The following is a 576716-nucleotide window of genomic DNA, read 5'->3' as shown; positions in this document are numbered from 1 at the left end:
TTTTTGGTAGAGAAACATGTAAATAATTTATGCTTTCATGTAGATATTGACTACACATACATACAAGCTACCATACAAATAATGAGATGGTTAAGACCTCTTGGCTATGAAATCAATATAGATGAGGCATTAGCAGCTATAACTGCACTATTAGTTGAGGAAGTGGACAAAAGTGCATCACATTTTAGAATATATGACATGGTTAGATCAAAATTGGATATGGAGTTAAAGACTACCTCCACACTACAAAAGAAAGACAAACTTGTTAAGAGGTTAAAGGCCAAATTTGGTGAAGGCATGGCAGAAGAAGGAGGTGAAGAACTAGAAGATGATGAAGAGGAACAAGGTTAGGAAATGTTTTCTTTAACCTAAGGAATGGGGGAAGATGTAGAAGAGGAGGAAGGTGTTTAGCAAGAAGCACCCAAGGCTAAGCCAAAGAAAATAAAAGCACAAAAATAGCTAGTTGCATAGCCAAAGGGGAAGAAGAAAGAAAAAAAGCCAAGCCTAGCCAAGCCAACTACAAGGGTAGATACCAAGGCAACAACCCAAGTGGAAAAAGAATAGGAGAAACAAAAAGAAATAGAGCAAGGAGGGCTTGCAGAATCAAAGAAGAGAAGAAAGTATGTTGTACCTCCTGAATCAGACAAAGAAAGGATAGAGTCTGATGATGAGCATTTCAGATTAGTAAGACATTCTACCAAGTCTAAATTGGAAAATATTTGTAATAACATTAGAGATAATGTAGATTTAAACCAGTTTAAAGACCATTTATTTCAATAAGTTTTAAAGGGAAAAAAAAAACATAGTGGAAGAATCCATCTACACTATGATGTCTAAGTTCAAGACCACCCCACTTGAACTAGACAATTCAATGCCTAAGGAGCTAAGCTCCATTGTAGAAAATAAATGGCATTACTGCTTTAAAATGGAGAAGGAAATAAGGGATTCAAAATTGACTTGTGTAACTATAGACCTAGCTAAAGGTGAAATAACTAAGGCTAGTAATAAACATGGGAGAAAATTTGCACCCAAATACAGAGCCTTTAGAATTTTGCAAAATCAGATTGAAGATGTTGTACAAAAGTCCACACATATATGCAAATTAATTTATGACTAACAACTATAAGGAAAGGGAAAGAAGACCCCTTTGAGAGAAGAAATGATGAAGAAGAAGAAGAAAATGAGAAAGAGGAGGAGGTAGAGAAAGAAAAAGAAGAGGAAATAGTGGAGAAGACACAAGGTGAAGAGGCAACAACTAAGGAGTAGCAGCCAGAATAGAGTGTCCAAGACACCCAACTGCCACCACCAAATCCTCCACACACAACACCTACAAAAATAATAATTGTGAAGGATTTTGCTAACATATTAGGTTAGAACATCAATCCATTGACTACAAAGGATCCCAAAAAGATCCTTCACCAAACTACATTACAATCACAACTATACACAAATTATGTTTTGGTGAGTGTGGAAGAATTACAAAAGGCTATAGTAGAGATCACTATGGAGAAGATGAACACACAAGAACCAACTTCACAACCACCCATAGCTATAGTAGATCAACCTAAAGAGAAAGCAACACATGACACAACTATTAGGATTGATCATCCAGTCACAACAATAGCAACTACCAAGGAGCCAACAAAGGAACAAATAGGACAAGATATTCCTACTGCACAAATCCAAGGTGCACCTCCTCAAATCATTATTATTGATCAAATCAATAGAGATAAATAGAAGGAAGAGTGAAAAACCCCTAAAGAAAAAGAGTAGGAGGAAATACAGACATTGGTGAACTTTCCTACCTCAGGGACTTCTACCAAAAAGTCAAGCACTGATGTAGTACCACTGCAAATTTCAGCACCAAGCTCAAGCTCCACCAAGGTTGCAAGGGCACTTCACTATGGAGACACTGCACTTGATGAAAAAATAGTCATACCTAATTATGACTCCAAGACTATGAACCTAGCATAGATAAATGAAGTGCAAGAGGCACTAGAGAGAAGGAAGAAACAAGAGATACTCATAAATGAGTATAGACAGAAGCAAGAACTTATGGAAATCAAAGACATATTCCTTGATGAAACATAACCCATCATGGAGCAATTTCCCAACATAGTGGACCAGGTACAAAATGAAGACCTTGATACAAATGTTAAATTATTAGAATGGTTGACATGAAAAGAAGTTTCAAATGAAAGTCAATGAAAAGATATCTAGTGAGATAGCACTTTCACAAGTTGAATTAGCTAAGAAGGTTGAGAAAGTGAAAAAAATACTTGAGAATATATTCTCATTGTAATCTAAATTGTGTGGCTCATCATTCTTCACACAAGAAACTAGCCAAAGGATTTTGAGTTTGGAACAAAATCTCAAGGTTTCTAGCACATAGCTACCCAAAGATCTATCTCAAAGTGAGAAGCATTTTACAACTACACTTCACACATAGAAAGAGTTAGCTATATTGACAACAAAAGAGACCAATTTTAAGGCCAAATTGATATAGATTCAATCTTCCATTACCCCACATTTAGAAGTTCTACACAAGGAAATGGCCCATGTAGAAAATGTTCTAAAGAAAGATCCTCATCTTTCTACCTTAGAAGGCCTAGTACATCTTGCAACAAAGATAGCCATCCAATACAAATCATTGAAAATTTCCTCGGATAATTGGTATGCTTCTCTAAAGATGATCATGGAGGTAAATAAAACTTTTTTGGTTAAATATTATATTCATTCTTAGGACCCTTTGACACAAGTGTCAAAAAGGGGGAGATATTCATTGCATGGGGGAGATAGTAAATAAAAGAGGCAGATAATAAATCCTTTGATGGAAGTAATAAAGAATATCTAAAGGGGGAGATATTCAAATTCACATTTTGAGGAAGTAATAAAGGAATAAAGCCAAAAGGATGCAAAAATTGTAAGAGAGATGCAAAAAACAGGGAATAGATACAGAGTACAAACAAAGTAGAAATAGGGCACATAGAAACAAAGGAAAAAAAATGATAAGGTAGACAAGGAAAGGAGTATTAGATACATCAACATGAGACAAATTCAGCACAATAGTTTTGGTCGCAGAAATGGCACATCAGCTTGGGGGAGTTACAAGATTTTGAGGTACACAAAATTTTTGAACAAATTTTTGAAGTTTTGTACATATTCCAAATAGAATGTGTAGTATACTCATAAAGATCAGATTCATAATGTTTCGTTAAGTGTTTTTGCCACTCATGTCAAAGGGGGAGATTGTTAGTCTTAGATTGGTTTTGACAATTGATTGTTAATACACTTAACCAATTCTCAAGATGATCTTGAGTATAATACATAAGCTAAGCTACAGTGTGTGCTGAACCAAAGAATTCAATAGGTGTCAAGTGATGCCGAGTCACTATAGGTGCCAAGAAAAGTATAGATTTTGAGCAAAATAGGATTGATATAGGAGACAAGTGAGACAAAATTCTTATATGTGCTAAGCATCAGCAACTAGTAAGTGTCGAGTAACATAGAATCAACATATGAGTTTGTACCTTCACAAACTTAAATGTAAACCATTTTTGAGCTAACATAGGATGAATCTCGAAGGATCTTGAAGATAAGATCTAATATTTTGTATTACCTATGTAATTAGCATGCAACCAATAAGAAAACTGGAGAAGGCATGCAACTAATAGGAAAAGTGCAAGAATTGAGTAGGAAATGAAGAGTGAATATTGATTGTAGATTCATATCTAACCCTAGGTCTTTGAAATCTTTAAAAGGAGGATGAAACCCCATTGTATGGGTGAACTAAAGCAAAGTGAAGAAGGGTATAAAGAATTAGAGAAGAGTAGAACAACATTATAGAATCCAGTTGATCAAGAATAGAGTATCAGAGTTGTGAAGAGTGACATATCAGATCAAGCAAGGATCAGAATAGACAAAGTAGAATGAAGATCTAGAATTAGCAATTAAGGATTGCAAGCCATTAGGTGAAGACATTCTAGCATACTTTCTAATAATTGTATTGTGAGAATGGAAACCCTATGCTGATAGGTTGGCTTAATAGCTATATTGGTTTAGCAACCATATTATAGATCCTTAATAGGATTGTAAATCCTTTAATAGGGTAACATTCTAAGTGAATATTTGTAAATCTTTTAACTAGGTCACTTTTAATAGGGTGAAAAGTCTTTAACAAGACATGCCTTTCATAGGGCAAACCATTGGAAGTGGTCAAACTTTGTAACCTTGAATAGTTACATATTGTTGTAGTGATACTTTTTGGGTGCCATCCCCACCCCAATTTTACCTTTTCATTTTGGAGGGTTTCTGGGTTACCAAATCTTGTGTTATCTTTTTTCATGCATGACTTTACTTTTATGTTTATTAGATGAATTAGATGCATGTTAATGTTTTTAGTTAAAACATTTTAAAGAGGTTAAAGTTAGTTACTTTTGATTCACACTACCCTCTTAGAATTAAATCTTCCCAATTGTAAATTCCAATAGGTTCAACCTATATTTTCCCTACCCCAATCCCACATTGTTTGCATTCTTGATATCCCAGAATCATCTTGGTATGAACCTTTTTTTTTTTTTAAGAGGGGTAAATGCTTTGACCTGGAGCTATGAACTAGTGAGGTCACAAATGGGGGACCTTATCCCCATTAGATTTGAACCTTGATGGGAAGGATAACAACTCAACAACTTAACCATCACAACATGCCACTATTGGCATCTTGGTATGAACCTATTTATACCTACCTCAAAGATAATATTTTTCCCAACCACCACTCTTGAAACCAAAAGAGAAACTTTGTAAGAAAAGCCTCTCATTACACTATCATAATTGAAACATTGTATCATAGGGGTCTTGACAAGACTTTGGTTAGGTGTCTAGAGAGTGAGGAGTCTAAAATTTTTATGTAATAAGTACATGAGGGAATTTGTGGGTCACATTATAGTGGCTTTACTTTGGCCAAAAAGATTCTTAGAATAGATTATTTTTGGCCAACTATGGAAAAGGATTCTATTGATTTTGTTAAAGCCTATAAAAAATTCCAAATCCATGGTAACCTTGTTCATGCACTAGCTCAAGGTATTCATCCTTTGACAACACCCTGACCCTTTTATCAATGGATTGTTAATTTGATTGTTATGATATATATCCCTATTCTAATGGACATAAATGGGTCATTATAGCAAAAAAATACTTCACCAAATGGGTAGAAGCAGTGCCACTCATGAATGCTACAACAAAAAAAAATTATTTATTCATATTGAACCATATTATCAATAGGTTTGGTACACCCCATTAAATCTTGGTAGATAACATCCTACATTTCAAAAATCAACTTGTTGATGAATTATGTGATAAATTCCATATCATTCACCATTCATCTTCCATTTATTACCCCCAGGGAAATGGTCAAGTTGAAGCTACAAATAAAAACATCATCAACATTCTGAAGATGACTCTTGATAATTCTAGCTAAGATTGGCACCTCTAACTAAATCCTAAACTTTGTGCATATCACACAAGTGTGAGGACTCCTACAGGAACAATAACATTTTCCTTGGTCTATGGAAGTGAGGCAATTCTACTACTAGAGGTTGAAATTCACTCCCTTAAAGTCACTTTACATGATGTAATGACCGATGAAGACTATAGGGTGGCTTTCTTGGAGTAGTTGGAACTTATATAAGAATACCAAAACATGGCATATGAACATCTTAAAGTGTATAAAAATAGGTTGTCTAGACACTATAACAAGAGGGTCAAAGAAGTGTCTTTCAAGTTGGTGATCTAGTTCTCAAAGAGAATCCAAAAAATCAAGTTGAAAGAGAGGAAAGGAAAGTGGGAGCCTAATTGGATAGGTCCCTATATTATTGTTGAGTCATGTAGGATTAGAACTTATAAGTTGGCCAATTGTGATGGTGAGGAACCCCTAAATAGCATTCATCTAAAACAATTTTACATTTAGAACCTATAAGAATCCTATCGCTTGTATAATAGAAATGGATCTAAAAAAAACAAAGGTCCAAAAAGGATTGAGACTTTTGTTTAGAAGGACAGAAAGATAACACCTTTGGACTTCCATAAACAACACAAGTCCTTTAATGTGAAAATACAACAAGCCATGGCTCAAACAACTCTCTTTAAGATAATTTTTTCTTGTTTGTGGCCTTTTCACTCCATATAGACATACTACCTAACACAATCAAGTTAATTTCATAGATACCCAATTGAGAAACACTTGTGGGTTATGGTTTAGTGGTTTCTTGGCATTAGAAATAGCTCACAATAGATATAGCCAACAAAACAACAACAAAGAGGTAGATAGGCAACTCAGAGGAAACATGGAGTCTGATTATGTTATAAGATATCCTAGACATGAATTGTAGGAAAATCAATGCACATCTAAAAAAAATATGCTACATCCAATAGTCCCCAAAATCCATCTTAGCCTTCATCCACCCCATTTGAAGTCCCAAAATTTATTTTTTGTCTCCATGGTCCCCATTATAGCCCTCTAAGTTTCTTTTTAGCCTTCCCAGCCCACTTTTGGTCTCCTTAACACTTTATCTATTCCAACAAGCCCCAACTATCTCCATATTCCAACAAATCTCACTCACATCCTCTCTCACAAATTACCAGATTCAAACATCATCAAAAATGTTCAAAAATGTTGAAAGGTGTCAAAAATAGTCAAAAATGTTAAGAATTATCAAAACTATTCAAAAATTATTTAAAAATGTCAAAAACATTAAAAAATGTTGAAAATTATCAAAATCAGTCAAAAAATGTTAAAAATTATCAAAAACATTCAAAAATTGTCAAAAATAGTTGAAAAATGTCAAAAATTATCAAAAACATTCAAAAAAATGTTGAAAATTGTCAAAAATAGTAAAAAACATTCACAAATTGTTGAAAATTGTCAAAAATAATCAAAAAATGTTTAAAATTGTCAAAAATATTCAATTTTTTGTTATAAATTCTCAAAAACATTCAAATATTGTTATAAATTCTCAAAAAAATTCAAAATTTGTTACAAATTGTTAGAAACAATCAAACAATCCCAAGAATATATAAAATAGCCTAAAACTCAAGTCAATTATTGCCAAACTCATCTCAAATGGGCTAGTTTAATTTTGCATAAATTATTTTGTATTTTTCAAACTAATGATCCATTGATCTCATGTCGAGTTGATGTTCATCTATAATTGTTGCTCCTTCAAGACAAGTTTACGTACCTTGACCAATTTTATATGGAATCAATAGTGTGGCCCACTTCATTGAAAATTATTTAACTATTTTATGGCATATTTTATAGCCTTATTACCTCTGGAAAAAAAAATAAACAAGTGCCTCACTTGATTAAGAAGGGGCATAAATATGTCTTGAAACATCTTCCTAGGCTTTGGAAAATCTTGCACAATGCAAATAGCGTAAGAGGTGCTAGTAGAGTCCCCATTTCTCTTCTCCTATCAAGAACAACAAGTCCGGACATATTATTAGTCTTATTTATGTTGCAATGGCCATGATTGATCTAGACCCCTTTAACAAATATATCAATCATATCCTGAAAGGCCCAAATATTTGTCAGACTCTTTCATCATCACCTAACAGGGGGCATAGAATAAGTAACCATAAGTTTGAGAGACTATCATAATCTTCTTTCCCTTTTGGCTCCTATGACACCTTTTTAGGTCTTATGCACCTTTTTAGGCCAAAACACCTTTTTCAAGGCTTAGTTTCACATTTTTAGGTCTGTCAAGCACCTTTTTCAAGGCTCTCTTTTGCCTTTTTAGGCCCAAACACCTTTTTCAAGGCTTGATTTTTCCTTTTTAGGCCCAAATGCCTTTTTCAAGGCTCAATTTCACCTTTTTAATCCCTAGATGCCTTTTTCAAGGCTCAATTTTGCCTTTATAGGCCCCAAACAGCTTTTTTCGAGGCTCAGTTTCACCTTTTTCAAGCCCACATGCCTTTTTAAGGGCCCATCTAGCACCTTTTTTGGCCATCAACACCTCTTATGGGCCAAAAAACCTTTTTTCTATTCAATTACCCCACATAAGTGAAGGTCAATCTTCCTCTAAATATCCCATCATTTGCACTTTTATTGATATTGACCACCTTCCAAATATTTGCAAAATTTCCATAAAAATCCAAATATCCCAAAAAATAAATAAATCAAGATTCAAAACAATTTCAAAAATATCGAGGTAGTCCCACATTAATTTTTGTGAAATACTTTATTACAAAAAATCCATATTTTTAATACATCATACACCATACAAAATAAATGACTCAAAAATAAATCCAATTGTAATTTTATTTACTAAATAAAGAGTGTTGGTTACAAACATGCTAATCCAAAATATGAATACATTTCTCATGAATGACCTCCTTGTAGAGGTAGAGCATTTGGGTTTCTCATAGAGGGCATCCTCAATTGCCTAGTCCTAGATGATGATGCCCTAAGTATCATCCTTGAACCTTCCCAGATCATGTCCTTCATAATTGGGATGTTGCCACACCTTAACAGAATGTTCATCTTCTCCATGAATTGCTTCTCTAAGTAGATGACACCTCTTGTTTATTCCAAAGGGATGGCTTGATCATATAGCTCTATATAATATGTCACCTCTTGTGCAGCCTTGACAGACTACTCCATAAAATCCTTCATCTTTGTTCACAGTCTTTCCACCTTAGGAAACATTATTGTCCTTTGTGCAATATCATGTTCCCTTTCATACTTATTCACTAGCATTTTCATCAACTCCCTCTCATGTTTCACCATATTCAACTAATTCTGGTACCAAGTAATATATGCATTATTCACATTTAACTACTTTTGAGACTTATACGCTATCTCATTGGTCTTCACCATTGTCTCCTTGAATTCTTTAACTTGAGACTACAACAAAGCTAGTTCATTGTGGATCCTCTCGACAATAGCTCTCTTAGTAGCCACAACTACCTCTACAGTCGCTACTCTTGCTCACTTAGCTAACAACACTATTTCTTGGTGATTAGCTTCCATTCATGCACCATCCTCTCAAACCCTTTCAATTAGACCTTGAAAGAACTTAGCATCTTTTTCTACCTCATCATCTTGCTCTTTTTCAACCACCAATGCTTTCTTCAACTCTTCTTCCATCACCATTGATGCATCATGCACTGCTTGTACCACAACATCAAGTTGCACTACTTGAAAAGGTCAAAATCTAGATAACACTAGATCATCTATTTGTTCTTCGAGGATATTTTTTGTGTCCCCCAAGATGTTCTTTTTCTTCCTCCATAGTTCTGCTACTAGCCTCACAATAGATCTATGTTCCACTTCTGGTAAATTCTCTTCCACAGGTGGCTAATCTTCTACATCTTCTTCTTTTGTTAATAGTCTCACCCCTAGAGGTTTCATCTCCTTTGCTATCTTTGTATTCTATTATTTTCATCACACCTTCTACTAATAGTTCTCATAAGGTAGGATCCTCCTCTTTTTCTTCTACAAACTCCTCAACCAAATCACCTTGGTTTTCCTCTTCCACTTCCAACCCACATTGACACATAGTTCGATGAGAGGATGCTTCACTCTCTTCTTGTCAACTATGCTTGTCTCTCCTCTTTTGTCTCATTAGTAACTTTACATACACTAGGCTTTCTCTATCATCTTTGGCCCATCCTCCTGGCTAATATCATTTTCTTATTGTGACTGATCTAGCAAGCTTGACATGCTTTCACTCATGCACTTACTTGGAATTTTGAATAAGCTATATAGCTATGCTCTCTCCTTCATCGTGCTTTATTTCATCTATGTTTCACACTTATTTATGGTTGTCACTCACCCTTCCTCCCACTTCCACACTCTTACCACATGTCAACTCTATATGTCCTACCGCACCAATACCAGGTACACTTGTCACTTGTCTCTAACATCCTAGTACCAGGTACACCTGAGTTTGAGGTTTAACATGGTTAGCTTCAACCACCCATCATTGGTGATGTTCCTATTATTATTTTTCCACCACAACTTTTATTTATATGTGGTTTGATTAGAAGACTAATGATTTTGTGTAGAACTATTGTAGAAACCCTTACCATCTTTAGATAATTTAATAATGTCATTGTTTATCAAGGTTTCTTCTACCTTAGCAACATTTTCTAAGGTAGTCATAAAATCTTCAGGACCTTGGAGTTATAGCCAATAATTCATGGGTTTTGAGAGACTATTAATGAAGATGTCTATCTTCTCTTTGTCTGGTATGTCTCGATGATACTTGGCAAATATGTGTCTCCACTATTGTAAGAAGACCTTTAATGATTCTCTAGGAAGTTGTTTTGCACTACACAAATCAATCATTGTAACTTCCCTTTCGACGTTATAGGAATATTGAGTGATAAAAATGGAAGCCAATTGATGAAAGGTTTTAATGTTGGAGGGTAGCTTGGAGAACCACTCCATAGCTTGCCCTCCAAGACTCCTAAGAAATAGATGCACTAGGTAAGTTGTGTCATAGATAAACTCCATACTTAGGGTATAGAATTTCCTAAGGTGATCTTGTAGATCTGATGTACCAAAATATTTATCATATTTTGGTATCTGTACATTCTAAGGTAAAGGTGTAAAGGTAATGTTTTTATCAAATGGAAGAGGGCATACCTTTTCAAGGTTGAATTCTACAGGTTGTATTTTCCCTCACTTCATCCTTTCCATTTCCAATTGTAAGTCTTGTAATTTTTTTGTGACAATATCTAAGGGTGAATTTTCTTTGTCTTGTTTTAGATTGGTCACGTCAAAGTCAGATGGCAATTTCATACCTTGTTGTACTAATGCTAGTATGTAGCATTCTTTGTATTTCTCAAGTATCTTGTCCATAATATCGACAAGTTTAGGATTTTGTTGAAAGTCTTCAATTTTAGTTTCAATGCTCTTTTCATCCCATATATTAGATGAACCCATTTTGATAAAGGATTCTAAACTTTTTTTAAATAGGGATGACTTGTGAGTAACTACATTTGGAAAACATTTTTTTGGGGTAACAGGTTCAATGAGATCCAAAGGTTTTGTGTGTTTGATGGTTCTATTGGCTATTCTAGCACTCACTCATATAGGTGATCATTTTGGCTTCATGGTAACACTAGTTTTGCATAGTGGCATGAGAAGTGAATATGATTCCTCTAACTCTTATGTATTTTCACAATGTGAGGATTTTTGTTGACCATGATTCATTAAGAGTAAAAAGCTAGGATAGACAAGGTGTTTTGGAAATATTGATAGGATAAGTTCACTCTAGCAAAGTTAGGTAGGGAATAGATGTGTTTCTCTAGATGTTTCTGACTTGATATGTGAAATGAAGCAATGAGGGTTGTTGGATTAATAATATCATTTGTAGCTTTTGGTGTAATTTTTCACAGTATAGAAAACTTTTGATATTTGGTTGAAAAATTAGTTAAATTTTTTATTCTTGCAGATTAGGGTTTTATCCTATGATATCCTAAATTATTTTTAATTACCCTGATCATGCCCTATTTCATGTGTTGTATTATCCTTTTAAATTAACAGGGTTTGTCTCTCAAATTATCCATAAAAAAGCCCCAAGTGTGTAAAGAACCCTTATACCTTTGTTTTGTGTTGCCCTAGTTTTCATTTTTTTCAAAAGGTATTGTTTCAAAATTTTGGTGGGGCATTTTATCCTAATGTTTTGTTCACATCAGAATACCTTTAAAATCCTTATGATAAACCTTTCATGTGCTTTAATTGATATTCTATTTTAAAGGGATGACAAAGTTGAAATGTTTTCTAGCACCATTGATCTTGATTAGATCAATGTCTTCTGCTTTCCCGTAATCTCTAGATGCCAGTTGTTTAAATAATACAGTGAAGCAAAAAGAGGGCACGTAGCACAAGGAATGCCTTTTTTTCCATGATAAAGCGGACGCCCTAGGGCAGGTGGCATTTTCCTATTCACCAACAGAATTGATGAGGTACTAAAGTGGATGCAGGGTGGTCTACCGTCGATCTGAGGTAGATTGACAGATATTTCTTTCCTGCAATATGGACTTGCTCAAGATTTAAATTATGCAGGCAAGCAGTAGCTCAACAAGTGGTGAGGTGGGACCAGACATGGAAGTTATGCATTAAGTCCTATGCTAGGCTATAAAGAAAATGATGATGTGTAACAAAATTGGGCCATTCAAAAGGATTTGTCAGATGAGAAGGTTGATAATTGTGTGATCGTCGATCTGTATCAAGATTAGAGGTAGAAGCTTCCTCGCAATTTGAAACTAGACAGGATTTAAACAAAGCAGGAATGCACCCTGTAGATACGTGTCCATTCTGATGTCTAAAGTTTTTGCTCAAATCCCTTGCAGGGTAAAATTAGTATCGTCATTGATCTATCAAAGATCAAAAGCTAGTGCATGCCCGCAATTTTAAGATGCTCATTAGATAAGGAATGTGGGAATGCGCCAGCACGACACATGGAATGAATGATGCCAAGTACTTGCTTGCTCTGAAAAAAGATTGGGATCTACTGATGTGGAATGTTGTCAGATAGCATGAGCTCATACAATAGTTTCTTATTGGTCAGTACAGCTGACTGGTTTTTATTAAAAAGTGGATTAATCTAATCGTCGATCTTGTCTTGATCAACAAACGATGCTTCCCTACAATTCTAAGATGCAAGAAATGTAAATAGTGTGGGGAAGTAGAATTGTGACACGTAGCATTATTTTAAAAGTTGTACTGCTCATTACCTTTTAAATCAAGACCATCTGATTCAGTGAAGATCTCTAGATGGGATTCAAACTTGGATGCAAATTGCAGGTAATTATTACTGAGAGTAAATATGATTCAGACCTTATGCGTGCGATTTTATTGTATGATAAGAGCCCATGATTTCACCATTAATGAGCCACTAAAGCACAGAGAGAATATCAGGACATACAAAATTTTCAGAGCTAGGAACGAAAAATTCTTAGTTAACACTCTGGTAAAATTGCAGAAGATATCAAATAGTACAGAAGCACAAATTCTGGCAGGTAAGTACTCTGTGACTTTCTAAGAAATTTTAAAGTGTCTGTTGTTGTGAAATTCCTAGGGTTTTATTCAAAATGCCTCCCCGAAAAGAGTTTACTGGGAAAATGGATTATTTGAAACATTCCGTACATTATGAATTTCTTGAACCATTCCCCTTATCAGTGCATGAAATAACTAAGGGGAGGGAACTCATTCCGAAAAATCCCAAAATAGTTGTAGTTGAGGGTTTTTATCACAAAGCTACTTGGGTAAGAGATGCCCAGGTTCCCATGGGGGGTCTGGAGTTTTTTAAGAAATGGTTTTCAAAATGGAAATTGGACACTCCTATGAGCAATGTTTGGGAGTTTGATATTGGTAAATTAATAGTCCCCATAGTTTTCTTTAATAGTGATTTATTGATGGATCTAGCAAAGAAATATGATCCTATTATGAGATGGGTAAAAAATCATTCTAGAGTAAATCTTTTTAGGGTTTTCCTTGAGCTATTTAGTGAGGTTTTCAACCTTAACCCTAACAATGCTATGCATGAAATCATTGATATGGATGATTTACAAGCTGGATATGATGCACAATGAATTTACTTAAAAATAGGGCCAGTATAGGAGCATGTTGCCAAGGTTTGTAATTTTCCTATGATTACACCCAATACCCCAGAGCCATTGTTGAGAAGACATTTCAACTTGAGAGCTCAAGCACTATATTTTTCTCTTTGCAAGATTTTTGGGATAGATGAAGGTGATCAAATTCTTCGTTCTACTATCCTTATAATGGCTCAAACCCTCTAATTTGGAATGAGTACCATTCTGGATTTTTCCACTTTTCTATCAAAAGAGTTTCACAATGGTTTGGTGGGCATAGCAAGGGAAAAAGTAAACAAACCATTCTATTGGTATTCATTACTTATGCATGTATGCTTATACAAAGGATTCACCTCTTTCTCCAAGGATACAGAGCTGGAAACACCCAAAAATGGGGAGAGGAATCCAGTGCAGCTATGGAGTGTAGATATGACTTCAGAAGCCATAGATGCTAGTTATGTAAGATTTGATAGATATTTTGCATCTAGGTTGAGATTGCTCTTGAGAGGTGACAACCCCAGAATTCCACAAGCATTATTGGAATTGGTTAGACCTAAAGACCATGCAAAGGGATTACTAGTAAGTAATAATTGGGGGGACATCATTCCCTATAATGTTTCAATAGTGATAAGGGTATATGGCTTCCTAGGAAAGCCTCATGTTCTACCATTTCATGTGCCTTTGAAGATAGGGATAGTTGAACTCCTATGGTAGATAGGTACTATAGATGAGAGGGAGTTGTCTAAGAAGGGCATATTTTTTCCAATTGTTACTATGGCCCATGATTTTTTTTTTGTTAGAAAAGGGTGGAAACACCTTCATATGTTCCTAGAAAAATATAACATGGCAAAATCTCATGCCAGGTTTAATGACCCTGAAGGATTCTATGACCTTTTAAGAGAAAGAATAAAAGTTGCACATATGATGCACCAAGTATATTACCTGGAAGATGTGATTAGGAATGTCTTTACTCTGCAAGAGTAGGAATTGAGAAAGGAGAAATGGGTAACATATAGAAAAACCCTAGAATTCATTAATGCATTTGACTCCCATTATGATCCATTGAAAGAAAAGAAATACTAAGGAGTCAAGATGCAAGCATTAATGAATAATTTTTCCATAATAATTCAAACCATGAATGAAAAGAAAGCTATGTATGTTGAGACACATCCAGACAAGGCTGCAGAAGTAGAAAGAAGAATAAGCAGTAGAAATGTGGTAGCTCCAAGGCAATACACCTTACAAAAAAGAGGATGGTATGTAATGATTTAGAATGTACAACGGGCTCTCCCTCAGTAGAAGCCAAGACTAGAGAGTCCACCTGTAGAGAGTGCTCCAAAGAGACAAAAGTTAGAATAGGGGTCCTCTTCCTCTCAAGTAGAGAAATACTCCCCAAGTTGGTCTCCAATCAGAATTGATAATGAAGAATCTTTAAGAGAACAACTTAGAAAGATTGGTGGAGAGGGAGATATGGTTGTTACTTCCATAGATTTGGAAATTGGTGAGCCACAAGAACCACCTACACCTTCCTTGGAGCTCACTGTTGCTGACTATCAAGGTAAGAAAATTGACCCTATCACTACCGAAGCCTCCGAGAGGTTTGTAAATGATGAGGATTTTGTGAAATATAGAGCATTTTCACAAGTTTTGTGAAGGTTGAATATAGGAAATTTTGAAAAGGCTTGTGAAAAAATAAAGGTAGAACAACTAGATAAACCAGACTCTATCATTAAGGAAGAGGTAAAATCTAAATTCTTGAGTGATTTTTCCCAATTCACACCTGAGTCTGGAAGGCTATTAGTTAAAAAATTAGGAGTCTTCCTTCTTCTAGAATGGGTTATAGAAAATTCTATTGTTTTTTAATCAGTAAGGAAATAGAAAGATGTTCAATTAACAATTGCTGAAGAAATATTACAGACTCATCAAGGAGTCAAATTTAGTGATGACCACCAAGCCCTTGTTATATGGTCCATGGAAAAGAGAGAAAATACTAGGATGCATGAGTTTCCCACTACAGAGCATACTGGTACATTGACAGTATATAGGGCTAGTGAAGTAAGTAGTAAGAAAATAATGGGAATGGCCTCAGAAGTGATGAAATTTGGTGGTGTTGTATCTAGCTAGGAAGAAGATAGATTTACCCAACTCAATGCTAGGTTTGAAGAAGTTTTAAAAGCATATGAGGAAAGGGGTATACAGATATAGTCACTGGAAAACAAAGTGTCTTAAATGGAGAAGATACTTGGGAAGAGAAAGGTGGGAGAATCCAGTGCACCTAGAATTGCATACCTTTCACATTCATTTGTTGGAGCAACCCCTATTGTTGAAATACCAGACACCCCTAAAATTCTATATTGCAAAGAATTTTGAAGAAGAAAAAGCCAAATTACATGAGTTGTAGGTAGAATTAAAAAATCAATATGAAGGAAAATTAAACTAGGGTATGATGTATTTAAGGGATAAAATACAATGGTTAACCTTCTTTGATCAGTTGACAAGAATTGTAACCCTTATGGACGGGTTGAATAGAGATAAGAATAAATTGACCCCCCTTGCACACAAGTGGAGGGAGAGGAATAATGATATCACAATTATGTATATAACTGCCATCCAAATGCCTTATCATCAAGTAGAGAAAATTATTGATTTGTTAAATAAACTAGAAGATTTTGATGATAAAAGGGATTCTTTTCAAAGAAGATTAACACATTGTTTTTCCCAGTATATTGCTGAAAAATTCATTTTATTTCCTTGTACTTTAAAATCTATTGATACAATAAAGGAAAAGGAAAAGTGGAAAAAAGAGTTGGATGAAATATTTTGTGAAAAGATCAAGAACATCATGAGTGAAACTGGCCACTGGTTCTGGGCAAGGACAAATGAAGAGTTGGTAAAGATACAGTTATTTTATAATGCCAAGAGAAAAGAATTTGATGATTTAGAGGAATTTGCAATTTTTTTAGTGATTATACAAAGAGATGCTTTAAATTTTGATTAGCCAAATCATGCTACTTATAAAGAATGGAAAAATTAGTTCATAGAACAGATGTCAAAAGATGATGAGGAGGAAGATGCAAAAGTAAAAGTTATCCTCATAGTTAGTAATCAAGACATGGAAAATCCCCAGATTAAAGTAAGTTTTCATGTAGTTGAAGATGATACATCACTTTTTAAGCTCATGGCCACTTACTCCGAGGATGAAGAATAAATGAAGAATCAGATCATATTTTCTTGTCTCAACAATTGAGAAGCATAACAGAAAGGGACACACCAAGGAATGTTCGATGTAATAGCCTTTTCTATCATTTGCTTTTGTCTTTTATGACAGATGTATGTCAGTATCTTTTAGAAGACACCTGTCACTTTCTTTTAGCCTGAAGCTTGTTGCATCTCACACTATTTAAGTGAGATTCCAAGGCTAAAGAAAGGTCTAAATTCTATTTTATAAGTGATATGCTTAGTCTATTTTTGGTCCAAAATTTTGAAAACAAGTTTATGATGTATTTTCTCAATCAATTCTCTAAGAATACATGAATATAGAATGAGTTGTGTTTCTTTCTGAAGCTCATTATGAGTCTATTGTAAATGGTCAGTTGAAGGAGAAGTATGTCATAAATGGTTATCAAAACACAACATCAAATCAAGTTTTATTTTTATTTCCTGTAGATCTTCAAAGATTGGCCCATACTTGTCTGCATGGAATGTTTTAGCTTCAGTTAGCCACTATTGTTAAGAACATCTATAGATCTATAGAAGATTTTTTGGCCATAGCTATTATATGAGATGTGTTTATTAAAGTATCAAGAATTGTACATGTATTGGAGAATTTGAAATGAGAATCAGAATGAAACTAAAATATTTTTCATACAGTTTTTCCCAGTCTTGTATCATCCTTGGGTATACCCACCCTGGTTTTGCAGAGCCAAAAGAGTAGAAAACCACCCTTGGTTTTATAGAAGTTAGGCCCAAATGCTTTGCACATACAATTGTTAATAAGAATTGGCTGGTCTTTAGATTGTGTGAGTAGTGTCAACTTGTTATTAAGCATTTTGTTTCTTAGTAGTTTTAAGATAAATATTAAAACTCCAACAAAATGATACCATAGTAGAGTCACCATTTTGTTGGAGATTTAAAATTGATCTTAAAACTACTAAGAAACAAAATGCTTAATACCAAGTTGACATTACTAAAAAAATCTAAAGACCAGCCAATTCTTATTAACAACTATATGTGCAAAGCATTTGGGCCCAACTTCTACGAAACCAAGGGTGGTTTTCTACTCTTTTGGCTCTGCAAAATCAGGGTGGGTACACCTAGGGATGATACGAGACTGGTAAAAACTATATGAGAATTATTTTCATTTCATTCTAATTCTCATCTCAAATTCTCCAATACAGGTACAATTCTTGATAAGTTAATAAACACATCCCATATAGTAGAAATGGTCAAAAAATCTTCTATAGATTTGCATATGTTCTCAACGATAGTGGCTAACTAAAGCTAAAACATTCCATGCAGACAAGTATGGGCCAATCTTTGAAGATCTACAGAAAATAAAAATAAAACTTGATTTGATGCTACGTTTTGATAACCATTTGTGACATACTTCTCCTTCAGCTGAATCAATTTGATCAGTGCCTAATCCATTTGGGTTTAGAGTCTACAACAACTTCTTAGATCTAACTTGTTGCCTTACAACAAATTCTATCAGAAATTCTTATCATGTTTTTATCATTCAAAACCCTTTCCACTACTAGGGCAACCTTATCACATTCACCAAAGATTTTACTTAATCCATTGAATTAACAACAGTAAAAAAAAAATATACAACTTAACTAGATTGCATTCAATTGCACAAGCTTTTACTTATACAATAGCAAGATAACCAAGTAATTAGAGGGAAACAAGATTCAGAAAGAACTGATATGGAGACAATTCATAATTTATATTCATTTTTTAAAAAAAAATTGTATACCATTTACAATAGACTCAGAATGACCTTCAAAAAGAAACACAACTCATTCTATATTCATGTATTCTCAGAGAATTGATAGAGAAAATACATCATAAACTTTCTTTCAAAATTTTGGACCAAAAAAAGACTAAGCATATCACATAGAAAATAGAATTTGAACCTTTCTTTAGCCTTGGAACCTCACTTAAATAGTGTGAGATGCAACAAGCTTCAGGCTAAAAGAAAGTGATAGGTGTCTTCTAAAAGATACTGTCATACATCTATCATAAAAGACAAAATCAAATAAAAGAAAAGGTTATTACATCGAACATTCCTTGGTGGGTCCCTTTCTGTTATGCTTCTCAATTGTTGAGACAATAAAATATGATCTGATTCTTCATTTATTCATCATCCTCGGAGTCAGTGGCCATGAGGTTAAAAAGTGATGTATCATCTTCAACTACTTGCAAACTTACTTTAATCTAGAGATTTTCCATGTCTTCATTACTAACTATGAGGGTAACTTTTCCTTTTGCATCTTCCTCCTCCTCATCTTTTGACATCTATTCTATGAACTAATTTTTCCATTCATTATAAGTAGCATCATCTGGCCAATCAAAATTTAAATCATCTCTTTGTATAATCGCTAAAAAAATTGCAAATTCCTCTATATCATCAAATTCTTTTCTCTTGGCATTATAAAATAACTATATCTTTACCAACTCTTCATTTGTCCTTGCCCAAAACCAGTGGCCAGTTTCACTCATGATGTTCTTGATCCTTTCACAAAATATTTCATCCAACTCTTTTTTCCACTTTTCCTTTTCCTTTATTGTATCAACAGATTTTAAAGCACAAGGAAATAAAATGAATGTTTCAGCAATATACTGGGAAAAACAATGTGTTAATCTTCTCTGCAAAGAATCCCTTTTATCATCAAAATCTTCTAGTTTATTTAACAAATCAATAATTTTCTCTACTTGATGATAAGGCATTTGGATGGCAGTTATACACATAATTGTGATATCATTATTCCTCTCCCTCCACTTGTGTGCAAGGGGAGTCAATTTATCCTTATCTCTATTCAACTCATCCATAAGGGTTGCAATTCTTGTCAATTGATCAAAGAAGGTTGACCATTGTATTTTATCCTTTAAATACATCACACCTTGGTTTAATTTTCTTTCATATTGATTTTTTAATTGTACCTGCAACTCATGTAATTTGGCTTTTTCTTCTTGAAACTTCTCTGCAATATAGAATTAGGGCATTTTAGGGGTGTTTGGTATTTCAACAATAGGGGTTGCTCCAACAAATGATTGTGAAGGGTATGCAATTCTAGGTGCACTAGATTCTCCCACCTTTCTCTTCCCAAGTATCTTCTCCATTTGAGACACTTTTTTTTCCAGTGACTGTATATATATACCCCTTTCCTCATTTGCTTTTAAAACTTCTTCAAACCTAGCATTGAGTTGGGTAAATCTATCTTCTTCTTGGCCAGATACAACATCACCAAATTTCAGCACTTCGGAGGCCATTCCCATTATTTGCTTACTACTTACTTCACCAACCCTGTATACTGTCAATGTAGCAGTATGCTCTGCAGTGGGAAACTCATGCATCCTCGTATTTTCCCTCTTTTCCATGACCATATAACAAGGGCTTGGTGGTCATCACTAAATTTGACTCCTCTATGAGCCTATAATATTTCTTCAGCAATTGTTAATTGAACATATTTTTGTTTCCTTACTAAATAAAAAACAATAGCATTTGCTATATCCTATTTTGGTAGAAGTAAGACTCCTGGTTGTTTAACTAATTTCCTCCCAACATTAGGTGTGAATTGGGAAAAATCACTCAAGAATTTAGATTTTACCTCTTCTTTAATGATAGAGTCTAGTTTATCTAGTTGTTCTACCTTTTTTTTTCACAAGCCTTTTCAAAATTGCCTATATTTAGCCTCCACAAAAATTGTACAAATTCTCTAGATTTCACAAAATCCTCATCATTTACAAACCTCTTGGAGGCTTGGGCAACTATAGGGTCAATTTCCTTACCTTGATAGTCAGTAACAGTAAGCTCCAAGGAAGGTGTAGGTGGTTCTTCTGGCTCACCAATTTTCAAATCTATGGAAGTAACAACCATATCTCCCTCTCCACCAATCTATCTAAGTTGTTCTCTTGAAGATTCTGCATTATCTATTTTGATTAGAGACTGACTTGGGGAGTATTGCTTTACTTGAGAGGAAGAGGACCCCTGTTCTAACATTTGTCTCTTTGGAGCACTCTCTGTAGGTGGACTCTTTGGTCTTCACTTCTACTGAGGTAGAGCCTATTGTACATTCTGAATCATTATATACCCTGCTCTTTTCTGCAAGGTGTATTGCCCTAGAGCTACCACATTTCTACCGCTTATTCTTCTTTATACTTCTGCAACCTTGTTTGGATGTGTCTCAACATACATAGCTTTATTTTCATTCATGGTTTGAATTATTATGGAAAAATTATTCATTAATTCTTGTATCTTGGCTCCTCAGTATTTCTTATCTTTCAATGGATCATAATGGGAGTCAAATGCATTAAAGAATTCTAGGGTTTCGCTATATGCTACCCATTTCTCCTTTCTCAATTCCTACTCTTGCAAAGTAAAGACATTTCTAATCACATCCTTTGGGTAATATACTTGGTGCATCATATAGTAAGCTTTTATTCTTTCTCTTAAAAGGTCATAGAATCCTTCAGGGTCATTAAACCTGGCATGAGATTCTGCCATGTTATATTTATCTAGGAACATATGAAGGTGTTTCCACACTTTTCTGATAGAAGCAAAATCATGGGCCACAGTAACAATTGGAAAAAATGTGCCCTTCTTAGACAACTCCTTCTCATCTATAGTACCTATCTGCCATAGAAGTTCAGCTATCACTATCTTCAAAGGCGCATGAAATGGCAAAACATGAGGCTTTCCTAGGAAGCCATATACCCTTATCATTGTTGAAACATTATAGGGAATGATGTCCCCCCAATTTTGACTTACCAGTAATCCCTTTGCATGGTATTTAGGTCTAACTAATTCCAATAATGCTTTTGGAATTCTAGAGCTATCACCTCTCAAGAGCAATCTCAACCTAGATACGAAATATCTGTCAAATCTTATATAACTAGCATCTGTGGATTTTGAAGTCATATCTACACTCCACAGTTGCACTAGATTCCTCTCCCTATTTTTGGTTGTTTCTAGCTCCATATCCTTGTAGAAAAAGGTGAATCCTTTGTATAAGCATACATGCATAAGCAATGAATACCAATAGAATGGTTTGTTTACTTTTCCCCTTGCTATCCCCACCAAACCATTGTGAAACTCTTTTGATAGAAAAGTTGAAAAATCTAGAATGGTACTCATTCCAAATTGGAGGGTTTGAGCCATTATAAGGACAATAGAATCAAGAATTTGACCACCTTCATCTATCCAAAAAATCTTGCAAAGAGAAAAATACAGTGCTTGAGCTCTCAAGTTGAAATGTCTTCTCAACAATGGCTCTAGGGTACTGGCTATAATCACAGGCAAATTACCAACCTTGGCAGCATGCTCCTATAGTGGCCCTATTTTTAAGTAAATTTGTTGTGCATCATATTTTTCTTGTAAATCATCCATATCAATGATTTCATGCACAGTGTGGTTAGGGTTAAGGTTGAAAACCTCACTGAACAGCTTAGGGAAAACCCTAAAAAGATTGACTCCAGAATGATTTTTTACCCATCCCGTAATAGGATCATATTTCTTTGCTAGATCCATCAATAAATCACTATCAAAGAAAACTATGGGGACTATTAATTTACCAATATAAAATTCCAAAACATTGCTCATAGGAGTTTCCAATTTCCATTCTAAAAACCATTTCTTAAACAACACCAGACCCCCCATGGGAACCTAGGCATCTCTTAAAAAAACCCTCAGCTACAACTATTTTGGGATTTTTTGGAATGAGTTCCCTCCCCTTAGTTATTTCATGCACTAATAAGGGGAATTGTTCAAGAAAGTCATCATGCACAGAACATTTCAAATAATCTATTTTCCTAGTAAACTCTTTTCGGGGAGGTATTTTGAATAAAAACCTAGGAATTTCACAATAGCAGACACTTTAAAATTTCTTAGAAAGTCACAGAGTACTTACCTGCCAAAATTCACGCTTCTGCACTATTTGATATCTTTTGCAATTTTACTAGAGTGTTAACTAAGAATTTGCGTGTCCTGGCTCTGAAAATTTTGTATGCCCTAATATTCTCTCTATGCTTTAGTGGTTCATTAATGGTGAAATTTTGGGCTCTTATCATACAATAAAATCACACGCATAAGGTTTGAATCATATTTACTCTTAGTAACCATTACCCACATTTTGCATCCAATTTTGAATCCCATCCATAGATCTTCACTGGATCGGATGGTCCTAATTTAAAAGGTAACAAGCATTACGGCTTTTAAAATAATGCTATGTGTCACAATTTTGCTTCCCTGCACTATTTAAATTCCTTGTATCTTAGAATTGCAAGGAAGCGTCGTTCGTTGATCAGGACAAGATCGACGATCAAATTAATCCACTTTTTAATAAAAACCAGTCAGCTATACTGACCAATAAGAAACTTTCGTATGAGCTCATGCCATCTGACAACATTCCACATCAGTAGATCCCATATCTTTTTCAGAGCAAGCAATTACTTGGCATCATTCAGTCCACATGTCGTGCTGGCGCATTCTTGGTTTCCTTATCTAACAAGCATCTTAAAATTATAGGCATGCGCTGGCCTTTGATCTTTGATAGATCAACAACAATTCTAATTTTACCCTGCAAGGGATCTGAGTAAAAGCTTTAGACATCACCATGGACACATGTCTATAGGGTGCATTCTCGCTTTGTTTAAATCTTGTGCAGCTTCAAATTGCAGGGAAGCGTCTACCTCTGATCTTGATACAAATCGATGATCACACAATTATCAACCTTCTCATCTAATGAATCCTTTCGAATGGCCCAATTTTGTTGCACATCATCATTTTCTTTACAGCCTAGCATAGGACTTAACACATAACTTCCATGTCTGGTCCCACCTCACCACTTGTTGAGCTATCTCTTGCCTACATAATTTAAATCTTGAGCAATTCCATATTGTGGGAAAACAATATCCGTCGATCTGCCTCAGATCAATGGTAGACCACCCTGCATCTGCTTTAGTACCTCATCAGTTCTGTCGGCAAATAGGAAAATGCCACTTGGCCAAGGGCATCTACTTTATCGTGGAAAATAGAGTCATTCCTTATGCTATGTTCCCTCTTTTTTCTTCCCCGTGTTATTTAAACAACTAGCATTTGGAGATTGTGGGAAAGTAGGAGCCATTGATCTAATCAAGATCAACAGTGCTGAAAAACATTTCAACTTGGTCCTCCCTTTAAAATAGAATATTAGTTAAAGCACATGAAAGGTTTATCACAAGGATTTAAAAGGTATTCTGATGTGAACAAAAAATTAGGATAAAATGCCCCGCCAAAATTTTTAAACAATACCTTTTGAAAACAATGAAAACTAGGCCAACACAAAACAAAGGTATAAGGGTTCTTTACACACATGGGGCTTTTTTATGGATAATTTGAGAGACAAGCCCTATGAATTTAAAAGGATAATACAACACATGGAATAGGGCACAATCAGGGTAATTAAAAAGAATTTAGGATTTTATAGGATAAAACCCTAATCTGCAAGAATCAAAGATTTAACTAATTTTTCAACCAAATATCAAAAGTTTTCTATACTGTGAAAAATCACACCAACAATAGCTTTTCTTGTTTCAAAAATGGTTTTGGTCAATTTAAGGATCTCTTAGTCTAGAGAATATCAATGGAAAAAAGGGTATCCAGATCTGTTGTTCATTTGTAAATGTTGAGTATGCTAATAGCCTCTATTTTACGTTATTTCTTTGTTCCATCATAGGATTGATTAAATGCAATGTTTCATTGATCATATGTGCTATTTCAATAAACACACACACTATTTAAATTTTCAAATGTGTTATTTTATCTATCATATGTGTCATTTTGCAGGGAAAATGTGTTATTTAAGGATTTAGATTTGTTGTTTCATAGTTACATGTGTTATAATAGAGTTTAAAAGTGTCATAGGATTATCTAGATGCATTGTTTGAAGTGGTAGATGCACTATTTCAGATTCTTTTTCTAATGTTCTAGTTTTGAACTTCCTTTCTCGTTATTAGTTTATAGTCACATCTTTTGGAAGGACTGTGATTCAAACTGGAGTTTGTTAGTAAATTTTTAATACATATCCAATCACAATAGTAGAGGCCACAATAAAATATAAAACAACATGCACCTAGAAAATGGAAGAAATGGGCTTCCTAACAAGGTTTTCTAGAGCTAGTGACTAGTGGGTAGTGGGTTTTAGTTTTTAACCATCAATGTTTAAATTTACCTCTCCTGTAATAGAGAGCTTCCCACCAATTCTAAGGAGGTTTGGCACAATCCCTTATGGGTCTACTAGAGGAAGGATATGTTCAGAACATAGGTGACTTATATTCGATTGGGAATGCAAGATTGGGAGGTATTCTCTCTAATTGGTCCTACTAAGGCAACTCAGGAGGTCACCTTTTTATGACTGAGTAATCCTACCTAGTAGAAAGCAGGAAAATGCAAATTATAAATAGGTCTAGGAATTTGATCACTTTAGGAGAGTAAGTGCATATCCCTATTGTTCTGACCTCCCAAACACAACAAAATATTTTTGTTCAATTCCAAGCCCTTAAATACTATAGATAAAGGGGCACCTAGATAAACTATGTGTTTGTTCTTTCCCTAGTTAACTATTACTAACCTTCACAGAAGGTTTGTCATTCTAATAAACTCTCATGAGTTGAGAACATAGGCCTACTTTTGATTAGATCAATGAGGCCAAGTGTACTACTTAGAGTAGGTTATGGACTTAAAAGGAAATGTAACAATCTAACTCACGAGGGTTTTGATCTACTTACCTATTTTGGAGCTAGCAAAGGCTTGGCACATTTTTGAGGGCCTTCATTCCTATTGCACATTTCTAGGAACCTAAGAGTTCTTATCAACTTAGATGAGGTTTATAAAAAATTTGATAAAGGTATGCTCTGATACCATTAACGAAGGGTCACACCACCCTTACCAAATTACAACCAAGAATGCAACAATATGAAGACAAAGAGAGATAAAATTCTTCCCAAGAAATTTTATTAAACTTGAAAATCCTTAGCAATTACAATAACATTTCTACAAGATCTCTCAAGATCCAATCCAAATCCAAGCTAGTCTAGATCAACACTCTTGTAGAAACCTCCAAGATCTCAACTTGTGCTCACAAGCCACCAAGCAACCTCCTTGTTTCTAAACCACAGCTACTAGCTCTTCTCCAACTTTATCCAAGATCCAAGTGTAAACTGCCTCACATTTGCCACTCTGTCTACACACTCACAACTCCATCACAATCCTATTGTAAATTGCCTCACATTCCGTGCTCTGTCCATAAACTTAGGAAAACTCACTCTTTACCTCCTCTTTCTCTTTCACACCTTCTAACTTTCTCACCTTGAAGCTTTTCCTTAAAAAGCTTTCACCTTTCCAAGCTTCACCTTCCACAGCTTCTACTTCCCAAGCTACTCCTTCTCGAGCTTCTCCTTCTTGAGCTTTCCCTTCTCAAGCTTCTCCTTCTTGAGCTTGATTAGAAATGCTCATATGACTTGCTTAAATAGGCACTTACCACCCAATGCATAACTTATCCACAACCTTCTACAATATTCATAACTTTCTAGAATTCTACCCACACACCTTGATAAATGGAATGACAACAATTTATTTTTTTATTTTTTTCTATTATGCCACCTATGCACCTCAAAAATAGAAATCCCCTTTTCCTTTCTTTTCTCCTTTTTCCCTTTTTTTATTTTTTATTATTTCTCCTCTAATTTTTGTCACTTTCTCTCTCCTCCACAAATTTTTTTTTTTTTTAATAAATAATTTTTCTATTGCAAGGTGCTCCTACATCAAACTCCCTCGTTAGATAGAAAAGTGTGTCCCACACTCTGACACCAAAAAGAAACATCTACAACCATCTTCATCTTCACCAAAGGTTTCCACCTCAATGGAGACATGAAAACCAACATGCAAATCTTCCACATCTAGATCCATATGTCAAACACCAGCATCTCAACCATCCAATCAACAAGCTCATTCCTAGGAACAAATTGAACATAATGCTTCATCAAAAAACCCTCATCCACATCAGCAACTAGTGAATTCATACCTTCAGCAACAAACCCTGCATTAGCAACAAAAAACTCCATATAAGCACCAAAATGTAGATCTCCATCAATATATGCGAAACCAACAATCTCATTGCTCACAACAAGATGCTCTGCAATACATAACTCACCTCCAACAACAATTGGATCATCCACGACCAAGTGCTTTGCAACATACAAATCATCACCAACATCTACTAGATCATCCACGACCAAATGCTCTATAGTTTCCATGTCAAACTCAACCAATTGATCATGAAAACCAACCTCTATCCAAACATCAAAAAGGTTAGGAATATCTTCAACAAAAACCTCTAGTTTCTCTATAGGTTTTGCATTAGGCTCCACAAACTGATCAAAAAAACCAACTTCTTCCACCTTGACCTTCTTAGCTTGATCAACCAATCTAGCATCCAACCAAGCAAACATCTTAGAAATATTCCTCTCCACTATATCATGGATTTTTGCAATCATCTTAGGGTCCAATCCTCTCGGATCCATCTTCCAAGATCTTCATAAACCCTCTACAACAGATCCTTCCCATGCTCCTTGTGACAACCTTGAGTTGTTTGCAAGTCAAATCACATCTTGCCACCTCGCATGAACAATCAAGAACCACATCACAAGTCTAGGACAATGGATATGTAATCCACAAGCTCTCTATGATCATGGCTCAACAAGTTCAATCTTCCATCTTCACATCCATTAATCAATCTGCATGTCCTCCAAAGGTCCTGGTGCAAACTGCCTCAACTTTGGTGATCTATCTGCATGCTCAAGAACTCCCACTCTAATAAACTTCACCCAATGAAGGTCCTACTACAACTTGCCTCACACTTCAGCGATCTCTTTGTACACTCAGGAACTCCTACTCTAATACCACTTGATAAAGGTACACTCTGATACCATTGACAAAGGGTCATACCACCCTTACCAAATCACAACCAAGAATGCAACAATATGAAGACAAATAGAGATAAAATGCTTCCCAAAAATTTTTATTAAACTTGAAAATCTTTAGCAATTACAATAACATTTCTACAAGATCTCTCAAGATCCAATCCAAACCAAAGCTAGTCCAAATCCACACTCTCCTCCAAGATCTCAACTTGTGCTCGCCAGCAACCAAGCAACCTCCTTGTTTCTGAACCATACCTACTAGCTCTTCTCCAACTTTATCCAAGATCCAAGTGTAAACTACCTCACATTTAGCACTCTGTTTACACACTCACAACTCCATCACAATCCTATTGTAAATTGCCTCACATTCAGTGCTCTATCCACAGACTTAGGAAAACTCACTCTTCACTTCCTCTTTCTCTTTCACACCTTCTAACTTTCTCACCTTGAAGCTTTTCCTTCCAAAGCTTTCACCTTTCCAAGCTTCACCTTCCACAACTTCTACTTCCCAAGCTACTCCTTCTCGAGCTTCTCCTTCTCGAGCTTTCCCTTCTCGAGCTTCTCCTTCTCAAGCTTGATTAGAAATGCTCATATGCCTTGCTTAAATAGGCACTTACCACCCAATGGATAACTTATCCACAACCTTCTACAATATTCATAACTTTCTAGAATTCTACCCACACACCTCAATAAATGGAATGACAACCATTTATTTTTTAATTTTTTTCTATTATGCCACCTATGCACCTTGAAAATAGAAATCCCCTTTTCCTTTCTTTTCTCCTTTTTCCCTTTTTTAAATTTTTTTTATTATTTCTCCTGTAATTTTCGTCACTTTTTCTCTCCTCCACAATTTTTTAAATTTTTTTAATTTTTTAATTTTTTTAATAAATAAATTTTCTATTGCAAGATGCTCTTGCATCATAGTCTAAAATTAGATCTAAACATTAGATGTGAAGGTTAATAGCTTGAATCAGATGCATGATAGAAAACAAAATATGTGTCACAGAAAATGGTATATGCACTATAAGAATCTTCAAATGCACCATAAAAATGAGCAAATGCACTAGAATAATGAACAAATGCGCTATAAAAATAATCAAATACACTTTAAGAATGATCAAATACACTATAAGAATGACCAAATTCATAGTAGAATGATTCAAATGTGTTAAAAGGTAGGGTGGAAGCATTAAAATGGTGTATAAAAGCACCGTTGCATCAGGGGAATGGTAGATCCGATCTTTGTGAGCTTGGAAATGTCTTTGAAAGTTTTTTGATCTTTTTATGAAGCCTCTCACCTATTATAAAACCTATAGAAGATTAGATTTGCACCACAAACCAGAGAAGAAAAGTAGATCTAAAAGAAAGAGAATAAAAGATCTAAAGGAAAAATAACAAATTAGCAAGAAAACTTGAACAACAGAGAGGTTTTAATAAGAAGCCCCATGGTGGGTGCCATTTTGTACATAGAATATTTGTGTATTCATGAAACCTTAATGTAGAGTAAAGATAAAATGACAATGAACTAGACTAAACCAAGGAAATTATTGTCAAAATGCAAATTCTATGAACATCTTGGTCCACCCCACAATAGGTGTATCATAGTCATGCTCTAGGACATGCTTAGGAATAATATATTCAATTTAAGGACTATTTTTGCCACTATGAGGTGTATTTAATCTTGTCAACCCAGGGATGTATACTTGAAATGGTCGACACAATATGTGGACTAGGTCTCTTAATGAGTCACTGAGCTTATGCTGTAGGAAAGTAAAATGCAAGGAAAAAAACTTACGCTATTGCTACAGGAAACTAACACACTTAACTCTATGAATATTGGAAATACAGTGAAAGGCTAACAAACATTCCAACTTAGTTCATCCCCTATAACTATTATCACATTTGCTACAGGAACATTCACGAAGTGTGATGCTACAAGAAGGAACTTACAACTTCTACTTACAATACTAAAAATGTTTGGAAATAAATCTATACTATCCTAATATAATCCACCTTTCAAGTGGGCCCCCTTGGTTGGCTTCAACTAAACTACTAACATAGGATAGAAGCTAAAAACTATTTCATTATATTTTAAAAATTCATTACATAACACATAGAACTGTAAAAACACAACTCACTGTAAAAGTTAATAGTTTGTTCTCATAAACTCTTTTCTTCTAACTAAACTAACACACATGGTCCAATTCCTATATATAGGAGATCAAAACTTATTCCCATAACAAAAAAGTAAATAACCTAGCTATAAATCCATAGGAGAGAAAGAAGGAAAATAACAACTCAAGGTGGGAAGAAGAGATAACAGCTTAAGGTGGGAATAATAAAGTCTAAAAATCCACTCACCATAGGAATAAATGCAGAGAATGTAGTATGTCTTGATAGCTCCTCCATACTCACTGTCATGTCCTTTGGAACTATTATGAATTTCCTTGATCATGGCTACACCTCAGCATTCTTTTCTCCTTGAATGCTATTGCCTCTAATCATCTTTCAGCTTCATTGCTAACAGGTTAGTTATAATATAGAGACAATTGAAAATAAGTATTTTCCAATTAAATTCAAATATAAGAATACACATTTTGATAAGTATATGAAATATTGTATCATGTATATGATATTGGCAAAAGATGACATACTATCTACCCATAGGTTAATCATTGGTTTAGGTAAACATAGATCCACAAATGTCTTGATGAATATGAAATAGAGTATTAAAAAAGTGTTTAAAAACTATCATGAAATAGAGGCAATATTTAGCCTCATCATCTACCCCCTAGTAAATTGATGCTTCTCCTCAAGCATGGCATTTCCTAGTTAGTGATCTGAATTCCCCCACTTCTACACTTCCTTTCTTGGTACTCTTGAAGGTGTAATAAAATCCTCATGTTCTTTCCTAAACCTCCCTTCTTTTGTCCTCCTACAACTTGTCAAGTTTGTCAGCATTAATGTCATATAAGGGCCACATGAGCATTGGAGGTTGCATAGTAAGTGGGTACAATAATTCAAGTTTAGCTTGTTTTCCTAGCTTGAGATACTTTGGAGCTCGATGAAGGGAAACTTCCAAGTTGATGGGACCATGTGGCTCTAACTTTTTAAGTTCCTTAGGTAATCTAGCCCATCTACTCCTAGCACCACTCGTAGCTCTCTAGAAAGAAAAGTAGGGAAAATTCTCATAATTAGCATAATCCTTAGCTCTGGCAGCAAAGATCCTATCCCTTACTCCCTTGTTCTTATCCCCATAGGTTAACCTAAACTATATCCTAAGAACTTCTTTTTGTTTGCTACTTTCATTTCTTAATGGCAGGGGTTCTGTCCTTTCCTCATCTCTATAATTATTTAGCTGCCTGTCATAGTGTGCTTCATAGTTTTCTTCTTCATAATTCACAAAGAAAATTTTGCTACTAGGATGGCAGAGTTCAATATAAACCATAAAATTCCTAGGCTAATTTAAACTCTGCATTGATCTTAAGTCAGTTAACATGAAAATGAACAAGAGAAATTGTTCTTTTAAACAAAGAGCATAAACTTGTGGTGGAGGTCTACGGGTAAGTGCTTGATCAACCAATTTGAGGGCATGATCCATTCTTTTTTTTTTATTTGCCAACTACTCCTTTAAATCTATAATTTCTACATTCAAAGACATTATATCTTTCTTCATTCTTTACCTCTCCTCTTCCCATAAGGCCTTAACAAACATATGTTGTCTAAATAACTAAAAAAGGAGTTGTTGTAGAGTAATGGAACTGTTGTCTTCCTCACAATTTTTTTTCTCTTCCTTTGTTCCCTCCATAATTGTTCTACAACATCAATAAACCATTTATTTATAGGTAATTAGGGTAGTGTTTGAATCAACTTGCTCAGGAATTGTTTCATCCTTACAACTCAAGGTACCTGGTTCGTCTCAAATAGTGCAGAAGCGCAAATTTTGGTGGGTAAGTACTCTGTGACTTTCTAAGAAATTTTAAAGTGTCTGCTATTGTGAAAATCATAGGGTTTTATTCAAAATTCTTCCTCAAAAAGAGTTTACTGGGAAAACAAATTATTTGAAATGTTCTGTGCATGATGACTTTCTTGAACAATTTCCCTTATCAGTGCTTGAAATAACTAAGGGGACGGAACTCATTCTGAAAAAATCCTAGAATAGTTGTAGTTGAGGGTTTTTATGACAAAGCTAATTGGGTAAGAGATGCCTAGGTTCCCATGGGGGGTCTGGAGTTGTTTAAAAAATGGTTTTCAGAATGAAAACTGGACACTCCTATGAGCAATGTTTGGGAGTTTGATATTGGTAAATTAATAGTCCCCACAGTTTTCTTTGATAGTGATTTATTGATGGATCTAGCAAAGAAATATGATCCTATTAAGAGATGGGTGAAAAATATTCTGGAGTCAATCTTTTTATTGTTTTCCATGAGCTGTTCAGTGACGTTTTCAACCTTAACCCTAACCACGTTGTGCATGAAATCTTTGATATGGAGGATTTACAACCCAGATATGATGCACAATGAATTTACTTAGAAATAGGGCCACTACAGGAGCATGCTGCCAAGGTTGGTAATTTGCCTTTGATTATAGCCAGTACCCCAGAACCATTGTTGAAAAGACATTTCAACTTGAGAGCTCAAGCACTATATTTTTCTCTTTGCAAGATTTTTGGGATAGATGGAGGTGATAAAATTCTTGGTTCTATTGTCCTTATAATGGCTTAAACTCTCTAATTTGGAATGGGTACTATTCTGGATTTTGCCACTTTCCTATCAAAAGAGTTTCACAATTGTTTGGTGGGGATACTAAGGGGAAAAGTAAACAAACCATTCTGGTTGTATTCATTGCTTATGCATGTTTTCTTATACAAGGGATTCACCTTTTTCTCCAAGCATATGGAGCTAGAAACAACCAAAAATGGGGAGAGGAATCTAGTGCAGCTGTGGAGTGTAGATATGACTTCACAAGCCACAGATGCTAGTTATGTAAGATTTGACAGATATTTCACATCTAGGTTGAGATTGCTCTTGAGAGGTGAGAGCCCATAAATTCCACAAGCATTATTGGAATTGGTTAGACCTAAAGACCATGCAAAGGGATTACTGGTAAGTCATAATTGGGGAGACATCATTCTCTATAATGTTTCAATAGTGATAAGGGTATATGGCTTCCTAGGAAAGCCTCATGTTCTGCCATTTCATGTGCCTGTGAAGATAGGGATAGCTAAACTCCTATGGCAGATAGGTACTATAGATGAGAGGCAGTTGTCTAAGAAGGGCACATTTTTTCCAATTGTTATTGTGGCCCATGATTTTATTTTTGTCAAAAAAGGGTGGAAACACCTTCATATGTTCTTAGATAAATATAACATGGTAGAATCTCATGCCAGGTTTAATGACCCTGAAGGATTCTATGACCTTTTAAGAGAAAGAATAAAAGCTGCCTGTATGATGCAGCAAGGATATTACCTAGAGGATTTGATTAGAAATGTCTTTACTCTACAAGAGCAGGAATTGAGAAAGGAGAAATGGGTAGCATATAGCAAAACCCTAGAATTCATTAATGCATTTGACTCCCATTATGATCCAAAGAGAAAAAATTTAGAACAGGGGTCATCTTCCTCTCAAGTAGAGCAATACTCCACAAGTCGGTCTCCAATCAAAATTGATAATGAAGAATCTTTAAGAGAACATCTTAGACAGATTGGTGGAGAGGGAGATATGGTTGTTACTTCCACAGATTTGGAAATTGGTGAGCCACAAGAACCACCTATACGTTCCTTGGAGCTTACTATTGCTAACTATCAAGGTAATTAAATTGACCCTATAGTTGCCCAAGCCTCCCAGAGGTTTGTAAATGATGAGTATTTTGTGAAATCTAGAGCATTTGCACAATTTTTGTGGAGGTTGAATATAAGCAATTTTGAAAAGGCTTGTGAAAATATAAAGGTAGAACAACCAGATAAACCAAACTCTATCATTAAAGAAGATGTAAAATCTAAATTCTTGAGTGATTTTGCCCAATTCACACCTAATGCCGAGAGGCAATTAGTTAAACAATCAGGTGTCCCACTTCTCCCAGAATGGAATATAGCAAATGCTATTGTTTTTTATTCAGTAAGGAAACAAAAAGATGTTTAATTAACAACTGCTGAAGAAATATTACAGCCTCACAAAGGAGTCAAATTTAGTGATGACCACCAAGCCCTTGTTATATGGTCCATGGAAAAGAGGGAAAATACTAGGATGCACGAGTTTCCCACTGTAGAGCATACTGGTTCATTCATAGTATATAGGGCTGGTGAAGTAAGTAGTAAGTAAATAATGGGAATGGCCTTAGAAGTGCTGAAATTTGGAGAATATAGTGCACCTAGAATTCCATACCCTTCACAAACATTTTTTGGAGCAAACCCTATTGTTGAAATACTAGACACCCCTAAAAGGCCCCAATTCTATACTGCAGAGGATTTTGAAGAAGAAAAAGCTAAATTACATGAGTTGCAAGTAGAATTAAAAAATCAATATGAAGGAAAATTAAACTAGGGTGTGATGTATTTAAGGGATAAAATACAATGGTGAACCTTCTTTGATTAGTTGACAAGAATTGCAACCCTTATGGATGAGTTGAATAGAGATAAGGATAAATTGACTCCCCTTGCACACAAGTGGAGGGAGAGGAATAATGATATCACAATTGTGTGTATAACTGCCATCCAAATGCCTTATCATCAAGTAGAGAAAATTATTGATTTTTTAAATAAACTATAAGATTTTGATGATAAAAGGGATTCTTTGCAGAGAAGATTAACACATTGTTTTTCCCAGTATATTGCTGAAAAATTCATTTTATTTCCTTGTGCTTTAAAATCTGTTGATACAATAAAGGAAAAGGAAAAGTAGAAAAAAGAGTTGGATGAAATATTTTGTGAAAGGATCAAGAACATCATGAGTGAAAGTGGCCACCTGGGCAAGGACAAACGAAGAGTTGGTAAAGATACAGTTATTTTATAATTCCAAGAGAAAAGAATTTGATGATTTAGAGGAATTTGCAAATTCTTTAGTGATTATACAAAGAGATGCTTTAAATTTTGATTGGCCAGATGATGCTACTTAAAATGAATAGAAAAATCATTTCATAAAATAGATGTCAAAAGATGATGAGGAGGAAGATGCAAAAGTAAAAGTTACCCTCATACTTAGTAATGAAGACATGGAAAATCCCTAGATTAAAGTAAGTTTGTAGGTAGTTGAAGATGATACATCACTTTTTAACCTCATGGCCACTTACTTGAAGGATGAAGAATAAATGAAGAATCAGATCATATTTTCTTGTCTCAACAATTGAGAAGCAGAACAGAAAGGGACCCACCAAGGAATGTTCGATGTAATAGCCTTTTCTGTTATTTGCTTTTGTCTTTTATGACAAATGTATGATAGTATCTTTTAGAAGACACCTATCACTTTCTTTTAGCCTGAAGCTTGTTACCTCTCACACTATTTAAGTGAGATTCCAAGGCTAAAGAAAGGTCTAAATTCTATTTTCTAAGTGATATGCTTAGTCTGTTTTTGGTCCAAAATTTTGAAAGCAAGTTTATGATGTATTTTCTCTATCAATTCTCTGAGAATAAATGAATATAGAATGAGCTGTGTTTCTTTCTGAAGGTCATTCTAAGTCTATTGTAAATGGTATACAATTTTCAAAAAAAAATGAATACAAATTATGAATTGTCCCCATATTAGTTCTTTCTGAATTTTGTCTACCTCTAATTACTTGGTTATCTTGATATTGTATAATTAAAAGCTTTTGCAATTGAATGCAATCTAGTTAAGTTGTATATCTGTTTATCACTACTGTTAATTCAATGGATTAAGTAAAAGCTTTGGTGAATGTGATAAGGTTGCCCTAGTAGTGGAAAGGGTTTTGAATGATAAATTCTGATAAGAATTGCTAATAGAACTTGTTCTAAGGAAACAATTTAGATCTAAGAAGTTGCTATAGACTCTGAACCCCAATGGATTAGGCACTAATCAAATTGATTCAGCTGAAGGAGAAGTATGTCACAAATGGTTATTAAAATGTAGCATCAAATCAAGTTTTATTTTTATTTCCTGTAGATCTTCAAAGATTGGCCCATACTTGTCTGCATGAAATGTTTTAGCTTTAGTTAGCCACTATTGTTGAGAACATTTGCATTCAATTTCACAAGATTTTACTTATACAATATCAAGATAACCAAGTAATTAGAGGGAGACAAGATTCAGAAAGAACTGATATGCAGACAGTTCATAATTTTTATTCTTTTTTTTTTTGAAAATTGTATACCATTTACAATAGACTCAGAATGACCTTCAGAAAGAAACACAACTCATTCTATATTCATGTATTCTCAGAGAATTGATAGAGAACATACATCATAAACTTGCTTTCAAAAATTTGGACCAAAAATAGACTAAGCATATCACTTAGAAAATAGAATTTGGACCTTTCTTTGGCCTTGGAATCTCACTTAAATAGTGTGAGATGCAACAAGCTTCAGGTTAAAAGAAAGTAACAGGTGTCTTCTAAAATATATTGACATATATCTATCATGAAACACAAAAGAAAATAATAGAAAAGGCTATTACATCGAACATTCCTTGGTGGGTCCCTTTCTGTTATGCTTCTCAATTGTTGAGACTAGAAAATATGATCTAATTCTCCATTTATTCTTCATCCTCAGAGTAAGTGGCCATTAGGTTAAAAATTGATGTATCATCTTCAACTACCTGCAAACTTACTTTAATTTAGGGATTTTCCATGTCTTCATTACTAACTATGAGGGTAACTTTTACTTTTGCATCTTCCTCCTCATCATCTTCTGACATCTATTCTATGAACTTATTTTTCCATTCATTATAAGCAGCATCATCTGGCCAATCAAAATTTAAAGCATCTCTTTGTATAATCACTAAAGAATTTGCAAATTCCTCTAAATAATCAAATTCTTTTCTCTTGGAATTATAAAATAACTATATCTTTACCAACTCTTCATTTGTCCTTGCCCATAACTAGTGCCTAGTTTCACTCATCATGTTCTTGATCCTTTTACAAAATATTTCATCCAAATCTTTTTTCCACTTTTCCTTTTCCTTTATTGTATCAACAGATTTTAAAGCACAAGGAAATAAAATGAATGTTTCAGCAATATACTGGGAAAAACAATGTGTTAATCTTCTCTGCAAAGAATCCCTTTTATCATCAAAATCTTCTAGTTTATTTAACAAATCAATAATTTTCTCTACTTGATGATAAGGCATTTGGATGGCAGTTATACACATAATTGTGATATCATTATTCCTCTCCCTCCACTTGTGTGCAAGGGGAGTCAATTTATCCTTATCTCTATTCAACTCATCCTTAATGTCATGTCCCGCCCCGACCATCATAGCACTATTGACATTTTGTTTCTTTTGGACTTTGATAGTTAGACTCTAGATGAAAAATTATTACCCCCTATGGACATTGATATTTTGATCCTTAGACTATTTGATTTCATGTTATGTTATTGGGACATTGATACCTATATCATTAGGCTATATGATGATTCCTTATGATGTTACTAGGACACTAATATTCTAAGTATTTTTTATGATGTTATTCAGATATGCTTACTTACCTTCTTGATGATCCATATGTCATGATTAAAGCTTATGTTATACTCAAGTGAATGTTTGATTTTTGAATTGTGGTCTCCATATGGTTCTAGATTATCATGTCTTAGAATATTTAGAGTAACATTAAGAATTCATGTATCATTTGAATAAACTAGAATTGTATACTTATATTATATTTGATGCATTGCTTAAGGTAGATTAATTCCATAATTTTCTATAAGAATAAATGATCATAATGTTTTACTATCTAGATTAGAGAATTGCTACAAATGTGAAGTGTGTAATGTGATATGAATGGAAATACATATTTCAGATTAGTTATGTTATTCATTGATGATAGAATCTATGTGATTTATATTGACATTATCATTTTATCACCTTATTCTTGGACTACTCATATTTGCTATAACTGTGCAGGAAAGAAGCCCATGGATTTATGGAGAACCTTGCTAGGTGTTTGGAAAAACCAAGGTTAACCCTAAGGAGGGTATAACCTTTTTACCCTTGTATTTTATTTGTAAAACCAATTTGTGTGTATTATTGTGATTCTATAAAAGTAAATTTATTTTTCTTGATGGCTTTCCAAGTGTGTTGTGGTATTTTAGTGTCAATTGACACATGTTCTCCTTTGTAGCATGCTTAGTGGGATGGTAGGTGGTTAAGTGAACCAAGGAGTGGTTTGGTAGGATTTCTTTTCCCTAGGTGCATTTATGGGTCCAAGAGGGATTCTTTCCATGCTAGGTCGAATGGACACCTTTTGTGAATTTTGAGGAGGTTTACACCATCCCTAGGGGTAGTTTGAGGTCTTATTTTAAAGCCCATATGATATACCTAGGGGGTAGGGGCATTTTTAAGTATTATAAGCTTCCCTAGGCATTGAAAAGAGCACCCAAAAATTATGGATTCCCAAGTTGGCCAAATTTGGAAAAATAAGCATCAAAAGAAAACATTCTTTAGGGAGAGTTGGTTGGAGAGTTCTTGGGGGGAGAATTTTTGGATAGATCTGGAAAAAGAATCTAAGTGGGGTAAATTTTGGAAAAGGGAAAAAAAAAAGGAGAAGAGCTTAGGAGGAGGATTGCTGGTAAAAAGACAGGGAGCTCAAATTTGCTTGGAAACCAGGTTGGTAACCTTATGTACCCTTGCTATGAAAGTTTTTTGTTAAGTAGATTATTTTTATTGTGTTATGCATGTGAGTTTTTTGTAATGTAGTTGTAATATGGTGTGTTGTAATGTTGTGTTGTGTAAGGTTGAGTGATCATGTTTCAATTTTGGTGTATGTGTGTATTGTGATTTACGTTGTGTTGTGAATTCATATGTTCTTGTTGCAGTTTTCTGTTTTGGGTGTGACAAGGTGAGTCTCATCTCTTGGGAGGGAAAGAGAGCCTTGTGAGGGTAAGGGGTGCATAGGGAATGTGTTGGGTGAGAGTCTCTCCTAGAGTAGGAGAGGGATGCCATATGGGTGTTATGGGTCCCATATGCCACCTTGCTGGAGTTATAAGTATTGTAAAGATGCCATGTGAGGGCATGTATGTGGTGTTGGGTTGCCTTGTGAAGGCATGTGTATAAAGTGTATAGCCTAATGAAGGCATAGTTGTAGGTGGAGTCTCCTCAACATTCATTTTCCACCCTTACCCCTTGAGATGGATCTACATGTGATCCTAAGTGGTCTACCTTGGTTGGGAATTTTTGTGGTTTTATTTGTCAACTATAAAATGTGTGAATAGTTTTGTAATGTGAGCATTGTGCTGTAAATGGTTGTTAGTAATGTATGTCCACCTAGTCAAGGTTCTCCCTACTCGGGGGTGGCCTTTAAAAGGCCTAAGGTTGGGAGGAGATTATCGTGGGCTTGTTTGTGTGTGTTGTACTATAGGTTGTGATCTATGGATTGAAGACTTGAAGAGAAGAATGATGTTGTCTTATTTTCATGTGCAGCAAAAACATACTTCCAAGTGAATTCTTATTGTATTAGGGAGAGTCACCCTTGGGTAACTCCCAATCTTGTGTTTTATGACAGCTTGTAAGCTGGAAAATTGTATAAGTGGACTGTATAAGTGGACTGTACTTGTTGATATGTTGCTACATTCAGTGATTAAAGAAATTTATATATCATGCACTATCCTATAGTATATAGAAATGAGTAAAGTTGTTATGTTTTTGTTTCTAAAATGATTCTAAGAGAAAATGTGTGTCTCCATTTGAAATTGATACATTTGGTTATAAAGACATTTTGTTAGAATTTCAAATAATGTTCTGGTTGGAAGGAACTAAAGTGGTTAGTGAAGTTAGTTAAATGTATTGTAGTAATGTACATCAATATTGTAGATCAAGGAAAATAAATATAAAAAAATAAAATAAAATAAAAATGCTTTCATTGAAAAAGAAAAATATATTTATATTTGCTGGTTCCTTTGACTGTAATATTGGTGCACCACACATAAGGGTTGCAATTCTTGTCGACTAATCAAAGAAGGTTGACCATTGTATTTTATTCCTTAAATACATCACACCCTGGTTTAATTTTCCTTCATATTGATTTTTTAATTCTACTTGCAACTCATGTAATTTAGCTTTTTCTTCTTCAAAATCCTCTGCAGTATAGAATTGGGGCATTTTAGGGGTGTCTGGTATTTCAACAATAGGGGTTGCTCCAACAAATGATTGTGAAGGGTATGTAATTCTAGGTGCACTAGATTCTCCCACGTTTCACTTCCCAAGTATCTTCTCCATTTGAGACACTTTTTTTTCCAGTGACTATATCTGTTTATGCCTTTCCTCATATGCTTTTAAAACTTCTTCAAACCTAGCATTGAGTTGGGTAAATCTATCTTCTTCCTGGCCAGATACAACATCACCAAATTTTAGCACTTCTGAGGCCATTCCCATTATTTGCTTACTACTTACTTCACCAGCTATGTATACTGTCAATGTACCAGTATGCTCTGTAGTGGGAAACTCATGCATGCTAGTATTTTCCCTCTTTTCCATGGACCATATAACAAGGGCTTGGTGGTCATCACTAAATTTGACTCCTCTATAAGCCTATAATATTTCTTCAACAGTTGTTAATTGAACATCTTTATGTTTCCTTACTGAATAAAAAATAATAGCATTTGCTATATCCTATTCTAGTAGAAGTAGGACTCCTGATTGTTTAAATAATTGCCTCCTAGCCTCAGGTGTGAATTGGGCAAAATCAATCAAGAATTTAGATTTTGCCTCTTCTTTAATGACAGAGTTTGGTTTATCTAGTTGTTCTACCTTTATTTTTTCACAAGCCTTTTCAAAATTACCTATATTCAACCTCCACAAAAATTGTGCAAATGCTCTAGATTTCACAAAATCCTCATCATTTACAAATCTCTCGGAGGCTTGGGAAACTATAGGGTCAATTTCCTTACCTTGATACTCAACAATAGTAAGCTCCAAGGAAGGTGTAGGTGATTCTTGTGGCTCACCAATTTCCAAATCTGTGGAAGTAACAACCATATCTCCCTCTCCACCAATCTGTCTAAGTTGTTCTCTTAAAGATTCTTCATTATCAATTCTAATTGGAGACTAACTTGGGCAGTATTGCTATACTTAAGAGGAAGAGGACCCCTATTCTAACTTTTGTCTATTTGGAGCACTCTCAGTAGGTGGACTCTCAGGTCTTGGCTTCTGCTGAGGGAGAGCCTGTTGTACATTCTAAATCATTACATACCCTGCTCTTTTCTACAAGGTGTATTGCCCTGGAGCTACCACATTTCTACTGCCTATTCTTCTTTGTACTTCTGCAGCCTTGTCTGGATCTATCTCAACATACATAGCTTTATTTTCATTCATGATTTGAACTATTATGGAAAAATTATTCATTAATTCTTGTATCTTGGCTCCCTAGTATTTCTTTTCTTTCAATGGATCATAATAGGAGCCAAATGCATTAATGAATTCTAGGGTTTTTCTATATGCTACCCATTTCTCCTTTCTCAACTCCTGCTCCTGCAAAGTAAAGACATTTCTAATCACATCCTCTGGGTAATATAATTGGTACATCATACGAGTAGCTTTTATTATTTCTCTTAAAAGGTCATAGAATCCTTCAGGGTCATTAAACCTGGCATGAGATTCTGCCATGGTATATTTATCTAGGAACATATGAAGGTGTTTCCACCCTTTTCTAACAAAAACAAAATCATGGGCATAGTAAAAATTGGAAAAAATGTGCCCTTCTTAGACAAATCCTTCTCATCTATAGTACCTATCTACCATAGGAGTTTAGCTATCCCTATCTTCAAAGGCATATGAAATGGCAGAACATGAGGCTTTCCTAAGAAGCCATATACCCTTATCACTGTTGAAACATTATAGGGAATGATGTCCCCCTAATTATGACTTACCAGTAATCCCTTTGCATGGTCTTTAGGTCTAACCAATTCAAATAATGCTTGTGGAATCATGGGGCTATCACCTCTCAAGAGCAATCTCAACCTAGATGTGAAATATCTGTCAAATCTTACATAACTAGCATCTGTGGCTTTTGAAGTCATATCTACACTCCACAGTTGCACTGGATTCCTCTCCCCATTTTTAGTTGTTTCCAGCTCCATATCCTTGGAATTTGAACACCTTCATCTATCCCAAAAATCTTGCAAAGAGAAAAATATAGTGCTTGAGCTCTCAAGTTGAAATGTCTTCTCAACAATGGCTCTATGGTACTGGCTGTAATCATAGGAAAATTACCAACCTTGGTAGGATGCTCCTGTAGTGGCCCTATTTTTAAGTAAATTTTTTGTGCATCATATCTGGTTTGTAAATCATCCATATCAATGATTTCATGCACAGCGTGGTTAGGGTTAAGGTTGAAAACCTCACTGAATAGCTTAGGGAAAACCCTAAAAATATTGACTCCAGAATGATTTTTTACCCATCTCGTAATAGGATCATATTTCTTTGCTAGATCCATCAATGAATCACTATCAAAGAAAATTGTTGGGACTATTAATTTCCCAGTATCAAACTCCCAAACATTGCTCATAGGAGTGTCCAATTTCTGTTCTGAAAACCATTTCTTAAACAACTCCAGACCCCCCATGGGAACCTAGGCATCTCTTACCCAATTAGCTTTATCATAAAAACCCTCAGCTACAACTATTCTGGGATTTTTTGAAATGAGTTCCCTCCCCTTAGTTATTTCATGCACTAATAAGGGGAATTGTTCAAGAAAGTCATCATGCACATAACGTTTCAAATAATCTATTTGCCCAATAAACTCTTTTTGCCAAAATTCGCACTTCTGCACTATTTGATATCTTCTACAATTCTACTAGAGTGTTAACTAAGAATTTTCATGTCCTAGCTCTATAAATTTTGTATGCCCTGATATTCTCTCTGCGCTTTAGTGGTTCATTAATGGTGAAATTATGGGCTCTTATCATACAATAAAATTGCACGCATAAGGTCTAAATCATATTTACTCTTAGTAACTGTTACCCACAATTTGCATCCAAGTTTGAATCCCATCCATAGATCTTCACCAGATCGGATGGTCCTGATTTAAAAGGTAACAAGCATTACAGCTTTTAAAACAATTCTATGTGTCACAATTTTGATTCCTTGCAATATTTAAATTCCTTGTATCTTAGAATTGTAGGGAAGCATCATTCATTGATCAAGACAAGATCGACGATTAGATTAATCCACTTTTTAATAAAAACCCATCAGCTATATTGACCAATAAGAAACTGTTGTATGAGCTCATGCCATCTAACAACATTCCATGTCAATAGATCCCATATCTTTTTTAGAGTAAGCAAGTACTTGGCATTGTTCAGTCCACATGTCATGCTAGCGCATTCTTGGTTTCCTTATCTAATGAGCATCTTAAAATTATGGGCATGCACTGGCCTTTGATCTTTGATAGATCAATGACGATACTGATTTTACCCTACAAGGGATTTGGGTAAAAGCTTTAGACATCACCATGGACATGTGTTTGCAGGGCACATTCTCACTTTGTTTAAATCCTGTGCAACTTAAAATTGCATGGAAGCGTCTACCTCTGATCTTGATACAGATTGATGATCACACAATTATCAACCTTCTCATTTGATGAATCCTTTCGAATGGCAAAATTTTGTTACACATCATTATTTTCTTTACAGCCTGTCATAGGACTTAACGCATAACTTCCATGTCTGGTCCCACCTCGCCACTTGTCAAGCTTCCGCTTGCCTGCATAATTTAAATCTTGAGCAATTCCATATTGTGGGAAAACAATATCTGTCGATCTGCCTAAAATCGACGGTAGACCAACCTGCATCTACTTTAGTAGCTCATCAGTTCTACCGATGAATAGGAAAATGCCACTTGGCCTAGGGCGTCTACTTTATTGTGGAAAAAAGAGTCATTCCTTGTGCTGCGTGCCCTCATTTTGCTTCCTTGTATTATTTAAACAACTAGCATCTAGAGATTGTGGGAAAGTAGGAGCCATTGATCTAATCAAGATCAACGGTGCTGAAAAACATTTCAACTTGTTCATCCCTTTAAAATAGAATATCAGTTAAAGCACGTGAAAGGTTTATCACAAGGATTTAAAAGGTATTCTGATGCGAACAAAACATTAGGATAAAATGCCCTGCCAAAATTTTGAAATAATACCTTTTGAAAAAAATTAAAACTAGGCCAACACAAAACAAAGGTATAAGGGTTCGTTACACACTTGGGGCTTTTTATGGATAATTTGAGAGACAAGCCCTATGAATTTAAAAGGATAATACAACACATGGAACAGGGCACGATCAGGGTAATTAAAAAGAATTTAGGATTTTATAGGATAAAACCCTAATCTGCAAGAATCAAAGATTTAACTAATTTTTGAACCAAATATCAAAAGTTTTCTATACTATGAAAAATCACACCAACAATAGCTTTTCTTGCTTCAAAAATGGTTTTGGTCAATTTAAGGATCTCTTAGTCTAGAGAATATCAATGGAAAAAAGGGTATCCAGATCTGTTGTTCATTTGTAAATGTCAAGTATGCTAATAGCCTCTATTTTACGTTATTTCTTTGTTCCATCATAGGATTGATTAAATGCAATGTTTCATTGATCATATGTGCTATTTCAATAAACACACACACTATTTAAATTTTCAAATGTGTTATTTTATCTATCATATGTGTCATTTTGCAAGGAAAATGTGTTATTTAAGGATTTAGATTTGTGGTTTCGTAGTTACATGTGTTATAATAGAGTTTAAAAGTGTCATAGGATTATCTAGATGCATTGTTTGAAGTGGTAGATGCACTATTTCAGATTCTTTTTCTAATGTTCTAGTTTTGAACTTGCTTTCTCGTTATTAGTTTATAGTCACATCTTTTGGAAGGACTATGATTCAAACTGGAGTTTGTTAGTAAATTTTTAATACATGTCCAATCACAATAATAGAGGCCACAATAAAATATTAAACAACATGCACCTAGAAAATGGAAGAAATGGGCTTCCTAACAAGGTTTTCTAGAGCTAGTGACTAGTGGGTAGTGGGTTTTAGTTTTTAACCATCAATGTTTAAATTTACCTGTCCTATAGTAGAGAGCTTCCCACCAATTCTAAGGAGGTTTGGCACAATCCCTTATGGGACTGCTAGAGGAATGCTATGTTCAGAACATAGGTGACTTACATTCGATTGGGAATGCAAGATTGGGAGGCATTCCCTCTAATTGGTCCTGCTAAGGCAACTCAGGAGGTAGCCTTTCTACGACTGAGTAATCCTACCTAGTAGAAAGCAAGAAAATGCAAATCATAAATAGGTCTAGGAATTTGATCACTTTAGGAGAGTAAGTGCATATCCCTATTGTTTTGACCTCCCAAACACAACAAACAAGTTTTGGTCAATTCCAAACCCTTAACTACAATAGATAAAGGGGCACCTAGTTAAACTATGTGTTTGTTCTTTCCCTAGTTGACTATTACTAACCCTCACAGAAGGTTTGTCATTCTAATAAACTCTCATGAGTTGAGAACATAGGCCTACTTTTGATTAGATCAATGAGGTCAAGCATAATACTTAGATTAGGTTATGGACTTAAAAGGAAATGTCACAATCTAACTCATGAGGGTTCTAAATACTTACCTATTTTGGAGCTAGCAAAAGCTAGGCACATTTTTGAGGGTCTACATTACTGTCACACATTTCTAGGAACCTGAGAGTTCTTATCAACTTAGATGAGGTTTGTAAACAATCTGATAAAGGTACGCTCTGATACCATTGACGAAGGGTCACACCACCCTTACAAAATTACAACCAAGAATGCAAAAATATGAAGACAAAGAGAGATAAAATGCTTCCGAAGAAATTTTATTAAACTTGAAAATCCTTAGCAATTACAATAACATTTCTACAAGATCTCTCAAGATCCAATCCAAACCCAAGCTAGTCTAGATCTACACTCTTGTAGAAACCTCCAAGATCTCAACTTGTGCTCACAAGCCACCAAGAAACATCCTTGTTTTTGAACCATAGCTACTAGCTCTTCTCCAACTTTATCCAAGATCCAAGTGTAAACTGCCTCACATTCGGTGCTCTATCTACATACTCACAACTCCATCACAATCTTGTTGTAAATTGCCTCACATTCGGCACTCTATCCACAAACTTAGGAAAACTCACTCTTCACTTCGTCTTTCTCTTTCACACCTTCTAACTTTCTCACCTTGAAGCTTTTCCTTCCAAAGCTTTCACCTTTCCAAGCTTCACCTTCCACAACTTCTACTTCCCAAGCTACTCGTTCTCGAGCTTCTCCTTCTTGAGCTTTCCCTTCTCGAGCTTCTCCTTTTGAAGCTTGATTAGAAATGCTCATATGCCTTGCTTAAATAGGCACTTACCACCCAATGGATAATTTATCCACAACCTTCTACAATATTCATAACTTTCTAGAATTCTACCCACACACCTCGATAAATGGAATGACAACCATTTATTTTTTTATTTTTTCTATTATGCCACCTATGCACCTCAAAAATAGAAATCCCCTTTTCCTTTCTTTTCTCCTTTTTCCCTTTTTTTACTTTTTTATTATTTCTCCTCTAATTTTCATCACTTTTTCTCTCCTCCACAAGTTTTTAAAATATTTTTTATTTTTTATTTTTTTTAATAACTAAATTTTCTATTGCAAGATGCTCCTACATCACAATCTAAAATTAGGTCTAAACATTAGATGTGAAGGTTAATAGCTTGAATTAGATGCATGATAGAAAACAACATATGTATCACAGAAAATGGTATATGCACTATAAGAATCTTCAAATTCACCAAAAAAATGAGCAAATGCACTAGAATAGTGAACAAATGTGCTATAAAAATAATCAAATGCAGTTAAAGAATGATCAAATACACTATAAGAATGATCAAATGCATAGAATGATTCAAATGTGTTAAAAGATAGGGTGGAAGCGTTAAAATGGTGTATAAAAGCACTATTGCATCAGGGGAATGGTAGATCTAATCTTTGTGAGCTTGGAAATGTCTTTAAAAGTTTTCTGATCTTGTTATGAAGCCTCTCACCTACTATAAAACCTATAGAAGATTAGATTTGCACCACAAACCAAAGAAGAAAAGTAGATCTAAAAGAAAAAGAATAAAAGAGCTCTAGGAAAAATAACAAATTAGGAAGAAAACTTGGAGAACAGAGACGTTTTAATATGAAGCCCCATGGTGGGTGCCATTTTGTACATAGAATATTTGTGTATTTATGAAACCTTAATGTAGAGTACAGATAAAATGACAATGAACTAGACTAAACCAAGGAAATTATTGTCAAAATGCAAATTCTATGAACATCTCGGTCTGCCCCACAATAGGTGTATCATAGTCATGCTCTGGGCCATGCTTAGGAATAATATATTCAAACTAAGGACTATTTTTGTCACTATGAGGTGTATTTAATCTTGTCAACCCAGGGATGTATACTTGAAATGGTTGGCAGAATATGTGGACTAGGTCTCCTAATGAGTCATTGAGCTTATGCTGTAGGAAAGTAAAATGCAAGGAAAAAAACTTACACTATTGCTACAGGAAACTAACACACTTAACTCTATGAATATTGGAAATAAAATGAAAGGCTAACAAAAATTCCAACTTAGTTCATCCCCTATAACTATTATCACATATGCTGTAGGAACATTCATGAAGTGTGATGCTACAAGAAGGAACTTACAACTTCTACTTACAATACTAAAAATGCTTGGAAATAAATCTATACTATTCCAATCTAATCCACCTTTCAAGTGGGCCCCCTTGGTTGGCTTCAACTAAACTACTAACAAAGGATAGAAGCCAAAAGCTATTTCATTATATTTTAGAAATTCATTACATAACACATAGAACTGTAAAAACACAACTCACTATAAAAGTTAATAGTTTGTTCTCATAAACTCTTTTCTTCTAACTAAACTAACACACATGGTCCAATTCCTATATATAGGAGATCAACACTTATTCCCATAACAAAAAAGTAAACAACCTAGCTATAAATGCATAGGAGAGAAAGAAGGAAAATAACAACTCAAGGTGGGAAGAAGAGATAACAGCTTAAGGTGGGAATAATAAAGTCTAAAAATCCACTCACCATAGGAATAAATGCAGAGAATGTAGTAAGTCTTGATAGCTCCTCCATACTCACTGTCATGTCCTTTGGAACCATTATGAATTTCCTCCACCATGGCTACACCTCAGCATTCTTTTATCCTTCAATGCTATTGGCACTAATCTTTGAATTCTTCCAATCATCTTTTAGCTTCATTTCTAACAGGTTAGTTATAATACAAACATAATTGCAAATAATTATTTTCAAATTAATTTCAAATATAAGAACACACATTTTGATAAGTATATGAAATATTGTATCATGTATATGATATTGGCAAAAGATGACATACTATCTACCCATAGGTTAATCATTGGTTTAGGTAAACATAGATCCACAAATGTCTTGATCAAAATGAAATAGAATATTAAAAAAGTGTTTAAAAACTATCATGAAATAGAGGCAATATTTAGCCTCGTCATCTACCCCCTGGTAAACTGATGCTTGTCCTCAAGCATGGCATTTCCTAGTTAGTGATCTGAATTCCCCCACTTCTACACTTCCTTTCTCGGTACTCTTGAAGGTGTAATAAAATCCTTGTGTTCTTTCCTAAAACTCCCTTCTATTGTTCTCCTACAACTTGTCAAGTTTGTCAGCATTAATGTCATATAAGGGCCACATGAGCATTGGAGGTTGCATAGTAAGTGGGTACAATAATTCAGGTTTAGCTTGTTTTCCTAGCTCTAGATACTTTGGAGCTTGATGAAGGGAAACTTCCAAGTTGATGGGACTATGTGGCTCTAACTTTTTAAGTGCCTTAGGTAATCTAGCCCATCTACTCCTAGCACCACTCGTAGCTCTCTAGAAAGAAAAGTAGGGAAAATTCTCCTAATTAGCATAATCCTTAGCTCTGGCAGCAAAGATCATATCCCTTACTCCCTTGTTCTTATTCCCATAGGTTAACCTAAACTATATGCTAATAACTTCTTTTGGTTTGCTACTTTCAATTCTTAATGGTAGGGGTTCTATCCTTTCCTCATCTCTGTAATTATTTAGCTGCCTATCATAGTTTGTTTCATAGTTTTCTTTGTCACAATTCACAAAGAAAATTCTGCTGCCAGGATGGCAGAGTTTGATATAAACCATAAAATTCCTAGGCTAATTTAAACTCTGCATTGATATTCTCAAGTCAGTTAACATGAATTGGAACAAGAGAAATTGTTCTTTTAAATAGAGAGCATAAACTTGTGGTGGAGGTCTATAGATAAGTGCTTGATCAGCAAATTTGAGGGCATTATCCATCCTTTCTTTTTTATTTGGCCACTACTCCGTTAAATCTATAATTTTTGCATTCAAAGAAATTATACATTTCTTCATTGTTTACCTCTCCTCTTCCCATAAGGCCTTAACAAACATATGTTGTCTAAATAACTAAAAAATGAGTTGTTGTAGAGTAATGGAACTGCTGTCTTACTTACAATTTTTTTTCTCTTCCTTTTTTCCCTCCATAATTGTTGTAGAACATCAATAAACCATGTATTCATAGGTAATTAGGGTAGTGTTTGGATCAACTTGCTCAAGATTGTTTCATCCTTACAACTCAAAGTACCGTGTTGGTCTCAAATAGTGCAGAAGTACAGATTCTAGTGGGTAAGTACTCTGTGACTATAAGAAATTTTAATGTGTCTATTGTTGTGAAATTCCTAGGGTTTTATTCAAAATGCCTCCTTGAAAAGAGTTTACTGGGCAAATAGATTATTTGAAATGTTCTGTGAATGATGACTTTCTTGAAAAATTCCCCTTATCAGTGCATGAAATAACTAAGGGGAGGGAACTCATTCTGAAAAATCCTAGAATAGTTGAAGCTGAGGGTTTTTATGTCAAAGCTAATTGGATAAGAGATGCCTAGGTTCCCATGGGGGGTCTGGAGTTGTTTAAGAAATGGTTTTTAGAACAAAAACTGGACACTCCAATGAGAAATGTTTGGGAGTTTGATATTGGTAAATTAATAGTCCCCACAGTTTTCTTTGATAGTGATTTATTGATGGATCTAGCAAAGAAATATGATCCTATTATGGGATGGGTAAAAAATCATTCTACAGTCAATCCTTTTAGGGTTTTCCCTGAGCTTTTTAGTGAGGTTTTCAACCTTAACCCTAACCACATTGTCCATGAAATCATTGATATGGATGATTTACAAGCCAAATATGATGCACAATGAATTTACTTTAAAATAGGGTCACTACAAGAGCATGCTGCCAAGGTTGGTAATTTGCCTATGATTATGGCCAGTACCCCAGAGCCATTATTGAGAAGACATTTCAACTTGAGAGCTCAAGCACTCTATTTTTCTCTTTGCAAGATTTTTAGGATAGATGAAGGTGATCAAATTCTTGGTTCTATTGTCCTTATAATGGCTCAAACCTCCAATTTGGATTGAGTACCATTCTGGATTTTGCCACTTTCTTATCAAAAGAGTTTCACAATGGTTTGGTGGGGATAATAAGGGGAAAAGTAAACAAACCATTCTGTTGGTATTCATTGCTTATGCATGTATGCTTATACAAGGGATTCACCTTTTTTTCCAAGGATATGGAGTTAGAAACAACAAAAAATGGGGAGAGGAATTGAGTGTAGCTGTGGAGTGTAGATATGACTTCACAAGCCATAGATGCTAGTTATGTAAGATTTGACAAATATTTCACATCTAGGTTGAGATTTCTCTTGAGAGGTGACAACCCCAAAATTCCACAAGAATTATTGGAATTAGTTAGACCTAAAGACCATACAAAGGGATTACTGGTAAGTCAAAATTGGGGGGACATCATTCCCTATAATGTTTCAATAGTTATAAGGGTATATGGCTTCCTAGGAAAGCCTCATGTTCTACCATTTCATGTGCCTTTGAAGATAGGGATAGCTAAACTCCTATGTCAAATGGGTATTATAGATGAGAGGGAGTTGTCTAAGAAGGGAACATTTTTTCCAATTGTTATTGTGGCCCATGATTTTGTTTTTGTCAAAAATGGGTGGAAACACCTTCATATGTTCCTAGATAAACATAACATGGTAGAATCTCATGCCAGGTTTAATGACCCTGAAGGATTCTATGACCTTTTAAGAGAAAGAATAAAAGCTGCCCGTATGATGCACCACATATATTACCTAGAGGATTTGATTAGAAATGTCTTTACTCTGCAAGAGCAGGAATTGAGAAAGGAGAAATGGGTAGCATATAGCAAAACCCTAGAATTCATTAATGCATTTGACTCCCATTATGATCCATTGAAAGAAAAGAAATACTAGGGAGCCAAGATATAAGCATTAATGAATAATTTTTCCATAATAATTCAAACAATGAATGAAAATAAAGCTGTGTATGTTGAGACACATCCAGACAGGGCTACAGAAGTACAAAGAAGAATAAGCAGTAGAAATGTGGTAGCTCTAGGGCAATACACCCTGCAGAAAAGAGCAGGGTATGTAATCATATATAAGGTACAACAATCTCTCTCTCAGCAGAAGCCAAGACCAAAGAGTCCACCTGCAAAGAGTGCTCCAAAGAGAAATTTTTTGAAGGGTATGCTATTCTAGGTGCACTAGATTCTCCCACCTTTCTCTTCCCAAGTATCTTCTCCATTTGAGACACTTTTTTTTCTAGTGACTATATCTGTATACCCCTTTCCTCATATGTGTTTAAAAATTCTTCAAACCTAGCATTGAGTTGGGTAAATCTATCTTCTTCCTAGCCAGATACAACATCACCAAATTTTGACACATCTGAGGCCATTCCGATTATTTTCTTACTACTTACTTCACCAGCCATGTATACTGTCAATGTACCAGTATGCTCTACAGTGGGAAACTCATGCATCCTAGTATTTTCCCTGTTTTCCATGGACCATATAACAAGGGCTTGGTGGTCATCACTAAATTTGACTCCTCTATGAGCCTATAATATTTCTTCAGTAGTTGTTAATTGAACATCTTTTTGTTTCCTTACTGAATAAAAAACAATAGCATTTTCTATATCGTATTCTAGCAGAAGCAGGATGCCTAATTGTTTAACTAATTGCCTCCTAGCCTTAGGTGTGAATTGGGCAAAATCGCTCAAGAATTTAGATTTTACCTCTTCTTTAATGAAAAATTATGGTTTATTTGGTTGTTCTGCCTTTATTTTTTCACAAGCTTTTTCAAAATTTCCTATATTCAACCTCCACAAAAATTTTGCAAATGCTCTAGATTTCACAAAATCCTCATCATTTACAAACCTCTCGAAGGCTTGGGAAACTATAGGGTCAATTTCCTTACCTTGATAGTCAACAACAGTAAGGTCCAAGGAAGGTGTAGGTGGTTCTTGTGGCTCACCAATTTCCAAATCTATGGAAGCAACAACCATATCTCCCTCTCCACCAATCTATCTAAGTTGTTCTCTTAAAGATTCTTCATTATCAATTCTGATTGGAGCCCGATATGGGGAGTATTGCTCTACTTGAGAGGAAGAGGACCCCTATTCTAACTTTTGTCTTTTTGGAGCACTCTCTACAAGTGGACTCTCTAGTCTTGGCTTCTATTGAGGGAGAGCCTATTGTACATTTTAAATCATTACATACCCTTCTCTTTTCTGCAAGGTGCATTGCCCTGGAGCTACCACATTTCTACTAGCTTATTCTTCTTTGTACTTCTGCAACCTTTTCTGGATGTGTCTCAACATACATAGCTTTATTTTCATTCATGGTTTGAATTATTATGGCAAAATTATTCATTAATGCTTGTATCTTGGCTCCCCAGTATTTCTTTTCTCTCAATGGATAATAATGGGAGTCAAATGCATTAATGAATTCTAGGGTTTTACTATATGCTACCCATTTCTCCTTTCTCAATTCCTACTCTTGCAGAGTAAAGACATTTCTAATCACATCCTCTAGGTAATATACTTGGTGTATCATAGGGGCAGCTTTTATTCTTTCTCTTAAAAGGTCATAGAATCCTTCAGGGTCATTAAACCTAGCATGAGATTCTACCATGTTATATTTATCTAGGAACATATGAAGGTGTTTCCACCCTTTTCTGACAAAAAAAAAATCGTGGGCCTTAGTAACAATTGGAATAAAATGTGTTCTTCTTAGACAACTCCCTCTCATCTATAGTACCTATCTACCTATCCTAGGAAGCCATATACCCTTATCACTGTTGAAACATTATAGGGAATGATGTCCCCCCAATTATGACTTACCAGTAATCCCTTTTCATGGTCTTTAGGTCGAACCAATTCTAATAATGCTTGTGGAATTCTAGGTTTGTCGCCTCTCAAGAGCAATCAAAACCTAGATGTGAAATATCTGTCCAATCTTACATAACTAGCATCTGTGGCTTTTGAAGTCATATCTACACTCCATAGCTGCACTAGATTCCTCTCCCCATTTTTGGTTGTTTCTAGCTCCATATCATTGGATAAAATGGTGAATCCCTTGTATAAGCATACATGCATAAGCAATGAATACCAATAGAATGGTTTGTTTACTTTTCCCCTTGCTATCCCCACCAAACCATTGTGAAACTCTTTTCATATAAAAGTGGGAAAATCTAGAATTGTACTCATTCCAAATTGGAGGGTATGAGCCATTATAAGGACAATAGAACCAAGAATTTGATCACCTTCATCTATCCCAAAAATCTTGCAAAGAGAAAAATACAGTGCTTGAGCTCTCAAGTTGAAATGTCTTCTCAACAATGGCTCTAGGGTACTGGCTGTAATCACAAGCAAATTACCAACCTTGGCAACATGCTCTTGTAGTGGCCCTATTTTTAAGTAAATTCGTTGTGCATCATATCTAGCTTGTAAATCATCCATATCAATGATTTCATGCACAACGTGGTTAGGGTAAAGGTTGAAAACCTCACTGAATAGCTCAGGGAAAACCCTAAAAAGATTGACTCCAAAATGATTTTTTACCCATCTCGTAATAGGATCGTATTTCTTTGATAGATCTATCAATAAATCACTATCAAAGAAAATTGTGGGGAGTATTAATTTACAAATATCAAACTCCCAAACATTGCTCATAGGAGTGTGCAGTTTCCATTCTAAAAACCATTTCTTAAACAACTCTAGACCCCCCATGGGAACCTAGGCATCTCTTACCCAATTAGCTTTGTTATAAAAACCCTCAGCTACAACTATTCTGGGATTTTTTGGAATGAGTTCCCTCCCCTTAGTTATTTCATGCATTGATAGGGGGAATTGTTCAAGAAAGTCATCATGCACAAAATGTTTCAAAAAATTTGTTTACTCAGTAAACTATTTTCGGGGAGACATTTTGAATAAAACCCTAGGAATATCACAATAGCAGACACTTTAAAATTTCTTAGAAAGTCATAGAGTACTTACCCACCAGAATTTGCGCTTCTGCACTATTTGATATCTTCTACAATTCTACTGGAGTGTTAACTAAGAATTTGCGTGCCCTGGCTCTAAAAATTTTGTATTCCCTGATATTCTCTCTGCACTTTAGTGGTTCATTAATGGTGAAATCTTGGGCTCTTATCATACAATAAAATCTTACGCATAAGGTATGAATCATATTTACTCTTAGTAACCATTACCCACAATTTGTATCCAAGTTTGAATCCCATCCATAGATCTTCATCAGATCGGACAGTCCTGATTTAAGAGGTAACATGCATTACGGCTTTTAAAACAATGCTATGTGTCACAATTTCACTTCCCTACACTATTTAAATTCCTTGCATCTTAGGATCAAGACAAGATTCATGATCAGATTAATCCACTTTTTAATAAAAACCAGTCAACTATACTAACCAATAAGAAATTTCTGTATGAGCTCATGTCGTCTGACAACATTCCATGTTAGTAGATCCCATATCTTTTTTAGAGCAAGCAAGTACTTGGCATCATTGTGTCCATGTGTCATGCTGGTGCATTCATGTTTTCCTTATCTAAAGAGCATCTTAAAATTATGGGCATGCGTTGGCCTTTGATCTTTGATAGATCAACAGTGATACTGATTTTACCCTACAAGGGATCTAAGTAAAAGATTTAGACATCACCATGGACATGTGTCTACAGGGTGCATTCCCACTTTGTTTATGCAGCTTCAAATTGCGTGGAAGTGTCTACCTCTGACCTTGATACAGATTGATAATCACACAATTATCAACCTTCTCATCTGGTGAATCCTTTTGAATGGCCCAATTTTGTTACACATCATCATTTTCTTTACAGCCTGGCATAGGACTTAAGGCATAACTTCCATGTCTGATCCCACCTCACCACTTGTCGAGCTTCCACTTGCCCGCATAATTTAAATCTTGAGGAATTCCATATTGCGAGAAAATAATATCCGTCGACCTACCTCAGATCGACGGTAGACCTCCCTACATCTGCTTTAGTACCTCATAAATTCTGCTGACAAATAGGAAAATACCACCTGGCCCAGGGCATCTACTTGATTGTGGAAAACAAAGGAATTCCTTGTGCTATGTGCCCTCTTTTCACTTCCCCATATTATTTAAACAACTAGCATCTGGAGATTATGGGAAAGTAGGAGCCATTGATCTAATCAAGATCAACAGTGCTGAAAAACATTTCAACTTTGTCATCCCTTTAAAATAGAATATCAGTTAAAGCACATGAAAGGTTTATCACAAGGACTTAAAAGGTATTCTGATGCAAACAAAACATTAGGATAAAACGCCATGCCAAAATTTTGAAACAATACCTTGCGAAAAAAATGAAAACTAGGGCAACACAAAACAAAGGTATAAGGGTTCTTTACACACTTGCGGCTTTTTTATGGATAATTTGAGAGACAAAACCTATGAATTTAAAAGGATAATACAACACATGGAATAGGGCATGATTAGGGTGATTAAAAAGAATTTAGGATTTCATAGGATAAAACCCTAATCTGAAGGAATCAAAGATTTAACTAATTTTTCAACCAAATATCAAAAGTTTTCTATACTATGAAAAATCACACCGACAGTAGCTTTGCTTGTTTCAAAAATGGTTTTGGTCAATGTAAGGATCTCTTAGTCTAGAGAATATCAATGGAAAAAAGGGTATCCAAATCTGTTGTGCATTTGTAAATGTCGAGTATGCTAATAGCTTCTATTTTAGGTTCTTTCTTTGATGCATCATAGGATTGATTAAATGCAATGTTTCATTGATCATATGTGCTATTTCAATAAACACACACACTATTTAAATTTTCAAATGTGTTATTTTATCTATCATATGTATCATTTTGCAGGGAAAATGTGTTATTTAAGGATTTAGATTTGTTTTTTCGTAGTTACATGTGTTATAATAGAGTTTAAAAGTGTCATAGGATCATCTAGATGCATTGTTTGAAGTGGTAGATGCACTATTTTAGAGTCTTTTACTAATGTTCTAGTTTTGAACTTGGTTTCTCATTATTAGTTTATAGTCACATCTTTTGGAAGGACTATGATTCAAAGTGGAGTTTGTTAGTAAATTTTTAATACATGTCCAATCACCATAGTAGAGGCCACAATAAAATATATAACAACATGCACCTAGAAAATGGAAGAAATGGGCTTCCTAACAAGGTTTTCTAGAGCTAGTGACTAGTGGGTAGTGGGTTTTAGTTTTTAACCATCAATGTTTAAATTTACCTCTCCTATAATAGAGAGCTTCCTACCAATTCTAAGGAGATTTGGCACAATACCTTATGGGACTACTAGAGGAAGGCTATGTTCAGAACATAGGTGACTTACATTCGATTGGGAATGCAAGATTGGGAGGCATTCCCTCTAATTGGTCCTGCTAAGGCGACTTAGGAGGTAGCCTTTCTATGACTAAGTAATCCTACCTAGTAGAAAGCAAGAAAATGCAAATCATAACAAGTCTAGGAATTTGATCACTTTAGGAGAGTAAGTGCATATCCCTATTGTTCTAACCTCCTAAACACAACCAACAAGTTTTTTTCAATTCCAAGCCCTTAACTACAATAGATAAAGGGGCACCTAGCTAAACTATGTGTTTGTTCTTTCCCTAGTTGACTATTACTAACCCTCACAAAAGGTTTCTCATTCTAATAAACTCTCATGAGTTGAGAACATAGTCCTACTTTTGATTAGATCAATGAGGTCAAGCATACTACTTAGAGTAGGTTATGGACTTAAAAGGAAATGTCACAATCTAACTCATGAGGGTTCTGATCTACTTACCTATTTCAGAGCTAGCAAAGGCTAGGCACATTTTTGAGGGTCTTCATTCCTGTTGCACATTTCTAGGAACCTGAGAGTTCATATCAACTTAGATGAGGTTTGTAAAAAATTTGATAAAGGTACACTCTGATACCATTAACGAAGGGTCACACCACCCTTACCAAATCACAACCAAGAATGCAACAATATGAAGACAAAGAGAGATAAAATGCTTCCAAAGAAATTTTATTAAACTTGAAAATCCTTAGCAATTACAATAACATTTCTACAAGATCTCTCAAGATCCAATCCAAACTCAAGCTAGTCTAGATCAACACTCTTGTAGAAACCTCCAAGATCTCAACTTGTGCTTGCAAGCCACCAAGAAACCTCCTTGTTTCTAAACCACAGCTACTAGATCTTCTCCAACTTTATCCAAGATCCAAGTGTAAACTACCTCACATTCGGCACTCTATCTACACACTCACAACTCCATGACAATCCTATTCTAAACTACCTCACATTTGGTGCTCTGTCCACGGACTCAGGAAAACTCACTCTTTACTTCCTCTTTCTCTTTCACACCTTCTAACTTTCTCACCTTGAAGCTTTTCCTTCCAAATCTTTCACCTTTCCATGCTTCACCTTCCACAACTTCTACATCCCAAGCTACTCCTTCTCGAGCTTCTCTTTCTTGAGCTTTCCCTTCTCGAGCTTCTCCTTCTCAAGCTTGATTAGAAATGCTCATATACCTTGCTTAAATAGGCACTTACGACCCAATGCATAACTTATCCACAAACTTCTACAATATTCATAACTTTCTAGAATTCTACCCACACACCTTGATAAATGGAATGACAACCATTTATTTTTTTATTTTTTTCTATTATGCCACCTATGTACCTCGAAAATAGAAATCCCCTTTTCCTTTCTTTTCTCCTTTTTCCCTTTTTTTATTTTTTATTATTTCTCCTCTAATTTTCATCACTTTCTCTCTCCTCAACAGTTTTTTTTTTTAATAAATAATTTTTCTATTGCAAGATGCTCCTGCATCAGACTCCCCCGTTAGATAGAAAAGTGTGTCGCACACTTTCACACCAAAAAGAAATGTCTACAACGATCTTCATCTTCACCAAAGGTTTCCACCTCAATGGGGACATGAAAACCAATGTGCAAATCTTCCACATCTACGTCCATATGTCAAACACCAACATCTCAACCATCCAATCAACATGCTCATTCATAAGAACAAATTGAACATAATGCTTCATTAGAAAACCCTCATCCACATCAGCAACTAGTGAATTCATACCTGCAGCAACAAACCCTGCATCAACAACAAAAAACTTCATATCAGCACCAACATGTAGATCTCCATCAATATATGCCAAACGAACAATCTCATTGCTCACAACAAGATGCTTTACAATACATAACTCATCTCCAACAACAATCAGATCATCCATGACCAAGTGCTTTGCAACAGACAAGTCATCACCAACATCAACTAGATCATCCATGACCAAATGCTCTGTAGTATCCATGTCAAACTCAACCAATTGATCATGAAAACCTACCTCTGTCCCAACATCAACAAGGTTAGGAATATCTTTAGAAACAACCTCTAGTTCCTCTATAGGTTTTGCATTAGGCTCCACAAACTGATAAAAAAAACCAACCTCTTCCACCTTGACCTTCTTAGCTTGATCAACCAATCTAGCATCCAATCGAGCAAACATCTTAGAAATATTCCTCTCCACTATATCATGGCTTTTTTCAATCATCTTAGGGTCCAATTCTCTCAGATCCATCTTCCAAGATCTTCGTAAACCCTCTACAACAAATCCTTCCCAGCCTCCTTGTAACAACCTTGAGTTGTTTGCAAGTCAGATCACAACCTGCCACCTCACACAAACAATCAAGAACCACATCACAAGTCTAGGACAACAGATCTATAATCCACAAGCTCTCTATGATCATGGCTCAACAAGTTCAATCTTCCATCTTCACATCCATTAATCAATCTGCATGTCCTCCCAAGGTCCTGGTGCAAACTGCCTCAACTTCGGTGATCTGTTAGCATGCTTAGGAACTCTCACTCTGATAAAATTCACCCAACGAAGGTCCTGCTACAAACTGCCTCACACTTCGACGATCTACTTGTACACTGAGGAACTCCTGCTCTGATACCACTCGATGAAGGTACACTTTGATACCACTGACAAAGGGTCACACCACCCTTATGAAATCACAACCAAGAATGCAACAATATGAAGTTGAAGAGAGATAAAATGCTTCCCAAGAAATTTTATTAAACTTGAAAATCCTTAGCAATTACAATAACATTTCTACAAGATCTCTCAAGATCCAATCCAAACCCAAGCTAGTCCAGATCCACACTCTTGTAGAAACCTCCAAGATCTCAACTATTACTCGCAAGCCACCAAGAAACCTCCTTGTTTATAAACCATAGCTACTAGCTCTTCTCCAAGTTTATCCAAGATCCAAGTGTAAACTACCTCACATTCGACACTCTGTCTACACACTCATAACTCCATCACAATCCTATTGTAAACTGCCTCACATTTGGCACTCTATCCATTGACTTGAGAAAAATCACTCTTCACTTCCTCTTTCTCTTTCAAACCTTCTAACTTTCTCACCTTGAAGCTTTTCCTTCCAAAGCTTTCACCTTTCCAAGCTTCACCTTCCACAGCTTCTACTTCCCAAGCTACTCCTTCTCAAGCTTCTCCTTCTCGAGCTTTCCCTTCTCGAGCTTCTCCTTCTCAAGCTTGATTAGAAATTCTCATATGCCTTGCTTAAATAGGCACTTACCACCCAATGCATAACTTATCACCAACCTTCTACAATATTCATAACTTTCTAGAATTCTACCCACACACCTCGATAAATGGAATGACAACCATTTATTTTTTTATTTTTTTCTATTATGCCACCTATGCACCTCGAAAATAGACATCCCCTTTTCTTTTCTTTTCTCCTTTTTCCCTTTTTTTATTTTATTAATATTTCTCCTCTAATTTTCGTCACTTTTTCTCTCCTCCACAATTTATTTATTTATTTATTTATTTTTAATAAATAAATTTTCTATTGCAAGATGCTCCTGCATCACAATCAAAAATTAGGTCTAAACATTAGATGTGAAGGTTAATAGATTGGATCAAATGCATGATAGAAAAAAACATATGTGTCACAGAAAATGGTATATGCACTATAAGAATCTTCAAATGCACCATAAAAATGAGCAAATGCACTAGAATAATGAACAAATGCGCTATAAAAATAATCAAATGCACTTTAAGAATGATCAAATACACTATAAGAATGATTGAATGCATAGTAGAATGATTCAAATGTGTTAAAAGATAGAGTGGAAGCATTAAAATGGTGTATAAAAGCACTGTTGCATTAGGGGAATGGTAGATCCAATCTTTGTGAGCTTGGAAATGTCTTTGAAAGTTTTCTGATCTTGTTATGAAGCCTCTCACCTATTATAAAACCTGTAGAAGATTAGATTTGCACCACAAACTAGAGAAGAAAAGTAGATCTAAAAGAAAAAGAATAAAAGATCTAAAGGAAAAATAACAAATTAGCAAGAAAACTTGAAGAACAGAGAGGTTTTAATATGAAGGCCCATGGTGGTTTCTATTTTGTACGTAGAATATTTGTGTATTCATGAAACCTTAATGTAGAGTGTAGATAAAATGACAATGAACTAGACTAAACCTAAGAAATTATTGTCAAAATGCAAATTCTATGAACATCCTGGTCTGCCCCACAATAGGTGTATCATAGTCATGCTCTGGGCCATGCCTAGGAATAATATATTCAAACTAAGGACTATTTTTTCCACTATGAGGTGTATTTGATCTTTTCAACCTAGGGATGTATACTTGAAATGGTCGGCACAATATGTGGACTAGGTCTCTTAATGAGTCACTGAGCTTATGCTATAGGAAAGTAAAATGCAAGGAAAAAAACTTAGACTATTGCTATAGGAAACTAACACACTTACCTCTATGAATATTGGAAAAACAATGAAAGTCTAAGAAACATTCCAACTCAGTTCATCCCCTATAACTATTATTACATATGCTGTAGGAGCATTCACGAAGTGTGATGCTACAAGAAGGAACTTACAACTTCTACTTACAATACTAAAAATGCTTGGAAATAAATCTATACCATCCTAATCTAATCCACCTTTCAAGTGGGCCCCCTTGGTTGGTTTCAACTAAACTACTAACACAGGATAGAAGCCAAAAACTATTTCATTATATTTTAAAAATTGATTACATAACACATAGAACTGTAAAAACACAACTCACTGTAAAAGTTAACAGTTTGTTCTCATAAACTCTTTTCTTCTAACTAAACTAACAAGGAAAGAAAGAAGGAAAATAACAAATCAAGGTGGGAAGAAGAGATAATAGCTTAAGGTGGGAATAATAAAGTCTAAAACTCCACTCACCATAGGAATAAATGCAGAGAATGTAGTAGGTCTTGATAGCTCCTCCATACTCACTGTCATGTCCTTTGGAACCGTTATGACTTTCCTCCACCATGGCTACTCCTAAACATTCTTTTCTCCTTGAATGCTATTGGCACTATGTGGCTCTAACTTTTTAAGTGCCTTAGGTAATCTAGCCCATCTACTCCTAGCACCACTTGTAGCTCTCTAGAAAGAAAAGTAGGGAAAATTCTCATAATCAGCATAGTCCTTAGCTCTAGTAGAAAAGATCCTATCCCTTACTCCCTTGTTCTTATCCCCATAGGTTAACCTAAACTATATCCTAAGAACTTCTTTTGGTTTGCTACTTTTAATTCTTAATGGGAGGGTTTCTATCCTTTCCTCATCTCTATAATTATTTAGCTGCCTATCATAGTTTGCTTCATAGTTTTCTTTGTCATAATTCACAAATAAAACTCTACTGCCATAATGGCAGAGTCTGATAGAAACCATAAAATTCCTAGGCTAATTTAAAATCTGCATTGATATTCTTAACTCAGTTAACATGAATTAGAACAAGAGAAATTGTTCTTTTAAACAGAGAGCATAAACTTGTAGTGGCGGTCTACAAGTAAGTGCTTGATTAGCCAATTTGAGGGCATGATCCATCCTTTGTTTTTTATATGCCAACTACTCCTTTAAATCTATAATTTCTACATTCAAAGACATTATATCTTTCTTCATTCTTTGCCTCTCCTCTTCCCATAAGGCCTTAACAAACATATGTTGTCTAAATAACTAAAAAAGGAGTTGTTGTAGAGTAATGGAACTGTTGTCTTCCTCACAATTTCTTTTTCTCTTCCTTTGTTCCCTCCATAATTTTTGTACAACATCAATAAACCATGTATTTATAGGTAATTAGGGTAGTGTTTGGATCAACTTGATCAAGAACTATTTCATCCTTATACCTCAAAGTACCTGGTTGGTCTGCTAGGGTATCATTCAGATTTTCATTAACCTCAACCCTACATTCCTCGTTAAGGTTTTGAAGAATATTTTCTATTTTAGGGTGAGGAGGAGAGTGGTTAGGAACAATTTGTACTAGGTATTCTTTAGTAGATGGCTTGGATGCGGGGGATTCTTTCAAAATTTGTCCTCTCATTCTAGGACTTCTTCTTACAGGGGATTCTTCTAATATCATAGCTTTCTGCTTACCTCTTCCTTTTGGTGTCTCTACTGTAGGAGTAACTATTGCAGGACCCTTCTTAGTTCTCTTTTTCCTCACAACTATAGGGTTTGACTCTTCTTTTACTAGGATAGAGATTTCTTTTCATTTTCACTTTATTCAGCTAGAGGTAAGTTTTTTGGTTTCTTGAATAGGTGAAGGCACAGTCTCTTGCACATTTTCTTGAACATTTTCTTGTATGTTTTCTTGTACATTTCTTTGCACAGTTTCGGTTTCAACCTCTTGGGTGCTCTATTCAATAGGTTCATTAGTGAGAGCTACATTTTTCTCATGAGGCTATTCATGAAGGGTAGCCTAGGGTTGCAAAGTTTTGGTTTGGACAAATTCTACCCATGATAGGGGAGAAACATGCCTAAGTGACCTTTCTATAAGTAACTTAATTAGGGCATGATGGGTAATTGAATTGTCTTTTCCTTTTTGTGTTTCTTCCACACTAATACACAACATATTATACAAGAAATTGGGGACATTAATTGGATGATTATGCCTTATACAATTCAGAAATTTAAAAATGATGTGCATGTAAATATGAAAATCTACCTTCGAATGTAATGTACCTAATATTATGTATGGCTAATTCATTTTATGGTGGCAGAAGAGACATTCTCTTACATATTTTCTTGGTAATGTTCATTTGAGGGTTAGTTGGTATGAAAAATTGAGCTCTAGCTAACCTTGTATCATGAGTGTTGGTATAATGTTCTCTTATCAACAATAACCCTATAACTTTTGCTATATGTTCCTCTATAGCAACCATTTTTAAGCCCCATATAGAAAATTCCCCTTCATCAAACGTCCTTATGAATTTTGTGGCTACTTCTTCATCATATGCAATCAAACTTAAAAAGTACCTTTAACTAGTGGATAGAAGTGAAATTGAAAATATCTCATAAAAGACAAGAGGAGGAGCCCAAATTCTTGATTTGAGGATAAATATGAGTTTTATTTCAACTAAAATGTCTAATAAGAGATAAGATGAGGAGCCCAAAAGTCTTGATTTGAGGCTAAATTTGGATTTATTTCCAACTAAAATGTCTCATAAGAGATAAGAGGAGGAGCCCAAAAGTCTTGATTTGAGGCTAAATCTGGATTTTTCTCAATTGTTTATAATATAAAAGGAGAATTTTCATTTTTTAAGGATAAATGAATTTATTGATTTAATAAAAGTTCCATTTATTTTCAAAATTTTGTCTTTTTCACTCTCCCTTTTGAATTTCATTTTATGATTTTGAATTGTTTTTCTTCTCTTTTGAAGTTGATTTAGGTTCTATTAATTTGATAGATGATTTAATTGATTAATGACCTAATTTAATCCTTAATTAGAAATTTATTTTTCTTTCTTTGATTTCCTCCTTAATTTGCATTGATTGATCAAAATTGCATAATTGAAGTCTTTGCCAATTTTTGGGTGTCTATAAGTTGCCTCTTAGGTTTGCATAGCATTTCATGTTGTATTAGGTTTGCATTTCATGTTGCATTAGATTTTCATTTCATTCATTCAGTTCTCATTTTTTCCTCATCCAAAAGTTATTTTCAATGGGTTGGTATAATGTGATGGTGTTTGAAAACGTTACTCGTTTCCAATTACCCTGATGAGAACAAAATGCATCTAGGGGCAGCTAACTCCCATTATCAACACATCCATTCAGACACCTGGCCAATTATAAAGTTATACTCCTTCTACACTTTAGGCTCTGCAAAACCTAGGTGGGTGGACCTATAGATTCTTTATATGGTACCAGTTGTCAAAGCATACACTGAATCTATTATGAAGCAGATAAAACCCTTATTTCTCCTAATAACTCATGAAATAACATCAATCTACAGTAGCTAAATACAGATCTAGGAATCTCAGAAGCTGAGTGAGGGCATTCTATTATAGCTCTTCAACATGAAAAGGAAAAGCATTGATTATTGATGTTGATGTTCAACAAATCCTCAAACATGCATCAAAACCTAATGATACTATCTCTGATCAGTGCCTAATCCATTGGGCAATTCCATGAATTGAAAACATACATCTGTGACATCAGGACATATTATGTATACCCAGACATCAAATCTATCAAACCACCTTGTGATTTAGACATCAATGTTCATTTAGGTCTCATTCTCACAAAATATCCTTCTCAAATAACCAGTAACCTTGTTTAAACATATCGAGCATTTACTTGGCCCTTTGGTCCAACAGCAAAATACATCAAACATACAACCTGAAAGGGATGCAAATGGGTCTCAAAACTTTGTTCCAAAACCACATAAGACTTACAGATTGCTGAGATAGGAGACAAGAACTAGAAAGAAACTAGTGAAATTGTTGCTCATATGTATTCATTTCCTTGAAACTATACATTCAGATGCATAAAATTAAAACATGAAACAACCTAATATCTCAGAACTATCTATATTATCTCTAAAATTGTTGTTCACATGAGAGTTCTACTGAAGAAAATGGTGTCACAGTCATGGAAACATGTCAAAATACTGAACCAATGGTCTCATAGTGCAAAAACTAGAATCCCTAATGGTATCACAGCATGAACTTTTTCTTCCCAAAAACTGGAACCTCCTAAATGAGAAAGAATGAGAGATATATAAGAGAAAGAAAATTTTGGATTGAATCTATAGTTGACATCTATACCTTCAGAATTCCTTCCCAAGAAGGCCAAAAGCCTCTCTCTACCTTCTTTCTTCAACTACAAATCAAAATCTCCTCATTATGGCTCTACAAGGCAAAAATATCTGAGATATTTGATTCACCATCGTAACTAATTTTTGATGTTAAAGAGGAGTTCGCAGTAAAAGGTGAAAAACTAGTTACAAAGTGACTTCAAGAAGCCCATTTAACCTTTTCAGATCATTTTTCTCCATAGTCAAGCTTCAAAAGGCTTGCTAATCTGCCCTCTAACAAACTCTATTGCTCAATCATCAAATATGTTTGTTCTATTGCCAATGCCCCGAATTTTACAAATTGACTTATACCATGAACTTTTATATAGCTTCAAACTATATGATAAGTGAATTTTTATTTATTTTTAAATCTACCTGACGTGAACTTTGTGAACTTTGAGAAAAGAATTAAAATTAAAATTTTAAAACCTTTGAAAATTACCCCATATGTTTCACTCGGGTCAAAATTGGTTTGACCATATCGCCACGTGTCACGTGCTAATTTATCCACCTTGCACTGTATCGGTGACACATGTCAATTTTTTGCTAACTCATTATATTATCTTCCCTGCAACTTCCGCTTGGCGAAATAGCGAGGGTTGCTCGATCCACCATGTGGCAACATCTGGTTCAATGGCACCACATCAGCGTGCTTGTATTCCAGTTTAAAATTTTGCAAGGGCTTCAAATTTGACATCATTAATCCGACCACGGGCCCCACCCTCTAACCTGCGGCTTCTCAAAAGCCTCTGCCTTCAATTCACAATGTCTATTGTGTTCATTTCTATTTGAACTGTTAAAAACTTATTTGCCCAGCCAATGTGGGATTTAATGGCTTTAAGTTTTTCCTTTTGCTGCAGTTTTTTGCTTGCAAGGCACATGCATTTGATGCCATCTTCACATTCCTCCTTGGTTGGATTCTTTGGCCCTTCTTTTAATGCGTTGGTTTCTCTTTTGAACTGCGTCTTGGGCTGTACATTACATGCCCCTTGTTAAAAACATGATCTGCCCCCATTTTATTCTTTTGTTTTACACATGACACTTTTGGAGCAGCTGTGGACACCTTCCTCTATGCTTGTGGGTTTCATTCTTCCATATTACATTGCTGCTACTTCATACATAAACTGCTACCTTCATACTTACTTGGCTCTGTGGATTTCCCTGTGAAAAATGTTTGGAACAATGTGCTCATTTTTCTATGTTATTTTTGTGTAGCCCATGGGAGATATTAAAAACAAAGAAGATGTTCATTCCCATTCAAAATGAGAATGTTTAAGATAGTGGTTTAAACATGGATGGGTGTGCTTATTGAAAATCTTCCTCTAAACATTATTGCAATGCCCAAATTGGGGTGCACGTAGCATTGGACTTGCTGTAATAACTGATTCTGCTTCACAATTCTTTACACTTTCTCTTGTTTTTGCATAGATGCCCAAATACCTGTGGCTTGGATGATCTCTTTGTAGATTAGTTTTGTTTAAAATAATAGACTTGTTTTTCTTTATTAAGGAAGAAGTAAAGCAAGTAATATCCACAATTATAATCATGAGAATAGGAATCCCTTGTTTTCATCAATTACAACGTGAGCAACCTCATATTTATCACATGAGCCCACTATAATGATTGGAATTAAAAACAATCACTGAAACATCACTTTAAAATTCCACTTTAATCATTTCCACACTAGTGTGAAATTTGTGCTTGGAGGCCTGTCAGCTGGCCTTAAAAACTGACTCAATCAAGTAACTAGGCCACGAAAATCGGCATGATTGTTCAATCCTACATACTCTATCACACTGAAAATTTTCAACCCATGATGGATTCCTAGTCAAGAGATTTTAATTTCCGAACATCCATACTTCAATTACCCTCCAGGCAAACAATGTTAAAAAACATAAACTGGGCTCAAGTTCGGCACTATAAATTGAGTTATTGATCACTTGGGGTTTTGAAAACTAGGATATAAATTCTTTGCCATGGAGAGAATATAATTCTATGTTTTTTTCTCATGAAGAATCACAAGGCACATTTGGCAAATTTTCGAAAACAGGCACTTGGAAATTTTAACTGAGAAATGTGTCAAAAAGTAAATTTTAGCAAATGTACGGACATGTGAAAGTATGTAGAAGGATTCGTCATGACTTAAGAACTGGCATACTTCAAGGATTTTCGGGACACAACACAATGGTACAATTCACTTAGGCTTACCTATCACAGGATCAAAGTTATAATGTGCCGAACAGGGGTACAGATCAATCAGGATACCTTATCTGTAACAAAATAATATAAACTAGGTTTTTAATCATGTTACCAAATTGATCAAATGGATTCATCATGATCTCAAAATTGGAACATATGAAATGTATAACCCCTAGAACATAATGCAAAAATAATTTTTTCATTTGGGTCAACTGGGTCAAAGATATGATTGGTCGAACAAGGCTTCCCAGAATTGTGAACAACTAGTCAAATGCACAAAACAGTAAATGACCAACTTTGGGGGATGCAAAACCTAGTCAAACAGATTCAAAATGACTTGAAAATTGAAACATAGGTTCTTTGATATGCATATTAGACATCCCCAAAGTGGTGAGCCATGAAACATTCCTGGGTAAAAGATATTCAAATTCAAACTAGGCCTCTGATCGCTATTTGACACGGGTAGAATTGCAAATTTTGACACTAGCTCAAAATGGGACTTCACAGAATGGTTTGAAATGTCAGTTTAACTTCATAGAAAACATAGACACACTAAATGAAAGGTATTAGAAACATTAAACACCTCTTAGGCCTCAGACTGACAACCAAGTACAATCTCATTTAAAAGCATTTAAGGGCTTGGTTTTTTCAATGGTTCTCAAAATTGACCATGCAATTTTTAGTCCCAACATAATGCTTTTGGCTTACCATTTATTCATAAGCCTAAGGAAACTTATACCACCTCAATGATCTTGATCAATAGTAACATCATCAATCTATCAATGTGTCCAATTAAAGCCCCATATCCTTGATTCATCAACACACCCTACAATGCATTCATGCTCAATCAATGCCATATATCCACTATCATCATTGGATCCTATCACTAGGGGCACCCAAAAAAATATTTGTTTGATTTGCAGATTATTTCTTGTTAAAGGCACCCACGGCTTCACCTTTTTGTCATATACATCATATGATTGGTGCCACCTAACTCATTAGAACTCTCTCCTATTTCTACTACACCAGTCTCTAAACCATTGTAGAGATGAATGATTAAGCATTGTCTTCTCTCTCATTTCATTGATGACACCATTGTTTGAACCAGATTCATCTAGATTAGCCACATCATATTTAATCTATGCTACGTGCAATATCTGCACTAGAGCATCTTTGTTTTTCTCCGTTATAAATTCCAACAAATTGCATCATTTTTTCATGGCAAGTGATTATCTTACATCAATCTAAGTCAACCACATCTAGCTATCTAGCTAATGGTTCTATCCTAGACTAGTTATTTGTCCAACTCTATATCTTGAGTCTGGACATGTTAGTTTTCCCAACTCTACATCCTAAGATAGGATGGTTTCATCTATTTGACATATTTTGATTGATCTTACCTCTCACTTGGCAATTACATTGTTATGTTATTTCAAATTTTTGTGTAATCCAACTTTTCAACACAACCGCTCTTATCACAATCCACAATCTTTTCTTCTCCATTTTTTAGAAATACAATTGTCTTTTTTTCCAATTTCATTTCTGATGGGGCAACATATCAACAACAACCATCATCTAGCTAAGTTTCTCATCCAAGTTCTTCAACCATTCAATCCACTCTACTCTAGCCAATTAGCCAATCAAACTGGGGCATCCACGTTTTTTATATTATTTTTAGACCATCAACACATTAGGTTTTTCTACTTGGATTGAAATCAAACAATTCAAGAGAATTCTTTGAACCAACATACTATGCATATCACTTCAAAGAGGGGCATTTGTAGACACCCAAAATTTGGCATAAAAAATCAAAATAAATAAAAAATAAATAAAAATTTGAATTAAATAAAAAATTCAAATAAATCAACTATTTGAACCCATTTGAAATATTGGACATGAAAATCAAATTTAAAGAAAATAAAATGATCTTTATCCTCATAAAAATCTAAAATCATTTTATATTCAAAAAAATGGAGTATTCTATTCAAACATGAAGACTTATAGTAAAAAATGGAGATTTATATTCAAAGAAGGTGGTTGATATTCAAACATGGATATTTATTATTTTATTCATTTAAACCTTACCCTCTTGGAACTATGGTAAAAAATAAACCTTACCCAAACCCCTTGAAATATCTATAAATACAAGGCATTTCAAGAGAAAAGCCATCCAAATTTTATGCATCATTTATATAGGCATTTGTAGAGATAATTCAAGATTGACATATTGTTGTTATAGCCATTTTTAGGATCTTGAGATTTAGTCATTTACATATAAGTTCATAGAATTTTTATTGTATCATTATTACCATATTTGCATGCAAAATCATAGTTTCATTCATCATTTTAGATAGGTTTACATTATTTCATCTAGTATTTACAATATCCCATCCTAAGATGTCACTGAGATGCTTGATCTAAGAGCAATTGAGCCATCATAGGTAGGGAGACATGAGATGGTTTTGAGATTTCAATTTGATTTAGAATAGCATGTTAGATTAAAATTGAATAGATCAAGTTAATGTTTCTTGAATATGCTTGTACTTTGATATACATATACTTTCATTAACCATTTACATTGTTTAAGCTTGTTCCGCATAGGTACATCATTCAAGAGCATACAATAAGTATTGTGAAGATGTCAAGAATCCAAGTTTACATTCAAAGAATAAACATATTGCTTAAGTATCATTTTTTGAGAGAGAAAGTTACAGAAAAAGAAAGTATATTGGAATATGTGAGTGCAAAGGAACATATAGAAGATATCTTTACTAAACTATCGGCTAAAGACACCTTTGAGTATCTAAAAGACATGCTTGTGGTAAGGCCCCTACCTGATACAAAGTAAGTAATGCAACAATGCATTAGTCCAACATAAATATAGCATTATTTATACACCTAGATGTGATGCTTGGTGCCACTCCTATGTGGGAGTGGTTGCAATAAGAAGAATTCTTAATAGTTGAAGAACCAAATTCTTATGAAATTTTTTTATAATAGTTTTCATGAGCACATGGTAATATGTTATTGGTGTTTTAGATTGTCTTGACCCAATGCCACTACTTTGATGAGGATGGTCATCAAAGGAGGAGCACTTCATATTGATATTTGGCATATTAACACCTTTTCCATTCATGTCAAAGGGGGAAGTTACAATGAAAAACCTTAAGAAGAATCGATTGATGTTAAGCATTTTAAGATCATGTACAAGTTGTATATGTCATGGATATTTAGAAAGTTGTACTCAGAGGGCAAATTGTTAGGGAATATATATATATATATATAGAAGATATTCATAAAATTGTTTTTCATTTATGATTTCGCATCATATGTTGCCATCAATGCCAAATATGTGGATTGATAGGAATACAAGTCTATTTTCCACTTGGATATGCTAGTTATGTGTTTTATTGATGGTAGATTTGTCATGATGACAACATATGTCTGTGAGTTCATGACAGACAACTATTGTGTACATCATAGAGGATTATGAGGTCATCAAAGTTAACACTAGATAGGATAAGCTATGCAAGATTAGGATTATGTTCATAAATGAGTACAAATGCTACACCTATTTTCTGTAGATTTTTGTTGAGTATTGGATGAGTTACACTTTATTTGGTGAAGACTAATAGCAGATCAATACATAGGAAATATTAGCAGAGATAATTGCTAGTAAATTGGTTGTATCTTATTGGAAAAGTGGAATTAAGGTAAATGAGTTTGGATCATAGTTGAAGACATGTTTGTGTTTCTATATTCATGTTAGCATATCTTGGAGATAATTCTAGGGAGGTCATAGAAGTTCAAAACATGCAATATATTTTATTGGCAGTTAATTGTGCTGGTGAAATGTATTGATTCTTATTAGAAATTATATTGATTATATTGTGACATGCGAGAACATTATTGTAGTATTTGTAATGAAGATTTAGGAGGCATGCATGCCTTGATGAGGTCCTAGGTAATCAATTGTTCATTGGGGAAGCTTTAATAGGCTAACCTAATTAGTTATTTCAATATGGCATAAAGTAAAGTGTTAGATATTAAAGTCCACCATGATAACGGAGAGGGGGGAGGGGGGTTGAATATGGTATGCATTTTAAGAAACAAATAAATATTTTTAATAATTCTAAAATATGTAAACAATAAATGCAATAACCATAGAAAGATAACCATGCACAAGAACAACAGATATGTTAACTGGGGAAACCATTGATTGGAGGGGAAACCCAAGTGGGAGTGATGCCCACAAGATAATTTATTAATATAAAAGTTTCTTGTGAAAGGGTAGACCCTGTTAAGAGCCAATCAAATACAATTAATACATGTATGAGTCCTTGTTAGGAGACATTAAATATCTATTAGGAGATTCCAACTATATTAGGAGATTCCAACCCTATTAGGAGTTGTGCATGTCAACCCTATTAGAGGTTTAAAATGGAGGACAAATGAACCCATTGTCCAAATAGCATCAGAAATAGTCTTCACTAGAAAATCTCTTAGATAAGCATATTTAAGATCGCTTAACTAACTAACCAAAAACTTCTTTGCCAATATTGTTCCTTTGAAGTTAACAATACATCAATCCTCATCAATCTTTGCTATGGTCAAAAAATAATCACATTTAGGTTCACACATTACACATTACATAGATATGACTTCATATCTCACACTTTTCATCCAAGGAAAACATCTTTCCTTTATATAAAATCCTAAATATTAAGTATTGAGTCATATTTGAGGCTTTCCCAATTTACAATAATAATATAGTACAATCTTAAGAAATTACAATACACATTACAATATATTTTTACATCTTTTCAAGATTATAAACATACTATTAGCTCATATTCTTCATAACTTTCCACACAATGATCTTTTGATTATACCCTCTTAACCAAGGCATCTCTCTCATGTCTTAGTCCACTTAAGCCAATTACATTTGTGTAAGGAGATAGATTCAAAACAATAGTACTCACTTTCTAGAAATGTTCTCTTAAAGCTACCTTCATTAAAATCCCCATAACTCTAACCATTCTTCATATTTATGCACATGCTCTTAACTATAGCATCTAGACATACTGTAGAAGATTACCTCAAGTGCGCATAATCTTATCTTCAATCCTCAAGCCATGCCGAACACTTCTTCCTCTGTAACTCTATTAGTCTTCATAGAATAACAATATGTTGATATCAATGACAAACATTGTCTTTTATTTTCCCTCCACATCAAAAAGGATCTCAATCCATTTCCAATTTTGCTAGGCTTTTTGGATCCCAGTATTCTATTTAAATAATTATAAAGCCTTAATCATATATAGCCTTACTCAAATTACAGTTGACTAGGTTAAAATTAGGCTTTTGGAATCATTCAATAAAAATACTAAGCCCTTTATGAGATATGTCCCACCCTTTATTATTTCTTCTTTTTGTTAAGAGCTCAAGTTCACTTAACCACAAAATAATTGCAACACATGTGTTTGTAGCATATTAAAGAAACTCCTATTTTTTAAAAATTTATACCCAAGATCATTTTTTATCACCCACTCCAATACACACACAATACCCTACACACCTTTTTTAATATATAAATCACCACTCCCCACTCCCCACTCCCCACATACTCACATTTTTTCCACAGCTAAGTACACTAAATAGAAATTATGCCTTGAATCTAATGTTTTAAATAATAGCTGATACTTAAATTTTTTGGGTGTACTATGTAAGAGCAATTTGCATACATGAGAGAAGTTCACTTTGACAACCATAAAGTATGCCTTCTGTGTCTTTTCCATCTTTTTGAAAGAAAAGAATCATATTCCTTTTAAATAATTTGTTGCCCATTCATCTTATTAGATATATTAGAAAAAAATGCATGACATAGATTGCCAGCTGGAATGTCTGCCACATTGTATGAGTGCCCTCGATGGTATACCTATGCCAACATAAATATTTTTCAAGTGTGATTCAAAATAAATCTAACATTTTATAAATCTTTCTAGAGATGCAAAATTTCCTGTAGCATGGTTTGCCAGTTGAATGGGCTAGATTGTATAGGTATCCTTGTTCTTGATTATCATGCTGCTACCAAGAAGATCAAAGTCTAACTTGCTTAAATCTCCAAACCAATTGTTTAACATTATTCAAACAAAATAAATGTAATTTATGATATTAATACTACCTTCATGTAGAACTCCCATTTTTTTCTTCCTCTTTCTTGGATATCATGTTATCTTGGTCTAGATATCCAAACTCCATTTGGTAGCAGATCTTTGGAGTTAAATGTCATTTTATTTTCACATTCTTAAAGAAGCAATCTTCTTCTCCTCAAAACCTCATTTGTTCTACCTATTTCTTGAAGATGATGCCAGTTTAACTTGTCATTGCAGCCAATAATGGAGTATCAGTATGGATTTCAAATTTCCTATACATGAATCTCATTCTTCAGACAAAATATGGGCATCTTCTAGCATGATTGCAATAGATGATAGAATGATTACTAATGGGGAAATTTGAGAAAAGGTAAACTAGTATCTTCATTGGCATCCAACATGAAGTATTGTATGGCAAGTATCCATCTTTGAAAAATGTACAAGAGGAAAATTATAGATTTGCATTTGAAAGTCAAACTAATGGGTAACAAAAACTTGAAGAAATAGGAAGAAGAGATGAGATCAAGAGAAAGTTGAGAAGTGGGTGGAAATAAAAAAATATTTGGTATAAAATTGGATGGCTTACACATAATATATTAAAAAAAGAAACAATATATTACATCATCTTTAGAAAAGGGAACACTATATGGAACAATATATTAATGGTATAATAAGCCAAATTGCAAATGGACTTTATTTCAGGAAATTAATTACTTCATCTTCAGAACAAGGATAAATATAATCTTGATCTTGCTATCATTACATCAAGATTCATTTCTAACACTTAGACAAGATAAAGTCATTTTAAAACCATAAAACAACAAAATATGACAATGCATAAAATAGTTGTGTTGATTCGAATGCATCCTTACTTGGATACTACCACTTTCATCAGAGACATTCTCTGTAGATAGCTCACGATAAATGTCTCCCATATCAATCACCATCACCATCTACAATTCAAAAAAGAATTTAAATTACTATAAAATGGCATATACATATAAAAGATCATTGAAAAAACTTCAGTTCTACAATTGAAAAAATTAGCTCTTGTACAAAATATAGTTAATACAATAGTAAGCTATTGTCTAAACAATCCAAAGTTTGAATGTTCATACTTTATACAGCTAAAATTATACTAAATCAGATGGATTTATCCTCAAGAGCCAGCAATAATGAACTACATGCTTGATTTTCTAGTTGGTACCTTTTGTTTTCAAAATTACTGGTTTCTAAGTGAGATGCTCCTAGTCTTCTAGTGGTTATAGTTTTTTTAACTAGGAAGATTAAATTTACTAGATAAGAAAACTGAATATATTTTCTTAGTTGAGAAGATTTGAAGAACTAAAATCAAGACTAATTTACACAACTTCAAACAAGGTCCTCAGAAAACTTATCTAAAAAGCAACTTACAGAAATATTGAAAATAGACTATGAAAACATAAAATATATATAGCTTATCCTTGTAAAAGGAATGATACAGTTCTCTAGACTTCTAGACTTAGCAGGATGCTTAGAGTTCAAATATTTGCATTCTAAGTTTTCTCCTTAGCTAAAGAATTATATTTGGGTGAAATGTTGTTGGACATTTTCAGAGTATTTATGAGATGTAATGTTTATTTCAGCTTGACATTGGGAAAAAAATGATGTGAGGAGGATTTGAATTTTTTAAAAAATCTATAGAATTATGCAAATTTCTACAAATTTTAGATGGAAATGTCCAATTCCATAGTCAAATACCAATAACAAGGACTAAGGCATATTATTTGCAACAACAAATATTTACATAGCTTTTAATTTGTTATAATGCTCCCTAACTCTAATGATGCTTGAAAAGAATGAAAGACATTTTAAAGAGAATTTAAAATAAATTTTTAGTTTGCATTAAAGTTGACTAAGGGTAAGGTTCTATTCTCATAGAGCAGGGTGTCTTTTAAAACAAAAGAAAATTATCTGATGAGATTGTTTTGAATCTTTTCTTATAAAATAATAGTTTATTTTTTTGGGACTGCTTATTGCAGTGAATAAAACTGGGGTGGGATTAGAAATTGTTCAACACGTCTAGGAATTTTTAGTGCTACTTGTCAATTATATAATATTTTAGATTCAAGAAAAATTATATTTATTTAATAAACTTCTATTCACAGTTTTCTTCATAAGACTTCTAGTCTTCTTAAATTAAGAAGCTTGAACTTTTAAGCTGAGAGGCACTACTAAATTAATGAGAGCATCAACTTAAAAATGTTCCTAAAATGTCTACAAAATCTTTCAAAAAAATTTAAGAAACCCCACTGTATAGAACCTTACGTTAATTCATCTTGAAATCACTTTATCATTACATAATACCATCAATTAAAATAAATTAAAACAAATTCAGAATAAATATATATATAAGTGACGCTGGATCTAACTTCTTATTGTTGGAATAGCTGTACTAATCAAAGTAGAGTTCAAAGAATGTTTTGCAGAGCACATCAAAGATGAAAAACTACAAGCAAAGAGTCAGTCTTAAAACAAATTATTTGTAGAAGAATTTTGTGATTGGCAAACAAAAGGAACATTAAGGAATAGTCATTATGTTAAAAGACCTACTCTATGGCAATCTAAAAAGCAGCTTACAGAAATACTGACAAGCTTAATTAATGGGTACGTGATAATATTTTTTATATTAATGTTTCTAATCATACTAAGTGATCTATTATCAGGATGTAAATGTAAGAGTACAAAGGAGTGGCAGCGTGAAATTCTACTACATAGATACAGTAATAAGCATTTCAATTATTATTATACTAGAAGGTTAGACTAGAGTGAATTACAATTAAAGGTGCATAATTTCTAGTATCTTTACTGCTCTTTTATTACTTTTGAAGCTAAATGTTTTCTCCCAAGTTAGGGTTTGGTTTTAGCTTGACAATACTAAGAGAAGCATGGGCAAATCAAAACTTGCAGAAAAGGGATTATATGCATGTGGATCTAAGCATTGCAATTGTATTTACATAGGAGGGTATAAGGTCTTCAGAATCACTGGACAGTACTCTAAAAACAAGACAACAAAAGTAACAATAAATCCACTAAATGGACAATTCAGATATCACTACATTCAGATATCACAAAGATTTTAAATGGACAATACTCTGATACAATTGAGCGCCCTTTACCTTTAACCCGATTCTTGATTCATCAGAGGGCGTGGGGTTTCAGCCTTGCATGCGAGAGAATCGGAATTCGCCTTTGCTTTTCAATTATATTTCCATTGATTTTTGCTGGCGCATGAATGTTCCCATCATTTATGGCTGCTTATAATGCCCATAAACAAAACTAATAACAAACACGAAGACGGAAATTAACATAGAAAGTTTACGTTTTACACCACTAGGTAGTGAAGTTATATATATTCAACGTCTAGTAGTCTACTTTGTAAGCAAAAGGAAACCTTTCTAATTTTACTGCCAGCTTGACAATTTGCTATTTAGATAGATAGATAGGTAGATTTTTAACATCTAGGAGCAAGGAACAGCCTTCTGACTGAACCAGAATTTAAATCTGATGTCTTTGTACGCATCACATTCTAACACAAAGTGTTGTTCTGTTTGGACCTTCAGCAAGTAAAAAAGAGTAATAAATCAACATTAAATATCAAAATAAAAATATTTGAGAGATCCTCTATTAAAAAATTTCTTTAAAAGAATGGTACAGAATTTAATTAATGAATGTGAAACTACAATATGTTATAAATTTTGTTTATAATGTAAAAGTATTTAGTTTTCATGTAGTAAGCATGGAATATTTTTATTTTATTTTTAATTACAAAAATATTAATATCTTATAATTTGTATTTAAAGAAACAAAGTAAGAATTTCTAATTTTAAAATCTTAATATGAGGCATATTAGAGCTTAGATATTAACTTCAATCTTAAATATTAACAAGCTTACACCCACAAGTTAAAATGAATAATGAAGAACTTTGTAGTCATATTGTTGAGTTATTGTTGATGATAAGAATTTTGACAAAAACCAACTTCAACAAACTATCGTTCCAATGAGAACCGCCATCTCATCCTCTTGCGTTATGAATTCTCACAACCCAACTTGGTACTTGGAGGATGGAGAGTTTGATTCAAAGAAACAAATATTTATGTGATGCCCATTCTTAAATTGGGTTCACCCTGAACATTCAATTTTTAGAATCACTTTCACTCTGAGGTGGTGTTAGAGGGTAATGATATTCAAGACTATCTTCCATGAATTTCCTTTCTTGGAATGTCTAAGGTCTCATTAACCTCTTTAAGAAGTTTTTGAGTGGGATACTCATTTAAAACATTTTGGTATTGATCTTATATCTCTTCAAGAAGTTAAGATTACATTATTCATGCACTTTGTTTGGCCAAATGATGTTTGTTTGCCAATAATCATGAAGCTAACTTTATAGAGGAGATGTTACTTTTCTTATGCTATTGTGGCATTCGTATATATGGTGGATCCTAGGTCTAGCCTAAATCATCGTGTGGTTTTGATTCTTATCAATATCAACAATCACTATTTTAGAATCATTAGTATTTATGTTTTTAATGATGTTGTGGAAAATTTTGGTATATGGGTTGGATTATGATTTCAATACCCCCTACCACTTGGATTTGTGTAATGATTTCAATGTGTTTGAGGTGGCATATGATAAATGCGTGACTCCACCATTTTGTTTGATAGTTGGTGGGTGTTTGCATAGTAATGGGTTACACTTTTTGGTCAACATTGAGATAAACATTTTAAAGTAGCTAATCACTTTCTAATATTTATAGCAACTAAACCATGAGAATTTCAAGATGAAACAATCACTTACCTATGAGGTATTTGTGTAGATTTATTTATTAGAAATGAATTGTCTATACTTTGATGTACCTATTAATAACTATTTTTTTTTAGTAATAATCATTATTTAAGGTCATGTTTATGTCATGAGGCATAACTTTTTTCTATGTATTTTTTTTATCAATAACATTTTGCTTTTGACTAGAGCTATGAACCAGTGAGGCCAAAAATCTAAGGGACTTCATGTCCAAATACAACCATCAAGATTTATGAGCATAGAAGCCCAACAGGGAGTGGGACACCAAGCTCGAGGGGCACAACTAGCACACTCAATGTGGGTCCTATTGTAGTGCCTACCCCTAGTTTCTTTTTATGTTCTACTATCGAATTATTTTAGGCTAGCTTTCATGATTGTGTGATTTGTTTTAGTGGTACTTGGTTACCTAATTTGGTTGATACTATTTACATGTTTGGGTTATATATCTAATGAGCTAGTTCATACTCAGATATATTATGTGGTCAAAATTATTCATTTGATGATGATGATTTGCATAATTCATATATTGATTTCAGTTGTTTTCATGATGATATTTAGATGGTTGATTTGTTTGTGGCTTTATGGTTACTTACCCCATAGTTGCATATGTATGGTGTACACGTATGTTTTACTTTATGTTTGATGTATCTGATGTGGTTGAGGGAAGGAGTCGTGGTCACTTTCTAGTTAGGATCTACATGATGTACCACTCCCCACCATTGCCTATTTAGTTTAAGTACACATGCATATGTACGTGTTCAGCTTTTATGCAGATTTCAGATACCAGAATCAAGTTCCTTGAATTGCCAAGATGAGTGTGCCCTATCACAGTATCTCAATGGTAGAAGAGGGGAGATAGCTTTCAAGGCCAAATCCTAAATCCTAGCCTAATTATCTTAAGATAAAAGACACGTATCTAATTTCTTTAGCTTTTTGGATTCGTCGAGGTGACATGAATTCAAGATCTTGACCTTTGAGTTTGATTTCTATTGACATAACAGTCAAGTTTTTTATTAGTAACATACACTTTTTCAAATTGTAAGTATCTAATGAGCTTATTGTACAATTAACAGTGTTACACAAGAATTTAAGTTGCTATCAAGTTCTATAGTTGCTACCAAGTCCTTTGGATAGATTTTAGTTTGTCTCGAGCAGTTACCACTATGATAAAGACTAGCAATGTAAATTGAGCATCTCAGTGTATGCCCAGTTTACCAGTGTAAACCAAATTGTGCAGTGCTTACCAAGTTCACAATTGATGTGATGTGAATCTAGTGTTGACCAAGCCACCCAATGTTAACCAAGTGATTTAGTTTATACTGAGCTCGTAGTGAAAGCATTGACCGAGTTATGTAGTGTGAATCAAGTGATTTAGTTTATATGCCAAGTTTCACAATATTCACCGAGTCACTAGTGCAGACCGAGTTCAAGACTACTTGGAAGTGATCAATATGGGCCGAGCTTCTACATCTATCGAGTGCATGATGATGTTGAGCTTTGATAGTGGATTTCAAGTATCAAAACCTCACCCAGTCAATCTTTAGAACCCGAGTGTCTACATTTCAGCTGACTTTGTAATATTTGTGTAAACTTGTATTATGGCTAACTTTGTAATTTTTTAACTGGATTGATATATATGTAATGTATTGTATCACATCCAAAGTATGAATTAAAAATGTGAATATATGTGAATAATGTGAATGTAATCAGAAAAGTAGAGGAGTGAATTATAAAGGCTACAATAGTATAAGGAGTAGCAAAGAGTCATCTATCACAGTAAGGTGATTTGTGTAGACAGTAGAATCTCATTTAGCAAACCTAGTTGCAGATTAGAAATCAGCTACTGCTTCATCCTAACAGGTGGATCAATGAAATCCTTTAACAAGGTAGACCTAACAGTCTTGGTTAAATCTCTTTACTGAGTGCATACTTCAGTGTATGTTTGTAAATCCTTTAACAAGGTGGACCTAGCAGTCCTTATTTCTCCTAACAGGACAAATCATCAGAAGTGATTAATGTAGGCCTTAACTAGCCAACTTTATACTACAATACTAAAGCTTGTGGGTATCATCCCCACCCCAATTTTACTTTCTATTTGGAAGGTTTCTAGGTCACCAAATCTTGTGTGTTAAAGTGTTGTGTATGCTTTCATGTTTTCAGTTTTATGCATGCAATTGGATTAGAATATATGTGAATGATTAATTAGTAATTGAAGTTCAAAGTTTTATCTATTACTAATTCACCCCTCCCCTTTCAATAGCTTAGCCTTTCATAATATTTCCAACAATTGGTATCATAGCTTTTTGGTTCCTAGAGAAAAATTTAACAGCTTAAGCAAAGATCAAAGGCTATAGATATATTTAGACTTGACAAGGCTATTGACAATGAGAAGCTAGATTTGGAAATGGCTATTTCCCAACTCAAGCAAGCAATGGAGCAACTCTTTCAATCCCTAAAAAGAAGAAAAGATCTTGCAATTCAAATGAGAGTATGTGCAGGATCATGGTGTGCCAAAAAGTGGTGATGTGAAAAAAAAAGAGTTTGAAGATGCCTAAAAGCGCTTCAAAATTTGCTCTGACTTTTTTTCACCTATCTAGGAACCAAACCTGGAAGGTAAGGCCGAGCCTTATCGGATATCCGACATGTGACTGGATATCTGATAATTAGAGTAATAATATTATACCGCTATTATTATTATTATTTAATATTATTATAATTATTATTATTATAATATAATAGTATGATATATTATTTATTAATAATAATATTATTATTTAATATGATATATTATTTAATATTAATATTTACTACATGATACTATTATTATTTAATATTATTATTATTATATTAAATAATATTATTATTAATGATGATGTTGCTTCTGGATTCGATTGTGTAAGATTTTTTATCATCAACGTTTTGGATCACACTCTGTGATCCATCATCATACTTTTTTACTTCCTTCTCTCATTCTGATGATGGATCACAAAGTGTGATCTGAAACGTTGATGATAAAAAATCTTACACAATCGAATCTAGAAGCAACATCATCATTAACAATGGATTGTGGAAACCTGATATTATTATTAATATTATTATTATATTAAATAATAATATTAATAATAATAATATTATTATTTAATATTATTATTATATTATAATTATATAATATTATACTATAATAATAATATTATAATAATATAATATAATATTTAATATATTATAATATATAGTAATGTAATATAATATATAATAAAAAAGTATAATATATTATAAGTTATAATAATAATATTATTATATAATATAATATTTTATATTATAATATATAGTAAATTAATATAGTATATATAAAATATAGTATAAAAATATATAAAATGTAATATATATTATATGTTATATGTTATATTATATATATTATATTCATTATATGTTATTGCGGCCATATCGGATATCCGATGTTATATCAGATATTCGATATAATATCAGATATCTGATACCTGCGCATTGGATAAAATAAAATCACAAACTCGCGAGCCCTCATTTCACACGAATTTGGGGCCAATATTACCATTATCCATCAGATATCAAATACGAGATTGGATATCAGATATTTAGGTATGTTTTTTTTTTCCCCAACTCATTTTTAACCTAAATTTAATAGATTTTAGGATGATTTTGTTTGTTTTAGTTGAATCTAGGGTTTTTTTTGACAAAAATGGTTAGAATTTAGATTTTTTTTTAATATATATTATGTTTTGCAATTCAATAGGAATGGCTGATCAGAATGATGACACTGAGGCAGGGAATAATATTCCTCGTAACCCACCACCAAACGATCCAGTATCCCCACAAAACCATCCACCAAATGATCCTCTACCTCCTCAAAACCCTCCTCGAATCAAGGATTTGATAAATGAAAATGTCACCAAGTTGAGAGGTTTGCATAGAACATATAATAATGTACATGCACTAGCTCCTATGTTATCCACGTTAAACACCATAGTGGATAACATTGAAACCCTTACGAACCAACAAAATGTTGCTCTTCATTTGTGTGATGAAATGCACCAGATGTTTGATGATGGTTTGGATTATGATGAGGTTGCGGCCCTCAACATAACCAAAGACAATTTGGCTAGCCTTTTTGCTAACCCAAAAATGGGTATACCAATTAACCCAAAAAAAACCAAACTATTGATTAAATGGTGCACAAATGACACCATAAGTGCAAATCTTTGGGATCGTTGGTGGATGGTCTTTGATATCCCTCCACATGGCAATTTAGACATACCATTTTATTTCCTTAGAAAATTATATGTAGAATTTGTGTTGTAACTTAAAGTGAACTATTGGAGCATGAAGCCCAACATGGGTTTAGGACTAGGAGCCCAGCGAAAGAAACTTGGCACTTTTGTCCCTCCCACTGACATCTCCTCCCCTCCTCGAGTGTAGCATCCAAATATTATGGAAGAGGCTAGCTCTCAGATGATCAGAGCCATTCATAGGCCGAGTAGCCTAATGATATCTCAGGCTAGGTCAGTCCTGCCTCCTCATGTTGATGATGTTGGTGCCAGTTCATCATCGGCTAGTTCATCACACGTTTGTGTGCCTCACACTTGTATTACATGCAAGAATATTTGCCTGGGTCCCATAGGTGATCTTCCTAATTATCATTTTGTATTAGATGAGGATACACCAGTTGCACGTACAGAGGCTATAGACCCTGATGCGAGACAGGAGGGGAATGCAAAGGCATGGACTCCTTCGGTGTTGGTATGTGTATACATTTTTTTGTTATGACATGTGCAATTTAAAGTTAATTTTTATAATAGAGTAATTTTAATTTTTAAGCCATACTGACTTTTACATGTATGTGATCTTCATTCATGCTTAGTTGATGACCAAGGAGGAGCTCAGACAGATAGATGATGCTACACTCTCGGCCATTTCATTTGGCCTTGAGACATCTATGGTACATTATGTTGTGTTCAAATTTTTTTTTCTATTTGATATTGTAGCATATATGGTTGCTAATCTTTCTTTTATCTTGCATATACCACCTGCCCTGGGGGGACAAAGTTTTGGGGGTGAGCTAGCATGCACTGACAAAGGAAAGGTAATTAGATGTTTTCTATTTGATTAAATATCAATAGATTCTTATAAAATGTTTGTGGTAATCCCATTTAATTACATTCTTTATTGTATATAGGGTGTGGCTACTAGCGATGAGCTTGTACAGATTCGACATCCTAGATCATTAGGGATTTCCATTCGCACAGAGTGCCCCATTGTATGTATAAGTATCATTTATTTTTTATTTTTCTTATTGATGCAGAGGAAAGTATGATTGTTGTTCCATACAATTTCTGTGATTTTTTTCCGTACCAATAATGATTCATATCTTGCATATGTTCATTACAACTTAAATAGGCTTATATGCACCTGTCCAACTGACCAAGTTGGTTACAAAAGTTTATTTAATCAAACAAATACCAAATTACTACTTTCCCTCCAAAACTAATATGACCGTTTGAATTTGAAATTCAAATTTCAAACTATAGTTTTTATGCATTCCCTAAATTTCTAAACTATTCCATTGACTCAAAATTGGTCATATGGATTTATTAAATGCAACTAAGTATGAAACTATCCTAAGACTACCCCATATGGCTCTTTTGGACATTTTACATCATGTTGCTCTTAGGTCCTTACTAGGACCTTTATGACTGTTGTCTTTCAAAGTACATTGTTTATTACATAATTCATTATTAGTTTTAATATATCCCAATTAACAATCAACGATGTCTTTGATCCTCTATCTTCATCTCATACCAAGGCTCTCTTAGATGATTTAATAGGTGCCACTACACCGAACACCCCACCTTCAAAGCAACTCTTGTCCCAAGAGTTAAGGGGTACTATCTTCTTTCCTCCCATCCTTCTAGAGGGATGTTTGCAACTTTGCACCTGCAATGTATTACCCTGCACACCTGCATACAAATCATTAGAAACAAAAAGAATTGGATCCTTGTTACCAATCATGGTAACCTTACTGCCTGCTGATTGTGAACAGTCATGTTTTATCCTTGACAAAGGCTGAATAACTTGTTGTCTGAGGTCATGCTGACCATGTCTCTTATCGTCCATGGATATGTTCACTTCTTTGTTCACTCTCGTCACCAAAGGACACCATACTATTCCAATCATCACTCCTTTTGTTGTCACTATCTGCTTGTAAGTAGAATTCTGAGTTTTTTCTTGAACAATCTCATCCTTCATAACCAAAAGAGATGGCTTCAGTGGCAGATCTGTCATATCATGTTTACTCTCCCTTTGCTCCTACAAGTCCACAAACTCTTTCTTGCCAAAACAAATAACTCTTTCCTCATCACGACTAGTCAAAGGATTTAGCTTAAATTTCACACCATCTTTGTGTACTATATAAACATTTGATGAGCCAAAATGAATAGTGTTCCTTGAGGCTTGCCAAGGCCTTCCAAGGATTACATGGTAGCATGTCATTAGAATGACATCACATATAACTTGATCTTTATATTCTCCTATAGAGAAATTCACTATTGCTTGCTCCCTTACAACAATATTTTGTGCATCACTGACCCAAGATGCCCTATATGGTCTATCAATAGGATACTTGTTCAATCCTAGTTTATTTACCATTTCATAAGACACTAAATTATCAAAGGAACCAGAGTCTATTATCATCTTACAAATCTTACCATGGCTCATGCAATTTGTCCTAAAAATGGATGGTCTGGTCTCCTTTTGTTGCTACATTTGTGGTCCTCTTCTCACCAGCAAAGATTCTCCTTCAAGTTTAGGGTCTGCATTATCGTACTTATTTTCTTCCTCTTCTCCTCCTCCTTCCTAAAATCCACACCTTTCTCAGGGCACTTGTAGGATTGATTTCCTACTCCTCCACATGTGAAGCATTTACCTATGAAAACACTATTACCTCTTCCACTTCCAAATCTTACTCCCCTGAAACTTCCTTTTGTCTCAGATGTGATCTCTTTTTCTTTATCTTTTTCTTGATTGTTTGAAGTGTCAAACTGACTTCTTACACCTCTTCCTCTCATTGTTCCACCTCCTCTCTGATTTGCTTGCCTCTCATTCTTTTTTTTCAACTTCTCCTCTGCCCAGATTGCCAACTAAAAACATTCTCCAAGTGTCCTTGGTACATTCAATCCTATTTCATCTTGAATATTGTACTTGAGGCCATTAATGTATCTAGCCACCTTCTCATCTTTATCTTCTAGTCCTCCCCTAATACTCAGGGTATGGAATTTCTCATTATAGGACATGACATCCATATCTCTCTGTTTCAAATTGTTCCTTCTTATCTTTATTTGGATTGCTAAATCAGATGGCAAGAATTAATTTCTCACCATGGTCTTCACTCTCTCCCAATCTAAAATCTTATTCAATCCCCTTTTGATGTAGATTCTACAACAACTACCTTCCACAAGCCAATAAATGGCGTTCACAATCAAACTTAGGATTTTAGGACTTCTCACAAGTCCTCTTACCCACTCCGGGTATACTCAACCTCCAAGCCAAACAAGGCAATCCCACTTCAAAAGCCTCACCAACTATCACCAGAAATGGAGACAATCATGGACATACTATTCCAAACCAAAATCATCAATTTGTTTGGTTCCACCAAACTCTCAACACACCTTCGCACTTCTAGGCCTACAAACCTTGTAACCTTCCAATTAGCTTCTTTGCACTTTTCTCCCAGTATCCCTTAACAACAAAGGGACTTCTCTATAGGTCCAAACACCCTTCTTGGCACCTACTAAGAATCCAAAAGCTTTTGGGCTGATCTTTCTCTAGAACCCTCCAAACTGCTTCTTGGTACCTAGGCCTAGTTGATCAAGTTAGGATAGGGCTTCAAGGAAGAATGGGAAAGGTGGGTTCCCAAGACCTAAAACACTTAATAAAATCTCTAACACACTCAATGCATCCAACTCTAGCACTCAAATTGATCAGAAGTGCCTACAACCATGACTGTCACCAATTACCTTGCAAAAACTAGTCAAGCACATGGGCTTGCTTGACCTAGGGCCTACTTGGAAAAATAGTTTCCCTTCTCTCCAAGCCTCCAACCTCTAGCATTATGTTGCCTAGTCTCCTAAATTGCATATCCCTCAGTTTCAGAGGGTGTCACTGGTGGTAATGCAAGTTAGGGATGAATTTGTGGAAGGGTCTAGGAAACAAGGCTTTTCAGACCACCTTCTACTAAAATGCAGATAACTTTTAAACCCCAACTCTATTTTGAGTCAAACCAAAACCAAAATTTTCCTAACTCACCCTTGCAACTATTTCATACACTTAGAAATCATAAAATTTCTCTATGGATCTATACCAGTGTAATAGCTGAGTGATTACGAGTAAATTTTTAGAAAATTAAAGTTTTTATTATTTTTTCTCCAAACCACCATACACTCTGATCTCCCCCTTTCAATTGAGATCACATATGACATATATAAAGGTCTACATGACTGTTGGAACAACCATATAGGCATTCCCAACCATAAAAAAAACAAACAACCACTTTTTGCTAATACTATTTAGACTCTAAATACCCTATTCTAAGGCCTTTTGGTCCCATGGAATCACTTGGTTTATAACCACACCAAAATGCTCATGGGGCTTACATGTGCCTTTATTAAAAAACATAGACCAACTTGTAAAATTTGGACCAAACCTTTATTCCAACTTCCTAATCTACTTGAATCCTCGCTTTCATGGAGTGGCAAGGTGTTCGGCAACATAGATACTTGTTCCCCCCTACCAGATAGGTTAGGTGCCCTACACCACCTTTCCTCTTTCTCATTCTGAACACTAGTCCACCACATGAGTGTTGTTCCTCTTAGTCTTGCTTTTGCTACTTTTACCTTTTTATCTGCCTCTATGTCTTCAAGATCAAAGTAGTTTTCAAGGGCCTCTATCCACTCTAGCACTTCTTCACTATCCATTTTACCCTGGTATATTCGAAAATCAATATGGGTTTTCCCACCATTACCTTGTACTACCTTAATTATTCTCATAAATCTCCTTTCTTCAAGATCATCTGTTGTCTCATGCTCTTGCCTTGCATTACCAACCTCTTCTTCTTCATTGTTTTCTCCATGATTTCTTCTTCTAACCTCTTCTCCTCTAGGTTCTTGCCTTTCCTTTTCTAAGGATTCTATCCTAGCCTCTCTCTTCTCATCTGTCTTTCTTCCCTCACTCTAGATGCTTCAAGTTCTCTCCTCTCTCTTTTCTCTCTTGCCAACTCTTCTCTCAATTCTTCTAGTTCTCTAGCCATTTGATTTTTAGGAGGCATTTTCACAACAAGTTTTCTTCCTTCCCAAGGGCCAACTCACCAATTCTCTATCTTTCCTCACCAAGAAATCTCTAGACACCACATATGTACCTTTCAACTCTGGGACACACAAGGAGGAATTAGACACTCCAAGGCTTCAACAAAGTGATCAGCACAGTAAGGATGACAAAGACTCCTATGATGATGAAACCTACAACTTATCTACTCCCAAAAGACCTTGTTGATGCTCTGATACCATCTGATGTAGAGAATGGAGGATCTAACCAAAAACTTGCAAATTCAAGCACAATATGGACCCAACCCCTATGTTTCAATGTTGTTCCCAAATGCACACAATGCCACCAAAGACTCAAAATTTGGATTTACATTCACCAAGTGTTACCTCCACCTCTACACACCTTAAAAAACTTCAACCAACATGTTTTTAAGGTTTCCAAACCCATAAATCTTTAGTAGATACAAAAGAGACCAGTTTTACCCTTTATTAGGCTATTCTCTTCTTTGGATTAGTAGACCCTGTTTTCTTGATTTTTCTCCCAAAATTTCCAAAAAACCAAGAAAATAAAATAGCTTTTCAGATACCCCTTTTTTATTTTTATAATATATCCAAAAATTAGATATCACTCCTTTTGAAAGATTGTACAGAACAGGGCAGTTTGTCTCAGAATTAGGCCTAATTAGACCACTTTTACAAAGCAAGTACCCTTCAAACTTGTAATTTGACTTAATCATTTTTCATAGTCTCTATTAATGATCTAAATCAAAGTATTTTCAAGATTATAGGTGTTGTTCATAGTCCTAAACACCCAAACTTCAAAACCCTCCTTAAAATGGCTTAAAAACTAGGGCCTGCTTGTTCAAACCCCAAAACTCAATTCAAGAACTTCTCCTTCAGCATTCACCATGAATTTACATATCTAAGATGATATTACCACTCATTCCAATATCATAAAGCACTTACAAAAAGAAGGATTCTTCAAGTTGCTCTTGAAAACCAAGCACTTTCATTCAATTTTCTGAGACAGTCCATACAAATATGACCCTCCAGGTCATACAATCACAATTTATAAGTTTCAAGGGATGGTTAGTAACCCCCTCAACCACCTCCAATCAGTTTCATTTGTTAACTCTTCATAAAATTTAAATTATGGAGTTTCCCTCCAAAAAACACATAACCGTGACTATTCAAATTTCTAACTATTAAACTATGCTTTTAATGGGCTTATTGAATGTTTTGACTTGTCTAATGACAAGATATGATCATGAAAACCTACATGAACCTATCAAATGACTCATCTACCATATGAAATCCTAAAATCCTATCTCATGCCCAATTACAACTTTTTTCCACATATGAGTCCAACATTATAACTTTTTATGCTTCCATGAGCCATAATTGGTGCAAGGATTGCCTAATTGACTTCAAGAGATGCTCCATGACCTCTATAATGCCTTGGATCTTCAATGTTCCCCTGATGAGCATGGGATGCTCCTGCATCACTTATCTTCATAAATAAATTCAAAACTATTTTTTGTGATATTAACAACTACTATTTTGTATCTCATAGGAGACTCCTAGTGCACATGAGGTTTGATGGGAGAGTTATGTAGATTTGATGATGCAGCCACTCTCTCCTTAGGAAAAGCTTACAATAGTAAGTTGTAGTTTGAATTCATGATTAAATATGTTATAAATTTAGCATTGATGAGTTATAATGTTATAGTTTAAATTGTAGATTGATCTGACAAACGTATTTCAACATATACAGCCCACAATCAGCGAGGTACCATCATTGTCGATGGCATACGAGAGGACTCTTGATCAGCGCAGGAGGTTGATGAAAGAGGTATTTATTATAAAATTATGATAGTATAAATCTTTATTTAAAAAAAAATCATTATGCATTTGAGTAATTCAATGTTAGATATAAAGAATCATTCAAATTTAGTAGTCTAACTTTTGGTTTTCCTTTTTTGTTTATGTAGGAGGCATCTGATCCACCTAGTGCAGTGAAGAGGCTACATTTTGATCATCCACCAGCACCGTAGGATAGTATAGTTGTTGTAGGATGCATCATGAGACATTTTGAGATGGCATATGCCACATTGTATATAGAAACATTGATATTATACACATTCTGATGACATGATCAGCCACATTTTGTATATGGATTTATGTATTTTGATATATATTTGAGTACTTTGTCTATGGATACATGTATTTTGATATATATTTTTGTCATTTATGTGCACAATGATATACATATTAATTTAGTATCTAGTAATGTTCAATTTATCATGGATCATGTGTATTGTTCATGTTTACGGAATATCATTAATTTTGATTATGTTTGTTATATTCGATTCAAGTGCAATAATTTTTTAATAGCATTTTAACAACCTTTATTATAAAATTTGGATGCAATGTATAATTTGAAGTGCTATCATAACATAAACACACTTGTTAACATCCTACACAAGGTTTAGATAACCCCAAATCTGATTTTAAACTCCACCTTCAACCTTGAAAATAACTCTTGGCTTCAAATCTAATCTCAACATAGTTAATGACTCCACTCCTCAACCATGGATTCTATTCTCAGCCACCAAGTCATCCATAGATTCATAATCTTTGATAACTAGCACTTCACTTTGTTACTATCCTCATACTACAACTTTTCAATTTCAACAAAAGCTCAAAATATATCAACTTAAGAGACTTGATTGGACAGTTCATCAATATCCCTCATGAGCTTTGAGTTATTTTAGGCCTCAATATCACCATCCTCTAGCATTCAACGGTTCATCAATAGCCCTCATGAGCTTTGAGTTATGACCCTCAGAAGATTGACCTCGAAACGCACTTAGAGCACCTTGGAGACTCCTTGGTATGGGGTGCCCGTAGACAATGGATGGTCTCTGTGGTCGGAACAAAGGTGTCACTAGGGTTCACCTGCCCACCCGAAGCTAATGGCACTGATGATTTGATGCCAAGATCAGCAATTTCAGAGTTACGCTGTGGTGCACCTATGAACTGAGGCACACTGTGAGTTTTGGCATCGAGCGAGATCGCTATGCCAAATCCAAACGGAATGTGATCTCTTGAAAATGAGATACATTATTTTAGGCCTCAGCATCACCATCCTGTAGCATTTGATAGTTCATTGATAGCCCTCACGAGCTCTGAGTTATGACCCTTGGAAGATCAACCTCGAAATGCACTTAGAGCACCTTGGAGACTCCTCGGTACGGGGTGCCTGCAGATGATGGATGGTCTTCGTGGCTGAAAAAAGGGTGTCACAAGGGTTCACCCACCCACCTAGAGCTAATGGCACTGAAAATTTGATGCCAAGATCAATGGTTTCAAAGTTACGTTGTGGTGCACATATGAACTGAGGCACACTACGAGTTTTGGCATCGAGTGAGATAGTTGTGCTGAATCCAAATGGAATGTGATCTCTTAGAAATGAGATAGGTTATTTTAGGCCTTAGCATCACCATCCTGTAGCATTTGACAGTTCATTGATAGCCCTCATGAGCTCCGAGTTATGACCCTCAAAAGATCAACCTCGAAATGCACTTAGAGCACCTTGGAGACTCCTCGGTATGGGGTGTCCACAGATGATGGATGGTTTTCATGGCCAAAACTAGTGTTCCATGTATTGATGTGATAAAAAAATGCATAGAATGGTTAGTGATTGTGCATACCTCATGTATGTGTTACTTGATTTATTTATTTTTGATGAGATGTGGTTGGTATGTGATCGATTAACAAGCTTTCTAGTGTAGAGGATAGGGTGATGGACCCAAGTAACCACCCAAAATGAGCAAGATTGTGGTTGTGTTCCTAGTGACCCTTTTAGGTCCTGATAGGAAAATCTGACAAATAGTCAATTGTAGGATGTTTTTAGGCTTTAATAGGTTTGTTCTAGCCTATCTAACATGTTCCAAACATCATCTTCAAGTTTCAACACATCTGGAGGTATATTCCAAAAGTGTGTATGTGAAGCCATTAAGTGCCTTGAAGAAGCCTAGAAAACCTTGTGAAATCATTCAACTTTGTGAAGTTATTGTTGTTACCTCCTTGGATCTGCATCAGACTCCTTAACCGGGGATGATGCAAAGATAGCACAATGGAAGAAAGGATCAAGCCAACTCCTATACAACCTTCAAGGAGATAGGAGAACTAGATACCAAACTAGGGTACACACACACCACACACAAAACACAATAAGATACACACAAGAATATATATAAACCAAGAAATTCCATTTTCATTCCCAAGCCTCACAATGACCTACAATTGTCAATAATGGACTGCTTCAACAAAACAACAATAAACACAATTTTATCAAGCTTGCACAATAGACCACTCTAAGGGCCCAATAAATAGAGTGAAGGTGTGCCAAACCCAAGTGGGGAAGCCAAAAAATCACCAAGTATCATGCCTTCACAAGGCTTCAAATTCAAAAAAAACAATGCCATGCCTTCACAAGGCTTCAAGATGCACATATAATTCTTTTCACAAATTCTCCCCTTATCACCGCAAGTGTAAAATAAGTTGTGGCACATGGAGACCATACTTAGTTCTTTTTCCCTCTTCTCTCCAAGGGAAGAGAATATACACTTATGGGATGGCCCAACTAGCCCATTCACTCATAAGGCCACTACTTCCCTCCCAAGGGTGAGTGATGCCTTCAACACCCATAAAAACACACAAAGAAGAAAAAAACACCCATAACAATCAACAAGAAAAAAAAAAACCACAACAACACATAAGGAAAAATAATGACAAACAAATGTCATCCAAACTACCCATTATAGGAAAGCAACAACATTTACAATACCAATTTTGTAGTAAGAACGTCAGTTACACAACATGAGAAGAGAACCAACCTTGGTCCAAGTTATGGAAAGATGGTTGATGAAGAGCTGCCTTCCAATTCTCCAAAATTCTTTAACTCCTAAGCTTGTCTCCCAAAGTTGGAGAGTGGGCAATGATTTTTCCAACCATGGAGAAAACCCCTAAAAGAGATCCACACATTTCCTATAATCCTCTTGGTGAAAGTGTGAGATCTCATTGGTCACTCTTCCCAAACCCTTACAACTTCTAAGTTTAGAAACTATAAAAATGGCTTTATAAAGGAAAAAAGCCTTTGCACAAAAATGAAAGGTTTTCTAACCAAGGTCATGCTTCCAAAAGTTGATTTTCGTCCATCTTGGAAAACCAACTTTAGGGAGGTCTCTCAAGTCAACTAAGGGTTGTCCTGTTGTTAAAATTGACCCTTACCTTGCTCATACCAAAATGGGAGAGTCATGTGAATAAATAGATGACAATTTTAAGAACTCAAGGAGAGGATTTAGGGAGTGTGTGTAGCATGTAAACAATTTCAAGGTTTCCCTATTTATGAAGGACATGAATATGGTTTTTGGGTGAGAATTTTGATAAGTTTTTTCTAGTAGAAGTGAAAATTTTGGTCACTCTTTCATCTAGGTTTTCTCTCCTTTTCTTTTTCTCCATCTAAATACCCTACATTATGATTTCAAGATTGTTTATTCCTTTGAATTTTAGTATAGAATATGATATGCCTCTTTTTCGGTGCTAATCATGAGCCCAATGGATTTTAGTATCCAGTAACTATTTAGGTTGGATACAAAGTAAGGTGAACATAAACTTGTAAAAGTCAATTATCTAGTAAAATCCTCATATCCTTTGCTATGCATCTCTGTCAAGATAGTCGAATTCATAAAATAGTAAAACATTGTAATTTAACAATCAACAACTAATTTTATCATATCACGGCTAACATAATGGTTCACTTGAAAAATTAAAAATCATACATAATTTGAACCATGGAACCACTTCTTGACCTAATACAATTTGCATCTACTATTTTATTAATGCTTCTTTCATGTCCTAGAAAGCATATGCATATAGCATGTATATATATATGATGGTAAACATCAACTAGCAGATCTTAGCATTTTCTCACCACCTCTATTTTATCAATTCATAACTCACCCAATAGAATAAATTAACACCTTTCTAAGGAACTCCCACCTAAACTTACATGTACATGTAAGTGACTATTGAGTATCAATGTCTAATAACATTTTAGCATAAAAATTTAGATTAAATACCTTCACAAACTTTCATGTTTCATCAACGCATGACCCATAGTTCATTTTCACAAAATGAATTCCACATAATTTACCTATAACATGAGTATATAACACCCATCATAACATAATTTCTAACTTAAGATAGAGTCAAAGCTCAAATTGCATTCTCATAGGACCCAAAACACTAAAAAAGGTTTCTAGACTTACCTTCCACAAGTACGACCCAAAATCACATGCACCCAATTCAATGCAAATATGACAACCTCCCTCAAAATGGGCATAATGAGGATTTTGATGTTAGGAGTTACAATTTTTATTGCAAATTTTTTTGTAAATGAATTCTACAAATGTCTAGGGACCCTACTATTGTTATAACCCTACTATTTTTATAAACACCTAGACTACCTAAAAAACAGGCTTATAGTTGCACAATGGGGTCTTGTATCCATTACAAAAGTAAACATAATAAGTAAAATATACAATGGAAACCTCACACCATAAAAAATAATGAAATGCATTGATAAGACTTGTAGTAAAAGGCTTACATGTACTTGTAATCATAAAATCACTTTTTCTTTCAATGCCTCATTGCGAATGAGTATTCAAACTTATTGACAGATTTCCCAAATTATTTTTTAAGAAATAAAGTATTCTAATTGTTCATCCATTTCCTAGATTTTTCTTATTTGATTAGTTTGATAAAAATAGTTTTAATAATCATAATGTCACCTCTATGTCAAATAAGAAAAAAGCCAAACTTGTAATAAGATATCTGCAAGCAATTATCTTTCATATAGTTATAAATGCTCTTAAAAATGTCCTTATAGAGTTGTATCACATGCCAATATGATTTGCAAGAACTTGTTCAATATCTTCCTCTTATAATTCCTTACAAAGAACCTACCAAAATAAAAATTAAAATGTGCAACTAATTTAACCTATCCTTTTTGTTATTACAGAAATCATATACAAAAAAAGTTCACACTTTACATTATAATACATCATAAATCTTATGAATTCTCCCAAACACCACCGCCCCGCCCCTCCCCAACTCTTCATGATGTACCTACATTCCAATATCATATAAAAAATTAGTAACTTATTGTATTAAACAAGATAATCATTAGTTCATTGAATCATTATGAAGAAAATAACATAAGAAGTAAATATACCTAGTCAAGTGTTCCAGTAGGGTCCTCTCTCTGTTTTAGGGTCTCCAACAGGGCTTCATGGTCAGCATTAGCAATAGTAAAAAGTTCTTTTACTTTTTGTCTTCCTTGATGCTTCAACAACTTTAGATTTGTTGCTATAATAAGATGCGAATATATGAGAATTATTTTGTGCTTCTGATAGTCTTTGAATGCAGGAATTCCATTCTTTCTAAGCATGTATGTCCGTAGCCATGTTCCAGCGACAACCACTAAACCAGTAGGATATGTGAATCCATCATCATCTGTGATCGGTTGTGCAAGTTTTTTTTTACCTCTTACACAATGTGCTAACCAATAATTAGATTTCTCATCATTCCCCTATGGTGCAACCAATGCAAAGACATGTCCTACTTGAAGTAGATCTGATAGATGGTTATGCTCAAGTGAACTTTCTATGTCATCATTTCTGATAGAGGGTATGATAGACAATGGAGTAAGATAATATGGAGCCCATGTGTCCGCCCACTCACTTGACTCATAGTGATCCCAATCACACTAAAAACAACTAGGACAAAAGAAAGCTAGCTGTCGTGTCCAAATGGTCCATGTACTAAAATCAGAGCTCTGAAATGAATGCATTTTTAATGAGTCTCTCACTGTAGCACAATCTGATCTATTAGCTATGGACCCTTCCTCAACCAACCAAAAGAACCTACGTACCACTAAATCAAGAGTCCCCCCCTGTGATAATGCTAAACTACACCAATCAATAATGCTACGAGTATCAAGAAGCTTTGCTGCTGAAACCTTCAGTTGCTCCTTAACTAGAGCTCTCTTCACACATGCCCCTACTCCATCATGTTCCCCTTTTCCATGGCTAGACTCAAGAAAAATCCAAATATGAGGCACCCCTCTCTCTATGTGAATCATACACAACCAATAAAACATGCAAGCATTCTTGAATTGACCTGTACAGTTATCTGACCAAATGATATGTCTATCCATAGCAATTGCATGCTCATGTAAGAAATCAAAATAATTCTCGAAACAATGTTGCACAAACTCGTGAGAGTGAGATCTATCATCACTTATATAAAAATGATACTCTCTAATAATCTTCCGATTATCTTCCACACTATCAGGTGCATGTCTATATGTTATGTGAATGAAAATAGCAACCTGAATGGAGTTGTAATACTAAGATTGTGTCTCATTTTGAGGTTGCAATGTGTAGTTCTCATCAAAATCAATAACTGATACAATAGTGCCAATGGGAAAAGTATCCTTACATATTCTAAATTGTTGATCCAACCACTGAGACCTATGACTATGTCTTGCATACTTGTAGAAAAGATTTTTCTTTGAAATCTGAAATAAAACTAGCCACACTGATATCTTTTCCAACCAATTCACATGTAGAGTTCTCACCCCCACTCTTCAATGTGTATTTCACTATTTCATGTACCTTTTTTTTCACTATTTTCTTTCCAAGATCTTGTTTGCACCCCTCATGGAAACATGTGTCAAACTTGGATAAACCCACCACATTCTGAACACTTCTCATTTAAGCAAATATTTCTATAAAAGAAACAACCATGAACTCTACGACATAAAAGTTGATCTAGCAAGTCTCTTGATGATTTTGGAAGCCCACCAGCCCCACAATCCTCCAAAATTTCTTTAGTATGCAAAGTAGAATGGATGGAGCATAATAGTTTGTGGTGCATAGAAAACTCAACATGATATTTGCAACAACATGTAGTTTGAATTTCGAGTGGCACACAATAAAATGGCTTCAAAGATTCAAAAGCCCTTTCTGATATATGAAGACTTGGATGACTCTCTTTAAATTGTTTGAATAACATAGTTTGACTTACCTCCAAATACTATTTAGGATGTGGCATGTGGTCTCTGATGCTAATTATCAACTTTAACACATCTTTAGCATTGGGTGATACCCATGAGTTAGAGTGCCAAAACTGTGTAATTTCTTCCTTCACATCATCGAATAGCTTCTTATCAATACGTGGAAGTCTCCCACCAAATGCCCATGTTTCATTTTGAAGACGATCATCAATTTTCTCTCATCGATTAAGTTCTCTTCTCAAAGTAGTACAATTTAGATTCAAATCAATACAATTTTGTCTCATATATCTACCCTTTCTCAAATGATGACTTACCAAAGAGGTTGTAATAACCATTCGAGCAGCTCTGATATCCTTCTCTTTGCTATTTTTTCCAATGCTATTGAGAGCACTGAAAATATTCTTCACAATAATAGAATTTCTTTTCAACTTTTTATTGACACAAATCTTCAATTTGGAAAGCATAGGTCTCATCTTTTGCATCTTTAATAAGTGCATGAAAAGCTAACATTGCTCCACCACTATCTTGTTGCTGAAGAACATATTATTTAGTCTTGTAGCCCATAATCGAATGGTTCTTTCTAATTTTTTCCCTTCCAAATTGGTAATAATCATTTCATCAATTTCAATTATCCATTTTGGTGTTCTAGAACCTTCATTTCGATTATAATTAGGAGATATGTAAGGTTCTTGTGCATTGTCATGTTTGACATGGTCAATTATACAATTTGGATTATGACTTGGTAGCATTTCGTCCTCGAAATTTTCATTCTCTAAATTGTCAATTTTGGCATTATTGTTTTCAATAGGTACATTTTCATTCTCCAACTGTACATATTCATTATCTGACTCTATGATTTTACCTTTGACTAATTCATCGTCAACTTGACTAATATTTATCATACCTTGTCTTTTTCTTCGGTGTCCCATTTTGTCCCTTTCCCTATATGCCACAATGTCTTCATTAGATAACCTCCTTTTGCTTTTAGCCTTTTGACAACTGTTGTTCCCCATTCAGATGACAATATCAGACACCTAAGGTTGTATTTTCAATTTTTTTTGATTGGTTGGGCCCCAAAATGCAACTTTTTATAAAATCCATGAAAACAAGTCAAAAAGTGATGTTGTCGGGTCTGTAGGGACAACAAATAAGTTGGAATTTGATGCCAGTAAAATCGGATATCTGATATGCCCCCAGTGAAATTTTGGAGGGAAAAATAGTTTGTGATAGTAATTAAATATTTGTATATATGTATTTATTAATATAAATACATATGTTTATGTATTTATATTTGCTTTATATAAATACATACATGTATTTATTTTTAAATTTATACTTATATTATGAAATATATCAATATATATATATATATATATATATATATATATATATATATATATATATATATATATATATATATATATATATATATATATATATATATATAAGTGGGTAATATATTTGTTCTTTTATTTATATAGTATATAATTGCTTTATATACATAGTATATATTATATATATACATAATATATTATATATATACTATGTTAATAGTATATTCCTTAGTATATAGTGATATATAATAGGATATAACATATATATAATGACGTTTAAAGGTAAAGATATAATAACATATTATCTATTAATATATAATAATAAATTATGTTATTCTTATTATAATCTAAAAATATAATTTATATTATTATTATTTTTCCTATATTTTTATTAAACGTAATAACGTAATATATATTATTACTATTATGAGCTCTATTATTAATATATGTTATTAATATATAATCTTAACGATTCGAATATGTCCCTAAGGGTCCTAGGACCCCTAAGGACATATGTCATCCTTCAATGGATCAAAGAGGGTGATAAGTCACCTTATGAATCCCTTTGACCCATAGTACCCATTCAAATATGTCCCTAGGGGTCGTAGGACCCCTAGAGACATATGTCGTCATTTAATGGGTCAATGGGACCTATGACCCCCTTTGACCCCTATTACCTATTCGAATATGTCCCTAGGGGTTCGAGGACGCTTAAAGACATATGTCATCGTTTAATGGGTCAAAGAGGGTCATAGGTCACCCTATGACCCACTTTGACCCATATGAATGATTTGAATATGTCCCTAGGGGTCCTAGGACCCCTAGAGACATATCTCATCATTTAATAGGTCAAAGGGGTTCATAGGTCAACCTATGACCCCCTTTGACCCATATGAACGATCCAAATATGTCTCTAGGGGTCCTTGGACCTCTAGAGACATATGTCATGGTTTAATGGGTCAAAGAGGGTGATAGGGTTTGACCCATATGAACGATTTAAATGTCCCTAGGAGTTCTAAGACCATTAGAGACATATGTCGTTGTTTAATGGGTCAAAGGGGGTCATAGGTCACCTATCACCCCCTTTGACCCATATGAACGATTTGAATATGTCCCTAGGGGTCCTAGGACCCCTAGAGACATATGTCGTCATTTAATGGGTCAAAGGGACCTATGACCCCCTTTGACCCATATGAACCATTTGAATATGTCCCTAGGGGTCCTAGGACCCATAGGGACATATGTCCTCATTTAATGGGTCAAAGGGGGTCATAGGTCACCCTATGACCCCCTTTGACCAATATGAATGATTCAAAAATGTTTCTACGGGTCTTAGGACCCCTAGGGACATATGTCATCATTTAATGAGTCAAAGGGGGTAATATGGGTCACCCTATGACCCCCTTTGACCCATATTACCCATTCAAATATGTCCCTAGGAGTCCTAGGACCCCTAGAGACATATGTCATCGTTTAATGGGTCAATGAGTGTCATAGGTCACTTTATGACCCCCTTTGAGCCATATGAATAATTCAACTATGTCCGTAGGGGTCCTAGGACCCCTAAGGACATATGTCATCGTTTAATGGGTCAAAGAGGGTCATAGGGTGACCTATAACTATTTTTGACCCATATTACCCATTCAAATATGTCCCTAGGGGTCCTAAGACCCCTTGAGACATATGTTATTGTTGAATGGGTTAAAGGGGGTCATAGGTCACCCTATGACCCCCTTTGACCATATGAACGACTCGAATATGTCCCTAGGGGTCCTAGGACCCCAAGGGACATATGTCGTCGTTTAATGGGTCAAAGGGGGTCACAAGTCACCCTATGACCCCCTTAGACCCATATGAACGATTTGAATATGTCCCTAGGGGTCCTAGGACCCCAAGGGACATATGTCATTGTTTAATGGGCCCTATGACCCCCTTTAACCCATATGAACAATTTGAATATGTCCTTAGAGGTCCTAGGACCCCTAGCAACATATGTCATCGTTTAATGGGTCAAAGGGGGTCATAGGTCACCCTATCATCCCTTTGACTCATATGAACGATTCAAATATGTCCCTAGGGGTCCTAGGACACTTATGAACATATGTCATCGTTTAATGGGTCAAAAGGGGTCATAAGTCACTCTGTGACCCCATTTGACCCATATTACCCATTTGAATATGTCCCTAGGGGTCCTAGGACCCCTAGGGACATATGTCATCGTTTAATGGGTCAAAGGGGGTCATAGGTCACCCTATGACCCCCTTTGACCCATATTAGCCATTTAAATTTGTCCCTAGGGGTCCGAGGACCCCTAGAGACATATGTCATCATTTAGTGGGTCAAACAGGGTCATAGGTCACCCTATGACCCCTTTTGACCCATATGAACGATTTGAATGTCCCTAGGGGTCCTAAGACCCCTAGAGACATATGTCATCATTTAATGGGTCAAATAAACTCATAAGTCACCCTATGACCCCCTTTGACCCATATGAAATATTCAAATATGTCCCTAAGGATTCTAGGACCTTTAGAGACATATATCATTGTTTAATGGGTCAAAGGTGGTCATAGGTCACCTTGTGACCCTCTTTTATCCATATTACCCATTTGAATATGTCCATAGGGGTCCTAGGACCCCTAGGGACATATGTCATTGTTTAATGGGTGAAAGGGGGTCATAGGGTCATAGGTCACCCTATGACCCCCTAGAGACATATGTCATTGTTTAATGGGTTAAAGAGGGTCATAGGTCACCTTATGACCTGCTTCGACCCATATGAACGATTTGAATATGTCCCTAGGGGTCCTAGGACCCCTAGAGACATATGTCATCTTTCAATGGGTGACCTATGACCCCCTTTCACCCATATGAATGATTTGAATATGTCCCTAGGGGTTCTAGGACCCCTAGCAACATATATCATCATTTAATGGGTCAAAAGGGACCTATGACCCCGTTTGACCCATATGAACAATTTGAATATGTCCCTAGGGGTTCTAGGACCCCTAGAGGCATATGTTGTCATTTAATGGGTCAAAGGGGGTCATAGGTCACCTATGGCCCACTTTGACCCATATGAATGATTTGAATATGTCTCTAGGGGTCTTAGGACCCCTAACGACATATGTCATCATTTAATGGGTCAAAGGGGGTCATAAATGATCGTATGACCCCCTTTGACCCATATGACCCATTTGAATATGTTCCTAGGGACATATGTCATCGTTTAATTGGTCAAAGAGGATCATAGGTCACCCTATGACCCCTAGGAACATATGTCATCATTTAATGGGTGAAAGGGGGTCATAGGGTGACCTATGACCCTGTTTGACCCATATGAACGATTCGAATATGTCCCTAGAGGTCTAAGGACCCCTAGAGACATATTTCATCCTTTAATGGGTCAAAGGGGGTCATAGGTCACCCTATGGCCCCCTTTGACCCATATGAAAGATTCAAATATGTCCTTAGGGGTCCTAGGACTCCTACAGACATATGTCATTGTTTAATAGGTCAAAGGGGGTTATAGGTCACCCTATGACCCCCTTTGACCTATATTACCCATTCAAATATGTTCTTAGGGGTTCTAGGACCCCTAGAGACATATGTCATCATTTAATGGATCAAAGAGGGTCATAGGTCACCCTATGACTCCCTTTGATCCATAGTATCCATTTGAATATGTCGCTAGGGGTTGTCAGACCCTTAGGGACATATGTCATCATTTAATGGATCAAAGGGATCTATGACCCCTTTTGACCCATATTACCTATTCGAATATGTCCCTAAGGGTCTAAGGACCCCTAGAGACATATGTTATTATTTAATGGGTCAAAGAGGGTCATAGGTCACCCTATGACCCCCTTTGACCCATATGAATGATTTGAATATGTCCATAGGGATCCTAGGATCCCTAGCGACATATGTTGTCATTTAATGGGTCAAAGGGAGTCATAGGTGACCCTATGACCCCGTTTGACCTATATTAATGATTCGAATATGTTTCAAGGAGTTCTAGGACCCCTAGCGACATATGTCATCATTTAATGGATCAAATGGGGTCATAAGTCATCTATGACCCCCTTTGACCCATATGAATGATTCGAATATGTCCCTAGGGGTTCTAGGACCTTTAGAGACATATGTCATCGTTTAATGGGTCAAAGCCTATGACCCCCTTTGACCCATATGAACGATTCGAATGTCCTTAGGGGTCCTAGGATCCGTAGAGACATATGTCATCGATTAATGGGTCAAAAGGGGTCATAGGTCACCCTATGACCCCCTTTGACCCATATGACCCATTCGAATATGTCCCTAGAGGTCCTAGGACCCGTAGGGACATATGTCATCATTTTATGGGTCAAAAAAGGTCATAGGTCACCCTATTACCCCCTTTGACCCATATTACCCATTTGAATATGTCCGTAGGGGTCTTAGGACCCCTAGGGACATATGTTGTCATTTAATGGGTGAAAGAGGGTCATAGGTTAACCTATGACTCCCTTTGACCCATATGAATGATTCGAATATGTCCCTAGGGGTCTTAGGACCCCTAAGGACATATGTCATCTTTTAATGGGTCAAAGGGGGCCATAGGTCACCCTATGGCCCCTTTGACCCATATGAATGATTCAAATATGTCCTTAGGGGTCCTAGGACTCTTAAGTACATATGTCGTTATTTAATAGGTCAAAGGGCCCTATGACCCCCTTTGACCTATATTACCCATTTGAATATGTCCTTAGGGGTTCTAGGACCCCTAGAGACATATGTCATTGTTTAATGGGTCAAAGAGGGTGATAGGTCACCCTATGACCCCCTTTGACACATAGTACCCATTCGAATATGTCCCTAGGGGTCGTAGGACCCATAGGGACATGTGTCGTCATTTAATGAGTCAAAGGGACCTATGACCCCCTTTGACCCATATGAATGATTCAAATATGTCCCTTGGGGTCGTAGGACCCGTAGGGACATGTATTCTCATTTAATGGGTCAAAAGAGGTCATAGGTCACCCTATGACCCCCTTTGACCCATATTAACCATTGTAATATGTCCCTAGGGGTCTTAGGACCCCTAGGGACATATATCATCGTTTAATGCATCAAAGGGTGTCAATGTTTGACCTATTACCCCCTTTAACTCATATATATTAATAATATGCATATATATTAATAACATATATATATATATATATATATATATATATATATATATATGTATTACGTTATTATATTTAATAAAAATATTACATTATTATATATATTAATAACATACATATTAATATAATAATATATAATAAGTATTTTATATATATATATAAATTACGTTATTATATTTAGTAAAAATAATAATAATATAAATTATATTTATAGATTGTAATAAGATTAACATAATATATTATTATATATTACTAGATTATATCTTATATCTTTACATTAAATTATTATATATATATATATATATATATATATATATAATATTAAAATACGTCTTTACATAGTAATATAAGTGAAATAATTTATAAATCATAATTTATAACGTTTAAACCTAATTTTCCCTCCAAAATGGGTTGGGATTTGAAATTTTCCACCCGGAGCATATCGAATATCTGATTTGAGATCGGATATTCAATTTTGGATCAGATATCCGATTAGGCTTGGTATTTACCAAGCCTACTCTGTCAACCCAAAAGACGTGTTTAAGGAGGGTTTTAGTGATAGTCAGACTTCGGGTAGCTGTCTAACAATGTTATTTTGATCAAAATTGAATGAAATGAAAAAAGTTTTTTAATATCACTCTCTAGATTCCATCAATATAATTTTTGTCAAATTTTGAGTTTGATAAGTATTTATTAGTTAATTACCAATGAAGATTATTGTAAAGTGCTGATTGACATACTGATTGAAAAATAGCTATAACTTTCAAACGGTATAACATTTTTTAAATCTAAAAGTTGAGTCACATTCTATACTTCGCCTAGTATAAGAAAATAAAAAATAAAAATTAAATTTGATAAAATTTTCTATTATTTAGGGTGGTCAGACACAAGACTTTTTTTTTCTGAAAAAGTTTTAGTAAAAAATTCATATTTAATTATTTATTTGGAATAAAAATACCAAAAAATATGCATCTCATCTGGGCATGAGTCTACTTTTCATATCTATAATTACATTAAAAAAATATTATGATTTGATTTTGATTAAGGTAGTCAAACATAAACCTACTTTTTATTTTCGCCCTAAAATTTTTTTAGTACTGCATTAAAATTCAAACTTTTGACCAATTAATTATTTTTTTCTCTTGATAAGGCCTAGTTGTTTAGAAACTAAATTTAATTTATTACAGATTATTTTCTTACAACTTTTTGATATAAATTCCATAACCACTTCAAAATTATGTGTCAAGTTGACATAAACTTGATTTGCTGATTTTTCACTACCACTTAAGGCCATAGTTTGGTACACCATGATCCTGCACATACCCATGAATGATCATCTCTACACTGAAGAAAGAATTGAAGACCTTCATTTAGCAAGCAACCTAGATGAAGCCAATGAAGTAATCAAAGAACTATTAGAAAATAATAGTTCACTGCAAGAAGTAAGAAAACTAAGAAGAGAACAAGAAATTTAGTCAGTAAGGCTATGTGAAGTCATGGAAGATCGAAACAAGATAATAGAAGAAATAGAAGGAAAATATAATGAGATTCAACATATATCCCTATAGCAAGATGACTTCATTAATCAACTCACTAATGCATATGAATAAATCATGAACCTAAGATTAAAAAATGAAAGATTGTAAAATGATCTAAAAAAAAAAAAAAAAATCAATGAAAGAATGATGAAATCTCAAGCAGACATGAATCAATTGAATGAGAAAAGTCTTTATAGACAGAAAGAAAAAGTAGGAATTGTATATATAGAAGAAGGTGAATCATCCAAAAAAGGAGCTCAGAAGAATCAAAGACCTACTTGCAATCACCATGGTACAAAATAGGCCATACATCAAACAAATGTTGGAGCAATGGGAAAGCAAAATTCAATGGAAAGTGCTACAATTTCAATAAACATGGTCATAGAGCTAGTGAATGCAAAGAGAAACCTAAGTTTGAAGGTACATGTCACAAATGTAACAAGCATGGACACAAGTCATTAGAATGCAAACTCCCGTTCTTGGGTCTCCTTCTCCACAAGTTTGGCAGCCTCTGAAGAACAACAAGAAAATTAGCAAGAATCAAGATGTAGAATGAGCCCAAAATGCCTCCAAACCCCTTTTAAAGAGGGCATAACCCTAACTCACGTCCAAGAGGGGTTAATAAAATATAATTTAATAATAATTTTTAGTTATTAGTCCATTGGTTTCCAAAGATTAGCCCCTTTTTCCAAAATTTCACCTTTTTAGAGCCTGCCTGCCTTAGCAAAGTTTATTTATTTTTAATTATTTGAATAGGGGACATGACAGCATTTCAAATGTGTTATACAAGATATTGGTACACTAGAGATGGATGAATGTTTGAAGGAGGTATTTGTTGATGGTGTGTTGAAATATGAACATCAACACCTCGAGACAAAAGGTTTAACTCATAGTCCTCACATGCCACAAGATTTTCAAGTAAAATGGATAAGTTTATCCTTATTGGTTGGAACAACCAATTTTGATAACCAAGAAGATGATCTATAGGATCACTAGTCTTCCAATGCTAGAAAAGATAAAAATGACTAAAATCCTAGGTCGAGTTGAACTGGAAAAGAAAACCCTTGCCAAGTGGGATGGAAGGGGAATGAAAATAAGCAATGTAACCAACATGGAGCTGAAGTTTGATATTCACATCATTGAACACAAAATATATAGTTCCAACAAATTGAATAATGTGTCATATGAAGTTGTGGACTTGGTTTACAAGGTAGTTAAGAATAACCTCTCTCGACCTTGCTGAGTTACTATTGAGCCAGTTTAACAAGAACATGGAGAGAATCAAAACTTCCAAAAATAATCCATGTAATTTAAAAGGTATTGTTGTTTGAAGAAAAGATGTGCCAGTTCTCTATTAGATTAATGAGTATATTGCTGAAATGGGAGAGAATTATGCAAGTATTATGGATAACTATTTTGATACATTTAAGGAGAAAATGAATAATAGGTACTAAATTCTAAGAAAACTAGTTGAGGATTATAAAGATGATTTTTTTTTCATGGTAAATAGTGATAAAGTGTACATTTAGGTAGTTAGGCCTAGAATTGCTTGGGTAAAACCTCTTGGATATGAGGTTAATATTGATGAGACAAAGGATATAATTGAGGCACTAATAAATGAACCAATTGATCTAAGGGAAACCTATTTTGGCACATATGACGAGGCTAAGGCTAGGATAGAACTAGAAATCAAGCTTCCTCAGTCGGTTAACAAAGGAAAAGGTGAAGATGAAGAAGCAGAGCATGAAGAAGAGGAAGAAGAGCCACTAAAGAATAAGGGTAAGGTAATAATTACCAAACCATCCACTGCACTATTCACTAGAAGGGCCTTAAGGAAGAAATTAGATAAGGAAGGAGGAGATATAATTTTTAGAAAACCTCCACCCACCTTCCAAGATAGATTGAAAGATTTGGAATCAGACATTAAAATATGAGATTAGGACCGAAGAAGAGAAAAATTATATTGAAGACTTGGTCATAGACAAAATGGGTAAGTAGAAATACTCACCTCGTCAACTTGTACTTTAGATTCCTAGTATTTTAATGGATAAGATTAAGCCAAGATGGGAATTTATTAAGAAAATTGTTAAAGATATATATGAGAAAACCCTGAGGCAACTTATGCCAAGTTTAACTAACAAGGAGGTGAATGAATCTTTGAAGAAAAATGAAGAAAATTTAACCTTGATATTCAACACTTATCTAGTATTGATGAAGGAAATAGAGCATGTTGTGAAGAATGCCACAAACACATGGAAGAATTTATATCTTCTTCACAAGCCAAACAATTTTATTGTAAGTGTAAGTGATAAGGATGATAATGATGATCAAGAAGAGAAAGATGATGAAGAGGTAACTCATATTGATAGTATAGATGATGAAGAGGAATAGGGACAAGAGGCTACCAAGGAAGATACTCAAGATACAGAGGAGACTGACCCAGTAAAAATTGTTGTAGTGGTCATAGTGTCACTTCCTAATTCTCCCAACAAAATAGTGATAACATCAAGCCTGTAGATAACCTCAATAGGATTAATTATGACCACGACTAAAAAGAAAAACACTCAATCAATCTTTGCACCGGTCAAGCTCAACACTACATTGGTTGAAGTGTCAACAACTTCATCTACTGAGCTATAGATTCTTCCCTCTACATCAATTTTAGATACAAGTATTTGTACTACTAGTTCAATGAGTGCAGTATCAATTTTTGCAGTGAGTCCTACAATTTCTACAATTATTTCCATTCCTAGTACATGAGAAATAAGTGTAAGGATAGTTGATACTAAGCCTCAATTGAGCACAAAAATTTTGAGGAAAGGTAAGGAAAAGGAGGAGAATGTAGATCTTGATGAGGAAATTGTGATTCCTAATTGGGATATTTCCAAACTCAATTTAGATCAGATGCAAACCTTTAGAGAATTAATCCAAAAGAAAGCCAAGTAGCAAATGCTTAGAGAAGAAAGAGATAAGGAATTCAAAATCATTGAGGATGCCAAGAATATTTTGTAAGAGGCTTTAGGCATAAAGGTTGATACTTCTCAACCAATTTTGTATTAGTTGGAAGAGGCAGTCCATAAATATAATGAAGATTTATATGGACAAGAGAAATTATTGTAGAAAAAAAAGAAAAAGTTTGAGAATATAGTGTTAGAGGTCATTGCTCAACAAATTGTTGTTCACCAAGTAGAACTTTCTATCATTTTGGGATCCCTAGAAACCTTTTGCATGAGTGTATCATTACTTTTTGGAAAGTTATGTGATATTTCAAATTTTACAAAGGAAATAAAAGACAAATTGTCTAAGATAGATGAGGATCTTAAGGCAAGCGTGCAAAAGTTGCAACTTGACCCTAGTTCAAGCTCTGCCCATTTCAATAAGATCATATTTTTGATAGATATGCAGGTAGAGTTACTCAAAGAAGAGGCAAGAATCAGATCTACATTGATAGATATTCAGAACATGACTCTCCCAAACATGGATGAACTACAAAAGCATATTTCACATTAAAAAATGCTCATCCATGATAATAAATTCTCCATTATAGACCACATGATTGAATTATCAGCAGAAGTGCAGATTGCATTGAACACATGCAAGGTTTTGCAAGATAACTAGGACAAGACGTTGGCAATTATCCTTAAGGTACATTCAAATTTCCTATCTCATTTTGGCAATACTGTGTAAATATATAGAATAAATATTTGGCATTAATGTCAAAAAGGGGGAGAAGATTGAATAAGGAGAATATTGAAAAAAGAGTGTATAGAAATTGTATATTGTATATGGAGAGGAGATGTATAGCATACAATATATTATACTATGGAGGAGCATTACCATGTACAAAAATATATCTCTTACAAAACCAATTTTGAAAAATCTCAAAAATAGTATACTCTACCAAGTTGAAATCATAAGGTGATGGCTAAAGGTAACTTTTTGAATTCAGTTTTGAATGATAAGTATTTTTGTCACAAATGCCAAAGGGGGAGATTGTTGAAGTAACAATCAAGTTTGTTATTAGTGGCATACACTTATTTAGATTGTAAGTATCTACCAAGCTTATTGTACATTTAACAATGTGAACCAAGCATTTTCAATTGTTACCGAGTTCTACAATTTTAGACTAAGGTAAAAATAGGTTGTGAAGGGACCCGAAACCCTTAACAAAAAATCAAAAGATATTCAAATAAGCACAACTAGGTTCTACAAGGACCTGACACCTACAGTATGAAAGTAGCAACACTAGGTTTTATAGGGACCTAAAACCATAAAAAAAGGACAAAAAAAAAACTATATTTTACAAGGACCTAGAACCTAGAGTATAAACAAATGGAAGAAAAACCAACAAAGAAACCCAAATTGGAGACTAGTTTCCAGAACTGCCACTAGCAACTATTGCAACTCCTTGATAATTTTCACCACCTCCTTGCCTGCCTCCACTGTATTGTGTATAATATCAGTAGTAGAGAACCCAAATCCCTTAGCAGCCTTAGGTGCCTTCCTCCTTGAACTCAGTCTTGTTCTTTTTCTTGGCCCCCTAGGAGACATGACTTCAATTTGTGCCAAGGAGTTATCAATATGATAAAGAGTAGTAGTGTAAACCAAGCATCTTAGTGTATTTCGAGTTTACCAGTACAAACCAAGTTGTGTAGTGCTTACCAAGTTTTCAGTTGATGTAATGTGAATCTAGTGTTGACTAAGCCACTTAGTGTTAACTAAATGATTTAGTTTATACAAGCTTGTAGTGAAAGCATTGACTGAGTTATGTAGTATGAATCAAGTGATTCAGTTTATATGTGGAGTTTCACAATACTCACTGAGTCACCAGTGTAGACCAAGTTCAAGAATACTTCAAAGTGATCAGTATGGATTGAGATTCTATGTTTACTAAGTGCACGAAAATGTCAAGCATTGATAGTGGATGTTGATTATCATCACCTCACCAAGTAAGTCTTCATAATTTGAGTGTTTACATTCGAGCCAACTTTATAATATTTGTGAAAACTTGTATTATGGTCAACTTTGTAATTCTATATTTAGATTGATATATATGTAATGTATTGTATCACATCTAAAGTATGAATAAAAAATGTGAATATATGTGAATAATGTGAAATGTATTTAGAAAAGTAGATGAGCAAATTACAAAGACTATAGTAGTATAAGGAGCAACAAAGATTCATCTATCATAGTAAGGTGATTTGTACACATAGTGGAACCTCATTCAACAAACCTAGTTATAGATCAAAGATTAGCTACTACTTCATCCTAAGAGGTGGATCAGTCAAATCCTTTAACAAGGTAGACCTAACAATCTTGTGTAAATCTCTTTATTAAGTGCATACTTTATTGTATGTTTCTATATCCTTTAAAAAGGTGGACCTATTAGTCCTTATTTCTCCTAAAAAGATAGATCATCAAAAGTGATTAATGTAAGCCTTAACTAGCCAACTTTATACTGTAATACTAAAGCTTGTGGGTATCATCACCACCCTAGTTTTACTTTCTATTTGGAAGGTTTCTAGGTCAATAAATCTTGTGTATTAAAGTGTTGTGTATGCTTTCATGTTTTCAATTTCATGCATGCAATTAGCTCAAAATATATGTGAAAGATTAATTGGTAATTGAAGTTCAAAGTTTTATCTATTGCTGATTTACCCCTCCCCTTTTAGTAACTTAGCCTTTCATAATATTTCCAACAGATTTCTTACACTGCCTTTTAGTCGAGTTTCTTATTTGAGTAGGTGGGTCTTTGTGATTTTAAAGTGTAATTAAATTAGCCAAAGAGATTATTAAAATATTTAACTAAATGAGATTTTGAAGAAAGAAAATATAATTTTGTTATATTCAATTTGTTTAAAAATGAATTTAAAAATATAGTTGAAATTTAAAAGATTTAATTAAAAGGCTAAATTTGGTGTAATTATATTTATTTAGTTTAACAATAATAAATTTAGAAGTTGCATTTAAATAATGGATGTTAAATATTATCATTACTTAAAATAATAAATATATTTTCTAAAAATGTCTTGCTAATTATAAATTGAGTGGTAATAATTTAAATAATTTCATTGTTCTAATTTAAAGCACTAAGCATGCTCAATTGATTTAAAGGAATTAAAATAATAAAAGATTTTTTTAATGAGAGGCATTTGCATGTTGGTGAAACTGGAAACCTTGGGTAGGGTTAGACTCTTTATTAGGATATTTGAGCTGATTTCTACACACATATTTGGAGGAGTAATTTTGGAATTGAAAGACGATACTGTTTCGAGGGTTCTGGGTAGTGAGAGTTTTGCAAGCACAAAGTAAATTACCAGATTTATAGCATTAGATTGAAGTGAGGTTTTGTAGAACCATTGTAGGAAATCTGTTGAAAACATATGTCTTCTTCTTGTCTGTTATATTGATTTTTCTTATTGGAAACATATTTGAATTTTAAAACCTTTATTCGGATGTCGTGCCTCCCATTTGACTTTTGTAAGTCATCCTGATGGATGCAACCTTTTTGATCTTTTGTTATGTTGGATCATGATTGTGACCATGAGTGGTCTACACTGTTGAGGTGATTGGATTTATGTTATTGTATCATTTTCTTTGAGTATGCTTTGATTGATTTCTGAGATTATGATGCAATTTATGTTTCACTGAGGTTTGTGCTAGTGGTTACTAGGATCAATGTGGTGTCACGATGTTGTTTCATGATTACTCTAAGATGTGTGCAAAGATTGCATTGTGTACTATTACTTGTTATATTAGACTAGGTTCCTGCAGCAATGGTAAGTCATGTTTATGACTGTGTTCGCTTATATGTTTTAACTGCCTTTGTTATGTTGTTTAAACAATTATTATTAAATGCTTAAATAATTAGAAATGGATTGTCCATGTTGGATTCATTGGTTATGTGTTGTGGATATTTACCTTGTTATAATTTGATTTCAGAGATACTTGTTACTCATGTTATGTTTTACTTTTGAGATGACCTAAGGGTCAGATATTTTACTTCAATTTTAGTATCATAGATGTTAGATTACTATGATGTTCAGTTTATCATATTGCATGATGATGCCATTTTGAGATGATAGTGTGTTTTATGATGATATTTGGTTATCTAGTATTTGGACATATCTTTGATTATATTATGTGATGGATTTAATGCTATGGTTATTTACTTCATTCCTGCGATGTTATGCTTTATGCAAATGTGAGTGATGTAAATAAATTATTTTAGTATAATTAAATAAATGGTTAAATTAGGTGATTTAATGCATTTATTTCTTTGGCTATGTTATTATATGCAATTGCACTTGATCATGTTGTTTAGTGTGCAAGATTTATATTCCTAGTAGTGGCACATGGAGTTAGTGATTCAACTATTCATATTTTACCAATGTCATCCTTGTATGGTCAACATATCCTTATTTTAATTGTTTAATTAATCCTTTTGATGATTATTTAATTAATCCTTTCAATGATTATTAAATTCAAACTCATTTTCATTATGTGATTAGACCAGCAAGCATGTCTATGCATTTAGAGGTTCGTATTGTCATGAAAGTTGTTAAGGAAATTTTGTGATTTTGGGGTTTTTGGGCTTTATTTTAATTTATTTTATTTTTTAGCAGCTTTTCCATAGATGAATTCCTATTACTAAGAATAGCCTATTTTCCTTTGGGTTGATTTGGGATTTAACTAGGTTGGCTGGTTATTTTCCCTAATTGATTATTCACTCAAAAAGTGAATAAGTATCCAAAAATGAATTTAATTCCTCACTTCTCACTTTTGAATTAAAAAGTTAGAGAGTAAAACCCAAAATCCTCTTCATGATGATTTACTATTTTGTTTATTGTGGGAGCTATGGGCATGGGATCATCACGGGTTGGTCTCATTGGATCTGGCTCGAGGAGACCTTGGATTGCAGCAATTTTCAGCTATTTCTATGGGCTTTTTATTTTATGGTTTAGTTTCCCATTTTTTCCTTTTGGCTACGAGGTAGGGCTTTCCCATTCTATTGTTTTTGCTCCATTTTAGCTTCTATTTTTGGTAGTTGTTTGTTAGGAGGATGAGAACTAGTGTTCACCTCTATTTTTGTATGCTAGTTCTACTTAGTTGGGTAGGTAAAAACATTTTCCTATTTTTTGGGATGAGGGTTTGTGGTTTTGCACTATTATGCTGCCCATTTTGCATACAGTGTGCGAACTCAGTTATTTTTGGATTTTTGGGGGGTTTTTGTACCCAAAGACCAAATAGGTTTTGATTTTGAAATTTTTGAGTTTTGAGATTTTTTGCCTTAGTTTGTATGCCATCCAGTTTTCTTGGGATGATGCTGGTCATGGACTTGGATTATCTATAGGATGTCAGTTAGAACATTTTTTCACTTTTATGTTTTCTTTGGGATATGTGTCACATCTGTACTCCTGACCTTGGATTTGGTTGAGTAATTTTATACCTATTGTTATGGTTTCTTTTGGACCTTTGTTCTTATTTTGTGGACACTAGGATTTGTGTAGAATCCATACTCTTGGATTGAGGTTGGTTGAGTGAGTTCATGATGTTTGGTCTTGTTATATCATTAGGATTAGTGTAGAATCTATACTCCTGGATTGAGGTCGGTTGAGTGATTTCATGATGTATGGTTTTATTGTTCTTTGGGATTCATGTAGAATCCATCCTCCCAAGATTGTTTTCAATTAAGTGATATTTTTCTTGTGTTCTCATCCAGTCATTTTTTTATGATCTTTATGATGGTGGTGTGTCACACATGAGTACATGCACATAAATTTATTGAGTGACTCGCGAGTCTAGATATTTTGTGGTACATTTAGAAATAAGATCATTGGGTTTGGGTTGGGAATTTTCATGCCTACAAGAACTCATTGTTGGATGAGCATGGGTAGGGTAGGGTAGGGTAGCATATGGAGGGGGCTTCTACCTTTCGTCTTGGTAATCATTGTGCCCAGAGGGTTGGCAAAGGGAGTTTTAAGTAAGTGATAACTAAAGAAAATGTGTGATTGGTAATAAAACTTAAGATAATAAAATGGTTTAGGATGTTCTCCTTCCGTTGGGAAATCTGAGCTGCCAATACTAGCTTAGGCTTGTCAATGCCAAGTGACTCTCGATGATGTTAGCCCCTACTTAGTAGCCTATTGATTGTTTGACTAGGGCCTATAGTTTATGCATTGTCTATGTCTTGGTTTCAATCATCATATTGTTTTGCGTGAGTGTTAGCCATGGATGTTGTGCTTTATGTGTGTTTGTGGTTGGATCATTATCTTCATCAGCATAGTGGGTGTGGAGCTACGGGTACCACATGGTTGAGAGGTGTAGCTACCTCTACCACTACTAGGGACCAGTGTATAGAGACAATCTTTTATCTTAGTGCAACCATTGTTGGATATTTTCACTTGATACTTTAGGTTCCAGAGCATGATTTCCTGTTATTTAAGCTTTCATTGGAATGCTTGTATATGATGTTTAGATGATGTTATATTTGACGCATTTTCTTATTATAATGATTAGCATGTGATAGGTGATGTTATCTACTTGTAGGATTATCTTATGCTTTACTTCTAGCATGTTTAGTAGTGACATCCCTATTACAATAGTACCAATGATTTGATTGGTGGATTGGGATGTTATGCACAGGGGATGGCTAATGCCCATGATGGTCTTATGATGCTATTGATAGTTGGGAAGAACTATGTACTTAGTTTGGTTGTTTAGCTCATTGCGATGTTGTTCAGTACACTATGATGTTGCTTTCTGCATTTCCTCCTTATGATGTTTAGTTTATGAACCATGTATGTACATTGTGATGTAGCTTTATGCATGTTCTTTCTTATGTTGTTTTGGTTTGGATGTTAGAGTTATTTGTTCTCTTTTGTGCTCTCAAGTGATCATTCCTTAATTTACATAGATCTAGTACTCCCTAGTGTGGAGTTTTTCATGTTTTTATGCTTTTTAGTCTTGCCTTGTTGTTGCACTATTGTGTCTTCTCATGTGGAAATGTAGTTCCTCACACAAGAATGTACTTCCTCGTGCAAGAATGTACTTCCTCATGCAGGGAAGAAAATTTTTGGTGTGAATCCTCACATGGGTTCCTACGAATCCTTGCATGAAGTAATGAATATCCTTGCACATAGTGATGCAAAGTCTTGCATGAGACTTGAGACCAGTGCACTTCCTCATGCAAGAAACAAGGAGCAGTTAGGCTTGGCCAAGGAGGATTCGAAAGTTGGTTTTGGACACCTTGATGGATTTTACACCATTCTAGTTCAAAATAACCTTCTTAGGGATTTAAAATATATCATTTAAATATAAGTTGACGTATATTTGATTCCTTAATTCCTTAATTCCTTATACTTAAGATATATTTTAATATATACGATGAGTCTTTTGAGATAGGTTTCAGAACTCTCCAAGAAATTTTAGGGCTTTAGAAATTTAGACTTAGCCAAATTTTAGGGCTTCAAGATTTTAGACTTAGCCAAATTTTAGGATTATACATTTATACACTAGCTTAGTGTTTTTTTGATGAGTGGTCATTGCTGGTCTCTGTTGTGTGTGTCAGTTCAGCAATGGAGTTTGGAGATTCGTTGGTTGTTGGAATTGTGGTTAAGTCTTCCATTGCAATCCTTGTGATCCATGTATGATGTTGTCATGTGCATTCATACTTGTTAAAAAAAAACATCTTGGCTTGAATTGAATCCTTGTTCCAAGGATCTCTGGGTGAGGCATTACATTGGAAATTGATTGTTCTTTAGTGATGAAACATCTATGAAAATGAAATTGAAACCCTTCATCATAAAGGTTAAATTTAAGAAATGGATTCATGAGTAGGATTTTGACTCAAGAAAAGATTGTTGTTTAATAAATTTGATTGGTTGAATGTATTTTCCCTGTTAGAGTTATATTGATAAAAAAAAATTAATATATATATATTATCGCAGTAAGAAAATAGTACTATGGTAATTCTATATTCATTATCGTATTGGGGGAAGTTTTTATTTTTAAAATAAATTATAAAAAATAAAAAAAATAAAAATAAATTTATATATTGAGGGGTGGATGGAGTCCATCACTTCCCCAACCCCCATTTCCTCACTTGGTCGCTCATGCATGTCAAACAATAGACTTTTTGCCATATATAGCAATAGGTACTATCATAAGGCAATACACTATTGTTGTGGCTAGCAAGGCCATCGCGACAGTGCCATCCTATGGGCTTTAAAAAAATATAAGGGTAAGTTTTAATATATGTAGTTTTTTATTTATTTAGTTTATATATATATATATATATATATAATAATTTGAGAATTATAGTATTTGTTAGTATTTTTAATAAAACAAATAAATTTAGCTTTATTAAATGTAATTAAATTATAAATGTGATTAAATTTAGTTTAGTTGTAAATTAGATTTGACTCATTAAATTTAGATATTAGTTAAATATTAACATAGTTTTAAAATAATGTATTAGATATTATTTTGAATATGGGCTTTCTCTTTAACATCAAAATTTAATATCATCATCATTATTATTTTTAAAGTAAATAATATTATTGATTAAATAAAAACATAGTTTTATTTGAAATGGGTTTTCTCTAAACTACGAAAAATGGGAAATTGTAATATGGTGATCTAAGATTGGGAAACTATTAACTGAGAAATAAAACTATGAAAATGAAAACTTGGACTCAACTCAATTCAATCTTTATGAAATTATATCAAGAATTGAAATTGGTGAATAACTACACTTGCTTGAAATGCATGTCGAGATATCATGGTTACCTTGTGATAGGATTTTGGGAAATCTAGTAGTTTGACCAAATTGGTATGTTACAAGAGGCTTGGGAAGTGGTTGTTTTTATGATTCTTATATGTGATTTTTCTTGTCATGATTAAATCATTCCCAACCAATGTGATATATTCATGTGTTTCTACGATGAGATCTAGTTCTTCTTTGTAAGTTCATGTGTTATGATTTCTCTAGATATAACCTGTGCAATTTTTATCAATTATCTATTGGTGCTTTCTAGTCGCTCACATAGGACTGATGTGATTATTGTAATTTTATGAGATATACTTATATGAGCTGAGGGTAGGATTATATATCTATATGTTGTGAAGTGGCTTGCAATGGAGGCTGAAGCCCTAAAGAGGTTTCTTGGGTAACCCATTGTAAGTTGTATTAATAAGTGATAACATTTCATTAATGGGATTAAAATGAACTAACAAGAGTTAGTGTTTTATGTCACCTATGCCTTGAGTGCTAGTATAGACTAGGATGGGAGTCAAGAGGATTCTTTGTTGTGACCTTGCCTCAATAAAATGCCTCATCTATAAGAAAGAATATTGATGCCACATAGAGTCACTACAGGAGTAGGATCCTAAGAGATTCCTAGGATAACTTTAGAGTTGACTCATGTGGTGACACTTGCCCTCATGCATCATGCATGTTAGATTTCCTACATTTCTTCATTTTCCTCTAGGATTAGATGTTACTTGTGTAATTGGTACATTTGAGATATATTTCTATTAGGATAACTTGACCTAGATTCTTATTATAACTTTTGGATTGTTATCTGTTTGGGACTTGAGATTATCTCTTGAGTATGGTGGGAATGTTCCATGAGGTTGGGCAGTAGTGTTTCTCATAACATTGAGATCCAACAGTTGGTTGTCAATGTTGAATGTACCTTGTGTACTTTTTTTATTCTTCTTATCTTGTGATTATGTTCTATGGTCATATTCTGGTATACTATACGTTGATTATTTGAGATCCTACAAGATGTTGTATCTGATCATTGTTAGAGAAAAAGGTTAATTTAATTTCATTAATTAAATTACCTTTTTCTCCCTTCTTAAGATTTCACTTTATGTTCTTTTTGCATTCTCTATTTAATAATTAATTAGTAATTATTAAATACATTTTACCTTTTAGGTTTTGATATCTTTTTATAAGAATTGATCTTTTGTAATTATCTACATCTTTTCTTTATCCAAGAATACAATTTGCATATTTTTAGAGAAAACCCTTGCCTCCTCTTGTCTTTTTCTTCTCTGTGATAGTTTTCTACATTCAGGTATTCAAGGGCTTTGTGGATTTTATTTGTGTATTAGTTGTATATGAGCAATGTTAGTATGCTAATAGAAACCAAATTTAAATAAAGCTTCTACAAACTAAACAAAATTCATAAACTTCAAGATAGACTAAGATGAACACTCAATTAAGAATATGAGCCATTAATGGACTCTCTCAATGAGAAGCTCTCTTGTTGAGTGGCTTTGTCTAAATAGATAGGATGTATGCTCAAGCTTATCCTTCAAAAAGGGCTTCAAATGGAGTTGGAATTTGCATGTGAGTGTATGGTTTGGATGTAAAATGGCTTCTCAAAATGGAATTATCACTTTACTTCATGGATTGTGTTATTTTGCAAAGGGGAAGGATCTAATTTATAGGCAAGAGGCTTGAGGGTTTGAGGGCTAAGATGCAAGGATGGGAAAAAGCTTATGGAGGGCTCAGATTGCATGAGAGGAGAGCACATGGATTGTGCTTCCTTATAGCCAATCAAGGAGTGACACATGTCACATGGTGAGAGGATGGAGGAAAGGGGAAGGATGAGTCAACAAAGGAGGCTCAAGGGATAAAATCTTCATAAAGACCCTCATAATGACTTGTAAGAGCAATAAAAGGGCTTGTAAGAGTCATTTATGACCTAGTGGACTTCATAAAGTTTTATGGTTGAGATATTTTGAGGGTGATGAGAGCAATTTCGACTTGGACTTGATTAAGAAGGTTTTAAGCTTGTTTAGGCTTGTGCAAATGATTAGAGGATGGATTAGGATGGTTTAGGATTAGCTTAGGGATAGGCAAGTGGATGGCATTTAATGAGGGTGGGTGAAGGAGGAGATATTTGTTAACTTTGGCTTGGGTTAGTAAGTTTTAACCCATGTTTAGGGAATGTGACAAGGTTAGGAGGGGATTAGGATTAGGTTTAAAGACATCTTCTAGAAGAGTCTAGATTTTGGATGAGGATAAAGACTTTCTAGAATAGTCTAGAATTTCCTAGGATGAGGATAAATTAGATTTTTAGGAAATAAATAAAGTTTTATTTATTTCAAGGGTTTGGGTTGAGGAGATATTTATTAAAACTTTTTTAATAAACATGGGGATTAATATTTAATTTTAATTAAATATTTTGAGTTGGGGTTAGGGGTAGGAAATGATGAGATTAGCCTTTAATCGAAATTAAAGAAGGATTAGAAGATTTTGGAAGAGGTTATTGGTCATAAGGAAATTGGCCAAGTTTTGGGCAAAAAATAAATTTTTTATTTATTTTAGGATTTTTGGTCAATTTATTAATTAAATATATAATAAATAAGGAAATAATGTTTAAATAAGATTTAAACATTTTTGGGAGGGATTCCTTAATTAAATATTTTTAATTAAGATAAAGGGATTTAATGGCATGAAAATTAATTAATTAATTAATTAATTAAATAATTAATAAATGATGATGTCATCAGGACTTTTTTAGAAAATAAAAATACTTTATTTTCTAAAGGTTTTTAGGTGTCTACATTTTGCCCCTCTTTGATGTGATGCTGCAAGTGGCATGGCATCAAAGATAAGAAAATAAGATGCCCAAGGCTAGAGCAGAAGAGGAGAGAATGGACTGTGAGATGCCCCCTCAAGAAGGTAGCGAGGAGAGAAAGCGAGGCTCGATGGCTTCTTGAAAAGTAGAAGAATCCGAGATGAGCAAGGAGACTCAGATTGGCAAAGAGAAAGGGGCTGAATTAGCTCAAACTCTCACTATGGGAGAATGATAAAGGAGAATCAGATGCACAAGAGGAAGCAAGCTTAAGACCTTAGGGAAGGTGGAGGATGAAGGAGCAGAGCGCTATAGAAAGGAATCCAGGATAGGGAGATGGATGAGGGGATTATAAAGCTGATGCAATAGGATTTCAAAGAGTTAGATTGGCGAAAGATGGGTTTCGGAGATCCCTAGGACTAGGATTGTGGATCTCGAAAGATGAGGCTTGGTGGGTTGATTTGGATTGGTGGATCCCTAAGACTAGGATTGTGGATCCCTAAAGCTAAGAGTGATGAGTGATTCAAAGAGATATTGATGCATCAGCTGGGGTAGGAGAGACGAATGTTGGATATGGATGGAGGATAATGGAGATGAAGGAAACCCATTGAAGATTTTTGAGCGGGGGGATACTTCAAAGAGAAGTACCACCATGTAGTTGAGCACTAGATTTGTTATAGGACTGTTGGTTAATTGCTAAGGTTACCAAGAACATCAAGGCCTTTTCACCAACTGTCCAAAGGATTGAAAAACTAACTCTAAACAAACACGCAAGGATTGCCCCAACATCACACATGAATCCTAGAGGAAGCAGTGTGGAAATGACATTGGAGAACCCACAAGCAGAAAAGAAAAACAAACGAAAGACCTGATCAAGACCTTACACTCTAATTTCCCCATTTGCAGCATACCATGATATCGAAGATCATGGCAACCTTGAGGGGGGAACAAGGAGATTGCTTGGAAAAGATACTTCAAGACCCAAAAGGGAAGATCCCAAATCAAAAGAAAGTGAAAATCCAAAAGAGAACCGTTTGCCAATGAGATGGGTAGGACGAGGTACTAACGGACCAAGATCAGACATGAGGAAAGCTATATCCTGCAAGGACCTATCGGAGAGCACCTAAGCTGGTGGATTTGGATGAGTGATGCGTTTGGCAAGATGAACTAAGAAAGATAACACTTTGGTGATAGGAAATCTAGCTAAAGGATGCATTGGAATATCTAACCATAGTGTGTGATGTGTGCAAGATGTTGACCAAGGACGAACTGACACAAACGCTGGATAGATATAATGGTGCTAAGCTAAAGAGGATGTACAACCTGATGGACCAAGATATGTTACAAATGTACAAGTTTTTTCATGTTTTGGTTTTTGTGAGATGGAAATGTTTGTGAAGGATGGGATGTCTATAATAGGTGATAGGTGGATAGGTAGATGGTTTGCGAAAAGATTAAGTGAAAATGGGGTTTTGTGTGTGCACGTGATAGTATACAAGCTAGGATATAAGATTATTTATAGGTTGGAATATGGTACAAATGTTGGACAAGATTCGGATAGACAAGGTATGGTACAAGATTTACAAGGTATAATACAAGCTTTGGTACAAGATTTACAAGCTGTACAGGAGGTATTTACAAGCTTCATCATATTTTGGATATTTGGTTGGAACACCAAGGGAACAAGCAAGTGTGTCTTATGGGATGGTGGGTAAATGGATGAGGGATAGGATAGTGATAGATAATGGATTAGTCTTTAGTACACAAGGCGCCTGAATTACCAAGTTTTCACCAAGGTACCTATCCAAGGTGCTTGAATTGCCAAGTTTTCACCATTGGACGCTTATTTCTCTTTACTATTTTTTTCTTTTGTATTTTTCAAAAGCCTGGTATACCAAGGATCTTCAAGCATAGAACTTCTTGAGATGAATGATGTTAGTAGGATCATTCAAGAGTTCTCCTTCTAGTGTAGATAGCTGATAAGCTCTAGAGCCAAAGGAAGCAGTGACAGCATAAGGACCAAGCCATGTAGGTTCAAACTTGCCTTTCTTTTCTCGATCTACTTGGACTTTCATGTTTTCTTTGAGGACCATGTCACCTGGCTGAAAGTGTCGTGGAAGCACCTTCTTGTTGAAATTTCTTTTGAGATGAGTTTGATAGACTGTGAGATGATCATAGGCTTGTTGCCATTTCTCGTCTAAGAGATCTAGCTGGGTGAGTCGAGCTACTCTATATTCTTCATTTGATATTTTCCCTTGCAAAGATATGCGCAAGGAGGGAAGTTCAACCTCTATAGGTAGTACCGCTTCGGCACCATAGACTAGGGAGTATGGATTTGTGCCTGTGGATGTATGGAAGGAATTTTGATAGGCCCATAGGGCTAGATTTATTTGTAGGTGCCAATCACGGCCAGAATCATTGACAACTTTCTTTAGGATTTTGAGGAGGGTTTTGTTAGTTGCCTCTGCCTGGCCGTTACCTTGTGGGAAATATGGGATAGAAAAGCGGTGATGGATGCGGAGGGAAGTGCATAATTCTTCCATGTTGATATTTTCAAAGTTACCTCCGTGGTCGGTGAAGATGGTGGATGGGATGCCGAAGCGGCAAACAATGTGGTACAAGATGAACTTGGAGACCTGAACTCCTGTAGCTGAGACTAGGGGGACTGCTTCCACCCGTTTAGTGAAATAGTCTGTAGCTGTTATTATCCATTTATGTCCATCAGATGAGAGGGGTGTGATAGTTCCAACTAGATCAAGGCCCCAACAAGCGAAAGGCCAAGGTGGTGCAATAGGCTGTAGATCCTGTGCCAGAGCGTGCACAAGATTTGCATGCTGCTGACATGGGAGACACTTTCTGATAAAGTCACAAGAGTATTCTTCAATGGTAGGCCAATAGTAGCCTGCTCTAAGGATTTTTCGTGCTAGGACAATACCACTCGTGTGGGCACCGCAAAGTCCAGAGTGTACTTCCTTTAACACCATCGCGGCCTCATTTTGGTCTAAATATCGAGAGAGAGTATCGTGATAACCCTGACGATATAGGGTATTGGCTATGATAACATAGTGGGATGATTTTCGGATGAGGTTCTAGCGTTGGGTATGTGTGAGGTGAGGGTATATGATACCATCGTTAAGGTAAGCGTGAATCTCATGGTACCAAGGGGATTGGGGACCAACCAAGATACAAACACGGTTTGAATCCTCATTTGCATAGGCGGGTGTGAGGAGCTGCTCCACTAAAAACTCATACTGTGTAGCTGCTTTGGGAATTTCCAAGAGCGAGCCTATAGTAGCCATAGCATCTGCTGCTTTGTTTTGTATGCGAGGCACTTGTGTAAACTGAAGCTTTGTAAAATGTTGGGTTAGCTGATCAACCAGCTCTTTGTAGGGTAATAGCTTTTCATCTTTGGTTTGATATTCATTTAGGGCTTGCTTGATGATGAGTTGAGAATCACCAAAGATTTGTAGCTCAACAATGTTCCATTCTACAGCTATCTTTAATCCTGCTATGAGGGCCTCATATTCAGCTATATTGTTGGTGCTAGGGAATTGTAGCTTGAAGGCTTTTGGAATGTAATCTCCTTGAGGTGTGACCAACAATATTCCTGCCCCTGATCTATGAGATGTGTATGAGCCATCAAAATAAAGTTTCCATGGGGGTTGTTCTTCAATTAGACAGATATGCTCATCTGGAAATTCTGTGATCAATGGATAAGCATCTATTAGAGGTGCATCAGCTAGGTGATCTGCTATATCTTGCCCTTTGATTGCCTTTCTATCCACATACTAGATGTCAAATTCACTAAGGAGCATAACCCATTTGGCCAAACGGCCTGTAAGTGCTGTTCTAGAGAGCATATACTTGAGAGGGTCAATCTTGGAGACTAGTTGGATGGTATGACTTAGCATGTAATGACGAAGCTTTTGAGTTGAGAAAACAACTGTCAAACAAGCTTTTTCCATAGGAGTGTAATTGAGTTCATAACCAACTAGGGTTCTACTGATGTAGTAAATGGCTCTTTCTTTGTTGTAGTCATGAAGCTATGCTAGAAGTGCCCCTAGAGCAGTAAGTGTTGTTGATATGTACAAAATCAGGGGATGACCAGGAACTAGTGGAACCAAGATAGGGGGATTGATGAGATACTGCTTGAGATGGTCGAAGTTGCGCTGACATAAAGGATCCCACTTGAAGTTCTCATCCTTCTTTAGTAAATGTGAAAATGGTGTACACTTATTTGCAAGCTGGGAGATGAAGCGCCGAACAGATTGGAGCTTTCCTTGAAGAGAGCAAAGCTGTCGCAGTGTCTGGGGAGGAGGCATGTCTAAGATAGCCTTGAACTTCTTGGGGTCAATCTCTATACCTCATTTAGAAACTATGAAACCTAGAAGCTTGGCAGATGTGACCCCAAAGACACATTTCTTGGGATTCAGCATGAGATGATATTTGGCTAACCTATCAAAGACTTTCTCCAGGTCAGCAAGATGATCCATGAAGGTATAAGACTTGACCAAGATATCATCCACATAATCCTCCAAAATGCTATGGATGAGATCATGAAAAATGGCTGTCATAGCTCTTTGATAGGTAGCCCCAGCATTCTTTAGGCCAAAAGGCATCATGTTGTAGCAAAAGGTTCCCCAAGGGGTAGTGAATGATGTCTTATGCTGATCCTCTTCTGCAATCTTGATTTGATTATACCCAGAAAATCCATCCATGAGGGACAAAATTTCATGTCTAGCTATAAGATCTACAATCATATCTATGTTGGGCAAGGGAAAATCATCTTTTGGACAAGCTTTGTTAAGATCTCTAAAATCAGTACAGATTCTGATGTCACCGGAAGGTTTAGTGATAGGGACTATGTTGGAGATCCACTCTGAGTAGTCGATAGGTCGGATAACCTTAGCAGCTAACATTCTTTCTAATTCAGTTTTGACCAATAAGGCCACCTTGGGGTGCATTTTTCTAAGCTTTTGTCTGACAGGCTTGATCTTTGGATCAACTGGAAGATGATGAACTACAAGCTTTGGATCAAGTCCTGGCATGTCCTGATATGACCATGCAAATCGGCCAATATTATCTCTTAAGACCTCAAAGAGGAGGTCAGCTTGGTCTTGTGATAGGGATGCAACAATGTGAACAAGTCTGGGGATCTCTGATGAACCAATGTTGACTTCTCAAGTATCCTCAATTATAATAGAAGACACCTTTGGTCGATTATCTTGAGGAGGCAATGCTAAATCCTCATGTTCTTCTAGATTTTCTTGCTGAGGGGTTCTCTTCGTTGCCTTAGCTAGTCTTAGATTCACCTTAGTTCCAATTTTGGGTGTATCGGAACTAGGTTGGGGATTTTCTCCAAAATACCCCTTGGGATCTAGCTTGTAGATATAGGTAGAATCTGGCTTTGATTTCTTGTGAGGAGTTTCAGCTCCCATGAATCTTAGAAGTGCCTCCTCTGATGTGAACTCATCGATGTGTATGACACTTGGTTGGTCCCAATCTATGAGTTGTGGATGGGCGAGTGGTAGGTCAATGAGGTGGATGGATAGTTCTTGGAGAACAGAGTCTCTGAGGTAGATTTGGTCTAGGATATCATCGTAGGCTCTCTTTTCAACTTCCTCAGGAATGTGTTCAATTTCGACAAGGTTACAGTGAATGTTTAAAAAAGCGTGACCATTCTCATTGGTGCCCCCAATTGTGGGTATGCCAAAGCCAAGACCTGACTTCGATTCCCACTTGTGTGCGTCGATGGGGCACTGCATGCCTCTTTCTTCTTGTCCTAGACCACCACCTTGATGGTTCCATTTGTCAGTGATGAGCTTATGTTCTTGGAGATACTTTTGGCTGAAGTGATCAAGGCGTGCTTGATTTATTTGAGGTGAATCCTTATGTAACCATTTGTTGATATCTGGAGTGAGCTCCTCATGAACAGGGATTTTTGAGGATACAAAGGTTGTTGGGCCAAACTGTTTGTCTCGAGGAGGTGGAACCTCCTTAGCTTTGTAATATGTCGGTCATCCATGGGCATGTGGATCAAGTGGGAGTGCACTGATAGCAAATGCATCTGATAGACTATACTCTCCACAACCTTTGTTATTGATCTTCACGGTAGACAGGGTAGACGCGAGGATGGTTTCTAGGTCATTATAAGTGTGGGATGAGCTGGCGATGGATGTGTCGATATAAATTCCAAGGCAATGGTTTGTACATGAAGCTTCAACTGCATTGCAGTAAGCAAAGGGTTCTAGATCAGCATGGATGGTTACCTCAGTTCCTTGATGTGGAAATTTGATGCACTGATGGTAAGTGGATGGAACGGATTTCATGGCATGAATCCATGGGCGACCGAGGAGGATGTTAAATGGTAGGTTTAGATCAATAACATGGTAGAGTGTCTCTTGGATGACTGGCCCAACCTTGATTGGCAAAAAAATAGTTCCTTTTGTGGTTCTTTCCAAGTTGTCATAAGCTTTGATGGTGATAACCTCACTGATGATATCTACCTCAGTATACCCAGCTTGTTTTATGAATTTTAGGGTGCAAATATTCAAGGCTGATCCATTATCTATCATTACTCTTTTTACAGCAAAGTTGGATACCATGATGGCTATGCGAAGCGGAAGGGTGTGATCTGGCTCGACCACGGGTATGTTAGTGGGTTTGAACGATAGGGCACATGAGGATGAGAGGTGTCCAACAAGATTACAAAAATCAGTAGCATTGATATTAGAAGGGACACAAGATTCTATGAGAGCACTGTCAAGGATATTCTTGTACACAGGACTAGTGCGAAGAAGGTCTAAAATGGAGATTTGGGCTGGCATGTTCCCAAGGTGTTCCAAGATATTGTACTGGATTTTTGATGGAGCTGATGGTGTTGGTGTAACAGGTGGGCCTGCAATGTTAAATCGCGCTCTTCGAGTGGTGACTGCACACTCATTGTTTGGTCCTTGGATATTGATAACATTGATGGAAGGCTCTTTCTTGGATATACAACCTATAAGGCTACCATAGTCTATATAGGATGAAGTGTGGTCATTGTTCTTCCCATGCTATTGGTTTGGCTGACGGTTGTTGGTGTTGTTGTTGTTGGTTTGGATAGGTGTTTTTCCAGGATTTTGGTTGTGGTGTGGAGGAAAAGCATTTTGATAGATCTGTAAGCCTGCATTGGGAGAGGTTTGGGCACCAACAATGATTTCCTTCTGATCAATGAGGTCTTGCACATAGTCTTTCAGTTTCATGCATCTGAGGGTAGTGTGACCTTTTACCCTATGAAATTTGCAGTACTCATTATCTTTGTACCATGCAGCTTTGGATTGGCTTGGGTCAATTTGCTGGGTAGGAGGAAATTTGATGAGGTTTTCCTTGACTAATTTCTCAAAAATGACATCCAATGGCTCACCAAGGGGTGTATAGTTTCTAGGTGTAGGTTGGAATCTAGGCTTTTGTCCTGCAACTACATTGATGGCATTAGCTTGATTGCTAGACCCTTGGAAGTTGGGTCTTGGATTTTGGTTTTGATAGCTTTGGTTATTCTTTTGTTGGTAGTTGATAGCTTGTTGATTGTTTGGTTGATACGGTGGGTTGGACTGGTTGTGAGAAGGACCAACAATATTCACATGTCTGGTGTCAGTGACGCCATCTGTTGCAACGTGCTTGTTTTTGTTCCAATACCTAGACTTGTCATTGGAATGTGATTGATTTTTGTTGGCTTCCTTGTAAATCTTGACCACACCATCTTTAATGAGTCCTTGCTCAAGGATCATTCCTTTCTCTTTGATATCTTTGTAGGTTTCAAATAGTTCATGGTCATGTGGTGAGCCAAGCTAGGATGGGCATTATCAATAAACATTTTCACCACATGGCATTCTGGCAAGGTGCAGGATATGTGGGTGGTAAGGGTTTTCCATCTTTGCAGGTATTCGGCAAGGCTTTCTCCACCTTTTTGCTTGGTGTGGACAAGATCAACTATTGATAGCTCTGTTTCAACAAGATGGGCATATTGGGCTACAAATGCCTCAGATAATTCAGCAAAGTTTTTAATTGTGCCATAGGGGATTCTATAAAACCATTCAAGAGCTGGTCTAGCTAAGCTTTTGGGAAAAAGGCGCAAGAGGAAGACATCATTGTATGCTACGTCCTGGTAGTGCATGTAAAATTCTTTGATATGTGTGATAGGGTCTCCTTTTCCTCTGAATTTGTCAAATTTGGGTAGCTCAAAGTGTTTGGGAAATGGTGTCATGGTAATGGCTCTATCAAATGGGTAAGGACACACATTCTCAAACTTGAATGTCTTCGGATCATTCCCTTCTTGGATGGCTTTCAGAGCTATCTTCATTTGCTCCCATTCTGAATTGATAGGTGATGGTTGGGGTGCCCCCAATGTAGGAGTGCCTTGAGGTAGGTATGTGCTGGATGGGGCCACTGAATATGGATGGCTATGAGGGATTTTCTAATAGGGATTGTACATTGTTTGGGAAGCTGCATGGTGGATGATAGGTTGCTGAGTGGGAGGTGGCGCATATTGTTGCATGTGCTGCGAGGCTTGCTGTTGATATGGGATTTGAGGTTGGGATTGAGGAACATAAGCTGGCTGTGGGATAAATGGATTGCTTTGTGGAGGTAAAGTATAAGATGGTTGAGAGGCTTGGGGAAAGGATCGGGGGGCTTGTGGGGTTTGACCAATATATGTGGGTTGTGACCCCATTTGGGATGGTATCTGCAAATGATTGGTGGTTGGCTGGGGTGGTGGATTACCTCCTAGAAGTGGCATTGAAAAGTAGTTGGTAATTGGAGGTAATGGATTAGTTGGTGGTGGAGGTGGTGGGAATTGAAAGCTTGGGAATGGAACTAATGGGGTTTCATAGCTTTGTGGTTGGATTTGGAAGCTTGGTAGAGTGGTGGCAGGGGCTGGGGTCACTTGGGAGTTTGGTAGAAAATTGGTAGTAGCTTGTGGGATTTGATAGCTTTGTGGAGTGAGGGTAGTAGCTTGTAGATTTGTGGCTAATGGTATTGAGCTCCCAAGACCTAATGGAAATGATGGGATTGTATTTTGGGCTGCAGTGAAAAAGCTGGGGGTGATGAAAGGTTGATTACTTGGCCCCATGGGTGGCATCCCTGTTGTATATTGCTGAGGTTGGCCAAAGATGCTAGCACTGATTTGGGAGATGGGTGGATTTGGAAGGCTGGGTTGGGGAGTAGTAGCAGAAATAGTGAAGGGGGTGAACAGTGAGCTGTTTTGGGTAAAGGGGGTTTGGAGTGGAGAGGTATGAACCAAGGATGGAGTGGTGGTGGATGGGTTGGCTTGCGGCATGGAGATTTCAACTTGGGTGGATGATGGTATGTTTGGGTCTGTTGGATCATATGGATTGGCTGGAGGCTCTTCTTTTGGCATATATTGAGGATAATTTGGATCATAAGAGCCTATGGGTGGTGGTAGCTGCCCAAAAAATGGGTGAGATGGATCTGATAATGGAGGTGGTCTTCCAAAGTCAAAGGTTCCTACATTTTCCCTTCGAAAATTAGCCATGATTGTCTCTTTGTTCTTGTCTATAATGGCATTTACCAATACTGCATTTCCTGGTTGGTTCATGAAAGCTTCAATGTCAGTACATGATGGCATAGCTTTCTCTGGGCTGAAGGATGGCTGAGTGCTCAAGGGGGGTGAGGTTGTTTGATCCAAATGATAGGGCTCCATTGTTTCTTTCTTCTTGGCTAAGCGAGTGACGGGTGGCATGAAAAATGCTCCTAGGGATGAGATGCAATAATGCTAATGGATGCAAAAGGGGGAAGGCTTCTCTATGGAAATGATTTCCTAGGTTAAGGCAAAGCTATATGACAAAACCTAAGGAGGATTGGGTTGGAGATTCTAACTTCAAAGATATGTTGGCAAAGCACGAAAGGTCTGCTTTCCTATGTGCAAGCTTGGTGGTGATTGTGTCAACTTAAGGATAGACTGATGATCCTTTAGGAAGAACACGAGATTGACCACTTGTGGATCCCAACCTTTAGCTCAAGGTGATGAGGGATAACAAGTGACAGAGCTGGATTACCCTAGACAAAGCTCTGTCAAAGGGATAACCTTGGTGAGATTGATGGATTTGGAAGATTTTAGGAGTGGCAAACTTTTGGCAAAAGTGACAACAATTTTGAAGGCTTGGATGTGAGGTTTTGATTACTGGCTAGATGGTTTGATTCTAAATGAGATGGATGAGCTAATAATGCTTAAGGGGATAACCTAAGATGGCTGGCTTTTCTACAAAGATGACTCTAAAGTGAAGCTAATCCAAGAAGATGTGAAGAAACAAGGGTGTCTAATAATAGAAATCATGCCTAGTTGGTAAGGCATAAGCAGGATTAACTCCTAGATGTTGGCTAAATTTAATGGTGCGATCTAACCAGGCCTCTTGAAGTGCTTCGTTGGTAGCTTTGTCCTCTGCTTTGTGGAGTTTGGCAATTCGTGGGCTTGGTGTTATTTCTTTTCTCTTGGCTGAAAGTTCTTGGTATGCTAGAGATGGTTTGAGTTTAACTTTGTGGAACTTCTGTTTGGGTTTGGGTTGCTCTGACATCAATTTTTGAATCTGCTTGGCTTTGAGAGATCTTGGTTGTTTTGCTTCAACTCGTTCAACTTCTGGAATAGGCAGTGACTACGCTAAGTATGCCCTAAGCTAGAATTGACCAAGTTTGGCAAACATTCATTCAACAAATAAAAGATCAAGCAATAGATAGAAACAACCAGATAGAAGTTTTTGATTCTCAGAAAGTGATACCTGCGCCAAGGAGTGTGTATGTTCTACAAATGTTTTGATCAGTCACCTCAAACACATTAACATCCTAGATGGTTGTCTACAAGGTTGACAGTTGGTTTAGCTAAGGAGTCCTCGATATACCCAAGGTACGTGAGGCCCAAATCCATAGATGAGACCAAAAAGATGTCACACAGCTGAGAGGAGCGGTAACCCACTTCTCCTCTTTCACTTCTCAAGGGTATAAAGTTCCTTGAGGCTTAGCTCGAGTGACAAAATCTTGATCCCAAGAGAGGTGTCTTTCAATTCACCTCTGAATTCTTATACTCCGCCAGAACGCTGGAGTTGAGGTCATCCAAGGGGTGATGAAATCCCCAAGCAAGCCTCCTAAAAAGAAACAAGGTTTTGGATCCTAATCTTATGCACCCAAAATGGCCTCGAAAGACGACAAGAGGAGAGAAGACTTGGATGACCTTGGGCTAAAAAACACGCTTGATCTTTTACCAACTGACTCTTATGTTTTTTGATCTAGACTTTGCAAGCACTCATGTTTAAGATACAATGTTTATTCCAACTTGAAGTGCCAACAAAAGTAAATCGATTGAAGAATGCAAACAATAAGAAGAGTTAGGGTCAACAAAAGCAAACTCACATGCCCAGAGGCCCTCCACGTCAAGTATCGATTAATTTTCTTTAAGGCATTCAAGATTGAGTGTGAGTTTTTTTTTAAGCCCAAGAAAAAAGTTTGTGAGATTCGATTTCAAGCGCGTGCTCGGAGGCTCTCCACGTCAGTTGTTGTTCAATTTTAGTGCCCAAACTTGAAGTGTGATTGATTTAATCTAGAGTTTTGATCATTTAAGAATTTTGATAAAGTTAAAGCAAACATTCAAAGACCAAGTGAGTGAGTTAGATTGTGGAACATTTAACACCTTTTTCAAGTAGACCCATCCCCATAAATGGCACTGAGATTGCAACCAATGGTTAATATTTGATGGGTGATTAGAAAAGAGATGAGTCCAAGGAACTACTCAAATTGATTTTTGCAAATTTGTATTTTAACTTAACAAGGTTTCTTAAATGTCCAAAAATCAAACTTTACCTAGATTGCATGTGGAAAAGAGATTTGTTTTGTTCAATTTTTAGAAGCTCCAAATGAAGTGTTTGATATTGCAATGGTTAATTGATCCTTAGAATTCAAGATTGGATTTGTTTTTTTAATCATGCATTCAAAGAAAATTTGATTTTAATCCATGGCATTCAAGAGTGATTTTAGCAACATGCATTCAAAGACAAGTGGTTAAACATTCAAGTGTTTTCTTTTGAGCATTCAAGATTGAGATTTTGTGTGTTGTTTTAAGAACTTTGAAGTGCTTTGTTTTAACCTTAGATCATTCAAGATTGTTTTGGACTCAAAAGTGAAAATAACTCTTTGGACTTTGATTTTCATTCAAGATTTGATGTTCTAGTTTGCATATTTTAAGCCCAAAAATGATATTCGTAGATTGTTTTGATGCATGGAAAACCTAAGAAACATTCAATATTTTGCAATAAGACATTTGTTTGGAACAAATAACAAAGCTTTTAAAAAAATTTTTGGCAATCATTTAGGACTCTTAGTTTTCATGAGATTTTCTAAAAGAACTTTAGTGTGCACTTAGTGTTGATTTTGAACCTTTTGAAATGGAAACTTGAAGTTCTTTTTAAATTCCCAAAAATGAAGTGTTCCTAATTTTGCATGAATGCATCTAAAACCTTGATGTTGCAAGGATGCAAATGATTAGATTGGTTTAGTTTCACTTGTTAAAAGATTTTTTTCTTTTTTGCAAATTTTTAATTTTTCAATGGATTTAAGTATGATTTGGGGGTTCATTTTAAGCACTAAAAAGAAGTGTGTATGATTTTGCTTCCTTAAAAAAAAATGGCCAAGATCTCCCACAAGAAGAAGAAGAAGAAGTAGATGGAATAAGAAGAATATAGACAAGAAGAGGAAGAAGAATTTCAAGTTCTTTGTCCACCTATAAGCTTGAAAAATTTGCAAACACTATGAGATAGATTATGAGTTCCTTTGTCTTCTTCATGCTCATGTGGACCTACAAAACCAATTTATACAATCCTACCAATCACAAAAACAAGTAAAATTATCCAAAATCAGCAAATGACATACAAAAATTGACTAAAAAAGCTAATGAAGATGACCCATGCGGGGTCCCACCGGGCGTGCCAAAATGTATATGAGCAATGTTAGTATGCTAATAGAAACCAAATTTAAATAAAGCTTCTACAAACTAAACAAAATTCATAAACTTCAAGATAGACTAAGATGAACTCTCAATTGAGAATATGAGCCATTAATGGACTCTCTCAATGAGATGCTCTCTTGTTGAGTGGCTTTGTCTAAATAGATAGGATGTATGCTCAATCTTATGCTTCAAAAAGGGCTTCAAATGGAGTTGGAATTTGGATGTGAGTGTATGGTTTGGATGTAAAATGGCTTCTCAAAATGGAATTATCACTTTACTTCATGGATTGTGTTATTTTGCAAAGGGGAAGGATCCAATTTATAGGCAAGAGGCTTGAGGGTTTGAGGGCTAAGATGCAAGGATGGGAAAAAGCTTATGGAGGGCTCAGATTGCATGAGAGGAGAGCACATGGATTGTGCTTACTTATAGCCAATCAAGGAGTGACACATGTCACATGGTGAGAGGATGGAGGAAAGGGGAAGGATGAGTCAACAAAGGAGGCTCAAGGGATAAAATTTTCATAAAGACCCTCATAATGACTTGTAAGAGCAATAAAAGGGCTTGTAAGAGTCATTTATGACCTAGTGGACTTCATAAAGTTTTATGGTTGAGATATTTTGAGGGTGATGAGAGCAATTTCAACTTGGACTTGATTAAGAAGGTTTTAAGCTTGTTTAGGCTTGTGCAAATGATTAGAGGATGGATTAGGATGGTTTAGGATTAGCTTAGGGATAGGCAAGTGGATGGCATTTAATGAGGGTGGGTGAAGGAGGAGATATTTGTTAACTTTGGCTTGGGTTAGTAAGTTTTAACCCATGTTTAGGGAATGTGACAAGGTTAGGAGGGGATTAGGATTAGGTTTAAAGACATCTTCTAGAAGAGTCTAGATTTTGGATGAGGATAAAGACTTTCTAGAATAGTCTAGAATTTCCTAGGATGAGGATAAATTAGATTTTTAGGAAATAAATAAAGTTTTATTTATTTCAAGGGTTTGGGTTGAGGAGATATTTATTAAAACTTTTTTAATAAACATGGGGATTAATATTTAATTTTAATTAAATATTTTGAGTTGGGGTTAGGGGTAGGAAATGATGAGATTAGCCTTTAATCGAAATTAAAGAAGGATTAGAAGATTTTGGAAGAGGTTATTGGTCATAAGGAAATTGGCCAAGTTTTGGGCAAAAGATAAATTTTTTATTTATTTTAGGATTTTTGGTCAATTTATTAATTAATATTTAATAAATAAGGAAATAATGTTTAAATAAGATTTAAACATTTTTTGGAGGGATTCCTTAATTAAATATTTTTAATTAAGATAAAGGGATTTAATGGCATGAAAATTAATTAATTAATTAATTAATTAATTAATTCATTAATAAATGATGATGTCATCAGGACTTTTTTAGAAAATAAAAATACTTTATTTTCTAAAGGTTTTTAGGTGTCTACATTAGCCAGATCTATTGTAGCTTGTTTGGTACTTGAAGAAAAATAGAGAACGAGGGTTTGACAGATTAGCTCTATAGTTTTTTTTGGGTATTTCTTGAGAAAATAGGGGGTCAAGTAGCTATAGATATTGAGTAACACAGAATCAACATATGAGTTTGTGCCTTCACAAACTCAAATGTAAACCATTTTTGAGCTGACTTAGGATAAATCTCAAAGGATCTAAAGAATAAGATTGAATCTATTACATTCCCTATATAATCAACATGCACCAGTTAGAAAAATGGAGAAGGCATGCAACCAATAAGAAAAGTGTAAAGATTTGAGTAGGAAGAGAAGGATTAATATTGATCATAGATTCATACCTAACCCTTAGTCTTCAAAGCCTTTATAAGGAGGTCGATACCCCTTAATTCAAAAAAAAGAGTGAGAGTTGTATGGGAAAATGCTAACGAAGTTTAGAGGGGTATAAGAACTTAGAGAAGGAAGAGCAACATTACAAAATTCACTTGGTTAGAATAGAGCATTAGAACTTTAAGCATAGACATATTAGATCAAGAAGGATCATATCAGATTGAGAAAAACAATGATCTGGAATCAATAATTGAAGATTGTAAGTTATTAGGTCAACACATTCTAATAATTTCTAGCCATTGTATTAGGAATGAAAATCCTATTGAGATAAGTTGATTTAGTAGCCATGTTGTAAGCCATTCAACAAGGTGCTAAATCCTTTAATAGAGTAGCATTCCAAGTGAGTGTTTGTAAATCCTTTAGATAGGTCACATTTAACAGAGTGTAAAGCCTTTAATAGGGCAAGCCTTTCATAGGGTAGACCATTGGAAGTGGTCAAACTTTGTAACCTTAAATAGTTACATGTTGCTGGAGTAATAATTTGTGGGTGTCATCCACACCCCAAATTTACCTTCTCATTTTAGAGGGTTTCTGACTGACCAAATCTTGTGTTTTCTAATTTCATGCATGTCTAATTTTTGTTAATTTGATATGGTAGATGCATCTGAATAATCTTGGTCAAAATTTTTAGAGGATTAAATATTTTTACATCTAATTCACCCCCCCTTTAAGAAGTAAATCTTCCCACTTGTAAATTCCAACAATTGGTACTAGAGACAAGTTCTCACAACAAGCCCTACAACTTGGAGAAAAGATCTAGAAATGGAAATTGACAAACTTGGGAAAATCATAAAGAATTAGGTGATTGATATACAAGTCATTCTACATAATTTGGAAGAAGCCAGAAAAGAACTAAGAAAATCATTAAAGAGAAGAAGAGAGATTGTCATAACTGAGAATGATATACAATACAAGGAGATTGACACCTCAAAAGTGTTTGCAAATGGAGATTCCAAAGAATTTGATGCAAAAATAGCAGATCTAATGGAGAAGAATAGAGCTCAAGTAGAAGAGATCAGAACACTCAAGCTTGAACAAGAATCAAAAGCCATGATGTGAAGTGACTAAATACAAGAAAATAGCCATTGAAGATAAAGTTATGATAGAAGAAGATAAGAGAAAACTTGCCAATAGATTGGAGGAAAAGTCAATTGAGCTTGGAAGAATTTCCAACATGGAGCTAGACACCCTAAGTCAAATGATGAATGCACATTAATGAATTGAATGTCAAGGACATTGAGATCTCTACACTAAAGATGAAAAATGAACAATTGTAAAATGACTTGAAAAGAGAGAAGGAGATTGTAGAGAGCTTCAATAAACCCAATGAGGCCATCAAGTACTTTGAACAACTACTAAAATCACCAAGAGCCAGTAATGATCCAAAAGGAGAGTCATCAAAGACTACAGAAGAAAGAAGTGACAAAGGTAAGAACACTAAACCTACTTATCATTTTTGTGGTGAAAAGGGACATACCTCTAATGTGTGTAGGAGCAAGAACACCCATCAACATGACAAACCTAAGACTATGAATCGTTGTCCCAAGTGCAACAAGCAAGGACATTGAGCACATGATTGTAGGACTAGAACCATCAGAACACCAAGATTTGAAGGTTATTACTACAATTGCAAGAAGTATTGCCATAGAGCTTTTGAATGTAGATCAAATCCTATGTGGACACCTAATCAACCAACAGGGGGAAATAATCATGGAAATCACTATAATTGGGACTACAATACTAGGTATAACTATCACTACTGTCAAGAGTATGGACACATCCCTGAAAAATTGTATTAGAACACATTTCAGTAGAAAATATAGTAGATGGTTGAGTCAAATACATGTTTTAGTTGTTTGAAGACTAGTCATATGAGCAAAAATTGTCCAAGAAGGCACCCAACTCAGAGTTTAATAAAGGAAAAGGAAAGGTAGACGTTGAACACATCAAAGGAGAAATGAATAAGACTTAGAAGAAGAAAGATGGAGGCAACACATCCAATGAAGGGATCACTTCACCTAAAAGGTCAAGTGGTCACACTTCATCCAACAAAGAAAAAGAAGGCATGTGGGATTGATATACAAAGCTTTATCATACATCAGTTCCAAGACAAGTAAGCACTAAAAAGGAGAGATCAACATAAACAGAGATGCAAAGTTAAAATTTCATAAGTGTTGCCGAGTTGGTAGTAGAAGCTAAGTGAGGGAAACTCCAGAGTATGTTGAGTGGTGGAAAGACAATGGATGCTAAGTAATACAAAAAAGCTTGAGAAGCTGAGTGGATAGCTATAAATGCACTAAGCATTAAATGCTACAAAATAAGGGTATATGATCATATCTTGAACCATTTTTCCTCATCGTGAACAAATAGAAAAGATGAAAGAAGAGTGCAGAACAATTTCTAAGAAGTGAATCTAGCATTTGAGCAGATTTTAACAAAGATTTAGCTTAATTTCATCAATTTCAAGGTATTTACACTAGTGTTGAGTTACGCAATTTTAAATTTCTTCGTATTTAAACCCTAGATTGCAAAAATGGCCTCCAGTTCTAGGAAATCTTAGGAGAAAGAGTCATTTGAGGTCCAATTAGTGTCAAAAGAAGTTAAGCAACTTGATTTCTAGCCAATCCTTGGAGTTGCATACAAAAATGACCCAGTTGGAGGCCTATCCATAATTTCTTCGAAGGTAGTTATGGACTAGGATGTTAGAAGATGTTATAATGGTAAGATTGGTGCTATTAGAGACATGGAGATGAGAGAATCTTATGATAGGTTGTGTGAAAATGGAGTTTTGAAGGAAGAATATCAAATTGTTGAAAGGAAGGGTTTAACTCATGCTTTAGAGTTCCCCACTGTCCTCAAAATTGAATGGATTAGAATTGTGCTTAGTAGGATTCATGATGGAATTTTATGGTTGGAAGATGGCTCAATCAAGATATCAAAAAGGTTTTTTCACAGAGTAATAGGGTATCCAACCCTAGATCAGCCCAAAAATTTCAAAAGTGACTCCAAGGAAGAAATTGAGAAGAATACAAGAGCCAAATGGAACAAGAGAGGCATGAATATAGATACTGTTAAGGATCCTCTAGTTGACTTTGTTTTTAGAGTTATTTCACACAAATTTTATCAATCTAGTAGACTAAACAGTGTTCCATGCATTGTAGTAGATGTTGGCTACAAATTAGTAAAAAAGGATCATACTTATGATCTTATAGAATTGCAATTGCAGCAAATCAATGAGAATTTAGGAGCTATAAGGAGAACAAAGGGAGCATAATGTAAATTTGGTGCAATTTTGATTTGTATATTTTTCTATGTACAAAATGAATTTCCATCCTTTGGAAAAGTTAGCTGGAAAACAAACAGGTCCATTATAGCTCAAGTAAATGAATACATTGAACAAATGAGAGCTAATTTTGAGACACTTATGTCTAGCTATTTTGAAGATTTAAAGAAATATATGAAACCAAGACTAAGGATACCTATTTCATTAGTTGAGAAACATATAAATGATGCATGTTTTCTTGTGGATATTGATTATACCGATATTCAAGTAGCCATACAAAGGGTTAGATGGCTAAGACCTCTTGGTTATGAAATCAACATTGATGAGGCGTCTACAGTAATAACAACATTATTAGTAGAAGAAGTGGATACGAGTGCACCACACTTTGGTACTTATGGTGTGGTAAGATCAAAAGTAGATATGGAATTTAAAACTACCTCCACATTAAAGAAAAAAGATAAATTGGTGAAAAAGATAAAGGCCAAATTTGGAGAAGGCACAATAGAGGCAAAGGAGGAAGAAGAAGATGAAGAAGTAGATGATGACGAAGATGAACAAGGGCAAGAGCCATAGCACTAACCCAAGGCATGGGTGAGGATGCAAAGGAAGAAGAAGGTGTTGAGTAGGAAGCACCAAAGGTAGAGCCCAAGAAGAGGAAGGCACAGAAACAACCTATCACAAAACCAAAAGGGAAGAAGAAAGTAGTTAAGGTGAGCCTACCCAAGCCTACCACAAGGGAAAATACAAAGGAAACAAAAAAAGTTGTAAAGAAATAGGAAAAGAAGAAAGCCATAGAGCAAGGAGGGCCAACAGAGAAGGAAAGAAGAAAATATGTGGCACCCCTAGAGTCAGATGAAGAGAGGACAAAATCTAACAATAAGCAATTCAAAGTGGTAAGACACTCTACCAAATCTAACTTGGAAAATATTTGTGATAATATTAGGGATAATGCAGATTTTTTAAGATTAAAAGATTTTGATTTTAATAAGTTAAGTAGAGAAGAGTAAAATGTAGTGGAAGAATCTATCTACACTATGATGGCCAAGTTCAAGACTACTCCACTTGAATTGGATAATTTTATGCCTAAGGAGCTAAGTTCAATTGTTGAAAATAAATGGCATTATTTCCTAAACATGGAGAGAGAAATAAGAGAGTCAACTTTGGCTCATGTAATTCCTAACCTTACAAAAAAGTCAAACAAGAAAGGTTAGCAAGAAACATGGGAGCAAATTTGCACCCAAATACAAAGCCTTCACCATACTACAAAACAAGATTTAGGATGTTGTAAAGAAGTCCACTCTCATGTGGAAAGTAATTTATGGCCTTCAAATAGTAAAGGAAGGACAAGAAGATCCCTTGGAGGGAAAAAATGACAATGAAGAAGAAGAGAAAAATGAAAAGGAGGAAGAAGAAGAGAAAGAGAAGGAAGAAGCTGTAGTGGAAAAGGAAACACAGAAAGGTGATGAGGCAATAGCTGAGGAGCAACAATAGGAATAGAGTGTGCAAGACACACAACTACCACCACCTAGTCCTCCACATACTACACCTACACCTGTAGAGATAATAATTGTGCAGGATGTTCTTGATACCTTAAGTCAGAACATTAATCCATTGACTGCAAAGGATCTCAGAAAGATCCTTCACCAAAAAACTTTGCAATCATAGTTGTGCACTAATCTAGTTCTAGTGAGTGTAGAGGAACTCCAAAAGGCCATTGCTAAAATAATCAAGGAGAAGGTGAATACACAAGATCCACCTTCAAAAACTCCAATAGCTACAAGTGATAAAATACAAGAGCAACAAGTGCAAGATGCATTTGCTAAGGATGACACTACAATCATAGTAACTACCAAGGAGCAAACAAAGGTTAAAACAAGATAGAAAGATACCACTGATCCTACAACACAAAGCCAAGGTGCGCCTCCTTTGATCACTATAATTAATCAAGGTAGAACTAAAGAAGACAAGGAAGATGAGAAAATCCCTAAGGAGAGAGAGTAAGAGGCAATACAAACATTAGTCAATTTGCCTACTACAGAAACTCCTACTAAGTAGCCAAGCACTGATGTAGTACCATTATAAATTTTAGCACTAGGCTCAAGCTCTACCAAGGTAGCAAGGGTGCTTCATTATGGAGACCCTACACTTGATGAAGAGATAGTCATACCTAGCTATAACTATTTAAAAATGAGATTAACACAAATTAATGAAGTGCAAGAGGCACTGGAGAAGAAGGAGAAGTAAGAAATACTCAAGAATGAGTATAGACAAAAGCAAGCATTGATAGAAATCAAAGACATCTTTCTTGATCCTTTCAGCTAGCCAATACCTGGTGAGACAAAACCCATCATGGAGAAACTATCCAACATAGTGGACCAGGTAAAAAATGAAGACCTTGATACTAATGTCAAACTACTAGAATGGTTTGAAAAGAGATTCTAGATGAAGGTCAATGAGAAAATATCTAGTGAAATAGCACTATCACAAGTGGAACTAGCCAAGAAGATAGAGAAGGTGAAAGCAATACTTGAGAACAGGTAAAAGCACAAACTCGTGTCACCTTTTATAAATAAATGGGATATCAGAATGTGACAATTCAACATTAATGACAAAAAAACTGGTATTTTTGTTTATTCTATGAAGATAATGTAAACTGATGAAATGTGTAGAACTAGATGAATTTTATGCCTATAATATTTATAATTTTTTTGAGTAAGAATTTATTCATTTTATTTTATTTTGAAGTCCATTTTTTAACTATAAAAAATATAAGGTGTAGTTTCTATCAAACAAGTATATGAAAATCATTTTTCTTATTCTAATTTGAAAATATTTTCTAGATGACATGTATAGCTAGTGAACAAAAAAAGAAATAATTATTTTTGATGTATATTTTCTTTGTTATAAGTACTCAAGTTCGACCTTATCAGAATCCAACAATTTTTTCCTCCCATCAAAACTTCCCTATCAAATCTATACCTATTTGAAAAAGAAATACATATTTGTGAAAAGGATTCTCTCCTCTAGAGATAAATATAATTTTTTAATTTTTTTGATATGACCCACTATTTTTTTCCTTTTTTGAGGGAGCATCTCTAAAATGCTAAAATATCAAATTATAATATTTTGAGATTATAACATATTATAACTAATCAAAATACTCAAAAATTTATATAATGGTGATATTGAATCTGAGATCTATAAAAGGGTTTTTCTAGTTTTTGGAAAAAAATGAGTTTCGATAGAGAAATACGATTTGACCAAAATAGGTTTTAGTATCATAAATGGTTACATAGATCTATAATTTTACTTTAACATATTCTCATTGTACTCCAAGTTTTATGATTACTCATATTTCACACAAGAGACTAGCTAGAGAATATTGAGCTTGGAGAGGAACCTTGCAGTATCAAGCACATAGCTACCAAAGGATCCAACTCAAAGTGAGAAGCATTTTACCACAATGCTTCACACTCAAAAGGAGTTAGCTATATTAATAGTATATGAGGCCAATATTAAGGCCAAATTAATATGGATACAATCTACAATCACCTCACACATGGAAGTATTGCATAAAGAAATGGCCTATGCAAAAAATGTTTAGAAGATCCAAATCTTTCTACATTAGAAGGTTTGGTACACCTTTTAGTAGAGACAACCATCCAACTCAAATGACTAGAAATAGCATTGGAAAATTGGGATGCTTCTCTAAAGATTAGCATGGATGTAAATAAAATTTTTTTGGCTAAGTATTCCATTCATTCTTAGGACCCTTTGACATAAGTGTCAAAAGGGGGGAGATATAATAAAGATAGGAGATATTAAGAATGGGGGAAATATAATAATTTGGGGGAGATAATAAATGAGACCTAAAGGAGAAAGAATACCCAAAAAGGGAGATATTCAATTTTTTTGTTTTGAAGAGAAATAAAGAGATATAGCTACAAAGATATAAAAAACTGCAAGGAAGGTGTGTGAAAGGGGGAGAAAATATAGATAGAAACAACAAACAAAAATAGAGACAAAGGAATGATAAGGTAGATAATGGAAAAAACATGAGAAAAATCTAGCTTAAGGAATTTTGGATATAGAAATGGCACATAAACTCAGGGGGAGTTACAAGTTTTTGAGGTATATAGTCTTCTACAAAGTTTTGAACAAGTTTTTGAAGTTTTGTACATATGCCAAACAAGATGTGTATTATAATCATAGAAATTAGATTCATAATGCTTAGTTAAGTGTTTTTGACACTCATGTAAAAGGGGGAGATTTTTGGTCTTAGATTGATTTTGATAATTGAGTGTCAACATACTTAACCAATTTCTAAGTTGATGTCGAGTATGATATAGAAGCTGAGCTATAGTATGTGCTAAACTAGAAATTCAATAGGTGTTGAGTGAACTCTAGGTGGTGAGCCTTTTTCAAGTGTCACGTCACTATAGGTGTTGAGTAAAGTATAGATGTCGAGCAAGACATAATCCCTCTATGTGTCAAACATCAGCAATTAGGAAGTGTCGAGTAACACATAATTAACATACAAGTTATTGCCTTCACAAACTTAGATGTAAACCATTTTTTACCTGACTCAGGATGAATCTCAAAGGATCTAAAAGATAAGATCAAATATATTACATTTCCTATGTAATCATCATTCACCAATCAAAAAAATGGAGAAGGCATGCAACCAATAAGAAAATTGTAAATATTTGCGCAAAAAAGAAGGATGAATATTGATCGTAGATTTATACCTAACCCTAACTCTTTGAAGCCTTTATAAGGAGGTTGATACCCCTTAATTCAAAAAAAAGAGTGAGAGTTGTATGGGAAAGTGCTAGCAAAGTTCAGAGGGGTAAATAGACTTAGATAATGAAGAGTAGCATTATAGAATTCAGTTGGCTAGAATAGAGCATTAGCACTTCAATTAGAGACATATTAGATCAAGAAGGATCAGATTAGATTGAGTAAAACAAGGATCTGGAATCATCAATTGAAGATTGTAAGTTATCAGGTTAGCACATTTTAATACTTTCTAGCCATTGTATTAGAAATTAGAATACTATGGAGATAGGTTGGTTTAATAGCCATGTTGTAAGCCTTTCAACAAGGTACTAAATCCTTTAACAGGGTAGCATTCCAAGTGAGTGTTTGTAAATCCTTTAAAAAGGTCACTTTTAACAGAGTGTAAAGCCTTTAACAGGGCAGGCCTTTCATAGGTAGACCATTGGAAGTGGTCAAACTTTGTAAACTTAAATAGTTACATATTGCTAAAGTGATAATTTGTGGATGTCATATCCACCCCAGTTTTACCTTCTCATTTTGGAGGGTTTGTAGGTGACCAAATCTTTTTTTTTCTATTTTCATGCATGTCTTTACTTTTATGTTAATTTGATATTGTAGATGCATACGAATTGTCTCAGTTAAAAGTTTTAGAGGATTAAATATTGCTACTTCTGATTCATCCCCCCTCTCATAAGTAAATCTTCCCACTTGTAAATTCCAACAAGGCTTTCCTGGCTCCTAGCCACATTTTTTGGCATGTGTAGGCTTTTCAAGCCCCTGGGACATTTTCTAGTTATTAGGGTTGTTTTCTAGAAATTAATGCTCTATCTATTTTTTGCTACCACTACAACTGCCTATCACAACCACTGCTCCTCCATGGCCCACCATCCAACCTTTTCCCCCTCTTTCTCCTCTACCCATGTGGCATCACCAACACCCACCATGTGTCAGGTGTCACATTAGCACCATCCATGGGTTAGGTGCCATGTCACCATTTTTTGGGCCCACTACCACATGGATGAAATGTGGCAGTATTTTTTTGTTGCGATGGCTGATAGGCCATAAATTTTAAAGTACTAAAATACCACATCATCCCTCCTACTTGCCCTTCAGTTCCTCTTTTTACATATTGTTTTTTTTTTGTCATATCTTGAGCATACATAGATTTTTTCATTCCGAAAGAAGCACCAAAAAGATGGTTCCAAGATGATGACAATGGCATAAGAGTTTTTTTATTTTGATGTAGTTTGGCTGCCTATTTGGGGAGTCAAATCTAGGTGTTTATTTTTTCATTCTAGAGGACATATCTTGAGCATCCCATCTCTATTTTTTGAAAATGTTATATTTTTGGAAAGCTGGTTCAATACTTCTTCCAAAAAATGCTAGTTTTTCTTCCAGATTCTACTCCAAGCTCTTTCTATCATGGTTTTTTCTTTATTTCTCTATGGTGGATATCTTGGGTGTTTCAGGTCTAGGGATCATTTTTCATGGCATGGAATCTCTTCTTTTGGGTTGTACTATTTGTTGTAACAACTCTTTGCCCTTTTTTTTATCATTGTTGATATCATTTGTAAGCATGGTTATGTAAACTCACTAAGATAAAGTGTCACTCCTTCCAGTTTTGGGATCTTTCTAATCTTATTATACTCACACTACATTATAAAGTGCCATGGGGGGATAGTTGTTTGCCTTTTAGTGCCCTGTTCCTTTTTCAAGTGGGTGTCCCTTCCATGAAATTAGCCCCATGATGCATCAATGACATGTGCCTTTATAGGTGTCTCTACCTCTTCCTCACTCTCAATTTTCTTGGTTCTTTCTATTTTGTAGAAGTTATTGGCCCACTTTCTCAGTCCCCTATCACCTCAACCTTGTTTGTATTAGGGAGGTTCTTCTATTATTTCTCATACTTCCTTGGTTTGATTGATTATATCTTTAGGCTTTGGTGTTTCATGTCATCTATAGCTTTGAGTTTAGTTGTTTACCTTTGTTTGCCTCTTAATTTGATGCAGATTATAGTCTTGTCTACCTAGTTAGGTTCTATTTCAAAGGAGGTTCTATAGATCAAAAATATTTTTGATAGAGTTTGTGAATTCTTCATGCTTCATTGATGTTTATTCATGATTTCTCTTCGTTCTTATTTTCTAGAACATTCATCTAGTTTGAGGCTTCTGTAGTCCTTCACTAGGTTTCTACTATTCCTTTTTGGAGTAGGGTTTTTCCCACTGGGTTTCCTCTATTTCTCTATTTCATAGAGATTTGGTTGTGATTGGATACCTATTTAGGCCTTGTTGCTAGGACCCAAGTTTTCTTTTAGCATTGCATTGAAGTTTCCTTTCTCTTTCTGCATTGTCTATAAGTGCATTATTGCTCATCTTAAGGGGGGTGTTAGAGAAAAAGGTTAATTTAATTTTATTAATTAAATTACCTTTTTCTCCCTTCTTAGGATTCTGCTTTATGTATGTTTTGCATTCTCTATTTAACAATTGATTAGTAGTTATTAAATAGCTTTTACCTTTTAGGTTACCCTTTTGGGTTTTGATATCCTTTTATGAGGATTGATCTTCTGTAATTATATGTCTTTTCTTTACCTAAGAATACAATTTGCATAATTTCAAAGAAAAACCTTGCCTCCTCTTGCCTTTTTCTTCTTTGTGACAAGTTTTCTACATGCAGGTATTTTTTGTCACTTAGTTTGCACCCTTGTCCAAGGCCTATGTGCGAGGACAACCTAGTGAAACATGGAAACAACCTCCAAGCTATGGGACTTGAACTGTGAGGTTGAGTCTCCAGAGAAGGCTGGCTTCCTCTTACTATTAGGGCACACCTAACTACTCTCGAAAGGAAAAGGGGAAGAAGGAGATGCAGAAAACAACTCTACCCTACCTAAACTATGGAGGTGATGCACCAAAATAGAGTGTTCAGACCCATTTCTGCCCATATATGCACTACTGAACCAGAATGAAACTAAGGCTATACACATACAGACTTGTTTTGATCTAATAACCACATACAGATCAGGAAACCAAATTGAATAACATGAGGAAAGAGGAATCTCACTTATATATTATCTAGTAGGCAAAAATAGATACAGTATGTAGGCTACAGATCTCACAATACATTAATGAGAGGCAAAAGAGATGTACATACACATTAATGGCTGAAGGAGACAAAACATAAAATCATCTAGTTCAGAGGCAAAGGGGATTTTACACTGAAAATTGTAGAACAATTGCAGAGAAATTAGAAAAGAGTCCTCTAAGAAAAGATTACAAAATTGCCTTTATAGTTCAGGCATAACTAAGGAAATTGGCTCTGCATTTACTACTCACCCACTGCCATCAATCTCCCATAAAAAAAATATCCAATCAAAGATCACACTCGAGCATGGTTCTAAAGTACAAAATTAGATATTCAACTGAAGGAATGTCTCGAGTAGACAGAAGCAGCGCCAACGAATGATCCTAACATAGTAGATGGATCGACTGAGATGGTGGAGTGTTCTTTTTTTTCCCTGCATTCATTTCGGGTAGGTTGAGATTAATCATGAAGATCGGATCGTAGGATAAAATTGATTACACTTACTTCCTTGTTCATGAATCAATAGGGTCAGAGCAAGTCAAACAGACTATATGAGCCAGCTGGGCCATGCGGGCCAATCATCTCTCATCATTTTGCCACCTGGGGAGTCTTTTGTGGTTGACCCTCTTTATAAGACTAACCGCACCACCTTTCAGACTGTTATTATTAACCTTAACCTCCAGCGGCTAACTGTTAACTCTAGTCTACTAGTGAGACACGTGTCGGCAAGATGCTATATTGCCATCGTAAAGATCATGCAACTTCACCATGGAAACATGGTGCCATCCATTGATCTTCCTTGATCTGACGACAAACAAGATGGATACTGCCCCTCAGTGCATCGATGAATAGGAACTGGCCACGTTGAACTATTTGACGGATCCTCACTGACATCTCTAGACCCACAAGTACACGTGTCCTCCAAGCGTTATGTCACCATCATATTTGTTGCACAACTTTTGATAAGTGACATAGCCTTGACCGTCGATCTGAGCTGATCCTACAACCATGAAAGACTTGACCTAATCCAATGATCACATTAGAAACCCTAGCCCCATAATACATGTGGCATCCCTATTCTGTTCTGCATAGCATCATCCTGGCAACTTGTACTACCTTGACTCATTGAGTGGCCCCTCCTTGCTGACATGGCATGTTCTGATTTGCTAGCATGGATCAAGGACCCTTGCAACTGGGCAATCAGAGTACAGAATGGGACCCAACTCATTCGCTTGAAATTCTTACCGTTGATCCTCCACTGTTAGCACACTTGTCATCATCTCAATGAATCCACCCTGGTGAGACCTGGCCCCATCGACATGTGGCGAAAGGGTGCCATGTTGCTAACATAATTGTCGGGCAACTTCTCGATAGCATGATGGTGCCTGTCGTTGATTTGCCTTGATCTGATGATGGAGATCTTAACCTTTGACTTCATTGATAGCATTGAAGATCTGGTCCCATGTGCTGATTGTATCCTAACTTGGCACATGTGGTGGTTCCTCATTGGTCCAACGAAGCATTACCTGGTAGACAAGGGACCAACTTGGAGGGATCGTACTGCTTTGACCCTAATGAGGGACACATGGTGCCCAGGAGCTACATCATTGTTATAAACCTCGTGCAGCTTATCCATAGCGCAATGGCGCCCATCATAGATCAACTTCAATCTGATGGTTAGGACCATCTCGTACTCTGCACATCCTTCCTTCTGCTAATCACTGGGCCCATGAACCAACTGTGCTCTAACTCATACACCTAGCATCTCTTGATTGGCCTTCGAAACACCAACTAGACAGGCCCAAGACTCGATCCCACAGAGTGGCCACGTGTCAACCAGGCACTATGTTGCTAACAAAAAACCCATGATTTTTCTGTCAGCGCCATGGTGCCTTGCCATTTTTTGAAACTTCTGGCCCGTGAACCAACTATCAGTCATAGAACTTTTTCAGTAACTGCCCGCCCACTGTGAACACTTTTCGTTGGGTGCTATGTCGCTATGCAAATTTTTTGGACAATGCGTGATAGTGACATAGTGCCTACGGTGCCGCATAAACTTTTTTGACCTATGAACTAATTACCTGCCACTGGACCCACCGAACATGCGTCAACTGGACGTGATTTTGCTAATGTAAAAATTGCACAACTTCCCCATAGCGTGATGGTGCCATTGGTTGATCTGCCTTGATCCGACGACAGAGAATTTTGCAGGCCGCAAAACATAACATAGGGCTTGGCATTAAAATAATACTAATTGTAGGAACTAGCCATTGGACAAGGAACATTTGAATTTTATAACTTCGTGGGGCAAAAAAAAATGTGGTAACAGTATTTAAGGGCTTCATGGATTTGATTTCTGTATTTGCTCAAATCCTTTAATCATGATGTATATTATGCTAGCATTTCATACCCTATGACATGTATAGAGGATGAGTATGAATTTTGGTTATGTCATCTGGCACCTTATGTACTTGTATATTCTTTCATGTGATTTTATACATGTGGATTATTTTATGACATGGACTTTGTTTAATTATGAAACTTAAACTTAATGAAACATATATATGTGATTCAACATTAAAGAAACCTTGAGAGATGTAACTGATATTGTATTGCTTATGTATGTATGTGAGTTATTTCTTTTGCTTTGTTATCTCTTGATTGTTTTAATCTTTCAAAATAAAAATGTTTAGCAAACTTAGTCACATTATAGGTTAGTATCTCTTGGGTTCCCTAGCGGGCTGTTATATTGACATAGGGTCCATGAACACTCCTAGTAGAGTGATGATCTTGAGAGTTGACTATTGTTCTGTCCTCCTCTATTGGTGATTGGCCTCAACATCATGATCTCCATAATGAGTACACCAGATATGTGCACCTATCCACCACCATGCACAACAAACAAGGTGGGCCCAACCAAAATTAACATTGTTATGGGCCAAGTAGAGATTTTAACCTTGGTTGCACCATTAACAATGCAACCAAGATACCATTACACCACAAGGTGATCCCCCACCTTTTTCCATGTATTTGAATTAAGTTTTTTATATATTTTTTAATTGATGATATCAATACCTAGGGCAGTAAAAAAATTAACATATTTTCCTATTCTTCCACATGTTTGAAGCAAAAACCTTAATGTCTGATGAAAAACCTACATTCACAAGAAATTTGAAAAAGTATATGTTGATAAAATTAAATACTTTTTAAATTATGTTTTTTGAAAATTTATAACCAAGGCTAGATAATTCCAAAACATAACTTCTAAATGTATTCATTTTACATTTGAAAATGTAAATTAAAAGTGGTTTTTGTCAATATTTTGATATGTGCAAAGGAAACACCATTACAAATATGATTTAATACTAGAGGAGTTTTATCTAAGAGGGTTTGATCTTAACCCTTTTCAATTAATTATTTTAAATGGGAGATCTCAAGGCTTCAATCAAATTATATTGTCTAAAAAAAATTGGTTTCTATTACAAAAAAAATGTACCAAGTTTGTAACCTATTATTATGGATTTTTTCTCTTGATTGATAGAATGGTTTTCAATATGCACAATTAATTGAGGTTTCACAACCCTAACTAGTGTCATTGTATCACTCTTAACCATTTTTTTCATATTTGGAGTAACTTTTGGGATGGATCTAATAGAACCTCTAGACAACTTGATTGTGTCATGGTATTAGTACAACTATTTTTCTCTTTTACCTCTTGTGATACCTTGTTAGCCATGTCACTTTCCAACAAGATCTTTACATACCACATCTCTAAATTTTTCCATCAAATGTAAAATAGGTCCATGCCCTTCCAAGTCCCAATTTATAGAAAATTGTCCATATGTGGTGTTATTGTTAGAAATTAAACATGGATCAGCCACATGATAGGTGAGAATACTCACCATTATATAGTTTCCTATATCTACTTATGATTCGAGCTATGCAATACTTAAATTTAGAGATTGTTTATCTAACTAAGAAACCTTGTTGGAATATTCAAATATGGAAAGAGTACTTATGAGAGAGGGGGCGGGGGGGGGGGGCGGGGGGGGGGGTGAATCATAAGTATCACACTTTAGCTAATAAAACTTTTAATTGAAATTAAATTGCATGCATGTAAATACATCAAACAAATATGAAACTAAACACATGCATCAACAACTCATAACACTAGAATTTGGTAACTCAAAAACCCTCCAGGAATAAGAAGGTAAAAACTGAGGTGGGGATGATACCCACAAAAATTACTACAGCAATATTTTTCAACCACTTCTGATGGTTTTCCCTATTAAAGGCCTGCTCTATTAAAGGCTTTACACTGTGTCAATAGTGACCTGGTTAAAGGCTTTACAAACACTTAACATGAAGTGTCACCCTGTTAAAGGATTTTAATCACCTAATTAAAGGATCTACAAAATAGCTATTAAGCTAACCTATCACCATAGGATTTTCATTCTAATACAATTGCTAGAAAGTATTAGGTATAATGAACCTGATAGATTACAATCCTTGATTGCTGAATGCGGACACCTTTTTCGCTTTCTCTGATCTTGATCCTTTTGTGATCTAATAACCCTCGCTTCTGAAAGTAGATTTTCCTTATGCACTCTTGTATGTCCACACATATATATTTACAATAAAATTTCATCTTCCTTATAAAGACTTCAAAGACTTAGGGTTAGTTATGGATCTACAATCCACATTGAATCTCAATTTCCCGCTCAATACTTGTATTTTACTGATTGGTTGCATGCCTTTATCATTTTTCTTATTTGCTGAATCTAGATTGCATAGGAAAGATAAAAGATTTGATCTCATCATTAAATCCTTCGAGATTTTCCTTCTGTCAGCTGTAAAAATTGTTTGCATCATAGTTTGTGCAATTTCAAACTCTTATGCTGATATTCTGAGTTACTCAGCTCCTGAAGCATTGTTGATGCTTGGCACATGCTATGTCATGGATAGCTCGGTACCCAAACAAAATGGTATCACTCGGCACCTACTATTACTCAACACTTGTTAACACTCGACACTTGTTAACACTCGACACTTGTTAATACTCGTCACTTGTTAACACTCGACACTTGTTAATACTCGGCACTTGTTAACACTCGACACTTGTTACTCTTGGCACTTGATATAGTGGAAAAATGGTTAAGTGCATTGATACTCAGTTGTCAAATTTATTCTTTAAGCTAACAATCTCCCCCTTTGACATGAGTGGCAAAAACACTTAACTAAGATCCTTGTGACTCCTTATTAGTTGATCCTATATGTACACTCAGTGAGTTCTATCCTATTTCTGCATTGTAACTGATCAAAATTTTCTATCTCAAAATTTGCTCCCAAAATTTTCTATCTCCCCCTTTTATCATACTTCTCATTTCATTCCTGTACTTAACTCCCCCATACTTATCCTCCCCCTTTTTGACACTTATGTCAAGGGTCTTACAAAGAAATGCCATACTTGGCCAAAAATGTAGTATTTACTTGAAGGAGTACCTTTAGAGCTGCATCCCAATTTGCTAGTGCGACATCCAATGTCTTATGCTGGATGGCAATCTCTGTTGCTAGGTGTACAAGTCCATCAAATGAAGAAAGATTGGGGTCTTTCTTGAGGATTGTCTGTACATTTATCTTCTCCTTGTGAAGTAGTTCCAAATGAGGAGTTATTGATGATTGAATTTGCATCAATTTAGCTTTTGTGGTTGCCTCCTCTGCTGCTAAGATAGCTAACTCTCTTTGTGTGTGAAGCGATTGGGAAAAATGCTTCTCACTCTGAGCTGGATTTGTGGGGAGTTGCATGCTAGAAATCTTCAGATTGTTCTCCAAGATTAGTATTTTTTGGCTAGTGTCCTGTGTGAATGTGGAAAAATCACACAACTTTTTGTATAGGGAAAAGATGTTTCCTAGTACAATTTTAACTATTTTAATTTTCTTTGCCAGTTCTTCTTGTGACAGTGCTATATCACAGGATATTTTACTATTTAACTTGCCTTGGAACTTCCTTTCTGACCATTCGAGCAATCTGGCATTTGTTTCCTGGTCTTCACTAGTCACCTGGTCAACTATATCAGATATTTGCTCTATAATTGGTCTTGACTCATTTGGAGACTATAAGCAGAAAGCTTCTATGAATATGTCTTTGATTTCATTCAAGGTAAGCTTATGCTTGTGTTCTTTTCTTAGTGCTTCTTGTCTCCTTCTTCTGTCCAATGCACTCTAAATTTCATTGATCTTTTCTTTAGTAAGAGTGCTAGATTCATAATATGGGATCTTTATTTCTTCATCAAGCTTAGGAACTCCATAGTGAAGGTTCCTGACTACCTTTGATGAGCTCGAGCCTGGTGTCCTAATTTGTAGCTGTAACCCATCTATGCTCGGCTGCTGAAGATTCTGTGTTGGAGTACCAAATTTTTGTAATGCAACAAGTGTTTGTATTGTAGTCACCTCCTTCTTCTTTGTCTCATCTTTCTCTTCAGCTTGAGTATCCATTTTATGATCTCTAGGTGGGGTTGAACTTGTTGGTTGTTCAGATGTTTCTTTTATTTCCCCTGCTACTATACTCAACATTTGAAGTCTATAAGTGACTACACTTGGTGGAGGTGGTGGTGGAAGAAATAGAATACCAGTAGTTTGTATCGTCGAAGGTGGCACTTGTGCTTTTACCTTGACTATCTCTGTTTTAACTTCTAGATTCTGTAATTCATCAACACTGACCAATACAGGATTTGAGCTTAATTTTGCTACTAGTGATGATTGGTCAAGGATTTCTAAATCCTTTGCAGTTAATGGATTGATGTTTGGATTTGCAGTGTCTATAACATATTTTATTTTTATAATATTTGTAGGTGTGATGGTGGCATGAGGAGGACTAGGAGGAGATACCTGTGTGTCTTGCATACTTTGATCTTGTAGCTCAGCTATATCTTTCTCTTCCTCTTTCTCCTCTGTATGTGCCTTTTCTTCCTTTTCTTCTTTACTCTTCTTCTCCACTTGTTCCTTCTCTTTTTCTTTGGTTCCTGACACCTTCTTTTCCCTTGTCTTGGCACTTGCCTCTACCTTATATTCTTCATTATACACATCTTCTATTTTCTTGTAAACTATTTTCCACAATCTTGTGGATTTTGTAACTACTTCTTCAATTTTATTTTGTAATATGCTAAATGCTCTATGCTTGGGAGTGAATCTATTATTATGCCTTTTTACTGCATTTGTTACTTGATCTTTAGTCAAATCAGGCAACAATCTAGCTAATGTTGACTCCCTTATCTCCTTTTCCATTTGTAAACAAAAATGCCATTTATCCTCTACAATTTTATACAATTCTTTTGGCATAGATTCATCTAATTCTAGAGGTGTGTGCTTATATTCAGCCATCATAGCATACATGGATTCCTCTAATTTATTTTACTCTTCTTTGGTGAGCTTAGAAAAATTTAGGTTCTTTAAACCTTTCAAATCATCATTCCTAATTTTTGAACATAATTTATCAACAGCAGTTTGAGGTTTGTGTCTTACCACTTTAAATTGACTGTTGTCCTCTGACTCTGTCTTCTCCTCATCTGTTTCAGGTTGGGGAATAAATTTTATTTTCTTAGACTTAGCATTAGTCTTCTTTGAGTCTTTCTTCTTTCCTTTTGCCTCCTCTTGGGCTTTTTGTGTTGCAGCCCTGGTGGTAGGTCTCTTTGGTGCAGGAGTAGCTACTTTCTTCCCCTTGGATTGAGGAGCAGGAGGAGTTGTGGCTTTTCTTTTAACCGGTGCTTCCTTGGCTTCTTCTTCCTCAACACTTTCCTCTTTATCTTCTCCTAACCCTTCAGTCAAACCTTGAGGTTTATCTCCTTCTTCTTCAATGTCTTCACCTTCCTCTTTTGTTGTTCCTTCTTCTTCAATGCCAAATTTTCTCTTGATTTGTCTCGCCATTTTTTCTTTCTTCTTTATTGTAGAAGCAGTCTTCAAATCTGTTATCACCCTTGATTTGACAACATCATGGGTTCCAAAAGTTTTTGCATTTTTATCAACTTCTTCTACAAGTAGGGCTGTTATGGTTGTAGAAGCTTGATCAATATCAAGCTCATAACCTAGTGGCCTAAGCCATCTTACTCTAGGTATAACTGCTTGTATGTAGGTATAATCTATATCTACAAGAAAAAAATGTCCTTTTCATATTTCTTAGTTAATGAGACTGGAATCCTCATTCTTTGTTTCATGGACTTTTTGAAGTCCTCAATGTAACTAGTCATTTGGGCATCAAAATTTTTACCCATCTGTTCAATGTATCCATTGATTTGTTCAACAATTGTTTTTTCTGGACTCCATCTTACCTTACCCACAGAAGGGAATTCTTTCATCAGATAGAAAAATATGCACATAAAAACTGATCCAAATTTGCACTGAGCTCCCTTGCTCTTCCTTATAGCTCCCAGATTTTCATTAATCTATTGAAAGATGAGCTCTGCTAGATCATAAGTGTGATCCTTTTTTATTATCTTGTATGCAACATCAACTGCTATACAAGGTACACTATTTAACCTGCTTGATTGATAGAATTTGTGTGAAATGATTCTCACAGCAAAATCTAGTATGGGATCTGTGACTGTGTCAATAGTCATTCCTCTATTGTTCCATTTCACACCTATGTTTTTCTCTATTACTTCCCTTTTGTCATTTCGTAGGGTCTTTGGCCGATCTAGGGTTGGAATACTAGTAACCCTATGAATAGTTTTCTTGGTGAATTTTACTAGCTCTAACTCTAACCAAAAAGATCCATCGTGTATTTTGCTCAGAACTATCCATACCCATTCAATTTTGAAAACAATAAAAAATTCTAGGGTTTTGGTTAATCCTTTTCTTTCTATTATTGAGAACTCATCTTTTAGTCTTTTGTTCTCACATAGTTTGTCATATGCATTATAGACTTCTAAATCTCCTATGGCTCCAATTTTGTAGTTATAACATCTACGAACATCTTGGACCATAACAACTTTATTCGAAATAACTGATAATGCACCTGTAAGATCATTCTTGTATGCTACTTCTGGAATGGGCTTAAAATCAGGTTGTTTAACTTCATTGTTCACTAGCTGTATCTCATGACTCTCTCCACCCTTAGTGGTTCCTGAACCAGATGACATTGTTTTCCAAACTAGGGTTTACGATTTAAACAAGTTTATAAATTCTACGTAGCTCGACACTTAAGTAAAATACCTCAAACTGATGAAACTTGTCCTAAATCGCTGTTGAAATCTTCACAAATGGCTTTTGAGCTGACCTTGATCTTCTCTTCTCTTCTTGACTTTGCTTCTCATTTGAATGGTGGGAAAAATGATCAAAAATAAAATTTATGTACCCTTCAAAATAGAGTAATTAATGCTTAGTGTGCTGCCAACTATCTACTCAGCACCTGAAGGGTTTCAACATGACTCGGCTCCTATTGATATTTCACAGCTCGACATCATCTATCAACTTTGTCATTGTTAGCAACTCGACACTTGAAGACAACTTTGACAGATCTTGCAAAGTTCTCTATTTTGACTTAGCATCTTTGCTTATGCTGATTTCTTCTTTGCAGTTCTTCTATGTCTTGGGACTGATTTATGATGTAACTTGGTTTATCAATCCCACACACTTATTCTTGCTTAATTTGATGAAGTGTGATCACTTGACCTATTAGGTGGAGTGATCTCTGCACTTGATGTGCTATACTCATCTTCCTTCTTCCATCTCTTATTTATTTCACTTTTGATATGTCCAACATCTATCTTTGCCTTTCCATTGCCGAACTTAGAACTTGATGCCTTTGACCTTGTTGGGCAATTCCTGCTGACATGACTAGTTTTTAAGCAACTGAAACATGTAGTTTGACTCAACCATCTTTTGTAGTTCCCTCTAAAATGTGTTCTTATGCAGTTCTATGGTATATGTCCATATTCTTGACAATAGTGACAACTATTCCTGGTGTTGTAATCCCAAAATTCATGGTTTGATATCTTTTCTGGTTGATTTAATGTCCACATAGGCTTTGATCTACATTTAAAAGCTCTATGTCCATACTTTTTGCAATTATAACAATGTCCATCAAACCTTGATGTCTTAGTAGTTTTAGTTCTGCATTCATATGCTTGATGACCTTGCTTCTTGCATCTATGACAATGGTTTATACTTTTAGGTTTATCATGCTGAAGGGCATTCTTGCTTCTACACATTAGATGTATTTCCTTTCTTTCCATAGAAATGACATGTAGGTTTAACATCTTCACCTTTATCACTTCTTTGTTCTGCACTCTTTGATGATTCTCCAACTTCAGTGCTATTGTATCCAAGTCCTGATGTATCATGGGTTGATCTTGGGGATTTTAGTAATTGCTCAAAATATTTGATGGCTTCACTTGACTTGTTGAGATTCTCTGCCACCTCTCTTTCTCTATTCAATTCATTTTGCATTTGTTCATTTTGCATCTTCAAAGTAGAGATCTTAATATCTTTCACATTGAGTTCATGATGAAGGTTCATCATTTGGGCAAGTGTATCCATCTGCATGTTTTAGATCCTTGTCAATTCAGTACATTTTTCTTCAAGTCTGTTTACAAGATTTCTTTTGTCATTTTCCATCATGACCTTATCATCAACTGCTCTTTTCTTTTGTTCAATAATTTCACATATCATTATGGCCTGTGATTCATGTTCCATCTTGAGAGATCTTATCTCCTCTATTTGAGATTTGTTTTTCTCCATCAGTTCTGCTATTGCTACATCAAACTCTTTAGTGTCTCCGTTGGAAAATATGTTGGTGGTATCAATCTCTTTGTAGTTTATCTCATTTTCGGCTATGGCTAGATCCTTCCTTTTTTTTAATGAATTTCTCAACTTGTTTCTAAATTCCTCCAAGATATGTAGAGCAAGTTGCACATCTATCACCTGATTTTTAATGATCTTTCCAAGTTTGAAAGCTTCCATATTTAGATCTTTTCCTTGTGAGAACCTAGATAAGCTCTGATACCAATTGTTGGAATATTCAAATATGGAAAGAGTACTTATGAGAGGTAGGGGGTGAATCATAAGTATCACACTTTAGCCAATAAAACTTCTAATTGAAAGTAAATTTCATGCATGTAAATACATCAAACAAATATGAAATTAAACACATGCATCAACAACTCATAACACTAGAATTTGGTAACCCAGAAACCCTCCAGGAATAAGAAGGTAAAAATTGGGGTGGGGATGATACCCACAAAAATTACTGCAGCAATATTGTTCAACCACTTCTGATGGTCTGCCCTGTTAAAGGCTTGCCCTATTAAAGGCTTTACACTGTGTCAGTAGTGACCTGGTTAAAGGCTTTACAAACACTTAACATGAAGTGTCACCCTGTTAAAGGATTTTAATCACCTAATTAAAGGATCTATGAAATAGCTATTAAGCTAACCTATCACCATAGGATTTTCATTCTAATACAATTTCTAGAAAGTATTAGGTATAATGAATCTAATAGATTACAATCCTCGATTGCTGAATGTAGGGACCTTTTCCGCTTTCTCTGATCTTGATCCTTTTGTGATCTGATAACCCTCACTTCTGAAAGTAGATTTTCCTTATGCACCCTTGTATGTCCACACATATATATTTACAATGAAATTTAATCTTCCTTATAAAGACTCCAAAGACTTAGGGTTAGATATGGATCTACGATCCACATTAAATCTCAATTTCCCACTCAATACTTGTCTTTTACTAATTGGTTGCATGCCTTTATCATTTTTCTTATTGGCTGCATGTAGATTGCATACGAAAGATAAAAGATTTGATCTCATCATTAAATCCTTTGAGATTTTCCTTATCTTAGTTTCAAAAACTGCTTGCATCATAGTTTGTGCAATTTCAAATTCTTATGTTGATATTCCGAGTTACTTGGCTCCTGAAGCATTACTGATGCTCAGCACATGCTGTTTCCTAGATAGCTCAGCACCTAAACAAAATTGTATCACTCCGCACCTACTGTTACTCGGCACTTTTTAACACTCGGCACTTGTTAACACTTAACACTTGTTAACACTCGACACTTGTTACTCTTGGCACTTGATCTAGTGGAAAAATGGTTAAGTGTATTGACACTCAGTTGTCAAATTTATTCTTTAAGCTAACAACATCTCATGGATATTTAGATACAATCCATTATTAACTTGGGGAAAATATTCTTTAAATGGGCTATCATATTAAATACATCATGTTATCATGTTGGTTATCACATATTTTAGTGAAAAGGAATTGCAAGGAAAACCCATAAACTCAATGGAACAAGACTATAATTAGAAATGACTAAAGCTAAGAAATAAATTAACTATCTTCCAAATAAGCATAATAAAAAATAATTTCAATTGAAACTTAACATAATAGAATAGAACAATGGTGCCTCTACAATGACCTATGAATGGAGTGTTTCGAGACAAGTCTTTTGTTAACAATAGCGACCAAGGTGTGGTTGGGTTTGGTGGACCAAGTAATATAATGTGTGAAATTCCCAATGGAAAAAGAATACATAATTGATAATGAAATGTCAAAGAAATCCCTATGGAAGTGATTGGTGGCCCTTAGTAGAATGAACCTTCAGAGGTTTGACACAAGCACAAAGCTTAATACTAGTCTAACTAGGAACAAGGACTATTTCAAAGTGGCATAGTGGGATAGATTTAACAATAATGGTAGAGATTGGGAGAATGGCTGATTGGTTTCTAACTATTAGTTGAACTAGTTCATAGTTAAGAATGGTTTATTGTTTAAGCAGATCAAACATAAATATTAAAAATCTAAAGGTGATGCAAGAGCATCCTAGGTGCAAGGACAATCTTGCATCACCCAAAAAAATCCAATTTTGTCATTTTCAATAAGGGTTATTTCAATCAAAATTTACTATTTATAGAACTTAATATTTTTAAGAATGGTTCATATGATCTCATAATGTACTGATTTCACAGGTGGGGGTTCACCTTAGTCATTTAAGCCTACTAGTGTAGTTGCATTATTATACCATATGTATTGCAGAAGTTATTTAGGTTTCTTGGTACAAAACCTTTGAGGTCATATTTAAAGGCCTTAGAAGCTCCAAAATGAGTTCATGCTTGGGTTGACTAGTGCTTGTGTCTATCAATAGATGTATTTTAGGAGCTAAAAATTCTAAAAGAGTATATATAGTTGAAAATCAGACATACAGTTTGAAAGTCATGGCCTCCACAAGTTGGGGTACTTAAAAACATAATTAGGGCCAACCCATAATAAATTTGGAAATAATTTTTAATTGGAATTTTTTCATCCTCAAGGGTTCTAGGTTTAATTTCTAGAACCTTCTCGGGTGGTGAAAAGTTTCCTAAATAAAGAAGGCCCAAAGTGATGTTTAGACAATTCTGGGTGGTAGTTTGTGGCTATGTGTTAAAGAGTACTATAAAGAGATCACCCATGTGAATTTTCATATTGTATTTCTAAATATTTATAATTCCTTTTTTTTTTGGAGATAATAAGAAGCCTATTTCATGTTCTACAAAAATTATGTTGTTCTCTATTTCTTTGTCTATTTTTGGTATTAAAGGGAGCACCGTTTATCAAGACACCCTTCATTAAGTAGTACTAGAGTAGGAGTTCATAAGTGTGTAAATGGATCACCAACTGTGAGACTAGGATCATGCTTTGGCCTAAGAATGTAGATAGATCATCGATTATGAGGCATTTTGCACTAGAGATTTAGCAAAAGTCAAAAAATGCCTCCATGAAGAGAGTATGGTGGAAGAGTTGTAGGTGTTACAGCTAATGGATTTAGAGCCCTCTAGAGACAAATGCAAGAATTGGAAGAAAAAACATGTAGAGGAATAAATCTTTTTGTAAGAGATGAAAGTGAGGATGAAGGAGAAGAAAAAAAATGTCGAAGAAGAGGAAATTCTAAACCTAGAAGAAGAGAGGCTTTTTAGGGTCATTTCCAAGATTGGAAAAAGACCTAAGTTTCAAGTTCCCACATCTTCAAGAAATCTTAAAGTTCAAATAAATTGATTGATTATATCAATGAATTAGAAGAATACTTTGAGTATGAAGATATCAAAGATCCAAATACAGTCAAATTTGTGAAGGTCAAACCAAAAGGTCATGTGAATATCTAATGGCATAAGATCCAATAGGAGAGAAATAGAAGAGGGAAGGATAAAATCATAATATGGGATCAGATGATAGCTAAGCTAGAGTGATAATTTATTCCCATGGATTATGAGCTTGATCTATTGAAGAAAATGCAAGGGTTGAAGCAAGCGAGAATATCTATTTGAGAGTATATAGAATATTTCTATTGATTTCTCATTAGAACTAGCCATGCAAAAGATAACAAGGATAAAGTTACTCATTATCTTAATGGGTTGAGGCTAAGCATCTAGGATGAATTGAATTTGGTTTGCATGAATAGTATTGAAGAGGCATACTAGTTTACCCTATGAGCTGAGGGAAAGTTGAACAAGAAGTTTGATCAAGAATAATGATGGGGGTCATGTTGGAAGGTTTTGATGTAGGAGCATCTTGGGTTGCCTTGTAATCCTATACTTTTTTTCATTTTGTCAATTATTGTTGAGTTCCAATTATTGTTGAGTGCTAGTTTTTAGTTGTTTCTAAGTTCTTCGTAGGTGTCAAGCATTTAATTGTTGCCAAGTTCTTATTTGTTGCCAAGTGATCCCTTTGGTTTTTGAGAGATTCCTTTGGTTTCCAAGTGACCCTTTGGTTACCAATTCTTCTATGGTTTATGAGCATTAGAGGATGCCAAGCTTGTGTGATTGTCAAGTGCTAGTGTTTTGTGAAGTCTTCATTTGTCAAGTGGTTCGTGTCTAGTTCCAATTTGGGTCAACCTTTCTCATATTTAATTCCATTATAGGTAGTTAATATTTGATGTAATCTAACTTGTGGCTATGCATGCATTTAATGTAAAATTTAATTTTGTGATAGGCCAATCTATGGAAACACACATATTTAAGGAGGTCTAAGATTGAGTTTAGAGGACAGGGGAGGATTGAAAAAAAAGTGATGTGTCTAGAAGTGCAAACTAGAAGTTGGATCATGAATCTGAAAGTTGTATTTTTTTAATTGGCCATAACCTAGGAGGCCTTACAACTGGGCATATATGTTGATTATTTGATGAATATATAAACATGTTGTTCTCTCTCTCCTTGGCATTGTTCTTGCATTGTGTTTTTCATTTTGTTAACTCTTGCAAGGTAAGTTGGATAGCTAGATGTGCCTTTGGACCTAGTTATTTTGTTTCTCACTGCATCAGGTGGTATTAGAGCTTGATGTTTATGCTTGTGGTGATCGGGTCATGTAGAGAACTAAGTGAATTAGGTTGTAGGGTTGCAAGTTTGTAGATTTCATCTATAACTTGCAGAGGGTTATGGTCTTGCAAGAACCTAATTTGTAAAGATGGTTCAAGGTAGAAGAAATGTTGATAATGCAATATTGGGTAAATTCAGAGAAATTGCAACCAAATTAGATGTTGTGGAAACAACCCAGAGGAGAGAAGCACATCTTGATGATGTAAGTGATGCTAAAGCAGTAGCACTAGACCCTAATTCAAAACTTTAAGAAGACCAAGATGAAGAGAGGTTGTTGAGAGTATTCTCTAGGGAAAACTACAAGCCTATTGTAGAAGTTATTCCTTATGATGGGAAATTGGACACCAATGTTGTGTTTGATTGGATCTCTAAAATAGAGAAGTTCTTTGAGTATGAAAAAACTCCTGATAATAGGAAGGTGAAGATTGTAATTACAAGGTTGAAAGGTCATGCCTCACTATGGTTGGAGCATTTGTGAACTGATAGAAAAAGGAGAGAAAAGGGGAAGATCAGAACTTGGGTGAAGATGGTGAATAAAATGAAGAACAAATTCCTTCCTACTGATTATCAAGTTATCTTGTTGAGAAAGATGCAAAACTTGAGGCAAAGATACATGAGTATGAAGGAGAATATTGAGGAATTCTATAGATTGGACATCAAATCTATACATGTGAATGATGATGTTAAGAAGATTACAAGGTACATAAATGGATTAAGATTTGGAATTGAAGATGAAATAAGTTTTATGAACCTTGAAGGCTGAGGAGATCTTGACAAAGAAGCATGAACAAAGACAAAGAGGTAGAGGTGGTAGATTCCAAAGAGGTAGAGGTAGATCTTATGGTAAAGGTGGAAAATCTAAATGGAAGAATGATGAAAATGGAAAGACTAAGTGGAAAAATGGTGATCCCTACAAAGGAGGTACTAGTTATTACCAAGGAAGAGGTAATTCTTATTCTAGAGGTGGTTTTCATGGTAATTATTTCAGATGTGGTAAAGAAGGACATAGATCTTTTAAATGTAGATCTTCTGAAACTAGACATGGTAACAGAAATGTTGTAACTCAAGGAGATGATTAGGGTTCACCAAGTGGACCTGAGGCTGGTGAAAATTTGATGGTGAAAAGAACCCTATGTAATAAGGGAAGTGAAGAGGAACCTATTCTTAGAAGAAGTCTTTTCAAGACCAGATGTAAGATGGCTAGAAAATATTGCAAAGTGATCAGTGACAGTGGAAGTTCTAAAAATTTGACATCAGAAGAACTAGTTTACCAAGTTGCAGTTGCAAAGACCAAAGCATCCTAAAGCCTATCATGTTTCATGGATCAAAGATGAGCATAAGATATTGGTAAGTGAATAATGTATTGTGAATTTCAAGATTGGAAATTACATTGATGAAGTTTTGTGTGATATTATGCCCATGGATTATTGTCATATTTTTTTTGGTAGACCTTGGCAATATGATAGATATGCTATAAATGATGGAAGATTGAATCAATATACTCTCTAGCTAAATGGGAAGAAGCAAATATTTTTTCCTTTGGTTGAAAGTCCAAATGAGGTTAATTATACTACAATAAAAGTTTGCATGGTTAATGGGAAATAATTTGAAAAATAAATGAAAAGGAACCAAGTTTGTTTTGCTATAATTCCTAGAGGACAGAGTTTTGCTAGTAATGATTGAGTACTAGTAGAAATTGAAAATTTTCTAAATGAATATAAGGATATTCTTGTAGAGGATATTCTTGATGGTTTACCTCCAATAAGAAGTATAATTCATTGTATGGATCTAATTCTTGGAGCTAGTTTTCCAAACAAATCACATATAAATTAACACCTACAAAGAAAGAAAAACTTAATAGACAAGTACATGAATTGTTGTAGAAAGGTTTGATTAGAGAAAGTTTGAGTCCATGTGTTGTGCTTTTTTTAGTGGTACCTAAGAAGAATCGAGAATGGAGAATATATACTAATTCTATAACAAGATCATAGTGAAATATAAGTTTCCTATATTGAGGATGGATGAAATAATGGATTTTTTGAGTGGAGCAAAGTATTTTACCAAGATTTATTTGAAGAGTGGCTATCATTAGATCAAAATCAAAGAAGCTGATTAGTGGAAAACTACTTTCAAGACAAAAGATAATTTGTATGAATGGTTAGTTATGTCTTTTGGTTTGACTAATGCACCTAGTACTTTCATGAGGTTGATGAATTAATTTCTACAATGATTCTTGGCTAAGTTTTTGATTGTTCTAGATGATATTTTGATATTTAGTAAGACCAAGGAAGAACATCTTGATCATGTTAGACAAGTAATGCTGAGGTTGAAAGAGGAGAAGTTGTTGATTAATCTGAAAAAGTGTTCTTTTATGGAAGAGGAGATTATGTATTTGGGCTTTGTGATTTTAACTGATGGTTTGAAGATGGTTCCTGAGAAGGTTAAAGTAGTTTTGGAGTGGCCTACACTTGAGAATGTGGGTGAGGTAAGACAATTTCATAGTTTGGCTAATTTTTATAGGAGGTTTATAAAAAATTTCAATTCTAATTATAATTCCATGACTGAGACAATAAGAGGAGATAAAAAGGAATTCAAGTGGACATAAGGAGCTAATAACATTTTTGAGACTTTAAAACAAAAGGTTGTTGAGTTACTGGTATTGGCTTTTCCTGATTTCAATAAAGTATTTCAAGTTGAATTTGATGCTAGTGTTAGTGCAATAGGTGTTGTATTAAGCCAGGAAGGTAAAGCTATTTCTTTCTTTAGTGAAAATTTTAATGATGCTAAAAAGATGTATTTTGTGTATGATTAAGATTTTATGCTATTGTTCAAGCCTTTAAGAAGTGGAGACATTATTTCATACCTAAGGAGTTTATGTTGTATAGTGATCATAAAGTTTTATAGTACATGGGAAGTCTACATAAATTAAATTAGAGACACATGAAGTGGGTTGAGTACTTGTAGAGTTTCATACTTTTTATTAAGAAGAAGAGTGGAGTTACTAATAGAGTTTCTAATGCATTGAGCAAAAGATGTTCTTTATAGACTAAGATGAAGGTTGAAGTTCTTGGTTTTGATGAAGTAAAAGAGTTGTATGATACTGAACCTAATTTTTCTAAGGCATGGAGAGAGTGTAGAGCACCAAATCTAATAGATCACATAAGTAAGTATGATGAATATTTCATACAAGAAGGTATGTTGTTTAAAGGTATTCAATTGTGTATTCCTGGAATTTCTATGAGAGTTAATTTAATTAAGGAAAAGCATAGTGGTGGATTGGCTAAACATTTTGGAATTGATAAAATATTGAGTTTTCTAAAGGAGAAGTATTATTCACACCAAATGTATAAAGATGTTTAGAAATTTGTGAAGAGTTGTGGAGTTTGTCAAGTTGTAAAAGGAGCAAGTCAGAATACTAGTTTGTATACACCTATTGTTGTTCTTGAGAAACCTTGGAGTGACATCAGTATGGATTTTGTTCTTGGATTGCCTAAAATAGTGAAGAGGTATGATTCTATATTTTTTGTGGTGGATTAGATTTTCTATAATGGCTCATTTCATACCATGTAGGAAGATATTTGATGCTGAGCATGTTACTAAAATTTTCATTAAAGAGATTGTGAGATTTCATGGACTACCAAGAAGTATTATTTCTGATAGAAACAATAAGTTTGTTGATTATTTTTGGAAGACTTTGTGGAAAAAGATGAGTGCTAAGTTGAAGTTTAGTTCTATATTCCATCTACAAACAGATGGAAAGATAAAGGTTGTGAATAGAAGCTTTGGTAATTTGTTGAGATGTTTAGTTGGGAATAAGCCAAGTAATTGGGAGATGGTATTGGCACAAGCTAAATTTGGATATAATAATTCTATGAATTGGAGTATAGGGAAGACACCTTTTGAGATTTTTATAAGAATTTAGCCTATAGGAGCATCATATTTTAAGGATGTTGCTAGTGAATAATAGAGAAGTGTTGTAGGGGAAGCATTTGTTGATTTTATGGTGTCTTTGCAGAAGGAGGTGAAGTTGAGGCTGGAACAAAGTAATCAGAAGTATAAAGAGAATGCTGATAAGTCTAGAAGACATAATGTTTTTCAATTTGGTGATGAGGTGATAGTTCATTTGAAGAAAGAAAGATTTCCTATTGGAACATACTTAAGCTAAAGATGAGGAAGTTTGACAGTGGTAATGCTTATGAAGCTGAGTTGCCTAATGACATGGATGTATTCCCTATATTCAATTTTGCTGATTTGTATAAGTATCATGAGTCATATGATGAAGTTGTTGTATTAGAAGATTATCCTAAGAAATAGATTGAAGAAGTTGAACATATATTGGATTAGAGAGTTGGCAAGAGCACAAGAGGAAAAGATTACTATGAATATTTGGTGAAGTGGATAAACAAACCTATTGAATATGCTTCATGGATTTCTCAATCTGAGTTGGAATCAGCTCAAGTTGTAACATCTCAATGATTCAAGAGAATCATTCTTCCAACCCTAGTTTTTTAATGCAAGAGAATCCTAGGTTGCCTTGTAATCCTACACTTTTGTTCATTCTGTCAGTTGCTACCAAGTTCCAATTATTGTTGAGCACCAATTTTTAGTTGTTATTGAGTTCTTAGTACATTTTGAGCTTTTAGTTATTTTCAAGTTCTTAGTTGCTATTGAGTGATCCCTTTGGTTATCAAGAGATTCCTTTCTTTTGCCAAGTGACCCTTTAGTTGCTGAGTACTTTGTGGTTGTCAAGTGTTGGAGGCTATCGAGCTTGTGTGATTGTCGAGTGCCAGTATTTTGTGAAGTCTTCTTTTTCTGAGTGGTTTGTTTCTGGTTCCAGTTTGGGCCAACCTTACTTCTATTTAATTCCATTATAGGTAGTTAATATTTGATGTAAGTTGACTTGTCACTATTCAGCATGTAATGTAAGCTTTAATTTTTTGATAGGCTAACTTGTGGCTGCACAAGTATTTAAGGATTTCTATGATTAAGTTTAGAGGATAGGGGAGGATTGAAAAAAAAGCGATATGTGTCTAGAAGTGTGAACTAGAAGTTGGATCATGAATCTAAAAGTTGTATTTTTGTAATTGGTCATAACCCAAAAGGCCTTATAGTTGGGCATGTATGTTGATTAGCTAATGACTATATAAACATCTTGTTCTCTCTCTCTCTCCTTGGCATTGTTCTTGTGTTCTGTTTTCCACTGTGTTAACTCTTGTAAGGTGGTTTGGGTAGTTGGGTGTACCTTTGGCCCTAGTTTTTTAATTTCTCCCTACATTAGGTTTAGTAGATAGCCTTATGGAGGCTCAAATGATGATCAAAATAGGAAATATGAGGCCAATAGTAGAAATCAAAACCAAAGGAAAAATAATTTCAATAATTTTCATGATCATAATAATAGAGATTAGAGAGGAAGAGGAAGAGGAAGAGCATCTTGTACTAGAGGCTTTTTTAGAGTGTATTTTCACTATATTGAAGAAGGATATAATGTATTTAAATGTCACCATCACCAAGGAAGCACTAATAGGAGAACTAAAGGCTAAGCTAGAGTTTCCCATATTGAAAAAGATGTTGAATCCTCATAATCTAAAGATGTTAAAAGAGGAAAAGTCCTAGTTAATAGAAGATTTTTTCTTATTGGTGTGAATAACCTTGATCAAATGATGAGCTTTTTTCATAGAAGGTGTAAATGTGAAGATAAGTCTTGTGATGTGATCATTGATGGTGGCAATAGTGAAAATCTAGTGTCATAAAAGAATGCCACAAAGTTAAAGCTCAAGAGGTAGAAACACCAACATCCTTACCATATTTCTTGGGTGTAGGATGACCAAAAGTTCATGGTCAATGAGTAGCGCCTAGTGAAGTTCAAGATTGAAAGATACCAAGATGAGTTTCTTATTGATATCATACCTATTACATATGTCATATATTTTTGAGTAGGTCATGGCAATTTAATAGGCATGTTGTACATGATGGATATGGAAATACCTACACTTTGACAAATGATGAAGTATAATATAAGATGAAGTCTTTGAAGAACACATATGAAAAGGTATTTAGTGCTGCAAGCGTATATTTTTTTGATGGAAAGTGGTTCCTAAAGGATATGATGCATGCGCATATGCATTTTTTTGTAATTCCAAAAGATGGTAGAAAAGAAGTAGAAGAGGTACTTGAAGAAGCTACAAAATTGTTGGAAAAATTTCTAGATATTGTATATGATAACATACTAGATGGAATACCATTAGTAAGGAAGATCAATCACTAGATGAAGTTGATTCTAGGATCTTGTTTTTCGAACAAGGAAACATATAGATAGATAGTGGTAGAAGGTGAAGAGTTGAATAAGAATGTCCTTGAATTGTTGCAGAAGGGGTTGATTCGAGAAAGTATGAATCCATGTGTTGTACTATTAGTATTAGAACCAAAAGAAGAATGGTTTATGGAGGATGTATACAAATTTTTGAGCTATCAACAAGATCATAGTCAAGTATAAATTTCCATTGCCAAGGATGGATGATATTATGGAAGTTTTGAGTGGAGTTGTGTATTTCACAAAGATAGATTTCAAGAGTGGATAGCATCAGATTCACATCATAGAAGGAGATGAGTTAAAGACTATCTTTAAGATAATGAAAGGATTTTACAAATGGTTCTTCACACCTTTTGGGCTAACCAATGCACCAAGCACTCTCATGTGGCTTGTGAATGAGGTAGCAAAGGAATTTTTTAGTGACTTTTTCTTTGTCTACCTAAATGATATTTTGATATTTAGTAACATATTGGAGGAGAATATGATGTATATTCATAAGGTGTTTGAGAAGTTGAGGGAAAAGAATTTGTTCATAAATCTAAAAAGTGTAGTTTTGTGAAGAAGCAATTGGTGTACCCAAGATTTGTAATTTCAAAAAAAGGTCTAAAAATTGACCCTAAGAAAGTGAAGGATATATTTGTATGTCCTAATCAAAGGAGTGTGATTAAGGTAAGATATTTTCATGGACTGAATAGTTTCTATAGAAATTTTATCAAAGGTTTTAGCAGTATTTGTGGACCCTTCACTAAAATAATGAGAGGAGAGAGGACAGAATTTAAGTGGACTATATGAGAAGATAAGAGTTTTAATATGTTGAAACATAAAGTTACATAGCAGCCCCATATTTTAACAGGGTTTTTCAAGTAAACAATGATGCTAGTGGTACTAAAATAGGATTTGTTTTGAGCCAAGAAGCTAAAATTGTTGCTTATTTTAGTGAGAAGTTGAATGATACCAAAAAAAAAATTTTGGTTTATGATCAAGAATTTTATGGTATAGTTCAAGCATTGAAGAAGTGGAGACACATATTCTTCCTAAGGATTTTGTTTTGTATATTGGTCATCAATATTTGTAATATTTGAATAGTCAAGGAAAATTGAACCAAAGGCACTTGAAGTGGTTTAATTTTTCACATATTTTTACATGTGTTTTGAAATAAAAGAGTGGGAAGTCTAAAAAAATTGTAGATGCTCTTAGTAGGAGAAAAAAATTCTGATAGAGATGTAGATTAAGGTGGTTGGGTTCAAGGAACTCAAGAATTTGTATTTGGACAATCCTGATTTTGGTGAAGTGTAGATGGCTTGTACATAACCTATTACACTTGACAGGACAAAGTGGTTGGATTTCATTATAAATGATGGAATTTTGTTCAATGGAAGTCAGATATGCATCCCACGAGGTTATATGAGAAGTAATCTCATTAATGAGAAGCATAGTGGAGGACTGGCTAGATATTTTGATGGAGATAAAGTCATTGATTTGGTTTCTAAGAATTACTACTAGCATAAATTGTAGTAAGATGTAAAGAAGTTTGTACAAAGCTACCAAATATGTTTGATGTCAAAAGGAGTAAAGCATAATATAAGGTTATATTAGCCATTACCTATACTAGAGAAGTTGTGGGAGGATGTTAGTATGGATTTCATGCTTGGTTTTCTATGGATTCAATGTGGGCATGATTCTATATTTGTGGTGGTTGATTGGCTTTCAAAGAGGGCACATTTCATTCCCTACAAGAAGACTAGTGATGTTGTTCATGTGGCATAGTTGTTTTTAACAAAAATGGTGAGACTACATGCCTGCCAAAGAGCATAGATTTTGATCAAGACACCAAGTTTGTTGGGTATTTTTGGAATACATTGTGGAAGAAATTAAAGATAGATTTGATATTTAGTTCATCACATCATTCACGGATTGGTGGATAGATGGAGGTTGTGAATAGGAATTTGGGAAACTTGTTGAGATATTTGATTGGATATAAGCCAAAATGAGAGATCTAATTTTACCACATGTATAATTTGCATACAATAATTATGTCAATAGGAGAATTGGTAAATCACCATTCCATATTTTATATGGAAATAGTCTCATAAATGTTTCTGAATTGAGGAAATTAGATATAGGAGAGATAAGTAGTGGCGAAGCATAGATTTTTGGTGAACATTTGAAGAACATCCATAAGGATGTGAGGAAGAACATCCATAAGGAGGTGAGGAAGAACATTACAAGGATAATACAAGATACATGACTAAGGGTAGATGAGAAAAGGAGGAATAAGGAATTTTAGATTTGAAATGAAGTCATGCTACATTTTAGGAAAGAGATATTTCTAGTGGGTACATATAATAAGTTGAAAATGAAGAATTTTGGGCCATGCAAGATGGTGAGAAGTCTATTAGCATGTATGTTTATGCTATGGGGGAGTATTACAGAACATTGTTATGATGTATCTATAACTATGTTTGTCATTAATGACAACATAGTAATGAGTTTATGAAAGACTAACAGAGCAACAAATTGTGATTTTTGTATTAAGGGAAATACATTGTGTATCTACTTATGTGCAGTTACTAGCACATACTATTGTATGTACTTGTCACATGGGAAAGTGTGTAGAACTTGAATTGATGGTATACAGAAGATATTGATGATTTATGGAGAATTTCATAGAAACAAAACATTGGAAAAATAGTTTCTATTATATGATTGATACAAAGAATTGTATTTGGAATGAAGGGCTACATAGTTAATTGGAGGGAGTACATTGACCACTGATGATGTCAATGCGTGCATAGATATTGAAGTCACATGTGTGAAATTTTGGGTATATCTGTGAGCCAACAACATTAATTAAATATGTACTTTATTTAATTAATTTATGGTAAAATGTGAATCAGACTCAAGGACTTAACATTGAGTGTGGTATAAAGGAAAGATGATTTTTGAGTTTTAATCATCATGAATGAGATCGATGAGTAGAGGTGAAGTTGCAAATTGTGAAACAATAGAGCATAATGCATGCAAGTGACCTTAAGGGTTACTATTGATGAGTTCACAGTTCTAGATGTAATTGCATGATCTGAAGGTGAATAAGTCTGACATACTAGATAGAGGAATAAGAAAAATATTTTTACACATCTATTATTTTGAAAGGAATAGTACTAAGATCAATTGGATAGTGGGTTTCTTGATTTGATCTTGAAGTTGTTTGGAAAGTGGGTTTAGCTACCTTCTACAACTCCTAATAGGGTTGGAATCTCCTAACAATAATTCAAAGTCTCCTAACAAGGACTCTTTGTACTGAGTGTTATAATAGAATCCTAACAAGGTCCATCCTCTAACAAGGAATATTCATATTAGTACATCATTTTGTGGGCATCATTCCCACCGAAGTTTTCCCTCTGATCAAGGGTTTCCCTAGTCAACATATCTAGTGTATTTGTGTGTGCACATATTTTGGTTATTGATTACTTTGACTGAATGGTTGAAATTTCTTAATAAATGTTTCAAATACTTATATAAATGATTCACCCCCCTTCTGGTGAACTATTATTTCTAACAATTGGTATCAAAGCCTCAGGTCCTTGAAGGAAGTTTAACAACTTTGGGAGATCCATGGTGAATTTTTTAGGGAGGAAAGTCCTAGATTTGATGGCACCAACTATGACAATAGGAAGGATAAAATGAAGACTCATCTCTTGTGAATTGGCCTAGGATATTGTCTTCTAACCAAGACATTTAAAAACATTGTAGAAGAAGACTATCTTGAAACTTGTATTGAGGAATAGATAGAAGTATTTATGTGCAACATAAGGGCAAGAGAAGCAATACTGTTAGCACTACCTAAAAGTGAGTAATATTATGTAAAACAACTCAAAACATCTTATGAAATTTGGAAAACTTTAGAGGCTAATTATGAGGGTGATACACATGCAAAAAGGGTTAGATTGCAAATTTTTTATTGTGCATTCCAAGATGCTAGAATGATGGAAGATGAATCTATAAGAAGCTATGTTGGTAGAATATCTAAGATTGTTGCAGGAATCACATCTCTTGATGGAAAGAAATTTGATGATGAAGTGATATGGAAGATCTTGAAAAGCTTGACACCACCTTTCAAGGCAGGAGCACAAATGATTCAGTTGATGATACCTTATACTAACAATTTCACCAAAGAAACATTGCTTGGTATATTTGAAGCTACAGAATTTGATTTGAAATAATCTGGAGAACTAGCAAAAGTTAAGATAACATTTAGTACACTAAACATCAAACCTGGTTTAGCAAGGAACACTAAAGTGTAGGGAGACATTGCTAGCAACAACAAGTGTATTGAGGAAAAGATCTAAGAGAGAGTGGCTCTTCTTGTGGAAAGAGAAAAAGATGGTAAGAATATCTTCAAATGTTGGACATGTAATGAATATAGTCATTATGCATCTAAGTATCCTAAAAGAAAGAAAGTATAAGGGAAGGTTCAAGTCTAGAAGATCTAAAAATTGTTTATATGCTAATGAAGAAGAAGAGGAATGAGAATTTGATCAAAATATGAGTGAAGATGAATTAGGGTTTGTAGCTATAAAGGAGGATGATCTTGATAGAAAAATCAAAGAAGAAAATGCATTGATCTCACAAGTTGAAAAGAAAGATTGGATCATTGATAGTAAATGTTTACATCACATGACCAGTGATATGAGAAAATTTTTCAAATTCAAAAGCCATGATGGGGGAATTTTCAGACTAGCAAACAATGCATCCTGTCACATTATAGGAATTGTATTGATCACACTTGATGGTAAAACATATACTAATGGTGTTTATTTTGTTGATGGACTGAAACATAACTTGTTAAGTTTTGGACAACTTATGGACAAAGGTTACCAACTGAAGTTTGGTAATGAAACATGTATTATCAAGAACAAGGAAGGAAAACTACTTGATACTGGCACAAGAACCATAGGTAATGTATTTTAGTTAAATCCCACTAAAATAACATGCTTGATAGATAAGATTGACAACAATTGGTTATGGCACATAAGATTTTATCACATTAACTTTGATAAAATTGTGAAAGCTAGCAATAGACTTGTTGTGAGAGATTTACCTAAGATCACTAAGTCCACTAACACTATTTATAAGGAATGTATCTTGGCTAAGTAGAACAGAGTCTCATTTCCTAGCAAGTAGTTTTGTACAACAAAAAAGTTGGAATCAGTTCATATAGATCCAAGTGGTCTTGTAAGAACAAGAGGATTCTATGGAGAAAGGTATTTTATGATCTTTATTGATGATTTTACTAGAATGATGTGGGTAGATTTTCTTAAAGAAAAATTAGAGGAATTTGAGAAATTCAAGATATTTGAGAATAAAGTTGAGAATGAATCTAGAATTAAAATCAAGAGCCTAAGATCTGATAGAGGAGGAGAATTCACTTCTAGAGAGCTTAATATCTATTGTGAAGAGCATGATATTAGGAGACAACTATCTTCACCCCATACACTTGAGTAGAATGGGATTTCTGAAAAAAGAAACAATTCAATTATTGAAGTAGCAAGAGCTATTTTATATGAGAATGATGTACCAAAAACCTTTTGGAGAGAAGAACTTAATACAACAATATACACATTGAATAGAGTACACATTAGAAGAGGTATGTACAAGACTCCCTATGAGTTATGGTTTGGTCACTCACATTAGTCAAGTACTTTAAGATATTTGGAAGAAAATGTTCCATCAAAAGAGATGATGATATCAATAAGTTTGATCCAAGGAGTTATGAAGGTATGTTTCTTGGCTATTCATTAAAAAGTAAAGCTTACAGATGTTACAACTATAGAATAAAAGCTATAGTAGAGTGCACAAATGTTAAAGTTGATGAAAATTTTGGCACTAAGGAAAATATGATGGATTATAACTCTGGTGGAGATGATTATTCTAGGATGACCAACAGATACAATGAATTATTTCTCAAAACTAACAATGACTTGCAAAAAAATGTGCAAACTAAAGTAGCAAGAGAAGAATAGAGCACAATACTTGAAATAAGAGTTGAAGTAGAAACTCCTACCCCTAATAGGAATTTGATAAGAAATCATCTCGCTAATTAGATAATAGGAAGTAAATAAAAGGGAGTAATGACAAGGAGAAAAATTAATGAAGGACTATGTCTAATAGCTCAAGTAGAACCAAAGAGCACAGATGAAGCAATCAAAGATGATCATTGGATAAGAGAAATGGAGGAAGAACTTTAGAAGATTATTAAAAATGACACATGGGAATTAGTTCCTAGACCAAAGGAAAAAAATTGATTGGCTCAAAATGGGTATTCAGAAATAAAATGAATGAATAGGGAGAAGTAATAAGAAACAAGGAAAGACTTGTATCTAAAGGTTACTCTCAGCATGAAGGAATTGACTATGAGGAGACATATGAACTTATAGAAATAATGGAAATAGTCATAATGTTCCTAGAATATGTAGCAAATAATAATTTTAAGGTATATTAGATGGATGTTAAGTCAGCATTCTTGAATGAAGAACTTGACGAAGAAGTTTACATTGATCAACCAGAGGGTTTTCCTTTAATAGAAGAGAAGGATATGGTTTGGAAATTAAAGAAATCCTTGTATGGATTAAAGCAAGCACCTAGAACCTAGTATGCAAGGTTGGATAAATACTTAGCAAAGCTTGGATTCACTAAAGGAACAATAGACAATAACTTGTACTTGAAAGAAATCAAAGATAGTTTGTTAATAATTATTGTATTTGTTGATGACATCAATTTTGGAGGAAATGATGAAGCCAATAAAAAATTCTCAAAAGATATGAAGAATGAGATTGAGATGAGCATGATAAGAGAAATTAAATTTTTCTTAGGATTACAAATTGTTTAGAACAAAGAAAGTATCTTTATTTCTCTAACCAAGTATTTGAAAGATTTTTTGAAAAGATTCGGTTTGGAAAATTGTAAACCTATTCGAATTCCTATGGTAACTAGTCACAAGTTATCAAGCAAGAATAAAACACCTACTATTGAAAAAAAGAAGTATAGATCTATGATTGGAGGATTGTAGCATCTGACTCATAGTAGACCTGATACAATTAATATAGTTGGAATTGTGACAAGATTTCAAGCTGATCCCAGAGAATATCACTACATAGTAGTAAAAATGATATTCAGATATTTGAAAGGGACATTTTATTATGGAATTTGGTATGAAAGAAGCAATTATTTCACTCTATGCACTTATATAGATGTTTACTGGGCTAGAGATAGTGATGATAGGAAAAGCACAAGTGGTGGAGCATTCTTTCTTGATGGAAGATTGGTTTCTTGGCTCACCAAGAGGCAAGATTGCACCTCAAAAAGAACTACAGAGGCAGAGTATGTTGCAATAGCAAACAACTATAATCAAGTCATATGAATGAAGTAGATGATGAAGGATATTGGAATCACATTCAAAGAACCTATTATCATTTATTGTGATAACATAAGCAGTATTAACATCTCTAAGAATCTTGTTTTTCATTCTAAAACCAAGCACATAGTCATAAAGTATCATGTGTTGAGAGAGAAAGTTACAGAGAAAGAAATCAGACTAGAGTACATCAACACTAAGGAATAGATTGTAGACATTTTCACAAAGGCATTTCCAAAGGATACATTTGATTAACTAAGAGGCATGCCCTTACCTAGCTCAGAGTAGAAGATGCAAAAGTGCATTAGTCCAGGGTACTTAGCAGCATTGTTAGATTGGACTGTATGTAGATGCTTCCTCTATGGGGGAGTATCTATGATAAACATAGGCATCAAGGTTTCTTGGTAATTGGTAATTGGCATACAATAGTCTCTTTAGACACTTTTTTTGTTTATAGAGTAATATGAAATTTTTTAATGTAATAGACCAAATTGCAGTCATGCTAATAGATTATTGTATATTCAAGCAATTGAAACATTTATGTACTATCTTTGACATTGATGTCAATGAGGGACATAGTGACATGAAAAAAATTAGTGAGAGCTCACATTAGAGAGACCTTGCATTGTGGGGGAGAAGTGTTGCAATTGAGGATTTAGCAAAATCTAATTAATAAAGAGACTTGTTGGTATTTTGGAACTAGATGTTTTTCATTGATTTTTTCATCAATGCCAAAGGGGGAGATTTTTAACATGTATGCTAATGCTATGGAGGAGTATTGAGGAACATTGTTATGATGTATCTATAACTATGTTTATCATTAATGACAACATAGTAATGAGTTTGTAAAAGACTGATAGAGAAATATACTATGATTTTTGTATTAAGGGAAATACATTGTGTATCTACTTATGTGTAGTTACTAGCACATACTACGTTATTATTTGTCATATCAACACGTCCGCAAAATCTGAATCGATGGCGTATAGAAGATATTGATGATTTACAGAGAACCACATAGAAAAAGAGCATTGGGAAAACATTTCTATTGTATGATTAATATAGAGCATTGTATTTGGAATGAAGGGTTGTGCATTTAATTGGAGGTAGTACATTGACCATTGATGAGATCAACAAGTGCGCAGGTATGGAAGTCACACGTGTGAAAGTTTGGATATATCTGTGAACTAACAACATTAATTAAATATGTACTTTATTTAATTAATTTATGGTAAAATGTGAAGCCAACTCAAGGAACTAACATTGAGTGTGGTATAAAGGAAAGATGTTTTCCACGTTTTAATCATCATGAATGAGATCAATGAGCATAGGTGAAGTTGTGAATTATGAAGCAAAAGAGCAGAATGTGTGTAAGTGACCTTAAGGGTTACTTTTGATGAGTTCAAAGTTCTAGATCTGATTTTATGATTTGAAGGTGAAGAAGTATAATGTACTAGATAGAGAAAGAAGAAAAATATTGTCACATATTTATTATTCTGAAAGGAATAGTATCGAGATTAATTGGACAGTTGGTTCATTGATCTAATCTTGAAGTTGTTTGGACAGTGGGTTCAACTACCTTCTACAACTCCTAATAGGGTTGGAATCTCCTAATAGGGATTCAAAGTCTCCTAATAGGGACTCTTTGTACTAAGTGTTGTAATAGACTCCTAAATGGGTCCATCCTCTAACAAGGAATATTCATATTAGTACATATTGTGGGTATTATTCCCACCAGGGTTTTCCCTCTAATCAAGGGTTTCCCTAGTCAACATATCTAGTGTATTTGTGTGTGCACATATTTTAGTTGTTGTTTACTTTGAATAAATGATTGAAATTGCTTAATAAATTTTTTAGATACTTATATATCTAATTCACACCCCCCCCCCCCCCCCCAAATTAGTTATATTGGTGAACTATTATTTCTAACAAAGACATGATTCTATAAATGCCTATGAAGTAGAGTTGCTTATTGAATTGAATATTTCACAAGTATTTAACATTTTAGATCTAATAGATTATCATGAACAAGGTTATGGTGATATAGTTACAAAATTATAGTGGATTATTCCAATAACTACTTCAACTACAAAGGAAATTAGGGACATACTACGTAACTGAGTTGGTAGAAGTACAAGAAATATGGAATATGAAGAATATATGATTAAGTGGAAAGGATGACATGTTGAGGATTCATCATGGCTAACAATGGAGAAGGTTATCCTCCTTGGTTTTCTTCTAAACATGTGAGATGTGATAGGGTCACTTCTCAAATTACCCTAGGTGTCTAATCCAGGAGCATCCTAGGTGTAAGAGAAATCTTGCATCACCAAAAAATAATTTTATTTTGTCATTTGTAATAAGGTCTATTTTAGTACAAAGTTACTATTAACATAAACTTAATATTTTTAGTAAGTAGTTCATATGATATTAGAATGCTCTGACTTCATGGGTGGAGATTCATCTTAGTCATATCAGCCTATGAGTGGAGTTGCATTGTCATACCATATTAGTGCGGGAACACCTAGGCTAACTCTTTGTATTTTTTGTTTGTTTTGGCTTGTAATCAACCTAGCCAAGTTATTTAATTATGGTTTGGATGTTAGGAGGTCAAGTGAGTTGCTACTAGGTGGATTTGACTAAGTTCAAACCACTCTAGTTGTTTTGGCTTAGTTTTGTAGCTTGTGTTTAGTGGTTTGGGTGGAAAGGTAAGGTAATGATTCTTACACCATAGAAATGATTGAGAAGTTAGATTTGAGGTAACTATGTCCTCTAGGATGTTCTTCTATAATTTTGAATAGATTGGAGGTTATGGTTCATCATTTGGCTAACTAGTGCAAAAGTTGTCAATTTCTTGCAAAAGATGTCAACTTGGGTCTATATGGTCAAAAGTTGAAACTTGATAGTCTAGAGACTAAATCATGCCTAGAAATCATAATTAGGTCATACAGGACCTACTTGAAGAGTTCCAAATGTTCAAGGTTCAAAAATTGCAAAAATGGAAAAGTTGGTGCATGACAACATTTGTGCAAGATTTAGACATGTCATGGATTAGAGGTTGGTGGTTACTCCAAATTCCTAAAGCCTCTTTATATATAAAACCATAAAATAAACCCATTCCAAGGGTTGGGAGTTGTAAGAAGTTAATTTTTTGCAAGAAAGACTGCGAAATACAATTGTCAGTTACCATTTTGTGCTTCCTGGTTGCTAAAATCAAATAACAGATTGAAAGATCAAGTTTTTCTTTGAATTCTTATAATTTATGTCATTATAGTAAAAAAAAATTATACTTCAATTTTTTTAAAGTGCATTTGTTCAATAGTTTTAAAATCTTTTATAGTTTGCCAGTTTATTGGTTTAGTTTTGAGAAGGTTTGGATGAATGGCTCCCCCATAAAACCTCACCATGGGATCTTCATGGTTCTTGGGGATGCAAAAGTAGAGCCTTTTCATAGCCCACATAGTCAAGAAGAGCTTCGAAAAAGAAAGAAAACTATTTTTAATGTGATTCCCTAGGTGAGTCTTTCATGCATAGCTAGGTGGTCACAAAGATAGCAAGTGGATTTGAGTAGACTAAATGCAATAGTTGATTCAATCTATGAGTTGTATAAGGATGAGAGATGTGTAAGGAAGCCACATGTGAAAGGGAAATCTTCCATGATCAATTCCACTAAGGTTTCCAATAGACCCTAGTGAATGCTAACAAAAATGCCTAAAACCATTATTTTTAGGCACCTATGTAGGAAGGAGGTGTATGGATGAGTTAAGAACTTGAAACAAACAAAATATTTAAGGTCTCTCAAAAGGGTATCCAAATAATGAATCATATTGCTAGGTTGTTAAGATAAATTTGGCAGTATAAGCCAAAAACCCAGTTTAGAAGCCTTATTCAACTAGGCCAAATTAGGCCAGTTTCACCTAAATTGATGAGAAAGATTATAGATTTTGGGACTAGGAGAATAGGTGATCTCCAAAAACCCTAGGATGAATCCCTTACTCCTTGTAGAAGGTGAAAGGATCAAGTTTGGTGAAAATGGGAGTTCAAATGGCTTGTTGAAGTGACTTAATGGTGAATGCAAGTGAAAAGCTCAATGGTGTATTTGGATGGGAAGTTGTAGAGGATAAATTAAAAAATCCTCTAAGATTAGGGTGACAAAAGGATACCCTACTAGGCTAGGAGTGAAACCTAGGACTTCCTTAGTGAAGGTAAAGGCTAGTGGAATCCATCCTATTACATCATATTGCTATTAGAGAAAGTTGAGATTGGGCTTATGGATAAATGTTTCAAACTAAAGAATTAGTAGGGGAAATAAAAATGGTGACTAATGCAGAGTTGGCTAAAGAAGTGGGTGAACAAAAAGAGAGAAATAGAATCCTTGAAGAAGCCCTAGAGGAAATGAAAACAAAATTAGTGTCAGTTGTTGAGCTAGCTAAGAAGAAGGACCAAGAAGGTGAAAGTAGTGGAAAAGGTAAGGAGAAGATTGATGAGGAAGACCTCATCCCTTAACCAAACCCTCCATTGAATGAAGAACCATTCCTAAAATCCATCAAGGCATTGGGTGGAATATCCCTAGAAGGGATTCCCTTGTTTAGTGAGAATATGGACACTAAACTTGTGATGAAATGGATTAAGGGGATGGAAAATCATTTTGAATGTGAAGGTGTGACTGAAGCACATAAGGTTAAGGTAACCAAGTCTATGATAAGGGGATCAGCCCTATCCTAGTGGAAGTACCTCCAAGAAGAGAAGAAAAATATTTGTAAGAAACCCATTGTAAATTGGAATCCATGGTGACCAAGGTGAATGATCAATACCTACTTGAGGACCTAGAGGTACTACTATACAAGAAAGGAAAAGTTTGAAATAGAAAGATATGTATGTGGCAACTAACATTGAGGAGTTTCATAAGTTTTATTTGATGTTATGGATTCAAGTGGAAGAGCCTCTTAAGGTGGCTAGGTACCTAGGTGGTTTGAAGTGGAGCATCTAAGAGGAAATTATTTTATGGACACCGAAAATAGTCCACAAATGTTTCTAATTATCCCAAAAGGTGGAAGAGAGGAATATGAAGAAGTTGGATTCCAACTCCAAGAATAGGGGCAGAGGTAGAGATGGTAGGCATCAAAAAAGTTATTGATGCAGGAGTTGTTGGAAATATTAAAGATATAATAGGTTACTGAGAGGGGAGGGGTGAATCAGTAATAATAAAACCTTTTTAAGTCAACCATACAAAACATTTACTTATCTATCCTGCTACATAAAGACTGTTAAACATTAAAACCATATATGCACAGAGATTTGGTGACCCAGAAACCTTCCAAAATAGAAAGTAAAACTGGGGTGGGGATGATACCCACAAAGCTTCGTTACTGTAGTATGAAGTTGGCCGGTTAAGGCTTACAATGATCACTTATGGTGATCTGCCCTGTTAGGAGCATAGAGGATTGCTAGATCCACCTTGTTAGAGGATTTACAAACATACTTTATAAGTATGCACTCTGTTAGGGGATTTGAATAAAGATGGTTAAGTCTACCCTGTTAAAGGATTTACAAAAATGATTCACCTGTTAGGATGAATCAATAGATCAACTTACAATTTGACTGAGTTCTTTATTGTAGATCACCTTCTGTGATTGATGAAATCATTTCTGCTCCTGGTAGACCTTGCTGAGTATTCTCTTCTGCTGATGAATTCGCACTATGATCCAGATATCTTGTATGTCTTCTTGAAAATCTATATTTCTATATACACATGAATTTCTATAATATATTACATATATATACCATTCCAATAATTATTCATGCAAGGTTGGCCAAACACAAGTAAACAAAATATAACTGAGTGGGCCAAATGGTAAAATAAACTCGGGTTCTTCAAACAGACTTGATGACCTTCTGATACGTTGCATCCACTACGTTACTCGGCATCATCATGCACTTGGTAGAGGTAGGTGCTCAGTTCATACTAGTCATACAATGTTTCCTGAAACTTGGTAACCATTGGTGACTCGGTAGATATAGTGGCACTCGATAAAAACTAACTTCTTTGATAACCTCCTAAGCTCGGTTATCATTGAGTGCTTTCTCACTCAATCATCACTGAGTGCTTCCTCACTCAGTTAATACTATGTGCATCTTCACTTGGTCATCACTGAGTGCTTCCTTACTTGGTTAATACTATGTGCAACTTTACTCAGTTAAAACTGTGTCTTGATTCTCAGTTGAACTGTGCCTTCAGTGCTCGGTTTGAACTGTGTCTCCAGTGCTCGATTTGAACTGTGTTGCCATCATTTAGTCTGCACTATATTACTTGGTGTGAACTGTATTACTCATTTAGAACTGTATTACTCGGTTAGAACTGTAAGATGAGTGTTGTCACTAATGGAAAATAACTTTATGCCAACAATCTCCCCCTTTGGCATTAGTGACAAAAAAATTTATGTGAAAAGATAATAATAGACATACAGTTCTGAATTTTCAAAATTGATCTTTGCAAGTCTTATTACACATATCTTTCTTACATGTATCTCCCCCATACAATATGCACAATATTTACAAGTTATTACACATATCTCTTTCACAATTATCTCATGGAAGTGTGCTATCTCCCCCTTTTTGACAATAATGCCAAATTAAATAATATATATTTACACAGAGAGTCCAAAATGAGAGATAAACTCAGAATGTACCTTGAGAATAAGAGCCAATGTCTTATCCCAATTTTTTTGCAAAAGTTTGCTGGTGGAGAGTGCTATTTGAACTTCTACAGATAGTTCAATCATATGATTTGCAATTGAGAAGTTTTTGTCATGAATCAATGTTTTGGAATGGGCAATATGCTTCTGCATTGTGTCTATGATAGGAAGGATCATATTTTGGATGTCAATTAGGGTAGACCTAATCCTTGCTACCTCTCTCAACAATATTCCTGTTTCTCTGACAAAAATCTTATTCTGAGATGATGGGATGAACTTGAACTGTGGTCAAGTTGCAACATTTGTGCACTGACCTTCATATCCTCATCAATTTTATTCAACTTTTCTTTGATTTCCTTAGTATACTTAGTAACATGACAAATTTTGCCAAAAAGTGAAGTTACATTATTAAAAGAATGTTCAAAGTTACTCAAAATTGTAGACAGTTCTACTTGTTTTAATGCAATATTCTGAGCAATGTGCTCAAGCACCTTATTGTCAAATTTCTTCTCTACCTTTGCAACCAATTTTTCTTGGCTGGAGGTATCTTCATTGAATTTATATACAGCCTCTTCTAACTAAATCAAAATGTGTTGAGTGGAATCTACTTCAACACCTATAGCCTCTGTTAGAATATTCTTAGCACTTTCAATAATACTATATTCCTGGTCTCTCTCATGCATCAGTTGTTTTTGTCTTGCCTTCTGATCGAAAAGCTGACTGACCATTCTCATTTCATCAACTGATGCATTATCCAGATCTATCTTAGGAATGATAATGTCCTTATCCAAGTCTATTTCCTCATCCACTACCTTGCTGGAAATCATGTATCATTTTTCTTTTTTTACAGTGTCTTTACCTTTCCCCTTTGAGACTGAAACAATAGTTGATGAGGCTGGACTGGCTGACAAAACTGGAATAGGACTAGCTAGAGAAAAGTTGAGAGAAGTGCTAACAGTATCAAAAAGTTATGTTCCTCCCAAGATTGATGTACAGGTTGGAATGGGAGAACTAACAAATGCAAAAATTGGAGCAGATGAAGTTGTCAAAATTAAAGTACCAGTGGGTACACTTACTGGACACTCTGCAGTAGAAGTTGATATGCCTGATGAACTTATTGTTGTAGCTGATGATGCCTCGGTCAATGAAGATGGCTATAGCTTAGTTGATGAAGTGGTAGACACTTGCATAGATGGTGCCTAGAGCTGAGAGGAGACAGGTGAAGATTGAACAATTGATGAAGCTATTGTGCACACAATCTCACTAGTAGAGGCTATCTCCACAGTCGATGTAGCTGCTTTAGGTGGAGAGTGAGGAAGAGATGCAATTACTTTGGTTGCAATTTTTATAGGATCATCTACCTCCTTAGATTGATCAGCTTCTTCTTCCTCATCTTCCTTATCTTCTTCCTCCATTTCATCTTCCTTGAATTCTTCCTCAACATTTATCATCATTGAGTGCAGATCCCCTAAAATATCTTCAATATCATCATCACTATTGTCATTGTCCTTGATTTCAACAATATCGTCATTGGGTTTATGTAGATGATAGATATGTTTCCACATGTTTGTTGCATCATTGACAACATGCTCAATGTCTTTGATAAGTATCAAACAAGTGTGAAATCTAATCATCATATTACCTTCATGATCTTTCAGTGATTTCTTCACTTCTATATCAGTGAGACTCGGCAGGAGATTTTTCAGGGTTTGCTCAAAGATATCTTTTACAATTTTGGTTGCAACCTCTCCAATAGCCCTATGGGGATTTGAGAGGCAATCTCTTTAGGAGAGTATTTCCATCTTCCCATTTTATTCAATACCAATTATTCAATCTTCATTTTCTCCTATTCTGTTCTTGTCTCAAACTTCAATGCTTTGAAGTTTGTGAATCTAGTACCTTCTTCTAGTTGCTTCATCCTTGCCTCAAATGTGAGTGGAGGCTTGACAAATACAGGTTCCTTCTTCCCCTGTCTTGTTCTCCTAGAGAAGACTGCAGTAGTTTGCTTTTTAGGTTTGGTGATAATCACCTTACCTTTCTTCCGTTGAGGCTCCTCTTCTTTTTCTGGCTTAGTTTCCTCTTCTTCGTCATCATCTTCTCCTTTCCCTTCAGTAATCATCAGAGGACCAAGTTCTATTTTCAGCTTTGTAATCTTCCTCTTTCCTTTGCTAATGACCTGAGGGATTTTAATTGAAAGCTCAATTCTGGCTTTAGCTTCATCATAAGTTCCAAAAACTAGTTGCTTTGGGTCTATTGGTTCATTCACCAGTGCTTCTATGATGTCTTTGGTTTCATCAATATTAACCTCATAAGGTAGAGGTTTCACCCATGCAACTCGAGGCCTGACTGCTTGTATGTATACTTTGTCACAATCTACCATAAAGCATACATCTTCTTTATATTCCTCAACCAGTTTTGGTGGAATCCAGAACCTATTGTTCATTCTTTCCTTAAAATCTTCAAAGTAATTATCCAAAACACTGTCAAAATTTTCACCTAATTCTGTAATGAACTCATTTATTTGATAAAGAACGGGAATATCTTTTCTCCATACTACTAATCCTTTTGATGGAAAAGACTTTTGAACATAGAAAAATAAATAGATCAAAAGTGAACCAAATTTGCAGAAATTGTTCTTTGAAGTCCTTATGCTTTCCATATTTTTATTAAATTGAGACAAAAGCAATTCAGATAGATCAAACTCAACATTCTTCTTTACTATCTTATATGCCAAATCTACTGCTTCGCAAGGTACACTGTTTGGACAGCTGGAACTGTAAATTTTATGAGCAATGACGTGAATACCAAATCTTAATTCAGCATCAGTTACTGTACTGAGCTTAAGTCCTCTACCATCCCATTTTCCTTGGGTTAGCCTTTGCAATTCATCTCGACCTAGGGTTTTGGTAGTCTTAGCTTTGCTCAATATGGGAAGGCCAATAATCTTGTTGATCATTTTCTTTGTGATAAGCACTGGTTTCTCTAACCATAATTGCTCGTTGTGAACCCACCTGAGTACATACCTAACCCATTTAATTTTAAAATTTCTTGGAAAATGTGAAATGTGGGTTAACCCTTTTGTTTCAGGATGCTTATGCTCGGGTTTCAAATTTCCATCTACACTCATTTCACCTAGGGCATTATCAATTTCTAGGTTTCAAAGCTCTTGAATGGAACATTTGAAATGAGTGCAAATGTCATTTATAAGGAGTACCTTTGAAGGAATTTGAGACTGAGCACCGTTAGGGTCAAGTGATTCTGCAATTGCTGGCATCAATTTGAAGTCCGACACCTTCCATTCCATACCTTTAACCAACATTTCTGAGCCTCTCTTTGCCATGGAGCTGCTACTTCTAGATGCCATTGCTGCTCGGTAGGTGAAGAGAAATTTAGATTCTTCACTCTTAAGAAAATTCACTTGAAATTTCTTTAAGCTTGCTCTAGAATTGTAGAAGATAACTTAGCTAAAAGTTCGTAGTGAAGAATGAGATCAAATTTTTGCCCCTTTTGACGAAACATTTGTCATAAATGTTTGGTACGATGGTAGATGAAATGACAGGTTGTCATCAACTTGCTTGGTAGAAACTATCAACTCGGCGATCAAAACAAAATATTGATGTACCGACTTAACTCGGTAAGGTCATGAACCAACCTCACTCGGTAGATACAACTCGGTGAGTGAAACTTTGTTGCACCCAACTGAACTCAGTTGAGTCTTGAACCAATTTGGGATCAAAGTGTATCTGCATACTGATCTAATCATTTTTCTTCCTTTGGAACTACTTAGGATGATTCTTAGAGGATGCAGTTCCGTACTTTCTTTTATGAATATTAATTGGAAATGATGGAGTCACTCATTTCTTGAGTGACATTGCCATTGCTTGACTTATCTTGATCAGTAGATTTACGAATCCATTGTTGCTTCATTTGCTTTCGGATGTTGTCTTCTTTGATTTTTTTTTTCATCTTCAATTCTTTCTATATTCATACAATTTCTAGCTATATGACCAAGTTCTATACATGTATAGCACCTTACAGTAGTGTCCTTCTTCCTTAGGTGATGTCTTGCACAATTTATGCCAGTGTGTCCATATTCTCCACAATAGTGACATCTGCACTAGGTGTTGTAGTCCCATCCAAATATGGCTTTGACAAGTTGTTCAGCTGGATTGAATGATTTGGATCTGCATTGGAATGCCTTGTGACCATGTTTATTGCATTTGTGACAGTTGCCTTCAAATTTTGCTTTGTCTTTGCACTCATTTGCTTTGTGACCATGTTGATTGCAATTGAAACATTTACCATTGAATTTTGCTTTTCCATTGCTCCAGCATTTTTTTGATGTATGACCTAACTTTCCATAGTGATTGCAAGTAGGTTTTTGATTCTTTTGTGTACTTTTTTTTTGAAGATTCACCTTCTTCATTGTATCCAAGACTAGCTTTACCTTTTTGTCTATGAAGATTCTGCTCATTTTGCAAATTCAATTGATTCATATCTGCTTGGGATTTCATCATTCTTTCATTGATTTTCCTTCAGAGATTAGTTCATTTTTCAAGCTTTCATTGATTTGTCTCTCAATTCTAAGATCACTATGCAAACTTACATTCATTTGTCTCTCATTGATTAAATCATTTCTCAAACTTTCATTCTCAAATCTTAGAATCATGATTTCTTCATTTGCATTAGATAGTTGTCCTATAAGATCTTCATGCTGAAGGGATAGATTATTCCTTACCTCTAAGTCTTCATTTGCTTTGTTTTTCTGTTCCAAAAATTCACATAACCTGATGGACTAGACTTCTTGTTCTCTTTTGAGTGTTCTTACCTCTTCTTGTAGAGATCCATTCTTTTCTAGAAGCTCTTTGATTGCCTTGTTAGCTTCTTTTGAACTACTTGATGGTAACAAATCTTCAATCTTTTCTTCAACATAGTGATGGTCATTCATTTTTCTTGCAAGTTCCTTTCTTCTTTTTAGGGATTGAGAAAGATGCTCCTTTTCTTCTTTGAGTTGAACCATGGCCATTTCTAGATCTAGCTTTTCATTTTCAATAAATTTCTCTAGTCTAAATATCTTCATTACTTAGATCTTTGCTCAAGATGTCAAACTTTGTCCTGAGAACCAAAATGCTTTGATACCAATTGTTGGAAATATTCAAGATATAATAGGTTACTAAGAAGGGAGGGGTGAATCAATAACAATAAAACCTTTTTAAGTCAACCATACACAACATTTTCTTATCTATCTTGCTGCATAAAGACTATTAAGCATTAAAACCATATATGCATAGAGATTTGGTGATCTAGAAACCTTCCAAAATAGAAAGTAAAATTAGGGTGGGGATGATACCCATAAAGCTTTGTTACTGCAATATGAAGTTGGTCGGTTAAGGCTGAAAATGATCACTTCTGGTGATCTGTCCTATTAGGAGCATAGAGGATTGCTAGATCCACCTTGTTAGAGGATTTACAAACATACTTTATAAGTATGCACTCTGTTAGGAGATTTGAATAAAGATGGTTAAGTCTACCCTATTAAAGGATTTACAAAAATGATTCACCTGTTAGGATGAACCAATAGATCAACTTACAATTTGAATGAGTTCTTTATTGTAGATCACCTTCTGTGATTTATGAAATCATTTTTGCTCCTAGTAGACCTTACTGAGTATTTTCTTCTGCTGATGAATTCACACTATCATCCAGATATCTTGTATGTCTTCTTGAAAATGTATATTTCTATATACACATGAATGTCTATAATATATTACATATATATACCATTCCAATAATTATTCATGCAAGGTTGGCCAAACACAAGTAAACAAAATATAACTAAGTCGGCCAAATGGTAAAATAAACTCGAGTTCTTCAGACAGACTTGATGTCCTTCTGATACGTGGAATCTACTATGTTACTTGGAATCTTCATGCACTTGGTAGAGGTAGGGGCTCGGTTCATACTAGTCATACAATGTTTCCTGGAACTCGGTAACCATTGGTGACTCGGTAGATATAGTATCACTCGGTAAAAACTAACTTCTTCAATAACCTCCTGAGCTCGGTTATCACTGAGTGCTTTCTCACTTGGTAATCACTAAGTGCTTCCTCATTTGGTTAATACTATGTGCATCTTCACTTGGTCATCACTGAGTGCTTCCTTACTCAGTTAATACTATGTGCAACTTTACTCAGTTAAAACTGTGTCTTGATGCTCAGATGAACTGTGCCTTCAGTGCTCGGTTTGAATTGTGTCTCCAGTGCTCAATTTGAACTATGTTTCCATCATTCAATCTACACTATATTACTCGGTGTGAACTATATTACTCTATTAGAACTATAAGATGAGTGTTATCACTAATGGAAAATAACTTTATGCCAACAGGAGCATCCTAGGTTGCCTTGTTATCCTACCCATTTTTGTTCATTCTTCAGTTGGTGTCAAGTTACTTAGTTGGTGTTGAGTCACTATAGCACTCTTCATGTGCCAAGTTACTATAGAACTCTTCATGTGTCGAGTTACCCAGTTGATGCCAAGTGATGACAAGTTGCTAGTTTCTAGTCGATGCCGAGTGCTAGTTTCCAGTTGCTGCAGAGTAATGTTGAGTGCCAATTTTCAATTGATGTCTTGTGCTAGTTTCTAGTTGATGCTGAGTGCCAGTTTCTAGTTGATATCGAGTGCCAGTTTCCTAGTGGGTGCCAAGTTGTCTATTTTTTTATTCTTAGTGGGAGTTGACTTGCATATTAATTTTGATCATGAATTTAATGATAGGATCTAGTGTCAACCTTTCTGTTATCTAATGTTCTAGAATATTTTGTAAGCCATTTTGGCAAGTATAAATAGAGTGTTTAGGCTTAGAGTTAAGTAAGTTTTTTGAGAGAACAAGTTGTTGGAAGAATATTATGGAGCATAACTAAGAGTGCAAACTTGTAGTTAGATCTTTGAATGTGAATGTATTTGTAATTGGCTGTAACCTAGAAGGCTTTACAGTTGGGCATGTACGAAGATATTTTGATGAAGCAAGAAAAGTAATTCACTCTTCTTCCTCCTTTGGTTGATGCTCTTCATGTTTGTTTCCATTGTGTTAACTCTTGCAGGGTGGTTTGGATAGCTGGGTGAGCCTTTGGCCCTAATTGTTCATCCTCTTGCTTGTGTCTGTTGGTAAGTTTTTGGAAGAAGATTAGGGAGTAGAACTAAGAGTGCAAATTTGTAGTCAGATCTTTGAATGTGAATGTATTTTTAATTGGCCATAACATAGAAGGCCTTACAACTGGGCATGTATGAAGATATTTTGATGAAGCAATAAAAGTAATTCACTCTTCTTCCTCCTTTGGTTGTTGTTCTTTGTGTTCATTTTTGTTGTGTTAACTCTTGTAGGGTGGTTTGGATAGCTAAGTGAGCCTTTGGCCCTAGTTATTCACCCTCTTGCCTATATCAGTTGGTATCAGAGCTTGAGGTTTATCCTTATGGAGATTGGATCATGTAGAACCCTAATTTGGATTTGGTTGTAGCATGGCAGATCTGTGTATTTGACCTATAACTTGTAGAGGGTTACAATCTTGCTGGAACCTAATTTGTAAAGATGGTTCATGGTAGAAGAAATGAGGTTGATAATTCTATATTGGATTAGTTGAGACAAATTGCAGCCAGATTAGATGTTGTGGAGTCAACCTAGAGGAGAGGAGCACATCTTGATGATGTAAGTGATGATGAACCAGCAACACCAAACTATAATCCAGAACTTGAAGAAGATCAAGATGAGGAAAGATTTTTGAGTATTGGCAAGAGTGAATTTGAAAATTGCTATAGAATTTGTTCCTTATGACAAAAAATTAGACATCAATGCTATGTTAGATTGGATCTCTGATATGGAGAAGTTCTTTGAGTATGAAAACACTCCTGATAAGAGAAAGGTGAAGATTGCAGTCACTAAGTTAAAAGGTCATGCATCACTATGGTGGGAGCACTTGCAAACTAATAGACAAAGGAGAGGAAAGGAGAAGATCAAAACTTGGCCAAAGATGGTGAACAAGGTAAAGAAAAAATTCCTTCCTACTGATTACCAAGTTAGCTTGTTGGGAAAGATGCAAAATTTGAAACAAAAGGACATGACTATAAAAGAATATACTGAGGAATTCTATTGATTAGACATTAGATCTAGACATGTGGATGATGATGTTGAGAAAATTGCAAAGTACATTAATGGATTGAGATCTAGAATACAAGATGAAATAAGTTTTGTCAAGCTGAAAAGTGTAGAAGAAGCATATCAATATGCCTTGAAAGCTGAGGAGATCTTGAAAAAGAAGCATGAACAAAGATAGAGAGGTAGAAGTTCTAGATTCTAGAGAGGTAGAGGTAGATCTTATGGAGAAAGTGGCAGATCTAATAGTTCTATGCAAGATAAAGGAAAATTTTTGTTGTATACTGATCATAAAGCTTTACAATACTTGGGAAGTCAACATAAATTGAATCAAAGACATATGAAGTGGGTTGAGTATTTGCAGAGTTTTACTTTTGTGATCAAGCACAAGAGTGGAGATACTAACAAAGTTGCCGATGCATTGAGTAGAAGATGTTCTTTGTTGACTAAAATGAAGGTTGAAGTTCTTGGTTTTGATGAGATGAAAGAGTTATATGATGCTGATCTTGATTTTTATGAGGCATGGAGAGAGTGTAGAGAAAATCTAACAGATCACATAAGCAAGTATGATGAGTATTTCATTCAAGAAGGTATGTTGTTCAAAGGTATGTAGTTGTGTATTCCTCGAGGTCCTATGAGGTTGAATTTGATTAAGGAAAAGCATAGTGGTAGATTAGCTAGACATTTTGGAATTGATAAGACATTGAGTTTGCTGGAAGAGAAATATTATTGGCCACAAATGTATAAGGATATTCAAAAATTTGTAAAGAGTTGTGGAGTTTCTCAAGTTGCAAAGGGAGTGAGTCAAAATACTGGTTTGTATACACCTATTACTATTCCTGAGAAACCTTAGACTAACATTAGTATGGATTTTGTTCTTGGATTGCCTAAAATAGTGAAGGGGTATAATTCTATATTTGTTGTAGTGGACAGATTTTCTAAGATGGCTCATTTTATACCATGTAAGAAGACATCAGATGTTGAGCATGTTGCTGAAGTTTTCTTTAAAGAGATTGTGAGATTGCATGGATTACCAAGAAGCATTATTTCAGATAGAGATAGTAAGTTTTTTGGTTATTTTTGGAAGACTTTGTGGAAGAAGATGGGTACTGAATTGAAGTTTAGTTCTACATTCCATCCACAAACAGTTGAACAAATAGAGGTTGTGAATAGAAGCTTGGGTAATTTGCTGAGATGTTTAGTTGGGAATAAGACAAGTAATTGGGAGATGGTATTGGCACAAGATGAATTTGCATATAACAATTCTGTAAATAGGATTATAGGGAAGACACCTTTTGAGATTGTTACTGGAATGCATCCTAGAGGTATTTCAGATTTGAGAGATGTTGCTAGTGAAGAAAAGAAACATGTTGCAAGAGAAGAATTTCTTGATTTTATGGAGTCTTTGAATAAAGAAGTGAATTTGAGGTTGGAACAAAGTAATCAGAAGTATAAGGAGAATGCTAATCAGTCTAGAAGACACCATGATTTTTAGGTTAGTGCTGAGGTGATGGTTCATCGAAAGAAAGGAAGATTGCTAGTTGGAACATATAGCAAGCTAAAGATGAAGAAATTTGGACGTTGTAAGATCCTGAAGAAGTTTGATAGTGGTAATGCTTATGAAGTTGAGTTACCTGATGACATGGATATATCTCCTATATTTAATATTGCTAATTTGTATAAGGATCATGAGTCAGAGGATGAAGTTGTTATACCATATGATTATCCTAAGAAATAGATTGAGGAAGTTGAAAAAATATTGGATTAGAGAGTTGGCAAGAGTACAAGAGAAAAATATTACTATGAATATTTGGTTAAGTGGAAGAATAGACCTATTGAAGATGCTCCATGGATTTCTCAATTTGAGTTGGATTTAGCTCAAGTTGGGACATCTCAATGATTCAAGAGAATCATTTCTTTCAACCCCAGTTGTCTAATGTAGGAGCATCCTAGATTTCCTTGTTATCTTACTCATTTTTGTTCATTCTTTAGTTGGTGTTGAGTTACTTAGTTGGTGACGAGTCACTGTAGCACTCTTCATGTGCCAAGTTACTGTAGCACTCTTCATGTGTCGAGTGCTAGTTTCCAATTGATGCCGAGTGCTAGTTTCCAGTTGCTATTGAGTGATGATGAGTGCAAATTTTTAGTTGATGTCAAGTGTCAATTTCTAGTGGATGCTGAGTGATGTTGAGTGCTAATTTCTAGTTGATGTTGAGAATGTTAGTTTCCTAGTGGGCGCTGAGTTATCCAGTGGGTGCTGAGCTGTCTCTTTTTGGTTCTTAGTGGGAGCCAACTTGCATATTAATTTCAATCATGAATTTAATGATAGGATCTATTGTCAGCCTTTCTATTATGTAATGTTCTAGAATCTTTTGTAAGCCATTTTGGAAAGTATAAATAGAGTGTTTAGGCTTAGAGTTAAGTAATTTTTTGGAGAGAAGAAGTTTTTGGAAGAAGATTAGGGAGCAAAACTAAGAGTGTGAATTATCAGTTGGATCTTTGAATGTGAATCTATTTGTAATTGGCCGTAACCTAGAAGGCCTTACAGCTGGGCATGTATGAAGATATTTTGATGAAGCAATAAAAGTAATTCACTCTTCTTCCTCCTTTGATTGCTATTCTTTGTGTTCATTTCAATTGTGTTAACTCTTGCAGGGTTGTTTGGATAGCTGGGTGAGCCTTTGGCCCTAGTTATTCATCTTCTTTCCTGCATCAATTATGGTGGTAGAGATTGAAATTCAAGGAACCAAAGTGAAACCAAGCTGATTGAGAAACAAGAAGGAAATTCCAATAGAGGTGGATACAATAGGGGAAGGAGCACTAATAGTGGTGGAAGAGGAAGAAGCAGTAGTCAAGGTAGAGGATCTTACTTTGCTATCATGAAGTGCTATCATTGTGACCAATCCTATATATATGTGTCTAGAGAAGGGACCCGATTCCCAAGGAAGATGGTCAACTACATACAACAAGAGTCTAGTAACAACAAAAAACCATTAGAGGTGCCCTTAGAGTTAGAAGAAGGGGAAAACTTGATGATCACAAGGACATTGATAAAAGAGCATATAAGAGAAGAGCCAAGCCAAAGAAGATAATTGTTTAAGGTGAAGTGCAAGATGATGTGAAAAGTGGGAAAGATCATCATAGACTCAGGTTCCACATGCAACATTGTGTTAGAGGAAGAAACTAAAAAACTGAAGCTAATGAGGATTCTACATGACAACCCTTACAAGGTCACATGGTTAAATAATGGGTAACACATTCTTGTGAGTCAACAAGCATGGGCAGAGTTTTCAATAGGAAGATATAAGGACAAGGTGTTGGTTGACATTCTACACATAGATGAATCTAACCTTCTACTATGAAGGCCATTGGAATTTTATAGGAAAGCAATGCATGATGGACACAAGAATGCATACTCCATCCAAAAAGATGGTGTAATATTCAAGATCCAATCTTTGATAGGAGAAGGAGAACTGAAGTCTCCAAGCCTTAATATCCTTATGGATGGTGGAAAAGATTTCTTGAACACCTTTTAGGAAGAAGAAGGGGTAGGTTTTACCCTAGTGTTAAAGCCTAAAAAAGAAGTTTCTAATAAGATGGAGAATAAATTAGAACTACCTAAAGAAGTGCAAGAGTTTCTTAATGAATACAAGGACATTGTTAGTGATGGGAAACCTACCAAACTACCTCCCAAAAGACCTATTAGTCATCAAATTGATTTCATTCCTACAACCATCCTTCCCAAAAAAGCTTCCTATAAAATGAACCCTTAGCGAAATGAGGAAATTGCCAAGAAAATCCAAGAACCCCTAGACTAAGGCCTAGTTAGGAAGAGCATAAGCCCTTGTGTAGTTTGTACTATCTTAGCACCTAAAATGGGGGAGCTTGGAAACTTTTTATTTAATCTAGAATCATTAATAGGATCACCATTAGGTAGAGGTTCCCACTACCTAGGATTAAAGATCCAATGGACTGTTTAGGGGAAGCAAAGTACTTTACCAAGATAGACCTAAAAAGTGTCTGTCACCAAATTAGGATCAATGAAGCAGATGAATGGAAAACAACCTTCAAAAATAAAAATAGGTTTGTATGAATGGATTTTAATGCAATTTGGTTTATCAAATGCTCCATCTACCTTTATGAGGCCGATGAATGAGTTACTCAAAGCTTACATTGGTAAGTTTGTTGTTGTTTATTTAGATGACATTTTGAATTTTAGTAAAAATAAAGAGGAGAATATAAATCATTTGAAAATTGTTTTCAATAAATTTCATGAAGAAAATATAATGATAAGTTTTGAGAAATGTGACTTCATGAAGTAGGAGCTAGTGTACCTTGGGTTTGTTTTGTCTTAGGGGAACCTCAAAATGAATCAAGACAAGGTGGATGCCATTCTAAGTTCACCTACTCCCAAGACTTTCATAAATGTCATCATTCCATGGTCTAACCCAATATTATAGGAATTTTATTAAGCATTTTAATGGCATGTGTGCTCCTATGTTGGATAAATCAAAGGTGGAGTGAAGACAAAGTTTCACTGGACCCCACAAGCTTATCACAATTTTAAAACACTCAAAAATAAGATATAATAACTACCTACTCTAGTGCTTCCTAGGTTTTAGAAACTTTTCCAAGTGGAATGTGATGCTAGAAATATGGCTATTGGGGCTTTTCTAATCCAAGAAGGAAGGCCAATGATTTTTCATAGTGATAAGCTCAATGATGCAAAGAGGAAGTACTCTTTGTATGACTTATAGTTGTATTCTCTAGTTCAAGCTCTAAGAAAGTGGAGGCACTATTTCTCCCAAACTAATTTGTGGTGAACCTAGACAACCAAGCCATTGATTTCCTTAACTCCCAAGATAAGCTCAAGAGCAAGCATATGAAATGGGTGTAATACTTACAAGCCTACACTTTTACCATTAGGCATAAGAAGGGGGTCCAAAATAAGGTAGTTAATGCATTGAGTAGAAGATTCCTCGCATTCCAAGAGGTTAAACCACAAATTATAGGCATTTAAATATTCAGAGACCTATATTTTAATGATGATAACTTTTCCCAAATCTTCAAGGTATGGAAGGAGTTTAAAAACAATTTTCATGGTGATTTTTCTGATTATACATTACAAAATGATTTATTGTTTAAAGGGAGTCAACTTTGTGTTCCTCAAGGGTCCATGAGGGAAAATTTGATCCAATAAAAGTAGAATGGGGCACTTAGTGGTTGCTTTTGAGTAAATAAGACTCAAGAGTTAGTCACTAGGTTCTATTTTTGGCCTAGGATGAATAGGGACATTAGACAATATGTTTAGAGTTGTATGATGTGTCAAAAAGAAAAAGGAGCATCTTCTAATACAAGCCTTTATCAACACCTACCAATTCCTACTATACCATGGGAATGATTAAGCATGGACTTTATTATAGGTTTACCAAGGCCTAAAAAGGGATTTGATATCATCTATGTAGTGGTGGAGAGGTTTACTAGAATGGCACACTTTATCGCTTGAAAGCCCATCCATGATGCTTACCAAATTGTATATTTATTCTTTACTAAAGTGGTGAGAATCCATGGTTTTCCCTTTAGTATTGTCTCAGATAGAGACACCAAGTTCATGAGCCATTTTTGGAAAACCTTTTGGAAAAATTTGGGCACCAATCTATCTTTTGGATCTTCTTATCACCCCGAAATAGATGGCCAAACTAAGGTGATGAATATGAGTCTTGGAAACTTGATCAGGTGTCTTCAAAAAGAGTATGGAAAATGTTGGGACCAACTCATTAGGAAGGAAGAGTATGCATACAATGACACAATCAATAAGCCAACTAGGAAAATCCCTTTTGAAATCATTTATGGAATACACCCTATACGAGTGTTTGAGTTAAGAGATTTGAAGGTTGGTAGACAAGGTAGTAGTTATGCTTAAAAATTTGCACATTCCATGATGAAGGCCAATGAAGTAGTGAGAAAAATTAACTAAAAATAATGAAAAACTTAAACACAAAGTAGATGAAAGTAAGAGGGAAGTATAGTTCAAAGTTAGGGACCTTGTGATGGTCCATTTAAAGAAAGCAAGGTTGTAGAAGGGAGTCCCTCATAAGCTTTTGATGAGAAGGTTGGGACCATGCAAGATATTGGCCAAATATGGCAACAATTCCAAAAAGGTAGAGCTTCCTAAGGATTTTGGTTTGTCACCCATCTTTAATGTGGCGGACTTGATTATGTATAAAGCTCCAATTTCAAATGTTGATGAAAGTTTAAGGAAGTCACCCAAGCAGTTGAAGAATTGAGTTTGACTTCTCCACCACCTAAGAGAGAAAAATAGGTACTTGACTCAAGACCATACAAGAACACTAGGAAAAAGCCTACTTGGAACATTTTTTCAATTGGCAAGAAAGATGAAGAGGCAATTTGAATCAAGGAGGTAGAGTTCAGAGTTCAAGAAGCTTGGAATAGATCCCAACTTGATCAATCCATGGATGGATTAATTTTTTGGTTTTTAGGGAGTATGGTGCAGGATCACCTAGGCTAACTCCTTAGATTTTTGGATTTTTTTTTTTTCTTGTAATGACCATAGCCAAGTTATTTGAGTTTGGTTTGGACCTTAGAAGTTCAAGTGAGTTGCAAATTTGACTAAGCTCAATCCAATCTAGGTGTTTTGGCTTAGGTTTACTTCTTGTCTTTAGTGGTTTAGATGGAAAGGTAGCGTAATGAGTCTTATAACCTATATATGGTTGAGAATTTGAGTTTGAGGTTACTATATCCTCTTGGATGTTCTTCCATCATTTTGTGTAGATTGGAGGTCATGGTTCATCATTTGGCTAACTAGTGCAAAAGTTGTCAATTTCTTGCAAAAGATGTCAACTTGGGTCTATATGGTCAAACATTGCAACTCGGTGATCTAGAGGATAAATCATGCCTAGAAATAATAATTAGGTCATATTGGACCTACTAGAAGAGTTCCAAATGTTCAAGGTTCAAAAATTACAAAACTGGAAAAGTTGTTAGCAACTTTGAAAAGTTGCATGAAAACATTTGTGCAAGATTTAGACATGTCATGGATTAGAGGTTGGTGGTTACTCCAACTACCTAAAACCTCTTTGAAAAAATATAAAACCATGAAATAAACCCATTCCAAGGGTTGGTAGTTGTAAGAAGTTAAATTTTTGTAAGCAAGACTATAGAATATAGTTGTTAGTTATAGTTTTGTGCTTCCTGATTGCTAGAATCAAATAATGGATTAAAAGGTTAAGTTTATCTTTGGATTATCAAAAATTATTTGATTATAGTGCTTTATATTTTATACTTCAAGTTTTTTAGATTTAATTTGTTCATAGTTTTAAAATCTTTTGTAGTTGGTTAAGTTTTGACAAGTTTTGGAAGAATGGATCCCCATAAAGCCTCACAGTGGGATTATCGTGGTTCTTGGTGATATGGAAGTGAGTCATTTTTATAGTGTAAATATTCAAGAAGAGGCACAAGAAATAAAGAAAACTATTTTTAATTTGATTCCCTAGGTGAGCCTTTGATGCATGGCTAGGTGGTCACAGAGCTAACCAAGTTTTGGAAGAATGTCTCCCTCATAAAACCTCATTGTGGGATCATCATGGTTCTTGGGTATATATAACTAAAGACTTTATACAATGTACATAGTCAATAAAAGGCCTGGGGAAGCAAGAAAACTATTTTTAATGTGATGCCCTATGTGAGCCTTTGTTGTATGGCTAGGTGGTCATAGAGCTAGAAAGTGGACTTGAGTAGATTAAATGCATCAAATGGTTTAATCTATTCATTGTATAAGGAGAAGGGATTTTTAAGGAATTCCAATGTGAAATTTCAAGCTTCCATGATCAATTTTACTAAGGTTTCCAAAAGACCCTAGTGAATGCTAACAAGAAGGCCTAAAACCCTTATTTTTAGGCACCTATGTAGGAAGGAGGTGCACAAATGATTTTGGAAATTGAAACCAACAAAATATTTAAGCTATCACAAAAGGGTATCTAGATAGTGAATTATATTTCCACCTTGTTAAGGTATATTTGGTAGTATAACCCAAAAACCTAGTTCAGAGGCCTAATTCAACTAGGCCTCATTAGGCCAGTTTGGTCTAGATTGGTGAAATTGGTAACATAGATTATGGATTTTGAGACTGGAGCATAAGTGAGGTCCAAAATCCCTAAGATTAATCCCTCACTCCTTGTATAAGGTGGAAGGATCAAGTTTGGTGAAAATGGGAGTTTGAATGGCTTGTTGAAGTGACTAAATGGTGAATGCAAGTGGAAAACTCATTGATGTATTTGGATGGGAAGGTGTAGAGGATGAACTAGCAATCCTTTCAAAGTAAGGTGATAAAGGTGTATCCTAGTAAGGTAGGAGTGAATCCTAGGAGGTCCTTAGTGAAGGTTAGGGCTAGTGGAAGCCATCCTATTACATCACATATGTATAATAGAAGTTATTGAAGTTTTTCAGTATGAAACCTTTGAGCTCAAATTTTAAGGCCTTAGAAGATTTGGAATGAGTTCATGCCTAAGTTAACTAGGACTTGCACTTATCAAATGATGTAGTTATGGAGCCAATGATTCCATAAAGTACTTAAATTGAAATGCAATTCCTATTAAGGGTAGAATACATAATCGATAACAAAATGTCAAAGAAATCCTTATAGAAGAGATCGATGGCCCTTAGCAGAAGTGGCATTTAGAGGTTTGACACAAGCACAAAGAATAATACTAGTCTAACTAGGAACATGGAATATTTTAAAGTAGCATAGTAGGATAGTTTTAACAAGAACGATAGGGATAGGGAGAATGGACAATTGGTTTCTAACCTATAGATGAATTGATTCATAGTCAAAAATGATTTATTGTTTAAGAAGATCGCACATAAATTTTGGAGATCTAAAGGTGAAGAAAATGTTGAAGAGAAACCTAAAGAGGTCAAGGAGAATATTCTAACTATTAGGGCCTCATCCTTTCTTATAAATAATCAACAACAAGTAGAATTTCTATCTTTTCTAGAGGTTGGGGATTTTTTATGGACCATGAAATTCTCTAAGAAAAATATAGAAATGGTGTAAGGAATAATGTGGTGGAAATATATTGTTTAAAACAATGGCATGTGGCTTATTAATGGTGATTGATTCCTAAAAAGAAGATAAAAGGTAGATTCTGAAAAGTTAACCCTACATGATTGAAAGTAAAGGTATTTTTCTTAGGGATTGAGTGAACTTTAATCCATAAGTAGAAAAATTAAAAGAGGTTATAGTTTGGATTAAGTTGTGTAATATGCCTTTTGAATATAGGGACTGTAAAACCCTCAAGCTTATAGGAGATAGTTTGGGATCCTTTATATCTTTAGAGGAATCAGTAGACCTAAGTGATTATGTTATATTTCCTAATATTTTAGTCAAGGTTCAAGAATTTCATAAGATCCCAAAATTTTTTGTATTAGGTTCAAGCAAAGGTAAATGAAAAAGAAGTATGGAGATAGAAATGGTATATATTGATAATTTTTCTAAGAAAATATACAAAGATGAAGGGAATTTTTAGAAATATAAAAAATTATAAGTATCACTAAAGAGGAAATAGAGCTTAGAAGGCCTTAGTTTAGCTGTACCCCTTAGTTCAAACATGAAATAATTATTAATAGGAGGGGGGAGATTTGATTGAATGTGTAGTTTATGATCTATTTATAAGTAGACTAATTTATTATCCAAGGTTGTGAGAGGCTAAAGAGGCATCCTTGGAAGATGATATGAGTTCTTCTCCACATATGGTTAAAGAAAAACTAGCTTCTCAGTTTAGGGATGCGAAACAAATTTAGGAAAACACAAGTTCAAACCAAGATTAGGTTATAATAAATAATACGGCTAAAAAATTAATTGTTGATAATTTCTTTGGTATTATAGACATAACTAATGTATCTTTAGAAATTCCTTCTTATGTCTTGAATACCTTCTAGCTAGGACAATTGGAATCCTTGTTAAAGAAGTTGTTAAATCATGACAAAAGTGTTAAACTTGGGCTATGCAATAAAAATTCAAGCAAAACTGTGAAATAGAAAATTTTTGCTATTTTTCAAGATGCCAATTGGTACAAGGGACCTCCCCCACCTCCCCTTCCCTCCCCCCCCCCCCCCAACCAATATTTAGTAGACTAGGTTGGTTAAGGATTAACATGTAATAAGATCATAGGATTCATTTGATTTAATTTATTGACCCAATTGTAAGACCTTTGGCTCAAGGTGACCTTATAAACCTTAGGTCAAAGGTTGGTCAAATTGTTCACTTTGATTATTTTGATAAATTTTGGATGTCCTAGGATTTTTTGGATAGAAATGGGTCATTTTGGATCCCTATAAAGATCATATGCAAAATTTTCTTTCAAAAATGTGAAAGTTATAAATTTTATCAATGTTGAAACCTACTTAGCGGCCATTTTGGATAGGTATAAAAATACTATTAATATTCAAATAAAATAAGAATGATGCTTTGTGACTATTTTGGAGAAGTTTTGAATAAAGAAACTATTGGAATTACAGTAGGAAAGGTGAACTTCTAAGTGGGGTGGGGGTGAATCAGTTTATCAAACTTGGACCTATAAAGCTTTCACCATACATCCATCTCATACATTCAATAGATAAAATTAAATAACATGTAAAGAATATCCATCTAAATCATTTAAACATGAAAACATTCACACAGATAAGACCAGATATGATTACCTAGAAATCCTTCAAGTGAGAAAGTAAAACTAGGGTTGGGATGACACCCAAAAATCTTCACTACTATAGTAATAAAGTGTATCCAGTGAAGGTTAAAATGTTTTGATCATGAAATATGATCTACTTTGTGAAAGGTATGGCCTGTTAAAGGCTTACAAAGACTACTAGGTCTCACCTTGTTAGATGATTTCAACGCCCTATTAGAATTGTTCTTGGTTAGAGGACTCTAACTTACAACTAAGTAAACACCCTATTAAAGGATTTTATACAACCTATTAGGACTACTCTATAAATAAATTTAACTAAAATCACATGTTAAAATGTTTTAGCATAGATACTCCAGTTGGCACTTGCCTGCCTAATAATAGATCACTTCTAAACAATATCTTATTGATCCTTCTTGATTAGATGTCTCAATAATGTATCCTTTTCCCTATCCTCTCTTCTTCTCTAACTAATTTTGCAATTCACTCTCTTCATAACTTCATAGTCACCATGAATGCTTTGTTTATGCATGTAAACTATCCTCTTCACTCCGTCAATTCCTTACACACTCACACTGAAAGTTTAGAGTTTCATCCTCTTTAAGAAGACGTTGTGAGTTAGGGTTAGGTATGAATCTATAGCTATGATTCATTAATTTTTCCACTTAAACCTTTCCATTTTTTGATTAGTTGCATGTAATTTCATAGGGAATCCAAACATAGATTTGTCCATAGCTCCAAAATATCAAAATCTAATCTTAAGTTGGCTCAAAAATGGTTTACATAGTTGTTTGTGCCATTACAAAAAAATATGTCAAAAATATTTCACTTGGCATCTGAAGTCCTTGATGCTTGACATACACTAATCTTTATACTATGACTCAGCACCTGTATTTCTTGGCATCCCCTATTTACTCCACTCCTATATTACTCAACATAGTCTTTTTGCTTAGAACTTGAGTGACTCGGCACATGAGTGGCTCGAAACTCATTATGACTTAGTTTGGTCTAATATTTACATGTTGTGCTCAGCATATACTACTAGTTTGGCATGAACTAAGTAACTTAAGTGTGTTGAAACTCACTTGTCAAAACCAATCTGAGATCAACAATCTCCCCTTTTGACATGAGTGTAAAAAACACTTGAATATACATTAACATTCGTCTTATCTTGAGCATAACATATCCATAACTCGGCTTATATACAAAACTTAAAAATTTTAAAATTTTGTAATAACTTAGATACCTCAAAACTTGGTAACTCTCCTTGAGTTAATATGTCTATTTTGTAACCGGAATTCTTTACTCCCTTTGAGTAAATGTGTGTTTGTTGATACACTTTGACTTCATTCTTATACTCTTTCATCTGATTCTTCTTATATTGTGATCTTACTTTCTTTATGTCTCCCCCTTTATTCTTTCTCTTTAAATTATATCTCTCCTTTTTTGTCTTATTTTCCCCATTCTTATTATTCTCCCCCTATTTATATCTTCTCCCCATTTTTGACACTTATGTCTATGGGCTATACACTTATTATGTGTTTTTCTAGAAAAGATTTATGAACATCCAATATTATTTTGAGAGTTGCATCCTAGTTATCACATGCAACATCCAATGACTTGATTTTGATGGCAAGCTCAGTAGCAAGGTGAACTATACCATCTAAAGAAGAAAGATTGGAGTCTTTCTTCATTAAGGTCTTGAGATAGCCTAGTTCCTTGTGTACTATTTCTATATGGGGAGTGAGGGTTGCTTGAATGCCAATCAATTTGGCCCTTGTGTTGGCCTCATCTGCTATTAATGTAGCTAATTGACTCTACGTCTAAAGTAATATCCTAAAATGCTTCTCACTTTGAGCTATATTTTTTGGTAGTCTTGAACTTGACATAGAAATTTGGCTCTCTAGACTCAAAATGTGACTTCTAGTTTCTTGTATGAAGAGTGATGGGTTACACAATTTAGTGTACACTGAGAATATGTTCTCAAGTACCTTCTTCACATTCTCAACCTTAGTTTCCAATGCAACTTGAGTTAGTGCTATGTCACTAGATATTTTCTCATTTAACTTGTTCTTGAATTTGTTTTCTAACCATTCAAGTAATTTTGCATTAGTATCAAGGTATTCATTGCTGACCTTCTCCACTATATCTATCAGTTGGTCCATTAGTAGCTTGGTCTCATCCAGAGTTAGTAGACTAAATGCATCTAAAAAAATTTCTTTGATGTCATGTAGAGCCTAGTTTTGCATGTGCTGCCTCCTAAGTGTTTCTTGATTCTTTTTACTTCCTAAAGCCTATTGTAATATGCCTATTTGTTCGAATAGCATTGTATCATAATCATATTTTGGTATAACAATTTATTCATCAAGTCTTACATCTCCATGATGTATTACCTTTTTAGCCTTTGATGAACTTGGGCTCAACACTGAGATCTACAATGGAATAGCATATGTGCTCAACTTATGAAGAGTTAGTGTGGAAGGAGTCCCAGATGCTGGTAAGGTTACAAGGGCTTGAATGGAAACTTGTTCCTTCACCTTAGGTGTTAGTTGTGTCTATTCAAAATTTCCCTATTCTCCTGTAATGACTTGAATTACATCTTGTCCTTCTGCTATAGGTTCAGATAAGTTTATATAACCTATTTCCTTCTGTCCTATAGTGATGTCTCTCTCTTTTGGTATTTTCTTCTCAATTGTATCAACCTTGGTAAATGTAGCTTCTGACATTTGGCACAAAGGTTGTAAATTAGTGACTAAAGGGGTGATAGAAGGTGGTTCTTGTGGATTCACCTTTTCCCTTGTAACATTAGTCACTGCATTTTGTAGCTCATCTACACTCACCAAAACTAGATTACCACAAAGTTTAGCCTGTAATTTAGACTAATCTAAAATTTTCCTCAAGTCATCTTCAATAAGTGGATTGATGTTCTTAGGTGATGAATTAGAAACATCCTTGGTAGTTATAGTCTTAGTAGTCACACCTATGACATGTGGAGGATTGACACTCAATAATTGTGTGTCTTGCACACCCTGTTCTTCTTGCTTCTCAGGCTCAGTTGTTGCCTTGTCATCTTCTTTCATTTCTATTTCTCCTCCAACTATGTTATCTTTGTCATCATCTTTAACCTCTAAGGGTTCAACTTATCCTTTCTTTATTATGGTTAAACTGTAAATGAGTTTCCATATTTGTGTTGACTTCTTGACAAAATCTTCAATATTATTTTGTAAAATTCTAAAGTCTCTATATTTAGGTGTGAACCTAACTACATATTTCTTTATAGCCTTAGCAATTTGTCCCTTAGTTAACTCAGGCATTACTTGGGCTAGTGTGGTCTCCTTGATTTTTTTTTCTAAATGTAGACAATAATGTCATTTTTTCTCAACTATGTCATATAGGCTCTTAGGTATAGAGTTGGAAAATTCTAGTGGTGTTGTCTTAAATTTTGACATCATGGCATATTGGGCCTCTTTCACTTGGTTTTTCTCCACTTTACCCAATTTGTCAAAATCAACATGACTAAAACTTGATAGATATGCACTGTTCTTAACATTTTCACATAGATTCTCACGATCTAAGAGAGGATTGTGACTTACTACCTTAAATTGGTTGTTGTCATCTGACTCTATTTTTTCTTCATAGGAACCTGATTGTGCAACATACTTTCTTCTTTGTCTCCTCTTCTCTTGACCTGCTTGTTCTATTTTCTTGATCTTTTCTTTGGCCTTTTGTGTTGTAGCATGTGTGTTGGCTCTTGTTGTAGGTGTAGTGGGATTTGGCTAACTTGGTTTGGAAGTTTTCATGATCCTTTCCATAGGTTGTGCCTTGGCCTTCCTCTTCTTTTACTCAGTAGGAGTAGGTTCTTCCTCGGCTTCTTCTCCCTTAGCACCTTTTGTCTCCTCCTCTTTATCTTCTCCCATTCCTTGAGTTAATTTTAGAGGGTCTTATGCTTGAATTCCTTCTTCCTCTTCATCCTCTTCTTCTTCTTCTTCTTCCTCCTCAACACCCTCTGCAAATTTGGCTTTCAATTTCTTTACCAGCTTGTCCTTCTTCTTGATAATTGAAGCAATTTTTATTTCCATGGTGATCTTGGACTTTTCCACTTCATAATTTCCCAAAAAAATTTTACTTTTATCAACCTCTTCTACAAGTAAATTTTTTATAACTACTGAGTTTCACCTACATTTCTCTCATAGCCTAAGGGTCTTGACCATCTTACCCTTGGGGTGGTAGCTTGTACAAATGTATAATCAGCATCCATAAGAAAAATAAATTTCATCATAATTTTCTCAACTAAGGATATTGGTATTCTTAGTTTCTTTTTCATTTACTACTTGAAATCTTCAAATTAGCTAGTCATGATTGATTCAAAGTTTTCTCCTAGATGCTCAATAAATTCACCAATTTGAACAGCTACTGATCTATTTGTTTTTCATTCCATAGTAGCAAATGAGGGGAATGTGTTTTGCACATAAAATAATATGAAAATAAAAATTGAACCAAATTTGCACTATGCACTCTTAGCTTTCCTGATTGCTCCAAGGTTTTCCATCAATTGTTGCAACTATAGCTCTGCTATATCATATGTATGATCTTTCTTGACAATCTTGTCATCAACATCCATAACTATGCAAGGTACATTATTCAATCTACTGGATTGATAGAATTTGTGTGATATTACCCTTATAACAAAGTCAATAAGAGGATCAGTGATTATATATATTGTCATACCTCTTTTGTTCCAGATAGCTCTAGTATTCTTTTCAATCATTTTCTTGGAATCACTTCTTAGTGTCTTAGGTTGATCTAGGGTTGGATAGCCAGTAACCCTATGAATTATTATTTTAGTAATTTTGATAGGTCCACTCTCCAACCATAAGGAATCATCATGAATTCAGATAAGTACAATTCTTATCCATTTTGTCTTAAACACATCTAGAAAATCTAGGGCTCTTGTTAAACCCTTTTTCTCAACAAATTTGTACTCTTCTTTAAAAGCACCATTTTCACATAACCTATTGTATGGACCTCTGATTTCCATGTCACCAATGCTTCCTATCTTAGAGTTATAACATTTTCTCACATCTTGTACCATTATTACATTTGGAGAGATCATAAATAATGCGCCAGAAGAGTCTTGCTTATATGCAATGTCAAGAATGTCTTTAAACATGGGCTACTTAACTTAATTACTCACTAACTAAATGTTTAAAACTTTATTCCCTTCAATATTTTTCAAACTCAATGCCATTATGTCAAACTAGAGTTTATAAAAATTTTAATTGCGTAGCTTGGCTCTTGATAAATACCTTGTGAAATATGATGAAGTAGTTTGAGATCACTACTAAAATCTCTTGCAATTTCTTTGGACAAATTTCCAAATCGCCTTCTGCTATGTTCACTCTTTTTCAAATTTGAAATGATGAAGAATGGGATCGAATTGATCAAATACCCTTTGAAAACCTTGCAATAAATGTTGAGTTCTTACACAACTATAAGCTTGACATCAACCAATTTGAGGCTCACTCAGCATCCATTGATGTTTCCATCACTAGGCAACCATTGCAAGCCCGAGATCAACTAACATTCCACTCAACACATATAGGAATCTTATCATTCTTGGAAACAACATGAAAAACTCAAAGATTTGTCTTGAATTCCTAACAACATCTTGCATCTTTTTTTTATGCTAATATAGTCCTTTCAATTCTAGAACCCTTTTGGAACTAATGTATGATATAACTTTTAGATATTAGTCGCACATACATTTTGATTGCCTAATTTGATAAGGTGTGATCACCTAACCCATTGAGCGAAGTGATCCCTTCTCCATTTGATGTACTACAATCATATTTCTTTTTCCATGTCTTTTTCATCTCATTTTTTATGTGTTCAACATCCGCCTTGCCTTTGCCTTTATCAAATTCACAACTTGGTTCCTTTAACTTTGTTGGATAATACCTATTGATATGACCAATTTTCAAATAGTTGAAACATGTGGTTTGACTTAACCACCTTTGGTGGTTGCCTCTGAAGTGTGTCCTAATGCAATTTTTAGGAAAATTTCCATATTCTGAACACTAATGATAGCTATATTTTGTATTATAACCTCAATTATAACAGTTTCCATTTTTTCTTACCTTTGATTGTCTATTTGATGACCACATGGATTTGGATCTGCATTCAAAAGCTCTATGTCTATACTTTTGACAGTTGTAGCAATATCCTTAAAATCTTTGTGTATGCATGGTCTTGGTTTTGCATTCATGTGCTTGATGACCTTTCTTGTCACACTTATGACAATGAGTCATGTTTTTGGGCTTAACATTTTGATTTTTAGTCTTGCTCCTACACACATTAGTAGTATGTCCTTTCTTACCACAATTATGACAAGTAGGTTTATAGTTCTTACCTTTTTTATTCCTTTCTTTAGCACTTTTGAATGACTCTTCTTCTTTGGTACTTGTATATCCCAGTCCATATGTGTCATTATTGGATCTAGGGGATCTCAATAACTTCTCAAAGTATTTGATGGCTTCATTTGACTTGTTGAAACTTTTAGCAAATCCCTTTTCTCTCTTTAGATCACTTTGTAGTTGTTCATTCTACAACTTCAATGTAGTTATCTCAATGTCTTTGGCATTTAACTCATAGTCGACATTCATCATTTTCCTTAGAGTATCCATTTGCATATTGGAGATCTTGGTTGGCTCTATTGACTTCTCTTCCATTCTGTTGTTCAAGATTCTTTTGTCTTCTCCAATCATGGCTTTGTCTTCCATAGCTTTCTTCTTTTGTTTAGTTACCTTACATAGCAGTATGGCTTGTGATTCTTATTCTAACTTGAGATTTCTAATCTCCTTAGCTTGTAATCTATTATTTTCCATTAGATCTACAATTGCTAAATCAAATTCATTGAAGTCAACATCAGAAAATAGCTTGGTAGTGTCAATCTCTTTGTATTACATGTCATTTTCTGCAATAGCAATTTCTTTCCTTCTCTTCAAAGACTTATTTAATTCTTCTCTTGCTTCATCCAATTGATGTAGAATGAGTTATATCTCAATTACTTGATTCTCAATAATCTTTCCCAGTTTGTAAACTTCTATTTCAAGATCTTTCATCAAAGCTACAAAGCTTCTCCTTCAAAGACCTAGACTCTGATACTAATTGTTGGATTTATAATAAGAAAGGTGAACTTCTGGAGGGGGTGAATTAGTAGTTCAAACTTGGACCCATTAAACTTTCACCATACATCCATCTCATACATTCAGTAGATAAATTGAAATAACATGTAAAGCATATGTATCTAAATCATGTAAGCATGCAAGAATTCACACACATAACACCAAATATAATTACCCAGAAACCCTCCAAGTGAGAAGATAAAATTAGGGTGGGGATGACACCTAGAAATCTTCACTACTATAGTTGTAAAGTGTATCCAATGAGGTTACAATCTTTTTATCATGAAACATGATCTACCCTGTGAAAGGATTGCCTTATTTAAGGCTTACAAAGATTGATAGGTCTCACCTTGTTAGAGAATTTCAACACCATTTTAGAAGTATGTTTGGTTAGAGGACTTTAACTTACAAATAAGTAAGCACCCTGTTAAATGATTTCATACAACTTGTTAGGACTACTCTATAAAGAGATTTAACTAAAATCACCATTTAAAATGTCTCATCATAGATCCTATGGTTGGCACTTGCTAGCTTGATAATAGATCACCTCTAAAAAATGTCTTCTTGATCCTTTTTAATCAGATGTCTCAATGTTATATCCTTTTCTCTATCCTTTGTTCTTCTCTAACTAATTTTTCAATTCACTCTCTCTTCATTAATTTTGAGTAACCATGAATGCTTTATTTGTGCTTGCAAACTATCCTCTTCACTCCTTCAATTCCTTACATACTCACACTAAGAGTTTAGAGTTTTATCCTCCTTAAGAAGATTTTGTGACTTAACATTATGTATGAATATATGGCTATGATTCATTCATTTTTCTCCTTAAATCTTCCCATTTTTTGATTGGCTGCATGTAATTGCATAGGCAATCCAAATATAGATTCATCCTTATCTCCAAAATGTCAAAATCTAATGTTAAGTTGGCTCAATAAAAATTTACATAGTTGTTTGTGACATTATGAAAAAATATGTCAAAACTATTTCACTTAGCATCTAAAGTCTCTGATGCTTAGCATACACTAATCTTTATACTTTGACTCGAAAGATGTATTGCTCAGCATCCACTATTTACTCAGCTCCTATGTCACTTGGCATAGTCTCTCTGCTTGGCACTTGAGTGAATTGGCACTCATTATGACTTGGCTTGGTCTAATATTTACCTACCATGCTTGACATGTTCTACTAGTTTGGCATGAACTAAGTAAGTAACTTAATTTTATTGACACTCACTTATCAAAAATAATATGAGATCAATAGAAACTATGGTTTTTGGGGGAAAATCCTTATTATTTTGTACTATAAAAACCCATTATGGATTTGTATGTGAGATCTAAATTGATTTCATTTCCTAAAATGGAGTATTCATGGAGATCTACTCATTTTCTTGTAAGTTTTCTTCAAACCATCTCTAAAATAAGGGTTTCTTGAGTAACTAGTTGTATCAATCCGGATTCTTATAGACTCACACACAATCTATCCAAAAGCATAGAATTTAAATCATATATTGTGGGAATCTATGTTGGCCTAAAAATATTAAGCATCTTAAAGACTTACTAGTAGATATATCAAAAGACTTAGGAATCAAAGGTTTTTTCATTACTGGCAAGACATATAAAGGAATCATGATTGATAGAGAGGCACAGCCAACAAGGTGCACTTATATGTGACTCTTACTCACAAGGGTAATCATAGTGGAGAAATTGTGAAATTTTAATAGAGATGATGAAAAGGGTGTTCCACTTAGAAAAATAATGTTATGTGAGGTTTATGTAAGTAGAAGGAAGCAAAGTGAAAGGAACAGTAGATAGAAAAATGAGTTAATTCAGTCAGGTCAACATGATGAGCATGAAGCAAGAAACTCATGACTACCTAGTCATGTAGAGGGTAAGGTCACACTCAATGTCACATTTAATGGTGATGGGATAAAGGATCAACACCAATCAAAATAATTCAAATTTTTCATCTTTCCAACCAAAGAAAGTCACTGAGAATACATGGAACCTATGAGTCTTGTATGAACATGCCACAACCTAATAAGAGAAGCACACTATTGCAATGAGAGGCTAAGCTAGTGATTAGGTTGGGAATTCAAATTTTTAATTCTTATATCAAATATTCCTAGCAAAGAAAGAGAAGAAAATAAAAGAAAAAAAGTTGAAAGGGTAAATTTTAGATTTCCAAGCGAATAGCCAAAGAGATAGAAAAACCAAGATAAAGAGGGATCTCATAAAGTAAAGCAGAGTGATGATAGAGAGATCATCCTCAAGGAGTAATTGTGTTGAGTGTTGGAAATATAGAAGGAGTAGCTAAGGGGGGGCGGGTGTGGGGGTGTGAATCAGTTACCACTAAAATAAATCTCAGATCCCTTAGATGTCAATAATAAAATTTAGACTGATAAAGCTAATTTTTGCTAATGCTCAATAAACAAACATAAATTGCTATAAATCAATAAATGCAAAGTGTATGTTACTTTAGCAGATCTTATAATACTATCAATAGTTATCTTGAAAACATAAGAGAAACAACATGAACACATGAGACACAAGAATTTAACATGGAAACCCAATATGGGAAAAACCACCAATGTAACTAGTTACCATTTTTTACTCTTCTAAAGTGAGCCCTATTAGGAGCCAACCTAGTTAAAGGTTACAAAACACAATTTTATATGTGACCTTGTTAGAAGATTTAATTACCCTATTAGGAGTACCCTTGTAAGAGGTCTTAAAAAAATTCAATGGAATTGTCACCTTGTTAGAGGATTTACAACTCTCTATTAAACCAACTCAGTTAAGAGATTTTAGATCACTTCTATAATGTTTAGATAGTAACAATGAAATGACCTGATTGTGATGCAACTAAATTTCTAAATTTAGATCTCTATTTTTCTTAAACTTGATCCTTCTTAATTGAATATCACTTTTCTACTCTACAAGGATATCTTCTTATCCTTAAAGTTTACTTCCACTCATTTTCTTTCAATTCAATCAACACACTTGTACACATTTGAAAATCACAACTTGACCTTTTATTTATATCATCCAAATTGTCAAGTCAGCTCAATACAAATTAGAGTGATCAATATTCATTACCATATTCGGCTAGAACCAATACTTGAAATAATTAATCTTCATATGCCAAAAAAATGAAATCCTTCATTAGCTGATCCTACTCAGTAAACATTGGTTCTAAGATGATTTCCTATGTTAACCAATAGAAGCTCCATTAATAGTGCGAACTTGCAAGAATCCTTTGGTATCTGAGTGAACTCGGTTAGCACTAACTTTGTCCAACTTTACTTCATTAACCAAGTGAGCTCAGTTAACACTATTTTCTACCTAAATTTCCTTCAATGCCCGAGTGAGCTTGGTAGACACTATCTTTGCAAAATAAAATTAGGAACACTTGATAGAAAAAAAAAACTCTCTTGTTGACCAAGTGAGCTCGATAAGCACTAACTATCAATTGATATGACATTTGTGTAACAACAAAGACAAAATACAATTAAACAATTATATCCAAAAATCTCCCTCTTTGGCATTGATGGCAACATAACATGTCATAGCACAATGGAAGTTGAGATCAAGACTTTCTCTGACAAAAAGTTTCTCCCTCTTAGATTAAATTTGAGAACAACACTTTCTCTAATAGAAAAATTCTCCTTCTTAGATTTTATACTAAAAGAATTTTCCTTTATCCATTAATCTCCCTCTATGAAGGAATTACATAACTTCTCCCTCTTGGAATGACAAAAAAGAAATTCAAAAAGATATGATAGTATACTTCTCCCTCTTTAACAACACATGCCAAAGACAACACATACCAAATAAGTATCAATGTATCTTGAGTACTGATTCATATGCAATATTCTCTTGACTATGTTGCATAAATTGATTGATCTTCAACTTGGTTCCTGTTGATGCATCACTAAACTTCATTTAGTGAGCTTTAGACAGGGGAATGACCTCTAACTTTCCTCTTAGATACAAGAATGCATCCTTAGGTAATGGCTTGGTGAATATGTCTACAATTTTTTCTTTTGTATGAACATATTCCAATCTAATTTCTTTTTCCTACACCAATTCTCTGACAAAGTGATATTTTATAGAAATGTGCTTTGTTTTGCAATGCTTCACTGGATTCTTTGATATGTTGCTTGCGCTGGTGTTATCACAATACATGACAACTGGCTCTTTTATTTCAATCTTCATACCTTCTAACAATTTTTTAAACCAAACAATGTTAGAACAATTTACTACTACTACAACATATTCTGCTTTTGCTATGGATTGGGATGTGCAATTTTGTTTCTTGCTTGTCCAAGATACCAACCTTTTACCAAGAAAGAAAGCTCCAACACTAGTGCTTTTTTTGTCATCAAGATTTCTTGCCTAATCAACATAAACAAAACACTTTTAGGTCTATATTTCCTCCAATTTTGTACCATAACCCATAGTCTTTAGTACCTTTCAAATATCTCAAGATTCTTTTGATTTCCATCATGTAGTTTGCTCTAGGTTTTGCTAAGAATCTTGACACTATTCCAACTACTAGGGCAATGTCAGGTCTTGTTTGAACTCTATACTATAATTTTCCAATCATTGATCCATATAAAGTTTGATCTACCTCTTTGGAGTCATCATCTTTGGTAAGCTTTAGTCCAGTACACATGGGGGTTCCAACTAGTTTTGAATCTTCCATTCCAAACTTCTTGAGTATCTCTTTGATCTACTTAGATTGAATAATATAGATACCATTTTTGTTCTATTATAGTTGCAATCCAACAAAGAATTTTATCTCACCAAACATGGACATTTTAAACTCTTTGTTCATTTGCTTTGAAAATGCTTTCCATAGGTCATCATTCCCTATAAATAGAGTATCATCCACAAATATCTTTGCCAACACAATCTTGTTATTTGGTCATTCCTTGATGTATAGACTACTGTTATCATTTATTCTTTGAAAACCAATATATATTAGGTAGTTATGTAATCTTTCATACCATGCTCTAAGAGATTATTTGAGACCATACAGAGCTTTGTGTAATTTGTAGACCATGTCCCTTTTGTCTATATCAACAAAACCTTCTAATTGTTCAATGTAGACTTTGTCATCAAGAATTCCATTCAGGAATGTAGATTTAACATCCATCTGATATACTTTGAATCCTTTGTGTGATGCATATGCAAGTAAAGTCCTAACATCTTCCAATCTTGCAACAGGGGTGAAAGTCTCACCATAATAAATACCTTCTTCTTGAGAGTAGCCTTTACATACTAGTCTTTCTTTCTTTCTTGATACTTTACCATCTTCATTCAACTTATTCCTAACTATGCATTTTGTTTCAATCACATTTTATCCTTAGGCCTTGGTACGAGGGTCCAAGTTTTGTTCTTTTTTATTTGTTATATTTCTTCATTCATAGCCTCAATCCAAATTTCATTTTCCAATGCATCTTTAACACTTCTAGGTTCAAATTCAGCAAGTAGACATGTACCTTTTAGCTTACTTCTTGTCATAGTATCTTTTGATTTATCTCCAATAATCTGATCTGGTGTATGATGCCTTCTGACATACTTGGCCAATATAGGTTCTTTACTTTTTGAATGAATTGCATTGTCTTCCTTTTGAATTTCAACTTGAGACTCAAGTTGTTCAATCTGTGGCTTAGGTCCTTTAGACTCGATAGGTGTTAATGCGGTAGCTTAAAAACTTGGTTCAGGTCCCTATGATTTGGTTTGCACTTCTTGCAAATTGGTAACTATAGAAGGATTAAGAGATGAAGTCTTCTTATTATTAGATATGCTAGGAAATGTATTAGATTCAAAGTAGACTAATATTATATAGTCTTCTAGTTCTTTCTTACTTTCTTCTTCAGCCTTTTATGCAATCTCATCAATTCTCACATGTGCACTTTCTATGATTTTGTGAGATTTGAAAAATTCAAAAATTTATATGCTTTACTTCTATAAAAATATACTAAAAAATACCTTCATCACCTTTTACATCAAACTTTCCTTCTCTAGATTCTTTCAAGATATTAAATTTACTATCAAATACTTTTAGGTAACTTACATTGGATTTATAGCCATACCATAGTTCATAGGGAGTTTTTTCTAAATCCTTCTTCAACTAAACTTGGGTCAAATTATGAACTACAGTGCTAATAGCTTTCTTCCAGTATTTGATTACAACATTCTTTTCAATCATTAGAGTCCTTGTACAATCCATGAGGGATCCATTTCTTCTTTCAGCTATCCCATTTTACTCAGGTGTACTAGGGGCTGATACTTGTCTTTTGATTCCTCTTTCAATGCAAAAATTATTGAATTCATTGGAGATGAATTCACCACCTTTGTCTAATCTTAAGCATTTCATTTTTTTTCTTGTTTCCTTCTCTATTCTTGCCAAATACCATTTGAATTTCTCAAATCCTTTTGATTTTTCTCTTGGATACATAACAGTCATCATCATAGAGTAATCATCAACAAAATAAAATAAAGAATTTTTCTCTACTATAACTTTGTACACCAATTGATCCACATAGGTCAATATGCACAATCTTCAAAACATCTTCAGATTGATAGTTTTTGCTCTTAAAACTAGTCTTCCCCATTTTGTCAATTTGACAATTCTTGCATAAACCAACATCCAATTTCTTCAAACTAGGGATACCTCTGACTTTTTTGAATTTTCTTATTTTGACCATATTATCAAAGTTCACATGACATAGTCTTCTATGTCATAACCAACTTTATTCTACTTGAGCAATAAGACATGAGAAATCATCAAAATCAAGATAAAATAGGTTACCTTTTGTTTTTTTGCCTAATCCAATCAGATTCCCTTTCTCATCTAGTAGTCTTGCCTTGCCATGCATGAATTCTACCTTGAATCCAATGTTGATTAGCTATGACACACTTAGAAAATTATGTTTTAGTCCTTCAACCCAATAGGCATTGTCACATACAAGTTCATTGGTTAATGAGATGTGGCATTTTCCTTTAATGCAACAAGGTTCATTATTTCCAAATCTTACACTACCTTCATCACAGTGTTCAAAATGTTCAAAATTTATTTTGTCTCTAGTCATATGGTGTCAACATCCACTATGTATGATCCATTTATAATTTTTACTAACATGAGAGATAAGTGCCATCTTATCTCCTTCATCATCAGATTCACCTTTTACAGCAATGCATACTATTTCATCCTCACCGTTATCAGAATCCTTAGCCATAAAAAAAGTTTTCTAACCTTTGTCTTTGTATGAATTGTGAATTTTGAATTCATTTTTTCCTTTGTACTTGTATCTTTTCTTTGCATCCTTGCTATCTTTGTTTGGGCACCTAGCAGTAATATGACTAATTTCTTCACATGAAAAATAGATTAGAGGAACTTTACCTTTGTATTTTCCTCTGCTTCTAGAATATTTCTTTGCAAGTAAAGCTTCAACAACTTCAAAATCACTATCTAAGCTTTCCTTATCTTCTTCTTCACTATTTGACTAATTTTCCTTTATCTTCTTGCCTTTTTCTTTGAGTGAAAGTTTGGCCTCAAATGTAGACTCAATATTTTTGGAAGTTGGAACATAATTATCAAAGCTGTCTAGCTCAAAAGTTGTCAATCTTCCTACTAGGGTGTCCAAACCTAACTTTCCATTTGAATCACATATCACTTCTTGAATAGTAGATACTCTAATTGCATAGATGAGAAGAAAAGTTCTGAGAATTTTACTTACAATATTTTCTTCTTTAATCTCTCCTTTGGATGCTCTAATTGTACTAACACTAGCTTTGATTCTTTCCACATATTTGGGAATATTTTCATCTTCTCTCATCCTCATCTAATCAAATTGTCCTCCAAGGCTTTTTTCTTTGGCTCTCCTTACATTTTCATCACCATTGTTCCACATATCAAAAGTAGTTTAACAGTCTTTGACCTCATCAAATTTCTCATAGCTAAGAGTAGATGCAATGTCAATCATCATGATGTTATGGTTCTTCTTCTCAGTAGGATCTCCAATAGATAATGTACCAACAGGAGTTTTCTATTCTTCATCAAGGTATATGCAGCCTGAATAACTGATGGTAATTAGATGAAGCCTCATAAGTCCCTACCATGCTAAATAGTTATCTCTATTTATGATGGGGGCACAACCCAAGAACAAAATGGACACAATAGAGAAGGGAAATTCTATTAACTGAGAAAATAAGCTAGTACAAATAGTACAAAGAAAATAAACTTCAAAACATGCCCTAAGGGCTTACAATAGCATAAATCTGGAGATAATTTCTCCTTTTAGTACCTCCTCCCAAATTCCACTCCGAACTACCTTTTACAATGCCAGAAATCTCCTTAAATAGACCCCGAAGGGTTAAGGACTAGGAGTACATTCTAGAAAGTGCTAGTAGGCATCCACCGACCAAATAGAAGGTTCCAGAAGCTACGTTAGAAGTTGGTGCAAATCTAGAAGAATTCAAAAATGGTAACCAAACTTTTGGGAGGCATAACTTTTGAATCGTAGCTTCGATTGATGAACCATTTACATTTTTGGAAAGCTCTCGAAGTGCTCTATAGCCCTACAGACAAGCCTCACTTTCCCCCATTTTTTGGCCCTTTTCAAGGTCATTTAATGCCCCTAACCTGACTTTGAAGCATTCTTAGGAGGTCTCCAAAACCTAAAAATTTGTAGTAACTTTCAAACCGTGGGGCCTTTTGACCTAATTCTTTTTTTGGAACACTCTAAATCACAATTACATTCATCTAGCCAATTCACACCTTCTAGGTCACCAAAATGATGGCCAAATTGCATGCTCCTATTTTTTTGAGATTTTCTAGCTCATTGATGGTGGAACTGTAAGAGTTGGAACCTTTATTAGGCCCAAATGGGTATCCAAAAATGAAAAAACATGAAACAAAAACTAAGTCTAAGTACATTTTTTTGGGTGACACAGGATTGCCCTTATACCTCTGGATACTCCTGCATCAGACACCCAGGGTAGATTGAAAAGTGACCCTGTCACTTTATGAATGGTAGAGGAAATCCCAAATGGGAAACCTTAGCTGCTAAAATCCAAGTTGTGTCCTTGATCGGTCGTCCTTTCCATTTGACCAAATACTTTTCATGCTGCCTATTTCTGGTACTCCTACCCACACGATGATCTAGAATGTCTTCTATCTCCTCCTTCTTAGAAGTAGGAATTGGACATGGCTCTAACATCAGCTCATCATCTGCACCATCATCATGATACTCTGTTAAATCTGCAATGTTGAAAATGGGAGAAATGTGAATACCATCTGGCAGCTCCACTTCATATGCATTTCTTGAGTCATGTTTCTTCAAAATTTTGCAGGGGCCAAATTTCTTCATTTTCAGCTTGTTGTAAGTACCGGCTGGAAATCTTTCTTTTCGTAAGTGCACCATGACTAATCCCCTACTTAGAATTCCTTATGTCTTCTCCTTTGATCAGCCCTAGCTTTATACTCTTGATTCATCTTGGTAATGTGTGCTTGAACCTCCTCATGTAGACGCTTGATATGTTCAGCAAATTCCTCAGCTTCAGCACTTGTCCTCTCCCCTTGCTCTATCTTCCTCAATTCTGGTGCAGTCCTTGGGCTATTCCCATATACAATTTGAAATGGTGATTTTCCAGTACTCCTATTCATAGAGTTATTGTAAGCAAACTCTGCTTGTGCTAGAATTAAATCCCATCCCTTGGGCTTATCCCCAACTAAACATCTTAGCGAATTGCCCAGACTTCTATTTACCACTTCTGTTTGGCCATCAGTCTGTAGGTGATGCGTGGAACTAAATTTCAAGTCCATTCTTAACTTTTTCCACAATGTTGTCCAAAAATACCCCAAAAATTTAGTATCTCTGTCAAAAACTATACTCCTTGGAAGACCATGTAGTCTTACCACCTCTTTGAAAAACAAGTCTACAATATGGATAGCATCATGAGTTTTGTGGCATGGAATGAAATGTGCCATTTTGGAGAACCTATCAACCACCACGAATACTGAGTCATTACCCTTTTGTGTCCTTGGCAATCCAAGAACAAAATCCATACTTATGTCCTCCCATGGCCTTGATGGAACAAGCAATGGCTGATATAGGCCAGTATTGTGACTAAACCCCTTGGCAACTTGACAAACCTGGCAACTCTGTACAAACTTCTTCACATCCTATGAAATTTGAGGCAAAAAATAATGTTTTCTAAGAAGGGCAATGGTCTTATCTCAACCAAAATGTCCTGCCATCCCTCCACTATGTTTTTCCTTAATCAGATTTTCCCTCATGGAACTTCTTGGAATGCACAATTGACTACCCTTGAACAACATGCCATTCTGAATCAAATAGTCTAACCACTTGGTTCTATCTAAAACAACAGTTTCTTTACAAGCTTTTCATGCTTTAGCAAAATCCAGATCCTCGGGGTACAAATTCTTGAGTTCATCAAACCCAACTACTTCAACCTGCATTGTTGTAAGCAACAACTATCTCCTACTTAGTGCATCTGCAACCCTGTTAGATTTTCCACTTCTATGCTTCAACACAAATTTATAGCTCTGAAAGAACTCTAGCCACTTCATATGCCTCTAATTCAATTTACCTTGGTTATTTAGGTACTGTAATGCTTGATGATCAGTATACAAAAAAAATTCCTTTGGCAATAAATAATGCCTCCATTTCTTTAAGGCCTGAACTATTGCATAGAACTCTTGATCATAAACAGAATACTTCTTCTTTGCATCATTCAATTTTTCACTAAAATATGCAAGAGGCCTACCTTCTTGGCTTAATACAGCCCCAATAGTGCTGCCACTAGCATCACAATCCACCTGGAAAACCTTTTTAAAATCTGGAAGTGCCAACATAGGCTGTTCTATTACCTTCTTCTTCAACAATTCAAAACTTCTCGTAGCTGCTGTAGTCCATTTGAACTCTTTTCTATCCCCTCTTATTGTATCAATTAGGGGTGCACATATGCCACTAAAATTCTTAATAAACTTCTTGTAAAAACTAACCAGACCATGAAATGATCTTACCTTAGTAGTAGACCTTGGAGTAGGTCATTCCAAGATGGCTTTTACCTTCTCTGAATCCATTTTGAGACCTTCAGGTGATATAACAAACCCCAAATAGACTAACTTCATTTTTGCAAAGATACACTTCTTCAGATTAATTAATAGTTTCTCTTCCCTTAGCCTTTCAAGGACACTACGAATATGCAGTAAATGTTCTTCCAAAATCTTGCTGAAAATTAAAATATCATCCAAATAAACAATAACAAATTTTCCCAAGAACTCCTTAAGTACCTCATTCATGAGCCACATGAAGGTGCTTGGGACATTCGTCAATCCAAAGGGCATGACTAACCACTCATAAAGACCCTCCTTGGTCTTGAAGGCTATTTTCCACTCATCTCCTTCTTCAATCCGTATCTGGTGATAGCCACTCTTGAGATCTATCTTTGTGAAGTACTGAGCTCCACTCAAGCAGTTCATAATATCATCCATCCTTGGCAAAGGAAACTGGTATTTGATGGTGATCCTATTTATAGCTCAAGAATCTGTACACATCCTCCACTCTCCATCCTTCTTTGGTGTGAGTACTACAGGTACTGCACATGGACTCAGGCTCTCTCAAATCAAACCCTTCCTCAACAACTCCTGAACCTGTCTATTTAGCTCCTCTGTTTTAGGAGTCATCCTATGAGCAGCCTTGTTAGGCAAACTAGCTCCTGGAATCAGATCTATCTGATGACTGATTTGCCTTACTAGTGGCAATCCATCTGGAACATTATCAGAGATAATATCTCCAAACTCCCCTAGTAAATCGAAAACTTCAAGTGATATTTCACTACTACCTTCTTTATCTTTCCTAGGAATCAAAGCATAGCGCATATGTTGATTTTTCATGCCATCTAAAAACTTCCTTCCATCAACAAGACAAATCCTAGCACTGCTACATACCTTTTCACCTTCCTTTATCATGGGCTTCAATTTGTGGTGAACTCCATCCTTTGTCAGAGAGTAAGTGTTTGCATGCCCATCATGCACTGCATGTCTATCAAACTGCCATGGTCTACCCAACAATAGATGACAAACATCCATCGAAATAACATCACAGAGAACTTCATCATGGTAACTCCCAATTTTGAATTTCACTAAACATTGTTCACTTACCAGGACCTTATGATCATCTTTTACCCAAGCAGTCCAATAGGGATGGGGATTTTTCTCCCTCTTGAGCTTTAGCTTAGCGACCATCTCTTCTGATACCAAGTTATCAGTGCTACCACCATCAATGATCATGTGACAACATTTATCCTCACACTTGCATTTGGTACGAAAAAAACTCCTTCGTTGTCCTAGTTCAATCTCACCACTTAGTAGGAATCTTTCATTTACCAAGGTCTCTCCTCTTTCTCCATCCTTTGAATGTGATGATTGTGTATCCTCATCCACATGAGCAACCCTAGGTTGGCCCTCAGCTCTCCTATTTGTCCTCCCTTGTCATTGAGGGCATTCAAAGGCACAATGACCTTCTTCATTGCAATGGAAATAGGTACCATGGAAGCCTCCTCTTCCTTGTCCATGTCCTCTACCTCTTCCTCTCTTATTTCCAAAGTCTTGATCATGGGAGCAGTTGAAACCCTCATTCCTCTATTTCCTGCTAGTACCCACATCTTCATTTTTCTTTTGAGTTTCATTGCGGCCTCCAGATGATCTACCACTTCCTCTTCCTTGTTGACCATGCCCTCTTTTTCTTCCTTAAAACCTTTTATTCAACTTATCTTCAACTTGTAGGGCAAACCTTTATGCCTCTTCAATGCTGGTCATTCTTACCAGACTTAATTCCTCCTAGATGCTAGGTCGCAACCCATTGATATAATGAGCAACCTTCTCCTTATTTTCTTTTGCATGCCTTGCTCTAATCAAAAGTCAGTAAAATTCCTCTGTATATTCTTGGACTAATCTTCCTGCTTGCTTTAACCCATGCATCTTCTTAAACAAATCAAGCTCGTAGTCCACAGGAATGAACTGCTTCTTCAATTTGTCCACCATGCAATCCCATCTTGTGATCTTCTCCTTTCCTATTCTGTTTCTTTCCAATTGAACCTCTTGCCACCATATTTTGGCATTTCCTTTTATTTTGGCCTTTGCAAACTTAACCCTATCTAGGTCCCTTATATCCTCATACTCAAAGTATTCTTCCAGTTCATTGATCCAATCGATCAACTCATCTGGTTTCAGATTTCCTAAAAATACACCCACTTCAATTGTAGGTCTTTTCCCAAGCTTAGTAATGACCCTAAAAAGCCTTTCCTCTACATGATTCAGAACTTCCCCATCAAATTCCCCTTCTAGTTCCATTACTTCTTCTTTATTGTCATCCTCACTGTCGTCACCTGCGACAACATTTGCTCCTCTACGGAGCTCCTCTTACAATGCCTGTACCTACCTTTGGAGGGCTCTAACCTCCTCAAGATTAATAGCTCTAGCCCTTCCACCATGCTCTCTTTATGGAGACATCTTCTTAACTCAAACCCACAACCACACAGTCCTGGTGCAAACTGCCTCATAGTTGGCATTTTGTCTACACACTCAAGAAAACTAGCTCTAATACCACTTGATGGGGGCACAACCCAAGAATAGAATGGACACAACAGAGAAGGGAGATTGTATTAACTGAGAAAATAAGCTAGTAAAAATAGTACAGAGAAAATAAACTTCAAAACATGCCCTAAGAGCTTACAATAGCATAAATCTGGAGATAATTTCTCCTTTCAGTACCTCCTCTCAAACTCCACTCCAAACTGCCTTTTACAGTGCCAAAAATCTCCTTAAATAGACCCTGGAGGGTTAAGGATTAGGAGTACATTCTAGAAAGTGCTAGTAGGCATCTACTGACCAAATAGAAGGTTCTAGAAGTTGCGTTAGAAGTCAGTGTAAATCTAGAAGAACCTAGAAATGGTAACCAAACTTTCGAGAGGCATAACTTTTGAACCGTAGCTCCAATTGACAAACCGTTTACATTTTTGGAAAGCTCTCAAAGCACTCTATAGACCTATAGAAAAGCCTCACTTTTCCCCCTTTTTTGGCCCTTTTTAAGGTCATTTAATGCCCCTAACCTAACTTTGAAGCATTCTTAAGAGGTCTCCAAAACCTAAAAAACTGCAATAACTTTCAAACCGTGGGGCCTTTTGACCTGATTATTTTTCTGGAATTCTCTAAATCACAATTACATTCATCTAGCCAATTCACACCTTCTAGGTCACCAAAATGATGGCCAAATTGCATGCTCCTATTTTTTTGAGATTTTCTAGCTCACTGATGGTGGGACTGTGAGAGTTGGAACCTTTATTTGGCCCAAATGGGTATCCAAAAATGAAAACACATGAAATAGAAACTAAATCCAAGTACATTTTTTTGGGTGACACAAGATTGCCCTTATACCTCTGGATGCTCCTGCATCAATTTAGCTTAGGGATTTCTCTCTTGTAAGACATCCTGATCTTTTTCTTAGGTCTTGGAAACCTTCTTGCAAGCACCAAAAGCTTCGATACTAATTATTGGAATTATAGGAGTAACTAAAATAAATCCCAGATCCCTTAGATGTCAATAATAAAATTTAGACTGATAAAGCTCATTGTTGTTGTTTCTCGGTAAACAAACATAAATTTTTGTAACTTGATAAATGTAGAGTGTGTGTTACTTTAGTAGATCTTATAATACTATCAAAAATTATCTTGTAAACATAAGAGAAACAAAATAAACACATGAGACACAAGAATTTTACATGGAAACCCAATATGGGAAAAACCACTAATGTAACTAGTTACTGTTTTTCACTCTTCTAGAGTGAGCCCTGTTAGGATCCAACCTAGTTAAAGGTTATAAAACAAACTATAATGTATGACCTTGTTAGAAGATTTAATCACCCTATTAGGAGTGTCCTTGTAAGAGGTCTTAAAACAATTCAATGAAATTTTCACCTTGTTAGAGGATTTACAACTGGTTGTTAAGCCAACTCAGTTAAGAGATTTTAAATCACTACTACAATGGTTAGAGAGTAACAATGAAATGATCTAATTGTGATGCAACTGAATTGCTGAATCTAGATCTTTTTCTTGCTTAAATTTGATCCTTCCTGATCAAATATTACTTTTTTTCTCCACAAGGATATCCTTCAAGTTTACTTCCACTCTTTTTCTTTCAATTCAATCAACAGACTTACACACATTTGAAAATCATAACTTGACATTTAATTTATATCATCCAAATTGTCAAGTCAGCTCAATAGAAATTAGAGTGATCAATATTCATTACCATAGTTGGCTAGATCCAATACTTGAAATAATTAATCTTCATATGACAAAACAACAAAAACCTTCATTAGCCAACCCTGCTTGGTAAACATTGGTTTTGTGATGATTTCTTGTGCTAACCAACAAAAAGTTAGTTAACACTATGAACTTGCAAAAATCCTTTGGTAACCAAGCAAACTCAATTAGCACTAACTCTGTCCAACATTCCTTAGTTAACCAAGTGAGCTCGGTTAACACTATTTTCTACCTAAATTTCCTTCAATGCCCAAGTGAGCTTAGTAGACACTATCTTTGCAGAATAAACTCATGAACACTCGATAGACAAGAAAAACTATCTTGCTAACCAAGTGAGCTCGGTAAGCACTAACTATCAATTGATATGATATTTTTGTAACATCAAGGACAACACACAATTAAACAAGTTTATCCAACATTGAGAAGATGAGAGTAATAGTGCAAAGAGTATCATGTGCACAAGCAAAGAAAGGGAAGCACACAAGCAATCAGAGATTGAAGTTGCAGAGTCGAGAGATGGTAGATCATAGTTCTTCATATATAGATCCCTTAATAGGGTGAAACATTAACTTGAATTTTAAATTTCTCTAAACCAGATAATCCTAATACAGAAATACTTTAATAGGTCTCACCAAAATCCATTAACATGGTGGCACCTTACAGTTTCATTATAATCTTTTAATATGGATAACCTCTTGATCAGGCACACTTTAGAAGAGTGCAAACTTGTGAGGATTGACTCATACACCATGGTATTTACCCTATTTGGGTCTCCATGAGATAAATACTATGTTATGTAATTTGTACTTTCATGTGATTTCTATTTCTTAACACTCACCAATTGAGTTGTGGCTAGCAGTAACCTATAGATAATTGAGGAGTGTGATCTAAAGTAAAAAGTTGAGATAAGTGAGTATACTAATTCCCCCCACTACTAGTATATTGACCTATGGTTGGGACCAATAATTGGTTTTAAAGCCTAGGTTCTTAGGAGAGAAGAGTTTAATATCTTGACAAAAATATCAAGATGTTCAAAATGGATGCTCTAAAGTTCTTTAGGGAGAACTATAGCTCATAGCATAGAAATATGTGTTTGCATTTTAAGACTCTTGGATATTCTTACTAGACCCATGTAGACATCAAATATATTGAACCGGTTGGTCAACTCCACATAGATTCGTTGAAGGAGAAGGAGATACACACAGCCACAATGGATGCTCCAACAAGCACCCTATCCTTCTCTTGAATATAAAGATGTACAGAAACTAGAGATAACATAGGAAATATGGGAGAAGCTAAAAGTAGTGCATGGTGGAGACAAGCATGTCATAATGGCTAAAGTTGAGAGCCTAAGAGGAAAGTTTGATGACATGAGAATGAAATAAGGTGAAGGGATCAAAGCCTATGGAAGGTGACTAAAGGACATTATGCTAGACATCATAGCATGTCATAGAGTAATATCATATTATGAGTGTGTGAGAAATGTACTAAGAATCCTACTGCCTAATTACAACATAAGGGTTTCATCCATTTAAGAGATGAGAACCATAGATAAATAGACATATCACTAGATGCCTTGATAGGAAAGTTCACTACATTTGAACTAGAAACTTTGACAAAAATCAACCACCAAAGGTTGAACTTGCATTCAAAGCATTAGTTTCACCAGTTGTAGTACTAAGGGAAAGAGGAGAACCAAGTACATCCAAATACAAGAACAAATTGGAGATCATATATGCTAAATAATTTTAACAAGAAGAGTTGGAGACTTTGTTTGCAAAATAATGATCAAGGGAAAAGGGAAATAGAAGGGTAAGCTTCCTTAAAAACTCTTTAACTAAAAAAAGGTAGGACATTATGTTGTTAGATGTCCAAATCTTGTCAAAAAAGAGACCAAAAACTTGAGAGAAAATAATGACTGGAAGGGTACCAGCAAGAAGTGGTCAAAAGAAAATGAGTAGTGGTGCTACATCACTGAAGAGCTGTAAGTGATGAAAAATCAAACAATGATGAGGAAGATGATGATGATGAAGTGTCTTTTATTGACATTACAAAAGAATAGATAGAAAGATCCTTGATAACCAATACCAATATCCACAAGAACTAGATAATATATAGCAGTTGCTCACACTACATGTCAAGTGATAGGATAAAGCGATAGGATAACTTGTTGAGTGAGACTCAACTAATGGACAAGGGCTATAGACAAGTTATTGGTTGTAGGAGATAAAAGGATAGGTAATCTCTTTTACCTCAATATTTGTGGTGATACTTGTATGGTAGATAGAAATCTAAAAAGTTTTTTATAGTATAGGAGGTTGTGTCATGTAAATTTTTAAAGTATTATCAAATTAGGAAGGAATAACTATGTAAGAGGTCTACCCCCTATTACTAAAGCTAATAATGTTATGTGTAAATATTATCAGCTAGGAAAGTTGGAAAGTCCAAGTTTCTCTAGCAAGTCTATCATATCAGAACATGTGTGGTCCTATGAGGAAAAATAGTGTATCTAGTGATATATACTTTATTTTTTTTATTGATGATATTTCTAGAATGATGTGGACTATTTATTTGAAATATAAGTTAGAAGCTTTCCACATGTTCAAAGTTTACAAACTAAAGGTGGAAAGAGAGACTAGTACAGAATTTCATCTCCCATGACACCTTAGGAAAGCAATGCCACTAAAAGAAGAAAAAAAACTATAATACTCTACTAGAACATTGATGATCCAAAATGATGATGCATAGATCTATGATGGTGAATTTGTAAGCACAACTCAATACACCTCAAATAGGGTACACATAAAGAAGGTGACAAAGAAGACTCCCTCTAAACTATGGCTTTTTCATACACCATCAGTCAATTACTTCAAGGTATTCAAAATTAAGTGTTATATTAAGAGGGATGAATCCCAAGATAATTTTGAGCCTAGAAGTGATGAGGTTACCTTTCTGAGGTACTCTATCAATAGAAGAGCATACCAGTGCTTGAATCTTGCAGCCAAAAAATAATGAGGAATCTTCCAATGTGAAGGTGGATGAGTTCTCAGAGAAGAATGAGTAAGACAAAAGAAAGAAGCCAAAAAATTATAAATAATTTGAGTAAATTCTACTAAGTGATACAGTGGAGAGAGTACCAATTGAGGTGGAACTTGTAAAAGAAATTATACCATCTCAAGAAGAAGAAGAAGCTAGACCTGAAGAGAAGAGAGAAGAAACATCCAAAGGAGAACTAGTTCTTTCCAAGTATTTGAGAAGATACTACTTAGAAGACTAGATCATTAGGGATAAGGATGTTGGAGTGATGACTATGAGAAAGCTGAGAGAGATAGTATATATACTCTCACACATGGAGACTAAGGACAAAAAAGAGGCTCTAAAGGATCAAGACTCGAGAAAATCCATGGAGGAAGAAATTTATTAGATAGTAAAAAATGATGTGTAGACCTTGGTCACCTAACTAGATGACAAGAACATCATTGGCACAATGTGAGTGTTCCAAAAAAAAATTAAAAAATATGGAGAATTGGTCAAAAACAAGGTTAGAGTATTTTTGCAAGGAGTATGCATAAGAAGAAGGCATGGACTATGGAGAAACCTTTACACTAGTGGCCAAAATATATGGATTTAGGATACTCCTATCATTTTCATCTTGAAAGAACTTCAAGGTATATCATATCAACATAAAGTCTACAATCTTCAAAGGAGTTCTAGAGGAGGAAGTCTACATTGAGCAACCTAAGGGATTTGAAAATGAAAAAGGTAGCAATCATGTAGATAGAGGAAAACCTTGTATGAACTCAAACAAGCACTAAGAGCATGGTATGAGAGGCTACATTCATACTTGACAAATATTGGGTTCACATGAACCAGTGATAACTACAATATATACATGAAGAAAAGATAGAAACTCACTTTTTAATTGTAGAGATCTTCGTAGATGATATCATCTTTGTAGGAGATGATAAGTTGAGTAATGATTTTTCTAAAGATATGAAGAAGAAGTTCAAAATATCCATGACTAGAGAAATCATGTCCATTATTGGAATTCAAGTATATCAGCTAAAGGGAGGAGTCTTCATAGGGTTGACTAAGTATGTAAGTGAAAATACTAAAAATATTCACTATGGAGGAAGCAAGACTAGTCAACACTCCAATGGAAAATTGTTGTAAGATATCAAAGGAAGATGAATGTCATGATGTAAACAAGAAATTTTATTGGTATATGATTGGTAAATTACAATATGTGGTGTATAGAAAACCAAACATAGCATAAGAAGTTGGTTTAGTGGCTAAATCTCAGCCAACCTAAAAGTATTACACATGATAGCAGTGAATTGGGTCATCAGTTATCTAAAGGGTTCTAGAAAATGTGGTCGATGGTATCCTCAAAAAAGTAAATTTGAACTTAGTATCTTTATAAATGTTGATTGGGTGGGAAACATAATGATAGGAAGAGCACAACTAGAGGTGCATTCTTTCTTGGAGGAAGACTGGTTACCTAGACTAGTAAGAAATAGAATCACACATTGTAATCAACTTATGAAGTAGAATATTTTGCTGAAACAATAAATTGTGCTCAACTTGTTTTGATCAAACAACTAATTGAAGGAATTCAAGAGAAAATAGAGGAAGTGGTTGTATTCAACTATGATAACACTAGTGTTACCAATATATCCAAAAAAATGGTTATGCACTTAAAGACTAAGCACATATCCATCAAGTACCATTTTTTGAGAGAACATGTGAAATATGTACTAACCAAGGAGAAATTTTTTGACATATTCACAAAGCCTCTCTAGAAGGATATTTTTCTGTATCTGAAGGAAAGGTGAGGAGTCTTACCCCTTTCCAGCTTGAACTAAGCCCAGTCAGGAAGACATCAATAAATGATCAAGAAATAAAGAAAACTAAAGGTGGATTGATGAGAAAAAGGGACTAATCCATAAGGGGAGTGGTCATGAATGTAATAGGCATGAAAAAATGGTTTCCTTTTGCATTGGTGTCAAAGGGGGAGAAGTTAAGAGAAGAAGAAAAGGAGTTGCAATTGATCAAATCATGATATTGCACTATCTTAAGGGGAGACAATGAAAGTAGGAAAGGAAAGCATGCACACACAAAGAAGAGAGTTCCAAAAATGACTAAGTGTTACCACCAATATCAAAGGGGGAGATTTTTGGCCTAAGCATCTTAAATATTGACTAGTAGACATAGTCATCAAAGGTGATGTCATTGTTGCCAACATAGACAAATGAATCATGACTAATAGAGAGGCACAACCAATAAGGCACACTAATGTGCAACTCTAAATTACAAGGGTAGTCAAAGAGAAGATTTGAAATTTCATTAGAGGTAATGACAAGGGTGATCCACTTACACAAAGCTTGTTAAATGAAGTTTGCATAAAAAAAAGGAAGCAAAGTGAAAGGATCGATAGATAGAATAGTGAGTTGATTCAATCATGTCATTATGTTGAGCATGAATCAAGCAACCCAAGATTTCCTAGTCATGTAGAGGGTAAGAACTCACTCAAAATTGTATTTAATGGTGATAGAAGAAAGGATCAAGGAACACTCAAAAGAATTCAAATTACTTCTAACTAGAGAAAGTCAATGAGAATACATGACACCCATGACTCTTGTACAAACATGGCACAACCTAAAAAGAGTGGTGTACCACCACAATGGGAGGTTGAGCTAGTAAGTAAAGTGGGAATTAAAAATTTTAATTATCAGATTACATCTTCCAACTGAAGAAAAAAAAGAGTACAAAAGAAAACAAATTTGAATGGGTAAAGTTTAGATTTTTAAGCAAATAACCAAAGAGATAGATTAGCCAAGCTAAAGAAGAATCTCATAAATTGAAGGAGAGTGATCAAAGAGAGATAATCATCAAGGATTGGTTGTTATGAAAATAGCACAAAGAGTACCATGTGCACAATAAAAGAGAGGGAAGCACATAATTGGAAAGAGAGTGAAGTTGCACAGTCAAGAGAAGATAGAGCATAGTTCAAAACTAGTCAAGAGAGCTAAAAAAGGATCTAACCCAAGCTAAGTTTAGTGGCCAAACTATTAGATTTTTTCTTTTCTTTTACTTACCTTGACAATAGAAAATCCTAGAAAGGGTAGACCAAAATAGGCCCTTTATACAAATCCCTTAACATGGTGATACATTTGTTAGGATTTAAAGACAAAAAAAATCACATGAAAATATATCTAATATCAAAAAAAAATAATGCATGCAAAAGAAAACACAAGACACAAATATTTAATGTGGTTCACCCAATCTCTGGTCTACAACCACCAAAAAATGAGTCCAATACTTTATTATCCAATGACTACAACCTGATTACAATTTGTAATCCATTATGGCTCAATACCATTGTAAGAAGCTATTATTGCATCACATCTTTTGAAATCCATAACCCTAAGCCATTTTGTACTAGATTTTTTCACTTTAAAAATTATGGAGAGTGTATAGTACTTCCTTGATCAGTCACCATAAACTAACAATCTCCCACTTGGGGACTGATTAGGGTCTATAGTAGACAACAATCTCCCACTTAAAGATAGAACCTGTAGAAATACTACTACTTCATGAGGGTCTCACTGGATCAAACCACCCTAAACTTAGTTGTTCCTTTATTCTATTCATTTGATCATCTAAATGTATCTTGTCCATCTTTAACTATCCATCATCCAAAATTGACTGAATGAAATGGTACCACAACTGTATGTGTATTATCTTTGAATGTAGTGTAGAATTCTTGGTAAGATGAATGTCACTCTAACTATATGTATACATATAATTATCCCTTTGTGTATGTTCCAATTCTTGGATGAAGAATTGAAGCCACATGATCTCCTCAGCTTCCTCTATAGAAAAATAATAATTTTCCTCTATAGTGGATAGAGCATTCACCTTCTATAATTGAGAAATCCAACTCACTAATGTCCCACCAATAGTAAATACATAACCTATAATACTCCATTTGGTATAAAGGCTCCCTACCACATATGAGCTAACATAGCCTTGTAAATTCATAGTAGAGCCCCCAAAATGTAAACACTTATTGGATGTTCCTCTTAAATATCCTAGAATCCATTAGACATCATTCTAATGCTCAATCTCAAGATGAGTCATATACCTACTAAAAACTCTCACTATATTTTCAATATATGGCCTAGCACATAACATGACATACATTAATCTCCCTACAACTAAAGCATAGGGTACATTGGACATCTTATCCTCCTCTTCTTTTGTATTTGGACACATCTCTTTAGTCAATTTTAAATTACCAGGAAAAGGTGTGTTGATATCTTTAGCATTCTCCATAGAGAAATGTTGCAACACCTTCTCAATATAATCGACCTCAGATAATGTCAATTTTTTTTCTTCCTATCTCTAGAAATTTTCATACAAAGGATTTATTTTTCTACCCCCAAATTATTCATAGAAAATGAATGTGGTAATTATTGTTTTAAACCCTTAATGTGATCCATGTTAGACCAATATCAAGAATTTCATCAATATATAAACATAAATTAATGTAGCTCTCATCATCCAACCTTTTAAAATAAAAATAATGATCTAAATGACACCTAGTATATCCATGCCCATGGATAAAAGTCTCAAATTTAAGCTACCATTGTCAAGGTGCTTACTTCAAGCCACATGAACATTTTTCAATTTGCACACTAAATTCTCCTTACTTTTGACCTCAAATCCCAATGGTTGTGCCATATATATCTCTTCATCTAAATCACCATGAAGAAAAGTTTTTTTAACATCATATTTCTCCAAATGAAAATCTTTAGTAACCACAATACTTAAAATAGTACAAATAGAAGTCATTTTAACAATAGGATAAAATATATCAACAAAATCATTGTCCTTTTTTAGTGAAAACCCTTTTACAACTAACCTAGCTTTAACTCTTTTCTTACCTCCATCCTCTTCTTTTAGCCTGTAAACCCCTTTTCCCTGTAGGTATCTTACATAAATCTCAAGTCTAATTTTTCATGAATGAGTCCATTTCTTCTTTCATTGTAGACTCCCACTTGCATAGCTTCATCATAACATTTAGGTTCACAAACATCTATTAATAGAATATAATACACACACACACACACACACACACACACACACACACACACACACACACACACACACACAGAGAGAGAGAGAGAGAGAGAGAGAGACTTTTTGGAGCTCTACTTAGCCTTTTTGACTATCTAACATTCACTTGGGTGTGTTGGAATTATTTAAAATAACTAAGAGGGGGGTGAATTAGTTATTTAAGGTCCAAATGTACAAATAAAATCCATATCCATAACTTCAACATGCATGCATCCATTAGATTGTACAATACTTTAACTTAGTAGGTTACTATTCTAGGTCAAAATAACTTTGCAAAAATGTAAACATGAAATACCATAAGCATATTCACACAATTTGACACAAAGATTTTACATGGAAACCTAATTTGGGAAAAGCCAATAGTAACATGCTACTAATTCTCACTCTTCTAAAGTGATGCCCTATGAGAGGCCAACCCTATTAAAGGTTACAATACACACTGTGAAATGTGACCTAGTTAAAGGATTTCAATCACCCTATTAGGAGTGAGCCCTATTAGAGGACTTTAGAATATTCCATTAGAATGTTATCCAGTTATAGGATTTACAAATTACTATTAGGTCAACTTTAATCGAAAGGATTTTATCCACACTAGTATAGTTGTTAAAAAGAAACAATAGGACTTGATCTAATAAAAAATTACAATTCACTTGCAAATTACAAATCTCTATTTCAGTCCTTCATTCTTCTTGACATTCATACACTTTAGCTTTGATAGCTTGTTCACCATTCAAGCATTCATCCCCTTAAGCCTTCTTGCTCTGTATGCCAACTGTAGTCTCTTCTATTTGACTACTAGATGAAGAAATACCCTAGACTCCTTGTCTTCCTTAGGTTCTCACACATGACAACCTTTTCTTCTGACTAGCTATCTCTATAAATAGAGAATTTATATCTTTTGTCTCTTAACCACAATCATCCATTTTAGGGTTAGGTAGGACTCAATGAATCTACCCAACTTTTTATTTGAGTCCCTCTAGAAACTTCATCTACAATCTTCCTTGAATTCACCTCAAAATAGTTTATGATGAATTTTGTTCCACCAGCTCATCATAGTTATCTTCCACATGCTTCACACAATCAGTAAATCAAATTAGTCAGCTCAGATTCATCAAATATTTGATTTAACATTGTTTGATGTCACTTGACATCTATACTATTATGTCACTTAATCAACACTAGTTCACTCAGAAAACACTAAAGTATACTGATGCTTGACACCAACTAAAATTTACTCAACATATACTAACATTCACTTGCCTTGAATTGTTTTTCTTCTTTTTTTGGCACCTATTGATTTTCGCTTGGCTTCTATTGATTTCTACTTAGCTTGCACTAACTACTCGGCAAGGCTTGGCAAACACTTTTCAAACTTGATTTTCTTCTAGTCTTTTCTTAAGTGATCTTTCAATTTAGACTTTAAGTAGATAAACAATACTTTTCAAACTTGATTTTCTTCTAGTCTTTTCTTAAGTAATCTTTCAATTTAGACTTTAAGTAGATAAACAATACACTATAGTATCAATGTATTACTTAGTCTTAGTGCTCCTTTTATACACCAAATAACTCAACATTTCTCTAGGTTCTCTTGTTATCTAGGTTCTCTTGTTCTCTTGGCAAACACTTTTCAAACTTGATTTTCTTCTAGTCTTTTCTTAAGTAATCTTTCAATTTAGACTTTAAGTAGATAAACAATACACTATAGTATCAATGTATTACTTAGTCTTAGTGCTCCTTTTATACACCAAATAACTCAACATTTCTCTAGGTTCTCTTGTTATCTCATCTTTTCAAATCTTCTTCATCAATCAACTACATGATAGAATTCAGAACAAAAAGAAATTATCTCACTAGTAGGTAGCAGGTTTTACATCATTGACAAAATAATGATTGTTTCATTATAGGTTCTTCACTTCAAAATAATCTCTTTTCAATAGGGCGTGTAGTATTTGTTGTTACAATTATTGCAAAGCATGAGGGACTACTATAACATCATCCTTTTGAGTATCATCCAACACTACATAATCATTTTCATCTCATGTTGCTACAATAGGTCTTTGTACAACATTTTCTCATTCAATATGACATCTTTGATTCTTACAATTTTATGATTTTCAAAATCTCAAAGCCTATAACCAAATACATCAATGCCATATCGAAAAAATATACATTTCTTTGATTTAGCTTCCAACTTGGTCTTGTTTTTAGAATCTATATGTGCAAATGCTTCACAATTGAAGGTTTTGAGAAAAGAATAACTCACCTTCTTACCATTCCATTCTTTGTCTAAAATATCATAGTACAAAGGAGTAGAGGTACTTCTATTAATAAAATCTACAATAGTATTGATATTCTTCTCACATATTTAAGGATAGTTGAGCATGTAGCCTCATACTCCTTGCATGCTCCATTATTGTCTTGATCATGTGTTCAGCCACTCTATTTTCTTCTAGATTCCTTGGGATAATTTTTTTCCTTTGAATAACATTAGTGAAATAATAATCTTCAAATTCTTCACTACAATATTCATCACCATTATTAGATCTGAGACATTTTAATCTTTTACCAGTCTCATTTTCAACCAAGTATTTCTATTTCTTAAGAGTTATAAATACATCATATTTTTGTCTAAGAAAATAAATCCATAATTTTCTAGTTGCATCATCAATAAATATAAAATAATAATGAGAACCATCTAGGGAAGATAATTGAGATGGTCCCCATACATCTGTATGCACAAGCTCTAATTTCTCATTTTTCCCTTCCTCCCCACTCTTCACAAAATTGACCATTCTTTTTTTTCATACACAAATTTCACAGAAATCCATATTGGCATATTTCAAACCTGGTAATACTTTATTTGAATTAAGTAATTTTATACATTTCTCACTTATGTGTCCAAGTCTATTGTGTCATAATGTTGTATTAGAATCTACACATATATTTGTTCTCCCTATTCAACTGTAACAACTATTCATGAGCATTCATTTTTCTCTGAAATAATTAAAGTAGAAGGAACAAGATGACCTATACAAAGATATAAGGTTCTCACTTTCACAAATTTTTCTACTACAAGGGAACCTTTTGAAACCTTACAATTTTTATCATTAAAAGTAATTGTGCAACCTTCATCACCTAATTCCTCTACTAAAATTAAATTGCCACTCAACCTTGGAACATGTCTTACCTCTTGTAGTATCCAATCTACAAATTAATCTTAATTTTTCCCTTTCCAAAAATCTAACAAGGTTCATTATCCCCCAAATAAAAAAGACCAAAATCCCCTTGGACATAATCAAGAAAATAATCTCTATGGGAAGTAGCATGAAATGAAGCCCTTCAATCTAAAAGTCGTGAATTGTCAACACTTTCTAAATAAAGAAGCAAAGCATCCTCTTTGGATTTATTACTTACCAAATTTACCTCCTTATTCCCTTCTTGTTTGTCTCCTTAATTATTCTATTGATTCCAACAATATTTCTTCTTATGCCTTGGTTTCCCATAGTATCATCAATCTCTCGGTCCTTTTTATTGAGACCTCTTCCCCTTTAATTTTCCTCTTGATTTTCCACAATTTTCAAAATCATTTCCTCTCTAATTTGTTCTACCTCTACTTTGTACAATCAAAACACTTTTTGATGTAGATCCACCTAATATTTTCCTACAAGTTTCCTCACTCAAAATAACACCAATCACATCATCAAATTTTAGGGTATTTGATCCAAAAATAGAATTACTCACAATCATTGCTAAGCCATTTCAACTTTCAAGAAAAGAACACAAAATAAAGAGAGCCCTAATTTCTTCATCAAAATAAATATTTATAGAAGATATTTGACTAGTAACTGTATTAAACTCATTTAAATGATTTGCAATAAATCTTCATATTAAAGAAATACTACATGAGAAATATCTCGTTTGAAGCAGAGGGATTTTCATACAAACTTGTTATGGTTTGCATCAACTCTTCAGTCATCTTTTCCTTTTTAATATTAAATGTCATTTATTTTTCCAACAATAATCCAATACTTCCAATTTCTTTTCTATCCAAAATATTACACTCCTCATCTATCATATCACTCAGTTTCTTGGATGATCCTTTCGATGTCTATCATTAATCCTCTAATAAAGATAGTCCTCCATTTGCATTCTCCATAGCTGAAATTTCTTTCCATTAAAATTATCAACCTTCATATTTCCCTCTTCTTCCATTGCTCCCACTCAACCTTGAGACTCCCACTCAATCATGAGACTTTCTTATAGAGGATAACTAAGAAAAACCTTAGTTTGATATCACTTGTTAGGATTTAAAGAGATAGAAGAAATAATTGCATGCAAATATATCCAATATCAAAAAAAAATAATGCATAGAGGAGTAAAACCACAAAGTTGTGTCAACCCTTGAGGATATCTGACAAGGTTATAGTCAAAAGTGTTACAACCAAATCCTTGTGGTGCCATGTGGTGTCAAATGGCCTAAAGGTAGAAAAATGGTTATGACTGAAACTATTTTGGTTGTAACACTTTCAGCGGAAGTTTTTTATTTTAAAATTGATGAAGAAAAGTGTTTCTATTATATGAGGTCACATAAGTGGGTATAAAAAGTCACCTTTGGTTTCAATTGAAAGGGTTTCCACCGAAACCCTTTGGGCCAAAATTGTCTATGTGACATCCTATATTGTAGCTTCGCAAGAAAAAAATAGAGTTTTTTTAAAACTTCTCACTTCTAAGGCTAATTTCTCCATAAAAAATGAAGTTTCTTCAAAAACTAAAAATACCCTTTTGAAGATCTTAGAGTCAAGATTATGGTCATATAAATTTTATAGTGTTTTGGGTAGTTATAATATGTTATACTTTAATAATATTACAAGTATTTTAAGATTCAAGAAGATGTCACTTCCAAAAAGGAAAAAAAATAGTAAATCATGTTCAAAAAATTAAAACTTTATATGTACCTCTAGAGGAGTCTTCTTCAAGAATATGTATGTTGTTTTCAAAAATATGTAGATTTGATAGGAAATGTTTGGCGAGAAAAAATCTACAATTTCTGATAAGTTCAACTTTGAACACTTTAAAATTAAAAATTGTACATCAAAAGTCAAACTTTAATGGGTCAAAGGGGGTCATAGGTTTTTTTTTCAACTAGATATACATGTCACCTATAACATATTACAAAATCAGAGAAAAATGTGATCATTTGCATATTTTTTTTGTGGGAATAAAACTCTATTTTTTCAGCATTTTAAAAATAAAATTAAAATGAACATTGAAAATTAAAAAATGCAAAAAAACTTTCTCAAATTTTTTTAATAAATATTATAGACATAAAATTCATCCAATTTTACACATTTCATCTGTTTACATCATCTTCAAATTCTAAACACACATGCCACACTAATACATTAGGGGTGGATTTGTGACGGTGAGCAGATGTAATGTGTATTTGGCATTTTTTTTTCAATTATAACCTGACAATGTCGCAATTGCGACGTTAATTTTTTATAACATCGCAAGTATGACATTTTTGAGTTATAACAAAAAAAAAAAGGTGCGTTGGCCACAATGTTTAAGCTTATATGCATAATGTTTAAGAGTAGCTGAAGAAAAATTGTGAACCAAATCTCCTAGGGCTGGGGTATTATTTGTATGGAAGGGTTTCTATCAAAGTTGCGTGAACTTCATCGCAACTGACTGCAACAGGTATCTACATCAATATCAACATTTTAGAAATTCACCATTAATGTGCTTGAAATTTCTGCTTATCCACGTTTAAAAAATGCCCTTGAACCGAAATGTTTTGGCATTGTTGCTTCTCTTTTTGTAGCATGTGTTTTGATAAATATTATTGTGGACCAAGAAATTAATTGGTGCTAGATACTTCTACGTGGAACATGAGGCTAGAGATGGGTGTTTCAAAATGGAGATCTTGCTACACCACGAGACATAGAAGGGCACGGATCTCACAGTTTGTCCATGTCATCTAGGAATTTTGTGAAACATGGAAGTTTGTATGGATATGTTGAAGGGGTTGCAAAGGGAGGAGCTCCTCATGTGAGAGTTGTAGGCTACAAAGTTTGTTGGAGCGAGGGTTGTGCTACTGCAGATATTCTTGCAGCATTTGAGGCATGAGAGAAATCATTAAAGTGTATGTTATCTTCTCATCCCATATTGTAATTCTAGATTCATACCACTTTTAGAAAAATAGAGGTTGGGTGATTGAAAATGTGTTAGTTATTGGTGCCCATGCCATAATTAATTGATTGAAATGGGTCTTGCAATTATGTGGCCTTCTCAATCCTTCTAAAGGATTTAAATCCTATGTCTTGGAATCTCATTTCACACAGACCAAGTCTTCATCATAATACCAGAGCTCCTCTTCTTGCAAACTTTAAGCCTAGATAGGGGTTTTCTTGAAAGTCAAGTGGTTCAACAACAAAAAAGGACACCAATGAAGTCTAATACTCTGGTGGATGTTGATGATCACCTCTTGATTCATTGCCAATTCCTATCTTGAGATAGTAAGTAGAGAAAGGTGGTAATGGAAGCTATTACGAGTGGTTATGTTGTGATGGTCAGTTTTTAGTAGGGTGTGGAGCATGGTTTGATTCATTATGGTAGGGATTTTGATATTGTAAGTGGGGGTCCACTAACTAACCCATTTTCTAGTGTGGACATGTACATCTCTCTCATTCCATCTTGGGAAATTCTTCTTTGATGACCATGTCATCATCAACTTCACCAAGGAGGAGATAAAGCATTAGTTCATGTAATGATGTTTGGGGCTCTTTTCTCTTTCTTTATCTTTTCTATACCATGGTTGTCCTATTTTGATCAGTCGGTGATCTTTTTTCCTTACGACATGTAAAGGGTAGAATCTTCAAGGATAGGTGGTTGTCACTATGGGGATCTTACTTATCAAATGATGGGACTATCTTGGTATCCCAATTTTGTAATTCTTTTTTAATGTTTAATATAAATATATACCATTACCAACCAAAAAATAAAATAAAAAGAGAGCATGAGTTTGAATAATAAATTTACATTTCCCAAACCTTTACATTATTTTAATCAAGCTATCTATAACAAAGATATTGATTTTACTAATAGAGGATAGAAAATATTTAAGAATAATTATTTTCTACATAAATAATAATCATGGACTGAATCTACTCTTCACAAATAAAAGCCTAATCTACACTAAAGTAATTATTGATGCTTACAAAAATAAGGATTTCCACACTTTGAAAGTTAGTATATAGATGCAAATCAATACATGATGGATATGTAGTCATTAGAACCAAGTCTCCATGGTAATTAGTTGATTATGTTTGAATCTCAAATGTAGGATAACTCAAGTGGATGAGTTGGAACATTAAGGAATATTTTTTATTAGGGAAAAATTAGTCTTTGAAGGGGATCCAAAACCCTTTACAATAAAATGTTTAAGGGGACATGGTACCCCACTAAAATAAATAGCTACAATAGAAAATGTATTACAAGACAACAACCCAAAACAAGAAAACAATTGACAACTAAAATAAAGTTAAACAAAGATCCACTTGCCCAAAAGTTAGCACAAGGTTAAAGCCACACATAACATAATGATTCTATCTATCAAGGAGACCCATGGGGTTTAGAAAGGCTCCCTGAACCTCATCATTGGGTTTTGACTTGGCTCCCATAGCCACTACTATGGGTTTTAACATGGCTCTCAAAAACATCATCACCCACAACCTTAGAAGATCAATCATCAAAAATCCAACTAAAAATTTGGGGTTTTGGAATGCTACCAAATTTTGAATTGGATTGCACAATTATTTTGATAGGATTCCCAAGTCTTTTAAAAATCACATACCTCATAGAAATGATCATTAGAAAGTGATCTGAAACTCTAGGGTTTAAGAAGACTCCCCAAACCTCCATGGGATTTATTTTGGATCCCACAACCATAATGGGATTTTTAGAGGATCTCCAAAAGAACACAATTTTTTTTAAAAGAAATCCTTCAAAATGGGATTAAACTTGGCTCCCATAACCAAAATGTCACCAGCAAAAAAGAGACCCCACCAATCATCCATAGTTGTAATGTGTATTTGGCATTTTTTTTCAAAAAATTCCCTGTGTGAGCAAAATCATGACTGATTTATCATATCTCTATTTTATGCAATGTGAGACAACTTTTCATGTATTTGTTTGATCAAATACACATGGATTCTTGTCCATGGGTTCCTGCAAAGAAGAGGGAATATAATACACCTTTTTCCCCACCATCTATTTGAATTTGGGGTCTTGGTCCACATTTTATAGTATAGATTTATTTGTAAAAAGTTACAGATTACCCTAGTAAGGGTTTGGATAGCTTACACAAAAAGTTGAATATCTTTTCATCCACATAATGAAATTGAGTGCTTCACAAACCAAAATAAAGTAGATTTGAACCTCTATCATCTACAACAAATGGATCATTAGATGGGTACCAATATTGCTAGAAAAAGACACAGAAATCAGACTTCTTTTTTACTGATTAAAGTAAGGATTATGTAGGAAACCTTGTTTGCATTGATTTCCAAACTTCATGTATCAATTTGGGTCCCTTTGTTTGCTCATTACAATATTATTTATACTTTGGCTTAAAAATATTGATTTCCATTACATCATTGGTCTAAATTATCGATGTAATTTATTATACTTATTATGCCTTGCTAGGAACTTAATTAGTTTTGGCCTTTAATTTTGGCCTTTAATCTAAGCTTGAGGTGTTCTTGCATGATACTCCCGAAGAGAAGAAGTCTAAAGTCCTCTTAGAGAAAAATTGATCCAAATCAATACATTTCTTCCTGATTTCTTCCTCTAGCATCCATGTGGCTTCCAAGTTTTATAGTCTGATCCATTATCAATCATTTTTTTCCATTACACCTTGTGCCTTGTCATTTTGGATTCTTTATTATCCACAATAGCTTTAATCTATGTTTCCTTTGTCAATGGTAATTCAAACACCTAGTCTTCATCATTTAGAGTTGAATATGTTTGTTTAACACCTTCATCCATAAAATCTTTGAACATGGTCAAATCTTAGATATTGAATATAGGAGAAAGACCTATATAAGGTGGTTACAACAACTTGTAAAAAAATTCTCCATACTTTCCCAAGATCCTGTAGTGACTAGTATTTCCCATTATAATCTTACCCTAACTATCTTTGGAAATTCTCTCCCTATTCAAGTGTATCATTGTTTTATATCTTTTCTCCTAAAATTTTGGTTGGTTGTAAACACTTCCATAAATTAGCTCTCACCTTTTCATGAACCTCTCTCATTGCTTCTACTATATCTTCAGCATGAGAACTCCTCTTATCCATACTCTTCATATCCCTCAATTTAAAATATCCTCTATATTTTTTGATATACTATCTTAAAAGGACTAATACCATTTCTCCTATTTGTCCATTCATTATAGGCATATTGTTCCTATGTTATTAATGCATCCCATTCTTTCCCATGATCCTTTGTTGGACACCTTGACATGTTTTTGTTAAATAACTAAGGAGGGAGGGGGGCTCAATTTTCCTTAGCTATCAAATAGGGCCTTAAAAAAATCTCAGCATCTTAAAAACTTAAAATTTTCCCATATCAACTTGGTAACTATATTAAAACTTCATAATAATATCTAATTCATCCTTCACTAGTAAATTGTTAGCTTTCACCAAGTATCAGAGTAATAAACTTTTAACTATATACTTCATGTAATGAGTTACATCAACAAGAAGTATACAAAAAATAAGAATATAATAACATGTAACACAATAATCCACACATTTAAACACAATAATTTTTAACATGAAAACCCTATTAAGAGAAAAATCACCTATGACTGATCACATCAAATTTGTAGTATCAGATCTTCACTTCCTTTCCTTTATTGATAATTTTCTCCTTGTTATATATTCATTCATTTCTATCCCTTGTCAACAATGCATATGTATATTTTAGCTCTTCCTTAGCTTGTGTTTAGATGTTCTCTTATACCATGATCTTCCTTCCTTCCATACCTACATATTTCATGTTTAGATCTTCTCTCCCTTTGAAAAAAATGCCAAAAAAAAACTAAAAACTTTAATATAATGGTAGTTGTACCTTGTACCTTACATGTTCTAATACATTTTTTTAAAAATAAATCTTTGCTTTCTTTCTTTCATCTTCTTCACATATTTAGGACTACATAAAGAGTGAAATCCTTCAACTCCAAATAGATATTCCCAGGGTATATTGGTTGTAGTATTTCTTTATTAATTTTTGGCTCTAGTTTTAACAGTCCTAGCTATCTTTTTGTGTACTATTTTTTCTATTTGGTGTGTATGGTTAGCTCTGTGCAACCATGCAACCCTAGTCTACCATAGAAAGCCTGCACTGCATCCCTAGTTCCGCCAATAAAAAACACTGCAACTTTGCAATAAACCTAATGAACAGCTTCACAGTTTTTGAAGCCAGATGAAAATGTAGATTCTTATTCTTGTGTCTAATGTCATATGTTTCATAGTAATTAATATCTCTTGTATAGATTACACTGATGTTGGTATATATTATGCTCTCTTCTGTATTACAATATTCTAACCTTTTATTTATGGATATGGTGCTTGATTTGGTCACACTGTAATTTGTATATGGTGCCTCATTTGTAATAGTTGGTTTAGTAACTACATAGATAAGCTTAATGTGATTGTTATAAAAATATTGTTATGAAATGGTGTTTCATGTGTTGGCCAAGGCTGGTTTGAAGGCCACCCACTTCAATACCCTGCTAGGATTTATACATACAGAGTTCTATAATATCATGAAAAAAAATCAATATAAAAAAGTGCATTCTCTTTGTAAAATTTTTGGCTTTCATTTTAATTTCATCTTTTATTCTATTGTGATAGGCAAGCTAGAGAGAAGTGCTATATTAAAGGCCATATGTGCAGGATTTAAAGAAACTATCAAACCTCTAATTTGTTTGACTAGAGGTAGATTCCTGATTCTTTTCCTTAGAACACTATCATCTTCAAAATCCTATATGAAATCTATATGACCATTTCATTTCTTCAATATGCCCTATGGATGTCCCTATCTAACTATATATCTTTTAATTTCATATAATAACTAATTTATGTGTGTTTTCATGACTATGTTTTGACTCATATAATTGTGATCTCTCTAGCACTATGATGTCATTTAATATGTCTTGCTAAAGCTTGTAAATTTTATTCCTTTTTCCATGTCATGTAATATGTGTTGCCTTGTAGCTTATATGTTTTGAAATTGCTGTTAGGCCTTTTAGCTTGTATAATTTGATTGCTAGAGAGCTTCTACAGCTAAGCAAGAAGGTCGTTGCATGAGTTATATAGCCGCATGATTGGGTATGAAAATTGTATATTTTATAATCTAATGTATATTTTAACTAGAATTTTAGCTTATATTTTTTTTAATTGCTTTTAGTGGCTTAATGTTGTAAGGTCTCTTGAAATAAGACCTTTAGGTGGTTGGTCAAAGTTTTACAAATAATCTTATCCACAAATTTTTCTAGAGCAATTGACTGAATGTTATAAAAGGTGATTGGGTTAAATGCCTTAGGAATAAAGTCAAAGAAAGTATTTTTAAAATATTAAAGTATTTAGCTAGGTCTAAGAATATTTGTGTACTTTTGATAGTTTTTCTTAGTTTGTGAAAGTTGTAGACTGAAGTTTTCATAGCCCAATTTTTGCTTTTTGCGAAGAATGATCATGTCAGATAATATAAGTGAAGAACAAAATAGGGAGACAATCGATAGATTGTGGTCTAACTTGAAAAGAAAAGGTGATGGAAAATGTCATTGTCCTTGCAAAATTTGTAAGGGCTTAAACCGCAGAAGACTGCTAATCAAAACAGTTAAGAGACATTGTAGGGAGAATGGTCACATTGAAGGGGGGCATGACTATCATCCACTGGCAAGTTGTTCATTATATCATTTTAAAAATTTATAGAAATATGAAATCACTTGATGATTAGTTGATGATCATGGTTTATTTATGTTAATCAATTTATATAGGTTGATCTCCCCAGGGAAGTACATGATATGAACCACAACAATATGAAGAATATGGTTTTCGAAGTGGAGGAACATGGCGGTGTGAATATCCAAGGTGAAGATAATGATCCCATGGAAGATGATGATTATGCACCAGAAAACACAATTGAAGATGATGGTATAAATACATTGATCCATGACACATTTAGTCCAAGCATATCTGATCATGATGATGATGATGATAGCCTCGATGTACCTTTACTTGAGAAGGCATAAGAGCCCCTATACAAAGACTCCCAAACAACTCTTCTCTCTACTATATTATTGTTGTTGAACTTGAAGGTTATGAATGGTTTATCCAACATAACAATGTCACGTATGTTAAGGTATGTCATATATCTTTATAGTTAACAAAGGGTGAATAATGTACCACTAATATTGTTTATATTAACGTCTTATTATTTTTTCTGTAGATTGATAGGCGAGTTTCTGTTACCATCATCAAATATTCTACCTCACTCATATCGAGAATTATCTGTTGTTATGAAATATATTGGAATGAAGTATCAAGCAATACATGCTTGTCCCAATGATCATATTATATATTATAAAGAACATGAATTTGTAACACAATGCCCTGTATGTCATATGAGTAGATATTGAATAGATTGACTAACAAAAAAGGTGCCTCAAAAGGTTCTTCATTACATCCTCATTATTCCACGGATGTGACAATTATTTAGGTGTAGTAGCTTGGCTCAATTTATGGATTATCATGCATGCAATAGAAGTCGAGATGACATTATTCAAATGTGTTTGGATGGTTTGGCATTTATGCACATAGAGGAAAAGTGGCAACACTTCAAAGAAGAACCTTGTAATCTCAGGCTTTCATTGGCAATAGACGGTGTCAATCCATTTGGAGAGATGAGATCTATTTACTCAATGTGGCCTATTTTTGTTATCAACAATAACATTCCTCCATGGATTTTAATAAAGAGTGAGCACATTATGTTGGCAATGATTGTTCTAGGTATCTTATCATTTGATAGTTATTAATTTACATGTACTTACAAATCTTGCAGTAAAACAGTCACAATAATTATGTAATGTTACTGTTCATTCAATTATTTAAATATCAAGTTAAAGATATGAATGTATATATTGAGCCTCTTATTGACAAGTTGGCAGAGTTATGGAACAGTGTCACTATGTATGATGTGTCTAGACCAATAGGACAAAGACAATTTCAATTCCATGCAATACTTGCATGGACAATACATGATGCCCCAGGGCTAACACATTTTTGTGGTATGTTATAGTGAATTCAAGTTGCGCATGATAATTCTAATTATAAAAATCAACATATTTAATAATCCAATTATATCATTATCTTGTAGGTATTCAAACAAAGGCAAAATTTGCATGTGCAGTTTGTGGTCCAAAGATGAAATCTCGTCATTCAAAAAGTTTAGGAAAGCAGTTGTTTGATGAGTGTAGACCCTTCCTCCATAGTAATAATAAGTATCAAAGTACAAAAAAACATCTTTTCAATGGGAAAGAAGGGAGTACATCAAAGCCACGAAGAATGACACCTCGCCTATGGAAGTTGGAATATAATAAAATTAATCATCGAGGTAATGTCATTCCACCTAATGGTTTATGTTTGTAATTTATATATTTCTATTTTGATTTTTATTTAGTAATTGTTTAATTGATGATTGTGAAGGTCATCAAGGCAGTTTTGACAACCTTCCAAAGGGACTAAAAAGCTATCCTAGACAATTTAGCAAGTTGCCCTACTATGAGCACTTACAAATTGTGCATTTGTTTGATACTATGCATATTGGAAAGAATATAACAGAGACATTGTGGAAAATATTGGATGGAAGGCATGACAAAGAAAAAATTGTGAAAATTTGTAATGACATTCATGAATCCAATCATGCATTGAATAATTTCATTCACTCAAATAGCAATAGAGATAAGATTAATATAAGTGCCCTTCTTAGGTTATTAACAGAGCAACAAAGTGATGCCATAAAAGAAGTCATACGAAAAATTTGATTTCCCACAGGATTTGCTGCGAACATAAACAATCTCATATAAAAAAAAAGTGAATTTGGGCCAGGGCTCAAAATGCATGATTGGCATACTTTCATCAAGGTAAGTTATGTTCTTTTGTATTTACAATATATTCATAAACTACATGTACTATTCATTATGTTATGTTAGAAAACAATGAAATGATTGGTTTATAATTACTGTAGTACGTGCTTCCTCTATCTCTCCCAGAGCCCTTCAACAATAACATCAAACAAGTGATATAGGATCTTGGAAAATACATGAGGTAAGCAGTAATATCTATTCAATTTGTTGTATATATATATTATATTCATGATTTGTTTTTCTTGCTATGTAATCTATTGTATATTATTTTGTAAAGTCTCATATCTATATATTTTTGGTGACTTGAATCTCTTAATGTAGGTGGTTGTCATCTAAAGAAATCCATAAAGAACATATAAACTATTGGAAGAGAAGAATTCCTCATTTACTATGTGAAATGCAAAAGTGTCTACCTCCAACTTTTTTCACTGCACAGGAACACTACCTCATACACCTAGTTGAGGAGATTGAATTGTGTGGACCTATACACACTAGGTCAATGTGGATGGTTGAGAGGCACTTGAAATCTTTGAAGGCTTTGGTTCGACAAAGAGCACATCCTAAGGGTTCTATGGTAGAGGGATATATGGTATACCAGACTATGGTGTACATTACTGAATATCTTCCTAAGTTTGCATCAAATATCTATGTAGATCGCATTTGGGATCTCAAGCCTTTTAAAAAATTAGAAGGGGAGTACTTGATGGGAAAAGGCACATTGAGGAAAGTGAGAGGTAATAATTATAAGATGTTATTGTAATAAATTATTTCTTAATTTTTAAAATAAATCGGTTGTAAGTTGACTATTTTTTTTGTATAGGTGCTCGAGAGTGGGATGCACTACATTTGTATATTGAAAACAATCTTGATTGGATGATGGTATGGATTGAACGATGTCAACATTCTAGTCAGACATTAACATGGGAAGGTGTATCTTAATTGGTTAAAGAAGCTCATCGTAATGGAGATTCAAATGTTATGCAAAGGGAAATAGATTTAGCACATGGTTTAAGAGAATGGTAGGTTATCATTGTACAAATACAATTGCATCATGGGACTTGGCATAGCAGTCTATTCGTGCATAAAGTGTTTCTATGGACCATAATCAATTATCTGTCTATGCTATTGTGTTTCTATAATCTTGTGTAGTTTATGCAAGGATGAAGAATATGACTGTGGTAGAAGGAAAAAGGTTAAACAAGTATAGGATGAAGATGGCATAGATGACTCTTATGGAAAATATTCCAATCGACAGAGCAATCCTTTTCAATCAATTTCAAATAGAAAAGCTAAGATTGCTAGTAAAGGGAATTCATTCATGAGAACAAATCAAGAGAAACTGTAGCACAATGCAAGATAGATTTTTTTGTCTAGCTCAATGGAAAACCAATGTTGGGACAAAACCTATAAAATAGAGGGAAAATCACATTGTTGACAACCATTCAGAAAACATGGCAAACACTACAGAAAGTTGATAATGAAGTCAAATTATCATGAAAATATGCATTACTTAAAACTTTTTCAATGATTCAATGTTAGATCCCTACAACCAATATTTCCTTATACTTCCAAAATTCATCAAATAAATGTGAGAAATGGAGATATATTTCTACTTGTCAAACTTGCAAATATGTTTGTGGCTGAAGCAGTAGGTTGAATGTAGAACTGTCAAACAACAAAATGTGGTCTATAGGTTACATATTGCATGGAGTTCTATTACCAGTTGGACCATATAGAGGTTAAAATCATCATCTTAAATATTAGGCTCTACACCTAGTTTTCACGATGAACTAGCATTGTGATAGTGTCGTTGTGGTGGTGATGCCATCTATAGTTGGAATTTGCAATGGGAGTTGGCATCACAGCCATAGTGAACCCGTCACAATGCTTGTGGTGGATGTCGCAATTGTGATGTCTACCACTCGCATGGTGATGGTAGTCGACGTCATCATCACAATGACCCTATCACCATGCTTGTGGTAGATGTTGTAATTGTGACATCTGCAACTCGCATGGTGATGGTAGTCAACATCATTTCCATAGCGACCCCATTGCCATGCTTGTGGTAGACATTGCAATTGTGACGTCCATAACTCACATGGCGATGACAGATGGCATCATCACCATAGTGACCCCATCACCATGCTTGTGGCAGATGTCGCAATTGTGACATTCGCAACTTGCATGGCAATGAAAGTTGGTGTCGTCGCCACAACAGCCTCGTCACAATGCTTGTGGTAGATGTTGCAATTGCAACGTCATGCACAAGCATTGCAATGGGGTTGATGTCACAATAAAGTGGTTACATAGCGACAAAGAGGCATCATAATTATGATGGATTAGGATAGAGTCGTAAGTTATGACTAAAAAATAATGACAGCTATTACTATCATAGTGGCGACACATTGCTATCGTAAGTGTGACATATAGCCTTCACAAATCGATGCCAAATGTATTAGTGGCACTTTTATGTCATTAAAGTTTAACCATTTAAGTCTTGAGATCCTTTTTCTTTATAACAAATGGCACAGGTTTGTGCTTTTACCCACAAAAGAAAACACTAGACACAAAGATTGGTTCACCCAATCCCCAGGCTATCTCAACCAAAAAACAAGTTCAATATTTCATTATCCAGCGATTACAACTTGATGACAATTTGTAATCTCTTATAGCTCAATACTGCCACAAGAAGCTATTATCACATCACATCTTCTAAAATCCCTAACACTAAGCCATTTTATACAAGATTTCAATTGTGAAAAATTAGGGTTAGAAGAATTACAACATGTCAGCTCAGCCCCAAACCCCATCTAGGAATTATGAAGTGTGTTTAGTACTTCCTTGATTAGTTGACACAAACTAACAACATTAACTTGTGTTCTAAAGTCCTCTAAGAAGGTTGCTCCTAAAAGAGAAATACTTTAATGAGTCTCAACAAAATCCTCTAATAGGGTGGCACCTTATAGTTTTATTGTAATATTTTGACAAGGATAAGCTCTTGATTGAGTCCACTTTAGAAGAATGAAAATTTGTGAGGATCAACTCATGCACCATAGTTTTAACCCTAGTTGGGTTTCCATGAGGTAAATATTATGTTATTGATGTAGGAGCATCCTGGGTGTAAGAAAAATCTTCCATTACCCAAAAATATTTCCTTTTTTATTTATTGAATAAGGGTTGTCTCAATATGGAGTTGTTTTCTATAAAGGCTTGCTACTTAGTAAGTTGGTCATATGAGCTCAAAATGTCCCAATTACAAAGGTGGATGTTCATCTTGCATATATCATCCTACTAGTTGAGGCTCAATGCCATATCATGAGTATTTTTTGTGGATTTTTTGTGTACAATTTGTTGACAATTGGCTAATAGTGATTTGTAATTTTTGTCATTAATGGAAAAACATGATGTACATGTTAATAGGAAACCTTGGAAATAAAGATACTTAGTGGATGGTAATCAGAAAATTGTCTAAGTATAGAATTTGGTCTATAGCGGTGTATTGTTTTGTTCATAACATGTTGCAGACATCATATTATGACAAGTAAAGTTACATGGAGATAGTATACATGTTGATGATGATCTTTATAACCTCAAAATTTTGTACATACTATACAAAAAATAAATAATCATTTTTTGATTATGCAAGATAATGAAATTGAAGGAAAGAATTGTTTTGTTTACAAAACAATTACTTGTCCAATTAGGTCTAACATCTTAGATGTTTACTCTAACTTGAAAAAGTGAATTGTGGTCTTATCCAACCCAACAGTAACTTATGTAAAGGCATGGTATTTATCAAAAGACTTCTTGTGATAAGAAGTATGTTATCCTAATATTATAGTGAAGTGAAGTACTTGTATGTGTTTGTGAAGTTATGTGAAGTGAGAAAACTTCTGTGAAAGTAGTATATGCAAAGTTTTGTATGAGCTATCTAGTGATCCAAGATCAAGTTGAAGATCAAAGATTAGACAAGGAAGACAATAATAGTAAATTATTTGTTTGAGCAGTGAGCTCTTCTTGTAGTTGAAATTTCATGTTTGGGCAGTGGGCTCTTCTTTCATACATTGTACTACAACTCCAAACAAGGTTGGAATCTCCTAATAGGGATTCAAAGTCTCCTAACAGGGACTAATTATACTAACTTTTCTCATTGACTCCTAATAGGTCCTTCCCTTAACAAGAAACTTATATATCAATATATTATCTAGTGGGTATCATCCCCACTAGGGTTTTCCCTTGGCTAGGGTTTCCCTAGTTAACAAAATATGGTGTTATGAGTTATCTTTGTGCATTTCTATTGTTACTGTTCAACATTACTTTATTGATTAGTTTTAATTTATAGTAAAAATAGGTTTTGAAGGGACCCAAAACCCTTTAACAAAAAAACTAAAGATAGACAATTAAGCACATGCAGGTTTTACAAGGACCTGAGACCTACAGTATGAAAGTAGAAAATCTAGGTTTTACTAAAAACTAAAACCAAAAATAGGACTAGAAAACAAAACCAAGTTTTACAAGGACCTAGAACCTAGAGTTCAACAAATGGTTTTAAAAACCAACTGAAAGACCAAAAGCAAAGACTAGAAACCAGAACCACCACCAGTGGCTATTGCAATTCCTTGATCATTCTCACCACCTCCTTGCTAGCCTCCATAGAATTTTGAACCATGTCAATAGAAGAAATCCTGGTACCTAATGTAGCCTCATCCGACTTCTTCCTTCAACTTTATCTTGTTCTTTTGCTTGGCCCACCAAGAGATAAGATTTTGTCATTATTTTTCTTTCCTAAGCTGATAGTTGTCGCACAAATGCTAGAGGTGACCTATTCCATCTTGTTGCCACTCTCTTTGATTAAGAGGAAAAGTTCATGTTCATATTCTTTTAAAATTTTCAAGATATTTCCAACCTAAACTTCTATCTAGAGGATCTTGGCCCTATCAGTATCCTGGTCCTACTACATCTTTCCAACTCTTTCTTTTAGAGTCATTAACTCATTGTACATCCAAGAATCACCTTAGAGAGAGGAATCTACCTTGAGCTTACCAATATGAAGGAAAGAGAGTGTGACACCCATGCTAGTGGGGTCATCCTTCTCCTTTTCCATATCTACCTCCATATTATCCTTCTCCATTCCCATATCTTCCTCCATCTTTCCCATATCTTCCTCCATCTTTTCCTCTCTAGCTTCCTGGGGTTGTTCAATCGGGTTTTCGTCCTCTTCTCCAACATTATTCAACTTAGTATTTTTGTTGTTACTTTCCTCTACCTTGGCCCTTCTAGATTTTCCTTTACTTCTAGAATAAGAATTTAGATTAGAACTAAAGTCCCCAACATTAGTATTCTCCAAAGTAAGTAATAATTATTTTGCATGGTTTAAAGTAAGTAATAATATCTATTTGGCAACCAAAGTTTGTAGCTTATTGATTCACCCACCCCCCCACCCACTCCCAGTAATCCCTATTTCTAACAATTGGTATCAAAGGATAGTTACTTTGAAGAGGCTTAACAACTTAAGTAAGATCCCTATGGATATGGAATAGTTGAAGAAGAACCTTGAAGAAGCTCTTGAACAAATTGATCTCCTTATTGAAGAAAGAGATAAGCTGAAAGACATATACAAAGAATCCAAAGTATATATTAGTTAGTTAAAAGAAAAGATTGAACATTTAAAATCCAGGCCTAAATTTACTAAATCTAGAACCATTGATAATAACTATTCAAAGTTGAAGATAGAATACAAGATCTTGAAGCATGAATTGAAAATTAAAAATCTAAAGTTGACTCTAAGAAATGATCCTAGAAAAATTGAATATGATTTGAAGACTGAAAATGTAGATCTAAGAGCAAGTTTGGAAAAGAAAACATCTGAACTTGAAACATTGAAAGAGGATCATGAAGAACTCCTTAAGTACAATACTATTATGAAAGGTGAATTAGCACAATGTAAATAGTAGCTTGAGAAGCTTTATTCTAGCAAAGAAAAACTTGATAATTCAATGTCTATGCAGAGACCTTCTTATGACAAGACTAGTATTAGCTATCTAATTAACATGTCTATAAAGAAACTTGAGATCAGATTAGATTAGAAAGAAAAAGAAAAATCTAAAGACAAAATTGAATCTAGTCAATCTTCTAAGAAATCTAAAGAATATGAGAAAAACAAGGAAGCTAAAATCTTGGATGAACCAAAGCAAGTGGAAACTCCTAAGGAAACCAAGTAAGAATTTAGAGGTAAGTGTTTTTTATGTAATGAAATAGGTCATATGAAAAGAGATTGTACTAATAAGTCATTCAATCATGTTAAGGACTTTTATTGTCGTAATTGTCATAGTATGGGTCATAATGCAATTGATTGTAGGAAAGCTAAGTATGATAATGATAGGTAAAATAGTAGAATGTCTACATATACTAAGCCTATGGATAGAAGAAGATCTAATGAAAGGACATCAAGAGAAGGGAGATCTTATGAAGATAGAAGATGGATCATGTGTTATAAGTGTAACAACTTAGGACACATTGCTTGGAATTGTCATGTACCTGATAATCAGAAGAATCCTAGAAGCATAGCACCTATATGTTAGTTATGCAACAACTTCAGACACGTAGACAAGTACCCTAGAATGGACATAAATTTTGGAGATAGAAGAAACAATGGAATAAACATCAAGAATAGGAGAAATGATAAAAGGAACCATGAAAGGAACTCAGGAACTAGCAGAGATAATGAAGAACAAAGAAACATTGTAAGTGAAGTTAGAGAAGAACTTAATGAAGCATTTGTGAAAGGAATAGACATCTCACAAGAAAATTTAGATGATGAGACAGGAAGATTGAAGTCATTTGTTGAGTTTCATTCAATTAAGTTTAATTAAGCTTGTTCACACCATTAGAATTTGAGAACTTAGACAGAGATTGAATTAGAGGTAGGAAAGTTGGGAAAAGATGTATCTTGTTATGTTTAGATTATACCCAAGCTCCCTTGTTATTTGGAGCTCATCTAAAGAAGTTATGATGAAATTCAAAGTTACTAGTATTATAGTGAAGATTAATTTTGTAACGAAAGATGAAAAGTAAGTTTTTGTAGAGAATTTCATGATGCAAAGTTTTGAGGATATTTTTCATAATGGAAGAAGATTTTGGTAAACCTCAAGTGACATCCGAAGATTGGATAGATTATTTTGAGTAGTTATCTTATTACAGAATGCAAGTAACAACTTTTTCATATTCGCAAAAGTATGCAATTAATGTAAGTTCAAGTTAAGGGATAAATGGAGTACAAATTTGAATTTACTTCATTACAAACACATTTGAAGTGAAGAACATTCCAAAGTGACTTGTTAGAGCGATTTCAAAGAAAACCCAATTTTTGGAAAGAGGTATTTTGTCATTTTTCTACAAAATTTGTTTAGTTAAAGATATTGTTGATAAAGAATCATGGATATGTAAGTTGTTCATAGTTTTGAAAATGAGGATAGACCTAAGTTTAAGATAGTTTCTATAAAACCTAGTGATAGAAACCCTAACTCTACATTGTCCATCACTCTGAACAATGTAGTCTATCTGGAAGATGTAGAAAATTATTTGAATTGTAATTTTAAGTTGATTGGAAGTGAATATATGAATAAGGATATGGAATTGGTTTTTAACCTTGACATGAATATGAAGCCCAAATTTGAACACTAAAGAATTAGACTTGTTTAAGTATCACTTCTACCATGAATTAGATACAAATAAATGGACTCAAATCATACTGAGTAGAATACATGATGGTGAATTATGGATGCAAGACAATGTAGTAGACATTTATGCCAACCTTATACATGAGGTAACTCATCTAAGAAAAGAAGGAAATGTACCCATAGGTGAAAATATGGTTAAGAAGAAAATGGAAAGTTATACTAAGGTAGTATACAATGGGAAGGCTATGGTAATTAGCTCCATCAAGCAGGATGATGTGAGATTTCTTAGCAAAATTATTGCTCATTCAGTTTGTGCAAATTCTAAGATAGATGAACTTTTAGTTGGATTTATTTATGTAGCTTATAAGATATGTGTTGAGAAATAATGGGTAAATCTAAGTGAAATACTAAGGATGCAACTCTTGGAAAACCTTGAAAACATTAAGAGAATAAAGAATGGTGTGTTTAGATTTCAATCATTGATTAATCACATATTCTTTTATGTGCTAAAGAGATTTCCCTACTTATCAATAATAGATATAATGAGTAGTAATAGATACATTATGGAGAAGATTACAAAGGTATGTAGATGACACCATGTAGATGAGATATTGGACAGTGGAAACCTAATAATGAAAAGATTCCAAAATGAGATGAAAAAAAGATTTAAGAACTCACCTGCAATTATGGATAGGTTCAAGGAAGACATGTGTATTATAATTGATGTAGATTATACTTATATTCAAGAAATAGAACCTTGGGAAATTTTTTTGGATCCTTTGAGCTATGAGTTGAGTGATGATGTTGTAGTTGGCTACATTGACTTGTTGTTATATAAAGCTGAGTATAGATTTAGAACATTTGATGAGATTACATAGCATGCTCATCAAGCAACCTTTGAGAAAGAATCTCACAAGAAAGTTGATTCAATCATGAAGAAGGAATTATTTAATGTCAAAATGTTAGAAAGTGAATCTGAGGCTATGAGATAGTCATTGAAACAAGGTGTACTAAACATACAACCCTTCCCAATTTTAGTTGCTATGACAACTTTAGAGCAGAGCATACCATATACTCCAGTATCCAATATTTAGCCCAGTGAACGTAATAGAAAATTGGAGAGATTAGTTGAAGTAGTGACTATAAAGGCAAAAAGAGTCAAATAGATGGCTATGGGTCCTAGCAAGAGGCATAAAGAATTGTTGACAATTGAATCTAGTGATGATGAAGAGGTTGAGGAATAGGAAACCAAGAAAGTAGAAAAGGTGACTCCACCTAAGTAAGTAGCAGGAAAAGCTCAACAACCATGGAAGCCAAAGATTGAGAAGATTAACATGGCAATTGTTAATGAGAGAAATTTTGTTCAAATGAACAAATTTTATGACTTATACAATAATTTTGAGAAGAACCAAATTGATATATCTACTATAAGATATATCATAGAAAATGATCTTAGTATTGAAAGATATCAAAGGAGTAGTGAACCAAAAATTCTACTTGAGACTTATAGATAAGAAGACTCCAGCAAGGGGAGAAGACCTTGAACTTTAAAAGTCTTTGCTAAGGAAAATTTGCAAGACTAATGATAAAGATGAGATTAAGATTCTGTTAAATAACCTCACTCCATACTTGAGGAACAAATTGAGTCCATTTTGTTCATGGTTGGTGAGAAATGTAAGTTAAGAAAGGACACAGTAGAAACTATTAGTTAGATGTTCTCACAAATAGCATCTCCTCTAGCTCCTAAAACCTTGGAAGTATAAGTAAGTGGTGATACTATGAAGATTGATCAAACCAATGTTACTCTTAACATTGATCATACCAATCCATTTGATGTATCTAAGCCAAATATACTTGACACTGAGGATATTGAAGAAAAGTTAAAATAAATTGGGAAAGAGAAGAGGCTAATAAAAGTTGAAAAGTAGAAGATAGAAGAAGCAAAGCAACAATTGCTTGAGGAAAATAGAAAAAGAAAGGAAGAAGAAGATAATAAAAGAATGGCAGAAGAAGAAAGGAAAAGGAAAACTAAGGAAGAATAAAAGAAAAGATCAGAAGAGAAGAAAGAAAGAGAAGAAAAGGAAAGGAAAGAAGAGGAAGAGAGGAAAGTTAAAGAAGCAGCAAAGAAGTAGAAGGAGGATTCAAAACTAAACCATCTAGTTCATCTACTCCACTCTCTCTTTCTAGCTTGGCTACTAGTGATGATGATCAAAGTGATCTAATTTCATCCTTATCTAAACTTTTACAAAAGAATAAAATGATGAATTTTTTATAGAAATCAGTAATGGAAGCGACTGACAGATTACACAGTACTTTGATAGTACATCACACTGAGTCAAATCCTTAGCTGAGAGCACAAGAAGTGCTAAAGTCATTCAATGAAGAGTTTACTAATTTACTAAATGTTGCAAAGGAAAAGGCTCAAATTTCCCATGATGCTAACTTGTTTGGCACCACCTACTAGTATATCAATAATGACTTAGTCAATCTTGATACATGCATAAAACAACTTTGGAAATGTCAATAGGAAGGGAAAGCTTTGTATGTTAAGTGCACCTTATCATAAAAAAAAACTAAGGATTTGCACAATCAGATAGAGGTAAAGATAAGTGATCTTGAGGCTTTATCTAGCCAGATCATGCATCCTTCTAGCAAAGTTGATGATTTTGAGAATCAAGTTGTCAGTGTTCATAATGAGATCAAGAAACTAGAACTTCAGAAAGAATAGATTTTGAAGAGAACATTTGATTTTAGAGAATCTATTGCTCTGAAGTTATCTTTTGTTGAGAATCAACTAGAAGAATGTGCCAAGGCCAAGGACACATATAAAATTTTTGTATTCAAATATCAATGCAGTTGAGATTGCATCATATGCATTATGTGCAATTCTCTCATCAGCAGAGTCTACCAAAGAGACATGGAACAAAGGTATGGATAGATTGAAGATCATTTCAGCATAAGGCAAAGATAGCAGTTTTGATAGTTATGGTCAGCATCTTGATAGTTTGACCTTTTTCATTGATGTTAATGGGGGAGTAATAGTAGAAGACAATTAAAAAATATAAAATTTGGATAGTAAAGGGGAGAGATGTGAAAATAGTGTACATGTGTAGTATGAAGTATATTGTAAGGGGGGGCATATATATAAAGTTGTAATAGATGTAATGTTTATTTTGATAGTTAAGTTTTGTCACTTAGCCAGTTTTCCCTATTTTGTTGCCATGAATGCCAAAGGGGGAGATTGTTGAAAATTAGCTAATAGTGATTTATAATTATTGTCATTAATGGTAACACATGATGTACATGTTAACAAGAAACCTCAAAAGTAAAGATACTTAGTGGTTGGTAATCAAAAATTTATCTAAGTAATTATTGTCATTAATGGTAACACATGATGTACATGTTAACAAGAAACCTCAAAAGTAAAGATACTTAGTGGTTGGTAATAAAAAATTTATCTAAGTATAGAATTTGGTTTATAGCAGTGTATTGTTTTATTCATAACATGTTACAAATGTCATATTATGACAAGTGAAGTTACATAGAGATAGTATACATGTTTTTGATGATGTTTATAACTTCAAAAGTTTGTATGAATTGTACAAAACATATTTAATCATGTTTTGATGATGCAGGACAACAAAATTGAAGGAAAGAATTGTTTTGTTTACAAAACAATTACTTGTCCAATTAGGGCCGACATCCTAGATGTTTACTCTAACTTAAAAAAGTGAATTGTGGTCTTAGCCAACCTAGTAGCAACTTATCTAAAGGCATATTATTTATGTAAAGACTTCTTGCAATAAGAAGTTTGCTATCTTGATATTATGAGGAAGTGAAGTACTTGTATCTACTTGTGAAGTTATGTGAAGTGAGAAAACTCGTGTGAAAGTGGTATATGTGAAGTTTTGTATGAACTATTTGGTGATCCAAGATCAAGTTGAAGATTAGAGATCAGATAAGGAAGACAATAACAATAAATTATATGTTTGAATAGTGAGCTCTTGTAGTTGAAATTGCATGTTTCGTCAGTGGGCTTTTCTTGCATACATTGTACTACAATTCCAAACAGGGACTACTTATATTGAATTTTCTCATTAACTCCTAACAAGGTCCATCCTCTAACAAGGAACTTATATATTAGTATATTATCTAGTGGGTATCATCCCCACTAGGGTTTTCCCTTGGCCAAGGTTTCCCTAGTTAACAAAATATGGTGTTATAAGTTATCTTTGTGCATTGCTATTGTTACTATTCAACATTACCTTATTGCTTCACTATGCATGTTTGAAGTAAGTAATAATATCCAGTTGGCAAAGTTTTTAGATTATTGATTCACCCCCCCCCAAAGTAATCCCTATTTCTAACACAATTTTGGTATAAAAATTCTAGGCTCACCATTGAAAAATTTAGAGGCCCCATATCTGCTCCAAAATGGGGTCAACTAGAGCTTATAGAAGTTAAGTCTTGTAGATCAAAAAATGAGGATTTTGAAAAGTGGTTATAATAGTCAATTGGAGCAATGGTTCAAAAGTTATGGCCTTCTAAATTTGGGCCAACCAAAATTTCCAAAATAAGTGTCAAAGGTGAATTAGGATGACTCTATATGTAATTTTAGAACTAATCAATCTCAAGGGTTAGGGTTTGATGTCTAGAAACTTCCTAGGTGGTGTAAAAATGCATATTTAAGTAATGCTCGTACATTGTCTAGGATAGCTCTAGGTGATAGTTTGCATCTCTATGTTGCAAATTATTGTAAGGAAGGCACTCATGTGGGTTTTCATATTGTATTTCAAAGTTATATAATTGTACATTGATGGTCATAATAAGAATCCCATTATTTGTTCTTGCCAATTATTGTTATTTCTTTATTTTTGTTCTATATCTACAGTATTAAGGGGAGCACCCTTCATCAAGTGGTATCGGAGTAGGAATCTTTGAGTGTATAAATTGTTGGCAATATGTTTAGATAAATGTATTTATTGTTTTCATTTATGGAAACATGTATTCAACATTTCATTTATGCATTTAGAGATAGAAAATTGTCTAAGTGTTAGATAGTTTGCAGTAGCATAGAGAAGATGTGATGTGTACAAATGACTCATTGAAACTTAGCTCATGCATAGTTAAGGAAAGATATATGACACTACTATGATGACATGTACCAATGCATAGGTGTGTACGAATAGTACGGTGTGAGATATGGTTAAAATACCAATAAGGGTATTTAACAGAGCAAAATAGAGCATAGTAGAGAATTAGAGTGTACGACTTTAGGAATTATTTTGGTGACAAATTAATTACAAATTTATGATAAGTCAACTATGTGGATATTATTCCATAAGTTATTTTATATTATGTCAAGCATATGAAGGCATGAAGGTCGATTGAGAAAGAATTATGAAGATATGAGGTATAAGTAAAGATCTTATCTTGTGAAGACAAGTGTGAGATACAAGTGAAAGATATGTGTGATATGTGATGATCTATGTGAGATTTTTGATTGATGATATGTGAACTACATCTAATATTTGATCAAATAAAGTGTGAAGTACAAAAAACAAAATATATTTATGTGCTGAAAAAATGTGCAAATTGCAGGAAGCCTAAGGAATCAAGCTAATCTAAAAGAAATTCACAAAAGCAACCAACAAAAAAACATTCCAACCACCTCTAATACTCAAAAAGGGCAGCTATGTGTAGCCATTGTTGGTGTATCCTTGATGGAGGGTATGTTTGGTATGCTCTCACAAACACAACAATAAGTAAATCCCTTGTGTGGAAGTGCAAATGTGAGTGTGAGTGCAAAGTGAATGTGCAATATGATCCTAGACTATATGAAAAGACAAATAAATTCAAGATATGACTATGGAGGAAGTCACACTCAAAGGTACTCTATGATGCAATGAACATGAAATGATGAAAACTATCAATGAATGCAAGGTATAACTAGAATGAAATCTAAAACTAGAATGTAAACTAAATATGCAAGATGCAAGCTACAACTAGAATGAAAGCTAAACTAGAATGTAAACTAAATATGCATGCACAACAAAAATTAAGATGCAATACAAAATGTAAATCTTACCAACTATCAAATCACTAAGATGCAGCCTATGAACTCCATATGAAAATGTACCTATAATGCAAGCTCTCAATGTGGTGATTCTAGACTCAAAGCGACGGTGTATCGATGTAATCCAATAATCCTCTATATGCAATGCTTGAGACAAGGCTTCTATTTAAAGACTCTCAGGAACATCTAGAGGGTGTCTAGAAGATAAGGATAAGGATAAAGATAAGGATTAAGCACCTTATCTCCTTATCTCATATCCTTAGTTGGGAGGATAAAATGATGAGGTGGCACATGTGTGTAAAAGGTTTTCAAGTTGTAGACACCATGTGCTTAAAAAGAAATGCAAACCCTTATGATGACAACTCATAAGAGTACACATACTCTTAGGCTTATAGATTAGGATAAAAATTAAATTAAATGAAATTTAATTTAATTTTGGTCTAGAAGAAATTAATAGGATATGGAGGATTTAAATAAATAAAATTTATTTTTTAAAAAAAGGGAATAAATGGAGAATCATGTGTTGAATTAAATTTAACACATTAAGGCTAGGAAGTATTTAAATTAAATTTAAATACTTAGGCCAAAAGTGAACCTATTTAATTAAAATAATTTTAATTAAATAAGTAGAAGAATGTGAGCATTATTAATTAAATTAATAAAGTCATTCGGGACAATTTTTAGTGTATACATTTTGCCCCTCTTTGATGTGATGTCGGCATGGCATCATATCAAAGAAAATACAATGCAAGTTGCCCTAGAGAAGGAAGGAGAATCCTAATGCCCCCTCACAGAAATTGCGCAAAAAATACAAATTTGGGCAATTTTCGTGAAAAGGTTGCAGAACAGAAGGAAGGAAAAGAAAGAAATGAGAAAAATAGGATGAATATATGGAGAAATCATGAGATAGACATGGTGCAGAGCGGAGAAGGGCACAAACGGGGTCCACGAGGCCTACATAAGCCTCCAAGGGACCCATAGGAAGGTCATTGTCACACCACGAGAAGAGCATCCAGAGCAGCTATGGACCCAATCGAGAGATTGCAGCTTGGTGAGCGCGTTCGGGAGCACCAGAGACCAGCCGTGATGGGGGCACCGGTGAGTCATCTGATCCTCCTAGTAATTTGATAGGTAGACTAGGTTAAATGCATTTATGATGTCCTAAATGCGGTAAAAACCGATCCTAGGCGGAGACGACAGTCTCCACCTTGTCGTCTGTGCAGACGACAAAAAAGGGATATCGGCGCCTTCGAAGATGACAAGGAACATCCTATCGTCTGTGCAGACGCTAAAGCTACGACAAGACCAACAAAGATGATAGACTATAGTCTATTGTCTGCATGAGGGATGGCGGCATTGGAGATGACAGAGCTTGCCATGTCATCTTCAAGAGCAAAGCGGAAATAAAAATACAGGTTTTGCGTAAGCACATACCAGCATCTCCGCGAATTAGCGTCTGCACTGATCAGCGTCTCTGCCGATCAGCGTCTTCATCGGACACAACAAAAATAAGAAATGGCGAGCATAAAATGCCCCATTCTAAAAATTAAAAGACTGACTTACTGCATGTCCATGCTGCAGGAGGGCACGGTGCTTTTTGGGTCACAGGAGCACTATCCACCGACTATGGTGATACAGGAGAGACTGACAGATGCGAATTGGGGACACATGCAGCTGTGTGGACTGGAACATGTCCACAAGTGGCCAGACTTGAGGGCTCACACAGCACAGCTATCGACTCTCATAGAGCAATGGCATACACCCACAAGGAGCTTCCATCTACCGATAGGGGAGGCTACCGTCACTCTCTTGGATGTATGGTGGATCTTAAAGTGCCTATCAGAGGCACATATCCAGAGTATGTAGTTGAGGAAACTGATCCCTTCCTAAAAGAGTGTTTTGGTAGGCGACGACAAAGACTACTAGTACAGCGATCCTGGCTATCCTGGCGGGGAGCCTTGGAGCAGAGACTACCGAGACTTGCGGTATATCTAGCCTCTTTGATATGGCAGATGCTACCAGATCATGTAGGGCATGGGTGGCCTATTGGTTGGGCATGGTTGTTGAGAACCCTATTACAGGAGGATGGTGAGGTCTACTGCTGGGGACAGACCATCTTAGCAGAGTTATACCATGATTTACACATGTGTGCATATCGAACACAACGCACGATGGGACCAGGTCTAACACTACTAATGGTTTAGTCTTGGGAGCACATCGAGGTTACTCGACCCATCACACGGAGAGAGACCAGGTAGCCTAGAGAGCCATACGCATGCAGATATCGGCCTCCTATCCAGTATACATTGACAGAGTCAGTGGGATTCTGGCGTAGGTGCCTAGATGAGATCATCATGTTTGACTAGACTCCTTATGATGGAGTGGAACACTGGGGGAGAGTATAGGAAGCATAGGGTGAGGACGATACGAAGGATCAAATGTATCTCTCATTTACTCAGACCGATTGCTAGATTATTGGTCGATCTGCACACGTGATTATGCGATATATTCCTTCTTGGGTGCGATGATAGTTTGGGTGTATGCAGGATGTGGTTCCAGACAGATTCCTATATCCTGTAGTGACCCATGAGTATGGTCGGCTATGGGGTTGAGGGACGATGCTACGATTTGCTTGGGCATCATGGTTACCGCTGGATAAAGTGCCATGGGTTCATGGTCAAGACAGGGGAGATGTTGGTATGACACCAACATATGCGCAGTGGTGGGCAGCACACTAACCAGTCAGACTGACAGTGCCTGGAGTAGTTCCACCAGCAGAGCAGGCACGGGGAGAGGGAGATGGTGCAGGAGGTGGGGGATAGGCTGCTATGGTAGTAGTGCCAGCTCAGGGAGCACAACAGGGACCACATGGTCGCAGGGCAGTTGCTAGGAGGGGTGTCGTAGCAGCATAGGTGCCACCACAAAGGGGAGCTCAGATACAGGCACACGGATAGGTACCGCCATAGAGGGGACCTGAGGTGCAGGCACAGGCATAAGCATAGGCACAGGTACCACCACAGGCGCCTCCATGGAGACAGGTACCGGGAGAGGAGTCGTACATAGTCAAGGTTGAGCGAGATAGTTTGCGGGCAGAGGTTGCCAGGCTATAGGCAGAGGTATAGCTGCAGAGAGCCAGAGTAGATAGCACACAGGAGGCACTAGCAGCCTTATAGGCACGAGTGGATGCCAGGGATTTTGCGGGTATGGCTGTGCATGCTGATGTTAAGGAGTGAGCGAGGTTACAGGTAGAGGTGGCTACCTTGCATGCCGAGCGAGCGACATATCAGGCTCAGGTTGATGAGTACCGCAGGCAGCGTGATATAGTGAGGCAGATGGTTACGCTGGGGGCCAGCATGATAGTGATGCAGGAGGCCATCTCAGCCAGGCAATTTGAGGCATGGGCAGTACGAGAGGCAACCTATTACAGGTCACTCTATCATGATGTCGTACCTGCCGACCAGCGGCAGCCTGATTTTGAGAGAGAGGCTAGTTCCTGGACCATGGGTGGCAGAGCTAGATCAGAGCAGTTAGTAGGGCAGAGCTGACCACCTTGAGGGGGTGACACAAGAGGAGCATGACCCTCATAGCATGGCTCCTAGATTTTGTATAGAGATCCAATAGTTTGATAGATATGTGCAGATGATGCATTTGTACTATATGATTCTATATGTATTTGGACTGTACAGACATTAATTCTTTTGTGATATATATACATGACATAAGTTGATGATTCTATATGTGTATGAGTATTTATGATGCATATGTATGGATTTTATATGATGCTTATGAGACTGATGTTTATGATGTAGGATGTGATGTATCTTTTCTATTTACTATATGATGCTTAACATGTGTAATGCAGATTGGCTAGCGATTATGAGACTTATGCATTATGATATGTATGTGCCCCTAAATGTAATGGTGATGCTAAAATGAACTAGATTATCTAATGAGCACTAAGAAACTTAATTTGACGAATAAACTAATGCAATCTATACTGAACAATTAATGTAACTTAAAAGGATGAAAAATGAACACTCCATCTAAAGATGCAACCTAATGAACATCTGTCAAAATCATCATCCATAAAGATCCAGGAGCATAGCATAAGCGGAGGACATAAATAGAACCTTGTCTCAAGAACGACTCAAATGAAACCCTATATTACATGGACCCTAACTAAGTGAAAACAAGAGATTCTGTTGTGTTTATATGGAGAGCACACCATTATTTTTATTTTGCAAAAGAGTGTATGCATTATATGCTATAGAAGCATAAATGTTCAAAGCCCCTTTGCGTAATTGCTCCCATTGCAGTAGGCATTAATATCCGAGACATACACATAGTAAAACCATAAAAGACATAAAGAAAATATGACAAACCAAACAAAAGAGACTTCATGACCAAGTAGTCATTTATCTCACAGTTCCTGCCAAGAGCCTTAAGTCTGAAAAAGTGAAAGTCCCCATATCGCCTATAGGAAGGACTCAACCTACGGGGAAATGTTGAATCAAGTGTTTTGTGATAATGTGATTGTGCGATTTTGGTAGGGGTTTGTGAAACGAATGAACTTCTCGAATCATAAGCCTCCAAAAAGTGATTTTATGTGTATCCAAGTGTGGTTACTATCGTAAGAGTGTGCAATAGAATGCGATTAAACAACCATTTGACAGGAAGCATGCAAAAATGGAAATGGAAAATGAGGCCTCGCAGACAAGAGGTCTTTTGTTGGATGTAGCAATAAGCGAAAGACTAAGTACTACTCTGCACAAATGGAAAAGGGAATAATGGTAGGACATGAAAGGAAGGGTTTGGATAGACAAATGGATTGGCATTTTTTTTTAAATTGTTTTTTTTTTTTTTTTTGGGTTTTTTTAGGACTTTTAAAGACTGTACAAGATCTACAAATGCTCAAGCATAAAAACGCTTGAGATGTTGAACATTTACAGGTTCAGGGAGCAGATCACCCTCAAGTGTAGCAATCTAATATGCCCCAGAACCATACTTGGCTGTAACAATGAATGGACCTAGCCAATTTGCTTCAAATTTTCCTTTTTTTTCACGGTTCTAGAGATTCCTGATATTATGTTGTAGCACTAGATCACCCACTTCAAATTCTCTTAGTTGGACCCTCTTATTATATTGTAGTTGGAGGTAATGTTGATACATGCAGAGGTGGTTAAGGGCACGGAGGCGTCTCTCATCAAGGAGTGCCAATTCTTGCAAGCGAGCAACTCGGTATTCTTCATCGGATATGAAGTTTTGTAGAGAGACTCTAAGGGAGGGTAACTCAATCTCAATGGGTAAAATGGCTTCAAAACCATAAACGAGGGAGAATAGAGTGGCTCCTATGGGGGTGCAGATGGAGGTTCAATAGGCCCAAAGTGCGGGAGCAATCTGGAGATGCCAATTACGGCCAGCTGCATCAACAGTTTTCTTTAGGATTTTTAGGAGGGTTTTATTTTTGGCTTCAGCTTGGCCATTGCCTTGAGGGTAGTATCTAGTGGAGAAATGATGGGTTATTCCAAATTTTTGGCATAACGTGGCTACCTCTTGGTTTTTAAATGGGGTTCCATTATCAGAGATAATATCTTGAGGTATACCAAAGCGGCAAATAATATAGTTTAGGATAAATTTAGAAATTTTCTTGCCGGTGATGTAGGTTAAGGGAATGGCTTCAACGCATTTTGTGAAATACGTAGTTGCAGCAATAATATACTTGTGGCCATTAGAGGAATTAGGATACACTTGACCAACAAGATCAAATCCCCAGTGGGAAAAGGGCCATGGTGTGATGGTAGGCTGCAAGTCTTGGGCGGGAGCTTGTATCAAATCGCCATGCTGTTGACAAGGGATACATCTTTTCACAAAATGGTATGCATCTGCTTCCATGGTGGGCCAATAATAACCTGTCCTAAGAAGCTTTTTTGCTAACGTAAAGCCACTAGAGTGGGCACCACAAATCCCTTGGTGAACCTCTTCTAATGCCGTTTTGGCTTCACCTGAGTTGAGACGTCAGAGGAGGGTTCCATCAAAGTGTTTCCGGAAAAGGGTATCACCTATAATGGTATAGCGAGCGGTTCGGTGAATAAAGGTCTTACTTTGGTTTGGAGTGAGGGTTATGGGAATAGTTTTATGACGTAGGTAGGCAAAAATTTCAGTGTACCATGGAGACTCAGGACCAACAATCTCGCACACCACTTCAGAATCATTCTGCTCATAAGCAAGAGTAATAAGATTCTCAACGAGAAACTCACATTTTGGACTATATTCTGGCATGGAAATCATAGAAGCAATAGTGGCCATGGCATCTGCTACTTTATTGTTAGCCCTTGGAACTTGTTGAAAGACAATTTCTATAAAGTGTTGCTTAAGATTCTCAACTATTTGGCAGTAGGGCAACAATTTCTCATCTTTGGTGTGATATTCATCAGTCACTTGTTTAATAACCAGTTGTGAGTCTCTAAAGACAAGAAGATTCTTAATATTCCATTTAATGGCTTGACGCATTCCTGTCACTAATGCTTCATACTCAGCTATGTTATTTGTACAAGGGAATGAAATTTTGTAGGACTTAGGAATTAAATCCCCTTGTGGTGTTACAAACAAAACTCCTACCCCTGATCCCTTTTGTGTAAAGGATCCATCAAAAAATAGTTTCCATGATATACTAGGGGCTATAGTCATAATGGTATCATCTGGAAAGTATGCCACAATAGGGTGACTACCTGGAAGAGGTGCTTCAGCTAACTGATCTGCAATGACTTGTCCCTTAATAGCTTTATGATCCTTATACACAATGTCGAATTCACTTAGAATTAAGACCCACTTTGCTGCTCGACCAGTGAGGGCGGCTTTTGACAATAGGTATTTGAGTGGATCAATTTTGGCAATGAGAAATGTAGTATGATTAAGCATATAATGGTGTAGCTTTTGTGTACAAAAGACTATGGCCAAACATCCTTTTTTTTTTCAATAGGAGTGTAATTCAGCTCATAACCAACTAGTGCTCGACTGAGGTAATATATGGCTTGTTCATTTCCATTATCATCTAATTGTGCCAAGAGTGCTCCTAAGGCAACGGAAGTAGCTGAAATGTACAAGATCAATGGTCGTCCTTCTACTCGAGGGACTAATACTGGAGGATTAGTCAAATATGCCTTGATTTGTTCAAACGCTTTTTGGCACAAGCAATCCCATTGAAACTGATTTCCTTTACAAAGCAAATGTTGAAGGGGATGAACTTTATTAGCTAGCTATGACACAAATCTTTTGATTGATTTTAATCTTCCTTGGAAACTATGAAGCTCTCTTAATGTGGAAGGAGGAGGCATATCCATGATGGCCTTTACTTTTGCAGGGTCTACTTCAATTCCTCTTCTGGATACAATGTAACCTAATAATTTACCAAATTTGACCCCAAATACACACTTTTTTGGATTAAGGCGCACTTTGTATTATTCCAATCTTTCAAAAATAGTAGTAAGGACATCAATGTGGGCTTCTCTAGTCTTGGATTTTCCTAAAATGTCATCAACATAGTCCTCCATTATGATGTGTAGAAGATCATGGAATATGGTAGTCATCACGCGTTGATATGTGGCACCAGCATTTTTCAAACCAAAGGGCATGACTTGATAACAAAAGGTTCCCCAAGGCATGATAAATGTTGTCTTATGTTGATCTTCTTCTGCAATCCTGACCTGGTTATAACTGAAAAATCCATCGATTAAAGACAACATCTCATGTCCAGCTGTCAAATCCACTATAATGTCTATGTTGGGTAGTGGAAAATCGTCCTTAGGACATGCGAGATTTAAATCTCAAAAATCAGAACAAACACGAATGCCCCCAGATGCTTTTCCTATAGGAACAATATTAGAGATCCACTCAGGATAGTTAATGGGTCGAATGAACTTTTCTTCTAGCATCTTTTGTGATTCTGCCTTGACTAGAAGTGCTACCTTAGGATGCATTTTATGCAACTTTTGTTTTACTGGATTAATTTTGGGATCAACTATCAAATGATGTACCACTAAATTTGTATCCAATCCAGGCATATCCTTATAGGTCCAAGAAAATTTGACCTTTCCTTTCTTCAAGAATATTGTCATAGCTTTTTATTCTTCAGGACTCAAGGTGGCAGCAATGTAGGTAATCTGTGGATTATCTTTTGTTCCCAAGTTTATTGCAATGGTGTCTTCATTCAAAATGGATGACTTTTCTAGTGGGAAGGATCTGAATGGAAAATTCAACTCTCCCTCTTCTGGCACCTCTACGAGGTTTTCACCAGAAGATGCGTCCTTTATTTTATCTTTTTCCTCATCCAAAAGCACCCTAGAAGGGTTTTCACTAGAGGATGTTTCTTTGATTTTTTTATTTTTATTTTCCTTTTCATTTTTGCAACTAAGAGAGTTGATTTGGCTACCAAAGTAGGCTTTTTCATCATATTGGATCTCATGCTCATAATCTCAAAGATTCTTAAGGCCAAAAAGTGCCATCACTGCCTCATCAGACTTAAAAATGTCCAGACTTGGTGGCGTATCTTGAAGGTCCCAGTCTATCATGTCAGGGTTAGTGAGAGGTAGATCAACGGATGAAAGTTCATTTATGGTAATGGTATGGACACAATTATTTAGGTCATCTTCAATGTATTGGAAAGGCACTTTGAAGAATTCCTCCTCTTCAGTCTCAGATTTAGGTTCAGCCAAATAGTTGTCAGCAAAGGTAACCTTAGGTTTGAGGGAACCCAAACCGCATCTTTTAGGATATCTATTAGCTTCTAGGGGTTGTCTAATTCCATTTTCATTTGGGCCAAGACCAGTACCATGATATCCCATGTTTTCAACAATGGGAAGTGCTTTGACATATTTGTCCTTAGGAAACTCCACAGGTTCATCTTTGCCATCATAATATAACCAATCCAAAATATTATCTTACATGTGTTCATCACTAAGGGAACCCCAATGTTCTAATGTCATTTTGTTAACTTGCATGGTTTCCTTATTAGTAGAGGATGGCAATTGTGAAGGTTTTCCAAGGGAACGAGGGGAGAGTGGTAATTGTCCCACACACAAGGAATTTTTGAACTTATACTCTCCCATTCCCAAGTCAGTAAAGGTAGTCTTTTTCCTTGTAGTGCTAACTTTAACATCTTCAACTTTCTCTTTTCCTTTACGGGAATTTGAACTCTCATGGGCTACTTCTGGTACTATATGGGAAGCAGTTTCTTTAATGACAAGCGGCTTAGGTATGACTGCAGAAAACTCACTTATGGGACAAAGATTTGCCAGAGTACCTTCCAATCTTCTAAAAAATTCAAAAGGTGTAGGATCCCCTGGAATTGTAACTTCTCATCCTTGCTGTGGGAATTTCAAACATTGGTGATATGTGGAAGGCACTGCTTTGAGAGTGTGTATCCATGGTCTACCAAGAAAGATGTTATATGGAAAATCTAAATCTAGAACATGACATTCATTATTGATAATGGCTGGTCCAACTTTGAGAGGTAACATAATAACTCCTTTTGATTCCCTTTCTCTTTCATCATATGCCTTTATAGTAATTCTTTTGCTAGAATCAAGGAGATCCTCTAGAAGTCCTAGGAAATGAATCATCTTTAATGTACAAAGATTTAAACTGGATCCATTGTCTATGAGGACTCTTTTTATTTTATGTCGTTGTATGAGAACTTCAATATGGAGCGACATATTATGGTTGGGATTGGGAGCTTGGAAATCTTTATCTGTGAAGACCAAATGTTTTTGAGCGGCAAGGTTTCCAATTATGGCAGTGAATTGGGCGGCATTAATATTATCAGGAAAATAGGACTCTAAAAGGGCCTTTTCCAAGATTTCCTTATGTACAGGCGAGTTGGTAAGAAGCTCAAGGATGGATATTTCTGTAGTAGTCTTACCTAGTTGGGATAATACATCATAGTGTGAAGAGGGCCTTTGTGGAGTGGACGGCACAGCAGGCATGTGTGGAGCTGGTGAATTACTGTTATTAGGAGTAGCTGCTTGCAAAGTTAGTCTTCCACGTCGAGTGGTTGCATCACAATCAGCTGCTTGTAAGACAAGGGTATTTGCATGAGTGTCTACCCTTTCGATGTGACCACATAAGGAGTCAAAACCACATATATTTTTGGTATCTATTTTACCACACAAGGAGTCAAACCCTGATATGTGGTTAGTAGAGTAATCATAAGGTACAACATTTGATGTGGAGGCTTGATTCATATTATTGTTACCATCATTGTGATCGGGAAATGGCTTTTGAAATATTTTCAACTTAGCATTCTTAGAGGAAGGACCTCCTTCCACTTCAATTTCTCCATTATCAACAAGATTTTGGATAAACACTTTGAGTTTGAAACACTTATTGGTATCATGTCCTTTGACGCGATGGTACTTGCAATATTCATTTTCTTGATACCGCCTAGGTTTTGGTTGATTTTCATCAAAAGCACATGTATTAGGAAACACCATTAAGTTATGATCTACCAGCTTTTGAAAGATGGCTTCCAATGGTTCACGAAAGTTGGTGAATGTCCTATTTCGATCAAAATCATGATTGTAATTGTTACGTGGAAAGAATCGAGTTTGTTGATTGCCCTGGTTGTCTTGATTTGAGTTACTGTTGTTACGGTTGCGGTAATTATTGTTGCTACCTCCTCAAAGATTTTTGACATCTGTAACACCATCGTGTGTAACACCCTTATTCTTAGACCATGATCTAGGCTTGTTATCGTTGTTTGATTCATTATGAGAAGATGAAGAACTATAATGTTTGATGGTGCCTTTTTCTAAAAGTCCACTTTCAATGATTTTACCCTTTTTGATGAGAGTAGGAAAGTCCTCAAGACTCGCCATTTTCAAGTGAAAGGACATTTTAGGTATCAAATTTTTGATGAACATATCTACAAGGTGAGAGTCCTCAATTTTGTATGGCATATGACTAGAAAGATGTCTCCATCTTTGCAAGAAATTGGCAAAAGTTTCTCCATTTCGTTGCTTAGTATTACACAAGTCACTTAATGAGACCTGATTGTCCGTGTTGTATGAGTATTGTGCTATGAACTTATTTGCCAACTCATCGAAGGTAGAATGAGAATCCTTAGGTAGATTTATGTACCACTCAAATGTAGGGCCTCCGAGACTTCGTGGAAAGAGTCTCTTAAGGTAATCATCATTGTATGCCACCTCTTGACACAAAATATAGAACTCCCTTACATGTGCGACAGGGCATGTTTTTCCCATATATTTGTCAAAGTTTGGAATCTCAAAACCAGCTAGGAATGGAGTAACAAGAATAGATTTATCAAAAGGACAAATCTCATCAAGAGACAAGTGTTTTACCCCTTTATTGTTTGTGCTGTGCACCTCATTTTGTAGTTCATGAATCATTTGAGTGAGATGTGTTACTTCAAAGTTCATTTGGGCTTATGACTGCTGAGGTGGTGGAGTTGCTCCATTTGAACCACCCTGCCTATATGCACTCATTGCATTTGGTGCGGATGTTGTTACCATGGTCGTAGGCACATGCAACTGAGGTGAAGGTGTAGGCTATGTAGAAATGACGATTGGTTGAGTTGGTGCTTGACTAATACCAAGTCCTCCTACATTTGAAGTTGTTGAGATATTTTGTGGAGCATTAGCATATGTGGCAAAATTTGATAGAGCATTGATGAATTGTTGAAAGATATCAGGGTTGGTTTGAAGTGTTGGTTGTGGTAAAGTGCTAGATGTGGGCATTGCACTAGTTGTCAGCGTAGGTCCTTTTTCTTTGCTTGATGTTGGTATTGCACTTGAACTAGGTGCTAAGGGAGCACCACCTTTCTTGACTTGAGTAAATAGGATTTTCTCATCAAAACTTGTAGGAACGTTAACACCATCCTTGATCAGATTTAAGAATATGTCAGTCTTGTTTGCCTTAATGGATTTCTCCATCATCTCTACATTGTAAGGGTCTACAAGGAAGGTCTTAACCTCACTAGAAATATCACCAAAACCAATAGGGTCTTCATCTTGGTCTACTTCTTCATCATTATCACCTGGATTGCTATTATGAAAAGGTTGTTGTGGCTCTTGGATATTAGGCATACAAAGGTTTGGATTAGAGGGAAACACATCCCCTAATGAAGTTGCAACTGAGGGAGGAAGATTCTCCATTACTGATTGCTTTGTTGATTCCCACAAATGTGTTTTGGGGTTGAATGTAAACCTTCCTGATCGTGTGTTTACCATACAAGAATGGCCAAATGATGAATGAAGGCTTATGAGAGAAATAGAAAATGAAAATGAGAGCTCTTAACCTTAGATGATTAGTGGGTCAACTACCCAAATTTGAACAAGAAACCTTAGTTTAGCAAAAAAAATGATATTGAAAGATAATAGTATCCTTTTCTTACCAAAGATAGTCAAATATGATCTTGTAGGCAAGATAAGACACCAAATGGATCACTTACTATTTGGAGATTGACTTGTGGTCCCAAATAAGCAAGGTAAGGTATTGAGTGAACTGCTTACTATTTGGAGATTGACTTGTGATCCAAAATAAGTAAGACTTGAGTATCTTTCTCTCACCAAAGATAGTCAAATATGATCTTATAGGCAAGATAGGACACTAAATAGATTTCTTGCTATTTGGAGACTGACTTGTGGTCCCAAATAAGAGAATGTGATTAGGATAAGGCGTTTGCTTATGGATGTAAGGTCTAATGTCACAAGAAAAAGATGTTTTTAGGTTTTTAGCTCTCTTAGAAGGAAGTTTGAAAATGGGAGAAATGGAAATGAATAAGAAAGATGAATGTATAATGGCCACTTGTACAGTTGATTCAATTTTTGTTTACAAGAAATAAGAACCTTGGGTTTACACCTGGGAAAGCAGACCAGTTTCAAAGTTTTTCGTTATAGGTGATCCTATTGTAGTGGTCTTACCTAGCTTCCTCTTTTTGAATGTCCTTAATTGCATAGCTGAATTATTTGTCACCGTGGTTTAGTCTCTTCCTTTCTTTGTAGACAGGGGGTTTGGACAGTTTCACTTTCTTATGCTCGGTTTGGTTGACTTTTTTTGGTCATCGCAAGAACAAAACAAGACTCAAACTTTTTGACATCAAAAAAAATAAACTCAATCAAAACTCAAAATGTGACTCTAGTGCAAAGCTTTCAAAAGACGACTGTGTGTCAAAGGGACCTCACCTAACCTATCTTACTGCAAAGGTTCCCTCACAATTTCACTCATTTTTTGGCTTGTTTGAAGTTTTTGTTTTGTTTTAATTTTTATTTTTTATTTTTTTTATTTTTTGATTGTTTGAACAAACACACCAAACACAACAACAATCCTAATAAGGCTGATACTAGGTTGTACAAGGCTTAGCTAAAGGGCTTCCTCGATATACACTAGGTACGTGAGGCCCAATTCTGTAGATGAAAGGAAATACTACCACACAGTTGGGGGGAAACGGTAACCTAATCTCCTCCTTAACTTCCCAAAGGTATAAAGTTCTTTGGGGCTTAGCCAAGAATGACAATATTTAAACTTCCAAGAGAGGTGTCTTTCGATTCACCTCCCAATTTTTATACTCTGCCAGAACGCTGGAGTTGAGGTCGTCCCAAGGGGTGATGAAATCCCCAAGTAGTTTTCCTAATAAAATGAAAAATAAATCCACTTATTTCTTGTGCACCCAAGGTTGCCCAAAGGCGCGAGGGGAGAGAATACGTAAGTGGACTTGGGGTTTAAAAGACACTTGTTCATTATCCACAAAAATTTAGGTTTGCTACTCTAATTGAAGACATGCGTGTTTAGAGCATACAAGGTTCTTTCCAACTTTAAATAGCAGCAAATAAAATACTAAAAGAAAATGCTGAAAATGAAAATGCTGAAATGAAATTAATTTTCCTTAGGGCTTTGGATGTGAGTTCATTTTAAGGCCCAAATCCAAATGTGCTCTATACTAAATGTACCCGTTTAAAACGCTCCAATTTCAAATGTGACCCAATCTTTTGCACTTTAGTTCATCCTCTAACACAAATTCTTGACTTGCAAACTCACAAAATGCTTTAAAAAATTGTTAACCATTAGTTTAAACCACAACAGTCGCAGACGCTAATAATTGGAGATGCTAAAACACGAAGATGACAAAGCACAGAGTGCAAACGACAAAAGCACAGAGCATAGATGCCAAAATATAGAGCACAGACGCTAAAATGAAAATCGCAAATGCTAAAATGGAAAGCGAAGACGCTAAAATGAAAATTGAAGATGCTAAAATGAAAATCGGAAACGCCAATTTCAGATCGCAGACGACAGATCACAGAGTGGAAACGACAGAGAAATAAGCGGAGATGACAAAAGCCTAATGCAGACAACAGAATAAGTAATGCGCATATGCAAAAAGAAAAGAACTTGATTTTTTTGGCAGCGGCGCAGATGCTTGTTCTCGGAGACGCTGATCTTTGGAGACGCTGATATGCGTAGATGCGCAATGCAGATGACACTACGACTATCAGAGATGACAAAATGCTAATCCGAACTGCAAAAAATTGTATTAGCAGACTTCTGAAGCGAGATCAGGGATGTGGGTCCCACCGAGCATGCCAAAATGTGTGCTGGAAAAATGTGCAAATTGTTGGAAGCCTAGGGAATCAAACTAATCTAAAATAAATTCACAAAAGCAACCAACAAACCAACATTCCAACCACCTCTAATACTCAACAAGGGTAGCTATGTGTAGCCATTGTTGGTGTATCCTTGATGGAGGGTATGTTTGGTATGCTCTCACAAACACAACAATAAGTAAATCCCTTGTGTGGAAGTGCAAATGTGAGTGTGAGTGCAAAGTGAATGTGCAATATGATCCTAGACTATATAAAAAGACAAATACATTCAAGATATGACTATGGAGGAAGTCACACTCAAAGGTACTCTATGATGCAATGAACATGAAATGATGAAAACTATCAATGAATGCAAGGTATAACTAGAATGAAATCTAAAACTAGAATGTAAACTAAATATACAAGATGCAAGCTACAACTAGAATGAAAGCTAAACTAGAATATAAACTAAATATCCATGCACAACAAAAACTAAGATGCAATACAAAATGTAAATCTTACCAACTATCAAATCACTAAGATGCAGCCTATGAACTCCATATGAAAATGTACCTATAATGCAAGCTCTCAATGTGGTGATTCTAGACTCAAAGTGACGGCGTATCAATGCAATCAAATAATCCTCTATATGCAATGCTTGAGACAAGGCTTCTATTTAAAGACTCTCAGAAACATCTAGAGGGTGTCTAGAAGATAAGGATAAGGATAAAGATAAGGATTAAGCACCTTATCTCCTTATCTCATATCCTTAGTTGGGAGGATAAAATGATGAGGTGGCACATGTGTGTAAAAAGTTCTCAAGTTGTAGACACCATGTGCTTAAAAAGAAATGCAAACTCTTATGATGACAACTCATAAGAGTACACATACTCTTAGGCTTATAGATTAGGATAAAAATTAAATTAAATGAAATTAAATTTAATGTTGGTCTAGAAGAAATTAATAGGATATGGAGGATTTAAATAAATAAAATTAATTTTTAAAAAAAGGGAATAAATGGAGAATCATGTGTTGAATTAAATTTAACACATTAAGGCTAGGAAGTATTTAAATTAAATTTAAATACTTAGGCCAAAAGTGAACCTATTTAATTAAAATAATTTTAATTAAATAAGTAGAAGAATGTGAGCATTATTAATTAAATTAATAAAGTCATTCGGGACAATTTTTAGTGTATACAGTATTTTATGTATATCTATTCTTGTGAAGAAGTGAATTGTATAATTGCATGTTATGGTAGTGGGATCTTCTTGTATACATTGTATTTGTTCTACCAACTCGTAAAAGGGTTGTAGAAACTTCCAATAGGGTTGAGGCTTCTAACAAGGACTTGAGACACTATATGTGCTTCACAAACCCTTAAAAGGTTCAATATCCTTAACAAAATCCTATTGTTTAGTGAATCCTCATATGGGTATCATCCCCACAAGGATTTTTTCTTGGCCAGGGTTTCCCTAGTTAACAAATAATGGTTTTATGAGTTCTCTATGTGCATGGTTATATTTACTATTCAACATTTTTGGTTTACTTTCATATACACATTATGAAGTAATTAACAATATTCAGTTGTGGGAAAAAGTTGCTATAATACTAATTCACGCCCCCCCCCCCCAATATTATCTATTTATAATATTGGTATCAGAGGCTAGTTACTTAGAAGAAGTTTAATATCTTGAGTAAGATCCTTGTAGATATGGAATAGTTGAAGAAAAATTAGTATCAGAGCTTAGTTACTCAAAAGAAGTTTAACAACTTGAGTAAGATCCCTATAGACATGGAATAGTTGAAGAAAAGCCTTCAGGAAGCTTTTGAGAAGATTGACGTTCTTACTGAAGAAAGAGATTACCTGAAGGATAGGTATGAAGATGTGAAAGTGTTTATTGGAAAATTAGAAGATAAGATTGATGATCTGAAATCTAGCAAGGAATCATTTGTGTAGATTAGTGACAATGATGAAGTAAAAAACCTCCAAAAAGAAAATGAGATTTTTAAACGTGACTTGAAAATTGTTGAACTTAAGTTGAGTCTTAAGAAAAATGGTTGCAAGAATGAACCTGAACTAAAAACTAAGAATGTAGATCTTAGATCCCAGTTAATTCAAGTAACATTTGAACTATACACTATCAAGATTGAGAATGCAGAATTTAAAAAGTATAATGTGATTGTGAAAGGAGAATTGAGACAAGCTAAGAAACAGTTAGAGAAACTTTATTCTAGTAGTGAGAAGATAGATCAACAAATATTTCACCAGAGATCTTATGACAAGACATGACTTGGATATCTAATTAGAGAGAAATCAACAAAAAAAGCTAAAATTAGAAGTGAACAAGATCTAGTTATTGAATCCCATAAGGAATTTGATCTAAGTAAGGTAGAATCAAGCACATCTACCAAAATATCAAAGGAAGTAAAATTAATTTGTTTGTTAGAAAAACATGATGAGCCTAAGAAAACAGAGCAATTTGATAAAACTAAGCAAGATGAACCAACCAAAGAAGTAAGACATAAGTTTAGAGGTAGATGCTTCATATGTAATGAAGTTGGACACATGAAAATAGATTGCATAGGTAAGTATTTTAAACCTATTACTAATTTCTATTGGTATAATTGTCATATTTATGGACATAAGTAGTAGAATGTAAGAAACCTAAGTTTGATGGTAATAATGCAAATAGTAGAATGTTTAGGAATACTGACCCTATAGGTAATTGAAGAGGAAGATCACACAATAGATCCAATGACGGAGAGAAATCTAATGAGAGAAGAACAAGTTTGTGTGTTACAAGTGTAATAATCCTAGAAACATCACAAGGAATTGCAAAGCACTCGAGAATCAAAATGGAACTAATCAAAGAATAAATGCAACTATATGTTAGTTGTGTAATAACTTCAAACATAGTGAGATATTGCAGAATGGACAAAAGGAAAAACAACTGAAATGATAGAAGGAATGATAATGGTACTGATAATAATTAGAAGGAAGCAATTAAGGAACATGTTGATGAATTCAAAGAAGTATTTAGGATAGCTAAAGATCTAGAAAGCTCTTATATAGTTTTGGAAGAACAATATTTAGATGCATCTGATAAGACATTAAAGTTGCAAATTGTTTGTGACTCATCTTACTAGAATGAAGCAATTTTTGCAAAGGTAGTGCATTGGTTGGTTAGAACTGATGTTAAGGAGAGAGTTGGAACTTGCATAATTAATAAGAGGTTAAGGACATAGATAGAAGGCTATGGTCAAGTCCACAAGTCTTGATATGATAGTAGTGAGGAGAAATTGATAAATCAAGCTTATTGGTAAATAAAGAAATTATTTGAATCTGTAGTAGATATGCGTTTAATGTGCAGTACAATTTGAAATGATTTAGGGATTGCAAGAAATATTATATGTACCATTTGTTCTTGTGAAGTTTCTCTAGTGAATTGAAGAGAAATTTGATGGAAAATTTTTAAGTGTGGGGTGAAGGTATTGAAGTAGAATGTTGCAGAATCCCTAAATCACATCTTTAAGGTATTTTACAAATTTTGAATCTAGTTATTTAATAATTATAGTTGCAATTCAATGGCTAGTTAGAATATGTATGATGTGAGTGATAGATTATGATATGTTTTCAAGAAGCATCTATTTGTGTCACTATTAGATGACCCAATGGGTGCTTTTTTGCAAGTCCCATAAAATGTGTTACATGTTGAGGATATCAAAAGTTATATTCACTAAATGATAGAAAGTATTGGTGATGATGATATTCATAAGGATTTAGGTAAAATGTGTAACAATGACTTGTCCTTAAATTTTGAGTATATGCACCTAGATGGATTAAATCTAGTGAAGTATATATTTTATATGGAATTTGACAATCATGACTAGACTCAAATTATTTTGAGTAGGGTACATGATGATATATTGTGGTTAGGTGAGGAAAATCTTGTTATTGACAATTACCTAATTCATAAGGTCATAGATTTGAGTAATGAAGGTTGCAATCCTATTAATGAGAAGAATGTCAAGAATATGGTGGAGACAAATCTAAACACAATGTTTGATAGAAGAAACATGAAGGTAGATTCCATTCAAGAAAAAGGAGTAAAGCCACTAAGTAAGATATTAGGGTACAGATTCAATCATGGATCAAGGGTTAACTTAGTACTAGCTAGATTTTTACATGCATCTTTATGTAATGGTAGTACAAGGTAGAGTTTATCTTTGTGAGATTATTAGATTGCAATTATTGGATAACATTGAAAAGGTGAAGAAATCAAGGAGTGCAATTTTTAGATTTGAGTCCCTACTGACTCATTTATTTTTTTATGCTACAAAGAAGTTTCTTGGTATGACAAATTGGGATAGCAATGAGTCTGCAATGAAGATGGTGACTCAATGCTATAGATCAAAGTTGGGAAATGTTATAGATAATATAATTGATAGGATGATGAAGAAATTTCAAACAAAAATGAAACAAAGGTATAGGATACCTCCCTCCATGGTGGAGAATTATAAGGATGAAATATGCTTCATGGTAGAAATAGATAACACCTATATGGAAGTTGTGGTACCAAGGGTAAAGTTTATTGAACCTATGGGCTATGATATGTGTGCAAAGCTCATAGAAAGGTATGCATAGATCATACTCCAGTCAGAAAAGGACACAAAGTGCCCTAGATGGGGAACTTATGAGAAGGAAATGAGCGTAGTTTAGTTAGAACTACATAGCAAGGAGAGAAAAAAGAAAGTAGAGAAATTTATTCACTCTATCCTTAAGGAATTAGGAATGACAAGATAAGAGTTCAATGAGGTAAAAGGCATTGTGATGGAGAGGAGAGAAAGTAGACAATTTGAAGTGATTGTAGCAACTCCTATTGTTATAGTAGGACCTTCAAAAGGTGTGATAGTTGCACAACCATGTGTGTAGGCCCCCATTGCACCTTATGCAGTAGCTATGCAAGTGCAACCTATAAAGACAAGAAGCAAGCAACAAAGGAAGCAACCAGAGATGGAAGCACCTATAGAGTAGAGAAAATATGAGAGATTAATCAAGATGAAGCAAGAACTTGCACCTTCACCAAAGAAAAGGGTCAAGAAGACCACCAGTGGGCCAAGAAGGAGAAGGAAAATGATGTAAGTGATCTAGAGAGTTATGAGGATGGAGGTGGAGATAGGCCAGTAGTGCAAGATGCATAGGAAGGAAAAACTATAGCTAGAAAAAGAGCATGGAAACCAAATGTAGAAAACTTGAATATGCAAATTATTAATGATGACAATTTTGTACAATCAAATAAGTATTATAACTTTTACAACAATATGGATAGAAGGAAGTTAGGAAATGTCATACTAAAAATATGATTTTGAGGTATAAGAAGATTGATAACATTCAAAATCGGATACCAAAAGATTTGTATAATAGGCTTATAAACAGAAAAAAGAGAGTATTGGAAGAACATCTGAATATGAGGATCTCTATGATAAATAAATTGTGTGAGGTTGACTCTGAGGAGGACTTAGAAAGAATATTGAAGGGTATTGAGCCCTTGTTGAGGAATAAAAGAAGAGAAATTCTTCTGTTGGGAAGCAATTACGAGGATGTAAGGAAAGAAAAAGAGGAATTAATTATAAAGTATGTGATCAGTGCCAAAGGTGAGTGCACAGTCAAATCTTGATAGCCTAGACTACATACAAGAAAGTAAACCTTCTAGTGAAAAGGAAGAAATGGAGACACAATAGGCACTTTCACCACCGCGTATTGTTATGGGTACTGAATCCATGCAAGTGGATAGTATGCACATAACTGTAGATGCCAAATAAAACTCATCTGTAGTTTATGGCCAAACTATTGTTGGCAATATTACAACTTAATCCAGTTCAAATGATGATCGAGTAGAGAAGAAGAAAGAAACAAAAAGGTTAGTAGAGGAAAAGAGGATACAAAAATAAAAGAAAAAGGAAAAATAAGAAAAGAGAATTAAAGAAGAAAGGGAGAAAGCTAAAGAAGATGCAAAGAAAAAAGCAAAAAGTTTGGAACAAGAGAAGAAGAGAGATGAGGAAGAGAAGAAGAAGGAAGAATAGAAAGTAGTTACTATTACAGTCACTCTAGTACTAGCAACAAAAGCAACAATGGTATTAGTGCCATCTGATGATGAAGATTAGCAAGGATTGATGAGCTCACTAAGAAGGTTGTTTGAAAAGAGAAAATCAATAAAGTATTTGGAGAAAAATTAACTAAAGTCTTGGATAGAATGTAGAAGATAGTTACCTCAACTATAGATAATGAAGACTTGTAGTTGGTGAAAAATTTTGATGATGAATTCACAACTCTAGCAAAAGTAGCTTAAGCACAAGCATAGGTGATGGGATTCCTAAATGCCATCATTTTAATATCTTTTTATCTTGTTTTCAAATAGTTATCTTGCAAAAACAATCATGACTTTATGGTTTAAAGTAGATGAACTTATGTTTTTGTGTATATGTTATATATATGTTAAGACATGAAGTAGAAGTATGGATAGTCTAAATATGCTATATTTTCTTGAATCTATGGATTGAAATGATATAATGAAGTAGTATTACATGCTAATAAATGTTTCCCCATCTCTGTTATATTTTGGTTAGTTTTCCTCATGTAGCCATAGGATTTGTAAGAGTGATAATTTGAAATTTACACTTTTTCTTCAATATTGATGATGAAAATAAATATATTTATGTGGAAGTTTTGTGCACATTGATTTTTTTATAGGTACTTGTTAGGGATATTCAAAGATCAACACCTCAATACTAAATTCAAAGCCAACCAGATTGCTAAACCTTGTTCATGGGATTGGATGCGAATGCTATAGCAGATTGCCCTACAATGAGCAACTTATTTCTTACAAAGTATAAAGAATACTTTAAGGACTAAGATTTGAAAAGGGATGACATTTTTAGGAGAATGAAACCTTGGAAGACAATGTTGCACAGTTCATGTTCAACCTACGACATAACACACAACATCAATTGAACAATGAATCAAATAAACATCTTTTTCTGAGAGGTGTAAATGATGGAAATATTGAAGCTCTAAATCTTATGGTCGGAGCAGATATCACTCAAAAAAACTAAATTGATATACAAATTATATGTCTAAATTATTCTAGGTTCACTATGAAGAAAGGTAGGGGACTTAGAGACCTACCACATAAGTCTAATGGTAGTTCAGGAGTATCAAAGATGGAACTATCCAATTTGTTGTCAAACTTCAAATAAGACATCATTAATAATGTAACCACTCAACTAGATACCATTCAGGAAAGAAGGAAGAAAGATGAAGTTGATGCCATGTTAGCTAAATATTGTCCACATTGTAAGGAAAAGAAAAGGAATTATAGATACAAGTTTGTTGCAAGCCTGGAGACACAACCAATGCCTACTAAGTTTAAATTTATTGATGAAAATGGAAAGGTTCTCTACATTTCTCAATGAAGGCCATAGGCCCAAAGACAAGGTATGCCACAAGATCCTCTTAAAAATTTATAATAGTAACAATCAATGGAAAAATTCTCAAAATACTAGTTTTAGTGGAAACAATAATTGGCAAAAACCTCAGTAGGGTTGGTAGCAAACCCAAAATTGGAATACCCAATCTAGTCACCAAGATTTAATACCATCACCTCAGTAATAGGCTCTAATGCCTCCTCTTGCAGCTACTAATACTCCTCCCAAGAAAACTCAACTGCTAGTTTAGCCTAATTCTAATCTCAACAATACCAAATAGCCAACACAACAACAAAGCTATGATTTTCCTTGAATGATATCCACTTAAGGTTAGACACTACTCTTCCTTCACCCCAAAATCCTATAATAACTAAAGTTGAAGATTCCCCAAATGAAAAAGAAAATGTGTCAAATCAACAGACCTCCCCTATAGCCAAAGAACCTATGTTTCCTCATACGTTGATGGAATAAGGCCAGCCTACTGAAAACCATGTAGTAATTTATTTTCTTAATTAGTTGAAACAAATGACAATAAAAATGCCATTACTTGATGCTATCAAGGAAGTCCCTACCTATACTAAAGATATCAAGGAAGCATGTACCAAAGAGCCAGGAAAAAAGAAGAAGGATCTAAAAACTATTCATGTCTTAGGATAATTGTCTTATTTAATGTTGGAGAAATTAATTGTACCTAAATATTATGAGCATGGGAGTCCTATGGTTATTGTCACCATTCATGGGATGCAATTTCAAAATGCTTTAGTTGACTTAGGAGCATCCATAAATGTCATGAAAAAGGAGTTTTTGTCTCTATTGCATATCATTGGCTTAGAGAAATACCAATCATACTTCAACTTGTTGATAGTTCTACTATCAAGTTAGATGCGATAATAGAAGATGTCATAGTCACCTTAAACTCTTGGGATTATCTAGTAGACTTTTTTGTCCTCTCTCTAAAGGCTAACATGGGTGGATATCCATTAATTTTAGGGTGACTTGACCTTATACTCCCCTACTCAACCAATGTTGCGAGATGACCAAATAATTTGGCTAGACCTAGGTGATGATGATCCAGAGGTCAATTTCATCAATCAGTTAATGATGATAGGTGGAGAGTCATTTGTAGCCTCTCAAGAAGAAGATGAGATAATTTCATCCATTATCATCAATGAATATGGACTAGAGTCTCAAGTGTGTCCTCAAGCTAACTACATATTACAAATCATATTACCAGCTTTGAACACAACTCAACATTCAAAAGATTCCCAATTCCTTCAATCATTATTACCTTAGATTCTTCTCTATTTTCTAGTTATTCATGATAGATAAGATTATTAAGATGAAAGTTGGTCTAGAAAGAGATTTGAATGTAAACAATGTTTTATCACCTTCCCATCAGAAAATTATGTTGGAGTTACTACAGGAAAATAAAAAAGAATTTTTTTGGGACTACATGGACATGAAAGGATTAGATCCTATGCTTTGCACCCACAAGAACTACATCAGTCCTAACTTCAAACATTTTCAACAACCTCAGAGGAGAGTTAACCCTATTTTGAGGGATATAGTTAAAAATGAGCTCCAAAATCTATTAACTCTTGGTTTTATCTACCCCATCTCTAATAGCCAATGGGTCTCACCCCTAGCTATAGTACCAAAGAAGGGAGGAAAATGGAGAGTTTGTCTAGATTATATGGAGCTAAATTCAACCACTAAGAAAGACCACTTCCTCTTACCATTTATAGATCAAGTTTTTGACAACCTAGTTGGCAAGAAATATTTTTCTTTTTTGGATGGTTTTAGTTGTTACAACTAGATACAAATAGTTGTAGAGGATCAAGAAAAAAAAATTACTTGCTGATGAAGAACATTTGCCTACTCAATTTTACCCTTTGGCTTGTGCAATGCCCCAACCATATTATTGTATGCCTAAAATGTGAGCACACTTCTATGAGTCATTATATTCAAGATTTCTCAAAAATGAGGTCTCGAATGGTGACTCATAGCTCCCTATTCATGGGGTGCAGCAGTTTTCTAATGGAGGCCCTCAGTCTGACCTAGTTTGTGCCCATGCAAGTACACCACAAAACAAAAGATTCAATAATCTAATATGTATGCAAATGGAAATGAAAAATTAATCTAAATGATAGCAATGCAAAACAATGCAAGAAATAAAATCTAATCTATGAAAGCAAGATCTAAGCTAACATGAAAATCAAAATATGGATCATGATGATGGAAGCCATGCATGCAAGGGAGAATGAGACAAGAAAATAGAAGTTCTCCAAAAAAGCTTTAATATTCAAAACTCCTTCTTCAAAAATCATTCCTCAAACCTGCAACATAACAATAGCATAATAATGGGTGTCTCAAAAATGAGGAGAGGACTCTCCCTTATAAAGAAGATTGGAAGATCTAGAATGAGAAGAAAAAAGATTTAATCAAGGGTGGAGAAAAAATAATCCATGTGAACTAAAGATCCACCAATGAGAAAAGTGGAGTGGTTGAGAAGAAAGTGGAGAAAGGATGAAGATAAGTCCCATATTAAGTGTAGATAAAAGATTTATTCAATTTTTTATTTGTTTTAATTCCTTTTTCATCAAAAAGAGATTTAAGTGGGATATTTTATTTAATTAAAAGGGAGCAAGTTCTTTTAATTAAATAAGAAATATTTAATCAAATTAAAAGAGGAGTTTTTCTCTTAATTAATTAAATGTAGATGAATTATTTAATTAAAAGAGAGGTTTTCTTTTAATTAAATGGAGACTTATTTTATTTAATTAAAAGAGAGAAAGTTCTTTTAATTAAATAGGAATTATTTAATTAAATTAAAAGAGAGGTTTTCTTTTAATTAAATGGGGACTTATTTTATTTAATTAAAAGAGAGCAAGTTCTTTTAATTAAATAGGAAATATTTAATTAAATTAAAAGAGAGGCTTTTCTCTTAATTAATTAAATGTGGATGAACTATTTAATTAAAAGAGAGGTTTTCTTTTAATTAAATGGGGACTTATTTTATTTAATTAAAAGAGAGCAAGTTCTTTTAATTAAATAAGACTTAGGATAAAATGATCAACCTTAGAAATAAAACAAATTGAATTTGATCAAAGAAATTGATTTAATAAAATATTACACACCATTGATTTAGAAATTTTGATAAATTGATAAATTGAATAATGGGGCCCATAGTCTAGGCGACCATTTTAGGGTGCATACATTTGCCCCTCTTTGACTAATGTGTGATCGATTTGGAAACACATGTAGTCAAAGAAAAAAATTGAAGTGTGTGGTCGATTTGGGATCACAAAACAACCTAGATGTGTGGTCGAATTGGGAACACAATAGGACAAAGAATAAAAATAAATTTTGACTTGAAAAATTCAAAGATAAAATTGATAAAACTGAATCAAAGATTGGATTGGATAATTACTGCCCCCTCATGATCGAAATCGAAATGAGATAGAGGAGAAACAACAAATTGCTAAATTTGATCAAATCAAAAAAAAGATAAAGTTCCTGATGTAAGATGAAAGATATAAGAATCATAGAACCAAGGTAGATCATCAAGCATGAAATATAATGCCCCAAAGGTGATTTAGAAGAAAAGAAGTGGGGAAAAACAAAATGGAAGATAGAAGTTTGGAAGATATGGAAAGAAATAGAAAGAAGAAAAGAAAATGTCCCAAAATTAATCAACTATTTAAGATAGAAATTTTGATTGAGATCATGAAAGAAGATAAGGAAATGAAGATCAAAACATGACCATAGTTGATTAAAAGTCCACAATAAAGATGAAGGGAGAACCATCTCAAACTCATAATGCAGCCAAAAAATGCAAACTAACATGAAGTCTAATAATGCAAGCTACATGAAAATGCAAAGGTGTACTTGCAAAAGAGCAACTGTAACATAGGATTTTTGTGTTCATCATTCATTAAAGAATGTAAAAGAACTTATTTCCATCATTGGGGCATTATTAACAGACATCAAAAATTACACAATCATCACTAGTCACAAGTGCAACTATTAAGATATGAATGTAATTTATATCAGATTGAAATGTGGAAAGATTCTAACATAAACATCAAAGACATAAAGGTCAAGATTACTTCAATGTTAGCTTACCCAATTTAATGTAGCAAAACCATGCTCACATCAAGGCATAGATGCCAAGATGACCATAAGAATGGTTGTGCAAAAACAATCAAGGATGATGCCTCAAATCTCCTAAGCGTTTCAAGGGGACAACAAGAGACACTTTAGAGTTTCAAGACCACACCTGCAAGCAAAAATAAAAAATAAAAACATGTCCCATGCCCCAAGTCCTCTAGCGATGCATCATGGAGAGACTTATTAGACAAGGACACTCAAAAAAAAATCAATAATAGTCAGCACACAAAGAAAAAATTATGACATAAGTCAAGCATTAAGTGTTGTGTTTAAAATTTAAGTGTGTTAACTGATACTGAGTTTGGAAGATAAGGATCAAATGCTTGCAGGAAGGGAAGATCACATGATGATACTGGGTAAGACCAAACCAATAAGTGTTGAAAAACACTCGATGTCAAAGGTTGTATTGAAAAATACAATTGGGGTGGTGTTGAAAAACACCGTTTGCGAGGTGTCCTAAAGACTAACACATCCAAGAGACCAAAGCTAACATAGTTATGCCCCCTAGACAAAGACCAATTCCAAACCAAGGCAACAAGGACAAGTCATGATGGAGAAAGGCTAAGTGTGGTAGACATGCGCTAAGAAATAGGGTTGCAAAGGCCTCAAGTAGCACCCATTTCCAGGTTTTCACCACTTGGGTTTTTTTTTTTTTTTTTTGGAGGACTTTTTATAATTTTTTTGTATTTTTGCTACAAGGCGCCTGTTTCTAGGTTTTCACCAAGGCACTTTTTTTTTTTTTTTTGAATTTTTGGAATATATAATTTTTTTGGAGATACATCAAAGTTCCTATTGCTAGGTTGTCACTAAGAAGATCATTTTTTTCAGGACATTTTTCAATTTTTAGACTTTTTTACAATATATCATTTTTTTGGATTTTTGAAATATATCAATTTAAAAAAAAAAAAAATTAGGATCAATAAATATATACAAGGATGCCCCTAGATAGAATGGGCATTATGGATAGGACTTCTTTAAGTGAAAGACATTTATAGGATCAGGGAGCTACTCTCCCTCTATTGTAGATAGTAAATAAGCACCAGAACCAAAAGCTGTTATGATCATGTAAGGTCCAAGCCAATTAGGTTCAAACTTACCCTTTTGATCTCTATTCTATTGATTCTTATGATTCACACATAGGACAAAATCTCCCACTTGGAACTCTCTAGGGTGAACCTTTTTGTTAAATGCTTTTGACATACACTTTTGATAGACCCTCATATGGTAAAATGATGCTTGTCGTGTCTCATCTAGAAGTTCTAACTCTTGAAGTCTCATGGCACAGTAGTCTTCATCTCTAACTAGACCTTTGAGAGAAACTCTAAGTGAAGGAATCTCAACCTCTAAAGGTAACACTGCTTCAACACCATATGTAAGAGCAAAAGGAGTAGCCCTAGTAGGAGTACAAATACTCATTCTATAGGCCCACAAAGCTAGATTTATTTGTAAATTCCAATCTCTAACATTCTTATGAACTATTCTGTGCAAGATTTTAAGAATGGTTTTGTTTGATGCTTCTGCTTTACCATTCCCTTGTGGGAAATAAAGAGAGGACCAATGTTGTTTTATCTTGAACTTCTTATAGAGTTGCTTAAGGTCCTTATTTTTAAATTGACCTCCATTGTCAGTGATAATCTCAGAAGGCACTCCATATCTATAGATAATATGATTCAAAATAAATAGAGAAATTGTCTTACCCGAGGCAACAGAAAGTGGGACAACTTCTACCCATTTAGTGAAATAATCAGTGGCAGTGATAATAAACTTGTGTCCAGATGATGAGTTGGGATGAATTTTCCCAATGAGGTCAAAGGCCCAATGCTGAAACAACCAATAAGAAATAGAAGGAATGAGCTCCCTACTTGGAGTATGTATCAGGTTACCATGTTTTTGACATTTTTCACATGACTTTGCAAAAACTACTACATCAATTTTCATTGTGGGCCAATAATATCCTACCCTAAGCAATCTTCAAGCCATGACAAGACCATTAGAATGTCCCCCATAGATACCCTCATGGATGCCAACTAATGCTTGATTAGATTCATCATTTTCTAAGCATCTAAGAAGTGTTACATCTAGACCCTTCCTATACAAATCACCAGAGGTAAGGGAAAGGTGAGAGGCATTTCGAATAAAGTTTCTATATTCAGATCGGTTAAAGGTTTTAGGTATAATTCCATCATGAATGTATGAGTAAATGGCACCATAACGAGATGACTCGTGACCAACAAGGGTACATCTAACATGACTTTCTTGAGAATCATAGATAGGGTGATGTAGCTCTTCCACCAGGAATTTAAATCTTGATTCATGTGCTCTAATTAGAGATGTGAAGCAAGTGTAGCCATAGCATCAGCTACCTTATTTTCTATTCAAGAAATTTGTTGAAATGAGAAAAATGTGAAGTAGAGTCTCAAGGAATCCACCATTTTCTTGTAAGGTACCAATTTATCACTTTTTGTTAGACAATCATCATTGACTTGGTTGATTATCAGCTGTGAATCTCCATAGATGTGTAACTTTGTAATTCTCCATTCTATGGCCATCTTAAGTCCATTTGTTAAAGCTTCATATTCAACAATATTGTTTGTACATGAAAATAATAACTTGTAAGATTTAGGAATTGTGTACCCATGAGGAGAAACAAACAACAGACTAGATCCTAAACCATTTTGCATAAAGGACCCATCAAAGAACATCTTCCATGTTCTTTTAGTCATATACATGAGCTTCTCATCTGGGAAATCAACTTGAATAGGTGCATCATTTTGTAGTGGGAAATCAACCAATTGATCTGCTATAACTTGTCCTTTGATTTCTTTACGCTCAATGTACTCTCTGTCAAACTCTAAAAGAATCATCATCCATTTAGCAAGTCTACCTGTGAGGGTAGCCTTACATAGTAAGTACTTGAGTGGATCTATTTTTTCTATGACGTGTATAGCGTGCGCAAGCATATAATGTCACAACTTTTGGGAAGCAAACACAACTGTGAGGCAAGCTTTCTCAATACTAGTGTAATTAACCTCATATGAAACAAGAGTACGGCTAATGTAGTATATTGCTCTTTCTTTCCCATGTTCATCAAGTTGAGCTAATAATGCCCCCAAGGCAGATTCTGTTGCTGAAACATATAGGATAAGTGGTTTTCCTAGGATAGGAGGCATTAAAATAGGAGGATTTGCCAAGTATTTCTTGATCTGGTCCATGCTTTGTTGACATTCATCATTCCATACACATTTGACTCCTTTATGTAAGTTCTTGTTGAAATGTTGAGCTCTATCTACCAATTGTGAAATAAACCTCCTTATAGATTGAAGACATCCTTGAAGACTTCTCATTTGACTAATGTTTTTAGGAGGTGGCATATCCACAATTGCCTGAACTTTTTTAGGGTCCACCTCTATCCCTTTTGCTGAAATAATGAATCCTAGTAATTTGCCAGAGGTGACTCCAAATGCACACTTTTTAGGATTTAACCTTAGTTGAAATTGGTCCATACAATCTAGAATGACTTTCAAATCATCTAAGTGTGTATCTAAGTGTGCCAAAAATGTATGCCTAAAATGTGAGCACACTTCTATGAGTCATTATATTCAAGATTTCTCAAAAATGAGGTCTCGAATGGCCACTCATAGCTCCCTATTCATGAGGTGTAGGGGTTTTGTAAAGGAGGCCCTCAGTCTGACCTAGTTTGTGCCCATGCAAGTACAACAAGAAACAAGAGATTCAATGATCTAATATGCATGCAAATGGAAATGAAAAGTTAATCTAAATGATAACAATGCAAAACAATGGAAGAAATGAAATCTAATCTAGGAAAAGAAATAAAAATTCAGATCTAATCTATGAAAGCAAGATCTAATCTATCAATGCAAGATCTAAGCTAACATGAAAATCAAAGTATGGATCATGATGATGGAAGCCATGCATGCAAGGGAGAATGAGACAAGAAGATAGAAGTTCTCCACAAAATCTTTAATATTCAAAACTCCTTCAAAAATCATTCTCCAAACCTGCAACATAACAATAGCATAATAATGAGTGTCTCAAAAATGAGGAGAGGACTCTTCCTTATAAAGAAGATTGGACGGTCTAGATTGAAAGGAAAAAAGATTTAATCAAGGGTGGACGAATAATGATCCATGTGAACTAAAGATCCACCAATGAGAAAAGTGGAGTGGTTGAGAAGAAAGTGGAGAAAGGATGAAGATAAGTCCCATATTAAGTGTAGATAAAAGATTTATTCAATTTTTTATTTGTTTTAACTCCTTTTTCATCAAAAAGAGATTTAAGTGGGATATTTTATTTAATTAAAAAGGAGCAAGTTCTTTTAATTTAATAAGAAATATTTAATCAAATTAAAAGAGGAGTTTTTTTCTTAATTAATTAAATGTAGATGAATTATTTAATTAAATTAAAAGAGAGGTTTTCTTTTAATTAAATGGGGACTTATTTTATTTAATTAAAAGAGAGCAAGTTCTTTTAATTAAATAGGAAATATTTAATTAAATTAAAAGAGAGATTTTTTTCTTAATTAATTAAATGTGGATGAACTATTTAATTAAAAGAGAGGTTTTCTTTTAATTAAACGGGGATTTATTTTATTTAATTAAAAGAGAGCAAGTTCTTTTAATTAAATAAGACTTAGGATAAAATGATGAACCTTAGAAATAAAACAAATTGAATTTGATCAAGGAAATTGATTTGAATTGATTTAATAAAATATTACACACCATTGATTTAGGAAATTTGATAAATTGATAAATTGGATAATGGGGGCCCATAGTCTAGGCGACCATTTTAGGGTGCATAAAATTATAACGAGTTGTCATAAGTATCTTTGCTGATATATATTCTGACTATATAGAGATCTACATGGATGATTTTACTATAAATGGGACTACTTTTGAGGAGGCAAAAGCCAACTTAGTGAAGGTACTCAAGAGATGCCAAGACTATAACCTTTCCTTAAATAGTGAAAAATATTTTATATTGATGGAGGATGGAGTAGTACTAGGTCATTTCATTTTATAAAAAGGCATCCAAGTATATCTAGAAAAGATTGAGGTCATTAGTACCTTGCCTATGCCAAAGAAGTAGAAGGACATATGAAGTTTCCTAGGACACGTTGGATATTATTGAATATTTATAAAGAATTTTAGTCAACTTGTAGGAACCCCTTATAACTTGTTAAAAAATGATTATGTATTTGCCTGAGACTCTACATGTGCTACATCTTTTCTATAGCTTAAAGAAGTTCTCACCACAACACAAGTTTTGAAAGGGCCAATTGGGAACTATATTTCCAAATCCATATAGATGCCTCATAATATGCTATAGGTATAGTGCTAGGACAAAAGGTAGAATCAGGTGAACATGTTATTTATTTCATCAGTAAAAATTTGCAAGGCATAGGGTTTAACTACATAGTCATTGAAAAGAAGCGACTTAAAATAATCTATGCACTGAATAAATTTAGGCACTATATTACTAGATACAAAATATTTGTTCATACTACCCACTCTTCTATAAAGTATCTAATGAATAAGCCTACAATATTAGGAAGATTGGCTCACTAGTTATTATTTATATAGGATTTTGACATCACCATAGTAGATAAACCTGACAAGGCCAATGTGGTAGCTGACTTTCTCTCTCGGTTGCATGTCTCGAATGATCTTGTAGCCATTGACGATCATTTTCTAGATGAACAGTATTTCCTATTTTTAGCACAAAATCTATAGTATGTAGATATTGCAAACTACCTAACTAAGAGAAAAGATGTCATTTCACTTCTCTTCCAAAGAAATAAAGTTACTAGTTGAAAAGAGCTTTAACTATTCTTAGATTACTAGATTTATATTTTATGTTGGTCCTGATCAAGTAATGTATTAGTGCATAAGGGAAGATGAAACATATGATATCTTGAGGGCATGCCATGATGAGCCCTATGGAGGTCATTTTGTAGCCAAATAGATAGACTTTTAAATATTGACAATTAGGTACTTTGACCAAGTTTATACAAGGATTCAACTAGATACAAAAGAAATGTGATAAGTGTCAGTGTATGGGAAGACTCACTAAATTAAATTAAATACCCTTGCAACCTCAAGTAGTTATTGTACTCTTTGATAAATGTGGGATTGACTTTTTTAGATCCATTGAACCCTCTTCACAAGGAAAATCTTATATTCTAGTATGCACTGATTATGTAACTAATTGGGTAGAGGCCAAACCCATGAAACACCCAAGGGATAAAAATATTGCCAAGTTCTTGTATAAATCCATCTTTATGTTGTCTGAAGTCCCTAGGGAGTTGAAATTTGATCAAGGAGCTCAATTTACATCTAACCTGATAGTTGTTCTCATGGAGGAATATACTATATGACATGGTAAATCATCACCTTACTATCTGCAAGCTAATGTCCAAATAGAAGTTACCAATAGGGAGTTGGAAGCCATTCTTACCAAAATAGTTGCACTTCATAGGAAGGATTGGGCTACATACTTTCCTGAAGATCTTTGGGCTTATAGAACCACCTAGAAATCTTCAATAGGTTTCACTCCTTTTGAGCTCATCTATGGTAGGTCATCTATAATTCCTGTGGATTTTGAATATAAGAAATTAAGGACTCCTCTAGAGCTTAGTATGGAACATACTATTGCACAACAAGACTAAATTTTGAGTTTAAATAATCTTGATGAATGGTGCAAATCTATATTGAATAACATAGAACTCATCTAGCATCAATAGAAATAGTGGTATGATAAGTTTATCAAAGATAAAATAATTTTTGTAGGAGATTGGGCCATTCTTTTTTATTCCAAGTATCAACACAATCTAAGAAAGTTCAAACTCGTTGGTTAGGACCATATGAAGTTTTTGTTGTATTTCCAAATGGAGTGGTCTAGTTGTCTACTATTGATCCTATTTTGATCCAAAATCATCCTAGGTTGCCTTGTTATCCTATTTTATCTTTGTTCATTCTGCATGTTGGAATTGCGTGCTAGTGGTTTACAATTTTCTATTTTTTTTGGGCTTGTCAGTGGATACTAAGTTAGTATAGCTCTAGTGGATGTCAAGTTACTATAGCTCTAGTGGATGTCAAGTTATTATAGCTCTAGTGGATGCCAAGTTACTGTAGCTCTATTGGATGTCAATTTACCATAGCTCTAGTGGATGCCAAGTTACTATAGAAATTTAGTGTTGACAAAGTGATCCTTGAGTGACCTATTGATAGTAAGTGTTCCTATTGGTGCAGAGTGTTCCTGTATGTTCTAAGAAATGCTAAGTGTCAGCATTTTTCTTAGTCCTTCTTTGACCAAGTTTTTTGTGCCTAGTTCCAATTTGGTCCAACCTTGTGCATATTTATTTTGGATATTGGTACTTAATATTTGATGTGATCAGACTTGTGGTTATGCATATATTTATTGTAAGGCTTAATGCCAACCTATGGCTACACAAGTATTCAAGGAGGTCTAGGATTGAGTTTTAGGAAAAACTTAAAGGATTTCAAAAGTTGGAAGCATATGTGTCTAGAAATCCAAATTTGAATTTAGATCATGGATTTGAATATATTTTGTGTTTGGTCATAACCTAGAAGGCCTTATATCTGGGCATGTATGTTGATTATTTGATAAATCAATAAAAGTGATTTCTCTTCTTCCTCTTTGGTTTTGTTCTTTGTATTGTGTTTCTATTGTGTTAACTCTTGCATGGTGGTTTGGATAGCTAGGTGTGCATTTGGACCTAGTTCATCATTTCTCCCTGCACAGGTGGTAGAAAAGAAAAGGTTCATCCTTGTGAAGTTTGGATCATGTAGAACCCTAAATAAATTTGGTTATAGGGTTGCAAATTTATAGATTTGACCTATAGCTTGTAGAGGGTTATGATCTTGTAGGAACCTAATTTGTAAAGATGGTTTGAGGTAGAGGAAATGTTGATAATGTAATATTAGATAAATGGAGACAAATTGTAGTCAAATTAGATGTTGTAGAGACAGCTCAGAGGAGAGAGCACATCTTGATTATGTAAGTGATGATGAAGCAGTAGCACCAAACCCTAATCAAAAACCTAAATAAGACTAAGATAAAGAAAGGTTGTTGAGAGTGTTGTCTTAGGAAAATTCAAAGCTATTGTAGAAGTTTTTCCTTATGATGGAAAATTAGATATTGATGTTGTGCTAGATTGGATCTTTGATATGGAGAAGCTCTTTGAGTATGAAAATACTCCTGATAATAGGATGGTGAAAATTTTAGTTACTAGGTTAAAGGGTCATGCCTCACTATGGTGGAAGCATTTGCAAATTTATACACAAAGGAGAGGAAAGAAGAAGACCAAGACTTGGCCAAAGATGGTAAACAAAGGGAAGAAAAAATTCCTTCATGCTAATTACTATTGAAGAAGGAGATTGTTGAAAATAGATTGATACAAGTATGACAAATGTGTTTCAATATTTTTTTTCATTGACATTAGACTTGCTATTTTTCTATTAAGACAATGACTTATATGATTTAAGTACTATTACATATTTGATTAATAAGATTATTTGATCAAAAAGATGTAACAATAGTACCTAGGGGAAAGGTTGAGTTATGATATACAAAGGAGTACAAGAATTAGGTAAGACAATGATATTATAGTGCATTGATAATCTACTTAAGGTTACAAAGGTTCATTACACTAAGCAAGTTTAGAAGAACAAGTTAAATAAAGTTTGTCTTCCAAGATTGACCAAATGGATAGTAGGTGCCAAGAAAAGTTAGTGCAAGTTGAGCATAAAATTAGTTGGAGCCAAGAGAAAACTCATTTTAGTGTATTTCAAGCAAAACAATTAATGTTGAGTAAAGTTTAGTTGATGTTGATCATTAGTAAACTTTAGTTCATGCTAAGTGATTTTACAAAGGGTGTCAAGCGATGCAGTATGTGTCGAGCATCAAAAGAAAGTTAATGTTGAGTTTCATAATTATTAGAAAGATTTTGAATTCAATGCATTTGAGTTGACAAGTTTTTTTTCTTGGATTATGTGAATCAGGTGAAAGATAAGATTGATGAGTTGGTGGCACAAAATTCATGGTATACCATTTTTAAGGTGAATTCAAAGAGGATTGAAGGAGAAGTTTCTAGAAGTGATATGGAATGAGGATTAGATTCATTAAATCCTACTTAATCTATCCTAACCCTAAATTGGATGATGGAAAATGAATGAAAAAATATCTTAATTCTCTATTTATAGGGATGGTTGGATAGAAGCAAGGGTTGTCATCTATGAGAACCTAAGGAGGACAAGGAGTGAAGGGTATTACTTCATCAAGTGACCTAAGTGAAGATTTTTCATTGGCATGTTAAACAAGAAGGCTTAAGGGTATGACTGATTGAAGGGTGAGAAAGCTATCAGAGCTCAAATGTGTGAAAATGCAAAATGGAGGATTGAAACAAAGATCTATAATTTGCAAATGTGGTTATAAGTTGTTATCAGATCAAGCCTTATTATTACTCTCTAACAATTATATCATTCTATGGTAAATTCTTTGGATTAAGGTTGACCTAACAATCATTTGTAAATCCTTTAACTATATGACATTCCAAGTGAATGGTCTAAATTCCTCTAACAAGGCTCACTCCTAATAGGATGATTGAAATTCTTCAATAGGGTCACATTTAATAGTGTGTATTATAACCTTTAATAGGGTTGGCCTTTCACAAGGAATCATTTCATAAGAGTGAAAAAGAGTAGCATGTTATTGGTAGTTTTTCCCAAATTGGGTTCCCACCTAAATCATTGTGTCAAGTGTGTTGTTGAATCTATTATGTTTCATGTTTACATTTCTGCAAATTGATTTTATTGTAACCTACAAGTTTTAAGTGATTGCATAATCTTATGGATGCATGCATGATGATAAATGTTTGATGGGTTCATTAATTTGTGAAAAGTTTTATTTATACATTTGGACCTTAGATAACTGATTCACACCTCCCCCCCCCTTAGTTATTCTAAAGAATTTCAAAAATCACCAAGATAGCTTGTTGAGAAATATGCAAAATTTGAGGCAAAGAGACATGAGTGTAAAGGATTATATGGAGAAATTCTATAGGTTGGACATTAGATCTGGACATGTGGATGATGATGTTGAGAAAATTGCAAGGTATCTAAATGGATTAAGATTAGAAATTCAAGATGAGATAAGTTATTTGAAATTTGAAAGTGTGAAGGAAGCATATCAATATGCATTGAAAGTTGAGAAGATCTTGACAAAGAAGCATGAACACAGACAAAGAGGTAGAGGTCCAAAGAGGTAGAGGAAAATCTTATGGTGAAGGTGGTAGATTTGATAATTCTATACAAGATAAGGGAAAATCTGAATGGAAGAATGATGACAAAGGCAAGACTGAATGGAAAGGAGGTATTTCTTATTGAGGAGGTACTAATTCTTACCAAGGAAGAGTTAATACTTATTCTAGAGGTGGTTTTCATGGTAATTGTTTTGGATGTGGTAAAGAGGGACATAGATCTTTTGAATGTAGATCCCCTAAAAGTGAGGAAGATAACCAAAATATTGTGATTCAATGAGATGGTGAGGGTTCACCAAGTGGACCTAATGCTGGATAATATCTAATGGTGAGAAGAACCTTATGTAATAAGGGAAGTGATGAGGAACCTATTTTAAGGAGAAGTATTTTCAAGACCGAATGTAAGATGGTTGGAAAATATTGCAAGGGGATCATTGACAATGGAAGTTCTACAAATTTTTCATCAAAAGAGTTGGTTATAAAGTTTCACTTGTAGAGGCAAAAGCATCCTAAACCTTATCATGTTTCATGGATCAAAGATGAGCATAAGATATTGGTAAGTGAGCAATGCCTTGTGATGTTCAAGATTGGACATTACTTTGATGAATTTTTGTGTGATATTATGCCTATGGATTGTTGTCATATTTTCTTGGGTAGACTTTGGCAATATGATAGATATGTTGTACATGATGAAAAATTGAATCAATATACTCTTTGGGTGAATGGGAGAAAGAAAATATTGTTTTCGTTCATTGAAATTCCAAATGAGGTTAATTGTACTACTATAAGAATATGCATGGTTAATGGAAATTAATTTGAAAAGGAAATGAAGAAGAATCAAGTATGTTTTGCTATAATTACTAGGAAGTTGAGTTGTACCAATAGTAGCCAAGTGATAGAAAATAGGGATGACCAAGCAGCACAAACTGATAGAAGTTGAGTACCAATAGAAATTGAAAATTTGATAAATGAATACAAGGATATTGTTGTAGAAGACATACTTGAAGGTTTTACTCCAATGAGAAGTATAAGTCATTATATGGATTTGATTCATGGAGCTATTTTTTTGAACAAAGCACCATATAGATCGACACCTACAGAGAATGAAACGCGTAATAGAAAAGTGCATGAATTGTTGCATAAACATTTGAGCAAAGAAAGTTTGAGTCCACATGTTGTACCTATTGTATTAGCATCTAAAAATAATAGAGAATGGAGAATGTGTACTAATTCTAGAGCTATTAACAAGATCATAGTGAAATATAGGTTTCCTATGCCAAGGATTGATGATATAATGAATTTTTTTGAGTGCGGAAAATTATTTTACCAAGATTGATTTGAAGAGTGGTTATCACCAAATCAGAATCAGAGAAGGCGATGAATGGAAGACTGCTTTCAAGACAAAAGATCAGGGTAAACTTTAAGAAAAATCCCTTAAGAAAAAGATATAAATTATTGGTGAATATTTCATTATTTTGAAAAACCAAATTATTTTTATTGTTGAATCTCTCCTTTTTTCAATTTTAAATATTATTAACATTGGCAATTATTTTGGAGTCATATTTTTTTAGTAGAAAATATTGGCAAATCTCAATAATAATAAGAAGTTTGCTAATCATCATGTAATATTACAAATCAAAATTGAATATGTTTTATCTCATGAAAATTATGAGGATAATTATATTATATTTTAAATCAATAGTGAAAAATAAATATTGGTAATATATCCCTAAGGTAACTAATAATTATGATAATTATTGGTGAATTAATTTTAATTTCTTTGATAATACATAATATTTAGGTGAATCAAATCTAATCATATATCAAATATTGTGGTGAATCTTTGAGTTTACATTTTTAATAAAATAAATTATTGAGCAATTTTAAACATTTCATAACTAAATCTAATAAAATGTGTTGATTTAGGTTGCATTAAATCTTAAATTATTAGCCAAATTACTAACAAACAATTTTAAAAATTCACAAAATTATGAATATTTACTAGTAAAAAATACCCTACAAAAGATGGTTTGTATGAATGGTTGGTTATGCCTTTTGGTTTGACTAATGCACCTAGTACTTTCATGAGGTTGATGAATGAAGTTTTGAAAAGGTTTTTGGTTAAGTTTGTAGTTATTTATTTGGATGATATTCTAATATTTAGTAAGACTAAGGAAGACCATCTTGAGCATGTTAGATAAGTATTACAAAGATTGAAGGAGGAGAAGCTGGTGATTAATTTGAAAAAGTGTTCTTTTATGCAAGAGGAGATTGTGTATTTGGGATTAGTGATTTCAGTTGATTGTTTGCAAATGGATCCTAAGAAGGTTAAAGAAATTTTGGAATGGCCAACACCTAAGAATGTGGGTGAGGTAAGATCATTTCATGGTTTGGATAGTTTTTGAAAAAAATTTATAAGAAATTTCAGTTCTATTTGTAATGTTTTGATTGAGACAATGAGACGAGATAAAAAGGAATTTAAGTGGACACATGGAGATGATAAGAGTTTTGAGACTTTGAACAAAAGGTTGTTGAGTTACCTCTATTGGCTTTACCTAATTTCAATAAGGTATTTCAAGTTGAATATGATGCAAGTGGTAGCACAATAGGAGCTATATTAAGTCAAGAAGATAAATTTGATTCTTTTTTAAGTAAAAAGTTGAGTGATGCTAAAAGGAAGTATTACGTGTATGATCAAGAGTTTAATGCTATTTTTCAAGCATTGGAGAAGTGAAGACATTATTTGATTCCTAAGGAGTTTGTGTTGTATACTAATCATAAAGTTTTACAATACTTGGGAAGTCAACACAAATTGAATTTGAGATATATGAAGTGGGTTGAGTACTTGCAGAGTTTTACATTTGTTATTAAGAATAAGAGTGGAGTTACTAACAGAGTTGCTGATTCATTGAGTAGATGATATTCTTTATTGACTGAGATGAAGGTTTAAGTTCTTGGTTTTTATGACATGAAAGAGTTATATGATACTAGCCCTAATTTTTTTGAAGGGTGTAGAGAGTGTAGAGCACCAAATCTAATAGATCACATAAGTAAATATGTTGAGAATTTTATTCAAGAAAGTATGTTGTTAAAAGGTATTTAGTTGTGTATTCCTAGAAGTTCTATAAGGTTGATTTTGACTAAGGAAAATAATAGTGGTGGATTAGCTAGACATTTTAGAATTGATAAGACATTGAGTTTTCTAAAGGATAAATATTATTGGCCACAAATGTATAAGGATGATTAGAAATTTGTGAAGAGCTATGGAAATTGTCAAGTTACAAAAGGATTAAGTTAAAATATTGGTTTGTATACACCTATTACTATTCCTGAGAAGCCTTGAAGTAACATTAGTATGGATTTTGGTCTTAGATTACCTAAGATAGTAAAGGGGTATGATTCTATATTTTTTGTAGTGGAGAGATTTTCTAAGATGGATCATTTTATACCATGTAAGAAGGCATCAGATGCTAAGTATGTTGTTAAGCTTTTCTTTAAAGAAATGTTGAGTTCCACAAATTACCAAGAATTATTATTTTTGACAAAGACAATAAGTTTGTTGGTTATTTTGGAAGACTTTGTGGAAGAACATGGGTACTAAGTTGAAGTTTAGTTCTACATTCCATCCACAAATAGGTGGATAGACTGATGTTTTGAATAGAAGCTTGGGTAATTTTCTGAAATGTTTAGTTGGAGATAAGCCAAGTAATTGGGAAGTAGTGTTGGCACAAGCTAAGTTTGCATATAATAATTCTATGAATAGGAGTACAGGGAAAATACCTTTTGAGATTGCTATTGGAGTGCAGTTATAAGTATATCAAATTTGAGAGATATTATTGGTGAAGTAAAGAGAAGTGATGAAGGGGAAGAATTTTCTAATTTTATGGAGTCTCAGCATAAGGAAGTGAAGTTGAGGTTGGACCAAATTAATCAGAAGTATAAGGAGAATGTTGATAAGTCTAGAAGATGTCATAATTTTGGAGTTCATGATGAGGTGATGATTCAGCTAAAGAAAGGAAGATTTCCTATTGGAACATACAATAAGTTGAAGATGAAGAATTTTGACAATGGTAATGCTTATGAAGTTGAGTTACCCGATGACATGGATATATCTCCTATATTCAATGTTGCTAATTTGTATAAGTATCATAAGTCAGATGATGAAGTTTTTGTATCAAAAGATTATCCTAAGAAGAATATTGAAGAAGTTGAATAGATATTAGATCAAAGAGTTTTCAAGAGCACAAGAGGAAAAGATTACTATGAATATTTAGTGAAGTGGGAGAAAAGTCCTATTGAAGATGCTTCATGGATGATGATGGCACAATCCATGAACAAAATGAACGTGAAAAGAAAAGGGAAATATTATTATAAGAAGTGATCTTATATTATATTTAGTACACTAAAAATAGACTCTAAGGCATGTCCTATGGGCTTGCAATGTTGCCTAAATCTGGAGAAAATCCTCCTCCAGTACCTTCTCCCAAACTCCACCAAGAATTGCCTTTATAATGCTAGTGATCTTCTTAAATAAACTCCAATTAGGTTTAGAGTTAGGAACACATTCTAGAATATACCATTTGGTATCCACCACCAAAGCAAAAAATTCTAGAAATCACATTAGAAGTCGGTGTAAAATTAGAAGAATCTAGAAATGGTAGTCCAACTTCTAGGAGGCATAACTTTTGATCTAAGACTCTGATTGATGAACCATTTACATTTTTGGAAAGGTCTCCAAGTTACCTAAAGACTTGTGGACCATATTTTCTCATTCCCCATTTTTTGTGCCCATACAAGACCATTTATTGCCTCAAATATGACTTTGAAGCACTCTTAGGAGGTCTACAGGAAACTTAAAACTGTAATAACTTTCAAACCATAAAGCCTTTTCACCTAATTCTTTTTCAAAAGCACTTTAAATTAAAATTATAATCATCTCACCAACATAAACCCTCTAACTCATCATAATTTTGTGTCAATGACAAAATAACCCATTTTTTGCATTGACACATCCCAAGGTGCTCAAAAACTCTAACCTAGAAAACCAATAGTGGAATTATGAGAGTTGAAACCTTTATTTGACCCAAATGAATATGTGGAAATAAAAAAAATAAGAATATTTTTGGGTGATATAGGATTTCCTTTACACCACTGGATGCTCTTGCATCAAACACCCAAGGTAGATTGAAAAATGACCCTGTCACTTTATAGTTGGTAGAGGAAAACCCAAATAGGTAGCCTTCATTGTTGAATCTTCTATTTGTAATCCTTTCCAATTCACCAAGTATTCTTCATACTACCTATTTCTAGTACTCCCCCACATGAATATCTAGAATTTTCACAATCTCTTCCTTCACAGAAGTAGGAATTGGACATGGCTCCAGCATCAACTCCTCATATGCACCACCATCACGGTATTCTTTTAAGTCTACAATATTGAAAATAGGAGAATTTGAATCCCATATGGAAACTCCACCTCATATGCATTTTCTCAATCATGTTTCTTCAGAATTTTACAAGGGCCAAATTTCTTCATCTTTAGCTTGTTGTAGGTATCCACTAGAAATCATTCTTTCTTCAAGTATACCATAACCAGGTCCCCAAATTAGAACTCCTTATGTCTCCTCTTTTGATCTACCCTATTCTTATACCATTGGTTCATTTTGGTAATATGTGGATGTACCTCCTCATGTAAGTTCTTGATATGTTTAACAAATTCTTCTACCTCAACACTTGTCCTCTCCCCTAGCTCCATCATCCTTAGTTCTAGTGCAGTCCTTGGACTACTTGCATACACAATTTGGAATGGTGATCTACCAATACTCCTATTTATAGAATTATTGTAAGAAAATTATGCTTGTGGTAGAATCAAATCCCATCCATTGTGTTGGTGTTTTAAAACTACTAAGCAGCAAAATGCTTAATACCAAGATGACAATACTCACACCATCTAAAGACTAGCCAAATCTTATTAGCAATTGTATGTGTAACACCATTTGGGCCCAACTTCAACAAAACCATGGGTGGTTTTCTACTCTTCTAGCTCTGCAAAACCAAGGTGGGTATACCAAGGGATGATACAAGACTGGGAAAACTATATGAGAATTATTTTAGTTTCATTCTAATTCTCATCTCAAATTCTCCAATACATGTACAATTCTTGATAATTTGATAAACACATCCCATATAACATATATGGCCAAAAATCTTACTTGAATTCTGTCCTCATTTTCCTCTATATTCCTATAGATTTTTTTCATGAACAAACTGCTTCACAAGTTTGCCAAACTTCAGCATGATTTTCTTTAGTAATTGCTTCTGCTCAGGAATAGCTCAAAATCTTTGCTTGCATAAGGTGAAATTGATGAAATATTTTGTATTATACTCTATTTTTCCTCACATGCAAAGCTTTCATGTCTAATTAATACACATAGTGGCACCATATTCTACATTTAAATCTATGTTATTGATCTTTAAAAATCTTACGATCATGGGATATGGAGAAAGACAACTAGGTGTTGCACTTGACAAGTTGGTCAATCGATCCAATGAAAATTATCCATGTACATAGCTTTTTCCTTGATGGTAGTTCTGTCTGGACCCACTGGCAACTAAGGACACATGTCAGTAGGTCACTACTTCACTATACATAAAGAACAAGCATCTTTCCATAGTGAAGCAGCGAAAGCCAATGATCTGATCTTGATCTTGCAGATGATATCTTACTGTACTACTTAGAAAGATAGTGGTGGGCCCTTCTTTGCTACCTCACTATACATATTTCCCTAGCAACTATTCATGGCAAGACAATGATGACCATTGATTTGAGATTAAATCAAAGGTGGAGAAACTGCACAAAGTTTCCTAAAAGGTGGTAGGCCCCATACTCGCTATGACACTTAGCTTAAACAACTTGCAACTTTCCAAAATGAGATAGTGAGGACTGTTGATTTTGCTTTGCTCTGATGATTAGGATATCTTGTACACTTGATCAGTGGGGCATGGGTCCAGAGTATTGATGACGTAGGAGATTCTGCACTGCTGGCACCCAACAAGACTTTCCTTCAGTCCTAGTCATCATCCACGTTACTAGAAGTCCCACCAATGATTGATTTTATGGCTCCTCGCTACTTCACTAATGGTGAGATGATAGAATTTTTTGATAGCAAGGTAGCGAGCTTTGGCAATTTTAATAAATCTTAGTGCCATAAAATACCAAGACCCATCAAATCATTATTGCTCCTACCAACTACTTTTGACAACAACAGTTATTACTAATCATGTCACCTAGAAAAATCATGGTTACTGATAAATTTTGATGCCACCATGCCTTTGATTTTGTGGCACCTCACTACTTCACTAATGGTGAGATGTAGACTTTTTCCAATAGCAAGGTAGCAATACATCAAAAAAGCCATCATTCCATTACTAACTTCTGACTGCTTCCATTGGGTCCCTTTTTTCATTCTGTAAACACTTGCTAGGTATCTGTGATTGAATGATCAGCGAGAAAAAAAATCTTTGATTGCCGTGTTTCATTTTGCGGTCCCATTTTACATCTTTCTACACTCACTACCTTGCTATACATAAAGAGTGCCCATGTTTTCATAGCGAGGAAATGACAATGATTGATCTAATTAGATCAGACAGTTGGGGAATTTGAGAGGAAAAGTAGCTTGGGGGTGTAGAGGATAAAAGACAATAGAATATTCATCTTATTTGAAAATTCAAACATTTTGCACTCGAAAAATTACGAATGGACTAAAACATAGGGTTCTCACAAAAATTTCAAAGGCTAACAAAAGAATGACTTAGCTAGAAACCCATTTATCAATTTATGGAGACAATCTAAAATTTCTATACCTAAGCAAAGGATTTCTACCATACAAAAAATTCAGACTAACAATGGCTCTATCTGAGGACATTGAATTCTTTGGATTCAAAAGAGGGCTCAGAATTTCTGGGAGAACTAGACCACACATAGACTCCCAATAGATCAACCACTTACTAAGAGAATAACACACACAGGAAAACTATGCATAGGAAACTACACACAAACAAAATGATTTACAAATATGTACAAGAAAACCCTAAACTACTATTCATGGAGAAAAATAAGTATTTTTAAAGAAAAATACCTCTTCAAGAACTATCTATGAACTAGCAGTTCAAGAATATTGTTTGATAGATCTTTGAGTACATAAGAATCTTCACCCCAAGTAGTTTCAATCAAATAAGGGCCTAACCAGATAGGATCAAATTTTCCATGTTTTCCTTTATCCTCAATTTGTGCATTCCACATTAAGACTAGATCTCCATCTTCAAACTTTCTGCTTACCATTTTTCTATCATAGAGTGTCTTAACTTGCAGTTGTAACTTTTTATTTTTAAGGGATGCTTATCTTCTAGTTTCTATTAGTCCTACCAATTCATCAAATCTTTCATGCATATCATCAATGATATCCTCATCATACATTTGAATGTAATTGTACAAACCCACCAGGTTGTTTTGAGGCATTCTTGCTTGGATTCCATACACCACATCAAACAACGCTATACCAATAGCTTTCTTCATAGTTACCCTATCAGCCCAAATCGCTAGCTGTAACTTCAAATACCATGCTTTCTTGTTATCATCCAAGCTCCTCTTAATAACCTTTAATAGGCTCTTATTTGTAGATTCAGCTTGTCCATTTCCTTGTGGATGATAAGGAGAAGATGATGACCTTGTTATTCCATATTTATCACAAAATTTAATGAACTCCTTAGACCTAAAGCACATTGCATTATCTATTACAATTCTCTGAGGGTAGCCAAATCTCGAGATAATATCATTCAGTAGAAAATTATTAACAACTTTACTTGTTTCATTTCTTGTGGTAATAGCCTCTACCCACTTTGTAAAGTAGTCAGTAGCCACTAAAATCCAAGAATAGCCAATGCTAGACTTGGGACAAATCTCTCCTATGAAATCCATACCTCACTTTTGAAAGGGTGCTTGAACCTCTACTAGATTCAATGGAGTATTACCTGAGAACCTCAATTTTTCAGCAAACCTCTAAAAAGGGTCACATTTCCTAATCATAATTTGAGCATCCTTGAAAAAGGAAGGCCACCAAAATCCATCCCTCATCACTTTATCTGCAGTGGTCTTGGCCATATAGTTTCCTCCACACACTCCAACATGCATTTCATTCAAGACTTCTCTTGCCTTTTCTTGATCAATACACTTCAACAACACTCCCTCAAAATTTTTCCACCACAAATTGCCTTGGACAATTATGTATCTGATGGCTTGTAATTTAGTACTCCTCTTTTCATTTTTAGGCAAATGGGGAGGAGCTTCTAGGTGTTGTAAGTAATATATGACATTGGTGTACCAATGATAATGATCCATATCAAATAAGTCAGGTCTGAGGTCATCAACTATTACATTTATCTGATTGGCATCTAAATTACATTCAACCATGAGTTTAGCCAAACCTTGACCTCTTACAAACTTAGTTATCTGCATTTCAATATTAAATTCTTAGATCCTGTTGATCCATCTACACCTTCTACCTAATACTTCCTATTGAGAAAATATATCTTTCACTGTAGCACTAGGTACAAAAGCAAAGACAGTAGCACCTATTAGGTAGCATCTAAAAGCCTTTACTAAAGCATATGCCTATTTTTCATTTATCTCATATTTCAATTCAGCAGGTTGTAATGACTTACTGAGAAAGGCAATGGGCTATTTATATCCTTCTTCATTTTTCTACAACAAGACTGTAGCTACAGTGTGGAAGGATGCAAAAGAAAAAATATGGATGGGTTTTGAATAATCTGGAGTTCTCAGTACTAGAGCTTTTTTTATTGCAATTTTAATATCCTAGAATGCTTGTGAAGGCTCACCATTCCAATCTATAGCAGCTCCCTTCTTGAGCATCTTTAAGATAGGTCTACTAATTTCAAAAAAATTGGTAACAAACATTCTAAGAAAATTAACTTGGCCAAAGAAGGATTGAATTCCTTTTACATTCTTTGGCTTGGAGACTTTATCAATAGCTGCTACTCTCTTAGGGTCTATTTTCACCCCATCCTTGGACACTATATGTCCAATTAATTTTCCTTTTGTCACCCCAAATGTGCATTTCTTTGGGTTCAAGGATACTCCATAGTCCAAAGCTTTGATAAAAATTTTCTCCAAATTCCTACAGTGATCCTCAACCTTCTTAGAATATGTTGTAAGATCATCCTAGTATACAACCATAAATTTGTCAATATAATCATGAAATTCCACATCCATGGCTCTTTGGAAAGTAGCTCCTACATTAATCAGACCAAATGGCATCCTTACATATACATATGTTTCCCATGGGGTTGTGAATGCTATCTTGAAAAGTTTACTTTCCTTTACCAAAACTTGATTATACCCAGAGAAACCGTCCATCATTGACATTAGCTCAGACCCAGTCACTTGCTACAACATGGCTTCCATATTGGGTAATCCATAATTATCCTTCAAAGATGCAATGTTCAAATTCCAAAAATCCACACATAATCTTGTATCTCCATTCTTCTTTCTGATAGGTACCAAATTTAAAACCCAGGTGGAATGCCTAATTGGTTTGATTATTCTTCCATCCCTTAGTTTCATGAACTCTTCTTGCATTTTGGGAGCTAGGGTAGGGTTTACTGGTCTTTGTTTTTGTCTAAAATGTTTTACACATTTTTTAATGGTATGACATGCTGGAACAAATCTTCCTTGTAAGACTTAAGGTCATCATATGACCATGCAAAAACATGTCTATACTTCCTAAGCAATTAAATCAATGTTTTTTTTAATTTTAGCATGTAGGTTTTGGCCAATATAAACCTTTTTGGGAGATTCACCAGTACCCAAGTTTATCTCTTCTAATTCTTGAGGCTTAGGATCCTTAACTCCTAGTTTCACTCTATCTTGGTTATCAAAAACACTTTCCAAAACCACTAACCCCTTAGGCACCTTATTGGTTTTCAATTGCATAATCTCTTGGCCAAAAATGGTTTTCTTACCGTATATGGTTTCAATTAAATCACTGCAATCCATTTCCTAACCATGGTACTTGTCTTCATTTAACAAAAAGTTTATAATGTCTTTGTCATCTTCAAAGACTTGCCAATTTTCAATGTTATCAGGAATGGAAGGTCTATTTTGTACCTCAATTTGAGATATCTTTGTAAATGATATCTCCTTAGGCTTGATTGCTACATTCGCTAACAAATCAACCATATTATTTTGAGTCTTATCTCTCCATAAGATACCAAATGCATCAAAAGATTCTATCTAATCCCAAAATACACTTCTATACTACTTTAATCTCATATTCTTGGATGCATAAGTTTCTTTTATCTAGGAGATAACTAATTCAGAATCCCCTATGACATGTAATTTCTTAATCCCATGATGTGAGGCAACTTTCAATCCTAGCATAAAGGCTTCATATTCTGCAATATTATTTGTGAAAGAGAACTTTAAAGTGAATGAATATCTAAAAGTATTTTTCTCAGGAGAGACAAAAACTACCCTTACCTTGAAACCTTATTTTGAACTTGCCCCATCAAAAAATATTGTCCATAATACTAGTGAATTTGTTCAACATTCAACTTCATGTTCAATGATAGCTAGAAAATTTTCAACTTCTTGAATAATCAATTCAGCTCTAAAGGCATTTACACTAGTATCTAAGAAACAAGTGGAGTCTCTATCAATTTCTTCCCCTAAAATGTGACTGACCCTAGGCTCTTTGTTTACCTTGACCACTTTATCCCCTATATGGAAAGTAGCATAGATCAAGTCACACTGCAGGCTTCCCCCCATGGTAGCCCTCCATTTTCTGGAGAGTAACATTCCATAATGTGGAGGTATATCCACTACAAGGATAGACATGGTTAACTCAAATTTAGGATATGTAGCTAACTTGAATGGTAAAGCATTTATGGTGCCTATGATTGGGACTTCCCTAGCATCCATTCATCTGCATCTTCCCTACTTGGTGTCCAGTTTTAACCCTAAAGCTTCCATTACTTTGAAAGGCATTATGGTGTTAGAAGCCCCTGAGTCTATCATACAATTTTTTAGGTTTTTCCCTTTTATGATCAGACTGAGGAAAAAAGGGTCAATATCTTCTATGAATGCCACTTAGGAATCATCTAAAAACATCTAGGGAATCTGAGATATGATACCACTTTCCTCTACTACTAATGAGGTTTATTGGGCAACAGTTTGTTCTACAAAAATATTATTGTTTCCTATCCCTCCAAACCATGATAGAGCCTTGTTGTTATGTTCTTCAATTTTAAGAAGTTCAGACAAAGGTACTTTTACAATTATTTGGGACAACATAGATATCATATCAATAGGTTCAACAATAGTGGGTTTTACAAGAGTACCTGGAGTTGAAGTCTTTTGAATAGCAAGCACCACTATTTGCTTGATTGTATCAGGTTCTAATTTCTTAGGTTGCACAACTGCTTTTTCTATTTCATTTATTTGAAATTGAACCTTCTTTTTTGGTTCCCACTTCTTACCCTTGTTGTCATTGATCTTAGGCACATCTACATTGAACTTCTTATTTTGATCATTCATCTTATGGGTGATATCTTTGATGAATACACTGGATGGATTTCTAGCATCATTATTTACTATTCTACTTCTTAGATTGTAGTTACTATGGACCTAGGAAATCATTTCTACTATGATTCTATCAATCTCCTCTTTGGAGGAAATTCTTAAGCTTGTGCGACCTATATTAGAAGATGTAACACATACCTTATCTATATCATAACCTTCATCATCTAAAAGCACTTGCTGATGATATAAATGATAAGCAATTCTCTGACTAGTAACATCATTTTTTAGGTTCCTCAGAATCAGAATCTATAAAGTCATCACACATTCTCACCATATTGCAACTTATATCATCATTTCTTTTCTATTCACTTCCTTCTTTAGGCTACACACCTTGATCTTGGGCAAATGAATTAGCAACAACATAATAATTAGCAGAATGAGGTGATTGACATACAATACACCATGGTACATCATCATTCATATTTATAGTATTCCTTTGCAGGGGATCTGGGGTGCCCTTATCCTTCATATTTTGTGTCTGGTTGGGGACTGGCTTACCATCTTTCCACTAGGTGGTGTAAGGGTAATTTTGCATTCTAGGTTGCCTATTGAAATTGCTATTATTCACAAGAGTTCTCTCAGTAACATTTGGCTTATTGAAACTAGTGGGATTCATCTTCTTTAGTAATTCCAAAACTTGGCTTATAGTAGGTTCTTTTGGATTCTTTCTTATAGGAGTTTTATCACCCTCCCTTTTGTTATTGTTCTTGGGATTAAAAAGCTTTGGATCATCCCTCCTACCCAGTTTGCTAGATGCCTTCCTATTATTCTCTATATTTATTACAATTTTATAGGCATCCCTTTAAGTTTTGGGATCCTCATCCCTCAATTGATAAGCCATTTTTCTATCAAAAGCATTGAAATATGTTGTGAGACAGACATCCTCATTTAATGTCATAACTTGAAATAGTCTATAGATACCTTTTTGGAATCTTAGTTGAAGTCAAATGTGGACTCATTTGGGTTTTTCTTGATATTATTGAATTCATTCAACATGAATCCTACATTAGTGTTGTCTCCATATTGCTCTTTGAACAATTTCTCTAAGTCACTCCACGAGGTGATACTATCATCAGGTAATCTCCTAAACCAATCCCTCACATCCTCAGTTAGGGAATGAAAAAACAATTTCATTACCATATCTTCATGTTCAAATTCATAATCATTTAACATATCAACAAAAATTCTCAAATGTTCTTCACCAGTAACAACATTATTCCCAAAGAACTTAACCACTTTGTCTCTTAAATCAAATGATATGGGATGTGGAGCACTAGGAATACCAGCAAATGATATTTGTCTATACTTTTCCAGATATACAAGTTTCTTCTAGAAACCAAGAACATTTGAGGTACTTGCTATGTTAGCTTGGCTTAGAGGAGTAGCTTGGGATTGTTGATGTTGGACAAAAGGGGACTTGGGTACTAATGGTGGAAGATGAGGTAGGGGCAGATTGGGATATTCTCTGAGTTGAGATTATTGGACCACTAGCTGGTGCAGGTGTTGTAGATGGGATAGACAAATTTGGCCATGAAGCCAATGCAGAATTATATTTTATGAATTGGGATTTTCTGTTAGTTTTTGCGGCTTGAGCTTCATTCTCAACCTTTTCAAGTTCTTTTGCAAGATCTTCCTTCTCCTTTTTAGCCTTCTCTAGATCTAGATCTAATTTTGAGATGGAGGGTTGTATGGGTTTGTTTGGAATATCTTGAGGTTCATTTATTTGGATTCCTATAGTGTTTCCTTTCCCTTTATCTAGAGTTTTTGTAGTGGGTTCTATGGGGTCCACTTGAATAGGTTTATAGGCTTGGACTTGAGTAATAATTGGTTCTTGCCTTTGATTTAGGCATTTTTCTTGTTCTTGAACTTTAGCTCTTAGATTGTCTACATCTCCAAATACATTAGTATGGAAATTTGTGATATTTTCTTCTAACTTTTTATTTTGCTCCTTTAAGGCAGCCATCCTTCTTAGTAGAGTATCCCTTTCTATTATGGCATCCACGATGGCTTGCTCTGTTTCCTTTTCAAGACGAATGTGTTTAGCTTCTTCTTTAGTAATCCATTTTTTTAGAACTCCTATCTCAAAATGCACTTCTTTAGGATCTATAGAAGTATCCTCTGAATCAACAAGATCATCTAGATCTATAAGATTGGGCTCCACACATGGGGTTGTCCTGTGATTAAAAGGATCATCAAATGAACTCCTAAATCCTAGCCTATAGTTCATGTCTGCTACAAGATCTGGCCTTGAGGAACCAATTCCTATTGTGGACACATCTTTGTCCTAAAATATTCTCTCATCTGGTAATGGGGTACTAAAAATGCCTCCTAAGAGTCTTGTAGTTTCAAATTTAGAATTGAGTAAAGAAGACTCTCTCCCCAATATTGGTTGATACTGGGAATTGATGGATGCATTACCTCTAGGCTTCCAGGTGGGATTTGGATCTGTCCTTTTCTTATTTTGGTTTTCTTACCACCTTGAGGTAAATCATTATACATTGGTACATCAGGATTGGCTCTCATATAAGCTCTTGTGTTCTTTCTCTTGTCATCCATATTCACCTTTTGTTAAAATAAGCACTAGCTTGAAAACCTTGACTGAGTTGCCAACCTATTCTTGGAAAAATACATAATGACAATTATTGCTGACTCATAGGAAAAACACACAAATAGAACTAGAAAAATTGGACATAAATAAACCAATCACTGGGATCCTAAGACTGCAGCTCTTGCTTGTTAGATAAGACATTTGGATAGGTTGGATACGTCAGTGTGTAGTTGTGGTACTTGGGCTAGTCTTTCTTTAAATTCTCAAGGTTTTTCACTAAATATTCCCTTATAACCATGGGAAAAAATTAGATAACCTAAGGCACACATACACAATAGGACCAAAGAAACTACAGTACTTTTCACAGATGTGTTGGACAACTCCCCAGCAGAGTTGCCATTTTGTTGGTGACTCAGATGGGCAAAACCCAATAGAAAATAGGATTGAAATTTTCAATGAACACCAAAAAATCTTGTCCTTTCAACAAAATGGATTACCATCTTATCTCCCCAACAGAGTCACCATTTTTTTGGTGACTCGGATGGGCAAAACCCAATTGAAAGTAGGACTGAAATTTTCAATGAACACCAGAGACTCTTATCCTTTCAACAAAATGGATTGCCATCTTATCTCCCTAGCAGATTCACCATTTTTTTGGTGTTTTAAAACTACTAAGCAACAAATGCTTAATACCAAGATGACAATACTCAAACCATCTAAAGACTAGCCAAATCTTATTAGCAATTGTATGTGTAACACCATTTGGGCCCAACTTTAATAAAACCACAGGTGGTTTTCTACTCTTCTGGCTCTACAAAACTAGGGTGGGTATACCCAAGGATGATACAAGACTGGGAAAATTGTATGAGAATTATTTTAGTTTCATTATGATTCTCATCTCAAATTCTCCAATACATGTACAATTCTTGATAATTTGATAAACACATCCCATATAACAACTATTGCCAAAAATCTTCTATAGGTCTGTAGATGTTCTCAACAATAATGGCTAACTAAAGCTAAAACATTCCATGTAGACAAGTTTAGGTCAACTTTGAAAATCTTCAAGAAATAAAAGTAAAAATTGATTTGATGCTGCATTTTGACAACAATTTGTGATACTTTTCTATTTCAGCTAGATCAAATTTGATTAGTGCCTAATCCATTGGGGTTCAGAGTCTATAGAAAATTCTTAGATCTAATTTGTTTCCTTACAACAAATTTTATCACCAATTCTCATCAGAATTGATCTTTCAAAACCCTTTCCATTACTACAGCAACCTTATCACATTCATCAAAGCTTTTACTTAATCCATTGAATTAATAGCAGTGATAAATAGATATACAACCTAACTAGATTGAATTCAATTGCATAAGCCTTTACTTATACAATATCAAGATAACCAAGTAATTAAAAGGAGACAAGATTTAGAAAGAACTAATATGGGGATAGTTCATAATTTGTATTCATTTTCCTTGAAAATTGTATACAATTTACAGTAGACTTAGAATGACCTTCAGAAGAAACACAAATCATTCTATATTCATGTATTCTCAAGATCTGATAGAGAAAATAAACCATGAATTTTGTTCAAAATAATGGACCAAAAATAGACTAAGTATCACTTAGACAAATAGAATTTGGACCCTTTCTCTAGCCCTGGAATCTCACTTATATAGTGTGAGATGCAACAAGCTTCAGGCTAAGAGAAAATGATAGGTGTCTCTTACAAGGAATATTTACATACACCTATCACAAAATGACAAAAAAATGTTGGTAACAAAAGATTTCTACGTTGAAACATTCTTTTGGTGGGTCAGCTTCTATCACATGCTTTAATGTTGTTGAGTTGGCTACTATTCTGATCCTTCTTCATATGCAACAACCAAATTAACCAAAGATGAAGTTTTTTCTAATGATGGAACACAAACCTCCACCTGTGGGTCTTCACCACCTTTATCCTATATGGTAGGAACAAAATCTACCTTTTTCACTTCTTCAGTCATATTAGCATCATGTGGGCTGGGCCTACAACTTAAGGTGACTGTTTATTTTTGTCTTCTTTTTCTAGTTGGGCTTGTGTAGTGACATTGTCAATGATTTGGATTTCTTCACCTTGCACCTCATCACTATCAGTTTCATCTTCATTAAATTGTTCACCAAGAGCGATTTTTGCCATCCACTTGTCAAATAATGTATCATCTGGCCAATTGAATTGCAATATATCCCTCTGTCTTTTAGCACATATTCAGCTTCATTATTAATGGTAACGAATTCTTGTTTTAAGGAATCAAAATATATTTGGGCCTTCACCATTTCTTCTATTGTGGTAGCCCACCGTGCATGCCCTGATTCATTAATGACTTGATTCATTCTTAAAAAAAATAAATCATCAACTTCCTTTACCCATTCATCTTTGCTTTTCAAATTATTCCTTTTATCTAAGGCATGAGGAAACAAACTGAATTTCTAGCTCTTGTAGTTTTTCAAATAGCCTACTACTATTTTTTGTAAATGAATCCTTTTATTATCAAAGTTAGCAAGATCAGAAGCAATATCAATTTTTTTTTCAATTTGATCAAAAGAATCATCTATAACAAAGAAACCCAAAAATGTTATTTCTTTCTCCCTTCTTACCCATTTATTCACAATAGGCATTAGAGCCTCATCATTAGCTTTTAAATCCTCCTAGACACTGTCACCCTGGCCAACTGATCATAAATTAGCAGCCATTCAACTTTGTCCCCCAAATATGTGAGAGCTTTTCTTAGTTTATTTTCATATTTAGATTCCAATTCTACATGCAAAGCCCGCAGTTTTCCTTTTTCTTCTTCAAAATCCTTAGTAGTGTAGTATTGTGGCTTTTGGGGTGTATCTGGTATTTCTATGAGGGGGGTGGATTTGAAGGGTTCAACTAGGGGGCGAGGGTATGTTATTCCTGGCCTAGTGGATCTTCCCAATAGCTTGTTCTCAAGCTCAATTCTATTTTTTACCTCTTTATTGTAGGCATCCACCACTATTTCATACTTGCTCTACAGCTCAGTCATTTCCTTTTCTTCCCTTTCTGCAGTAGCCAAGGCAAATTGAAAATAATCCACATTCATGTGGGCTGCCTATACATGTGAAGTATCAACAACTCTCCTCACAATGATACTCCCTATTAGTCTTGAATCATCAAGTTGTGATGGAGTAGCCCTAGATCCTCTTCTTAATGACCACATAACAAGAGCAGCTTGGTCATTACTGAATGCAGTTCCCAAGAATTCGCTTTTATCTGGATCTTGCAATCCCAAATTATTTGACATAGAAAAAAAAATCAAGGCATCAGAAATGTCCCAATTGGGCAATAATAAAATATTTTCAGCCTTTACCATCTGTTTCCCCTCTTCAGGAGTTACATTTTGGAATTCTTATATCATTTGTTCCTTAATTTGATCCTGAATGGAGGATGCATCCATTTTTGGATGCTTTGCTTTCATATTTTTACATCTTTCCTCAAAATTGTGTATGTTTTCCCTCCAAGCAAACTGATGGAAAGCCCTAGATTTTACAAAACTGTCGTCAGACAAAAATTGATGACTAGCTTGTTCTAAAAAAAGGTCTAATTCCCTTACCCTAAAATTTGCTATAGTTAACTCAAAACTTGGCATGGGAGGTTGCTGGGGTTTCCCTTCATCAATCTCTACCTAGGTAATAGAGACTCCCCCTTGTGATCCAATTTGTTCAATTTTCTCATCAGTGAGTTGCTCCTCCTCAATTCTCATAGGGGTTTGGGAAGGTGAGTAACTTTCATCATGTGGTTGCTCTTCCCTTATTATCTTTCTTCTCTTAGGAGAGGATTTAGTTGTCCTTTCTTCAAAAATAGTACTAATAGATTCAACTATCTATTTTCCTTTATTCACAATAGGCCTTTGATCCTGAATGATAGTATATCTTGTCCTCCTTTGCACAACTAGTGGGCCTGCCCCTATATTGGGAGTGAAACCCAATCTTCTCATCATTTCCCTAGCTTTATCTAGAAAAGAATCAATGAAATGTTGCTTCTTCTCATTCATTACCTCCATTATTTTGGGGAATGTACTCATAAGCTTATTTATTCTATTTGCAATAGTCATAGCATTACTAAGAGGGTTGTAATCTTTATCGAAACAATTAATGAAATCCAAAACTTTTGAATAGACTCTCCATTTTTCTTTCTTTGTTTCTTGCTCCTATAGAAAGTATTCATTCCTTATTACATCTTCAGGGAAATAAAATTCATGTTAAAATGGATGAAGCTTGATTCTATTCCTAAGAATAGAATTAAAGAAATCTTCTACATCACAAAAATGAGAGTGAGATACTACCATTTTATACTGATCCAAAAATTTGTAGAAGAAGACCCACCCTTCCTTGGTTATTACAAACTGGTGGGCTACTGTGCAAGTGGGAAAAATTGATCATGTTCCCTTTTGTGCAAAAAGGCTTCTTCCACTCCTCCCAACTGCCACAAAAATTCAGCCACTCCTACCTTTAAGGGCACTTGGTAAGGTAGTACATGGGGTGTCACTTTGAATCCATAAACTCTGATGACAATTGAAACTGAATAAGGGATGATATTTCCCCAATTATGTGAAACTTTCAGACTATGGGGTTTGTCCATAGGCCTAACAAGATGCATTATTGCCTTAGGAATTTTGGGATTGTCACTCAATATGAGGCATCTCAGTTTGGAGGCAAAGTGCCTATCAAATCTAACAAAAATATCATTTTCTACCTCCTCAGTCATATCTGCACTCCATAATTGAAGTGGCAGTGCTTCTCCCTCTTGTTCTTTGTTCAGAACCATTTCTTTACCAAAGTATGTAACACCTTTAAATAGAAACATATGCATTAACAAGGAGTATTGGCCCCAAACCTTCTCCACCTTGCCCTTTGCAATCCCCACCAATCCACTGTGAATCTCATTAGCTAGGTAGGAAGAAAAATAAAAAATTATTTCTACACGGAATGAGGTGATTTGAGTGATCATATACATAAAACTCATAGGGATAAAGTCTTCTTTATCCTCTCCAAAAACTCTGCACAGGGTCCTATATATTTCTACTGCCCTGGCATTAAAGCATGATTTCTTGAAAGGTTCTTTAGAGGAGGATGTTATTGTTGGTAGGGTTCCAATTTTTCCAATGTGGGCCTTCAATGCACCTTGTCTAACTACATCTTTCTTTGACATATATTCTTTTTCTAATTCTGTCAAATCAATGGGCACATGATACCTAGTGAGAGGTCCCAAACAAAAAACTTCCCTAATCTCTTATGGACTGATGGTGATTAAAATTTCACCATCTAATCTTCTCACTACCCTAGTGGCTTGATCATAACTCTTCACCACGGCCTCAAGGAGCTCATAATTCATAAACACACTGGGAAAAACTAGCTTTCCCAGGTCAAAATTCCATATATTGGCATGTGGGGCATACGATTTCTTTTCTGCAAACCACTTCTTGAACAAATTTAAACCAATTTGCGAGGTTTGAGAATCTTAGACCCAATTACCCTTGTCATACAATACATCAGCTATTCTCAACCTAGAGTTTAATGAGATCAACCTTTTAACTTGCACTATTTCTATAGTAGACTCAGGCAGCAACTCAAGCAAGACATCATGTACATTTCTATCCAAATAATTTACTTGACCTGAAAATCCCTTCTCTGGAGGCATCTTTAATTATGTTTTGTAGAAATGAAACACCTACAGAGATTACAATAGATTTACTTACTTGAATTCCATCCTCATTTTCCTTTGTATTCTTGTAGATTTTTTTTGTGAACAAACTTCTTCAGAAGTTTGCCAAACTTCAGCACAATTTTCTTCAGTAAATGCTTTTGCACAAGAATAGCTCGAAATCTTTGCTCGCGTAAGGTGAAACTGATGAAATCTTCTATATTATACTCTATTTTTCCTCACATACGAATCTTTCATGTCTAATTAATACACAGAGTGGCACCATATTCTGCATTTAAATCTGTGTTGTCAATCTTTAAAAATCCTACGATCATGGGATATGGTGAAAGACAACTAGGTGTTGCACTTGAAAAGTTGGTCAATCGATCCAATGAAAATTACCCATGTACACAGCTTTTTCCTTGATGACAATTCTTTCTGGACCCACTGGTGATTGAGGACACATGTTAGTAGGTTGCTACTTCACTATAGAAAAATAATGAGCATCTTGCCATAGTGAAGCAGCGACAGATCTTGGTCTTGTAGATGATATGTTACTGTACTGCTTAGAAAGATATTGGTGGGCCCTCCTTCACTACCTCACTATGTGTATCGCCGTAGCAACTCTTCATGGCAAGAAAATGATGTCCATTGATCTAAGATTAAATCAAAGGTGGAGAAACTACATGAGGTTTCCTAAAAGGTGGTGGGCCCCATACTCGCTATGTCGCTTAGTTTAAACAACTTGCAACTTTCCAAAGCAAGATAGCGAGGACTGTTGATTTTTCTTTACTCTTATGATCAAGATCTCTTGTACACTTGATTAGTGGGGCATGGGTCCAAAGTATTGATGAAGTAGGAGATTTTGCACTACTAGAACCCAAAAAGAATTTACTTTAGTCCTAGTTATCATCCATGTTACTAGAAGTCCCACCAGTGGTTGATTTTATGGCACCTTTCTACTTTGCTAACAACGAGATGCTAGAATTTTTTGATAGTGAGGTAGTGAGCTCTGGCAATTTCAATAAATCTTGGCACCATAAAATACCAAGACCCATCAAATCATTATTGCTCCTACCAACTGCTTCTGACAACAATAGTTACTACTGATCATGTCACTTGGACAAATCATGGTTACTGATAAATTTTGATGCCATCGTGCCTTTGATTTTATGGCACCTCGCTAGTTTGCTAATGGCAAGATGTAGACTTTTTTCAATAGCGAGGTAGCAAGACATCAAAAACACCATCATTCTGATGCCAAATTTTGACTTCTTCCATTGGGTCCCTTTTTTCATTCTGACAACACTTGCTAGGTGTTTGCGACGGAATGATTAGCGAGAAAAAAAATCTCTAATTGTTGTGTTTCATTTTGCAGTCCAGTTTTACAACTTTCCAGCACTCACTACCTCACTATACATAAAGAGTGCCCATGTTTCATAGTGAGGAAATGAAAATGGTTGATCTAATTAGATCAGATGGTTGGGGAATTTGAGAGGAAATGTAGCTCGAGGGCGTGGAGGATAAAAGACAATAGAATATTCATCTTATTTGAACATTCAAACTTTCAAACATTTCATGCTCGAAAAATTATGAATGGACTGAAACGTAGGGTTCTCACAAAACTTTCAAAGGCTAAAAAAAGAATGACTTAGCTAGAAACCCATTTATCAATTTATGGAGATAATCTAAGATTTCTATATCTAGGTAAAGGATTTCGACCATACGAAAATTTAGACCAACACATTGGGCTTATCTCCTACTAAACACCTCAACAAATTGCCCAAAACTCCTATTCACTACTTATGTTTGTCCATCATTCTGTGGATGATGTGAAAAATTGAACTTTAATTTTGTTTTCAACTTCTTCCACAAAGTCATCTAGAAATACCCAAAAAATTTAGTATTTCTATTAGAAACAATACTTTTTTGGAGACCATGTAGCCTCACCACCTCTCTGAGGAACAAATCTATAATATGCACCACATCATGAGTCTTGTGGCATGGAATGAAATGTGCCATCTTGGAAAACCTATCAGCCACTACAAATACAAAGTCATTACCCCATTTGTTTCCATGGTAATCCAAGAACAAAATCCATACTTATATCCTCCCATGGCTTTGATGCAATAGGCAATGGCTAATAGAGTTCAATATTATGACTAAATCCTTTGGTTTTTTAACATACTTGACAACTCTGCACAAACTTCATCACATCCTATGGAAATTGAGGCCAAAAATAATGTTCTCTAATAATGACAATGGTATTGTCTTGACCAAAGTGTCATACCATCCCTCCACTTTGCTTCTCCTTGATCAAGTTTTCCCTCATAGAACTCCTTGGAATACATAATTGACTTCCCTTGAACAACATCCTATCCTGAATCATATAATCTAGCCACCTGATCCTATCTAGAGTAATAGGTTCTTTACAAGATTTCCAAACCTCTACAAAGTTAAGTCCTCAGGGTATAGATTCTTGAGTTCATCAAACCTAACCACTTCAACTTGCATTTCTTGCAGCAACAACTATCTCCTACTTAATACATCTACAACCCTATTAGACCTTCCACTTCTATGTTTTAATACAAATTTATACCTTTGTATGAACTCTACCAATTGTAAATGTCTCTGATTAAATTTACCTTTTCTATTTAGGTATTGCAATGCCTGGTGATCAGTATATAAGACAAATTCTTTTGAAAACAAATAATGCCTCCATTTCTTTAAGGTCTAAGCTATTGCATAGAACTCCTGATCATAAATAGAGTACTTATTCTTTGCATCATTCAATTTTTCACTAATGTATGCAATAGGTTTACCTTCCTGGCTCAGTATAGCCCTAATAGTATTGCCACTAGCATCACAATCCACATGAAATACCTTGTTGAAATCAGGAAGTGCCGACATAGGTTTCCTTGTCACCTTCTACTTTAGCAATTTGAAACTCCTTGCAGCTCCTGTAGTCCACTTGAACTCTTTTCTATCCCCCCTCATTATTTCACTTGGGGGTACTGTAGATACCTAAATTTGTCCAAAACCCATTTCCTAACCAATTAAATAAATATTTATTATTTATTTAATTCCCCTACCTTAATTAAACAAATTTTACATTTATTTAATTATTTTTTCCTTTCCTTGATTTAAATAAACTAAATTTTATTTAAATCTTAGCTTCCCCTTGCATCCTAACCCATTCCTTTTAATTAAGTACTTCATTTACTTAATTAACTCCTTTCCTAATCCCAATAGGAATTAAATATTACATTTAATCCTATTTCAACACATGGCTCCTACATCTAACCCTCACCTAACCTCACTAGCCTAACTAACCCATCATGCTAAACCAACCCACTTCCTTAATCATGCTTGCTTTGCATAATCATCCTAGCTAATCACCTCTTAATCCTAAGTGTGTTCTCACACATGTGTGAGGAATCCTCACACGTGTGAGAGATGTTCACACTTTCCTCATCCCTCATATCTTGCATGCCTCTTGCACACTTGTCCTCTTGCATGAGAGTCAAGTTGTCTCACACGTGTGAGAAGCCATGCCTTCTCACACCCCTTGCACACTTGTCCTCTTGCATGAGAATCAAGTTGTCTTACACATGTGTGAGAAGCCATGCTTCTCACACCTCATTGATCATGTCACCATCATAGGTTTCTCACACATGTGTGAGCATATTGCCCCCTTTGAATGGTCAAAAACCTAATCCATGTGGAGTCTACATGGCCTCCACCTCATTGACACCTTATCGATCCTGAGAGATCCTAGCCCTTCATCTTGCATTCAATCTTAACTGTCTGTCGCATCCATTTTTTTATAAATGGAGAGCCCTCTCCTCATTTCCATGAAGCACTATCTACCTCATTGTTATGCTGCAGGAATTATGAGCAACCACATCCCATGACCAAGGAAAATCATCAACCACTTGGTGATTTGTGAGGTTTGCATAGTGCTATTTTGATTTCATTAATACTCTTGTTTGTTTCATGTTGTTCATTTACATGTCTTCTTTCATATTTTGAGGTTTTGCATGATAATGTAGGAATGTGCATTAGTTGCTTAGTGTTATTTCCTTAGTTACATTTTTATGCAACACATTTTTGGCATGCCTAGTGGGACCCACTTCACGGGTTCAAACTAACGATATAATGTGTTTCTGAGTGTTTTGTGAGTGTTCAAGCTTGTAGGTTGAAGACTTACATTTGGAGGTCAAGTTTCATGAGGAGCATCTAATCAAGCCATAAAGCCCATCATTGCATTTGGAGGACCTAAGGGAATTTTTTTGACATAAAACACTTTATATTTTGCTTATGGCTTTATTTTCAAGTTCTAGGGTACATATGGATTAAATATTCGTTATTAGGGAATTTTTTTTTAAAAAAATACTCCCTTTTGTTAATATATAAATTGTTTGAAAAAAAAAAGAAAAAAGGTGGGGGGGTCTTATTTTGTTTCATATATGTTAGTTTAAATTAAAAAGTTGGGTTAGTTTAAATCAAAAATATAAAAAATATAAAAAAAATAAAAAAATTAACCAAAAAAAAAAGGTTAGCATTTATATATGTAAAAAGTGTTTGTTAGTTTTTTTTTTTTTTTAAATATGAATCAAATATAAAATAAAAAACAAAAACAAAGTGTGCAGGTTTAAGCAGTGAGTGGTGCAACCACCCACAAGCGATGCTGCTGCCCGTGAGTGGTGCAACCGCCACTGCAGCTCCCTGCTCCCCCCTTCTCCCCGGCGGCACCCCTCTATCTTGGCCCATGGCTTGGCGTTTGCTGCCTTGCTGCCAAAACCTGCTGCCATTACTCTAGCCTCCGCACTTCCCTGTCTCCCCTGCAGCTGCTGCTCGATGGCTCTTTAACATTCTCCTCCCACTGCTGCATTTTGCGACTTGCAATGTTCTCATCAGCCGCAGCCACGGCCCGACACTTACCTCTCTACTGCTTCCCCCTGTGACCCCTCTACAACTCCCGATGGCTCTTGCGGCCGCTCCCCAGCATCTTCGCCCTTGCACTTCCCAACTCTCCCCATGGCCGAGTGGCATAATCCCCTCCACCCTTGTCACCTCGACACAAATGCCCCCACACTGCCACTCTCTCCCGACGGCTCACCTCTGTGTTCTTTGCCCTCTACTACCTCTTTGACCGCCTCCACTACTCACTCAAAACCCTTCACTCCTCCCCGCCTGCTCTAAAACTACCTCTGCTCCCCCGCTAAACCCCAGTTTTTCCACCATTCATCTGCCTGCTCTTTCGAGCTTCCCCTCGCCAATTTCAAAAAACACATAATAGAACATAGAAAACCTTTATTTTATTTCTTTTTTTTTATGTTTAGAATTTTTAATCTTCCTTTCCATTATAAAAAAACGTAAAGCGTAAGAAACAAAAAGAAATTTATTGTCTTTTATTATCTTTTTTCAAAAAATAATCTTTTTTTTAATACAATATATAGATTTCCTTTGTGTTTTCATTTACATTGGTGACATTTCAAGTTGGAAAGAACATTGTATGTTTTAAACATGTGTGTCTTCAAAGTAGATAAAAAACCTAAAGCTTCATTGGGAAAAGAAAAAGTGTCTTTTAAACCCCAAGACCACTTATTTATTCTCTCCCCTTGTGCCTTTAGGTGATCTTGGGTGCACAAGAAATAAGTGGTCTTGTTTTTCTTTTTTAGGAGGCCTACTTGGTGATTTCATCACCCCTTGGGATGACCTCAACTCCAGTGTTCTATCGGAGTATAAAAATTGGGAGGTGAATCAAAGACATCTCTCTTGGAAGTAAAATGTTGTCACTCTTCACTAAGCCCCAAAGAATTGTATACCTTTGGGAAGTGAAGGAGGAGATTTGGGTTACCATCTCCCCCTGGCCGTGTGGTATTATTTTCTTTCATCTATAGATTTGGGCCTCATGTACCTTACATATATCGAGGATGCCATTTAGTTGATCCTTGTACATCCTAGTCAAAACCTTATAGGATTGGTTGTGTGTTTGACATTCTTGAGTGTTTGAAACACACTTGCCTTGTACATATTTCTTTGTTTGATTTTGCATCTTAAACCTAAAAATCCAAAAAAATCATAAAACCCAAAAATCCAAAAAAATCACAAAACATAAAATCCAAAAAAAATCATAAAACTTCAAAAATCCAAAAAAATCAAAACAAATTTCAAAAACAATGAAAACACATCTTGGTCTAGGTCTTCTTAGTCAAGTTGTCCACATCACTTCCACGTCACTTCTTCTTTCCATCATAGTCATCACCCTCACACATCTCATCTTCATCATTCAAATCATTTTTTGATCATCGCTCTTCGTCCACATCATTTCCTTATCTTCCTCATCATTCAATCTACTTCCTAACCTTCATCCTAGTCATGTTTCATCATCATCTAGATCCAATTTCCTCTGCCAATCTCATAATGCATTCTTAATTCAATCCTCCACATCATCATCCTTCTAATCCAATCCCTTGTCAAATTCATTCATTTCTAATCAATTTCTAATTCAATCCATCTACATATTCCTCCATAATCAATCTTTCTAATTTCATTCACATTTTCTTCTAATTCAACTTTTCATCAAATTTTTTACTTTGGACATAGGAGCATTATCATTAACATTGGACTTTCATTCAAATCTCACATTCACTTGGTTAGGGTTTTTTTTTTATCACATCAAATCAAACCCTAATTCAATCAAATCAAATCATATTCAATCAAATCAAATCCAATATCAAATCAAATTCAATCCAATCAATATCAAATTCAATCAAATCACTATCAAGTCAAATCCAATTTGAATCAAGTCAAAGTCCAACATTCACTCCTAGTCCCAAGTTCATATTTCCATAAAATATTTCATCACTCTTCTTCTAGCATCTATGGATTTGAATTTACTTAATCAAATGGTTGACAATCTTCAAAGACAATATGGAGTTTTACCTCTTGTTCAACCTGCATATCAAATCCATCCATGAGTCGCATGACTAACCACTCATATAGACCCTCCTTGGTCTTGAATGTAGTCTTCCACTCATCTCCTTCTTGTATTTGTATCTAGTGATAGCCACTCTTGAGATCTATCTTTGTGAAGTACTAAGCTCCACTCAAATAATCCATAAGATCATCCATTCTTGGGAAAGGAAACTAATACTTGATGGTTATTCTATTTATAGCCTGGGAGTTTGTACACATTCTCCACTCTCCATCCTTCTTTGGTGCTAGCACTGTATTTACTACACATGGAATTAGGCTCTCTCAAATAAAACCTTTCCTCAATTTCTCCTAAAATTGTCTATTTAGCTCCTTAGTCTCAGTAGGATTCATACTATGAGAAGCCTTGTTAGGAAAACTAGCTCCAGGGACTATATCTATTTGATGACTGATTTGCCTTACTAGTGGCAACCCTTCTAGAACATTATCAGAGATGAGATATCCATACTCACTTAATATAACTAAAAATTCAAGTGGAATCTCACTACTACCTTCCTTATCTTTTCTAGGAATTAAAGCATAACACACCTATTGATGTTTCATGCCATCTAGAAATTTCTTCCATCAACAAGACATACCCTAGCTCTACTACATACCTTTTCAACCTCATTTATCATGGGCAAAAATTTGTGGAAAACTCCATCCTTTGTTAGAGAGTATGTATTTGCATGACCATCATGTATAACATGCCTATAAAACTACCACAACCTTCCCAATAATAAATGGTAGACATCCATTGGGATGATGGCATAGAGAGCCTCATCATGGTAACTCCTAATCTTGAACTTTACCAAATATTTCTCACTAACCAAGACCTTATGATCATCCTACACCAAAGAAATTTGATAGGGCTGGGGGTGTTTCTCCCTCTTGAGCTTTATCTTTGAGACCATCTCCTCTGACACCAAGTTGTCAGTGCTTCCACCATCAATAATCACATCACAACATTTACCCTCACAGTTGCACCTGGAAAAAAAAAACTCCTCCTTTATCTAGGTTCAGTCTCACAACTCATTAAGATGCTTTCATCAACTGGAACCTCTCCTGTTTCTACATCCTCTAATTGTGATGATTGTGCATCATCATCCACATGTGTAACCCTTTATTGACCATCATCTGTCCTATCTATCCTTCCTTGACATTGAGGACATTCAAAGGCATGATGACCTTCTTCATTATAATGAAAATAGGTACCATGGAAGCCTCCTCTTCCTGAACCTAGTCCATTTCCTCTACCTCTTTCTCTCTGATCTCCAAATATTTGAACACGAAAGTGATTAAAATGCTCATTCCTCTAGTATTGGCTAGTACACACATCTTCATTTTTCTTTTGGTTCTCATTTTGGCCTCCAAAAGACCTACCACTACCCCTTCCTCCTTAATTGTGCCCTCTTTTCCCTCCAATTTTTTTTTTTTAAGCTTCTCCTCAACTCGAAAGGAAAATTGGTATGCTTCTTCAATGCTAGTTATAACCAAACTTAACTCCTCTTGAATGCTAGGTCTTAACCTGCTATGGTAATGAGAAACCTTCTCCTTGTTTTCTTTTACATGCCCCACCCTAATAGTTTGTCCACCATGCGATCTCATCTTGTGATTTTCTCCTTTTCTCTTCTATTTCTTTCTAGCTAAATCTCTTGCCACTAGATTTTGGCATGGCCTATCATTTTTTCCTTTGCAAACTTAACCCTATTAGGGTCCCTAATATCCTCATACTCAAAATATTCCTCTAGCTCATTGATCTAATTAATCAACTCATCTAGACTTAGATTTCTTGAAAACATGCCGACATCAATTTTAGGTCTTTTTGCAAGCTTGGAAATGGCCCTAAAAAACTTATCCTCTTCCTAGTTTAGGACTTCTCTATCTCCTTCCCCTTCCTACCCAATATTTCTTTCTTCTTCATTTTCTTCCTCACTTTTTTCACCTATAGCAACATTCATCCCTCTGCGGATCTCTTCCTATAATGCCTGGACTTGTCTCTAGATGGCTCTAACCTTAGGAGTAACAACTCCAGCCCTTCCACCATACTCCCTTCATGGATGCATCTTCTTGTATCAAAATTCAAAACCACATAGTCCTGGTGCAAACTACCTCACATTTGGCACTCTATCTACACACTCAAGAAAATCTTCTTTGATACCACTTGATGAGGGAACAATCCAAGACCAAAATGAACACAAAAATATTATTTTAGAAGTGATCTCTTATTACATTTGGTACACTAAAAATAGACTCTAAGATATGCCCTGTGGGCTTACAATGTTGCCAAAATCTGGAGAAAATCCTCCTCCAATACCTTCTCCCAAATTCCACCAAGAACTACTTTTACAATGCTAGAAATGTTCTTAAATAAATCCCAATTAGGTTTAGGGTTAGGAATACATTCTAGAATATGCCATTCATCATACACCACCAAAATAGAAGGTTCTAGAAGTCACGTTAGAATTTGGTGTAAAATTAGAAGAATGCATAAATGGTAGTCCAACTTTCAAGAGGCATAACTTTGATTTGGGACTCCAAGTGATGAACCATTTACATTTCTTGAAAGCTCTCCAAGCACTCTATAGGCCTATGGACCAGATTTTATCATCCCCCATTTTTCAGGCACATACGAGACTATTTAGTGCCTCAAATCTGACTTTGAAGTGCTCTTAAGACATCTCCAAGCAACTTAAAACTGCAATAACTTTCAAACTGTAAATCATTTTGACCTCATTCTTGTTTTGGAGTGATTAAAATTAAAATTACAATCATACCTCCCACTTACACCTTTTATATTGGCAAGTATCCCAAGGTGCTCAAAGACTCTAACCAAGAAAACCAATAGTGGAACTATGAGCGTTGGAACCTTTATTTGACCCAAATGGGTATCCAGAGATTAAAAAAATTTAAATAGAAACTAAAACTAAGAATATTTTTTGGTGATACAAGATTGTCCTTACACCACTGGATGTTCCTACGTCAATGGATTTCTCAATCATAGTTGGATTTAGTTCAGGTTGTGACATCTCAATGATTTAGGAGCATCCTAGGTTCCCTTGTTATCTTACTCATATTTGTTCATTTTGCATGTTGGATCTAAGTGCCAGGGGTTTCTAATTTTTTATTATTACTGAGCTAATCAGTGGATGTTGAGGTACTATGGCTCTAGTGGATGTTGAGTTACTATAGCTCTAGTGGATGTCAAGTAATTGTACTCTAGTGGATCTTGAGTTACTATAGCTATAGTGGATGCCAAGTTACTATAGTAATCTAGTGTTGATCAAGTGATCATTCATGTGTTGACTCAACCTATTTGTGCTGAGTGTTCTTGTTGGTGTTGAGTTTTCTTGCTTGTGCCAAGAAATGTTGAGCCTCAACATTTTTTTCTGTCCTTCTTTGACCAAGTTGTCTATGTCTGGTTCTAGTTTGGTCTGACCTTGCACACATTTAATTTCAGTATTGGTAGTTAATATTTGATGTGAGCTAACTTGTGGTTGTGCATGTATTTAAAGTAAGGTTTAATTTTTTGATATGCCAACTTTTGGCTACACAAGTATTTAAGGAAGTCTAGGATTGAGTTTTATGAAGAACTTAGAGGATTTCAAAAGTTGGAAGAATATGTGTCTAGAAATCTAAATTTGAAGTTGGATCATGGATTTGAATGTATTTTATGTTTGGTTGTAACCTAGAAGGCCTTACAGCTAGGCTTGTTGTTGATTATTTGATAAATCAATAAAAGTGTTTACTCTTCTTCCTCTTTTTGTTTTGTTCTTTGTGTTGTGCTTTCGTTGTGTTAACTCTTGCATGGTGGTTTGGATAGCTAGGTGTGTCTTTGGCCCTATTTCATAATTCCTCCCTGTACCATGTTCAATTCAAGTTACTTTTCAATGGGCATCACCTCAAGCTATAAACAAACTAGTTAGTCATGAGGAGTTCCTACAATAGTTTCAACACAACAAAGATATACTCATTCCTACAACCAAGCAGTCTAGGTCTTCTACCTTGACTACTACTAAATTTTGATTCCATTCAAAAAAATTATAATAAAAACTTTCTTCTTGAAATTAATTTCTCTACCATACACTTCATCTCACCCTTTCCCTTCATCATCTTTTCATCCAATCACTCCATCACTTCAGATGATCTTTTCCAGAACACTTTTCCTATAGCACTTGCTAGGTACATGCCACATAACCTTGCATATATTTTATTTTACTCATTCTTTATTAGAAATTAATTTTTTTTGAATTTATTACTCTTGCATATTTTGACCTAGTAGGACCCATTCCCTTACTTAGTTGGGGGGAGGGAATATTCATTTTTCAAATTTTCCAATCACATGTAAACTTTAAAGTTATTGTCTTATGAGATGATTTTCATCATATGTTTTTGAATAGATAAACAAGTTTTACAGGGATCATGAAACCCAAAAGTTAAAACATATAGGGCTAATAATAAGTGTGAAAGCCCAGCCAAAAAAGTGTAAGTTTAGAGGTTGATAATAAGCATAAAGCCTAGCCAAAATGTAGAGTTCTGAGAAAAGGCCAGGAAAAAAAACAAGTAAAACCATGGCCTAATCACATGTTGATGACCTATCCTTCCATGATTGTTTCATCAAGGAAATTAAGGATATTAAAAGCTAAGCTTAAATTTTATTGATAAATTAGCAATTTTTTTAGGATGGTGGACTTGTACATGAGAAAAAAAAATGAGATTAGAAGTAAGGAAGGATATCATGAGATTTCATGCATTAAAAATCTTTAAGAAACTTGTAGTAATTGTACATTGTTTTCTCTGTCTATATCATCTGGTGCCATAACACTACAAATTTTGTTATTTTTCCATTGTTGATCTCTGAGAATACCACAATTTTTTCAAAATTCTATTGTGCATAAGAATGGTTTGAGGTATTTAGAGATATGAGCTAGTTGATCATAGGGTTTTATTGGGTGATGTGGCTAGTTGTGAGATGTTTAGGAGAAGAGGATGGTTAGATTACTGCCTCAGTCTAAAGGGATTTGGTGAAGAGGCTGCTCTTCAATTTTTGATCACCTTGAAGGATGGCTTTACAATGGTTAAGGGGCTATGAATTGAATTTATAGAAGATGTGGTGATCAAAGTAACTAGGTTACCCCAAGAAGGAGAAAATCTGGTAAAGGATTTTGATTTACATATTGCTAGGGAATAGTTTGGGTTGCATCTTGATCCTTCATTGGACATTGACAAGAAGTAATGAACCTCCATATTATCTTTTCCCTTGGAGTTTATCTAGCCAACATCATTTATCATTCAATACTTCACTTGTCAGGGTCATTATAAATACCTGCATGCCCCACATTTCAAGATTTTGGCTCATCTGTTGCATGAATATAGATAGGTAAATCTTCCCAATTTCATTTTTAATAATTTTAAGAAGCAAGATTATTTAGTATAATCAGGAAAGGATCAATTTGTTTCCCATAATTGTTTGATAAAATTAGTTGTGGAAAGGGAATTAAACAAACAATCAATTGGGACATGGGAAGAGTTTTTGTACTTAAATGAGGTAGAGCCTAGATTGGTTGGCCCTAGGGGCTAGGGCATCAGATGAAGTGAAAGGAAATTCAATGGTTTTTGTAAGGTTATTCCTAGGATTGAAAATGTTCCTAAAGCCTCTCCCTCTAATTCTAGACTAACTAGGAGGAGGATTTATAAAGTTGATGCTTCTATTTCTAGAAAAAAAGGAAAAACAAAAATAAAGAAGTTGTTAGTGCCCCCAAGTCCCCATAGACTATAAAAACTATGTCTACCATTAAGTAAGGCAAAGTTAAAATTGTGGAATCAGAAGAAGAAAAATTAGAACAACAACCTAATGATGAAAGTAATATTAATGAAACCCTGCACTCACAAGAGGAGGAAGCTTCAGAAAAACCTTTTGAAGCACCTATGGTAGAAATGACTGCAAGTAAGAGGAAAAGAAAGAATCCTCCATGCCTATATACACCTTCTACTTAAAAAAGTACAAGGCTTTCTAAAGGAAATACGGTTACCAAAACCTTTGTTCCAATGGTTAACCTAGAGTGTTCTGAGTTTGTGAAGGAGTCCTCTTCAGAGGGAAAATTACAACAAAATATAGCTAGTGATAATAAGTGCATTAACTAGGGTACACAACTTGAAGTTGACCTTAATATTAATTATGTACTTGTTGATAGTGATAAGGAGTCTGACAAACCTGAATCATCTGAGGAGTTTTTAAAAAGTCCTATTAAGAAATATATTGGTGAGAATTCAAAAGACTTTCCTTCTGAGGACTACCCAAAATTTAAGCAAGAAATTATTAAAGAAGTAATAGAAAAACTCAATTAGGATGGACTAGATACATTAGCCAAAGCAACAGATGAATCCAGTAAAGAAGAGAATGTGGTGACAACACTTGTTATAAGAAAAGGAGAATACTCCACACCAAAAAGTGCCAAAAAAATTCCTCATCCAACATTTGATTGGATAGAAATTTTTAACCAAGAAATATTGTCACCACCAATTTATCTACACCCTTGTCTATAGGGATCAATTTTTTCCAACAATTGTTATGGGAAAGAGCACAATGTAAGGTGGAAAGAGAAAAATTGAAACATGTTATTAATGAACAAAGCTATCAGATAAAGTAGAGCTCAGACCAAAATGAAATTTTAAAAAGGAAGATTGAACATGTTACACGATTGATTCCTAAACTAATGGAATGTAGATCACAACACTGGTGTATGCATTATTTCTCAAAGAAGAGCTTGTAAATTTCAAATTGGCAAGAATTATGGAAGGATTTAATGCCTCTATTGCAACTCCACATGAGTTTAATGACACATTCTAGTTTGTTCCAATTCCTTTGAAGAATTTATTGTGTGAATTATACCTACACAATTTTGTAGTGCCTAATGACATAGAGTTGAACTCACTCTTTTATATAGGAGATGTGTAGTTGAGAGAAGTAATATCTTGGATGCAGAATAAGATAAGTAAGGAACATCAAGTTGCAACTTATAGGGAAAATGAAATGACAACTCCTCTTCTGGTGAGACTAGAAGTTAAAAAATCTAGATGAACATTTCTAGATTGGATTTCGATTATAGGTAACCCTAGTGGAGCTAATAAAGTATGATTAGTTAGAGAACAAGCCTTTGAAGATTGGGAGTAGCACTGATCTCAAGATGCTGAGAAAACAATTATTGCTTCAAGATAGAGGTGGACACTGATGCCACATGACCTAAAGATAAGAAAACCTCAATCTCATCTAAATTTAACTCCTTCTACAATTAGAATTCCATGGTATATCGATTTGGGAAGGAGTTAGTGCAAATACTAGCTCCCATTAAGGTCTCAACCTCTCATTCACCTGCAGCCACTACTAGCAGTGAATGAAAACATAGAGGATCATGATATGATAGTAGAAGTTTGGTGATGGAGAACTCTCAAGATAAATTATGGATACTTTGACTATGTTGAGAGTGAGTTAGGGGAGAGGACAACTAGTGATTGGAGAGTTCGGGCTAGAATTAGAAACTTCATGGTTGTTGGGGACCAAAAATGGCTCAGTTGGGGGAAATGATAGGCCTCTAAAAGGCAATCATTTAAATATATTTTTATCTTATTTTCAAATATTTTTCTTGCAAAAATAGTCATGAAGTTATGGTTTTAAGAAGATGAGCTTTTTTTTTATGTATATGTTATATATATGTTAAGACATGAAGTGGAAGTATGGATAGTCTAAATATGCTATATTTGCTTGAATCTATGGGAAAAAATGATATACTGAAGTAGTATTACATGTTGATAAATTTTTTCCCATCCATGCTATGTTTTGGGTAGTTTTCCTCTTGTAAGCATAGGATTTGCAAGAGTGGTAGTTTGAACTTTACATATTTTCTCTAATGTTGATGATTAAAATAAATATATTTATGTGGAAATTGTGTGTGCATTGATTGTTTTATAGGTACTTGCCATGGATATTCAAAGATCAAAACCTTAGCACTAAAGTCAAAGCCAACCAGATTTCTAAACCTTTGCAAGTGGAGTAAAACATTTATTGCTTTTTGTTGTTACGATGCATGAATGTAGCTTCCAAAAGTTTCTATATTCCTAAAGGATTTATTTTTGGTTAATGATGTTTTTGTTTTAAAATTTATGAGTTTTTAATTGATCCTCATTAATGGAGTGATCATAGAGTTAGGAAGTAGTTGTAGTCTCCTTTAAATAATGATTGATGTAGCTTTGAGCATAGTTTTGGAAGAAGAATAGAATAAGTTGATTTTCATAGCAATAGGTTGTGTTATTGTTTTTAATCAAGTGTAATTTTTTACCATGAATGAATAGAATGCACCATTAAAATTTATTTCTCTTATCTTCATTTTCTTTTCTATTCACTCATCCAAGGGGGGCCACTTGGTGAGTGAACTATTCTATTAGAATAGATTTCATTTCCTTGTTGTTTTTAAGTAAGAAATTTTTTTCTCCTACAACCATTAATAAAAGAATTAGTGATTTGCTACTGTAACATAGGTGCATAGATAAGTTTACCATTTGTAGCATTACCTTAATCTTTAAGTTAAGTTGTTGTTTTAGTTTCTAGCATAGATTTCCTTCAGCATTGTCTTTTCTTTAGTTGTAATGACTTAAAGAAGAATTAGAGCATATGCTTTGCAGTCACTATCTCAAGTTTACACTCCTAGATTGACAAAATAAATGAAGTCAATGTACTATTTTAGGTAAAACATATGATTTTATCTGACAATATAATCACTATGAAAGGATGTACAATCCTTTGTTACTAAGATATTAAGTTGACTAGCCGACAGGCGCAAAGCATGATGCATCATTGTTTGATACAGTATGCACTAATGTGAGAAATGATTTCAAAGCACTTGATAGAAGCATCAAGAACTAAGAAAGAAAAATGATAAAGGTAAGAGATGTATGGACAATGTGCATTATCATACAAGTACCTGACTGATTTTGATAGTCAAATAAAGGGAAACTTGAGTGAACTTGAAATGCTCACTATTAAGCTATATCTCTCAGAGGCCAATATTGAGGACTATAAAGTAGAAGTTGAGAAGATACATGATGTGATTAGAATATTGTAATTTGATAAGGAGAAGAAACCTAAGAGATACTCTAGTCTTAGAGAAATTTTGTTGGCAAAGATTAGCATTTTGTAGAGGCAATTGGAGGAATGTCTTGCAGTGAAGAATTCCTATGATAAATTTGCCTATATTGACTTGAGTGCAGTTGAAGTGTCATCTTATGCACTATTTGCGCTAATTAGTATTTTAGATATAGTAAAGGAGAACTAGAAGAAGGAAGTGGATAGACTAAAACTTGTATATGAAAATTTTGTTTCCAAAATATCAAGTTGATTAGTAATTGACCACTCAATTTTTGTTGATACAATTTTTTTTTTTGACCCCTTTTCCATTGATGTCAAATGGGGAGTGTTATGTAGTAGGAAAATTGTATAGTTGTTTATTGTATGTGTAAGGGGGAGTACACTTATGTACTCATGTATCAATGTAAAGGAGATATAAGGAATGTGATGATCCATCAAAAATTGAATAAAATTGGTATGTTTTCAAGGCAATTTTGTGTAGTTACTCTTTTTTTTTTTTACTATGTATGAAATCATTTTGGGTCTTAGTCAATTTTCCAAAATGTTTCCATCAATTCCAAATGGGGATATTATTGGCAATATGGTTAGATAGATATATTGATGGATTTCATTTATGGCAACATGTATTCAACATTTCATTTATGCATTTAGAGATAGAAAATTGTCTAAGTGTTAGAAAGTTTGCAATAGTACAGAGAAGATGTGATGTGTATGGATGACTCATTGAGAGTTAGCGCATGTCTAGATAAGAAAATCTCTATGATAGTGTTATGATGATGCGTACCAGTACATAGGTATATACGAACAATACGGTGCGAGATATGGTTAAAATATCAGTACGAGTATTTAATAGAGCAAAACATAGCATAGTATAGAATTGGACTATATGACTTGAGGAATTATTTTGGTGATAAAATAATTACTAAGTCATGATGATTCAACTATGTGGATATTATTCCATAAGTTATTTTATATTATTTCAAGTGTATGAAGACATGAAGGCCGACTGAGAAAGAATTATGAAGATGTGAGGTATAAGTAAAGATCTTATCTTACAAAGATAAGTGTGAGATACAAGTGAAAGATATGTGCAATATGTGATGATCTATGTGATATTTTTGATTGATGATATGTGAACTATACCTGATATTTGATCAAAGTAAGTGTGAAGTACATCAAATAGAAAGTATTGTGTATATACCTATTCTTGTGAACAATTGAATTGTATAATTTCATGTTAGGGTAGTGGGCTCTTCTTACATACATTACATTTGTTCTACCAACTCCTAACAGGGTTGTAGAAACTCTTAACAAGGTTGAGGCTTCTAATAAGGCCTATTCCTCTAACAAGAACTTGATACATTATATGTACTTCACCAACTTGCAATAGGATCCTATTGTTTAGTGAATCATCTAGTGGGTATCATCCCCACCAAGGTTTTTCCTTGGATACGATTTCCCTAGTTAAAAAAAATGGTTTTATGAGTTCTCTATGTTCATGGTTATATTTAATATTCAACATTGTTGGTTTACTTTCATATGCAAGTTACAAAGTAATTAACAATATTCAGTTGTGGGAAAAAGTTTGCATAATATTGATTCACCCCCCCCCCCTTTAGTATTTTCTATTTCTAACATAAAAAAAACATTGACTATGAGGAAATTGTACCAAGACCATGGTTTTGGTTGAGTGTGTAGAAATATCATCAATTGTGAGGTAGCTTGCACTAGGGTTTCAATGAAAGTTTGAAAATCCCTCCATGAAGATGGTGTGGTTGGAGAGTTGTAGATGTTATAGCTTAGGGTTTTAGAGCCCTCTAGACACAAATGAAAGCATTGGAAGAATAGATGCACAAAGGGATTAATCTTACAATAAGATATGAAAGTGGGGTGAAGGCAAAGAACAAGAAAATGGTGAAGAAGAGGTTGTTCCAAACCCAAAAGAAGAAAGACTTTTCAAGGGCATCTCCAAGATTGGAAAAAGACCTAAGTTTGAGGTTCCCACATTTTAAGGAAATCTTGACCTAGAGGAGTTGATCAATTGGATCAATAAAATGGAGGAATAATTTTAGCATAATGATATTGAGAATCCTAATAGGGTCAAGTTTGCAAAGGTGAAACTGAAGGGACATGCTAAAATCTTATGGTAAGAGATTCAACTAGAGTGAAATAGAAGAGGGAAGGGGAAAAGCACTAGATGGTATCAGATGATAGATAAATTGAAGTGACAATTCATTCTTGTGGATTATGAGCTTGACCTATTAAAGAAAATGGAAAGGTTGAAGCAAGTAGGAATATTTACCTAGGAGGATATTAAGGAGATCTATCGAGTTCTCACTAGAACTAACCATACAGAAGATAATAAGGATAAAGTCACCTAATATATGTGTTGAGGCCAAGCATTTAGCAGGAGGTGATTTTGCTCTAAATGAATACTATTGAAGAGGCATACTATTTTCCCTAAGAGTGGAGGAAAAGTTCAACAAGAAGTTTGATTAACAAGAATAGTGGAAGAGGTTGCAGTGGATGATCTTATGAAGGCCAAAATGATGTTTAGATAACAAGGATGAGGCTAGAAGTATAAATAAGAATTAGAGGAGAAGAAACTCCAATAATTTTCATGATCAAAACAATAAAGATTAGAGAGGAAGAGGAAGAGGGCAAGGATATAGAAGAGGAGGCTTCTATGGAAAATGTTTTCGCAACATAGAATAATAGTGTAGAGATTTTGAATGTTCCTAATGCCAAAGAAGGATAGGTCAAAGAATAGAAGGCTAGGAAAAAGTAGTGCATCTTGCAGAAGATTTCAAATCATCCCATTTTGAAGATGTTGAAAGAGGATAAGTCCTAGTTAATAAAAGAGTCTTGGTGAGTGGAGAGAATGAAAGAGTTTGTTTCACATAAGGTACAAATTTGAAGATAGGTTTTGTGATGTGATCACTGATGGTGGAAGCATTGAAAATATGGTCACAAAGTTAAATCTCAAGAGGTAGAAACACCCATGTCCATATTGTATTACCTAGGTGCAAGATGACTATAAGGCCATGGTCAATGAATAGTGCCTAGTGAAGTTCAAGATTTGAAGCTTCTAGGATGAAGTGATTTTTTATATCATACCTATGGAAATATGTCATATTTTTGCTGGGTAGGCCATGGAAGTTTGATAGGCATGTTGTACATGATGGGTGAGAAAATAAATACACTCTAATAAAGGATGGAGTGAAACATAAGTTGAAGTCATTGAAGGAGAAAGAAGAAAAGGTATGTAGTAGGGTATTTTTTAGTGGTGAACAATCATAATTTTGCAAATTTTAGAAATTTTTTGGTAGTAATTTGTCTAATAATTTAAGATTTAATGCAACCTAAATTGCCACATTTTAATTAAATTGAGTTGTAAAATATTTAAAATTGCTCAATGATTTATGTTATTAAAAAAATTGAACTCAAAGATTCACCACAATATTTGATATATGATTAGACTTGATTCTCCTTAATATTATATATTATCAAAGAAATTAAAATTAATTCACCAATAATTATCATAATCATTAGTTACTTTAGGGATATATTTCCAATATTTAATTTTCATTATTGATTTAAAATATAATGTAATTATCCTCATAATTTCCATGAGATAAAATATGTTCAATTTTGATTTTTAATATTCCATGAAGATTAGTGAAATTTCTATTATTATTGAGATTCGCCAATATTTTCTACTCAAAATATTCTCTAATAAAAAATTGAAAGATTCACCAATAAAAATTATTTGGTTTTTCAAAATAATGAAAGATTTTCCAATAATTTATATCTTTTTCTAGAGGGGGATTTCTTAAAGTTTACTCTAGTATGTAATGTTGGCAGAATATGTTTTGTGGATGGAAAGGATTTTCTCAAAGGTATGAAGTGTGAGCATATGTGTTTCATTGTAATCCCAAAAGATGGTAAAGAAGAAAAAGAGGAGGTATCTATAGAAGTTGTAGATTTGTTGGGAGAGTTTCTTGATACTATGTCAAATAATGTAACTAATGGATTACTCATAGTGAAGAAGATCAATCACTAGAAAAACTTGATCCTAGGATCTAGTTCTCCAAATAAGGCAACACACAGAATGACACCAGTAGAAAGTGAAGAGTTGAACAAATAGGCTCATGAATGAGGTACTGAAGGAGTTTCAAGGTATGTTTGTCATTGTTTACCTAGATGTTATTTTGATCATTAGAAAGACATTAGAGGAGCATGTGATGCATATACATAAGGTGTTAGATAGTTGAGGGAAGAAAAGTTTATATTAAATCTAAAGAAGTATAGTTCCATGAAGAAGGAGTTGGTGTACCTGATATTTTTAGTTTTAGTAGAAGGTCTAAAAATGCACAATAAGAAAGTGAAGGTTATCCTTGAATGGCCTACTCCAAGGAGTGTGAATGAGGTAACATCTTTTCATGGAATAGCTAGTTTTTATGGAAAATATATCAAATGTTTTAGTAGTTTTTGAGGACCTTTGACTAAAACAATGAGAGGAGATAAGAAATACTTTAAGTGGACTATAGGAGTAGATAAGAGTTATAATATATTCAAATAAGTTACAGAACAGCATGTTTTAGCACTTCTATATTTTAACAAGGTGTTTCAAGTAGATTGTGATGCTAGTGGTACTACAATAGGAGTTTTTTTGAGCCAAGAAGGTAGATGTATTACTTATATTAGTGAAATTTTGAATGATGTTAAAAGAAAATATTTTATTTATGATCAAGAATTTTATTCTATAGTTTAGGCATTGAAGAAGTGGAGATGTTATCTTCTTCCTAAGGAGTTTGTTTTGAACCAAAGGTATTTGAAGTGGGTTGATTTTTTGTAGAGTTATACATTTTTTTTGAAATAGAGAAGTGGGAATTCTAATAGAGTTGTAGATGCTCTTAGTAGAAGATAGTTTTTACTAAAATAGATGTAGATTGAGGTGGTTGGGTTCAAGGATCTCAAGAATTTGTATCCAAAGGATCTTGATTTTTATGAAGCTTAGAAGGCTTGTACAGAACCTATTATACTTGACAGGACAAAGTAGTTAGATTTTATAATCCAAGATGACATGTTGTTTAAAGGATGTTAATTGTGCATTCATAGATGTTCTAAGAGAGATAATCTCATCAAGGAGAAGCATGGTGGAGGATTGGCTCAACATTTTGGGAGAGATAAGACTATTTCTTTGGTTGCTAAGAATTATTATTGGCCACAATTATAGCAAGATGTGAATAAGTTTGTGCAGAGTTGTAGAGTATGTTAGATGGAAAAAGGAGTAAAGCATAATATTGTGTTCTACAACTATTACCTATACCAGAGAAGTTATGGGAGGATATCAGCATGGATTTTGTTCTTGATTTACCAAAGACACCAAAGGCATGATTCTTTATTTGTCATGGTTGATAGATTTTCAATAATGGAAAATTTCATTCCATATAAGAAGACCAATGATGTCATTCATGTGGTGAAGTTTTTTTTCAAAGAAGTGGTGAGACTATAAGGTCTACCAAAGAGTATAGTTTCATATTGAGATACCAATTTTGTTGCATATATTTGGAAAATTTTGTGGAAGAAATTGAAGATAGATTTGAGGTTCAGTTCATCACATCATCCACAGACTAATGGAAAAACCAAAGTTGTGAATCAAAGTTTGGGGAATTTGTTGAGATGCTTGATTAGAGATAAAAAAAAGGGATGGGATCTAATTTTACCACAAATATAATTTTCATACAATAATTATATATATAGGATTATCAATAAATCACCATTCTAGATTATATATGGGAACAAACCCAAAAATTCTTTTGAATTGAGGTGGTTGGATAAATGAGAGATAAATAGTGTTGAAGCAAAAGATTTTGTTGAACATTTGAAGAATATCCATGTGAAGGTGAGAAAGCACATTTCAAAGATGAATACATAGTATAACGATAAGGTAGATGTGAAAAGAAGGTATAAGGAATTTCAAATTGGAGATGAAGTCATGGTTCATTTGAGAAATGGGAGTTTTCTAGTGGTTACATATAATAAGTTGAAAATGAAGAATTTTGGATCATGCAAGATAGTGAAAAAATGATTTTAGAAATGCGTATGAAGTCGAGTTTCCTATTGAACTAAATATTTCATGAGTATTTAAAATTTCATATTTGATAGAGTATTATGAAGAAGGTAATGGTGATGAAGTTTCAAAAGCACAATGGATTATTCTAGCAACTAGTTCATCTAAAAAGGAGATTGATGAGATATTGGACAATCATGTTGGAAAAAGTACAAGGAATAGAACTTATGAAGAGTACTTGGTCAAATGAAAAGGGAGGCTAGTAGAAGATTCATCATGGCTAGCAAGAGAGGAGGTTAACCACATTGGTTTTCCTTTAAAAACCTAAGATGTGATGGGGTCACTTTTGAAATTGCCCTAGGTGTTTGATGCAGGAGCATCCATGGTGTAAGAGAAACCTTGCGTCACCCAAAAATATTTCCCTTTTTTTCTTGAATAAGGGTTGTCTTAGTGTAGATTTATTTTTTATAAAGGCTTGTTACTTAGTAAGTTGGTCATATGAGTGTGGAATATCCTAATTTTAGAGGTGGGTGTTCATCTTGGATGTATCATCCTACTAATTGTGGTTCAATACCATATCATGAGTATTCATGGATTTATTGCATGTTTTTGGTGTGCATGATTGGTATAAAAAAATTAAGCTCACCATTGAAGACCTTAGAGGCCCAAGATGGGCTCTAAAATGTCATTTATTGGAGCTTTCACAAGTTGAGACTTGTACGTCAAAAGTTAGGGTTTGATGTCTACAAAAGTTATGGCCTTCCAAAATCAGGTTGACCAAAATTTCCAAAATAGATGTCAAAGGTGCATCAGGCTGACTCTATATGTAATTTTAGAGTTAGTTAGTCTCAAAGGTTAGGGTTTGATGTCTAGAAACTTCCCAGGTGGTGTAAAGATGTCTATTTAAGGAATGCATGTACATTTTCTAGCACAACTCTAGGTGATAGTTCGCAGCTCTATGTTGCAAATTATTTGTAATGAAGGTGTCTGTGTGGGTTTACATATTGTATTTAAAATTTCTATAGTTCCACATTTGTGGAGATAATAAGAAGCCTATATTTTGTTCTCTCTAATTTCTATTATTTATTTATTTATTTATGTGTCTATGGTATTAAGGGGAGCACCCTTCACCAAGTTGTGTAGTTGTTATTTTCATGTGATGTGTTTTTGCTTAACCCTTATCGGTTAAGTTTTAGCTAGCACTAGCACATAAGATAAGTGAGGAGTATGATCTAAAGTTCTAAAGTTCAAAATAGTGAGTATATTGATTCACACGCCCCCCCCCTCTCCCAACCCCCTCTTTTTAGTATATTGACCTATGGTTGGGACCAACAATATATATATATACCTAGAAAGGCATATTTTATTTATTAATTATAGATTGATCTTTAAACTAGATTTTCTATATTGTGAAAGAGAATATGTATATTGCGTCCAATATATTACAAAGGCATGAGCCATAGGTTGAATTTATTTGGCTAAGGGTGAAGTATTGAGGGGTCTCAATTCCCCTAATTTTAGAAGATAGAGCTTCACTTTCTAAAGTCTATCAAATTTAGAAGTGGAATATGTAATCTAGGTTAGCATTGACCATAGAAATTTTACAAAGCTATGCCTACTAATGATTTTACATTAAATTTATAAGATCTATATTCTTATTCAACTAATTTTAAATGATTTTAAGTAATATAAGAAATCTAAAAAATATCTAAATATTTAGTTAACTAATAAATAATTTTTTAAAATAGAATGAAATTAAGAAATATTGAAGTTATATTTATTGTTGAAAATATATTACCATGTATATTGTAATGTTTTTTTTAATGGTTTTTTTCCTACTAACCAATAAAATTAGATTTTTAAAAAATAACAAAATAAAAATATCACAATGTATGATTTCAAATATATAATTTAACTATGAAAATGTTAATTATTTGTAACTTCTTTTGGATAATACTTATTGGATATATATATATATATATATACATATATATATATATATATATATATATATATATATATATATACATATATATATATATGTATGTATGTATATATATATATATATGTATATATATATATATATATGTATATGTATATATATGTATATGTATATATATATATATATATATATATATATATATGTATATATATATATGTATATATATATATATATATATATATATATATATATATGTATATATATATAACTACTAAGAGTTGAAGAGACATGCATCTATGGAGATATGCCTCTTAAATGTCATATACATATGCCTTGAGAATGTAATTTGGAAAAACACCAAAAAATACAAACATTGTTAGCACATTTACATCCTCCAAGAAAATGAATATGGTATCAGAGTAGAAGATCTACATGTGCATTGAAGATGAAAAGATATAAGAATTAAATACAATGTGGATGATTATTGAATTTTCACTAGTGAGGGTAATTTTAATTTTTTAGATATTCCCTCGTAGTCTCCCCAAATTATTTCTTAGTGACTAGTGATATCTACAAAGATGGATGATCTTCATGCACAATGACAACCTATTATGGATGATGATGAAATGAGAGTATTTAGATTAGCGTAGAATCAAATGAATGGTTTTGGAAAAGTTATTGATGCAATGTGTAAATTTGAGCTCTATTTCCTAACCATAAGAACTTCATTTTTTGCATGATCATTAAACAGTGAAGAATCTTAATAATATTTTCCTAGACAAGTGCAAATGCATTTAATTACACAATTGACAAAAGAAGTAGCATCAAAAGATTCTAGTAGACTAGAAAATCCATTGGTAATAATCCATACATCATCACTACTCATCATTTTCTATTACCCTCATTTGATATGATATAGGTGTAGGTCATTGCTATTGCAATCTATGATCTTCTGGCTAATGGATTATTTAATGGATATTTCTCAGTAGCCTCTAGCGAAATCAAGATTTTGATTTTTAAGCTTTATGATGGTGGAGATTAGAAATTTTTTTGATATTAGATTGATTCTTTCCTATCTTGATTTCTATTTCTTTCCTAAACTGATTTATGATTGTTTCCTAAACTAATTTCTAATTATTTCCTATCCTATAGACAATGTAACTGTATGCGTAAGGCACACAACTTGATTGTAGGATCTAGAAGATGTATATGTACCTGTATAGATTCATTGTAAAAATATTCATGAAAAATATTCTTCTCAATTTCTGATTTTTAAGTTGGTAGTAGAGATACAAAACTTGAATCATTTGTACCCCTTTATTGAACCATGACTGATTCAGATTCACAAGTATTTTAGACCAAATCTGCACCCATTATTATTCAGTCTGAAGGTTCATCATTCAATCTAGGGATTGCAATGGATAAAATAAACTATGATTTGTGGTCTCCAATCTTGGAGATGCATATTTTTGAGAAGGATAAACTCTCTTTCATTCATGATAATTCACATCCACCTATTGAGAAGGATGATGGATATGAGAAGTGGTATGTATACAATCAAAAGGTCAAGAGATGTCTATTGATATCTATGTCCCCAAAAATTATGAAGCGATACATTCACTTACCACTGCTCAAGATATTTGAAAAGCTCTTTCTAAGTTTTTTAATGATGGAGCAAATGAATTATAGGTGTGTGTCTTGAACCAAAGGGCTTCCTCTACCAAACAAAATGGTAGAATACTCTCTATGTATTATGGAGACTTAAACAAGGTTTTTGGTGAGTTGGATCATCATGATAAGGTGATCATGGAAAGTGAGAATGATGTTGAATCTTACCAAAACTCTGTTCAGTGATAAAGGGTGAATATTTTTCTTGTTGGATTAGATGGTGACTTCAGACAAGTTTGTGGTGTAATTTTTAGAAAGGATCCTATCCCTGAATTAGAAGCATGTTATGTATTGGTTTTTTGTGAATCTATTCGACACACAATGATGATTGGAGAACTAGAAAAGACTGAAGCTTCATCCATGGTGACTTGAAATTTATCTAATTAGAACTGGCCTTCTCAAATCCTTCCTAAGATCATTAATGGTGCTGATAAATCCACCTACAAATGTACCCATTGCAATCAAGTTGGTCATACCAAAAATCACTACTTTGAACTTGTGGGTCATCAAGAATTGTGGGATCATAGCCACAATTCATCAAAGAATAATTCTAAGAAGACCTCCAGTGTTTCATTTGTTGAAAAAAAGATAGAGGATGATGTTGCTAGACAGATTTGGGCATTAGCAATAGTGGCAGGTAATGGTGGTAAGTTTTTAGATATGTCTATACTTGTTTCTAATAGTGCATGGATAATTGATTCCAGTGTTATGGATCATATGATGTTTGATTCTAGATAGGTCTCATCCCTTAAACCATCCTCACAAAAATTTGTTTCCACTACCAATGGCTCTTTAGCCCTAGTTATTAGAGAAGGATCCTTACCTCTCACTAATACTTTGAATCTAGAATCTATTTTAGTTGTTCCATCTTTCTATTACAATTTTTTGGCAACTTCCCAAATCATGACTACTTTACTTTGTGTTGTAATTTTTTGGCCTAATTTTTGTGTGTTTAAGGACATCTGAATGAGGCAAATGATTGGTTGTGGTGTTAGGTGAGGGAAGTGTATTACTTGGACTTAGTGTCAAGGAGTTTGGACAGGCTGCATCAAGCTCTAATAGTGGATGACTCTAAGGGGGAGAAGTAGAAATTTTAAATCTAGTTATGGCATTGACATCTTGGGCATGCTTCCTTTAGTTACCTGAAGAAAGTATTTCCTAGTTTATTTACAAAATTTGATGTTTCTAGTTTCTAGTTTGATGTTTATGAACTTGCAAAAAGCCATCATTTTTCTTTCCCATTAACTTTGAATAAAAGTCTATATCCTTTAATGCTCATACATTTTGATGTTTTGGGTCCACCCAAGGTTTCAACCTTGGGTGGATCATGTTGGTTTGTTACTTTTATTGATGATTATACCAGGATGACTTGGGTGTTCTTAATGAAGTCTAAAGGTGAAGTGAACTTGTTATTTCAAAAAAATTATAACATGGTTTGTACATAGTATAGTGCACAAGTTTAGGTTCTCCATAATAACAATAGAGGCAAATATTTGAGTTCTAAACTTTAGTAGTATCTAGAAGCACATGAAACTATTCATCAAACTACTTGTTCCAATACACCTCAATAGAATGGGGTGGCTGATGTATCACCTAATTTAGTAGTGCAACATGAATACTAACTATTAAATGAAAGCATTAACAATACTAAACAAGCCAACACTTATGATAGGACAAAGGTTATCACCAAGAAAGAAAGAAAACCAAGAATTGTAGACTCCTCATGGCATAACCCTTGATGAAGTAGATTTGTCCCTAATAAAAGGGGATGTATGCTCATGTTGTGCTCAAGCTTCCAAAGGATGAGGGGTTTTACCAAATGTGTGTATGGATGAGGGTTTCAAACAATGGAGGTATGGATGGATTTCAACATTATGATAGTATTTTGGTAGTTTTTAAGCTCTCAAAATAGCATTATAACATTGCATGAATAGAGGATGATATTTGTAAAGGGAGAGGGTTTCATTTATAGGTCAAGGGGTAGAGAGATGGATGGTCAAGATGCAAGGATGATAAGATGGTGAAGGAGGGTCAAGATGCACTCAAAAGAAAGCACATGGATTGTGCTTTTTTAGCATCAAAAGGGAGGTGACACTTGTACGAGGGATGTAAGAGTCATCAAGTGAGGTGGAAGAGATATTTTGAGGATGTTAACTTTGGCTTGGGTTAGCAAGTCTTAACCCTTGTTTAAAGTTGTGCACATGTTTAGGAGGGGGATTAGGATTAGCTTAGAAGGGGGGTTAGGGGGTAAGTGAGGTTGGTATGGGTAAATGGGTTGGATTAGGGGTAAAGGTTGGGTTTCGGGATGTTTTAGGGGTTTAGATAGTTTATTAAATGATTTATTCAATAAAATGGGGGTATGGAATTAAATTGAATAGATTTGAGAATTCATTTAATTTAATAAAAGAATAGGGATTTAATCGATAAATTGATTTTGGGTGATCAATTGATTTTATCAATTGAACTATAGCTAATTTAATTAATTAATTAACTAGGGGATGATGATTAATTAATTAAATAGTAAATACTTAATCAATAATGTCCTAGGAGAAGAGTAAATATGACTACTTATTTATGTAATCAGATTTAGGTGTCTATATTTTTCCCCTCTTTGACATAGTGTTGAAACAACACTATTTCAAAAAAGTTCAAATATAAATGATGAAAAGAAGAATTTTTGAAGCAACATCGTTGCCCCAATCTTGGGTAGAAAATGAGAGAATGGACTACATGATGCCCCCTAAAGAAGGTGGCAAGGAGAGAAGGCGAGGCCTAACAACTTCTTGAAAAGTACAAGAAATAAGGGTGACTAGGAGGACTGAGAATGGCTAAGAGAGGGGGTTTAAGGAAGTTCATACTCTCACTAGGGGAGAATGATACAAAGGAAAAACTTGTGAACAAGGACAAGTGATGGTTAAGAACATGGGTTAAGGGGGAGGGGAGAGGGTGATTGGTTGTTTGAAATTGAGCCCAGGGAAGTGATTTAGAAGATGGTAAGGTTGGGGAGATTATGATTCTAGGATTAGGATTGGTGATGACTAAGGTTATGATTGATGTAGAAGCTATGATTATGATTGATGTAGGAGCTATGATTACTATATGATTAATAGATTGGATGGATCATGATGGTAGGATTGACTAGATGGGATACTTGGATAGGATGAGATGCTTGGATAGGATGGGATGTTTTTGGATAGGATGAGATGTTTTGATAGGATGGGATGCTTGGATAAGATGGGATGTTTTTGATAGGATGAGATGGGATGCTTGGATAGGATGTGATGCTTTGATAGGATGGGAGTGTGAAGTAATCCATTGAAGCTTGGGCATGGGGATGTTCCAAAGGGGAGCACCACCATATAGTTGAGAACTTATTTTGATATAGGAATATTGGAGATATGCCAAGGTTACAATGAACATCAAAGCCTTTTTACCAATATTACAAAGGATTGATGCAAAGAAAACATTTAAGGATTTCCCTAGCATCACACATGAATCCCAGAAGAATTAGAGTGGAAATGATGCTAGGTAACCCACAAGAAAAGGATATTTCCCAAGTGTACCATGCAACCACAATTGATCACATGTTTGGACTATGCAAGGGTCATATCAGACTAAATCACAAGAAAAAAGGGAGACAAAAGACTTGATCAAGACCTTACTCTTGAGTTGCACCATTCACAACACACCATGATATAAAAGATCATGGTGACCTTGAGGAGGGAACAACCCAAATTTCTTGGAAGAGATACTTCAAGAACCAAACATGAAATCTTGAAAAGAAAATAAATCGAAAAAAAATGTAAATTAATGAAAAAGTAACCTTTTACCAAAGAGATCGGTAGGACTCGATACTGATAGACCAAAGATTAAATGAGAGGATGGATGCATCCTACAAGGATCTATCAGTAATATCAAGGACTAGGATGAGTGAGGTAATCAAAACTTTTTAGGACAACATTTTGATGACAAGGGATCTCGTATGAGGATTCACTAAATCACCTAACCAAGAGAACAACAAGGTACAATCAAGCATGAACTGACATGAAGAGATGAGAGATACACAATGGTACCAAGCTAAGGACTAATGCATAAGGAATATATAATTAACATATCAAAGGATTTATAAGGGATTATTGTAGAAAAGCTCAACATGATAGGATAGTGATGAGAAAGATAAAGATGAAGAGATAGCGGATAAAAAGATTAGGATAAGGAGATAGAGGGAAAGCTTAGGATAAGGAGACAATAGGGATGAAAAGCTTAGGATGGGAAGATAGTGGATAAAAAGTGCAAGATGAGGTGATAGTAGATGAAAACTTAGGACAAGGAGATAGCAAGATGAAAAGCTCAAGGAGTGGGAAGGATATATCCCAATGATGATGATTAGGGTGTGACCAAGGTTGGAAACAAGGATGGGTAAGTGATTGTGAAGGTGATTGGATGAGCTAAAAGGATGTGCAAGGGAATGGTGCAAAGTTCAAGGAACATTAGGATATGAATGGATGACACTAGAGTATAAGGGGATAGCCTAGAGCTAGATACCAATGACAAGGGATGTACCAGGTGATGAAAAGAAGGAGAGATGGGGAGGAGTACAAGGATAGGAGAAAAAGGTATGATGAGTTTGGGGATGAAAAGATGAAGATATGGCTAGAATGAGGGGGGATGGAAGGATGGACACAACATGATCTCCAAGGAATATAGTGCCCCTAATTATAATATTCTATTCAAGAGGATTTTTTATGAGGGATGTGATAGGATGGGAGGTTGGAGGATAAGAGGATAAGAGAGATAGATGGAAGGTAGGATAGGAAAGTTGAATGAGTTAGAGGGTAAGTAGGATGGGTGGATGAGGTTGATTAAGTGATTATATGGATGAAAGAATGGTTGGATAAAGGATAGGTGGATACAAATGTTTGATGGGAAATGGATGTCAAAAGGATGACCAAAAGTATGTATCTGGTGGTGGACTTTATTTTTATCAAGATCTGAAGGAGGATGGTGGGTGAAATGGATAAGATGTGGTTGGTATAGTGGGATGAGATGGGTATGGTGGGTGATGGAAGGTGCCCCCAAGTGTGTAGAGAATTTGGATAAAGGGATTACACATGATGCTTGTTTGCCAATTTTTCATCATGGTACTTGTCCAAGGCACTTGAATTGCAAAGTTTTAACCAATGGATGATTATTTTATTTTATTTATTTATTTATTTTTAATTTTTAATTTTTTTTTTGGTTTTTTGAATCATAGATGTTGGTAGGATGGATGGAAAAGGATTGGATTTAATGAGTTGAATGGTGGGTGGGAGTTGTAGATAAGGGATGGGAAGACATAAGACTTGTGGGTAAATGGATGAGGAATTTGGAAAGATCATCATTGGCAAACACATTGAAAGATGATAAAGTAGCGGGAAATATGGCACTGAATGACATTAAGGAGGAAATGAAGAAAGAAAAATATAAGGACTAACAGTATAGTTGGAAGATGGAAGATTGGAAATATAGAAGAAGAAGCATATGGACTAAGAGGGGATTGGTGGGATGAAGGATGTATGTATGGAGATTTGGATTGAGGATGAATGGATGAGGCTTTTTGAGTAGCATGAATGGATGCCAATTGATATTTTTCTTTGTGATGCATTTCTTTTAAGATCATCTTTGGTATCCACATGATTTTTGAATTTTGCAGCTTGGGCCTTTGTGGTCTCTTGACTTTTTCTTTGATTGAGATTAAATGTTTTTCTTTTGGAACATGTATTTTAGAAGGGCCATGTCAAAAATTATATTTTTGTGGATTTATGCTTCTATTAGCCATGGTATGGGAACAAGAGCATGGGAGATATGGAGGGATTATGGATGGAGTGATAGAGGTTGAAAGTTGGAAGGGATTCAAGGATGAGTGCCTTTGATGATCTAGCTTGCAGATTTGAGGGGATGGAATAATGGATTGGAAGATAGGATATGGATGCATATAATTGCCCAAAATGGATGGAGGGAATGAAGGATATGGGCCTAAAAAAAATTGAAACAGGAAAGGAGTAGGTCCCAAAATAGATGGAGAAGATAAAGGATTCATATTAGGTAGATAAGGACCCAAAATTGAGGGTTGGAGATAAGTAGTAGGATAAGGGCCCAAAATAGATGTAGAAAAAAGTGGATGGGAAATTGGGGGTGAAGATGGAATGACTTGGAACCATGTGGTCATAGAAGGGATACCAATATCTAGAGATAGATTTTTATTTCCTTCTTCAATATGATGCTCATTATTTGGAACACAAGATGTGAGTCCATTACTAGCTAAAGGAGTTGAAGCTTTAGATATGATAGTCACTTCTTCTACTATGGATCTATCATCATGGATTATGGGAGATATATGATCATGAAGTAGACGAGATGGAAGGATGGGATCTTGATAGGGATGGGTTGATGGAAAGGGATCTTGAGATGGATTAGGTATGATGGTAAGATTTAGATATGGAGGGGATGGTAAAAGTGGATCATGTAGGGGAATAAGTGGGATGGTGGGATCATCTTTTGTGTTGTGGGATATTTCAACATACTTTTGGACAAGATTTTGATAGGAATGGATGGGAGTGGATGGTATGATAGGAGAAGTATGGATGGTTTCTTTAAGTGAGGTAGATGGATGGGTAGGAGGTTCTGCAATGGGGATGGGTTGATGGGGGATGGGTTCAACAGGTTTATTACATGGGATTTGGGTAGTGCTAGGAGGACAAGATGTAGATGAGATTTGGAGGGATTTGATGGATGGGAGGTAGGAGATGGAAGAGTTTTGAGAAGTGGGGTGGATCAGATAGGGATGGTAGCAATTGGATAATGTAAGAGGAATGATGGGTGTAGGAGATGGATTTTCTTTAGGTTTACTTGTAAAATTCCTTGGAGATGTGTTTGTTAGACTGGGGGGAGTAAGGGAATTGGGGTGATGTGTTGTATAACTAGGATTGGTTGGAGTATTTGGAAAATGGTTTGGAGGAGATTGGGATGGTGGATTTGGATGAGGGATGTAGCTACTAGAATTGTTCTGGAATGATGGAGAATGAGAAAGGAAGGTGGAGGAAGATGGATATATAATGAATGTATAAGAGTAATATGTAGGCACAATATAAGGAGGAGGCAAGGATGAAGATAATAATGGATTCCCTTTGTCAAAGCTATGATAAGGAGTACTAGTGGGTGTGTTTGGAGTAATGATGGAGTAGTTTGGAGGAATGTTTGGATTTGGGAGGATGTTGGGAGTAATGTCTCTAAGGCTTTCAATATACCTATCATAATCAACAAGATCTTCATCTTCATTGGAATAGGATGGAGTGGGAGAAAAGGTGGGATGACCAAACTCATCATAATAGGATTGGGACATTATGTTTTAATGATGAGTTGGATGGGGATGACAGATGTATATGGATGAATATGAAAATGCAGATTTAGGATAAGTTGGGAAGCTTAGATTTAGATTCAGATTAAGCTCATGATGAAAGGAAAGACTAACTCCAAAGCATATGGAAATAGGGTGGGGAGATGACTAGGAAGACTTTAGCTATCTCAAGATAACAAAGAGTTGATGGAAGACTAGAATGATGTAGGAAAGGATGTGATTATGATGGCAATGCTTGGAAGTTGTGGGTGAATCTTTGACAGGGCTATGACTATGCTAAGTATGCCTTTCATTTGAGTTGAATGATTTACCAAGGGATAAAGTGGAACAAACTAGACTTAGGGTTTTTGTGAATGGACTTGCTAACAACAGTTGCAAATGGTGTATAAGTGATCTCTTTAGCAAAAGGTATTGATTATTTTTGAAACATGGGGAGTATTTTGAATGCTTAAGCACATCAAACACATCAATAAACCTATAAGGTATTACTAGGATATAAAAGCTATAGATATATGCAAGGTAAGTGAGGCCCAATAAACCTATGGGTATCCTATGGGTGTCCTCGATATATGCAAGGTAAGTGAGGCCCAAAGCTGTAGATGAAAGAAAATAATGCCATTCAACTGGGAGGAAATGGTAACCCAAATCTCCACCTTCACTTCCCAAAGATATAAAGTTCTTTTGGGCTTAGCCGAGAGTGACAAGATTATGCTTCCAAGATAGTGTTCATCTCAAAATGGTTTTTGACACTTGAGTGCCAACACACTTAATCAATTTCTACATTGGAGCCGAGTACACCGTGTATGTCGAGCCACAACATGAGCCAAGTCAGGGAAGCCTTCAGATGCTGAGTGATCTTAAGGTGTTGAGCAGCCTTCAGGTGTCGAGTGAAGATCAGGTATTGAGCATGATACAAGTGTCAAGTGACATTTGAGTGCCGAGTCATAGATGATGCTAAGCAATATAGAAATACAAAAAGTGTCGAGTAAGCCAGTTTAATATAAGTGTCAAGCATCAGAGATCAGTAAGTGTTGAGCAACATAGAATGCACATATGAGTTTGTAACATTATAAATTTAGATGTAAATTATTTTTATGGCTGACATATGATAAATCTCAAAAGGATTAAAAGATAAGATCAAATCTTTTGTTTTTCCCATGCAATCAGCATGTAGCCAATAAGAAAAAAGGAGAAGGCATGCAACCAATTGTAAATGTGAAAGGAATAAGCAAGAAATAGAGATTCAATATGGATCGTAGATCCATACCTAACATTAATTCTTTGAATGTCTTTATAAGGAAGACAAAATCACATTGAACCCTATGGTGGATGGACAAGAGTGTGCAAGGAAAACTAATTCTTAGAGTGAAGAGTATCAGATCATAGAGGATCAAGATTAGAAAAAGTAGATCAAGTGCCTATATTCAGCAATTGAAGGATTGTAAGCTATCAGGTTTATATACCTAATACTCTCCAGCAATTGTATTAGAAAGAAAATCCTATGGTAATATGTTAGCTTAGTAGCTATTTTGTAAATCCTATCAATAGGTGATGAAATCCTTTAGTAGGGTAACACTTCTTGTAAAGTGTTTGAAATCCTTTAACACGTCACTATTGATATAGTGTAAAGCTTTTAATAGGGTAGGCCTTTAATAGGGAAGACCATCAGAAGTGTTCAAACCTTATTGCTATAGTAATTTTTGTGGGTATCATCCCCACCCAAGTTTTACCTTCTTATTCTTGATGGGTTTCTGGGTTACCAAAATTTTAAGTGTTATGCTTATGTGTTTTTCATAATTGTGTTATATGTTTATATGCATGTAATTTACTTTCAATTAAGAAGAAAAAAAAGTTTTAATGGTCAAAGCACAGTACTTCTAATTCAACACACCCCCCCCCCCCCCCACTCTTAGAAGAATTATTCCTATTTGAATATTCCAACAATTGGTATCAGAGCTGCAAGGTTCTCACAAGAAGAAGTCTAACAACTTGGAGAAAAAGATCTAAAGATGGAAGTCTTCAAACTTGGGAAGATTATTGACAAACAAGTGATTGATGTGCAACTAGCTCTACACAAAGTAGAGGAAGCAAGGGAGGAATTGAGAAAATCCTTGACAAGAAGGAAGGATATAGCCATAGCTGAAAATGATATAAACTACAAGGAGATTGATACCACAAAATTGTGTACCAATGGAGACACTAAAGAGTTTGATGCAGCAATAGCAAGACTGATGGAGGAAAACAAAGTTCACGCAGATGAGATAAGATCTCTCAAGATGGAACACGAATCTCAGGCCATAATGTTATGTGAAATCACTGAACAAAAGAAAAGAGCAGTTGAGGATAAAGTCATGATGGAAGATGACAAAAGAAATCTTGCAAACAAACTTGAAGATAAATGTACTAAATTATCAAGGATCTCAAACATGCAGATGGATACACTTGCCCAAATAATGAATCTTCATCATGAACTCAACATAAAAGATATTGAGATCTCTACTTTGAAGATTCAGAATGAACAACTATAGAATGAATTGAATAAAGAAAAAGAGGTAGCAGAGAATCTCAACAAATCAAGTGAAGCCATTAAGTACTTTGAAAAATTGATGTAATTTCCAAGATCAGCCCATGATACATCAGGACTTGGATACAATAGCACTAAAATTGGAGAATCATCAAAGAGCATTGAACAAAGAAGTGACAAAGGTAAGGATTCTAAACCTAATTGTCATTACTGTAACAAAAGGGAGCATACTGCTAATGTTTGCAGGAGTAGAAGAATCAATCAGACAAACACACCCAAAAACAAAAGTTACTATCACAAGTGCAACATGCAAGGACATATGAGACAAGATTGTAGATCCAGAGTTACAAGGACACAAAGATTTGATGGACATTGTCATAATTGTAAGAAGTTTGGACACAGAGCATTTGAATGCAGATCAAAGCCTATGTGGACATCAAATCAATAAAAAAAAAAAAAGGAAATGAAAATCAATACCATTGGGATTACAACACTAGGTATAGCTATCATTATTGTTAGGAATATGGACATATACCCCAGAATTGCATAAAAAAACATTTTAGAGGGAATTATAGTAGGTGGCTAAGCCAAACCACAAGTTTTAGTTGCCTGAAAACTGGTCACATTAGCAGAAACTATCCTACAAGGTCAAAAGCACCAAAAATTGAATCAAACAAGGGAAAATATTGGAATTCAATCAAGTACATCCAATGAAAGGGTCACTTCACCCATAAGGTCAAGTGATCATTTCTCATCCAATTAATCTCAAGATGAGTCTATGGGGTTGATACATACAAGGAAGTATCATACATCAGCCCTAAATCATGAAGAAGCAATGCAAAGTAAAAATCTGCATGAAACAAGATGCCAAGACAAAATTTTAAATGATGATGTCGAGTTGTCTTTGGATGCCGAGTAAAATACTAGTGGAAGCTGAGTTCCTAACAGCGACTGAGTTGATGACTAATGCCAAGTTAAGAAACTCCTATGGAAATCAAGTAATGTTACAAATTCTTCATAAGTCAAGTTTGCAGTTGAGCATTTAATGCGATGGAAATAGGGTATATTATCATGATTTCAATCATTTTTCCTCATCGCGATCAAGAAGCAAAGGAGATAAAGAGCACAAAGTGACTTCACAATAGTGAATCCAGTATTCCAAGTAGATTGCAACCTCCTACAACATGTTTTCATCAATCTTGAGGTATTTTCATTTGTGTTGAGCTACGCAATTTCATATTTTTGTGTAAAAGAAACCCTAGTTCACATAAATGGCTTCGAGTTCCAAGAAAACCCTAGAAAAAGAATCGTTTGAAGTCCAGCTAGTGTCTAATGAGATTAGGCAGCCTAATTTTTGCCCTATTCCTGAAGTGGCATACAAAAATGACCCAACCGAAGCCCTTTCTTGCATACCCCCAAATGTTGTCATGGTTCAAGATGTAAGAAGATGTTACAATTGCAAGATAGGAGCCCTAGGAGACATGGAAATTAGAGAAGCCTTTGCAAAGCTATGTGTCAATGGAGTATTAAAAGATGAATACAAAATTGTTGAAAGGAAGGGTTTGACACAAGTTTTAAGTTTTCCCATTGTATTCAAGATAGAGTGGATTAGACTTGTATTGAGCAGAATTCATGGTGGTAGTCTATGGTTAGAAGATGTCCCTTTCAAATTAACAAAAAGAATAATTCATAGGGTAACTGGATATCTTACCCTAGATCAGCACAAGACCTTGAGAAGTGAATCCAAGGAGGTCATTGAAAAGAATACAAGTGCTCAATTGAACAAGAGAGGAATGACTATTCATACCATTCAAGATCCTCTAGTTGAGTTTTATATTAGAGTTATTGCCCAAAATTCTACCAATCCAGTAGACTCAACAGTGTGCCATGTATAGTAGTAGATGTAGGTTATAAACTGGTGAAAAAGGATCATACTTATGATCTTGCTAAACTACAACTACAATAGATAAATGAAAACCTAACGGCCATAAGAAGGACAAAGGGTGCTTAATGTAAATTTGGAGCAATTTTGGTTTGTATATTCTTTTACATTCAGAATGAATTTCCTTCTTTTGGAAAAGTTACATGGAGGAGTGATAGGACTATCATATCCTAAATAAATGAGTATATAGAAAAAATGGGAGAAAATTTTGATACTCTGATGACAAGCTATTTTGAGGATTTCAAGAAATCCATGAAGCAAAGGGTGAGAATACTAATTTCCTTAGTAGAAAAACATATTAATGATATATTTTTCTTAGTTGATATTGACTTCACCTACATTCAAGCTGCAATTCCAAGGGTGAGATGGCTAAGGCCATTTGGTTATGAAATCAATGTTGATGAAGCATCTATAGCAATAACTGCATTGTTGGCAGAAGAAATAGATAAGAGTGCCCCACATTTTGGCACTTATGATGTTGTAAGATCAAAAATAGATATGGAATTAAAAATTGCCTCCACATTGAAAAAGAAAGATAAATTGATGAAGAAAATTAAGAAGCAATTTGGTGAAGGGGTAGAGGATGAAGCTAAAGATGATGATGATGACAATGATGATGAAGAGGATAAACAAGAGCAAGGCCCAATGGAACTAACTCAAGGCAGAGCATCTTGCATGGAAAAATTAAATTTTTTTTTAAAAAAAAGAGGAGAAAAAAAAAATTGTGGAGGAGAGAGAAAGTGACGAAAATAGAAGGAAAACTAATTTAAAAATAAAATAAGGGAAAAAGGAGAAAAGAGGAAAATCTATTTTCAAGGTGCATAGGTGGCGTAAATAGAAAATAATAAAAATAGTTGTTATTCCATTAATCAAGATGTGTAGGTGGCATTTTAGAAGTTTGTGGAAAGATCCTTAAATCATGTATTTAATATTTTTTGGGTGCTTAGTTGTATTTGGGTGGGAATTTAATATTTATTTAAAGGTAGTTGTATTTACCTTTTATCCCACAATTGTTGTGTTTGTAATGTTTTGGGTTAGAAGTGCCTATTTAAGCAAGGCTTATTATCATTTGTAATCAAGTTGGAGAAATAGAAGCTCTTCAAGTGAAGCTCTTCAAGTTGAAGCTCTTTGTATTTAATATCTTATATTGTAAGAATTTGGAGTCCTTTCATTTGGAGGATATTGTAATGAATTTCAAATATTAATGGAAGTTTTATGAAGCATTTTTTTCATCTCTTTCTCTCCATCTTGTTGAAATTTTGGTTGTGAGTTGGTATGGGTAGTGTGGCCCATCATTAGTGGTATCAGAGCATACCTACATCAATGGTATCAGAGCATACCTTTGTTAGTGGTAGTAGAGCTAGTCCACATCAGTGGTATCAGAGCAAGAGTTCCTAAGTGTGCGGATAGATCGTCGAACGTGAGGTAGTTTGTACCAAGACCTTGAGTTGGGTAAAGTTTGTGAAGAAGTTCTTGATTGTGTAGACAAAGCACTGACTGTGAGGCAGTTTGCATGAGGTTCTTGTTTTGAATGAGATTTGTCTTATGAAGACTTGATTATGGAAAAGAGAAAGAAGAAGATGACTTTTGTGATTTGATGAATTTGAAGGATTCCTCAACTTGAGAAATTTAGAGCAAGAAATCAACAGTCATTGCTAGTTGATTGGCAGAAGCAAGTGAATGAATTAGAAGCTGAGTTGCAGAAACGAAGAGCATGTCACTAGAAAAGAGACGTTGATAATTCCTTGGATGTGGAAAAGGAAGATGATCCAGTGGAAGAGCAAGCAGATGAAGATAAAATTATTTGCGAACCTAAAGTTGAAGAAGATGAATGAGAAGAGGAAAAGCATGAAGATGAAAAGATTTATGAACCTAAAATAGATCAAGATGATTTGAATATTGTAGCAATTGAGGAGAAGTATAGTGCCTTAGTTGGAGATTAAGCAAGTGAAGTAGTTACATGCATTGTTGAGAACATGAAAGAGGCAAGCACAGATGAATATGTCAAAGAGGTAAATTTTTATGAATCATGGGATGTTGTCTTTGATATGAGTTTAAAAGATATTGATGATGGTTTGCATGAGGATCTTGTTAGTCATGTGTGGTATGCAAAGGAAGATCGGTATGGTGTTGCTGGGTTTATTACAGGTGTGATTAATTCAACAAGATTGGATGAGGATGAGAGTTCTACTTGGATAGAGTTCATTGCGAAGGAGTATTTTCAGCAGCAAATAGTTGTTCCAACTAGGTGTTGGAAAAGAAGAAAGAAGGAAATATATCAGCATCGGATACTTGTTCCATCTATGTGTTGGAGGAAGAGAAAAAAAAATGTCAACAGTGGCTACTTCATTTTGTGAATCCATATTCACAAAATTTTTCCTACCATGGGAGTCGAATGCAAGAGCATCATGCATCAGCAAAAAAAATGTGAAAGATTTGCATGTTGGTTTTCTTGTCCCTATGGAGGTGGAAGCTTGTGGTGAAGATGAAGATGGTTGTATATCTTTCTTTTAGCGTCAAAGTGTGGGACACACTTTTCTATCTACCAAGGGAGTCTAATGCAGGAGCATCTTGCATGGAAAAATTTATTTTTATTTTTATTTTTAAAAAGAGGAGAAAAAAAAAGAGAGAGAAAAAAAAATTGTGGAGGAGAGAAAAAGTGACAAAAATAGAAGGAAAAATAATTTAAAAATAAAATAAGGGAAAAAGGAGAAAAGAAGAATTTCTATTTTCAAGGTGCATAGGTGGCGTAAATAGAAAATAATAAAAATAGTTGTTATTCCATTAATCGAGGTGTGTAGGTGGCATTTTAGAAGTTTGTGGAAAGATCCTTAAATCATGTATTTAATATTTGTTGGGTGCTTAGTTGTATTTGGGTGGGAATTTAATATTTATTTAAAGGTAGTTGTATTTACCTTTTATCCCACATTGGTTGTGTTTGTAATGTCTTGGGTTAGAAGTGCCTATTTAAGCAAGGCTTATTATCATTTATAATCAAGTTGGAGAAATAGAAGCTCTTCAAGTTGAAGCTCTTTGTATGTAATCTCTTATATTGTAAGAATTTGGAGTCCTTTCATTTGGAGGATATTGTAATGAATTTCAAATATTAATGGAAGTTTTATGAAGCATTTTTGTCATCTCTTTCTCTCCATCTTGTTGTAATTTTGGTTGTGAGTTGGTACGAGTAGTGTGGCCTGTCATCATGAAGACAAGTAGAAAGGTGCTTAGGGAGAAGAAACCAAGGAAGCACCAACCCAGGCTGAGCCAAAGAAAAGAAAGGAAAAAGATCAGCCTCTAGCTCAGCCCAAACCAAAGAAAACTACCACACCATCACCCCAAAAGCCAACAACCAAAGCTACAACAAGGGCCTCTACTCAAAAAGTTAAAGAGAAAGCAACAAAGAAGAAACCAATCAAGAAGACACAGGATGAGCCTAGGAAAAGAAGAAGATATGTAGCTCAACCTGATACTGATGAAGAAGATCAATCTAAAAAGGTAAGTCATTCTTCAGTTGATATATTATGTAAAAAGATTAGAAATGGAGATTTAAGCAATATAAATAAAGTTGATTTCAATAAGTTCACTAAAGAAGAATAGAATAGAATAGAGGAATCAATTTATGGAATGATGGCACAGTTCAAGTACACCCCTCTTGAACTAGATGGACAATTTCCAAATGAACTATCAAAAATTGTAGAAGGCAGATGGCATTTTTGTCTAAGAATGGAAAAGGAGATGAGAGAAACAACCCTAGCAAGCATACTACCTAATTTGACTAAGGAGCAAATAGAAAAATTAGTCAAAAGGCACAATTCCAAGTTTACACCTAAATACAGGGCATTCTTCATTCTCTAAAACAAAATGGAAGATATTGTACAAAGAACAACCAAATCATGGAAGAACTTGTACAAAAAGATTGAAGATTTTCTTGAAGAAGAATAAAAGGAAGAAGCTTCTGCTCCACCAAAAGAAAGAAGAAAAAGGAAATAAGAGAAGATAGAAGTAGAGCAAGGTAGAGAAGAAAAGAAGGAAGAAGAAAAGAAACAAGAAGATGAGAAGAAGGAAGAAGAAAAGAAAGAAACAAAGGAGGAGACACAAAAGAAAATTGAAATGGGAACAGTTGAGGAAAAGTAGCAACAAGATCAGAGTGTGCAAGACACATAAATGACACCTTCTAGCCCTCCTCATGTACCTATCACACCTACAGAAACAATAACTATACAAGATGTTCTTGACACTTCTACTCAGAACATTAATCCATTAACTGCAGAGGATCTCAAAAGAGTCCTTGACCAATCTATGCAACAAGCAAGATTATGCGCAGATTTAGTATTGGTCAGTATGGATGAACTACAAAAACTAGTAGAAAACACAATTAGAGATAAGGTGAATCCACAAGAACCACCTTCCATCATCTCTATAGCTACTAGTGGTCAACTTCAATTGCCAATAGTTGTTTCAACAAGCATAGTTGACACCATAGTTTAGAAGCCATGTGCAACAGTAGACAAAGAAATAGAACAAACAGGACAAACTATTACATCTGATCCTACAACATAAACACAAGGTGCACTTCCTACAATTACAATAACTAATCAAGGTAGATAGTAGGAGGAGAAAATAGAAGAAACCCCTAAAGAGTAGGAGGCAATACAAACATTGATAAATTTTCCTACCTAAGGGACTCCTTCACAAAAGCCTTTACAAATATTAGCCCCAGGATCAAGCTCTACAAATATTGCAAGGGTACTCCACTATGGAGACCCTGAACTAGATAAGGAGATAGTCATACTGAGTTATGACTGAAAAATAATAAACATTGATCAAATCAATAAGGTGTAGGAAGCACTAAATAGAAGAAAGAGGCAAGAGATACTCAAAAAGGAGTATCAACAAAAGCAAACAATGCATGAAATTAAAGATATATTTATGGAAGCTTTCAGTATTTAGTCACTAGATGAGTCAAAGCATATCATGGAATATTTATTAGATATTGTTGAATAGATGACAATTGCAGACCTAGAAACAAATGCAAAACTCATGGAATGGTCTGAAAGAAAATTTCAAAGAAAAGTTAATGAGAAAATATCTAGTGAAATAGCACTTTCTCATATTGAATTGGCAAAGGTCATAGACAAAGTCAAAAAGGTACTTGAGAATATATTCTCATTATACAAAAATTTGTGTGACTTTTCATATTTCACACAAGAGACCAGCCAAAAGATAATGAGCCTGGAGAGAAATTTGAATATTTCTAGCATGCACCTACCTAAAGATCTAGCTCAAAGTTTGAAGCATTTTACTCAGATGCTTCACACTCAGAAAGAGATAGTTGTATTAACAGTAGAAGAGGCCACCATCAAGGCCAAACTATTATAGCTCCAATCTTCTATGACCCCACATTTGGAAATCCTCCATAAAGAACAAGTCTATGCTGAAACTATTCTCAAGAAAGACCCTAATCTTTCTACTTTAGAAGGACTTATTCATCTCGCAGCAGAGACTGCCCTCCAGCATAAATCATTGGAAATTGCTTTGCATAATTGGGATGCAGCTCTTAGGATGATTATGGAGGTAAACAACACATTTTTGGTGAAATATGGTCTTAACCCTTAAAACCCTCTGACATAAGTGTCAAAAAGGGGGAGATAATAAAAAAGGGGGAGACAAGATAATGGGGGAGACAAGATAACAAAGGTGGAGCATAATATACAACATCAAATTTTGTTTACCAAGATAGCACTAATAATGGCACAATCAACTTAGGGGGAGTTACAATACTTTTGAGGTATATATATTGTACATTAATAAATTTTGATTAAGGTTTAAAAAAAAAAAAAAAACTCTATATATTCCAAGCAGATTAGTACATGTACTCATAAGGTTAGTTAAGTATTTTTGTCACTCATGTCAAAGGGGGAGATTGTTAGTCTCAAAATGGTTTTTGAGACTTGAGTGCCAACACACTTAATAACTTTCTACATTGGAGCTGAGTACACCATGTATGCTGAGCCACAACATGAGTTGAGTCAGGGAAGCCTTTAGATGCCGAGTGATCTTTAGGTGCCAAGCAGCCTTCAGGTGCTGAGTGAAGATTAGGTGTCAAGCATGATACAAGTGTCGAGTGACATTTGAGTGCCGAGTCATAGATGATGCTGAGAAATATAGAAATACAACAAGTGCCGAGTAATCCAGTTTAATATAAGTGTTGAGCATCAAAGATCAGTAAGTGTCGAGCAACACAAAATTCACATATGAGTTTGTAACATTATAAATTTAGATGCAAATCATTTTTATGGTTGACATATGATAAATCTCAAAGGATTAAAAGATAAGATCGAATATTTTTTTTTTCCCATGCAATCAGCATGCAGCCAATAAGAAAAATGGAGAAGGCATGCAACCAATTGTAAATGTGCAAGGAATAAGTAGGAAATAGAAATTCAATATGGATGATAGATCCATACCTAACCCTAAGTCTTCAAATTTCTTTATAAGGAAGAAAAAATCACATTGAACCCTATGGTGGATGGACAAGGGTGTGCAAGGAAAACTAATTCTCAGAGTGAAGAGTATCAGATCATAGAGGATCAAGATCAGAAAAAGTAGATCAAGTGCATGTATTCAGAAATCAAAGGATTGTAAGCTATCATGTTTATTATACCTAATACTCTCCAACAATTGTATTAGAAAGAAAATCCTATGGTAATAGGTTAGCTTAGCAGCTATTTTGTAAATCCTATAAATATGTGACGAAATCCTTTAGCAGGGTAACACTTCTTGTAAAGTGTTTGAAATCCTTTAACCAGGTCACTATTGATATAGTGTAAAACTTTTAATAGGGCAGGCCTTTAATAGGGTAGACCATCAAAAGTGGTTAAACCTTATTGCTATAGTAATTTTTGTGGGTATCATCTCCACCCCAGTTTTACCTTCTTATTCCCGGAGAGTTTCTGGGTTACCAAAATTTTAAGTGTTATGCTTATGTGTTTTTCATAATTGTGTGACATGTTTATATGCATGCAATTTACTTTTAGTTAAGAAGAAAAATAATTTTTAATGGTCAAAGCATAGTACTTCTGATTCACCCCCCCTCTCAGAAGCATTATTCCTATTTAAATATTCCAACAGATAGGTTTCTTTCGATTCACCTCTTGATATTTATACTCTGCCAAAATACTAGAGTTGAGGTCATCCCAAGGGGTGATGAAATCCCCAAGAATGCCTCCTAAAAAGTGTAAAAAAAGACCATATAAGTGATCTTGGGTTTAAAAGACACTCATTTTTTTCCAATTGATGATTTAGATTTTGTAATCTATGATTGAAGACACTCATGATTATGGCATAATGGAAATCAAGAGTTTGTCAACATAAGAAATTTGAGTGTTGTCAACATGAGAAATTTAATAAGGAACAAGTTAATGAGTCAATTCATTTATGCATTCAAGATTGAGTGATTTCTTTTTAAGCTTCAAAGTTGAAGTGTGAGGTATATCAATGATTATTTGGTCCTCAACATTCAAGATTGTGTTTGTTGTTTTAATTATGCGTTCCAATAAAAGGTTGATTTTAGTCCATGGCATTGAAGAGTGATTTGAGAAATATTCATTAAATGAAAGATATGTTTAAACATGCAAGTTCATTCTAAGAAAAATCTGTAAAAAACATGGTTAGGCTTTGAAGATGCTTTAATCTACAATGTGACAAAAAATCAAATTGATTAGTCACACAAAAATTCCCAAAATCAAAGCTTAACTATGAGAAAAATAATTTTAACTTTTTTTTGTTCATTTTTATAGGCATAAAAATGCTTAGAATTACCCCTATGCTATATAACCACCAAAAGTCAAAATTCCCATGGGTGTAGGATAATGATCCCGTAGGTTTAACCAACAATCTTGCAGGTTTAAACAGTGATCCCATGGGTTTAAACAGTGATCACACAACACAAGAACAACGAGATTTCTATACAAGTACTAGTGAAAAAGAAGAAGACTGGGCTATAGGTTAAAAAGTTATAGAGCAATCCCGCAAAATAGTGATCCCATGGGTGCTTGGGAGAGCATTCCCACAGACAAATGGGTCGGCGAGATTGAAGGTGAAAGAATAAAATTAGTTTTTTGGGCTCAACTATTTTTGGAAAAGTGTTCTTGTAGGTTTTTATGGTGATCCCACACTCGTAGGTTTGTGTTCCCACTAGTTTATGACTGCAATCCTGCAATCGTGGGATCACGTTCCCGTGGTGGTGAGATCATGAACAAAGTGATTTTTCAAGTGTTTGAAAATGAAAACAAATTATATGGCTTGAAGCATGATTTTCAATGAGAGACCTGTGTACCTAAAAAAATATTAGCAAACCTTCTATGCACACACACAAGCATAAAATATTATTTTGGTTAGTTTATCACAAAAAACTCAAAAACATGATTAGATTGACCCAAATGTGGGGTCCCACCAGGTGTGCCAAAATGTATCACCTAATTCAGTAGTGCAACATGAATACTAACTATTAAATGAAAGCATTAACAATACTAAACTAGCCAACACTTATGATAAGACAAAGGTTATCACCAAGAAAGGAAGCAAACCAAGAATTGTAGGCTCCTCATGGCATAACCCTTGATGAAGTGGGATTTTCCCTGATAAGAGGAGATTTATGCTCACATTGTGCTCAAGCTTCCAAAGGATGGGGGGTTTTACCAAATGTGCATATGGATGAGGGTTTCAAACAATGGAGGTATGGAGGGATTTTAGCATTACAATGATATTTTGTTAGTTTTCAAGCTCTCAAAGTAGCATTATAACATTGTATGAATAGTGGATGATATTTGTGAAGGGAGAGGGTTTCATTTATAGTCCAAGGGGTAGAGAGATGGATGGCCAAGATGCATGGATGATAAGATGGTGAAGGAGGGTCAAGATGCACTCAAAAGAAAGCACACAGATTGTGCTTATTTAGCATCAAAAGGGAGGTGACAATTGTAGGAGGGATGTAAAAGTCATCAAGTGAGGTGGAAGAGATATTTTGGGAATGTGAGAGATATTTTGAGGATGTTAACTTTGGCTTGGGTTAGCAAGTCTTAACCCTTGTTTAAAGTTGTGCACATGTTTAGGAGGGGGATTAGGATTATCTTAGAAGGGGGCTTTGGGGGTAAGTGAGGTTAGTATGGGTAAATGGGTTGGATTAGGGGTAAAGGTTGGGTTTAGGGATGTTTTAGGGGTTTAGATATTTTATTAAATGATTTATTCAATAAAATGGGGGTATGAAATTAAATTGAATAGATTTGAGAATTCATTTAATTTAATAGAGGAATAGGGATTTAATTGATAAATTGATTTTGGGTGATCATTTGATTTTATCAATTGGACTATAGTTAATTAAATTAATTAATTAATAGGGGTTGATGATTAATTAATTAAATATTAAATACTTAATCAATAATGTCCTAGGAGAAGACTAAATATGACTACCTCTTTATGTAATCAGAATTAGGTGTTTACAGCTGAGAGGAAAAATCATCACTTGTTGGAGGTTGTTTGTGCTTTGTTGAGAGAAGCCCATATGTCATTGTCCTATTGGGGTAAATCACTTACCTCTACAACATATTTGATCAATTGGGTACCCTCCAACATTATTGATTTCCAGATAGCATCTCAGGCTCTTATTGAGGTAGGTCCAACTATCCCAAATTTACCTCCTCACATCTTTGGTTGTATAGCATTCATATACCTCCATAAGAGTTAGTGAAACAAGTTATCTCCTTGAGCATTGTGATATGTCTTTCTAGGATATGTTGCTAATCAAAAGGGGTACTGATGTTATCATCCTCCAAACCAATGAGTCGATGTATTTTTCCTTTGAACTTGAACTTTAGAGGGAGTACCAAAAGGAAATTCATACTCTAAACTATGATGATCAATCTCTAAAGATGCTGATGTTCACATATCTAAAGATGTGGGTAACTTGGACATCTTCAAAGAAGGGGAACTCATTAATCAATAAGTGGATGAGTTTGATGTGTATGGTATATCTTTATATCAAAGTAGTGATGAACACCTAAAAATAAAGCTATGGCTCCACCTCCTTCTGAGTCCCTCACATCATGGGTAACTCATACACCAAACCAATCACTTACTTAGGATGTTCCTAAACCATCTAGAAAATAGCTACCATAGCATCTCATAGAGGTATCCCTATACCCACATATGAACCTAAACTTTCTAGTAAAGTTAAATATCCCATGAGTCATTATGTTTCTAATTATCACTTTTTAGAACCAAATCAATCATTTTAAAATCAATTATCTACTTTATATATTCCTAAAAATGTGTTATGAATGAGGAGATGAAATTATTGCAGGAAAATAAAACCTAGGAACTTGTTGACCATCCACCAGGAAAGAAACCAGTTGGATGTCAGTGGGTTTATACTATGAAGTACAAATTAGATGGTACAATTGAATGCTTTAAGGCAAGACTGGTGGAAAAAGGAGTTTGGACAAGCTGTGTCAAGCTCTAATAGTGGATGGCTCTAAGGGGCAAGAAGTAAAAATCTAAAATCTAGTTATGGCATCAACATCTAGGGCATGCTTCCTTTGGTTACCTAAAGAAATTATTTCCTAGTTTATTTGCAAAGTTTGATGTTTCTAGTTTCCAATGTCAAGTTTGTGAACTTTCAAAAAGCCATTGTAAAATATTCTTCTCAATTTATGATTTTGAAGTTTGTATTAGAGCAATTCAAACCACACTTTATTCCTAAAGAAATGGCAGGGTAAGATCATTGCACTTATTGTGTATGTGGATGACATGGTGGTTATAGGAAATGATCATAAAGAATAGAGGGCTCTATTGGGTTACTTATCCAAATAATTTAAAATGAAAGATCTTGGGCCCTTGAAATATTTCCTTTGGAAGTATCTCGATCTAGTAAAGGTATCTTTCTATCTCAAAGAAATTATACCTTAGACTTGTTATAGGAAACTGGTATGTCAGCATGTCAACCAATTGATACACCAGTGGAAGAAGGATTGAAGTTATCTATTGATTCTAATTAGGTACAAGTTGATAAAGGAAGATACCAGAGACTCATAGGAAGATTGATGTACTTAGCACACACAAGATTAGACCTTGCCTATGCATTAAGTATTCTTAGCTAGTTTATGTATAATATTGTAGAGGAAAAAATGAATGCGATTATGTACATTTTGAGGTATCTAAAGTCTTCTCCTAGAAAAGGAATTTTATTAACTAAAAAAGAGGATTATCAAAGTGTAGATGCATATAGTGATGATGAATGGGTTGGACCAATAGATGATAAGTATTCTACTTCAGGTTACTTCACCTTTGTAGGAGGTAATCTCATTACATGGAGAAGCAAAAAATATAATGTTGTTTCATGATCAAGTACAAAGGCAAAATTTATAGGTATAGCACTTGGAGTATGTGAAGCATTGTGTCTAAGACTTCTCCTAAGAGATTTGGTTTGTCCACCTAAGCATCCAATTCAACTATATTGTGACAATAAAGTAGCTTGTGATATTGCTCATAATCTGATTCAACATGACCATACAAAGCATGTGGAGGTAGAAAAATTCTTCATTAATGGAAAGTTGGATGAGAATATTTTGGAGTTGCCTATGATTCAATCAGAGGATCAGTTAGTCGATATTCTCACCAAAGTAGTTTCAAGTCAAGTGTTATCAATTTTTTTGGGCAATTTGGGCATGGGTGACATCTATGCACTAACTTGAGGGCAAGTGTTGCATCATTGGATTGATTCTTTCCTATCTTGATTTCTGATTCTTTCCCAAACTGATTTATGATTCTTTCTTATCTTGTAGATAATGTAGTTGTATGTGTAAGGCACACAACTTGACTATAGGATCTAGAAGATGTATATGCACCTATACAAATTCATTGTAAAAATAAGAATGAAAACATATTCTTCTCAATCTTTGATTTTTAAGTGAAACTACTCAATAAGATCCTAGAGAGGGACTTTCTCGGCCTTAGCAATCATGTTCAAATAAGTTGTGAAAGGGAGATCCTTTGAGAACCCATATTATATCATCAATTTTATTAGGAGTTATTATCTTAACATTGGAAACTATTTACTACAATGTTATTGGTATAGTGATAGAGAGTGATACATATGAGATAACATTCAGTGTGAAATCTCTCCTTCATATATTACCATATGAATACAATGGAGATATTAGTAGACTTATTTTAATCTCTTAGTTTGTAAAGAAATATATGTTCATCAATATATAGATGTAAAACTTAACTATCGAGATACCTTTTCCAATATAATTGAATATCATGGATCAATTTTTCTATTGTAAAAAAAGCATATACAAGGATGGTCATTACATGATATTACATTGAGACGTATGTACTCCACTAAGGATTAACCATACTCTAGCGACAAGTTTGAAAAAATATAAATGGATAACATATTAAGGAATGATAATGTATAAAGAAATAATAGGGAAGCATATGATACATATTGAGGTAAAAATAGAAGGATGATTTAAATTTATAATGGTATTCATTTTATACAATTTTAACAAGACCAATTACAAAGGATAAGAAGAAAGACAGAGGGGAAGAAAAAATTTGACACAACAGTAACAATAGAGTCCTCATCTTGTTCAGGTTCTTGACATATTGGTGGATCATAAAGGAACAAATAATAAATGTTGTGTACATTCCAAACTATTGCAAACCACCATGAGGGAATGTACATTTACATATTCTATAATGTAAGAAGTATAATCAGGCTTAGAGGGCCCAAATATTACATACTTTATATACATACATATATAGTGACCTCAACAAGGAAGATATTATGAGTAAGGACAACTATCATAGCATAGGGTTTGGGGGGCTTCTTTACATACATATTTGAGGCACACTTATGAAAACACTAAATATAAAGAAATTGAAGCATTAAAGCCATCACTCTTTTGATACATGTGGAGTGTAAAGGGTCAGTACCCCTTGTGCCTATTTATGCAAATAAAGTAATTTTGTATGGAGACATGAAAGAGAGAGTTCAAAGGTGGAATTTACAAATGTCCTAAGAGTAGTATTTGTGGGCCCTCACATCTACTGAGGTTTGAGAAAATATCAAAATATAATTGGGACTCTGTCTATATAATATATTTTAAAGGAGAGATAAGTTTTTTATTTTTATGCCCAATATTATTTCCATTTTTTATGATCATTTTAGGTGAAATTAATAAGGAACTAATATGTTGAAAATATAGAGTAAAATATATATTGAAGATTCAATATGTGTACATATGTTCAAAAATATATATATATATTTATATATTTATATATTTATATATTTTATTAGAATAATATTTATTATTATTTATAATTATTCTTATTTTTAATTTCAATATTACCATATGAATTATGTTCCTTGATCTTTTCCTCTAAGACTGCTATTGTAGGAAAATAAGGGAGAATGAGATTCAAACGGTGACTGGCATTTCAATAGAGGCAACCTTGAAAGAGAAGGAGCATATAGAGAATATGTTTTAGTCAATTTTTGGTGATTTCAATCATATTGATTTAGAGGGGGTAAACCTTGTTGAGATGGATTCTCTAGTAAATTGTAGTAGTCAAGAGGACTATGATTCATGAATATACCTTGTGACTATGTGATTTTGATGGGCCTACCCCTGTGTATATCATGAGGAAGTGATGACTTCCAAATGATGTCACTTGTATTTGTAAAAGTTATTGAAAGGTGATGATCTTACAATAACTTGTGTTATGAGATCAAAAAAAATTGAGTATATGGTAAATGTCTTGTATCTCAATATTCTAGGAAGCCATTACTCAAAGGATACTTTGTGAATATCATTGATACTCTAGGAGGTCAATACTCTTGATACTCCAGGAGGCCAATACTATTGATACTCCAGAAGACCAATACACATGATCACACCTTATTTGAGTAATTAGTGAATATCATATGATATTATGGGAGACCAATACTCATGATATCGCAACTTATTTGAGTGCTTGGTGAATATCAAATGCTGATATTTTAGGAGGCCAATAATCTTGATATTAGATGTGATATCAAACTTTATTGAGTACTTGGTGAATATTATATGTTGATATTCTCGAAGACTAATACTTATGATACAAAATGTGATATCAAAATGTTGAATATTTTTTTATCCAAGATATCCTTATATTACTTTGAGGTAATATGGTTGTTTATCCTCTATAGCTGAGAGGGAGTGTTCAATGTTTTGTAGCTTCTTTTGAATAAAACTTATTGTGTGTGTGTGTATATGTGTGTGTGTGTGTGTGTGTGTGTGTGTGTGTGTATGTATGTATGTATGTATGTATATATATATATATATATATATATATATATATATATATATAAAAGAGTTATTATCACATTATTAATCTTAAATATCATATATGTATGCCTTGAGAATGTAATTTGGAAAAACCTAGAAAAATGCAAACAGTGTTAGTACATTTACATCTCTAGGAAAATCAATAGAAAAATAAAGATAATAATTTCCACACCACATATCATATCATTTATAAATATTAAAGGACTAAGTTAAATATTAAAAATTTGAGTAGTGACATAGCACAATGGACTACTAAGATTTGCATCTTGGTGGGAGTTGAGCTTCACTAATGAAGTGATTTAGAAACTACTCTAAATGGGTCACCCTGACATTTTTTTAGTTTAGTGAATTGTTTAAAGAGAATTTCATTTTCATTTTTTCTTAGCTAAGTAGTGTTATAATTTTTTATTCTTAAAGACTCATACACAATCTACCCAGGAGCATAACATTTAAATTGTGGATTGTGGAAATTTATATACCTAGAAAGGTACATTTTATTTATTAATTATACATTGAACTTTCAACCTTTTTTTTTGTATTGAAAAAGAGAATATGTATATTTGAATTCAATGTGTTAGGAAGGCATGAAGCATAGGTGAAACTTATTTGGCAAAGGCTCAAGTATTGAGTGGTCTCAATTCACATCATTTAGAAATTAGAGCAACACTTTCTAAAGTATATCAAATTTTAAAGTGGAATATGCAATCTAAGTTAGCATTGACCATAGACATTTTTTAAAGTCATGATTTACACCTACTAATTATTTAATAAATTATTTGATAAAACATAAATAACATAAATAAAGATATTACGATGTATGATTTAAAATATATAATTGAGTTGTGAAAATGAAGATATTTTTTTTCACTCCACATGTTATATCTTTTTGAATATGAATGGACTAAGTTCAACATTAGAAATCCAAGTAGTGACATAGTTGGCTAAAAGCTATGGATTCTCTCCACTTGAATTTAGTCAATGTGGATGGGAACTATTTTTTGGAAACTAGATTTTGACTATGTGGTGCATTTGTAAAAAGTTGCTTAAGTTTTCCATTGGGTATTGTGGTTGCTTTTATTTTTACTTACACCATTTAACTTATCATAATTATGTCTTAGTTACAAAATAACCTATTTTCTAGATTGGCATGTATCCCAAGGTTCTCAAAAACTCTATCCCAGAAAACCAATAGTGGAACTATGAGAGTTGAAATCTCTATTTGACCCAAATGGGTATCCAAAAATATAAACACTTTAAATAGAAACTAACAAAGCATATTTTTGGGTGATACAGGATTACCCTTACACTACTAGATGCTCTTTCATCATTAACCTCCCCTAACTTGAACAAAAAATTCAAAAAGAGAGGAAGGATATCCTTGAATGAGCTAAAATCCCAGGATGTTGAGGTAGAGGGGAAAACCAAATCAACTAATCTTTTTTATGTAGGGAAGGAGAAGTTCCTTCCCAAGGAGATATAAAGTTTGTAATGTAGAATGTTAGGGGGGCCAACACCCCTAATAAGCAGTTCTTACTAAAGTGTTGTCTTAATCATTATAAGCGAGATATTGCAATGATTAAGAAAACTAGACTAAGTTGGGAAGAATTATCAAATTTCAAAAGAAAACTAAGGTTCAAAGAAATCATTGGAAGCCTAACTAGGACTACTTCTAGAGGTTTAGCTATTATTTGGAACCCTAAAATACTAAAATACCACCATTATGCATGGAAAATAATTGGATGGGGGTCCATATAACTAGTTTGTGTCAATCCTTGGAATTCAATATCATCAATTTATATGGGCCTGTGCCTAGTTTTGAGAAAATAGATTTTGGGATGGATATTGACTACCATCTTCAAAATTGGCATTTTTTTTCCTATAGGAGGAGACTTCAATGCAATTTATTTGATTTCAACAAAAAGAGGTGGTCTATCCAAACTATCTCAAGAACCTTTGGACTTTAATAATTGGATCACCCATTCTATCTTGTTAGAAGTGGTCTCCAAGGACAATTCTTTTACCTGGAATAATAGAAGGAAGGAATTTATTCATATTGCATAAAAAATTGATATATTATTTTCCTTTGGAAATATCCCTAATCTAGTCTCCCATATGGATGTTGAAACTCTCATGTTCTTGGGATTTGGTCATTACCCTTTCCTTCTTAGGATGAAACTGTATGGGACATCTTGTAGAAACTCTTTTAAATTTGAGAAGATGTGTCTTAAAGAAGAATCATTACTTCCTTTATTATAACATTGGTAGGCTACTATTGATGTATCAAGATTTTTAAAAAAATTATAAAGTTGTTCAAAAACTTAAAATTATTAAAAATCATCTCATTCATTGGAATAAAATCAATTAGGAATTTTTTTTTAAATCTTAAATTGGAAACATAGGAAGAATTAGCTAAGGTTAATTTGGAGGTAATGCAAAGAGGGATGGATAAGAAACTCTATCTATAGAAAAATATCTTAAATTGAAACTAGAAGATATCCTAGCAAAAGAGGAAAGCTCTTGGCTCCAAAAATTAGGGGAAATTTGGTTTAAGAAAGGGGACTAAAATACCATTTTTTTGCACAATACCACAAAAATAAAAAGATCAATAAATAAGGAGTCTAAAATAAAAATTAGTGGAGAAAACCTAGTGGGTAGCCTACCTGATATTACCACAAAGGAAGTTTCCTTCTTTGAATACACTCTTAATGAAGAATCATCACTTTTTAATAAAATTGAGTTTCTCAAAAACATCCCCATATTGTTATCTAAAGAAAAAAATAAAATGTTGTCAAGTAAATTCTCTAAGGAAGAGATCATTATTTCTTTATTTCAAATGAATCCGGATAAATCTTCTAGACCAGATGGCTTTTTGACATGCTTCTTTCAAAAATGCTATTAATTTTTAGCGGATAAAAGCTCAAACCCTTGGAGGGAGTGAGGATTTTTGGGGGTCTCTTTAAAGAGGTTAATAACACCTTCCTATCTCTAATCCCTAAGAAATATTCCATTTAAAGCTTCAAGGATTATTGACCAATTATTCTTTGTAACACACTATATAAGTTATTAACTAAAACTCTAACAAATCACCTATAAAACCTTTTTCCACTTTTAATAAGTGATTAATAGACATTATTTTTTCTAGGGAGATTGATATATGGTAGAATGATCAGTGCACAAGAAGCAATATACACTCTTCAAGAGAATAGAAAGTCAGTAATGTTAATTAAATAAGATATAAGTAAAGTGTGTGATAAGGTTAATTTGAGGTTCTTATGTAAATGCTTACAAACCTTCAGTTTTTCCAAGTCTTGGATTAATTTAATATTTGAATGAATCTCTACACCAAAATTCTTAGTCATGATTAATGGGCCTCCAAAGGGTTTCTTCTCCCTCTCTAAAGGCTTGAGGCAAGGGGATCCATTATCTCCCTCTATTTTCATTCTAATTTTAGAGGCCCTTGGTAGAGCCTTTTGTATTCATTGTTCTAATAAATCATTCAAGGGTATTAATTTATCTAAGCATAATGATCTATCCACTCACCAAATATTTTTTAGCCTAAACTGATAATGATGTTAATGTAGGTGAAAGAGTCATATCAATTATTATGTTGCCATTGGTATCAAGCCTTAATTGGTTAGATATTACATTAATTTAGTAGAGTACCATATCATTTGAATGATGAAGAGGATTTAAAGAAAGTATAATGATATATAAGTGTTGATAAGTGTATGGTATACAATGGGAACTTGAATGGGTTAGACTTTTATAGTATAATGTTGGTTTGATTGTTTTACGTAATTTGATTAAATTTTGAGATCATGTATAAGAAAGAAAATTTGGTCCATGAATGAAGAAGCATAGTATTGATTGAGCTACTATAGTTATCACTAATCACTTGATGAATAAGTGAAGAATGTATAATGTTAACCAAGTAATTACAATGTTAACTAAGTCTATTGTTGACCAAGAAAGATGTAATGTTAACTAAGCATGTAAAGGAAGAAAATGTTTAGAAAATATTTAATCTGAGGTTGACATTTGATAAAAATAAATATTTTTCAAGAAGTTTTGAAGATAAGGATGAAGTTAGTTATGAGATCAACAGTGGGACAAATTTAAAGAAGTTCTTATGAAGGAGATTTAACAATTTTAATTGGAGAACACAATTCAAGGAGGAAGTATATTTCCTAAGCATCTAGATTCAATGAATCTAAACTTGATGAAGATTTGATGACTATAATTAATTGAAAAAACCTAGAAGAATAATTTCTATGTAAGGGATGAACATAATGTTTATTGTTGTTGATCAAGTTGAAGAAGAAAGTGATAGCCAAAAGGATAGTCAAGCATAATAGCATTATGAAGATCAAGCAAGAGAATTACTAACTTGATGTGTGAAGTGTATGAATCAACCATAAAGGGATCAAAAGGATTGAAAAAGGAAAGAGATTGAGTGACACAAAGATCTAAATAAGAAAGGTAGTGCTAAAACCTAACAGATCATTTCATTATTATTTCTAATCATTGTAACAAAAAATATCTTAATCAAGTGGACCTAAAAGTATTATTTAAATCCTATATGGTGACATTATATTGAGTATTTTGTATGTCCTTTACAGAGGTTCGCTCTTGAGAAGTTTCAAGGAGTGATAAGGTCTACATGATCTTTGGTGAAAATCCTCTAACAAGGTCACATTAACAACGTGTATGTAATCTTTAACAAGGTTGGCTCCTAATAGAGCTCACTTCAGAAGAGTAAAATTTTTGGGTTGTCATTTCTTAGGTGGCTTTTCCCTTAACATACTTGTGTCAAAATTGTGTCAATGCTTATTATGTTGCATCTTTATTTCATATTTACTTTTTATTGTAGCAACTCAGTATAAGCTAGAACTTTACTCTAATACTTAGTAGATTAAATTGACAGTTTGATGAAAATTTTATATTGGTTTATATTACAATGCTAGATCTAGTTATCAAGTTAATGTTTTAAGGCCTATAGGATAGCTAGTTTTAATTGATTCACCCCATCCCCTTCTCAATTATCTAACAATTAGTATCAAAAGTTGAGTGGTTGAAGAACATATTTGAATGGATTTAAGCTAAAGATCCAAAAATGTATAAGAGAGAGGGACTAAAGTTGAACAAGGAGAACCTCTCTTCATGGAGAAGGAGAATGAAGTTGCACCTTTCAGGGATTGGAGACAATGCATTATATTATCTACATAATCAGTAAACCCCTCCAAACCCTCGTATAATAGTGGAATATATGAACCAAAAGAATGAACATAATAGCCTAATGATCGAGATTTCTTATGTGATGAATGATGTTGAGTTTGATGATATCAAGAACTATGCTACTAATAAAGAGATGTGGGACAAGATGATACATGTGCATGTTGTAGATTAAAATGTATTGAGGTCAAAACTAGAAATTCAAAGAGGTAAATATGATGAGATGGAGATAAAAGAAGGAGAAAACATTATGTAGTATAGTAACTAATCAAATAAGTTGCGAGTCTCATCAAATCTACTGGAGGAGTCATCAATAATAAAGAAGTTATAAGTAAAATTCTCATAACTTTATTTCTCATTCATGCTATAAGAGTATCTACTATTTAGGAATTCAAAGCTATGATTGGTAATGATCTTACTCTTGATGCCTTGGTCGATAGATTAATTTCATTTGAATTAACTTTCATAATAGTGTACCTAAGATTAAGAATGCTTTTAAGACATCACCAACTATTGGAAGTTCAAAGAAAGAGAAGAGTACTAATGATGAGAGTGATTCAGGTCTAGATGATAAAGAGATGGATGATATTGAAGCATTTTTGGAAAATAGGCTATCGAGAGGTAAAGGAAGATTCATAGGTAAACTATCTCTGATATATTTTAAATGCAATGAAGTTGGTCATATTATTGCTAAATGTCCTAACAAGAATAGGAGTGACAAGAATGACAAGGAGGAAAATACTAAAAGAATAAAGACTACAAGAACAAAGGAAAGAAGGCATGTTCTATTACTGAGGAGCACATTGATTCAAATTCATATGATGAGAATGTGTTAGGATGAACCATGGATAGAAATAACAATTACATACAAATATACCCAATATTAGTAAATAACAAATTGCATAGAAAAGAGCACAAGACACAAAGATTTAATGTGTTTCACCCAATCCTTAGGCTATGTCACCCAACAACAATTCTAATATTATTACTATCTAAAGAGTATAATATGTAATCTCTTATAGCTCAATCTCACCAAAAGAAGCTATAATATTATCATACATTATGAAATCACTAACCCTACGCCATTTTATACAAGCTTTTGCCTCTTACAAAATTCATGCTAGAATAAGTTGTCCAATATTTAAATAATAGTCAACATCTTTACAATAGTCAATTCATTTTTGGCAAAACTCCCAAGTAGTATTGCCCCTTGACCCTACTCTATACTACAATAGGGAGTGCACCTAGGGTAGTGCTCCAAGACCCCACATAGGGAATTTCTTCTTGACCCTATCTTGTGGGAGTTGTTCCCAAACCCCCAAAGTAATAATCTAGTGGAAACTATGTCAAATGAACTAAGAGAAATTAACCTTTGAGTTTGATTAGGCTCTACATCACAACAATCTTCCACTTGGAGACTAATTTGACTCCATGAAAAAAACCTCCCACTTGGAGACTAATCATAGGATTGTTAAACCTATAGCTCCCACTAGAATATCAAACCACCCTGGACTATGTTGTGTTCTTTTATTTTGTTCAATTTAGATAACCAACTAAAATTGAAAAGTTCAACTTCTCCCTCCTCACTACCTAGGTATACATATATGTTGGATTATCATATGTATGTATCATCTCTAGCTTTAATTTCCCATCATCCAAAAATGATTGAATGAAACAGTGTTTCCATTGTATGTGCTTTATCTTTGAATGTAGAGCATGATTCTTTGCGATATGAATAACACTCTGGCTATCTACAAACCAATAACTATCCCTAGGTAGGTGTCCCAATTCTTCCATGAATAGTTAAATCCATATCATCTCCTTGGATTCCTTTGTAGTAAAAACATACTCTACCTCTATAGTGGATAAAGCATTAACCTTCTACAACCATGAAATCTAACTCACTGCTATCCTACCAATAGTAAAAACATAACTTGTAGTACTCTACCAATTATCAATATTGCCTACCAAATATGATTAAACATAAACTTGTAAATCAGTAGTAGGGCCCCCAAAATGTAAACACTTATTGGATGTGCCTCTCAAATATCTAAGAACCCATTTGAGTGCATGTCAATGCTTAGTTCCAAGATTACACATATACTAGCTAACAACTCCCACTGCATGTCCAATATTTGACCTAGTACATATCATGGCATACATTAAGCTCCCTATAACTGAAGCATAAGGTACCTTGAAAATTTTATCCTCTCCTGCTAGTGTCTTTGGTCACATCTCCTTAGTCAATTTTAAATGACTAGGTAAAGGTGTGTTGACAACTTTAACATTCTCCATAGAGAAATGTTGCAACACCTTCGCAATATCATCAGCTTGATATAATATCATTTTTTTGTGCTTCCTATCTCTGTAAATTTTCATAATAAGGATTTTATTTTCTACCCCCAAATCCTTCATAGAAAATGAATGTGCTACATTTTTTTTAAACCCTTAATGTTATCTATGTTAGACCTAGTTACAAGCATATCATCAACATATAAACATAAAATAATATCGTCATCACCATCTAACTTCTTAAAATAAACACAATTGTCATAATGACAATGAGTATAACCATGTTGATTCCTAAAACTAGCAAATTTAAAATACCATTTTCAAGGTTCTTTCTTAATGCCATATAAACTTTTCTTCAATTTGCACACTAAATTCTCTTTATCTTTGACCTCAAATTCTTGTGGCTATATCATTTATATCTCTTCATCTAAATCACCATTAAGAAAATTTGTTTTAATGTCAATATGGTGCAAATACAAATCTTTAGTAACTACAATACTTAAAATAGTGTGAATAAAAGTCATTTTAACAACTCGAGAAAACATCTCATCAAAATTAATGCCCTTTTTCTATGAAAATCCCTTTACAACTAAACTGGCTTTAAATCTCTTCTTACCTCCATCCTCTTATTTCAAACTATAAACCCATTTATTCTGTAAAGCCCTTTTACCTATAGATAATGTGCATAAATCCCAAGTCTGATTTTTCAACAAGGAGCCCATTTCTTCTTTCATTATAGACTCCCACTAAATCTTTGTATCAACCTGCACATCTTCATCATAACATTGAGGTTCACCAAAATCTATTAATACAATATATTACAAAGAGGGAGAAAATATTTTTGGTGGTCTACTTGGCCTTGTTGAACCTCTAACATTCATTTTGGTGTGTGGCATTTGTTGTTGTGGTTGTTGTAGAGCATGAGGGACTAGTAGAACATCATCTTTTGGAGTATCATCGAGCACTACATAATCATTTTCTTTCTTCTCATGCTACTACAACAAATCTTTAGACAATGCTTTCTCATTGAATATGACATCATGCTTCTTATAATTTTAAAATTTTGAAAATCCCAAAGCCTATAACAAAATTCATCAATGCCATATCCAACAAATATACATTTCTTTGTCTTATCTTCCAGCTTGGTTCTATTTTCATAATCTATATGTGCAAAAGCTTTACAATTGAACATTCTAAGAAATAATAACTCACCTTCTTACCAGTCATGCTTCCTCTATAATATCACAACCCAAAGGAGTAGAGGGACCTCTATTGATAAAATATACAAAAATATTGATAGCCTTAGCCTACATATTTAAGGGTAGTCTAGCATGCAACCTCATGCTCCTTGTACACTCCATTATTATCATGTTCATTCATTCAGCCATTTCATTTTCCTATGGAGTCCTTGGAATAGTTTTTTGTCTACAAATACCATTAGTGGAACAATGATCTTCAAATTTGTTAGTACAATACTCACCACCATTATCAGATCTGAGATATTTTAACTTTTTACCAGTCCCATTCTTAACCAAGAATTTCCATTTCTTAAAAGTTATAAATACATCATTTTTTTGTCTACTGAAATAAACCCATACTTTTCTTGTTACATCATGAATAAATGTAACATAATAATGAGAGCCACCAACGGAAGATACCTAAGCTAGTCCCTATACATCTATATGCAAAAGCTCTAATTTATTATTTTTCTTTTCCCTTCCCACTCTTCACAAAACTAACTCTCTTTTTTCTTCCATACACACAATTTTCACAAAAGTCCACAAATTTTAGACCTGGTAAAACTTTCTTTGAATGAACTAATTTCATACCTTTATCACTAATATGGCCAAGTCTATTATGTCATAGTGTTGTTTCAGAATCTACACCAATTATTTGTTATTGCTACTCAACTACAATAACTATTCCTAGACATTAATTTTCTCTAAAAAAATTAAAGTAGAAGAAACAGTATGAACTATACAAAGATATAAGTTGCCTACTTTCACACATTTTTCTACTATAAGGGAACCTTTTGAAACCTTACAATTTTTATCATTAAAAGTAACTATGAAACCCTCATCACCTAGTTGCCCTGTTGAAATTAAATTCATACTTAGCCTTAGAACATGTCTTACCTCTTATAGTAGCCAATGATCCTCACTCTACAACTTAATCTTAATTTTTCCCTTTCCAACAATTTGACAAGGTTCATTGTCCCCCAAATATACTAGCCCAAAATCCCCATGGACATAATCAAGAAAATAACTTCTATTAGAAGTAGCATGAAAAGAAGCCCCTAAATCTTGAACCCATGAGTCATCAACACATTCTAAAGAAAGAAGCAATGAATCCTCTTCAGATTTTTTGTCTCCTTGATCTCTTCTTGTTTGTTTCCTTCATTATTCTTTTAAGTCCAACAATCTTTCTTCTTATTCCCCAGTTTTCCACAGTACCTCTAGAGCTATTAAATTAGTGTGCAAAGAACATTACTAATTAGAATAACATTCACAAACTAAGTAAATTAGCTACAATTATGATAAGATGAAAGAAACTTTGTTGAGGTAGGAAAACCAAGAATTATAAGCTCCCCAAGTGTGACCTTGATTTTATTGATATGTCCAGCGATGGGGGATGTATGCTCACATGTTCTCAAGCTTCAAGTGGTAAGTGATCAAGCATGGAGATGGATGAGGGTTTCAGAAATGGAGGTGTGGAAGGATTTTAACATGGTAAAGCTATAAATGGCTATGTTGTAGTGGTTAATGGGGCATTATACATTTACAAAAAAGTTGAATGATTTGTGAGAGGGGCATGGCTCAATTTCTAGGCTAAGTGATGATGAGAAAGATGGTTAGGATGTGAGAATGGATAAAGGATGGGGAAGGGCTAGGATGCAAGGAAGTGGGAGCCCATGGATTGTGCTTCTTCAAATCTCTAGCCTTGTGACAAGTGTCACAAGGGGATTGGGTGCTCAAAGTGGGGGGTCAACTAGAATTATGAGCGAAGGGGAGTGTGGAAGAAGGATTTAAGAGGCATTTAAGAACATTTATAACATGTAAGAGTCATTAATGCTCTTGGATAGGAATGTGAGAAGATCAAGGAGAGTTTTAACTTTGACTTGGGTTAGAAATTCTTAACCCTTGCTTAAAGTTGTGCACATATTTAGGAGGGGGATTAGGCTTGACTTAGGAGGGGATCAGGAGGCAAGTGAGTTGAGGCTTAATGAGGTAGGTTAGTTAGTTGGCTAAGTGAGGCTAGTATGGGTGAATGAGTTAGCTTAGGGTAATAATAGGGTTTTAGGATGGTTAGGTATTTGGATTTGATTTATTAAATGATTTATTTAATAAAAGGGGCATGTGTGATTAAATTAAATAGATTTTTTCATTTATTTAATTTAATAGAGAAGTGGGGATTTGATTGATAAACTAATTTTGGGTTATCATTTGATTTTATCAATTGGATTATAGTTAATTTAATTAATTAATTAACTAGGGGATGATAATTTATTATTTAAATATAAAATATTTAATCAACAATTTCCTAGAAGGTTACTAAATTAGATTACCTAGTGATGTAATTAGATATATGTGTCTACATTTTTCCCCTCTTTGACATACTATTAGGACAACACTATTTCAAAGGAGTTCAAATATAAATGATGCAAAGAAGATTTTTAAAGAAACACTGCCACCCTAGTCTTAAGTAGAAGAGAAGAGAATGGACTATGCAATGCTCCTCAAGGAGGTGATAGGGAGAGAAAATGAGGCTTGATTAATTCTTGAAAAGTTACAATAAGCTTGGGTGAGAAAGAGGATGTTGAAGGATTAAAAGAGTGTTAAAATGGCAATTAAATTACAAAAATAACAAGGTTGGAGGAAATGGGGGTCACTAGAGGGGTCATAGAGGGAAATAGGGAACAACAAGGGGGTTATAAGGGGGTCTAAGAGGGCTATAAAGGATTATTTTCTCTCATACCTATGGCCAAATATTGCTTTCTTGAGCTCTAATTTGGGAAATGTGATGGTTGCATATGGAAAACTAGAGGATCAGGCAGATGTGGTATGGAAAGTACAGGCACAAAAAATATCAAAGTGTTTGGTAGGCACTAAAAATTTTCCATTGTCATTTTGTCATTTTCTTTTATAGTGTTCCCAAATTTTAGAAAGTGTGTTCCTACAAGAATGGGTCTGGTGAGATTGCAATCAGGATCAACAAGACCATGATCCCAGAAAAAATTCTAGAGGGAAGGGTTAAAAAAGGGGATTAGAAGCTACTTTCATGAGAATGCAAGTTTGGCTACCAATTATCATGAGAACAAAATTTTGGTTGGAATATTCTACAGGATGGTAATCTAGAACACAAGAATGTGTTCCTGATAGTGGGATCACATTCACATAGGATAGGGAGATTTAGGAAAGAATCAATGAGAACGAGGAAAGATTGACTAGCATAGGGATAGGATGGGACATTTTCTCATGGTAATTTGTAGTTGAAGGAATTTGAGGATGTAGGTTGGGTAGTGGGAACATAGGTTAGGATTGGGTAGGATTATAAAATGTTAAGGAATGATCCCACTAATAAATGTAGCAGCAGGAACGCTAGGACAAAGATGGGTCATAGGAACACAAAACCACTTGCGAGAATACAAGGAAAAAGAAAGGAACTAAGTGGGTGGGAAAAGGGAGGGTGATGAAACATAGGTAGAAATTTTTGGTAAAAGGAATTGAGGACTAAAATGGGTATCTATTTGCTTGATGCAATGATGTGTTGCAGTGCTTCACACTAGGAAGTAGTTTAGACCCATAGAATAGGTGAGAATTGATGCCATTGGCTTGGGATATTTGGCTAGATTACTACATAAATGGACCTATATGGTGATGGTGACAACATTATACAAGCATTGATATAGTGAGACTAGGACATTTCATTTTTTGACAAGCAAGATGATGGTGAGTTTGGAGGATGTGTACAAGATCTTTCATTTACCAGTGTGCGGTACATCAGTGATGGCAATTAGGAAGATCATAGGAGAGGTGGTTGTGCGATGAATGGTGGGGCCCAAAGTTGAGTTTCATATCTAGATAGGTTCTTTTACATTAGATGATCATTTGAACTAGGTAGTTGTGGAGTGGAGGATATACTTCTATGTATGTGGGCTAATATCAAGGTATATTGCCCCAAACATAGGCAGAATAAGTGTTACTTTGGCATTGATGCTGACAATCATGTAGATCATGGATGATGGAGACCCAACAATATAGGGATCATTGATGATGGTGAAGTTGCGTAAGAATCTTTATCAGATAGTAAACTAGGGTGAAAGGTGCTACTAGGGGAGGAGCATGGGCTTCCCCATTCTATTACAGGTGTGGGCTTGAGAGCACATTGTGGTTTTTAGGATGATCAAGAAAAGGGATGAGTATCCAAAGGAACTTGTGGTTTATAGCTGGGGTGATCCTCTCACCTATCACCATATAGAGTAGGCTGACTACTAGTGAATCTAGTTGGACAAGAGTCAAGTAGTCATATGGAGGCCATATATGGGTCTCAGGCTATGGGTTGAGTAGAGGCAACAACTATCTTATACTATTTCTTGTTGCTTCATTTTTGGTCAATGAGAGTACATTTTTGAATAATACTAGCTAGATAGGGTGCTATGGTAGTTTGGGTGGTCATAGGTTGTACTAAGAGAGCCCATTTGGTACCAGACAGCTACGAGAGAGTCTATGGCCCTATATGGGACAGCTTTATAGAGGGAAGGATTTTTACAAGCATGGAGAGACCTAGTTCCATAGGATTGGAATAGGTTTGGTGGGGTAGTAGATGTTTACTCCACATAGGAGTACAAGGATGGTTTTTAGTGCCCAAGGCTAGTAGGTTGGGCATAGGTGATGAGAGAAGCAACAGTGGCAAGGGAGATTTCCTGAGTGGAAAGATGGGGGAGATATGAGGTTAGGGGCCTAATATACTGAGTAGAGTCTATGGCCTAGGGGGAGGCACCACAAAGGCAGAGGAGGAGAGGAGAGGGCCAATAGGAGGAGGTGAGGAGGCCACAAGGAGAGAGAGGAGAGGGGGCCCAAAAATAGGAAAACTAAGTAGAGGTCAAGATGGGGACATTACAAATGGAGGCAGGGTGGTTAGAGGGGAGAATAGATGTGATAGAGAGGAAGAGGGAGAGGCTATATGTGATATTAGACATGGTGCAAGAGGAGAGAGACTAGTTGGTGGTGGAGGTGGTGACCATGCAGGCACGGATGGTGGTGGGGGGAGGGGTGACAGAGGAGCTAAGATAGCTAAGGGTGGAGGTGGTGACTTTGAGAGCATAGCTAGTGGTGTGAGGTGAATTTGAGGAGCTAAGATGGTTAAGGGTGAGGTGGAGGACCTTTGAGAGAGAGTGAGATTTTATAGAGGGAGGTATCATATAGCGATACTAGTAGATCAAATTGAGCACTATAGGTGATTGACATAGTCAAGTGTAGTTGGCACACATACATGCATGCAAGGTGGGGGGAGAGTGGATGGATCATTGGGGTCTCACAAAGGACTAGTGGGTCTTAGCATATAGGACAAAGTCATAGGTCCAGGCATAGCCAGAGGTAAGAGGGGGGGTTAGGTGGGAGGAGGGTGGATGAGGTCACCACCACTAGCAGTGCAAGGTGTAGAGAGGGACTCTTATGAGTCTCATGGATGAGGATGAGGAGGAGTAGTGATATGTTATATTTTGTGATGATGTGCAATATTTTGGATGTATTTTTATGGGCATAGACCTGACATATTTTTATGGATATTTGTACTATATGGACAATACAATTTACTCCAATGGACTTTTCTATTCTTTTAGGGATGGGTGGTGCATCTTGTTGGGGCCTTCCTTCCTTCATGTTTTTTTCAACATGTTTATTCTATCTCTTTTTGGAGTAGGATTTTTCCCATTGGGTTTTCTTTATTTCTCTGGTTTACAGAGATTTGGTTGTGCTTGGGTACCTCATTAGGTGTTGTTTGTCAGGACCCAAATCTACTTTTAGTAGTAGTTTCTAGGTTTTAGCTACTCCCTAAGTTTATATTAAGGGGGGGTGTTAGAGTAATTAGATATTTCCTAATTAACTCTAGTTGCTTAAGCTAAACATTAGGTATCTAATAATCAATATCTTTATTAATTATTATGATTCAACCTAGATTTATTTCTCTTCCTATATTTAATAATTATCTTGTAATTATTAAATACCTAGATTAAATTCTCTTCTTGTATTTAATAATTATCTTGTAATTGTTAAATACCTTAAAGAGTTTTATGTTACCTTTTTGGGTTTCGATCTCCTTTATAAGGATGATCTCTCATTGTATTTTCAACATATATCTCTTCTTTATTCAAGAATACAATTTTCATATTTTTAGACCAAACCCTTGCCTCCTCTTTCTCCAACTACTGAACAAGCTACAACAAATTTGGCTTTGATACCATGTAGGATTTGAGCAATTATGAAAATCAAATCCGCAAGCCCTTGAATACCTACATGTAGAAAACCTGTCATAGAGAAGAAAAAGACCAGAGGCAAAGGTTTGGTTTGAAAATATAAAAATTGTATTCTCAAATAAAGAAAAGATATATGTTGAAAATATAATGAGAGATCATCCTTATAAAGAAGATTGAAACCTAAAAAGGTAACATAAAACTCTTTAGGGTATTTAATTATTAATTATAGGAAGAGAAATAAATCTAGGTTGTATCATAATAATTAATAAAGATATTAATTATTAGATACCTAAAGTTTAGCTTAAGCAACTTGAGTTAATTAGGAAATATCTAATTTCTCTAGCATTACAATCTTTATTCTTTGAGGATGCAATATATATATATATAGTGATGTCCCCATTTTGACATGTAATGTAAAAAAAAAATTAATAATAATATTAAAGTAATAATATTTTATAAGTAATATTATATAATATCATCACATTATAATAGCAATATGGAATTATAATCTAATATAATGATATTATAATGATTAAGATATTATTTAATATAGAAACACTATTAATATAAAGAATTATAATATAGTAATAAAATTTATATTGTTGATATATTTAAAATCATATATGTTATAATATAATTATTATTGATATAATATATCTTATGATATTAATTAATATAATCAAAGCTTATTAATATATAGATATATAATTAAGATAAATTATAATATTATTATTTTTAATATAATATAATTAACATTATTGAAAGGGAATGTCTCTATGAAACACCATCTATATATATCGAATATCAACTTTTGAGAAAATATCATATGGATTATTATGAAAATCTATAGAAATAAGAAGCAAATAAATAAATGTCCAAAATGGGACATTACAAGTGGTATCATAGCATGATCTTGCAATCTTGTAAAAAAAAAGTGAATGGAAACATATGATAGTGGAGAATAGGGAAAAACATAAATGAGAGTGGAAAACCATAAAGTACAAAGGGAGTCAGAAGAAAAAGTATTATGTTGAATGATTGCAAAAGATAGTGGATACAAATATTTTAGAGATAGATTATTCTAGATATTGGAGAAATAAATTAGTTAACACATTCAAATAGAGATTCATTGTTCTTTACATAATATGGCCCACCTGATATAAATACAAATCAACATTAGCAAAGGATAGAAACTAAACAAGAGACTTCATAATCAGGATTCAAGAATGTAGAGTCTAGATTTAGGAGAGTGTCTCACAATTTTGATCTGTAGGAATTTGAAATTGAGATAGCAAATGGAAGGAACAACATTGAAATGATGCCTAGAGAAAATATACCTATTGGTTGATAAAGCTATTAAAATCAATATTCCCATGAGTTACAAGTGGCAACAATATCATTTGTCAAACGTGACATCTACAAGCCGAATTGGAGAGCTTTCTTGATACTAAACAAAGCCTATATGAGAGAGATATTTCTTGGCATTACAGTATTCAATGCTCAAGAAAGGTAAGAAACATGAAACCCTATTCAGAATGAGATAAGTAAAGAGAACAACTAGAGTGATGAACAAGCAAAGAGAACAATACTTGGAAAATAGAGATGGAGGGGAATCAACATAGGAAAAAAAATAGAGAATAACATATATACAAAGAGAAACCAGATACATAATAGCCTATTGGGAAGAGTATGGATCACACGTTGAAGATTAAGGGACCTGCATGTGAAAAAAAAAGATTGAAAATATTGATTGAAATTTTATCAGTCAAAATCCTTCATTATAGATATAATACACAACAACAATAATATGATGAGAACATAGAGGTAGCCTAGTTGCAAATCACATAAACGGATTAAAAAGAAAAGGTTAAGTGCAGTCAAAGAAAAAAACATGAGATATTGGGTAACAATGATAAAAGTATTTATATTGGCAGACAATAGACACATGGAGGATAATTTTTGATCGAGCATGGGAAAGATATAATAAACAATAAATTCACATGGAGAAAATATAGTCTGCAATTAAACCATACATCCAAGGATGACAGAATACAACCAAACCCAGGTAGCAACAAAGAAAATGAGAGAATAAATTTGCAATTACATGTCATATGTGATGGCCAGATTGGAGTTGTCTTCAAACATTCATCAAACAAGATGTAATTATAATAATGTCACTTTGTGTTAGTTTTCACCACCCACATAATCTGCATAGTGACGTCCTTAGAGGTTGGATTATGCCAACACATTTTTTTCTTGATATGAGACATTCCACATGGACTCTAAACTACCATCAAAATCTAAAATGACTTTCTCGCTCATTCATTATTGAGTTCTCAGATGGACAACAACCACAAGAGAAGTCCATTTAGAAAGAAATGGAGATAACATTGATTACATTTATCTTTTAATGTCAAAGTTGGACTATAATCAACATATAATCAAAGACTAGAGCAATATCAAGACAAAGGTTGGGAGATATAAAGAATAAAAAGATATTAAAATACAAAGGTGTTGCTTTTAATTTGACCCACTTTGAATTGGAGTTTCAAATGAATAAATTGAACACTTTAATGACTCCACCTGCCAATATATATATAAAGTTCAACCATACTCAAACTATATTACTGCTAGCATATAAGAGGATTCAATGTGTTGAACATTATAAATTGATAAGGAGAATGAGACCACTGTGAATGAAGGTAGGAAAGGTAAAAAGCATACACATGCAATGAAAAATTATAAACCCTCCTCTACATGATGGATCTACAAACCATCTCCATATCTACTATGCTTATTGATATATAGAAGGATAGCTATTTGTGTATGGAAGGAAGAAAAGAAAAAAACCATTATTTGTAAATACAAATCTGACATCTGGTGTGGTCTAGCAGCAAGAAAGACATCAAAGAATAAGTTTAATATAATTATGTAACAATAATGCATTGATGGTTTAATTAGATGGAATATGAGCTGATTCACACTGTATTATAATTGATTTACAACTTGATCACCACCAAAGATAATAGATTTGGATGTTAATGATAATCACTTATAGTTATATTAGTATTAGAAATGATTATTAAGATTAAGCAAAGGAAGTATGATCATAAAAATTTGGACTAAAAATGAAAAGTGATGAACATCATGTGTATGAGAGTTGGAGACTAATGGAGGAAAATGGCCATATCTATTCAAAAGGATGTCTTATTAGATAGAAGTATAAATGGCACTTGTAAATTATTGAAGAAAGGAGATATCCACAACATAATCTAAATACTTTGATCAATCTAAATTATTAGTCAAATATATTGAGTACATATAGTGATCATCTGTAAAGGTTTACTTAAGTTTCTTAGGGAAGAATCATTGAAGATTTAGTAATATTGGAAGTATTTCTATTTCTATGGGTTGGGGAAGGTGATGCTAGTCTTTCCATTAAGAGATATAGACTCAAAAGGAATAAAATTGAAGAGGCTACCAAATATTGCATATTTCAATCAAGATAAGTTCATCTTTGATTTATTTTGAATTTTAAGATGAAATTACTAAAATCCTTTTATTTTGGGATTCTTATCTGAGAATCAAATTATTTTCAAGATTAAACTAGAGAAAGACCCTTAAGCCGATATGAAGATTACTTCATACTCCTAAATCATGACTTCAACACATAAAGGTAATAAGGAAAGTTATATATTTTCTTCATATATTTTATTATGAAACAATTTTTATTGTCCTTCTTATGATTGAATTTTTTTTTTATTATGATGGATATTGAATATGCTAATACCTACTAATCAAATAGTTATACTGAAATGGAATTGATTTTTAAGTTGATAGATAATGATCAAAGAATGTTGTTAAGTAAAACCAATTAAATTATCCAAGATCATAATTCTCCAATGATGAGATAAGGCCTGCAATGGAATGGGTTAGGTGACACCACTCTGAGGTACTGGGTAAAGCCTACGGGTACTGGGTAAGGCCTATGGTGGAGCAAATATCTTAGGGTACATCATACAAGGGCACCATCTTGAGAATGATGGTCAGGATAATAATTAATAAAACTTAACTTTCATAAGATCATAATTCTCCAAAGATGAGATAAGGCCTATGGTGGAATGGGCTAGGTGACACCACTCGGAGGTATTGGGTAAAGCCTACGGGTACTAGGTAAGGCCTATAATGGAGTGAATATCCTAGGGTACATCATATAAGGGTACCATCTTGGGAATGATGATTGGAGAGAGATAACAATAATGAGGGAGAACAGTGAGACTTGTGATTGGATAACAAGGCACTGTATTATAGTTTCTCCTCCCATACTCAGAAAATGATGAGATAATATTATAATGAACTATACTTTGATTGAAAAATCACTATAAGATCAAATTTCTCTAAATTGAGACTATAAATAACTTATTAGGGGATTGATATAAGGAAATCCTAAAAAGGATAATTTATATATAAACATGTACTAATGGTGTTTTGTGGTTGCAGGTTCAAAATCAAGAAATTGCATAATGTGTGTCTTCATCTGTCTGCATCGTGTTTGCTTCATGTCTCCATCTATCTACATAATGTCTACTTCATGTTTTCATCTATCTCCATCCTATATGCTTTGTGTTTTCATTCATATATATTTCATAAATCTCTCTGGTCTTTTGAATGCAAATATGTTTTGTGTCTATGTCAAAGCTTGCGTGTGAAAGATTTTGCTTGACGGCAAGCAAATTTGAGAGGGGAGGACTATGATGTCCCTATTCTGACATGTAATGTAAATAATAAAATTAATAATAATATTAAAGTAATAATCTTTTATAAGTAATATTATATAATATCAACGCATTATAATAGCAATATGGAATTATAATCTAATATAATTATATTATAATGATTAAGATATGATTTAATATAGAAACACTATTAATATAAAGAATTATAATATAGTAATAAAATTTATATAGTTGATATATTTAAAATAATATATGTTATAATATAATAATTATTAATATAATATATCTTATGATATTAATTCATATAATCAAAGCTTATTAATACATAAATACATAATTAATATAATTATATAATAATTATTATTAATATAATACAATTAAAATTATTGAAGGGCATGTCTCTATGAAATACCATCTATATATATCGAATATCAACTTTTGAGAAGATATCATATGGATTATTATGAAAACCTATAGAAATAAGAAGCGAATAAATAAATGTCCAAAATAGTACATTACAAGTATGTATGTACTGATTCATGTGTCATATGATTTTTTTGCTATATTGTTTTGATTTTTAATGGGAAGCATGTGGATAGATGTATGAGATGGACTCGCATATGTTATGTAGAATGTGATGGTGGGTTTGTGAGATATATGATACAAATGATTATACCAATGATTTGTGATGCAGGATGTGATGCATTCTATATGAGATGTATGATATGCATGATGTTACTGACACTTTGCAATGTAGAATGGGCTGTCTTATATATGAACTATTATATGCATGATGCTACTGATATTTTGTGATGTAGGATGTGATGCTTTCTATATGAGATGTATGATAAAATGAATCTAACTATATGAGATGTATGTTAAAATGAACCTAACTAATGAAATAATGACATAAAATGAATAGACAAACTAGATGATGGAAAAGGGAAAAAAATGAACCTAAAATTATGATAATGGAAGAAAAGAACCTAAAACTATGATAATGGAAAAGGATAATAATGAACCTAAAACTATGATATAGGAAAAGGATAAAACATGAACCTAAAACTATGATAATGGAAAAGGACAAAACATGAGTCTAAATTTATGATAATGAGTAAAGGATAAAAAATTAGTCTAAAGCTATGACAATGGAAAATTAGTCTAAAGCTATGATAAAATGAATCTAACTAATGAAATAATTGTGATTATGTAAAATGGACAAAATTAAAATGAACCTACAATACTAGGATGATGAAAAAGGATGAGAAAAATGAACCTAGACTATGATGATGCAAATGATGACATAAAATGAACAGACAAACTAGATGATGGAAAAGGGAAAAAAATGAACCTAAAATTATGATAATGGAAGAAAAGAACCTAAAACTATGATAATGGAAAAGGATAAAAATGAACCTAAAACTATGATATAGGAAAAGGATAAAACATGAACCTAAAACTATGATAATGGAAAAGGATAAAACATGAGTCTAAATTTATGATAATGAATAAAGGATAAAAAATTAGTCTAAAGCTATGACAATGGAAAATTAGTCTAAAGCTATGATAAAATGAATCTAACTAATGAAATAATTGTGATTATGTAAAATGTATAAAATTAAAATGAACCTACAATACTAGGATGATGAAAAAGGATGAGAAAAATGAACCTAGACTATGATGGTGCAAATGATGACATAAAATGAACAGACAAACTAGATGATGGAAAAGGGAAAAAAATGAACCTAAAATTATGATAATGGAAGATAAGAACCTAAAACTATGATAATGGAAAAGGATAAAAATGAACCTAAAACTATGATATAGGAAAAGGATACAACATGAACCTAAAACTATGATAATGGAAAAGGATAAAACATGAGTCTAAATTTATGATAATGAGTAAAGGATAAAAAATTAGTCTAAAGCTATGACAATGGAAAATGATAAAAATGAACCTAAAACTATGATAATGGAAAAGGATAAAAATGAACCTAAAACTATGATAATGGAAAAGGATAAAACATGAGTCTAAAATTATGATAACGAGAAAAGGATAAAAAATGAATCTAAAGCTATGATAATGGGAATGAACCTAAAATTATGATAATGGAAACAAACCTAATATTATGATAATGGGAAAGGATAAAAAAGAACCTAAAGCTATGATAATGGAAAAGGATAAAAAAGAAGCTAAAATTGTGATAAGGAAAAGGATAAAAATGAACCTAAAACTATGATAATGAGAAAGAATAAATATGAACCTAAGAGTGTATGATGATGGAAAATGATAAGAATGAAGCTAAAACTATGATAATTGAATTGAACAACTAAATATATGATAAAGAAAAATGGATCAAAACTATGAAAAGAAAAATGGATCTAAAACTATGATGATGAAAATGGATCTAAAACTATGATAATGAAAATGGATCTTAAAATGAACCAAAAATATTATGATGATGGAAATGATAAGTAACTAGGGACTTAAACAATTATACCAATGCAAAGGATGACTAAAAAAATGAAAAAGATCATGGTAATGTGGTGAGAGATGAGTGGACTTGAGATGAATTGCAAGTAGAATGATAGGGAAATGTATGTGTGGATAGGATTTGTAGCATATCACTGATCAACCATAGCCTTGGTTGGGGGGGAAAAATGTGCACAACTTTGAACATAATACTTGTGGGATAGGAGATCTAGGAGATGTGATGGTTTAGAGGATCATAAAGAAGGGAAAAGGGGATAGGTTGTTAGATTGGATCCAAGGGGATGGAGTGGAATGTGGATAGGATGATAGAAGATCAAGGGGTTCTTTTAGGAATAGAAATTAGTTAGGTAGGTGGGATAGCTATGTGTGGTAAGAAAATGAAGGATTTGATAATACAGATGTAATAAAAAGGAGATGAATGAGATTTTCTTTTGATGGAACAAGGTAATGGAATGAAGGAATGATGCTTAAAGCTTGAGTGTGGGGTACTTTGTAAATAAGTACCACCATGTAGTTTAAGAACTTAATATGATATAGGAATATTGGGTATATGCCAAGGTTACTAAGAAAATCAAGGCCTTTACCTCAATATTACATAGGACTAACTCAAACAAGAACTCAAGGATTGCCCCAGCATCACACATGAATCCCAAAGGAATCAGAGTGGAAATGATACTGGGTAGTCCACAAGAAAACAAAATTTACTAATTGCATCATGTGATCTAAAATGATCACATGTTCAGAACATGCAAGGGTCACATCTGACTAACTTACAAGTAGAAAAAGACTTGACCAAAATATTTCTCTCTAATTTCCCCATTTGTAGTGCACTATGATATAAAAGATCATGGCGATCTTGAGGAGGGAACAACCAAATTTATTGCAAAAGATACTTCAAGAACCAAAAAGTGAAATCCAATATCAAGAGAAAAAAATAAATCAACAAAAAAGTAACCTTTTTCCAAAGAGATTGGTAGGACTAGATACTAACAAAGCAAGGTTAGACATGAGGAAGGATGCATCCTACAAGGATTGTTTGGTAGCATTCAAAGCTTTATGATGAGTTTGGAAATTGTAACCTTTCTTAGAACAACTCTTTGATGACAAGGGATTTTGTTGCAGGCTTCAAAGAATGATCTAGAGTAGGGAGGATTATGATAAGGGATATACAAAAAATAGGCCAAGATATGTGTAAGCATTTCTATACAAAAGTTTAGAGCAAAAGGCTAGTGGTATATTGACAATGGAAAAAAGCTCAGGATGAGGATGTAGTGTGAATGATCTGATATAGTACACTATTGCTAGAGTTACAAGTGTTATGGTACATGAATATGGTATAGAAGTTTAAATAAAACTAATATGATACATGTGGTGAGGTACGGGGGTATGATATATTTGCTAACCATGAAATAACATATTTTTTTGACTAGATTTCCAAGCTCAGGGATGAGGATAATATGCTATGATAATGATAGTGTGGTAATGGACTTGTGGAATACCTTGGGGAAATAGGAAGATGGGTGATGAGACATGGAGGATGGTATGAGAGGTGTAGTTCACTGATAGATAATGAAAATTTTAAGTACACATGGCACATAATTGTTGGTTTTCACCAAGGTACCTATCCAAGGTGCTTGAATTGCAAAGTTTTCACCATTGGATGCTTGTTTTTCTTTCACTTTTTTAGATTTTTTTTCTTTGTTACCTTTTTTTTTTTTTTCAATAGGATTAATAGGATACACTAAGGATCTTAGGCATATAATTTCTTGAGGTGAATGATTTGGTGGGATCATTTAGTGTTTCACCCTAAAGTTTTGATGGTTGATAAGCTCCAAAGCCAAAATATTTTGTGACAACATACAAACCAAGTCATGTGGGCTCAAACTCGTCCTCTTCTTGTTCAATCTAAACTTTCATATTTTAATTAAGAACCATGTCACCCTCTTGAAACTACCATGGATGAACCTTTTTTTTGAATTTTTTCTTGAGGTAATTATGATATATTATTAGATGGTCATAGACCTATTTCCTTTTATCATCAAGTAGATCTAGTTGGGTGATTCTGGCTACTCTCTAATACTCATTTTATAGTTGTCCTCACAAATAAATGTGCAAGGATGACATTTCAAATTTGATAGGAAGTACTACTTTGGCACCATAGACCAAGGAGTATGGGGTTATGCTTGTGGATGTACGAAATGAAGTGTGGTAGGCCCATAGGGTGGGGTTGATTTGCAATCGCAATCAAAATCATTGACAACTTTCTTTAGGATTTTGAGTAAGATTATATTAGTTGCCTCAGCTTGACCATTACCTTATGGAAAGTAGGGGTAGGAAAAATAGTGACGGATATGAAGGGAAGTACACAACTCTTCCATATTGAGGTTTTGAAAGTTACCTCCATGGTTGGTGAAAATGGTAGCTAGGATGCCAAAGTGACATATAATATGATATGAGACAAATTTGGAAACCTGAACTCCCATGGTAGTTAAAAGTGGGACTACTTCTACCCACTTAGTCAAATAATCAGTCATTGTGATTATCCACTTTTGTCCTTCTGAAGAGAGAGGTACTATAACACCAACAAGTTCAAACCCCCAACATGCAAATGGTCATGGAAATGAAATGGCTTGAAGATATTGAGCTAGAGCTTGTATCATATTTGCATGTTGTTGACAAGGTAGATGCCATCTAACAAAGTCCCAAGCATCATGCTCTAAATTAGGTCAATAATATCTATCTCTAATTATTTTCTTAGCTAGGACTATATCGCTCGTGTGGGCACTACAAAGTCTAGCATGTACCTATTTGAGAGTCATTGTAGCCTTATTTTGTTTTGAACACTAAGAGAGATTTTCATGATAACCATGATGTTATATGGTGTTGGTTACAATAGTGTAGCAAGATACTTTGTGAATGAGATTCTGGCATTTGACTCTTGTGAGATGGAGAGATATAATACCATTTAGTAGGTAAGTGTGAATTTTGTGGTACCATGGGGATTGGGGACCAACTGAGATGCATACCTACGTTGATTCATCATTCTCATATGTAATCTTAGGTAGCAACTGGACTAATAATTCATATTTTGTAGCTTCCCAAAGGATCTCCAAGAGTGAGCCAATAGTATCCATGGCGTCTACAACCTTGTTTTACAATCTGGGAACTTGTGCAAATTGGATCTGAGTAAAGTTTTGCTTTAACTAATCTACCAATTTTTTGTAAGGATGAAGTTTATTATCCTTGGTTTGATACTCATCAAGGACTTGCTTGATAATTAGCTATGAACCTCCAAAGACCTAGAGCTCTCTAATGATCCACTCAACTACTATTTTGATCCTTGCAATAAGAGCTTCATACTTTGAGATGTTGTTGGTGGACTAGAAATAGAGTTTGAAAGACTTAGGAATGTAGTAGGAATGTAGTCACATTGGGGAGCAACCAATACTATGCCAACTTTGAAACCATGGGATGTGTAAGATCCATTAAAGTATAGCTTCCATGATGGTTGTTCCTCTATTACGCAAAGATGTTCATCCAAGAACTCCATAATGAGGGGTTGATTAGCAACCAAGGGTGCATTAGCCAAGTGGTCTATTGTAACTTGACCTTTAATGGCTTTTTTGTCAACATATTGGATGTCAAATTCACTAAGAAGCATGACCCATTTAGCTAGGTGTCTTGTGAGTACTATGCATGATAACATATATTTCAAAGGACCAATCTTGGATATAAGTTGCACAATATGATTCAACATGTAGTGACTAATATTATGAGTGGCAAAGACCACAACTAAGTAATATTTTTCTATGGGTATATAATTAAGCTCATACCCAACTAGAGTGCAGTAGATGTAGTAAATATCCCTCTCTTTTCCTTTGTCATCAAGCTATGTTTGTAGTGCACCTAGTGTTGTTGGGGTAGTTGTGATGTACAATATGATTGGTTTTCCAATAACTGGTGAAACTAGGATAGATAGATTAGCCAAGTATTGCTTGATCAATTCAAAGCTACATCAGAAAATAGGATCCCATCTAAAATTTTGATCTTGTTTGACCAAGTATGTAAATGGTTGACACTTTTTTGCTATTTGTGAGATGAATCTTTTGACTAATTACAACTTCCCTTGAAGAGATCAAAGTTTTCCAAGTGTCTTGGGATGAGACATATCCATGATGGCCCTAACATTTTTAGGGTTCATCTCAATACCATGCCTTGATACAATAAACCCTAGAATCTTTTCAGATGTGATGTCAAAGACACATCTCCTAGGGTTGAGCATGAGACAATACTTGGCCAATAAATCAAACACTTCCTTGAGGTGAGATAAGTGATCAATGGTATTAAGAGATTTGACTAAAATATCATCCACATAATCCTCAAGAATTTTGTGAATGAGGTCATGAAAGATGACCGTCATGGCTCACTGATAGGTTACCCTGATATTTTTCAACCTAAATGGCATCATGTTATAACAAAATGTTTCCTAAGGAGTAGTAAATGTTGTTTTATGTTAATCTACTTCTACTATTATTTGATTGTATCCTGAGAAACTATCCATGAGTGATAAGAGATCATGGCCTACAATGAGATCAAAATTCATGTCTATATTAGGTAATGGAAGTCATCATTTGGACAAGCCTTATTTAGGTCTCTGAAGTCTGTGCAAATCCTAATATCACTAGAAGGCTTTGTGATAGATACCATGTTAGAGATACAATCTGATTAGTCAATTGGATGAATGATCTTTGCATCTAGTAGTTCTTCTAACTCTACTTTGACTAGTAGGACAACTTTGGGATGCATCATATGGACTTTTTTCTTCGGCTGGTTTAGCTTTTGGATCTATAGCCAAGTGGTGTACCACTAACTTAGGGTCCAACCCAAAAATGTCTTGATATGACCATGTGAACCATCCTATATTTTTCTAAAGCACCTCAATGAGAAGGTTTTCTTGTTCTAGTGGTAGAGATGCTACAATGTATGTGATTTTTGATGTCTCTGTTAGACTAATATTGACTAATCTAGTTTCCTTTGTTAGGATTGATGAAACTACAAGCCTATGATCTTGTATGGGAAGCATGAAATCTCCATCCTTAGGTGCCTCATAATTTTTTTCACCATTGAATATGTCATGAATTTTTATTTCATTTTTTGATTGATCTAATGGTGCTCCATAAGAGTTTTCACTAGGGGATACTTTTGCTTTTCTTTTTTTCTTTTTGTTGTCTATCTTTTGATCATTTTTGTGATTAGAGATTTACTCCTCCCTCAAGTAACCTTTTGGATCCAACTTGTAGACATTAACTAACTATGGAGGTTATTTCGTATGTGGTGTTTTAGCTCCCATGAATCTTAGGAGTGCATTCTCCATTGAGAATTCATCAACACAAATAACACTTGGTTGATCCCAATCAATGAGATCAAGATGAGTGAGTGGAAATTATATGAGATTAATGGAAAGTTCATAGAGCACAAAGGCTTCTAAGATAATTTTGTCAAGGAAAATATTTTTGTGGGCTTTCTTTTCAACTTCCTTAGGGATGTCTTCAACCTCGACAAGATTTTTTGGAATGTTTAAAAATGCATGACCATCTTTTGTGGTGCCCCTAGTTATGGGGAGTCCATAGCCAAGACCTTTCTTATTCTCTTCTTTATATGCCTCTATAGAATGTCTAATGCCTGACTCTTCATAGCCTAGTTTACCTCCTTGATAATCTCATTGTTTAGTAGCAAGGCGATGCAAGTGTGGCTATTTTTGTTTGAAGTAATCAAGGAGCTCTTTACCTTTTTTAGGTAGTTCTCTATATATCCATGTACTAATATCAATGTTTGTTTCCTCTTCATTCAAGGTCCCATTTGCAAAAAATGTGGTTGGTTCGAGTTTTTTGATCTAAGGATTCATGTCCAGCTTTAGCTCCTGATAAGTTGGGTACCTACAAGTATGTGGATTAAGTGGTAGAGCACCAAAAACAAAGGCATCTAAAAGACTATATTCTCCACAACCTTGGTAGTTCATCTTAACCATAGAAAGATTGGAAGCTATTATTGTATCTAGATTGTGGCATGTACTAGAGGAGCTAACCATGGTGTTTCCAATCTTGATTCTGGGGAAATGGTTATTATATGAGGCATCTACCACATTGCAATATGAAAAGGGTTTGGGATCAGTGTGGATGGTTAGCTTAGTACCATTATGTATAAATTTAATGTGTTGATGATATGTGGAGGGAATGGCCTTCATGGCATGAATCCATGGTCATCTGAGAAGGATTTTATATGGTAGGTTAAGATCAACCACATGACAGATTGTTTCTTGAGTGATAGGGCCAACTTTGATAGGTAGCAGGATAGTTCTTATAGTGGTCCACTCTAAATTGTCATATACCTTGATAGTGATGACTTCATTTAGGATCTTTGCCTCAGTGTATCCTGCTTGTTTGATGAATTTTAATGTATAGAGGTTCAAGGAAAATCCATTATCTATTATGACCCTTTTGACAAAAAAAGTAGAAACCATGATAGTTATGTGAAGTGGAAGTATATGATCTAGCTCAATAGTGGGGATGTCTAAATTTTTCAAGGACCAAGTGCATGATGTGGATAGATGGCCTACTAGGTTATGAAATTCTATGTCATTGATATCAGTAGGAAAGTGTGACTCATGAAGAATGTTGTCAAGGATCTCTTGGTAAAGTGGGCTTGTGCACAAGAAATCTAAAATAGAGATTTGAGCTAGCATATTTCCAAGGTATTTCAAGATGTTATACTATGGACCTAATAGCAGGTGGTCCTAATGGAGGTGGCCTTGATGGGGTAGTTAAAGATGGTCCAGTAATGTTGATTTGAGTTCTTCTTGTGGTAATTGTATATTCATTGTTTTAGCCTTTGATATTGATGCCATTTATAGAAGACTCTGTTTGAGATATGCAACTGGTCAAATTTCCATAGTCCAAGTAGACCAAGGGATAGTTTTCTTATTTTTTATAGTTATCACCTTGTTTGGTTTTTTGGTGTTGTTAGTGGTAGTATCATTTGCAAAATATTTCCCTACATTTATGTTATGTAGAGGAAATACATTTTGATATATCAATAATATTGCATTTAGGGAAGTTTGTGCCCCCACTGTGATTTCCTTTTGATCAATTAGATCTTGCACATAATCTTTGAGTTGCATGCACTTGAGGGTGGGGTGACCTTTAACATGATGAAATTTGTAGAACTCGTTTTATTTATACCAAGATGCCCTTGACTGATTATTTTCTAATGGTTGAATTTGTAGGTGTCAGATAACATTATTTATACCAAACTTTTCAAAGATGGCATCAAGTTTTTCCTCCAAATGGGTGTATACTCAGGATTACCTCTAGATGTGTGACCTTGACTAGGCTATGATAGTAATAGAATTCATCTGATTTAGAGGATTGTATTCATGTGGATTGTGTTGAGTGTGTTGCGATGGGGGTTGTTGGGATGATTGTTGCTACATTCTCTATTGGTAAGTGGATTATTGTTGTTATGGAAATTGTGGATAAGGGGTATTAGGTGCACTAGGTGATGCCCCTATAACATGAACTTTTCATGTATTAGTGGCATCATTAGTGATTATGTTTTTATTTTTGGTCCAATATCATAGTTTGTCATTGTATTACCCTCAGTCTTGGGTATTTTCTTTGTAAATTTTGATGGCACCATCCTTAATGAGCCCTTTTATAGGCCCATTCCCTTTATCTTGATGTCTTTGAATATTTACTAGTAGTTCATAACTATGTGGTGTGCAAGACTAGGATGTGCATTGTTAATGAATATCTTGACAAGGTCGCATTCGGGTATGGTGCATGGGATCCAAGTTGTGAGAGTTTTTCATCACTGTAAGTAATCTGCAAGGCTTTCCCATCCTTTTTGTTTTCAATGAACTAGGTCAACTATAGATAACTTAGTCTCAACTAAATGAGCATAGTAGATTACAAAGGCTTTCGATATATCAACAAAGGTACTAATTATGCCCTAGGGTATGCAATAGAACCAATCAAGAGCAGGGCCTCCTAGAATTTTTGGGAAAATGTGCATGAGAAATACATCATTATGAACCACCTCTTGGAAATGCATATAAAACTCTTTGACATGGGTGACCATATTGCCTTTCCCCTTAAATTTATCAAATTTTGGAATTTCGTATTGTTTTGGAAAAGGCGTCATTGTTAAAGTCTTGTCAAATGGATATGGATAGTAATTTTAAAACTTGAAGGTCTTAGGCTATGTTCCATCATTGAGTTCATTTAAGGTACTTTTAATCTCTTCCCATTTAGGGTTAGTAGGAGTTATGACTGGTGCCCCCAATCCTAGTGGCCCCAATGGAGGGTATGTATTTGATTATGCAGGTGAAGATAGATGGCTTTGGTTCACATATTATGGTGGATTAACTATGGATTCCACTACTACTTGTATGTGAGTGATGGGTTGTTGGAATGGTGGTTGGACATATTTTTGTACTTGTTGGATGTAGTTTTGATAGGGTGGTTGTTGTAGTAGAGGATAGGTATGGGACTAATATCCAGCTAGAGGATGTTGTATGGAAGTTTAAATGTGTGATGACTGTAGTGAGATTTTTTGGAAGGGTGGAGGTGGTGGATAGAGTGGTGTTGTATTTTGGGATTGGGTGCTTAGTCAAGGTGGCCACTAGGAGTTATATGGATCCAAATAGTTAGTTTAAGAAAGTGCACCTAGCACCGGTACTAACTGTCATGGTATGGTTTGGTTTCTTCCTAAAGGTGGCATAGAAAAATAATACATGATGGTGGGTTTAGGGTTAATAGGAAATGGTGGTAGTGGTTGTAAGTTAGACATTAATAGATTGCTAGTGAAAAGGTTAGTAGGTAGACCTTGTGATTGCGTGAAATTCCAAGGACCTAGTGGAAAATATGTGGTAGTGTTATGACTAGTAGAAAATGGGTTACTACTAGTAGTGGATGGGATAAAAGGTGCACTTCTAGACCCTAAAGATGGGATTCATATGGTATGATGAGATGTTGATTGGCTATGTTGTTGAGAGGGGTAGTCTCTAGTGCTAGTAGATGCATATGAAGTAGAAGTTGACGTATAGTGCTACTAAATGGGATAGAGGTTGATGAAGTAGTGAAGATGGTGGTGTTTATAGATGTGAAAGGTGTGTTATATTATGGTGATTGATCAGGGAAGTATTAAACATACTTCATAATTCTTTGGGGTTTAGGGCATCATCTCAAAAAAAAATTGGGCCTTATTTTCTCGAGGCCTATTTTATTGTGAATAATCTATTGATAATTTTGGGCCGCCATGTTGTAACCCTAAAGTTGAAAGAATACTTGTATAAAAGGGCTTAGGATTAGGTATATTTTTATAAGGTTTGATGCAAAAATTGCTTCTTGCGGTAGTATTGAGCTATAAGGGATTGTGGATTGTAATCAAGTTGTAATCACTGGATTGTAATAATATTGGAATTTTTTTTTGGTGGATGTGGCCTAAGGTTTGGGTGAGCCACATTAAATCTTGGTGTATTGTGTTCTCTTCTATATTATCTATTATTTTTTGATATTGTTTATATTTTCTTGTAATTTCTATCTTGTTTGAGGTTTAATCCTAACAAGTGGTATCAGAGTGAATTTGTTTTTCAATTATCATTTGCAAGAAAGTCTCACAATTGAGTTGGAGTCTCGTGATTGAGTAGGAGTGATGGTAGATGAGAGTAAGATAAATGTTGACAAGTTTAATGGGTAGAACTTTTAGTTATATAAAATGCAAATGGAGGACTATCTTTATCTAAAGTATTTATGGAAGTTGTTGGAAGGAGAAACCAAGAATCTGGGAACTATGACAAATGAGGACTGGGATCTTTTAGATATATAGGTACTTGGAAAAATTTGAGTATACCTAAGAACATCAATGACATTTAACATTACAAAAGAAAAGATGATGTTAAAGCTAATGGAAATCCTTGTAAAATTGTATGAAAATCCCTTCACTTCAAATAAGGTATTTCTTATGAAGCATTTATTTAATATGAAAATGGTAGAAGGTGAATTTGTTGAAGATCATTTAAATGAGTTTAATAATGTTACTAGTCAAATATCTTCTGTGGGTATTAATTTTGACAAAGAAATTAGGTCCCTCTTGATTTTGTGTTCTTTGTTTGAAAGATGGAATGGCTTGGTAATGGCTGTGAGTAATTCCATTTCTAGATCTAATACCCTAAACTATGATGATGTGATCTATGTTATTTTGAGTGAGAAAACTTGTACGAAAACCTCATGTGGATCTATGTCAGGAAGTGCTTTGAATCCACAAAGCAGAGGAAAACTAATTGAGAGAGGAAATAGTTCTAGAAATCATTGGAAATCAAGGGTAAAGTCAAAGGGGAAGAGGTCTCAATCTAGAGAACTGAGAGATTGTTGGTGCTATGGGAAACCAAGGCACAAGAAGAAAGATTATTGGACTCGAAAGAGAAATGAATGAGATAAAATAGAAGGGAGTAAGGATGAAAATATGATAAGTAACAAATATAAAGAGGATGCTTTGATTCTATCTTTAGAAAGTGTTGATGATTCATGGGTTTTAGATTCTGGTGCTTTATTTCATGTTACACCTCATAGAGGTAATTTCATTGATTATGTCCAAGAGGATTTTGGGCTTGTTTATTTGGGGGATAATGGACCTTATTAGATTATTGGAAAGGGAAAAGTTAAGATTAGGTTGCAAAATGGGAATCATTGGCTACTACATGAGGTAAGACATATTCCAAGGCTGAGTACAAATTTAATTTCAATAGGGAAGCTTAGAGATGAGGGTTGTGTAGTTACTTTTAATGATAAGAATTGGAAGGTTTCAAAAGGTTCCCTTGTAGTAGGAAAAGTTGTGAAAATAGGAACCTTATATCTTTGTATAGGTCATACTATTCTTTATACTTTAATTTTTTCAGAGGAAAATGAATGTTCAAGAACAGTTGTTGTAGTTGACTAGGGAGAACAAACAGTTGTTGTAGATTCTGATACAGTATTGTGGCACAATAGACTTGGGCACATGAGTGAGAAAGGTATAAAATTACTTCATTCAAAGGAATTTTTACAAGGTCTAAAATTTGTTAATATGGATTTCTGTGAAATTTTTGTGTGTGGAAAATAAAAGAGAATAAGTTTTGTGAAGATTGGGAATGAAAATAAAAATGAGAAATTAGAGCTTGTGCATACATATGTATGGGGACCGGCTCAAGTATCTTCCCTTGGTGGATCTCATTATTATGTTACATTTATTGATGATGAAACTAGAAATATATAGATTTATTTCCTTAGATAGAAATCTAATGTATTTCAAACTTTTAAGAAATGAAAATGCTTGGTTGAAAATGAGACTGGTAAGAAATTAAAATGTCTCAAATTTTATAATGGTAGTGAGTATTGCATAATGAATTTGAATATTATTGCTCCACTAATGGTATTCATTGATAGAAAACAATTCCAAGGACTCCACAGGAAAATGGAGTGGCTGAATGCATGAATAGGACTATAATGGAGAATGCAAGTAGCATGAGGTTACATGTTGGGTTTCCCTTTAAAATGTGTGCAGAGGTTGTTAATACTACTATATATTTGATTAATAGAGGTCCCTCTACTCCATTGGTTTGTGGTATTCTAGAGGAAGCATGGACTGGTAAGAAGGTGATTTATTCTTTTCTCAAGACATTCAACTATGAAGCATTTTCTCATATATATTCTGAAAAAAGAACCAAGCTAGAAGCTAAATCAAAGAAATGTGTATTTGTTAGATACGATATTGATGAATTTGGTTATAGGCTTTGGGATTTTGTAAATCATAAAATTTTAAGAAGTGGTGATATCATATTCAATGATAAAGTGTTATACAAATATTTGTTGTAGCAACGTGAGAAGAAAGAAGATGATTTTGTGGTACTCGATGATACTCCAAAAGATGATGTTCTAGAAATTCCTCATGATGTGCAAAAGTCACAACAACAAATACCACATACACTAGTGAATGTTGGATGGTCAAAAAAGCTAAGTAGACCTCTAGAAATATTTTCTCCTTCTTTGTATTCTATTTTACTTACCGATGTTGGTGAACCAAAATGTTATGATGAAGCTATGAAGGTGGATACTAAGATTCAATGGGAGTTTGTAATGGCAGACGAAATGGACTCCTTGCTGAAAAATAAGACTTGGGATTTATGCAAGTTTCCTGTAGGTAAATGAGCATTATAAAATAAATGGGTTTATAGGTTGAAATAAGAGGATGGAGATAAGAAAATATTTAAATCCAGATTGGTTGTAAAAGGATTTGCATAGAAAAATGGCATCTATTTTGATGAGGTATTCTCTCCTATTGTTAAAATGACTTCTATCTATATTGTTTTAAGTACTGTGACTACTAAAGATTTCCATTTGGGTCAGATTGATAGCCTTTCCTAATGGTTATTTGGATGAAGAGATATGTATGGCATAGCTATAGGGTTTTGAGGCCAAAGGTAAGGAGAACTTAGTGTGCAGATTGAATAAAAGTTTATATGGCTTGAAGCAAGCACCTCAACAATGGTATCTAAAATTTGATAGCTTTATGCATGAGTATCAATATAGTAGGTATCATTTAGATCATTTTTTTTATTTTAAGAGGTTGGTTGATGATAGCTACATTATTTTATGTTTACATATTGATGATACGCTTATAGCTAAGTCTATCATGGATCACATGAAGGGGTTGAAATGCCAATTAGCACGTGTTTGTTATGAAGGATTTTGGGGCAGAAAAACAAATCCTTGGTATGAAGATTTATAGAGATAGGAAGAGTAGGAAATTGACATTATCTCAGGCTTATTATATTGCAAAGATGTTGCAACATTTCTCTATGGAGAATTCTAAAGTTGTCAGCAAACCTTCACCTAGTCATTTGAAGTTGACTATGGGGATGTGTCTATAGACACAATAAGAGGAGGATAAGATGTTCAAGGTACCTAATGTTTTAGTTGTCAGAAGCTTGATGTATCCTATGGTATGTATAAGGCCAGATATTGCACATCTAGTGGGAGTTGTTATTAGGTATATGATTCATCTATAGCTAGAGTATTGGAATGTTGTAAAATGAATTCTCAGATATTTGAGAGGAACATCCAATAAGTGTCTACATTTTTGGGGCTCTACTACTAATTTATAGGGATATATTAACTCTAATTTGGCAAGCGATATTGATACTAGGCAGAGTATTATAGGTTATGTATTTACTGTTGGTGGGGAAATAGTGAGCTAGGTTTCTAGGTTGCTGAAGGTTAATGCTTTATCCACTACAAGGAAGAGTATGTTACTACTATAGAGGTAGTCAAGGAGATGATATGGCTTCAATTCTTCATGGAAGAATTGGGACACCTATAGAGGGATAATTATTTGTTTACAAATAGCTAGAGTTTCATTCATCTCGCCAAGAATTCTTCTTTGCATTCAAAGACAAAACACATACAGTTGTGATACCATTTTATTCAATCAATTTTGCAGGACAGATAGTTAAAGATAGAAAAGATACATACAAATGATAATCTAATAGATATGTTTACCAAGGTAGTGATAAGGGAGAAGTTGAATTCCTCTTTAGCTTCAATTGGTCTTCTAGAATAAACAAAACAAAAGAACAGTTGAGTCTAGGGTGGTTTGATCTAGTGGGAACCTCATGGAGTAGTGGCATAGCAACAGGATCAGTCTCCAAGTGGGATATTTTTGTTTAGTGTAGAGCCTTATCAGTCCCCAAGTGGGAGATTTTTAGATTGTGGTGATAAAAATACTTGTATAAAAGGGCTCAGGGTTAGGTATCATTTTATAAGGTGTGATGCAAAAATTGCTTCTTGCAGTTGTATTGAGCCATAAGGGATTATAGATTTTAATCAGGTTATAATAATTGGATTGTAATAATATTGGACTTGTTATTTGGTGGACATAGCCCAGGGTTCAAGTGAACCATGTTGAATCTTGGTGTCTTGTGTTCTCTTCTATGTGATCTATTAATTTCTATTATTGTTTATATTTGCATGTAATTGTTATTTATGCCTAAATTTTAATTCTAACAAGGTGTAGTGGTGGTATTCTAGGATATGATGTGGACCAAAGATTGTGCTATGATGGTTTGATTGATATGTGGGATTAGAGCACCAAGTTGGGTTGATGATATATTTGGAATCATGGGTTCTAGTTGTATTGACCGATATCCTCTATTTGGTATTAAAAAGGGGTCATTGGGATCTGATAGACTAATAAGTGGTGATAGTCCTCCAAACAAAGAATTTCTAGGATCAGTTATGATGAAAGCTTGTGGTCTTGTAAAGTTGAAGACACCAATGTTATCTCTTAAGAACTTGGCCATGATGGTTTCCCTGTTCTAATCTATGATGGCATTAACAATAGTTGCGTGTCTAGGTTGATTCATAAAGGCCTCTATGTCTAGTAAAGTGTTGGATTCCTTTGTATTCTATGGTCATGGATCATGTATGATTGTAGATACTAGTGGGTATGGTTGAGCACTAGCTGAACTACCACTAATCTTAGGATCCATTTCTTTCTTCTTCCTTTTGTTCTTGGCAAGACGTGTGGTAGGTGGCATGAAATGATGATGTTCCTAAGGATGAAGTGTGAGATGGTAGTACAATGGATGCAATGATAGATGGGTGAATAATTTTGTGAAAATGATCTAGAGAAAAAACAACTATGATGTAAAGATTTTCTAGGATGCACAAAAATATAAAGTAGATGTGCAGGAAGGACCTTATGTCTAATGATATTATATGTAGGAAACCTAAGGATGAGTGATGTGATGTCAAAATAAGAGAGAGGGTATTTTTCCCTATGTGTATGCTTGAGATATGATGGTGACACCAACTCTAAGGTAGACTTGTGACCTTTTGGAAGACAAATGATGATCAAGTGTTGAGGCCAACCTTTTTCTCAAGGTGATGAGGGACACACAAGACAAATATAGTTTACCCTCAACAATACTTAGTTTGAGGGATAACTAAGATAGTGTGATGGATGTAGGATGAGAGTAGACAATTCTCAACAAAGTGACACCAAATTCTTAATTATGATGAAGAGGATGTAGGATTTTGATCTATGATGTTTGATTTGGGTGGGATTAGATTCCTAAAACATGACCTAAAGATGATGGATCTATAAAATGCCTAAGTAGGATAAAGACCTATATGAAGACCTAAATCTATGATAGACACCTAATTTATGATATGATAAGTGTGTAATGGGCACCCCTGGATGTCCCAAAAAACTAAACCAATTTGCTGAAAGGAATTTTGTCAAACAGTTTGCATGCAACCTCTTATTTCTTCGTTTAATGTTTTAAACCTCTTATAACTCCAGAAATCAAATGTTTATTTTTTTGTTGTGTTTTGTGCATGGAATTGGTATCATACAACATAAACAAGAAAGAAACTACAATAATATGCAAAGTGGAAATGAACTGCTGCTAATAAAATGTTATTTTCAGAATTCATAAAACCAAATACATGGCAGATTTAACAACTCACTAATTACTTCAGCAGTATTGACATAATACTCCAGCCCATGCTTTCAAACTTGCTGCTACAATACTTTGTCCTTAAATCAGTCCACTACCTTCATAATACCATTCCCTCAAAGCGGCATAAGCATCGGACAAGTAGTGAAGAAGATATGAGCAAAATACCAAATCTGCCTGTAGCCGAAAATGCAACTAAACTGCCTAATAATGAAGCCAATAACAAAGAATTCCAAAGGACAAACCCCAAGGGAATGATGTCTAGAATGTTACAAGAGAGGATAGATTTCCTCAAATGCCAAGAACGGAGCTGCAACTCACACACCAATTTCTTCTCATATTCAACCTGCCTAATGAAGCCCAAAATGCTTCCTTTTATTCTATTCCCAAGGGTCCGCTCAACTCATATGGGCAATGTGGGATAAAAAATGTGTAATATATAAAACATATATTAAAATACCCCTTATGTCTCCCTTGGGTACACATCAACATAAAATAAATATTAAAGTAACACTTTAATATTTTACAATTAAATTAGATGTTACTTTAATAAAACTTTAGGCATTAAAATGTATTAGCAGTCAGACTCCGAATAATGTGAGTGATAGCTCATCAAAAATCTCTCGCCGAGGAGTATCGAATCCAATCACCAAAATTGACCTGCACTGTGTCCTGCCGACTTACTAAAAATAGTAAGTATGCCTGAAACTGAGTAAATCAACTTCATTTTGGCCCAAACTCGAAATGATTAGGCCAAAACACTCTAGGATCCCTTTAAACCCTTCGTTAGCCCTCAAGACCATGTAGAACAAGGCTAACACACACGTACTTGGTCAACTACTAAAGTGGGGACATTACAAAGTGTGAAGTGTGTGTGGAAGAAGAAGATCCTAATCAAAAGGAGTATAGCTAGTATAGTTGATAAGGCTTAGATTGACTCCACGTTGTAGGGTTGAGTTCTAAATTTTGTCATCCCACTCAGTTTGTAGAGAAACTTCAACACCTTCCTTCTCAATATGATCTAACTTGGTGAGTCTAGGATTAGGTGTATATATTTTTCTTTCTTCTTCTATCTCTCTATAAACTATTTGTTTGTGGAAGTTTGACCTTTTTGAGCTTAGTTTTGGGTTGGTCCAACATAAGGTATTCTCAATAGGTTTATTGTACTCTTGGGTTAAGGTAGTGACTACAATAAGTATACCTTTTAGCCTAGGTTGGACAACATAGATCCTTTGGATAAAAAAATAGGTCTTATAAATGGTGTTTTATTAAAGGAAAAAATGGCTTGAGTTTAACTATAAAGAGTAAAATAGGACAAACTAGGTCTAAGATGATGTAGAACCTCACCATGGAAAACTTAGGAGGAAATAAATCACTCAACTAAGTCTACTTCAAGGGGTTCATACACCTTCAGGATCAATTATTCCAGTTAACTAAAACTGATATCAAACTCATTCTCTTAGTACTAACTAATGAACTGACATACAATGGGAACTTCTTTGACCTCCTATAGCAACATTAGATTTTCCTATGTAATCTTAATGAAAATCGATCAAACTCTTTCTTATTAAAATTGAAACATATTGATAACAAAAATCAACTTTGGATCTAAAACTTGGAACCAATCAAATACAAATTCACTAATAAGAAATATTAATCCATGTTTGAATCTACACCACCTTTCTGCATGTGTGGGTTTAGAGCTCGATAATGACTAACCATTACCCATGGAATTATTGGCCACTTGTACATCTGAAAATCCCATATACAAACCAAATTTTTACTCTATCACATGTCAACTATGTGATTTCAACACATTAGTGAATACATGAAGATATTCATTATGTTCAAGAGTTTCCTTCTATGTGGGTATGGATAGAAACAAACCAATAGGTAAACACAAAATAAAAAATAAAAATATAATACATAACCCCCTTATGATCCTAGGAAATAGATCACAAAAAGTCTAGAAGACTCCCATCTATGAATGTGGCCCTCAAAATAGGATGTCTTTACATTTTACAATATAGAAATCTAATTTTATGTAACAAACTACAAAACCCAAAAGCTTAGTTTAGATTCAAAAATTAGACTAATGTTCTGTTATGCAACAACTAAATTATTGACATCTTCTATGAGTTTAAACTTTCAAATTCTAGAAAGACAGTAAGAAATCACACATCCAATTTGAAAACCACAAAATTAGAAAAACTCAAAACTCTTTCTCTTCTTTCTACTATATCCAATCCCCATTGAATTACATAATATGCATTTTCAATACTTTCCCATCTCTATGATTGGGAAGATAAAATGTCAACACAAAAGCAAGAAAAGAAAACCATTTTTGAATCATGAAGAATTGGTTAGAAGTCAAAATCTTCCACCAAAATTTTCCAGTTGTTTGAAGTTTCATGTAGCCATTGATTTCCTAGTTGTCTTAATTATTTCAAACACACACAAAAATACTAAAAGAAAAACAACTTAAACTAAAATGAAAACTAACTTTGTCCTAAGTGTCTATAATTAGAGATTTTATCAAATCACTATTCCATTTATGCCACCACATCATAGGACTTTATTACAAGCATCAAAGTTTAAAACACACTTAAAACATTACATCAACTTTCTTCATAGTTTCTATACTTCTTGTAGCATCATCTTCTTATTTCTTCTTGTTGCATAATTCTAAATTATTGTTTCATCCTTATTTATTCCTATAGAATCTTTAACCATGTTAGTTCCTATAGCATAATTTGTCTAGTTTTCTCAAGTAGCATACTCCCCTGTAGAATGAATCTCAAGTCCACTTGATATGGGCTATTGTAGTGATGAACCATGTTTGTTGATTTGTTTTCTCATCTATCTATATAGCTTCTATTGTAGGTATGTTCTTCCATTTGACTAAATAATGAGTGTATTGTCTCCTTTGAGTCTTCATTGTTTTTGTATCTGCTATCTTCTCTAGTTGAGGTGGTGCTAGTTTGGGTACTTGTTACAAATCTATTGGTACTGAATCTTTATGTGTTGGTTGTATTTTTGAACCTTTGTATGGTGTGAGATTACAAACATTAAATATGGGTGAAATGCCAATTTCTAGAAGTAGAGGTAGTTGAATCTTGTATGCATTGTGTCCATACTTTTCTAAGATTTGACAAGGACCAACCTTCTTAGGTAATAATTTTGTATGCTTTGTTTAAGGTAGTCTCTCTTTCTTCAAATATTCCCACACTAAATCACCAACATTGAACTATACTTCTCTTATTTTCTGATCGAAGAATTCTTGACTTGATCCTGGACCTCCTTAATAGGTTCAACAAATTCTTCACCATGTGAACTACTAGGAAAAGTGTTTGGAAGTTCCCTAAGCTCAAGAATTCCTCTTGGGTGTGTACCATACACAATCTGAAATGGAGATTCTCATGTACTTCTATTCACTATGTCATTGTATGAGAATTCAACTTGAGCAAGTATAGAATCCTTTTTTTCTCCATGTTGTTTTGTAAGGCATCTTAACAAGTTTCTCAAAGACCTATCGACAACTTTTGTTTGACCATCAATTTTTGGATGATATATAGATGAGAAAGATAAGTTTGTGCCAAGTTTCTTCCAAAGGGTCCTCCAAAAATGACCTACAAATATACCATCTCTATCTGATACAATATTCAATGGTAATCCATGAATTTGAACTATCTCTTTGGAGAATAGATATGCTATGTATGAAGCATCTTTTTTAGATTTGCATGGTAGGAAATATGACATTTTGCTAAATCTATCTACAACAATAAAAACACTATCATACCCCTTCTGAGTTTTTTATAATCCCATAAAAAAATTCATACTGATACTTTCCCATGGTCTTGAAGGAATGGGTAGGGGCTGATATAATCCAACATTAGTACTTTTCCCTTTTCTTTTCTGACAAATGATTCATTCTTCCACAAATTTTCTCACATCTTTCTGTAATTTTAGCCAAAATTAATGTCTAAAAACCATCTCTAAAGTTTTATCTATCCAAAGTGACCAGAATTTCTCTTGTATGATGTTCTCTCTCATTAAGCATTTTGGTATGAAAAGTTATCCTCCTTTGAATAGTAACCCTTCTTGAGTCAAAAAAATTACATACTCATGATTGTACCTATCATCTAGATTAGTACGTGCTTGATAAATGTCTTTGAAATCAGCATCATTAGCATACACATCTTTCAAATTTGAAAGTCTTGTAGTTTCCAACTCAATTTGTGATGTAGTCAAAGTTCTCCTACTTAAAGAATCAACAACTTTATTTGCAACTCCCCTTTTATGCTTTATAGAAAAAGTAAAAGCTTTTAATGTCTCCACCTATTTCATATGTCCAACTCCCCTTTTGTGCTTTTTAGAAAAAGTAAAAAATTTTAATGTCTCCACCCATTTCATATGTCTATGATTTAGTTTCTCTTGACTATTTATGAAACTAAGGGCCTAGTTATCTATGTATACAATGAATTCTTTAGGCACCAAATAGTGTCTCCATTTCTTAAGAGATTATACAAGGGCATATATTTCCAAATCATATGAAGAATCTTTATGTTTAGCTTCATTGATTTTATTGCTAAAGAAGGCTATGGGTCTACCTTCTTGACTAAGTACACCTCCTATTGCTATGTTGCTTGCATCACATTCTATTTGAAAGACTTTACTAAAATCAAGAAATCTGAGGACTGGTTGTTGAGATACTTTATTATTAACAAGTTAAAAGGCTTCACTAGCTTTTGATATCCAATCAAATTTACATTTCTATCCTCCTTTTATAGTATTCAGAATAGTTGCACAAGTCAAGCTGAAATTCCTAATAAACTTTCTACAAAAAGTGACTAAACCATGAAGATTTCTAACTATTTCCATAGTCTTAGGAATTGGCCACAAAATAATTGCACTTACCTTATCTTGATCCATTTGGAGTTTTTTTTCTGAGATTACAAATCAAAGGTATGTCAACTCTTCTTTCATGAAACTGCATTTCTCCAAATTAATCATCAACTTTTCTTCTTGTAAATTCCTTAACACCAATTCTACATGTTTCAAATTCTCCTCTTTTGTGTTGCTAAAAAATAAAATTTCATCTAGATATACTATCACCAAATTTCCTACAAAATCTTTGAGAACTTCAATCATGAGTCTCATAAATGTATTACGAGTGTTAGAAAGTCCAAATGGCATTACGTTCCATTCGTATAATCCCTCATTTTTTTTGAATTTTGTTTTCCATTCATCTCTTGACCTAATTCTTATTTGATGGTATCCATTTTTAAATCATTTTAAAAAAAATGTCTTGCTTTACCCAAATAATCAAGTAAATCTTCTATCCTAGGCATTGGAAATCTATACCTTATGGTGATTTTGTTTAGTGCTCTTGAATCTATGCAAATCATCCATGTTCCCTCTTTCTTAGGTGGTAGGATTATAGGTACTACACATGGACTTAGACTCTTTCCAATTAAACCCACTTCAAGTAATTCTTCAATTTTCCTTCCATTTCTTCATTCTATTGTGATGTTATCTTGTATGCAACCTTGTTGGGTAATGTTGAACATGGTATGAGATCAATGCAATGACTAACTTCTCACATAGGTGGGAGAATTCTCAGCATTCCATTAGCTATGATTTCCTTATACTTGTCTAGAATTAGTTTAACTTCTTCCACTACCTTTTATGTCTTTCCTTTCTACCACTTCCACCTTAAAGTTTGAATTTTCCATTTCTGATTTTTCTTCCTTAATCTAATTTTCAGCATCCTTATATAGTTTATCTCTGAGCATAGGAATCAATGCAAAGAGTGGACACTTCTTTTGCTTAACTTCCTTTAGGAATTCTTTCTTACCCATTACCATGACCTTAGCTTCTATAGATTTCATTTCTTCTTGGCTTAATTTGGTTAGAGGTATTAGTTCAATCACCTTTCCATTCTTTGTAATCATGTATGTTCTCTTTACTCTAGCACATTGTGCCTTGAGATCATACTGCCATGGCATGCCAAAAAAGGTAAGTTTCTTGCATCCATATTAAAAAAGTCAAACAAAAATCTATCTTTGTATGTTCTAATCCTAAATTCAACCCAAGCTTGTTCTTTCACTATAGTTTGTTGTCTTTTATTCAGCCAAGATACTTTGTAAGGATATGGATGAGGTGTTCTTGGTAATTTTAACTTCTCCACTATTTCAAAAGCTATGAAATCTTTTGTGGAACCAAAGTCAACCAATACCTTGCATCTTTAAAAGTGTTCTTCTTACCATAAGGGCTTCTCCTCTCTCTGGATAACCATAAGTGTCTAAATCATTTTGTGAATTAGCTTCTTGTGCATGGTTTATTCTCCTTTCTCGATGAGTACTAGAGGTTACCTTTTCTGGACATTTGTGTGTCATGCGACCTTCTTGGTTACAATTATAATGTATTATTGTTCCATTTTTTCTTCCTGGTGATCTTCCTCTAAAATTTTGTCTTCTACCTCTAATTATTCCTCTAAAATTATCAAACCTGGTCATTTCATTATGTCTCTAGTTGTGGCTAAAAATTTGGACTTCTTCCTCTAAATGTACCTCTTCCTCTGAATGATTGTCTTCCTCTACTTGTATTTCTATTCTCTTATCTTCTCTTATTTTTCTCCTCTAATTTCAAAGCTAGTTGGTAACATTTAGCTACTATTTTGGGACTCAATACCGTTTAAGTATTTTGCTACCTTGACACTCTCAGTTCTTTCCAATTTTGATCTTAAACTTAGTTTTTGGAATTCCTTTTTATAAGTGTAGATATACATATCTCTTTGTCTAAGATTCTACCTTTTTTGGTGTAAATGTACTTCATAATCTTTAGGAGATAAGTCTCTTTCACCATAGACACCATCTTCTTCCATGAAAATAATTTCTTCTTGTCTTCCTATACTATTTCTTCTTGTAGAAAATTCCACCATGTAAGGGTTGATCCCTTCATCCTAGACCTAGCCAACTTGACTCACTGTCTACATTTCAAGTAATTCTCTAAAGATTCAATCCATTCCAAAATTGCTTCAATATCTATCTTTCCTGTAAATATAGGTAACATAGTGGATTTTCCTCCCAAATCCTTCAAATATTTAATGAGTGGCTTCTCAATTTCAGATAACTCATCCTCATCATCATCTAAGACTTTTTCTTCCTCTTCTTTTCCTTTCATTTCTTTCTTCTCAACCACGTTTTTCATGTGTTCCAACTTATTTGCTAATTCTACTAATACCCACTTCACTTCTTTATTCTCTTTCTGATAGAGCTCTTCTTGTTCCTCAACCTTTTTAGCTAATTCTATTGATATTGTTGCAACTGATCATGTAGTGGGGGTTGATGTTATAAGTAGCTAAGATTCATAATGCATTGTAATGTTGGTGAACATGTTTGCTGGATAATAGAAAGGTTGAAGGTTGTGTAGGTGGACATAGCCTAGGTTTTGGGTGAACCATGTCAAATATGTGTGTTATCTATGTTCTTTGTGTTTTCTTCTATTATTTCTGCATATAATTATTTATTCTTATATTGTTCTAGATCTATCAAACCCTAACAATTGGTATCTGAGTAAGGTTTATTGTTGTAGATTGACAAGAATTTTTTAATTGAGTGGGAGACATGGAGGATTCTAGATTCAAGATTGAAAAATTCAATGGCCTAAATTTCTAGTTATAGAAAATAAAGATGGAAGATTACCTATATCAAATGGATCTGTAAAATCCATTACAAGGAAAGGCCAAGAAATAGTGAACCATCACAGATGAATATTGGGAGATCTTGGATAGGAAGGCATTGGGATCTATTCGACTATGCCTTGCACCATCTATGACATTCAACATATCAAAGGAAAAAATGATGGTAGAGCTGATGGAGAGATTGACTGCATTATACAAGAAACCCTAAACTTTGAATAAGGTATTTATTATCAAGCATTTATTTAATATGAAAATGGGTGAGGGAGGATCTATAATGAATCATTTAAATGAATTTAACACAGTTACCAGTCATTTCTCATCCATAAAAATTTCATTTGGTGAAGAGGTTAGAGCTCTCTTAATCTTATATTATTTTCTAGAAAGCTAGAATAGCTTGGTTATGGTTGTCAGCAACTCTTTCTCTAGTTCAAATAATTTGAAATTTGATAAAGTTGTTGGTGTTATCCTAAGTGAGGAAATGCGAGAAAAAACACAGGTGAAACTTTGACCTCATTAGGTTCTACTTTAAACGTAGAGAGTAAAGAAAGATCAAGGGAAAAAGGAAAAGGGCCTTCACATGAAAAGTCATGAGGGAAATCAAAGAAAGGACATTCTCAATCTAAAGGAAAGAAAGATTGTTGGTACTATGGAAATCTTGTGAACCTGAAGAAAGATTGTTAGTCTCGAAAAAACAAGCAAGGAGATAAAAATAAAGATGATAGTAACAAAACTAATGTTGTATATAATACTTTACAAGATGCTTTAACCTTATGTTTGGATAATGTTAATGATTCTTGGGTAATAGATTATGGGGCTTCATTCCATGCTACACCCCATAGAAAATATTTTCAAGATTATGTTCAAGGTGATTTTGGGGAGGTAGTGATGATGAGCCATGTCCCATTGCTGGGAAAGGAAAAATAAAGATCAAGTTGCCAAATAGAAATGACTGGATACTGTAGAAGGTAAGGTGTGTCCATAATTTAACAAGAAATTAATTTTTTGTTGGACAACTAGGTAGTGAAGGATGAATAGTCATTTTTTTAGACAATATCTAGAAGGTCATAAAAGGTTCATTAGTAGTAGCTAAAGGTGCAAAGGTAGGCACACTATTGTTGAGACCAAAATTTTCCTTTATTTTATGATGGTTTTAAGATACTTTATTGATACTCTTTTTTATCTTTGTCAAAACATTTGTGGACCTATATTTACTGAACCTATGATAAACCTATGGGTAGGAACTATGTCATCTTTTGCTAATATTATATATAGTATGCAGTATTTCATATAGTTATCAAAATGTGCATTCTTATATTTGAATTTAATTTGATAAATTTTTATTTGCAAACATGTCTTTGTATTGAAACTAACCTATTAATGAATACTAAAAGATGATTGGAGGAATTCAAAATTTAAGTGCCAATAGCATTCAAGGAGAAGAGAATGCTAAGGAGCAACCATGGTAGATGAAAGTTGCAATAGTTCTAGAAGACACGATAGTGAGAAAGGAGAAGCTATGAAGACTTATTACCTTCTCTACATTTATTCTTTGGTGAGTAGATGTTTAGACTTTATTATTCCCACCTTTAGCCATTATTCTCTCTTCCTGCCTTTAGTTGTTATCCTCCTATTTTCTCTCTTGCAGATTTAAGGCTAGTGTTGGAAATAGAGATGGAGTAACTGAGAGGGGAAGGGTGAATCAGTTACCACAAAAATAAATCTATAGATCCTTAGATGTCTTAAAATACAGTTGCTGCTGACACCTAGTAACCACAAAAATAAATTTTGAAACTTGATAGATGTTCTGTTAACTTTATTAAGCATTTAAAGTGATTAACATGCATGCATAAAGAAATAACATGAACACAAGAGACACCAGAATTAATGTGGAAACCCAATTTTGGAAAAACCACCAAGTAACTAGTTACCAATTTTCACTCTTTTGAAGTGAGCCCTGTTAGGAGCCAACCTTGTTAAAGGTTACAAAGCACACTATTAGGTGTGACCCTGATAGAGGATTTGATCACCTTGTTAGAAGTGGCCTTGTCGGAGGTCTTTAAAATAATTCAATTGAATTGTCACCTTGTTAGAGGATTTACAAAATGGCTGTCAAACCAACTCTATTAAGAGATTTTGAATCACTATTACAATGATTAGAAAGTCACAATGAAGTCATCTAAAATATATGCAACTTATCTTTGCTGAATATAGATCTCTATTCTGCTCCACTAGATCCTCACTGATTCTAGAGTAATCATCAACAAAAAGAATGAAGAACTTTTCTCCAGTATAGCTTTCAATTCCAATGGGTCCACATAAATCAGAAGTATTTGAAAAGTTCAAATGGTATTTGGCTAGAGTAGAAAAGGAAATAGGGAAAAGATTAAAATGCTTAAGCTCAGACAAAGGTGGAAAATTCATTTCACATGAATTCAATAACTTTTGCATTGAAAGAGGAATCAAAAAGATAGGTATCAGCCCCTGGAACACCCTAGCAAAATGGAATAGTTGAAAGAAGAAACAGATCCATCATGGATTGTGCAAGAACTTTAATGATTGAAAAGAGCATTGCTATCAAATACTGGAAGGAAGCAATCAACACTGCAGTCTCTACCTTGAATCGATTACAGCTGAAGAAAGACTCATTCAAAACCCCCTATGAGTTATGGTATGGCTATAAACCTGATGTAAGTTACCTTAAACTATTTGGAAGTAAATGTTACATTTTGAAAGAATCTAGAAAAGGAAAATTTGATGTAAAAGGTGATGAAGGTATATTCTTTGGATACTCATGCATGAGTAAGGCATATAGATGTTTGAACTTGTCTACTCACAAACTCATAGAAAGTGCACATGTGAAAGTTGATGAGTTTGCAAAAAGAACTGAAGAAGAAAGCAAAAGGGAACCAGAAGATTATAAAAGGTTTGTCTTCAGTGAACCTGATATAGTACCAGTTACATTAGAGAATCAGGAAACTTCTACTCCCAAGTCATCTGTAACCAAATTACAGGAAGTTCAAACCGAGCCACAACAAACTAAGTTAAATTTAGTATCTACCGAGCAAGTATTTATCGAGCAAACATTTACTGAGAAAATATCTACCAAGCCAGAATAGACAGAGCCTGAAGTTGAAATGCAAAAAGATAATAATGAAATCCATTCAAAAAGAAAGGAACCTGTATTAGCTAAGTATGTCAGGAGACATCATTCAGCATATCAGATCATTGGAGATAAATCTGAAGGAACCATGACAAGAAATAAGTTGAAAGGTACTTGTTTACTTGCTGATTTTGAACCTAGAAATGTCAAAGATGCATTAGAAAATGATAGTTGGATTGAGGCTATGAATGAAGAGATAGAGAAAATAGAGAAAAAAAAGACATGGACTCTTGTACCTAGAGCTAAAGTCAAAAATGTGATTGGAACTAAGTGGGTATTCAGAAACAAGTTGGATGAAGATGGTAAGGCATCAAGAAACAAAGCTAGACTAGCATGCAAAGGATATGCTCAAGAAGAAGGAATAGACCCAAGAAACTTTTGCTCTTGTTGTAAGATTGAAGGAGTCAGAACCTTACTAGCATATGCTGCTCACAAGGGATTCAAAGTTTATCAAATGGATGTCAAATCAACATTCCTCAATGGTATACTGGATGAAGAGGTTTACATTGAAAAACCTGAAGGTTTTGTTAATCCAGATAAGAAGAACATGGTTTGCAAATTACACAAGGCATTGTATAGTCTGAAACAAGCCCCTAGAGCATGGTATGAAAGATTGCATAAATATCTTATTCAGATTGGTTTTCAAAGAACTAATGATAATAGTTGCTTGTATATTAAAGAAGGACCAGATAATAAGATTATCTTGGCAGAAATATTTGTAGATGATACTATTTTCACAGGGAATGATGATCTGTGCAAAGAATTCTTAGAACAAATGAACAAGGAATTTGAAATGTCTATGTTTGGTGAGATCAAATTCTTTATTGGTCTTCAAATTCAACAAGATAAAAATGGTATCTACATTACTCAATCAAAGTACATCAAGGAGATATTAATAAAATATGGAATGGAAGATTGTAAACCAGTTGGGACTCCTATGTGTACTGGATTAAAACTTACCAAGGAAGATGAATCAAAAGAAGTAGATCAAACATTGTATAGATCTATGATTGGAAAGTTACAGTATGTAGTTCATACTAGACTAGATATTGCCCTTGTAGTTGGTATTGTAGCAAGATTTTCAGAAAAACCAAGAGAAAACCACTTGATGGCAATCAAAAGAATAATGAGATATTTGAAAGGAACTGAAGAGTATGGTTTATGGTATAAGTTTGGAGGAAATTTGGATTTGAAAGTATTTACTAATATGATTGGGTAGGAAACCTTGATGACAAAAAAAGTACAAGTGGAGGTGCATTCTTTCTTGGAAAAAGGTTGGTTTCTTGGACAAGCAAAAAGTAGAATTGTACATCTCACTCCACAGCAGAGGCAGAGTATGTTGCTGCAACAGTAAACTGTTCTAACATTGTTTGGTTTAAACAGTTGCTGGAAGGCATGAAGATGGAAATCAAAGAACTAGTTGTTGTGTTCTGTGATAATACAAGTGCAATCAACATATCTAAGAATCTAGCGATGCATTCCAAAACCAAGCATATTACAATAAAATATCCTTTTGTCAAAGAATTGGTGCAAGATAAGGAGATTAGATTGGAATATATTCATACAAAGGACCAAATTGCTGACATATTCACAAAACCATTACCTAAGGATGCATTCTTGTATCTAAGAGGTAAGTTAGGGGTCACTCCCCTATCTGAAGTTCACTAAAATAAAAGTTTTAATGATCCATCAACTCATACCAGATTGAAGATCTATCAGTTGATGTAGCATAATCAGGAAACATTGCATATGAATTAGTACTAATGGTACACTAGAATTCATTTGAAGTTTGAGTTGTCTTTGGCATGTGTTGTCAAAGAGGCAAAGTTTATTACTATTATATCTCTCTAAAATTTCTTTAAGATATAGAGTTTGCTATGTAGTTCCTTCATAGAGGGAGATTACTGTAAGAGGGAGAGTTTTCTATCTTAGAGGGAGAATTTTTATGTTGACATGTTGAGTTTCCATATAAGAAAAAGAAATGTTTTCAAATTTCATTTCTACTATGACATGTTGTGTTGCCATCAATGCCAAAGAGGGAGATTGTTGGATACAATTGTTAATTTTGTATTGTCTTTGATGTTACACAAATGTCATAACAATCATCAGGTAGAGTTTACCAAGCTCAGATGGTCAGCAAAGCAATTTATAGTGACTACCGAGCATTCTTGAATGTTACACAAAAAGTTAGCTCTTACCGAGCTCACTCGGGCATCAAAGAATTTTGTAGTAGAAAGTTAATGTTAACCAAGCTCCCAAGGTTAACAAAAGGAAAGTTATCTTTTACCAAGCTCACTTGGTAAGTGAAGGAAAGTTAGCTTTTATCGAACTCACTCGGTAAGCGAAGGAAAGTTAGCTTTTACCGAGCTCACTCGGTAAATGAAGGAAGGACAGTATTTACCGAGTTAACTCGGTCTCCAAAGGAAGTTGCAAAGTTTGCAGTGTTTATCGAGCTTCACTTGGCTAACACTGGGGAAACCATTCTAGAATAGTGGTCACCGAGCTGGGTCGAACAATGAAGGATCTTTCTAAAGAATTAAGTTTAACTATTTTGTGCAGCCGACTGATTTTATGTTTTTTAGTTGTTGTAACTTGTAATTGAGCCGACTTGACAATCTATAAGGTATATATGAAAGGTCAAGTTGTAAATTCAAATGATGTAAAAAAAGTTTGGATGCATAAAAGTGTGAATAAGCAAATATATGAGCAAATGTTGAGGAAGGATTAGATATCCCTATGAAGCTGCAAAGTTGCATTCGATCAGTGAGGATCTAGTGAAGAAGAACATAGATTTCTATTCAAAAAAGATAAGTTGCATATATTTTAGATCACTTCATTGTTGCTTTATAATCATTGTAACAGTGATTCAAAATCTCTTAACAGAGTTGGTTTGATAGCCATTTTGTGAATCCTCTAACAAGGTGACAATTCAGTTGAATTGTTTTAAAGACCTCTGACAAGGCCACTTCTAACAAGGTGATCAAATGCTCTAATAGGGTCACACCTAATAGTGTGCTTTGTAACCTTTAACAGGGTTGGCTCCTAATAGGGCTCACTTTAGAAGAGTAAAAATTGGTAACTAGTTACTTGGTGGTTTTTCCCAAATTGAGTTTCCACGTTAAATCTGGTGTCTCTTGTGTTCATGTTATTTCTTTATGCATGCATGTTAATCACTTTAAATGCTTAATAAAGTTAACAAAACATCTATCAAGTTTTGGAATTTATTTATGTGGTTACCAAGTGTCAGTAGCAGTTGTATTTTAAGACATCTAAGGATCTGTAGATTTATTTTTGTGTTAACTGTTTCACCCCTCCCCTCTCAGTTACTCCATCTCTATTTCCAATAGCTAGGTCATTTACTTTTTTGTTATGGAATAAATGTGTATTTCCTATATATACAGGAATCAACCCAAGTGTTAAGTTTTTAAACAAATTAGAGGAAATAGTTTAAGAGAATAGACTATTAACTTTTACAATTGTGTTTTTACAGTTCTGTGTTATGTAATGAATTTCTAAAATCTAATTAAATAGTTTTTGGCTTCTATATTGTGTTAGTAGTTTAGTGAAGTCAACCAAGAGGACCCACTTGAAATGTGGATTAGATTAGGATATAATAGATTTATTTCCAGGAATTCTTAGTTTCATAATTAAAAGTTGTAAGTTCCTTCTTGTAGCATCACACTTTGTGAATGTTCCTGCAGCATATGTGAGAACAGTTATTATGGATGAACCAAGTTGGAATGTTTGTTATCCTTTCATCTCCAGTATTCATAGAGTTAAATGCATCAGTTTCCTACTAAAATAGTGTAAGTTCTTTTCCTTGCATTTTACTTTCTCATAGCATAAGCTTAGTGACTCATTAAGAGACCTAGTGCACATACCGTGCCAACCATTTCAAGTATACGTCCCTAGGTTGACAAGATTAAATGCATCTCATGGTATGAAAAATAGTCCTTAGTTTGAATGTATTATTCCTAAGCATGACCTAGAGCATGACTATAATACACCTATTGTGAAGTATATCATTTTTTGCACCGTTGCTAGGGATGGTGTCAAGCTAGGAGCATTTTTGAGTCATAGTTCTTAGTTAAAGTTTTTTTTTTTTACTAGTGTGAAAAGTTTAATTGCATGCATTGGAGAGGAAGATGACAAGGTAAACATGGAAGATTTCTTCCACAGGAGTTTACTAATTTGAATGAAGAAATTGAAGAAGAAGAAGTTGAGTTACATTTTGAAGATACAAGCCCTATTTTTATCATAGCATCATCATCAAGAGCTGAACCAATAGAGATAAGCAGTCTTCAACCCTTCACTGAAGTCTCGGCTAGTTTTCTTGATAACACTACTTTGAATCCTCCAATTGTTAATCATCTAGTACCTAATGTCCCTTTTTAGTAGCAACCTCATAATCTGATACCTCTACTCGTGGCACAACCTACTCTTCCATTTCCTCTTCCAAATCTTGTAACCAATGCTAATCTTAAGAACATACCTCCCACTACTCTTCCAAAGTTCTATTGCCTTGCAACTGAAGACCCTGATGCTTTCTTGTTTGAATTTGATATCCTTTGTGATAGTTTTGACTACAAAATTGATGCCCACAAGCTTAAATTGTTTCCAGCAACATTGAAAGAATCAACTCTTCATTGGTTCATCGGCTTAGGAGCCAATGCAATAGGAAGTTGGGATGAGATGCAAGCTCTATTTTTGGATAAATATAAAGAGTATTGCAAAGCATCTAGTTCAAGAGGGGATGATATCTTTAGGATAACATACAAGGAGGAAGAAACACTGGAAGATTATGTTTCACATTTCTCATATATACTGTAGAAGAACCCTTAGCACACATTGTCCAAAGATTCACAAAACCTAGTTTTTCTAAGAGGTGTGAATGATGACTGTTTAGAAGCATTGGACCTGATGGTTGGTGGTGATGTATATCAAGCTTCCTAGGATGATCTCAAGAAGATCTGTCAAAACTATTCAAGGTCAACTATGAACAAAAGTTGAGGACTTCATTCCACAGTCACCAAAGGAATCACTCAAGGCATTTTGAAGCTTGAGATATCTAACCTATTGTCAGATTTCAAACAAGATATCATCAATGATGTTGCTACACATTTGGATACAATGATTGCAAAGAAGAAGCAAGCCAAAACTGAGTTATAACTAGCTAAATATTGCCCTCATTGCTAGAAACAAAAGAAGGATTGCCAATGTAAATTGGTTGCAAGCATGGAGAACCAACATCTTCCAACTGAGTACATCAAGATAGATGGAGATGATGAGCAAGTATTCTTTATTTCTCAACACCAACCATGGGCCCAATGTCAAGGTATGCCTCAAGACCCCTTGCAAAATTCAAATTCATATGGTAATCAATGGAAAAACTATAATCCCCAAGGTCCTCCACAAAATCAACCCAATTGGAACAATGTTGGGCAAAACAATCAGTAACAATTCCAATGGCTTCAGAATTCCCAACCACCTTGGCCTAACCAAAAGAGTAACCAATGGTAGAACCAATGGAAACCACCCCAAGGGAATTGGCAATCTACAAACCAATGGAGGGGATCTCAACAATGGCTTAACCAAAATACTAGTGCTCCACAATTACCACCTCTAGTTTAGCAACATGCTTTAATGCCAGCATCTACAAATCCTAGACCTCAAAGGGAAACACAATTACTAGCACAACCTTAGCCAAATCCAAATAGCCAATAACCACAACAACCCATATACAACATTGATGTTTAGCAGTATCCTACTTACACCCTAAATGTTGTTGATATACATCTAAGATCTGGTACAACTTTACCAGCACCTAAACTACCTCTTATAACTAAAATACTAGATTCTCTTGTAGAATCAAAACCCTTAGTTGGTAAAACTGTTGACCTAACCAATGTTACTATGTCAACCCCAACTCAACCAGTAGTAGAACCTCCTTTTCCAGAAAAGCTAATACAAAAGAAACATGAACAAACAGAGGAACAACCTTTTAATATTGTTGATCAGTTGAAAAAAATGCATGTCCAAATACCTCTATTTCAAGCCATTAAGGATGTTCTATTTTATGGAAAAACTATTAGACAAGCTTTCTTGAAGAAGCCTGGAAGGAAGAAAAAGGACCCCACCATAGTCCATGTTGTGGGACAATTGGTTGACATCATGCTAGGAAAATTGACTACACCAAAATATTCTAATTCAGGAAGTCCAGTAGTGAATGTCAGTATAAATGGTTAGTTTGTTAAAAATACTTTAATAGATCTTGGAGCTGCTATAAATGTTATGACCAAGGATATCATTAAGAAGTTACAAATAGAAGGACTAAGGGCTACACTAGCAATTCTACAACTTGTAGATAATTCTACTGTTACCCCTGATAGTATGATAAAAAACATAGTTGTAACCTTATATTCTTTGGAATACCCTAAAAAATTCATGATTTTATCCCCCAAAGTTAATCTATATAGTTACCCTATCATCTTAGGTAGACCATTGTTAGCCACAGCTGATGCAAACATAAGTTGCAAATTAGGGATTATGACCATATCAAATGGCCAAGCAACAAAGAAATTTGATTTATATCCTCCAACCAAACCATTACTAGATTTGAGCACATTTATTTGGCCAAATTTAGGAGATGAAGAAGAAGAGTTAAACTTATGGTACAGCTCATGATGTTGCATAGATAGTCTTTTCTAAAATTGCAAGAGGAAGGTTCAGTACTTCAGAGTATCCTCACTAACAATTGTGTGGTAGAAAAAGATGTATCTAAAAATTTTGTGTCAGAATTAATCACATATAAAGAGTGTGATAGGAATTTTACTTTGCTTAAAGAACCTAAAATTCTTTATCCACTTTTACCTTGTGAATTAGAAACAAGCCCAATTTTTGAAGCCGCTATGATAGAGTCCACCACTATTGTTGAACTGACTAAAGGTCATAATCTCCACGTTAATCCTAATTTAACACTCACATAGATGGAAAAATTAAAATAATTGCTTCGAAGGCAAGAAAAGGCCTTTGCATGGGATTATAGTGATATGAAAGGGTTGATTCCTACATTGTACACTCATAGGATTTACATCAATGAATGTTGTCTACCACTCCATCAATCCCAAAGAAGGATAAATCCAAGCCTTAGAGAGATAGTTAAAATTGAATTGCAAAAATTACTTGATGCTAGTTTTATTTATCCTATATCTGATAGTAGATGGGTGTCACACCTAGTTATAGTGCATAAAAAGGGAGAAAATGGAGAATTTGTGTAGATTATAGAGAGTTGAACAAAGCTACCAAAAAGGATCACTTTCCTTTACCATTCATAGATCAAGTTTTGGACACACTAGCTGGAAAGAAGTACTTCTATTTTGTAGAGGAGTATAGTGGTTATAATCAAATTAGTATTTCTCCTAAAGATCAAGACAAATCCACATTTATGTGTCCATGGGATACTTTTGCATACTCTATTTTACCATTTGGTCTATGTAATGCTCCTGCAATATTTCAAAGAGTATCTATTAGCATCTTTGTTAATATATCACATGATTGTATGGAAATCTACATGGATGACTTCACAACATTTGGAGTCACTTTTGAGGAAGCAGTGGTGAATCTTGAAAAAGTTTTGGTCAGATGTCAAGAACATAATTTGGCACTTAACAGTGAAAAATATTTTATGCTTATGCAAGAAGGTGTAGTACTTGGTCATTTCATATCCACTAGAGGAATACAAGTGGATCCAACTAAGATAGAGGTAATTCAAACATTGCCCATACCTACAAAGTGAAAAGATGTACGATCTTTTCTAGGTCATGCTAGATATTACAAAAGTTTTATAAAAGATTTTAGAAAAATAGCTAATCCTTTGTATAAGTTACTCAAAAAAGAATTTGAATTTGGTTGGGCATCCGAATGTGATGAAGCCTTCCTATAGCTTAAGACACTTTTGACTACAACCCTAGTCTTAGAAGGCCTTGATTGGAATTTACCTTTTCATGTCTATACAGATGCCTCTGATTATGCCATAGGTGCAGTCTTAGCACAACAATCCCAAAATCTTTGAAATGCAATCTATTATATCAGTAAGAGCCTTCATGGCCCAGAGCTAAACTACACTGTGACTAAAAAAGAATTGCTAGTAGTAGTTTATGCCCTCAAAAAATTTTGGCATTACATAACTGGCTATTCCATATTTGTTCATACTGATCATGCAGCAATTAAATATCTCATAAACAAAACTATTGTAACAAGTAGGTTAGCAAGATGGTTAGTATTGTTGAAGAATTTGATATAACTATTGTTGATAAGCCTAGAAAAGCCAATGTTGTAGCTAATTATTTACCAAGAATCCATCATGATGATACTGACACTACTTTGGTAGATGATGCATTTTTGGATGAGCATTTGTTTCATATTGCCATTCAAAATCTATGGTATGCAAACATTGCTAACTACATTGCAACCAATAAAATACCAGCACATTTTTCTTACAAGGAAAAGAAGGTTCTTGTAGAGAAAAGTTTTTGTTTCTCCTAGATAGATAATCTCTTGTTTTACACTGGACCTAATCAAGTTATGAGAAGATGTGTGAGAGAAGATCAGACATATGACATTCTACATGCATGTCATAATAAACCATGTAGAGGACACTTTGCAGCAAAAAGAATAGCTTTCAAAATATTGACAACTGGTTATTATTGGCCTACACTTCACAAGGATGTAGTTTGTTGGTCTGAATTTTTGCATGATAAAATTGCTTTGTCCAGGTATAAAAATCCAGATTGGAATCCATTAATGGTGAATAGGATTTCTAGCTAAATCTTCCATTTTGTTAGCCTATAAATTTTTTTGTTAAAACCCTATGTCTCATTCCATTAAAAAATTCCCTGGTGCAAAAGTTTTTTAAAAAAAAGGGATAAGCGAATATTCTTTTCTCACCCATTTTTGAGGTCATGGTTCAGCCCTTTTGAAAGAGGTTTTATCCCACCGCTAGATCTTATTTGAATCCATGGTTGTCACATAATCATTACAGCAAGATGCTCAAATGTTACACCTAGTGAGCTAGTGACCATCCGATAACTATGCTGTGATACTAAAAAAATGAAGTCCAGCGTCAAGAATTGTGATATTATGACCACGTGTTATGTCCTAGGCTTGTCAATTTTCAGAAGAAATGCATGTGAAAAAACCTGAAAATGGTATCAATGGAGTCCAAGTCTCTCAAAAAATTCACTAAATCGCTATCAAAAAATCCATGCGACTTGCCAGTTGGGACATAGCGAATACCCAGATTTTGTAAAAGGCGGTGCTCTTTTAAAGGTTTATTAGACCATAGAAAATTCCATGCAGGCTTATAAATATGCACAACTGCCTTTTTTGACACTAGTATTAATTGGTAAAGTTGCAATCAATGTGTGTTTGTTCTCCATCACCAAAATAGAGAATCTGTCGAAGGTCACTATATCGCTAGCCAAAATTGCCAATTTTTTGGTAGTGACATAGCGAAGGCTCGATCATGACAAAAGATGACATTCTTTTATAAAAAGGAATGATTTTGAAGATACCAAGGAAAATATTGTGCAAGCTTTGCTTTTATTTCTATGCTAGTTGTGTTACTCAGATTTTTATTTCCTAGTGTCAGTTTTGATGTTTACTGGGAGGTCGTTGTATCGCTAGCTAGATAGTTGGTAATTTTGCCAATAGTGATGTAGTGACTGGTTAGAAAGTGGTGATAAAATAGAAAATCCTCAAAGGTGGACCCCAAACAAGTGACATGTTAAAGCTGAATTGTGTAGATCAAATTACATAGTGGCATCCTACTGAGCATCTATAAGCCAAAAAATTTGGATTTGTTGAAACTCGCTATATCGCTAGTAGGGTAGTTAGTATTTTTTCAGGTACCGATGTAGCAACCCACCTGAAAGTCATGAATGTAGCAAGGCCAAGAACATATGATGTCATTAAGAGATAAAGTTAAATATATGTGCCAGTGTGTTGAGCTAGCTTAGCAACAATAGTACCTGGACCCACTCCCCATGTATAAAACATACAAAGAATTCTGATCATCAGATCAAGCATGGATCAATGATACTTGTTAACTTGCTATGAAGAGATGTGCAAAGATTATGTATAGTGAGATAGCGAGCGAGGGATGCACATTATTTTCTTAAAAGTTCAAATATCTACTACATGATCAAAGAAAAAGTAGTGGTTATTACTAGCTTGCTTTGGAAAGGTTCTTGAAAGTTATGTATAGCAAGTTAGCGAGTTGATGACACGTGTCCTTAGTCATTCATGGGCCCAATTTGAAACACCAATATTGAAGGAAAGGTATAAATGGAGGCAGTTTATTGGTTTGACTGTCAGTGTGCTAAGAAGAGCATTGAGTCAGCCTAGTTTTTATTTCTAGATCGTAAGATTTTTCAAGGATCAATGGCATAAATTTAAAAGGAAGTGTGATGCTACTCTATTTTTCTATTCTACACATTTTTGATGAATGAAAGCTTCACATGTGGGAGAAATAGAGTATAATACAAGGGATTTTAATTAATTCTAGTCCCATGCAAACAAAGATTTCATGTTTCTGAGCACAAGAACCTATTGATAATATTGTGTTAAGCCTGGTAAAGATGTGAAGCGATTCCTCATCTGTTCAAGAGTAATAGCAAAAGTTCAAAGAAGAACAAGTATAGCAAGTCAAGTAAGTACTCAAATATAACCTTTGTGACATTCTAGTTCCTATTATTACAATCAAGATGCCTCCTAAGAAAGCATTCCCTGGGCAAGTTAATTATATGGATAGGAATGTCCATGATGATTTGTTAGAATTACTCCCAGAATCCACTATAGAGCCTGCACAAGTTAAAAGGTTAATTTCCCTAAACCCTAGGTTGAAAATTGCTGATGACTTATATGACAAGGGGAACTGGGTTAGGGATGTAATAACTACTCAAACTAGCCTTGTTTTGTTTAAAAAGTGGTTTTCAGAAAGGAATTTGTTTGCCCCTCATGATAATATCTAAAATTTTGATTTAGAAAAGCTAGTAGTTCCAAGTGTTTTCATGGATTATGATTTGCTAGAAGCCATTGCCAAGAATTATGACCAATATATTAGGGTTATGAGAAGAAATGATGGTGTGCCTTTGGTCTCAATTAGCCCTGAAGAAATTAGAGAGGTTTTTCACCTAGAACCATTGTCAGATTACCAAGTGCCAATCAATTTTCCAGAATTAGAGAATGAATACAAAGCAAAGAGAGATGTAATTAGGGGAGGTGCACTGAGGGCACACATTGGTACTATAGAAACTCTACCAATAATTACTACAACCTCTAGAGAACCTTTCAAGAAGGGTCTTTTCACTTCCTAAGCTGTAGAGATATATAGGACCCTGTGCCATGTTTTTGGTGAAGATGAATAGGATTTCATGCCCATTGGCTATATGTATATGATGGTTCAAATTTTTTCTTTTGGTGTAGATGTTATCTTTGATTTTGCCTCCTTTTTGGTTGAAGAAATTCACATTATTTTAGTTGGAATTGCAAAAGGCAAAGTGGAGAAAACTTTTGGTCACTATTCTCTATTAATGCATATGTTCTTGTTCAAGGGGGTGACATATTTTGGTAATGAGATGGAATTCAATAGAGAGGAAAATGGGGAAGTACTACCAATCCAATTGTGGAGCACAGATATGACCTGGGATGCAAATAATGCCATTTTTGTTAGATTTGATAGGTATTTTGCTTCTAAATTGGGATGCCTCATATTGAGTGACAATCCTAGAATCTCCAAGGTACTAATGAGTCTCATTAGGCCTATAGATAGCCCCCATAATTTTAAATTTTCACATAATTGGGGAGATATGATCCCTTACTCTATTTCTACTATTTTTAGAATTTATGGTTTTAAAGGGAGTCCTCATGTCTTGCCTTACCAAATACCTTTCAAGGTAGGAATGGTTGAAGTTTTGTGGCAACTAGAAGGAGTAGAATAAATGTTTCTATTGAAGAGGCAACTAGGGTCAATTCTCCATACCAACACAGTGGCCCATTAGTTTGTGATTACCAAAGGGGGTTGGCTCTTTTTGCATAAAATTTTGGATCAGTATATGATGGCTGTCTCTCATCCCCATTTTTTTGATTCTAAAGGATTTTTCAATCAGACCTTGAGGCATAGGTTTAAGCTAGGATAGGTCAAACATGATTCATATTATCCAAAGGACATTATAAGAAATGAATTCTCATTGCAAGAATAAGAAACTAAAAAATAAAAATAGAGAGTTTACTCCCAGGTCCTCGAATTCATTCATTGTTTTGATTAGAAATATAGTCCTTTAGATAATGCTAATACAGAGGCTAACGAATAAATAAGCTCATGAGTAACTTTAATAAAATAATGGAAGCTATGAATGAGAAGAAACAATTTTTTATTGATTCTTATCCTAATAAGGCCAGAGAAGTCATGAGGAGGTTGGCTTTCACTCCTAAAATAGGAGCTGGTCAAATAATTGTACAGAAGAAGCCTGGTTAAACTATAATTCAAAATAAAAGGGCTCCTATAGATAAGGGAAAAAAAAAAATGGGATCCACTAGTACAACCCTAGACAAGAGACCTAATGAGTGTAGTCCCAAGAGGTAGAAAGTAATGAGAGAAGAGACACCTCAAGTTGAGGAATGGAGAAGAACAACTCACATGTGAGAAAATTGAGCAGATGGGATCACAGGGAGGCATTTTTATTACTCAAGCAGACTTGGATGAAGATAACCCTCCAGAACCTCCCCTCCCAAGCCTGGACCTAACAATAGCTAACTATAGAGGCAAAGAATTGGACCTTGTGTTAGAATAGAAAAGTCATCAATTTTTGGCTGATGACAATTTTGTGAAATCTAGGGCTTTTTAGCAGTTTGCATGGAGGGAAAAAATGAATATTTTTTAGGAGAAATGTAAAAGGGTGAAAATAGAGCATCCATAAAATGGATGAAGTTTCCATCCAAAACCAAAAAAGAGAAGAAATGGTGAAAGAATTTTAGAATATAAGCCCTAAGGATGGAAGGAAAATGGTGAAGGCATCTAACATTTTTTTGTTACCAAATTGGGATATTGCTTATGCCTTAGTTTTTAGTTATGTTTCAAATAAATTGACCTCACAAGATCAAAATAAAGGGGACTTTCAAGGCACTGAATTCATTGAAGATCAAGCTACATTGGTTAGTTGGTCATTAAGAAGAGGATCTAGAGCCCCATCATCACAACCAAATGAGTCTAGATTGATGGGAAGCATAATTGTGAGAAGAGTTACTGATACCTCACATGTGCAGGTAGCACACTGGAATGTGGATTCTTCCAAGTTTCTTTTGGTCATTGCTAAGGAGGAATAGGCTATGTTTAAATTACAGAATAAATATGAAACAATTCTTGAGGCCTATAATAAGGAGGTAAAAAGGAGAATTGAGCTTGAAGACAAGCTAATGGGGAAGTCCACTAAGCCAAGAATAGCATACCCCCATCCTCTAGTTGAACCCTTCAAATCCACCCCCCTCATAAAAATGCCAGATACACCCCAAAGGCCACAGTACTACACTGCTAAGGATTTTGAAGAAGAAAAGTGTAAACTGTGGGCCTTACATGTAGAGCTGGAGTCAAAATATGAAGATAAACTAAGAAAATCTCTCACATATTTGGGGGACAAATTTGAATGGCCACTAATCCATGATCCGTTGGCCAGGGTGATTAGTATCTAGGAGGAGTTGAAAGCCAATGATGAGGCTCTAAAGCCTATTGTGAATAAATGGGTAAGAAGGGAGAAAGCAATGAAATTTTTGTGTTTCTCTGTCATAAGGGGTTCTTATGATCAAATTGAAAAAACCTTTGAAATTGTTTCTGATCTTGCTAATTTTAACAATAAAAGGATTCATTTACAGAGAATAATAATAGCCTACTTGAACAAATACAAGAGCCAAAAATTCAGTTTGTTTCCTCATGCCCTAGATAAAAGCAATAATTTGAAAAACAAAGATGAATGGGCGAAGGAACTTGATGATTTTTTTTGTTTAAGGATTAATATAATTATAAATGAAATAGGGCATGCATGGTGGGCTACCACAATGGAAGAAATGGTGAAGGCCCAAATATTCTTTAATTCTTTAAAACAGGTATGTTTTGCTATTAATAATGAAGCTGAGTATGTGTTAAAAAGATAGATATTTTGCAATTCAATTGGCCAGATGACACATTATTTGACAAGTGGATAGCAAAAATAGCTCCTGGTGAATATTTTGATGAAGATGAAACTAACAGTGATCAAGTGCAGGGTGAGGAGATACAAATCATTGACACCATCACTACTCAAGCCCAACTGGAAGAAGAAGATGAGAATAATTAGTCACTTTCAGTTGCAGGCCTGGAACCATAGGATGCTGATACAACTAAAGAAGAGAAAAAGGTAGAAGTTACTCCCACCATACAGGATAAAAATGGTGAAAACCCATAGGTGGAGGTTAATTTACTATGAAAAAACATCATCGTTGGCTAATTTAGCACTTGCATACAAAGAGGGATCAGAATAATAGCCAACTCAGCAACATTAGAAGATGTGACAGAAGATGACCCACCAAAAAGAATTTTTTGATTTGGATATCTTCTGTTACCCACATTTTTGTCATTTTTGATAGGTGTATGTAAATATTTCTTTTAAAGGACACCTATAATTTTCTCATACCTTGAAGCTTGTTGCATCTTACACTATATAAGTGAGATTCCAGGGCTAGAGAAAAGGTTTGATTTCTGTTGTTTCTAGGTGATATACTTGGTTTGTTCTCAGTCCAATATTTGATCAAATTTGTGATGTATTTTCTTTGTTAGCTCTTGAGAATACATTTAGTTTTTTCTCGGTCCAATATTTGATCAAATTTGTGATGTATTTTCTTTGTTGGCTCTTGAGAATACATGAATATAGAATGATCTTTGTGTTTCTTCTTAAGGTCATTCTGGGTTTACTGCAAATGTATACAATTTTCAAGGAAAATGAATACAAATTATGAGTTGTCCCCATATCAGTTCTTTTTAAATTTTGTATCCTTTTGATTACTTGGTTATCTTGATATTGTATGAGTGAAAGCTTGTGCAATTGAATGCAATCCAGTTAGGTTGTATATATGTTCATCACTGTTGTTAGTTCAATGGATTAAGTAAAAGATTTGATGAATTTGATAAGGTTGCTATAGTAGTAGAAAGGATTTTTTGAATGATGAATTCTGATAAGAATTGCTAATAATATTTTTTGTAAGGAAACAAATTAGATCTAAGGATTTGCTATAGCCTCTAAACCCCAATGGATTAGGCACTACTCAAATTGATTCAACTGGAAGAGAAATATGTCATAAAAGGTTTTCAAATGCAGAATTATAATCAATTTTACTTTTATTTCCTACAGATCTTCAAAGTTGGATAGTACTTGTCTACATGGAATTTTTTAGCTTTAGTTAGCCACTATTGCTTAGAACATGTGTAGACCTATAGAAGAATTTTAGCTAGATCTATTGTGTGGGATGTGTTTATCAAATTTTCATGAATTATGCATGTATTTGAGGATTTGAGATGAGAATAAAAATGAAACTAAAATAATCCTCATATAGCATTTCCCAGTCTAGAATCATCCCTGGGTATACCCACCCTAGCTTTGTAGAGCCTAAAGAATAGAAAACCACCCTTGGTTTTGTTGAAGTTGGGTCCAAATAGTTTACACATACAATTGTTAATAGGAATTGGCTAGTCTTTAGATTGTGTGAGTGATGTCATTTTGGTATTGAGTATTTTGTTGCTTTGTAGTTTTTCAAAAACACCAGCAAAATGGCGACTTTATTGGGGAGTTGTCCAACACATCTGTGAAAAGTACTACAGTTTCTTTGGTTCTGTTGTGTACATGTGTGTTAGGTTATCTAAGTTTTTCCCATGGTTATAAAAGGATATTTTAGTGAAAAACCTTGAGAATTTAAAGAGAGAATAGCCCAAGTACCACAATGACACACTGACATATCCAGCCTATCCAAGTGTCTTATCTAACAAGAAAAGAGTTGCAATATTATGATCTCAGTGATTGGTCTATATGTGTCAGATATTTCTTTGTTTATTTGCATATTATTTCCTTGGAGTTAGGAATAATTGTCATTGTGTATTTTCCCAAGAATAGGGTGGCGACTGAGTCAAGGTTTTGAAGCTAGTGCTTATTTTAACAAAAGGTGAATATGGCTGACAAGAGAAAGAACACAAGAGCTTACATGAGAGCTAATCCTAATGTAACCCCAAGGTGGTAGGAAGAACCAAAATAAGAAAAGGATAGATCCAAATCCCACATGGAAACCTAGAGGTAGTGTATTCATCAATTTCTAGTATCAACTAGTATTAGGGAGAGAGTCTTCTTCACTCAGTTCTAAATTTGAAACTGCAAGACTGTTAGGAGGCATTTTTAGTACCCCATTATAAGATGAGACAGCTTTTTAGGAAAAATATGTGTCCATGGTAGGAATTGCTTCATCAAGGCCAGATCTCATAGCAGATATGAACTGTAGGCTAGGATTTAGGAGTTCATTTGATGATCCTTTTAATCCTAGAGTAGCCCCATATATGGAGCCCAATCTTATAGATCTAGACGATCCTATTGATTCAAAGGCTACTTTTGTAGACCCTAAAGAAGTGCAATTTGAGATAGGAGTTCTAAAGAAATGGATTGCTAAAGAAGAAGCTAAACACATTCATCTTGAAAAGGAGAAGGAGCAAGCCACCTTGGATGCCATAATAGAAAGGGATGCTCTGCTAAGAAGGATGGCTGCCTTGAAGGAGTAGAATAAAAAGTTAGAAGAAAATACAACAACCCTCCATACTGATGTATTTGGAGATGTAGACAATCTGAGAGCTAAAGTTCAAGAACAAGAAAAATTCCTAAATCAAAGGCAAGAACCAGTTATTGCTCAAGTCCAAGCCCATAAACCTATTCAAGTGGACCCTATAGAACCCACTACAAAAGCTATAGATAAAGGGAAAGGAAAAGCTATAGGAATCCAAATAAATGAACCTCAAGCTCTACCAAGGAAACCCATACAACCCTCCATGTCAAAATTAGATCTAGATCTAGAGAAGGCTAGAAAGGAGAAGGAAGATCTTGCAAAATAACTTGAGAAGGTTAAGAATGAAGCTCAAGCTACGAAAACTAGGAGAAAAATCCAATTCATAAAATCTAATTCTGCATTGGCTTCATGGCCAAATTTGTCTATCCCATCTACAACTCTTGCATTGACTAGTGGTCCAATGATCTCAACTTAGGGAATATCCCAATCTACCCCTGCCTCATCTTCCACCATTAGCGCCCAAGTCCCCTTTGTCCAACATTAACAAAATCAAAATGTAGTTCCTTTAAACCAAGCTAACATAGCAAGTACCTCAAATGTTCCTAGTTTCTAGAAGAAACCTGTATACCTAGAAAAGTATAGACAAATATCATTTGCTGGTATCCCTAGTGCTCCACATCCCATATCATTTGATTTAAGAGACAAAGTGGTTAAGTTTTATAGGAATAATGTTGTTATTGGTGAAGCACATTCGAGAATTTTCATTAATATGTTAAATGATTATGAAGTTGAACATGAAGATATGGTAATGAAATTGTTTGTGCATTTACTAACTAAGGATGCGAGGGATTGGTTCAGAAGGCTACTTGATGACAGTATCACCTCATGGAGTGACTTGGAGAAATTATTTAAAGAATAGTATGGAGATAATACCAATGTTGGGTTCATGTTGAATGAATTCAATAACATCAAGAAAAACCCAAATGACTCCACATTTGACTTCAATGTAAGATTCCAGAAAGGTATGTACAGACTATTTCAAGTTATGAGGTTGAATGAGGATGTTTGTCTCACAACATATTTCAATGCTTTTGATAGCAAAATGGCTAATCAATTGAGGGATAAGGATCCCAAAACTTTAAGGGATGCTTTTAAAGTTGTAGTAAATATAGAGAATAATAGGAAGGCATCTAGAAAACTAGGTAGGAGGGATGATCCAAAGCTTTTCAATCCTAAGAACAACAACAAAAAGGAGGGCGATAAAACTCCTTTAAGAAAGAAGCTAGAAGAACCTACTATAGGCCAAGTTTTGGAATTACTAAAGAAGATGAATCCCACTAGTTTCAATAAGCCAAATTTTGTTGAGAAAACCCCTATGAATAAAAATAGTTTCAATAGGCAACCTAGAATGGAAAATTACCCTTACACTACCCAATGAAAGATGGTAAGCCAGTCCCCAACCAGACACAAACTGTGAAGGATAAGGGTACCCCAAATCCCTTAAAAAGGAACATTGTATATATGAATGATGATGTACCATGGTGTATTGTATGTCAATCACCTCATTCTTCTAATTATTGTGATGTTGCTCAATCATTTGCCCAAGATCAAGGCACACAACCTGAAGAAGAAAATGAAGAGAAAAGCCATGATGATATAAGTTGCAATATGGTAAGCATGTGTGATGATTTTACAGATTCTTATTCTAAAGAACTTGAAAATGATATTACTAGTTAGATAATTGCTTTCCATTTACATCATCAGCAAGTGCTTTAAGATGATGAAGGTTATGATGCAGATAAGGTATGTGTTACATCTTCTGATGTATTTCACACAAGCTTAAGAATGCCCTCCAAAGAGGAGATTGATAGAATCATAGTAGAAATGATTTCCCAAGTCCATAGTAACTACAATTTGAGAAATAGAATAGTAAATAGTGAAGCAGGAAAGCCATCCAATCTATTCATCAAAGATATTACCCATTAGATGAATTATGAAAATAAGAAAGTCAATATAGATGTACCTAAGATCAAAGACAACAAGGTTAAGAAGTGGGAACCAAAAAAGAAGGTTCAGTTTCAAAAAAATGAAATGACAAAAGTAGTTGTGCAACCAAAGAAATTAGGACTTGATACTATCAAGCAAATAGTGGTGCCTACTATTCAAAAGACTTCAACTCTAGGTATTCTTGTAAAACCCACTATTGTTGAACCTGTTGATATGATATCCATGTTGTCTTAGATAACTATAAAAGTGCCTTTTTTTGAACTTCTTAGAATTGAAGAACATAAAAGCAAGGCTTTATCATGGTTGGGAGGGATAGGAAACACTAATACTATTGTAGAACAAACTATTGTCCAACAAACCCTATTAGTAGTAGAGGATAGTGGTATCATATCCCAGATTCCCCAAATGTTTTTAGATGATTCCTTAGTGGCATTTATAGAAGATATTGACCCATTTTTTTTCAATCTAATCATAAAAGGGAAGAACCTAAAAAATTGCATGATAGACTTAGGAGCTTCTAACACCATAATTCCTTTCAAAGTAATGGAAGCCTTAGGGTTGAAAGTGGACACCAAGTAGGGCAGATGCAAAGGAATGGATGCTAGGGAAGTCCCAGTCATAGGTACCATAAATTCTTTACCATTTAAATTAGTTGCATATCTCGAAGTGGAGTTAACCACGTCAGTCCTTGTAGTGGATATACCTCCACACTATGGAATGTTGCTTTCTCAAAAATGGAGTGCTACTATGGGGGGTAGTCTACAATATGACTTAACCTATGCTACTTTCCACATTGGGGATAAATTTGTCAAGCTAAACAAAGAGCCAAGGGTTAGTCACATTTTAGGGGAAGAAATTGACAAAGATGCCACTTATTTCTTAGATACTAGTGTGAATTCCTTCAGAGCTGAATTGATTATTCAAGAAGTTGATAATTCACCTGCTATAATTGAACATGAAGTTGAATGTTGCACGAACTCACCAATACTATGGACAATGTTTTTTGATGGGGCTAGTTCTAAAGAGGGTGCTAGGGCAGGGGTAGTTTTTGTTTCCCCTGAGAAAAATACTTTCAGATACTCATTCACTTTGAAGTTTTCTTGCAAAAATAACATAGCAAAGTATGAGGCCTTGTTGCTAGGATTGAAAGTTGCTACACATCATTGAATTAAGAAATTGCATGTCATAGGGGATTCTAATTTAGTTATCTCCCAGATAAAAGAAACCTATGCATCCAAGAATAGAAGGTCAAAGCAGTATAGAAATGTTGTTTGGGACTAGATAGAATATTTTGATGCATTTGGTATCTCATGGAGAGATAGGACTCAGAATAAGATGGCTGATTTATTAGCAAATGTAGCAATCAAACCTAAGGAGATATCATTTATAGGAATCTCTCAAATTGATGTACAAAATAGACCTTCAATACCTAATAACATTGAAAATTGGCAAGTCTTCGAAGATGACAAGGACATTATAAATTTTGTGTTGAATGAAGATAGATACCAGGGTCAAGAAATGGATTGCAGTGATTTAATTGAAACTATAGATGGTAAGGAAACCATTTTTGGCCAAGAGATTATGCAGTTGAAAACTAACAAGGTGCCAAAGGGGTTAGTGGTCTTGGAAAGTATTTTTGATAACTAGGATATAGTCAAACCAGGAGTTAAGGACCCTAAGCCTCGAGAATTAGAAGAGATAAACCTTGGTACTGATGAGGCTCCAAAAAAGGCTTATATTGGCCAAAATCTACCTATTGAAATTAGAAAACCATTAATTGACTTTATTAGGAAGTATAGACATGTTTTTTCATGGTCATATGATGACTTTAAGGCTTATAGGGAAGATTTGTTCCAACATGTCATACCACTAAAGGATAATGTAAAACCTTTTAGACAGAAACAAAGACCAATAAACCCTACCCTAGCTCCCAAAATGCAAGAAGAATTGATGAAATTAAGGGATGGGGGGATAATCAAACCAATTAGACACTCCACTTAGGGAATTTGAACATTGCATCCTTGAAGGATAATTATGGACTACCAAATATGGAAGCCATGTTGCAACAAGTAACCGATTTTGAGCTAATGTCCATGATGGATGGTTTTTCTGGGTACAATCAAGTTCTGGTAAAGGAGAATGAACAATTTAAGACAACCTTCACAACCCCATGGGGAACCTATGTATATGTAAGGATGTCATTTGACTTGATTAACGCATGAGCTACTTTCCAAAGAGCTATGGATGTGGCATTTCATGTTCATATCAACAAACTTATGGTTGTATACTAGGATGATCTTATAGCCTATTCCAAAAAGGTTGAGGATCGCTATAGGCATTTGGAGAATTTTTTTATCAAAGCTCTAGAATATGGAGTATCCTTCAACCCAAAGAAATGTACATTTGGGGTGACAAAAGGTAGATTACTAGGACATATAGTGTCTAAAGATGGAGTGAAAATATATCCTGAGAGAGTAGTAGCTATTGATAAAGTCCCCAAGCCAAAGAATATAAAAGGAATTCAATCCTTCTTTGGCCAAGTTAATTTTCTTAGAAGATTTGTTACCAATTTTGCTGAAATTAGTAGACCTATCTCAAAGATGCTCAAGAAGGGAGTTACTATAGATTGGAATGGTGACCCTTTACAAGCATTCCAGGATATTAAAACTACAATAATAAATGCCCTAGTCCTTAGAACCTTAGATTATACAAAGCATATGCATATTTTTTCTTTTGCATCCTTTCACACTATAGCCATAGTCTTGTTGTAGAAAAATGAAGAAGGATATGAACAACCCATTGCTTTTTTAAGTAAGTCACTACAACCTACTGAGCTGAAATATGAGATAAATGAAAAAAAGGCATATGCTTTAGTAAAGGCTATAAAGGCTTTTAGATGCTACCTAGTAGGTGCTATTTTCATTGCCTTTTTACCCAGTGCAGTTGTGAAGAACATATTTTCTCAACAGGAAGTATCAGACAGAAGGTGTAGATGGATCAATAGGATCCAAGAATTTAATATTGAAATATAGATAACTAAGTTGGTAAGAGGTCAAGGTTTGGCTAAACTCATGGCTAAATCTAATTTGGATGCCAATCAGATAAATGTGGTAGTTGACATGGATATGGATCATTGTGATTGGTACACTAATGTTATATATTACCCGCAATACATGGAAGCTCCTCCCCATTTGCGTGAAAATGAAAAGAGGAGTACTAAATTACAAGTCATCCGATACATAATTGTCCAAGGAAAGTTATGGTGGAGAAATTTTGAGAGAGTGTTGCTAAAGTGTATTGATCAAGAAAAGGCAAAAGTGGTCTTAAATGAAATGCATGTTGGAGTGTGTGGAGGACATTATATGGCCAAGACTACTGCACATAAAGTCATGAGGGATGGATTTTGGTGGCCCTCTCTTTTCAAGGATGCTCAAATTATGATTAATAAATGTGACCCTTGTCAAAGGTTTGTTGGAAAATTTAAGTTCTTAGGTAATACTCCATTGAAGCCAGTGGAGGTCCAAGCACCCTTTCAACAATGGGGTATCAATTTCATAGGAGAGATTTCCCCCAAGTCTAGCACTAGCTATTCTTAGATTCTAGTGGCTATTGACTACTTTACAAAGTGGGTAGAGGCTATCCCCACAAGAAATGGAACAAGTAAAGTTGTCAACAATTTCCTATTGAATAATATTATTTCTAGATTTGGTTGTCCTCAAAAATTTGTAATAGACAATGCAATGTGCTTTAGGTCTAAAGAATTCATCAAATTTTGTGATAAATATGGAATAACAAGATTATCATCTTCTCCTTATCATCCACAAGGAAATGGAAATGTTGAATCCACAAATAAGAGCCTATTAAATGTTATTAAGAGAACCTTGGATGATAACAAGAAAGCATGGGATTCCAAGTTATAGTTAGCAATATGGGCTAATAGGGTAACTATGAAGAAAGCCATTGGTGTAGCTCCATTTGATATGGTGTATGGAATTCAAGCAAGAATTCCTCAGAACAACCTAGTAGGTTTGTATAACTATATTCAAATGTATGATGAGGATATCATTGATGATATGTAGGAAAGATTGGATGAACTAGTTGGGCTAACTGAGACTAGGAAAGAAGCATAAATCAGATACCAAAAGTTGCAACTACAGGTTAAAGAACTCTATGATAAGAGGATAGTGAGTAAGAAATTTGAAAGTGGAGATTTGGTCCTTATGTGGAATGTCAAGATAGAAGATAAAGCAAAACATGGTAAGTTTGATCCCATGTGGTTAGGTCCCTATCTGATTGAAAACACATGGGGAGAAGATTCTTATATTATCAAAGATCTATCAAGAAACATTCTTGAACTACCAGTTCATGTACAGTTCTTGAAGAGGTATTTTTCTTGAAAATACTTATTTTCTCCATGAATAGTAGTTTACGGCTTTCTTATACATATGTGTAAATCCTTTTTTCTTTGTATAGTTTCCTGTGCATAGCTTTCCTATGTGTGTGGTTCTCTTAGTAGTGGTTGGTCTGCTTCCCCCAGAAATTTTGAGCCCTCACTTGAATCCAGAGTTTTCAATGTCCCCAGACAGAGCCACTGTTGGTCTAAATTTTTGTGTGATAAAATTCCTTTGTTCAAGTATAAAAATCTAGATTGGAATCCATTAATGGTGAATAGGGTTTCTAGCTAAATCTTCCATTTTGTTAGCCTGTAAAAATTCCCTAGCATGAAAGCTTTAAAAAAAAGGGACAAGCGAATATTCTTTTCCTGCCCATTTTGAGGTCGTGGTTCAGCCCTTTTGAAAGAGGTTTTATCCCACCATCAAATCTTATTTGAATCTACAGTTGTCGCATACTCGTTATAGCAAGATGCTCTAATGTTACACCTACCAAGGTAGTGACCATTAGATAACTATGTTGTGATACTGAAAAAATGAATTTTGACACCGAGAATTGTGACATTATGAGCACGTGTTATGTCCCAAGCTTGTCAGTTTTCAGAAGAAACACATGTGAAAAAAACTTGGAAATGGTGTCACCAAAGTCCAAGTCTCTCTAGTAATTTGCTAAGTCACTATTGGAAAATCCATATGACTTGTCGATGGTGACATAGAAAATGTCCAAATTTTGCAAAAGGTGGTGCTCATTTAAAGGTTGATGTGACAATAGAAAATTCCATGCAGACTTATAAATATGCACGACTACCTTTTTTGACACCAGTATTAATTGGTAAATTTGCAATCAATGTGTGTTTTTTCTTCATCACAAGAATTGAGAATCCATTGAAGGTCACTATATCACTAGCCAAAATAATGCCAATTTTCCAGTAGCAACATAGCGAAGGCCTGATCATGACAAAAGATCATGTTCTTTTATAACAAGGAATGATTTTGAGGATCCCGAGGAAAATATTGTGCAAGCTTTGCTTTTATTTCTATCCAAGTTGTGCCACTTAGAGTTTTATTTCCTAGTGTTGGTTTTGATGTTTACTGGGAGGTCACTATATTGCTAGCCAGTTTGTTGGTAATTTTGTTGGTAGCAATGTAGCGACTAGTCAGAAAGTGGTGATGTAACAAAAAATCCTCAAAGGTGGGCCTCAAACGAGTGACATGATAAAGCTGAATTGTGTAGGTCAAATTACATGGTGGCATCCTACTAAGGATCAATAAGCTGAAAAAATTGGATTCGTCGGAACTCGCTATATTGCTAGCTGGGTAGTTAGTATTTTTTCGGTAGCGATGTAGCAAGCCGCTTGAAAGTCACAAATGCAAAAAGGCCAAGAACATGTGATCTCATTAAGAGATTAAAAAATGCATATGTGTGCCAGAGTGTTGAGCCATCTTAGGAACAGTAATACCTAGACCCACTCCCCATTTATAAAACATACAAAGAATTCTGATCGTTAGATCAAGCATGGATCAACGATACTTGTTAACTTGCTATGAAGAGATGTATAAAGATTATGTATAGTGAGTTAGCGAGTGAGGGATCCACCATTATTTTCTTAAAATTTGTTTCAAATACCTACCACATGATCAAAGAAAAATCAGTGGTTATCGCTAGCTCGCTATGCTAAAGTGCTCGAAAGTTATGTATAGTGAGTTAGCGAGTTGATGACATGTGTCCTTGGTCATCCATGGGCCTAGTTTGAAATGCCAAAATTGAAGGAAAGGTACAGATGGAGGTAGTTTATAGGTTTTACTACCAGCATGCTAAGAAGAACACTGAGTCAGTCTAGTTTTCATTCCTAGATTATAGGATTTTTCAAGGATCAAAAATGCAAATTTAAAAGGAAGTCCGATGCTACTTTATTTTTCTATTCTACACATTTATGATGAATGAAAGCTTTGCATGTGGGAGAAACAGAGTATAATATAGGGGATTTTCATTAATTCCAATCCCACACAAACAAAGATTTCATGTTTTCTGAGCACAAGAACCCGTTGATCATATTGTGTTAAACCTGGTAAAGACGTGAAGCGATTCCTCATCTATTCGAGAGCAACTACAGAAGTTCAAAGAAGAATAAGTCTAGCAAGTCAAGTAAGTACTCATATATAACCTCTGTGACATTCTAGTTCCTATTATTATGATCAAGATGCCTCCTAAGAAAGCATTCTTTGGGCAAGTTAATTATATGGATAGGAATATCCATGATGATTTGTTAGAATTACTCACAAAATCCACTATAGAGTCTGCACAAGCTAAAAGGTTAATTTCCTTAAACCCTAGGCTGAAAATTGCTAATGGCTTATATGAAAAGGGGAACTGGGTTAGGGATGCAATAACTACTCAAATTGGCCTTGTTTTGTTTAAAAAGTGGTTTTCAGAAAGGAAGTTGTTCGCCTCTCATGCTAATATTTGAAATTTTGATTTGGGAAAGCTAGTAGTTCCAAGTGTTTTCATGGATTATGATTTGCTAGAAGCCATTGCCAAGAATTATGACCAAGCTATTAGGGTTGTGAGAAGAAATGATGGTGTGCCTTTGGTCTCAATTAGCCCTAAAAAAATTAGAGAGGTTTTTCACCTAGAACCATTGTCAAATTACCAAGTGCCGATCAATTTGCCAAAATTAGAGAATGAATAAAAAGAAAAGAGAGATGTAATTAGGGGAGGTGCACTGAGGTCACAAATTGGTACTATAGGAACTCTGCCACTAATTACTACAGCCTCTAAAGAACCTTTCAAGAAGAGTCTTTTCACTTCTTGGGCTATAGATATATATAGGACCTAGTGTCATGTTTTTGTTGAAGATGAGCAATATTTTATGCCCATTGGCCTTATGTATATGATGGTTCAAATTGCTTCTTTTGGTGTAGATTTTATCTTTGATTTTGCCTCCTTTTTGGTTGAAAAAATTCACATTGGTTTAGTTGGAATTGCGAAAGGCAAAGTGGAGAAAACTTTTGGCCACTATTCTCTATTAGTGCATATGTTCTTGTTCAAGGGGGCGACATATTTTGGTAATGAGATGGAATTAAACAAAGAGAAAAATGGGGAAGTACTGCCAGTCCAATTATGGAGCATAGATATGACCTGGGATGCAAATAATGCTAGTTTTGTCAGATTTGATAGGTATTTTGCTTCTAAATTGAGATGCCTCATATTGAGTGACAATCCTAGAATCCCCAAGGTACTAGTCTCATCAGGCCTATGGATAGCCCCCATAATTTGAAATTTTCACATAATTTGGGAGATATCATCCCTTACTTTGTTTCTATGATTTTCAAAATTTATGGTTTTAAAGGGAGTCCTCATGTCTTACCTTACCAAGTACCTTTCAAGGTAGGAATGGCTGAAGTTTTGTGGCAACTAGGAGCAGTAGAAGAAATGTTTCATTTGAAGAGGCAACTAGGGTCAACTTTCCCTACCTGCATAGTGGCCCATTAGTTTGTGATTACCAAAGGGGGTTGGCTCTTTTTGCATAAAATTTTGGATTAGTATGTGATGGTTGTCTCCTATCCCCATTTTTGTGATTCTGAGAGATTTTTCAATCAGACCTTGAGGCATAGGATTAAACTGGGATAGGTCAAAAATGATTCATATTATCCAAAGGACATTATAAGGAAATAATTCTCATTACAGGAACAAGAAACTAAAATAGAAAAATGGAGAGCTTACTCATGGGTCCTAGAATTCATTCATTGTTTTGATAAGAAATATAGTCCTTTAGATAATGCTAATACAGAGGCTGACAGAATAAATAAGCTCAAGAGTAACTTCCCTAAAATAATGGAAGCTATGAATGAGAAGAAATAATTTTTTATTGACTCTTATCCTGATAAGGCTAGAGAAGTCATGAGGAGGTTGGCTTTCACTCCTAATATAGGAGTTGTTCAAATAATTGTATAGAAGAAGCCTGGTTACACTATAATTCAAAATAAAAGGGCTCCTATAGATAAGGGCAAACAAATAATGGGATCCACCAGTACAATCCTAGAGGAGAGACCTGATGAGCCTATTCCCAAGAGGTAGAAGGTAATGAGAGAAGAGAGGCCTCAATTTGAGGAATATTCGCCCACTCAATCCCCTTTCAGGATTGGAGAAGAACAGTTCACAGATGAGCAAATTGAGTAGATGGGATCATAGGGAGGCATTTTTATTTCTCAAGTAGAATTGGATGAAGGTAACCCTCCAAAACCTCCCCTCCCAAGTTTGGACCTAACAATAGCTGACTATAGAGGTAGGGAATTGGAGCTTGTGTTAGAATAGGCAAGTCATCAATTTTTGGTTAATGAGAATTTTTTGAAATCTAGGGCTTTTTAGCAGTTCGCATGGAGGGAAAACATGAATATTTTTGAGGAGAAATCTAAAAGGGTGAAAAAAGAGCATCTAGAAATGGATGAAGCTATCATCTAGAACCAAAAAAAAGAAGAAATGATGAAATAATTTTAGAATATAAGCCCTAAGGATGGAAGGAAAATGGTTAAGGCATCTAACATTTTATTGTTACCAAATTGGGATATTGTTGATGCCTTAGTTTTTAGTTCTATTTCAAATAAACTAACCTTGCAAGGTCAAAATAAAGGGGACTTTCAAGGCACTACATTCATTGGAGATCAAGCTACATATATCATCTTGTCATTGAGAAGAAGCTACATATGTCATCTTGTCATTGAGAAGAGGATCTAGAGCCCCATCATCACAACCAGATGAGTCTAGATTGATGGCAAGCATAATTGTGAGAAGAGTTGTTGATACCTCACATGTGCAAGTAACACATTGAAATGTGGATTCTTCCAAGTTTCTTTTGGCCACTACTAAGAAGGAGGAACAGGCTATGTTTGAATTATAGAATAAATATGAAACAATTCTTGAGGCCTATAATAAGGAGGTAAAAAGAAGAATTAAGCTTGAAGACAAGCTAATGGGGAAGTCCACTAAGCCAAGAATAACATAATCCCATCCTCCAATTGAACCCTTCAAATCCACCCCCCTCATAGAAATACTAGATACACCCCAAAGGCCACAGTACTACACTGCCAAGGATTTTGAAGAAGAAAAGGGTAAACTGTGGGCCTTACATGTAGAGCTAGAGTCAAAATATGAAGATAAACTAAGAAAAGCTCTCACATATTTGGGGGAAAAAGTTGAATGGCCACTAATCCATGATTAGTTGGCTAGGGTGATCAGTATCTAGGAGGAGTTGAAAGCCAATGATGAGGCTCTAAAGCCTATTGTGAATAAATGGGTAAGAAGGGAGAAAGCAATGACATTTTTGTGTTTCTCTGTCATAAGGGGTTCTTATGATCAAATTGAAAAAACCTTTGACATTGTTTCTGATCTTGTTGATTTTGACAATAAAAGGATTCATTTACAGAGAATAATAATAGCCTACTTAAACAAATACAAGAGCCAAAAATTTAATTTGTTTCCTCATGCCCTAGATAAAAGCAATAATTTGAAAAACAAAGATGAATGGGCGAAGGAACTTGATATTTTTTTTGTTTAAGTATGAATAGAATTATAAATGAAATAGGGCATGCATGGTGGGCTACCACAACAGAAGAAATGGTGAATGCCCAAATATTCTTTGATTCTTTAAAACAAGAATTTGTTGCTATTAATAATGAAGCTGGGTATGGGTTAAAAAGACAGAGAGATATTTTGCAATTCAATTGGCTAGATGACACAATGTTTGACAAGTGGATGGTAGAAATAGCTTCTTGTGAATAGTTTGATGAAGATGAAACTGACAGTGATGAGGTTTAGGGTGAGGAGATCCAAATCATTGACATCATCACTACTCAAGCCTAGTTAGAAGAAGAAGAAAAGAATAATCAGTCACTTTTAGTTGTAGACCCGAGACCACGAGATGCTGATACAATCAAAGAAGAGAAAAAGGTAGAAGTTACTCCCACCATACAAGATAAAGATGGTGAAAATCAATAGGTGGAGGTAAATGTGGCATCATCAGAACAAACTTCATCATTGGCTATTTTGGTAGTTGCATACAAAGAGGGATCAGAATAATAGCCAACTCAGCAACATTAGAAGATGTGACAGAAGCTGACTCAGAAAAAAGAATGTTTTGATTTGGATATCTTCTGTTACCCACATTTTTGTCATTTTGTGATAGGTGTATGCAAATATTTCTTGTAAAGGACACCTGTCATTTTCTCTTAGCCTAAAGCTTGTTTCATCTCACACTATATAAGTGAGATTCTAGGGCTAGAGAAAAGGTCTGATTTCTATTTTTTCTAGGTGATATACTTAGTTTGTTCTTGGTCCAATATTTGATCAAGTTTGTGATGTATTTTATTTGTTAGTTCTTGAGAATACATGAATATAGAATGATCTCTATGTTTCTTCTTAAGGTCATTCTGAGTTTACTACAAATGTATACAATTATCAAGGAAAATGAATAAAAATTATGAGCTTTCCCCATATCAGTTCTTTCTAAATTTTGTCTCCTTTTGATTACTTGGTTATCTTGGTATTGTATGAGTAAAAGCTTGTGCAATTGAATGCAATCTAGTTAGGTTGTATATATGTTCATCACTACTATTAGTTCAATGGATTAAGTAAAAGCTTTGATGAATTTGATAAGGTTGCTACATTACTAGAAAGGATTTTTTGAATGATGAATTTTTATAAGAATTGCTAATAATATTTTTTGTAAGGCAACAGATTAGATCTAACGATTAGTTGTAGACTCTAAACCCCAATGGATTAGGCACTAGTCAAATTGATTTAGATGGAAGAGAAATATGTCATAAATGGTTTTCAAATGTAGAATTATAATCAATTTTATTTTTATTTCCTACAGATCTTCAAAGTTGGCCAGTACTTGTCTACATGGAATGTTTTAGCTTTAGTTAGCTACTGTTGCTCAGGACACGTGTAGACCTATAGAAGAATTTTGGCCAAATCTATTATATGGGATGTGTTTATCAAATTGTCATGAATTATGCATGTATTTGAGGATTTGAGATGAGAATCAGAATGAAACTAAAATAATCCTCATAAAATGTTTCCCAATCTAGAATCATCCATGGGTATACCCACCGTAGTTTTGTAGAGCCTAAAGAGTAGAAACCCACCCCTGGTTTTGTTGAACTTGGATCCAAATGGTTTGCACATACAATTGTTAATAGGAATTGGCTAGTCTTTAGATTGTGTCAATGATGTCATTTTGGTATTGAGCATTTTATTGCTTAGTAGTTTTTCAAAAACACCAACACAGTCAACTATACAAGGAGATGTAACAAGTGTCAAAGGATGGATTGGCCAACAATAATAGATGAAATGCCTCTTAATCCTCAAATAGCATTAGCACCATTTGATAAATGGGGAATGGAATTCAATGGACCAGTTGATCCTCCATCTAATGGGAAAACCTATATTCTTGTGTGCACTGATTACCTTACAAAATGGGTTGAAGTTAAGGCTATGAAGCATGCTTGTGATGAAAAAGTTGTTGAATTTCTATATGAAGAGATCTTTACTTACTATGGTGTACCCAAGGAGCTAGTCACTAACCAAGGTGCATAATTCACCCCTAATCTAATCTTAGAGTTGATGAAACAATATAATATTAGGCAGAAAAAATTAGTCCTTATCACCCTCAAGTTAATGGACAAGCAGAGGTCACAAATCATGAACTAGAAAACATCTTAACAAAAATAGTCCATTTGCACTTTAGGGATTGGACTAGCAGATTACAAAAAGTTTTCACCTGGAAGACTACTATAAGATTCACACCATTTGAGCTCTTATATGGTAAGGTAGCAATGTTTCCAATTGAATTTGAACATAAAACTATAAGGACAACGTTGGCATTGGATATTGGAATTCCTATAGCACAAAGAGAATGTCTTTTGCATCTTAACTTTTTGAAATGCACAAAGTTGCTTTGGAACATACTAAACTAATTTAGAAACAAAGGAAACAATGGCATGATTGTCATATTATCAGTAAACCATTTCAAGTTGATGACTAAGCACTCCTAGTTGGTGATAATTACACAAGTGAGGTGTCATACTCTCTATTTTTGAATGATTTTCTGTGTCAAGTTGTGATGTAACTTATGTTTAAATTTTATGTGAGTTCAAACCCCATTTTTGGATGATTCTCACACATATTCATGATTTACCTTCATTAAAAGTCATATTATTGCACATAACAATTTTTTATGTCATTAATTGCCTTTGTTCAAACAAAGAAGTGTGAGTTAAGTCTACAAAATAACAAAGCAATTTGAAGCTTGAATTCAAAAAGGGGAAAACAGGGTAAATAGAGGAAGTGTTAAAAGAGTGGGTGGACAATTATAGAGGAGAGAACCAATGGAACACACTGTGTTACTCTCAGACATAGAAGTTGTGAGAAGGTTTAATGCATGAGGATGGCTAGGGTATTTCTTGAGTTTAACCGCATCTGATGAGGTGGCAATTGCAAAATTTACAAGGACAATTGATGAGGGTGAAGCTTACTTTTGGGGTTTAAGGGTGATGAAAATAGAGGAATGCATTGCTGAAGTGACTAGGTTACCTACAGTTGGAGAACATTACTCCAGCACACATGATGCAAGGTCAGTAAGAGCTCAATTTACCAGGCCTCCTGATCCTCAAATGGACATTAAAAATCAAGGCTACAAGAGAATGTCACTACCACCACCATACAATGAATTATCCATGCACATAATTAGGTATCTTATATGTGAAGGCATATTCTCATACTTGCATGCACACCATTTCAAATTACTTAGTTGCGTAAGGCATAATCTTGCAATAAATATTCCAAATTTTCTATATAATATGCTTTGTATTAGTGCAGAAGAGACTCAGAAAGGAAAAGATAATTTTGTTACTCATCATGATTTAATCAAATTACTAATAGAGAGGTTTCTCAGGGATGTGTCTCTTATGACATGGGATGGATTTTTCCAAGCCAAAACTCTACAACCCCAAGGTGCCCCTAGCAAACAACCTAGTGAGGAAAATTTAGCTCCAACTAGTGTGCCTACCAAAAAAAAAAAAACCCAAGAGGCTGAAACCAAAAAATCCCAAGAAAATGTGCAAGAAATTATCCCTATTGAAGAAAATGTACCTTCACCTGTGCAAGAGACTCTAAAACCTACTACTAGTAGAGCTAAGAGGAAACAAAAATCGTAGGAAGAAATCTATGTTCAGGAAAAGGAAGAGTCAAACCCTACAATTGTAAGACAAAAGAGAACAAAGAAAAGTCTTACAGAAACTACTCCTATAGCTGAGACACTTAAAGGGAAAAGTAGGAAAAATTTCATGATACAAGAGGAAACCCCTATAATAAGAAGCCCTAGGATGAGTGGGAAAGTTTCCAAAGATTCTACATTGTCTAAAACATCCACCAAGGAATCCCTTGTGCAAATTATTCCTGATCACTCTCCTCATCATCTTGAGATTGCAAATATTCCTAAAAATCCTACTAAGGAATGTAGGGATGAAATCAAAGAAAAACTAGATGATACCCTAGCAGACCTACTAGGTACTTCCAACTATAGGGATGAACCAGTTCCTGAATACATTGATCCAAACACTACTCTTGTTCCCCATAAGTCAACATGGATTATAGGTTTTGTAGAACATTTATGGTAGGAATAGAGGATAAGGAAAAGAGATCATGAAGAAGATAGTGGTTCTCTCACACTGTAGAGACTCCTTTTTCAATTGTATGGATAGCATATGTTTGCTGAAGCCTTGTGGAAAGAAAAGAAGAAAAAGATGAATAAGGTTATAGTATCTTAAGGTCAAGAAATTGGATATTTAAAGGAATAGTTAGCAAGCCAAAAGAAATGAATGGACCATGCCCTCAAGCTTGCTGATTAGGCCCTTGCTTTTAGACCACCACCAAGTGTTTATGCTCTCTATTTGAAAGAGCAATTTCTTTTGTTTCAATTAATGTTAACTCTTAAGAATTACTTTGTGAATTATATGTTCATAATTTTTTTATTCCTTCAGAGACTTAATGGAATCCCTTTCTTTACATAGGAGATATACACTTAAGAGCCCTCATGTCCTAGATGTCCAATGAAGTGAATTATGACAAGTAGTTGAATAATTACAGGGATGAGGAAAGGATAGAACCTTTGCATTTAAGAGTAGAGAGTAGAAAACCAAATGAAGTCCTTAAGGATTGGTTCCTATTAACCTATGGAAAGAAGAATCCAGAAGTAAGGGATAGGATCTTTGCTACCAGAGCTAAAGTTTATGCTAATTATGAAAATTTTCCCTACTTTTCTTTTCAAAGAGCTATGATTGGGCCAAACTACCTAAATCTCTTAAAAAGGTAGAAAAACACAATCCCATTAACTTGGAAGTAGCACTTAACAAGGTTCCAAAATATTTAGAGTTAGGGAAGCAGGCTAGACTAGAGTTGTGGTGTACCCTAACCATGCAGCCTCCAATGCTCCTATGGCCTTTGTATGACATTAATGTTGATAGACTCAACAAGATTTAGGAAGATTAGAGAAGGGAAGTGTGGGAGAGAACCAGTGGATTTTACTACACTTTCAAGAGCAATAGAAAAGGAAGGACAGAGATTGGAAAATTCATGTCATTAACAAGGAAGTCCAATGCTTGAGGACAAGCACTAGTTTAGTAGGGGGCAGATGATGAGACCAAAATTTGCCTTTATTTTATGATAGTTTTAAGATACTTTGTTGATACTCTATTTTATCTTTGTCAAAACATTTTTGGACCTATTTTTACCAAACCTATGATAAATCTATGGGTAGGAACTATGCCATCTTTTTCCAATATTATATATAGTATGTAGTATTTCATATAGTTATCAAAATGTGCACTCTTATATTTGAATTTACTTTGATAAATTTTTATTTGCAAATGTGTCTTTGTATTGAAACTAACTTGTTAATGAAGACTAAAAGATGATTGGAGGAATTCAAAAGTTAAGCACCAACAACATTCAAGGAGAAGAGAACACTAAAGAGCAACCAAAGTGGATGAAAGTTGCAATGGTTCTAGAAGATAGGATAACATGAAAGGAGAAGCTATGAAGACTTATTACCTTCTTTGCATTTATTCTTTGGTGGGCAGATATTCAGACTTTATTATTCCCACCTCTAGCCATTATTCTCTCTTCCTACCTTCAGTTGTTATCCTCCTATTTTCTCTCTTGCAAATTTAAAGCTAGGTCATTTACTTTTCTGTTATGGAATAAATTTTGATTTCCTATATATACAAGAATCAACCTAAGTGTGCTAAGTTTTTGAACCAGTTAGAAGAAATAGTTTAAGAGAACAGACTATAAACTTTTACAGTTGTGTTTTTATAGTTTTGTGTTATGTAATGAATTTCTAAAATCTAATGAAATAGTTTTTGGATTCTATCTTGTGTTAGTAGTTTAAAAAACCTGACTAAGGGGGCCCACTTGGATGGTGGATTAAATTAAGATATAATAGATTTATTTTCAAGCATTCTTAATTTCATAATTAGAAGTTGTAAGTTCCTTCCTATAGCATCGCACTTTATGAATGTTCCTGCAGATATGTGAGAACAGTTATAGTGGATTAACCAAGTTGGAATGTTTGTTATCCTTTCATTTCCAATATTCATTTAGTTAAATGTATCAGTTTCCTACAACAATAGTTTAAGTTCTTTTCCTTGCATTTTAATTTCCTATAGCATAAGCTTAGTGACTCATTAAGAGACCTAGTGCACATACTATGCCAACCATTTCAAGTATACATCCCTAGGTTGATAAGATTAAATGCACCTCATAGCAAGAAAAATAGTCCTTAGTTTGAATGTATTATTCCTAAGAATGACCTAGAGCATGACTATAATACACCTATTGTGAGGCAGATCAACTATATCTATGTACTGGCAACACTTATTCTACCTTTGTTGCTACTGATAATGTTAATGTAAGGAAATCTACTATAGATGTTGCAAGAATAGATTCAAAAATGTGGCATCATAGGCTTGGGCACATTAGTGAGAAAGGGATGAAAATACTTCACTCTAAAAATATAATGCTAGGACTAAAAAATATTCATTTAGAGTTCTATAAAAATTGTGTTTATGGAAAACAAAAAAGAGTGAGATTTCTTAGAGTTGAGAAAGAAAAGAAGAGTGAGAAGTTAGAGCTAGTGCATTCATATGTATGGGGACTAGTTGAAGAATCATCTCTTGGTGGCTCTCATTATTATGCTATTTTTATAGACGATTCAACCAAGAAAACATGGGTATATTTCTTGAAATAGAAATTTGATGTTTGTGAAATATTTAAGAAATGGAAAGCTTTGGAGGAGAATGAGATAGGAAAGAAGTTGAAGTTTCTTAAATCCAATAATGGAGTTGACTATTGCAGAACAACCTCTAAAGATTACTATTCTATTAATGGAATTCAAAGACAGAAGACAGTTCTAGGAACCCCACAAGAAAATGGGGGTGTTAGAAAGAATGAATAGGAAAATCATGGAACATACAAGGAGCATGAGATTGCATGTTGGCCTACCTCTTCATTTCTAGGAAGATGTTGTAAACATTGTTTTTTATTTGATAAAAATAGAAGCTTTAGCCCCTTTGGATGGTGGTATTCCAGAGGAAGCCTAGAATGGAAAAATGGTAAATTATTCATTTCTAGAAAGTTTTAGTTGTGAAGCTTTTGTCCATGTTGATAAAGAAAATAGAACCAAGCTTGATGCTAAATCTCTAAAATTTATCTTCATTGGATATGAAGTAGATGCATATGGTTATCACTTATGGGATTTTGAAAATTTAAAAATAATCAAAAGTAGAGATGTTATATTCAATAAGAAGGTCATGTATAAAGAATAGTTGCAAGAAAAGAAACATGAATGGCTCAAAAAATAATATATGGTGTTGGATGAGACTCTTAACACTGAAAGGCCACTGGTACCTAATGCTCAACAAGAATAGGTTATTGCACAGACTTGTGTAAGTGTTAAATATTCTACAAGGTCAAGAAGACATCCTAAAATGTTTTATGCTTCTGTGTATTCCATTTTTATTGACTAATTCTGGTGAGCCAGGAGAATATGAAGAAGCAATGCAAGTAGATGCCAAACATCAATGAAAGTTGGGCATGAAAGCGGAGATGGACTCCTTTTTAAAGAATAAAACTTGGGACTTGGTCCCTTTACCTGTAGTAAAAGGAGCCTTTCTCAACAAATGGGTTTATAGGTTGAAGGAGGAAGATAGAGGAAAGAAAAGGTATAAGGCCAGACTTGTGGTAAAGGGTTTTGCACAGAAAAAGGGTATAGATTTCGATGAAATATCATCCCCTATTATAAAAAGATACTTCAATCAGAACTATAATAAGTCTTTTAGTTGTAGATGATTTACATCTTAAACAACTAGATGTCAAGATAGCTTTTCTCCATGGATATTTGGAGGAAGAAATTTGCATTTAGCAACTAGAGGGATATGAGGTCAAGGGTAAGGAGAATTTGGTGTGTAGGTTAAGGAAAAGTTTGTATGGACTAAAGTAGGCACCTCAACAATGGTATTTAAAATTTGATAGTTTCATGGTTGAACAAGCATACCATAGATGTCATTATGATCACTATGTATATTTTAAGAGATTGGATGATGGGAGTTACATTATCCTATTACTTTATGTTGATGACATGCTTGTTGCTAGGTCAAATTTTCAACATATAAATTACCTTAAACAAAAATTAGCAAAATCATTTTTTATGAAGGATTTAGGTTCTTCTAAGAAAATTCTTGGTATGAGGATTATAGAGGATGAGAAAAATAGAACCTTGAATTTGTCCCAAAGTGAGTATATAAAGAAGGTGTTGAAAAGATTTAATATGTAGGATGCAAAAGTAGTCAATACACCTTTGGCTAATCATTTCAAATTGACTAAGGAAATGTTCCCCAAGGCACAGGAAGAGGTAGATAAATTTTCTAACATCTCATTTTCATTAGCAGTTGGCACTCTAATGTATGCAATGGTATGTGTTGACTAAATTTTCCTTCCTGCCAAAATCACCGTATTTGAATTTAAAAGACAAACTATCATTTCCCAAATATTTAAATACCATTGAAATATGCAATAACTAATATAAAACCCTATAATATTTCCATATTTCCTTAAGTTCCTTTTGGCACTTTTGCAATTTTCCACACCATCAGATCTTGCACAGATCTATGGTAGGCGATTTCTCGCTTCCTCAAAATGAATGACCTTTACGTAAAGTAGGCAAGCATCATTGTGACATATGGACTGGTGGGACCATAATTTTAAAAGAAAGAATTAAAAAGTTATGATATTTTTTGTGATCGTTAATCTTCTATAGATCAATGATGTGCAATTCACCACTTCATGAAAATGTTCAAAATTTAGCCAAAGTGGGAAAGCATCGTTGCACCATGTGGATTCATGGGTCCAACTTCTTCAGTGGGCCACCATAGAAAAGGTGGATGAGTTGTCAATCAAGTTAGAATATGAAAGGAACTTCATTGGTCAAGGTACTAACATGGGTTGTCAGTGGACTACATGTTTCTATCCATCATCAAATCTTAAATGGATCAACGATAGGTGCTTCCTTGCTTCTTGAAGATGTGAGATGTTTAAACATTGTGGGAAAGCACCCTATCAATGCATGGCATGTGGGACCTATTTCCAAGTGGGTTCGATAGGGTTAAAAAGTAATGCTAGTTGGATGCCACATCATGTTAGGGTGGATGTTTAGTTGTTTTTGGGCTCAAAAGATATAAGGATAGGTGGAGTAATGATAAATATTTCGTAGACTAATGATCAACACATTCCCACATCATGGAATTGTGAGGACTTTAAGAAATTGGTGGAAGTGCCTAAAGAAGATGTTTCCTTGTGGGTCTAGGGAGATAACACTATAGTTAACATTGACAAGGGTTTTCATTGACTATTGATCTTGTGAAGATCGACGATCAACACTTTCCCACATTTTGAAGTTGTAAGGATTTTAGACAATGCAAGAATGCACCTAATTTCCATGTGTCCTTGTAGACCTAGTTTGATGGAAAAGTGGTCATAGTTAAGGTTGACAGTTATGTGACATCATGGTTAAGTTCAAAGGTTGGCTTAGTTAGTAGGTTTTGATGGTCAACCATGTGGAGACTTAATAGGGTGGCAACATGAAATAAGCTTATTGGCCCATGTGGCCTATCTTGGTTGCAAGATTTAGTTGACCTGCTAACCTCACTGATTCATGAACTAAAAATAGGGGGAAGAGATGTTTTCTTGCATGATCTTATCTTCATGATCATTTCCAACCACTCCCCAATGAATTCCATGCCCAGTGAATGACATAAAACACTCCACCATCTCTAGTTTTATACATCTACTTGGTCAGTGCAACTTAATGGCACTGTTCTCCAAGCTTTGTTTGGACTTCATTATATTTGAATCTATGTCAAGATCATATTTTCTCTAGATCTACATGGTAGTGGTTGAGTTTGGTTTAGGACAGTGGTTATAGAGTAACTCCAGTTTGAAAATATCTCACTTATGCCTGAGCTATAAAGACAAATTTTGTAATCTTTGTAATGGTCAACTCTTCTCTATTTTCTCTAATATTGCTCTACAAGTTCACTGTAAATTTCCTTTTGCCTCTGAACCTATATGGCATTCTACCTTATTTCTTCTAGCCATTGATGTATTGTGCAAGACTTATTTTCCCCTCATTAGTTTATTGTGAATATCTTTAATTTTGCATGACTATATCTCTTTGACCTATCAATGATATATAAGTGAATCTTCATCTTCCTTGTGTCATTTACTTGGGTTTCCTGATTTGCATGTGATTTTTAGGTTAAAAAAAGTCTAGATGTGTATATATTTTGGTGTTATGATGGTTCAAGTGTGCATGTATGGGCAGAGATTGGTCTGAACACTCAATTTTGGTGCATCACCTCCTTAGGTTAGAAGAGGAATATTTTCTTTCATACATTCCTTCTCCCTTTTCCTCTCCAAGTGTAGTTAGGTGCATCTTGATAGCAAAGGAAGTCAGCCTTCTCTGGAGACTCAACCTCACAGTTCAAGTCCCATAGCTTGGAGGTTATTTTCATGTTTCACAAGGTTGTCCTTAGGTAAAAACTTTGGACAAGGGTGCAAAATTTTGTGACAATAGTTTTTGGTATGCCCAGTGGGACAAAGAAGATTGAACTATATAAGTCTATTGGTTAGCCAATTGATATGGATACACTAAGAATTTGGGTGTTATTCTTAGTTTCATCAGCCTTTGGAGGCATTTAATCAAACACCATGCCTACCCTAGTGCACATCTTCTAGTTTTATATAGACAAAGTGCTAGTATGTAAATGATCACCCTTGATCATTATGATTTTTAGGTTTTCTATGAGTTTATAATTTTTATGAAGCTTTAATCATGGACACATTTCATAGAAATAGTTACTATTCCCCCCCATATCATGAAAATTTTATTCCTCAGCCCTCAGATTGCCAATTTCAATCTCAACCCCAAGTTGCTTATAGCCAAGCTGTTCAAAACTATTACTCTTTTCCTACCTCTACTCCACCAATCTCAACATCCCCATATAAATATTTTAAGGATATGGTTTTGGAATTCAAAAAGAGGGTGGAGTTCAAACTTCATAAACAAGATGAGCAGTTATTGGCCTGGGATAGATAGCTTGTGGAGATTAATGGGCAGCTTGATGAGATTGTAAGGCAGTAAGAGATAGAGAGACAATAGGAGGAGATAGCCTACTAGGCCTATCTCCAACAAGAAGAAGAGGAACAGATGGAGAGATAGAGACTTTTTGAGGAGAATCTTGTAAGTAAAGTTGCTACAGTGAGAGAGGAGGAAATGAGGCTCTAGTTAGCTCATTTTTAAACCGAGGAATCAAATGCCCCCCTTCTCCCAAATATATCATCCCAAGCTTTAGGAAGCCTCCTCCCTCATAAGAGCCTACTATTGTAACCCCTCCACCCCCTATAAAAGAGAGTTGGATTGGTCATGAACCCCATGGATCTATCACAATTTCCCTATTTTGGGATGGAGCTATTACATGAACTCCTAATGGTCCAAATAAAGAGTTTTGGGAGAGTAAATCCAAACCCACAAGGCTACAAAGGGAGTAGTTGTAGTCTGCTAAGGAGAAAAAGGAGGTAGCTATTGAGCCAAAGGAAGAGGAGCCAATCCTCCTATCTAAAGAGCCCCCCTCCTTTGTTGAGGAAGAAGAAGAATGAGAAAATTTTGTTCCTTCTTTTAAGGAAAAAATCATGGCTTTTGAGCCCTGTTGGGCATTCATTTTGCACAAGGTCAATGGCAGGAATCCATAGTGTAATTCCTCTCTTGAAAAAAAAATCCTTTTAAGGATCCACTCCAAGGTTTAATGTTTGTCTTGTGACATACCAAAATCTGCTCAGTAGAAGATAAATGTGAGTGTTCACAAGGAGGTCTTTGCTGGTTCTAAAAAACTCTTTTGTCTTGGAATCAAAGCAAACTCTATTTGTTGTCTCAAAATATCACACCAAAAGAACTATAAGAATTTGACTTAGGCCAGAATTCACCCAAGAACTAAAGATCTCAACACAAGCACATAGTAGACCAAAATAGATAGAGTATGATTAGAATGATGATATTCATTCAATAACTGGATTCAAAGTACACTAGGAGTGCCTGAATATAAAGGCCTCAGGAGAGCTTCTAGAATGCATAGAAGTCAGCATCATGATATGTCATACAACTAGGTACATGTCCAACAGATATGGGTTATCCTCCATTAAGCATAGGATTAAGTGTGATGATGTGAGGATAAGCCTACAATGGTGTAGCATGCAAATCAGTGGTGTAGACAACATGTGCTAAATTAGGAGTGTGAATAACTGTGTTGTCAACATGACAACTCAATGAATGATGCATACTACTATGTTGTCGAAACCATGTGCATAATTAGAGTTGCATAACTCAATGAGAGTACACAAACTCCTAAGTGTCTCACATAAAATAATAATAAAATAATGCAAAATAATAAAATAATGCATTAACCTAAGTAAAACTTAAGTAACTACAATAAGTAAATACTTATTTACACCAACAAGAACAATATTTTCTATTTTCTATTTTTTCAATGAATGCAATTCTAACAATGCAACTACTATGAGGTCCTATTCTAATAGGAGGTTAGCAAAGAAAATAGGAAAACTAAAAGCAAATAACATGAAATCAAATAACTTGAAATTGAAATTCTTAAACAGACATAAGCTATAGAACACAACACGCTGTGAGTTAAACCTTTGAAGAAATTGGTAGGAAACTAATGAAAATAGGAGCAGTGCTTGCTAGAATCCACTGATGCAATCATCAGTGAGAATATTTAACAAATCAAATGATGTTTCACTCTTCACCAAATCACAAGGCCACAGAAAGTGTGCTCATGCGAGACAAAAAGCTATGTAGACACAAATCAGGTGATCTCGTCTCAAGCTCGTTACATCAATGAAATTCATATATCTGTAGCAAACACCAAAACTAAAAGATCGTACAACTAGAAACAATGCAATAAACCTTTGGCTCAATCACAATCTCATGAATATAATCCACAAAACAATGACACATTAAGGCAAGAATAACTACACTCTGAATGCTAGCACCAAAAGTGTCTCTTTATTACATAATAATGGTGGCCTTTGTTACATTTTACAATAGGGTATTTATAAGAAATCATCTCCTCAATTTGTGTTGAGAGTGAGAGATATCTTGATGCAAAAAAATTCTTTTAAAACATTTAAACAAACTAAATATATACAAACTGACAATCTAATTGGTGCTTAGAGGGAGTCCATCCATATTTTATTCATTAATTGGATGCATGAGCCCTTTACATGTTGAAAATAGAGGAAACATGAGAGAGAAAGTAGGAGGAACCCATCAGTCAAAGTAGAAGTGCATGGAGACACCAAAAAAAGAAGCTAGCCCTTCACTTGATGTGTGTTAGAGTTAACTTGTCGTCAAAATGCGTTCTTAATGCATGAAAAGTGCTATTTTTGGAACTGGCAGTCAACTATCATTGCACCTCTAAATTGCGGACCTACATGAAAATGCGAAGCTATAGACCTGCATACCTACAGAGTTGTGGACTTGCATACCTATGGACCTACGTGCCTACAGAGCTGCGGAGCTCAATTCACCAAAAAATCAAAGTTCTAAATTTTGAAAATGGTTTATGGGTTTTGCTCAAATGAGGTTTTAGATCACTTTTTTTATATGCTCCATGCCCCTTTTTGATGATTTAAACCCTCTTTATAGCCAATTACTTTCATAAACTTGCACTCCCTCCGCTTCTTGAATCAAAAATCTCAAGGAACTTGCATTGAATCTTGTCCCCAATAGTTGCATAAGATGAGGAACCTAATTTGATTTATGTGTCCAACCTCTGTATCTTTGACCTTTGTCTTCTCTCCACCTATCCAATCCTTCCCAACAAGAAACCAAGTGATCCAAATTATCCAAGATGATCAAATGTTTGTAACTTTTTCATATTTTTTCACAAATTATCTAAGCATTTTTAAATGACCTTTTTGGAGGTCTTTTTCTCAAAATGTCAAGTCAAAACCTTCATCAATCCCTAAAATTGGGCAGCCAAAGGCTCACTATTTTAGGGACTAAAATTAGACCTTCAGTTCTTCTTTCCAATGGTGTAAGAAATTCTGAATTCTGAGGCCCGAGTCAAAAGTTACGACCTCGACAAGTTGAGGATGCCATTTTTACCTACAAAAGAAGCAAACATTAGTCCATAGAGTTAACAATGCATAGTAAAAACACACTAGCTACTCAAACAAAATTGGAGGTGAATCCTAAAATCTAGCTAATTCTAAAATCCTGAAGCCCTAAAATTTGGTTAAGTCTAGATTCCTAAAGCCCTAAAATTTGGCTAAGTCTAGATTTCTGAAGCCCTGAAATTTCCTAGAATCTTTACCTTATCTCAGGGAGGTCTGAAACATATCTCAAAAGATTCATCACATATATTGAAATATATCTTAAGTATAAGGAATTACACGTTCATAGAGCCTCCATGAGAGGCATGCATGGTGCCTCCATGGAGCACGTGGTGCCCCCATGGAGGACACGTGCGCGGTGCCCCCATGGGAGATGCACACACATGCACCTCCATGGGAGGCGTGCGTGGCACCAATATGGAGGACATGCATGCAGCGCCCCCATGGGAGATGCACGCAAGCACACCTCCATGGGAGGCACACGTGGCACCAACATGGAGGACGCACATGCAACGCCCCCATGGATGACACACATGCGCACACCTCCATGGGAGGTGCACGCAACACCCCCATGGAGGACACGTGCGCGCACCTCAATGAGAGGTGTGTGCGATGTCCCCATGGGAGGTGCACGTGGTGCCTCCATAGAGGATGCACACATGCACATCCATGGAAGGCGTGCACAGCGCAAAATCTTTAATAATAATTTTTTATTTTTTATTTTTATTTTTTTTTTATTTTTTAATTTTTTTTCTTTTTTGTTATTTTTTCAATTTTTCAAATTTTTGTGATTTTTTTGAAGATTTGACTCTAAAATCTTAAGGTCCAATAAAACTCTTCTTCTCCCAACTCCCAAATTATGAGTTTGAGAGTTGAAAAAAAGAATAGGGGTCCTCATACCTAGTGAGGAATGGGGCATGTGTTATGGACAACACAACAAGCCCTTGCCAAAGAATGAGGATCTGGTCTAAGCTGAGCAAGAAGAGAACCATTTATTGCAGCAAACATCCCTCCATGATGTGAATCATGGAAAATAGAGCCTCAAGGGCTAGCTCTATCCATGAGGAGGAATATGCTAACCTACATGAGGTTTCCCCTAGTTGGATGCTATCTGCTCTTCCAAATATTGAGTCATCATCTCCTATATATGAGGAACATGTTCCATAATAGCAACAAGAAAAAGTCACACCATATCGGTAGCTCCAAAGTTGGTGGTTCATGAGCAAGATGTGGAGGTTCTCTCTTCATAGAAGGAGGAGCCACTTCCAAACCAACAAGATACTACTATTGTAGAGCACAATCAAATCATCAAGGAGGATTCCTTTGCCCCTATACCTTCAAGAGGATACCCCATAAGGCACCTAACTTTGCAAAAAATTATCAAGTTTCCCCTAATCATGCTTATACCTAAGCATGAGGGGGAAGATCACAAAGAAGAGCAAGTATGTTTTGCTCCACAAGGCAACACCCTAGTGGTGGAAAGCTTCATCATTTTTAGCATTGGGAAGGACATGTTCCATGTAGCAACATGTTTTTCATGCTTGCTATCATTTTTAGTTTCCCTTTTGTATGAAAGAAGAAATCAACTAGTGAGGAAAGGGAGCTACTTCATAAACCAGTCAATGGGTTTGTTTAAACTTGCATATACATAAACACTTGTACATAGTAGGGTAGTTTTTTGTTTTCAATTTTTTCTTTTTTTTCAAGAAATGCAAAAGCATAGGTTGTCTCTATGTGGGATGGTTATATTTCTTTTGAAATTTTGAAGTTTTGAGGTTGTAGAAGATTTTTGGTTCCTAGTTTCAGCTACAGAGTTCTTGTTTTGTAGTCAAACGTAGGATTTTTAGTGTTTTTTTGTCGTAGAGGTAGGGTTAGGGCTTTGTAATGCATAGGATCCACATTTTTTATGACTTTTCATCCCAATGGATTCTTTAGGCCATTGGTCTTATGGATAGCTAGCTTGCATCCCCTTTGAGTTGCCATGATTATTGGCCAAATTTCCCTTCCTACCAAAATCACTACATTTGAATTTAGTAGATAACAGGGCACTTCACAAATATTTAAATACCATGGAAATGCAAAATAAATGAAATTAAAACCCTATAATATTTCCATATTTCCTTAAGTTTCTTTTGGCACTCCCACAATTTTCTACACTGTCACATCTTACACAGATCTACAATAGGTGCTTTACCACTTTCTTAAAGTGAACGACCCTTACGTAAAGTCAGCAAGCACCATTGTGACATATGGGCTGGTGGGTCCATAATTTTAGAAGTAAGAATTATAAAGTTATAAGATTTTTTTTTGATCATTAATCTTTTGTAGATCAATAATTTGTGCTTCACTGCTTAATGAAAATGTTGAAACTTTAACCATAGCAGGCAAGCATCATTATGGTAGGTGGATTTGTGGTTCTATCTTCTTCAGTGGGTCATCACACACAAGGTGGATGAGTTGTAACTCAAGTTGGCATATGGAAGGCACTTCATTGACCAAGGTATTGACATGAGTTATCAATGGACTACATGTTTCTATCCAATGTCAAATCTCAAATGGATCAACGATAGGTGCTTTCCCACTTCCTAAAGATGTGAGATGTTTAAACATTGCAAGAAAGTTCCTTGTCAATGCATGGCATGTGGTACCTATTTCAAAGTGGGGCCACCAGGGTTTAAAACTAATTCTAGTTGGATGCCATGTTGTGCTGGGATGGATGTTGAGTTTTTGTGGCCCTGAAAGATATAAGGATAAGTGCAGTAATGATAAAGGTTTCAATGATTGCTTATCTTTCGTAGATCGACGATCAGTGCATTCTTGCATCATGGAATTGTAAGGACTTTAAGTGATGTAATAAAGCACCAAAAGGACACATTTCCTTCTAAGTTCAATGAGATAACACTACAGTTAACATCAATAAGGGTTTTCATTGACCATTAATCTTGTGGAGATTGACAATTAGCACTTTCCCACATTTTGAAGCTACAAGGATTTTTAAAAATGTCGAAATGCACCTAATCACCATGTGTCCTTGTGGACCTAGTTTGAAGGAAAGGCTGATAGTTATGTGACATCATAGTTAAATTAGAAGGTTGACTCAGTTAATAGGTTTTGATGGTCGATCGCATGGAGACTTTATAAGGTGGTAAAATGAGATAAGATTATTGGTCCATGTGGCCTTTCTTGGTTGTAGGATTTAGTTGACCCATTGACCTCACTAATTAATGAGCTAAAAATAGGGGGAAGAGATTTTTCTTGCATGATCTAATCTTCATGATCATTTCCAACCACTCCCCAATGAATGGCATTACCAATGAAGTATGGAAAACACTTCATTGTCTCTAGTTTTATCCATCTACTTTGTTCAGAGTGACTTAATGGTGTCATTCTCAAGGATTTGTTCATATTTCATTGTATTTGAATTTGTGTCAAGATCATATTTTCTCCAAATCTACATGGAAGTGGTTGAGTTTGGTTTAGGACTGTGATTGTGGAGTAACTCCAGTTTGAAAATATCTGAGTTATTCCTGAGCTATAAAGGCATATTTTGTAATCTTTGTAATGGTTGACTCTTCTATACTTTCTCTTATATTGCTTTTCAAGTTCACTATAAATTCCCTTTTCCTCTAATCCTATATAGCATTCTACCTTATCTCTTCCAGCCATTGATGTATTGTGCAAGACCTATTTGCCTCTAATTGGTTTATTGTGAATATTTGAAATTTTGAAGTATTATATCTCTTTGACCTATGAATGATATATAAGTGAATCTCCATCTTCCTTGTGTCATTTACTTGGGTTTCTTGATCTACCTATGATTGTTAGGTTAAAACAATTATGGATGTGTATATATTTTGGTGTCATGATGGTTCAAGTATGCATGTATGGGTGGAGATTGGCTTGAACACTCTATTTTGGTGCATGACCTCCTTAGGTTAGAATAGGTAGATTTTCTTTCATGTATTCCTCTTCAAGAGTAGTTAGGTGCATCTTGATAGCAAAGGAAGCTGGCCTTCTTCAAAGACTCGACCTCACAGTTCATGTCCCATAGCTTAGAGGTTGTTTTCTTGTTTCACAAGGTTGTCCTTAGGTAAAAAGTTTGGAAAAGGGTGCAAACCTTTATGACAAAAGTATGCACATGGCCAAATATTTCTCATGTAGTGAGAGTTGTTAGTAGGTATATGAGTAATCTAGGTATGGAACATTGGAATATTGTCAAATGGATTCTTTGATATTTGAAAGGTACTAATACAAAGCCATTATGTTTCACAAGATCCAGTTCTACTCTGAGTGGATTTGTTGACTCTAATTTGGTAGGAGTTATTGATACAAGGAGGAGTACTATAGGGTATGTTTTCCCTGTAGGGGCTACTATAGTTAGTTGGATATTTAGATTGCAGAAGGTTAATGCAATTTCAACCACTGGAGCTGAGTATGTGGCTGCTATGCAAGCTAGCAAGGAGATAATTTGGTTACAATGTTTTTTGAGGAATTGGGTTAGAAGCAGGAAGATCACCCATTGTACAACTATAGCTAGAGTGCCATTCATCTTACCAAAAATTTTGTTTTTCATTCACAAACAAAGCACATATAGCTCAGATACCATTTTATAAGGTCTATTTTGGAGGATGGCCAATTACTACTTGAAAAGATTCACACAAGTGAAAATCCTACAGATATGTTCATGAAGTCAGTCCCTAAGGAGAAGTTGGTTTCATGCTCAACTTCTATTGGGCTTCTTGACTGATGATCATGGAGGTAATACACAATAAATTCTTTTATCTAGTGGGATTTGCATGTATATACAACTTGTAACTTCACGCGATCTGAGGAATGTTTTCTCTTATACCAAAAATGATGCAGAGCATCACCTTGGAAAAAATTAGGAGGAAATAAATGAATCAAGTCTACATCAAGGGGTTCATACACCTTTAGGATTAACTATTCCACTTAACTCAAATTGATATCCAACTGATTCTCCTAGTACCAACTGATGGACTAACATTCCATAGGAACTTCTTTGACCTCCTCTAGCAACATTAGATTTTCCTATGTAGTCTTAATGTAAACTGTCAGACTCTTACTTATTACAATTGAAATAAATTGATAACATAAATCAACTTTGGATCTAAAACTAGGAGCCAAACTGAATACAAATTCACTGCCATGCAACATTAATCATTTTTGAATCTACACAACCTTTTTGCATGCATGGGTTTAGAGCTTGATAATAGACTAACCACCACCCATGGAATTCTTGATCACTTACAACATTTGAAAATCCCATACACAAACCAACTTTTTCCTCTATCATCAACTATGTCATTTCAACACATCAATGAATACATCAAGATATTCCTTCCTCATGGGTACAGACAAAAACAAACCAATAGGTAAACACAAAAGAAAACATAGAAATATAATACATAATCACCTATAATTTAAGGAAATAGATCACAAAGAGTTTAGAAGACTCCCACCTATGAACATGACCCTCAAAATAGTAGGTCTTAATATTCAATGACACAAAAATATAATTTTATGTAACAAACTACAAAACCCGAAAGCTTAGTTTAGATTCAAAAATTAGAGTAATGTTTTGTTATGTGTCAACTACATTATCAACATCTTCTTAGAGTTTAAACTTTCAAATTTTGGAAAGAAAGTAAGAAATCACACATCTAATTTGAAAACCACAAAATTAGAAAAACTCAAAACTCTTAATATTCTTTCTAGTGTATGTGATCCCCATTCAATTATATAATCTATCATTTCAATACTTTCCCATCTCTATGATTGGGAAGATGAAATGTCAACACAAAAGCAAGAAAAAGAAAACCATTTTTGAATCATGAAGGATCAGTCAGAAGTCAAAATCTTTTACCAACATTTTCAAGCTATTTGAAGTTTCCTATAGCCATCAATTTCCTAGTTAGCTTGATAATTTCAAACACACACAAACACACTAAAAGAAAATTGACTTAAATTAAAATGAAAACTAACTTTTTCCTAAGTGGCTAAAAATGATGTAGAGCCTCACCTTGGAAAAATTAAGAGGAAATAAATGACTCAACTAAGTCTACATCAAGGGTTTCATACACCTTTAAGATCAATTATTCCACTTAACTTAAATTGATATCCAACTGACTCTCTTAGTACCAACTAATGGACTGACATGTGATAGGAACTTCTTTGATCTCCTATAGCAACATTAGAATTTCCTATGTAGTCTTAATGTAAACTAGCCTGACTCTTCCTTATTACAATTGAAATACATTGATAACATAAATCAACTTTAGATCTAAAACTAGGAATCAAACTAAATAAAAATTCACTACCAAGCAACATTAATCCATGTTTGAATCTTTTCCACCTTTCTACATGCATGGGTTTAGAGCTTGATAAAAAATTGACCACCACCCATGGAATTCTTGGTCATTTATAACATTTGAAAATCCCATATATAAACCAACTTTTTCCTCTATTACATATCAACTATGTGATTTCAATACATTAGTGAATACATGAAGATATTCACCATGTTTGAGAGCTTCCTTCTACATGGTATAGATAGAAACAAACCAACAAGTAAACACAAAAGAAAACATGGAAATTTAAATACATAACCCCCCTACAATCCTAGGAAATAGATTGCAGAGAGTTTAGAAGACTCCTATCTATGAATGCGACCCTCAAAATAGTAGGTCTTTTCATTTGACAATATAGAAATCTAATTTTATGTAACAAACTGCAAAACCCGAAAGCTTAGTTTAGATTCAAAAAATACAGTAATGTTTTTTTATGCAGCAACTAGATTATGGACATCTTCTTAGAGTACAAACTTGAAAATTCTAGAAAGAAAGTAAGAAATAACACATCCAATTCAAAAACCAAAAAATTAGAAAAACTCAAAACTCTTTCTATTCTTTTTGTTTTATCTGATCCCCATTCAATTACATAATCTTCATTTTCAGTACTTTCACATCTCTACAATTGGGTAGATGAAATGCCAACATGAAAGCAAGAAAAGAAAATCATTTTTGAATCATGAAGGATCGGTTAGAAGTTAGAATCTTCCACCAACCTTTTCAAGATGTTTGAAGTTTCATGTAGCCATTGATTTCCTAGTTGGCTTGTTATTTCAAACACACACAAACACACTAAAGAAAACTAACTTAAACTAAAATGAAAACTAACTTTGTCCTAAATGACTTAAACATCAAATTTTAAAATGCACTTAAAATGTGAGATCAACTTTCTTCATAATTTTTGCACTTCCTATAGCATCATCTTATTATTTCTTCCTATTGTACAACTCTAAAGTATTGTTTCATCTTTGTTTGTTTCTATAGAAACTTTAACCATGTGAGTTCCTGTAGCATAATCTATCTGGTCTGCTCCTGCAACATAAGATTGTTTTGAATAGACTTGCTAACAATCTTCTTGAGATGGTGAGGGTAAATTTTATCTAATAGAGGGATGACTTTGATTGGATATGTAATAATCTTTATCAATAGATGGTGTAATGATTTTTTTTTTTGGAATAGGTGAGGTAAGACCAACTAGACTAAAGTTGTTGTGAATAAACTTGCTAAAAACTATTTTAAAACAAGAAGAAATGTTCTTTTTTTGGAAAAGGTGACGTAACATCAACTAGAGTAAAGTTGTTGTGAATAGACTTGCTAACAACTCATTTTTGAGATACCAAGGATAAGACTCTTTTTAAAAACTAGATATGGTATTTTGTGAGAAAACAACCTCTCAAAGGACAAAGAAATTTTGAGAGAGATAGACATGCAATCTCTTTAGTAAAAGGGTTTTGATAGTAACCATAAAATTGTGTATGTTGTAAATTTTTTTTCACATTTCTTTTACAAAAATAAGATAATTCAAGCACACATTTTATCCTTGAGGTCACTTTGGTTTCAATGTATTAGTCATTAGGCATGTTGGGAGGTGCCCATCTTGATGTTTTCTAAATCTAGTTTGATATTTCCCTCCAATTGAAGAGGTGAGTTGATACAAGAGTCAATTGACAAACTTACACATCAATGATCCTTCAAGGTATGACAAACAGAAGCCCCCCCTTCTGCGGGGAAAATGACTCTTGGAGATGAAACCCAAGTAGCTTTATGCCTCTACTAGGGAAAACACATATGTTAGGTAACTTTAGAGAAGCCTTATATTCTCTTACACCATGAGTAATACACCAAGGATAAAAGGGTAGCTACTAAATTGGTTCATAATTAGGTTTGTGGAGTCAGCCACTCGGATGTTATGTATGTGATCCACTTAAGAATCTATTATGGACATGTTGAAATCATAGGAAATTTTTCCCACCTCAGGCTACCCCCAGAAGCACACTACCTGAACTTTCCTAATGGAGCAAGAAGGTTTACCCTTCTTCTCATTTATATTCCAACCAAATTATTTACTAGTTTGAGCTTCTCTCCAAAGGGGATGTGCTTCCCAAATGAGGATGAACTTGCTAGAAGCACTCCTAGCTTATTGAGAATGATCTTGCTAACAAATTTTGCTACATGCATCATGTATTAAAATAGTCAAAAATAAAGAATTTAAAGATGTGCTAAAAGGAACAATCTCAAGACACACAAGACACTTGATTCCTTCTATTTTAAAAGCTTTTAGTGTATCCTAGTGACTTCTTTGAAAATACTCATAATTTTATCATACAAGCTTCATTTCCAACTTACAATGATGGTCAACATAATAAATCATGTCAATAGAAGAAATTGAGCAAGTGAAAACTTTGATAGAGATGAAAATAAGGACAAGTTTGCCTTAAGGCATTCAAGATTATGTGATGTTCATTTTAAGACCAAAATTTGAAGTTTTTTCCCCATAATGTTCATTAATAGTACTTAAAATGGAAGTTCATCACATTCATTTTTTTAGTGGTTGGCATTCAAGATTTTGTTTTCTAATTAGTTAATCATTAATTCAAATGAAAAGCTTATTAAATTACTCAACCATGTGTTCCATTAAAATATGTAAATTTTTTCCTTAGACATTCAAGATTGATTTTAGACAACTAAACTAATTAATTCTGCAAATATAGTCAATAGTCAAAATCTTGGCAAGGTACCTACAACCTATTCTCCTGTAAAAAGATAGAAAATTGAACTGGATAATAAAACCAGGGAACCGCAAGAGTCAACCTGTGATCTTGTAGCACAGGAATGCAATCAAATAATGTGGGATCATGGTACTAAAAATGGTGAAAAATAGAGAAAAGTGAGCCATAGGAAATTTACTTACAGAGAAATCTCGCAATAGTGCAACCCCACAGGTTTGGAAGGTGTTCTCGCTAACCATTCTATCGATGGGTTTGAAGGTAAAATTTATAAATTGAATTTTTGGGTTGGCTACTTTGGCTAAGTGTTCTTATAAGTTTTTCCAGTGAACCCACTATAAAAAAAATTTTGTTCTCATGGGAATATAGAAAGGTGAGAATGATGGGGGAGGTTTTAACTACCACATGGTAGTTAGGTTTCATGTTGAACACATTCTTGCATTCTTGGTTTCGTGATTTTGCATGTTTATTTCCCTCAAACTTGCAATCCTGGGTTTGCAAAAATTTAATTTTTTTTAAAGTTGGTGGAAAGTTGGTTATATGGCTGGGAGCATGCTTCCTAGATTGAGATTTATGAACCAATAAAAATTGTTAAAAACCTTACACATACAAGAGAAAACACATCATGTTAATTTGGTTAATTAGCAAAATAGGTAAAAAATTATGGTCAAAATGACCCAAATGCAGGGTCCAACCAGGTGTGCCAAAATGTAGAGTTAATAAACTAGTGTGTAAAGACTATTACTAATTAGATTAATATTCATAAATGAAGTAAATTAACTATACTGATAAGACAAAGGAAACATCATTGAGGTAGGAAAACCAAGAATGGCAAGCTCCCCAAGTGTGACCTTGATTTTATCAATATGTTAAGCAATGGAGGATGTGTGCTCATGTTTGTTGAAGCTTCAAGTGGTAAGTGATCAAACGTGGAGATGGATGAGGGTTTCAACAATGCAGGTGTGGAAGGATATTAACATGGTAAAGGTGTAAATGGTTATGTTGTAGTGGTTAATGAGGCATTATAAGTTTGCATGGAAGTTGAATGATTTGTGAGAGGGGAAGGGCTCAATTTATTGGATAAGGGGTGATGAGATGGAGGGTCAAGATGTGAGGATGGAGAAAGGGTGAGGAAGGGCTAGGATGCAAGGAAGGGGGAGCAGATGGATTGTGCTTCTTAAAAGCTTTAGCCTTGTGACAAGTGTCATAAGGGGATTGGGTGGTCAAAGTGGGGGGTCAAAGGGAATTATGAAGGAAGAGAAGTATGGAAGAAGGATGTAAGAGGCATTTAAAGAAATTTATGGCATGTAAGAGTCATTAATGCTCTTGCATAGGAATTTGAGAGGATGGGGAATACTTTTGACTTTGGCATGGGTTAGAAAGTCTTAACCATTTCTTAAAGGTGTACATAGGTTTACGAGGGGGATTAGGATTGACTTGCAAGGGGATTGGGAGGCAAGTGAATTGGGGCTTAATGAGGTAGGTTAGTTAGTTGGCTAAGTGAGGTTCGGATGGGTGAATGGGTTGTCTTAGGGTAATAATAGGGTTTTAGGATAGTTAGGGATTTGGAGTTGATTTATTAAATTATTTATTTAATAAAAGGGGGGTGTGTGATTAAATTAAATAGATTTTTGAATTTATTTAATTTAATTGAGGAATTGGTATTTAATTGAAAAAATTGATTTTGGGTTATCATTTGATTTTATCAATTGGTCTATAGTTTAATTAATTAATTAATTAATTAACTAGGGGATGGCTATTAATTAATTAAATATTAAATACTTAATCAATCATATCCTAGAAGATGACTAAATTAGATTACCTAGTGATGCAATCAAATTTAGGTGTCTACAATACTAGTTGCTAGAATAAGTATATGGAAAATAAGATACTAAGAGGGGGGTGAATTAGGATCTTAAACTTTTGACTTCAAAACCATTTCCATTAGTTCATACCTAATTTAGATAACAAATTTATCAATTAAAATATAATGCTAAAACATAAATGGCATACATCACATCCATAAAAGTTCAACACACAACACAATGATTTGGTTACCTAGAAACACTTCAAGATAAAGGCAAAACTAGGGTGTGGATGAAACCCACAAATCTTCATTGTTGCAACAATAAAGTTAACATGCTAAGGTTATAATGTTTAATCATAAAATATGATCTACCTACTGAGGGGTATGTCATGTTAAATTATTAAGAGACTATTAGGTTTCACATTGTTAAAGGACTTTACACTCAAAATAAAGTACAAACTCTATTAAGAGATTTACATAGGTATGTTAGGAACACTCGGTTAAGATATTTACCCTATCTCAATTACAAAATAACTAATTTAGTACTTGACCCTCAATTTTCTCTACAAGCTTATTTTGGGTCTCCTCTTTCTTGAATCTTTGATCTGATTCTCCTAATATGGTATCTCTACTCAGTTCTTAACTACTCTAACTATTCTTTGTTAGATCTATCTCTGAAACTTATTTTAACTCCTTCACATGCACATTAACTTTTTATGCATCTTCTCTTATTGATAACAACTCTTCACACTCTCTCTTACTTATGATTCTAGGGTTGTAATCTTCTTTAAATAGATGTTCTATGAAGTTTTTAGATCTTGATTGATGGCTTAAACATAATCATTTTTTTCCATTTACATCCCTTTTCTAATTGGTTGAATTGTACACCTAGGGATCATTAACTTCTACAATGATGTGTAATCAACATCTAAGATGGCTCTATCAATATTAAATGTCATAGTATGTCAGCCAAAATGGTTTACATATGATTTTGTGTCATTCCAATCTCTCATATCAAAACTGAATTACTCGATACTTGAACTCTTAGACACTCAGCCATACATAAACCTTCAAGTTGTTACTCAGCTTCTATATAATTATTTTCTTAGATCTTGATAACTTTTCAAAATACTTGGTCTTCACTAGATTTCTTAGCTCATCCTATATTCCTCAAGCTGCATATTTTCTTGGTCTTTATTGAATGCTTGGCAATCACCACCTCACTCCATATAAGTGTTGTATGTTCAACCTTTACTAGATAACTCGGTCACAATGATGACCTTGTAATCTTTCCTAATAAGTGACTTGTAAATGACTAAGTGTTTGGACACTAATTGGCAGCATAGGCTTAGAGATCAACAATATCCCCCTTTGACATTAGTGGCAAAACCACTTTGTCATGAAATCATTTTGTTCAAAAAATTTATTCTCCCTTTGAGACCAAAAATTTGATTTTTATTATGTCCAATCTCATATATTTGATATTTGATTCTTATCTCCTCCTTTCATATTATTCTATATCTCCCCCTTTTTTATTTCATTCTTTTCTCATCATTCCCCCTTGGTTTTTTTACTAATGGAACTTGGGGATTTCAAGGCTAGTTAATACTTCTCAAAAAATATTTATGACTAGCCATAATATTGGCATAGCTAGTTTTCCATCTTTCCTTTACATAATCCAAAATATGAAATTGAATCTCTAGCTCAGCAGCTAGGTCAATAAATCCTAAATTTTTTGAAAAACTTGTCTCTTTCTTCAAAATGTCTCTAGCAATAGAGATTATAGTTTGAATTATCTCTATAAGAGGAAATAATTGAAGTTGAATCAATGCCAACTTGTACTGTATCACTGCATCTTTATCTTTGAGGTTGGCTAGCCTCTCTTGACTGAATGTTAGTTCCTTGTAAGAAAATGAGCTTGAAATTGCATTCTTTCCCATTGTGACAACATTATCTCTCATTCCTACATGTAATAGCTATAATGAGCATGTAGTATCTAATGTAAAGAAATCTATATCACACAATTTTACATGTAAAGAATTGATGGTTTTCAAAATTGTTTCCAACTATGTAATAGATACAAAAAGCTCGGCTTGTCTCTATACAAGTTCATGCAAGACATTTTGTAACACTTTATACTCCATTCTCCTTTTAGACCATTGTGATAGCTTCTCATTTTTCTATATATCATCTATTTGAATTTGATCAACTACATATACTAGCTAGTCTAAAATTACATATTGATTATTTACATCGGTAATTCCAAAATGCATTTGTGAAAATATCCTTGATAGTATGTAATACTTGTCTTCTCTTTTGTTTTATTTCAAGTTTTTCTTTTTATTCCTTATGACTCAAAAAGATTTGCAATTCTTGAATTCTCTCTAGTGTAAGATTATTCAAATCACATTTAGATAAAGTAATTACCTCATCAAGATTCACTGACTCATCATCAAACTTCACTGCATGAGTCACATCCTAAGATCTAGAAAGTGTATCACTCAGTGGTGATAGTTGCAATTGATTCCCTTTTTATTTTATATCTCATTTTTCTTTTGCACTGGTGTAGATATCACCTATTGCATAGGTGTCACATGTATTGGTTTTGCAATCTTTGCACTAGGAAATTAAATAAGAGCTTGAGTGGCCTCTTTCTCTTTCTATGTGACTTTGTCCTCTATCATTTACATGCATGAATCTTTCTCAAATTTTACTTCCTTATTCAAAAATTTCATACAAATTGGTGGCATATATATAATTAATGTCTTACCAAGTTGCTCGGTAGTTGCAGCCTCTATTACTAGTGTGACTATAACATCATTAGTCTTCTTGACTTCAAGCTTTGGATATTCAACTATCTATAACAAAATAGGATTAGTATAGAGTTTTCTTGATTCCTTCATCAAACCTTGAATTTCCTTTTTAGTTAGTACATTAGGATTAGGTGGAGGAGTGTTAGTATCATCCTCAATTATGATAGGATCCTTTTGTTTATAGCCACTAACAAGTTTTTCAATTTTTGTTGTCAGCTTGGCCAATTCTTGCTTATAATCATCCTCAAATTCTATAGCATCTTGACCTTCCCTCTCCTCTACTATTGGTGTAAGCACTTCAAACACTTATTTCCAAAATCTCACACTATCTTTCTCAACTTCAGCAGCTTTATTCTTAAAAAATTTATATGCCATGTCTCTCAGCATAAAATTCTTAATAGAATCTTTAAGGGCTATAGGCATATGTTTCCTCTCCAAATCCAGCATAATTTGTGTCAATGTTGTTTCTCTTATCTTCTTTTTAGTGGGAAGTGCCCATTTCCATTTAACATCCACTCTATTGTACACTCCTAGAGGAACTCTAGTTCCTAATTGTATGGGTGTGTGCCTAGATTTGATCATCATGTGTATCATTGTGCCTTCAAGTTTAACTTGATCATTATTGTCCAAAGAATCATATTGTAAATCTGAGTGCCAAAATACTTTTTGACTCTATTAGTTTTACACATGTCTAATCTAGAGTCATTAGAGGGAGTATGTTAACTACTTGTAGTTTGTTAGAAAGAGGGAATCATTGGAAGGAATCTATTAGCTACTTTTAGTTAGCTACTTTTAGTTTTCTATAAAGAGGGAGTCATTGGAGGGAGTAAGACTTTTCTTCATCTTCCTACTCCTCTTGTGCAAAGGTCAATTTCCTTTTTGGTTTTGCTTTCTTATCTGTGTGCTTCCTTTTCTTTGATGGGCTTCTTGATAATAGCTCAGCAAGAGGTTGTGTTGACCTCCTTCTTGTGAAGATCACCTTGCCCTTTGGCCTCTATGATGTAACTATTTCTTGCACTTTTTTTGGAGGTTTTCCTTCACTTTAGGTTCAATTATTACAACCTTTCTCTATCTAGTGGCCTTTGGCTTCACAAGTATAAGCTCTTTATATTTTCCTTCCCTATCCTCTAAGGATTTTTTATACCCTTCTCCTTGTTCCATCTTACTAGCCTCAGCAGATTTTATTTTCCTTTTCTTTCTTTCCTTGGGTGTGCTAGAATTTGCAGTTAACTTGGCAATAATAGTCTCATATGTGCCAAACTACTCGGCACTAGCATCAATATCTTATGCCAATAGTATAGTAACTACTATCATAACATCATCTTTATTTACCTCACAGGAAATTGGCTCAACCATGATACCCTCGATAATATTGCATGTGCATACACAAAATTTATGTCCACCATGAAACATATTTCACTATAATATTTGTCTACAACAAACTTTGGAATCCTCATTTTGTTCCTATTTTAACATTGAACTCTTCAAAATAGCTATCCAATTACTACCTCAAAATTCTCTCCCAACCTATCTATTAGTTCATTTAACTATTCCATAGTATTCCTATTCCTAACCCATCCAATCCTTCCAATGGTATGAAAATAATTTTGTACATAGAAAAATATGTAAACTAACAAGTAACCAAACTTGCAAGATGTGTTCTTTTCCTTTCTCTCTACTTCTAGGTTCTTTGTAAATTGATGCAACTTTAGCTTGGAAAGATCTTCCTTCACAATGTATAGCCCAAATAAACTACTATGCAAGGTATAAAGTTCAATTTTCTTGATTGATAGTACTTATGTGCAATCACACAAACAACAAATTCAATTATTGGATCCTCAAAGTTGTCTATTGACATTCCATGACCATTCCACTTCACCTTGGTTAGGTTCTCAATATCATTCTTGGCTCCACTCCTTATTCTCTTTGGTTAATCCAATTTGGGGTACCCAATTACCCTTCAAATGATTTCCTTGTTAATTTTATTAGCCCCCCTTCCAACCAAATTTTCATTTCATGAACTCGATTGAGCATAATCTTGATCCATTCGATCTTGAAAATTTTGGAAAACCTAGGGTATGGGTAAGACTTTTGTCAGTAATGATCTTTAATTCATCTTTCATAATTCCATATATTCATGTCTTTTCATCTATTGCTCTAATTTCAAAATCTCTAACCTCTCTAATCTTACATTGGTAGCATGATATGATGTCTTGCATAGTCAAGACTCTAGATGGAATTGATGATAATGCTCCAATATCAGCAATAGGGGTTTCTGTGTTAACCAAATTTCTAAAATTGGGTGGAGGCCTCTGATCATTCCTAATGATTTGTGTACTATTATCCTTTATTAGTTCACTTCTTGAAGCCATTGTTAACTAGGGTTTTGAACAAAAACTATTAAAAAAATACCTTCACTAAATAGTTTACTTGATTATGAGAGTAATACTTACTTCACTTTACAAATTCATTGATAACTCATTGAGATTATTTTCTATGGTTGCTGAAATCACTTCTATCACCTTTAAATCTTCTCGTGACCTCTCTGATCGCTTGGTGAGTAAAAATGAATGTTGAATTTTGATAAATAGCTTTGATCTTCATTTTTAGGTCTATAATTATGACTTCATACTCAAATAGTGTATGACAACTAACTCAGTGCACACCTTAGTTTCACCAAGGTTATTCACTTAGTTAGTATGCAATCTTCCTTGATCACTCAATATATACCATAAGGTTCAATCAATATAGAATGTACCACTGATGCTTGATACTATTTGAATTTCTAATTTTAACAATTCTTAATGCATCTTTATTTATGTAGATATAACTCTTCATCTCTTTTATGCTAGGAACTAATGTAAAATATAGCTTTGAGTATACAATTCCTACATACCTTCTTTCTTTAGTGAGATTTGGTGTGATCATCTTCTCCATCAGATTGAATGATCATAGTGTCTTCTACTATGTTGATTCCATCTCTTACTATCTCTATCCATGTCTTCTTTCCTTTTGGTTTGTCATTTTCATTGCTTGGTGTTGGTGTTGGTGTTTTGGTTTTGTAGTTCTTATTGATTTGTCTCACTTTGAGATAACTGAGACATATTATCTCTTTATTTAGCCATTTCTTGTAATTTCCTTTGAAATGTATCTTGATGCAATTCTCTACAATGTGTCCATACTCTCCACAAATAGCGACAACTATACCTTGTGTTTTAATCCCAATTGTAGGAGTTTCCTTTCTTTGTTGTATGAGTTTGTTTTTTAGGTGTCCAAATTGACTTTTTCTTAAGTTTGTACTCATAAGCTCTATGTCCAAACTTTTGACAACTATAAAAATGATCTTGGGATCTAGATATGTTTCTATTTGAGTCATTGTTCTTTGATTTACATTCATGTGTTTGATGTCTTGTCTTCTTGTAATTAGAACAATTACCACTTAATTTAGGTTTAGGGATTTTCTTACCACTTTTGCAAATATTGGTTGTGTGTCCAATTTTCCTATAGTGATTACATGTAGGTTTTCCTTTAGATTTTACATTCCATTTTTCCCCACTTTTAGATGATTCTCCTTCTTCAATAGTTGAGGATTGTTTATTGTATCCACATTGAAAGATATCTTTTTCTCAAGGTGATTTCATCATGTCTTCAATGTGCACAATTCCTTCATTTGGTTTGTTCATCCTTTCCATGAGTTCATTTTCATGTCTTAACTCATTTTTCAATTTCTCGTTATGTAATCTTAGTTTTTTTACCTCCACATATTTTCTATTTTCTTTCTAATTCATAATTACCTTTTCATTTATCATATCAAGTTGATTGTTTGTAAGATTCTAAATTTCAATGATGTTTCTTCAAGTGTAATAGCTATCTTCTTCTTGTCTTCTTCAGCCATGTTCTTATCCTCCATTTCTTTCTTCTTTTGTTAAATAGCTTCACAAAGTGTAACTGATTTAATTTCTTGTTCTATCTTGAGATCTTTTTCTTCCTTTATTAGGCCACTATTCTTCTCTAGTAGTTTTTTCATTGCTCCATCTTTATTACCATTTTTTCCATTGTCTAGCAACCCTTCTGTATCAAATTTTGTGTACTAAGTGTCATTTGTTGGAAATATAAAGGAGTAACTAAGAGGGGAGGGGTAAATTAGTTACTACTAAAATAATTTCAGATCCCCTTTGGATCTCAGCAAAAGAAAACTCTGAAAACTAAAATATTGGTACTCAACATGCACATAATTAATGTTGTAACTTGGTAAATATTGAATGTACTTGGTAACTAATTAAATGTTTAGATCTTAAGATTTTGTCAATGATTATCATTACTTAATCTTAATTAAAAGCATGAAATAAATAGCATGAACACATATGATACCAAGATTTAATGTGGAAACCCAATTTGGGATTACCACCAATTGCAACTAGTTACTATTTTTCACTCTTCTAAAGTGAGCCTTGTTAGAAGCCAACCCTGTTAAAGGTTACAAAACACACTGTTAGGTGTGACCTTGTTAAAGGATTTAATCACCCTGTTAAGAGTGATCTTGTTAGAGGTCTTCAGAAAATTCAATAGAACTATTGCCTTGTTAGAGGATTTACAAATAGCTACTAAACAAACTCTATTAACAGATTTAGATCAGTGCTATAATGGGTAGAGAGTAATAATGAGATAACTTGATTTAGATGAAACTAAATTATTGATTAGATATCTCTATTTTGGCTTGTACTTGATCCTTCCTAATCAAATATAGTTTTTCTACTCCACAAGGATACTCTGATTATCCTTCAAATTCACTTCCTCTCTTCATCATTTAAATTCATTTATAATAGCTTTCACACTTTGAAACCACAACTTGACCTTATATCTTTCATATTGTCAAGTGGGCTCAAATACAAGTTAGAATAATTAATATTCATCACCATAGTCAACTAGAACCAATAGATAAATCAATTGAGCTTAATATGCCAAAATAAGAAAATTCTTCATTAGCCAACTCAACTCGGTAGAAACTAACTCAAAAGAAATTTCCTTTGTTAACCAATAGAAGCTCGATTAACACTGCAAACTTGTGAAAATAATTTGGTAACAAAGTGGGCTCAATTAGCACTGGTTCCATCCAACTTCTCTTCATTAACCAAGTGAGCTTGATTAACACTCATCTTCTACATGCTTTTCTTCAATGCCTGATTGAACTCGATAGATACTCTCTTTTAAACTAGGAAACCATAGGAATTCTTAGTAGACACAGAAAGCTATCTTCACTACCTAAGTGAGCTCAACATATACTGACTAATAATGATATGACATTTTTGTAACATCAAATACAATACACAATTAATCAATTGTATGCAACAATCTCCATCTCTGGCAATTATGGCAACACAACATGTCATGTCACAATGAAATTTTTGGATACACTCCCTCTGTCAATATGAGCTCTTCCTTTCACTATCTACAACAACTTCTACCAATTTCATTCATAGAACTTTCTCCCTCTTACAAAAAATTTCTCCTTCTTTGGAATGACCAAAATTTCTCAAAGATATTACAGTAAGCTTCTCCCTCTTTGACAACACATGTCAAAGACAAAAATTCTATTTATATCAATGTACATTAAGTTCTAATTCATTTGCAATTTGCCCTTATCAATTTTGCATCAATCTTTGATCATAAACTTACTTTGGTTGATGCATCACCAAATTTTATTTAGTGAGCTTCAAATAGGGGAATGACCCCTAGCTTGCCTCTTAGATACAAAAATGAATCCTTAGGTAATGGGTTGGTGAATATGTTTGTAATCTATTATTTTGTACTAACATATTCCAATCTTACTTCTTTATCATGTACTAATTCTCTTAAGAAGTGATATTTTATAGCAATGTGCTTTGTTTTGGTATGCATCACTTGTAGTGCTTGCCCCTAGTCTACATTTTCCTAGTTTTCATTTTTTCTATTATTGTCAAACTCTTTTAGGCTATTTTTATGTTTGATGATTAGTAGCATTATCTTGAGATTATTAGTTATTGTTTCAGACTCAGTTGATATATGATGAGATTACTTGGTACTGTATACTTCATATGTGCATAATGATTATTACAATTCTGTTAAATTATTGATGATCTTTAGTTAGATGGATTATCATATGTGTTTTCTTATGGATACTTACCCCATATTGCATGTGTATGGTGTGCATGTTTGTTTTCTTTATGTATGGCATTTATGGTGTGGTTAAAGTAGGGAGTCATAGTCACCTACTAGTTGGGATCTACACAATGCACCACTTCCTACCATTGCCTATTTAGCTTAGTATTTATTGTGTATTTATATACGTGGTTTTTATGTAGGTTGTAGGTACCAGGTATCGACTTCCCTGAATTGCCAGGATGAGCCCACCCTATCACATTATCTCAATGGTAAGAGAGGGGAGATAAATACTTAATTCCAATCCTAAACCTTTGAGCCATTCATCATAAATGATAATTAGGACAAGTATCTAAGTTGTGTACCTTCTGAATGCATCAGATGATGTTAATTCAAGATTTTAACCCCTTAGTTTGATTTTGTAAGAATTTTTTCTATGATGGGTTTTCATATTCTTACTTTGGGAGTTTTTGGTGAATTTTATTTTAATTAAGTCTAATTAAAAGATTTAATTTAATGGAATTTTTTATGATTTTCTAATATTTTATTTAATTAATTGAGAAATTAACAATATAAAGAGTTAAATAAGAGAATTAAATTTGAGGATAAATCTATAAGTTTAAATTTGGAACGTGATAATATTTAGTTAATTTAATAATAATATATTTAGAGTGCTTTTTTAAATAAATGCTAAATATTATTATTATTTAAATTAATAAATAGTTATCAAATTGATGTTCAAAAAAATAAATTTAGAAGTGCAAAAGGAAATTAGTTTATTAAAATTTTCATGATTGCATAATACGTGCATGAGACTAAATTAAATAAATTAATTTAAAAAGAGGTCATTTATAAATCAAATAAAGTAATTTAATGGATTATTGTATGTGCATGGAAAAGATAAAAGAAAGACAAATACAAGTTAATAAAGAGTTAAAAGGTGGGAGAAAAGAGTTCTCTGTGGTGAATGCACAATTAGTGCCCCAATTTTAGGGAGAGAACTCCTTATCACAATTTGGGGGTTTATTTTCAAGGGACCACGAATTTTGGAGAAGGGAGACATTTTTAGAAAAGGGAAAAGTTTTGAAAGGGGGATTGTTCTCTACAGTTTTTCAGGGCATGACAAATTAGCATCAATGTCTAGGTAGACACTTGTGAATTTCACATAATTTAGATACACTCTTTTTCTTCCTGTCTTCATCATGCTTGTTGAATGTTTTCTATAGAATTCCTGGGATGAATTTTTTTAGTAATAAGCATTCTTAATATGGATAAATTGATCATCTGGTTGTTAAGAAATCAAAGGATATGTTTAACCCTCTTTAGTAGATTAATGTAAAGAAAAATTTATTGGTAGGGTTTGAATTTAAATGGAAAAATCTGCTCAGAGGAATAATTTAATAAATGGGTACAATGTCAGATTAATCCTAAGATTCAAAATACATACATACATACATATTAAAATTTGTGCTTTGGAATCTTTAATTTACAAATGGCGATTAAATTTCATTTCATAGAAGAATGTTTATTTGATAAGACATTTATCTTTCCCTATTAGACTAGGGTTGGTGTTTTGTTAAAAAAAAAAAAAAATATATATATATATATATATATATATACATATATATATATATACATATATGTATATACATATATATACATATATATATATACATATATATACATATATACATACATATATATATATACATATATGTATATACATATATGTACATACATACATACATATATAGATACATATATATATATACACATATGTACATACATACATACATATATATATACACACATATATACATACATATATATATGTATATATATATATATGTATGTATGTATGTACATATGTGTATATATATATATGTATCTATATATGTATGTATGTATGTACATATGTATATATATATATGTATATATATATGTATATATATGTATGTATATATGTATATATATGTATGTATATATGTATATATGTGTATATATATATATATGTATATATATATGTATGTATGTATGTACATATGTATATATATATGTATATATATATGTATGCATGTATGTACATATGTGTATATATACATATATGTATATATATATGTATGTATATAAGTATATATATGTATATATATATATATATATATGTATATATATATATGTATGTATGTATATATGTATATATATATATGTATGTATGTATATATGTATGTATATATGTATATATGTATATGTATATACATATATATATAGATATATAGATACATATATATATATATATATATGTATGTATTTATATATATGTATATATATATATACATATAATATATATTAATTAAAATTTATTATTTTGGAAATTTATTTTATTAGAAAACATTTTAATTTTAAAAAATTAAATTAAATTTAAAAAAACAAAGATAAATTTATATATATATATGGGGGGAGGGAATTACCCCATACCCCACCCTCTTGCCGTAGCTATGACAGTACCTACGTCGCAGGTACTGAGTACCTGTCGCCGCAGGGCAATGGCTACCCAGGTAGGAGGATCAATTGCCTAGGTATGCCACCCATCCTCATGCCTCCCCATGCCATCCTGCCATCTTGCATCCATGTCGTACTCATGTTTGACGGTGAGAGAGTGAAGTACCTGCCTTGGAACGGTGCAATAGTACATATAGATCCCATGAAGCATCATCCATCTAGCTTTCTGTGCACACTGTTGTTTATTAATTTTGAAAAAGCCCAAAGCCCAACATTTTTATTAATTTTTAAAAATTAAGTTTTTATTTAAAATTTTATCTTATAAATGGTAAGTTTTTATTAATAAACTTCAAGTTTTAAAAAAAATTGAATAAATAAATTCCTCATATATTAATATTTTTTATTTGAATATAAGTGATTCTATTAAGTTCTTATTTAATTTTTAAAAAAAAAAAAAAATTTAATAAAATAACATTCTAGTTTTAACATATCTATATAGTAATATGTTAACATGTTAAAATTATATCTATATAGTTTTAACATATCACTTGTAACTTGTTAACATGTTAAAATTGAAATATAATGTAAAGAAAATAGATGTCAACTTTTGCATAAGTCATTAAAAAAAAAAGTAAATATGATTTTTTTATACATTTTTCCTAATTTAAAATATCTATACAATATATTAAAAAATATAATTTTTTTTAATGACTTATGTACATAAGTTACATAAAATTTGATAAAAAAATATTAACAAAGAAAATTTAATCTTTTTTATTTAAATTTTAATTAAATAGATTACCAAATAATTTAAATTAAGGACATAAATATATTATAATATTATTTCTTAAGTATATGCTATTATAGAATATTTAATAGTATAGATATATCGAGGCTTTAATTTATACAAAAAAATATATATGTACCATTGCACCTTTCCAGGGGTAGGTACTTTGCTCTTTCACCATCAAACATGAGTACGACATGGACACAGGATGGCAAGATGGCATGGGGAGGCATGAGGATGGGGGGCATACCTAGGCAGTTGATCCTCCTGCCTGGGTAACCATTGCCCTGCGGCGGTAGGTACTTAGTACTCTAATAAAATGAATTTCCAAAATAATAATTTTATATGTAAATATATATATAAACAAAACTCCAACCCTATGCACAGATGATGCTTCATGGAATCTGTATGTACCATTGCACCATTCCAGGGGCAGGTACTTTGCTCTATCACCATCAGACATGAGTACGACATGGACGTAGGATAGTAGGATGCCATGGGGAGGCATGAGGATGGGGGGCATACCCAGGCAGTCGATCCTCTTACCTAGGTAGATGTTGCCCCGCTGCAGGCCCTACGACCGTAGGACTGCGGCAAGCCGCAAGCTTTTATTAACTGGCAAGCTTATTAATAAACACATTTTTTCATATATTTTTATAAATTTTTAAATGTTATTTAAATTAATTTATATATAAAAAAAATTTAATATTTATTAATATAAATTATTTAGTATTAATTTTATTAAAGATTATTATTTATGACATATAATTAATGTTATTTTAAAAGGTAAATTAATTTATTTAAAATAAACTTATTATAAACAATTAAATGTTTTATACAAATATGTTAGTTTATTTTGAATTTTAATTTAATTCATTATAGGTATTAACTCAATGGGAAACTTTTTAATTTTGCTAAAGGTTAATCAAATTTTGACTTAGTAGAAAAACATTTATCTCATCGAGAACACTAAGAATTTATCTTAACAAGTTTAGAACGAACTAATAATATACCTTTAGTAAACTTTAGGAAGGATGATTTCGAATATTACGAGGGTTAAATCTTGAATTATCCAAATGAATATATGGGACAACTATAGGGTAAAAGAGAGTCTTCTCACTTATTAGTAAACATAGAAACAAAAACCGAAACCTCAAATCTAACCCTATCATGTGAATCAAAATGAACTAAAACATGTTCTTGCATCTTGTTTGTTATTTTCTATTTGTGTTTGGGATTTGGGGTTGACTAGATTGTTGACCAGTTATAGGACATCTACCAAAGGATCGAGGGTTTTATGATTGTGGTATCATGTTGACTCAGTCTTGACCATTATTGCTCAACCATGTATGTGATGGTATGCTTATGATAAGTATGTTTATATTGTTGGTTACTATGTTTCAATGTCTTTGTGGGATAGCAAGATATATGTTATGAGATACCTAATTTAACCATTCTGATTCTTTGATCAGTATTGTGGGAATTACTTTTTGGTTGCTCGTTGAGAACCAATGGATATTGTGATTTATCTTGTTGCTTTCTAGTTGCTCGTAGAGAATTGATGTGACTACTATGATTATCTTTATGATGGTTTCCAGTCACTTGTATAGGACTCAGGTGATTTTACTATGATTTTGTGATTTTTGATTTCATGAGCTTAGGGTAGGTTATCTATATGTAGTGTCAGGAAGTGGCTTGCAATGGGGGCCGGGGACCCTAAGTGGTTCTAGGGGTAACCCATTGTAAGTTGTTTAATAAGTGATAACTATACACCTAATACTAACTTAAATGAACCTAATAAGAGATAATTGTATGTTCTCGCCCATGCCTTGAGTGCTAATATAGACTAAGATGGGAGTAGAGAGAACGCTTGGTTATGACCTTGCATTCTATAGTATGCCTTGTCAATGTGAGAGGATACTAGTGGCAGTAGGGATCACTAGGGACCTAGGAGTCCTAAGGGACTGCTCAGGTAACTCTGAATGTGATTTGTACGATGACACTTTCCCACTTACATAGCAGATACCTATGTTTCTTTGTGTGCCTCTGAGTCTAGATGTCAATCTATGTGTTGGAACCTTTGAGTTAGTATACTTTTAGGACTCCTGGACTTAGAGAGTATTTGTGTTCTATGATATGATATCTTATATGGGACTTGAGACTATCTCCTCAGCATGGTGGGAGTGGGCCATTTAGGTTCCATGTGGTTGGGTGGTAGTTTTTTTTTACTCTTACCATTGAGATCCATCCATAGTCACTATGGCTGGAGCTTTCTCTATTGGCATTTACCTTCATTCTGTTCATGGATCATTATGATGGATGGTTATATTTTATGATGGATGTTATATCTTTTGATGTATGGATGTACTATGTATGGTGGATGATTTCATTTATTTTATTGTTTGTATCATGGATTTGAAGAGGATGATGTATACTTTTACATATTTATATTCTTTTAAGCCTTTCATACCCTGTGACTTGTACAATGGATGAATGAGCATTTCGAATTAATTTTCCAAGAAGCATTCAAAACAAATGTATATTAAATGGACATTAGACTTTTCATTATTCTTTCATATGGATGTGGCATTTGATGGACTTAGTTTTAAATTATATTTAAATGTGATTCAATGTCATGGGATCCTTAAGGAATGTAACCTATTATGTATGCTTTTAGTTAAATGTATGTTGTTGCTTTTGCTATTAGGTGTTTGATGTGAATGGTTTATCTCTCATGTTTTTAAGAAAAAATGCTATCAAACTTAGTCAAACTTTAGGTTATTTCTTTTGGATCCCTTGGCAAGGTGTTACATCACTGAATTCTTTGATATATGGATTTCACTGGTGTTATCACAGTACATGACTATAGGGTCCTTGATCTCTATTTTCATTCCTTCTAACAATTGATTAAACCAAACAATGTTAGAACAATTAACTATTGTTGCCACATATTCTGCCTATATTATGGATTGAGATATACAATTTTGCTTCTTGCTTTTCCAAGACACTATTCTTTTACCAACAAAGAATGCTCCAACACTAGTGTTTTTTCTATCACTAAGACTTCCTACCCAATCAGCATCAGTGAATAATTTCAAGTCCAAATTGCCTCCAATTTTATACCATAAGACATAGTCTTGAGTTCCTTTTAGATATCTCATGATTCTCTTGATTTTCATCATGTGATTTTCTTTAGGATTGGTTGAGAATCTTGCTACTATTCCAACTACTAGAGCAATATTAGGCCTTTTATGTACTACATATTGCAATTTTCCAATCATTGATCTATATGTGGTATGATCTACTTCTTTGAAATCATCATTTTTGGAGAGCTTATGTCTAGTAGACATGGGGGTTCCAATTAGTCTTGAATGTTCCATTCCAAACTTCTTCAATATCTCATTGATATACTTAGATTGAGTGATATAGATACCATTTTTGTTTTGTTGTATCTACAATCCAACAAAGAATCTTATCTCACCAAGCATGGACATCTCAAACTCTTTACTTATTTCTTTCGAGAATACTTTGCACAAGTCATCATTTCCTATTAATAGGGTATCATCAACAAATATTTCTACCAACACAATCTTTTTGTTTGGTCCTTCCTTGATATACAAACTACTATTATCATTTGTTCTTTGAAAGCCAATATGAATAAGATAGTTATGTAGTCAACCAAGCTCTGGGAGCTTGCTTGAGACCATATAGAGCTTTGTGTAATTTTTAGACCATGTCCTTTTTGTTAGCATCAACAAAACCTTTTGGTTGTTCAATGTAGACTTCCTGATCAAGAATTTTATTCAAGAATGTAGATTTAACATCCATTTGATATACTTCAAATCCTCTATGTGTTGCATATGCTAGTAAAGTTCTAACACCTTCTAGTCTTGCTATAGGAGCAAAAGTCTCACCATAATCAATACCTTCTTCTTGAGAATAGCATTTACATAACAATCTTGCCTTGTCTCTGGAAACTTTTTCATATTCAATTAGCTTATTTTTGAATACCCACTTTGTGCCAATTACATTCTTACCCTTGGGTCTAGGAACAAGAATCCAAGTTATGTTCTTTTCTATCCATTCTATCTCTTCATTCATTGCTTCAATCCAACTTTCATTTTCTAGAGCATCTTTAACATTTCTAAGTTCAAATTTCACAAGTAAACATGTACCATTTAATTTTCTTCTTGTCATTGTTCCATCTGATTCATCTCCAATGACCTAATCAGGTGCATGATGCCTTCTGACATATCTTGCTAACCCAAGCCCTTTGGGCTTTGAATGAATTCCACTGTCTTCATTATGAACTACACCTTCAAGATCAGGCCCTTTTGTCTATGACTTGGGTCCATCAGACTCAGTTTGAACTAGCTCGATAGCCTCTAATTATGACTTGGGTCCTTTAGACTATGACTTGGGTTGCACTATCTACAACTCAGTAACCATTGGAGATTTATAGGACTCAAGAGATGAAGTCTCCTTTCTTTCAAATAGATTTGGAAACATATCAGGTTCTAATCTGATTAGGATCTAGGACTATTATAGAGGAATGCTAATTGATTACATAGAGTTAATTTAATACTTTGAACAAATCAAATTAACATAATTGAAAAGTAAGAACAACATAAAATTAAAATATGGCAAGAGCAATGAGAGAAAGGGACACAACACATTTGATTTTGGAGTTCATCTAATATGGACTACATCTCTGGGTCCTACTCCAATAGGGGGACTAATCCAATTAACTCCAAGAATCTAGTACAGTATTACAAAATCATTCCCTCAATAGCACAATAACAACACACCGATGTGCGGGACTGAAAAATGTCCTCCAAGAAAAATTCTCTCCAAGCTCAACAATTCTGAATTCTCTATCTACCTCCAAAAGGCTCGAAAACTCCCCTTTTTATACAAAAAATTAGCCTAAATAAGGCCATAACCATAAAATATAAAAATAGATCTTTTTAGTAATACCCTTCGAAAATACCCTTTAGCCATTTTTGAAGTTTTTGCTTCATGGAAAATTTAGGGTAACAAAATAACAAAGTAACCTTATTTTAACAAAGGTTAAGTGGCTTAGTTTTAATGTTAAATAAAAAATTGCCTATATACATCTAAAGCTACACAAGTGGCATAGTGGTAATAAAAAAATTTAATTGTGCATTGGTCAGGGGTTCCAACCTCACCAGCAGCCACCATTTAAGTGGATTCAGTGGTTTTAGCCTTTAAATAGGATACCCACCATATTAATTTTGAAGATTGCTGGCAATCCAATGACCACCGATCGGATTTTGGGGACTGGAGGTCAGGGGTTCAACCCCATTGGCCACCATTTCCTTGTCGTCATGCCACGTGTACCAAATTTTAATTTTTATTAATTTTAAATTTTAAAAAATTGCCATGTCATCATCTCAGACTTTGATCGGGCATATCTTTCACATATGAGCTCCATTTTCAACGAAATAAATGCTGTTAGAAAGCTCTTGATGAGGTCTTCAACTTGAAATCCATTGTTGACCACTTTTGAGATGATTATTTTTTCACCTTTTGACAACCTTTGTACCTAGTTTGACCAAACTTTGACTGGCCATAACTTTTGTATACATACTCTATTTTTGCTTGTTCAAATTGCATTGGGTCTAGAATTTTGAGAACTTTAACTTGATGCTAATTATTGGAGTTTTGGAGATACGTCAATTTTGACAAAAATATCTCGTGGATCAAGCCTCCCCACTGAGAAGCTTTCAAACTACTAAAAGTTTGGATTACTCTAAAAGTAGGTGAGGGTATTTTTCCCTCACTTTACCAATCTCCATCCATTTTCCCTTGCTTGGATGCATCCCCTTCAAACCCACTTGAAGGTATTCAACTGGTCCTTTTCATGAAGTTCTAGCATTCTTGTCTAGGATAACATCTTTTGGCAATTCTGACATATACTATAGTGAAAGATCATCAACTGATGGAACCTGAACACTGATGTCTTCATCCAAGATCATTGGAGGCTCATACAAATTTAGATTCTCAACATTGATAATTGAGTAAATTTTCATGTATAGAAGAAGATTAAGGTAGAAGGCATTGGTACCAATCTTTTCTAAGATTTCAAAAGGACCATACTTGATAGGCTTGAGCTTCCTTCCTTCACCTTGCATTCTTTCCTTACTGATATCTAACCAAACTCTATCACCAACTTGGAACTGATGATCGATGTGATGCTTATCATGACAAGCCTTGTATATTGCTAAGCTCTGCTCTAATTGTGCTTCTACTACCTGATGGATTGCCTATACCTTCTGGATGAATTTCAAAGCCCTTTCTGCATCATGACATCTATTGATAATGTCATCCTTTTCAAAAGAAGAATCCATCAGTGTCTTAGGAAAATATTTGAAACAAGTCTCAAAAGGAGACCTCTTTTTAGAAGAGTGTGCTGCATGGTTGCAAGCATGTTGCACATAGTGAATACTTTCATCCCATAGCTTAGGATGCTTGCTACAATAGCCTCTAAGAAGATGTACAACTATCCTATTCACTACCTCTGTATTTCCATCAATCTGTAGATGGAAGGTTGTAAGCTTGGTGTCCATGAATCCCCACAAAGATGACCAAAATTCTCCTAAGAATTGAGAATCTTGATCTGATACAATAGAAGTAGGTAATCCAAAATGAACCCATACAAATTGGAAGTAAAAATGAGTTGTTAGTTTAGCAGTGATTTTCTTTTTACAAGGCATTAAAATACACATTTTGATGAAGTGATCAACTACTACATACAAATAATCATAACCATTCCTAGATATAGGTAAACCCCCCACATAGTCCATAGACACACTTTCCCATGGATGGTAAGGTATAGGTAATGGTGTGTACAAACCCAATTTCCTATTACTTGGTTTGCTAGTTGCACCAATTACACATCCTTTTATATACTTGGTGACAGTTTCTTGCATACGATGCCAGTAACAATATTTTTGTAATTGAGCTAATGTCTTACTTACCCCAAAATGTCCTACAACCAAAGAGGTGTGTGCTTCATGGATTACATGTGATTGTTCATATTTAGGAATGCATAATTTCCCCAAGTGATATAATAAGTTATCCTGCACATAGTAATCTTTCTCTTCCACATGTTTACCCTAGATTAAAGTTGCATAGATATCCTTAAAGTCCCCATCATTAGAATATTGTTCCTAAAAACTTTCATTAACTATAGAACTATTTTGAAGGATTATCAGGGCATTATGAATAGGAGGTCTAGACAACATATCTACTACTTTGTTATGGGAACCCTTCTTATACTTAATTACCAAATGAAACTGTTGTAGAAAACCCATCCACCTAAAGTGCCTACTATGTTGCAACTTAGATTGTGAGTGCAAATACTGAAGTGGTTGGTGTCAGTGTGGATTACAGTTTCTTTTCCCATTAAGTAATGTTTCCATTTTTTAACACTCTGAACTAAAGCATAAGGTTCCTTATCATAAGTAGGATAGTTACTTACTACTCCTAAAAAAGTTTCAGAGTGGTAGCAGACTGATTTAACTCCTTGCATTAATATAGCTCCCATGGAAAACCCATTCACATCTATCTCAATCTCAAATGGTTGATGTAAATCTAGTAAAACCAGAACTAGTGTGGTGCTCAACTTTTCCTTCAAAGTGTCAAAAGTCTTTTGCTATGGACCTCCCCATTGAAAAGTTTCCTTGGTACTAGTTAGTGCATGCAATGGTGATGCAATATAAGAGAAGTTTGTAATGAACTTCTTCCAATACTGGACTGCACCTAAAAAGCTCCTAACTTTTGTAACTGTACTTGGCTTGGGTCATTTTACAAAACTTTCAACCTTCACAGGGTCTACTTTCAATTGACCATTCCCGACGACATAGCCTAAGTACACTAATGATGTCTTTGTAAATTTGCATTTTGACATCTTTGCATAGAGTCTTTCTTTTCTCAATACATCAAGTACTTTCTTTACATGAATTACATGATCATCCCAAGACTTACTGAATACAAGAATATAATCTAAATAGATTATGACAAAATCATCAATAAAAGGATGAAAGACATCATTCATGACTCTCATGAATGTAGCTAGTGCAATATAAAGCCCAAAAGGCATGACCAACCACTCATAAAGTCCCTATTTTGTCTTAAAAGAAATTTTTCAAATATCACTTTATGCAATTCTTATCTAATGATATCCACTATGTAAGTCTAGCTTAGTGAAATAAATTTCATTTTTCAACTGATCAAGTAAGTCATTAATTCTAGGAAGAGGGTACCTATTCTTTACCATTATCTTATTCAGAACCCTATAGTCAATGCACATTCTCCAAGTCCCATCTTTCTTTGGAACCAACACAAAAGGAGAACCACAAGGAAAAGTACAAAGATGGATAACTCCTTTCTCGATGAGCTCCTGAACTTTCTTCTTGATTTCTTCATTCTACAAGACTGATAAATGGTACATGCTAATATTAGGAAGTGGTGCTTCTGGCTGCAATTGAATTTTATGTTGTATCTCTCTTTTAGGAGGTAATCCCTTTGGTTCCTGAAACAAGTCATCATAAGTGGAAACAATTTTGACCATTTCAACCTTATGTTTTAGATCACATCCTTGAATGCCTCAGATGTTTCATCTTCTTTGGATTTTGCAATCATCAACACAAAATTCTTGCTAGAGTTGACTAACCTTTTCATCTGACCAACATTAACTAGTGCTAGATTAGTCTTAACCTTATCTGCCCGTACAATGTATTCAATTTTATCTTTAAACAGATGATACTTATTTTTTCCCCTATAGAAGATAGCCTATTGATCATACAAATAGGGACTCACAAGTACAAGACCACAAATATCTAGAGGAACTACACTAGCTTCTACCTCATCTACAAAGTTTCCAGTGATAGCTAATCTTAACTTACATTGCTTGGTTACCAGTAATTGCACATCATTGCAAACCCATCCAAGAGGATATGGCTTTGAATGAGGTGTTGTAGTCAGATTAAGCTTCTTAACAACTTCCTCAGATATCAAATTAACTTGAGAATCTATATCAAATAATGTATCAACCTTATTTTGCTTGATGACAACCTGAATGTGAAATAATTCATTCCTTTTCTTATCATTCTTAGGAAAAGAATCTTTACTCATACTTGCACTTATGCTAGAAGAACTAGTAGCTGATGAAAGAGAAATACCTTTTCCTTTACCTTGGATCCAGTGGCAACGATCTATGTTTCATATTTGGAGTTAGATCCAAGATCTTGTTAAACTAGAACAATAGTCTTTTGTTTGCTTTTATTTCCACCAAATTTCTTCGACCTCTTTTCAAGATGCAGCTTCAAACACTTAAAATCATCATGCCCTTCTTTCTTGCAATGTGAGCATGTGGGTTTCTCACCCTCTTTCTTTATTGTAGCTATCTTTTTACCCTTCCCTTTTCCTTTGGACTTTTCCTCAGACTTAGATGGATTTTTATCAGACTTATCAATGAAAGTACCCTTACCTCTTTACTCTAAATGTGTTTCTTGGACACATACTTCATCCAAATTACAAGGATTCTGGACAAGAATATAATGCCTTGGGTAAGAATGAAGACCACCTATATACTTGAGTAAAGTCTCTTGGGTATACAATGGGACATTTAGTAAAATAGCCTTTTTACAAAACTCATTGGTGTACTCCTAGACAATTTGACTTTTCCCTTGCCTAAAATGTTGCAAGTTCATCATTAATTGTTGCATATGGTCTAGGGGGTAGAATTGCTTCTTTAAAGCACTAACAAATTTTGACCAAGACAAATTGAAATCACCATGTTGTGAAGTTTCATGCCAAGTCCTACTCTCCCACCAAGTTAGAGCTACACCACCTAACCAAAGAGGGGCTAACTAAATTCTATCAACATCATCTACAAGGTTTTGAACTCTATAGTAGACTTCTACTTGCTAAATCCAGTCATCTAATTTCTCAGCATTTAACTCTGCACAATATTTTGGCAATTCAAACTTTACATCCAAGTTAATTCAAGGCTTATGTTCACCCTTAAAAATATTAGAAGATTTAGAATGTTTAGAAGAAGGAGAAGAGGGAGAAGATGGAGAAGAAGAAGAAGATGGAAGAGATGGAGGTGTCTTTGGAGGCTCATGATCAAGATCATTATCAACACCTTTCTTTTTCCCTATGCCATCATGAGCTGCATGCCTTCACATGTTCTCTTCTCTTTCCTCTAATAACACTTCTACCAATGCCTACAAATTTTGAAGAAACTTCTAGATACTTCAGACTTCTAAACCTTCTCCACCACCTTTATCTTCCATCTATGATAGTGGATTACCTCTTCATTTTTTGATCTCAAGATTATATTCTTCAAGATCCCCTTCACCTTGATTCAACCTGGATCTTGTTAACATTCACATCTGCAATACTAGTTCAACAAAAGCTCTAATACTAAATTTTGATCTGATTAGGATCTAGAACTATTATAGAGGAATGCTAACTAATTACATAGAGTTAATTTAATACTTTGAAGAAATCAAATTAACATAATTGAAAAGTAAGAACAACACAAAATTAAAAGACGAAAAGTGTAATGAGAGAAAGGGACACAAACATTTGATTTCGGAGTTCATCCATTATGAACTATGTCTTTGGGTCCTACTCCAATAGGGGGACTAATCTGATTAACTCCAAGAATATGGTATAGTGTTAGAAAATCATTCCCTCAATAGCACAACAACATGCTAATGTTTGAAAATGTCCTCCAAGAAAAATTCTCTCCAAGCTCAGCAATTTTGAATTCTTCGTCTGCCTCCAAAAGGCCCCTAAACTCCCCTTTTTATACAAAAAATTAGACTAAATAAGGCTATAACCATAAAATATAAAAATAGAGCTTTTTAACAATACCCTTTGAAAATACCCTTTAGCCATTTTTGAAGTTTTGGCTTCATGACGAATTTAGGGTAACAAAATAACAAAGTAACCTTATTTTAACAAAGGTTAAGTGGCTTAGTTTTAATGTTAAATAAAACATCACCTATATACATGTCAAGCCACACAAGTGATGCAGCGGTAGTCAAAAAATTTAACTGCCCACCAGTTGGGGGTTCCAACCCTACCGACAACCACCATTTAAGTGGATTCAACGGTTTTAGCCCTTAAATTGGATATCCACCATATTAATTTTGAAGATTACCGATGGTCGAATGGACACTGGCCAAATTTTGGGGACTAGAGGTTGGGAGTTCAACCTCGCTAACCACCATTTCCTTGTTGTCATGCCACGTGTGCCAAATTTTTATTTTTATTTTTCTAAAAATTCCACCTCATCATCTTAGACTTTGATCGAGCATATCTTTCGCATACGAGCTCCATTTTTAACAAAAAAAATGCCATTGGAAAGCTCTTGATGAGATCTTCAATTTGAAATCCATTGTTGACCACTTTTGAGATTATTATTTTTTCACCTTTTAATGAATTTTGTACCTAGTTTGACCAAAATTTGACCAGCCATAACTTTTGCATACAGACTCCATTTTCGCCCATTCAAATTGCATTGGGTCTAGAATTTTGAGCATTTTAACTTGATGCTGATTATTGGAGTTTTGGAGATACTTCAATTTTGATGAGAATATCCCCCAGATCAAGTTCATAGTAAACAAATCTTTTGTAATCTTCAAGCTCCTTCTTGCTTTCTTTTTCACTCTTTTCAAAAAACTCATCAATTCTAACATGTGTACTTTCTATTATTTTATGAGTAGACAAATTCAAACATTTGTATTTTTTACTTCTTTAGGAGTATCCTAAAAATATGTCTTCATCACCTTTTACATAAAATTTCACTTCTCTAGACTCTTTCAAGTAACTTAAATTAGGTTTGTAGCCATACCATAGTTGATAAGGAGTTTTATTTAAATCTTTCTTCAACTATACTCTTTTCAAGGTATGAAATTTAGTGTTGATAGCTTCCTTCCAGTATTTGAGAGCAACATTATTTTCAATCATCAGTGCTCTTGCCCAATCCATGATAGATATATTTCTTCTTTCATCTATACCATTATGCTGTGGTGTACCAAGAGATGATACTTGTCTTTTAATTCCTCTTTCTATTGAGAAATTATTGAATTCATTGGAAATGAATTCACCACCATTGTCTGATCTTAAACATTTCAACCTCTTTCCAATTTCTCTTTCTACTCTTGCTAGATACAATTTGAATTTTTTAAAGGCTTCTAATTTTTCTTTTAGGTACATTACAATCATCATTCTAATGTTGTCATCAACAAAAAGAATGAAAAAAATTTCTCCACTGTAACTCTCTATTCCAATAGGTCCACATAAGTCTGAATGAACTAAGACTTCTTATGACTAGTAGTTTTTGCTTTTGAAACTAGTCTTTCCCATCTTACTAATTTGGCAATTTTTGCATAGACCCATATTTGGTTTCTTCAAACTAGGAATACCTCTTAGTCTTTTATGTTTGTTTATCTTGACTAGATTATCAAAATTTACATGACAGTCTTTTGTGCCATAACCAAATTTATTCTATTTGAGCAATAAAACATGAAAAATCACTAAGATTAAGATATAATAGATTACCTTTTGTTTGCTTGCCAGGTCCAACCAAATTTCCTTTTCAATCCAGTAGTTTGGCTTGTCCATTCATGAATTCTACCTTGAATAATGTTGTTTAACTATGCCACACTTAGTAGATTATGCTTTAGTCCTTAAACCCAATAAGAATTGTCACAAATAAGTTCTTTAGTCAATAACATACATCCTTTTCCTTTTATGTTACAAGGTTCATTGTTTCCAAATTTCACACTGCCTCCATTATAATATTCCATGTATTTAAATTTTGTTTTGTCTCCAGTCATATGATGTGAAAAACCACTGTCAATAATCCATGTATCATTTTTTCTAATATGAGAGATAAGTTCCATCTTGTCTCCTTCATCATTAGATTCATCTTTTACAACAATATATATCATTTCATCTTCATTGTTATTAGAATCTTTAGCTATAAAACAAGATTTCTTACCTTTTTCCTTGAAGTTCTTGTAGTTTTTGGAATCCTTCTTGCCTTTGTGCTTATTTCTTTTCTTTTCATCTTTGATTTCTTTATTTGGACACCTTGCACCAATCTAACCAATTTCTTCACAAGAAAAGTAGATCAGATGAACTTTACTTTTATACTTTCCTTTGCCTTTGGAATACTTCTTTGCAAGTGGGGCTTCAACAACTTCAAGATCATTATTTAAAATTTCTTCTGATTCTTCTTCTTCACTTCCTGATTGACTTGATTTTGATTTCTTAGGTACCTTTTCTTTGAGTGAGATTTTTTTTTTCAATGCAGACTCAATAACCTTTGAACTAGGAACATAGTTATCAAAGTTATCTAACTCAAAAGCTCTCAATCTTTCAAAAAGAGCATCCAGGGTTTATTTTTTATTTGGATCACACCTCATTTCTTGATTAGCACACTCTAATTGCATAGATAGGAAGAAGAGTTCTGATTATCTTACTTACAATAGTTTCCTCCTTAATGTCTCCTCCAAATTCTTTGATTGTTGTTGGTGTAAATAAGTATTTACTTATTACACTTACTTAAGTTTTACTTAGGTTAATGCATTATTTAATTATTTTGCATTATTTAATTATTATTTTAGGTGAGACACTTAGGATTTTTTGAATTCTCATTGAGTTATGCAACTCTAATTATGCACATGGTGTCTACAACACAGGAGTATGCATCATTCACTGAGTTGTCATGTTGACAACACAGTTATGAGCACTCCTCATTTAGCACATGTTGTCTACACCACTGAATAGCATGCTACACCATTGTAGGCTTATCCTCACATCATCACCCTTAATCCCATGTTAATGGAGGATAACCCATATCTAGTGGACATGTGTCTAATTGTATGACATATCATGATGCTAACTTTTGTGCATTCTAGAAGCTCTCTCGAGGCCTTTATATTCAAGCACTCCTAGTGTACTCTAAACAAATTATTGAATGACTATCATCATTCTAATCATACTCTATCTATTTTGGTCTACTGTGTGCTTGTGTTGAGTTCTTTAGTTCTTGGGTGAATTCTAGCCTAAGCCAAATTCTTAGAATTGCACTTACATCGGCTTTGATTCTTTCCATATATTTTGCAATGTTCTCATCTTCTCTCATTCTCATTTGGTAAAATTTTCCTCTAAGACTTTCTACTTTGTCTCTTCTTATATTTTCATCTCCTCCATAGATATCTTTCAGTTTGGTCTACATTTCATGAACATTTTTACAGTCTTTTACCTCATCAAATTTAGCATAACTGAGAGTAGATGCAATATCAATCATCATGATGTTATGATTCTTTTTCTTAGCATTGTCTTCAATTGATAATGTTCTAGTGGGAGTTTTATATTTAGTATCAAGATATTTGCAACCTGAATCATTGATGGTAACTAGATATAACCTCATAAGTCCTTGCCATGCTACAAAATTATCTCTGTTGAGTTTTGGAATCTCTCTTTTATAAGACATCTTGATCTTTGGCTTAGGTCCTTGAAACCTTCTCTACAAGCACCAAAAGCTCTAATACCAATTGTTGGAAATATAAAAGAGTAACTGAGAGGGGAGGGCTGAAGTAGTTATGTTGGGTGGTCATTTTGCACAAGGTCAATGATAGCAATCCATTGCGCAATTCCTCTCTTGAAAAGCTAATCTTTTTGGGATCAACTCCAAGGTTTAGTATTTGTCTTGTGATGTACAAAATCCACTCAGTTGAAGATAAATGTGATTATTCATGATGAGGCCTTTGCTTGTTCTACTGTGATCTTGGAATAAAGTAAATCTCTTCACTGTCTCAAAATAATACACAAAAGAATAATGTTTTTGTATTTTCTAATTTTTTAATGAATGCAATTCTAATAGTGCAACTAAAATGAGTTCCTTTATAACAAGGGTTTAGCAAGGAAAATAATGAAATTGAAAGAAAATAACATGAAATTAAAATCCTAAATAGACATAAGCTACATAAAACAACACACTGCAAATTAAACTGATGGGGACACAACCCAAGAACAGAATGGACACAATAGAAGAAGGGAAATTGTATTAACTGAAAATAAGCTAGTACATTCAGCATAGAGAAAATAAACTTCAAAACATGCCCTAAGGGCTTACAATAGCATAAATGTGGAGATAATTTCTCCTTTCAGTACCTCCTCTCAAACTCCACTCCGAACTGCCTTTTACAATGCCAGAAATCTCCTTAAATAGACCCCAGAGGGTTAAGGACTAGGAGTATATTCTAGAAAGTGCTAGTAGGCATCCATCGACCAAATAGAAGGTTCCAAAAGCTGTGTTAGAAGTAGGTACAAATCTAGAAGAATCTAGAAACGGTAACCGAACTTCTGGGAGGCATAACTTTTGAATCGTAGCTCTAATTGATGAACCGTTTACATTTTCGAAAAGCTCTGAAAGCGCTCTATAGCCCCATGGACCAGTTGCGCTTGTCCCCCATTTTTCAGCCCTTTTTGAGGTCATTTAATGCCCCTAACCTGACTTTGAAGCATTCTTAGGAGGTCTCCAAAACTCGAAAAACTTCAATAACTTTCAAACAGTGGGGCCTTTTGACCTTATTCTTTTTTTGGAATGCTCTAAATTACAATTAAATTCATCTGGCCAATTCACACCTTCTAGTTCACCAAAATGATGGCCCAATTACATGCTCCTATTTTTTCAAGATTTTTTAACACACTGATAGTGGAACTGTGAGAGTTGGAACCTTTATTTGACCCAAATGGGTGTCCAAAAATGAAAACACATGAAACAGAAACTAAGTCTAAGTACATTTTTTTTTGGGCGACATAGGATTTCCCTTATACCTCTGGATGCTCCTGCATCATATAATTTCAAAGAAATCAGTAGGAAACCAATGAAAATAGGAGCAATGCTTCCTAGAATCCACTAATGCAATCGTTGGTGAGAAACTTTAACAATCATATGATATTTCACCTTTCATCAAATTGTAAGGCCATGGAAAGTTCGCTCATGTGAGACAAAAAGTTATGTAGGCACAATTTTATGATCTCTTCTCAAGCTCGTTACATCAGAAAAATTCTTAAATCTATAGCAAACACCAGAACTAAAAGATCACACAACCAGAAACAACACAATAAACCTTTGGCTCAATCACAATTCCATGAACAAAATTCACAAAACAATGACACATTCAGGCAAGAATAACTACACTCCAAAAGTGAGCACCAAAAGCATAATTTTATTACATAATAACGGTGACCCTTGTTACATTTTACACCTGAGTATTTATAAGAAATCATCTCCTTAATTTTTGTTGAGAGTGAAAGATATCTTCATGCAATAAATTGCTTTTAAAATATTAAAACAAACTAAATATATACAGATAACAATTGATCTGATGCTTAGAGGGACTCCATCAATTTTTTATTCATTAATTTGATGCATGAGCCCTTTACATGTCAAAAATAGAGAAAACATGGGAGAGAAAGTAGGAGGAAGCCTTCAATTAAAGTAGGAGTATTTGGAGGTGCCAAAAATAGAAGCTAGTCCTTCACTAGGCATGTGTCGAAGTTAAACTATCATTAGAATGTGTTTTCGTTGCATGGAGAGTAATATTTTTTGAACAAGTAGTTAACTCTCAGTGCAGCTCTAAACTATAGAGATATAGACCTACGTACTTGAGGACCTATGCACCTATGGAGCTATGGACCTCGACAGGGTCAAAATCTCAAGATTTTGTTAAGTGTTAAAATTGAAATTTTGGCATCTGGGTTTTGTTCTTTTTCATCCCAAAGCTATGTTTGGATGTTTGCACTTGAATTTATCTATCATTTCAATTATCTTAGCCACATCTAGGAGATATAAAGCCTCATACTTATCCTTGACCTTCTATCTATAGTTGTCCACCTTAATTCGAGTTTCTGTAAAATCTCCAAGTTTGGTGTCCAATGCTAACAAGGCTTCTTTTGTCCTAAAGGCTTGTCAGATGTCTTCATCATCAGCAACCACTAGTATATTTGACCCCATTTTCAAACCAAAATTTTTGACCATTTATTAAAATTTGGTCAAATTGGGTCAAATTGGTCGCAATAGGCAAGGAAAAATGTCTTTTTTTAAGAACCCATGCCCGTTTTGGTCAAAATTTTGACCAACATGGGTTCATTATATTAAAATGAAAAAAGTTAATTCATTGTTATGGCAGAGAGGAAGGCAAGTTTTTCATTTCATGTGCCCTAATTCATTGTTATGGTGGAGAGGAAGGTAGGACATGAATTTTTAAGGAGAGGGTGGGAGATTTTACTTTGAAATTTGATGGAATTGATCCAAAGCTAGCTCTTCTAAAGAGTGAAGATAGATCTATGCTCTCCAAACCAACTAGAAATTCAATCGTGCTGAGGTAAGTGGAACATGTTTCCTAAACTAGTCTTCTTCTACCTACTACCTATTATTTTTATTCTTAATGCGATTAGACCCATGCAAAGAGACTAAAAACTACACCAATTTATTAAAGAAAGGAATCTTACCATCTCATTTCAATCAATGAGCACTAATAATTTATATACTTCATAGTAATCACAATGATAGTCACCATTTAGGAACTACACCAGTGGATTATCTTCCTAGTCAGGTATTTACCATAATTAAAATGTCTTTCATGGCATTATCTTATTTATTAATTTGAGTGTATCACTAAATAGAATGTTACTCATAGAAACAACACTTGATGGTAATGGCTTTAGCTCTTTCACTACTTTATTGATCTTCTCATATGTTTCTAGAACTTTTTGAGATTGTTGAATGTCTATGCATTCAGGAAACTTCTCGATGTCGAGTAAATTTGGAAATGCTAGTTGAGATGCCATCTTTAGTAGAATAACTTCAGTCTGTCACAATTTTATATGTAAAACATTTAGAAATTTTTCTTGGAATAGAGCTCATATTTAATAGACACCTCAATACCTTTAGAAATATTATATAAACAAACTTGAAGCATTAGGCTAGACTTCCCAATTCCCCAGTCATCGAAGATGCCCATAGCTAGCGATGACTTAACATTGGGGTTCAAAAATAGCATGGACACGCCCATGGCATATTCACTTCTCCCTATCACATTATATCACAAGTTTTCTCTCTATTATTTTTATGGATCATTCTAGATCTCAATCAATGATAGGTCCTTATCTCGATCTCTCTCATAGAAATTACAGATAGACAAGTTTTTATACTTTTCTTTCAAACCCTAACATAACATTTTATAGAGAAGTCCTCACATTGTAGGTTTGTCAACTATTGTGTCATTTGGGGCAAAGTTGTTATAGTCCATTATTGCATTCTGTTCTTTATCGGTGAGATGTGCCATTTGTTTGTACAAGATTACTTGCCTTTTTTATATAGTGCTTCTATGCTTGTGATTAATGTAAAAGGATTAACCACCAATTTTAGATCTATGTCATACATTTTGATATCTAAGCCTTGAATATTATATTTTTCACTATTACCAACAAAATTTGCATCAAAGTACAACATTTATGAAATGTATACTCAAGTGGCTCAGCTGAGACAATATCTTATTTGGGCTTTTTTCAAATTGATTGAAGTTGGCAGTTTTTTCAAAATACATACATGCCAAGCATTTAGGCACCTAGCTACTTAGTTGCACAACAAGATGGAAGAGACTTCTAATTGAGATGTATCATTTAGCTTAATAAAGATAAGGCTTTTTTGGATAACCATTCCTTTCTTTTTAGTGTCCGCAATTCATTTTTAGTAGTTACACTTGACAATGAAATTTTGGTCCAGAATATGAAAAAAAAAATTGTCAAAACTTTTTATTCTACTGTTAATTAACTATCAATTTAGTCAGAGAGATATGTAGTTTTAATTAGTGGTAGAGACATATATCTCTTCATTGAATCCATGTCTGGTTTATGAGTATTTCTATGCAATGGCATAAGCTTTGACACTGCAACTTAAGAAGTTAATCCTAGTCAATCATAGGACATTCAATAGTCATTCCTTTGTTCCACTTACAAGCAATTTTTTTCTTTAAAGATCTATTTTAAGTTTTTATCTTAACCAGCAGAAGGCATATGCAGATTCTAATTGAATTTCATTACTATTTTTGAACTATTCTAAATCAATCTTTTATGGAAAGCAGTGAAGTTTCTTTTAAAAGTTCTATATAAATGTAGTTCCCACAAATATAAGACCCACCCATTAAATAAGTTTCTTTTCTTGTAGTCTGCTCTTTTATTTTTAGAAATTTTCATAATCTTTATAATTGGAGGGATTTGATATCTCTTTTTAGTTCATATAGGGGCTTTCAGTATGTTTTTTGATACCATGCACATGGAATAGTGATTTTTTGGCTAGACGTGCTAAAAACATTGATTTGAATCTTCAACCAATAGGGAGTATCCCTGATTCAATCTATTTTCACAACTTGAGATTGCATCTAGCATGTAATCTTTGTGGAGATATTTTATGTCTTATTGATAACAGGGATTTGTGGATCCCCATTTACTCAATTTTTTGTTCTACATTTTTTTTTCTATAATAATCTACAACTGTTTATATCTGCAATGCCTAGATTTCCATTGAAAATCAACAAAAATAAATAGCATGGAAGTTCCATCGAAAATTAATATTAGTGATTCAAGAAAATCCTTTGGGTTCTATAGTATTAGTGGGCCTTGAATTTCATGTTTTTTTAGTAAAGTACTTGGTGAGGACTGTCATATTTAGATCTAACAATGTCTCTAACATTGATTTTGGCAAGCTAGTTGCATCATTGAATTTGATTAGTATAGATTCTTGTAGAAGTATAAGTACCCCATACATGATGGAAGCTCTCTTGGAGGATTCTTCTCAAAATTTGGTTACTTAGGGGTTTAATAAATTTCAAACATTGAAGAGGATTTTCCAACCTCCATTCCATCTTTATTTAGTTTTAGTTTTTCCATGTTACATGGTACACATAAACAATGGTATTTTGGTTGGAGATGCTGAAAATAAATTATCTATATAGGGAAATTCTAAAATAGACACAGAAAAATCAAGGAATCGATTTGGTCTTGGAGGATTTGGGAATTTAATTTTTCATAATTCTTGCACCAATATCCAATGTGGCAATAGAGACATTTGGATGTAATATTGTCTCAAAAAGTTCAATGTAAGTGGGTTTTGATGTCAACATTTGTGAAAAATCAATGAGCCTTGTATACATAATAACCTTTCCTATGAAATTTCTAGCTATATATGGTGGATGCTTCCAGTATACAATATATTGTTGATTAGGAAAATTTAGTAGTATCTTGGAACACAATTTTTATAACTATGAGGACAAACAATTAATTTCTCATATGAAAATATCTAGCATGAAGTGTTGAATATAAGGATATGCATTTAATACTTTTGGAAAATGTAAAAAAAAAAGATCAAAATATCATGCAATGCCCACCAATGGTTGGAACTCTTCAATAATGTTTGGACAAAAAATTTAGCCCATAAGACAAAGTTATGGTTTTAAAAGTGAATAAATCTGGTCTAACTTTTGACCTTTGAGTCAATGACTGATTTGGGTGCGGCTAAATGTCTAATCTTTTGTTGAATCTACCACTCATCCTTTTATCATAGACTTGTGCTTGTCTGAGTTTTATTGTGACAATACTTTAGTTTGACACACTTGGCTCACCACAAACATGTCATCTAAGCATAAGTCATGCATTCAAGCATTGCAAAATCATTCTATTTAGGAGTTATACCAGAAGACAACTCAGATTGGATGATAAGTTGCTTTCCCTTTGAACTACTAAGGTGATTTGTCTATTTGATTTTTTTGTGTTTTTTTTCTGATACATCATATGTACAAATATTTCAATTGGGTTCATTACATCTAGTTCAATGGTAGTAGATCTTCAACTATAGTTTGTTCTAAAAAAATTACATGCATTTCAATCTAGTATGGAGCTATTATGAGCAAGCTTTAGGAGGACACACCTATGAGATGATGGTCTATATATGTATTAGCCTAAATGTGTTTTTGAAGGCTTAATAATAACAATTGATTTATAAGCTTCCTAATACCAATTAACATTAAGTGTTACTGCCCAATTTACATGTGGCATCTATCCCACCCTGTGTTTCTACAATGAATTTTTGTACCCCTTGTTGCGATGTTGATTTGTGCTCTTTATTCTGCCAATTGTTGACTTCTTGCATGTTATTTTCATTTCAAACCCTTATAATTATTTAATTCAAGGTCACAAGGAACTCTTGTTAAGGCACATCTACATCCTTGTTCCCAATCCTTCCCTCAACTCCATATCCACATCTTTTGGATATGGAGATGGGGGTAGCACATCTTTAGCTAGAGTTAGTTCTAAAAAATTTACATGCACTCCAGTAGAGTATGGAGTTACTCTAAGTAACCTTAATGAGGAGGACACACCTATGAGAGAGTGGTCTCTATATGCATCAACCTGAATGTGTTATTGAAGACTCAATAATAGGAATTGATTATAAGCTTCCTAAATATAGTTGATATTAAATGTTACAACCAAATTAACATGTAATAAATATCCCACATTGTGTGTCTCCAATGAGTTTTGGTCCCCCTTATTGTGATGTGGTGTTGTTCTATTTACTTGCCTAATTGTTGACTTATTGCATGCTATTATTATTTCAAGTACTTATAATTCTTTAATTCATTGTCACCAGGAAATCTTGTTTTAAGGAAAAGGAACATCCCCAACCTTGTTCCCATTCCTACCCCCATCTCCATCTCCACATTTTTTTGTGACAATAGTTTTATGATATAGCTATTTCCATATTCATTTACTTGCACACTGATGCAGAGCATCCACAACTAAAACCCATAAGGACTTCTAGTCCTATCTATGACATTGAGGTCTCTCTCTTATCCTAAATCATCAACACCTTTCCTTGTGAAAGGTTCCTCCAAATACTCACAATGTCATTCAAAACTTCTTTGACTGATTCATCATTCAAACACCAAACCCAATTAGCATCCATCTCTAATTGCATGAATGTATAATTGGTTACCACATTCTATCCTTTTCATTTGTGTTTGCATCTCCCCAAGTCTAATTACTCTCACACAATCCTTCACAATGCACCCTACTTCACAAGTTCACATCCTATCCTCTTCCCAAAACCAACTAGGATCTCTCTCTAACCCTTCAAATTACATATTCCATCCACAAGTTAGAATTTCACCATGTCTAACCACTATTTTCAACTCGCTTGATAACCTATGACTATCTCTCTCTTGCATATTCCAACACCCCCAATGCATTCTACTATAGATCATTCACTTGGCTCATCCACCCTACACCTTGACCAAACCACTCAACATTCAAACTCCTAACTTGATAAATGAACAACATAAAAATTACTTGATGTCATGATGAGTATAGTCACCTAACACATTATCTGGATAATCACATCTAATACCCTTATCTTTGTGCCACCTTCATCCCAAGTATTGGAGTACTATGTTTACCCTTTCCTCGTGCCTTGCCCACACTCAACTCACTTTACATACCATAAACAATATTAGGATACATAAAATAGAGACAAATAACCAAGCTATTGTCATGTCTGATAGTCAACCAATCTTGTCAAATGCATTTGCCTAGCCTTATCCTATGGCTTACAAACCCCTCCAAGCACTTCAAATCACTAAAGACACTTCTCCTTTGATCTTCCTCAGTCTCCAAGTCCCACTTCATCTATTAATAATGATTAAATCCCTCTATCATCTTGTGACAACCAAAATCTTTCCTTTCGATCGCTATCACTAAGGACTTCCAATCTTATCACTTGATAGTAAGGTCTCTCTCCTTTCCTAATTCATCAACACCTTTCCTTGTGAAAGGTTCATCCAAATAATCACTACCCAATTCAAAACTTATTTGACTAAATCAAACACCAAACCTGATCAGAGTCCATCTTTGATGGCATTAATGGCTAATTAGTCACCACATACTATCATATTCATTTGTGCACATAGTGCACCTTATACCCTTCAAGCAGCATATATCTGTTGATAAAATTATTCAGTATCTTGTTCAAGGCATGCCCAATATGTTGTCTTGTTTTTGTTTATCACATTATATTAATCTAGTTTATAATCACATAATTACAAACAATCATATTTATTTCTTGGGCTATAACATGTCTTTGTCTTGATAAATGATAGTGAAGTCAGACTCTTCATGAAACGTGTTTCATGAATTTAAGTGTCAACCAGCATAAGCAACATAGCATTATATTACAAAAATATCTCTAGAAGAAAGTGCCTCTTTGAAGGTGAGTTGGCTATCATCATAGACTCTATCTTGCATAAATCAAATGCCAATATGACATAACTAAACTTTCCTTGAGTGAGGAGATCTAAAGCTGATTTGGATTGGCCTTTGGACTATGATTAGTGGTCATTATTGATTGTGTTCATACACCTTTGACATCAAGAAAATTATTGCCAAAAATCTTAGACAACAAATTCCTCTTGACACCAATGACAACAATATTTTCAACATGAATCACATACTCAGCAAAACTGCAAACATGGTTGAGCCTAGTGACATTAGCAAGAAGGATTTTGATATGTTTTTTGTGCTAGCAATAGAGATGCCATGTTTTTTTATGCAAGTCCTTCTATATAAATATATATTCTTTGTGCAGAGTGATGTTGTGACTACAATAATACAAATCTCAAAAAAAAATTACATCGATATGTTTGAGAGATTTCCCCAGGGCTTATATGTTGAACCCAGACATCTAGAACATTTTGGGTATGGACATAAAGAGAAGCTAACTCTTGAAAAGAAGAGGCATGTAGAACAATAGACATTTACTTTGTTTCAACTTTTCAACATAATTGAGAATATTTAACAATGATACAAGAACATGAATCTCAACAAATCTTAGTAGGGTAGCAAAGCCAAGCCTAACTAATACCATGTAGCATGATGCAATAAAAAGCTAAGTGGAACTCCAAATCTAATCCAAATGAGATAAGCTACAGTGAAAAATTAATCACACTGAAAAACTTCTAATATATCTAGCTAAGTTGTTTATTAAATGCTTTATTCACTAGTACATTTGACCTTATTTTTAAACCAAAATTTTTGACCATCTATTTAAATGTTTTAGATTGGTCAGAATATGCAAGAAAAAATATCTTCTTTTTTCAAAATGAAGCCTGTGTTGGTCAAAATTTTGACCAATATGGGCTTCTAATGTTAAAATAAAAAAGGCCAGTTTGCCTCTTTCATTGTTATGAGAAACTTGTACCTGCAAGAAGACCTCAAAATCTACTATGTGCATTTTTTGCATCTTCCTCCTTGCAGTTGGAGGCATTTACTCAGCCAAGGCTGATGTTATCTTCCACTATATCTTTTCTTCACAAAATAATGTAGGATTCTTGACGTTATTCATAGACAAAGTAGGATTCTTTTCTTCTTGCACAGTTTCTTATTGCAATATCTTCCACTACGTCTTTGAACATTGGACTTAGATGTATAACATATTTTTGAGTGTTTCTATGATTTGAGCATTAATCAAAAGAGAATTGTTCAATATGAAATAGTTGTTCAAATTATTTGCTTAGTTTGGAAAGAAATAAAATAAATCTGGGATAGGAATATTTATAAATCATATGCCATGGATTTGAAATGCACTGCATGTATGCTTCTTAAAAATCTTTCCTTACTCCTATTGCTACTCTAAGAAATGCAACTAAAAATCACTTGATTATAGGTAACTTCTATTACATAAGGTTTAAAGTGGACCCATTTGTAGATGCAATTTCTTGAGCTGGCCATTTTGGCGTTCATTCAATTTAATGCCTTATTGTTTCAAGGATCCAAAATATTTATGTGCACATAGTTAATAGTTTTTAAAAATACATACCACACACATTCCCATGAGCCAGCATTGTCTTGACTCTTTAACTTATTTTTTATACTTTTTAGTGTTCATGGACACTATAAGGCTAGTTCAGTGTTATCTTTTGTTTATAAATTTTGATCTCATCTCTGCTTTTTTATTTATATGCAATTTTATAAGAATAATATATTGATATTGTTCATGTGTTAGGGAGCCATAGAATGAGGTGGAAATTTTTGGGGGCAAGGGGGAAAAGGATCTTGATTTGGGGATTATTTGGCAAGGGCCCGGGAGTAGAGCCCCTAATTTGTTGATTGGCAACACCTCTCATTGTATTTGGGAGCAGTGCCCTTTGTCCATTCTTTTACATGGCATATGATGGGATGGATGGGCTGAGCCCCCACCCCCAAATCCAATTTAAGGTCTTTGACATTACATGCCCTTAGTGGTGCATGCTATTTTCATAATTTATCACATTATTCTCTCCAACACCAAGTCGAAACTACTTTAGTATTTCTAGCCAACTCACCACTGTTTAGAGAACTAGCAATGAAATTGAAGTATCTTGTTGGTCTTAATGAAAAGGGATATGCAATTTTTATAGCTTTTTTTTTATGGTTTAGGGTGTGGGTGGGGTAAATGAGAGTATTAGAAATTAGGATTAGTGATCCAAATTTTTAAAAATGCCCTTTTTAAATGTTAGATGTGATGAACAATGCAGAGTTTTTAAGATGTTCAGGAGACATTGATTTACTTGATTGTCTTGGAGGTCAGGGGATGTCCTAGCATTTTCCCAATGTCCCCACTTTAAGGGAGTGGTGGTGGTGGCATGGTGGAGGTATGTTTTATTACCATTGTGGGGTCTTGAGAATGTTGCTATCAGATGACAAAAATATGGTGGAAAGCTTAAAGCTTTTGAAATGCTATTGGGCCTCTTGAGTCCTTGGAGAATCCTAGCATCCTCTCGACATTCTCGCTTTGAGGAAGACATCTGCTACCTAGTAGTGGTGGTGACTACACACTAGAGGAATGTTTCTTTGACATCTTGGGGTCCCAAAAATGTTGTTAAATGGAAAAAAGTTGTGGCAAATAGCTTAAAGTTTGTGAGATAGTCAAGAGACACTTGATTGAGTTTCTTGAGTATATTAGGGAAATCCTATCATCCCTTCAATGTCCCCACTTTGAGGGAGACATCGCCTATGTGGTAGTGATGGCACATTGGAGGAATGTTTCACTATCATCTCAGGGTCTTGAAAAGACCATTGTTAGTCTACATTTTTTTTTGGGTGGCGTAGGGTGTCACCTATGTAACATTTGATCTTTTGGATGGTTATATGGATAAGGTCTTTTTTGTTGTTGAAAATGGTTGTTGATTATAGAAAATTTATAACAATTTATATGAAAACTCTCATCAATAAGATTGTATTTTGGTGCCAACAGTTTTTTAGCACAAGGTGTGATAGTAAATGGTTCAAACTTCTTAGACACTATGATGCATTATTAGGACTTAATGCATATTTCATTTGTTGTGGTTCATAAAAACCCATACTCATCAGCTTGAATTGTTTGTTTAATACCCAATGCATTGAGGTGATGATTACAAGTTGAATTCATAAAAACCATTTCTCATCAACTTAAATTGTTTTTTTAGTACCCATTGCATTGAGGTGACACTTACAAGGTTGAAGTATTGCAACTTCCTAGAAGGTCTACCTACTCAATTCCATGATGATCCAACTTTCCTTGACCATAAATTTTTTCCCAAGATTAAGCCTTCTTAGCTTGCCATGCCATTTGCAAAAACTTCAACAAGTTATGTGCCTTATGAACCATTGATCATAGATTTTCTCAATTCCTTCATTTACAACTAGGTGGTATTTTTTGTCATGTCAAATTATGTGATGTTTAATTAGTACCAATGTTGAAACAATTGCAAGAGTAGTGGTTTAAAAGAGCTCATCTCTTGTGATTAAAAATAGTCCACTTAGCACTCATTGCATCCATGTGATCCTCATACATTCGAAGCATTTGAGATTTATTTGGTGTTGTTTTTGCAAGACCAATAAAAATTTGTTTTCATTTGTAGAAAAGAAAGCATGGAGAGTGTGAAGGAGAAAATGTTGTAGGTCTAGGAGCTCAAAATGTTGTTAATAAAAATATTATGGGTGCTCATTGTTTAAAATTTTATGGAAGGTTCTCCAAGGCTTAACAAGCATGTTTGAATTCTTCAAGTGGGCTAGAGTTTGGTAGGATAGACCTGAAGCAGAGGAATTCATCATGGAGTTGACAGTGATAGCATTGGATGCTTTGGATAATCTACACTCCCCATTGGACAACCAATGACATCTGTGTAATATGTGCAACCCAAAATAATGTTATATAACAAATTTATGTATAAATCAGTAAATTGATTAATTAATATAATATTCTTGTAATCCTATAAAGATATATAGGAGGGATGTGAAATACATATCTTCCTATTAGTTTATTCATTATTGTATTTACATATAAATTTTTATATATAAATATATATAGGAATATAAAATTATATATTATATTGTACATCAAACCCAACTAGACTAATTTTGGGATTGTTTTGCCATATTGGCAAAACCAATTTTTGTAAACTAGCAAATCACCACAGAGTAGCTGGATGTTTTGTGAGAAAAACCTGGAAAATATAGTTGCATTTATATAGGATGAAGGTTTATTAAAATTTATAGAGGGAAATATGTAATGGATATAACAATCCAAGAGATTTGACCAGTTGGAGATGAATACAATAAAGAACTGGGGGATAGTAGATTAGATAATATAATAACATTACAACATAGTGCACATGAATAAGAAAGGAAATTAGTAAAAACTAATGGAATTCTCATCATTCTAGCTTCATCGTTACCTTTACTATATATTTTCCTTAACAATATTCCCAAATGAAAACACTAAAAAAATTCCAATTTCTTATGGCTTGTATCAGATCATAATGTTAACATCGTAGTGAGAAAATGTGGTTATCTGGATATAGGAAGAAAATTAGGATAAGAGTGTAAGAGCATGATGGCACATTGGGTTGCCCCTATGTTTGATCTTTTTGATTCTTAGATGGTTCATGGTGATCTTGTTGGCATTTTTGCAATGATCACTACTACATTTAACCTTATTTTTCTACTGGAACTGTGTTTCTTTTTCTCTGATTCATTTTACTAAACATTCCCTATCAACAAAATATTGATTGTGTTTCAATATTAAAATGTATGAGGGTATGTGAAGACTTTTCCTATTATCCACAGAAACTAATTGAGAAGCACATGAAGTTTTGACAACTCATGGACCCTTGCCTCCTCAACTAGTTTTGTTTTTAGGTAACAGGTAACAAAATTTCTCTCATTCTCATTGTGCTTTACATGCATGGTAGAGGTGTATTTCATTAGTCAAGCACAAATTGGATGTAGCATAAATGCTTTGTCTTTTATTCTAGACAAAGTGGGTATGCATGATGGCAATTCACATTGGTTCCTATAAGGGCACTAACTCTGTCTTCACAAAAAATTATAGGATATTCGAATTCAGGAAAGAATACTAATTTAGAAAGGAAAATTTGTGTTGTTTTCATTAATAAAAGGAAAGCTTGTGATTCAATGTGGTAGTAATTGGTGAACATTATCTTCAGCAATTAGTAGCTGATAGTTATTTTCTAACTTCAAACAGACCTAACTATAAGATTTATTGTGTGCACAGGAAAAATCATGTGCATTTGCACCATTTTTTTGAGCATCATCTTCAAATCCTCTATTAGTATCTTTTATGTCTATGTTAATTAATTAGACATATCTTTTGTCTTCATCTTTTCTGGATCTAGATTTCTTTGCATATAATATTGATCTGTGTGATTTAAAATATTTTCTTTGAAAAGTGGCATGGTTTGTATCACGTTCAAACCTCATCTATGATGCTTTTGCTTGACAATCCACATAATCTAATTGAGAAACACACAAAAATTTAACAAGTCATGCACCCTTGCCTACTGAAATGATTTTATTTTCAGCTAATAGGTAACAAAATTTCTCCCAATCAAGGTTGTGCCATTGTTTCATTTTTAGGTCAATTAAAAAACTAGCTCAACACAACATGGATGCACCATTGATGCTTTCCTTTTCATTCTAGACAACATGGATCTACATGATGGCACCTTAGAATGATTCTAATTAGGGTGCTAATCTTGTTTTTGTAAATTAGTAACCGACCATTCAACTTCATAAAACAATGCTAGTTTAGAAAGGAAAACTTGTATTGCTTTGGCCCCTCATTAATAAAATAAAATAAAAAACTTTAATTTGGTAATAATTGGTGAACATGATCTCTGGCAAGGAGTAGCTAATAGTTGTTTTCTAGAATCAAGTGGACCTGAGATGAAGAATTCTAGTGCAAATTGGCAAAATTGTGGTTGTTTGCACTATTTTTCTTAGTAGCATCCTCAAATCCTTCTTGATGATCTTTTGGGATTGTTTTTTTATTTAGGCACATATTTCCACTTCACTTTTTGAATCTAGATTACTCAACATTCAATGTAAATATGTGTTATTTAACTCACTTATATTTTATCTTTTCCTTTAAAAAGTAACCTAATTTATTTTTTTATGTATAGACCTAATCTATGACCTATTTTTCCTTCAAACTACCATTTCGGACAACCTAAGATCCAGTTTTAAGCATAGCACTAGAGTATTCCTTATTAAAATCTCATATTGTTTTAAAGTGTAGTGGTTCTACCACTATATATGATCACCTTCCTTTGTTAATCTATCATGACCTTTGTTTGTGTAAGATAGGCATGAAACTTCTCTTCACAATCACTACTTTCTAGCATAGAAGCTTTGTAGCAATCCTTGGATATATTTAAAATCCTATGGAAAAAAGATGAATCATTTCTTAAAAAACTTGCTCCTTCCACACAAAAAACTACTTTTGAATTGTAGATATGAACCAAGTTATTAACAAGCTCTTGCCATTCTCATCATCATGGAACTCATAAAAAATTGAATCCTTAAAATTAAGCAGCTTACTATATTTATGCCCAAAATATCTTCAGGTTATAACCAACACCTTGGATAGGATTATAAACTAGCAACACCAAGTAGTATAGTTAAATAAATGTTTGTCATGAGCTATGGCTAATTGGCCGCATTCTAGATAACTATAGATTCCATTTTTTGTCTTTTTTTTGATCCTCATTGCAAGTTTGCAAAGTGATTTTGCACATAACATATTTGGATTTTGGATAGCTACATAACTTTCAACTACTAAAACATTAGTATTCTGGCTTTACATGAATTAGTATGGTGTAAACAAAGCTACAAAGTAGATTTTCAATAATATCTATAATAAGTTTTACTGAATGCTCAAATTCCAACTCAATTACCAATCTGAAATAGATTGAGATGATATTTACATAATTACAAGGGAAATCTTTCTTGGCATAATAGTTACATTATGAGGGATTAGTCTATCTGACCAACTAAACTATGAGTGAACTAGGGCCTTACCACATATAATGCACATGAATTATGAGGGATCATTTTCTAATAATATTGCACATGAATTACCTTTTGAACTAGGGCCTTACCACCTATATGTCCTCTAGTGGGGCCTAAATGAGCCTCTCAAAAAATGAGTGGTATCTCACCCTTGGTTAACTATCATTGGAGGAGACCATTATAGGATCTCTGATACAAGACATTTGACAAGACAAGATAGCAACCAAAGATTTTTCTTATCCTAATATAAGAATTTTCATCAACTCTATCAAGGAATTTTTTTCTCTTCAGATACCCATAGATGCCAAAAAACCATTCTTTTGAGTCTACATGTACACAAATGGGATCACCAAGGCTTGGCAATTCTGATACTACATGAGATCTCCACATTTTTAGCACAAATTGAAAAAACATTGTTGTGTTGTAATGGTAAAAATCAAGCAGAAGATCTTCTCCTTCATGTTCAAAGTTTATGCTCATCTATATTTTAGTCTTGATTGACCCAGAACTAGTGATTCTTGCATAATCATTATTCAATTGTAGGAACATGTATTCATTTTCTTATATGTTTCAGCTTAACTCACGTAATTTTCTTAGGATTATTTTTTGTTAAATCTTATTGATACCCAATCATTTGGATTGGAATTCTTAGGACTCTGGCTACAATTCTAAAGAGGAATTATTGGAGGTTGCTTTCTTGCCTTGAAATCATTCCACCTTTAGCTCTCGACATTGATGCAGAGACCTAGGTCGACTTTCAGTTATTCACAATAAGAGGGACTTTCCTAATGCTCTCATAACACAATCAACTAACCTGTTTCCAAGGTTACCAACTGCTCATCTTATTATCTAATACCAAAAACCCACTACAAGCCCTTGACTAGGCCTATTTCCCAATTAGCCATGCCTAATCATTTTTTCACACTTTTCTCTCACTTTTCCCAAAACTCTCAGAAAACTAAAACCATATCCAAATACCCTTTTGAGCTCACATGTTCTTGATTGAAGATTGCATTAATATGTTTCAATCTTTTAGTCATCTTCATTAGTTGATGCATTAATCACATTAGTCATTGCTATCAGGATTAGTCATGGCATGTTGTTGTTAGCACCTAAGTAACTTTCACCTTGTGACATATATTTGAGGAAATTTGCAAATAACTAAGATATATTGTCTATAAATCCACTTTTTGCAAAGATCTAGGCCTTCTAGAAATTATAGGATCATTTAGTTACATTTGAAAATATTAATCAACAACTTCCATATGTGTAGATATAAACATTAACTACAACATGTCCAATTTATTTGCAAGTATATTTTCCTATGAAGAAAGACCACACCTGACAATATGAACCCAAAACAAAATAATGATACAATGGCTGCATTGTGGGCTCAGTTCTGAAGAAAATATGATAAATGTTATTGTCCTTACAAGAAGTGTAAGGGCTTAAAGAGTTGAAGAATTCTAATCACAATAGCCCAGAGTCATTGTAGGCAATATGGTCATGTTGAAGGGGACCATGATTTTTTTCCATTACTGAATGTGGATTTCCTACTAGAGGAACATGGAGGTGTGAATATCCAAGTTGAGGATAACACTCCCATAGAAGAAGATGATAATGTGCTAAAGGACATGATTGAAGATGATGGTATTGGGGCAGGTGATGAAGAGGCTCACAATGATGGTACTAGCAAATCTGATAATGATGATGAAGATGGTCTTGATATACCTTTACTTGAGAAGGCACATGAGCCCTTATACGAAGGCTCCCAAACAACTCTACTCTCGGCTATAGTGTTGTTGGTGAACTTAAATGTTATGAATGGTATGTCCAATGTAGCAATGTCACATATGCTAAGGTATGTCATTTTTGTCATCTTCAATGTTACCATACAATTACTATTCATTATATTAACAATGCATATTTGTTGTTGTAGGTTGATTAGTGAGTTTTTGTCACCACTATAAAAAAATTTATCTCTTTTATACTGAGAATTATCTAACATTATGGATCAGATTGGAATGAAGTATCAGATAATACATGCATGTCCCAATGATCACATTCTATATCATAAACAACATGAATTTACAACAAAATGCCTTGATTCTCATGTTAGTAGATATCAGTCAAATCAAATAACAAAAAAAGTGCCTCACAAGGTTCTTTAGTACATTCCCATTATTCCACATCTTCAACGATTATTCAGGTGTGCTAGCTTAGCACAATTTATGGATTACCATGCACACAATAGAAGTCAGGATGACATTATGAGAATGCCTACCAATAGTTCTACATTTAAAGAGATAGAAGAAATATGGTCACACTTTAAAAAAGAACCTCATAATCTAAAGCTTTCATTGGTAGTGGACGGTGTCAATCCATATGGAGATATGAGATCTGTTTACTTAGTGTGGCCTATTTTTGTTATTAACAATAACATTCCTCCTTGGATTTCCATAAAGAGGGAGCACATAATGTTGTCAATGATTGTGTTATGTATTTTTTTTTTTTTTTATAGTTATCTAAATTAATTTATAAATAGTGCATGAAAATGCTTATAATAATTATGTAATATTTATGTTCATTCAATTGCTAAGTAAATACCAAGTTAAAGATATAAACGTGTATATTGAGCCCCTAATTGATGAGTTGTTGAAGTTATAGAATGGCATCACTATGTATGACATCTCTAGACCGATAGGACATCAAAAATTTCAATTCCATTTAATGTTTGTATGGACAATACATAATGCCCCTGGGCTAACTCATTTTTGTAGTATGTTATATTATTAAGATCACATATTTTTGGTCTATTATAGTGCTTACACATTACTATCAAATCCTTAAGTTGTGCATGATAAGTGTACATGATCCAATTATACATGATCTTTTAGGTCTTTAAACAAAGGGAAAATTTGCATGTCCAATTTGTGGTCCAAAGATGAAATGTCGTCATTCAAGAAGTTTAGGAAAGTAGGTGTTTGATGAGTTTAGACACTTTCTCCACAATAATCATAGGTATCAAATTGTCAAAAAACATCTTTTCAATGGGAAAGAAGAGACATCATCAAGGTCACGAAGAATGACACCTCATTTATGGAAGTTGGAATATGATCGACTAAATCATTGAGGTAATGTCCAATTTTTTATCCAAAGTTTAAAATTTGTATTTTGATATTGTCTTATATTTACTAATGTTGTAATTGATGCTCATGAAGGTCATCAAGGTATCAATGACCAACTTCCTAGAGGAATGAAAAGTTATCCTACTTAATTTAGCAGGTTACCATAGTACAAGGATCTCCTAATCATGCATTTGTTTGATGCTATGCATATTGAAAAGAATGTAACAGAGACACTATGGAAAATTTTAGATGGAAGGTGTGATAGAGAACAAGCTACCAAAATTTGTACTAACATTTATGAATCCAATCATGCACTAAAAGTTTTCATTGAATCAAATAGCAATGGAGACTACATAAATACAAGTGCCCTTCCTTGGTTATTAATGGAGGAACAAAGTGATGCATTAAAAGAAGTCATAAAAAAACAAAATTTCTAACAGGATTTTCTGCAAATATAAGCACTCTTCTATCGAAGAAAGGTGATTTTGGGCTAGGGTTGAAAACACATGATTGGCATACCTTCCTCAAGGTAAGTCATGTTCTCTATTTACAGTATATTTGTAAGATTGAATGTAGTACCAATTGTATTATTTAATAATATATTGAAATGATCATTTTTTAATGATTGCAGTTTGTCCTACCTCTATCCCTTCCACAACAGTTTGACAACAATATTAAACAAGTTATAATTGATCTTGAAAAATACATGAGGTTAGAAGTGTTTGTTCTTAGATTTGTAACTTTTTATTTGAAATCTATTGTATAATTTTATTTGAAATCTCCTTTATGTGTTTTTGCATGTTGAATCTCTTTTAGGTGGTTATCATCTAAAGAAATTGATAAGAAAAGATATAAAATATTGGAAAAGAAAAATTCCACAGCTTCTGTGTGAAATGCAAAAGTGTTTACCTCCAACATTTTTCAATGTTCAAGAACACTACCTCATACATCAAGTTGAGGAGATTGAATTGTGTGGACTTGTACAAGATAGATCAATGTGGATGGTTGAGAGGCACTTGAAATTTATGAAGGGCTTGGTTTGACAAAGAGCATGTCCTAAGGGTTCTATGATAGAGGGATATATGATATACCAGACCATGGTGTATATTAGTCAATATCTTCCAAATTTTATAGCAGATATCCATGTAGATTGCATTTGGGATCCCAACTATAATGATGAATTCAAAGGGGAGTACCTGATAGGGAAAGGTAGATTTAGGAGGGTAAGAGGTAGTTATAAGTTTTTTTTTGTAATTTAATAATTCTTATCCATTATCAATATATATAAGTTATTTCTAACTGGTGTAATTGTCTTCTTTATAGTTGGTCATGAGTGGGATACACTACACTTGTATATTGCAAATAATATTGATTGGATGATACTATGGATTGAACAGTCTCAAGAAAATGGTCGCTCATTAACATGGGATGGTGTTGTTGGAATATTCAAATAGGAAGAATGCTTCTGAGAGGGGGGGGGTGAATCAGAAGTACTATATTTAAACCATTAAAACTTTTTCTTAACTGAAAGTAGATTGCATGCATATAAACATATCAAACAATTATGAAAAACACATAAGCATCACCACATAACACTTGAGATTTTGGTAACCCAGAAACCCTCAATAAATAAGAAGGTAAAATTGGGGTGGGGATGATACCCACAAAATCACTCAGTAATAATGTTTAACCACTTCTGATGGTCTACCCTGTTAAAGGCTACAACACACTTTTAAATGTGACCTTGTTAGAGAATTTATAAACACTTTACAAGAAGTGTTACCCTATTAAAGGATTTAATCACCTATTTAAAGGATCTTCAAAATAGTTGCTAAGCTAACCTATCACCATATGGTTTTCTTTCTAATACAATTGTTGGAGAGTATTAGGTATAATAAACCTAATAGCTTACAATCCTTCAATTGCTGAATACAGGCACTTGATCTGCTTTCTCTGATCTTGATCCTCTGTGATCTGATACTTTTCACTCTGAAAATTAGTTTTCTTTAAACACCCTCGTCCATCCATAGACATACAATGAGATTTAGTATTCCTTATAAAGACACTCAAAGACTTAGGGTTATGTAAGGATCTTTGATCCATATTGAATCTCTATTTCCTGCTCATTCCTTATACATTTACTATTGGTTGCATGCCTTCTCCACTATTCTTATTGGTTGCATGTAGATTGGATAGGAAAGACAAAAGATTTGTTCTTATCCTTTTAATCCTTTGAAATTTTTCATATGTCAGCCATGAAAATGGTTTACATCTGCATTTGTAAAGTTACAAACTCATATGTGCATTCTATGTTGCTCGACACTTACTAATTCTAGATGCTCAGCACATGTAACAAATTGGCTTACTCAGCTACTGTTGTATTTTTGTATTGCTTGAAATCATCTATGACATGGCACTTGTATCATTCTCGGCTCCTAAAGTCATTTGTCACTTGAACTTCACTCGACACTTGATCTTCACTTGGCACTTGATCTTCACTCGACACTTGAAGATCACTCAACATCTGAAGGCTTTCCAAACTTAGCTCATGTTGTGGCTTGGCATACATGGTGTACTTGGCTCCAATGCAGAAAGTGGTTAAGTGTGTTAGCACTCAAGGTTCAAAAACCATTTTGAGGTTAACAATCTCCCCCTTTGACATGAGTGACAAAAACACTTAACTGACCTTATGAGTACATTTACTAATTTGCTCGGTGTACATACAAAGGTTTTAAAACCTTAATTAGAATTTTGTAATTTATAATATATATACCTCAAAATTATTGTAACTCCCCCTGAATTGACTATGCCATTATGTGTGCTATCTTGGTAACCAAAATTTGATGTTGTATATCATGCTCCGCCTTTTTATCTTATCTCCCCATATCATGCTTTTCCTTTTTATCTTATCTCCCCCATTATCTTCTCTCCCTCTTATCTTTTCTCCCTCTTATCTTGTCTCCCCCTTTTTGACACTTATGTAAAAGGGTTTTAAGGGTTAAGACCATATTTTGCCAAAAATGTGTTGTTTACCTCCATAATCATCTTGAGAGTTGCATCACAATTATGGAAAGCAATTTCCAATGATTTATGCTAGATGGTAGTCTCTGCAGCAAGGTGAATAAGTCCTTCTAAAGTAGAAAGATTAGGGTTTTTCTTTAGAACAATTTCAGCATAGACTTGTTCTTTATGGAGGATTGCAACTATAATAGTTTTGCCTTGATGGTGGCCTCTTCTGCTATTAATATAGCTATTTCTTTTTGAGTGTGAATTATTTGAGCAAAATGCTTCTCACTTTGAGCTGGATCTTTTCATAGTTGCATGCTAGAAATATTCAAATTTCTCTCCAGGCTCATTATCTTTTGGCTGGTCTCTTGTGTGAAATATGAAAAGTCACACAACTTTTTGTACAATGAGAATATATTCTCAAGTACCTTTTTCACTTTGTCTATGACCTTTGCCAATTCAATTTGAGAAAGTGCTATTTCACTAGATATTTTCTCATTAACTTTTCCTTGAACTTTTCTTTCAGACCATTCAATGAGTTTTGCATTTTTCTCTAGGTCTATATTTGTCACCTGTTCAACAATATCTAATAATTGTTCCATGATATGCTTGGACTCATCTAGTGAATGAATACTGAAGGCATCCATTAATATGTCTTTAATTTCATGTAAAGTTTGTTTTTGTTGATGCTCCTTCCTAAGTATCTCTTGCCTCTTTCTTCTGTTTAATGCTTCCTGCACCTCATTAATTTGATCAATGTTTATTGTTTTTGAGGCATAGCTTGGCATGACTATCTCCTCATCTAGTTCAGGGTCTCCATAGCGTAGTACCCTTGCAACTTTTGTAGAGCTTGATCCTAGTGCTAATATTTGTAATGGCTTTTGTGAAGAGTCCCTGAGGTAGGAAAATTTATCAAGGTTTGTATTGCCTCCTGTTCTTTAGGGGTTTCTTCTATTTTCTCCTCCTATTGTCTACCTTGATCAATTGTTTTAATTGTAGGAAGTGCACCTTGAGTTTGTGCTATAGGATCAAATGTAATAGTCTGTCTTGTTTGTACTATTTCTTTGTTTGCTGCTACACTCGACTTCTAAACTATGGTGTCAACTATGCCTATTGAAACAACTGTTGGCATTTGAAGTTGACCACTAGTAGCTGTAGAGATGATGGAAGGTGGTTCTTGTGGATTCACCTTATCTCTAATTATGTTTTCTACTAGTTTTTGTAATTCATCCATACTGATCAATACTAGATTTGTACATAATCTTGCTTGTTTTGTAGATTGGTCAAGGATTCTTTTGAGTTCCTCTATAGTTAATGGATTGATGTTCTAAGCAGAAGTGTTAGGAACATCCTATACAGTTATAGTTTCTACAGGTGTGATGGGTATATGAGGAGGGCTAGAAGGCAACAATTGTGTATCTTGGACACTCTAATCTTGTTGCTGCTCTTCCTCAACTTTTTCCATTTCATTTTTCTTTTGTGTCTCCTCCTCTGTTTCTTTCTTTTCTTCTTCCTTCTTCTCTTCTTCTTGTTTCTTTTCTTCTCTACCTTTCTCTACTCCTATCTTCTCTTCTCTCCTTTTTCTTCTCTCTTCTGGTGGAGCAGTAGCTTCTTCCTTGTATTCTTCTTCAAGAAAGTCTTCAATCTTTTTGTACATGTTCTTCCATGATTTTGTTTTTCTTTGTACAATATCTTCCATTTTGTTTTGGAGAATGAAGAATTCCATATATTTAGGTGTAAACCTGGCATTGTGCCTTTTGACTACTTTCTCTATTTTCTCCTTAGTCAAATCAGGTAGTATGCTTGCTAGGGTTGTTTCCCTCATCTCCTTCTCCATTCTTTAATAGAAATGCCATCTTTCTTCGACATTTTAGACAGTTCATCTGGCAATTATCCATCTAGTTCAAGAGGAGTGTACTTGAACTATGTCATCATTTCATAAACTGATTCTTCTATTCTATTATGTTCTTCTTTAGTGAATTTATTGAAATCAACTTTATTTTTATTGCTTAAATCTCCATTTCCAATCTTTTTACATAATGTATAAAAAATGGCTTACCTTTTTAGATTGATCTTCTTCATCAGTATCAGGTTGAGCTACATATTTTCTTCTTTTCCTTGGCTCTTCCTATGTCTTCTTGATTGGTTTCTTCTTTGTAGCTTCCTCTTTAGCTTTTTGAATAGAGTCCTTTGTTTCAGCTTTGGTTGTTGGCTTTGGGGTTGATGGTGTGGTAGTTTTCTTTGGTTTGGGCTGAGTTGGAGGCTGATCTTTTGTGTTTCTCTTCTTTGGCTTAGCCTAGATTGGTGCTTCCTTGGCTTCTTCTTCCTCAGCACCTTCCTCCTTTTCTTCACCTAGGCCTTGAGTTAATTCCATTGGTCCTTGCTCTTGTTCATCCTCTTCATCATCATTGTCATCATCATCTTCTTTAGCTTTAGCCTCTACCCCTTCACTAAATTTCTTCTTAATTATCTTCATCAATTTATCTTTCTTTTTCAATGTGGAGGCTATTTTTAATTCCATATTTATCTTTGACCTTACCACATCATAAGTGCCAAAGTGTGGGGCACTCTTATCTGTCTCTTCTGCCAACAATGCAGTTATTGTTGCAGATGCTTCATCAATGTTAATTTCATAACCAAATGGCCTTAGCCATCTCATCCTTGTAATTGCTGCTTGAATATAGGTGAAGTCAATATCAACTAAGAAGCATATATCATTAATATGTTTTTCTACTAAGAAAATTGGTATTCTCACCCTTTGCTTCATGGATTTCTTGAAATCCTCAAAATAACTTGTCATCAGGGTATCAAAATTGTCTCCCATTTGTTCTATATATTCATTTATTTGGGATATGATAGTCCTATCACTTCTCCATGTAACTTTTTCAAAAGAAGGAAATTCATTTTGAACATAAAAGAATATACAAACCAAAATTGCTCCAAATTTACATTGAGCACCCTTTGTCCTTCTTATGGTTGTTAAGCTTTCATTTATCTATTGTAGTTGCAGTTCAGCAAGATCATAAGTATGATCCTTTTTCACCAATTTTTAATCTACATCTACTACTATACATGGCACACTGTTGATTCTACTAGATTGGTAGAATTTGTGGGCAATAACTCTAATAGCAAACTCAGCTAGAAGATCCTAAATGGTATGAATAGTCATTCCTCTTTTGTTCTATTGAGCACCTGTTTTCTTTTCTATAGCCTCCTTGGATTCACTTCTCAAGGTCTTGTGCCGATCTAGGGTAGGATATCTAGTTTCCCTATGAATGATTCTTTTTGTGAGTTTGATAGGGACATCTTCCAACCACAGACTACCATCATGAATTTTGCTCAATACAAGTTTGATCCACTCTGTCTTGAAGATGGTGGGAAAACTCAAAACTTGTGTTAAACCCTTCCTTTCAACAATTTTGTATTCATCTTTTAATACTCCATCAACACACAGCTTCACAAAGGCTTCTCTTATTTCCATGTCTCTTAGGGCTCCTATCTTGCAATTTTAGCATCTTCTTACGTCCTAGACCATAACAACATTTGGGGGTATTCATGAAAGGGCTCTGGCTGGGTCATTTTTGTATGAAACTTTAGGAATAGGGCAAAAATTGGGCTGCCTAACCTCATTTGATACTAGTTGTAATTCAAATTATTCTTCTTTCCTGGGTTTTCTTAGAACTCGAAGCCATTTATGCAAACTAGGGTTTCCTTTATAGAAATATGAAACTATGTAGCTTGGCACAAATGAAAATACCTCAAGATCTATGAAAACGTGTTGTAGGAGGTTGCAATCTATTTTGAATGTTGGATTCTCTACTTTGAAGTCGCTCTACGCTCTTTATCTCCTTTTCTTCTTAATCGCAATGAGGAAAAATGATTGAAATCATGATAATATACCCTATTTCCATCGCATTAAATGTTCAACTACAAACTCAGCTTATGAAGGATTTTAACATCACTCAACTTGCACTACATTTCCATTTTACTTGACTTCCATAGGAGTTACTCAACTCAACATCAGTCATCAACTCGGTTGCTGTTAGGAACTTGGCATCCACTAAAGTTTTACTTAGTATTCAAAGATAGCTCAGCATCATCATTTAAAAAAATTTCTTGGCATCTTGTTTCATGCAGATTTATAATTTGCATTGCTTCTTCATGGTTTAGGGCTAATGTATGATACTTCCTTATATGTATCAGTCCCATAGACTTATCTTGTGATTAATTGGATGATAAATGATCACTTGACCTTGTGGGTGAAGTGACCCTTTCGTTGGAAGTACTTGATTCATTCTTTCTCTGCCATGTCTATTCGGATGTATTCCACATCAATCTTTTATTTGCCCTTGTTTGATTCAATTTTTGGTGCTTTTGACCTTGTAGGATAGTTTCTACTAATATGACCAGTTTTCAGGTAGCTAAAAAATGTGGTTTGGCTTAGCCACCTACTATAATTCCCTTTGAAATGTGTTCCTATTCAATTTTGGGGTATATGTCCATATTCCTAACAATAATGATAGCTATACCTGGTGTTGTAATCCCAATGGTACTAACTTTTATTTCCTTTTATTTTTGTTGGCTGAATTGATGTCCACATAGGCTTTGATCTGCATTCAAATGCTCTGTGTCCATACTTCTTACAATTATGACAATGTCCATCAAATCTGTGTGTTCTTGTAACTCTAGATCTATAATCTTGTGTCATATGTCCTTGAATGTTGCACTTGTGATAGTCACTCTTGTTTTTGGGTGTGTTTGTCTGATTGATTCTTCTACTTCTGCAAACATTAGCAGTATGGCCCCTTTTATTACAGTAATGACAAGTAGGTTTAGAGTCCTTACTTTTGTCACTTCTTTACTCAACACTCTTTGATGATGCTCCGATTTTAGTGTTGTTGTATCCAAGTCCTGATGTATCATGGGCTGATCTTGGAAATTTCATCAATTGTTCAAAGTACTTGATGGGTTCACTTGATTTGTTGAGATTCTCTGCTACCTCTTTTTCTCTGTTCAATTCATTCTGTAGTTGTTCATTCTGCATCTTCAAAGTAGAGATCTCAATATCTTTCATATTGAGTTAATGATGAAGATTCATCATTTGGGAAAGTGTATCCATTTGCATGTTTGAGATCCTTGATAATTCAATACATTTTTCTTCAAGTCTATTTGCAAGATTTCTTTTGTCATCTTCCATCATGACTCTATCCTCAACTGCTCTTTTCTTTTGTTCAGTGATTTCACATAACATTATGGCCTGAGATTCATGTTCCATCTTGAGAGATCTTATCTCATCTATTTGAACTTTTTTTTTCTCCATCAGTTCTGCTATTGCTGCATCAAACTCTTTAGTGTCTCCATTGGCAAATAGTTTTGTGGTATCTATATCCTTGTACTTTTTATCATTTTCAGCTATGGCTATATCCTTTCTTCTTTTCAAGGATTTTCTCAATTCCTCCCTTGTTTCCTCTACTCTGTGTAGAGCTAGTTGCATATCAATCACTTGATTGTCAATAATCTTCCCAAGTTTGAAGACTTCCATCTTTAGATCTTTTCCTCCAAGCTGTTAGGCTTCCTTCTTGTGAGAACTTGCAGCTCTGATACGAATTGTTGGAATATTCAAATAGGAAGAATGCTTCTGAGAGGGGGGGGGGGTGTGAATCAGAAGTACTTTATTTAAACCACTAAAACTTTTTATTAACTGAAAGTAGATTGCATGCATATAAACATATCAAACAATTATGAAAAACACATAAGTATCACCACATAAAACTTGAGATTTTGGTAACGTAGAAACCCTCAAGAAATAAGAAGGTAAAACTGGGGTGGGGATGATACCCACAAAATCACTATAGTAATAATGTTTAACCACTTCTGATGGTCTGACCTATTAAAGGCCTATCCTGTTAAAGGCTACAACACACTTTTAAATGTGACCTTGTTAGAGGATTTATAAACACTTTACAAGAAGTGTTACCCTGTTAAAGGATTTAATCACCTATTTAAAGGATCTTCAAAATAGCTGCTAAGATAACCTATCACCATAGGGTTTTCTTTCTAATACAATTGCTATAGAGTATTAGGTATAATAAACCTAATAGCTTACAATCCTTCGATTGCTAAATACAGGCACTTGATCTACTTTCTCTAATCTTGATCCTCTGTGATCTGATACTTTTCACTCTGAAAATTAGTTTTCTTTACACACCCTCATCCATCCACACACATACAATAAGATTTAGTCTTCCTTATAAAGACACTCGAAGACTTAGGGTTAGGTATGGATATGCGATCCATATTGAATCTCTATTTCCTGCTCATTCCTTGCACATTCACTATTGGTTGCATACCTTCTCCATTTTTTCTTATTGGCTACATGTAGATCGCATAGGAAAGACAAAAGATTCATTCTTATCCTTTTAATCCTTTGAAATTTGTCATATGTCAGCCATGAAAATGGTTTACATCTACATTTGTAAAGTTACAAACTCATACGTGCATTTGGTGTTGCTCGGCACTTACTGATTCCAGATGCTCGACACATGTAACAAACTAGCTTACTCAGCTCTTGTTGTATTTTTGTATTGTTTGGCATTGTCTATGACTCGACACTTAAATACCACTCGGCACTTGTATTATGCTCGGCTCCTAACATCATTCGGCACTTGAACTTCACTTGGCACTTGAAGATCACTCGGTATCTGAAGGCTTTCCTGCCTCAACTCATGTTGTGGCTTGGCATATATGTTGTACTTGGCCCCAATGTAGAAAGTGGTTAAGTGTGTTGGAACTCAAGTGTCAAAAACCATTTTTGAGGTTAACAGGTGTTGCATCATTGGTTAAAGAAGCTCATCATAATGGAGACTTCAATGTTATGCCAATGGTACTTGATCTAATATATGGCTTAAGAGATACAAAGGTACACATAAGATTACTAGTCATGAGACATAAGTTTAATATCAACTCATAGATCAATGAGAAGATTCTTGACATGTTTGAATAATTGTAGGTCAAACACCACAAAGCTATGTACTACCATGGCTATAAATTTTGCACAAAAAAGTTAGATGAAATGAAGAAAACATGTGATTTTGAGATAAGTATTGTCTTCACGGTCACCAATATTTCATCTAGAACTGACATACATCCTCAACAATCTAAAATTTGATACTATGGCATTTTGGATGATACACTTGAGTGCGACTTTAATTCATTCAAAATAGTTTTATTTTTTGTCAAATGGTTCAAGTTATGACTAAGTCAAAATCATCCTTATAGGATTGTTATTGAACACAATTGTGGATTTACTATGATTAATACAAGGTCATTTGAGCCAGTCGAAGATGAGCCCTATGTTCTTCCAAGACAATGTGAGCAAGTGTTTTACTTTGATGTTTCACACAAACCAAGTTGGTCATTTGTTGTTAGACATGACCCAAGAGGAAGGCCGGTAAAGTATAATGTGATCAAAGAAAAAGATATTGATGAAGCACAAGAGGAAGTAAATGATTATCAGGAACGACAGTTACCCAATGATGAAGAAGAAGAAGATGGTAATGATTTTAGTCATGCTAATGATAATGGTGATAATGATGATGATGATGCTAATGACGATCATGATCATGGTGATGATCATGGCGATGATGGTCATGATGATGATATTGATCAAGATGATGATGATGGTGATGAAGATTGTGGTGGTTATGATGATGATCAAAGTGACAAGTATGATGATGGTGATGATGATGATGATATGGATGAAGATCATGATGATCAATGAAATATCCAGGTAGGATCAATCTCAACTATGATGGGGTCTTGTATGACCAAAATTTTCTTTCCAAACCATATGTGCACATATAAACATTAAGTAGAACATCTCAAATATTTTTTTAGATATAAACATTAGTTACACTAAATTTTTAACTTAAGACAAATGATTTACATATACAATCTACTTTATTATCAATTTTTTTTTGGTAAGTCTATTACTTTAATTTCACTATTGATTTCTAAGACTTGCTAATTTTTTTCACAGGGCGATATGGATGCACCATCTCAGACACCTTCAATAGAGGTAAACATTAATTATTGTAAATTTTAATGTTAATATAGAAACAAATTTTGTATTATTATGTTCTTTTTTTTATGTCTTTGGAGTTATTTTGATGAAATTATACTCATATTTGATGTCACAAATGATAGGAAAAAGCTAGAATTATTGTTGATCAAATGCGATCTGAAATATGGGCATCATATCTACATGACATTTCCCTTAGTACTGACCCTATATTCATCAGCCAAAAAATTAAGAAAAGATACACTAATGAACTTGTTAACATTATCATCAAGGGTGATAGAAGTGAGGAGAAAGAGGCACTGAGAATAGAATTGGACTATAGAATCCAATCTTTGAAGTTTAGTAGTAATTCAACTAAAGTAGTAATAGAAGTTCAATAGATATTAATATTTTATAGTAACTTATGGATCATGATCTCTAATTTTATGTGTTCTTGTATAAACATATGTACTAGTTGCGACATCACATGGTGAACATGGTGAGGGTTGTTGTGCACAACCTTCGTGTAAGTAACACTTACCTTTTTTTTTTGTGGACATTTCTTGCTAGTATCCCATTTGATCTTTATCCATTGCAAATTTATTTGCTAACAATATTATATTCTTTAGCTCATGATGAAGTGTGGACTCCTCCTTCGGTTGGCGGTCCAGTATTGCCTGGTGTATTATCGGCAACAAGGACCATGCAAACATCCTCGTCTATGCCCACTAGAATTGGTAAAACCTTATTTTTATATATTTTGTAATGTTTTATTTGTAATTTATTTCTACAAGTTGATGAACAATGAAGTAGCATATCAGTGCTTGAATGATGTCTACAGAAGCTTGCATACACACAAACACATGCATACACACACCATACATACGTACACACATACATACATACATACATACATATATATATATATATACCCACACATAGAGAGACATGGAAATAAGGAGGGAGGTAGACCAACAAAGAGTAGTACTAGAATTTTCATTTAATTATCATTATGTTTCAATTAATAGACCAACGGAGAGCAGTATTACTGAAGCTGATCCATTTCCTGGAGCAGTTCGTGTGATTAGTACTGGTTCTTATGAAGGGACATTTTTGCTAAATAAGAAAACTATGTTTCTATTAAAAGAACGAAAGCTTCCAGGTGCTTTAAAATTGTTATTATTTAAAGTGTAAATCTAGTTTACTTTTACATTACTCGTTTTGGATTGATAAACTTTATGTTTTTGAAGGTAATAATGCTTTCTTTGAACATATTCTTCATATGACATTGAAACTATTTGGACCCACCATACGTAAAAGGTATGTAGATTCATATCATTGCTACATAATTTTTCTTTTCTTCCATTTATTGTAATATATTAATGTTATTGATCTAACAATCTATTTATTTTTAAAAAGGTTGAATGTACAAGCTATGGAATTAAAAAATCAGCTGATTGCATCTTTTGAGGAGAAATTTGGGAAAAACATTTTTGACACTGGCCTACTTCTGAAAAGAGTAGCAAAGCATATAAAGACTATGAGGGATCAACATAGAAGGGCTCTTAAGGATAACCCGAAGTATGACTATCCTCCTATGATTCCACTGATGGAGTGGAATGAAATAATAGAAGATGTAAAGGAGAAAAGACAATGTGAATATAGAGATAATGAAGCAGCACAGGGCAAAAAGAGGTATGTCATTATAGTATTAAGTACATTGTAATTATGCATTAATTATTGATATTTGTAAATATATAATCTAAGATGTTTGAAATTGTTCATAGATTGTAGGACACATTTGTGGCTACAAAAGTGAGAGTAGAAAAGGTTGGCCAACAAAAACTTGGCTCTGGTGGCTATATGAATCTCCAGTCTTGAATTGTAAGTAGAGCAATAATTTTTTTTTTTTTTTTAATATAATGTTGGAAACAATTTTGTTTAATGAAACTAGACATGGAAAACTAACGTTATCAAGCAAAAAATATAGGGCATAGAATTCAATGTGGAGGTCACAGATGAAGATAGAAAAATTGCCTTGAAGGAAGGCTATAAAGTTGTGGCTGCACGCCTACGTGAAGAATCTATAAGCCTTGCCCAAGAATCTAGTGCACCAAATGATATCTCACACGTAAATTGGTCAGATGAAAAGTAAATGAAATTGAATAGTTGAGAAGATTCTTTTTTGGTATTAGTTTTAAATGTAAATTGACTACATAACAATGTGCATAACATTTTACTGCAGCCTTCATATCCTACCACAAAACCTACTCATGACGAAGGCCATGATGTGCATTATAGTGTTACAGGTATTAATTTTATATTGGAAATTAATTATGCAATTATGAATACAATTTAACATCTTCAATTGCAATTTGATGTGTATCCTTTTTTTGAATATTTTAGAGCATGTTGAACATCATGCTAAAGGAGTGGACCATGTTCCAAGTGTTCAACATGTTGATAGTGGCAGATCAAAATGTTAATGTACATGATATGGCATTTTTAGGTAAGAAAAATGCATGTTATGTTGTATTCATACTTAATTACAGACTTGTAATAGTTAGAAAAAGAAAAAGAGTATGCCAATTTATCTCATTCACTTGTTCTTGCAACAGAGCCCCTTTAGTGCAATAGCCTCCTGCTCCTCCAAAGAGAAGGACCCTTCATAATTTGACATTACACGTGCTAGAAGAGGAGGAGAATGATGCAGATATGGATGCTCCTATGACCACTTTTCTTAAGAGAGCTCAAAAAAACAAAAAAAAAGAAATGATGTTTTAAAAATCTTCTTTGTTAAACCTTGTTGGATAATGAAAGAACTTTGTTTTAAGTAATTATGTATGAATGATCCATATTAATACAGATTTTTATTTTATGTTAATGAATATTGTTATGTGTTAATGAAGTCTTGATTAGTATTGTGTATTAATGAATTTTATATCATATTAATGAATGCTATGTGATCATATTGATTGAATGTTATAGTTCATAAATGGATGAATGAATGAATGAAGTATGTAATCAGATGATATTGGGTACTTTAGATTGATGTTAGGGGGAGGGAGGTGAGGCTAGATGAGCTTCCACCTTTACATGGTTGGCCTTGTTAAGTAGAGAATATTATGTTATTCTTGAAACCAAGTGAAGCTCAAACTAACATAAAATGGACACTTTGAATGTCATAGGTCTAAAATGATCCACAACCATTGCCACCCATAACATAGAATGCAAATGTGATATGAGATTTATGTGTGGCTACCTACAATGTTTGATATTTGATCATTTTTTTCCCTTTATATATTTGCAAAGGATGAAGGCTCCTTAAATAAGGAAATACAAAAAAAATGTTTCTAAAAGAAACAATCAATAATTGAGAGCCAAAATAAAAATATACTAAACTATCTAACTGATTAGATACATTAAGGGACCATATACATTAGGTAAATACTAAAATATCATTCTAATATATATATATATATATATATATATATATATATATATATATATATATATATATATTTCCTTTGAAAAAATTGTCTATTTAGGGTAGATTATATTAGGAATAATGTGTTAGTCTTACTGCTAATTCCTTAGCTTAAATATAATAAGACTTATTCAGTAAAGTTCTAGGTTTCCAATGGTTGAAGAATTTGATAACTTCTCTATTGAATTATTTACATAGGGAATGTACTTGAATGGATTCCATATAGAAACCTAGAAGTTTAGCATATATCCAGTTAAGTTTGGATTTTTAAAACTCTATAGGAAGACCATCAATATGTGAGGATTTACCATACTTGAGGGATTGCACAATAGACCAAATTTCTTCCTAAAGAAATGCCTCTTCCAAGATTAGAGGCACCAAATTTTTTTAGGTTCATGGAAATAATTCTACTACAGATAAGTCTAGGTTTCTCAGCTTTATAATTGTTCTCATTTCATCAATTTTATCAATTCAATTCCCTGCAATATCAATTGGCCTTATATGATCATAGATAAATTCAAGTGTTGGCAAGCTGAAAAATCCTTCAGTCCTTTTAGCACCACATTTGATCCAGATGAAGTTTGGATCTATTTTTTCTCTTTGAGAAATATAGTTCTTATGGCATCTTTGCATATGTTTAGCAAAGGCCAAGAAACCTTAGAGTAAGCTATAATTGGATTATATTGTAATTTATGTTTGAGTCTCACCATTTATTCCTCAAAGATTCTACATCTTACTTCTAAGGCTTTGTTTTACCAAATATACTCAAGAAAATTTTCTTAGACACCAACAAAAGGATTTCATTGCACAAATAAATTAATAATGTTCAAACTAAAATTACTATTTTTTCAAATTTCTTTATAAGACTAACAATTTAGTTTGAATTACTCAATATCTTCTTCAAGATGTGTTTTTCATCCCCCCAAATCTCCATAATTTTTTTTGTAAGCTATTATTTATACTATGCATGGTGACACTATTTATACTGTGCATGGTGACACTCTTACTAATTGTTATCAACATATGATCAAGCATAAAAGAAGCTCCTAAAAGGACCTATCTAATATAGATTACAACCTTTTATATCCCCTTTTTATTACTACACCAAGTAATCTTGATATACCTATAGCCTTTTTCATTATGTTCAAGAGGGTCAGACAAGCTAAGGACCCTTTTCATTTCAGTCTAAAAAGTAAGTGTATTCTATTACAACAAGATGTATCTTTATTTTCCTATCATATTGATGTCCTCACCAGAATCCAAGGAACTTTAGGAAGTTTATAGGTTAAAAAATTCCATGTCTCTGGCCCATCAAGAATCCAAGGAACTTTAGGAAGTTTATAAGTTAACAAATTCCACGTCTCTAGCCCATCAAGAATCCAAAGAAGTTTAGGAAGGCTAGAGGCTAATTGACTCCTCTCCTCTATCCATTCTCTATAATATCCATTACCAAAATGGAAAAATATAAAGAACAGATCCCAAATTTATAAGCTTGACACTCAATAATGACCCACATGGCTCTATTACATGTGGAGCAGCCAATGTCGACAAACCAAGAATACAAAATAGTAGACCCCCTTTATTATATTTATAAAATCTAGTGGAATACATTAATAGTAGAATAATAATATATGCTTGAATGCATCAACAAAATAGTAATAGTAGTGTGGAAATGATAAGAAATCAAGCACCTCATTAGGCATCTTTCATCAAATCAGAATTGATGCTTCTGTAAAATATTGCTCTACCCCACAAATCAATCCTTGTTCAGGAATAGGCATAGGAAGTAGTTAATGGATCCCAGAAAACACTTAAGGGAGTGATCACCAAAATTTAGAAAAAAACATATGACAACAATTGTAAACTAGCTTATTTATACCTAACTAGTCAAATTTAAAATCTCAAGAACGTAATATTACTTGTGCAGTTAAAGAAAATTTTAGGAAATTTTTCTTATTCTAAGCCTTACACATTAAAATCAAGTAGCCATTCAAAATGAGAATTAAATTTCTATGGCTACTAATTTTAAGAAATGTGTTGCAAATCTTTGATGCATAGTTTAGTTCCAATGCTCAGATGAGATGTTTCAAGCAATTTTCTTATAACCAAACAACTTTATTGCATGGTTCTGAAATCAAAAGATAAAAGTATTTAAATTTAAAAATAGAGTGACATGATAACCACAAATTACAATTTAATAAAACCTTATGAAGTATATGAAACACTTGGCAAATCTTCCTATTTGACAAAAATGGAAAATAATTGAATAGAGAATGGTATACTAATATGATACATCCTCCACCACTGAGGAATTTGTATTCATACATCTAGATCACATATAACACAACCACAAACCAAAAACTATATATTTAATTTGGAAAAAGTAGAGGTCCTTTTCAAATGCATGGTTTCTTGCCCCTGCTATTACCAATAGTAGTAATTATGTATATGGGAAAATGAAGTATTCTCCTACAAGGATTTCAGGGACAACATCTTGTATTGACTGTATTGTGTGTTCCTGCATTATATAATTATTAGAGGTTAACTAAATTGTGTGATGAATATTATGGTGATTGTTAGTTTGAAAAAAAGACTTATCTTATACAGATTCCTTTTTACTTTGGGAAAAATAAAAATCATATAGATTCACATCAACTCCCACCCCCAAACCCCAAATAAGTGTGCATTTGTTAGAATTATGTTTTCTTTTGTCGGTCTATAACTCCTATAACTCATGATAGCTTCACAAGAGCCAAGTGGAAGACATAATGAGACATCAAAAAAATCTAATTCTCAATCATCATGTACAAATATCCCTGCAATTCACTTGAATATTAACTTGGGGGGATTAGAATCAATGTTTTTTTTACAATGAAGCCATGAAACTAGATAATAAAGTCATGATGATTCAAACAAAGAAAGTGCAGTAATTATCCGTCCAAAATTGGAAGGCATCTATCTTGTCACTAAACCATTTGACCAGGCCTTGCACGTTACAATTGTTAGCCTTTTGAAAGTTCACTCATGCAACTAGAACAACATGAACCACATTAGTATAGGTTAATAGCAAGTTGGTCTTCAATGGAATTAATAAGAAAAACATTAAAAAGGGAAGAAGGATAAACAGATAGTATGATGCCTGAGGATAGGCTATTAAATTATTTATAGAAAGCATGAGATCTCACAAATAATGCAGCCAAAGAATTTGCATTTACAAATGGCATACCATTCAGTGTATGAAAATAAAAATGGTATCAACTACTATCCCCCTTATACCCCTAACTAATATAGGAATCCATTTCTATTTCTACCTCTTCTCATAGATGTTGGCTTTTGAACCCTCATTTCTCTTTTGCAAGAACCTTCATTAGGGGTCTTCTTAATCTACAACAAATAGTAAGGCTCCCTATTTTCCTATGGTTGGATAGGAGGTAAAATAGTTATTAATGGCAGTAATGACAATGCGGACCATGGAGGGTTGGGACTGGCTAAAAAGGGAGCTTCCTATTGAAGCAAAACCACTCAAGACCTAGTTGAAGCTGAAGGAGGTAATGATTTCATGGCAAACTATATCAATGCAAAAGATGCATTACATGGCATTTGAAAGGAGGATGCCAAAAACATACAGTTTTAAATGAGTTATGCCATATAGTATATGAAACATACCTTAAAATATAAAGTACCATCCTTTATTAGTGGGTAGGGGTTTGCCCACAATCAAAGCATTAAAGATATCAGCATTTGGATTCTCATCAAATGGTGAAAAATTAGAGCTACTAGGAGGAATAGAGATAGCAGGAACTCATTTGTACTAGTTGTGCTAACTTTAGCTTGGTGCATTGTAGTAGTGGGGAATGGTATTGTGGAAGAAGATGGTGTCTTTGACTACAAAGGTACCTTATAGCTGCAATTAAACTTTCAATATTTATGGTTCTCCTTTTTCTTAATTTCTCTGATTTGATCAAGAAACTCCTCAAGTGTGATATCAAATTCATCTCTCAGTTCTTGAGGTTTGATGGAAGTATACCCCTATGCTACTTCCTATTTGTATACTTCTACTCTTCCTTCATTTGACAGCTAAATGAACATGTTCTCCTTGAGTTTCAAGATGGTTGTAACCTGTGAAGAAATATTGAAATAAATGAGCATTTGTAGAGACTTAGTAAGGTATCTAACATTACCATTGAATAAGTCATCATTCCTAAGTTTACATAGATTCCAAAGTATAACAACAGAAAGAATAGACCAAAAGAAGTTTCTGCATTTACTGCTACTCAAGATATTGACAAAAATATTTGAATAAAATTGAAGTTTCCATTAGGTGTAAGTCCAAACAGGTTTAAAATTTACATAGCAAAGAAAAAATTAAAAAAAGACATGGATGAGAACTAATCCAGTCTATCCTAAACAGGTAATCATTTACTCCAAACACATCAGAAGGACTGTACACTATCTATTAAGACAAGTTTCTTCAATTAAAAGCCTACTATTTTTGTACTATTTTGTACAAAGTACAAAAGAAGCTAGGTTGATAACATGAGGGAAATGGGGTGGGGAAAGAGAGTGTTGGAACTAGAGAAGAGAGTCAACAAAAACTTCTTCAATTGTTAAATAATTATTTCTATGAGCAAATGATTTCAAGAGTTTGGCATTTGTTTCTCCAATATAACGTTGTTGTATAGAAATTATTGCCAAACTCGTATTTGGTCAATCTTCCATATCATAAGTAGTCTATCAGTTAAAATATTATATCATTTGAAACACATTGTCATGAATTGTATGAGCGAATAGTATATCATTAGTATGTTGGGGCCTAGATCGATTGGCAAGGACTTCTTGTGGTAAAGCATGATGTCTAGTCTCACTATGGGTGAATAGTATATCATGTGTGTTGGACCATTGGTAGCCTAGCTTGATTAGCAGAACTTCCTATACCACAAGGCCACAAGGTATATCTCTCTAAACCCATGTGGTACTAGAGAACATGTCAGGCCAGCATCACTGGTCATGGTAAACTTTCATGAGTCATGTTAAAGATTTTATTGTGCTACCAAATCATGTTAAAAAGTTTACCTGATCATGTTAAAAAGTTTAAGGGCAATGGAGTGGGGAAAGAGAGTGCTAGAACCAAAGAAGAGGATAAACAAATACTTCTTCAATTTTGAAATGATAATTTCTCTAAGCAAATTGTTTCAAGAGTTTGGCATTTATTTCTCCAATGTAATGTTACTGTACAAAAATTATTGACAGATTGGTATTTGGTCAATCTTCAACAACATAAGTAGTCTATATGTATTCTATGAAAGGATACATCTCCAATAAAAAATTTCAACCTCCACGTGTGTGGTGATTCCCATACTATTATCAAGTTTATGTGCAAGATTTTTAAGCGAGAAATTATATTGAGGGACAGTAACCAGTTACATCACTTCAAGGATGGGATCTATTCTTATGGTGATTATTGGTGATGCTAGTGGAGAAGCAACTACAGGAAGGCTCTTCATGTTTTGGTAGGTAGTGAGCTATTTTAGTATGTGTTATGTGATCATACCATGAAGATGTTAACAATGAACATACATACTAGCAACCAATGCTATGAATATTGTCGGAGTTCAAGGGCTAAAATGGGGCAGATAAAAAATTTTAATTTGATTGCGAGTCTATTGAAGAGTGTGAATTTTCTAAACTGCATGAGGCTTGTTGCTAATGAAAAATGTATATGAGTTATGGCCATTTGAACTAGTTCACATAGTGGGCATTAATTATGTGCATTGAATGAAACAATTACTAGAGGCAAATATGACAAGGAACTATGGACATAAAATTAAATTATATGAACATTGGTCAGCCTTAGAACTAGGTGTACTTCCATAAATAGTGTACAAATAAAGGCATCATAGGTTGTTATTTGTAGCATCTGGGCCTGGAACACAAGTTCTAGCCATATTATTTGGGACATAGCCCACAAAACTGTGCTAGTTACAATTGAGGTGTTCAATTCATTAAATATATTTTCAGAAGATGGAAGCCTTCTTGCCATGCTGATGTACTATATTTTTTTAAAAGGTGAGACATGTGATTCTACAGTCACATATTCAGCCCAAGCATGTAATGAGGAAGACACACAAGCTCCCACCTGGTCAGAGATAGATCTGCAAAACTTTGAGGTAAACTTTCTAAGATTGGAATAACATAAAATCCTTGACATTTATTTATATGGAACCTATTGGTAGAGCATAAACTGTTCTCCAGATTAAATTTTTTCCACATAGAATAGTTAAGACAAAACTTGACGGTGCAAAGAAAAATGGGAAAAATAGTAAAGAGTTTATCTTGCTAAACAGATGATTTAAGCTGGAAGATGGCTAATTTTAACATTAATCTTATCCAATTTTAATGTGATTGATATCCTTCTATAAGATGATTGTTGTTCTTATCAGTGGATTTGAGTGAATGTGTATTTTGCTTGATGTTGCATATAAACTTCACCAATAACTAAATGTGTTCAGCATTTTTCAAGACCTTGGCACTTGAGCTATAGTAGCCAGTCTAAGTGTTTCAAGTGCTTGTACCATAAATTGTTATCCATTCAATTACATGTCATGTGTTTCTACAGGGATCTAGACTAGTTTAAGCCTTCATCAGGAGAACATGTTCATTTCAAAGGATCAAATGCCTACAATGTTCACATTTCAGGTATTAGTTATGATTTCTTTATACTCTCTTTTACATTGATTAATGATATAAATCATTTTTAGGATTGATATGGTTTACATTTTTGTTTTAGGAAGACTTTTGTATCAACATTTTAGATGATATTTCATAATCTATCTTCTACATTAACTAAGATCACATGTCAATTGAGCCTCTATAGTTTCTTTTCATCTAGAGACAATTCTAACACTTTGTGAACATTATGTTATGGTAGAAGAAAAGAACAAGGACATTCTTGGCATCATCTGCACGGAGCCATGGTGACAATTCAAAGTAATATGCTTCTCCAAGTAAAAATAAAGAAGCCGGTAAAAGAGATGAAGCTTCCTTCCAAGGGGCCAAAACACCTTCCACTCCATGGGAATCACACAACTTCTCAACATCAAGGTCTTCCACATACCAATCAAATGAAACTAATCTCTCTGACCTTGTTGATATGGACTATGGTAAAGTGTATTATATGTAAGTGTATGATGGAATAGAGAAAATCTAGAGCACCGCTATAACTTACAATATAGAGGGATGGTGATAGTAGTTAGTTGGAGGTTGGTTCCAACATTCCATCCATCTCTTTTTGGGTACATGATGATAATTTTATTTGGTGGTTGGGTTGAGAAAAATAATAGTTCTATTCACATTATATATCAAGTAAATAAATGGCTTGACATTACTTAAAATTTTCATGCTATTCATTTCTTTATATAATCAAAAGGCTTGAAATGTGGAAAAATATTCACTATTAAATGGGGACAATCCTTGTGGAAATTAACTAAACTTAGTTGAATTGTGCAGTAATTGTATGGAAACTCAAGTGTGAAAATAGCTTCCTACTCTAATCTTTTAAGAGAAGTATGGTGCAAATCCTATTAAAATATTTTACACTTATAGATTCAATATCATGTAAAAAACAATATTTTAGCCAACCAAGCATAAAGAAAATAGATACAGAAAGAAACACATAACACAAAGATTTTCCAGTGGGGAAAAACCTTTCAGTAAAACAACTCCACTTCTCCAAAACTTGCACAATGTATTATCTTCAACACAAGGTTACAATACACTTGCAATGCAAGTTCAACAGTGACAACAGAAGACTCCCGTAGCAACTCACAATACCAACAATACACTCTCTTGCATCACATCTCTTAGTAACCCTAAAAACACTTATAACAGGTGCTTCACTTTAGGGCTACTCCTAAAGGTAACTATATTAGGGTTCTTACCATTCTTCAAGAAAATAGGAACCCCACGATTGGGGTAGAGTGTACAGTACTCAAATTTATTAGTTGCCACATGTCTTTGCCTACCATTGAATCTTCCTGACATAGCTCTTACATGTCATAGGAATTCATCATAGCCATTTTAGCCATGATCTCCTTATACAAAATTCAAGATGCTGACACATCAACATTATTTGCAAGAAATACATTTTACAAAATAAATAATAAGAATAGGAATTATCCAAGGTTGAGACACCTTATTCCTAACATTCTCCCACTTTTCAAACACCTTGTAAGAGCAATAGGAACATAACAAGAACTAATCGCTATAGGCCAAAAGGCCCATTGACTTCAAACACCATCTGAACTTCTCAGTGCCCACTAGTTTTGTTAATGCATCTACAACATTCTTCACAGTATCTACCTTCTCCAAATTTACCTTTCCATCTTCCACCATATCTCTCACAAAGTGAAACTGCACATCAATGTGCTTCGTTTTGGCATGGAAAGTTGGATTCTTCGCAAGGCAAATAGCACTTTGACTATCACATCAAATAGTAATCTGTTCTGCATCAAAACCAACATCATAACACAATCTCCTAAGCCAAATGGCTTTCTTACAAGCATGAGTAGCAGCCATGTACTTAGATTTTTTTAGTGGACAAAGCAACCATAGATTGTCGCTTGCTCATCCAACTGATGGCACCACCAAACATAGTGAACACATAAGCACTAGTGGATCTCCTACTATTAATATCACCTGCCCAATCTGAATCCACAAACCCACAAATACAAATTGAATGCGAAGATCTAGAAGAGTTACCATGATAACATATGGAGTAATTTGATATACCCCTCAAATATTTGAATACTCACTTAACTGCATCCCAATGTACCTATCCAAGATTAGCCATAAACTAACTCGAGACTCCCATTGCTTGGGAAATGTCTGGTCTAGTACAAACCATAGCATACATAAGACTTCCAAGTACACTAGCATAAGGTACTCTACTCATGACCTCCACCTCGCTAGGAGATTTTGGACAATCATCTACAAATAACTTTGTTCCCACAAAAATAGGAACACATAGTGGTCTACAATCTACCATGTTGAACCTATCCAACATAGACTTCACATACTTACTCTAACTCAACCAAAGTTTTTTGTTAGACCTGTATCTACTGATTTCCATACCCAAGATGTACCAAGCTGCCCCAAGATCTTTCATCTCAAACTATGCTGACAACAAAGATTTAAAATCAGAAATCATACCCTTACCCTTCCCAAACAACAACATATCATCAACATATAATGCAACAATAAGAAGGTGATCATTTTCAAATCTGAAATAAACACAATGATCTAATGTCGATCTTACAAATCCAATTGACAACACAAAGGCATCAAACTTAAGGTACCACATCCTAGGAGATTGCTTCAAACAATATAGAGATTTCTTTAATCTGCAAACTAAGGATTCTTTACCTTTAACAATGTAGTGCTCAGGCTATGACATATAAATCTCTTCCTCCAAATCACCATGAAGAAAAGTTGTCTTCACATCCATCTGTTCTATCTCTAAATCATATGATGCAGCAAGAGATAATAGAAATCTAATTCATATCAACTTTCTAATAGGAGAGAATATTTCACCATAATCTATTCCCTCTACTTGTGAATACCCCTTTGGAAGCAATCTAGCTTTGTACCTTTCAACACTTCCATCTACACAAAATTTCTTTTTGAACACCCATTTACAACCAACAGATTTTCTCCCTTTAGGAAAAGGTACAAGGTCCCAAGTTCTTTTTTTCTCTAATGAAGCCATCTCATCATCCATAGCCTCAATCTAGGAACCTGCATCTTCCATGCCCAAAGCCTCTTTCATAGATCTAGGCTCATCAGTGTTAGTAATCAAAGCAAACGCACAACTAGAATCTAACATAGAATAACCAAAAAATTTTGGTTTCTTTCTTTCTCTCATGGATCTCCTCGAGGGTTGTGGTTAAGGTTGTTCTTCCTCTTCTTTTGAACTATCAGAGCTGCTAGAGCTCTCCTCATCATTAGACCCAACATGGTCTATCTATTTAGTCTTCTCAGGGGTATGAGGCAACTGAACAACATCTTTTTCCTTTTCTTTTTCATCTGGTTGTAGCACAATAGGAGAAGATGTTAGCTCTCTAAAAATAACATTTCTACTATACAACACCTTACTAGTCACAGCATACCAAAGCTTGTATCCTTTCACACTAGCACTGTATCCAATCAAAATACATTTAATAGCTTTGTTTTCCAACTTAGATCTTTTCTCCTTTAGAACATGTGCATAAGCTTCACAACCAAACACACGAAGATGTCTAATTGAAGGCTTCTTACTAGACCACACCTCCATGGGTGTCTTACCAACAAGGGCTAATGTAGGAGATCTATTAACCAAATAGCAAACAGTGGCCACAACTTCAGCCCAAAACCTTTGTTCTAAACTAGCTCCACTAAGCATACTCCTAGCCTTCTCCATCAGTGTCATGTTCATTCTCTCTACAACTCCATTTTGCTATGGGGTATAAGGGGTTGTCTTATGCCTATCAATACCTTGTTCTTTATAGAATTCTTCAAACTCTATTGAACAAAACTCACCACCATTGTCAGTTCTCACACACTTAATCTTCATAATAGTCTAATTCTCTACAAGGGATTTAAATTCCTTGAATTGACTAAAGACTTGTGTCTTACTTTTAAGGAAATAAATCCATGTCCTTCTACTATAATCATCTATGAAAGATATAAAAAATACAGACTTGGAGATTGAAGGAACTTTTATAGGACCAAATATATCATGATGCAGGAGCATCCAGAGGTATAAGGGCAATCCTGTGTCACCCAAAAAAATGTACTTAGACTTATTTTCTGTTTCATATGTTTTCATTTTTGGACACCCATTTGGGTCAAATAAAGGTTCCAACTCTCATAGTTCCACTATCAATGTGCTAGTAAATCTTGAAAAAATAGGGGTATGTAATTGGGCCATCATTTTGGTAAACTAGAAGGTTTGAATTGGCTAGATGAATTTAATCATGATTTAGAGCATAACAAAACAAGAATCAAGTCAAAAGGCCCCACAGTTTGAAAGTTATTGCAGTTTTTTGGATTTTGGAGACCTCCTAAGAATGCTTCAAAGTCAGGTTAGGGTCATTAAATGACCTCAAAAAGGGCCAAAAAATGGGGGATGAGAAAATTTGTCCATAAGACTATAGAGCACTTCGAGAGCTTTCCAAAAATGTAAACGGCTCATCAATCGGAGCTACAACTCAAAAGTTATGCCTCCCGAAAGTTCGGTTACCATTTTTGGATTCTTCTAGATTTGCGCTGACTTTTAATGCAGCTTCTAGAACCTTCTATTTGGTTGGTGGATGCCTACTAGCACTTTCTAGAATGTATTCCTAGTCCTTAACCCTCTGAGGTCTATTTAAGGAGATTCCTGGCATTATAGAAGGCAGTTCGGAGTGGAGTTTGAGAGGAGATACTGATAGGAGAAATTATCTCCACATTTATGCTATTGTAAGCCCTTAGGGCATGTTTTGAAGTTTATTTTCTCTGTACTGAATGTACTAGCTTATTTTTCAATTAATACAATTTCCCTTCTTTAGTTGTGTCCATTTTTTTCTTGGGTTGTATCCCCATCAAGTGGTATCAGAGCTGATTTTCCTGAGTGTGTAGATAGAGTGCTGACTGTGAGGTAGTTTGCACCAGGACTGTGTGGTTGTGGGTTTGAGTTAGAAGATGCCTCCATGAAGAGAGCATGATGGAAGGTCCAAAGTTGTTAATCTTGAGAATGTTAGAGCCCTCCAAAGGTAGGTACAAGCATTGCAAGAGGAGCTCATAAAGGAGAAAATGTTGCCGCAAGTGACGATAGTGAGGATGACAATGAAGAAGAAGAAATGGAACCAAAAGGGGAATTTGATGGGGAAGTTCTAAATCATGCAGAGGAAAGGATTTTTAAGGCCATTACAAAGTTTGGGAAAAGACCCACAATTGAAGTAGGTGTATTTTCAAGAAATGTGAAACTAGATGAGTTGATTGATTGGATCAATGAACTGGAAGAATACTTTGAGTATGATGATATCAGGGACCCAAATAGGGTTAAGTTTGTAAAGGCCATGCCAAAATCTAGTGACAAGAGGTTGAATTGGAAAGAAACAAAAGAGGAAAGGAGAAGATCACAAGATGGCATTGCATGGTGGACAAATTGAAGAAGCAATTCATTCCTGTGGACTACGAGCTTGATTTGTTTAACAAGATGCATGGGTTAAAGCAAGCAGGAAGATCAGTCCAAGAATATACGAAGGAATTTTAGCAACTGTTGATTAGAGTGGGGCATGTAGAAGCAAATAAGGAGAAGGTTGCTCATTATATCAGTGGGTTGCAACCTAGCATCCAGGAGGAATTAAGTCTGGTAAGAATGACTAGCGTTGAAGAGGCATACCAGTTTGCCCTATGAGTTGAAGAGAAGCTGAATAAAAGGTTTTAAGGAAGACAAAGAGGGTGCGGTCAAGAAGGAAGGGGAAGCGATAGATCATCTAGAGGCCACAATGAAAACCAAAAGAAAAATAAAGATGTGGGTACTAGCAGGAACTAGAGGAATGAGGGTTTCAACTGCCCCCATGATCAAGACTTTGGAAATCAGAGAGGAAGAGGTAGAGGACATGGACAAGGAAGAGGAGGCTTCCATGGTACCTATTTCCATTGCAATGAAGAAGGTCATTGTGCCTTTGAATTCCCTCAATGACAAGGAAGGACAGATAGGAGATCTGACGGCCAAGCTAGGGTTGCTCATGTGGACGAAGATGCACAATCATCACATTTAGAGGATGCAAAAAGAGGAGAGACCTTGGTAAATGAAAGAGTCCTACTAAATGGTGAGATTGAACTAGGTCAACAAATGATTTTTTTATGTACCAGATACAAGTGTGAGGATAAATGTTGTGACGTGATCATTGATGGTGGTAGCACTGATAACTTGGTATCAGAAGAGATGGTCTCTAAGCTGAAGCTCAAGAGGGAGAAACATCCCCAGCCCTATTGGATTGCTTCAGTAAAAGATGATCATAAGGTCCTGGTAAGTGAAAAATGTTTAGTAAAATTCAAAATTGTAAGTTACCATGATGAAGTTCTCTTTGATGTTATTCTGATGGATGTTTTCCATCTATTGTTGGGTAGACCATGGCAGTTTGATAGACATGCAATACATGATGGACATGCAAACACATACTCTCTGACAAAGAATGGAGTTTGCCACAAATTGAAGCCCATGAAAAAGGAAGGTGAAAAGGTATGTAGCAATGCTAGGATTTGTCTTGTTGATGAAAGGAAGTTTTTAGATGGCATGAAACATTAGCATATGTGTTATGCTTTGATTCCTAGGAAAGATAAAGAAGGTAGTAGTGAAATACCACTTGAAGTTTCAGATTTACTAGTGGATTTTGGAGATATTATCTCTGATAATGTTCCAGATGGATTGCCACCAGTAAGGAAAATTAGTCATTAGATAGATCTAATTCTAGGAGCTAGTTTACCTAACAAGGCTGCTCACAGGATGACTCCTACTAAAGCAGAGGAGCTAAATAGACAGGTTCAGGAGCTATTGAGGAAAGGCTTGATTTGAGAGAGCCTGAGTCCATGTGTAGTACCTACAGTACTCACACCAAAGAAGGATGGAGAGTGGAGGATGTGTACAAATTCTCGAGCTATAAATAGAATAACCATCAAGTACCAATTTCCTTTGCCAAGGATCGATGATCTTATGGACTGCTTGAGTGTAGCTTAGTACTTCACAAAGATAGATCTGAAGAGTGGCTATCATCAAATATAGATTCGAGAAGGAGATGAGTGGAAAATAGCCTTCAAGACCAAGGAGGGTCTTTATGAGTGGTTAGTCATGCCCTTTGGATTGACGAACGCCCCAAGCACCTTCATATGGCTCATGAATGAGGTACTTAAGAAGTTCTTGGGAAAATTTGTTATTGTCTATTTGGATGATATTTTAATTTTCAGCAAGACTTTGGAAGAACATTTACTGCATATTCATAGTGTCCTTGAAAGGCTAAGGGAAGAGAAACTGTTAATTAATCTGAAGAAGTGTATCTTTGCAAAAAAGGAGTTAGTCTATTTGGCATTTGTTATATCACTCGAAGGTCTCAAAATGGATCTAGAGAAGGTAAAAGTCATCTTGGAATGGCCTACTCCAAGGACTGCTACTGAGGTAAGATATTTTCATGGTCTGGTTAGTTTTTATAGGAAGTTTATTAAGAATTTTAGTGGCATATGTGCACCCCTAACTGATACAATAAGATGGGATAGAAAAGAGTTCAAATGGACTGCAGCAGCTACGAGAAGTTTTGAATTGCTGAAGAAGAAGGTAACAGAACAACCTGCGTTGGCACTTCCAGATTTTAGAAAGGTTTTCCAGGTGGATTGTGATGCCAGTGGCAGTGCTATTGGGGCTATATTAAGCCAAGAAGGTAAGCCTATTTCATATTTTAGTGAAAAATTGAATGATGCAAAGAAGAAGTATTATATTTATGATCAAGAGTTCTATGCAATAGTTCACACCTTAAAGAAATGGAGGCATTATTTATTTCCAAAGGAATTTGTTTTGTATACTGATCATCAGGCATTACAGTACCTAAATAGCCAAGGTAAATTTAATCAGAGGCATATGAAGTGGGTAGAGTTCTTGCAGAGTTATACATTTGTGTTAAAGCATAGAAGTGGAAAATCTAATAGGGTTGCAAATGCACTAAGTAGGAGACAGTTGTTGCTTACAGTAATGCAGGTTGAAGTAGTTGGGTTTGATGAACTCAAGAATTTGTACCTCAAGGATCCTGATTTTGCTGAAACATGGAAAGCTTGCAAAGAACATGTTGCTGTAGATAGGACCAAGTGGTTAGACTATTTGATTCAGGATGGCATGTTGTTCAAAGGTAGTCAATTGTGCATTCCAAGGAGTTCCATGAGGGAAAATCTAATTAAGGAGAAACATAGTGGAGGGATGGTAGGACATTTTGGTCGAGATAAGACCATTGCCATTCTTAGAGAACATTATTTTTGGCCTCAAATTTCATAGGATGTGAAGAAGTTTGTGCAGAGTTGCCAGGTTTGTCAAGTTGCCAAGGGGTTTAGTCACAATACTGGCCTATATCAGCCATTGCCTGTTCCATCAAAGCCATGGGAGGACATAAGTATGGATTTTGTTCTTGGATTGCCAAGGACACAAAAGGGTAGTGACTCAATATTCGTGGTGGTTGATAGGTTCTCCAAAATGGCACATTTCATTCCATGCCACAAAACTCATGATGTTGTCCATATTGCAGACTTGTTTTTCAAAGAGGTGGTAAGACTACATGGTCTTCCAAGGAGCATAGTTTCTGACAGAGGTACTAAATTTATGGGGTATTTCTAGAGGACATTGTGTAAAAAGTTAAGAACTAACTTGAAATTTAGTTCCATGCATCACCCACAAACAGAAGTGGTAAACAGAAGTCTGGGCAATTTTCTTAGATGTTTAGTTGGGGATAAGCCTAAGGGATGGGATTTGATTCTACCACAAGAATATTTTTCTTAAAATAACTCTATAAATAGGAGTACTAGAAAATCACCATTCCAAATTGTATATGGGAATAGCCCAAGAACTACACCAAAATTGAGGAAGATAGAACAAGGGGAGAGGACAAGTGCTGAAGTGAAAGAATTTTCTAAATATATCAAGCGTCTACATGAGGAGGTTCAAGCACACATTACCAAGATGAATCAAGAGTATAAAGCTAGGGCTGATCAAAGGAGAAGACATAAGGAATTCCAAGTAGGGGATCTAGTCATGGTGCACTTACGAAAAGAAAGATTTGCAGTCAGTACTTACAACAAGCTGAAAATGAAGAAATTTGGGCCCTGCAAAGTTTTGAAGAAACATGACTCAGGACATGCATATGAGGTGGAGCTGCGAGATGGTATTCACATTTCTCCCATTTTCAACATTGCAAATTTAACAGAGTATCATGATGATGGTTCAGATGAGGAGCTAGTGTTAGAGCCATGTCTGATTCCTATTTCTAAGAAGGAGGAGGTAGAAGACATTCTAGATCATCGTGTGGGTAGGAGTACGAGAAATAGGTAGTATGAAGAGTATTTGGTCAAATGGAAAGGACAACCAATCAAGGACTCAACTTGGCTTTTAGTAGCTGAGGTTTCCCATTTGGGATTTCCTCTACCATTCATAAAGTGACAGGGTCACTTTTCAATCTACCCTGGGTGTCTGATGCAGGAGCATCCAGAGGTATAAGGGCAATCCTTTGTCATCCAAAAAAATGTACTTAGACTTAGTTTTTGTTTCATGTGTTTTCATTTTTGGACACCCATTTGGGTCAAATAAAGGTTCCAACTCTCATAGTTCCACTATCAGTGTGCTAGTAAATCCTAAAAAAATAGGAGTATGTAATTGGGCCATCATTTTGGTAAACTAGAAGGTGTAAATTGGTCAGATGAATTTAATTGTGATTTAGAGCATTACAGAAAAAGAATCAGGTCAAAAGGCCCCACGGTTTGAAAGTTATTGCAATTTTTTAGGTTTTGGAGACCTCCTAAGAATGCTTCAAAGTCAAGTTAGGGGCATTAAATGACCTCAAAAAGGGCCAAAAAATGGGGGATGAGTGAAGTTGTCCATAGGGCTATAGAGAACTTTGAGAGCTTTTCAAAAATGTAAACGATTCATCAATCAGAGCTGCGGTTCAAAAGTTATGTCTCCCGAAAGTTTGATTACCGTTTTTGGATTCTTCTAGATTTGTGCCGACTTCTAACGTAGCTTCTAGAACCTTCTATTTGGTTGGTGGATGCCTACTAGCACTTTCTAGAATTTATTCCTAGTCCTTAACCCTTCAAGGTCTATTTAAGGAGATTCCTGGCTTTGTAGAAGGCAGTTCGGAGTGGAGTTTGAGAGGAGGTACTAATAGGAGAAATTATCTCCACATTTATGCTATTGTAAGCCCTTAGGGCATGTTTTGAAGTTTATTTTCTCTGTACTGAATGTACTAGCTTATTTTTTAGTTAATAAAATTTTCCTTCTTCTATCCATTCTATTCTTGGGTTGTGTCCCCATCACATCAGAATGAATAAGATCCAAAACATCAAAAGATTTGTGAGAACTAGAGTAAAACTAAACACGATTTTGTTTACCATAGACACAGTGTTCACAGAAGTTGAACTCAAGATTGCAATCATTTAACCCCTTAGTGAGATTTTTATTTTTTAGGGTTCTGAGACCCTTTTCACCAATGTGACCAAATCTCATATGCCATAACATTGTCTTTTCTGCAGGAAGCTTACCTTCCAAAGTGTTTGCATTGCCATGAGAACCAATAACCATAGAATTATTCACTGCCCATTCAGATGGTGAGGATGAAGAACTATTACATAGAGGAATACATGCATCTAGCTAAAATAAGGTACCTCTCCTAGTACCCCTTGCAAGCACTATCGATCCTCTCATCATTTTGCATCCTTCTTTCAAAAAAATAAGTTGCACGCCTACATCATTCAGCATACTTACAGATAATAGGTTTCATGCCAAACTTGGAATGTGCATAACTCTATTGATTCCCTTTACTCATCCATCAAGAAATTTGATAGTGACCCTTCCACATCCAACTATTTTTAGGTGAGAATCATCACCCAAGTACACCTTTCCATCATCAAACTCTTCATATTTTGAGAATGAATTTCGATGAGAGGTCATGTGAAAAGTTGCACCCAAGTCAACCAACCACACATCATCAGATGCATGGGCTACCAAAGTTGTGATGAATGCATCGCCATCTTCTTGATATCTTTCTGAAGCTAAATTTGAACCTTTCTTCTTCTTCTTCGGCTCTTTGCAGTCTTTCTGAAAGTGCCTAGATTTATCATAGTTCCAACATTTTGCCTTGGACTTATTGGAAGTCTTTGACTTCCCACAGGATTTGGATCTACCCTAATTGTCAAACTTATTGTCATTTTTCTTCCCTCTTTTAGTGGATCTCCCATAAACAGCAAGGGCTTCTTTTTCTGAAATGGAAGCCTTTCTCCACATCTCCTCTAATAGCAGTGAAGACACCACATCATCCATTTTGAAGGTGATTAATGTGCTTCCGAGAGCCATCACAAGATGGTCCCATGAATTTGGTAAAGAACACAAAAGTGTATAGCAATGATCCTCTTCCTCTAACTTGACACCAGCTGATGTCAACTATGCAACCATCAGATTAAATGCATTTAAATGATCCATTAAGAATCCACCTTCCTCCATTTGTAGAGAGTAAAACTTCTTCCTCAAGAACAACTTGTTCACCAGAGATTTGGCTTGATACATGGCCCCAAGTCTTTCCCACAAACTATATGTAGTTTTCTCATCTAGAAAATTTAGAAGAATTACATCAGTTAAATAGAGTCTTATGAGACCCTTAGCTTTATAGTCTTTGATATCCCAATCTACTTGAGCTATAGTTGTTGGTTTTGTAGCACTTGAAGTTGCTTCCCATAGGACATGATCTTCCAACATGTCTTCCATCTTGAGTTTCCACAACTCAAAATTAGTGCCATTAAATTTCTCCACCTCCATTCTTCCATATGATGAACTCACCATCTCAATCTACAAATAAGATTTAGGATTCTTTGCACAAGACTCTCGTTCAACTTGAGATTAGCTCAAAAAACCCTACCCAACAACTAGGATCAAAAGTTGATCAGGCTCTTATACCACTTGTAAGGAAACTTAGGTGCAAAAATAGCTTCCTACACTAATCTCTTAAGAGAAGTATGGTGCAAATCCTATTAAAATATTTTACACTTATAGATTCAATATCATGTAAACAAAAATATTTCAGCCAACCAAGCATAAAGAAAGAAACACATAACACAAAGATTTTTCAGTGGGGAAAAACCTTTCAGTAAAACAACCCCACCCCTACAAAACTTGCACAATGTATTATCTTCAACAAAAGGTTACAATACACTTGCAATGCAAGTTCAACAATGACAACAAAAGACTCTAGTAGCAACTCATAGTACCAAAAATACACTTTCTCGCATCGCATCGCTTAGCAACCCTAAAAATGCTTATAACATGCGCTTCACTTTAAGGCTACTCCCAAAGGTAACTGTATTAGGGTTTTTACTATTCTTCAAGAAAATAGGAACCCCACGATTGGGGTAGAGTGTATAGTACTCAAATTTATCAGTTTCCACATGTCTTCGCCTATCATTGAATCTTCCTGAAATAGCTCTTACATGTCATAGGAATCCATCATAGTCATTTTAGCCATGATCTCCTTATACACAATTCAAGATGCCGACACATCAACATTATTTGCAAGAAATACATTTTACAAAATAAATAATAAGAATAAGAATTATCCAAAGTTGATAAACCTTATTCCTAATAGTAATAAGTCATGTTATGTGTACCCCATATGTTCAAAACATGAAAATAAGTCTTTTTATCATATGTTTTATTTTTTGGTGGGCCCTGTTAGACATGGACTGCATTCATACAATGTACATGATTTATCTCAATCATATAACTAATTATATATTCTTCATATTAGTTACTGTCAGTGTTTTTTAGGCATTCTATAAAATAGTTCATATGCCTTGCGTATGATATGACATTTTGCATGCATCTTGCACTCTCTCTCATCTAGATAATGATGGATTATGGAGAGTGATCTAAAACCATGATGCTAAAAAACACACAATCAAATCCAAAATGAACTTGCACTACAAATAGATTGTGGACATTTGATATTGGTAATTTTGCATGCATGTCTACCAGGACAATTACAACTTAAACATATATTTTTCCTAGTAGACATGCATGCAAAATTAACAATATTAGATTTTCACAATCCATTTGTAGTGCAAGTTCATTTTGGATTTGATTGTTTGTGTTTTTTAGAATCATGGTTTCAGATCACTCTGCATAATCCATCATCAGCTGGATGAGAGAGTGCAAGATGCATGCAAAATTTCATATCATACACAAGGCATGTGAACTATTTTATAGAATGCCTGAAAAAAATTTACACCTAACTATTGGTCAAAATTTCCACCAATGTCTATTTTTTTCTACCTTTTTTGGTCAAAATTTCCACCTTCATTAGTCAAAACTTTCTACCTTCATTGGTCAAAATTTCCACCAATGCCTGAATTTTTCCTACCTTTGTTGGTCAAAATTTCCACCTTCATTGGTCAAAACTTTCTACCTTCATTGGTCAAAATGTCCAACAATGCCTAAAATTTTTCCTACCTTTGTTGGTCAAAATTTCCACCTTCATTGGTCAAAATTTCCACCAATGATTGAATTTTTTCCTACCTTTGTTGGTCAAAATTTCTACCTTCATTCATCAAAATTTTGACCAATTTTTTATTGAACTTAGACAATGGCTCTGGAAGGTTTCCTACCAAGGGATTGGTCAAAATTTTTACCAATGGGTTGGTCAAGTTCGGTAGAAATTTGGTCGAAAACTGGGTCAAAATTTTGACTAATAAAGGTCAAAAAATGAACCCAAATGTACTAGTGAACTTCCACAAAAATCTTCCTAAAATTTTCCACTACTGTCTCTATAGGTAACAACCTCTCTTGTTCCTCATCTTCAAAAATATCCAAGCATGCATCACTGTAGTGTCTTTCTGCTTCCAAAATTCACTCTCAGGCTTGATCCTCGAGCCAATAGATCTCCTCATGCAATGTCTCCATTACTTTATTGCTATCTGCTATTTTCTCTATCCAATCATCAATCAAATCCAATTCTTCTCTAGAATATACATCAATCAAAACCTTATATCTCTGGCCCTTTATGGCTTGTAGAGTCTACAAATCCTTACTCTAGGCATGTACCTCATCCATGATATTGAAGTTCTACTTCAAAACTATTACAATATTATTCATGTTCTCCTACATAGCATGTAATAAATTCAAATTCCCTATGATGATTGTAATACCTTTCTCCTCAAAACTCTCTTGCCATTCCTAACAAGCTCTCAAAAATGGGTCAAGTTGCACACCTCCCCCTTCTCTAAGTACAACATTCAAAGTATGCTCTGGTTGTTCTAGATCAAAAGGACCAACGACCTCGGCTAAATATCCCTTTAGGATCTTAAATTTCCTTTGAAGTGCACGAAGTTCAATATCCTCTTGTTCCATGTACTTAAGGACCTCGTTGACTCCCATACTCATCATTTGTCAGGCTAAATCCTGTATAGGTCTTCCCAACATAACATCCTTTAACTCATAATCTTCAAGGCTAAGGTCTTCTACATCTATACCTTCAAGAGGGAGAGCCACTTGTGCAAATAAATAATTGTTATGTATGGTGGTAACAAATTCCAATGGTGTTGCCTCATGTGATGGAGACTCAGGTTTGTTCAATATCTCTGCAATGTCACAAATGTCTTCCTCTGAAGCATGAAATTAAGGCTTAGTTCTCCTTGTTATCTCCTTTCAAATCCATCTCGAGATGCATACTATTAAGAAAATGGCTCTTGATGATGAAGGAGTATGTTCTACAACTTCCTTTCCTTTATCACTCCTACTGGGAGTTATATCCTATTGGGAGGGTTTTACTTGTGTAGCCTCAATCTCAATGGACCCTGTAGCCTAAACCTCAATGTCATGGGAAAGTGGCTTAGAATATTCCACCAATTTTCCTTTTGACACTTCACTGGTCACCATTTGTTCTAGTCAAAATTTGACATTGATAAATTTTCATTTCTCTCCTCACCCTACTCATCTACCCACTATTGTACTTCATCTTCTAATGAAGAGAGCTCTAATGGTTTTGCTTGAGTGGATGGTGGGGTACCTGTGGCACTCTTTCTTCTTTGCAACTCCATGGCTCTTACTAGCCAATTTCTTCCCTATAGGGGCACTTGTTCTTCCTCTTCCTCCTCTAATTCTTCTTCATCTTCTTCTTCATCTCCCTCTAGAATGGTTTTGGGAATAGATGGAGTAGCACTAATCTTCTATTGATCCTTTGCCTTTTCTTCATCCTAATCTTAATTCTTTTCTTCTATTTCTTGGAGGTATAAGGAGAAGCTATCTCATCTTGTGTAGGAGAAATGGAGAGTTGTGGAATCTCTCCCTCTTCTAGTTGGCTAGACACAATGGGAGGTAATTTTAGTTCATTCTAGACTTGAGTAGCTCCAGTATCTTGGGACCCTTGTGGACTTTGTTCTTGTTGCTAGGGAGGCACTTGTTCCATTTGAATCCTCTGAGGAGAGGTCCTCTTTCTTTTTTTCTTTCCCTTCCTTTTAGGAGGGTGATAATATCCCACTGAGCAATCAAGTTAGTATGCTATTTCACTCCTAATAGGAGACTGGAGCACATAGGTAGGAATTGTGACTTTCCTTCCTTTACCCCTTTCTGGGCGAGCATGTGCATGGAAGATTATAGTATCAGGAATTGGATCAAGTGGAAAAGATTTCTTGATCCAATCCTTTGTCATTTGGATAGCATGCCTTTCTCGATGATTAATATCATTCCCTTCTTCCCTGTCAACCTCGACATTTAGAATAGGTCTTTCACCAATTTTATCTACATTGAATAGGGGCTCTAGTAATTCCTTAGAATCTTGCTCCCTTATCTCATCAGGGATGTTAAACTAGAGAGCATTTTCTACTAGATACAAAGTCATCCTACAATAGTCTCTAATGTAGACATCATAGTCATTTGCAGCATTCATCTAGTGATCTTCAACAGAATCCTCATGATGGAAGTCTTTTCCTGCCAGACTCCACTTTCCTGACATTATCAAAATATGGCCGAGGAGAGTTGTACTCTTCAAGGGGATAGTTTTTCCATTCCCACTTGAAGGTCAAAATATCTTGTTTCCTCTTCACCTAATATGCTCCTACGACCAGTGGCCATGTCCAACAAGGTCTCCCTTGTCTCTTGATTTTCTCATATGCTAACTCAATCTAGCAAGAAATCTCTAGTAGCACTAGTTTGTCGCTTGGATATCTCAAGAGCTTCTTAGGACTGATGGATGCACCTACTACCTATAGATACATGAATGTTTTGAACTAGATGAAGTAGGCTCTGAGAGCTATGATCTGTGCTTTGGCTTCATCGGATAACCTCTTCCCATAGTCTCCTTTAATAAACTGAATGACTGCAAAGATGAATGTATCATTCATGATTTTGTACTCCTAGCTCTATGTTAACAGCTTCTTCTTCACCAACTGAGGGTAGACAATGTATGGGTAGGCATTGGGGTCCTACATATTGCCTTTCCTGTACAAACCAAGATAGTTGGTTTCCCTCGCTACAAGCAAGTACACCATGTAAGAAGTCATGTAAAACTTCTTCTTGTCCTTCATTGTCCTCAGTTGCTCACACAAGTTTTCACTTAGTGTGGTGGCCTAGTCTAATGGCATCTTTGCCTGTCTTATAGTCTCAATGAAGTTGACCATGAAGGTACTGAGGTGGCCTGCTATGGGTAAGCCCATGACTCTGCTCAGGAAAATAATAGAATAGTCAATGTATTCCTTCATGTATCCCTGAGTCATAGCCACTTTTCCTAGTATCCTTCCCTAAGGAGGCTTCTCAATGAGGTACAAGGATTGTATTAGGTCAATGGCCTCTTGTTGATATTCCCTATACCACCTGTTTTCTATTTCATATGAAAGTCAGATGAACTAGTCAGCTTTAGGAAGATGAAAGTCCCTTTCAATGTTGTTGGGTCACAAATCTAACACCACTTCTCTAGTGACACTTTTGACTACCCTTTCTTCAAGAACAAAGTTTCATGATAGGGTCATGATTAGCTCCACTAATTGTACTGACATAAGATGTGACGCTGTGTTTACCAATCTAAAATAGATCAATGTAGATACCAAGGCTAACCTATCTATTGGCTTGTTGTAAATTCCCAAAAATTCTCCTATTTCCGTGTGTCCGAGGTTGGTATATCTAATTTCTACATGGTCGTCATGAAATCTTGATTCAAAGGGTACAACTTGGAACTTGAACACGACAAGTTTGGGTACTGCTCTGGATGTGGACGCCATTTAATTAGCTACATATTGTGAGAAAAAATCTTATTAGTTTAAAGATAATGTAAAAGCTATGAATAAAAATAAACATAAAGAAAAAAAAAAGCCCAATTTGAGCATTTTATTTATTTTTCATTTTATCCCTTCTTTTTTTTTTCTTTTTAAATTTTCTTTTCCTTTTTTCTTTTTTTTTGGTTTTTCTCAAAAATTAACTCTATTAATAAAAAATAAAAATAAAATGTATGAGGGGGAATGTCTGCATACGTCGCATGCTGTAGGCGAAAGGCGCATCACAGGCCCTCTTTATAGCACTGTGGCCAACGAGTTGAATGGTAGGTTAGGGTTAAGTGGTGCATTTTATGCTACGCAGGCTATGGAAAATGCACCACTATGATGAATATTATAACGCGGGTGCCAAGCATTGCTAAAGGCCGAAGTGTCATGCGAGCTATGGAAAATGTGCCACTATGATGAATATGATAACACAGGGGATCAATACCTTAGTGTGTGCACAGAAAACCCTCCTATGCAACAAACCAAAAAAATTGATAAGTGTTTGACTGTGTGTGTGTGTGTGTGTGTGTGGGGGGGGGGTTTATAACCCCTCACGTTCATGACCGTGCGCAAGTGCACAACTTGCGCTCGTATGCATGTGCACATGAAAATGTTATTATTTATTTATTTTTAAAATTTTCTAGTTTTAAATTTTTTTGTGTTTTTCAAATTTCCAATGTTTTGTGTTTTTCAAAATTTTCTTTTTTTTATGTTTTTCAAATTTTCAAATTTTTTTGTGTTTTTCAAATTTTCTAATTTTTTTTTTCACTCTAGAATTCTAACTCTAATAAAAATTTCTTCTCCTGACTCCCAAACTATGAGTTTGGGAGTCAAAAAAAGTAGGGGGTGCCCATTCCTAGTTAGAAATGGGGTGTGTGTTGTGGACACCACAAAAAATAGCCCTGAAAAAAGGAAGAAATGAGCAAGGCATTTCTTCATTAGCAAACATTCCTCCAACATGTGTCAAACACCAAACAAACTTTGAACATCTTGAGCACCTTTTGGATGACTTTTCAATCAAAATCTCATAACTCGAAACCTTCAAACTTAGTGTGTGCATTATGTATTCATTCCCTTTGATGCCTCAGGATGCAGTCAATTAAAGTCTTTTGATAGCTCAAAAACAATCTTCCACTCCTCCTGGCTCATTCATTCAGAATCTCTACAAAGGCTTTTTATCAATCAATTGCTTGACTAGATGAGAGAATCAGCTCGAGGGCTCTTAGCAAGATGCCACATTCCTTTTTTTAAAAAAAATTCTTGAATAATTGTTCCATGTCTTTCAAAATGTTACTTTTGATGAAACAATACTTTGAATATAAGATACTTTGTTTTGAAAAGGTATCTTTTTCCATTCCACATCTATAAAATCCTTCAGATTTAACACTATATTCTTCTCTTTTCTTTTTTTTTTCTCTTTTTTTATTTTTTTGTATCTTGACTATGCTTAGACTATGTATTTAGGATATCGGTGTCGTTTCTTGGATTTGATCTCTTATGAACACCCCTTGCATTCCTCTTTTAGAACTTTTTTGAAACTCTCATGTCAAATAATGATCTTGGCAACCTTTCGAGGAGATCCCTCCTATTTGAAATAGTCAAAATTTGGATCATCTCTCATCACCTTTGACTTCAATTCAACAACACCTAAATTAGTCAAATTTTAAAAATTTGCAAAAGTGTTGAGAACTTGTTGGTCTAGGCTTCTAATTCCTAGACTAAAAATTCCCTATTTCCACAAGAAATGTCTATCACTTAGATGGTATAAGACACACAATTGTCCAAATATTTTGACAAAGAAATACCTCTTCCTGAAATTGAAACCAAAGAGTGGTTAGTAAAATTTTTGATAAAAAAAATCTCAAGTACACCTTACCCCTCAAGACTAACACAACTTTGAAAGGAAACTCACGACTAAAAGAAAACACACAACCTAAAAAAAAACACACTTGCAAGAATGAAAATCTAAGCTAAATGTAGAAATGAAATCTAACTTCTTCTTTTTTGTGTCTTTTAGGCTTCAAAATAATGCTTCAGAAACTACACATTTACAGGCAATGGAAGAAATTCCCCCTATAAGGAACTGGTCCTAAAAGTGTTTTCTCCTAGAATTTTTGTGATTTGATAAGGGCCTGTCCGCTAGTGTTGAAACTTGGTAAGGTTTCTCAGCTTTTCTTTTTCCTTATCCCAGAGTAGAACAAGGTCAAAAATCCTAAATGATTTGATTGTGGCCCTTTTTGTCGAACCATCTTTTTACAATAGCTTGATGTTTAGCCATGTGCTCCAATGTAGTTGTTCATTTCTCATCCATCTCTAAAAGATTCATCAATCTCATTTGTACTTTGTCAACATCTTTAGCATACCCACTCATGAATTTCAAAACCAAAAACCTAAGATTAAGTGGGAACACTAGTTCTTGTCCATAGATAAGCAAATATGGAGAAGTCCTCAAGGCATTTTTTAAGCTCATTGATCTGTCCATAGGGCATATTTGAGTTGCATATGCTAGTCTCTAGGATTCTCCTTCAACAATTGTCTTATTACTATGATCAAGTTCTTATTTGTAGATTGTGCTACCCCATTTCCTTACAGGTAGTAATTTGAAGAGAACTTGATAATGACTTGATTTTTGAATGCCCACTGGGTAAAAAATGCAAATGCAAACCCATTATCACACACAAGGGCGAATGGCATTCCAAACTTGGTAATAATATGTTCTTCCAAAAAGTCTGTGACCACCTTAGTAGTGCAATTTTTGAATGTTTCTACTTCTATCCATCATGTACAATAATTTGTAGCTGTGAGAATAAATGCATGTCTAGTTGATGATGGTGGGTTGATCAGACCAATGAAATCTAGTCTCCACTTTGTGAAAGGGCACATCTCGTATATAGGCTATAAAGGCATGGCCAAATTCCTTTCTTTGTTGGCACTAGTTTGACAGATTTTGCAAGAGCATACATGCTTGAAAGTTTCTTTGAATATAGAGGGCTAAAAATAACCCAATCTTGGAATCATATGGCTCGTTGCTTCTGCCATACCATGTCTTGTACCATACTTATCATGAAAGTGTTTCAAGACTTCTTTTACTTCCTCATGGCCTAAACACTTCAAATAAATCCCTTCATAGTTTCTCTTGTACAACTTGTTGTCATGTAGCATATAAGATTCACCCTTCATTTTAAGTCCCCTACATTGTGAACTATTCATCCACTTTGGGCATTGGTCTTGTAGGAGATAATAAACAATGTCTTGATACCAAACATCTATCACTACTCACTAATTAATGTCAACTTGTGATACAGCCATCTTCTTTTGATCATCCTTATCCATTTCATCATCAAACTCAAATTCCTTTTCATTTCCATCCTGCTTATCAACTATCATTTTTGACAACCCTTGACCTCTAACTAATCTCATAGGTTAAATTTCAAGATTGAATTCCTGAAGTATGGCCATCCACTTTCCTCTCCTTTCATGGAGTTCATTCTACATTAAAAGTGTCTTAACTACTAGATCAAGTATAATTGCATACACCTTACTTCTTAGTATGTAATGATAGAATTTCTTTACCACCTTGATCAATGCAAAGGATTTTTTATCAAGGTTTGAATAATTCAACTCTGCATTCTTCAAAGGAGAACTCATAAAAGCAATTGGTTTTTCATCTTTTCACTTTTTTGTGTCAGGATCCCTACACAAGAGTGTTTGGAAGAAAAGGAATAGATCTTAAAAGGTAACTCATAATCAAGACTCACCAAGACTAGGGCCATAGAAATGGCCACCTTGATATCTTCAAATGAATTCTTTATCTTAGGTACCCATTCTATCGTAGCCCCCTTTTTGAGTAAATCGTTAAGAGGATGAACTATCTCTGCAAAACCACTTATGAATTTTTGCAAAAAGTTTATCTTCTTGAAGAAAGACTTCAATTCCTTTTGACTATGTGGAGGTGCTAATTTTAAAATAGATTCAACTTTATCTTGATCAATGGGGATTCTTGCTTCAGAAATAACATGTCCCAGGAGCTTTCCTTTAGTGATGCCAAATAAGCATTTCTTGGGATTGAGAGATATGTTGTATTTACGACATCTATTGAATACCTGTCTCAAATCAGCAATGTGGGTACTTCAATCTTTTGAAAATAAAGTCAAGTCATTCATGTAGATAACTATACATCTATTAATCAATCCTTTGAAAGCTTCATCTATCACTCATTGAAATGTAGCTCCCGCATTAATTAATCCAAAAGGCATTCTTCTATAAGAAAAAGTTCCCCAGTTAGTTGTGAAAGAAGTCTTTAGGTGATTTTCTTCATCAACCATCACTTGATTATACCCTAAGTAACCATCTAAGAATGACATCATTTTTGAACCATTAACAATTTGTAAAACCTCATCAAATGGGGGTGGAGGATAGTTATCCTTCTGAGATGTTAGATTCAAGTTATGAAAGTCAACATAAAGATGAATCTCTTGTGTCTTCTTCTACACAAGAACCAAATTTTCCACCCATATGGAATGGTGTATAGGAAATATGATCTTAGCATCTAGTAACTTCTTTACTTCTTTCATGATCAGTGGTTCAATGAGAGGATTTACTAGTCTTTGTCTTTGTCAAAATGGTTTGGCATCAGGTTTCAATGGAATGTCATGTGTGATAATCATAGGATCATAAGTCTTCAACTCTTCATAGCTCCAAGAAATGACATCCTTATACTTGGTGAATAATTTGAGCATGTCTTCCCTTTCTTGTGAGTTGCATGCTTTTCCTATTTGTACCATTCTTGGTTCTTCATCAATACCCAAATTGTACGAGTTACATTCTTTGATTCCTTTTCCTTGGGTTTCCCTTCTATTGAGTGTTGATTCATCATGATCAAAGATGCATTCTAGTTTGACCATTCCTTTTGGAATAGTGTTAGTTTTTAGATTTAGAATCCCATCTTCATCTGTAAGCCCATCATCTTTAGGTCTTTCATCTAGTGTATCATCAATTTCTTGTCCCTCAAAATTGTGACTACACATGATAAACTCAAGTATATGTTGATCATCTCAAAAGACCTAAAATTCTATGATATTATCGAGAATGGATGGAAAAATGACCAATTCTACTAAAAACCTTTTCATCTTAGTCCTTTCAACTGGTTGCAAAGAACTTGCTAAAATGGCGAGAGCATTTGCTACAATATTCTTTCTTCTTGGAATGGATTTGATGTTTAAGGCTTCAAAATCATCCAATATATTCCATACCCTTTTTCTATAAGAAAGTATTCTTTTATCGTTGTAAGAGTATATGGATTTTACTTATTGTATGAACAATTGAGAATCCCCTTCAATTTTGACCATTATAACTCCTTTCTCTAGTGCAAAGAGAAGTCCTTGAATTAATGCCTCATATTCTACAACATTGTTAGTACATCTAAACTATAACTGATATGCGGCATAGAAAGACCTACCTTTTGGGTTGATCGATTTGATACCTACATCGGCTCCCATTTTGCACCTAGAGCCATCAAAGTGGAGTGTCCAAATTGTATTTTCCTTGGGTTTTCTAACTTTATGCTTATTCATCCTTAACTTGTCTTTCACTTGATCCTTGAATGATTGTTTCTTAGGAACCCATTGTAACTTTCCTTTTGTAGGACTTGATGAGTCCCCTTCATAATCAATAGATAGAGGAAGTGTATATTTTTCTTGTTTATCTTGAATTTCACCTATCAACTCTTTGATTTCCTCAACTTTAGGTTTAGGATAAATAACTACTAAAATTCATTCTTTAACTTTCACATATCATCTTCTTCTTTGGACTTTAATCATCTCTAGAGGAGGAGAAGACAAACCTCCTCCATCTAATGAGCTATCATTGTATGACACATTTAAATCTTCAATTTCTTCTTTGATCTTTTCAAAAAGGTTGGATGAGTTCACCAAATCTTGGCTTTCTATGAATTTATATGTTGAGGTGTTTTTATCCTTGTTTTCCACTATATGTGTCAGTACCTTTGCTACTACTTCTTGACAAGATGAGAATTCAAACTTAGAGTGACTAGTTTTGTGTAACTAGTAAAATCTTGGAAGGAGGAGGATGCTAGGATCAAATTCCTCTCCTAAACATTGTAAATTAGTCACCATAATGTCTATGAATTGTGTCACGGTTTCACTTTTGGGTACTAGTACCTTAAGTTCTTCATTTTGATCTTGAGGTGTATTGGTTAGAGCCACATCCACTACCATTACTTTGTATGAACCCAAATCCAATTGTAAGAATGCTATCCCATTTGGGGCATTGTAATTTGTGATCATTTTTTTCAATTTGGGCTCAATATCTATCTAGATTTGATTTTTCAACCCTTTCCATAGCAACCACAATTGAGTGAAGTCTGTAGAAAACCATCCTCTTAGATATTTCGTCCATTCTTTTATTAACAAAAATATATATGTTTCCAAGATATCAACTACATGTATGATGATAACATCCTAAATCTGGGGGTCAACTGTCAATAGTATCTGTACATCTTTCAATACACCAATGACTTTTACCTCTGTTTTATCTAACTGTATCACCACTTGATTAGAGGGTTGAGGGTTGACTCCTAGCCTTTGAGCTATTGATAATGGCATTATGTTACATGAAGCCCCTAAATCAATGAGGAAATTGTGAAGATTCTTCCCATATATCCTAATGCTAAGAAAAAATGGGGGTACCTCAACTTTTTCTTTGAACATAGTGGGCATCACTTCTACGACATTCACTTGTTGAGATACTATCTTTTGAGGGATAGCATTCGTATTGTGGGAAACCTTTATATTATCCAATATCTTCATAAGAGCTTCTCTTTGTTGTGGAAAATTTTGTAACATGTCAAACATGGACATATTGGCTTTAGTCCTTTTCAAATTATTTACCACATTATACTTTTCAATGGACCAAGTAGGGTTCTTCAGTATGGTTGTTACATTTACTTGATTTTGATTTGGTTGTCCTCCATATACTGGTCTTATTGGTGGAAAATTGTTACTTTCTCTTGGATCAAGTAGAGTTGGTCATAAACCTAGAGGAATCCCATCCATCAAAGGTTCCTTTCTATTTCTGAGATGGTATGTATTCTGATTGTCATTGTGAAAAGCAAACATCTCATCATGTTGAATATTAGGTTCCTAGCTAAAAGGGAATGAGAATTCCTCACTTGCTAGTTGCTCCACTTGTGCATTCTGTATAGAATCGTAGGATTCCAATAGCATAGCATTGAACTATACAAGAGGAGGATTGTCATTTACCTATGAATTTTGATTCATCTCATGATTGCCATTATAGTAAAAACCATCAATGTTGAGCACATTTTGGCTATCATCATACTAATTGATATCAGCATACTGAATGTTGTTGTTGTTGTTGTTAGCAAAAATGCTTCCATTATTTGGATATGTGTTCCATTGTTGGTTCTATCTTTGGAAGCCATTATTTTGATCAAGAGGATTGAAGTTGTTCCCTCCATTATTTTTTTTTGCATTGTTGTTATTATTTCCATTGAAGTTCCTATTATAATTCCATCCAAAATTGTTGTTGTAGGGGCCAGCATTGTTTCTTTGGAAGTTGTTATCTTGTCCTTGTGACAATATAAGATGTGTCAATTCATTGTTCATTTGTGAGATAGTCTTCTTCATTTGACCAACTTCTAAAATGAGGTTATCATCTTTTTCTATAGGAACTATGGTCTTCTATTCAAAAAAAGCTATTTTTGGAGGCTCATACCCTAGATATGTTATCGCTTGATTTTGTGGAGCGGGTGCTTGCTATAATGGAATGGGGTTCATAGGTATGAATTGGCTAGGCACTATGGGTGCTCCCATGGGGTATGTTGGTATTGTAGTGACTGCTTGCATTGGAAGCATCATTCCTCCTCCATTATAATTGGATTTCTTCGTGACATGATTGCTTCTGCAAAGACTTTATCCAATGTGTCAATATTTTTTGCAAGAAGTCTTCTCAAAAAGATCGCAGTAAGATGGTCCATAGCATTCAAATAAATCTGAATAGAGACTTCAACTGGTATGGTGTATGGTGTTTCCAACTTGTGGTAGGCCATATGAAAGTGATGGTTGAGGCATGAAACTATCTTCGTTGGGTCCCTTTTGATTGATATAAATTGTTGATGTATCACAACTACATTGATGAGTGTTTTGAAATGTTCCAAGAATAATTTTTTGAATGTATCCTAATCTCCAATGCATCGAGGTGGAAAATTGATGTACCAATTGAAGGAAATTTCCCCCAAAGAGTAAGGGAATAAATGAAGAACCACATCCTCATTAGCAACTTTCTGGAAATTGCAAATTTTCTTGAATACCTTGACATGATCTTTAGTAGTTTGAGTCTCACCATAGATGAATCTTGGGCAAAACTTCTCGGGATTCTTATGGAGTTCATGGAGTACACCTCTCAAGTTTATTTGTGAGTCTACAGAATTCACAAAAAAGACCATTGGAGGGTCTGGTGGACCTAATGGTGGTTGTTGTGGAGTAGCTATTGGAATATGTGGTGGTCCACCAGGTGGTTCGAGTGGAGGTGGAGTTGAAGAAGATGATGAAAGTTCAAATGGAAGTGGTTGAACTTGGGATGTTCCCTTGTCACTACATGGTTTGTGAAAGTGAGTGAGCTTGAGAAACTCATGTACACTTGGTGTAGACCTTAATTCTTGCTAAAATGGGGATTTTGGATCAATATCCTTCAGCTTGCATCAATTTTAGAAAAAGTGCACCTCTACTAAAGTACACTTTCTCAACTCTCTGAATTTTGTGCACCATAGAGTTTTGCACACCTAAGCACCTATGAATTTTTGGATCTATAGACCTACCTAGTTGTGGACCTATGGACCTATCTACATGTGAAGCTGTGGATTTGAATTTATCAAAAACTCAAGAAATTTTTTGAACTTTTGTGAAGCACAGATTACTGTAGAGGTGCAAAATTCTGAAACCTTGACAAATTTTCTTCCTCTCTAGGAGTCAAAAGATGCCCTCCTTCTAGTGCCACTTCTATTGGTCAGTTTTTTTGCATGAGGTCAATGGTAGGAATCCATTGTGTAATTCCTCTCTTGAAAAGATAATCTTTTTGGGATCAACTCCAAGCTTCAGTATTTGTCTTGCAACGTACCAAAATATGCTCAGTTGAAGATAAATGTGATTATTCATGAAGAGGCCTTTTTTGGCTCTACTATGATCTCAGAATGAAGTAAATCTTTTTGTTGTCTCAAAATAATACACAAAAGAACAATGTTTTTACATTTCCTAGTTTTTTAATGAGTGCAATTCTAATAGTGCAACTAAAATGAGTTCCTATTCTAACAAGGGGTTAGCAAAGAAAATAACGAAACTAAAAAAAATAACATGAAATTAAAATCCTAAATAAACATAAGCTACAAAAAAAAACACACTATGAGTTAAACTTTCAAAGAAATTGGTAGGAAACCAATGAAAACAGGAGCAGTGCTTCTTGTAATCCACTGATGCAATCATTGGTGAGAAAATTTAAAAATTGTATGATATTTCACCTTTCATCAAGTCACAAGGCCACAAAAAAAGCACTCATGCGAGACAAAAAGCTATGTAGGCACAATTTGATGATCTTTTATGAAGCTTGTTATTACATTGGAATTTGTAAATCTATAACAAACACCAGAACTAAAAGATCACACAACTAGAAACAATGCAATAAACCTTTGGCTCAATCACAATTCCATGAACAAAATTCACAAAATAATGACACATTCAAACAAGAATAACTACACTCCAAATGTGAGCACCAAAAGCATAATTTTATTACATAATAACGATGGCCCTTATTACATTTTACAATGGGGTATTTATAAGAAATTGTCTCCTCAATTTGTGTTGATAGTGAAAGATATTTGCATGCAATAAAATTATTTTAAAACATTAAAATAAACTATATATATATATATATACATACATACATACATACATACATACATACATACATATATATATGTATGTATGTATGTATGTATGTATATATATACATATATATATATACATACATATATACATACATACATACATATATATATATGTATGTATGTATGTATGTATATATATATGTGTGTGTGTGTGTGTGTGTGTGTGTGTGTGTGTGTGTGTGTATAGACTAAAAATTAATCTAATGCTTAGAGGGACTCCATCCATATTTTATTCATTAATTGGATGCATAAGCCCTTTACATATCAAAAATAGAGAAAAAATGAGAGAGAAAGTAGGAGGAAGCCTTCAGTTGAAGTAGGAGCATTTGGAGGTGCCAAAAATAGAATTTGGTCCTTCACTAGGCATGTGTCAAAGTTAAACTGTCATCAGAATGTGTTTCCATTGCATGTTTATGACACTATTTTTGGAACAAGCAATTAACTATCGATGCACCTCTAAATTGCAAAGCTATGAACTTGCATACCTATGGACCTGCATACTTGCAGACTTGCGAAGTTGTGGAGTTATGGACCTTCATAGGGTCAAAATCTCAAAATTTTGCTAAGTGTCAAAATTGAAATTCTAGCATCTAGGTTTTTTTCTTCTTCATCCCAAAGCTATGTTTGGATGTTTGCCCTTGAATTTCTCTATCATCTCAATTATCTTAGCTACATCTAGGATATCTAAAGCCTCATACTTATTCTTGATCTTTTGTCTATAGTTGTCCACCCCAATTCGAGTTTCTGCAAAATCTCTGAGTTTGGTGTCCAACTCTAACAAGGCTTCTTCTGTCCTAAAGGCTTGTTAGATGTATTCATCATCAACAACTTCCACAAAAGTCTTCTACAATTTCCACTACTGTATTTACATGTAACAACCTCTCTCATTCCTCATCTTCAAAAATATCCAAGCATGCATCACTATAGTGTCTTTCTGCTTCCAAAATTCACTCTTGGGATTGATCCTTAAGCCAATAGATCTCATCATGTAATGTCTCCATTACTTTATTTCTATTCGCTATTTTCTCTATCCAATCATTGATCAAATCCAATTCTTCTCCAGTATATACATCAATCAAAACCTAATATCTTTGGCCCTTTATGGCTTGTAGAGTCTATAAATCCTTACTCTAGGCATGTACCTCGTCCATGATATCAAAGTCCTGCTTCAAAATTGGTACGATCTTATTCACTTTCTCCTACATAGCATGTAATAACTTCAAATTCCCTATGATGATTTTAATACCTTTCTCCTCAAAACTCTCTCACCATTCCTAACAAGCTCTCAAAAATGGTTCAAGTTGCACACTTCTCCCTTCTCTAAGTATAGTGTTCAAAGTATGCTTCAGGTGTTTTGGATAAAGAGGACCAATGACCTTAGCTAAATATCCCTTTAGGATCTCAACTTTCCTTTGAAGTGCATGAAGTTCAATCTCATCTTGTTCCATGTACTTGAGGACCTCTTTGACTCCCATAGTCATAATTTTTCCAATTGAATCCCATGTAGGCCTTCCCAACATAACATCCTTTAACTCATAATCTCTGAGGCTAATGCTTTCTACATCTGTGCCTTTAGGAGGGAGAGCCACTTGTGAAAATAAATCCTAGTTCCATATGGTGGTAACAAATGCCAATGATGTTGCCTCATGTGATGGAGACTCAATTTTATTCAATATCTCTACAATGTCACAAATATCTTCCTTTGAAGCATGAAATTGAGGCTTAGTACTCATTATTTCCTTTTGAATCCATCTAGGGATGTTTCCTATTGAGGACTTGGCTCTTGATGATGAAAGAGTATGTTCTGCAACTTCTTTTCCTTTATCACTTTTTTTGGGAGTTATATCCTATTGGGAGGGTTCTCCCTATGTAGCCTCAGTCTCAATGGACCCTATAGCCTAAACCTCAGTGTCATGGGAAAGTGGCTAAGAATATTCCACCATTTTTCCTTCTAACATTTCATCGGTCACCATTTTTTTTGGTCTCTCTTCTTATAATGGTTCCTTTTGAACATGTTCTTCCTCTGTACTCTGAGGTGGAGGGGTCATCAAGCCCTATTCAACCATTGTAACTCATGGTGGAGATGGAGGAGTAAGATCATGACCTTGTGTATCTGGTGGCATCTATGTCTAGTCTTCTTATATAGGTTCACCTATAGGGGTGTCCCTAATCTTATCCCCGATCAACTCTACACCTATGGGTATGAAATCAAAATTGCATATTGAGAAAATTTCATCACTCTCCTCACCCTACTCATCTACCCACTACTATACTTCATATTCCAAAGAAGGGAGCTCTAATGGTTCTACTTGAGTGGATGGTGGGGTACCCTTAGCACTCTTTCTTCTTTGCAACTCCATGGCTCTTGATATCCAAGTTCTTCCCTGTAGCGGCACTTGTTCTTCCTCTTCCTCCTCTAATTCTTCTTCTTCTTCTTCTTCTTCATCTCCCTCCAGAATGGTTTTGAGAACAAATGAATTAGGCACTAATCTTCTACTAATCCTTTCCCTTTTCTTCATCTGAATCTTAATTATTATTTTCTATTTCTTGGAGATAGAAGGAGAAGCTAGCTCATCTTTTGTAGGAGGAATGGAGATTTGTGGAATCTCTCCCTCTTCTAGTTGGCTAGACACAATGGGAGGCAATTACAGTTCATCCTGGACTTGGGTAGCTCCAGTATCTTTGGACCCTTGTGGACTCTATTCCTTCTACTAGGGAGGTGCTTGTTTTTTCTAAATCCTCTAAGGAGAGGTCCTCTTTCTTTTGTTCTTTCCCTTCCTCTTAGGAGGGTGATAATATCCCACCAGGCGATCAAGCTAGTACACCATTTCTAGCCTGATAAGAGACTGGAGTGCAAAGGTAGGAATTGTGACTTTCCTTCCGTTACCCCTTTCTGGGTGAGCATGTGAATGGAAGATTACAGTATCAAGAATTGGATTAAGTGGAAAAGGTTTCTTGATCCAATCCTTTGTCATTCGAATAACATGCCTTGATCGATGATTAATATCATCCCCTCCTTCCTTATCAACCTCAGCATTTAGAATAGGTTTTTAACCAATTTTATTTGTGTTGAACAGGGGGTCTAGTAATTCCTTAGAATCCTGCTGCCTTATCTCATCAGGGATGTTCAACTAGAGAGCCTTTTCTACTAGATACAAAGCCATCCTACAATAGTCCCTAATGCAAACATCATAGTTGTTTGTTGCATTCATCCAGTGATCATCAATAGCATCCTCATGATGGAAGTCTTTTCCTACTAGACTCTCCACTTTCTTGACATTATCAAAATATGGCCAAGGAGAGTTGTACTCTTCAAGGGAATATTTTTTCCATTCCCACTTGAAGGTTAGAATATCCTCTTTTCGGCCATGTCCAGCAAGGTCTCTGTTGTCTCTTGATTTTCTCATATGTTGACTCAATTTGTCAAAAAATCTCCAATAGCACTAGTTTGTCACTTGGATATCTTGGGAGTTTCTTAGGACTGATGGATGCACCTACTACCCATAAATACATGAATGTTTTGTGCTAGATGAAGTAGGCTCTGAGAGCTATGATTTGTGCTTTGCCTTCATTGGATAACCTCTTCCCATAGTCTCCCTCATTGAATCAAATGATTGCAAAGATGAACACATCATTCACAATTCTGTACTCCTTACTTTGCACTAAGAGCTTCTTCTTCACCAACTAAGGGTAGACTATGTATGGCCAGGCATTGGGGTCCTACATATTTCCTTTCCTATACAAACAAGGATAGTTGGTTGCCCTCACTACAAGTAAATACACCATGTAAGAAGTCATGTAAAACTTCTTCTTGTCCTTCACTATCCTCAGTTGCTCACACAAGTTTTCACTTAGTGTGGTGGCCCAATCTAATGGAATATTCACTTGTCTAATGGTCTCGATGAAGTTGACCATGAAGGTGTTAAGGTGGCCTACTACAAGTAAGTCCATGACTCTTCTCTAGAGAATAATAGAGTACCCAATTTCTTCCTTCATGTATCCCTCACTCATATCCACTTTGTCTATTATCCTTCCCCAAGGAGGCTTCTCAATGAGGTACAAGGACTATATTAGGTTAATGGCCTCTTGGTGATGTTCCCTATACCACCTCTCCATTGTTTCATATGAGATTTGGATGAATTGGTTAGCTCTAAGGAGATGAAAGACCCTTTCAATGTTTTTGGATCATAGATCCAACACCACTTCTTTGGTGACACTTTTGACTACCCTTTCTATAGGAACAAAGTGTCATGACAGGGTCATGATGAGCTCTGCTAATTGTACTAGCATAGGATGTGACATTGTGTTTACCAATCTGGAACAGATCAATGCAGATACCAAGGTTGACCTATCTATTCACTTGTTGCAAATTTTCAATAATTCTCCTAAGCTTGTGTGTCTGAGGTTGATATCTCTGATTTATGCATGGTCATCATGAAATCTTTATTTAGAGGGTACACCTTGGAACTTGAACATGACAAGTTTGGGTGCAGCTTCAAATGTGGATGCCATTTAATTACCTACACATTGCAAGAAAAAATTTTATTAGTTCAAAGATAATGTAAAAGTTATGAATAAAAATAAACATAAAGGAAAAAAAAAAGCCCAACTTGAGCATTTTATTTATTTTTCATTTATTTTTTCATTTTATCCCTTATTATTTTTTTATTAATCTTTTGGTTTTTTTTTTCTCTTATCATTTTCTTTTTTTTTGGTTTTTCTCAAAAATTAACTCTATTAATAATTTTTTTTTTTAAATTATGAGGGGGGGATCATGAGCCCTCTTTCTAGTGCTGCGACCAGTGGGTTGAATGGCATGTTAGGGTTAAGTGATGCATTTTATGCCACGTGGGCTATGGAAGATGTGCCGCCATGATGAATATGATAACATGGGGGACGAATACCTTAGTGTGTGTGAAAAAAACCCTCCAATGCAACAAACCAAAAAAAATGATAAGTGTTTGAGTGTGTGGGGGGGTTTTATAACCCCTATGTTCGCAGCCATGCATGGGTGCACAAGTGTGTGGCTTGCTCTCACATTCGCGTGCGTGAAAAAATGTTATTATTATTATTATTATTTATTTTAATTTTAATTTTCCAATTTTTTATTTTTTTATGTTTTTCTAATTTTCTAATTTTTTTGTTTATTTTTTTTACTCTAGAATTCTAACTCTAATAAAATTTTCTTCTCTCGAATCCCAAACTGTGAGTCTAGGAGTCAAAAAAAGTAGGGGGTCCCCATTCCTAGTGAGGAATGGGGCATGTGTTATGGACACCACAACAAGTTACTCCTAAAATAATTCCAAATCCCCTTTGGATGTTAGCAAAAGTAAACTCTGAAAACTGAAATACTGATACTCGGCATGCACATAGTTAATGTTGTAACTTGATAAATACTGAATGTACTTGGTAACTAATTAGCTTTGTGAATCTTAAGATGTTTTTAGTGATTATCATTACTTAATCTTAATTGAAATCATGAAATAAATAGCATGAACACATATGACACCAATATTTAATGTGGAAACCCAATTTGGGAAAACCACCAATTGTACCTAGTTACTATTTTTCACTCTTCTGATGTGAGCCCTATTAGGAGCCAACCCTGTTAAAGGTTACAAAACACACTATTAGGTGTCACTCTATTAAAAGATTTAATCACCCTGTTATGAGTGGCCTTGTTAGAGGTCTTGAGACAATTCAATAGAACTACCACCTTGTTAAAGGATTTGCAAATAGTTGTTAAGCCAAATATGTTAAGAGATTTATATCACTACTGCAATGGTTAGAGAGTATCAATGAAATGACCTGATTTAGATTCAACTTAGTTGCTGATTATAGATCTTTGTTATGGCTTGTACTTGATCCTTGATGATTGAATATAGTTTTTCTGCTCCACAAGGATATTCTTCTTATCCTTCCAATTTGCTTCCTCTCTTCATCCTTTTAATTCATTCATCATAGCTTGCATACTTTGAAATCACAACTTGACCTTATACTTATATCTTTCATATTGCCAAGTCATCTCAAATACAAATTAGAATAATTAATATTCATCACCATAGTCAACTAGAACCAATAGATAAATCAATTGGGAAAAATATGTTAAAATAACAAAATCCTTCATTAGTTGACCCATCTCAATAGAAACTAACTCAAAAGTGATTTCTTGTGTTAACCAATAGAATATCAGTTAACACTACAAACTTGCTAAAATCCTTTGCTAATCGAGTGAGCTCAGTTACACTAGTTCCATCCAACTTTCCTTCATTAACCAAGTGAGCTCGATTAACACTCATCTTTTGCATGCTTTTCTTTGATGCCCTAGTGAACTTGGTAGATACTATATTCTAAACTAGGCAACCATAGGAACACTCAGTAGACACAGAAAGTTGTCTTCACTACCCAAGTGAGCTTGGCATATACTGACTGATAATGATATGAAATTTTTGTAACATCAAAGACAATACACAATTAATCAATTGTATCCAACATCATTTAGTTTCATAGCCATCTCTCTTCTTCTCTTAAGGGATTTCCTTAACTCTTCTTTTGTTATTTCTAATTGTTGTAACCTGATCTTGATTTCAATCATCTGATTCTCAATGACCTCTCCCAACTTATACACTTCCATCAACATGAGTGTATCCTCTCAATTTGTTAGGCTTCTTGACAAGCAAACCAAGCTTTGATACCAATTGTTCAAATAAGTATATGGGGAACCAGATACTGAGAGAGGGAATGAATTGAGATCTTAAACTTTTGAGTTTAAACCCAATTTCATTAATTCACACCTTATTCATCTCATAGATTTATCAATAAAACTATAATTTTGAAACATAAATGACATACATCACATCCATAAAATTTCAACACATGACACAATGATTTGGTTACCCATAAACACTTCAAGATGAAGGTAAAACTAGGGTGGGCATAAAACCCACAAATGTTCATTGTTGCAATAATAAAATTAACCTATTAAGGTTACACTATTTGACCATAAAATATGATCTACCCTATGAGAGTTCTACCCTATTAAAAGCTTAAGAGACTATTAGGTCTCACCTTGTTAAAAGATTTTACACTCACAATAAAGTAAGGACCCTATTAGGAGATTTACATAGGCTTGTTAGGACCACTCAGTTAATAGATTTACCCTGTCTCAATTATAAAATAATTAATTTAGTACTTGACCCTCAATTTCCTCTACAAGCTGATCTTGGGTATCCTCTTTCTTGTATCCCTAACCTTACAACATTTTATACAAGGTTTTTTTTCCTCACACAATTAGGGCTAGAATAAGTCATCCAATATAAAAATAATGGTTGACACCTTTACAATAGTGAATTCATTTTTAGCTTCAGGGGCGCTGACCCCAAACCCTTGAAGTAATAATCTGGGGGGAAACTACACTGAATAAAGTGAGAGAACTTAAGCCTTGAGTCTGACTAGGCTCCACATCACAATAGAATAAAGGTGAGAAAGTGTTATATGTTTCTCTTAAAGAAGACCCATATCAGGAAATGTATGTAGAAGGAAAAGCACTTATTCTCATGTTAGTAAAAATGATGCATAGATTATTGATAGGGGGTGTTTACGTCACATGATTGGTGATATTAGTAAGTTTGATAAGCTAGAAGAATATGATGGAGGAACTATTAAACTTGGAAATGATGTCCCATGTACTATGATGGGTAGAGTTTCATTAATGCTAAATGATAAAATAAGATGTGATGATGCTTATTGGGTTTAAGAACTAAAGTACAATTTGTTGAGTGTTACATAGTTGAATAATAAAGGTCACATATTGAAATTTCAAAACATGAAGGTAAAGATCTATGATGATGATGATGTAAACTTGATTGTTACTAGAGAGAACACAAGAGGTAATTTATTTTCCCTAGATCCTACTATTAGTACATGCCTATTTGAAAAAGTTGAGTATTTATGATGGTGATAGAAAAGACTGTCATGTAAACTTTTAGAATATGGTTAGAGTAAATATAAAGAAGAAAGTGAGAGGCTTACTAAACTTGCATAAACATGATAATGCTATGTGCAAGCAATGTCAACTTAGTAAGATGACTAAGTCTAGTTTTTTAAGAAAGACACATTCATCTAAGGATATTCTTGAATTGGTATGTATTGATTTTTGTGGTCCTATGCAATTTGAGAGCTACTATGGAGATACATATTCATTTTGTTTGATAATGATTATTCTAGAATAATGAGAGTTATTTTTTTTGAAGTTTGAATCTGATTCTTTTCAAATGTTCAAGGGGTATAAAGCTAGAGTTGGAAAATAAACTGGAAAGTAGCTAAAATGTTTGAGATATGATAGAGGTGGTGAGTTTTTTTGGTGAATTTACTAACTTTTGTGTTGATCATGGAATTAATAGATATCTATCTACAGCGAGGACACTACAATAGAATGAGATTGTAGAGAGCACAAATAGATCTATCGTTGATTATACTAGAACACTATTGATTGAAAAGGTAGTTGCACAAATATTACAGTGAAAATCTATAAGCACTTATTTTTACACTCTGAACTGAGTTTAGTTGAAGAAAGGAATAAACAAGACACCAAATGAACTATGGTATGGTCATACACTAAATGTAAGTTATTTCAAAATATTTGGAAGTAGGTGTTATATTCATAAAGATGAAAGGAATGGAAAGTTTGATTCAATAGGAGATTAAGGTATAATCCTAGGTCACTCTACTAGGAGTAAGGCTTATAAATGTTTGAAAAAAGTAACTAGCAAAATGATTGAAAGTGAAAATATGAGAATTGATGAGTTTGAAGATAAGAATGATGAGAAGAGAAAGAAGGAACCTAAGGATAACAACAATTTTTTATATGTTTATGATGATGCATCTATTATTATGCCTAAGAACCAAACTAAGTCATTGCAATGGTAGGAAACAATAGAAAGTTGTTGAGCAAAAACCTACATTACTCAAGCCATAGACAAAACTACCAAGCATATTTTTTATCCCCAACCAAGTAATGATAATGTTGGAGATCATAGAGTTGAACCTATCTTAGAAAAGTATGTGGGAAGGAACCATTAACAAGATCAAATCATTGGAGATAAAAGTGTTGGAGTCTTGAAAAGAAGTAAGGTGAAGGAAAATACATGTTTGATTGATGAATTTGATCCAAGAACTATGAAAGATGCACTTGATAATGTTGAATAGATCAATGCTATGAGTGAAGAAATAGAGTAGAACAATACATAGACACTAGTACCGAGACCCAAAGATGAAATTATATTTGGAACCAAGTGGCTATTGAGGAACAAGTTGAATGATAAAAAATAGTTGTGACGAACAAGGCTATTCTTATTTGTAAAGGTTATGCCCAAGAAGAAGGAATTCAATATGGAGAGACCTTTGCACCTATAGCTAGATTGGAAGGAGTCAAAAAATTGTTATCTTCTATAACTTACAAGAGATATAAAGTCTATCGAATGGATGTTAAGTCTATGTTTTTTAATGCAATCTTGGAATATGAGGTATACATTGAAGAATAAGAAGGATTTGTGGAGCCAAATCAAAAGCACTTGGTGTGTAAACTAAAAAAAGCATTGTATGGATTAAAGCAAGCACCAAGAGCATGGTACAAAAGATTAGATTTGTTAGAAAAAAGTGATAACAATAAATTATACTTAAAATTTGAAGTTTAAAACAAAGTCCTAATTGTTGAGATATTTTTGATGATACAATATTTGGTGGTAATGATTTGTTGTGCAAATCATTTATTGATGAGATGAGAAAGGAATTTGACATGTCTATATTTGGTGAGAATAATATTTCCATTGGTTTTACAAGTTCATCAAACAAAAGGTAATATATATGTTACTCAATCTAAGTACATTAAGGAGATATTGAAGACATTTGGTATGGATGAGTCAAGGCTAGTGGACACCCCCATGCTTATTGGATGCAAATTATCTATGAAAGATAATACTACTGAAGTGAATGAGACATAATTCATATCAATGATTAGCAAGTTACAATATATAGTACACAACATACCCAATATTGCACATGAAATGGGTATATTTGCAAGATTTTCCTCTAATCCTAAAGAGACATATGACTACAGTTAAGAGGATATTTAGATATTTGATAGAAAAAGAAGACTATGGACTATGGTACAAGAAAGAAGGTCATTTTGAGGTTAGAGTTTATACTGATGATGATAGAAAGAGCACTAGTGGTGGAGCTTTCTTTTTAGGAGAAAGGTTGACTACATGGTTGAGAAAGAAACATAGTTGTATATCACAGTCTATAGTTGAAGCTAGGTATGCTTCTACTACTATTAACTATTCAAATATTGTTATGGATCAAGCAAGTTTTGGAAGGTATGCAAGAGGAAGTCATCGAGCTAGTTACTATCTATTATGACAAAAAAATTGCAATTAACATATCAAATAATCATGTGATGCATGAAAAAACCAAGATTATATCTATCAAGTATCACTACTTGAGGGAGGAAGTGCAAGAGAAACAAGTAAGATTGGAGTATGTGAAGTCTAAGAAGAAAATTGCAGATATATTCACCAAGTCATCACCCGAGGATGCTTTTGAGTAGGGGTCCTTCCCCTATCCAAGATTCACTAAGAAAGGATGCATGTTGTATCAATTCATGGATGATGATAATATCTTTGTGAAGTTGATGCAAGAGTTCACTCTTTAGGGACTATTTTGTGAAGTTGTGAAGGTGATTGTAATGAAGCATATGTAATTAGTTTGTGCAAGGTACAAGGTATAACTACAAGGTTTTATAAGTTTCACATTAAATCTTATAGTTACCTTAGGAATTTTAATCAAAGGGGGAGAAGTGGACTTAGGGAGAAATTATTTTGAAGGAGAGAATGTGTAAAGGGAGATGAGTGAGTATGAAACAAGATTTTTGTCAAAGGGGGTGATTTTTCTAAATAGAAAAAGTATATCA

The sequence above is a fragment of the Cupressus sempervirens genome, chromosome 11, assembly GCF_028749045.1.
Source record: "Cupressus sempervirens isolate cs-2001-9-10 chromosome 11, ASM2874904v1, whole genome shotgun sequence".
NCBI lineage: Eukaryota > Viridiplantae > Streptophyta > Pinopsida > Cupressales > Cupressaceae > Cupressus > Cupressus sempervirens.
This window is presented reverse-complemented; position numbering follows the sequence as displayed.